This window comes from Podarcis bocagei (genome assembly GCF_964188305.1).
Source record: "Podarcis bocagei genome assembly, chromosome: 4".
Taxonomy (NCBI): domain Eukaryota; kingdom Metazoa; phylum Chordata; class Lepidosauria; order Squamata; family Lacertidae; genus Podarcis; species Podarcis bocagei.
In genome coordinates this window covers 28,424,523-28,961,011 of record NC_138128.1, presented here as the reverse complement: position 1 = coordinate 28,961,011, position 536,489 = coordinate 28,424,523, and the positions used below count along the sequence as shown (strand labels likewise).

Genomic DNA, 536,489 nt, shown 5'->3' with positions numbered 1-536,489 from the left:
AGTCAGTTGGTGAATGGGATGAGCAGGAGTACAGCCTGTTGTCTTTATCTATGAAAGGTACAAAAATGGCCAGAAATAGATAAAGTGTCATACCTTGGTTTTGGAACAGCTTAGTTCCCAAACGTTTTCGCTCCCAAACACCAGAAACCTGGAAGTGACTGTTCTGGTTTGTGAACTATTTTTGGAAGCCAAACATCCGACGGGGCTTCCGCAGCTTCTGATTGGGTGCAAGAGCTTCCTGCAGCCAATCAGAAACTGTGCTTTAGTTTCCAAACGTTTTGGAAGTCGAACAGACTTCCAGAACGGATTCTGTTCGACTTCCAAGGTATGTCTGTACCTGTAAATTATATTTGTCTGCATTGCATCCCTGAGTGACTTGATGCAATCCATGAGCATAACCATAGCAAATTAGATGTTTTCCAATTTCAGAGAAACTAAACATATACACATTCCAATGAAAGATGTAAGTTAAATAAAACTGAGTGAATGGCCCTGGTGCAAGAGCGAGAACAGAATTTAACTTTCATGTTAGTTATTAAGGACACTCTGCTATGTTTGAGTGTATGGTTGAATGTTTCCTGTTCTGTCAATTCATTGTTACTGAGCAAAGCAGCTTCTGCTATTGTAACTAGATGTTATTAAACGCTGCTTGATTGTATCTGCAGTCTTGCAAACTGATTACAGAGAGAGCTCTTCGCCCCGAAATGCCACACAGTGTCATCAATTGCTCTGATTTCAATGGGACTGTTTCCACAAGCAAATGTTTCAGGAGTTATTCTTGCGTTTGAAACAAAACTGTTGACTATGGGGGATAGTTTATTGTGCATTAGGAATGGGGCTTTCTAAAAGCCTGTTATTCCCGCCCTCCCCTGCTGGTGATTCGGCCAGTTCAGTTCCCACCCAAATCTGTGCCAAATCTGTGCTCCCTCTGACGTCAGTGAGTTCAGGATCACAGACCTTCTAATAATGAAAGCAATGGGGGGGGGAAGAAACAGAGCATTAAGGGATGTGTTCAGGAATGGTGCTTAGACCAATAAATAAATAAAGATCACGATGCCCATGACTCTTCAATCAGATAAATGCAGGTGCCTACTTTGAGGAATCTCCATTGAGCACAATGGGGAATAAGGGTCTTTGTGCACATTATTTGCTGGAGAGACAGAAAGAAAAGTACTTAAATTCCAGATGGTGGTTATGCAAATAATCCCTTAATGGGCAAGCAGGACTAGCTCCCTTTGCCCATATTTATTTTCTGAGATTAAGCTTCTGCTTGTGCAAACGGTGTCCACAGGCTGGTACACAACCATGGACATCTGTGCTTTTCCAAATCATTAACAGTAGATTAGTCATTTTGGCTATTAAAACCTGCAGCGCAAAGATCTTGGCTCACGTCTGCTTCTATCCACTTGCCCCCATTAATAACGTTTCTGTCTTATACCACTCCAGTCGCAACAATGTTCTCTCGAGTCTAGAGCTGCCTGGAAGGTTAGTTTGTTTTACTGAAACTTCATCCCTCCAAGGACGCAAATGGGCCGTGATACAGCAGAAAAACAAGCCAGGACCAGTGTTAGCTTGGAAATGGTGAGGGATCATGTTGCGTCACAGCCCAGGCCTGCAAAATTTCGATATCGAGTTTATGTGGACAAGTTCTGGCAGAGGATTCTGATGGAGAAAAGCCTGCCTAGGCTTGATTGTAGAGGAACAGCATAGAGTCACAATCTGTCTTTCTGGGTAATCACTGAATGATGAATACAAGAGAGGCAGTGAATCAATATTTCTTACAGGGATAAATTCAGGGCATAGAAGCCTAACGAGGTTTTTTAAAAAGAATATATCGCACTAAAGAGACAGAACTTGTACTTGTACCCATTGCTGCAAATGATGAGGTTGAAGCCTGCTGTAGAATGAGTAAAATACTCCCATTAGTAGAAAAGGCTGTGTCTATTTGTTTCATGTGGATGCAGAATTAGGTGTTCAGTGAAAAATGAAGCATCTAGAGAACTAGACCTTAAGATTGTGAAGCTAGGCTTGTGTGGACACTTCAAAAATAGCCTTGTTCACAGATAACACCGAACGGTTGTTGCTGTCAAAATAGCTGTCATTGAAAGCTAAATAATGCCATCCAGCCATGGCTTGCTGTAAAGAGACCATGTAGCATATGTACAAGTGTTTGAGTGAAAGAGAGTTTGCTGATTTGTACAGCTCAGATATAGGGTACGCAGGCTGTAGACTCATTGAATGTCCTATGCACTTGTTGAATGTAATGTGTGAACATCCCTAAATGCTAAGAAGTGCCACTCTCAGTTTGGGTGTCCTGTTATAAGTGCCAAAAGTGTTGCACCAACCCAGTAACTGCTCGAGACATTTTGCTTCATTATACACTCCCTGAGGTGGCCACCTCACTCTGTCTCAAACCAACCAAGATGACTGCACCAAAGGACAAAGAAAATTCTGGGCCTGCGTGTAAGAACACCTGCTTAAAGAATTTCTTTTCCCAGCTCTTTTTGTCTTGGAGAGCTAGGACTCAGCTATACAGCTGCAAATAAAACGTTTTAAGTGTGTTTTAGGTGCAATATACAATGTGACACTAGATGATGATGGTGAGCCTTATGGAAAATTCAATGTATTTTTAAAAACGCTTTAAAAAAGCATTTTCAGAACATTTTTTTATATGTGTGTATATTCCACCCTAGTTTTGCTCCTGCTCTCCTACTCTTTTTTTTATCTACCCTCATTGTTGCTCCACTTTCTGTTCAGGTGCCTGCCAGAGCCAGTAAGCCTTGAAAAGCACATAGAGATGAAAAAGGAGGTGGGAAATGATGTCCCTTTCCCAACTTCCTCCTTCAACTCTACCTGTATATGTTTTTCAAAAAGGGCCAATTTATCTACTGCGAGATCTCATGGCAAAGGGTGAAATAAATTGGTTGGGGGTTCAGAAACCTCATGGGCACCAGAGGAAATCCTCAAGGGCACCATTTCCCCCCTGGGTTCAGCATTTGCAGTCACAGAGTTAGATCAGCTGATATATGCACAAGGAAAGTCGGTGCTGGCTCCAGATTTTGCCATTCCTACCCCCCACCCAAAGGAAATGTGAGCAACTTACCCACAAAACTTTCATTGGCTCTCAAAGGTCTGGAATGTACACGAGAGACCCATGGCAAGAGTAAACAGCATCAGGGAAAGGATTCATAGGGTTGTGGGTAATCCCCAGATCCTAACCTTGGCTTTAGGACCACATCAAAACATTAGGATGCCACAGTCAATTTGCACCCTGCTCAGAGCCCTGTTAAAGATTGATACATATTAAGACAAGGCAAGAGAAACAAGTATGGAGGAATTAAAGCAATTGGCTGCATGGGAACCTTTCCGCTTCTGTTAATATTCACGAAAGTAAAATGCTCTTGACAAAAACACAAATTGGGTAATTAAATGAAGAGGCACAGAAATGACAGGGAGGGGAGGCAAGGGAGAGGAAGTACTCTTCTGCTTGGGTTTGCACATCATCTACCTACTTCATGAATACTGTCTAGGGCCAAAAATTTACAAGAAGCAAATTGGAATCACAAAGACACCTATCATTCCCTGCTATTTCCCACCTGATAGCACAATGTATTGCCTCCATTCAGAGCAAAGTCTACCATTAGATCAAACTGTTGAATGCGGCTGTTGAAGAGGACTTTCACCCCCTCCTCCAAAACATGCCCTTAGGTCTTACCTTAGTCAATTCCATATACCCAAGAAAAAAAATAAATGTATCTTAATCTGATGCCTAAAAGCAGATAGAACGGTGGAGAACCAAATCTTATATCTAGTTTCATATCCAGGGTGCCATGGTAATGTGCCACCACACTATGAACTACAGTTGTCAATGGAACTATGAGCAGGGTTGCAGATCTTAAAGGAATGGGTTGGCTGGTAATAGGGGAGTACTCCAGTAGTGATGTATGGAAGTCAGAGCTGGACCATAAAGAAGGCTGATCGCCGGAGAATTGATGCTTTTGAATTATGGTGCTGGAGGAGACTCTTGAGAGTCCCATGGACTGCAAGAAGATCAAACGTATCCATTCTTAGGGAAATCAGCCCTGAGTGCTCACGGGAAGGACAGATCCTGAAGCTGAGACTCCAGTACTCTGGCCACCTCATGAGAAGAGAAGACTCCCTGGAAAAGATGCTGATGTTGGGAAAGATGGAGGGCACAAGGAGAAGGGGAAAACAGAGGACGAGATGGCTGGACAGTGTTCTCGAAGCTACCAGCATGAGTTTGACCAAACTACGGGGAGACAGGAGTGCCTGGCGTGCTCTGGTCCATTGGGTCACGAAGAGTCAGACACGACTAAACGACTAAACAACAACAACATATATGCACCTGACGCGGGTGGTGCTGTGGTCTAAACCACTGAGCCTTGGGCTTGCCGATTGGAAGGTTGGTGGTTCGAATCCCTGTGACGGTGTGAGCTCCCATTGCTTGGTCCCTGCTCCAGCCAACCTAGCAGTTTGAAAGCACATCAAAATGCAAGTAGATAAATAGGTACCGCTCCGGCGGGAAGGTAAACAGCATTTCCGTGCGCGGCTCTGGTTTCACCAGAAGCGGCTTAGTCATGCTGGCCACATGACCCAGAAAAACTGTCTGTGAACAAATGCCGGCTCCCTCGGCCTGTAAAGCGAGATGAGCGCCGCAACCCCAGAGTCGTTTGCGACTGGACTTAACTGTCAAGGTCCTTTACCTTTACCTTTTATATATGCACCTAATGCTGTAGGCACAAGTCTGCCGTGTATGACAGACTAACTTAAAACTGGAAAGTGGCATAAAGTGAGTCTGGAAGAAACCAATATGCAGACGCTGCTGTACAAGAGAATCTTAAATTGCATATCTGAGAAACCTGCTGAGCTTGCCAAATTCTCTGAGCACTGACCTTATTGAGAATTAGTTGTTTTGGGCTTTGGCTTCATCAGATCTGAAATGGAATATTGAAGTTAGTTTGCAAAGCTCTGCTTGCTTCGGGGAGTGGGAGGGGAGGAATTCCCTTTTGTTTTCAAAAGCACCAGTGTTTACTGTCCTGACGCTAAATTTTGGTCTCTGTTTTGATGTCACCCTTCCCTGCTTTCTCTTTAGCTATATTGCTCTGCCACATATTCCCATCATCAGTTTTTCCTACCAGTAGCCAATGTGTTCTTTCTCTGCCAAATTCATGCCATGTTATTAATGGACTAAAGGCAGGTTTCCACTTTGAAATTGAATTCCATCTCTTGAATATGGGTGTGGGGAACAGATGAAACCAGAGAAGAAGAAGAAGAAGAGTTTGGATTTGATATCCCGCTTTATCACTACCCGAAGGAGTCTCAAAGCGGCTAACATTCTCCTTTCCCTTCCTCCCCCACAACAAACACTCTGTGAGGTGAGTGGGGCTGAGAGACTTCAGAGAAGTGTGACTGGCCCAAGGTCACCCAGCAGCTGCATGTGGAGGAGCGGAGACACGAACCCGGTTCCCCAGATTACGAGACTACCGCTCTTAACCACTACACCACACTGGCTCTCATATCAAGAAGTACCAAACTTTGGGGAAGAGGCAAGTAAGCAGAGTCAGCTCCCAATTTATAGGGCCCTTGGGCACGTCACCCTCCATAGACCCTCTCCCCCAATCTCAAGATTTCAAGCCTCTGTGGGAATGAAAACTAGTTCCTGGCGCTGCCCCTCCTCTCCTTCCCAGTGTACCTGCTAGCAAGGGCCTGCGAGTTGCAATCTTTTGTTTAATGGTGTGTCTCATTGAAACGCCAGTCATACACAAATAGACAAATAAACTGGCAAGAGTTGGTTTGTTTGTATTGAGCCAGTTAATTGAATTACAGGGCTCCAATCCGTGACTAAGCAAATTGTTACCAAAGAAAACTGTCTCAAAGTGGTTCTTGCAAATGAAGCCCTGGTGTACTTGCATTCCCACAAAATGCTTAATCTGCACTTGTATCCTGATTGGTTGGTTGCTATTTTGCTTCGTTCTATTTTGTTTTCTTCTGTTTTCTTTTGTTTGTGTATCCATTCAGGTACCTCTGTGCGCCACAGCACCATGAACTACAGTTGTCAATGGAACTATGAGCTGGGTTTGCCCCCTTCTGCCACGTGACGTCACATGCACACGCCAGCTCCCCAAAAGTTGGGCAGAACCCAGTGCGTGTGCACAGTCACACAGTCATCTCTAAATAAAGGGTCCCCACCTGATCCATTGTATTGCCATGTCCCTTTTAAGCTCTAGGCTTTCTATGTTGAGGGAAGATAACTTGCCATTTTTCTCTTTTTACATATACAGTGGTACCTCGGGCTAAGTACTTAATTCGTTCCGGAGGTCCGTTCTTAAAGTGAAACTGTTCTTAACCTGAAGCACCACTTTAGCTAATGGGGCCTCCCGCTGCCGCTGCGCCACCGGAGCACGATTTCTGTTCTCATCCTGAAGCAAAGTTCTTAACCCGAGGTACTATTTCTGGGTTAGCGGAGCCTGTAACCTGAAGCATATGTAACCTGAAGCATATGCAACCCAAGGTACCACTCTACAGTCATACCTCATGTTACGTTTGCTTCATGATATGTTTTTTCAGGTTGCATCCCGCGGCAACCCGGAAGTACCGGAAAGGGTTACTTCCGGGTTTCACCACTCATGCATGCGCAGGCGCGCAAAATGATGTCATGCGCATGTGCAGAAGTGGCGAATCACAACCCGCGCATGCAGATGTGCCGCTGCTGGTTGCGTTCTACTCATGTCGCGAACAGGCCTCCGGAATGGATCCTGTTTGCAACCAGAGGTACCACTGTACTCATTTTCAACAAACTAATTTGACTGTCCTGGCTTCTGCACACATTCAAGGGCTGTTTTACCTCCCATGTGGCTTTGCTCCTGGTTGTTAAGGTGTCTTGAAGAGTGGAGGGGAGATGGGCGGAAGTGGCCAAACCAGAGACATGGAATTCAGCTAGCTGTTGTCTAGTCTCCTGCACCTAGTCCCCAGGTGACCCACATGCAGGTGGTGTCAGGAAGAAGATAGGGCTAGGGCAGGTTCCCCGGGGCTATAAGCCTACCTTACAAGTTGGTGCTGCAGCAGGGAACTGCCCTAATGTTACATCTTCCCTTTATGAAAGCAACCTTTTGATAGCATTTCAGTCTTTTCAGTCTTGGGCTATTTGCATTGTGTTTCCCAGGCCTTCATACCTCAAGGAAACACAAGGATCTAAATCCAGCTGTAACAAAGTAAAAATTCAATGGGCACTCTGAATGTATTCTCCAAATGCCAAGACTTTAAGAAAGCTACAGTTAAGACTGATGATACAATCACAAGAAGAGGCAATAAGACTGACTATGATTTTTAAAGGATCTGTATTATAGTTGTGGATAAACTCCACAATCAGGGGCTTAGGAAAGGATGGGGGGGGTGGGCTGACCCAAGTGCCATCATGGGGGTGTGTGACAAATTATCAAGGAACAATTACTGCCCCACTAGGGCAGTTCATAAAAAACTTTTTTTTGAAAATGCCTGCTCCGAAAGGTCTTACCTTACTACACTAGGGATTATATAGCTACATATGAAAGTTCATGCATATCTGTTAATATCTTGACCCCTCTCCACAAAAATAGCTGTTTATTTGGCCGTTTTCCTATGTCGTGAAGGATGAAATTTCAACAAAGCATGTTCCTTTGCTGGACTTTTTTCAGGCACCTGCTAAAAGCATTCTTCTTTAGGCAAGCATACCTAGATGCTTAGGAAGTTGAAGTAATTTTAATCTTAATATTTTAGCTTTTGTATGTTTTAAAGTAGGATTGTTAATTTTTCTTGATTTTACTGCTGTGGTGTTTTTTTGTTTTTTGTTTTGGTAAACCACTTTGCAGAATTTTTTAAAATATTTTTTATTAAATAAACAATAAATAAATATAAATAAAATAACACAAGCCAAAACACAATCCATCCTGTAGATTTAAGTATCTGTCCATAGTCGCCTACTTGTTATCAGAGGCTTAGAATCCACATTCCTTTGTAAGAAAATAGGAAATAACGTAAAACCATTTTGCAGGCAAATAAAATAATATAAAAAATATATAAAAATAATATAAAAATAAAAAAAATAAATGTGGTGGGGGTGACAAGAAATTTTCCACACCGGGTACCACCTGACCTTCCTACACCTCTGTCCACAATGGGGTGATTCATATATATATATATTTTTGCCTGTGGGCTTAGAAAGAAAGCTGTCACAATTGTGCAAGAACTGTATCTCAGCAGAGGCATTTTGGACCACGATTATTCTAGACTTTCATTTGAAGTGGGAAAAGCACAATTCTTCTTTCCACCCATCTGCTGAAGATAATAGGTTGGCAGCCAGGGCTTGTTCTGAGGGGAAGGGCTATGGTAGGAAATAAGAAAAGAAACTCCAGACTCTCAGATATGCTTTGAAAACACAGCTATAACAGGAGAGATCCACTGTACTCAGTGCAATCCTGAACATGTCTATTCAGAAGTGAGCCCTATTGAGTTCAATTAGGCTCTCTCTCTAGCAAAGCCCACATGGCCCTGACTTTTTTCCCCAGTGCCAGGTTACGGGATAGGATTCATTTGTACTGTCTTGTAGTAGTTTTTGTTTAATCCCTCCCCCCCCCCCAACTAACAGGGAGTGGCACCCTCTGGGTCAAGGGACCCTCATGAGATCACAGAACCCAAAAGATGTGCTTTTTGGGGGGGCCATGCTCTCATGGCGTCTAGAATAACATGTTTTGGGGTGTTGCGTGACACTGTGACCCCAAAAATGTGCCTTTCCCCCCCTGGAGCAAGATCGTGCTCAAAATCATGCGAGTTCACAGCATGCAAAATGGCCGCTGTGCTCTTGTGGGGGGAAACGGGATGTCCTGGTTTTTCTGGGACACTTGCTGGGTATGGTCTGGTTGAGAGCAGGCTGAGGTTGGTGGGGAGCTGCCTCATTCACCCTAATTGACCTGCCTTGATTGGCTTGTTCAGAACTTCTCAGTAGGTTGTATACCTGGGGTTTTCTGGACTCTTTCCACTGCCCAGGTGGCAGTACATCTGTTGCAATTCCCATACGACCAGCCCTATGCAGAATTCAAGATCAATGCAAGTCAGAGCTTGCCAATGAATCCTTGAACAATATACACCCCTCCCCCGTCTGTTTTGTTGTCTTTTTGTTCTGGCAACAAACAACACGTTAGAAATGCAAATGCAATGTAGGGGATATATGCTAGACCAGACATGAATGTACTTGAATGGCAGTTTGCACATTAGGTGGGTAAAAAACAAAAACAAAACCTCAGTGTGAGCAATATAATTACAAATTGTTGTGCTGTCATGTTTTCAGTCTTCGGAGCATTCTTTTCCTTTTCCTTTTGTAATACTTTCATGGGTTTGGGGTTTTTCTTTGTTCTTTTTCCATTCTTCCTCCTTGGTGTGTAATTAAGTGCTTCCTCTAAAACACACGGTAAATTAGGATTTGGATGGAGCCATTCTGTTATAAAAGCAGGAATAAATCTCAATTTCTACAAACACAGTTAATTTATGTTATACCATCTTTGGAAGATACACAGCCTGAAGGAAGGCTCTGAATTCTTCACGACACATTTCTCAAACTACAATCTAAAGGGTTCAGACAGCAGCAATTGTAGCAACTAAATGAGTAGCAACAACGACAACAAAGAACTTCAAATAATAAACTCACACATGGTAGGCCTGATAATACAGTTTGCTCCAGTGAATCATAGGTTCTGCAGTGGAACGGCAATAAAGCTAATCTGGATGTATGCTGCAGCAATATGTGCAGCCAGCAGGGGGTAGGAAGGAAGCCTTGCGGTAGAACCCAATTGTATTACTTCTACCTTTTGGGTGCCGTAATAAACATTCTATATGTAAATGAATCCAAGCCAATGTCCAAAAACATGACTAGTTCCTTCCGCTATATTTATTGCACAAAGAAAGTGCAAAACTTTTACAGTTTACATCTCTAAGCACTCTCCACTTTTAAACCGTCGGTTTTTTTCTGTCTTATATGCCTTTCTATCCCCACCCCCAATTATAAAAAAGTAGTGGCAATATAAATAGGCATTTTCAAAACTTCATTTTCGACTTTTTTTGTAGTTCTGTGTCTTGAACTTGCATTGTGGGCTTCTGTGGAACAGTCATCTGCCAATCTGAATGTTAACAGGTTCAAACCAAACTATGCATCAGGTCCTTCCTAATTACAAGTAAAGATCCTGCAGGGTTTTATTTGCTTTGTTGCTCACCAAGAGGTTTTCCTGAGGGGAAGACCCTAAAAAGGAGTGTGGACAAAATCAAGATTGTGGGCTGGGAAGGTAGAGATAGTGGATTAAGGCCTTGCTCATATCTGACAAGGACTAGGGAAGACTTCTCCTGTGTTTATCTCCACAATGTGAGGTAAAATCCTATTCATTGACTTAAGTTCGTAAAGTAAAGGGAAAGATGAAAAGGGATTAATGGGGAATATGTAAACAACTTTCTTTAACACAATACAAAAGGAATGAAAATCAATGGAAGCTGAGCACGGGTGGAGGGAAGTCACAATGGTATAAATATGGAAAATAGATAGATATATCTAGATAAATATGTATAGTATATATTACAAGAATGATTATAGATGTAAATTAATGTAATATTGCAAAATAAAGTAAAATAATCCTATTTGCATTAGGATGTATATGCAAAATGCCCATTGGTTGTAAGATGCTACGGTTGTTAGCTTGCAGGTTTGAATGTTAAATGATGATTGAACCCAGAGAGACATTATATTGAAAACTATCATGACCTGAATGTGTTGCACATCCAGGTATTCAACCACCATATTGAACCACACAGTCTGTATCTGTATTTCAGATTACAAAATATGCAAACACATTTAAATTGGAGATCCAAGGACTCGGCAGAATAGATTTTTTATTTTATTAAGGGATTTGCTATTTATGTACAGTACCACATAATTATTTGCATAGCAAATGATTAAAACTCAGTGGTATAGCTAACTGTGGTAAAGCTGCCACTCTGTTGTGAAGAGGTCTGATGTTGAGACCATCATCTGTTGCTCTCTAATAATAATTTGTCCCTCAGACTCTCTTTTGTTCTCTTTCCTGCTGTGATATCTCTATTCCCTCTGTACCCAGCTCTCCTGTTTCTCTCCAGCTGTTGCATGCAAAAAAGAACAGAGATCAAATACAGGAACTCTGTTTTCCCTTCACAGATATCCCACTAGCTGTTCCCTGGCCTATTTCCTGCACAACCTGAAGGAATGCAATGACCGGAGTAAATTCCACCTTGTATTAGCAACCTTTGATCCCTGACTAACATCTGTTCCAGAAGGATTTATCCTGAGGTTTTAAAATTATTTATGTAATATAAAAAAATCGAAAGTTAAAATTACCAAGCTTTACCTTGCACAGAAACAGGACCAAATGGACTTAAAAATCAATATACAGTGGTACCTCGGGTTACAGACACTTCAGGTTACAGACGCTTCAGGTTACAGATTCCGCTAACCCAGAAATAGTACCTCGGGTTAAGAACTTTGTTTCAGGATGAGAACAGAAATCACGTGGCGGTGGTGCAGTGGCAGTGGGAGGCCCCATTAGCTAAAGTGATACCTCAGGTTAAGAACAGTTTCAGGTTAAGAACGGACCTGCAGAACGAATTAAGTTCTTAACCCGAGGTACCACTGTATATGAAATTGAAACAGGCCAAAAGTGTATGGATCTGTCCATTCCTAATTTGGACTTGAAGACCAGTGAAGGCCACAGTGAGGTTATTTTAAGACTGACAACATGTGATCCACCAGGGAACTTTTCTTCAGCCTGGCCAGGTCATTAATCAGATGACTGGATTTGAACCAGTCTTATGTAGAGTGTATTACAGCAATCTTGACTGGATGCAACTAAAGAATGATTGGCCATGATTAGGTAGGTTACACCCAGGAAAGGGTACATCTAAATGGGTGAAAAACACTCTTGGCTACCACCATCAATGTGACAACCAAAGGGAAAGACTTCTCATTCACTCTGACAGGAATGGGATGAAACTCAAAAGATATTCCTTCTTGAAGGGCTTCTCATCGATGAAGGTCACATTAACTTTGTGGCATGGGATACTTTTCCCGGTACATTTCCGAGCACAATTCAAAGTGTTGGTGCTGACCTTTAAAGCCTTAAACGGCCTCAGCCCAGTATACCCGAAGAAGCATCTCCACCCCCATCATTCAGCCTGGACACTGAGGTCCAGCTCTGAGGGATTTCTGGTGTTTCCCTCGAAGCAACAGGGAACCAGGCAGAGGGCCTCCTCGGTAGTGGCACCCACCCTGTGGAATGCCCTCACACCAGATACCAAGGAGATAAGTAAATATATAACTATATAAGACATCTGAAGGCAGCCGGGAAGCTTTTTAATGTGTAATGTTTGATTATGTTTTATGTATGTTGGCTGTTGCCCAGAGCGGCTGGGGCAACCCAGTCAGTTGGGCAGAGTACAAATAATAGAATGGTGATGATAATGGGTGATGCTGCTGCTGCTACTACAATGTTTCCCCAGAAAGTGGTGCAATATTGGCATGAGAATGAACCATAGTGCTATCAGAATGGAAGAAGAGCCCTGGTGGATCAGATCAAAGCCCCATTTAGTCCAGCAGCCTGTTTTCACAGTGGCCAACCAGCAGTGACCACAGGCTGGACATGAGCGCAACCGCCTTATTCCCACAATTTCTCCCCAGAAACTAGTATGCAGACCAGTGTTGGTTCTACCCACAAGACCAAGAGCTTGCAAAACTACTTGAGCAGCAAGAGAACGATCCATGTTGCAGTGGTTCCCAGGCTGTAAAGGTGTATCTTCCAAGTTTCCCTATTTACCAGGAATAGTTTTGATTTACAGAACATAGGAAGCTGCCTTACACAAGGTTGTGGGGAACCTGTGTCCCTCCAGCTGTTGCTGAACAACACCAGCTCCAGCAAGAATGGCCAGTGGCCAGGGATGATGGGACTTGTAGCTGAGCAATATCTGGAGGCCCAAAGGTTCCCCACACCTGCTTTATACCAGTTGATACATCTAGCTTAGTGACCCTACACTGTTGTTGTTGTTTAGTCATTTAGTCGTGTCCGACTCTTCGTGACCCCATGGACCAGAGCACGCCAGGCACGCCTGTCTTCCACTGCCTCCCGCAGTTTGGTCAAACTCATGCTGGTAGCTTTGAGAACACTGTCCAACCCTCTCGTCCTCTGTCGTCCCCTTCTCCTTGTGCCCTCCATCTTTCCCAACATCAGGGTCTTTTCCAGGGAGTCTTCTCTTCTCATGAGATAGCCAAAATATTGGAGCCTCAGCTTCAGGATCTGTCCTTCCAGTGAGCACTCAGGGCTGATTTCCTTAAGAATTGATAGGTTTCATCTTCTTGCAGTCCATGGGACTCTCAAGAGTCTCCTCCAGCACCATAATTCAAAAGCATCAATTCTTCGGCGATCAGCCTTCTTTATAGTCCAGCTTTCACTTCCATACATCACTACTAGACCCTACACTAACTGTAAGTAGCTCTCCTGGGTTTCAGGGAGAAGTCTTTACCAACCCTACCTGGAGATGCTGAAGGAAAAATTCACATTAATAAAGTAAAAATAATTAAGGAAACACAATTAAACCCTTTTTATTGAGAACTGCCTTCTTTGCTTGAATTGGGAATAAATAAAACAATGATGGGAAAAGAATGTGGGTTTTGTTACAGCATGAACTACCAGTGTAGAATGTCTAGCTTTGCAAGGGAAAGTATAAGCAAAGTGGGATTGAGTTATTGCTGGGAGATGCTTTCCTAAGTAAAGGAATGCTAGGTAAGGTATGATAAATGGGAAACTGTCCATGCATTGATCATGCAGGGAGCATGCTGAAGACTGGCCAGTTCTAATATATATGTCCAAAAGGAGGCTAATGTATGTAATCTGCCATAAAATGTTATTATGCTATGCAATGTCGTGGCTGGCTTTTTTGAATTCTTATTTCCTTTGAGAAAACTATAGCTGCAGTCTCAGTTGTGGTAGTTCCTGTGTGGTGTACTGTTATTTACAACAGGGCTCCCAGCTTTTGTGATCACAAAATAAAGTCTTTCTTGACTTGTCCTTCTTTCTCTGTGGTGACTGACTTTCCAGCCACGTACACCTGAGAAGGGAAAACCACTTTCCCTTCAATGCCTCAGATTGAATTTTGGACCTTTTGCAATGAAACCATGTGTACTGCCACTGAGCTAAGGCCCTTCCTGTCCCTATGCTTTGCTATCAAATGTTCTAACTGTGGACTGCTAGATTTGTTGTTCTTCAGGGCTCAGCCCCCTCCCCAAGGCCTACAAAAGTTAAATCTCAAGACTTGGAGATCTTGATACATTTCAACACTTATGCAAGTGCATATAAAAACCCACCCATGGACACGAAGGTGCCAAGTAGTCTACAGTCTGATGAGGCTTATTTTGGAGACTTCTTTTGTTGATAGAACAGGTGGTAGGACCATTTTTGTTCTTCTAGCACAGGAACCTGGTGGTGGTCACCATGTCAATGGTGCAAATCCTACCATTCCTGACCATTAACCACACAGACTGGGACTGATTGGAGTTGGAGTCCAAGAACTTCTAGAAGTTCACAGTTTCCCCACCCCAGTCCTAGAATATCTTTAACCAAAAGAACAAATGCCTTCATGATCTTAAAACTAATGTAAAAGAGGGAATTGACTACAGCAGAAGAGCAAATGGAGTGGACTTTCAGCAGTGTGAATTGGGGATTTGTAGAGCTTGAGCAGTGCTCCTTGGTACGAGAATTGGGGTGTTATAAGCATGCCTTTGTTAGCACCTGTGAAATGTTGGAGATCTGCAGAGGTAATGTGAAAAAGGAACTTTTATCCCTTCCTAGATCTGTGCAGATGGAATGGTCATATGCAGCACAATCCTATGCATATCTACTCAGAGGTAAGCCCCACCGATTTCAGCGGGGCTTACTCCCTTGCAAATAGGTTCAGGATAGTAACAGTAATAGCAATTTGACTTTAGTAAAATGTAGTTTTATATCACCAGTATTGAACCTACAGCAAGAAACGAATCCTGCAGCTGAATCACTGCTCATAATGTAAAAACCTTCTATAAAAAACACTCATGAAAATGACTTTATGAAACAGACTTTGATGTCTATTTTAACATTACCGATAAAGTTCTGCTTTTATATTTGAGTCATCTTGTCCATTTGTGCATGCTGTCCCTCCATTAAGCATGAGCCAAAGTGCATATTTTTGCAGATTATGCCAAGTGAGGTGCATAGCATAAGCTGTGCCATGTTCGGAATCTCTTCCCACCTGGGGTATTTATGGTGGTTGCCCTATCAGTCAGCCCTTGGGTTTCCAGATGTTGCTTTTGAATGCCTGGTTGGCTTCTAATAAAAATTTCTCATCCACAATTTAATCGACAATGAGGTGGATGACTTGGCATGTATAACTAAGAACTGAGTAGGCAAGAATGTGTCCACCTGCATACTCCATTCAGCAGTAGCTGAGGTCCATCTCCTTCTCTAGGCTCCCTGTTTATTTGAGTGCTAATCTTGCATTGTGCCAGTGAGACAGACTGGAATGTGGTTAGTGTCCCAGTGTCCAGCAATCCCCCTATGTGAGGTGACAGAGATGGTCTCAGATGTGGTGTTGAAGACCCACAGACTACTGCTGCAGACAAGGTGCCTCAGGACTTCATGGCCACCATGACAACCATGGGGCTGCTTCAATGTGCTATCAGCCCAACACGTGAACACCTGTAGCAGGGCTGGATTTGGTTTTTGTAGCTGGGCAGAGAGAAGGTGATCTGAAGGTGGTGGGTTTCACTGTTTCTTCTGTCATATTCACCACCTGGTGAGCTTCTGATTAACAGCCCCGCCCCCTGTTAAGACGGTGACTCCTGAAGGCTAAAAAAATCTAGTGGCTTCCAGGTGGATTTGCATTGTGCTGGTTTCCAGCAGATATGATTGGCTCTTCTATTAAAGATCTGATTGGTGTGTAGAATGCAAAGATGGACTTGGTGAATGGAAATAATCGCTCTTGAACACATTCTTCCACTTAGCACCCTTCCTCCTTCACTTGTGTGCTCTCTCTCTCTCTCTCTCTCTCTCTCTCTCTCTCTCTCTCTCTCACACACACACACACACACACACACAACTCTACCTGCTTGGAGAGGGAAGAACCCCCTATGAATTGTGATCACAAAGAAAAATGTAAGGAAAAGTGGAGGAATACCATACTTTTGGGTGAGTGGGAAGAGACAAGAAGGAGACGAAAAGAAGGGAGAAAGCAAAATGAAGAAATAATGGAGGAGTGGGGGGGGGGGGAAGACAGATATGAGAGACAGGAGGAAACTAAAGAGGTAAACAGGCAGAAAAGTAGAGAAAATGGGAAAGAGTCATAGCATAAGGTTTACATTGGGTACCTAAATGATCAAAAACAAAACTGAGCAACTGTTTCCTGCAATGTTCCGAATGATAGCCAGGGATTCCAGTGACTCAGTATAGCACTGCAAGTAAGGGCAGTGTGTGAGAATACTGGGTACAATCCAGAGCCCAGTTAAACACATGTCAAGTCCTGCTGATTTCAGAAGTACCCGGCAATATGTTGGATTGTGTACTGATTCAGATTTCAAAAGTTAAATTCAAAAATGTCTTGAAATAAGTCTATGATCTAAGATGGGGGATAAAAACCATTCAGACATGATCATTCAGTAAGATCATACTATTAAGTTTTTGATTTTTAATTTAATCGGTTCAAAATAAAAGACCTTTGGGTGTAAGATGGTATCTGAGGCATTGTGTGTTCTCTCCCCCTCCCGCTCCTTTACCAAATAGCTTCTTATTTTGCTTTCAAACGCTTTCATGCTTTTACAGCAGAAATGATAATGATGTGTGCTGCAGTTAATGTAGTTCTTCTGAAGCTGTCAGAAGAAAGCTATACTGTGAAGAATGCCTGGGGCAGATGGGTTATGACACACTTTGGAAGTGAGCTTAACAGCAACACCAAAAGGAGAAAAAGAAAAGGCAGGGGGAAAAAACGACCCTGATTAGGTTCAAATTAAACACATCCACATTCTGCCATCTCCCTGTTTGTCAAAATGAATTAGATTCTTGGCTATTTAACCTGTACACAGCGAGTAACGTCTTTAAAGGTCTGATTCATTATGCGCTAGAACACACACACCCTTGGCACCAATGTAATTGGCTAACTCTATTTTATAAACAGCGACAGGCGTGTAAAAATATTAATTCTCATAGCTTGTTCTGGGCAAGGCTGTTTACAAGCTGTCTTATTAAAAACTTTTTTTCAAAAAATAAAAAAACTCCCGCAGTTCTTTGACTTTCCATCTCGCTGAAGTTTTCTAAAGTTGTAAATAAGGCCGCGCATAATCCTCGGTGTTTCCTTATTGGCATTGGAAGATGGGCAGGGCAGATATTTTGATCGTCCTTGTGGTTTCTGCCAAGTATAATAAAATCACAGAACTGTAGAGCTGGAAGGGAACCAAAGGATAATCTACTCCGACCCCTTGCAATACCCAAGATAACATCATGGGTAGGGAACTTGAGGCCTGAGAATTGAAAGTTGCCCTCCAAATCTCTCTGTCTGGCCCTCAGAACCCTCCTTAGCCCATGCTCCCACCTCAGTGGGCCTGCTCCATGCTCTCCTAGAATGCTGTTGTCTGGATGAAATGAGTTCTTGATTCATGATAATGCCTCTTGCTTGTCTGCATAGGGGATGGCGAGAAGGGTACATTGCATTTGTGGACATTTGCATTGCGTGGCAATACTCCCCCCCATTGAGAAATGAAGACACGGGACACAATATTTTAGGTTAATGGGCATAAAAAGGCCACAACTTTATTGATTACAGAATTGAAAGGTATTGGCTTTAGGCATTGGCTCCTATCGACTACCCGGCATGGTGACCGGGAGGGTTGTCCACGAACCGTGGGGGGGTCCTGTTGGAGTACGCCAACTAGGATCCCACGGGTGTCACCGCTCGGGGGCGTGCCGGCGGCCCTTACCTCCGTAGGTTTCGGACAAGGCAACGCCCCCCGGAGTCCTCTACCGGACTACCCCTTTTATTTGGGGGAAGGTGATGGCGCTTCCTTCCCCCCCTCTCATTTGCGTATCAATTCCCCCTGCCAATGCCTAACCGCCAACACCAGAGAAGTTGTGACGTTTGCTACGAGGTAGGTGAAAAAACCAAAAGGCACAAATTGCGCCAACTTGGAAAAATTCCTACCAGGCCCCTTGCGGCGACCAACCGAAGTCCATAGCAAGGCCAAGACTAGCTAAACCTACGGGTGGGTGGGGTGGGAAAAAACCTTTCAGGGGTCCAGGTGAGAAGAGGGCGATCCCCGGGCGTGCCTGGCCTTAAATATGCAAGGTCCCGCCTCCCCGGCCAGCCAATAGGCTGGCTGGTTCAGTGACACGCCCGGGGATTCCCTGTTCTCGCGCGGGGGAAGAACCAGCCCCCGCGCGGGAGTGGGGTGGAGCAAGCCCGCAACCCCATCTCCTTGAAGCCGGAAATGGCTTTGCGTGGCAATACTCCCCCCCCATTGAGAAATGAAGACACGGGACACAATATTTTAGGTTAATGGGCATAAAAAGGCCACAACTTTATTGATTACAGAATTGAAAGGTATTGGCTTTAGGCATTGGCTCCTATCGACTACCCGGCATGGTGACCGGGAGGGTTGTCCACGAACCGTGGGGGGGTCCTGTTGGAGTACGCCAACTAGGATCCCACGGGTGTCACCGCTCGGGGGCGTGCCGGCGGCCCTTACCTCCATAGGTTTCGGACAAGGCAACGCCCCCCGGAGTCCTCTACCGGACTACCCCTTTTATATGGGGGAAGGTGATGGCGCTTCCTTCCCCCCCTCTCATTTGCGTATCAATTCCCCCTGCCAATGCCTAACCGCCACTCGAGCAAAGCTCGCCGCCAATACCTTTTAAACCTGCAACCAATCCCTAATCCCTGCAATAATGTCTCCCAACCACATGTCATTTCCCTCATTGGAAAGATGCACGCCATCCCCTCTGTAGAGGGCCTCGTTGCTGTACTGGATGCTTGGGTGGCCAATGACGCACCCGCCCAGAGCCGCCACTCTACGCTGCACTGCCCGCTCTAAAACCTTTCGAGCTTTATTGACCCCAACCGGGTTCGCACAGTCCCTCCAAGTCCTTCTTTCCAGCAGTGAGGACCACAAAATTGTGATGCTCGGGTAAGCCACCATCAGTTCAGCCAGATCGTCAAATATATGCCATCTCAGGTCAATCGCCTTGCGATAAGCCAAATCATTCTCCCCCAGCTGGATAACTAGTGCATCTGGGGGGCCGTCCACGGCAGCTCTCGCCATCACCAGGGGCTTGAATTCGCTCCAGCGCATCCCCCTTCTTGACAACCACTTCAGCTCGACATTAGCAGGCAAGTTTAAGTTAGGCCCTAGCCCGGTAGTCCTAGCTCGAACATTGGCCCAATGTACAATGCTGTGGCCCACTAACCAGATGTGTATCTTTTGAGATTCTGTAAGGAAACAAATAGAGAGATCGAGGTCAGGTTTGCCACCATTCTCAACTTACTTTCTTAAGTAGGCCTTGTATGCATTGGACTTCCACCGGCCCAGCTCTTTTATCCTCTCCAGCGAGAGACCAAGGTGCACTGCAGTAGTTGCAGCACCAATCCTAAATGAATGAGCGGCAAATTCCTCCGCGGGCAGGCCACAGGCAGACAAAGCTTTGCGCATTACTCTAGTAAACTGGTGTCGAGCCAGGGGGGAACCATCGGCATGGATTAGGAAGGGGCCCTGACCACAGGGTCTTAAGTATAGGAAACGCCTTGCATCCCTAACCGGGCAGGGCCCAGTACCTTGGGCAGCTGGTAAGCGCAAGAAGGCCCCCCTACCTTGTTGATCCGTCTTGGAACTGCGCACCTGAACTAACAATTCACTTGTCGATAGGGTTATATCACTTATGTGGATGCCCCTCAGGCCGTGGGCGGCCCCGCCCTCTCAGACCACTTCCCCCACGCGGAGGGCCCCGAAAAAGGCTATGGAAAAAGCTGCTGAAAATAAGCGCGCTTCATACTTAGACCAGCAAATTTCGCGTAATTTCACGTGTATCTGAGCTAAAACATCATACGTTATGGGCCTCCTCTTATCGGAGCAGGAGGGCTGGGCCCGACGCCAGCCCTCAAGGGTCTTACGTACTATAAACTTGGCGCACGGGTCAGCGTCGAAAAAGCTTTTACAGAAATATGAAATCCCGGCAGACTGAATATTGAGGGTCCTGGGTGCCCGGCCCAATTCCTTCAGGTATGCCAAATAATGTAAGACCTCCCTCGTGGAGGGGACGGCCTTTGGGCTGGCTTTAGATGATCTACTGCGAAATTTAAGGAAGTCAGCCCACGCTTTCTTGTAGGATCTCATAGTGGAGGGGGCAACTGCACCGAATACTCCCTTCAACACTTCCTGCTCCCAAGACTCCAGAGGTGTTCCGGGAAAGGCATCGATGACTGCTCCGCCTCCGGTGCTAACGAGCGGAAGCGCTCCATCTGAAAGCGAGACAGAGCATCCGCAATATCGTTATTAATCCCGGGTACGAATTTGGCTGAGAAGTATATATTGTGCTCGAGACATTGGAGAATGAAGGACCTTAATAGGTTGCCAACCCTAGGGGAACGGGCAGACTGCCTGGAAAGAACCGCCACCACTGCCTGATTATCCGTGTTGAAGCAAACTCTGCGATTGCGGAATTGCTCCATCCAAAGATGAACTGCCACCAGGATAGGGAAGAATTCTAAAAAGGTCATGTCCCGAGAAATGGGTTGCCCCCGCCACTCTTCTGGCCACCTTTTTGTGCACCATTGCCCTCTGAAATAGACCCCGAAACCTAAGGACCCCGCAGCGTCAGATTGCACTTGGAACTCCGCGTTGAGAGTCATGGAATCCTGCCATAGTGATACACCGTTGTAATTTTCAAGGAATTGTAACCAGACTTCCATATCGTTTTTGACCTCTTTGGGGAGGCGGACCCTATGCTGGGGTGCCCTTAGGCCTGCAGACAATCTGGCCAGCCGTCCGCAAAAAGGCCTGCCCGGTGCCACCACCCTGCAGGCGAAATTCAGGTGGCCCAATAGGGATTGGATCTGCCTTAGCGTAACCTTCTTCAGGGGCAGAAGCTACTGAATCACTTCCCTGAGGGCTAACAATTTTTCTTTGGGTAATTTGGAAGTTTGGGCCACGGTATCCAATTCAATGCCTAAGTAAATTAAGGTAGTGGCGGGACCCTCGGTTTTTTCCGCGGCCAGGGGCACCCCAAGCTCATCTGCTAAAGCCATGAAGGCGTCCAAGAGCGCTGTGCATCGTGGTTTGTCCTCTGCCACCAAAATAAAATCATCGAGGTAATGGGACACGCCCGATGACCCTGTCCTGGCGCGAAGGGCCCAATCAAGAAAGGTACTGAAGGTCTCAAAGGCGGAGCAGGCCACGGAGCACCCCATGGGCATAGCTTTGTCGATGAAATATGCCCCCTCAAATCGGAAACCCAACCAACGGAAGTCGGCCGGGTGAACCGGAAGCAGGCGGAACGCGGACTCAATATCGCATTTGGCAAGGAGTGCCCCAGGCCCGAATCTGCGGATCATTTTAACAGCCTGATCAAAGGAGGCGTATTTCACCGTACAAAGCTCTTGAGGGATGGAATCATTGACGGAAGCTCCCCTTGGGAAGGAGAGATTGTGGATCATACGAAACTCCCCTGGGGCCTTCTTTGGCACGATACCCAACGGGGATACGTGAAGACCCTCCACCGGGGGCTCTGTGAAAGGACCTGCCACCCTGCCTGCGCTGATTTCCTTCTCTATCTTTTTTTGGGCTATTTCTGGCTTTCAGGGGTCCAGGTGAGAAGAGGGCGATCCCCGGGCGTGCCTGGCCTTAAATAGGCAAGGTCCCGCCTCCCCGGCCAGCCAATAGGCTGGCTGGTTCAGTGACACGCCCGGGGATTCCCTGTTCTCGCGCGGGGGAAGAACCAGCCCCCGCGCGGGAGTGGGGTGGAGCAAGCCCGCAACCCCATCTCCTTGAAGCCGGAAATGGCTTTATTGGAAGGAAGCTCACTGTACCATAGTAAGAGACACATTGATCTTCTTACTTTTGCCTCAGGCCCCAGCTACCCCAGACACACAGCCCCCTGAAGGCTACCTGAGAAACTGCAGCCCCTTGGCTGAAAAGGGTTCCCCACACCTGCGTTACATGGTACAGTGGGAGAAATCACACTGGCAAAAAGAGTGGTGTAAACCAACCACTGTTTAAAAGGTTTGTTTCCCCTCTGTCAGGCTTGGGCCAGCTCAGCTGGCAATAGCTGCACTCCTGAACAGAGTTTGGAACAGAAGTAACTTCAATAATTTAAGCCAACTTTCTACAGTTTGGATTGCTCAGTAAGCGGTGTACATTATATTTATTAGTCCCCACAATCACACATACTAGGCTGGCTTTTCATCTCTCCATTTTCTTCCGCTTTCATACCACTGTCTTCAAGAGAATTGCAGGGAAACTCCACAAGAAGCCAAATGACAGTGAAACAAATGATGCAGCGAGAACAAAGGAAACAAAATGTTACCAAGGCTTATATCTGAATTGGACAGTGAGTGGTGTCTTCTTCTTCTTCTTCTTCTTCTTCTTCTTCTTCTTCTTCTTCTTCTTCTCCTCCTCCTCCTCCTCCTCTTCCTCCTCCTCCTCCTCCTTCTTCTTCTTCAAATTTACCGTATATACCACCCTATACCTGGAGGTCTCAGGGCTGTTCACAGAAAAGATCAGGGTGGTTTACAGAAAAGAATTAGAAAGGGAAGGTTGTTCTCTAAACATGTTGCGAAACAAATGAAAGATCTGTTCCTAATGGGTGTTGTCCAGACTTGTGGAAGAGGCTGTTGCTAGGAGCTGAGGAGTGCAGAACATTCACACAGAAGAAATAAGCGACAAGATCCTTCTTATTAGCTTGCTGAGTGAGCGAGTTAACTATTAGTTGTTTAGTTCAAGAACACTTTATTGGCACTTCCAAGATTCTTCACTTGTGGACAGGTACTACCAACTTGAGTGAGGCTTCCACTCCAAACTTCTTGCTCCTACCAGCTGTGCCTGCTCTATTTGCAACATACCCATCAGTTTTTGGCATTGCCTGCTGGTTCCTGCTGTATCCAGTGCTAAAGCCTGTCCTGCAGATGTATCCATGTGCCTGTGAGTCTTTTTGAGCAGATACAAACATTAACAGGTATGTTGTGATATTACAAAAATGCTGCAAAGCATACATACCCTATGAATATGACATAAAAATCTCCATTATGCAGTCCTCAAAGCTCTCTTTTACAGTACAAAGTGCATGGCAGGATTTTTTTAAAAATCCAAACATTAATTATTATTATTATTTTTTAAATGTCAGTTTTGCAATTTAATTGACAGTGATTTAATATTGATTAGAGATCTGTAAGCTATATTACACATGCATAATGAAATGATGGCAGTCTTAGAATGGATTACCGTATTTTGCGCCCCATAAGACGCTCCGGCCCATAAGACGCACCTAGTTTTTTTGGGGGGAAATAAAGAAAAAAAAATTTATTTCCCCCCCAGGTGCGGGGCTGGAAGAACCAGGTCGGGGAACAGTGGGAAGGCACGCTCTGCCTCCCCGCTGTCCCCCGAGCTTGTGGGGCTGGCGATGGGGAGAAGTGCACCAGTCCCGCGATGGCAGGCAGCTCTGTGCCGCCATCCCGAGCGGGGCGGGACTTAGCGCCCCGCTCGTGATGGCATCGTAGACCTGCCTGCGGTCCCGCGACGGCAGGCAGATCTCTGCCGCCATCCCGAGCGGGGCGGGACTTAGCGCACAGCTCGGGATGGCGGCGTAGACCTGCCTGCAGTCCCGCGACGGCAGGCAGATCTCTGCCGCCATCCCGAGCGGGGCGGGACTTAGCGCACCGCTCGGGATGGCGGCGTAGACCTGCCTGCGGTCCCGCGACGGCAGGCAGATCTCTGCCGCCATCCCGAGCGGGGCGGGACTTAGCGCCCCGCTCGGGATGGCGGCGTAGACCTGCCTGCGGTCCCGCGACGGCAGGCAGATCTCTGCCGCCATCCCGAGCGGGGCGGGACTTAGCGCACCGCTCGGGATGGCGGCGTAGACCTGCCTGCGGTCCCGCGACGGCAGGCAGATCTCTGCCGCCATCCCGAGCGGGGCGGGACTTAGCGCACCGCTCGGGATGGCGGCGTAGACCTGCCTGCGGTCCCGCGACGGCAGGCAGATCTCTGCCGCCATCCCGAGCGGGGCGGGACTTAGCGCCCCGCTCGGGATGGCGGCGTAGACCTGCCTGCGGTCCCGCGACGGCAGGCAGATCTCTGCCGCCATCCCGAGCGGGGCGGGACTTAGCGCACCGCTCGGGATGGCGGCGTAGACCTGCCTGCAGTCCCGCGACGGCAGGCAGCTCTGTGCCGCCATCCCGAGCGGGGCGGGACTTAGCGCCCCGCTCGGGATGGCGGCGCAGAGCTGCGCTGGTCCCAGGAGCGCAGGCAGCTCTGCAGGGCCACCGGGAGCGGGGCGGAGCTTCTCCCCCGGCTCCCGGTGGCCGGGCAGAGCTGCGCTGGTCCCAGGAGCGCAGGCAGCTCTGCAGGGCCACCGGGAGCGGGGCGGAGCTTCTCCCCCGGCTCCCGGTGGCCAGGCAGAGCTGCGCTGGTCCCAGGAGCGCAGGCAGCTCTGCAGGGCCACCGGGAGCGGGGCGGAGCTTCTACCCCGGCTCCCGGTGGCCGGGCAGAGCTGCGCTGGTCCCAGGAGCGCAGGCAGCTCTGCAGGGCCACCGGGAGCGGGGCGGAGCTTCTCCCCCGGCTCCCGGTGGCCGGGCAGAGCTGCGCTGGTCCCAGGAGCGCAGGCAGCTCTGCGCAACCCTCGGAGCCGGTCTCCCGAGGGTTGCGCAGAGCTTCCTGAAGCCTGGAGAGCGAGAGGGGTCGGTACGCACCGACCCCCCTCGCTCTCCAGGCTTCAGCGAAAGCCTGCATTCGCCCCATAAGACGCAGGCACATTTCCCCTTCATTTTTGGAGGGGAAAAAGTGCGTCTTATGGGGCGAAAAATACGGTACTCCATTGTGCATGTGCGTGTTTTTAATGCTGTTGCCAGGATCCCAAGACGATTAAACTAATTCTAGGAGCCCAAAGGTTTTCAGATATAGACAATCTTTCAGAATGGAAAGATGGTTTGTCTTTGGAAACTATTCTTGATGTCCTTAACCACTCAGAAAACTATCCTCCCATCAGAAAAGGCAATGACATCGGTCCCCTGAAAATGTCACATTTCCATTCTCAGACTCCAAGTTGAAAGTCAAAGGTGCCTAAAGGAAACAGAGGCGCTTTAAGGGTGGAGGCCTCATTCATTGCAGGAATGGAGCTAACTGTCTAAGCTAAGGGAAGCCAATGTGGTGTAGGGGTTAGAATGTTGGACCATGATCTGGGAGATGTGGGCTCAAATTCCCACTCAGTTATAAAGCTCACTGGGTGACCTTGAGCCAGTTACTGTCTCTCAGCCTAACCTACTTCACAGGGTTGTTGTGAGGACAAAATGGGAAGTGGAGAACCTTGAGCTCCTTGGAGGAAAAGATGGTTTATAAATGTAATACATATGGCTACTACAACATTCACTACTACTGGTAATAGTCAAGAGTTTGGTAATTGTTGGAGTAACATTCAAGTTAAGCTTGCCTGACTGGCAGTCCCACTAGGTGCTCTCCATGGTACAGTGGTACCTCGGGTTACAGATGCTTCAGGTTACAGACGCTTCAGGTTACAGACTCTGATAACCCAGAAATAGTACCTCGGGTTAAGAATTTTGCTTCAGGATGAGAACAGAAATCACCCGATAGTGGCGCGGCGGCAGCGGGAGGCCCCATTAGCTAAAGTGGTACCTCAGGTTAAGAACAATTTCAGCTTAAGAACAGACCTCCAGAACGAATTAAGTTCGTAACCAGAGGTACCCCTGTACTTCAGCCTATCTTATTTCTGCTTATCTGAGACTTGACCTGTCCTTTGCCTGGCTATATATCTGGAACCTTCCGCTTGCAGCTAACCTGAGACCTGACCTTTTGCTACATCAGACCATGCATATTGGATCGGCTTCTGTTCATTGACCTGTTTTTCTGCAATCTGACCTGGCCTGTTCTCACAAGACCGTGAATGTGGACTTGATTGGGAATTTCCTTCTCTAGAACTTGGGTTCAGCTCTGCTACTTGGGCTAGACCCCTATTGCCTGGAGACACTGCTGTCTGAAACAGAACTCCTTGTGGACACGAGGTAAGTCCAAGAGGTCTCCAACACCCACATGACACTGGTGGGTGGTGCTTCTTAGACTCTGGTGTTAAAACATGGCATGGTTTTTCTGCATTGATCTATGCGTTGACCTCAAGTCCCTGTGGCAAAGCAGTAGGTGTACTGACTACAAACTGTGTCACTGCTGATGAATTAAGATATGTGTATCATGGGAATTAAATTAGGATGGTGGGATGCAAAGGAAGTCAGGGCTCCTGAACCTTTAAGAGTTGTGCAGAAGAGGAAAGTCTTTTACAACTGGCCAGCCTAATGAAATCAACAAAGAGTAGCATGGGATGGTGGTGAGAGATTAATAAAGCCAATTAATAAAACTCTAAGGACTTGGACTTCCAAGAGTGGCAGCTGGTAACCTAGATTAATATTGTTTTGCAATATTGAATAATACAGAGATGGCTCAGCCTTCTTCTTGCCAAGGTAACTAGAACACAGGACAAGTAGCTGTTATTTGGGTTAATAGGTTTCACAAAAATAAATTGCAGGCCTTCAGGGTGTAATCCGAAGTCTAAGATGATGACGAGCACTGGAAAAAAAGAGAACTCTTCAGGGTCAGAGCTGACAATTTAGTCTTATCTGGATGTAACTTATCATTCAGGCATGTGCATCAGAAAAGCAGTGATAAGAGGAATGCAAGATATTACACTGGCTGACTGATTCAGCCAAGGGTTGTTGGGATTCTGTTGACAGTTGGGGATATTAATACATATCCATCATCCTACAGAAGCAAAGCAAGACTGCCGTTACCAGCATTTGCACATCAACATATAAACTGGATAGAAGTACTGATTTGAACTGTGGTTCTCCTGCCAATTTCACAGACATAGCATGACAAAGGACACATTGAAAGATAGATTACCAGAGAAAGTATTGTAATGTCGTTAGGACCCCAGAGACTGCTGAGCTTTGACAGACCACCTACCTAGTAATGGGATCTAGATGGGCAGCAGGTGACATTCTACCTATTCCTGGGTATGGGATTTCCAGGGGGTTAAATGGAAAGCTAAGTGAGTCTTGTAAGCAATCCTGAATGTCACTAGATGAGGAGGAAGATATATGCTGATTGCTTCCTTGCAAGTTTACAGGGCCCCATTCTTACTATTATTTTGCCCAAATGTTGGAGGTGAATTGTGGGGTGGTAAGGTCCCATATGAACTCGAAATTATTTCAAATGAATCATTCTGGGATCCCCTAAGGCTAACCCCCCCAGGACACAATAGCTCTTTTAGTAGGGGGAGCTGCACACAAATAGGTCACTTTTTCCTGGCATAAAGCCCATTTTTAAAAATGCTGGTAGACTGCTGTGCCTCTATTTGCAGGAGCAACAAGGAAAGCACAATTTTCTTAAGAGCTCCGGGGTATTATGGACTAGTCTTCTAAGTACAACCTGTGCCCTCTCTCGAGGCAAGTTGCTAAAAACGAAAAGAAAAAAGAAGACACTTTTGGGGGACAAACCTTTAAGTCAAGCTTGGTAGACATATTGGTAGAGGATGTGACTGTTAGCAGCTTTTAATTAGTTTTCTACCTGGTCCCACAAAAATAGGCATTAATAAAATCGCAGTAACCAATATTAATAATACTAAGTGTCAGGCTTGGATGAAATGGTAACGCTTTTTCTCAGCTCCATCTCTTTAGGCTGCTGGCAATGGTGGAAAGGGGCAGCAGGGGTTCCATGTTTGATCTCCCAGAATACAAAGCACTCCCCCACTTCCCTGCATGTAGAAAACCAGCCCGTCAAGGCAAATTTTAGATTGCACTTTCCTCTATGACCAACAAACAGTTCTGTATATACAGGGGGTTTAAGGTAGGGAACATTCCAATATATGACATCCAATCTGAAGCCTGTACAGTCCAAGAAAAGTTTTATCATTTGATTCTGTTGAATATAAAACTGGCCCCTTAGCAAGTTGACTAATTGAATACTGAGGCTCTTAGAACTGAGGCTATGCCTTCCACATTTTTTGGATGGGACTTATGCAAAAACTTGTTTGGAATGATGCCTTTACTTTTGTGGTGCAGGAGCAAATGTTGCCTCATTCCTAGATTCCTCCATTTATTCTGAACCAAGCTGTTGGCATCAATTTTGGACAAGAGATTCATATTCCTGCTCGATCGTGAACCTACCTAGCTGATCTGATTGTGTCTTAGAGTAAGGTTACCAGATTTTTTGAAAGAATCCAGGGACAGTTATTTTTAAAAAGTTGTGGGGTTTTTTTAAAAAAAGAAGTAATATCTTATTTTCTGTGGTCTCCATCGCGCCGCCTTCCTCTAGGCCCTGGCCTGCTCTCTTGGAGTGCTAGCCACCGTGGAGTAGGGTCGGGTCGGGTCTGGGCTCAGCCATGTGTCCTTGCCCTTCTGGTGCTCTCCTACCTCTCATCCTTAGCAGCAGCAGCAACAGCAGCAGCAGCAGCAGCGCGGCAAGGTCAGCGCTCTCCTCTTTTTTCTCCTTCCTTTTTTTCTCTCTTCCTTCTCCTTCCCCTCTCCTCCTTCTCCCTGCATCATTTCCGAGGTTTTCCTGGCCCTGGAGTGCCACTGGGCAATCGGCTGAGTGTCTGGGCGCTCTCGCTCCCAGCTCAATTTGGGTTGCGGGTGTGTGTGTCAGCAGTTCCCCCAGTTGATGTGACTGGCATCCCTGGTTCCCCCTTGGCAGTGGCGGTGGCAGCGGCAGTCTCAGCAGCGCAGAGCCAGCCTGGTAGCGCAGTTGGCTCTGGCTGGCTTCAGGAGCTGCTGCTGCCGTGGCACCCACCATTTTGCCTCGCCAGAAGTCCCCCCATATGATGTGTCTTGTGCCATTGAACCAATCACGCAACATTCATTCCCTACTAATAAATCTACAACACTTATAAATCTGGGGACATTAAATGAAATCCGGGGACATTCCGGGAACAGATTTTGTCTGGGGACAGACTTGTAAATCTGGGGACTGTCCCTGGGAAATGGGGATGTCTGGTAACCATATCTTAGAGTGTCTGGGTAAGTACCTATAGGAATCTTACACACAGGACACATATTTTAGGACAAGTCTCACTGATGGAGGAAGGTAGGTGGAAGGTGACTGACATGTGCTTAGCTTTGTTTGGATCATGCACACCCTATTGTAGATTCCCTAGAGTCAGCTAACAAAGCCTGTCATTGGAAGCCACGTGCAAAGACTTCTGAGCAATGGAGCTTTCCCCAATCTCCATGCATGGAGACAAAGCATGGAGCTCCTTCAAAATTGGCTCAGGGTGGTAGTAGAAAAAACCCCAGAACAGTACATGGGGGGACCAAAGGTGAGATTGTTGCATCTGGCAAGTTGATATTGTTGAGCAGATGGAACATTTGTAACAGGGTGATGTTGAATTCCACCCCTTGTAGACTGTGCATTGGTAGTAACGCAAGCAAATTCCTGTATTCTGCTCTGTGACATTTTCTGCAAAATCAGTAAAATATTTCAGGTTTTTTCTTCTTCTGGAGTGATTCTTTTTTGTCATGTTACATGTTTTGCAATGTAGGGCACCTAGTCATTCCACTTGCAAGTGAAATTAATTTCATTCTGACAAGCATTTGCTGTCTAGGCAGAACTATTTGTCTTATGTGATGTTACATGTTTAGGACTTAGCAAAGAGACTCTCATCTGCAGGTATATTAAAGAATCCCAGTTTCAGCGTTGTAACCTCTTATTACCATTTGCCTACCCATGCATCATCAAATTCTTCTAAAATACTAATTCAGATCCAAACCAGAGCACACAAACAGGTCAGACCTACACACAAGCAGCACATTTCCAAGGCCCCCTCCTGTTTGGAATATGTAATAATTTGCTTTGCAAAGCAATATTGTTTGTAATTTTAAAATTGACTCAACCTTCAATTGAACTTTCATTGTTGCAGAATTAGGGGTTCCTTTGGTACAAAGCTGGAACAAGCCTATGAAAAAAGGGCTCATGTGAAATATGAGGGGCAGCTTTTGATTGCTAGTTTTTCATGGATACAGATGCAAAATCTTTACTGCTTGTGAATCTGTATCATTGACTATATTGCAATGGCAACTTGCATATTTCCTGCATCTTGACTTCTTCAGCCTAAGCAAGTTGTATGGTGCCTGTGTTGATAATTCTACGTTAGGAAATGCCAATCGGTGTAGCTGTCTTTTTGGTTTTTTTGGTCTTCTTACCACTGTAAAGATTTATTTAAATAGTTGCCAGTAGAGCGTCCAGATGCAAAAGAGCGTCCAGATGCAAAAGTAGGACAGGACACCTGCACCTTTGTTTGGAAGAGATTTCAGCAGGTATAGTTTGCATGACAAGCTATTAAAGGTATATGAGCCCAATCCTTTTTTTGCTTCTGGCCACCATAGGTATCAGCCTTGTGATTTTATAAAATAAACTGCATCAAGACTGCTGTAGATTTTCCTTGGGTGGAAAAGGCCCTAGCAAAAGCTGGATGATACATTAACATTCACCCAAATTTTTCTGTGACCTAAGAGGAGTTAAGGGGGAAGAGTTCAGCAAGTCTGCCTTTATTTCACAGCATGCAATGGCTTGACTTTGTCCTTCCCTTCCACACCTTTATTTGAAGTTGCTCTGTGAACACACAAGCATGCCAGAAGTCAAAGTTAGACCCCCTTCTAATGAGAGCCAGCGAAGACAAGGTGCATTTGTGCATCTCCAGCTGAAAAGCGTGCCTTTGAGGATTGTGCGTTCCTAATCTCGGATCTGATTTCAAATTGGCTGACCTGCCAAAAGGCCCTTTAAACCCTTGGATCCTGCTTCGAAGCTGCCATCACCACCACTGCTGTCGAAGGGAAGAAAAGATAAATAAGAAACTCATCTAGATCTAACCGTGTCATTTTTGCAACAGCCGCTGTATAGCTGGCTGTGTTATGACTGATATGCCGCGGGCATCCAGTTGTGCAGAAAGGAGACTCTTCCCTCTTCAAATACATGCACACCTGCTTTGTGCTTTGCCTGTCTTTGGTGAGGCATTGTTTGAACTGAAGCACACACTGCATTCTTAAGGAAACATGTGCATTTTGAAAGCTTCAGTAGCTCTGTCTGCCAGCTGTACAACTGGCTACAACACACATCGCTTCCTGGAGCATGGCAACGACTGCACCTCTATAAATATTAGTGTAAGAATTATGAAGTATACAAGACTACACAACAAGGGGTGCAAAATTCTTTGAGTGCTTTTGCCCCCCTGAATATTTTGGGGGGTGGGGGCTCCCCCCCAATGTCCCAAAAGCATGGAGGCAAAGCATGGTGCCGAGCTTAGCATGGCTTTAGTGGCCTGGTCCTTTTTCTTCTCTTCCTGCCATGGAGGGGAAGGAGGGTTGAAGCAACTTCCTGCCAGTGGCAGCACCAGGAAGAGGCCGAGGCAGAGGCGCCAACCATTGAAGTCACATGGCCGCCACATTCAACTCCACCCCCAGCTCTTCCTGATGTCCTGACATCACGTGTGTGATGTTGTCGTCCCCCCCATCACTCTCAGGTTGTCACCACTGTACAGAACAGACTGTTAGGGGATGCAGTCTCCTGTGTTTTGTTGCCTTAGATGGCATTCCTTTACCCAATTAGCTGGGAGTAAGGCCCCACTGAACTCAATGGGATTTCCTTCTGGGAAGACAAGATTGCACCTTTAGAAGCCTTGCTTTCTTCAGCATGGAAAGAACAACTATGATTCCACACACAACCAGAATAAAATATTTTATTTGGCCTGACTTGGACGGTCTTCTCACTCAGGAGAGGCTATGAATGGTGGTTGTCTGTCATTCCTCCAGCCCTGCATTTTTTGCAAAGCAGGGGACATTTAGATGTTTGGGACTACAATGTCCTGACCTTGGGCCATACCTTCTGGGACTGATGGGCGGTAGAGTGCAATAACACCTGAAAGGCATTGAGTTGTGAAAGGTTGGAACAACTGAATTCAGGCATTCTGAAATTGTATCCATGGAGAACGATGTGTTGATTGGGAAGGTTTGAAGGGAGCTTGTAAGTGCATTTGGCTTACAGTGGTTGAGAACCTTGTGCAATGGGAAGGAGGGATGTATTAACATTTAGCTTTACACACCTATGACCCCGCTTCAGACGTTCCTGTTCAACGTGGGAAGGCCAGTGGAGGCGACAGCAGCATGTGACCCTGCAACACCTCCATAGCAGAATGTCTGAGTAGGGCTAGGAATTAAAGGCTGGGAAACAAAACTGTGTGCCAAAGTCTCAACAAGGACCCTGTCGGTCTCTTTCCCCCAGGAATGGGGGAGAATTTTGATTCATTTTGCATTTTTTTTGAAACAATACAAAACCGAAACACAGGTGCCTTTTAAAAGTCACACTTTTCTGAATTTCACAGTGCGGTTCTCTGGCCAAGAAATGTACACCAATGGGCATCTGTTGGAATAAAGTGTGCACATATATGCCTGTATCAGTGAACATAAAACACAGAAATGCATTATTTTTATGTTTATGATTGGAAGTTGTTTTAAACTTTTTAAAATATGGTGTTTTAATGCATTAACCCACCTTGGGTCCGGAGGGTGAAGGGTGGTCAATAAATAAATTAAAATGTGCGTGCTAACATGTGTGTATTAGGAGAAATTTGCATGAAAATATGATGAACTTTTATGAGGAATTTTGTTTACAATTACAAACTGGTGTGGAGAGCTGAACTTAAAGACTGGGAAAAGCAAGAAATTGAGAGATCTGAAATTGACAAATTCACCTATGGTTTTTCCGTGCTGGCTAAGAGTCCAGGGGTTAGAGTCCATTCTGGATTAGCTTGGGAGAATGAGGAGAAGATGCTCTAGTAGCCCTTCACCCTCCCCTGCTGATAAAGTTACACACTTCATACGAAGGAGATCCATGGATCTGAATTAATAAGAGCTGCTTCCAGGGCTGACGGCGAGCACTGGAGCCCAAAGTGTACAGTCCGCTTGGCAAGCGTACACTGAGAGTGTAAATGATTTTTTAAGACATTCTGGATGGCTGCAGCTGGCAGACCAGACAAACTGCTTCGGGACATGACATCCGCCTGCCGCACAATTGCCTGGGGAGGGGAAACAGAGTTGCTACAGCACTGAAGGAGAGTTGCAGACTGGGAAATCCTAAAATCAAATTGGAAGTCAGCCTGGGGATGCGCTTATAAAGAGCCAATATTGCCCAAAGGCATCCAGAGTCCCTATAGAACAAATTACAGCAAGAAGCAGAAGAAGATTCATCATTGCTGCTTGGGAGGCCAAAGAATGGATCATGTCTTGGGGCTGATCCTACGATTAATTCATGCGCTGGTGGCAGTTATCGTATTGTTGCATGCCACCCCAATCTCTGAGCAAAGTGAGGTTTCAAGCACTTACCTTATTCAGTTTCCTTAGAATGAGGGACTGTGGTGACTTTAGGATATATATTTATTTACAACCTTGCAGCATTAACACTCCCAGAAGGTCTTCCTTCTCCCATAGCCACATCCTAGCATACCAGCAGAAATCAAGCACATCTCTCCCTCACTGGCTTCAGCCTGCTGCCTCTTTCTAGCTTCTTAGTTCCCACACACAACTCTACTCTTTTGTCCTTTTAACTACCAGCCAGGTGAGGGAAAGGGCTTTTGTTCTCTGGCACAGAGCCGCTTCCTTTGTTACCTTAATGACCCATACTTAGGAGGCCATTAACTCAGAAATTGGTTTGCTTTGTCCAACAATTGAATTCTTGCTGGATCCAAGAATTATCTGCTCCCCACCAACAAAAGACCCCACCTTGCAACAATATTATAGCCTGAAGACTTCATCACACTGTGTGGAAGCTGGATCATTTTCACCTCGCGTGCAGCCACTGACGGGAAGAAAGCATTCAGAGAAGGAGCTAGGAGGATTATAGAACCTGTAGAAAGCAAGGCAAGGCATTTGAGGCAATAACCAGGGTGTGTTCAGCAAGAAGGAAACAACATGAGTGGGACTGGAGAACACAAATGCTTTTTCCAATCAGACCTGGACAAAAAGTGAAATTCTCCTGGTCTTTCCCAAGCACCTACATTTTCTCAGGTGGCAGCAGCACCTGTGTGTACAACTCCCATATTATTCTGGACAAACTGCAAGCCCACCATCATGCAGAATGTGGCAGCTAGACTGGTGACTTGGAGCGGCCGCCAAGACCATATAACACCGGTCTTGAAAGACCTACATTGGCTCCCAGTACGTTTCCGAGCACAATTCAAAAGTGTTGGTGCTGACCTTTAAAGCCCTAAACGGCCTCGGTCCAGTATACCTGAAGGAGCGTCTCCACCTCCATCGTTCTGCCCGGACACTGAGGTCCAGCGCCGAGGGCCTTCTGGCGGTTCCCTCGCTGCGAGAAGCCAAGTTACAGGGAACCAGGCAGAGGGCCTTCTCGGTAGTGGCACCTGCCCTGTGGAACGCCCTCCCACCAGATGTCAAAGAGAAAAATAACTACCAAACTTTTAGAAGACATCTAAAGGCAGCCCTGTTTAGGGAAGCTTTTAATGTTTAATAGGTTATTGTATTTTAGTGTTTTGTTAGAAGCCGCCCAGAGTGGCTGGGGGGACCCAGCCAGATGGGCGTGGTATAAATAATAATAATAATCATCATCATCATCATCATCATTCTGCAGGAGAGGGAGTTGTGTGAATAAACTTAGATCTTTTGATTCAACCATGCTGTCATGGGCTCAGGGACTGAGCCACAGGGGAAGGAGGAGATGGAGAGCGAAGGGGAACAATCTGAGGGGAGTTCAGGAGGGTATGCCAGTGATCAGAGAGATTCCATGAGTCTCTCCAGCGAATCAGAGGATTCCCAGAAGGGGGCCCCCAAAGGCAGGGCAAGGGGGGCCAGTGGGGAGTCTCCAAGCGGCAGCTGGAAATCAGGGGTAGCTTCCCCACCAGAGCGTAGCGGGGGGGAAGAATCCCAAGGGTTAAAACAAGAGCCTCCTGCAGGAGGAGAGAGTGAGGCTGGACTGACCATGCCTCCATCAGAGAGTGGAGGGGCGGAGGGAAGAGCAGGTCCCGCCAGCCTCCCTGAAGGAGAAAGCAGTGGGGGGAGCAGTGTTAGGAGGAAAGTAGGCGGCTGGGCGCGCGCGCCAAGTTCAAATGTGGAGGCGCGCGGGCCAGCAGAAAACCCGGATTGGGAGCCAGGTCCTAAAGCCCGCTGGAAGGGTGGGGAGGAGTCAGAAGAATCCGCCTCCGAAGAAAGTAGGAAGGAGGTAACCCCAGAGGGCAGGAGGACCCGGAGGAGAAAGGAGCAGAAGGAGGAGAGGGAAAGGTGGAGCAAGGCTCGGGTCTTGAACTGGTGTATGGGCGGGGAGGAGTCAGACGGAGCTTCGCCGGTCTAAGGACTCAGACGTAGCGCTGTGCGCCACGGATGTCAAACCAACAATGAACCACAATAAAGACTTTTGTTTATAAAGAGCAACTGGCGTTGGTCCTCTGTGAGCTAGGACCTGAGGCAGCGCTGACACATGCATTTTATGTTTTATTATTTTAATTACTATTTTTATTTTTATTTTAAAAAAGAACCCATCCAAATGACTGCATTGGTTAAAATGTTTCACAGGTCCAGTGTAGATAACATTCCTGATTTCCTAACCATGTGAATGCTATCCCATATTTGCAATTAGAGTCTGAAGCAGGTTTGCAAAGTCTGGTTAAAGCTAACCAGGGTTGGTGCAGACTTAAAGCTCCACAGTCATTAGCTCTGCAAAGGGAAGGAAGGGGGTGCCTGTGTGAGAGAGGAGCAGCAAGAGGAGGAACCCACAGTGTGCCTCTAATCTCCCGAACATGATTTAAAACATTACAACTTCATTGGGTGTAAACACTACTGGCCCTGAGCCTCCTGATGTAGGAAAGGCTAAAATTCCAGCTAGATAAAACCCCAAGCTTTTAATGGGTGGATGCCAAACTTGTTATTCATCATGAACAATGACCCCAAACATACGACAGGATTAGCTGCCGGTCCCCCACTACACTGTCTTCATTTTCTAAGCAAATATCTAAGAGAAAAGTGAAGAACGCATCTTTTGTCTCCTGCCGGGCAATGCAAAAAACATCCTCGACTGATCTGTTACTGAAATACATTCCACAGTCAAGAGAGCTGTATTAAGGAAAGATGTTGGATCCAGAGACATGGGCTGTTATCAGCCGAAGAGGAAGTTGAGTCTAAATCACCTTGCATAAGAAGGGATAAGGTAGCCAGCACAGCAATGTACGATAAAAAATTCTGGGCTGAGTTCGCCTTTGTTGTGTAATCTACAATATGTGCTGGGGATTTACATCAGGAAGAAACAGAGCCCTACTCCGAGTTTCACAAAGGGACTTTATTGTAGCCAGGGAGCTCAATTGACAATGTAGAGGATCTCTGGGGACAGTCTAGAGCAGTAAAAGCTGCTGCTAGCTCCCTCTAAGGCTATGATACTCTCACTTTTGGAACGGCTCTGGTGTTTATAGTCCTGAAAGGTGAAAAGATGTCTGTTCTAGTGTGAGCAAACGGTGGTGGTGGGAATGATAAACGGTATCTTAGTCAGCTATAGGAACCATGATTAAAACGGGAATAAGTGAATTGCTTGGCATTTTTAAAACTCACTGCTCCAAACTGCCCACCTGCACGTCAAACTACTCAACCAGCTTGTATTTCTGTCCTCTACTTTACAGAATAAAGTAATATGAAGCTGCAGGAAGTCATCTGTCTCGCCAGACTGTTGCGCCATTCACAACTAGCTCCTTCACACATGGGGTCACGGCGCAAGGAACTGGCTTTCGTGTCTCCGTGGATGTGTGTGAAAGTACATTCCCCCTACCACCTGAATTAATAACACTTGTGAGTATGATGGTACCAGCAGTGTTTATGGGCCTTAATTTTTTTTTAAAAAAATGGCGGAACTTTTAAGCTCATTGGCTTGCATCTCTTGGCCTCCTTCTTCCACTGCCATCTCAGTGTCTTCTTCCATGTTGCCTCATGGACTTTTCTAAAGCTGTTTCCCACATATGCATTCCCCATTAGGGAGCCAGAATAATGGGTAAGTGCTGGAATGATCAGATACAATAAGACCACAGGAAGCCAACTCCTGGAAAATTGGCAAAAAATGGGCCGATGCAGGGAGAGGTTTGCTGTAAACTTGTCAAGTGTCTCAGCTGCTTTGGCACATTTATACTCTTAGCCACCATGCTAGAAACCACCAGATGCCAATGGTGGCTTTATCACATTATATGGTCATTAGGATCCATACTGAACACAACCCTGAATGGCCAGCTTAAAAGCATTATAATAGAACGAGAGCCCATTATCAGTTCCACTGTGGTACTTGCACTGACTGTGAATTATTGGAACTGCATATGAAGGAAACAGTGTGCAACCTTTGGTTGGTAAGTCCCTGCAAATGGCTGGAAAATGCTGCTGAAGTCTTCAATTCGCATAGACTTTCACTTCTGTCAATGGTCAACACACAATTGCTTCTAGTGTCTTGCAGAGAGCATACAAACATGAAGGATGTGCTATGCATACACTGGAGGCAAAGGGGAATAGGGGGTAGCGCCAAATAAGCAAAAGAAGAGGCATAGCTTCAATATGGTACTGAAAGATAAATCTCAATCAAATAAGAATCATCGTAGGAACATAGGAAAATGCCTTATATACCAATTCAGACTGTTGTGTTCATGTAGCTCAGAATGAAGCAAGATTTCACGCAGGAGTCCTTCCCAGTCGTACCTGGAGATGTCGGAAACATCTCGCATGCAGGTTGTTTGACCAGAGATGATGGTGGAACAAAAGAAAAAAGAGTGTATACATTATAGTGACTGTTTAAATTTTTTTCATGTGGTCATTCACATATCATCCTCAGATTCCAACCTAGGTGAATTTTGTGAATGCCAGAAAATATAATGAAATGGCCAATTTTTTGGATGTACACCAGTGAAGGCCAACAGGTGGATATAGGTGACCATCAACATTTACTGATATGTCCTGGAGATTTTGGATAACCACAGAATTTTATCACGGACTGCCAGTATTCAAATGTTGAAGCCGACATTCACAGCATAGTCATTGTAATTGATATATGTCATACGTCATGATGGCACTGTCAATCCGGTCTCAGAAAAAACCCAGTCATCCCCAGCTAGAGAGTTCTCTCAGGGAAATGTGCTTCAGCTTGTTACTGTGAAACTCCCAGAGCCCAACATTTACCATGCCATTTGTTTTTCTTCCAAACAAGGAAGGCTAAAAGCAACATTTCTTATATGGCATTTGTAATTGGGTTCAGCTGAGGACAGACATGTTTAGTCTGCATTTGGATTCCTCTGCACAGTAGGCTGAGCTGGGTGAGCCGGAACTCTCTGCAGGGTTGAAGCAAACCTGTAATCCAAACTCCGCCAGGTTCCTATATACTCTTTTCCTCCCACCACAACTTCAGAGGGTGGTCAGCTCATTGATATCACTCCCTCCATATGAACTTGCAAGGCTCTCCTCAGAACCTTACTCCTTTTAAATGGAAATAAAACACATGCTGGCTATCATCAGAGATTTATTCATCTCCTCTGGAAATTTTTATTCATAATGTCTACTTAGTGAAATCTGTATACATCCCTCCAGAAAGAATAATTGTAGCAATACATTTCGGTATTGGCCCAAAGGTATATCCCAGTGAACTCTCCAGGTTGCTGTAAAAACCCATGGTGACAGCATAGATTTAAGCTGCTAATTCAGAATAAGGCAGCCATTCCAGGGAGGGTGAACCATTGACAATATTTATTGTTGTTGTTGTTGTTGTTGTTGTTGTTGTTGTTGTTGTTGTTATTATTATTATTATTATTATTATTATTATTATTATTATGCTCTTCAGGGCAGTTCACTACATAAAAATACTAAATCAGAAAACAAAATACATAATATAATGAAAACAAAAACAAACCAATAATCCCCCTTACGTATTTTGCAGGGAGTCTTCTCTTCTCATGAGGTGGCCAAAGTATTGGAGCCTCAGCTTCACGATCTGCCCTTCCAGTGAGCACTCAGGGCTGATTTCCTTCAGAATGGATCGGTTTGATCTTCTTGCAGTCCACGGGACTCTCAAGAGTCTCCTCCAGCACCATAATTCAAAAGCATCAATATAACAAAGGAACATCCAGGACAAAGCTTCTTTTGTCCCCCGCAGTGAAGAAGGGGGTTCAGCTTGGGGGTGTTTGTGACTCCCAAAGCACCAGATGGACATGTGCCTATATTTATGGCCTACAATAGGGGTGTGGAGCCTGTGGCTTCCAGATGTTGCTGGATTCAACTCCTGTCAGCCTGAGTCAGCATGGCCAATGGGCGGAACTGATGCGATTTGTACCCCAACACCACCTTGACCTAGATAGAGGTTATCTTTAGAATTGGTCTCCTAAATTGTGTAGGTTTCAATAAAGATGGTTTGGAACATAATGGGATGATGATATGGTGCCACCTCCACAATTTATGCTGCTTTTTTTAAATATAGCCTCAAGCTCTCATGGTTTCTGGACGCACTCCTGCATGTCATGGATACCCATACTTATTAGATCCTTGGTCTCAGACTGTCCAGATTTTGTTGATTTGTTCAATCACTCTGAAAGAGATCACATTTTCACTGTACAACCATGCCTGAGGTACCAGCTACTACAAGCAGGCTGGGTATGGGTCAACAAAGTGCAACTGGTTTCAGGGTTATTAAATCAGAAGAGAGAATGTCCAACCAACATCCTTACCAATTTGTTGCATTTTCACCTTTTTGCATATTGAGGCATGCAAAAAAATCACCAGCATGGAGCTTTAAGAGAGAGGGAATAGGGCTGTGCATCAAACCCAATGACCGCGTTTTCTGAAATAAGACCTCTTAAACTCTATTGATTCCCTACTACATAAAATACATATTACTGCCCACTGCACTGTGTACAGGGAGCATATGCATGATCCTGAAAGCATGCAGCCTTCTTCAGAGTCTCTTTAGTTACATTCTCTTTCCACCTCCCGTTCTTCCTTTGAAGAAGTGAAACTAACTAATAGCAAAACCATGTAATCTGCCAAACCTTTCCACCAGGGTACAAGATTCGGTCTAGCAAGCATTACATTTCCAATTCCCAATTTGCGATGGAAAGCAAAGCCTAACAGACACCCTTCACTTTCATCCCCACACCGGCTCTCCAGCATGAATAATGCGGTTTTCTAGTTTTTGTAACTGTTTGTGCAACAGATTCCCTTCCTGTTTAGACAAGAGTCTGAAAGCAGAGATGTCAAAGCCTCATTTCTAAATCAAGAGGAATTGGTGCTGAAGCCTCTTAGAGAGAAGTCATGCCTCTGGTCACAGAGGATGTCCTGCTAATCCACAATCAGGCTGCTGATGGTAGTAACTACTGGTGAGAGAAGGGACTCCACCAACACGTTCCGAGTTACTCGCTTCTCTGCTGTTATTTCTTGTGTTCCGGAACTGACATTGAAAATGGAGCTCCTTAAATGAACAAAGAAAAGGGAGCAAGGATTGGCACACAGCTTCTTGCCCCTGCTGCCCCCAGGTATAGTTTGTGCTTTTCCTGTGACAGTTGTCCTTTCATTTTGTTTGAGTTTTTTTCTTTTGTTCTTTGTGATGGCCTGGGAACCAGCTGGGGCATGAGCCTGAAGGGTCCTCACCTGTGCTGGATCCTCAGGTGCAGGCATCAGCTGAGTCTGCTCTGGCTCCTGAGGGGATGGAGGACCCATTGCCTGCAGGTGCTCCACTCTCAGCCCCGTCAGAGGAAGCTGAGGTTGCCTCTGGGTCCAGTAACCCTCCAGCCTCTCCTGAGCTGCAGAGGCTCAGGGCAGAGAGGCGGAGGGAACTAAGTTCCTGCAGGAGGAGTGCTCGCCTCCAGGCCAGGAGAGCCGAGTCACCAGAGGATCGGGGCCGCCCTATGCCTCGGGGCAGATAAAAGCCGGCCAGCCCCAGTCCCAAGTTGTGGGAGCAACATTGTTGGTTGATAGTTTCTGCCTGAACCCTGTCCTGCTTACCTGCCTGAGCTCCTGACCTGCCCTGGCTCCCTGCTTGCATGCCTGTCCCTGACTTCACCCGACTCCCTGCCCTGCACCCAGCTTCATCTACTACGGACTCTCTTCATGTTGCACCTTTGACCATGGACTGGACTTGGACCTCGCCTCTCGAGTAACCCATGGGACCAGCACATTCTTTTAGTTCAAGGCAGGGTACGTGATCCTCTGTGTTTATCCTCAAGAACCCTGTTGGTAGCTTCAGTTGAGAGCCTAAGGTCACCCTGTACATAAACACAATCTTGCTGCTGGATAGGACAAAGGTCTATCCAGTACAGCAGGGCTGGGCAACCTGTAGCCCTTGACCTCTGCTCACATGCCTTACATTTAAAGCACATTCAATGCATATGACTTCGACCCCAAGGACTTCGACTGGCTGGCATGCACAGACATCCAATCCCACTGGCACTGGAGCAGAAGTCAACCACCAGGAACTTGCTCTTGGCTTCCTGGTCTGACACACACAGGCCTGAGAGGAGAGCGAGAGAGGCCTCTTGCACCTTCCCTCTTTTGGAGAACCAGAAGGAAGAGCAGGAGTCAGAAGAATGCTTGGCTCCACACCCAAAAGATCTCAGTTGGAAAAGTCTCCAAATGACATGGCACTGCTGGGAATGGGGATGAAGATGGTCAGCGTGTGAGAAGGAACAGCTGCTGTTATCTCCAGACCCTTCTGGAGAAACGACCCTGCGAAACTGCCCTCTTGGAGCTCTTAGCCAATGAGTGAAGGCATGGCTATGATTGGCATTTGGAGTGGGAAGCGGAGAAGTGCAAACCCTCAAGAGAATAAACATGGCAGGACATGCTTGTTGTCTGCAGAAGGGACGTCCTGGTTAGTTACCCAGCTTGCACACCAAATGTCACTGCTGCAGTAGGGAAAGAGCAACTATGACATAGTGAATTGAGCAGAATGGAAGCTGAGAGGCGTGTGTGTCTGTGTGTATGTATGCCAAATTTTGGCCTTGTACAGGGCACTGCTGAAATTGGAAAGACCAAAGTCTGTTCCTGCACAGCTTTCCTGCTGTAGGCTGTGGAATGGCTGGTGCCTGCCTTAGCCAATCTTCCTGCTCCACAGCCAACTATAGGTCCCAGCTGCACACCCACCTTTCACACCCGGTGTCTGCATCAAAGGCAACCAAGCACACAATGGTGCTTGGTGCTGGGACTAGCAGGAGCGAAGGGGGTCAGAGCCAACCACAGGCAGAGTTCACTAATTCCAGTTTTGTCCCCCTCCTCCTCCCTACTGAGTCCCACAAGGGCAAGACTGAGACTAAGGAGGAGGAAGCAGACAGCCATGGCTGTCCTCTGGTCTGTTTGCAAAGTAGGAAGGGAGGCAGGCATGGCTGGCTGAGAGCTGGCTGGGGTTGTTGAGGAGATGCCTCAGTTGCCTGAATGGATCCGCCTGCACTGCAAATACAAAAGATGAGAAAAAGAAGACATGAAAGGAAAACCAGGAGAAAAGCAAGGCTATAAATTAACACGTCCCTTCGCTTTGTGCAATTTCTTGCAAAACTACACAAGCACTCAAAAAACCTGCCAGCGTATGGAACATGAAATGTTTCTTTAGTGCCCAAAATTTCAAACCTTTTTCGGTGCTCAAGCTGACATTTTGAGAGACCTCAAGAGTCAGAAAGAGAAATAGAGGTTATCTGCTAAACACAGAGGTCAACATCTTCTGCTGCAGCAGCTTTGCTTACTCTTATTAAAGGTGGTTTTATAATAGCTTCCCCCCCACCAGTACCTATTTGACAGGAACCTTTGAGACACCTCATGATAGACTCACAATAAAGCTAATTAAAATCTTTTACAAGATAAGAGCTCTGGGTTAAATACCAGTTTGCAGAGAATGCGCTAACAATAGACTCTCAGAAATATGTTTCTTATACCAAGGTCCATGTGGGTGGAAAGAGCAGGAACTAGGAGTGCAGGATGTGTCTTTGTTCTCTTCTCAACCATCAGTCAGGAAAGCCTTACATCCACTTACCCAAATTCATGTTATACTGTACCAGGAACCTTCACTAGAAACTTTCTAACTTTTGAATGGAAAAAAAAGTATTGGGAAAACTATATAGGACATTAGCAGGTTCCTATTTCTACTGGTCATGTTGTACGGATGCCTGATGATCGTCTTCCAAAGCAACTATTCTATTCTGAACTTAAAAATGGAAAGCGTAATGCTGGTGGTCAACAAAAGGCAAATCTAAAAAAAATGTAGTATAAACACAGACAACTGGGAAACACTGGCCTGCGAGCGCCCCAGTTGGAGAACAGCCTTTACCAAAGGTGTCATGGGCTTTGAAGACACTCAAACTCAAAACGCAAGGGAGAAATGTGCTAAGAGGAAGGCATGCTTGGCAAATCCACACCATGATCAACTCCCGCCCGAAAACCAATGTCCCCACTGTGGAAGGACGTGTGGGTCCAGAACTGGCCTCCATAGTCACTTACGGACTCATTGTTAATACCCTGTTTATGGAAGGCAATCTTACTCAGCTACGAGTGATCGCCAAAGAAAAAGAAGATTTCTACTCAGACTGGCATTAAGAATTTGATGTTGTTGAGCATTTGCTGATGCCCACAGACATGCATGGATCCCATTGCTGACTTCCAGAGTCTCCTGGCCCTGCTCCTCTTCTTTGCTGTCACTACCTGCTCACCTGCCCTGTCCAAGCATGGAAGCAGTGACAAGAGAAAAGAGAGATGGAGCCACAATATCTAAGTGCCTTGCACTGTCCTGCTGGCCATTGTCATGGAATGAATGCTGCTTCTTTTGGGGAACTGTAAGAAGAATGGAAGGGAATGAGAATTTAGGCGGCAGTCTTCTGAATACTTACTTGGGGGAATAATGAATACTTCTGAATACTTATTTGGGGGAGTAAGGTAAAGGTAAAGAGCCCCTGGATTGTTAAGTCCAGTCAGAGGCAACTTTGGGGTTGCGGTGCTCATCTTGCTTTCAGGCCAAGGGATCTGGCATTTGTCTACAGACAGCTTTCTGGGTCATGTGGCCAGTATGACTAAACCACAAAAGAACCTTCCCACCGCAGTGGTACCTATTTATCTACTTGCACTGGTATGCTTTTGATATGCTAGGTTTGCAGGAGCTGGGACAGAGCAACGGGAGCTCACCCCGTCACAGGGATTCAAACCGCCGACCTTCTGATCAGCAAGCCCAAGAGCCTCAGTGGTTTAGACCACAGCGCCACCCACACCACTTTTAACTCAGTGGTGTTTACAACCAAGTACAGACATATGGAGTCAGGCTTCAAAGGTAATCCACTGCCTCCCTTACCCTGACAATGTTGCTGGAGCTGGGACCCTGAATTAAATGAGCACCTTTTTGTAAGGTTTGTTGGTTGTGACAAGTGGCAGGCACTCATGTGGTTTGGGCCCATTTGAGTCACCCAGGATGATTTAACTAGTGTTTTCAGCCTGAAATCTTACCAAATAAAACGGGGATGACAATATTTATATAGCACACCCAGGGCATTTTCACATAAGCATAATGAAAGTATATTAAAACCCATGTTCAATCCGTCTTAGGAGGGGAAAGAGGAGTGGAAGTGATAAAGCACCCTAATGGGAATCAACAATGGAGCCTCTCTATATAAGGGAGCAGGGATGCTTTCAGGCAAAAGACGATGAAAGAAGAACAAATAAAAATATCTGGAGGGAGCCAGCTTGTCACTGACAGGCTCATTACAACAAAAGCACATATTGCAGACTTACACGGGAATCTCCAGACACATCTTAGTTGGAACGGCTTTCTGACTTCCTTTAGGATCATTCTCTCCTTTGGCATCCAAATTAATTCTCTCCCCTCCATCATCTTTCTTTATTCTCCAACTTGCTTCTCCCCCCTCCTTGCCTTGTGTGTTGAGTTCTAGTCTGCTCTGTATTCTGGGACATGGGGCTAGTTTAGTATGTGCTCCAGTCAAATATAAGAAATCTCATTATTTCTTATATAGGAGAGCATTATTATCATCTTTAACTCACTGGTGTATTGCTTGTCTAAGGCATGTGTAATGCCTAGCAATAATACCTCCTCATGTGGACAGAATACATTATTTTAATACGTTTTTAGAGATGACACTGTCTCTCTTTTTTAAAGCTCTAATTGAAGGAAGTAACAGTAGTGTTTTATTTATACCCATCAGCTTTCCCTGTTGGGTACGTAGAGCTAAGCAGTTAAAAGTAAAAGCATTTTAGAACAATTGCCAAGCCAGACCAATATACCCAGGGCAAAACCAGAGATCTATTCACTGATCTCCTAGACACTAACAGCCCCCTACTGATTTGAATGATAGCAGAAGAGTAGAGTAAGTTTTTTTTTTACCCCTTCTTCATGCTATTTCCACAAGAAAACATGGGTGGGTGTGGCGATCACACAGGGCCCCTGGACGTTTCACGGTCTATTGACCCTGTGCCACCACTGTGGTTGCTTTCTTCGCTGCCACCACCCCACTTCTCATGGGGACACACGGAGCCCAGACAGTTGTTAACATAAACAAATAATCAAGTTTATTTTTAAGTGCAGGAATAAGCGTATGGTTTCGGTTTATTTTTCTCTTGTCAGTTTCTTAAATCTTAGTTCCTACAACTTCAAACTGAATTATTCCCAACTATCTATCTAACTCCCTAAGAATTCCTCTCACTCTCTCACAACACAACTCAACCAACCCACTGCGTATTCCACCCTCTTCCTTCTCCAACACCCAAGCCTCAACTCCCAACTGACAAACCTCAACTCCCAACCCCCAAATCTCAACCTTCAACCCCCAGACCTCAACTGTCTTTTCAAAACCTCCCACTCTATCTTTTACTCCCCCCTCGCATTCTCACTGGCCAATCACCTCACACCCATTTTAACCCTTTCCTTGACACATCCTAGGGGCAAACGCCACAGCGGGGATCTCTTTCTAAAGAAGATGGCAAAACCTGTAAGCCAGATTCACATGGACTCATCTAACATTGAGTTTCCTTCAGGAAAAGAAAACAAAATTTGATAACTGAACCATTCGAGAGTGGAATGAAGCAAAGCAAACTTCCAGATTCTGCTATAATGTTGTCTTTTTCTGGTAAAATTGTTGACAGGCAGTTCACAGTTGACTAGCCGGGATTCACATCTGCCAGGATTACATTGCTGATGATAGGATTGCCTGGGTTACATTACGTTATTTATTTATTAAAACACTCTGAAGTGGTTCATTGCAAGAAGTTCAAGAGAGCTGTTTTCCATCCACTCACAGGAAATGAGGAGGGGCGGTGAGCAGCGGGGTGGAGAGACTCTCATGCAGAAAGCTGCCTTATAATAGATCCGACTATTAAAATATAAAATAAAATCCATGCACAAACAACGCAAGTGAGAAATAAACATAAAAAATAAAAACAGAACAGAAATACAACATTGCAGAGCATATATATCTCATATGGGAATCTCCCAACTTCACGATGCATGTTTGCAACGTGTTTTACAAGGGTGTCCATTGATCCTTGTAACACAGTATTATCTGCACGCTGATGGGCAGTGACTTTCCAAGGTTTCAGACTAGGGAGCATTCGTAGCTCAGCTCTACCTGAAACTGCAGAGGATTGAACCTAGCACCTTTTGTATACAAAGCATGTGTCCTGTTACAGAATTATGATGGGGCTGATGGATTTTAGTTCTTCAAGCCTAAATAAAGCATCCTGAATAATTTGTGGTTGTTTAGTCATTTAGTTGTTTAGTCCGACTTTTCGTGACCCCATGGACCAGAGCAGGCCAGGCACTCCTGCCTTCCACTGCCTCCTGCAGCTTGGTCAAACTCATGTTCGTAGCTTCGAGAACACTGTCCTAAATAATTAAATATTGCTTATTACTTGCCTTTTCCTTGTCTCTGCTGCTTAGCTATGCTGCTTCCCAGACTACTGCCAACGTTTTGGCCAGTTGGCTGATTGCAAGTCTTTAACTGTACTGCTTTTGTTCTCTCCAGAGTGATCCTGTGGATAAATTTATTTTTGTAGGATTTCTAATAATCATCTTTGCCTTCTTTGACACACAGGACAAAGCAGCCATCAATCTGGCCTTCTCTTCTACTGATTCATTTTATTCAGCGTGAACCGTATCCAACAATTTTCTCTGTTGCACCTGGTTTTTGAAATTTCCATTATATTTATATACTGTTAAGTCCCAGGCAAGTCTAATTTGCCCATCATTTCTATTCTATTGCTCTTCAAATGACTCATTCATGTGTATTTTTTTTTTAACCTTTCAAACAATCAAAGAGTTTTGATTGGCTCTGTACTTTCAGTATGCCTGTTGCCTATTTCTGTGCTAACCACGCTTTGTGGATATAGAACATTTAAAACGGGTGGGGAAATTTGTTTCTCTCTAGATGTTCTTGGGATCCTTCTCCCATCATCTCTCACCATTGGCCATGTTGGCTGGGGATAATGGGAGCTGGACAACATCTGGAGGGCCTTCTCTCGATTCAGAACTTAATCTATAAGGATGAATTGTTCTGATTGAGATGGTCACCTGTGTCATGGGCAGGATTCCTGCATTGCATTGGACTAGATATAGGACCCTTCCAACTCTACAGTTCTGTGATTCTATTTGTCAGCTTTCCTCTAGAAATAAGTTTAAAAGCTGCTCTACAGTTTGTCTTCTTCAAACTGTCTGTTTCTGATGGGCAAGGCCAGTTGCCATCAACGTATACGTCTCCCTCCCTGCAATCCTTCCCTGTTTAGGATGCAATATTGTAGTGGTGCCCAGCCCCCCACCCCTGTTTTCTTGAAGTTCTGTATTTTGATTTCTTCTTCATATGGCCGAATGCTTTTGTATCCACGTACATCTGAAAAAGCAAGCAATTGTTTAAAGAAAAGTCAAAATGTTTCTCTTAGGGTTCCAAGTTAAGCTGTCTCCTCGACCACAAAAAGTCTTTACTTTTTGTGAGGGAACACAGATGAGTGGAAGAGCACAAAGAATAATAGAATTGTAAAGTTGGACGGACCACGAAAGTCCAACCTGCTGCAATGCAGAAATATTTTACCCAATCTGGGACTTGAACCCATGACCCTGAAATTAAGAGTCTCATGCTTTACCAACTGAGCTATCCCAGAAGACCAACATGGCCACCAGCCATGCTGGTTATGCTCTGCCTCCACTGCTGGAGACTGTATTCTTCTGAATACCAGTTGCTGGAAAACCAGGAAGGGAGAGTGCCCTCGTGTAGGCTTATCACAGGGATCTGATTGGTCACTGTGAGAACAGTTTGCTGGAGTAGATGGGCCTTTGGCCTGATTCAGCAGGGCTCATCTTATGTTCTTATGCCTTCCACTGAGGTCTCAGAAGGCTCACTTCTTGTTAATTCCAGTTGGCAAGCCCTTGACAATCAGAGCAGACAGCACAAGGCTCAAAAGGACAAACTGCCTGATTTGTTTTTAAGACGTCTCCCCTTGTTTCTCTTTACTCAAATTGTTCCTGTGGGCTTCTAAACCCTTCCTCTGGATACCTCTTCCTCAGCCCTGCACCGGGAGCATGAAAAAACCCAGAGTTTGCTTTTACAGCATAACCCCCTCACAAGGGATGCGGGATCCCTTGAGGTCCGATGTCAGTCAGAGGAAACAAAGGTAAAGGTAAAGGGACCCCTGACCGTTAGGAAACAAAGGTAAAGGTAAAGGGACCCCTGACCGTTAGGTCCAGTCACAGACGACTCTGGGGTTGCGGCGCTCATCTTGCTTTATTGGCCGAGGGAGCTGGCGTACAGCTTCTGGGTCATATGGCCAGCATGACCAAGCAGCTTCTGGCAAACCAGAGCAGCACACGGAAACACCATTTACCTTCCCGCTGGAGCGGTACCTATTTATCTACTTGCACTTTGATGTGCTTTTGAACTGCTAGGTTGGCAGGAGCAGGGACCGAGCAACAGGAGCTCACCCCGTTGCAGGGATTCGAACCGCCAACCTTCTGATCAGCAAGTCCTAGGCTCTGTGGTTTAACCCACAGCACCACCTGCGTCCCTCAGAGGAAACAAAGGCGACATCAAATCAGGTGAAAAGAAAAACAAGACAAGCTGATAAGCTTGGTCTTTTTTATGTTCTGTTGCAACAGGGTGTCCCTCCAACCCAAAAGGAAAGGAGTGAGCTGGCCTGGACACAAGAATGTAACAACTTTTAAAACCTCAGAAAGTATCTGCCCAAAGGCCACTCCAAAGCATACCATAAACATCACCAAAATGTCAGCAAAGGAGGTTGCCCAGCAAAACTGGTGTACATGACTGCAATCATGATGCTTTGTGTAAATTGCTCGTTTGGACCTGCCATTCATTTCCAGACATTTTTTGACCGTGCCTTTAGGAATTACAGTATAATTAACCTTTCTCCTGCTTCGCTAAGACCCATTCTTCTTGCTCTTGCTCATGTCATCCCTCTTTGATGAGTGGAAAACCTCTGTTTGACAGGTCTCCTCTATTGTTGAACAGTCCCACTTCAATATTTCAGTTTACACACAGCCCGCAGAAGAGCTTCTGTGTTTTCTGCCTACATGATGTGGGGGTGGCTGTGGGGTCACACACTGTCCAGTTCTCAGTTTTCTGTAGTGGTTGACATAAATTTAATTCATAAAAGAGGGCTTTTGATTCAAAAAATATGGACCGAGAGCCATATATTGATTGTTTTCAGGAGATAAAAAGGTAAAGGGACCCCTGACCATTAAGGTTCAGTCGTGACCGACTCTGGGGCTGCGGCACTCATCTCGCTTTATTGGCCGAGGGAGCCGGCTTACAGCTTCCGGGTCATGTGGCCAGCCTGACTAAGCTGCTTCTGGCGAACCAGAGCAGCACACGGAAACGCCGTTTACCTTCCCGCCAGAGTGGTACCTATTGATCTACTTGCACTTTTTGACGTGCTTTCGAACTGCTAGGTTGCCAGAAGCAGGGATCGAGCAGGGATCGCACCCCGTTGCGGGGATTCGAACCGCCGACCTTCTGATCAGCAAGTCCTAGGCTCTGTGATTTAATCCACAGCAACACCTTCAATTTAGAGCACCTGCCGCTAGGGCTCCCTCTATTGGCCAGTCTGTTTGTCAGCTAGGTTTTGATGGCTAGCAATAGGGATGGTGGTGAGTCAATTTAAAGGGCCGCTTTGGAAGTAACAGTGCATGTTTTGTGAATTTGTGTATGGATTTATATTTCTGTGTTTGTGCACTTATGTCTATGCATTTATCTCTAGTACACTTATGTTCATGCACTCCATTTACAGAACCCCTCATTCTTATGACAGGAGTCAACTATTTTGTCTGTCTTTGGTACCCACAAGTGCCATGACAATGTCCCATACAATGTCAGTGTGTTGTCATTCCACAGAGCTGCAGTACATGTGTGATAAATTGCAACTTCGTGGACAGATCTGATAGTGTGAGTCTTTCTCACATGCTTTCTCATTCTGCTCTCTCCAAAAGAGTGCTTCTCAGGTGCAAAAGACTGATGAAACTGTCCCTGCTCATGTCACTGCAAGAATTTACACACATGCACACCACAGGTGTGTGTGACAGAGCCACAGGGAAGTGAGCAAGCATGTATGAAATGGTGGGGCATCTGCAGTTTTGCTCAGACAAATTAGGTTAAGGCTAACAAATCAAATATTTCACATCAGGCAATAGGTCAATTTAATCAAGCAAATATAATGAATGCCTGAGCAAAGACTTCAATTTAGTCAAAGGGAAGTTCGATGTATGCACAACTAATTGCAGTTTTTGCAGCCCAATTACTGTCAATAAATTTGTGCCTATAGTTAAGCTGGTAGTTGTACATTACACTGGACTAAAGCCCAAATACCAAGTTTTCACAGGGCCATGTGAGAATTTAATCTTACCCACTTCTATATATAGAACACAGTTATCAGATATTGGCCCTGAATGTTATCTTAGACTCAGAGCCACTCAGGCCATAGCCAAAAAAGAAAGAAATAAAAAGTGTGGGGTGGGGGAGACAGGATGGAAAATTGATTTGTGCTTCTTGTTCCTTGCACTTCATGTTCTTGTCCAGAATTGATCTCACTTATCTCCCCTGTGGGGAGATATGCAAGATTGATTTCAGATGAGATGGAGAATCCTGGGCAACTGGAAGCACAGATCCCATTCTGTCCACTTAAATTGTATTGAAGTCACAAAAGCTTGCAAATTTGCAGCTGAATACAGTGGTACCTCTGGTTGTGAACACTCCTGGTTATGCACGCTGCGGGTTACAAGCTCCACTAACCTGGAAGTAGGTCTCCTGGTTGTGAACTTTGCCCCAGGATGTGAGCAGAAATTGCATGCCAGAGGTGTATGCGCAGTGGGAGATGCCATTAGTGAAAGCGCACCTCAGGTTATGAACAGTTTCCGGTTATGAATGGACCTCCGGAACGGAGTCCGTTCATAACCAGAGGTACCACTGTGCAATCCTCTATCGACTGGGCTCTGAATTCTCTCTCTTCCCCTCCACCACCATAAAATATATTTATCATGGTACTGTTTGCACAACTTTTACAAAAGGATGCAACCACTTTCCATCCTCTGGTGTGATATAACCATGAACCTGTCTACTGAACTAAAGCTTCTCACTGTAGCAGTTTTCAGGAAGGTGTTTGTGTAACAACTGTATATGCCTTCTACTAGATGAAAATATATCTAAGCTGTTTATAATAGTCTAACTCGTCTATCCATTTCTTATGAGGCCTCCTGGCTCAGAATTCTTCATTCTCACATTGGGTTACAGGACATCCCAGTTGCATCCTTCACCACGGCATTGAGAAGGGAGTCCTTTCATGTTCTTCTTGTGACCTCAGTTCCACATGCATCTTGCTCTGTATACATAACTCTCTTCATTCCCTGTTACAGGTAGGTAGCCGTGTTGGTCTGCCGTAGTCAAAACAAAATAAGAAAATTCCTTCCAGTAGCACCTTAGAGACCAACTAAGTTTGTTATTGGTATGAGCTTTCGTGTGTATCTGAAGAAGTGTGCATGCACACGAATGCTCATACCAATAACAAACTTAGTTGGTCTCTAAGGTACTACTGGAATGATTTTTTTTTATTTTGTTTCTCTACATTCTGTTTCCCCTCTATTTCTGCTCAGCCAGCTAAGTATGTCATACCCAGGAGCTATAAACTGATGACTTCTTTTCATCAGGGTCAAAAATCAGTAGAGCCAATATATATTTTCCCTTGTGAGATCCTTTGAAGCAACTTGATTCATGTTTTCGAATAAATTTAATAAAAACACATTTTAGTTTGTGATCAGCTGTAGAGTGCATAGAATCCCTGTTTTAAATTAAGGCTTAAAGCAGCTGCTGTAGTATAACATTCAATCGACAATTAATTAGACTTGGAAAAGCAAGATTAAAGCTTGATTATATTTAAGTTTGTGCTGCTCTTATCATCTGTGAGTGAACCAAAACCCATTCCACTTTACAATCATTCACAGTATCAACGAGATGGTGTGACATTTATTCTTACAGATTACAGATGTTGTTGAAAGATATGAGTCATTGTTCCATAAAATTTCCCTTAAGGCTTGACTTGTAGGGTAGGAACCTTTTCATGACTGTGCAATAAGCAACTTGAAGCTGCATTCCTGAGTTGGGAATAAAATGCAATACAGTACAGTACAGAACAGAGTTAGTCATATTTACGTGCCTTGATTTCAGAGAAGCAGTCCCAGTCCTGGACTGTGGCCAAAGCGTGTGACCACTATTATGAAAGTTCTGCATGGAATGCTTTTTCAGCGTAGTCATTCATCTTTCTTGAAATCCACTCTACATTTCATTTATGATTAAGCATTTCCTTAGAGAATCCCATTCTGGGCTAGGGTACATAGTTCAAGTTCAGGACAGTGCAAGAGATTAGAGAAACTCCTCTATGAGTAAAAACTACAAGTTTTAGAGTTTCTTAAGGAGAGTAAGGCAGGGTCATGATAGAGGTGAAGAAGAAGAAGAAGAAGAAGAAGAAGAAGAAGAAGATTATTCATGATGTATTCATGATGTGGATAAGTTTTTTTCTGATTCCTCCCTCTCTCATAATATTTGAACTCGAGGCCATTCAGTGAAGCTGAATGCTGGAAGATTCAGGAGAGAAGAAAGGAAGCACTGCTTCAAGCAGACAACAGTAGCGAAGGCCACCAACATGGATGGTTCTAAAAGAGGATTAGGCAGATTTATAGAGGACAAGGCTATCAAAGGCTACTGGCCATAATGGCTTTGCTATATCTCCACTGTATGCCTCTGAATACCAGTTGCTAGGAATCACACATGGGGAGAGTTCTGCTTGCAGGCATCTCATAAGGATCTGGTTTGCCACTATGAGACCAGGATGGGTCTTTGACCTGATCCAGCAGGGCTCATCTTATGGTTACTTGTTCAGTGTTAACATGAGCAATCCTATCACAATCTGAGCCCTTCTTTCCATGGGACTGCTTCTTGAACTTCAGTTGTGTGATAATGAGATTTCCATGAAGATGGACCCTTTGATACAAGCATGTATTACATACTGGGCATGTATTTGCAATACCTTCCAAATACCTCTTCCCAGGTAGGTAAGTGCCGAAGAGTCATGTGCTAACACTGAATCAAACGACAAAACAATCACAGTTTGTCCTGGAACTTGATGGCATGAGATTGTTACCATGACTCAGCCATTATGTGAGGTATATGATAAAATATGCCAATCTCACCCGCGCTATTTCATTGAAAACATGTCACATCAAAGTATACATAAGTCGGGAAAACTGCATTGCAAAGAGGTCAATTTCCCTGCTTCTACTTATCTCACCAAGCAAGTGTTTGTAGGAAAAAATCTACAAAATGAGGAATTGCCTTGGGAATAATATCACCTGGCATTATATATTGGCATCAGGCAAAGATGTTTTTGTTTTCCTGGGCATTTGAGCTGCATCAGTGACAGGATAATGTATTACATTGTTTTCCACTGTATTGTTTTTTTTTAAACTTGGTTTTCAATTATTTTCAGACTTTTAAAATATCAGGAAATGACATATAAATTTCAAACTGGTAGTATCACTTGCCTGTATTGTAATAGTGAATTAACTTCCTTCTCACCCTGCCTCTCCTACAGAATTGCACTTAGGTATGCACGACTGGGATAGGTAAAGAAATAATTGCCAAAGATGCTGTTGTTTTGTTTTTTGTAGGGGAGAGATAAACACAAAAAGAGGACCTATGATTGCAGCAAAACTACATATCCATAAGGCCACAAAGGAGCTGAACACTTGTAGGCACTAGATGCTATTCTAATACAGGAAGAAGCAGGCAAAGAGATAGAGAAATTTGTAAACAACAGTAGACCATAGAGAAGTTAGAAAATTACATTGCAGTTTAACAGCTCTACCTTCTGGAGGACCTCCTTCTCAAGCTATGTTCCTGCTATGTTCCTGACTAAAGCTTCTGTAGTCCAGCAACCACCCAATTAATGAGCATCATAATGGGTAGGTAACTCAGAACATAGGGGTTGAATCTTAGCAGCAGAGCACATGGAGCTGGCCTTGGGTGCAGGCGATATTGAGTAAAATTGACCTATGGTCTGTTTCGGTATAAGGCCATGCCATAGGGCTGTCAGCTAGGTTAGGAAAAGTTGCCCACTATGGACCTCTTAAAGGCATCAGAATCCCATCCATGAAGACACCTAGTCACCTTTTCTACCTTATTTCTTTAACATATTGCTTCACAGTCCATATTGTATTATGCCATGTAGCAAGCAGGTCATTTGAACAGTTTGTCAAGAGCATGAACTTGCTCTTTGCGGCACTACCACAACCTTCCTGATACATGGGTTTGAGCAGCAATGTTCATGCACTCGTGATGGATGATTCAAATGACCTTTTCTCTGTGTAGTGTGCAGAGCTATCGTGTGTCTAGGACTGCCTTATTTCTCATTGCAACATCTAAGGCTGCAGAGGATGTGAAAAAGAGTTTGCACACCTTGTTTTTAAAGTCTTATATAGCACGGGCTTGCAGTCTTTCTCTCCCTCTCTTTCCACATTCCTGAAGTCAACATAGAACACCAGGGAAGAAAAGACAGCACATGGGCTTTGTATTATGAATCTACTGCACAGGGGCAGGAACAAATTGACTGGGGGAAGGAAGTGTAATTGCTGTCTATACCAGTGATCATTCTCAATCAAAACAATAACAAGGCCCTAGTTAGTCACTTGTGCAGGCCTCAGCAGCTCATATATCAATGCCCAGTTTTTGTGCGCAACGTTGTTAACCCATTGCTGGCAAACTGCCATTGATTGAAATATATGTAAAGCTTGCAACAGTAATGGTAACTCCCCCTGCCTGAAATATGGAAGAACTGTCCACCTGACATCATAGGATAGTATACAGGCAAGTGAGCATCAACATCAAAATGGTTGTGATCTTTGGAGCATGTACTGTAGTTAACTAAATCCTCATCCTTCTCTCTATTGAATTAATTAGAAGAATAACATTCAAAGGCCTTTGTGTGCATGTGAGATAGGAATGGGAACGATGTAGCATGATCAGAGACTATGAGTGCATATGTAATGTCCCAGTAGCAGACAGACGTTGCCCTCAATTCCATTATTAAAAATTGCCACTGTCAGAAAAATTAAATGTAGTTGTATAATATATAGGGATGGTAATAAATTCTCATTCATTCCTCCAGGCTCCAGGGATAGATTCAGCAAGGCTTTGCTTCTTCTCCATTTATGCCCTTAATACATTTTCAAGCTCTGCATAATAAACATGGCTTCCATGCCTTCTGTGCTCCTTTTGATGAAAATGTGATATACATTTTCGCTGGACCTCAGGCTGAGGACACCAATTGGGATTGACCTGGAGCCGATTCAGGCTGGAGTTCATATCCCCCTAAGCCCAAGTCTCCTTCGTAAATGTTTTCTTTGGTTGGTGGGTCCATTCTGTTCTGTGCTGGCACTGGAGAAAGGTCTGAAGCAGCATAAGTCACAGACAGTTCATCATTACTGACAATGAAGTCTGTATCATCATCCTTCAGTTGCTCCTAGGTGTTTTTTAAGAAAGGGGAAAAAATAAAATAATTATGCTTTTCATTGACAGAATAAAGTCTTACAAGGTGGCTTTGCAGCTCCATTGAAATCTGACATACTTGATTTGAATTGAATGCTGTACTAGTTTCCTTTATATTTACTCATATTAAATGGCAATGCATTGGCAGAAAATGGAGTTTGTTTATTAATGGTTGGTCCAATTGTTGTGCCTCCAATGATGGAAGGATGATCTGGTGGAACTTACCATGAGTGGAACATGGATTGAAGCAATATTAGGCTCCCCCTCAGCCTTCAGACATCCAAGTTACCTTCTACATTCTCCCCAACCCTCTGGAGAAACATTCTATTAGCTTTTGGAGGGCTTACTCTAGAGCAGTGTTCCCCAACATTGGGCCTCCAGCTGTTTTTGGACTACAACTCCCATCATCCCTCACTAGCAAGACCAGTGGTCAAGGATGATGGGAATTGTAGTCCAAAAACAGCTGGAGGCCCAAGGTTGGGGAACACTGCTCTAGAGCACAGCTTTCCATATTTTTCATGTTGGTGACACACTTTTTAGACATGCATCATTTCGTGACACAGTAATTCAGTTTTACTAGCAAAACAGAGGGTAAACTAACCCCTTTCCAGACCCAGGAGGAGCATGGGGATCATTCACACGACACACCTACACAATGCAGCCAACACACTAATGTGTCGCAACACACAGTTTGGAAAGCTCTGCTGTAGTGGCCTACCCAAAATAATGAAATGTGGACATGCAATTTTGCTACTTACTCCATATGCTTTAGGGCTAGTCAGCAATCTGGCCACAGGATTACACCATTCTGGTAAAGTTGTAGTAAGTGGTGGGCCGGAATGGGTGAGAATTGGCTTCAAATATCTGTGAAAGATGTTAAGGACAAGTTCCCTTCTTATGCATATGTGAAACTATGAAGCACTACAATCACTGCAACCAGTGTTATAATAAACAAAAACAGGCAGTTGTCATCACCAACAAAAACAAACAAACATGGATAATGGGGAGTTTTGCTTCACTTTCACATGTAATGCAATTTCACATTTCTCACCTTCATTGCTCTCGTACACAGGGTTAATATTCAGCATGCCATGCAAGAAACTGTTTTTTTCAATAAACAAAATTCTACTGCTAATCTTTATAAGTATAGCTGTTAAAATATGAATGATGAAAATACATTATCTGCGAACAGATGATGCCTTAAAGATACTCATTACTGATAATCATCCCTATTACAGAGAACTATTGCATTCCAAATACTCCACTGCAAAGGAAGAGAGCTGCAACAGAGGTCTCAGTGTTACTTCACAGTGCTCCATTTGGAATGTCTCTATGGCATGACCTTGGCCACATTCACACCATACATTTAAAGCATGGCTCATGGCTTCTCCCAAAGAAATCTGGGAGCTCTAGTTTGTTAAAGGAGCTGAAAGTTGTTAGGAGATCCCTATTGCTCTTACAGAGCTACAATTTCCAGAGTGGTTTAACAGTCAATACCACTTCACAGGGAATACTGAGATACTTATTAGCTAGATATATTATATGTTATATGAGACGCGAGTGGCACTGTGGTGTAAACCACTGAGCCTCTTGGGCGTGCTGATTGGAAGGTTGGTGGTTCAAATCCCCACGACAGAGTAAGCTTCCATTGCTCTATCCCAGCTCCTGCCAACCTAGCAGTTTGAAAGCACACCAGTGCAAGGAGATAAATAGCCACCACTGTGGTGGGAAGATAAACACAGTTTCCCGTGTGCTCTGGCTTCCGTCACGGTGTTCCGTTGTGCCAGAAGCGGTTTAGTCATGCTGGCCACATGACCCGGAAAGCTGTCTGTGGACAAATGCCGGCTCCCTCGGCCTGAAGTGAGATGAGCGCCACAACCCCATAGTCACCTTTGACTGGACTTAACCACCCAGGGGTCCTTTACCTTTACCCTTTTTACGTATATGTTAAATATTATTACATTTAGATTCTACCTTTCCTCCAATGAGCTCACAGTGGCATACATGGCTTCCCCTGTCCCCATTTTATCCTCACAAGCAACCTTGTGAAAGACTGGGACTGGCCCAAAGCCGCCTAGTGAGCTTCCTGAGGATTTGAACTCTTGTCTCCCAGGCCCTAGTCCAACACTCTAACCACTACACTGGGTCTTTAGCTATGGTTGCCTGCTGAACTGCAGTTGTCAAGGGCACCTGCAATATGCAAACTTCTTCTCGATGCTGCAGTTGCTGAGTGGTGAATATGCACACGTTTCAGCTTTAGCTTGTTTATCTAAACCTAACATGCCACCATCAACATGCCTGGAATACCAAGCGACGCTGGGAACTTGTCAAGCCCAGAACTCTTAAGAAGAAATGCGATTGGAAAACCGGAGGGGATCTAGTCAGGGGATGTGTACAGCAAGCTATCTGGGTGTATCGTTTTCATCTAACATCTGCGATGCCCTGAAAAGGTGCCCCGACAGACAATTGCAGGCGAAAACTATTCAAGATGCAGCTGCATGGAGCACTTTGCATAAAAGAAGCAAATGGCTAGTAATTGTCATGTATACTTGGCTTCCTTCGAAGTGCCCACTCAGCATTTTCCAAATAAAACCTTCACACCCCTTCCCTTGTCACAAGCCAAACATATTTCATGAAATGTTAACTAACTTTACAGCAGGGAAGTGAGTGTGAAGCCGTTTCCTGTAATGTGCCCTTTCTCAGAATTCAACACATTCGTTTTACACTTCACACTTCGGTGCTCCTTTATATGAAATTATGTAAATACGCCAGAAACAGGCTTATGCTATTGTTTTGCACCTGTCGTTCCAATCTTTTCATCCAAAAGTGATTTATTGGGATGAAAGAAATCTGCTCATCTTGAGCAATTATATCATCGTCATATCTGTCGAGAATGATCCCTGCCAAGATTATTTGTAACTGATGTATCCTTTGACACTTTCCCAGGGTGCTATTTCCCTGTATCAGGAGAAGCTAGTCACCCGCTATTTATTTGCGGCATTTAAGAACCCTTCTCTCTCTCTCTCTTTTTTACATTTGATCACATTCTTTTGGAAGGAAAAAAAGGATAGGAAAATAAAAAAGGCATTGAAGCTAAATAATGGTCTTGTAGTAATAACATCCAATGGTTTTGTAGTAAGAACAACAACACTCTCATGTTGACCAACGATGAAGGATCTTTCATCTCACTTAAAAGGTTCAGCTTTTTACCACTGGCCAAAGGGTCATGTGCACAGAGGAGGCTGATCTATGAGGGCAAATGGGGCACTGCCCCACCAATCTCAGTTGCCCTCAAGTTAACTACCATTTGCCTGCATTCTTACTTACAAACAGTAGGCGGGTGCTTTGCCTGTCATTGGCTCTGACTCCACCTGCTGACTCTCCCTGTCTTCTCCCCACCCAGTCCCAATAGGCACCAGTCACCAGTGCATGTGCATGCTGGGATTTTTCAGGTTCCCCTGCCCATCACACACTTCTACATAAATATTTTCCTGAAGGTCAAGAGGACCATTGTCGACAGCAGGTTTGGATGGAATATTAAGGGCTGCAGCTGGTAGGGGAAATTGCCAACGGCTCCATAATGTCTGGAAGAACCTTCAATATGCACAAACATGTCTTTTGCCACTGTTTTGTATTAAGGGCATGATTCAGCCAAAGCTAAGCAAAGGCCCCTTGCTGAACATTATTCTGCTGGAATCAGGGGGAACATAATAGTGCTTAACTGTAGGTGAATCATGCCTTACATTCTGGAAACATTCATTTATTCTAATTTCATGGTATGAGAAACACAATGTCCTTGAAATACAAGGGGGAAAAACAATGTTCCCTTTAAAACTCTGTATTACGAAACTCTTTTAATAAACAAATGGCCCCAAGAGGTTTGTCATAGGTTGAATGGGACCCAACAACATAATCTTCTGTTTGTACAGGATGCCCAAGTTAGAGTTAATTTGCAGACCTTTGTGGGTGGGCAGTTTTACCCGGAGAGAGGTGCTTTCTGTTGTGTGCTAGCTCTTTATCACTTAAGGCCATGTAAACCAGTTGCCAGAGGGTGTGGAGTTAATCTTAAAATACTGTAATTTAGGGCAGCCTTCCTCAACCTGGTGACCTGCAGACGTTTAAGGACTACAGTTCCCATTAGCCTGGGCTTCCAAAGCGATGTTAGGAATTGTAGTCCAAAACATCTGGAGCACACCAGGATGTGGAAGGATGATTTTAGAGTGCAGGTTTGCAATGCGTGCTTCCATATTTGGGCTGATAGAACTCAAGAGGCTGTCTGATAACAAGTCCACCTAGCTCCACGATTGTCTACACTAACTTGTAGCAGTTTTCCAGCATCACCTGCAGAGATCTTTCCCATCACATGTTGCCTGGTCCTTTAACAGAAGATGCTAGGGATTAAAGCTGGGATCTTCTGATGCAAAGCATGTACTCTACCACTGAGCGATAGTCTGCCCCCTGATATGATATGTGCATATAATGGGAACAGGTTAGTTACCTTCCAATATTGCATAAAGCACTGCTGCAGTTTTTTCAAAACAGTGCTGGGGGAAATATTATTTGTCTTGTTGCACCCCAAGGAGACATAGCCTTTCAGCATCACGTCTTTTGCTTTTGTGCAAAACTCTGTCTTCTGTAAGTCTACTCTTACTCCTGATGAGCTTTGGCTTCCAGTGGAGCCAATTCTCTGGTGCTGGCTGGGTACTTCTGATTTTGTAATAACCTATCAACCTCTTTGTTGTGTCGTTAACCCGTTATTATTTTGCCTGCTTTGGAGCTCCACTCCTGATGGGCTATTTTTATTGTTTTAATAAACGAAACCATTATGTTGCCTCTTGATTATCGAAACGATTGGTTTATTCCTCTCACAAAAAAATGTTGATGGCATCTATTTGTATTGGGAGACAATGGGAGAGTGTGCCTTCAGGGGTGGAGTTAAACTGTTGGAGAGTTATAGTGCTTGCTGTGGCTGTAAAGACCGATATGGAAGAGACACATTTTGTTGCCCCAGGGACAGACGAAGGTGTCAGGAGTTCAGCTTACACTCGAGTAGGACCCTGGCAAATACACATGCCTGACTGCCATGTTCTCTCCCTCCTGGTCTTTCATTTGGGAGCTTCTAAAGCTTTCTTCAGCCCAAACAGCACAGCAACCGATGCCTACAGACACCGGCACACTTAGGGATCTGCAGAGTTTGCACAGCATGCGCGTGACAGACCTCAGCAACTCAGCATTTTGGCTAATCTACCTTTATTTACATATAAACACACATGGAGCACTGCAACATGGCTCTCTCTCTCTAGCATCAGACAGCAAAGAGAAAAAGAACGAAGGACAATAGTCCCATCATGGAACACAATAACACAAACATCCTGTCTCTGTCACTTCCCACTCTGTGGAGTCAAAACAGATACTGTCATGTGATAGACAAAAATCCTATGACTGCAATCCCGGAGCAGGAATTCTAACAGAAGGTGTCCGGTTGTGCTCATGCAGGTGTACCATGGCATTTCTTCTTTTTGAGCTTCTCCCACAAAAATGGGGGAATTCTAATCTGCATGCAGTAGCATTCCTTACTTCTAAAGCATGTCAGATCTGAGTTTGCCACACCGTCTCTCTTCTCTCTCAAGAAATGTTCTGGTGAGATGTCTGCCAACATTTCCAGTTCCACAGTTGTACAGAGTAACAACTGAGGAGGGTAGGAGCTGTCCAACGGCAACCATCCAAATGGCAAGCAGGGAAAAGTTGTGTACATAACTATTGTAGCACTGCTCTATACTTGACAGAGCTATGGAGGCTGCTTTCATTTCCCCCTCCTTCAGGTGCAGGACTCTGGCTGATATTCAGTTCTATTTAGATGGAACAACTAAGAACATAAGAATGGAACAGCTGGGATTCAGGGGCATATTGCCTCTGATACTGGAGGTGACATAGCCAGCATGACTAGTAGCCAATGATAGCCTTATGCTCCATGAATTTGTCTAATTCCCTTTCCAAGCTGTCCAAATAGGTGACCATCACTATATCCTGGGGTGGGGAATTCCATAATTTACCTATTCATTGGTGAAGTACCTCTTTCTGTCTGCCTTGAATATCCCAGCTTTCATTTTTATTGGATGAACTCTAGTTCTATCAGCTATTTCCTCTGTCATGTCCTCCCTTACTCACTTTTTTTTATTTCTAAACTACCCCTTGCCCATTGAAACCCTTTCCCATAGAGGATTTGCTCCAGACCCTTGATCATTTTGGTTGTCCTTTTTGCATTGTGGCAACCACAACTTATGTGTGGCATTCTGTGGGCTGTCAACAACTAAGTCCTATTTAGAGCAGACCCATTGAAATTAGTAGGCTTAAGTTAGTTATATTTCTCCATTTCAGTGGGTCTACTTTGAGTAGTACTAACATTAGCTACTACCCCAAGGGTACATAGATTTGTGTAAAGACATATTGGGAGTTTTATTATCACAACCCCTTTCCTAATGATCCTTAACACGGAATTCATTTTTTTCACATCTGCTATCCACTGGGTTGACAGTAGTCATTGAGCTGCCAGTTGGCATCTATCTGTCTCAGGAGACAATGGCGGAGTGCAACTTTTGGGGGTGAAGTCAAATGGTCAGAATACATGGAGAGATGTATATTGTTGCAGTTCAGGCAAATGAAGTTGTCTGGTTGCGTTGCTGCAGATGCACCATGGTGTTTCTTCTCTTTGTGCTCCTCCCTTTGTGCAAGACATTCCCACATGTTGGGGTTGATGCTGCCAGCATTCATGTCATTTTTGCAGACATCTCTGTAATGCAGAAGACTACTTGGTCTGCCAATGGGCCTGGTGCCTGAAGCCAGCTCCCCACAGAGCTATCTGCTATGACCCCTGCAGTTCCATGCTGCACCCCAACCCTGTATCGTAGGCTGGTAACTCTGGAGTACCTGCCCTAATCCTCTATTTTTGCTGCCACCACCTGTGTAAAACAGACTGAGGGATCATAACTACATCACATTTCTCTCCCCTGCTCCACCATATGGATTTTGAGGTTTATTATTACTGGAAAATCCATCCACATTAAAATAATGGAATTGATTATGCAATCACAAGATCCACTCTTCTAAGTTTCCTGTGGCTTAACATTGAAACGCTGCAAGTTTCGTAACAACAGCATCCGCAAGGGTCCATAAAAAGATATTGGGTGCAGGCAAATGGGCCACACCAAAACCAACATTTAGGATTTTAAGTAAACAATAAGCAAACTGACTACGTTTCTGACTAAACATGCAGGGAGTGATCTCCTCCCAGCATTAAAAAGGAACATGGCAATGCAGTGTTTTGAAAAAGCCCTTGTGTTTCAGGACACAAATTTCAAACTGGTTACCTAGGAGGTGCGAGCTTCCTGAATGGATCCACAAACCATTCTTCAAAGAGCATTCTAGAAGGAAACAAAATAGCACGGAGCAAAAGAACGGCAAAGCAATAAATCAGGATATAATTGCAGATTTAGCATTCAATGGGAATACAAGAACACAGTTGCACTTGGGGCTTCATTTACAAGAACCACTTCAAGGCAGTTTTCTTTGGTAAAACTTGATTAGTCACTGGGTTAGAGCACAGTAGCTCAGTTAAGTGACTCAATATATATATAAACAAACCAACCCTTGCTGGTCTATTTGTGTATGATTGGCCATTCAGTGAATCATACCATTTAATGAGCAATTACAGTTCACGGTCCCTTGCTAGCAGGTACACTGGCAAGGATGGAAAGAGCTGAACCAAGATTTAATTTCCAGACCCGCAGTCCTGGATCCATTGGGGGGGGGGAATTCTGATTGCAGTCCCATCTGATCTCTAGATTCCTGATGAACTGGGTGGGAATATCTGGAGTTTGCTTTAGCACGGCTTTTGCACACAGAGCCAGTCATATGGGTTTGGATCCCAAGAGTCCTTCTCAACTCTAGCCTGATTTTCTTTAGATGTGGTAGTCTCAAGGCTGGGGGAGGAGACCGACCCCTTCTCCCTCTTCTTCGTTGGTGGATCAGCAGCACTGGGGGTAGCAGGGAGAATTCAAGCTCATTACCTGATTCCTGGTCAAATCCCTCTCTGGTCAAATTGTCTCATTCATTACCCAGGATTACAGGAATGGGGGTCTGTCAGTGTACAGCCATGGTCTCAATCTACTTCTTTTCAATTATAGGCAAGTCTTACTTTGGCTTTGGGGACAAAGACTGGGGGAGGGGGAAATCCTTCCAAAAGTTTTGGTTCATTGTACTGAATTAAGGTCACCAACACCCTGCTGCTCCACCAAGTAGGGACAGTTTCTCCATTCACTTGGGGCTGTAGATGGTGGTGAGGATGGAATTTGTTTCTGGTCTCCTTCCCTTAAATGGTGGGAGGGTTAAGATGATATTTTAAGATGCTGCCTTCTCTCTTTCATGGCTTTCCCTCAGCAGTTCTGACAGACAGGGGGGAGGCCTTTCATTAAATACCACAGGAATGATTGTGACAGCTGAGATAATCAAAAACAACAACCCTATTCAATCAATATAAATTATGGCAAATGAAGGAAATAATTGCAAGTGTTACCCTTTAAATTATGCAAGTGTTATCTATTAAATTATGCAAATATTATCCTTTGAGTTATGTCATCAGGACTACTGTAGGATTTTCTAAGATCTAGGAGTACATTTTTATATCGACTCCTTCTTCCCCTTTGGAGATACATTTCCACACAAACTAGTAATGCCTTAAAAAAAAGATAATAGTGACTGTTGCCCTATGACATCAAGGGAACTGTTTAATAGTAATATTAAGAATCAGGGCTTTTTTTCAGAGGGAACTCAATTCTGGCACCTCTCAGGTGGGTGCCATTGCCATTCTAAGAGAGTGAGGGAGGTGCTTATGGTGAGTTCCAGCACCTCTTTTTCTAGAAAAACAGCACTGATAATAATAAAAATAATATTTATTTATTCCTTCCTCCCAAAGGAGCACAGGGTAGAAAACAACAAAATAATGCAAACGTTTTAAGAACATTAATCCTTAGCACTGTAGTCCTTTCATGCATAGTTTGCCTTGTGTGAATCTGAAAGAGTACTGTATCTCCCACCAGGCTTTTGCCTTTGATGATGCATGGACAATGATAAACTAGGAGGAAATGCAGCACTCTGATCCCCTCCCCTGGCAGCTGGCTCAAAGAGAAAAATCTGAGGATGGGAGCCTTTGCCTTTGGCTCCTTCTTCACTCTCCACATGCAGAGGTCTCGAGGTCCTCACGACAGATCCACCTGTACTCCCACCTGCAACTGTTTTCTAAGGTACCTGTGATCAGAGCCTTTTTAATTTATTTTTTAAAAGCATATTTTTCTGTTACCTGAGACGTTATAGATTTGAGTCAGGTGTCACTTTCAAAGAGTTTTATGCCATTTCGAATGCCATTTGTGACTCACAAATCACAGTGGTGCCAATGATGGATTGAAAAACAACAGCCGCAGAGTGATGGCTAGGAAAGCTCTGCTTCTGTTTCTGATCTGACTACTTTCCTTTTTGCTCTTTTGTGCACTACACGGAACAAATGTATTAATATGATGGCACTGCTTCCGAAAGCCAGACATTTGTAGAGAAGGGAGCACAATTAAGTACAGCCTAAACAGAAGGAAGAGAACCCGGGAGAAAAAAAGAACTTGGCCTTGCATTCATAGCTAATAGACCAATTAAGTGCTTCCAGATACACTTCAGAATACAGAAAACTACCTGGCCTTCATTTGAATTCATCCAGTTGCTGAGCAGAGCAGATTTATTTATACACCGTAATTTGTACGCACCAGGCCAAATGTGGCCTGTCACTCATGCATTCTGGCCCACTTGACGCTTATGCTTTAAGGCAAGTCTCAAAAGCAAATATTGGGCTTTAACAAGGGATTTCTAAAAGAAGACAGGCAAGCTGGAGCACTTTGTTTCACAGGAGAGCATAGATACAGTGGGAATAAAGGAAATCTGGTGGAAAGGAGAGAAGAAGAAGAAGAAGAAGAGAAGAGTTTGGATTTGATATCCCGCTTTATCACTACCCGAAGGAGTCTCAAAGCGGCTAACATTCTCCTTTCCCTTCCTCCCCCACAACAAACACTCTGTGAGGTGAGTGGGGCTGAGAGACTTCAGAGAAGTGAGACTAGCCCAAGGTCTCCCAGCAGCTGCATGTGGAGGAGCGGAGACGCGAACCTGGTTCCCCAGATTACGAATCTGTCGCTCTTAACCACTACACCAGAATTCTCTGAATACAAACCCTATAGGAAAGACAAGGAAAGGAATACTGAAGGGTTATGTTGCTCTGTACAGGAAACTGTGTCCTACAAGCTAGAAATCTCAGGAGAGGTAGACCCTCTACAGTAAGGTAGGTAAGGTCAAGGACCCCTGGACAGTTAAGTCCAGTCAAAGGTGACTACGGGGTTGCGGCGCTTATCTCTCTTTCAGGCCAAGGGAGCCGGCATTTGTCCACAGACAGCTTTCCGGGTCATGTGGCCAGCATGACTAAACCGCTTCTGGAGCAACAGAACACTGTGATGGAAGTCAGAGCACACAGAAACACCATTTACCTTCCCGCCGCAGCAGTACCTATTTATCTGCTCACACTGGCGTGCTTCGAACTGCTAGGTTGGCAGAAGCTGGGACAGAGCAATGGGAGTTCACCACGTTGTGGGGATTCAAACTGCTGACCTTCTGATCTGCAAGCCCAAGAGGCCCAGTGGTGTAGACCACAGTGCCACCCGCTCCCCTTCCACTCTCTACAGTAGTTAGCAGAATTTAAGATGGAGGCAAGAGCCTGTGTGGGAGAAGAACTTGAGGTCATTTGCCCCTCCCTTCTCTTGTAACTAAGGATAGGTAAATATGTCATTGTAGGAACTTACCCACTGCATTAAGCCATATACTGATAGTTTCATCTGATTTTTAAAGTGTTTTCTGATGATTCCTAGAAGAATGAGATTTTGCCATATAGATAGATGCTTAACAGTTCACTGCTGAGTGTACCAACAAGATCCTGCCCTTCTCTGAATGCTGACCTACCCCTAAAAGAACTTACTTCTGTGGAGGACTGCTTGCAGACATATTTTATAAGTAATTTAGGACCATATCTTCAGAGAAACACACCTAAATTTATTGTCCTTCATTAGTTTGGGTTCTCTCCAGTTCTCATTTTCCAATCTTAAACCCAGTTCTCCACATAAGTTCATGATTTTTTTACTTAAAACATCCTCATGAAAATTAATAAGTGTTTTAGTGCAAATTTCTTCTAATGTACACATTTTTATGCAAGTTTGCTAATTTCTTTCCAAAACATTCCGCCCTGATAGAATGCTTCTTGGTATGACGTATGCATTTACATGTACACTTTACCCTGTACATGTATTCTTGTACACATTACTTGACAGCATGAATTTTGAAGAATGGTCATGTTTTGTTTGTGTATTGTTTCAAAAAGTGAGTTCATCTTTAAATGCAAGTGGAATTGAATTTCTCTCCCTATCCCCACTTAGGAGTGAGTTTGGAAGCGGGTGTGAGCTATGAGGGATTGGAGGCTAGCTAGCTGCTCCCTGCTCTCCCTTCTGAAAGAGTTACAATAGCATTTATTTACTGATGTCACAGTAAATGGTTCACATCTGGAGAACACGCTGGACCTAGCAACCCCATGCATGTGTATTATATATGGCTACCTTTTTATTTACGCACTTCTGGCTAAGATTTATATTTACACATATTTCAGCCTCGACCTCAAACAGGCTACAAATGTCATTTTCCATTTTATTTCCTTCTTTCTTTCTCTGTCCAGCTGACACAAGTTAATGCCTGGGTGACTACACCTGCTCATACTGGCCTATCTCCCTGGCCGTGTCTTTATTTGCTTGATTTAGTCCAGGAACAGTTTTGAAAGGCACATCACCCATATAACCCTTTGCCCCATTACCAGAGATTCCTGCCTCTTTTGTGCAGGAATCTGCATATTTTCTCTGACTCTGACAATGCTCTGCTGAGGAAGGAAACTGAGGCACTGCAGTCTCCAAAGGGGGGGGGGGACAAACCGTAGTGTGTGCCCCAGGATCTTCCAATATAGCTTCCATATCTGTAAAGCAATAAGAATGACCATTCAAGGGTGAACATGGGAAATGCCATTGTTTTAAGGCATGGGGTAGATATTTATCCATCTATCCCAGTACAGTGGTACCTCGGGTTACAAATGCTTCAGTTACAAATGCTTCAGGTTACAAACTCCGCTAACCTGGAAGTAGTTACCTCGGGTTGCGAACTTTGCTCCAGGATGAGAACGGAAATCACATGGCGGCGGCAGCGGGAGGCCCCATTAGCGAAAGCACACCTCAGGTTAAGAATGGTTAAGAACGGACCTCCAGAACGAATTAAATTCGTAACCCGAGGTACCACTGTACTCTGAAAAGCAGGCAGGTCTGGTCCTACCATTAGGCAGATATAGGTGACTGTCTTAGATGTTGGAGAGGTGTACAGAATGGCAGCTAAGTGTTGGAGGACAGAGGGGTGTGGGCCGTTAAGCCGTCCCTGCTGTTCCTTAAGCTAGCCTGCTGCCCTCAGGTATGATAGAGGACACTGATGATATATTTTAAAATTGGGAATGCTAGGGATTGAATCTTTGATGCTCTGCATTCAAAGCATGTGTTCTACCACTGAGCTATATCACTAATCCCTAAACATGCAAGGTGGGTCAGAATCATTCTTTTCATATTTGTGGTTGAGAGATGGTGATTCATGAAAGACCTCCTATTGCGTTTGTAGCTAAGTTGACATTTGAAACAATGACTTTCTGGCTTATATCTAACATGTTTTCCCTCAGCACAGCTTTATCTATCTTCCTTTTGCACAGATTCCTAGTAAGCATAATTTACTGAGTTGATGTGCCCAGACTTTACCACACAAGAAGATAACTTATCTTCCCCACGAAGCTGATTTTGATCTTCTTGCAATTATAGCACCAGCAGCACAAAGCATTTCCTATCCAAAGCTCAGGTCATTTTGCATGCTGCAACTGACAAACTCAAACCACTGAGGGCAGACTTTGGGCTCTCAAATTTCAGCGGTGCCCTGTGCGACAGAAAATTTGGCACCCCTCCCCACCTCTTGCACACTGCTCTGCAGCAATGTTGTGGTGCTCCCTGTGGCCCAGTACCCAGCGCATCTGAACCGGTTGTGCTACCCTAAAACCACCTCTGCTGAGGGCTTCACACCATACATGATGACTGTGGATGGTGCAGAGGTGTCAATGTCACACTGTGCAATAAACATGTAACGAAAAAACACTGAGAAGTCATGCTGTAAGAAATACCAGTGCATCATTGATGTAGCCAAGGATAACAATTGCCATACAAAATATGAAGTGGACCTTAATCCCAGATCAATCCATTCAGATGATGACAAGATGCACACTTCTTTAAAACCATCAAAGAATCTTGACAGGAACAAGTGTGACCTGATTCTATCTCCCTGTCACTAAGTAAATATCTAGATAGTAAATTAAGCAATGCATTGTGATGCAATTATCTTTTACATTTTTGTTTCTCATGAATCAAATGTGTACGTGGCTGTTTATGTGTGGGTGTCAGGGAAATGGAGTGATGCCAGCAGTATTCCATTTGCAGGAGCAGGCTCAACTTTCTCGTTACTGAAAAGGAAGAATCAGGAAAGAAGAAAGTAATGAGTTGTATTACTGTACTAAATAAAATCTTACATTTGTCATGATTATTTGCTGCTGTTTCATTGCTGAGCTTCCGTGAGCTTTGAGCCTCTCCTTTTTTAAAGGGTGACACAAATAGTACTTTGATTACCAAATCTCATAATTGCTTTCCTGTTGAATGTCTTGGCAGCATTTCTCTGGATTCAAATAATAGCCATGGTCCAGTCCTAGTCCCTCCATCACCTCACAGATGAATATAGAGACCAGTTTCCTTCCACAAGTAACGGGTGGAGCATGACAGTTCAGTGGGCGGAGCCAGGGCAATTCAGATGACATAGGCCAATGAAGTACAAAGTAAGTAGGATGTTAAAAATAAGAATATGTGAAAGAAAGCACTTCTAAAGCAAGTGAAAAGCACAGGATTAGATCCATAGAATCACTAATAGGAGTTAATCTGGTGTAACTGGGACATTTTCTTTCTAGGTAGAGCTCCTAGATTTCAAATAAGTTATTTTAAGAGTCAGGGAGGGGTGCCAACTTGAATAAAATATGGGGGGGGCATGTAAGCCCCACAATCAATCACAAGATACACACATCATTTGAATGGCAATGCCCAACAACTTTAGGGGGACCTGGCCCTCTTAAATATTTTATTGGTGGGGGGACCTTCGCCCCTAGGATATGGCTCCTATGGAGTCAGGGGATCTTCATGAATGTCATGAGAGGAAGCACAGGGAACCATAGGTAAGGTTTGTGTGATAGGGAATCAGTGGGAACTAAAGATTCCCTCCTTGCACAGCATTGTACTTGTGCAATGGGTTCTCTGGATAAATCTGTTTTTTATATGGTTGATAAATATCAGAAGTGTCATGTTGGGTATGATGCAGTAAATAAACTAGCTTCAGGTGGGTTGCCGTTCACTTGCCAGGAAACTAGTGTAGCAGCTACACCACCTGATGAGCCACTTCTGATTAATATAGTGGAAATTGTTAGATATAGTATAGTAACAAATGGGTGTTGAATTTCAGAATAGGTTTTTTTTTAAAAGAGTACTTTTTAAATTCAGCGTGTTGTAGATTGTATAATTTTGACTCTTTTTTGTAGATCCCTTGATAAACAGATTCTCAAAACATGTTTGGACAAAAAACACTTGCACATCTGCCTCTTTTCTGCTTTTGACTTGTTCTATACTTGTTTTGGATCCTCTTTCAAGGAGAGTTAAAACTTCTTCCTCCTCTCACTTCTCCAGCATTGCTTTGCTGACCAGATTAAGGCAGGTCCCACGCCTGCTTTGAAATCTGTTGAGACATCACACGATAGACCTTCTGCATCATGTCTTGCTTGGCCCTTAGCTTTTATTCAATACAGTATATTAAAAAAGATTGTAACTCTTTCATAAACACACGATTGCATACACACCCACCCACCCAAAGTGCCTTCACCCACCCACTCCTCTCCATCCATACCAGCACTGTGTCTTACTTTTGTGGGGTCTTGGGGGTAACCAGAGGAATTTGGATTTGAATTTTTGGATTTGATATCCCGCTTTATCACTACCCTAAGGAGTCTCAAAGCGGCTCACAATCTCCTTTTCCCTTCCTCCCCCACAACAAACACTCTGTGAGGCTGAGAGACTTCAGAGAAGTGTGACTCGCCCAAGGTCACCCAGCAGCTGCCTGTGGAGGAGTGGAGAATTGAACCCAGTTCACCAGATTGTGAGTCCACCGCTCTTAACCACTACACCAGGAGGCATTTCAGGCCCTCATACCCCTCACTGGGTCACCCACTCCTGCTATAGTGCAACACCTAACAGCAGAAGAAAACCATCTGCTCCCCTAGAGACCACATCTTTGTTTAGCTGATCTTCCAACCACCGTCTCTGGGAATGTTGGCAAAGCATTCTGGTCTTGTGGGAGAAAGACATATAAGCAAAAGCAAGCATGTGGGTGAAACTCAAAAACAGGAGAAGACCTTTAGAAAAAAAACACAGCACATATGGCAGAAAACATTGCCCCCCCCATGTGGCTTTGAAAATATAATATGATTAAAACCTTGGATGGAACAGAGAAAAGGGAAGCAAACAAATCTACTCTCCACTTCAGATCACCAAGGCACCGGGGAGTATTGATCAGCTAGAGACTTATTGTATGCTAGCTGCAGCTCGGAACCATTCTCAGCATGGAGTCTGTTAAAACAACTTGTTTATTATCTTTATGGTTCCCATATCCCCACTCTGCTCAACGATATGATGTTTAGATTGCAGCATCTGGAAGCATGAGACAAATTATTCTTAGGCATCCCGTTGTGGGTCTGCTAGCAATACAGGTTTAGGGTTTTTTCCCCCCTTTCTGTTTGCACCTTCAAGACCATGTTATTTTCTTTTCTTTTTATATCGTTATTTCCATGCTTTCAGCCAACACAATATTTCACAACGAGATCAAAAATATAGGCTCAGCATAAACACCCTCTCCCCCAAATGCATACATTATCAATGGGAGAAAAAAGTGGTTAGAATAGTAAGCTCAAATATTGTAAAATGCTGCATCCTTTTTTCTTGTGCTGTGGTTATTCAAGTTCTGGTTCTTGTCCTACTCAGGCTGTATTTCCTTCTTTTTCTTACTCACTGGTTTGCACCGTGGCAGCTAAAATGTCAGCTTATGTTTAACAAGGGACATTATAAAATCACCCTGCTCTGGCCCACTTAATAAAAGGAAAAAATCAGGCACATATCCATGTCAATGATGCGCCCCTTGGCCATTCAGATGTTCTTGGGATGCTGTCTATGAATCACTTGCTGGTCTAACATATCTCTTTGTGCCTTTATGTCAATGTAGCAGAGGCAAAGGATCTACAAGCAGGGGCCAAAACTGTCCTGACAAGTCACCAGGGTTTCAGTTGGAACATCTCCCTTGCATGGTTGAAGAGTTCCCAGGGACTGGGATGACTCTGCCCATTCAGGCTGGCAACTGGCTTTCCTGAACAGGAAAGGGTATTAAGATTTCAGGCTGAGGCTTTGCATGGATGATACTAGTCTGATCTGGCTGACTCTGCTTTGTGGTGTGTTCCCCGATCTTCTAGTTCCTACTTGATGGCTAGCTATGCTTTGATCCCTTCTTTTAATTGAGATTTGCAAGTACCACATTGTGGAATTTACCGTATTTTTTGCTCTGTAAGACACACCTTTTCCCTCCTAAAAAGTAAGGGAAAATGTGTGTGCGTCTTATGGAGCGAATGCAGGCTGCGCAGCTAAGCCAGAAGTCAGAACAGGGAGAGGGAACGCTGCGCAACACTCCCTCTCGCTGTTCTAGCTTCTGGCTTAGCTGCGCAAAGCCGCCGCAGGGCAGCAGGATGAAGGCACAATGCTGCCCTGTGGAGGCTCCACGGGCTGTCCCAGAAGCCAGAACAGCGAGACGGAGCGCTGCACAGTCCTCCCTCTAGCTGTTCTGGCTTCTGGGATAGCCCCGCAAAGCCTCCGCGGGGCATGGAGATGAAGGCTTTGCGTGAAGCTAGACCAGCTAGAGGGAGCACTGCGCAGCGCTCCCTCTAGCTATTCTAGCTTTTAGATAGCCCCCGCGAAGCCTCAATAGTGCAGTGGGACAAAGGCTCCCCGCTGCCCTGCAGTGGCTTTGCGCGACTCTTGTGGGAAGTGGGGGGGAAGGGACAGAGCGCGCGGCTCTGTCCTTTCCCCCACCTCCCAGAAAAGCCCACAAGAGCTGTGCTCCCTTTAAAGAGCGCACAGCTCTTGTGGGAGATGGAGGAAGATACAGAGGGCAGCTTTCCCGTGCGCAGCCTCTTCCGGGCAGGGGGAGCCTTCATCCTGCTGCCCGGGAGAGGCTTCAGCTGCTATCCCAGAAGCCAGAACAGCAAGAGGCTATCCCAGAAGCCAGATCCCTCTTGCTGTTCTAGCTTCTGTCTTCTGGGATTCAGAATTTTTTCCCCTTGTTTTCCTCCCCCCAAAACTAGGTGCGTCTTATCGTCTGGTGTGTCCTATAGAGCGAAAAATACAGTAGCTTGCCAGGTTAAGCACACAGGTGTAATTGAGGAAGCATCTTGCAATTCCATTTTCCCCTTTCATTTTTAACTCTGTGGCATATGGAAAGTGAAAGTGCTTCAAAAAGAAACAGGTACGGTACTTCTATTCAAAGACACTGTATGATTTTGCATACTTTTATAATTATAATGGTTCAATTGACTATATATTTTGGACAGGTGTTGGTTCTCTATGCCTCTGGACAGCACTTAGGAGATACAAACCAAACGTTGCATTCTGTTTCCTGAGATCAAGGAGTAGGTTTTTGGTCTGTGTTTGGAGACAATTGGATGCCATTTTTGAGTCAAGAAGGTAGACTGAAGCTTTCAAAACTACAGCATGCATTGTAATCACAGTTGCTATGGATTTACTCAAAGTACACAATGAAAGCAGAAATGAAATGGCTACTCCAGGATCAATCAGGGCTATGGCAGGCAGGAGGACCATTGTTTAGCCAGGGCCTAAAGCTCAATTGCAGCCTACAATTTAGATGCTTGTTAATTTATTTGGTATTTGATAAGTTTACCAACTTTATTTTTATATAAGACCAATACGTAGTCCATTCTCTCAGCTTAGAGCTGCAAATATAAGCAAATGAGATGTGATTTGCAGCAGTATAAAAAAGAAATCTCAAAAGATCTCAATGATCAAGCCAACTTCCTCAAACAAATATATTCCACAAAATTTAAATTTAATTTGAAGCCAAAGAAATTGCTTCAAGAAATTTATGAACTTGGACGCTCTGGGATGTTTCAGAATATCACAATCACAATGCATAGTATTTGTCCGTTTCCCTGTATCAGTGGCTTCAGGTTAATGCATCTTCAAAATGTTGAAGCAGGGAAAGAACTATGGTGGTTCAGTTATGGGGCAAGAGTGTTTGGATTGGTTCGCCATGATTAATATCAACTGCAATGGGATTAAATCCAATTCTTTCCCTCAATAATGAGAGCCTTCACAAATAAAAGGGCTAGATAAGCATTTGTTAAAGAAAAAGCAAAACCATTAAAATTATGTTTCCCTTTTTTGGGTAGCTTATTTTGTTTTGTGTGTTGTTATTTTTTTTTTTTTATGGCTAGGAGCTACAAAAATTGAGCCTCTCTGGATCTCCAGGAGGGCCTGCTGTGCTCTAGAGAATACATTGTCAACGAATTGTAATAACTCCAGTTCATTTTTATCTACTTTGATTTGATTGTTGCTTATATTTTCCCATTTCCAGCACTGCCCCCCCTTTGGCCATTCAGGATAGTGACAGCAAGAGACCTTCAAAATGAATTCTTCTAGTTATTAATGCACTGATTTTCTTCTTGCTGAATTCTATCTGATACTGGAAACTGGCTGCAATGAATTTTAGCATGTTACTGTCAATCATAGCAGCTTATCTAACTTTTACTTGGGTTGAAATTGGAAATTCCTAAATAATGTGACACACAGCCTTAGGTTGTTCTCAGCACAGTGATTCCTGGCAGAGTGTCTTCTGTTCCAGGAACATGACAGATAGTGTGTTTTTACACAGTCACTACCTTTCAGCTAAGGCTGTATATGTGTGAAAGCTGGCTTGTGCATCTTTCTTGGTAGCAAAAAGACAAAACAACTGTGCAAATAAACAATATGCATACACTTCCCACCACTCGAAAGCCCACCCCCATCCTTACAGCTGACTTCCTCTTTGAGGGGCAAGAGTATGGGGCTGTTCTTGCATACCCATCAACTACCCCAGAAAAAAACGTTACATCCCATTTTTTCTTGAGAGAGGACAGCAGCCAAAATGGCTGTCGTGATCTTGCGCGATTTCAAGCCGCATGTCTTTTGGGCATGGCACCAAAAATATGCAAGTTGGGGTGCTGCACAAGATTGCTCCCCTGAAAAAGCACTTTTTCAGTGCTGTGAACTTTCATGTGTATTTGGGGGGGCTGTGCCTGAAAAAGCACTTTTTTGGGGAGCCGCAATCTCACACTGGCCATGTGACTTGTACAGCAGTGCAGACCCGGAAGATGGCATTCTGGATTTGCGCTGTGTCATGTTGGAAGGTACAGTCGTACCTTGGTTTCCAAACAGAATGTGTTCTGGAAGTCCATTCGACTTCTGAAAAGTTCAGAAACCAAGGTGCAGCTTCCAATTTCCTTCTGATTGCGCAGGTGTGCCAGAAACAACAGCTTCTAAAAACTCTCTGGAACACTCACTTCTGGGTTTCAATCATTCTGGAGCCAAAACATACAAGTACCAAGGCATTCAACAACCAAGGTATGACTGTATAGTCTTATTTCTCCCCATGACCCTCTTCCAGGAACAGACAAACCGGGGCAACCACTAATCTGAAGTACCACCTCCTTATACTGGGGGTTAAGACAGACAGAAGCAGCCCTCTTTTTACTGCCCTCAGAAGTTTGGGTGTGTGTGGCAACTGAGAGATTGGAACATCTTCACAGCAGCAGCAGCAGAGCAAGCCGATTGGGCACCTGGGGTGGTGCACATGCCCTGAGCCCAGGGTGGGGCCACCCACCCACATGGCGGGGGATAGCTGGGGCAGGATGCTCCATGGGGCCTCTGAGGAATCTGTCTGCCTCCTCCCACTCAGGCGCCCTACAACTGAGGGGGAGGCGGCAGGCGGACCATTTGGGCAGCGCGGAGCCTGCGGGCGCTCAAGCCACCATGTCACTCCCAGGAGAGACGTGTGGCTTGGGCGCACTGCAGGTCCCATGGTGAGTGCCGCCCAGCATTTTGTCACCCCCCCTCAGTGGTGACACCTGGGTCGGACTGCCCCCCACCACACACCCCTTCATCCGCCCCTGCATAGCAGTATGGCAGCTGGTGGGCACTACATATTATGCATGCCATAAGTAATAAGACCAGACATTCCTTGAAGCCAAATGGAAGAAAGAGTGAGTTTACACTAGCATTTCATTAATCTATATAAATAATCCTACTGCCACCGGGCCTTAGTTGACTGATGGCAATTTGGTGCTAACTTATGTCTGAAGGATCTGGCAGAAGTTTAGTATTTTGTTCCCTATGATCCTTGAAGAGAGCAGACAATTCAGGAGTAGAAGTATATCTAATCCTTTGGAGAGAAACAAGACTTTTCAGTCTTACTGAAAAATGGCCGAACCATCCATTTTTCCTTGCTGCCAGGGACTAGTCAACACTTTTCTTCCCAGAGCCAAACTAGACATGATGCTGTGTGAATGCATCAGCACACACTTTATTTGTTTTCCCTGTCTTAATTTAATAATGAATAATGAGTGATGAGAATCATTTAAAATAGCGCTGGACAGCTGATGGGAAAGCTTTTTGGAAGTCTGCCTTGAGAACTGCAGTTATTACACACCCAGTAATCCATGCTCAGAGGCATGAGTGCTGCTACTGCCTGTTGACTGCAGTTCTGACTGTATTTATAACGAGCTAAGTTCTGAGTTAAGCAGTACTTAAGTTCAGTAGTTCTAAGTAGGCCTACGTACATACATTTTGGCTGCATAAGTGGCCAGTTTAGATGTGTGCAATGGTATGAAATTCACGGCATGTAATGCCCTAAGAGAAAATTTAATGAAAATGATTTATAGGTGGTACATGACACCAGCCAAGCTTGAAAAAAATTACCATCTGCCCGACAATAAATGTTGGAAATGTAATGAGACTGAAGGTACATTCTTTCACCTTTGGTGGACATGCCCAAGGATTAAGACTTTCTGGGAGATGATTTATAACGAAATGAAAAAGGTATTTAAATATACCTTCCTGAAGAAACCAGAGGCCTTTCTCCTGGGCATGGTCGGCCAATTGGTGCTAAAGAAGGAGAGAACTTTTTTTATGTATGCTACAACAGCAGCAAGAATACTCATCGTGAAGTATTGGAAGACACAAGATTTACCCACCAGGGAAGAATGGCAGATAAAGTTGATGGACTATATGGAACTGGCGGAAATGACTGGCAGAATCCAAGACCAGGGAGAAGAGTCGGTGGAAGAAGACTGGAAAAAGTTTAAAGACTATTTACAGAAACATTGTAAAATTAATGAATGTTAGAAGAATGTTGGAATGAAGTGATATGGCTTTAGTAGAAATGTTATAAGGAATTAAGTACAAATAGATTAATAGAATATTAAGGGAAAAATAAGGTTAGAATGTGTTAAGATAATTATAGGATAGAAAACAGAGGAAGATGGAAGGGAATTGCTGAAATAACTAATAGAAGTGGAATACAAAAAGGGAGGTGTGAGGAGGTCATGGAAATAAGTGAATGAAAGATAAGATACTGAAATTGTTTGATGTGTTTTAAACTGTTTTTGTTTGGTTAAGTTAGTTTAATGTGTCAGTGTTATGTAGTGTTTTTGTATTGTTCTGTTCTTTTTTCCCCTCTGTAGTGTTGTGTTTAAATTGTTGGAAAAGTAATAAATATCATTTTAAAAAAATGATTAAAAAAAATAGATGTGCGCAATGCATTCAGCATGTTTTTTTTAAAAAAATATCTAGCAACTACATATTTAAAATTTTGATAAAACAATCAAAACTTTATTATTTATTTTCCAGAACTATACAAGGAACCTTTGCATTGCTTCATAGCACAACCCAAAATCCAGTACCGAGAACCTTGGCATATTTACTCTGAAGGAAGCCTCACAATGTTGACTGCATAGGATTGCAGCCAAATGCCATTCTAGGTTAAAACATAAGCCAAACCTCTTGGGGGCAGGGGATGCTCTCTGGGGTTTTTTTATATGTCTGTTTCTCAGGGTAGGATTCATTATGTGTTTTGTTTTTGTTTCTGTGGAAGAAAGAGGATATTCTCTACTCCATTTGAACTGATAAAATACCACTGAGATTCTGCAAAGCCCACATCCTATCTAGGATTTCAAGGCAAAAGTGGAACACGATAAACTAGCAACAATGGCTTTAAAAAGAAATAAGAGAGTGTGCAGAGGGGAAGAAAAATACAGAAATCTCGCTGAGCGGAATTGTTTTGCCTTTGGGTGAATTACAAATTCAGAGTCTTCCATGACTGCATTTTTAAAGGGAAAGATCTGCATCAGAAAATGGGACAATATGTCTAAGAAAAAAATCACACAAACCCTGCTTATGCTCCACTCTGTTGATGCTTTATAGAACAGCAGCAAAAAGACAAATCCCTACCTCATGGAGCTTATTGCAGAGGGAGCAGAGTAGAGGAAGGAGAGGTCAGTGGAGATGCAGGTAACTGGGGGCAATGTTATTTCAGCTGAATTACATGTACCCAGGCTTAGCTTTAGCAAGGGATGGGGATTAAGGAGATATGCCAAAGAATTCATGGGAAAAAACGGGGGTTGGGAACAAACCTGAAATGGGGAGAGGCAACATTACATCAGTGTCCTAGAAGGGAGTTCCAAGGAAAATGGGCAGCAAGATAGAAAGAGCTTTGATATGCTGAACTCGGAAGTGATTCATACAATAAGGGGAAGCAGGCCCTTTGCCTTTGAAATTCCTACAAGTTTCATTTGGTCTCACGACAGCTCACCTTATTTGATAAGGCCTTGCCATAGCATCCAAAATGCTCACTTCTGACTGACTGACTGAGAAAGAGCAGCATATTTGGAAATCCTCACACTGGCTCTGTAGCCTCCCACATCTCTGCACGTGTCTTCGTACTATAAAGAACACTCTCTCTTTGGACCCGAGGCAATTCCACCCCTACTGCGGCTTTCTTTTTTGCTTGCTCAAAACTTGCACTTATCCTTTGTTATTAACCTTTATGGTTCCTGACTGGGGGTGGTGAGGGAATATTTATATTAAGCAATTAAAAACAGAGTTATGCACACTTATTGCCAGGGCTCTGACAAATCATACCCTTGTACCGACAGTCACAGATTAGGAACTTCCACGCCTAGCTTGCTTTCATGTACCAAACAGCAATGTGGGTTCAACAGATCATGGCAGGTGTTCCCACTTCATTGAGAGGAAACTTTCCTGCACACGGTACAAACCGGGGGCTGACCTGTGTAGGGGGAAAATGAGGTACACATATAATGCCAATCCTTTCTAAAATCAGACCTATGAAAACACATTTGGAGTTCACAATGTAATGGACTGGCTGGATTCAGAGCAGTGATAGGAAGCAGCAGCTGGGGAACCCGCAAGGGAAGAAGGCTCAGAGCCAGGGGATTGGTGGGGGGATGATGATGAGTGGCCAGAGGGAGAAGGGGGAGAGGACTGGGAGGAGGAGGTGTCAGAAGCTAAAGAGGTAACAGGGTTTAGTGAGCAGGAAGAGTCTGTGGCAGAGAGCAGTCCAGAACCAGAGGCAGGAGAGGAGGCTGGAGAGAAATGGGGCCAAGAGACCAGAGTTGAGGCAGGTTGGTGACGCAGGCTGTTTCCCAGGCCTGCTGTGACCTGCTTCTCTTCTCCCTGGTCTCTCAGAACCTGAAGAGATATGAAATGGGAGGAGTGTTGGATTTCTATTCCTCTCACTGTGCAGATATTGTGTAGGATTGGTTCATCACATGTCTGTGTTATGCATTCCAGCACCGACTGTTGGAATCACGGGAGCAGATGTTTACTGTACTCTGTTTCCGTTTGTTTTTGCTTTCACTTCTGACTTCTCTCTGAGGAAGACCAGAGAGAGGAGACATGTTTTCTTTTGTTCTGCCTTATGCTTAATAAAGTAGCTTTAGTGCTCACAACCCCAGCCTAGCTCTGTCTGCATTTATCTCTGCTGGACTCTGAATATGTGCACAGTGTCTCCAAGACATGAGTCATTATAAATTGTCATGGAAGGTGATTCGGAACTCCCTAGAGCTGTACCTTGCACACTGATGGGAGAGACAGACTGGAATCATTCCTGTCGTATGCCTGGGGGTCGTCCTAGCCCCCGGCTGACCCGACATAATGGTTATGGAAAGCACTGGGAGAGGAGTACACTTAGAGAGCTGTGGAAAGGCAGAGACCTTCAATTCCCACAACTGCCTCATAGCGGCAAGTTCTACCAGGAAGAGTTGCCATGCTCTGTAGGCCTGGCCTCCTGAGCTGTCTGGATTCTTTAAATGAAGAGTTAACTTCACTGATGCCATGTGAGTTCTTGCTGACCTGCTTTTGGCATCCACTCCTGACACAACGTGAATCTAGGCAGAAGTTTTCAGTGCCTGTTTTTATGGGTATGGGTGACTATGCCTAATATTTTGAGACCACTGGAAAAACAACAATCCATAAGGTCCTCCATCACGGCCTTAGTGCTGCTACTTATAGGCTTAGACTGTAAGTAATTGGTTATGAAGACCGTCAGACAGAATGAAAGAGTGACCTTGAATGGACATTACACAAGAAAATCAAGGCAGCAGTGATAAATTTAGTTTAGCTCTTGGTTGCATGCCTCTAGAGAATGCTACATATACAGTAACCAAAACAGAAACTCATGTAAGGTATCTATGCAAATCAAGCAGCAAATATTAAAACAGCATGCAATGGATGCCCTCAAACAAAAGAGAGAAGAGACAGAGGATAAGGCCTCCAAGTAAATGACTGGGATGATTAAAAAATTTGTAATACACAGAATTGGAAATTATTTACTTGAGGATCTTCAAACAAGTGCACGCACCCTTACTCATGCTAGTATGAATATAATGCATACTTGCATTTGCACATTATGAAATATTCATTAACAAATCTCATTGGCATGGGATGGTGAGACTTTCTTTCTTTGCCTGAAAGTGGTTATGCTTATATAGCCCAACTTGTATATGCCTGGCATGTCTTTTTGCAATCCATGTCACAGATTTGGGTTTTCAGAAGAACGCCTTGACCTTGTAACAATATTTTGCTGCCTAACCTGAACAGCAGGTATGTCGAATCCTTGGTGAATGTGTTTATTTTCTAAATAAAATGGGTATTTTACTAAGCTGGTGATTGCTACTGTACTCCAATCGCTATGCCAATAGATAAATCCCCTAAGAGATAACCCCCTCCTAAACTACAATATGAAGTGAGTGAGCACAGTTGCTAATACATTCCCTGAAATTTAAAAAATACTTAAGAGTTTTCTGGTTGCAAAACCAGTAAACAACGATACAAATCAGATGTACAAAATCATCGGTATCAAAAGAGTATTACCACTCCAGAACCAACCACTCCACCTACTATTGTGATTAGTACATAATCCCACAGTATGTCTCTATTTCATCTGTAGAAAAGGGTAGAGGAAAAGGAAAAGAGCAGATCATGGAATTAAAACAGAGTCTGCACTGGAGGCTCTCACTGAAACAAGCAGAGTTTGCTAATTCCCTATTCCCCCTTGCCAACAAAGGTCCGTATAGTAAAAGCTATGGTTTTCGCAGTAGTAATGTATGGAAGTGAGAGCTGGACCATAAAGAAGGCTGATCTCCGAAGAACTGATGCTTTTGAATTATGGTGCTGGAGGAAACTCTTGAGAGTCCCATGGGCTGCAAGAAGAGCAAACACATCCATTCTTAAAGAAATCAGCCCTGAGTGCTCATTGGAAGGACAGATCCTGAAGCTGAGGCTCCAATACTTTGGCCACCTCATGAGAAGAGAAGACTCCCTGGAAAAGACCCTGATGTTGGGAAAGATGGAGGGCACAAGGAGAAGGGGACAACAGAGGAAGAGATGGTTGGATAGTGTTCACGAAGCTACCAGCATGACTTTGACCAAACTGCGGGAGGCAGTGGAAGACAGAAGTGCCTGGCATGCTCTGGTCCATGGGGTCACGAAGAGTCGGACACGACTAAACGACTAAACAACAACATTCCCCCTGTAGCCCCACCCCCACCTCCCATGCTGCTCCAGAAGTTCCCACAGTATAGGGGCACAGAAGTCTGTAAGGGAAAGGAGTAATTGGTAACAATACGCCTCTCCCATTTCTGCAGTGTGAGCATCTCACAAGTGGAGTTCCCCAAGCCTGTATTTCTGTGTTGTCACGGTACAATTTGCATCTTTCACATTTTATCCCTTTCCTCTTCCACAGATGGACAGGAATCCGCCCCTGGTTTTTAACATGCAGACTTTAAAATATAAAGCTAAACATGACCCGCTTGCAATTCAACAGTCGTAACAGCTGCCATCCCATTCATTCATCCCCATTTATTTCTAAACGTTTCAAAATGACTTTTTAAGAGCAATAATACCTGATATTTATGTGACTCCTGAGGCTGCAATCTAATTTTCAGATATTAGCTCTATTCTTTCCTTTTTTATGTTGGCTGAACCCAGGGACTGAACTATATAGTCTTGTATTGCTTTCTATATTTGTTTTTTGTGATAACAGAATGCATGTTGCTTTGGTGGGTTAGGTGAAAATGCATTCTAGCTCTCAGGAAATCCAGGATTGATAACATCTTTTGAAGTCAGGCAGAGCAACATCAGGCAGTGAGCTGTTTCTTCTCTGAGATCCATTGCTGTGCCGAAATGACCTCAGACACTTTAGCAGCCTTATATTCCAACAGAGTCCTTTCATTATGTTAAATTGCTTAGTGCTGTTTTGATGTCAACTGATGTTCATTGTGGTCTAGATAGATTGGTGAAATTGTATTTTCCCTCCAGTCCAGGTTGAAAAGCAGTAACTACAGAATGTTTGCCTCTTCACTATTGTATCTTGTCAGGAACATGTAAAAGTGCAATAAAGATTCCAAAAAGCTTTCGGGGGGACATTTTTTAAAATTATTTTGCCTATTAAGAAACGCACAAGAATAAATGCATAGGTGGTCTTTGTATGGTGATTGAGCAGTGTGGGTGCACCCTGAAATACTACTTGGGGGTAGTGGGTAGAGGGTCTCTAATGGGCTCCAATGGTAGTGGGTCCTAGAAACTGGGCTATTTGGAGGAAGGAGCAATAGAAATATAGAGCTGGAAGGAACCACAAGCTTCCTCTAGTCTAACCCGCTGCAATGCATGAATCTTTTGCCCAATGTGGGGTTCAAACCCACAACCCTGAGATTAAGGGTCTCATGATCTACTGACTGAGCCATATCAGTTCTGGATAGCTCGACATGCCCTCCCTCCCCATCCACTAAGCTTACCTGCCACCTCAATAAATAATAATAATAATAATAATAATAATAATAATAATAATAATAATAATACCCCACCCATCTGGCTGGGTTTCTCCAGCCACTCTGGGCAGCTTACAGCACATAAAAAATTGTAAAACTTCAGACATAAAAAATTTTCTGATACAGGGCTGACTTCAGGTGTCTTCTAAAAGTCAGAGTTGCTTATTTCCTTGACATCTGATGTGAGGATGTTCCACAGGGCAGGTGCCACTACCTAGAAGGCCTGGTTCCCTGTAACCTCACTTCTTACAGTTAGGGAACCGCCAGAGGGCCTTCGGAGCTGGACCTCAGTGTCTGGGCTGAATGATGGGGCTGGAGATGCTCCTTCAGGTCTACTGGGCCGAGGCCATTTAGGGCTTTAAAGGTCAGCACCAACACGTTGAATTGTGCTCAGAAACTTACTGGGAGTCAATGTAGGTCTTTCGGGACTGGTGATATATGGTCTCGGTGACCACTCCCAGTCACCAGTTTAGCTGCCGCATTCTGGATTAGTTGTAGTTTTTGAGTCACCTTCAAAGATAGCCCCACACAGAGTGCATTGCTGTATCCAAGCAGGAGATAACCAGAACATGTCCCACTCTGGTGAGACAGTCCGCGGGCAGGTAGGGTCTCAGTTAGCGTACCAGATGGAGCTGGTAGACAGCTGCCCTGGACACAGAATTGACCTGCGCCTCAATGGAAAGTTGTGAGTCAAAAATGACTCCCAGGCTGCACACCTTGTCCTTCAGGGGCATAGTTAGCCCATTCAGGACCAGGAGTCCCCCATACCTGCCCAGCCCCTATCCTCCCCAAATAGTACTTCTGTCTTGTCAGCATTCAACCTCAATCCATTAGCCACCATCCATCCTCCAACCGCCCCCAGACACTCACACTGGACATTCACCACCTTCACTGGTTCTGATTTAAAAGTGAGGTCAAGCTGGGTATGTTCTGCCTACTGATGAACACCCAGCTGAACCCCCCCTGATGATCTCTCCCATAACATCATATGGATGTTAAAAAGCATGGGGGAGAGGATGGAACCCTGAGGCACCCCACAAGTGAGAGCCCAGGGGTCTGAACACTTATCCCCCGCCCACTTTCTGGACATGGCCCGTGAGGAAGGAGCGTAACCACTCTATAACAGTGTCCCCAGCTCCCAGCTCCTCTAGACAGTCCAGAAGGGTGTCATGGTCGATGGTATCAAAGGCCGCTGAGAGATCCAGCAGAACTAGGAAACAGCTTTCACCTTTGTTCCTAGCCTGCAAGAGATCATTAACCAGTGTGACCAAGGCAGTTTCAGTCCCATGATGAGGCCTGAATCCCGATTGGAAGGGATCCAAATGGTCCGCATCCTCCAGGCATGCCTGGAGTTGTTCAGCGACCACCTGCCCAATATTTTATTCAAGTTGGCACCCCAATCTGCTATCTGATACTTCAGGCTACTTGAACCTGGGACCTTCTGCTGGCAAAGTATGACCTCTGCTACTGAGCTATGGTCATCTCTTCAAAGCTTTGCAAGTGTTTGGTGCTGGACATCTTGGGATGCAGATGGTACCCATATTTATCTCCCTAGGTTTGCTTGCTCCTTGCTTCTGTGAACAGAGGACTGGATTGCGGCAATTACTTGTTAACAAAGCAGGAAACTTTAAAATTGAAGAGTATTTTGGAATCTCACTTATGGGATCAAGTGAGCTTTAAGCACACATCAAACTCTGCCATCGAAACCAATGGCATTTGGTAGATGGTGCATTGAAACCAATTTCTTTACAGAACTAGTGAAGTGCCTGGTGTTATAAGGGCCAGGAGAGAGATTGCCTATTTAATGGAAGGAGCCATACATGGCACTACTGTATGTCATTCAAACCACTCAGAGGTTCCAGCCCCCCTCTGTGCTGTATTGCGTAAAGAATTATGCTGATGAATGCAACTACTAGTTGTGTTGCTGTGATGAGAACCCAGCTACTAGCGCAGTCTGTTGCTTTGCTTTGTGGGTCTCTTGCTTTGTCACCAGACAGAATGCCAACATTATAATTATTTCACAATGTGTAATTTTGCAGTGTCTCCTTCTAGCAAAGGCAAATGCGGTGAGCTACAAGACACTCATAACGAGGATCACTATAATGATGACAATGTGACGATGCTTCCTGTCAATGCTGTGGGTGACTTTTGCACTGTTACAACACACATACACACAAAACTCATACGAAAACCAAGCACAAAACTTGGATAAGTTTGGATTGTTTCCAACAGGAACAAAATATTTCAAGGTGGTTTACAATCTTACTTGGCTATGAGTGATCACCAAAGAATTATAATAATATCTATCTATCTATCTATCTATCTATCTATCTATCTATCTATCTATCTATCTATCTATCATCATCTATCTATCTATCTATCATCTATCTATCTATCTATCATCTATCTATCATCTGTAGAGATAGCTGCGGGGGGGGGGGGAGAGTCTGGGGGCAAGCTACACATTACATGCAAATATGTATACAACTCCAATATTTAAAAAAGAACAATAGAAGAAGTGTTGGGAGGCTAAAAATTCTGTTTGGGAAAAGAATGTCCTATGATGAAAGAGTTACGTAAGCACATCCATCCTGATTCCTGCCCCTACATGCTCACTGTTAATAACTTAAGAAAACATTTCTGGATTAGACTAAAAGCCCATGGGGTCATCCTGTTCCCCACAGTGGCCAACCAGATCTAGATAGTTTTACAAATAATAATAATAATAATAATAATAATAATAATAATAATAATATTGGCACCCAATGTGGCACAATTGGTTGCACTGGCCTAATTCTGCCTTTGGGACTGGGGAAGGGAAAAGGAGAGCCAGTGTGGTGTAGTGGTTAAGAGCGGTAGTCTTGTAATCTGGGGAACCGGGTTCGAGTCTCCGCTCCTCCACATGCAGCTGCTGGGTGACCTTGGGCCAGTCACACTTCTGTGAAGTCTCTCAGCCCCACTCACCTCACAGAGTGTTTGTTGTGGGGGAGGAAGGGAAAGGAGAATGTTAGCCGCTTTGAGACTCCTGAAGGGGAGTGAAAGGCGGGATATCAAATCCAAACTCTTCTTCTTCTTCTTCTTCTTCTTCTTGCTAAGGTATCGTTATTAAATGGCTGCTAGACTAAGTGATGTCAGTAATTTTGTCTTTGGGGGTATTTTTTATTATTATTATACACTTGCCTAGTGAGAAAGATAAATGAATTTTAATAACCACATGAATAAATGAAATAAATTATTCAGAGGGGAACTAACATACAAATATTCAGAAGCAATTACCTTTGAAAAAATGTCATCTCGAACCTTAATTACTTCTATCATAATAATATTGAGATCAGTGCCTGAGAAGCAGCTTGAAGGCGACAAAATGTAATGCGAACCTCCAGATCATGCTGACTAGCTAGTACAGAGTGACTAGGAAGAAGAAATCCCATAAGTTGTGTCTGTGGCTCATCTCTGTACCCTATTCATCACTGTGAGACTCCCAACCCCACTTCAAAAGGAAAGTGAGTATTTATGGGCTGTTGGAGCTTTCAATCACGTTGAATAAAATATAGATCATATTTTATCAGTTGGAGAAAAGGGAATATTTGTATCGTTAGCAGGGACATTTCCGGAAACATCAACAGGCGCTCTTCTGTGCATTGTGAAGACAGGCGCCACAGGATTCACGCAGGTTTATCAATTTGTCATCTCTAATGACTGAAACACACAGCCTGACACCACAAGCAATAAACAGCCATGTTAGTTGCAAATGTAAGTGAGGAATATGACAAGACCTCATAGACGTGGCATAGATGGGTGGAACAGCGTCTCATGAAAAGTTCAGTAAAATACAAATATAAAACGCTGGAGAGTCTATTGGCATGAAATACAAATGCCACTTGAAGGGCGGGGGAAACCAGTACCATCTTTTTCCTGAACCTTATCACCACGTGTAATGAGTGTACAGGTACTTCAGCTTCAAACAAATTAACAACAGGAAATATTATTAATGGCACAGGGGTACTTCACTTTTGGTTGAGGGATTTATTTACTCTGGATTACTACAGCCCAGAAAGTAAATATATATTTTAACTGGATGGATTCCTGGAGATGGTGAAAAGCACAAATTGCATATTTCAATTCAGGCTTTGTTCTCTCAATAGATAAGAGCTTTCTCTCACACATTTTTTTTTTTTAAATACATCAGGTCACCTTTTTTTTTTTAAACTTTCCATGTTAGTTAAAGACGGTGCCATCTTAAGAAAATACAATATCCTTCGGTGGAGAAGACTGAGGGGTAGTTGTTGTTTTTTTTTAATGGTGACAGCCTGCAGATTTAATTTTGAGTTTCTCATATGAATTTTATTGATAATCCTCTCCAGTGCTGCAGAAATTAAAGATAGAAAAACTACTTGCCTAGGCTAACACTGAGCTCAGGATTACATTTGAATAAAAAGCATTTTGTAAGTAAAAGAGGGGGGGGGGAGAAATTCAAATGACTTAATTTGGAGCCTTATCATACTGCATACAATTTAACAAGCCCATATGAAAGGAGACGACCGAGGGAGAAACATTTTCATCCCGATATTATTACAAGAGATTTATAACTCTCCAATGGAATGGTTGCAAAATTGAGTCCATATTACTACTGCAGTATATATTACTCCAACATTCTGATCCAATAAATTGGCTTAAGTTGTAGTGCTGTGCTCCCCTGAGGCCTTTTCAAAGTATGTGGTAGGATATACAGTGGAAGACCAGCCAACCAGATAAAAATTGTTCATCTGCAGCTGAAGCATGAGTCCTGCTAGTTATCCACTTTCTACATCAAAATATGGAGTGTTCCTTTCCCCCACTGCCTTCTTTTTTTCCTCCTATACTATTTTCTCATCACACAATAGTCCTTTGCACTTCTTTGCTGACTTCTTTTGCGTGTTCCTCATTAGCTTTCTACCAATGATCCTCTGCTTTTGGCCCTCACCATTTTTGCTCCCACCTTGATCTCTGCTTAGCGATATGTAAAAGAGTCTGGTACACCATTTATTTATGCCCAACATTCTGTTAAAAATAGGAAGAACAGGGGATAGTCAAACAGTAGCACAACCACAGCAGGGTAGGGCCCCAGAGGATTTAGATCTGCCCAGATATGAGTGAAAAGGCTAGGGATGCCATAGAATTTCAACAGAAAGAGGAGTGAAACGACTGATGCTCACTTATTTGTCCTATGTCTGCAACATAAGTGGTGGCTGTTGCTTTCAATCTGCAAACAATATGTAATTGATGACTTCCCTACATGATCATCGTGTATCCTTTGCACTGAAATGAATGGGGTGGAATAATGTAATGACAACGTAACAGATGTAATTCATTATATAAATTACATTAGTTACCTAATTTCAGCAGAGCAGACAAATAACATAGGTTTTTTTTAATGGAAAATGAACTGCAGTGGAATGGAAACAGCGCTGCGTGCAATGAATACAGTGCAGAATGGAAAACGGTACCTTCTTATATCCCTAGGAAAGGCCAGGGATCTGCACAGAAATAGCTGGATCCAAAGGGAACTTACAATGCTTTAGTTGGGATATCCCTGAAAACACCAGCTTGACTTGTGCCAAGATGGCCCAGCACAATGGGAGACTCCAAGACACTCTGGTGCAGGGCTTGAATCAGGAGCCCTGTTGAGACACCAGATCCCTATGCCATCATGGTTGCTAACTAGAGAGGAAACGATAGACCATTCCAGCTTGGAGGAGACCACAAGAAGCCATGATCCTCTTTGTTTGGGAATTCAGGTGATGCCAGAGGGTCAATTTGGTGCCATTAAGGGATATAAAAAACTTGCAGATTTGCTGGGTGAAGCTACCTACTGAGCAGAGGTCCTCCTTCTACACCTTTAGGTCTCCAGCCAGCCTTCTACTTTGTCCTACTTCCAGCCCATCTGGCCTCTCATTTTGCCATCAGCTGACCTGTCTCTGTGGTACGTACTTACTCTTGGCCTGCGCTCTTGAGTGGGTCCTTCAGGAAAGGGAAATGGGGCTTCCTACAGGTGACTCCACAGAGAAGCAATGAGGATTTGTGCAGTGATCCCAGTGGTAAGGCACGCTGTATGAGCTCTGCCAGTGAAAAGGCTGACTCCATTCACGTAGGGCACAGGTGCCAGCCAATTTTATGTGCACCTCTTTGGCAGTCTTGTGGCTCTTTTGAGACTTCTGAGCAAGAGCCATGCCTCATAATTTAAGAAACAGTTTATAGTAAGCACCTGCCTGGCCCAAGTGGCGTGATCCGCCAATGCATTTGCAATTCAGCAGGAGTATCTGGTGCAGCAAGGCATGTAGGCAAAATGCCTACGTCTACAGAGAAATCTTTATCAATTTATTAGCTTTAATCACGCTTGGAAGATACTGCCTCAGCAGTGGTTATCAGCTATCTGACTTGCTATGAGGATGGTTGCTTAGGTGCCTTTCAGACCGTCTAGCTGATTTCCCACCCTCCCCTCAGCGCATTTTCCTTTAAAACATTTATTCTGCAAACACAACACAAATATGTCATTTGTGTTAACATCTGGAGGTTTTGCAATTGTTTGAAAATTTTCTCTGATGGCATAATAGTTAAATCGATGTCAACCCCCGGTCACATCAAATGCGGAAACGACAAGGCTACTTACATTTAATTCAAATGGAATTTACTTTTCAGTGAACATTCGAGCTGCAAGGCTCTTATTTCAAAGAATGCTCTTAAAAGTGAATGGGAGGCTATTTTGGCATTTACAATGGGCCAGAATTCTTATTGTTTGTGTAGCTCTTCTATGAGGCTGAATCCGACTCTGCCACTTTTACTAAAGTCATCCCTGTGTTACTGTGGAAAGCAATTTTGCTTCTGAATAATTAACCAAACACAAATATTGGACTAATTATAATAATAAAATGGCACAGCACGACTGAAATATGGACCAACATAACATGATCATACATTAGACCCGCGTGTGCTTTGACAGGATTTCTTTCGTTCTTTCTTTTACTTCAATCAATCTGTGTGGACCTATCAATTTTAACGAGTGTGCTTTTCTTAAGGGTATATTGAAACTCATCAGGGCCCCTCTTAAAGCATCATCATTAACTTTCCTTGTCTTCCTCCAGACACTCCCTGGTGTGATATGTGATCAATCTCCTTAATATCTGCCTCATCCATTCGCACAGCACTATTGTGTTTTGTCCTTCCTTCTAGAATTTTCACAGGCAGGGTGTCTTGGAGACGCGGGAGCTGGATGTAAGGATACTGACCAGATTACTCTAACCCAGGCAGGTCCAAAGTCAATTTCGGGGGCCTAATCAGGCCCGCTGGTCGGTTTAACCCAGCCCCTGTGGCAGTTCAATCCTTAGAAAAGCTCAACAACTTTGGGGTCAAAGGTCAACAACTTTGGTTGGCCCTTTGGTCGCCCCCCCTGCCCTTCACTTCATCACATCTGGTCCTCTTTGAAAAAAGTTTGGACACCACAGCTCTAGCCAAACTAAATCTTAGTGTTATTAAAGAGAGAAGGGTGACGGTGGTGGGAACAATACTTTGTGATATGGTTCAGAATGGTGACCAGAACACCAGAGCATTTCCATTGTTTCCAATGCAATGAAGAAAATCACTTATCATATGTCACAGAAAGAGAGGCAGCAGTAGCGATGAGATCTTTCCTACACACACCTCTTCTGCTCCATAGCAGTAGCAGCCTGAAACCAATATTCTGCATAGATGGTCAATGCACAATATATTATTCACAGAATGTCAATGACAACAATTCTCCTCTGGCCATTGCTTGCCCTTTCTAACATGTTGGTCAGAAATAGCAGCATACAGCCTGCCAACCTATTCACTGTATTTTCCTTTCTGATGGACATGCACAATGCTGTAATTAATAGCCTCTTTTTTTGCATGTGATACATATATATATATATATATATATATATTTGCTTTCGTAGATTTTCACGGGTACAGGAATGTAGGTTTTGGTGTCTTCGGGTGTCTTCCCGTGTAAGAGTTGGGGTGTCTAGGCGACGTTTCGACGAGGTCTCACTCGTCATCTTCAGGCTGGTGCTTTCGGCTTCTTGTTACTAGAACAGAGCAGGATCTCAGTGTTTGAGTTCCTATAAATACTGTTGAGGGGGTGTGGTGTATAGCCTCCAACGTTCTGGGCAGATAGGAAGTTCCTAGGTTAATGTGCCTTTTCTTCTTTTGTTCCCTCAAGTAATTAATGAACAAAAGAAGAAAAGGCACATTAACCTAGGAACTTCCTATCTGCCCAGAACGTTGGAGGCTATACACCACACCCCCTCAACAGTATTTATAGGAACTCAAACACTGAGATCCTGCTCTGTTCTAATAACAAGAAGCCGAAAGCACCAGCCTGAAGATGACGAGTGAGACCTCGTCGAAACGTCGCCTAGACACCCCAACTCTTACACGGGAAGACACCCGAAGACACCAAAACCTACATATATATATATATATATATATATATATATATATATATATATATATATGTGATGTAGGTTTTGGTGTCTTCGGGTGTCTTCCCGTGTAAGAGTTGGGGTGTCTAGGCGACGTTTCGACGAGGTCTCACTCGTCATCTTCAGGCTGGTGCTTTCGGCTTCTTGTTACTAGAACAGAGCAGGATCTCAGTGTTTGAGTTCCTATAAATACTGTTGAGGGGGTGTGGTGTATAGCCTCCAACGTTCTGGGCAGAGAGGAAGTTCCTAGGTTAATGTGCCTTTTCTTCTTTTGTTCATTAATTACTTGAGGGATATCTTGAGTGATTACTTGAGTGATATTCTGAGTACCACTTAGGAGGGTCATTAGGTGTGGATTAGTTGCTAAAGCTTTCGTGTCTTGACCTCTTGACCTTGTAAAGAGTTTTTCTGAGAAGATGGCTGTACTGCACTTAGTTGTGCTCTGGCTTGGCTTCGTGTATAGGGGCGAGCTGTGGTTTTGTGCCCTGTGCCAGCCAGATCTGTGTAGGGATTGCAGGGGGGTGCAGCATCCGGAGGTGCCACTATGGTTTGGCTACTGGATGGTGTCTGTAATTTATCTGTGGAGAGGGTCTGGGTTTGGGTCTGGTGTGGTTGATTGGAGATGGCGTTCTGTGTGCCTCTGGTTCTGGTGTCGGTTTTTGTGGGGAGGGCTAATTTCCAGATGTCTGGCAGGCGGGACGTGTCGTCACGCTTGTTCATGTTGTGAGGGTGTTTCTCTATCTCGATGGCTTCCATGATTATTCTCTTGTGGTGATGTTCCATGTTAAAGAGCAATTTGGAATCTGCAAAATTAATTTCGTGTCCTGTTTCTTTCATGTGTTGGTAAAGAGAGGAAGTTTTTTCTTCTTTTTTGACGGCATTCTTGTGTTCTGCGATACGTGCATTTATTCGTCTGTTTGTTTGTCCAATGTACGTGGCTGGGCAGACTTTGCAGGGTATTTCATAGACCCCTTGGTTTTCTAACTGGATTTTATCTTTTGGGTTTCTGAGGATATTGGCTATTTTTTGGTTGGTGCAAAAGGCTGTTTTGATATTGTGTTTATGGAGGATTTTGCTAATTTTATCTGTAGTGCCCTTGATATAAGGAAGGAGGGCCATGCCATTGTTTTCTTCTGTGTCTTGGTTTTTGGGGGGTGTTTCTTTTTGGATTAGCTTCGTAACCCTGTTTTGCTGGTATCCGTTGGCGATTAACACATTTGAGAGATTCTGTAACTCAGTTGTCAAGTGGTCTTTGTCAGCCAGGCGTTTGGTTCTGGAGATGAGAGTCTTGGCTACGGAGTTTATTTGTGCAGGGTGGTGGTGTGATTGTGCATGTAAGTAGCGGTTGGTGTGTGTTTTTTTCCCCGGTAGATAGTGTGTCCTAGGGAGCCATCAGGTTTTTTGTAGATTAGGACGTCAAGGAAGGGAAGTTGGTTGTTGGCTTCTATTTCCATAGTGAATTGTATTTTGGGGTGTAGGCTGTTGAGATGTGTGAGGAAGCTATCTAGTTTTTCCTTCCCGTGTGGCCAAATTACAAAGGTGTCGTCAACATATCTGAGCCAAAGTTTGGGTTTGTGTTCTGACTTGTCTAAAGCATTGGTTTCAAAGTGTTCCATGTACAGATTTGCGATGACCGGTGAGAGGGGTGATCCCATAGGTGCTCCTTCTATCTGTTTGTATCTTTGTCCATTGTGGATGAAGTACGTGTTGGTTAGGCAGTGGTTGGTCAGGTCCAGGATGTATTCGGGGGGATTGTATTTGTTTTGAATGGCTGTCAAGGCTTCATTAATGGGCACTTGTGTGAAGAGAGATACAACATCGAAGCTCACAAGTAGGTCATCGGGATGTAGGTTTTGCTTCTTTATTGTTTCTATGAACTGGAAGGAGTTTGTAACGTGTGAAGCGATAGATTCTGCATAGGGCTGAAGTTGCTTAGCGAGAAATTTAGCGAGATTTTGTAGAGGTGAGCCTATGGAGCTGACTATTGGTCTGAGTGGTGTTCCTTCTTTGTGTATCTTGGGGAGACCGTAGAGTTTGGGGCATCTGGATGATTTTTCTCTGGGGATGATTCTTAGCTGGATTTCTTCACTGATAGGAGAGGCTTTTATTTTGGATTTGGTGGTTTTTTCCAGATAGGTGGTGGGATCTGTTTTTATAGGTTGGTAGGTAGGGTCTTGGAGTAGATTTGATAGTTTTGCTTGGTAGTCCGATGTGTTCATCACAACAGTGGCATTACCTTTGTCTGCTGGGAGAATGATTATGTTGTTGTCTTTCCTCAGGTTGGTGAGTGCTTTCTGTTCTTCTTTGTGTAAATTGCAAATTGTAAATTGTAAATTGTGATACATATATGTGATACATATATATATGTGATACATACACACACACACACACACACACACACACACACACATATATATATATATATATACACACATAATTTTATTTGTATGCTGCCTTTTCACAGTTCAAACCATGCTGAAGATGGCTTACAAGGTGACAAGCTACATAACTATAACATAACAAAAGGAGTCATAAACAATAAGTTAAACATTAAAAAAAGCAACTGACCATTTCTACATAAACCACAACAAAATCTAAAGACAAAAAACAAACAAAACAAAAACCAACAGCAACAACAGCCCACAATAAAACCCATCAAGCAATACTCCAGCCCAATAGTCTGTTTAGCAGCCTCAGCTTTTGTAGCTGGAGTCAGTCGAGGTCCCACCAGTGGAACTGTCACACCAAATTAAGTATAATATTTTCAGAGGTATACAAATTGGTGCAACTTGGAACCATTACACCAGATTGGGTGGCAATATCTTCTGGGCCATCCAAATCAGTACACTTTGTTTGGTCTACCATCTTGATTCAAAAGGCATGTCTGACTGTGTTTAAACACACATGGAAACCCACTCCTTCATCTCAGGATCCCTCAAGCTAAGTTGGGTGATATCTTCAAGGGTGTCCAGTTGCTTAGAGAAAAGACCAACCAACCTCTTAACACAATATAATAGTCTAAGATTTTTAATTAAGTAGGTCCAATATACAGTGATTTGTCCAGCATAATATTTTATGCATTTAAAGCTTTTAGATGCCTGCACTACATGAAAAGCACTTTATGAGCCCTTGCATTATTGCATATTTCATTATAATGTAATTCTATATTAGGTATTCCATTTATGCACAGCCCAAAAATAGTTCATACTCTCTAGCAAATGCAAATTTCCATGGAGAAGCCACAAGGAATTTTTAAAGCTTAACTGTTTGTGACACAGAGACACTATTCTGCATCACTGATGAAGAAGCTGCTACTGTAAAACAGAAATGCTACAAAACATGCTTCTGAGCTGGATAACAAGTGAACTAAAAGAGACCAATGGAACTGCAGGATGTTACTCAAAAACCCTTAACATGAATGTATTGCAAGAAAGGCTGGAGTGTCCCTGCTTCTCTCAATCAGGTTTGTCTCCAGTTAAACTCACTTTGTTCCTTGCTTGTTATATGTCTTGCTCTGTGTGTGCCTCTGCATGGGGTGACTGCTTGGTGGTGTGGAGGCAGGGCTTCATCTCCCAGTGGTGCTCCCATGAGATATTATGGATGGCAGGTGCTGAGGCCTTCAAAAGGTCTTTGCCATGAGGGTCCAGGGCCATTTTGCCCTATAAGTTACCCACCCTCGGTGTTAGAGCCTCGCTGGGCTACTTGGGTTGCTGGTTGACAGGGTGGAAAGGATTCTTGCCCTCCCTACCTCAACTGGCCCTTGGGGTTCCATTTTCTCTCAGTGACTTTTTTTTTAATGTTAGGTGATCTCAAAATGTTGTCACAGCCTCAGGCAGAAGTGGTGTTGGGCAGGACCAGCATAGCATATGCTCCCTATAAGGGGAAGATTGGATCAAAACATGCTCTAGACTGGGGTATAGTGCCTGCCTGCCTGCTTGGCATCTCTCCCTCTGGATGACCAGTGGGATTCCAAATCCTTGGCTTGCACCATGCCAGGATTCAACACACTGGCTGACACCCATGGAGCAGGAATTCTAAAACAGGATTGGATTGTTGCCTGATTTCTCCTAACACTTGTGTCCAGTCTGAGTTACTTCCACCATATTTACGATCCACAAATATGTGCCTGCCTGGGTATTAAACTGATCTAAATTTCTCCTGTAAACTCCAAGTTTTTAACTATCGCTGTTATGGAATAAAGCACCCTATTCAAACGAAAGATGGATCCTGAAAACCACATCCTTTACTTTCTGACATATTCAGCCAATTTGGGAAAAACTTTTGGTGACCATTTGCACACCTGATTATCTAGTCACTCACAGTTGCTGGGAAATTTGGAAACAGGGCACTCTTGTGATTCATCCAACAGCTACTGAATCCCAAATGAACCCATGTTTCATATAATTCAACTCCCTGCCAAGAGACAGCATTCAATAAACCTGGCATGCACTAAGCTAGTCTTATGCAAAGAGAGTAGACAATCTTCCTTGGTAGCTGGTTCAATGCATTGCACTTCTAGCTTCGAAAAGTCAGTCCAATTCTTACTCTAAATCACGTGTCCCCCCCATACTAAACCATAAAATCCTTCCAACAAACCATTATATTTATGCCTATTCTAGTAGGTAGTTTGAAGACACCAACAAACTCCAGGCTTTCTCTTTTACCTTTTGCCTGAACTCTCCTGTAGCTTATAAAAACACGAAGTTTATCCCTCTTCCCTGATACGACCTGCTTTCTGGAGTTATGAGTGCCCATTCAGAAATCCCTCACAGCCTTTCAAAATCTTCTGGGAAACAAAGTGCTTAGAAAAACTGAACATGGTATTACTCACCAAGTCCTTGGTTTGCTCTTCCCTTGATATAATGCAAAAAAATACACTGAACTGGCTTGGAAGGGCAAGCAATGGCTGGAGCAAAGGCTAAACCAAAATGCTTTCTTGTGTGGTCCTGTTGACTAGCAAGATTAATAAAGGGTAGCAAAAGAGGTTGCTTTCCAATTCTTTCATTAGGGGCAATGAATGTAGAAATGGAATAATAGTCACTGTGGAAGGTAGGATTTGAAGCAATGGCTTCAAGTTACAAGAAAGGAGATTCCGACTAAACATTAGGAAATTTTTTCTGACAGTAAGAGCTGTTCAGCAGTGGAACAGACTCCCATGAGAGGTGGTGGACTCTCCTTCCTTGGAGGTTTTTAAGCAGAGGTTGGATAGCCATCTGTCATGGATGCTTTAGCTGAGATTCCTGCACTGAAGGGGGTTGGACTAGATTACCCTTGAGTCCTTTCCAACTCTAAGATTCTATGGATCTATGATTTACAGAGAAACTAAGCAACAAACAAAAGATTTATCCATTTGCACTGAGCTGAACAGAGCTGAACTGAACTTTCTCAAAAGACATTTTCTTCTGAGAATGTTTCTGAGATTTTTCTTTTTTCACACACAGACCTTAAACAAGAAGTCCGCTTATCAGAATTCTCTCCATTATTCTGCAGTTGCCATCATTTCCTTCACCTCACAATTGCCTGCAACAATATTAGGTCTGTGGGGGGCATAGTTGTTGTTGTTGTTTAGTTGTGTCTGACTCTTTGTGACCCAATGGACCAGAGCATGCCAGGCACTCCTGTCTTCCATTGCCTCCTGCAATTTGGTCAAACTCATGTTAATAGCTTCGAGAACACTGTCCAACCATCTCGTCCTCTGTCATCCCCTTCTCCTTGTCCCCTCAATCTTTCCCAACATCAGGGTCTTTTCCAGGGAGTCTTCTCTTCTCATGAGGTGGCCAAAGTATTGGAGTCTCAGCTTCAGGATCTGTCCTTCCAATGAGCACTCAGGGCTGATTTCCTTCAGAATGCATAGGTTTGCAGTCCATGGGACTCTCAAGAATCTCCTCCAGCACCATAATTCAAAAGCATCAATTCTTTGGCGATCTGCCTTCTTGATGGTCCAGCTCTCACTTCCATACATCACTACTGGGAAAACCATAATTTTAACTATATGGACCTTTGTCAGCAAGGTGATGTCTCTGCTTTTTAAGATACTGTCTAGGTTTGTCATCACTTTTCTCCCAAGAAGCAGGCGTCTTTTAATTTCGTGACTGCTGTCACCATCTGCAGTGATCATGGAGCCCAAGGGGGGCATAGTAGGAAGATGCAAAATGGTGGCTGCGTTGCCAAAGGAGTTGTTGCTACCAACACTTACAGCAGTAGCAAAAAACAAAAACCCTTAGGGAAAGGGGGGGGGGAGAACTGTGCTACTGCCACTGCAAAGGAGAACCAGGCAGCTCAGAAGTGTGAAGGTAGCACCAACAGGGGGGCTACGCCTGATTGGCTGAGACATAAAGCCATGGCTGATGGCTCAGGAGAGAGACTACATGGGAAAGCAGACACACGACAGCAAAACTAGGGGCAGGTGAAAAAGAATTGAAGTGAGGAGAGGAGCCCTGGGCTTGCACACATGACATGAGTTTGCCCCGAGTGAGAGATTCACCAGTTTTCTCTGAGAAATAATACAAAGTGGTGCTTTGAAGACATTTGTGACCCTCAATGTAAGAAAAAACAGTGGTTGCAAGAAAAACCGCTCACAGCTATTTCTTTCTGGAAATTTTTGAGAGGCCATTTGTGCATAAAATACATCTACTGTCCATCCACTGTCTATTTGTGTTAGAATACTGAAGAGCAGAGGGGGGGAAAAATCCAGCAATCTAATTATCCAAAAGGGTAATATTATATTTTTTGAAAGATCAGCTTGCACCTTGACAACACTTAGAAAAATAATTTTGGGAACACTTTTGTCATTCCCAGCACGTGTTCATTTTTTTTTCATATTTGCATGAAAGACCAAAAGGCTCCGAGTAGCTCTCTGTTCTGCTGCATAAATAATACATACTTTAAACTCATTTATACAGATTAGTTTTCCTCTTTCAGGAAGGTACAACACTAAGTGCTGCCCACACACTGTATAGGCCAGAACAGCTTCTCTAATACTTTATTTAATTAAGAGCTGCCATGGAAATTGGAAAGAGGCGAAACAAGTTAAATGACAGCGGCACCCTCAGGATGGGGTAGCGTCGTCTACGAAGCTATCATAAATTTGATAAAATTCACAATGTGGTGCCTGTTTATACATTTATTATTTGACAGGCAAGGCTGCAGTGGCCATAACAATGGATGACTTTGCATTTAACTCATCAAAGCTATGATGACCTCACTGCCCTTGCTACATTTGAACATATTTCCTATAAATGTCAGATTCACATGGGTATCTATTTCAACATCCAGATGGTTTATATCGGCTAGTATTTAAAATTTGAGATGGCTATACTGATGTCTTTTGCATCCTTAACATGAGCTGATTGGATTTTTTTGTTGGGTTTTGTTACCCATTTACTTTTCTTTCTTCATTTTTCATTTTCTTGTTCCTTTCTTTAAGTTGCTACAGTATTTTTTAAAAATAAACACAAAACAAAGAGTTCACTTTATTTGGTGGGAGTGGGGAAGCAGGTTTTGTTCTGAAAGAGCAGGAAATCAACATTAATTGTGCAACCTTGATTTGCAGGTACAGTATGTGATTGAATCACACCTGAAAATAGTGACTGTCTGGAAATGGCCTAAGTGTCAGACTGAGAGGCAAATCATTGTTGTCCTTTGACATTCTCATTCTCAATAAGCCTAGGTTCCTTTCACATGTGGCTTCTAGGGGAATTCTGCTGTAATTTACACAAATAATGAGGTCCTTATTAGGAAGTGTTAGCAATTTCCTGCCTAGGTAGGCTTTTAATTAGCAGCGTTGTATGGAAATTGTTTCTTTTCTACCAATAGGAGTGGCACTAGAAAACAAAGTGTTCTGAGCATTATGAGAAAATGACGTAAAAAGGAAACAGTTTAAGATAAGCAGGTAAAGGAAGAAGCTGTTTAAAATACTTCAGACACAACAAAAGGCAAAGTTTTGCATATTCAGTGTTGTAATTGAAATAATAAGATACCTGAAAGAAAATTCTGAAGCATGGTTTATTAAGCTGGTGTTCTGAGCTTTCAATACTGTTATATCATATTTAACTCTCTTGGGTGCTGTTAAGTATTGTCAGCCAACAAACCATAATTTCATGCTTGAGTGGACTAATTCAAGTCTACGCTTCTTGCTTCTTTGTAAATACAACAGCATTATACCACTATAGTTGATGGAGAAACAAAACAAAGCAAGCAAGCTTTGGATGTCAAAAAATTCTTCTTTTGGAAAGCAATAAACTATGTTGTTAAATGGATGCCTTAATTGGACTTAGACCTTCTTCCAAGACCTTAAGTGTATTTATTTTCATTTGTACTCAGAGCCATTTCTTATGCACTGCGTAATTATTATAATTTATAAGACATTATTCATTCATCACCTAGAGCATGTGGGAGTTTTGTATACTACTTCTTTTTAATTTCTGTGCTAGGCATTATTTTCTCTCCCATTTAGTTTGAAGCTGTTCAGTTATTTTAGTTTATTTGTATTGTTTTATACAAATGTATATATATATATATATATATATATATATATATATATATATATATTCATATTTATTTACTGATATGTTTTATTTTCAATATTATAATTTATAAATATTATAAATAATGATATTATCATATATATATAATCTATCTACTTCAGGCACATTTTTTTTAGAAAAGTGGCAAAGAAGTAACAACTGATGATTCAATCATTTGTTCCTCAGAATACAGATTATTTTTTCCAAGATATGTGGATAATTTTGGCATCTTTTGGGGCTATTCACAGTGTGGAAGCAGAAACTGCCTTTGGAAATTGGAGAAAAGAAGGAGATATTTAGGAGAAACTGATGGGATTGCAGAGGTTTGGTGCGTACCTTAACAGGGTTACAAGATAGCTGAGTGGATATGTCTTTGCTTGCTCTGTACAGCTTTAATTAAGATTTAAACAAAATAGCTAAATAACACATTTAAAGAAGGCCACAGCTAGTAGGAAACACATTAAAAAAGACTCAGTCAATCAATCAATCAGTCAGTCAATCAATCAATCAATCAATCAATCAATCAATCGTAACAAAAGCAGCAATCCTATACACACATCCAAATCAGGTTGCATAGATTAAGTTGTGCATATTATTTAAATCAATGGAATTACAAGCAAAGATCACCAGTGCTGAAGCAATGATTCTTCAACATCAACTTTGTTGAACTGGTCATGTTGTTCAGATGCCAGATTATCGTCTTCCAAAGCAACTACTCTATTTCAAACTTAAAAAATGAAAAGCATAATGTTGGTGGTCAACAAAAGAGATTTAAAGACTCTCTCAAGGCAAATCTTAAAAAATGTAGTATTAACACCAACAATTGGGAAACACTGGTCTGTGAGCACTCCAATTGGAGAAGAGCCTTTATCAAAAGTGTCATGGGCTTTGAAGACGCTCGAACTCAGGACAAAATGGAGAAATGTGCTAAGAGGAAGGCACGTTTGGCAAACCCTCACAGTGATCAACTCCTGCAAGGAAACCTATGTCCCCACTGTGGAATGATGTGTGGATCCAGAACTGGCCTCCACAGTCTCTTACGGACTCACTGCTAAAACCCTGTTTAGGAAGACAATCTTACTCGGCTACAAGTGATTGCCAAAGAAGAAGAAGAAAGACTATTTGAATCAATGGAATTACTTAATGATGCAGTATAATTGATATGAAATATAATTATTAGGGAAACATTATTATTTAAACAATTTATATACCGCTTAACTATAATTGTCTCTAACTGTTGTACATAAAATATAATGCAGGTAAAAGGTAAAAAATAATAATGGTAAGAACTATAAAATCAGACTACAATTAAAATGCCTGCTGGAATAAAAGAAAGTCTTCCAGTAGGTGCTGGAAGTTCTGCAAGGAGGGCATTTGTCTGACCTCAACTGCAAGGGAGGTCAGTAAATTAAGGCCCACGATACTGAACACATGGCTCATGGTGGTTACAAGCCATGGGGAGGTGTTAACAGTGGCTCCCTTGAAGACCTCCATAACTGGGCAGGGATACTGTATGGATTAGGTGATGCTTGACCGAAGTTGTTAAGGCCCATGTAAATTAATACAAAAACCTTGAACCTGGTCTGGTAGCTCATGAACAGCCAGTCCAAGTTTTTGAAGACCAGAGATACAGTCTAGTGATAATCTACCTCCATCAACTGTCTGCCCCCATCAGCTACAGCATTTTGCACCAGTTGCAGCCTCTGAAGCCCAAGAGTAGCTCCACATAAAGCACATTGTAGTAATCCAGCCTTGAGGTTACCAATGCCTGACTCATCATGGCCAGACTATCCCTGCCTCAGAAGGGCTGTAGTTGATGTACCAGCCGTACCGTAGCTGCTAAAAGGCACTCCTGCATTGCTGGGGAAACCCAGCCAGATGGGCAGGGTATAAATAAATTCTTCTTCTTCTTCTTCAACAACAACAGTGCTGTTATATTATTCTGCTCAAGAAAATATAAGTTTGTGACTGTACTTTTGGTAAATCTTGATGTAACTTTTCCGCAGGGCCAGAAAAATAAATTGTGTGAAAGTGTATTCATCGTAACATAGTTCATATTGTCAGGAAGTAATAATGAAGGCTCAGTTGTCCTTTCCCACCTGCGCTAAGCCTTCATTACCTATTCTTTGCTTGGAGTGTAGAATTTATTTAGAATCCTATAAAGTTTTTTCCATGTGAACCTTTACTTATTACTTCAAAGGCTGAAGCACACATAGTGCTATGAAATCTTTAAAGGAGAAAGATCATGAAATGTCACTGTGGTGCCTCTGTGATGAGCAAAGCAAAGGCCTTCCCTTCGACAACATTCGCTTTCGGAAGAGCTTAATTTTGATGCTATTTCATATAGTCTTAAAAGGGAAGACATTAGAGGAAGAAGAATCCTATTAGATTACGCCAGACTTGATCAGTTCAAGTAATTGTCTACTGCTGTATAAAATCTACATTTAAATGCATAAATCCCTGTTTCCCTTGGAAGATTTTAACACAATTTATCCCACTAGCCTAGCTGAAAGATTTCCTTGCAATTAAATTTGAATGTTGACTTTTAAAATTACTTTTCCTTCTTCTTAGGTATTTCACCCTGTAGCGTTCCAGTGATTTCTCTCTTCCTATTGTCATCCCCACATTTCTATAGATCAAGGTGGGGAGCCTTTTTCAGCTCAAGGCTTGCATTTCCTCAAGTGGTAGGTAGAGCCGGAATTAAATAGATGTGGCTTTTAATTTGGAACAGTGGGCTATATTGCAGACATACAAAAGCCAGAGGTTCTCTCTCTCTCTCTCTCTCTCTCTCTCTCTCTCTCTCTCCGTTATTCAGGCAATTCATTGGCATTTTTCCAGTTCAAGGGTACATTCCAGCCAGTCTAAACACTTGGTATGCAGGAATACCAGTGAGCAGGCCCTGCTACACCCCCCCCCCCAAGCGGGGAACTGATCCATGTCCCAGACTTTCTGAGGAGCCCAAGGACTCACTGGCAACCCTCCCCTCCAGGACTCTAGCCAGATGTCTGCGGGCAGGAAAGTGCTGTTGCTGTGCCATCAGAGCCCAGCAATTAAAAAGGAATGTGAATTCAGTGGGGTAATGCTACCGGCTGATTGGATGCAGTTAGGATGGATGAGTTCAAGTTGTTTCCTCGTTGCTGAGTGTCAGGAGTGCGTGCAGGAGCCAGGCCCTGTGACCGGTAGGGCTTCACAGGACTGGGGCTTTCCTAAGTTTGTTCTGAAGAGGCAAGGCACGGCCGCGCAGGTGAGGCCAATTGGTAACTCACCGCACCTGGTGGCAAGAGCCGGGAAGGGATATAAGGTCAGCATTTCCCTTTGGCTCTTTGCCACAGCAACACACTTCCTGCCTTGCTGCGTTTGGCTTCTTGACCCCTTGCTTCCTGATCCTCAGACCCTTGGCATCTTGACTCCTTGTTTCCTGATCCTCGGACCCTTCCTGAATCCTGGCTTCTGGACTCCCATTCTTGCTCCCACCCTGCCGTCTTGCCCCTAGTCCCAACGTCCTCCTCCAGGACTTTGACCGCCCGTAAACCAGACCTTGACACTGAGGCAATGAAGGGGATGCTTGAGATTTCAGCTGAGTAAGGTCACTGGGAACTGCTCTTCTTTCACCTATCCACACCATGGCAACCTTCCTCTTCTCCCTTTCCTTTTAAGACCCCAGCCTGCTTCACAGATGGGTTGACATCTCCATCAAACTATCTTCTACTACTCCAAGGTCTTGTTCCTGGAGCCCAAGAGTGTATACATGAAATTAAGATATATATTTTTGCCCCAACATGCATGACTTTACACTTGTTTACACTGAATTTCATTTGCCACTTTACTATCCATTCACTTAGTTTGAAGTGGTTCCTGGGAAGCTCTTTTTGTTGCAATGACCGTGAACAATTTAGTACTATCAGCTCACTCCTAATTATTGATGGTTTATGAATTAAAAAGCACAGGTCCCACTACCAATCGTTGGGGCACTCAACTTTCTACGCCTCTCCATTCATTTATTCCTGCTCTTTCCTTCTTGCAACTTAACCAATTTCTGATCCACAAAAGGACCTCTCCTCTTATTCCTCAACTACTAAGATTACTCAGGAGTCTTTGATGAGGTATTTTGCTGAAAGCTTTTTGAAAGTCCAAGTGCACTATCTATATGCTTGTTGAGACTCTCAAGGAAATATAGGTTCACGAGACAGGACTTGCCCTTGCAGAAGCCATGCTGGCTCGGCTTCACTGGGGCTTGTTCTTCTATATACTTGGTTATTTCAACTTTAACAATACTTTCCACCAGTTTTCTGGGGACAGACGTTCAGCTAATGCACACTGGATTTAAATGGGTTTTCCAGAATATATTTTATAGAGCAGCAACTGGTAGCCCTGAATAAAAAGTGCTCTCTTAAATAGTGCCATTCCCCTCCCTTTTGAACCCAAAATTGAAGCATCTGTGGCAATGGGAGTTGAAAGCAGGCTATTCTGAAGGCTGGAGCATGTGCCACTGCATGATTCCGTTTCTTTGTCGTCATGGCCTTGCAGCAAATTGAGCAAAATTATGCTTAGACAGCTTCTTGATGTCCTTGATGTCTCATAATTCTGCCCATTTCATTTCTTTCTCTAGTCTTACAAATGTGCACTTCATGTGGCTTAGTCACATTTCAATTGCCTTTGTTCAACATTTGTGTTATTGCTGTTACATTGGTCTGTACCTGCATGCATGTCCTGTTCCCCATGAGGCTATTTTTCCATTCAAGGCAGAATAATATTACTATCAGTTGCAAAGTCTGTAAAGTGGTTTTAAAGTGGATCTTACTTCAAAGCTGCTGAGACTGAAATTAGAGGAGCCATCCTGAATTGTTGATAAACCATCTTCTGTCTCTTTCAAAGTAGTTGTCCATAGGATGACAGTGACAGCCTGTGATAAAGGGCAGATTCAGCTCAAGATCATAAGAAGAAATTCCCTTTGATTGTCAGCTCTTCCTCCACTGCAATGCAAGAGCTTTGCTTTCGGTGAGCAAAGTAAAGGATTTTTTCTCTCTCCTGCAAGCTACAGTGCAAGACATACCTTCTGCAGACAGTGCTTATGCTCCCCCCCCATTCAAAGACCAAAAAGTCATGCCACCTACCTCTTCTCTATTGGATGTGGTTTCTGCTACAACATGACCCTTCCCTTCCTTGCACCATCCTTTGTACTCTTCTCATAAAGCCCTGTCCTCTCCCTTCACATTTCTCAATGACAGCATCTTCATAAGACAGCACTGGGCTCTACCAGTCTTCCACTGGAGTTCTGCATGGTAAACAGCACATCAAATGTGACAGGGAGATGCCTATCCCTCAAACACAGTCAGGAAGATGTTCTTGGGAGCTGTATTTGTCTGTGGCTATGCTTAGTGATGCCTGTTGTCTTTGTCCATGGAGTTTTCTTGGCAGGGATACTGGAGTGGCTTGCCGGTTCCTCCTCCAGGTGGATCACGTTTGGTCAAAACTCTCCACTATGACCTGTCCATCTTGGGTGCCCTGCTTGGCATAGTTCATAGCTTCTCTGAGTTATTCAAGCCCCTTCACCATGGCAAGGCAGTGATCCATGAAGGGGACCATAAAGAAGGCTGATCGCCGAAGAATTGATGCTTTTGAATTATGGTGCTGGAGGAGACTCTTGAGAGTCCCATGGACTGCAAGAAGATCAAACACATCCATTCTTAAGGAAATCAGCCCTGAGTGCTCACTGGAAGGACAGATCGTGAAGCTGAGACTCCAATACTTTGGCCACCTCATGAGAAGAGAAGACTCCCTGGAAAAGACCCTGATGTTGGGAAAGATGGAGGGCCCAAGGAGAAGGGGACGACAGAGGACGAGATGGTTGGATAGTGTTCTTGAAGCTACCAGCATGAGTTTGACTAAACTGCGGGAGGCAGTGGAAGACAGAAGTGCCTGGCGTGCTCTGGTCCATGGGGTCACGAAGAGTCGGACACGACTAAATGACTAAACAACAACAACATGCTTAGTGATGCTACACTCCGTCATGTGTTTAATGTATGAAATCCCATTTGAAGCCCAGTGAAAGATGCTACCTAAAATGTAAAAGACACCTCAGATTAGACAAATTAATGTTGGATATTTAGCATTTTCCCCCTAGACTTTCATGAGAGTTGGCTGTTATCTTATACTACAAAAGCAGTGACATATGGCAGTCTGAAAAAAAACCCCACAAGATAAGAATGGGAGCAATCTGATAGCAAGATCTATCCTGATGTGGAGGTTTAGGATCCAGTGGCTCTCTGGTTGAGATGAAGGTTCCTGGAGCAGATGGGCTCCATTGGATTAATTCCCGCATCCTCATAGCAAGGTATATATGGTATGAGTGAGACCTTCAATAAAATGTTGTGTGGAGTGCTCCTCTTTAGTGTTCCAACCAGCCGTGCCCTCCTGTATGATAGTCTATCCCATTTATCATCCCACCCAGTTTTCCATCCCCCTACAACAGTAAGTAAGTCTGTAACCTGTGGCTGCTGAGTATATTCAGTACTCATTACACTGGGTTTTTTCTTGGGTGGTAGTGGTTCTTTAATCTTTTAAAAGAGTTGTTTTGGGGTTTTTTTTACTTCTGCAAGTCTCAGGGTTCCTACAAGCCTGTTGATACCTTCTTCTTGTGTGTGGGTGTTGGCGTTTTGGCTACGTAAGCAACCAGCCTTGTGCCTGAACATTGGAAATGGAATGACTGAAGGTCTGCCCACTGAGAGATGTCCTATAAACTCTTATCATTGTCTGAATCTGCAGAGAGATAACTAGTCCAGCACCTTCCCTTTCTCATCCAATAAAGGACCATACTCTCTCTGTCTCTTTATAGATCAACTGAGGTCCAGTTTTCAGTGAAGTAGAAAGTCCATGTCTGGGCCATAGCTCTTCAGTTTTCAAAAGGGGGTTCACAGGACTGAATACATCCTCCATACAGAAAACAGCATGAAGTGGTACAAGGCTAGGTTTACTGCCCAGTGAGAACTTGCCTCTGTACAACACAAACCATAGTAAAGCATAAGCAACGAAGAACGGTACTTGCTGGGGAACTAGTTCACTGTGTCTTGTGAAAGAGAGGGAAGCTTTATGCTGCCAAGGAAGGAATAACCACCCAAAGTCATAATCAGTCTGGCCTGTAGGTGGGTAGATGAACACTTTCCAAACCTAAATATGGAGATCCATCAGACCCTGAGCATGAGCAATCTTACTGACTACATTGTTTGACCAACTCAATATGCTCTTAGTGATGCATGATCAATACATTACTAGATGCTTTTGAATTCTGTAGCTGATCTTGCAAAGGGAAGGACAAACAGATTGCAGAACCATCCCACTGAGATAACTGGTCTGTCTCTAAGGAATTAGAACATCTTTCAGAGAGAACGATTCAGCATGTGAAAATGCTTAGATTTGTCAGACCTAGCCAGAGCAGCTTGAACTGTTCATTTCTTCAGAGGTTTGAGCATATAGCTGCTGGCAGGAATAATATGTAAAAATGCTACTTTAAAATGAAAATACATTTGTACGATAATTGCAGGGCAGCGGTTGCGGTAAGTGAGAATGCCAGAGAAAGATTACTGTTTATGACAGAAGGGAGAAATAACTTCTTAAAATGTAGAATTGCTTTCATTTCAAAAGTCATTTCCAAATTCTTTTCAAACATAAATGACTTTTGTTTGAAGCACGGAACACCACAAATCAACTGGTCGACAAAAGGGCCTGTCAAAAATGCATTACCCAGGTTTGCCGCTTAATCCAGGCATGTGACTTCCTTCTGCCCATTTTAAGCATTGCTTGGAAGAAGTACCCAGAACCCCCTCAGGAACAATCAATTAAGCATTTATATTAGAGATTCAACTGCCCCTTCTCCAACTCTCATCCATTCCTCTTCCAAATTTTTACTTCATTTGACATTTGCCTAAAGTATGAACTTGCTCACTGCTCTTAACTCTTCCTGTACATCTAACACTTTTCCTCTTCTCCCCGTTTCCTTTTTCTCAGGCACACCCTGCTGCCTTGTCTCCTTCCCTCACAAAATGTAGTATTTTATTTAATTATAAGAATATTGATTAACCACCAGCTCGTAAGATAATAATGCTATGTACGATAAAATCCTTCAAACACCATTAAATGAGAAAATCATACGGTACAGAACAAATGACCATCACTGAACTAAATCAATTCTTTAGAAATACTCGGGGCGGGAGGGAGGAAATGCTTTCAGCAGCTTATGAAATATCAGAATTGCAGGTGCCTGTCTGATTTAACTAGTACTAGTTCAGTTGGGCTGTAAGGATGGAGAATGAGCAGATTGGAAAACACTTTGTAACTGTTATGTACTGAGTTGAATAGGATCCAAAATGCAGCAGTCTGATTGGTCCTAGAACAATAGGATCCAAAATGCAGCAGTCTGATTGGTCCTGTAACAATAGGATTCAGAATGCAGCAGTCTGATTGGTCCTAGAACAATGCAGCAGTATGACTGTTCCGCAGGAGCCACCCAATCCAGCTCCAGGTGGAAGTGAATCCACAACCTGATTGGCCTACAGGAGAATCCTGGAATTAGCCAATCACATGGAGCACATTGTGTAAATAGGTATATAAAGCAGATATTGTGGGGGAACTTCCATTCCTCCTCACCACTATGAGCTGAATAAAGAGCATGAAATCCACTCTCGACTCGGAGTATATTTCAGTAACCCTTTCCTTTTAATAAAAAAATTCCTTCCAGTAGCACCTTAAAGACCAACTAAGTTAGTTCTTGGTATGAGCTTTCGTGTGCATGCACACTTCTTCAGATACACTGAAACAGAAGTTGCCAGATCCTTCTATATAGTGAGAAGGTGGGGAGGGGTGTTACTCAGAAGGGTGGTGGGAATGGGAGATAGGCAGATAGCTGAGAGAGCCTCTTGACGACTCTTAACGACTGTAATAGGTCTTACAGGAAAAGGCAAGGGGTGGGAAGGTGAGAAATGGTTTAGTTATGTATAGTGAGATAAGAATCCAATGTCTTTGTTCAGTCCAGGTCTGGATTCTTATCTCACTATACATAACTAAACCATTTCTCACCTTCCCACCCCTTGCCTTTTCCTGTAAGACCTATTACAGTCGTTAAGAGTCGTCAAGAGGCTCTCTCAGCTATCTGCCTATCTCCCATTCCCACCACCCTTCTGAGTAACACCCCTCCCCACCTTCTCACTATATAGAAGGATCTGGCAACTTCTGTTTCAGTGTATCTGAAGAAGTGTGCATGCACACGAAAGCTCATACCAAGAACTAACTTAGTTGGTCTTTAAGGTGCTACTGGAAGGAATTTTTTTATTTTGACTATGGCAGACCAACACGGCTACCTATCTACTACCTTTCCTTTTAATATCTCAAAAGCCATCTCGCTAAGCTGTCTTTTCACCTGCAGGGGGAAAGAAGATGCTGGGATACTGTGTGTTTTCTGCTGAGAGTGGAAAGTACAGCGTTCTGTACGTTTTTCCTCACCAAACAAAAATGAAACTTAGAGTGATTTGGAGTTGGAAGAGAGAGCCTTAAGCTGCCTCCATGGCCAACCTTCCTTCACATTGACTCAGGCAATTTTTTTTTAAAAAGTGGATAGAAGTAAATAATTCCACCCAACGTATAGTTTGAGCCTCACTTTCTAGCCTCATTTTCCCCTCTTTTCCTGCATCTATTGGTGCACAGTATATTGCTTATAACCTTTAAGATATCCATAGTCACAGACTTTTCTCTCTGAAGAAGAAATGGCATCAGCATGTTTCTAAAGCCTGCTCTGATGCCACTTGGCATTAATTTTTAAACACCTTTTCCTTTTATACTGCAGTGCAAATTGAATTTTTAGCTGCGCCCGTAAAAAAAAGGTAGAACACTATATCTGAAATCTTATTTACTCACAGTTTTCATATGAGTATCTTTCCATATCATGACTTCAATAACGGATTTTCAAAGGGAAAAGTAATTATCTACTGTGGGAAGCAATAAAAGTTAGAGTTGCCTGTAAAAAAATAAAAATCTGTTGAGGATATATTGGATTTGAAGGGAGTAGACAACATGGAGCCTTCCAGATGTTGTCCCATCAGCCGTAGTCAAGATGACCACTGGTCAGGAATGATGGGCGCTCAATTCCTATTCAACTGATGGAAGGCCATGGGATACCAAATGGATACAACTCGTTATTCAGACCCCCCCCAGAAAGTTACCTTGTGGACTTATATAAGTAAAAATTTAAAAAGCAGGATAGTAAGTGTCACAAGTAGATAAATAACTATTTTATCTCCAAGAGTTTCGGAATTATTTTTGGCACCTGTCTGTCACAAGAGACAATGGAGTCATAATTTGTCATACAAACCGAATATGCCTTTATTGATGTAAGGTGTACTGAGAATTGTTCAATCTTAGTCTCTAGAAATGTTTTAAAACAGTGTTTCTCTATCTCAGGACTTACCTTAAACTCCCTGCCACTATTTCCCCCCAGTAGCAACAATATGATTCAATTTCACACTGTACTTAAAAATTAAAGGAAATTCCAGTTGCCTTGCTAAATTTATCTAAATTATTTTCGCCTTTAATGAAATTATTTTCCATAAATTATTAGTACTAGCATGATAAAAGGATACTTGTGGTCAAAACCATACCATATTCTGAAGAGCCAAGCGCTTTCTGCTTTGGTTGTGTTTCTTTCCAGGTTATTTGCAGCCTGCAATAATATATTTTTGAAAAACGTTTTTTTAAAAAAACACCTGCAGATGTTTTATAAGCAGCACCTAAGCTAAATTAAAAATGTAAGCCATTTTAAACACATTTCAGTTCACCATTTATATCTTAAACTAAGCAGATTAACTATTAAGAAGGGCTCAGAAACAGATTTTTTTTTAAAAAAAACAGCAGCTAAAATTGCTTACCATTAAGAGACCAGCTACCACTTAGGTTGCAATCCTGACCTCCCTTACCTGGGAGTAAGACCCATTGAATTCAATAGGAATTACTTCTGAGTAGACATTGTTAGGATTGTACTGTTAGTTACAAAGTATACTTATATCGCACCTCCCCCCACACCATGGAATTGAATGATTCATATATGGAGTTTCCAGGGAGGTCTTCCATTCAGGTAACTTCACCAGCCACCTTGGGAAGGGACATGGCTCAGTGGTAGAGCTTTCCATGCAGAAGGTCCCAAGTTCAATCCCTTGTGTCTCAAGGTAGGGCTAGGAGAAAACTCTGTCTGAAACCCCGGAGAGCAGCTGCCAGCCAGTGTATATCAGGGAATAACCAGATGTTATTGAGCTAGATGGACCAGTGTATAAGGCACCTTCCTGTGTGCAGCTGCCATCAATTTCATTGGGATCTACCTGCAGGAGAACTGTCTGGAGGCTTGTGGCCAAAATTTGGGTATTACGAATCAACAGTGGACTAAGTGAAATCCTATCTCTTGAGTCACACCTGCTCAGAATGCAAGTGTTGGGCTGCCATATTTCAGAAAGTGAAAATCCGGACTCAAAAGCTGTTGAGCTTTTAAAAAGGAAATATACACTTGCGACACGGGGGCTGCCATAGGTCCGAATCCCAGCTATGTATGGGGAATTACAGACATATGGGAATCCCAAGTGGCACAAAGGGAGCACTTTCCACAAATGTTCCCTAGCCGTAGAGGAGAGGATGGTAAAAGCACAGAGGAATATGACAGCAACCATCATGGGAACCAACCATCGTGACTAGTATCTATTGATGTTTTATTGACCTTCTTGTAATTTGTTAGCTGTATGTTTCAATGAGCAGTCTATAATCATTTAAATAATTAAATAGTCGTTACTGATAGCCTTATCTTCTATAAATTTGGCTGTTCCCAAGGCCTAGGGTTGCCATACGTCTGGAATTTCCCGGATATATCCAGAATACTGCATTTGGAAGCAGAGTCCGGATGGAAATCGCTGAAATGTCTTGGAAAATCTGGATGTATAGCAACCTATGTTGGCAGTGTTGTTTTTGGTGATTTTTCTTAAAAATATCTCAAGCTCAACAACTTTGCTCAAATATGGCAATCCTACCAACGCCAGCATATTGAGACTACTAGATTGACCTATAAACTAAATTTAACTTCTTTTTTGTTTATCCTTCTTCTCCTGCAGTGATGTAGGATTTTAATCTTTGGGTATGGATCTGTTTTTGAGCAAATTGGATCATGCACCATATTTTTCTTTGCTGCATCAGTACTCATAGAATAACTCAGCATTTATTTTTATTAATGATTCATTTTTTTAAAAAAAAAGCTGCTGAGGGACACTGTATTCTGTGATCAATAAAAACAGTATTTCTTCTCCATTGCTGCGGTGGGAATACTTTCTATTTTGCTCCTGCCAAGCTTAGATGTCATTTGGTTTTATTTTATTTTATTTTTGTTTATAGCTTACAAAAAGGTCATTGCTACGGGGATCATAATCTTCCAATAATTATGACATGTTTCCTTCCTCCTGTCTACCTTCTCATGCCATGTGAGAAAACCAACACTGGAATTAGTTTCTAAGATTTTATTCATTGATTTCAAATGCACTCTGTTGTTTTACAAGATGACTGGGGAGCATTGTCCTATAGTGCACCCCGTGGAAATGTCTCTGTAGCTTTGAATGATATACTACACATACAGCTCAATTGGTTAGAGCGTGGTACTACTGATAAACGCCAAGGTTGCAGGTTTGATCCCTGTATGGAACAGCTGCATAGTCCTGACTAGATGATCCTCAAGGAAGGTTCCTTCCAACTCTACAATTCTATGATTCTATATATAATCCCGAACAAAGTGGCTAGTTGTTGCTGGAGATGTCTCCTGTTCTGCACTGCATCTCCTGGCCCCCCTTCCTGTACATAGGAAGGGACTAGAATATGTATGTATTAATGAATAAAGCATTTGTTTATTCATTTAGTGTCTGTCTGTTGCCACGTGAAATTCTCTGTATAGGAGTTCTTTGAGCTTTCCAGGGAATATTGGTCAGATGTGTTTCAAGACCATCTCAAATGGGTCACTTTCCTGGAGGTGTGACTATATCATACACAGCGTTCCCAAAACTTATTTTGGGATGCACACCCCAAACTCCTTATTATTTTGGCTATTATATTATATTCTTGTATTATACTCACTATTATTGAAACACCCCAGACCATATAGGGTTGTATTCAACACTACTGCTCCACATGTGTCACTGACTTTTGCTTGTGCAACCTAATGTCCTCCTCCTCTCCCATGTAGTTCCCTGAGCATCTACAAAATCTGCTCCAGAGATTGGGGGGGGGGGACAACGATAACGATAACCAGTTTTAATATAATAAAGGAGTTTAAAATACCAAATAATCTTCATTAAGTTAGCCAGCTCTCCCTTGGGACTTGACAAGAGGCCCAGAGTGTTCTTCCAAAACACCTGAACAAAATATGTACTATAAAAAGACTCTCCAAGGAGATGCACTTAAGAGCCAAATGAATGACTCTTACAAAATATACTTGTTTATCGTAAGGAAGAAATTAGATTTCATTTTTTCCCTAACAGCAACAACACCAGAGTTTTATAAGAGAGCATGTAGCCCTTCCTAATGTCCATGGAAATGACATTTATATGAATCTGTTTGGCAATGAAATCCTCACCAGACGTCCTTCTCCATGCACCCTACCTTTGGGTGGTAGCAGGCAGTGGGATGGTGCGGTCAGGGTGAGATTGTTCACCTGCCTTCTAAACACTGAGCATTGCTGCCAGTTTTGGTGGAGGGGGGTAGGTTGAGGTGCAGTGCAAGTACAGCAGCAGGAGCATCAGATGGACTCTACACTTATACCTGCACCATGCCTTGCTCCCCATTCTCCTCTCTCTCAAGAACAAGCAGCAGTGCTTGGTGTTCAGAAGGCAGGTGAGCAGCACTGAGCCATCTGCACGACCTCACTGATCTTTGGGGATAAGGCAGGTGACTATCAGACTGGGTGGACAGTATCCAATATCCACATTGTATCAGCACAAGGATTTCCAGTTGCAAAAGAGAATTTCCCCCTCCATTCCCTACATAAACCCTGCACTTTCTCCATCTCCACAGGACTCCCTGGGGGCATGGGGAGAGAAGAGGGAAGGGATGTGCAGCCAAAAGTCCTTGCACTGAAGGCATGAGCTAGTTGAATGCTACCCAGATTCACTAGATCTCCCATATACAGTAGCCTCTAGTGGCTCCACCCTCTACCTTGGTGCTGACCCCTGACACTAGGCCTAGGTGGTGCCACAATCATGGAACTCACTTGTTAGACATATTTACCTGGTACCATTATCATTGTTTTTAGAAAGCAGGCTGAATTTGTTAGTTAAGATTTAAATGGTGATTAGGATTTATTTATTTTTGGCTGTGATTTCTTGCTGTTTGTATTTTTATTATCACTGCTTTAAGATTTCATGACTACTGTTGCTATTTGCAACCTTTTCTAGTTGTATCTGCAAGCTTGAGGTCTTTTATGGCGGGCAGGCAGGAAATAATTCTTCCTTTTTTTAATTAACTAAATAAATGAGGAAACTTAATGATAACCTTTCCCCTGCTGGTGTACATCAAGGCTAGCTTTGTATTCTAAACATGCTTGAAACACAGCGAAGTGGCTGCATTCAATTATTCCTGAACATTATTGATGGTCTCACAATATTGCATTATGAAAGACTATTAGTGGATGAGTGGAAATAAATGAGCTACGAGTCCGTCGCAGGGCAAGTGATAAATGCACTGGGAAGTGACAGATCTGACGTGGCACAAAAAGTTGTGAATGCTTCGATAAGGATAACGTAATGTAAACTGCAGTGGTTGACTTGTTGGTGCAGGAAGGTTGTGTGCCTGCATTGCTGCCATTTACTAAGAGGAGGGGTGAGACAAGGGGAAGGGCAGCATGCTGTGGGCGCAGTGGCAGGAGCATCAAATTGACTCCACTGCCATGGCTGCACCATGCAAAGCTCCCGGTACCCCTGCTCTCAGTAAGAGGCTACGACACTCAGTGTCAGGAAGCCAGGTGCACAACCCTGCCCTGCCAACAGTGTCCCGCCAACCACTGCTGAGTTTAACCATGCCAATGTGAGTCCAGGGGACTGTTCTTGACTGCAGACTACAAGACAGAAGTACCCACTTCAAGAGAAGGCTCTTGTCACCTTCCTTCTCTCAAAACTGAAAGCGACAAAGCAATAGTTTGGAAATGCCCACAACCTTACAAGGGCACTTATATAATCTGTGGAGTGAGGAACCTGTGACCTTTCAGATGTTGTGGGATTCCGACGCCTGTCAACTTCTGTCAGCATGGCCAACGGTTGGAGATGAGGAGAGCTGTAGTCCAGCAACATCTGGGAGGCCATTGGTTCCCCACCCCTGCTTTAGAGACTAGCAGCATGATGATATGGTACCCACGCAAGTAGCGCAATGGGTTGATACAGGGGGGGAAAGTCTGTGCATCTTACATATGCCTATCTAGCCCTTCCTCTTAATGTGATGCAAGTTATCCATGTTGCCTTGCACAGGTGAAGGGGGCCAGATGAAGAAAAGGAAAAGGGGCAAAGATGGTTCTGTTGAACTCTGTGGATAGCTTCTACATGTGTGTAGTGCCCACATCATAGGCTTGGATTATGTCTTAACACATTTATTGTGGCCTGGGCATTCATAGGTCTACTTTGTCAGAAGCATGAAGTGGACAGTTGAGTTGGAATGGTGAAGATGCAAGAAACTGCTATGCAAACTGAGATTTGCAGAAATGATTGAACACGTGCTAAAAACTAGGGATTGACTCTACATGCTAGGCCTTGCCAGGAACCGCTCAGTTCTCAGAATAGAGTCCACAGACTCCAGAAGAGACAGATGGTATTAAAATATATTCAGACAGTTATGTTAAAATGGCAAATGCACATTTATAATATCCTGACCTAGACTTGGTCCCCGAAGTTCAGAATCTGAATAATATATAATTCCCTGATTTATTCCTGGGGATTAAACTATTTTCTGAAGTGCTTTTATTATGAAAAATGCATCAGATTACAAATGACATTCGTTATATCAAAACATAAAGTCTGCTATTCTTCAACATATATTCATGTTCATTGGAAACTCCTTATCAAACTATATTTCATTTTACAGTCTGGGAGTCAATAGAATGCAAGAAGTTCACGTCGGAATATTGTGATTTGGGGGGCAAAAGTGGTCATTTCCCTTGGGGTTCCTGGAAGTTACAGCAGAGATTTTTTTGATATTTTTTTAAGTCCGTGAAGCACATGTGTTTGAACACAGATCTCTTTCAAATGTTTCTATTTTAGATTGCAACTTGCCTGAGTAGCAGTTTCTGTCTTCAGATCCTCATCTGGATCGATACCCACCCTGTTAAAAAAGAAAGAAAGAAAGCAAATGGTGAATGCAGGAAAACATACTAATTGTGACTTCTCTGTAAGAGAGCAGATAATATGAAAACAACGTAAAACTAGCAAAATGTTGAGATAAAAATTTTTCAGGAGATGTGTCCTCCCAGTCACCTATAATTACATTGCTATTGAAATGGATGTCAATCAACAAGAGTGCAAAACAAGGGCCCAGGCATACCTAGGCTTTGGTGTTTTCTTGCTCTGATGGTCATAATATTAGGCTGCTTTATAGAGTAAGTAAATGATTCCATGAGTCTGGATAACATTCCTTTGGCGCATCAATGTTTTGAAGCATTCAGTCCCCTTTACTTAGACATGCACTAAGATGTTTTGGTGCCTGAGGCAGACGATCCAAAGGGTGTCTCCCATGTTGGTAAAACATGTGATAATGAAATTAAAAATTAATAAACGATGATACACTAAATGATGTCTGTACAAAAAAAATCTTGTACTCGAGCTGGATAGCTTCATCTTGTTTAATAGAAGGACCAGCAAGGTCTTTACTAAATAATTTGTTACCCTCATGGCCACTGCTTGGATAAGGTGTTTGTGTGCTGGAATAAACCCTGAATGCACTAATGGACCATTTGACCCTGTAAGGCTTTTGGGTAAGGCAGCCTTGGGTACTGAGCATACCCAGCCAGACATGGTGGAACAAGGATTTATTTTTTACTTTTGTCTAGATCCTTGTTAGGCAAATTCTCCAGAAACATACCTCCTGATGGCATCATTATGCCACAGTACTAGTGAACATCTCCTAGTAAGGTGTAGAACTGACCCAGCAGATCAAATCTGTTGCACCTTTGGAAGAACCAAGACTTCAATTCATTTGAGAGGTCCAGACTGCTTAACTATTGGGGTTGGTGGGGTGATGTCTCATCTTTCAAGGAATGCATGAGGGGAATCATGGGGCCATACTTGCTAGCCCCATACATTGGTATGTTTACAGAGCCGCTTCGCGTGTGGCTGGTGGATTGTGTGGGTGGTATGCAAAGTTTTGGCATGTGACTGTACTCTTCCTGCCAATGAATGACAGCTGTTTGCATAAACACCTTTATATTATGCCATGAAGAAATCTGAGTAACAGAAACACCAAAGTTCTTAAGAGAGCTAAATACCCACAGCAGAACAACATATAGTTAATGTTCTATATGCTTAACTGGACTATTACAAAGCCTTTTGCTATGCAGTTCACAATGCATACCGAATAAGTACACAAATATATACAGCAGAACATGGTGCATGGACATTTTCTTTGGTCAAATGCCATGGATAATTTGGGAGAGGAAGGCATGATGTTACTGCTAAGCAAGAAGGGTATCTCAAAGAGTAGGCCAAATGCAGAAGGCTTGGCATGGCAGAAACCAGACAACTAGGGTGTGACCTCCCCCTCCATTCTCTCTATATATCACATGAGCATCAAATAATATGCCTGAATCAACCACTGGTTTATGGGGCTGGAAAAAGACATAGGTTCTCCATTCTTGTTCTGAGTTCTTATTCCAGTGTTGGCCTCAGTGGATTTCTTTGCTTCTCTTTTGTGGGTTGAAGTGACAGCTATGATTCGCAATATCAGAAGAAAGAAAGATGTGGTGAAAGTAGGAACAGATTGTGCAGCACAGATATCTGTGACTGGATGCCCCCTAATTTCTGACAAGCTGCCCTTTTTGAGCTGGTCTAGTGAGCTAATGTACAGTGCACTGATGCAGGGGAAATGTATTCTTCGACCAAATGTTTCATTAAGACCACTTTGCAGTTTGCTTAGCGTTTTATCTCTCTATGCATTAACTCCCTGTCAATTATAACAAATCACAACTGCATTTTAAAAATTCCATTTCTACTTTTTGTAGGAATCATTTGATCCATTAAAAAGATTATTTCTTTAATGTTTAGACAATTTATAACCCACTTTTCAATTTATTTAGTTTCTTAGGGTGAAAACAAACAAACTTAAACTAAAATTGAATACAGTTATTATAAAATACAATTATTATGAAATAACTATGACCAGTTGAATAAATCAGTCAAAAGGAACTAGTAGATAGGATGAAACATACTGTGTAAAATCAATTTGACGGACACTTATATTAAAAAAACCCACAGTCTACAAATAAAGGTCTCAAAAGCTCACTTAAGAAACACATGCTTCCAGATATGGCAGATCTCAGCTGGTAAAGTGTTCCACAGGTACAGGCAGGGCTAACAATGAAGAACATCCTCTAATATTAGAGAAGGATGTTACCTGCAGTGCTATCAGAGCTCTTTGAAAGGGAAGGTACTTAATTGAGACGGGGTTCTGTCTTTTCAGTATATCTCAGACCAAGGCTGCATAGCAAGAGTGTGGAACCTGTGTCTCTCCTGAGTTGCTGAACTACACCATCTCTTCATGTTGGCTTGGGACTGTTGGGAGCAATGTATGAATGGCCACAGGTTTCCCATCCGTGCTGCACAGAGCTCTGAAGTTAAGAAGTAACACCTCGAGTTCACCCCAGACAGAGGCACTGACTTGGGCCCCAGACTCTGGGTGCCCAGCGGCACATGAGATGTGACGTAACATCATGATGTCACATCATATTGTGCTGCTCGGCTTCTGCTGCTCGGCTCTCTTGCACTGCGGTGGGGCCAGGGTCTCTACCTCCATCATGGGGTCTCTGTTGGGGCCCACTGCGGCCACAGATGTACCCCAGAAGCATGGCTGCAGCGGGCCTCAATAGAGGCCCCATGGTGGATGTGGAGGCCCCAGCCCAGTAGACGCCACAGCGCCAGACAGTCAGAGGTAAGGCAATGGGCAGCAGTGGCAGAGGCCAGGCACCCACAGTGAAAATTTTGTGGGTGCCCACCTGTGACCCCAGAACTCAGCAGTGGTTTGCAACATGGGTGTTATACATTCCCAGAGAAAACAAGAAACTGTTTGTATCACAGCCATAACACTTCAAGACGTGCACTCAGAATGTTCACTTTATAACTCAATTTTCCGTTTCAAAGTTTAGTTATAACTCAAAATCCACATGCTGATTGAGCAAGAAGCATAACGATAGAATTTCCTTAGGTATTATAATCCATTCTTTCAGTTACTAAGGAAGTTCCAGAAATACTTATCCTATTGATTGTTTTAGATGCCATATCAGCTTAGATCTTTTGAAGTGCATAATGAATGTGGACAGTTTATCCATGGAGAAGTGTCTACTGTTTCACTCACAGTTATTTCAGTGCGGCTTAGAGATGGAAAACATTTGGCCCTTATACTCCATGCATACCCTAAGGCGGTGCTTTTGTGTAATGAATCTTCAAAACCAGCACATTTCTATCCATCACACTTGCCAAGAGAAGCTTTAAGAGGTAATCATTGTGTGTCCTAAGGGCTCAGAAGCCAAAAAGCACATCTAAAGAAGCCTACATTTGTAATGTCTTGAAGGGCTGAATCAAGGTTTTGAAGGCAGTAACAGCAAAGGAATGATAGGGTAGTCACAAGATCACGTGCCTCTGATGAGAGTCAGTTCATCTGCCTGACCATTTGGCTTTGGCGGAGATGGTGGAGAGCCTGGCTATTTTTGATTTGCCTATCATAAGCACAGACAGCACAGGAAGCTTTTCTAAAGGGGCTTCAGTAATGGCATTCTGTGTCACAAACTCTGACTCCATTTCACTTATTGTCAAGAGCCAATAGGGAAAATGAGCTGATAGGCATGCATATAATGGTTGTACAAAGCGGCTGATTACATTTGCAGTCCCAAACACAGCATGCTCCCTGTAGACGGATGACTGATGTATTTAAAGGTAAAGGTAAAGGTACCCCTGACCATTAGGTCCAGTCATGACCGACTCTGGGGTTGCGCCGCTCATCTCGCTTTAGGCCAGCATGACTAAGCCGCTTCTGGTGAACCAGAGCAGCGCACGGAAATGCCGTTTACCTTCCCGCTAGAGCAGTACCTATTTATCTACTTGCACTTTGATGCACTTTCGAACTGCTAGGTTGGCAGGAGCTGGGACCGAGCAACGGGAGCTCACCCTGTCGCGGGGATTCGAACCACCGACTTTCTGATCGGCAAGTCCTAGGCTCTGTGGTTTAACCCACAGCGCCACCCGCGTCCCTCACTGATGTATTTAGAGCAGTGTTTCCCAAACGTTTTTGGGCAACGGCACACCTGTGTACTGAAAAAAAATCTCGCGGCACACCACCATTAAAGCCCCGCCCCGTGACGTCAGCGCGCAGCGTCATGCCGGGAGGGACGCACAAAAGTGAACGTTTTTTCCCTCGGCAGCTCCTCTCAGCTGCGCTCAATCCGCCTCGGAGCGCAGGAGCGATGCCTCTCTCTGGCTCTCCCTCCGCGCAGGCTGAGGGAGGGAGGGAGGGGCGCGTGTGACCCGTCTCTGCTGGGAGACCAAACCCAGCGAGACAGAGTCACGCGGAGGGAGAGCCAGGCAGCGCTGCCGGCTGTGAGGAGGAGCGCCAGGCAGCAGCAGGAGGCGCGGCCTCTCCTCGCCGCCGCCGCCCCGCCTCTCGCCGCCCGACTCGCCCGCCTCCCTCCAGGCATCTCGCGGCACACCAGCCGATGTCTCACGGCACACTCGTGTGCCGCGGAACACCGGTTGGGAAACACTGATTTAGAGGATAACAAATTGACACAGCAACTTTATGGGATTAAAAACTGGCCATAACTTTATTGATTACAGATGTAGGTAGGCTTTGGCTCAGTCATTGGGCATGTATCCAGAATTAGTCTCCTGACTGAAGGTGGAAATTTTGACCCGGGTTGTGCCTGGGTTAAGGATCATCTCAAGATGCAGGTCAACTAAGCTGCCCTATGTACCTGCTGTGATTGGAAGTACTATGGCCCACCTGCCCTCGGCTTGGCTTCAGGACAGAAACTTCCACCCATATCCTTTTACCTTGTGACACTGCACCTGAATGGGATCGGGGCAATGCACCAAATCACCCCACACCCGGAATTAGATTAAAGATTCCACCCAATACTTTATGTGCTGAAAGTTATGATGATTGCTATGAGGAAGGGAAAACAATCAAACAGGGCCAAATTGTTTGAAGACAAATTCCTTCCTGGCCCTGAAAACAATGACCATTTTCAACCGCAGCAAGGTCTAAGCAACATCAACCAAGAGAACAGTATATAGGATGAGCAGGAAGGTTGCTGTTTTGCTGACTGGGCTCGTAAATGCCAGCATATTGGGCTTAACCCCCCCCCATGGGAAAGCGAAGTGAGGACTTGTTCACTTTGGTCTGCTGCTCTTGCCCCACCCCCAACAAAAGCCATGAATGACTGATTTGACTTGAATTTTGGCATGCAATCCCGCAAACCCCAGCGGCTGGCTGAGGAGGATTGCAATGGCCAGCCACAAGTGTAAAACAATAACCTCCATGCCACAAGGAGCCATGCCAAGCCACAACCGCCACCCACCCAGAGTTCTGGGTAAGAAGCCCTTATCACAGAGAGCTCAGGCATAATTACAAGCTATAAGAAACACAGGACTCCCCAGAAAATGGCAACCTTGGATCGAGTTTCTCACTGCCCTCCATAAATGCATTTATTTATAACATTTTTTAGAGTGCACAGCAGTACAACACAAAATATTTTAAAGCCATGCAACAGGTAAAATAGTAAAAGGAAAGAGTGAAAAGTATATCCCTCCCTCCCTTCTTCCGTGCCCATATTACATCTTACCTCATGTTTTGATGACATAGTGCTATAGATTTTGCCACATACTGTAACTGACTACTGCTGACATTTGAGGAGAAGCACCCAGTGTAATGAAGCAAGTTGTACAATGCTCTATGGAAGGGGATATGCAACATTTTCAGGGGCAGGTCTGTGTTATTTTTGAGGTGTAGCTCCATTGTTACCAAAATACTTCACATTTAGTATGGGTTGTGGGAAGTATGGGTACCCTGTTAAATCTATGCTGTTAAATCTATACAGTGGTACCTCAGGTTACATACGCTTCAGGTTACAGACTCCGCTAACCCAGAAATAGTACCTCGGGTTAAGAACTTTGCTTCAGGATGAGAACAGAAATCTAGCTCCGGCGGCACGGCTGCAGCAGGAGGCCCCGTTAGCTAAAGTGGTGCTTCAGGTTAAGAACAGTTTCAGGTTAAGAACGGACCTCTGGAACGAATTAAGTACTTAACCTGAGGTACCACTGTACATGGGCAAGGATGCCATTTTTGTCAAGCCTTTCTCTCTGTTTTACTAGCTTTTTTATAAGAATAAATATTGGGGAAACTCTGAATTAACCCCCATGCGGACTCCCCCACCCCACCCTGAGGATGAACCTTATGTCCAAACCTTAGTTCCTTTTAAAAGGAACTCCTTAGATAAGATGTCTCTCACTACCCTTTGATATGCTAATCCTGGAGGCAGCCAGCCAAACAACCTCATGAGTCTAAGAATTCATTGTTCCACTTATCTTCATCCCTTTGATCTGCAGGGTTCACTACAAAGAAGGTTCACCACAAAGTTTGAGCATGGAGCCAAGTGAAGTGAACTTGAGTTTCAGACATGAATGGATGAAGCTTTTCAAGACATGAAAATAAGCAATATCTCCTGCTAATGCCTGTCGAGCTTCTGTGAAACTCACAGGACCAGGGGCTGGTGAAAAGGTTGCTGACCCTAGCCTTGGAATATAGCATAGTGATAGAACATTTGCTTTGGATGTAGAAAGTCCTATGTTTAATCCCTGGCATCTCCAAGAAGAGCTGGTAAAGACCTTTCTCTGAAATCCTGGAGAACGGCTGTCAGTTGTCACAGACGATACTAAGATAGATGAAACAGTGGTCTGACTTTGTATAAAAGAAGATCATAATGTTTCTAGCCTAATATGAGAAGTAAAACCTAGCACAACAAATTCCTACTTTAATCCAATTGACCAGACATTTCTTACGGGTTGAGAGTAGAAGGAGAAGTAGGTACTTCTCAAAGAGTATTTGCGACTCTAATACAGCCCTTAACCCCTACCAGAACTGAGCACTTTTATCCCTTACTACAAAAGGCCAAAAATTGATAAAAGAATTGATTATGCCTACTCTTCCAAAAGAGTGCATTCGATTCAAATTCACGTTAGTAATTGCGAGCACACTTCAGATAATTATTCTGAATTAAAAAGCGTGATTTTACATAAAATTATCAGAAAACTGACGTAAGGATGCTTTGGCAAAGTGGGAAGTGGTACTTCTTCACCATACCTCACTCATCGGGATTGCATGTGCATGGCCTGAAAGAGGACTCAGAAGTACATGGTGCACCTTAAGTGATCTTAAGAATGAACCCTGGTCTTTGGAGCAGCAATTCTAATCCTCTCTATTTATTGCGAGGATAGAACTAGGGAATAATATTTATTCAAATAATGTGAACGCCTCTTTTATGAGCTACATTTTTATGGGTATACAGCTCAGGGGGGGGGATCACCCATGCATTTGCACACTATCAAAGGGTATAATGTGCCTAGATTACGTTATGTAATCTATTATGTGCCAGTATGTTTCCAAGCACAATTCAAAGTGTTGGTGCTGACCTTTAAATCCCTAAACGGCCTCGGTCCAGTATACCTGAAGGAGCGTCTCCACCCCCATCGTTCTACCCGGACACTGAGGTCCAGCTCCAAGGGACTTCTGGCAGTTCCCGCACTGTGAGAAGCCAAGTTACAGGGAACCAGGCAGAGGGCCTTCTTGGTAGTGGCACCCGCCCTGTGGAACTCCCTCCCACCAGATGTCAAAGAAATAAACAACTACCAGACCTTTAGAAGACATCTGAAGGCAGCCCTGTTTAGGGAAGCTTTTAATATTTAATAGGTTATTGTATTTTAATATTCTGTTGGAAGCAGCCCAGAGTGGCTGGGGAAACCCAGCCAGGTGGGTGGGGTATAAATAAATAAATTAATAATAATAATAATAATAATAGTTGTTGTTGTTGTTGTTGCCATCATTAGGATAAATCCACACATTGCAATGGTCCATTTATATGCATGTTTAAAGCAATTTACATTTTGTTAGTTGTGTGCTAATCCCTGGAGCAGGAACCCACATCATACCATGGTAGCATTTTTTATGAACAAGAATGCTCTTCAGGCATTGCTCACATGAAAGAGGCAAGCATGCTGAACACAGGGCCACACATTTAGTCATGTTTTGCTCCCACTATCGCCATGAGGCAGAACGTCTGAAGTGACGAGCCAGGATTACCCAGGGGAGCCTCCACACACAGAGGAGGCTTCTTGCTCCCGAGATTATGCCCCAACTTATATAGTGGGAGAAGCACCGCATCTTGGGCAGGGTTCAAGGAACAGCTTGCTGCCCCTTTCACCATACTTGTTCCCCTAATGCAAGTAGCACCTGAAGTGAACTAAGGAGGTCACACTTGTGTGAGCTGTTAAATGCACAAGTAAGTGGACAATTTTTCCTTATGACACTTTAGGAGAAACTTGAAAATGAATATTGTAGAAACTACTTTCATGAACTATTTTGGCTCAGACTTAGTAGTGGCACCCGCCCTGTGGAACGCCCTCCCACCAGATGTCAAAGAGAAGAACAACTACCAGACTTTTAGAAGACATCTGAAGGCAGCCCTGTTTAGGGAAGCTTTTAATGTTTGATACATTACTGTATTTTAATATTTTGTTGGAAGCCGCCCAGAGTGGCTGGGCAAACCCAGCCAGATGGGCGGGGTATAAATAATAAATTATTATTATATAGTCAGGAAAGCATTGTTTTATGAGTGGCATTTCTCATGCTTCTCTGGAAACAGTGGAGTTCTCCTCATACTTCTTTTGAGACACTTGCCATCCATCAGCCAACCCAATTTACAGGATTGTTGCGAGAATAAAATGGGGGCACAGGGCATGGAATAATTGTGGGATAAGTATCTTGTTCCTCATTTTGGTAAGGGGCTAACTAAAATTTTGGACAAGGAACACCAGTGAACTTGCTTATCTCCAAACAAAGTTATTGTTACCAGATAATCTGATGGGGCACTTCTTGTGGTTCCTCACATCCCTGAGATTTAGTCAACTTTTACTAGGGACTGAGCCTATAGTGCAGTAGATCCTGCCCAGTGGAACTCCTTGCCAATGGAATTTCATCGGGAATCATTCCTGCTTTCTTTTAGATGTCTCCTAAAAACTGTGTTATTCAGACTGGCCTCGGCAAACTGGATTTCTTTTTTTACCAAGCAGTATTTATTGATGTTTTTAGTGATATTTTTATTGATGCTTTCATTTATCTTATTGCAATTTTGTATGCTGTGTATATCACCTGAAAGTATGGCCTGTAAAAAGAGTTCAATAAATAAATAAATGTTCTGGAAGTGGTTGTTTAAACTGACTGCTGAAATCTCAATTGGGTGCACTGTTACTTCTGAAATCATACCAAATGCATTTGAACCTAAAGAGAGAGAAAAGGGGTTATTTCGTTAAAAGCAGTAGGTATGTTCTGTTTTATTTGCGATATGAAAAATTAAGCCAGACAGAAAAATGACGGGGAGGCTTAGCAAGCAAGGAAGCACCAGTGAGAAATCTGAACATTTGAAACCAATGGAATCAGTTGAAATACTCACTCAAATTACTGTTCAGGCAGAACGCAGATCTACCTTCTTTTCTCACTTCAACTCATTGCAAAATCCAATACACTGGAGGTTAACATAGTTATGGGGAAACCGGAGAGAGAAAAAGTGGCATCTCTACTTTTCTACTGAACCACATCTTTCAACATTAATCAGTGAAGTGAAGCCTCTAGAAAAGCTTTCATATTGAACTTTCTGACAAATATCTTGGGATGAAGCAAAGAGAGAAAGAGAAGGAGGGAGGGAGGGAGATGCTTAAGAGATATAACCCCCCAGAGAAAGAAGCATATTGTTCCTATATGATTTAAGTATGGACGGCCAGGAGTAGAATGTAGCTGCTGTTCAGAAAATGAGCAGGGCACACTATGGCAAAATCTGCTGGGACGGGCAGTTTAGGATGCTGTTTAAGATACATCCTAGTAGCCGACCCCCAGCAGCAGAAAAGGAGCAGTAGCCGGTCAACTGCAAAGCAGGTGAACATTTTGTCACTGTCTTCCTGCTTTGCTTTGCTAGTGGTCCTTCCCCCCCCCCCCCCGCTGAATGGAGAGGAGTGGCGCTGTAGGACACTAGACCCAATCAGCACTGATTTGTAACAGCTGGCCTTGACACCAGACTTCTGGGTGGGGAGGTTAAAGGGGGGAAATTGTTGGTTTGATTTGACTGGTTTTAACACAAGCCCTCAGGAAAATTCAGCAACATTTTAGTCCCAATTTCTCCCAATATACATATCATTGTACACAGTTTGGCTTAATATACACCTTTTTGCAAAATAGTTTGCCCTAATATAATCCATTTTCACAAATATGTGTATTTTTATGCACATTTTACTATAATGCATGCATTTTCGTATACATTACTTTTCTGGAGAATGGCAATGCAAAATTCAGAAAAGTGTAAATTTGGAAGGATGTTTATATTTTGGTCTGCACATAGTTTTGAAAAGTGCAAATTATTGTCTTTAAATGTGAACTGAATTGAATTTCTCTCGCATCTCTAGTCTTTAGTAATGTTTTAGTATCATTATTCAACAAAAATCTTCATGGTCATTTTAAGGAAACGTGAAGCATTCTTAAGAAGATCAAAACCTATTCTTGTGAAATTAAATCCACACACAGCCCCTGAAAACAGCTTGCATTAATGCACACTATGCTTGGTTTCCATGATTTATAACTTAATTTACAAAGGTGGTGATTATATAACATTTTTTGGAATATTTTTGCATGAGTAAATTTATATCTTGTGGCTATCCATAACCAATGTACTGAAGTCAGTACAGAATTATTAACTGTATAATACTGGAAACATTGTTCACTATCTCAAATAAATCATTAGAATTGAAATTGTTTTTAAAAATCCTTCAGGATAAATAACATTCAGCTGGGACATTATTCTTGGTCCCTTGCTGGCAGTAAATGTGATCTGCATTCTTGGCAAACTGTAGCCTGCAATCCTATTTTCTTTCTATACTGTTAACTCCAATCATCAGCTTGTGTGCTGCTGATAATCACGCCTGTGTTCTGATGTATTATATTATGTGAACACAAATACTAAGATGAACCAAGTCCTACAAACTGATCTCTTATCCTGCTCCCCGCTATGCATACAATCACCTCGCAGAAAGTCATTTTCACTGAACGTTTGAAATATGTTCAGGAAACATGGGGGGATTTCTTGCTAAAAGGAATCAAGTGATACCATGAGGAAACAAATCCTCCCTGCCTTGCTGAGAGAGATACAAGTCATGCGACTCCATTGTAACAACACTTTCTCTCTTTTGTGCTTAATTTAGGAGAATTGTAGTGATGAAAATGAAGGGCTCCCAGATTACTCACTCCTCCCTGCAGTGATGAGATCCTCCATTCCAGCACTCAAGATGTCATCCTCATTATAGTATGGATTGGGGAAAACAAATCAAGAGCAGGAAACACAGACACACGTTTGTAGGGGAAGGGGCATACCTCAGTGGTAGAGCATTTGCCCAGGTAAATTCCCTGGCATCTCAGGTAGGGTTGGGAGAGAGCTGCCTGAAATTCTGGATACCCACCCTCAGTCAGTGTAAGGTAGCTTCCTGTGTTCCTGTGGCTTCAGTGTGGGAAACTGAGGTTCAAATCCCCACTAAGCCATTTGGCATATACAGTGGTACCTTGGTTCTCAAACGCCTTGGTTTTCAAATGCCTTGGTTCTCAAACACCAAAAACCCAGACGTAAGTGTTCCAGTTTTTGAACGTTTTTCGGAAGCTGAACGTCTGATAGCCGCATCATAGAATCATAAAATCATAGAGTTGGAAGAGACCACAAGGGCCATCGAGTCCAACCCCCTGCCAAGCAGGAAACACCATCAGAGCACTCCTGACATATGGTTGTCAAGCCTCTGCTTAAAGACCTCCAAAGTAGGAGACTCCACCGCACTCCTTGGCAGCAAATTCCACTGTCGAACAGCTCTTACTGTCAGGAAGTTCTTCCTAATGTTTAGGTGGAATCTTCTTTCTTGTAGTTTGGATCCATTGCTCCGTGTCCGCTTCTCTGGAGCAGCATGTCCTCTATGTGACATCCTTTTATATATTTGAACATGGCTATCATATCACCCCTTAACCTCCTCTTCTCCAGGCTAAACATGCCCAGCTCCCTTAGCCGTTCCTCATAAGGCATCGTTTCCAGGCCTTTGACCATTTTGGTTGCCCTCCTCTGGACACGTTCCAGTTTGTCAGTGTCCTTCTTGAATTGTGGTGCCCAGAACTGGACACAGTACTCCAGGTGAGGTCTGACCAGAGCAGAATACAGTGGCACTATTACTTCCCTTGATCTAGATGCTATACTCCTATTGATGCAGCCCAGAATTGCATTGGCTTTTTTAGCTGCCACATCACACTGTTGGCTCATGTCAAGTTTGTGGTCAACCAAGACTCCTAGATCCTTTTCACATGTACTGCTCTCAAGCCAGGTGTCACCCATCTTGTATTTGTGCTTCTCATTTTTTTTGCCCAAGTGCAATACTTTACATTTCTCCCTGTTAAAATTCATCTTGTTTGTTTTGGCCCAGTTTTCTAATCTGTCAAGGTCGTTTTGAAGTGTGATCCTGTCCTCTGGGGTGTTAGCTACCCCTCCCAGTTTGGTGTCATCTGCAAATTTGATCAGGATGCCCTTGAGTCCATCATCCAAGTCGTTGATAAAGATGTTGAATAAGACCGGGCCCAAGACAGAACCCTGTGGCACCCCACTAGTCACTCTTCTCCAGGATGAAGAGGAACCATTGATGAGCACCCTTTGGGTTCGGTCAGTCAGCTAGTTACAAATCCACTGAGTGGTAGCATAGTCAAGACCGCATTTTACCAGCTTCTTTGCAAGAATATCACGGGGCACCTTGTCAAATGCCTTGCTGAAATCAAGGTAGGCTACATCCACTGCATTCCCTTCATCTACCAGGCTTGTAATTCTGTCAAAAAACGAGATCAGGTTAGTCTGACATGACTTATTTTTCAGAAATCCATGCAGACTATTGGTGATCACAGCATTCCTTTCTAGGTGCTCACAGACTGTTTGCTTAATGATCTGCTCCAGAATCTTCCCTGGTATTGATGTCAGACTGACTGGGCGGTAATTATTTGGGTCCTCTCTTTTCCCCTTTTTGAAAATAGGGACAACATTTGCCCTCCTCCAGTCTGCCAGGACTTCGCCTGTTCTCCAGGAATTCTCAAAGATGACTGCCAGTGGTTCTGAGATCACATCTGCCAGTTCTTTTAATACTCTTGGATGCAGTTCATCTGGCCCTGGAGACTTGAATACATCTAAACTAGCCAAGTATTCTTGTACTATCTCCTTAGTTATTCTGGGCTGTGTTTCCTTTGCTGAATCATTTGCTCCAAATTCTTCAGGTCGGGCATTGTTTTCTTTATTGGAGAAGACTGAGGCAAAGAAGGCATTGAGGAGTTCAGCCCTTTCTGTGTCCCCTGTTTGCATTTCACCATCTTCTCCTCTGAGTGACCCCACTGTTTCTTTGTTCTTCCTTTTGCTACGAACATACCCATAAAAGCCTTTTTTGTTGCTTTTAACCTCTCTAGCAAGCCTGAGTTCATTCTGTGCTTTAGCATTCTGTGCTTTAGTTAATAGGGAGGTGCACCCAACCATTAGTCCCCAATGAATGCCAGGTTTTTTTCTGATGCTATTTGGAGTACCTAAGAAACCAGTTAATTTCATTCAAAAGTACTATGTGACACACTTGTCTGCATTCTTCTTTTACATTTCTATGTAGACACATGGGTATTTTAAAGAATTTTTCTAAGGCAGGGGTGGCCAACTCTCAAGAGACTGCGATCTACTTTCAGAATTAAAAACTGGCAGTGATCTACCCGTTTTTTTGGGGGGGGGGGATTCAGCTCAAAGTTGTTGAGTGCTTTTTTAGTGAGGAAAAAAGCCCCATTTTTTTAGTCACTCACAAATGGATCGCTATGGATCAAAACAGCAGCACAGAGAAAGCTCCGTCTTCCCTTCCAGAGATCATACAACAATGGAAGGCGTGGCAGGAGTCAGTTTTAGCGACACTAAGGAAAGGGAGCCAGAGATCGACCGCAATCTACCAAAACCTCACAGGGATCTACCAGTAGATTGCGATCGACCTGTTGGACATCCCTGATCTAAGGTATGTAGCTGTGAGTAAGTCACTGGCCCTGGGTCTGCCTTGGGTTCCCATGTTGACTCTTCCCTTCTCCTTCCTTTCCACACAGGAGGAGGTGATTGGAAGCTTCCATTTTTTGTTTTGAACAAGCCACAGTTTACTGTTATGCCTGAACTCCAGCAACTGTGCACAAATGATAGCATAGGAGGGAAGGTGAATGTTGGTGAGCCTGGTGCTTGCCATGGCATGTTCTCATAAAGCTGCATCACTGAACCAGACCGTTCTCTCTCAACCTAAAGTACTGTGTGATAAAAGTGTAACAAATAAATATTCACCCACCCAGTCACTGCAAGCTGATTTAAACTCGTCTGACAAAAATGCCCCCCGGTGTCCCAGGAATAAACCTGCAGGTTCTTAATGTGAAAACAAAGCTGAAAAAAAATATATCCTGAAATATCCTGTGACAAATCAAGGGCAAATAACAAATCAAACAAAAATAAAACCCAACTTGTTAGCAATATTTACAGGAAAGCATTCAGATATATTGCAGAATGCCAAATGGTAATATTTCCATTTCTGTGCCTTGGCATTTGTTTCCTTAAGCCACCTTTTACGTGTGCACTATGTTTACAATGTCACACAGCAATAAAACAATCATGAAGCAAATGGGGGAAGGAAATACTGTGTGTGCAATTCTTATACGGTGACAAAGTAGCAAATAAAGGCTGCCTGCTTTTACATTTGCTTTTAGACTATTATTTTAATAGACTGCAATTCTGCTGTAAAGGGAGAGGGAAATGGCATCTTATTTCATGGTTGTTGTCTGCTCTTTGTTTTCTCCAATGGACTTGTTTATGTGACAGACCTCCTGCACCCATTGCTGTTGATATACTGTAGGATAGGAGATGCAGCTTCCAGCCTGGTCCTACCAACTGCTAACTGGTCCATCCATCTTGAGGTACAACTCATCCCCTCATATTTGCACTGGGACCATATCCCATCCAAAGCAATTGGATGGCAGCAGAAAATGGCCCTGCCCTGCTGTTCTTTGCTTACTTTTCTGTATTTGGGCATTTCTGGCACAAAAAGTTGATGTGGAATCCTATGGAGCAATATAATTCTGCACTGAATATATTTTATTAAGGGGCCTTTAAAGCGACTGGAGGTGGGAGGAGGCAGGTTTTGTTTTTTACTTTACTTGGTGCTCCTTGACATTAACCGCTTGCTATATTTTTGTATTTTATTGGAAGGTTGAACGGGGGAATTATGCATCTGGAAGGGGATGGGAATGGGGTGGTGGAGGAAATGAGAGTGGGATTGCCATCTTCTCAGGTAAGTGTCAATAGGATTGCAGTCTCAGTCAGCTTAGCCCCAATGAGGTGCCCCACAGGTTTCAGGACTTTTGGACCAAAATTTGAAAAAAATAAAAATCAGCAATCTGTTTCTAACAAAAACAAAAATCTGTTTCTAAGTGAAACATACACATTCTATGTTAGGCAGAGAACAGAAGTAAAGAAAAACATGGATATTTTTTTATATCAGCACACTTGTGGACCAGAAGGTCAGCAGTTCGAATCCCCGTGACGGGGTGAGTTCCTGTTGTTCGGTCTGAGCTCCTGCCAACCTAGCAGTTTGAAAGCACAACAATGCAAGTAGGTAAATAGGTACCGCTGCAGCGGGAAGGTAAACAGCGTTTCTGTGTGCTGCTCTGGTTTTGCCAGAAGCGGCTTAGTCATGCTGGCCACATGACCTGGAAGCTGTCTGCGGACAAACGGCGGCTCCCTCGGCCAGTAAAGCAAGATGAGTGCCACAACCTCAGAGTCATTCACAACTGGACTTAACTGTCAGGGGTCCTTTACCTTTTTTTAAAGACACCAAATATGGTAACATTTACTTAATGGAAGCCTGACAAATTGTGAATTTCCCTTCAGTAGAATTATTCCAGTATTGAGCACTATTAACTTTCTTTTCTCCTTGCCTCATTGTTTCTTCTCTCTTATTAGCATCACTTGATAGTTCCTGCTTCCTTCTCTTTCAGACACCCTGGGCATTTCCTACCTGAGGAAGTTTGTGGTATGCTGATTCACTAATTTGCTCTAACATGGTGCTTTGAAAATGCTGTCCAAGGCTTCCAAGACCATATACAATTCAGTTGTAGCTGGCAAAGTAACCGGACATCTTTCCTATTGCCCAAATGGGATTGCCATTCAGACTGCAAGTGCTAATGACCTGCTTAGGGAGGCAAATGACCAGTAATGGTGTCAGCTGCTTCCCTCCCATATCTGCACCAGGGCGTTTGAAAAGCCTGTTAAATGACTAGCCCTAAACAACAACAAAAAGAAGTGGTTTTGCTGCAGTCTTCACAACAACAGCTAAGTGACATAACATAAACGAGCACAAACTAGGTATCCCAACACTTTGCAATTCCTGAGCTGCTGCAAGGGAGTCAAATAGCTCCAATATGAAATTAATAAGAAACCCTCCATCTGAAGCATGATTAAAAATGCATTTTCTGCTAATGCAAAGAGACAGAAACACCATCACACTACAAGAAGAATTTTTGCATGCAATAGGGGTGAAAAACACACACCCTGCCTAATTGTTCTAATCACTACTTTTACAGAGAGGAATGCAGGTTGTTTTTTTTTTCCTTAAGGGGGGGGTGAAAGGAAAAAAATGGAATGAGACTGTTTTGTTGGCATCCTTCTTTGACTGCTAATGAGCTTCACTAGCCAAGAAAAATGAGAAGTGACTTTACAAAAGAGAAGCACGAGAACAAGAAAACTGTGCCCAGATGTATTTTGACAATTTCCTACAGATGAGGGTAGTTAATTCTTGGCTTAGGAATAACAGATCCCTCCAGTGAATTATGTCGATGGTTCTTAGAGCTGTATGATGTGTGCTCTCTGAATCACTTTAGGTGCCTGTTCCTTTATTTTCCTTGACTATAACCAGCAAGACTTTGGAAGGAAGCCCAGGCTGTTGTAGCTGTATTATGTTACTGTTGATGTGATTAACCGAAAGAAAACACATTAAGCACTTTTGAGGTGTTAGCCTAAATAATAAGATGACCAATTTCAACTTTTCTGGGCAGCTAGCCTAGAAAGACAATATCAGGAAATGTAATCTGATGACTTTAAAAAAAATGGTGGTTTTTGCAACCACACCAACTATGAAGATGCATCATACATGTATGCATAACAATAACACCACTGAATTTCTGCCACACTGAAAGTGAATTTTGATGGTAGGAAACTATTAGGGTGCTATTGCTTCATTTTGTAGTAGGACTGGTAACCAGCAGATTTTAAACACTGCTTGAGCAAAAGATTGGAATCAGCTTCATAGCCTTAAATTCTTGGTTGTGATACTGCTGAAACTCAAAAGTAGTCAGTTTGAAAGTTGGATCCGGTAGGTTTGTAATCAAATGTATAATAAACCTTGGTTTGGATTCAGAAGGCTTTAATATTTTTGTAATTCAGACCAAGAGGTTTGCGAGCTAAGAATTTCTGCACCTGAGTGATCTGCATGACTAAGCAGCCAAACTCTGCTGTCAGATGTTGGCTGCTATCATGGTCACAGTGTAACCTTTACCTTCTGAAATAAATGGAAAGCTCCATTTGCAATACATGAGAGGGGGTGATTTTACTTTAACCCTTTAGCTATCCTTTGCCAAAGGAACTAATCAGTTTCATTTGAAACCATACATGCAACTATCAATAACATTGAAGGAAGCAGCCACACAGATTTGTACAATCCCTTCTTCCAAGTCTCACTTATTCTTGGGCATCCATTCCTGATCTCGATAGTCCAGTCATGGTCACCATTTCTGTTCAGCATCATTTTGGTAAGCAAAAATTTAGATGCGGCTACTGGGTAGCACTGGAAGAGTTATTGGGAAATTTTATGTGTTCAACCATTTGCTGCCACCCACAGTAACTCCAAGTTGCAAGACTACTGGAAATAATGCACACATGGAAACAGCCAATCAGGGAAGATACGCTGTGATGCATGACATTGTAACACATGGGGTTGGAACACAATGGCATATTACACACACCACATTCATAATAACTACTTTGGTGCTGTGCAGACACACAAATTTGGTATTGTGCATGCACAATGATGTGGAGATATTTCAAATATGCAAAAAAGGGAGAACTCTCTTCAAAGTTTGTACCACTGGATTCGTAACTCAGTGAGCAAATTACAAGCTCTGATGGGGTTACTTCGTCCATTTGGCAGTTCTTAGTTCACTCAGTTCACCTGCCCCACAACACGGAGGCAGTTTCTGGTGATCTCACTGCAACACTTGCCCTCCATGATGGAGGACTGGTAGCAAGCTTCATTTTCTTCTCAAATCCTGAGTGAGAAACATCTATCTCAACATCTAAACCATTTTGTCTCAATCGCTTGTGTGTTAAAATAGCTTGCTTTTTAACAGGTATGCTGTCGACTTTGGCCAACACATAAGTTCTTAGTTCACTGAGATTTCTCGAGTGCTTTCCTATGTGAGGCAACTGGAGTTTAAAAAATCAGTGAACGCAGTGGTGGAGCTTCATGCTCTGGCACTGGGGGTGGAGAGCAGGCGGGGGCTGGTGCGTGTCCTGGGGGTGTGGCGCCAACTGCGGATGGGGGGGGAGCTGCGATGGCACCCTGGGGGTCGTGCTGCCGGGGTTGGTGCACTCCCCCCGCACTCCTCTTCCTCTGCCAGTGAGTGAATGAATTATGTGGAAGTATATTAATATTAAAATGCTATGTTAAAGCGACGCGGGTGGTGCTGTGGTCTAAACCACTGAGCCTCTTGGGCTTCCAGATCAGAAGGTCAGCGGTTTGAATCCCCGTGAGCTCCCGTTGCTCTGACCCATCTCCTGCCAACCTAGCAGTTCAAAAGCACACCTGTGCACATAGATAAATAGGTGGGGAGCTAAATGGCATTTCCGTGCGCTCTGGCTTCTGTCACAGTGTCCTGTTGTGCCAGAAGCGGTTTTGTCATGCTGGCCGCATGACCCAGAAAGCTATCTGCAGACAAACACCGGCTCCCTCGGCCTGAAGCAAAATGAGCACTGCACCCCGCAGTCACCTCTGGCTGGACTTAACCAGCCAGAGGTCCTTTACCTTTTACCTGCTATATAAAACGATGGAACTATTGCATTGATCCTGTTACATGGATTCTTTAAGATGAACTACCAGTTGCTGACTGGATCTTTAGAAATGCACAGAGAAGGGGTACTGTCCTGGACCTGTTGATGGTCAATGTCTTTATAAATGACTTGGATGAAGGAACTGAGGGGATGCTCATCTAGGGCTTCTAGGGCTGAGACAGAACGGAAGTGTGAAGCTGCTTAAAGGAAGTCTTGCTTAAAGCAAGAAGTCTTGATATGTGTTTCTCTCTGCAAATACCCCATCTCTTTCTTTGGCCACATTAATGGGCAGGGCAGCAATGAGAAAAGCAACACGGCTGGTTAGTGGAATGAATGTCTTTTTAAACTTCCTTCCCCTCCCTATGAGTGTCTGAAAGAGAGACAACACAAGAATGGGGAAAATGAAACCTTTGCAATGGATTAACAGAGGACTCTATAATTGCATTTGCCCAGCCCCTCAGGTTACAATGCAGGTGCTGCCTCTGAATTTAGATACACTTAATAAAACTGTTATGGGCCACCCAGGGGGAAATGTGGAGCATCATTACTGAAAAACACTTGTTAAGTTAATCGTTATAGAGACTGTGCAACTCTCCTACCTTTGGTGTATTGCTTGCTCATAGCCAAGTGACTCAGAAGTAGAGTGATTTAACTTGTGGCTAGGGTTGCCATATTCCCAAAAGTAAGGTTTTGAACCTTTGGGAGATTTTTAAAGCATTTTTTTATCACCCTGCTTGCCGTACTTACGGGTTTCCCCATACATTTTACCAATTCAGCAAAAATCCACCCAGATGCCACTTTGCAGCCCAGTTCCCAGATGTGTCAGGGAAAACCCAGACGTATGTCAGCCCTACTTGTAGCCATACAATTTTCAGAAGGAATTTTGTCTTGTACCATTGCAAAACCTTGGTGTAGTGCATTAGCAGAAACATAGCATCTAGGACTGCTTCTTCTCTGTTATGGTGAGACTCAACGGGATAGTTTATAAGGAAGCCTAACTGAAGCTATTTCACTGAATGTATGTATATACTTATTCAGACTATAACTATGATAAAACAGCCATGGTAACTTGGCCCCAAAGCACTTCCCAGAGTCTTCATCTCCCCATGAGGCCATGAGCAGAAGCAGAGCAGAGCAGAGCAGGTCAGGTGCTGTGCACCTGGGGGCGGGGCCATGGGGGCGAGGTAAGCTTCCCAGGGGGGCAGGGCGAGCATCCCAGGGGCGAGCTGCCCATGGGGGCGCAGTAAGCCGCCCATGGTGGGCTACTTCCTGGGAGGCGGGGGGAGGGAGCCACACCGCTTTGCCAGCAGCCTTCCTCCCTTCCCTCTTACTTTCAACAGCTCAGGGGAGACTCCCCCCCATGAAGCAGCCCGGGAGCGGGGGGCAACAGTGCACCACCTGCCCGCAACTACCAAGCCTCCCCCGAGCTGTCAAAACGAAGGGGGAAGGCCGCTGGCAAGGCAGTGCAGCTCTGCCCCTTCCCCCGATGCCTTGGGGTAGGCTTGGGAGTCGTTGGTGGGCGGTGCGCTGAATGTCACCCCCCCTCAGTGATGACACCCGGGACGGACCGCCCCCACTGCTCCCTTTCCTCTGCCCCTAGCCATGAGGCCAGCCATATATTTTATGTGCCATGCCTCTGGGCTGGAAGGTTTTAATGCCTGATGTTTCTTTATGTTCTTTATATTCTGTTGGAAGCTGCCCAGAGTAACTGGGGCAACCCAGTCAGATGGGCAGGGTATAAGTCATCATAATAATATTTTCATGTTCTTTTGCTCCCAGGGGCAATTTGTGGTCTCATTTTCAATGTGCGTGGCAGTAGCCATGCTTTCTAGCCATTTGCAGTGGCAGTCATCTGGTAATATATTTTAAAGGCAGTTTACAACAGAGAACATATTCTAAAATATGTTGCAATGCAGAATTTGAAGGGGACTAGGCCAGTATTTTAGCCCAGGAGGTGCTGGTCAGGTGAGTTTGCTTCAGAATGTGGACTTTATGAATTCCTCCAGCTTCCAAGGGCCATCAATGTCTGGAGGCTGAAATGGACAGCAATAGCAGAATCATGCCCAGTGCATTAAGGACATTCACCTGGAAGACCATGTGGAAATGATTATATGCTGTTCCTTTAGGTCAGAGCTGTGATACCTTTTCTTTAAAATATTTGACTAATCCTTTAAATTTCATCTTGTGCTCCAAACCACCACCAACCTTATGAAAGAACGGATGTATATTAGAAGCAGAGTACAGAATAAATCAAAGTTTACTAACAGTTGAAGTGTTCATTTTCAGGGAGAAGATTGTTGTAATTCTCAGATAACAACACAATGAGAAATACCACATGCTAGAGATGCTAAACATCCCCAAAGTTGTCAACAGACTGCCCAGGAGAATAATCTTTCCTGGCCACCATCTGTTACAACCTGAATCCACAACAACTAAGATATCACCATATATCCAGTGCTCTCATATAATGTGCCATCACAGTTTTTGATCATGATTTATGCTTCAGGGGATAGAGCAATCCCTGCCTTTAAAAACATAAAGTAGAAAAATAATACTTTCAATGATTTACAGACCGGCCTGTGGACAAGAAAGCACCCCAGTTTTGTTTGTCATTGATGGAGCCTAAATTCTTATGTGCTCTGCACTTGGTTTACTCAGATATATTTCCAATCATTTGCCCGTGCAGATTTTATGCTGCCTTTACCCATTCTTGGAAGTTTTTATGAGCAGCCTCAAGGAAGGTTAGTCAACCATGTGTTAAATGCTACTTATTATTTGTAATACTAAAGTTACAGTTGATAACACACCTTCATTTCAATCTATTAAGACTTTATTGTTTTACTGGGACATTTGGTTCAAATCCTTAAAGTGATTTCTTTGTTGAACAATCATATATCAGCATAAAGCTTAGGCTACACAATTGTTCCTCTTTGGAAGAACTGGGGTGCCTCTGGATGATTTTTTCATTGGGCTTTCATTCTGATTTTGTTTTCACAAAGCAGGAGGCCTACTGTTTACTGAGCATTCATCCTGATTTGTTTGTTTGAAGGTTATAGAACTGTCACTCAATTGTTGCCCCACATTTTCTAGTGCATTTCCCTATCCTTATCACAAAAGTGCATTTTTTGTGATGGACTTTGCAGAACTGGCCAGACTGACCTGCAGGATTCGAGATCAGCACAATCAAAAATTTCAAAGGGATTGGAGTAAATTTATTGTATATTTGAATAATAACTGTAAAAATGTGAAGACACTAGCAGGATTGAAATAAATCCTACAATGTGGACAACAGAAGTTAAAGAGCTAAATTGCGAGACAGGCAGGACTTGAAAGCAGAAAACCTGCTGAAGGGAAGGAGGGAAGTCGCATGCTCGGCAGAGCAGAAAGTTTTTGTGTTTGCTATTGTATTGTTGAAAATATTGTTTAAGGAGGAAAATAATAAATATATATATTTTTTAAAAAGTTGAGGTTTCTTTTTTTTTTTAAGGAAATTGAAATTGTTGAGCTTTGCTTTAGGAAGCCACCAAAATTGTTAAGCTTTTTAACTGAAAACCCAAAAGTTGTTGAGCTTTTTAAATACAAAGACAAAATTTTTCAATTGACCTGCCTAAGACCCAGGACAAAACACCACCTTTTGGAAATTTCACTCTGCCCTCGGACATCAATTCTGCTTTTGTTTTTTTTAAAAAAAATATTTTTATTGCATTTTTTCCCCAGGTATAGATGTACAGTCAGATATAAAGCGAAATAACAAGAAAAGAAAAAAGAAAAGAAGAATAAAAGAAATCCATCTTTCCAATACATTTTTTCATAACCAACCAGACTTCCCCACGTCTCCCTCACCCTGCATTCTTTACAATAAAAATATCAGCAAATTAATACCTTGTTTCATGTGCTATTTGTACTTTCAAATAGTTATATTTTAGGTTTAAAATACTTATTATTAATTTACTTTGCCCTAAAATAAATATAATGTTATTTTAAACTTTGGTCCTTTCATAATTATAACTTAGTTTCCAATATCCCAAATCTTATTGCTGGAGCTAGATTTTCCAAATCATGCAAATTCTTAACATTCATATAACTTATAATATTTTTGTAAATAGTCCTTAAATTTTTTCCAATCCTCCTCCATTGTCTCTTCTCCCAAGTCTCGGATTCTGCCAGTCATTTCGGCCAGTTCCATGTAGTCCATCAATTGCGTCTGCCATTCTTCCAGTGTGGGCAAATCTTGTGTCTTCCAGTGCTTTGCCATGAGTATTCTTGCTGCTGTTGTTGCATACATAAAAAACGTTCTATCCTTCTTTGACACTTTCTGGCCGACAATGCCCAAGAGGAAGGCCTCTGGTTTCTTGGTAAAGGTATACCTAAATACCTTTTTTAGCTCGTTATAGATCATTTCCCAGAAGGCCTTCACCCTCGGACAGGTCCACCAGAGGTGAAAGAATGTCCCTTCAGCCTCCTTACATTTCCAACATTTGTTATCAGACAGGTGATATATTTTTGCAAGCTTGACTGGGGTCATGTATATATCATTTTCATAATGTTTTCCTTTAAAGCATTACATGCCGTAAATTTCATTCCGGTGGTCCATAACCTTTCCCAGTCCTCAAACATAATGTTATATCCAATATCCTGCGCCCATTTTATCATGGCTGATTTGACTGTCTCATCCTGTGTATTCCATTTAAGCAACAAGTTATACATTCTCGAAAGTACCTTAGTCTTTGGTTCAAGCAATTCTGTTTCTAACTTCGATTTTTCCACCTGGAATCCAATTTTCTTGTCCATTTTAAAAACCTCTTGAATTTGGGCATCATGTAACCAATCTCGCACCTTGCTCTTTAATTTGTCCAGGCTCTGCAGCCTCCAGTTGTCTCCAATTTTTTCTATTATTTCCCAATATTTCGGCCAGCCGGCTTCCATATTGGGTTTTTTCCGGGCCTTAGCCTCCATTGGTGATACCCACCTCGGGGTCTTGTTTTCTAGTAAGTCCTTATACTTAGTCCAGACAATAAATAATGCTTTTCTGACAATATGGTTTTTAAACATTTTGTGAACCTTAACCTTGTTGTACCACAAATATGCATGCCACCCAAAAGCATTGTTGAACCCTTCCAGATCTAGGACATCGGTGTTTTCTAATAAAAACCAATCTTTCATCCAGCAGAAAGTTGCAGCTTCATAATATAACCTTAAGTCCGGCAGGGCAAATCCCCCTCTTTCTTTTGCATCAGTTAGTATTTTAAATTTTATCCTGGGCTTTTTGCCCTGCCAGACAAACTTAGAGATATCTTTCTGCCACTTTCCAAAACATTCCACCCTGTCCACAATCTGTAGGGTTTGAAACAAAAACAACATCTTTGGCAATACATTCATTTTTACAGCAGCAATTCTGCCCAACAAGGAAAGTTTCAGTCTTGACCAAGTTTCTAAATCCTTTTTAACTTCTAACCAGCATTTTTCATAATTATCCTTAAATAAATTCAAATTTTTGGAGGACAAATTGACCCCCAGGTATTTCACTTTTTTAACCACATTTAATTCTGTTTCCTTCTGAAACTCATCTGTTTCTAAAGGTGTCAAGTTTTCCCCCAAAACCTTGGTTTTTTGCTTGTTCAACTTAAATCCCGCCACCCGACCAAACTCATGAATCAGTTCTAAAACTCTTTTTGTACTAGATTCTGGCTCCTGTAATGTTAAAACCAAATCATCTGCAAAAGCTTTCAATTTATATTGTTTCACTCCGACCTGTATTCCTTGTACCAACCGATCCTCTCTAATCATACTCAAAAGCACCTCCAGGACGGAAATGAATAAAAGAGGGGATAAGGGGCACCCCTGTCGTGTTCCTTTTTCGATTTTAAACTCTTCTGTCACCACATTGTTCACTATCAATTTAGCTTTTTGCTCTGAATAGATTGCTTCTATACCATTTTCAAACCCCCGTCCCACTCCCATCCCTTCCAAATTTTTCTTCATAAACTTCCAGGAGATGTTGTCAAAGGCCTTCTCCGCGTCAATGAAAATTAACACTGCTTTAGTATTGATGTCAGTTTGCAAAAGTTCCAAAATGTCAATAATGTTCCTAGTATTATCAAACAAATGTCTGCCTGGGAGAAAGCCTGCCTGGTCCTTGTGAATTACTTCATTTAACACTTTTTTAAGCCTGCTTGCCAAAATGTCTGCAAAAATTTTGTAATCCACATTTAGGAGTGAGATGGGAGGGTAGTTCTTTAGTTGAGTCTTTTCAGTTTCCAGTTTAGGAATCAATGTGATGAAGGCTTCTTTCCACGTTTCCGGTGCCTTCCTCCCCTCCATAATCTGGTTACAGACCTCCATTAATGGTTGTATCAAGTAATCTTTTAAAGTCTTATAGTACTTGGAGGTAAGTCCATCTGGGCCTGGAGATTTGCCAAGTTGCATATTCTGGATGGCACCCTCTATTTCCTGTTGTGTTATTCTGTAATTCAAGATTGTTCTCTTTTCTTGAGATAGTTTTGGTAATCCGTTAACTTTTAAAAATTGGTCTATCTCAGTCACTTCCTGAGGCCCTTGCGTATAAAGTTTTTTGAAATATCTCTGGAAGCACTTTCTAATTTCTTCTGGTTTCTGTATATTTCTCCCTTCAACCTCCAGATTGGTAACAAAGTTCAGTTTTTTTCTCTTTTTCAACTGCCATGCTAGCAGTTTTCCACATTTGTTCGCCGATTCAAATGATCTTTGTTTCATTTGTTTAATTTTCCATTCCACTTCTTGATTTATCAATTTCGCATATTGTGCTTGGTGGAATTTAATTTCTCTTAGAATCTCTTTTGATTTTGGTTTTAGTCTCAATTTTTCCTCTCCATCTCTTATCTTCTCTAATATCTTATCCTTTTTTCCATTCCAGAGTTTTTTCTTGATCGTATTCTGTTGTATCAGAAACCCTCTCATTACTGCTTTACTTGCGTCCCAGATTGTTCTCTTTTCCACCGAGGTGTTCAAGTTTATTTCAAAATAGTCTTTTAAGGTTTTTTGGGCCTTCTTCACAATCTCCTGATCTCTTAGTAGAGTGTCATTCATTCTCCATCTGAAGGAACCGGTTGGAGTAAGTCTCAATTCCACTTTCAAGGCGTTATGGTCGGAGCAGGTTTTTGGGCAGATTTCCACTTTTTTAGTCTTAGGTGCCAGCCCTCTAGATGTCCATATTTGGTCGATTCTTGTCCATGACAAGTGAGCCTCAGAAAAGAAAGTTCCTTCTTTACCTAAGGGGTTCTTTGTCCTCCAAATGTCAATCAGGTCCATACTGTCAGTTAGTTCAAAAAAAGTTTTAGGTAGTCTGCCATCTTTAGTTAAATTTTGGTTTTGTGACTTATCCATGTAAGTAGAGACCACCCCATTCATATCTCCCATCATAATGATGTTGGTATAGTCCAGATAGTCCAGCATTATCTCATGCAGCTTCTTGTAGAATTCCGACTTCCCCTCATTTGGTGCGTAAATTCCTACTATCAAAAACTTTTCTCCTTGTGTTTGTATCTCAATTGCCAAAATTCTTCCTTGCTCATCTTTAAACAGAAAATTCGGTGACAGGTTCTCCTTTGCATAAATCACTACGCCTCTTTTCTTGACTTTGTCTGATGAAATAAATTCTTGGCCTAGTCTTTTGTTAATTAACACTTTCCTATGGAGCCTAGTCACATGCGTTTCCTGCAAGCAAATAATGTCCAATTGTTCTTTTTTCAATATATGAAAAATCCTTCTTCTTTTTTCCGGGGAATTTCCGCCATGTATGTTCCAACTAAAAAGCTGCAGAGACATCCTGGATCAATCTATAAGTCCTATAGAGATGTGACTTCCTTTTCGTCCAGACCCAGAGGTGGCACAGGTGTTAATTCAGACGAAGGTGGTGGCCAGGCTCCTGCTACTCCTTTCCGAAGGTCCTCTCCGTAGTCGTTCAGAAACTTTTGTTGATCCTCTGCTGTTCTAATTTTAACTTTTTTTCCTTTGAAATTAAAAGATAATCCTTGGGGAAACTCCCACCTGTAGGGAATTGTGTTGTTTCTCAGTAGTCCTGCTAGATCTGTATATGTAGTTCTTAAGTCCAAAAGTTGTTTCGGTATGTCTCTGTAGATTTCTGCTTTTTTACCTTGAATCACCAATGCTTTTTTGAAATGTAGGCCTAATATTTTGTCTCTTTCTTGCCTAGATCTCAAAATGATCAGGCAATCTCTAGCTCTGTCCTTCCTCACCACTCTTCCCAGTCTAAAAGCGGTGACAATTTTAAAGTCCTTATCTTCTTCTATGCCCCAGAACTTTGATAATTCTGATGTCAAAAAACCAATCAAATCTTCTTGTTCAAGTTCTGGTATTGCTCTTAATCTAAGATTATTTTCCTGATTTTTCAATTCCACCATAGACAGATAGGCCTGCTGTTCATTGATTTGCCTGCACAATGGCCTTACTTCCCTTCTTACTTCCTCTGCCTTCTTATTGGCTTCTTCTGCTTTTTGATTTGCTTCTACAGCCAGTTTACGATTTTCTGTAGTTGTTGTTTGAAGATTCCCAATTACTTGTGTATTTTGGGAGACTTGCTCAGTCAGCTTATTAATGGTAGTTGTAACTTGATCAAATTTTGTATTTAAGGCTGCCAGCTGATCCAAAATTTGTTTAGAAACTGGATCAATCCCTCCTGAAGCCATATCTTTTGGAGCTGGCTCTTGGGCTGGCTGAACAACTTCTCCTTCTTGCAATGTTAAAACAGTAGGAACAGATGATCTACGTGGCTGTACAGTCAATGTTGTTTGTAGCAGTTGCTGAGCAGATTGTTCTGCTTTCGTTTTGGCTGCCCTAGTTTTCCTTGTGCCACTCATTCCACAGCTGTCTATGCATCAAGGTCAGATTGTAAGTCCCATGGGAAAAATAATCCAGAGTATAAACAACCACCCAGAAGATAGTCCAAATAATATGCACTTCCCAGAGACTTATTAATCCCAAATCCACTAGAGGGAGCTCCCCTGTAATTCAGAGGAAAAAAGAAACTTTTTCCACCATTAAACAGCAGTCCAAAAAGAAAAAAAATTAAAGAGGTACCTTCAATGTCCCTTTAAACTTGCAGAGCTTTCCCAAAGTAGAACAAAGTTTCAGTAATGGTGCAAGTAGCAGTCTCTTATTTGTATCCAACAACGCTCAACAGTAGCACTTCCACATTTAGTTACAATTTCCGCAATTTGACAGCTCTTTTATCCTGGCAGCCCAACAATTTGGTTATTCAACTTTTATAATCCACTAAATAGAGGAGAGGTTTCAGTTCAAATCAATTCACTCACCAACAACTTAGTCCTTTTCCCTTCCAAATGAACAGATTCAAACTTGCACGATTATGACAACTTCTTTTTGTAATCCTTTTCAAAGCGCTCCCCGCTTGCTAAGGTCTTTGCTTTGATCTTAAGCAGAATCGGAAGGCGGACTTCCTGTTTTCACCTCCTGTTTTCAGCCGAATTTAAAAATTTTTGTCCCAAAAAATTCTTATAATCCTTACTCACGAGTGTAGAGTTTTAGAGCCTGATATTCCAGGAAGAAAGGACAGCGCTCATCAGCAGCAGCCGCGCGGCTTCGCTTCCGCAGAAAGAGCGATGAACTCACAGCACCGCTCCCCCTTCCACGTTCCGGAGCCCCTTACGGGGTTCCTTCACCGTTTCTGGGGTCGCTCCTGGTGCCCGCCGAGTCCCACGGCCACAGGCTCACTCTGCCCGTGGTTTTTCTTGATGGGTCGTCGCTGTGCCGCAGCGCACGACCCTTTTCTGCGGAGCCCCTCTTCAGAGACCGAAGAGGACCGCCATTGCTGTTTCGCGCTGCCTCCGGAAGTCGACATCAATTCTGCTTTTGAAATCCTGGTAATGTCCAGGAAAATCTGGACATATAGTAGCCCTAAAATAGGTCAGGGGAATGTACTGATGTTACTTTGTGTCCACAAAATGGCATCAGCTGTGCTACAGTTAAGAATTAATTTCACCTCCCATGTGGGCTGATCTTCTCATTAAAATAGAAACTCAATTGTAGAGTGTCCAGGGGTGAAACTAGAATTTATACAGTATAAAGGAGCTAGCGGGCACAGCCCCTCCAGTACCGTGCAGGTATATGCAGGACTCCTGTGAAGTCAAGGTACAGATAATGTAAACTACAGGGGGCATCATATTTACATTTAAAAAGTCCAGTATTTGTAAAAGTCAGACAACTTTGGTTGCACCTTTAAGATCCCATTTGTATCAATGACATTAATGGGGCCATCTCTTTGGAGGATGGAAAAAGAGAGCATGACACAACTGGCATTCTGCCTTTAAGTGCATAGAAATCAATTACTTCCTTGCTGAGACAAGAGGTAATTTTCTCATTTAAACCTCACAGATGTACTGACTAGCAAATTATTGTCGGGCTGTTACTTCTATGATAATTAACAATAAAAAGTCTATGTTATAGCATAATTAGCTGTTTACTAAATGTTCTTACTCAACCTGCATCACAGAGGCACTGTTTTTAAGAGGCAAACTATTAAGGAGCTGTCTTAATTAACCTTTTTATATTCAGCCAATTATAGGATAGTTTTATAGTCTTGGTAGTGTAACTTTTGGGGCATTCAATGGGGCATTCATTGTGCTAGCGCTGCACAATCTCTAAGATTTTTAATGGGAGTTTCTCAAGCCATGCAGATGTTCCTGCAAAACCTCAATCCCCCTTTTGCTATTTAAAAGGTGCCCTACAATGAAAAGCTATTGTGTTCAATATAACTTACTCCAGGTAAGTATGTGTAGGATCCATGAAGCTACTAGTCATCATGGCTATACGTTATCAGGGGCACTATGCTTCTGAATATCAAGTCCTGGTGAAGGCAAGCAAGAATGCTACTATGCTAATGTTCTGCTTACGGGCTTCCTGTAGGCACCTGCTTGTCTCCTGTAGGAACAGAATACTGAAATAGATGGTATGACCTTGATCATCCCCACTTCCTTCCTCAACACAATGTTAATAACGTGTCTGAAAGGTCTTCTTAAAAGAATGATCCACTTCTCAGCCTACTGATTTTTCAACTCTTCTTATGAAACTGTGCCTCTTTGATTTTAGACAGCAACTAGGAACCCTCAGAACTCATAAAACTTCCAACACCACTCACTCCTTTGCTTTAGGCCTTCCTCATGAACATCCACTGGGGAGCATTTCAAAAACCTCAATTTTGGAGTGAGGTTTTTTTGGAGGGGGGGATCATAGAGAATGAAAATAAATCACCCACTTGCCCCCAATTGGGAAGAAGTAGGAGAATTTCCTTTTTTTAATATATATTTTATTAAGGATTTTCTTGTTTTACAGAAGTGTAGTGCCTCGTATTTTTTTTTTCATGTAACATTTTTACAAATCCGTTTCATTTGTTGAGGCATTAGGGGGAGAAGAAAAAAAGAAAGAAAAAAGAAAGAAAGGGGGGTGGAGAGAGGGAAGATGGATAGGGGTGGGGGTGGGGTCGGGTGGCGGTGTTTCTATTATGTTTAATGTATGTAGAGTTTGGTGTCAGCGCTGCTTGTGTTGTTCACTTGTGTTCGTTTGGTGGTGAGAGAGGTTGGGGGTTGGCCTAGGGTGTGATTGTTTGCTTGGAGAATTTCAATCAAATCTTCAGGCGTGGAGTTAGCAAGGTTGGCATTTATTTTAATAATTAAGTGGCTGCAGGACGTTCTTCCTTTTATTTTATTTTTTAAATTCTTGCATTGCCATCCAGTGTCTTCACAGCCAACTCATGTGGTGATTCCCATAATGCCCACGGGATTATGTTATGTCATGATGACATTGTCTCATGGATATTCTAGGGAGTGAACTGGGGAAGGGGAGGCTTCCTGCAAAGAAGCTGTAGGATGGGCCATAGCTCAGGTGACCCAGTCACTTCCGGGTTTGCGACGTTCAGTAGCCAAAACGTTCATGGACTAAGCTGTTTGACTTCCAAGGTACAACTGTACTTCAGTGCTTCTTTCTCTAGGTAACTACTACTCCAACATTTTCTTCTCTATTTACTTATTTCATAAAATATATATACTGATTGATTTAAAAAAACAACCCTGAAAGCAGTTTACAAAAAGAATAAAACAATAACATAAAAAGCATTCAAAAATGTAAACTAGCAATAAACTAAAAACACATCAGGATTCTAGATACCTGGAGTAAAGGTAAAGGGACCCCTGACCATTAGGTCCAGTCGTGGCCGACTTTGGGGTTGGGTCATCTCACTTTATTGGCCGAGGGAGAAGACGTACAGCTTCCGGGTCATGTGGCCAGCATGACTAAGCCGCTTCTGGCAAACCAGAGCAGTGCACGGAAACGCCATTTACCTTCCCACTGGAGTGGTACATATTTATCTACTTGCACTTTAAGCTTTCGAACTGCTAGGTTGGCAGGAGCTGGGACTGAGCAATGGGAGCTCACTCTGTCGTGGGGATTCTAACTGCCGACCTTCTGATTGGCAAGTCCTAGGCTCTGTGGTTTAATCCACAGCGCCACCCGCGTCCCTAGATACTTGGATAGGCTTGTCTAAATGTTTTTAGCAAGTGCCAAAAACCCCCCAAAACACCACAGTGAAGCCTGCCTGATATCAATATGCAGGGAGTTACAATGTGCAAGGCCTGCCACACTAAAAGACTGATTTCTTACAGATGCAGAATGGGTATTATGTATGAAGAAGAAGAAGAAGAGTTTGGATTTGATATCCCGCTTTATCACTACCCGAAGGAGTCTCAAAGCAGCTAACATTCTCCTTTCCCTTCCTCCCCACAACAAACACTCTGTGAGGTGAGTGAGGCTGAGAGACTTCAGAGAAGTGTGACTAGCCCAAGGTCACCCAGCAGCTGCATGTGGAGGAGTGGAGACATGAACCCGGTTCCCCAGATTACGAGTCCACTGCTCTTAACTACTACACCACACTGGTATGAACTACTGTAGCCAAGCTTTCCTGGTCCAGGTTATGGTTGTAGCTGCTGTACCAATTTCAGTTGGTATAAGGCCATTTCAGTGGTCTGCAATGACACAGCTAGTTCCAGAATCACCCCCAAAATGTGAACCTGCTCCTTCAGAGGAAGTGTATGGTAATGGTGGTTGGTTGGATCTTATGATGAGTACTAGGAAGCCAGAAAGTGCATAGAACTGGGCATTAGATGAGCACGAATGACCTTCAAACAGGGAAGAAGATGAACACTACAAAGCTGGTCAGATGAAGGGCTTGGCAAGAAGCTAGGAATGTGATCATGTGCAAGATCACAGGCTCAAGAACAAAGAAAAAAACTGCTGAAATATGTATGGGCCGTGTTTGTGCATATGAAGGGGAGGGAAACACACCCCTGTGATTAATGAAAGAGATGGAAAACTGCAGCAGGAGGACACTTCCTGCGCATGCACCAGTTTTGAAATTAATTAGAGACATTCTGTATGAACCAGCAGAGCGGAACAATGAGCACAGTCAATCTGTGGAAGACTTACAAAACAGAATGTGGGAATCCATCTACCCCACTTACTTTTAACATATCTCAGATGTAGTTTTAAATCAGCATAGGGGAAAATGGATGTAGCTTTATAATTCACAGGTGCAGCCTGCTCACTTGGCCAATCCCGAAGCTGTTCTACAAATAATGAACATGTTAACCATTGTGGATACATTACATTTAATTACAGGCTTTGGTGAATTTCTGCAGCATCAACTGGGGATTTGAGAGACTTTCCCGCAGAAGTCAGTTTTATCTTTCTAGAAAGTATGCCGGAGCTAAAGAGACCTCAATGAACAAAAGTGTTATGGTTGAAATTGGATTCTGAAAGGGAAACTTTATTATAGGGATTCATGGAATAGGCTATATTATTTTTGTTGGAGGACAAGGAGGGGGCAAGCGCCTGCAAAAGAAAATGGGCGCCATGCACGAAATTGTTCTTAGCACAAACAGAACTGAAATTAATGGGAACTGTAGTGTAGCTCCCGTTCACTTAAAAGAGGGTGCACAGGAGACATCGAGAGCCAGTGTGGTGTAGTGGTTAAGAGCGGTAGACTCGTAATCTGGTGAACCGGGTTCGCATCTCCACTCCTCCACATGCAGCTGCTGGGTGACCTTGGGAAGTCTCTCAGCCCCACTCACCTCACAAAGTGTTTGTTGTGGGGGAGGAAGGGAAAGGAGAATGTTGGCCACTTTGAGTCTCCTTAGGGTAGTGATAAAGTGGGATATCAAATCCAAACTCTTCTTCTTCCTGGAGAATTGTGCTCAACAAAGGCCCCATCTGCACTAAACATTTAAAGCAGTATGATGCCACTTTAACAGTCATGGCTTCTGCCAAAGAATCATGGGAACTGTAGTAAATGATAGGTGCTGAGAATTGTTCTTTACACACACCTATAATTCCCAAAGCAGTTTAACAACCAATCCTTTTTTCTGGGGAACTCTGGGAATCGTAGTTCTGTGAAGGGAACAGGGGTCTTTTAACAACCCTCAGCAACCTTAAGAAATAACAGTTCCAAGGATTCTTTGAGTGGGGGACATGGTTGTTAGAGTGCTTTAAATGTAGAATAGCATTTGTGGCCCAAAGTAGCCTGGATTTTGTCGGAGGAAGTATGGTTTGATGCTTGCAAAGCATTCTGGCAAAAGGAAAATTAATCAACATAATACCATGAATTGTACCAAAGCTAATAACTTTGTAAGGATCTCAATGTAGTCTCTTTAAATAAACACTGCCTATAATCAAATTTATGTGGCTCTGAGTGTTGCTGGGTGAAAATTATAGCTGTGTACAGATAGGATAGCATTTCCTCTTTTTCAATAGCAAATCGATGCATGCGTTGTTCTTAGGAAATTATTTTCATCTCCCTAGGGAAATATGACATAAGCTGAATACTGGTAAGAAAGAATGAGAGAGAGGGATAGGAGGTGTGTGTGTGTGTGTGTGTGTGTGTGTGTGTGTGTGGCGGAACTAATTTAGGACAAAATCTTCCCTCATTTAATTAAATTTCCCTTTCCAAAAATGACCTTCCTTCATCCTGACAAATGTTAAAATGAAATTCTGCTAATAACAAGAGAAACAATTATGTGCATTTTGAACAGTTTTTTAACTAATGCCTTGTGGAATCAATTTTAGGTCATCCTATACAAAGTTGGTTGATGCATTGTTTTGCATTTCAAAGGAGGAAGGCAGGAGAAAGATCAGAACAACTGCAATACTGGTGTGGAACGGGAAGCTGACCGTTGACACCACTGTCTTGGACCCAGACCATCCAGACTAAGCTGTAGGCAGACAGGAGCTGGAAAGCAGAAGCCAGGAATCATGCCAAGAGTTGGTTTGAGCCAGGAGTCAGAAGAAGCCAGAGCATACTGTCATTGGCCAAACAAAGTCACATCCTAAACAGCAAGGGTCAACAGTGTGATGCTGCAGCAAAAGAAAGCTAATGCTAGACTGTATCCACAAAAGTATAGTGTCATCGTCAAGGGAGATAATAGTACTGCTCTTTTCTACCTTGGTCAGACCCCACCTGGAGTACTGTGTTCAGTTTTGGGGACCACAGTATAAGAAGAATATTGACAAGCTAGATAATAATAATAAATAATAATAATAATAATAATAATAATAATAATAATAATAATAATAATAATAATAATAATAATAATAATAATTTATTATTTATACCCCGCCCATCTGGCTGGGCCTCCCCAGCCACTCTGGGCGGCTTCCATAAAAACCAAAAATACAATAAAATATCACACGTTAAAAACTTCCCTGAACAGGGCTGCCTTAAGATGTCTCCTGAATGTCAGGTAGTTGTTTATCGCTTTGACATCTGCTGGAAGGGCGTTCCACAGGGCGGGCGTCACTACCGAGAAGGCCCTCTGCCTGGTTCCCTGTAGCTTTGCTTCTCGCAATGAGGGAACCGCCAGAAGGCCCTCGGCGCTAGACCTCAGCGTCCGGGCAGAATGATGGGGGTGGAGACGCTCCTTCAGGTATACTGGACCGAGGCCGTTTAGGGCTTTAAAGGTCAGCACCAACACTTTGAATTGTGCTCGGAAACGTACTGGGAGCCAATGTAGGTCTTTCAAGACCGGTGTTATATGGTCTCGGCGGCCGCTCCCAGTCACCAGTCTAGCTGCCGCATTCTGGATTAGTTGTAGTTTCCGAGTCACCTTCAAAGGTAGCCCCACGTAGAGCGCATTGCAGTAGTCCAAGCGGGAGATAACCAGAGCATGCACCACTCTGGCGAGATGAGACACCCGTTTTCAAACAGCTAAAGAGCTGCCACAGGGAGGATGAAGCAAGTTTGTTTACTCCTGCTCTGGAGGATAGGACTTGAACCAATGGATTCAATTTACAAGAAAGCAAATTCCAACTAAGCATTAGGAAGAACATTAGGAAGAGCTGTTACAGTAGAACAGACTCCCTTGGGAAGGTGCTGGACTCTCCTTCCTTGGAGGTTTTTAAGCAGAGATTGGATGTCCACCTCTCATGGATGCTTTAGTTGAGATTCCTGCATTGCAGGGGGTTGGACTAGATGACACTACAATTCTATGATTCTAAGGGTGAAATTTAACTATTCAACAGAATAGACCCTCTGGTGATTCCGGACAAAAGCCAATGTAACTTTCCCCCAGCAAACACTTTCCCCAGAGTTTTCCTGCCAAATAAAGTAAGCTTTTATGCAAAAATGCAACCCTTTCATGTCATCACACTCAGTTTTCTTTTTGAACAAGTAGGACCTACAATAAATTGTTGCAGTCTGGAGTGTTCCTGTTCAGTGTTCCACCCAGCCATGATTTCTTTTGGGACACCCATTCCATCCACCCTTCTAGTTTTCCATGTTTCCCCAATAGACATACAGCATTCTGTAGTCACGGAGTATCCTCAGTCATCATTGGGTTATTTGTGCTACAGTGGTACCTCGGGTTACAGACACTCCAGATTACAGATGCTTCAGGTTACAGACTCCGCTAACCCAGAAATAGTACCTCAGGTTAAGAACTTTGCTTCAGGATGAGAACAGAAATCACGCGGGGGCAGCGGGAAGCCCCGTTAGCTAAAGTGGTACCTCAGGTTAAGAACAGTTTCAGGTTAAGAACAGACCTCCAGAATGAATTAAGTTCTTAACCTGAGGTACCACTGTACTACTGTAAACCTTGTGGTCCCCCCTCACAGTATTAGCATATGGGCTACATAGCACTCATAATGCATCTCCTGAATTCAGTATTAGTATATATTAGATGTCCAAATCTTGTAGATGTTTTGGAACCACCCTGACTACTGCCCACCCTGCCTGGGGTTGATCAACTATCATCTTATAACTTTTGGAGAGCCACAAGTTCCCCATCTTTGATTAAGAAAAAAGATACTCATGTCTCCCTGAATGTAACCAGAGCAACGAGCCTCGTTCTGCTTCCATTAAATAGCATCACTACTATTTGTCAAAATAAAAAAATTCCTTCCTGTAGCACCTTAAAGACCAACTAAGTTAGTTCTTGGTATAAGCTTTCGTGTGCATGCACACTTCTTCAGATACACATGTATCTGAAGAAGTGTGCATGCACACGAAAGCTTATACCAAGAACTAACTTAGTTGGTCTTTAAGGTGCTACAGGAAGGAATTTTTTTATTTTGACTATGGCAGACCAACACGGCTACCCATCTGTAACTACTATTTGTCACATAACCTGTGGTTCTTAATCCTTTTCAGGAGTTAGATTTCCAAATTGTTCTAAAGCAAATCAACAAATTGCCTGCCCCTGATGTGGGCCTGTAAGGAGAGCAAGCAGAAAGGCTGCTCACAAATGGGTAACTGTCCTTTCCTTGGGTCTGACAAAATATAAGCCTTTAACATGTGCCAGCAATTCACTCTAACCAACCAATGAAAAATTAATCATTTGGAGTGGCTGGAGAGTTGTAGTAATGTAAGCAACACCATCTGTATCAAGAAGAACATCTGTTAATTGCTTGATTTGCAGCACATTTCTGTGTTGTTCTCAGGTGTGATGCGCCACAGTCTTCAGGAGTTCTGAGGCCTAGTTATGTGCTCACTACTAGGTTATCCCTTGACTATTCATGTCACAGCCATCATGTTTCCCAAGAAAAGTGGATTTCTTTCAGAACTTTCAGTGCTGCTAATCATCCCAAGGACTGCTGAGTAACTGGAAATGTACCAGTTACTACCAAACAATTTTACTGATAACTTGATAACCACGACAGTGAGCCTTTTTAAACAATTGCAGTTTTTTTGTCCCATATGTCAGCTCTTATTATTTATTGTTGTTGTCATCCATCTGTCTCGAGAGACAATGGAGCGTGCCTCTGGGAGTATCCGCTGCCTTGCAGGACATCTTTGGGAGAGGAAAAGACTAAGGAATAAACCGTACACAAATCAGGAGTGGAGTCCCTAAAATGGTTGGATCGTGTCTTGTAGACCACCTTCTGGCAGCTCCTGCAGCCAAGCTGGTGCCAAATGTTTTGCTCTGATTTCCTTTGGGCCACCTCAGTGAGGCAGAGGGCAGCACAGGACCTTCACACACAATGTCCAGGTCACTTCGGTGCTGCTAACACAGCAAAAACAATGTGGGAGGCAGCAGTTATGAATTACTCATCTCAGCAGCCACAGCAGGCACTGTGATCCTATAGTGGCTAAACCAGATGAGGATAGTCGATGGGTCTCAAACCCATGAAAAAATACAGTATTATTTTTTTGGACAGGAGTGAGGCAAGAACACTTTTAAAACAAAGATTTTAGACAAAGATTTATGGACTGGATGGACTGCCAAAGATGAACAGTCAAAACCAGATGGCTATCTTCACTTTGAGGCTTTGAGTTTGAGGAGCACAGATAAAGTCCACAGGTAACAAAAAAGACCAGTTCTTTCCACATGCAAAGAACAAGAATTAAGGATGCATTCTATTGATTTTAAAAATTCACAGTAGGAAGTAATTTAAGGCTGCAACCCCAACTCCACTTATATTGGAATAAGACCCAAATGAATTCAGTGGTACTTACTTCTGAATAGACATGGTTAGGAATGTAGCCTTAGTGATCATAGACAGCCTCTAGCAACATGCAACGTACTCAAATTCAACAAACACTTTCGAAAAATGAAAAGCAATGAAGTACCTCCTGGGATAATGGCGATAATATATCAATGAATATGTGAATTATGTACATTGCAAAGCAATTTATGAATCCATTTACATATAAAGTGCACATGTTTTTTTTTTAAAAAAATTGTGGTAGAGAGCTAAGCAGAAAAGCATTCATCGCAAGACTCCATGCTGTGATGGGAGGGGGTGTAAAATGGGTAGATATAAAGGATAATGTCTTGATAACCCCATTTTCAGTGGATTCTTCCAACAGCCCCAGGCCCTGCCCACCAATAGCAGGCAGCCCCTGGAAGGTTGCACATAAGGTAGTGTGGTCCCTGGGCTGGGAAAAAAAATCACCCCATTCCTGCTGCAAAGCAACTAATTGATTTAAAAACAATACCAAAATAAATTAATCCGAGGCAGAGACCTACATATTTATTATTTAATTTAATACTTGAGATTCCAAGACCTACCACAAGCAAGGTGTCTGCTCTAACCATTGCCCTGTGGGTCATTGTGTTTCAAGACCAGAAAAACAACAACAAACACCTGTTTGGGGCATATCAGGATGTGAGCAAAACATCCTTGGTCAGCAGCTATTAAGAAAGTGACAGTTTTGAAAACAGATCATCATGGGATATTTGAACAAGACCATGAGTAAACATGATGTCAGTAGAATATTAACAGGAGATGTCCCCACAGCTTTCCTACATGGCAAAAACGCTTCCCTCGACCCTCACAATCTCAGCTTGCAACGAGCATGAAACATTGATTGGCTTCAAAGCTTGAATTATGGCTGCTATTAACTTTTGCAGTTTGGTTACTGCTTACATCAAGTAACCTCTATTAGCAGGGACATGGTGAATTTAAAGTGTGCTACAGAACTTTACATATAAATTTAAAAAACTGTCTTAAGTCTACCTAAAGTTCAGGATGATGCGCTGGCTGGATTATGCAAACATGGACTTTCTGAAAAGACCACAATGACTTCTGGTGGTTTGTAACTGGTTGTTCAAAGTCTTTCCAAAACAAACCTTAAATAACCACCAGTTAATTAGAAGAGGGGAACAGTGCATGATGGGCAGAGCTCACCCCAATGGGAGACAGAAGCAGAGCTAGGCAGAGTTGGGTGAAGTAGCTACTCTGCCTTATCCAGATACTTTTCAGCACAGTGGATCGGGGGTTTGGATTGCTCTGTTACGGCATAACTAATTTAGCACCATGAATTGCAAGGTGGGGCATTGAGATGGCCACTAGGGTTACCAGACGTCCCCATTTCCCAGGGACAGTCCCCGGATTTGTGAATAAGTCACCGGACAAATTCCATCCCCGGAATGTCCCCGGATTTCATCTAATGTCCCCGAGAAACACAGTCTCAGCAGCCCGGAGCAGTTGGCTCTGGCTGGCTTCAGGAGCTGCTCAGAAGACCCCATATGATGGTGGTGCAGGGACTCTAAGATGTAGCTTCTGGGCTGCCTCCACCTTCCCTGACCCCAGCAACTAAACCGTGAAGGGAGGCTTCATGCTGCCTATCTGAGCAGCCTCCCAACTCCTACTTGCGTGCAAGCAGGAGCGGGGCAGGGATCTCTCAGTTAGGCAGTGTGAAGCCTCGCTTCCCAGCTGAGGAATCCCCACCCCCTGCTGCTTGCACGCAAGTAGGAATGGGATTGGGGCTGCTCCAATGGGAAGGGAGGCATCGCGCTGCCCAAGCCTCACCACCACTTCCCCACCACCACCACTGGAGAACCAGCAACTCAGGGGCTGCCCAGGCTCATGGAGAAAGGAGACAGAAGCCTCAGAGGAAGGGGAAACATGGCGGGTGAGGTCAAGGCGGTGGCCGCCCCTCTGCCACCGCCATCGCTGCAGCATCAACGTCCCAAACATGTAGTATTTATTTATTTTTATTATTTTATTTTAATTTTTTTATTTATACAACAAGAAAAAAACCAACCACAAATACCAAATTACACACAAATTACAAAAATAACCATATTTATTTATTTATTTATTTAAAGTGTCCCCAGATTCATTGGAAAAAAATCTGGTATCCTTACACTAGCTCACCTATTTATTTATTTATTTATTTATTTATTTATTTATTTATTTATTTATTTAATTTTTTAAAGCCAAATTAACAGCAGATAGATCCATCAACAGCCAATAGCCTTTTGTGCTGCACAACAACAACAACAACAACAACAACAACAACAACAACAATTTTATTTATACCCCACCCATCTTAATATAAGGGCATGCTACACTTCCTATAATGAGACGTGGTGGTAAAGATGGGCATTCCTGCCACATTTCTGAATTTCCCAGTAATGTTGGAGTTGCATGGCAGAATGCTTGACATTTGCTTTAATGCAACAAGGCATTTCAATGTTCTTCTAAAGGCTACCACTATTGGGAGCAGGAGAGGTGCTGGTGTGGATCGTCACTAAATCATCAGGATGAAAAAAAAAATATCAAGGAGGTGACAGGGCTGCTGAATCAAGAAAGGAACAATGAACATCTGATAATGTTCATTGCTAATCAGCCTGGTCAGAATGGCAACAAATGTATTCAAGTCTGACGAAAAGAGGGTTTGGAAAACAAAGGTCATTTTGTAGCAATTTATTATATTAAAGGGTGCATTTTTTCTTTTTTAAAAAATAGACGTGAGGCACTTTTAAAGAAAATCTACTTGAAAATGTACACAGATGGAACTGTTTACTGAAGACTTAAGTGCTCTGTTTCTGATGCCTGATGCAGCAAGGTTTTTTGTGCTGCTGCTAGAATCAATGTGATATATAGTGTTGCAGAGTGACTCTTTGGCTGAGTCCAGTGGAACTGTGGCAAATCTGATAAGGATGATGGACACTTGAGCTGTATATCCAAATTGCAATGAACTTGGCTGACATTGAAGATAAGAAAAAAGCAATCAAAGTACCAGAGAAGCCCAACTCTCACACATGGTACACAGGTGCTGGCATTTTATGTTTATTCAGTACATTTGTATGCCAATCCAGATTTTGTCTGCATGCTTTTTATCTAAGCCTCTTTATTATGGCTTCAATTTAGCTATTTTCAGCTGGTGCTTTGCAGCAGAAGTCTGCATGAAGGTTTGTTAGGCACTGCTCTGTAAACAAGCAAAGCAAAGCATAAACTATATATAGAATCAATGATAAGGAATTGTCGAATTACAAGGCAATAATGTCGCCAACATCTTACTCAGTGACATTATAAAAAACATATCAATGACCTTCTAAACAGACCATAAAATATCTTGATTCATCTGGAGCTCACAGCCAATATTTAACAATGGTATAAATTATCTTTGAAGCAATATTTTTTTAAATGCATTGCAGTTGCCATTTGGTCAAGCAAACAATCTTCTTTTCACTTGCTTTCTCTTTTTGTCTCTCTTACCCACCATTTTCTCCCTAAGGTGCCCTTTACCAATAGAGAGTCATTAAAATTTCACACATCCAAGTATATAGACCAGGGCTGTGTTCAGGCACAGTGAATTTTGTTGCATTACCAACCAAACTTTTGAAACTGAACTGGTTATCAGGTACCACGGTAAAATGGACAACACAAAGTCCTCTAAAACTGCAACTCTACACTCAATTTCTTATAATTTGAATGCAATGAAACTTACTTCTGCATAGCAAATGTGTTTAAGAAAGCATGTAGGAACCAGCGATTGTCATTCATGTCTACAGGGTCCTTCCAGATGGGTGTTTTACGGCGGTTGTATTCTGCAACATGTTCTCAACACAATAAGAATGCATTAGCAGTGTATTTATTCTGATTTATTAATGCTCTGTGAGGCTTCCCTAAAGCTACCACATTATTGCTGTCCATACGGGCTACAATACAACAAAAGTAGGACAAACGTCCCCCATTTTGGGCATGAAAAGTTATGGGATTTTAGCAAGATGCAGTGATTGGAAATGAATCAAATGAAGCAGAATGACCGTCCCCAAGCCCTTGCAGGCACAAATAATATTGAAAGCAGGATCATGTAGGGTTTGCTTTAGATGTAAACCAAATCATGTTCTCCCTCAAGCAACGAGGAGGAGACTGGAAGCTTGTAGCATCTCATTTGCTTCACCCCTCCCCACCTTAACCCGTTTGATCCGATAGTTGATTAAGCTAATCCTGCACAGCAAGGGAGGTTGGTGGCTTCCTCACAAAACGGATAGCTATTTATTCTCAATAAGGTGGCTGTGAGCAGAAGCTCGAGGTGTGTATTCACATAGGTGCCAGGCAGTTGCTGGGATGGGAAAGGATGTATTTATACCTTCAAATATATAGCAGGGGAAAAATGGGTGCATAAATTCTGATGCTAATACACAGGAACCAACACCACGTTCCTCTTTAGAACTGGCACCGGAACTTTTAATGTGAGTGTCTAGGATTTGATATATTATTCAGACCTCTCTTCCCTTCTCCCAACAAATTGTCTCGTCCCATCCTATTTGGTACTATTTAAGTGTTTAGACAGTAAAAGGGGGTTGTGCGCCATTATGCCAGAACACTAGACAGAGCCAAGCCAATGTGCTGGCTCAGCAGGCTTACCAATCTGTCTGTAAATCAGAGAGGAAAACAACTCGAAAACTCCTTTGCAGTCTCATAAGGTAGAAGGGAGACATTTTTGTCTTGGAGCGGTTCCATTTCTCAAAATTAGTCCAAGGGAAAAAGGAGAGCTGGGAAAAGCGCCAATGAACAATTGTTCCTTAAGCCTCCTGCCTTTGTCATGTCCAACACTGTGTCAATTGTACAGGCTCCTCTGGGTTCTTGCCCTAACCACAAACTATATATCCAGCTTGTTCCAGAAACAAATTAAAGAAGAAAATTTGGATTCAAGTGGATTAGTAGACTATTTGTGGGTACATGTTTGAGATGATAAAGTTCTCAGGCAGTGACTTTTATAACTCACTTTCATCTGGGGATTGCGGTTCGAGGACCGGATCCCTGCATAGTGGAATGAAAACACGAGGACACGTGATATAAGGTTAATGGGCAAGAAAAGGCCACAACTTTATTGATTACAGCAAGTGAAAAGGTATTGGTTTAGGCATTGGATTACGTCAGCTGACTCCACCCCCTCAGAGGGGGGTGAGTCTAAAACAGGGGGGGGTTATTCACCAGTAGGTGGAGCCTGTTGATGCTAATCCAACTATAAGCTCTCCCCTGATGTCACCGAGGGTCGTGCCATGGCCTCCCGCCACGCAGGCATCGGACAGAATACACGACCGCCGGATTCCTTTAACGGAATACCCAAAAATTGAAGGCGTAGGCGATGGCCACACCCAGCCCTTCGACACACCACAACACATTATTCCAATGCCTAACCGCCACCTGAGCCCAAAAGGCTCGCCGCCAATACCCTCACAGCTGTAACCAATCCCTAATGCTGCTGCTGCTGCTGCTATCTAACCAAATGTCATTCCCTTGGTCTGAAAGATGAACCCCGTCATTCCGGTACAAGGCCTGGTCGCCAATCCGGATACGGTCATGAGAAATGACTTGGCCATTCATAAAGCGCACCCAACGGGCTATTGCCCAATTTAAGAGTTTCCTGGTTTTTTCAATGGCCATACAGTTCTGCGCACCGCGCCAAACAATTCTCTTCAGGAGGGAGGGCCAGAACACCGTTGTTGCGGGACACAAAGCAGCAATCCCATCCAAATCTCTTTTTATGTTCCACGACAAATCCGCACTTCTTCTGTTAACAAGGTCATTTCCCCCTAATTGAATGATAAGGATGTCGGGAGGGCCGAACGTGGCGACTTTCTCCCTCAGCAATGGCATAAGCTCTTCCCAACGCATGCCTCGTCTCGAAAACCAGGAAACTCGAACTCCATGTTGCTCGGCACACTCACAGGACACACGCACTAGCCGATACAACGTCGGAGCGTTGCCGCTCAGTTCCCCTTCGATTAATAATAATAATAATAATAATAATAATAATTTATTATTTATACCCGACCCATCTGGCTGGGCTTCCCCAGCCACTCTGGGCGGCTTCCAAAAGAATATTAAAATACTATAATACATCAAACATTAAAAGCTTTAAATCACCCGCCAACAGAGAGAAACAGGGAGAAACAGAGCACAGCTAATCCGCTCGAACCCACACACACGGGGGCGGGATAACCAAGGGAAGGCTACAAGAGTTTTTTGGAAACAACACAGCTCAATGAGGCTCAAATAAAGGGGGTGGCGAAAGATTTCGAGGGTCTAGCGGCGCAGGGAGCCCTCGGAAACACGTGGAAGGAAACACGCACAGAACAGCACACACGCAGAGCGCGCGCACACACACACACGCACACACAATAGCAGACCCGAGGTCTGGCCGCTCAGCCAGCAAGGAATAGCACGATCGCTAAAAAGAGGGGTTGCGATCACTCTGCACCAGAAGGAGAGAAAATTAGGTAATTTAACCGAAAATGCACAGACTAAGCCAACCAGTAGCGGGAGAAACACAAAACCCCACAGCAAATACTTCCCTGTCTTCTGTGAGCTCGGCGACGACCTCTTGACTCGCGATGGGACGACGAAGACTGAGGCCGGGAGGCTGGCGCCGTAGTGATTTAAGCTGCTATACACGCCCCCTTGCAGGCACCTGGTTGGGTGCCTGCCTGTGGGCGTGGGCGCCAGCCAGGTGACTGGGAGGCAGGGGGCTAACTCCCCCTGCTCGAGGCGGAGTCCGGCTCCTGTCCGCAACCACTCCCCTCTCTTTGCAGGAGGAGAATCTTTGCTGAGATATAAATGAATTATTCAGTGTATGCATAGATATGATGCACTAAAGAAAGCCATCCTAACAGGACTATTATGAATGCAAAGCATATGGCAGAATAGTAGATGTTATCTTTAAGGGGTGGAGACTCTTTGCACCTACATTATTATTATTATTATTATTATTATTATTATTATTATTATTATTATTTTGCTTTATTCATAAAATGTCTCAAAGCAGCTTACAAACACAACAGAAATACTAAAGTGATTGCAATAATCACAATAAAAAACCCTAAAAAATACAAACACATATGTGCACAAATAAATGGCAGGTCTAGCAGATCCTGCCAGATATGTACATTTCAAAAAAATTTTTTTAGAGGAGATTCATTGTGGGAGAAGCATTCTGTCTAAACCAAGCTATGCATAAGTATTGCAGTGGAAGAAAACCTTAAGCCTTCAAAGCTAGGATTTTCTTTGCCCTCGACATGTCTTAAAGGAGGTCAGCCACAATTTCCGTTTCTCCCTCTTCCTCCTAAGCACTGGGCTGCAGGCAGCTGACAGCTGCAGTGTGAACTCCAGCTAACCTGGGACCAGAGCTAAATGGAATGCTGGGGCAGATCAAGAGGAGAGTCAGTCCAAAGTCATGGACAGTTACAGGCTGGGTATGAGCCAAGGCATCCATACAAAGGGATGGGCAATGAGGACAGAACAGGGCTAGCCCACCCATGAGGCAAGTCGAAGCAGCTGCTTCGGGAGGCACCACCCCCACATGTGCCTCATCTCCCCTGTTGCTAGCAGACAAGTTACACCGACATCAGTGGCAATTTTCATTTAGATCTCACCGAAATCTACCATCGGTGCTGCCACTTTCTCCTGCTACCCCACAATTTAGTCAAGAGATGCTTTGGTGATGGCAGCACAGCCATGGCAGCAGAGCGGGACAACACTTCTCATTTCGCTTCAAGCAGTGAAATGGGATGCACCATCCATGTGACAGAGGCATGCTGCTGGAAATGTAAATGGATAGGATGACTGGAAGACTGGGGCAAGGATTAGGCATGTGGTCAGGCTACTTGTAACACTAGGGACAAGGCTAGAAATCCATGTCAAGGTCCAGGCCTGTCCTGGAAGTATTTAAAGCCAGTCCAGACCAGATGTGGGACCTGGGAGAATATCATTTTGTATTCCGCCTCCTCCATCACTTCAAAGCCCAGAAAATTCTTACTCTAGCAAATGGGGACACTCAAGAACAATGAACAGTATCAGTATCAAACTTTGTTTCGATCACAGACCAGCATAAGATAAAAAAATACAGATAAAATGAACACATAAGACTTAAAACAGGTAAGGGATAAGAACTAGTAATTAAAAGGTGATTATATCATACATAATGTAAAAAGAGAGAAACAAGGACAAGAACAATGAACACTTCAAGAAACCATCACCCAAACTGAATTTGTTACAGAATTAACAGATGATATTTCTGGGAGTTTGTTAGTCTAGAGAAAATATAAGTAACCCTTTGACCTTATGGTCTTGCTGGGTACAGTGGTTGCTACTATGCCAGGAGTAATGCCAATGCAATGTAAGCCCTTTAAGGATTAATGCATCTGTGTTATTCAACACGGGAGAGGAGGTGACCCCAGAAAACCTACCTCCTAGCTTGCAATGTGAAGAGCAGGACTGTCAGTACTGACAGAGCCTTTGCATGGACAGTTGCACATATTAAACTTCCATGTGATTGGGAACCTGACATCATCAGGGCTTAAGGTTATGCGGAAGTCTTCACATGCACACCTGTATGTGCAAAGGCTCCATCACTATAGATGGTTGTGCTGATAACACAAAGGCTACAGGGCAGTGCTTATCAGTTTATCAGCGCATGAAAGCCTGCAGTGGGCTATGGTTGTAATGCACTCAGCAATGAAGCAAAATGCACAAGAAGAGCTGCAGAAATAAGAGTGAATGGAGCAATGCCAACAGTCATTCATGCAGCATCTCTAGCCACACTGCTGCCATGCACAACTCATCACTGTACACACTAACTCCACAAAAGCCATTGCAGAAGCATCATGAAGGAATAGATGGCAAGAACAACACAGTTTTTGCCCTGGCTAACAAAAGCATCCAAGGCAGCTGCCACTGTTTTGTTGCAATAAGCACTGATGTGAGAGCTGCCTTAAACATTCCCTCTAATGAATTACTACTGGGTATGATTCTGCTGGCCTGGATCCTATGTGGGTTAGTTGAAGAACTATCGCCACCAGGCTTTAGGCAATTACAACAGAGCCAAGCTCAAGCACCTGCAGGGTTGAGATTCTGCGCTACCAGAGAGACAGCCTCATGATTCAAGGTATCATTCAGAAGGGGGCTGTCTATAGACATTTCTCTAGCTAAGATCAAAGCTAAGTGTCAATCCAAAGAGAAGGAGGCGGAGAGACAAGTTAGCAAGCAGGCTGGAGGCAGAGTACCAGTAGATTGCAAGCCATATAGACAAGCACTAAATAAAAAATGTCTAGGCAAGAAACAACCCCATGATCCTATAAATAGCAGTGCATTTATACAAGACTGTATACAATGCAACAACGGAACAATCCACTAGAACAGTCCACTTTCCATTTGTCTGGAAAATCTCTGCCCCAAGCTTTGACTGTAACCATAATATTTTTTGACTAATATTTAGTCTCTATGGAGCAACTTTCCTAAATAAAGTGCATCCTAGGTATTATCTCGATAGTTCACACACTAGCAGACCAATATGGTTAAAGTTGGAGGATAAAGGTTAAGGGATAGTGGCTTCCAGCTCATAGCCCATGTTTTCACTACTTCGGATGGGACCGTCAAGGTGGGTTGCTCGAAGGAATTTGATACACTGCAGTATCTCAGTCCAGGCAATCTTTTATTAAATAAACCTAGATTTCTTTTGACTAAATAACAAAGGCAAATAATATATAATCGGGAAAGTAATTCTGAAATGACATGTTTAAATGGTGTACAACGTACTGCAAATATAAATAACACAATGTCGGCAGCACTGAAAATCCCTTCAAAACTGACAGCATCCATTAAAATCCAGTGCCCAGCCACATTTTAGATTTACGGTTAATAAATTAACAAATTAATCACGATGAGTTGTCAGTTAATGTTTCCTGCTCTATGAAAAAAATGAGAGGAATATGCAATAAACTATCCGTGATAACCGATTGCATCCAACACCCTGTACACAAAATGGAGATAACAACATTGTTTCTTTGGCCTTTGCCTAAGGTCAGGGCCAGCCCTATCATTAGGTAGAATGAGGTGGGCACCTCAGGGAGATGATTTTGGGTATACTGAAAGGGCAGCATATTGTCAGTTATTCAATTTATCACTGTTGTATTTTTGCTGCCAGGAAAGGGAAAGGTACTTTGGAGATCTTATTCCCCAAGTGCCAAAATAACTCCATCAGGCTTGGGTACTATGCATATAAGGGATGCTGGTGGTACTGTAGTCAAAACCACTGAGCCTCTTGGGCTTGCCAGTCAGAAGGTTGGCAGTTCAAATCTGTGTGACGGGGTGAGCTCCTGTTGCTCTGTCCCAGCTTCTGCCAACTTAGCAGATTGAAAGCATACCAGTGTGAGCAGATAAATAGGTACCTCTGTGGCGGGAAGGTAAACGGCATTTCTGTGCACTCTGGCTTCCATCACTGTGTTCCATTGCACCAGAAGCAGTTTAGATATGCTGGCCACATAACCCAGAAAGCTGTCTTTGGACAAACGCCAGCTCCCCTGCCTGAAGCAAGATGAGTGATGCACCTGATAGTCGCTTATGACTGGACTTAACAGTCCAGGGGTAATTTACCTTTTTACCTTTACCACTACACATGTTGACATCTAGAGTGGGGATGTTATTTGTTGGTCTGCTTCAGACAACAAAATATATTGGACTAGCTCTGTATAAGGTAGTACAGCTGACCAGACCAGTGGCTTTTGGAAACAGCAAGGATCAGCTTTTGGAGACAGTGGGTATCAGCACAGGTCTAACAGGTTATTTAGTCAAGAGCAAAATCTGGAACAACAACTACATATAGATGAATAGCAGCTGCTGTTTGAGCAGCAATATCTACAAGAATATTTCTAAGTGAAAGATTCTAACCTCCCAGCATAACTCCCCTAAGAAATCACTCTAGGAAAGCAAACCACATGGGAAAACAGATGCTAAAAATCTGAATTGTGCTTGGGACCATTACGGGATGTCAAGAACCTGCTTCACCTCATCCACCAATGTCTACATCCTGGTTTTTAAGCTCCCTGCACCCTTCATAGCCGTCTCCTGCATATCAGTTATGAAGCACAACGACAAATAATGTGAATACAAAGATGCAACAAATGTAGTGACTGAGCAAAGCCACAGATGACATTGCAACATAACATTACGAATTGATAATACTGACCTGATTTGGAGCCATGCAAGCATCGGTGTGGTGCCTCCTCCAAACACCCAGACTGTGAAGAACACAATTAGTAAGGTGGTTGTCAACATCATTTGCTTAGGCTGAGAGTCGGTGTCCCGGATAGCCAGTGCAAATGCAATTGCACCACGTAAACCTTCAGAAGACAGGGGGTGGGGGTGCACGGCAGGTGGGAGAGAAAGAAAACAATTTATTTCATTGTATTCATAAAATTTATATACCACTTGATTGTACAAAAAAGCCCAACAACCTCAAAGCAGTTTACAAAAAGAATAAAACAACCAGTGAAGAAACCGCTGAAAACAACTATTTGAAACATTCAAAATTCAACCCCCTTCCCTTCCAGGCCTGCTGTATGATAAGCTGAAAACCGTATTAAAATATGTGTCAACATTCAGCATGTCTGGATAGGCTTGCCTAAACAAAAATGTGTGTAGCAAGTGCTGAAAAGCAAGGAGGGCATCAGCATTATGTCAATAAGGAATTCCAAAGTGTGGATGCTGCAACAATAAAAGATCAATTTCTTACAAATGTGGGATATTATGTGGTACCCGTACCAGTGCTTAACCCTGGACTAGGGATGAATGAGGAATTTGCTTTAGTCTGCAATTAAAGAGAACCTTCCTAATTTGCATTTCCTGAAATAATGTGTCAAGGGTGAAGAACCTTTGGCTCTCCAGATGTTGTCGGACTACAACTCCCATCATGCCTGATGATTCACAATGCTGTCTGAGGCAGATGGGAGTTGGGAGTCCAACAACATCTGGAAGGTCACTGATTCCTTGTAATATGTGAACTGAAACACAGCATCCTTTGAAAATTGCACTTTGAATTTTGCAGTGTGGTCCTTCAGCCAAGACACAACTATATACCTTATGGGAATTCCCCAGAGATGGGTGACCAAACATGTGTGAAGCAAAGTATCTTGAAAAGTGGCCTTGAAAGCCCACTTGAACAAAAGCCTGTCACATCTCTTCTAAAAACATGCTCAAAAATCTGCATGATGTTTTATTATCTGTTTATTCAGCTGCCTTGTAGAGTGCCTTTTTGTCAAAGAAAGAGGCTCCTCTGAAATGCGAATGCCATGTGGATATATTATTGGAATGCTCAGAGCACAATATTTTGGGAACAAAAGCACAGCTCTTGAACGTGGAAAGGCAAGGGCCTGGTTTCACGCTTCCATTTTAGAAATCTATGACTGTGGCTCTTTGGGGAGGAAGAGGAAACAGTGCCAAAACCCATTTTCTTTTTAGATGTTTGTGTTTCTGCATAGGGAGAATCACATTTCATTTATGCGCTGCTGTTTAACTCGTACGCAATAAACTTTACAACATTTTAGGGGCGGAGGGAATCTATTCCGCTTCAGCAGAAACATGCATAAAAACAAATATCACAATGTCAGGAAGTCATGTTTTTGGCATTTTTCTCATGGCAGGTAGAATCTTATTTATCTCCCAAACAATAATTCCTTTGGACTGCCCTCCCCCTTCAGTTGAATTCACTTCCAAGGGACAGTGCTGAAGTTTCAGGGCTGGTGTCTGGGCTTGGCAATATCAGGCATCTACTAAGTTTGAAAGCACCTCAAAGTGCAAGTAGATAAATAGGTACCACTCTGGCGGGAAGGTAAACGGCGTTTCCGTGCGCTGCTCTGGTTTGCCAGAAGTGGCTTAGTCATGCTGGCCACATGACCTAGAAGCTGTACGCCGGCTCCCTTGGCCAGTAAAGCGAGATGAGCGCCGCAACCCCAGAGTTGCCCACGACTGGACCTAATGGTCAGGGGTCCCTTTACACTTTACCTTTACTAAGGTCCACAACCCACTGTCAACCCCTTGGAATTTCCTGGTCTTGCTGCTCCTCCTTGCGCTTGCTGCCCTCCCCAAGCATGGAAGCAGTGTCAAGAGTGAGGAGAGTGAATATCTTTGGCTTGCCTTGTGCTTTCCCTCTGGGTCAGGGGGTGAGGAACCTCAGGCCTAGGCCTCTTTATTTGGTCCTTGGGACTCTACCCAAACCACAGCTCCTCAGGGAGGCCACACCCTCCTTGACTGGTTTTGCCTAGCTGGAATTTGCCCATGAACTGTGATAATGACTCTTGTCTGGAAGGAGGACGGAAATATGTGTGGTGTGTGCGGAAACCTTCAACTTTTGCTGGACTATATAGCCCACCATAGAAAGTCAAGAGTCATCCTTGTTAAACAGGAACTGTTCAATGAGGAAACATTCGCCATTGCAATGCAATGAGTAATTTTCCAGAAAGATTTAAAACATTTGTTTTTTAAACTATAAGGTGGAGCTGCTTTTGCAGTGTTATAACTAAGGCAAAGTTATGTACCTACTGAGACCAAATAAAACAGCAGAAAGATAATAATGGGGGAGAGCCAGATCCATGCATCAAAAGTTCCCCATAGGGTGGTAATAAGTATGTTAAGCATGAGCCAAATGGTATGCCACATTTACAAAAGCACCCCCTCCCCAGGCCTGGGTACATTTAAAAAAATAACAGTGTTTTGCACATGTAAAAGGCTTTTTAGCATGCCTACATTATTGTTTTCTGCGGGGGATACACCGTAAATTGTGAAGCCCACATAATGAGCAAGTTCTTTAAATTAACTAGGTAATTCAAGCAAGATGCGAGGAACATTTTACAGATATTTATGAATTTTATTTAAGCCTCCCATCACTCCAGTGAAGAGGAGAAGTATGTTAGATTTGTTTCTCCAACCAATAAAATGCAGCTGCACCTAGAAAATCATAAGGTTGCCTCTGAATTCTGCTGAATAATACCGAGAGTGCCCATCTGGGGCAGGAAACGAAACTGCTTTATCCAAATGAATTTCCAAGAGCTCTTAGGGTGCAATAATAATTTAAATTAAAATCTTTCCATAAAAAGGGATTTACAATCCTGTTTTTATAAACATGGCACGTAATTTGCACTCACATGCACTCATTCTGGGGCTTTAAATCACCAAGAAAATTTCAGAGAAACATTGCTTTAGATTCTGTTTGTGCCTTGTGCTCCCAACTATGCCAGCTTGCTGAATAATTGCAAAGCACTTTGCATATTAAGACACAAGGATTTGTCTATTTCTGTATAGGTAGGTTGTAATGAAGTCATGAAGCTCACTGAGTGACCTTGGGCCATTCACCATCTCTCAGCCTATCTCTCTGGATAATTCCCACTTTTCTTTTTGGTTTGGCTCAAGCGTTTCACCTTGCAGTGACAACCGACATGAAGTGGTGGAATGGGAACATGCCTCTCCCAGTTATTTCATTTATTTATCACGGGAATTTTTTTGCCTAACAAAATAAAGCAAGCATCAATTAAATATTATAGCCACAAAGGCTGTAGTACTAAAACAAGTAGCATAAATCAGAAAATTGAGCTAAAACAATTTAATGTTTGGAAAAAGTCTGGGAAAAGAAGAAGTTCCTTTTCTGGCACTGGAATGACACAACATAGGAGCAACAAAAGTCTCTTTAGGGATAGCAGTCCAAAGAAACATGAAAGTCATGTGCAACATCAGTGCTCCAGGTAGAGTGGCCATGTATTCTACTTTACAGACCTCTGTTTGAAGAAGTGTCTGATCCAAGTTCAGCCTAAAAATCAAGAACCACAATAACAGAAGTCTAGTGTCCAGATCAAGGGAAGTCATAGTACCACTCTATTCTGCCTTGGTCAGACCACACCTGGAACACTGTGTGCAATTCTGAATGCCACAATTTAAGAAGGATGTTGAGAAGCTGGAAGGTGTGCAGAGGAGGAAACCCAAGATGATCAAGGGTCTGGAAACCAAGACTTATGAGAAACGGTTGAGGGAGCCAGGTATGTTTAGCCTGGAAAAGAGGAGACTGAGAGGAGATATGATAGCCATCTTCAAATATCTTAAGGGCTGTCACATCAAAGAGGGAGCATGATTTCTTTCTTCTGCTCTGGAGGGTAGGACTCGAAGCAATGGCTTCAAGTTACAAGAAAGGAGATTCCAACCAAACACTCAGAAAAGCTTTCTGACAGTAAGAACTGTTCGGCAGTAGAACAGACTCCCGTGAGAGGTGGTGGACTCTCCTTTCTTGGAGGTTTTTAAACAGAGGTTGGGTGGCCATCTGTCATGGATGGTTTAGTTGAGATTCCTGCATTGCAGGGGGTTGGACTAGATGACCCTTTGGTCCCTTCCAACTCTATGATTCTAAGAAAGGAGAGCAGCCATCAGCCTTGAAGTTAAAGTTGCCTATCAACACTCAGCACCTGGAATAAAGACTGAGCAGGCACACTGTTTACCTGGTTACAGTCTTCCCCATCAGGGTGAGATGTACTGTATTGCAACTTAAATTACAGCAATCATTTCTCAATTTGCGCCTATACATACAAATTATCACAATTAATCTTTAAAATACATAATAAAATACTATTTTTAAGGAAATGAAATTAGCCTATGCATTTTTTATTGCAAATCCATGTCCTTTGTCCTCTTTTGGGGCAATGCCCACCGTAGCAATTAAAGAAAATGGCAGTGAAACATCCAGCAATGATATATATTAAGGTAATGAATTATGTACTGTATTCACATTATGTATTAAATTATCATGTTGTGGAGAAGAGAGATATGCATGCTCATATCTGCACCACTTGAAGCTTCCACCCACTCAGGAGATGTCTTAAACTGGCCACTGTCCCACCAAAGGAAGCATGGTGCTTGCATCAACCAACTTCCAAGATGAAGGAGTCCTCTTCAAATAGGACAGGGGAGAGGCTGCCATTTAGCAGTATGTTTATGCTGTGTTAGTTTCATTTCCCCAGCTAAGCTGCTGCTTTCAAGTCCACTTCATAAACTTTCCTAATGGGCAGGCTGCACCTTGGTAATTAAAATGATTAAAATCATTATTGTATATCATCAGAGGACAGAGGCAAGGCTTTCTGAAGTGATGATAAATCTTTCCAGTCAGTGTGAAACACAGAGTAGCTCCCTTGTCTTTGTCTAGTAAACTATGCCTCCCACCCCTTTTCCTTGGAAGAAAATTGCATCCTTCCATGCTCATTTCTCTTCTCAGCAAGCGGCAGAAGCCATTGACTCACCTGAGAACATCATCATATGTTGGAAATTCCTGGGAATCTTTTGTTTTCGGCCCAAGTTGAGAATGAAAGAAATTGGGTATATATTACAGGCTCTTGCTATGAAAATTGCCACCTACATCATGGGGAGTGAGAAGTTAAGGAAAATAAGGTGGAAAATGACAAAACTAGATGAAGATGTGCCCAGTGCATGATCTAAAACAAACAGAAGAATCATCACTTTATGAGACTGTGGTGCAGGAACAGAATGAATATTTTCATAGCTTACTCAGAACTGCTTCTTTTCCCAGGGTTTTTCCTGTCTTCCCTTGAACATCTCTTTCACCCCCCTCCCCATTTCAACTACTCTAAATTCATGTTCCATCTTTGTCAAAGACAACAGCAATCTCTCTAAGAAACCCTTCGCTTGCTATAAATTGTTCAGGCGCCAACAGTATTATTTCCTCAAACAGTAATTCAGGAAGGATAAATGTACTTTGAGACATGATTACTGTCTCATTTCCTCACAATTCATATTGTATCTGTCTAGGATTCTCCACGCTGGCGTCTGCCCCCCACCTTCCAATTATTTTTGTAGGGTTCAGAAAATTGTGTTGGTTTTCTCATTATCCCTCTGTGCATCTAATGCCAAAGTTGCTTTAATAGCAATTTTAGATGAAATAAGGACGTTTTACAGAAAAGAATAGAAAAAGCAAAATTACATCTCTTAACTGTACACAGATACCCTGCTGGAAGGAGATTTCTTCTAAGATCTCACCCTATGTATCAGGGGTCTTCTTCACCACACTGAAAACTTTAGCTGTACAATAGACACAAGCGGAAGAGAGCAACCCTGTGGCAAACTTTAGAAGCAGTATCTTGGTGGAGATTTGAGAAGCATATGGATGGTGAACCTGTAGTCTTCCAGATAATGTTGGACTCCTGTCATCCCAGATAGCATAACTATTGGTCTGGAAAGATGGGAGCTAGTTCAGCAATACCTTCATCTCTGATTTAGGTCAAAATACAGTAGCTCCACCTGTTCATTGTACATTCAGTGAATTGGTCCATGTGGACACTGTGACAAATGTATGTGTGTGTATTAAGAAGTTTGTGTTGGTTGCTTATAAATGTCGTTTTCAAAAAATGTGTTTTAGCAAACAGTGCTCTTCATCAGTGGCTGCTAGTCATGTTGGCTGGCTGCTACCTCCATGGCCAGAGTCAATATGGCTCTGAATGCCAGCTGTAGGACGGTCACAATGGGAGAGTGCTAGTGAGCTCATCTCCTGCTTGTTGGCTTCTCAAGAGGCATCTGACTGGTGACCGTGGGGTAACAGTATGCTGGGCTAGTTATGGCTTTTCTCTGATACAGCAAAGCTCTTTCCCATATGCTCTTATAATCTCAGTACAGGTGGGCAAGCATTCCTGAAAAACAGCACTAGACTGCTTTTTCATTTTATGCAGAACATCAGTAAGGGACAAAAGACCTGGCCATGTGTACTCTTGGTGCAACCTAAAACATTCCATGCTTGGTAGCAATATACAGGGGCTCTGTGGTACCAGCACAGGGGGATGATGATGATGATGATAATAATAATAATAATAATAATAATAATAATAATAATAATAATAATAATAATTTATTATTTATACCCCGCCCATCTGGCTGGGTTTCCCCAGCCACTTTGGGCGGCTTCCAAAAGAATATTAAAATACAATGATACATCAAACATTAAAAGCTTCCCTAAACAGGGCTGCCTTCAGATGTCTTCTAAAAGTCTGGTAGTTGTTGTTCTCTTTGACATCTGGTGGGAGGGCGTTCCACAGGGAGGGCGCCACTACTGAGAAGGCCCTCTGCCTGGTTCCCTGTAACTTGGCTTCTCGTAGTGAGGGAACCGCCAGAAGGCCCTCGGTGCTGGACCTCAGTGTCCGGGTAGAACGATGGAGGTGGAGACGCTCCTTCAGGTATACTGGACCGAGGCCGTTTAGGGCTTTAAAGGTCAGCACCAACACTTTGAATTGTGCTCGGAAACGTACTGGGAGCCAATGTAGGTCTTTCAAGACCGGTGTTATATGGTCTCGGCGGCCGTTCCCAGTCACCAGTCTGGCTGCTGCATTCTGGATTAGTTGTAGTTTCCGGGTCACCTTCAAAGGTAGCCCCACGTAGAGCGCATTGCAGTAGTCCAAGCGGGAGATAACCAGAGCATGCACCACTCTGGCAAGGCAGTCCGCGGGCAGATAGGGTCTCAGCCTACGTACCAGATGGAGCTGGTACACAGCTGCCCTGGACACGGATTTAACCTGTGCCTCCATGGACAGCTGTGAGTCCAAAATGACTCCCAGGCTGCGCACCTGGTCCTTCAGGGGCACGGTTACCCCATTCAGGACCAGGGAATCCCCCACACCTGCCCGCCTCCTGTCCCCCAGAAACAGTACTTCTGTCTTGTCAGGATTCAATCCCAATCTGTCTGCCGCCATCCATCCTCCAACCGCCTCCAGACACTCACACAGGACCGTCACCGCCTTCACTGGTTCTGATTTGAAAGAGAGGTAGAGCTAGGTATCATCCGCATACTGATGAACACCCAGCCCAAACCCCCTGATGATCTCTCCCAGCGGCTGCAGGTAGATGTTGAAAAGCATGGGGGAGAGGACAGAACCCTGAGGCACCCCACAAGTGAGAGCCCAGGGGTCTGAACACTCATCTCCCACCACCACTTTCTGAACACGGCCCAGGAGGAAGGAGCGGAACCACTGTATGACAGTGCCCCCAGCTCCCAGCCCCTCAAGACGGTCCAGAAGGATGTTATGGTCGATGGTATCAAACGCCACTGAGAGATCCAGCAGAACTAGGAAACAGCTCTCACCTTTGTCCCTAGCCCGCCGGAGATCATCAACCAGTGCGACCAAGGCAGTTTCAGTCCCGTGATGAGGCCTGAATCCCGATTGGAAGGGATCCAAATGGTCCGCTTCTTCCAGGCGTGCCTGGAGTTGTTCAGCAACCACTCGCTCAATCACCTTGCCCAAGAATGGAAGATTTGAGACTGGGCGATAGTTGGCCATCGTGGCCGCATCTAATGATGGTTCAGATGAGATTCATTGATGGACATCTTTATGCAGAAAGCGTTCCCTGAAGCCCTGAAGTTTGAAAACCATCTGCAGGATGAAACATCAAACACATTACACAGGGGATAGTGTAACAATATATGTTTTGAGGTTGTGATTCAGTTGCTCATAAAGAATGGAATAAAATTATTACTAATTCAGGTTCTGGATACAATTAAAAATATGGAACAGATTTTCTGGAGAGAAATTGATTTTGGCCACCCCAAGTGTTCTTGGACATAGAAAATAGTTACAATCTTTTTGCTTTCTTTTTTTGCATACAGAGAAAGATATCTGGATTCTGGTTTATATCAACAATTATGGGATTAACTGCACACCATACATTGTGTTTTCCATACCATATATTTGCTGGTGTCTAAAAAAAGGATACAAATGCTCCAAATATAAACAGTGCATTGAAGATGTGATTTTGGAAGGTGAACAATGCTAATCCCATATAACAGAAGATAACATTCTCAGCCAAAAAGTTCATGAACTCGAACAACTGAAATGAGAAAAGGGGAAAAAACCCACCCCATTATCATCTGGGTTTGCTATTTGGGAATGGATTTTCATGAAATGATCCACAAAACATCTAGTACATAGATTTTTAAAAACATTTAATCTCAATACTGAAGGTTGCAAGCAATGGTCTCAGTGAATGTGGAACAAAACAAAACAAAACAGTAGTAGACATAGACATAGCCAGGGGTAGTTGTTTTGAGCTTATAATTTAGGAGTTAGGGAAAACTATGCTCCAGGTGCACCACCTTTATCTGTTCCATAGGAATCAATTCCTAAGGGCCAAAGGGTCTTTGGCACCCCTCAATAAAATATATGAGAGGCCAGGCCCCCCTCAAGCTGATGGGCATTGCCATTCAAATGATGTGTGTTGCATGGTGTTGTGTGATTATGTGGGCTGGGGCTTACCCAAGGCCGTCTTACCCATAGGCGCTAGTGGTGTGGGTCACCTGGGTGCCAGGCTCTCAAGGGCACCAGGCCGAGAGTCTGGGGCCCAAGAGTTGAGTCCGGGGAAGAGCCCGTCTGTCTGTCGGAGCACTGCGGTGGGCTCTTCTGTTGCGGGAGACTCTGCGCCATGAGTTCGGGGGCGACCGAGCCAGTGAGATGCTGAGGTGGCCAGCTGGTTCTGCCCTCCTGTGCTCCTGGGACTGGGCAACCGGGGGAGCTGGGCGGATCTTTGCACCCCAGGGCCACATATGCTTAAGACAGCCCTGGGCTTACCTGCCCCTTCCAATATTTTGTCCAAGTTGGCACCCCTGGTTCCAGGGTTTTCTGAAGCAGATATGTGGGGCACACAGGGGGAATGTGGGAAGAGGAGCAGGCGGGGAAGTTCCGTTGCACAGCTAAAACTCTTGTACAAGCGGAACTGTTTAGCTGGTTTCTGACAAGCTTGCCAGACTTGCATTTTAGGGGCAACAAGTGGTGCAGAGGGTCAATTTCTCTAAACAAAAATCAGGAACCTGTGCTACAGCCAGCCTATTCTAATTTCTGCTTAATTTAAGAATGTAAATTTAACATTATTTTTTAAGTTTAGCAACAATTTTACGGCAACAAGATATATACGTTCTTCCCTGTGGGAAGGAAGAAAACACAAATCAAGCAATGGCTTTTTCAAGGAAACTCAATAGTCAATTAGCTTAATAGATTATAGTAAGGGGAATCTTTCAGAGGCTGCATGGCCTGATGCAATATCTTCAAATATCAGCAGAAATAAGCTAGAGAAAACTTTAAAAATAAAATAAAATGCATGACATTTGCTCTTCTGGACTCATCTTTGTAAAAATCCCAGTTAAAGGGGCTTTTGTAGCTGAATGATCTTGTCCCTCCGATGCTTCCTCATTTTGCAAACTCTGTCGATGAGCATTCATAAATCACAGCATTAAAAGGGTTGCTATGGAGACATTTCGCTTTACATTTTCAATGGGGCTTATGTGCTTTTTTAAATCAGTGAAGGATGACAAAGGAAAAGGCAACAGATGTGAGAAATATTATTTCAGACAAAGACTGGAGGAAATGAATGGCATAAATGCCACACTTAGGCGCAAGAAAATCTTAACTGTGGTTGCAGACACATCAAAGATGCAAAGCTGAGCCGTTAAATAAATATGGTCACCCCAAACAGGAAGGACAAGTTGAACAAGGAATTTGCTTGCTGTAGTATTAAAGATGTTGGAGAGTACAAACTGTGAGTGAAGCCTAAGCTCAGATAACTGGTGGGCACCAGAGACGGGGGTTTTTTAGTGCTGGCTCCATGCTGATGGAACTCCCATCCTAGAAAGGTGCATATGGCTGCTATGCCAATAATTTTTAAACAGGCACTGAATATTAAAAAAAAAGATGGACCACGCCAAAATGGTGAATATAACCGGGAAAATCAGAAACCAAGAAGGAAGAAACTTTAACAAGGAATAGGAAATGTTTTAGAAATTACCTAAGAGAACACTGTAAACAACTGAAAACTTTGGCAGGATTTCAGTAACGCTTGCAATGTACAGTGGTACCTCGGGTTAAGTACTTAATTTGTTCTGGAGGTCCGTATTTAACCTGAAACTGTTCTTAACCTGAAGCACCACTTTAGCTAATGGGGCCTCCTGTTGCTGCTGCGCCCCCGGAGCACAATTTCTGTTCTCATCCTGAAGCAAAGTGCTTAACCTGAAGCACTATTTCTGGGTTAGCAGAGCCTGTAACCTGAAGCCTATGTAACCCGAGGTACCACTGTACAAAAAACTAGGTTAAAAATAGATTATTTTAAGAAAAATAGAGAAAATATATGATGCAGTTGAAAAAGATTGAAAATGGAAACCATGGAAAGGTGGAGGGAGGTCTAAGGATTCAGGGAATCCTAAATGTTGATGATTATGTCTAATGTTTGAATTTAAATGTGTGGTGTAAAACTGAATAAAAAAGATTAGAAAAATAAAATAAAAAGGAAAGCGTCTCTGTTGAAGTAATGGTGATATGAATATGTACTTAAATTCATTCATTTATTTTATCTCCTTCAATCAGTCACAAGTGTTGAAACTTTGGCCCTCATCACATCCACTGATGACCATTCGGGAGCCATTTCTTCATGGTCTGATTTCATACGGCTGTGGCATTTGAGTGAATATGATCATCATGCTGGCAGGGCTTATCTTAAGTCGATTTCCCACCCAACTCTCAACTCTTCCCCTCAGAAAGTGGGCAAGATCCATGCCACTGACTTTTATGGTTTCCTGGGAACTGTAGCTTGTTAAGGTCGCTGAGAGTTATCAGGAGACCCCTCGCAGAGTTACAATTCCCAGCACCCTTAACAAACTGCAGTTCCCAGGATTCTATGGAGGAGGGGGGGAGTTTGGATTAATACAGGAGTCATCTAAATGTATGGTATGTATGTTACCATGTGCTGCAGCTGAGCGGCATTGTATATGGCTCCATAGGAAAGCAGCTCCTTATATGACAGAGGGTTTGTGAGAATGGCTCTTTAGATTAATATGAAGAAGAAGAAGAAGAAGAAGAAGAGGAGGAGGAGTTTGGATTTGATATCCCGCCTTTCACTCCCCTTCAGGAGTCTCAAAGCAGCTAACATTCTCCTTTCCCTTCCTCCCCCACAACAAACACTCTGTGAGGTGAGTGGGGCTGAGAGACTTCAAAGAAGTGTGACTGGCCCAAGGTCACCCAGCAGCTGCATGTGGAGGAGCGGAGACGCGAACCCGGTTCCCCAGATTACGAGACTACCACTCTTAACCACTACACCACACTGGCTCTCAATGCTCCTGTATGATGTCAAACAAGAAACATGGAAGCAGAAACGAATGAATACTATAAGAGATTTAGGATGCACACCTACACTCATTGGTTGGAAATCTGTGCAAGGACATATACAAAAGCCACAGTACTTACACACACATCGCAAATCTGTGCCTAATATCAATAATTCTCCTCTCATTATATTCCCCAAAGAGAAGCAATAGGGCAAAATGATGATCCCTTTCCCCAAATCTCTGCCATCCCTGCCCCATATTTCCTTTCCCCACCTGTGCTGTGCATGATTTGTATACAGCAGACATTCTGTGGAGTATCTATGGTGGAACACACACACCTCAGCATGGAAATGTGAATATTTCTGTGAGATACGTGAAGGTCATTAAAAGTCACAACCCACTGTAGTCACTGTTTTCCAATTTGGTGCAAAACTGATGGCATTTGAACATTGTGGTTTAATGAGCACACAATGATCAAAAGTGTATCACGAAGTCAAGGATTATTGATAAATCTATAACAAAGGAAGTTCTTTTGGCGGACTTTTAAATTAAATTGTAAGGGAACACAGAGCACATCAGTACTGCTGGCATTTGAAACACTTTTATTACATGATTAATGTGTAATATGTTAATCACTTTACTCGTTTTCTCTATTTCAATTAGAGATTTAAGAAAAATTGCACACATGCGCACGCACAAAGCAGGTTTTGCTTTTGAAGTCGCAGCCTGAAATCTTTGATGCTTTGGGTACAAAAAGAAAAAGTCAGGAATAATGAATGCTGACCACGCAGTGGTGTTATGTTCTTCATTCTTAGGTTAAGCGGCTTAGAATGGGAGGAATCATGCATATAAGAAGATAAGTCCCTGGTTTATTTTTACTTCATATGGGGTGACAATTTTAAAGCCTGAGCTTATTTAGTGATTGCAGCCTGCCACACAGGATCATGGCACGTTATAGGATTCTGGAATGGCCTCTGGAGGAAGATAACCTTGCAAGGAAAAGCAGCAGCAACAAAAATAGGGTGATCTAGTGAATTACCCTTTGCTGTTTTAAATATATTTTTTTATTATCAGTTGGCTTCCACTAGCGCAATAATTTCTACTTGTGCAATGGAACTTCTCCTCCCTCTCCTTCTTGGCTGAGCTGTAGTTCAGCATATCCTGCGACTTTGAGCAAGTGTCTGGCTGGTTCTTTGTGGCCTGTTTGCTTGTTGCAAGCAGGTGGCATAAAGACTCCAGCCAGGCCCAAGGGTGTAGCTGTGTATTCCCTTGCAGATATTCCCAAAGTGAGTTGACCACAGTGAGCCTCCATGCGACCAAGTGGTGGAGGCCACATACAGAAAAGGAAAAAAAACCCCCTGTGCTGCCATCTTCTTATGAACCTGAATCAGCCGTGAGTCAGATGCAAAACTGACGCCGGTCATGTAGCTATGTGGAATATACTTAGCTGAGACCTGGGAGCAAAGAAAAATAGCTCTCAGCGGAAAGGAAGGCATAATTTGAAGCCAATTTTGTTGTTGTTGCGCCGTGCGGCTGACAAAGAAACTTGGAGTGCTTTAATATGTAATTGGTCTCCCTGTGCTCACTGGGAAGAAGTAATGTCTTTGATGCAAACCAATTGTCCCCCAAGCCACAAAACACTAATATATTTACCTTTTTATTTTTGCATTGATGGAACAGGCTGCTGCTCATGTTTTAAACGCAAAGAGGAAAATCAATCTCCTTCTCAGCACCTCCCCCACAATGGCACCCTCTTGTGACTTGCCATCATAGCACTAACCTCTGGCAATCAGTTCCATTTCTAAGGAGACGGAATACCATTCATTCATCTTCAATTTGCTGAGAGGAAAGCCTCTGTTCTGCCATATTAATTCTTGAAACAAGACCAGAAACTATTTTTGTTGCTTGCAAGCTTTTTTTGTATGTCTGGTCAGATATCCATTTAGACCAACCTGAAATATTAGAGCTTAATATTCGACACCATGACCCTGGAATGCAGGAAATTAATCTGTTTTCATAAGAATTTTGTGGCCCCACGACTTTGGAATTCACTGCCAGTTGACATCTGTAAAGCTACTACCGTTCATTTCTTTGGAAAGGCCTTGAAACCCAGGTATTTTCATTCATGACTGATTATCTGTGCTGCTGTTGAGCTTCTTTGGGTTGATGGTCTGGGGGGGGGAATGTGCTTTATCTTTGGGCTGGGAATATATATTTATTTTGGGTGGTTTTATTAATGTTTGCAGGTTTAAGGGAGGTTTGGTATTCTGTTGTTCATGGTTGGAAATTGTATTCATATCTCTTGTAAACTATTCTGAAAAAGTTTTACTCATATAGATGGAGTAATTCGTTCATATATATTCACACAGTATTAAATTTTACAATATAAACTTTATTTACATTATTCAATTACGTAACGGGGGTGGGGGTGGGAATCCCACCTCTTTCTTTTAACTTTTCTTTCTAGAGGCACGGGAGTTTAAAAACCGGCTGCCACTTCTCACAAAGCCATTGGATGAGATGCTGTGATGTCACAGAATGTTCAGAAGCATTACTCCCAATCATTATTATTTAGTCAAAGGCCATCAATTGTACAAAAATAAATAAATCACCCAGAACATGATAAAAACAAAACAGCACATCCAACTTTTCACATGACAACAATACTAATAAACAGCAGCACATTACAAAATGAGTGAAAGGCTACCATTTATAACTGAATTCAATCATTACTTTAACCCAAAGATAGTAGTATAAATACTATTAGTAGTATTTCTAAGCTATTTCTAACCTATTGCTTTCCAGTGTTTTGAGGGAAGAATTGACCATGTGTTTTGTAACCAGAAGACAGTGGGTTTAATCCCTGACACCTTGGGCTAGAAGGATTTAGGTAGCATGGCTGGCAAGGCCAGTGGTGCTGCTCAGGGTGTGGTTGTGGGGTTCACCACATCTTTTTTCCGTTAAAAAAAATGCTTTTTGGAGAGTATGTGCACTGTTGCACAGGAGCAAAGCTCCAGGCTGTGTACACACCATACATTCAATGCTCCTATTAAGCTCATTGAAAGCACATGGCTTCCCCCACAGAATCCTGGGAACTGTTGCTTACATTGCTCAGAGCTACCATAGGCAGCACCCTTAGCAAATGATAATTCCCAGGATTCTTTGGGATAAGTCGTGTTCTTTAAATGTATGGTGCGTACGCTGCCCTAGCCATCTTTATTTCCTCAGAGCAGCAGCGCCCACAACTGTATGCTAACAACCTTGATAAAAAGGTGAGAAATAGACACCCCTGTGTTCCCTTTCCTGTTGCCTGATAAGAAAGGGTGAGGAGAAAGTGTATCCCCCGTCTTGTTCTTTTGTTTTCAGGAAAACAAGAAAGAAAAAAGGACATTGTTCATTCCACTGATTCCTACCAGGCTGTGGAAAGGGGACAAAGAGGTTCCTTTGTCTTTCATTTCCCTCAAAAAACAGAAGCCTGGGAAGCAAGGTGATAGGAGCAATCAGGACAGTACAACGGTTGTGGAGAGAAGACAGTGCAAGGACCCCTCAGAGAGCACCTTGCTTAAGCCCACCCTCAAATCTGGTAGCCCCACCAAACAAGACTTCTGCTGTTGCCAGTCTGAGTAGCCTGTGTTACAATGATCTGACTCAATATGTAGCAATTTCAAAGCTTGAAATTAACTAGGAATTACTCTCACTGTCGCAGCACAACCTAGCATAGATACATCACCAGAAGCTTCAGTCTGGTGTTGGCTAATAGATATAATGTTATTATTCACTTTTGTGTGATTTTTATTAAAAACAGAAAATAGAAGCAATCAAATAAGGGGAATAGCTGATATATTATTTCTCACGCAACCCACCCAGTAAAGGAGGGGGACCTTTTAAAAATAAAAATAATAAAAATAAAATAAATGCAGAATAATTCAGTAAGGAAAAAAGAAGAGAAGGCTTGTGGTGTTTGCCTATTTTTTGTGATTATGTTCGGACAGGGGGATGGAAATGGTTAATGTCGATTGACTAATGAGAAAGCTCAGAGGCGGAGCCTATCCGGTTTTGAGGCTCAGCCCAGGGGTTTTACCATTGGGAGATAGAGGAGTCAGAGTCAGAGCCAGTGAGACGAACATAGTGGTTGTGACAGCTAGAGTGAGAGACAGGGATAGAACTGAGAGAAGAGTGTGACAGTGTGAGATAGTGCCACATCTAGTTAAGGGTGCGCATTTGAGAAACCGTTCTGAATATATTTAAAACTTGTTTGTTCTTCAATAAACTTTAGTCTTCGTTGTTGACTTTACAACCTGACTGAGACTCAGTATTTCACCAGAAGAAACCTGGTTGGTGGCAGCGGAAGAATAAAGCAGTGGTGTACTGGTCAATAGTCCGTGAAACAACCGGGGGCTCTGTACAAATGCCACAAGGCTGAATATGGAAAAAGAAGAAGGGGAAAAGGAAAGGAAATGGAGAGCAGGAAAGTGGAAGCGCAGGAAAAGAGGAAAGTAGGTGACAAAAGGAATCAATGCTCAAAAAGGTAGAGGAAATCTTGTCAATTACATGTGCAGACGTCAGGGATGTCTCACTGATTATGATAAGACAGCATTTTAAACAATGCCTGTAAATGGGAAAGAAAACTCACATATGAAATGTTTAGCCATCATGATGTGGACCTTGATTTGGAGAATCCAATCTTGTTTTGGGTGGCATGGATAGGATGGGGAGTGAGAGGTGTTGAATGGTTTCTTTAAATATAAAGGTTCATCATTGTTCCACTCCATGTGTATGTCTTTAAGGGGCCAGAGCAAGGGCCAGAGCAAGATAACGAGACCCAGCTTTACAGCTGTGAAACATAGCAGGTGCTGCTGAGTTGTATTTGATTAAGGCGTGTCAGCATTTGGGTAGAGTATATAAGGAGCAGCACCTAGCTCTCCCATTACCCTGGGGGATGGGTTGGTGTTTGGGTCTGGTTTGGTTTGTTGATGTATTTAGTGTAAATGGAGTTTTTGTTTTTCTTATTAAAACCTTCTTTAAGTTATTTTTGAGTCCTTTCTTTTTAATGCATGATCTCCCCAGCAAGCTCTCTGCAGCGCTACCATACTGCAAAAAGCCAACATCTTTGGTTATGGGCCCAGCTGCTGAGTGGATGACTGCATATTTTTGGACTCTGAGAAAGGTTTGAAAACTCCTTCTCCTGTTAGCGTAGTTTTTGTGGGTCTGGAAGAGTTCCAGAATGGTTGACCGGGTTCCTGAAGCTGAGAAGGCTCTGGTCTTCCCACAGCTAACAGATGAGAACTATAGTTTATGGTCTTTTCGGGTGGAGGCGCTTTTGACCTCTAGAGAAGTATGGACCTATGTAACTGATGACCCTCCTGACCCTGTAACTAATGCTTGGTCGAAAGGAGATGCAAAAGCCAGGGCGATAATTAATTTGGCAGTCAGCGACCAGCAAGTAGTCTATATAAGAAATAAGAAAACTGCCAAAGAAATGTGGGACAGTCTTGCAGCAGTGCATGTTAGAAAAGAGTCAGCGTCTGCATTGACATTTTCAAGCAGTTGTACCAGACGAAGTTGCAGCCTGGTGGTGATTTGGCAGCACACTTGAGACGTCTGGAGGCAATACGCGGCGAATTAATTCAAAGGGACATGGAGATACCTGATATTCAGTATGTTTTTATCATCCTTTGTTCCCTTAATGAGGACTTTGATGGGATGGCTAGCCAGATATCTGCCGTTCCACCAGCACAATTAACTGTGGAAGGGGTAACGGCAAGATTAATGGGCGAGTTGGATAGAAGGGAGGCTTGTGCCATAAGCACTCCTGTTTCCAGAAAGAATGAGGAACGCCATATGCAAACCTGTGGTGATACAACTGCATTTAAAGCTGCAAAGCGTTGTTGGGTCTGCAATAAGCAAGGACATTTTGCAAGGGACTGCACATCCAAAAGAAAGCAAAGTTTTTCCAAGCCTGTTTCTGTTCGTCAATCACGGTCGTCAGCCCAGCAGCCGGCATCGTACCGTAAAGACAGAAACGAGCCGCGAGCTTTTCACGCTCGGACTAAAGATCGTAAAAGAATTAAAGATGCCAAGTGGAAGTCTTTTGTTATCGACTCAGGTGCATCTCAGCACGTCTGCAATGATCGAAGCTTGTTTATTTCTTTCGAAGAGGAAATTGGTAATGTACATTTAGCCAATTCACAAGTCTTGCAGTCGCTTGGCAGGGGTACCGTTAAACTTGACTCTTTAAACATTACAATAGCGAACTGCATTTACTGCCCGTCATTGGACAATTTATTATCAGTAAGGTGCTTTGCCCATCAAGGCATAACTGTGCGTTTCTTAAAGTCTATGTGTGAGTTTTTCGAGGGGAACAAACGTCTATTGTATGCCCGGGAATCTGATGGTTTATATAGACTGTATTTTCGCACCTACTCCCAATCGCCTATAAATTGCAGAGCAGCACAGTCAAGCCAGGGGTTGAGGAATGTAAGACCACATTCCGGGTGTGTCCATGAGGCGCACAGAATTCTGGGACACCTGAATTTTGCTGATGTAATTAAGACAAAGAATATTGTCAATGGCCTCAACTTAAAACCATGTAAATTCTTCATGCAATGTCTATCCTGTTGCAAGAATAAGATTAAGGTTGCACGCAAGGGTAGGTGCTCAGATAGGAAAGTAACTGAGCCATTTGAGCGTGTACATTGTGATTTAGTTGGGCCACTCCCACCATCATTAGGAGGTTCTAAGTACTGGCTTACCCTGATAGACCAGTATAGTAGATATTGTTGGACTTATGCAATAGCTGAGAAGTCCCAAGCATTTGAGAAGTACAAGGTTTTTTGCAACTGGGTAAAAACGCACTTTAACAAACCTATTAAGAACCTGTTTTCTGACCGGGGCGGGGAATTTGTTTCTGAGGATTTTGAGAAATTCCTGGAAGCGCAGGGGACTACTCATGAGTTATCTTGCCCCCGAAGTCCCTGGCAAAATGGGCTTGTTGAAGTTGTGCAGCGTGACCTGCAGGCAGGGGTTAAAACTTATCTACATGATGCTAATCTGCCCAAAGATTTTTGGGCTGAAGCGCTCAATGCCTTTTGTTATGTTAGAAATCGCAGTTATCATTCTGGTTTAGATGTCACCCCCTATGAGAAGCTGTTTAAAAAACGCCCTAATCTGAAATACCTACGCATTTGGGGTTCAGATGTAACTATGCATTATCCCGCTAAGCAGAAATTGGGTGAACGTAGTGTTCAGGGAAAATTAATGGGCTACCAGCAGGGGGCGTACAGAATTTACATACCAGCAACTGGCAAATTTCATATTACCAGAAGCATGATACAAACTGTAAATTGGAATGGAGTTGCTGTTTTCCAAGATACTGATGGTATAAATGATACTGAGGAAGAAGAGGGAGAAGCAGCAGGAGAAAATGATGCTTCTGAATTAATGGGGAAAGACAAAAAGCCTGTTGAATCTGATAATTTGTTTGATTTAAAGTCACAGGCACCCGAGGGGAGGTTAGATTCTCTTGAGTTTTCTGACCGTGAGCTTAGCCTACAGGCACCTCTTCAGTCTGACAATGATGATTTACAACCTGAAACTAGTAGTTCACTCAGTCCCATTAAGTCTGAGGAGTCTGACTCTCCTTCCGGACTGAGACGTTCAGATAGAAAGAGGCAGAAGCCACAACGTTTCGCAGATGAACACTTTAATACTGTGTATGCCAATAAGGTGGTTTTTGAGCCAAAAAGCTACAATGATGTTCAGAATTTACCTAAGCACCAAGCTGCAAATTGGTATAAAGCTATGAACTCTGAGATAGCTTCTTTAAAAGAGCATAACACTTGGTCTCTCGTACCACAAACCCCAGATATGAGACTTATTGATTCAAAATGGGTTTATAGAGTTAAAATGAATGACAAAAACGAAGTTGTAAGGTACAAGGCAAGACTAGTTGCTAAGGGTTTTCAACAAATTCCAGGAGAAGATTATGATTTGTGCTATTCACCAAGTGTAAAATATGAAACAGTTAAGCTTTTGTTAAAAGATGCATCACAACGTGGACATTCTGTTTATCACCTAGATATAAAAACTGCATATTTGTTTGCAGATTTAAAAGAACAAATTTTTATGCGTGTTCCTGAAGGCATAGACGCTGCTGAAGGTTTGGTATGCAAATTAAATAAATCCCTTTATGGTCTGCACCAAAGTGGAAGGAATTGGCACCAAACTTTAGCAAAAGAATTGCTAGATATTGGTTTTTCACAAGGAAAGGCAGACAATTGTGTGTTTATAAAGGAAAGGGCAAACTCTGTAACAAAAATATGTGTGTATGTAGATGACGTGTTAATTTCTACAAAAACCAAACAGGAATATGAACAGGTAGTTTCACAGTTACAGAAGAAATTTGATGTGGTGGAATTAGGCATAGCTAAAAATTACTTATCCATGCAAATTGAGAAAGGCAAAAATGGATCTTTTCTAGTTCACCAAACTGCAAAAATTGATGATCTTGTTGAAATGCTATGTTTAGAAAATGCAAATGGGAAGGAAACGCCTATGGTGTGTGGTTTCACCTTTACAGGTGAAGATAAGCCATTTCCTAACAAAACTTTGTATCGTTCTGCTATAGGCAAGCTAAATTTCATTCAAAGAATCTCAAGACCAGATATAACTTATGCTTTTCACTTTCTGGCAAAATTTGTGGAAAAGCCCACTATGCAATGTTTCCCTGCTCTTAAGAGAGTGGTAATGTACCTTAAACATACCAAACATTATAGGTTGCAGTTTACATTACACATGAAAAACATGTACAAAGTATGCTTTATGTTTTTGTTTCACAATGATGAACCGCAGGGGAAATGTTGAATGGTTTCTTTAAATATAAAGGTTCATCATTGTTCCACTCCATGTGTATGTCTTTAAGGGGCCAGAGCAAGGGCCAGAGCAAGATAACGAGACCCAGCTTTACAGCTGTGAAACATAGCAGGTGCTGCTGAGTTGTATTTGATTAAGGCGTGTCAGCATTTGGGTAGAGTATATAAGGAGCAGCACCTAGCTCTCCCATTACCCTGGGGGATGGGTTGGTGGTTGGGTCTGGTTTGGTTTGTTGATGTATTTAGTGTAAATGGAGTTTTTGTTTTTCTTATTAAAACCTTCTTTAAGTTATTTTTGAGTCCTTTCTTTTTAATGCATGATCTCCCCAGCAAGCTCTCTGCAGCGCTACCATACTGCAAAAAGCCAACAAGAGGAACAACTGAACTACAGTGCCCCTTCTTGAGAAAGTTGTAGGAGGTGGGACTTACTCATCTCTTGCCATTCAAAGTGACTCACCAGCAAAATGACTTGTCAATAAAGAGAACAGAAACATGTGCATGTGACGTGTAGGTCTGTCAGTGCATCATGATAGTGAAGCACCAGGATGCATTGCATGATCTGCCTTTGTTTATTTTATTGTTATTTCATTAATTAGGTTTATATACCGCCCTTCATCATGAAATCTCAGAGCGGTCACAGGGTGGAGTCATCACCTTGTAGTCTTTACATGTTCCACTTATAAGTGATCTTTTATACGATCATCTCATCAGGGAGGCTATTGGTGGGGTGGAGAGGAATACAGGAAGCTTGAATTTATTGAATCATTCCTGTGCAGTTTTGGAAGAAAAGAAGAATATCATGAGAACATAAGAAGAGCCCTGATATATCTGTTTGTCTTGATATACCTGTTTGTCTTGTCTGTTTGTCACGGGGGGGGGGGAGGGGGGAAGAATGGCAAAATTATTCTCACCTGAGGATGAAAAACAAAAGTATGCTTGAAAGCTAATTGATTCGTTCAGAAACAAATATTCCACTTCAGACTTTCTATGTTTCTGGGCCTCGTCATCAACTTGCACTTCGAATCCTGCCTTGTGACCATTAAGAAATTTAGAAGCGTGATATTATAACATGCTTCTCATTTTAAAAGTAGATGCTGTATAGCATTTGGAGAGAAAAAATGAAGGAGAATCGCTTAAAACAATTCATTTAAGAATCACAGTGCGACAAGAGTCTCAATTCTAGACAAAACTGCTTCCAATTTGCAAGATCCTCTCAAGCGGCACTTAACAAGATTTCCCTTCACACTGTTACCTTTTAATGATATTTCTTTATGAAACGAGAAAGGTCTTTGGTGTTATGTGTGCTCAGGAGAACATGCGTCAAAAAAATGTCAACACACCAAATAACAAACAATGCAAATCCCTTTTTAAGAGTTCACCTAAGCTATTATACATACCCGGTTCTGCTCACAAGCAATTATGAGCAAATGTTGGCAGTAACAGGATATGGTATCTGGCAGCACCATCTCCAGACACTGCAAGTGATGCAGGATTGCGTGTAGGAGTTCTAAGCAGCTGCCATTGAAAATAATGTAAGTTGTGCAGCAGGAGTGATTAATTGATTGCATCCATCATTGATAAAAGACTCATAATTAAAACATGGCGAAATGATTTGCTAAACCATTTCTTTACACTTGGTGGTCACAAAATAATGCACTCTCTCCTATGATATGAAAAAAGATACCGCAGCTTGGGAATTAATGGTACTATCCCGTTGCTCATTGATATTCTGATGCTGGAAGGTGATTGTGTTTTATATGAAGAATCATTCAAGTGCAAAGCATATCACTTTACAAACATTTTCAAATGAGATATGCTTCTGAAAACACAGCCCAGGACTAGTTGCCAGCCTCCTCCTACCTTGCCAGTTATAGAAAGGTTGTTTCACAAAACATTTTGAGGGGAGGGCAATGTGCGTTGCAATGGAACATGCTTTCCTGACATTTCCGCTGTCAAAGGAAGTTTAGAGGTGGGTGGTGGGAGGAACCGATGACACAAATTCAAAAGTAAAATGAGATGGCTTGTTTTTACATGTTATTTTTGAAATTTAGCAAGGTTTCATCATAGCCTCTTCTCATTTCCTGCATAATAAGCCCATATGGCAATCTTTTATTGAAAATAAGATGCTGCCGCCAAACGCAGAGTGTGGAGCTGCCCTTGGAGAAAGTCTGGAAACTTCCAGGTGGTTCTAAACTTACTTCCTCTAGAGATCTGCCTTTTTGTGATAAGAAGCGTAGTATGGAAACACACTGGGAAGTATTGGCTAACATCTGTTTGGCGCAATGTTGTCTAACCTCCCCACAAACAAATCAGGACGAATGCTCAATAAATCATGGGTGTTGTCTAACCTCACATCACTGCAAACAAGTCAGGTTGAATGACCAGGAAGCAGGTAAATTGGAAGCGCCCCAGGTGAGGAAACAAAGCACAGTCGGTGAGCACAAAAGTGGGCGGTTTTTCAGTTGTGTTGCCCAAACTATGGAATAGTCTCCTCAAAGAGATGTTTGACCTCCCTTTTTGCCCACTTTTAAGCAGCCTTTTAAGACTATTATATTCCAGCAGGCATTCTCTGTGTCAGAGCTAATGATGTTCTCTCAGTCTGCAGTGGCAGATATGATTCTTATGACGCTGTTTTGCCTCCTCTGATGTTTCTTTATTTTGTTTTCTTGATGGGTTGTTTTTAATTTTGTTGCAATTTATATGTTTATTTGCAAGCTGCATTGAGTTTAATTTTTATTTCGGAAAGGCATGGTATAAATGCCAAAATAAGTTGGTGAAAATAAAATGAAATAAACAGTGCTGGTCCTTCTTGAATTTCCCTCCTCCTGCTTTGTTGTTGCTACTGCCTCCACTAACAAACTGAGCATTTATGTAATCCAAGGCAATTTATTTTGATAGCCTGGACTCAGTGGGGTAAAGTAGCCATTAGAAGACTTCACCATACATTACACTACCTGTTGACTATGTCATCACAAAAGCATCAACAATACTGTTTTGTAGTGACAGGTTGAAGCAATACTGTGTTATGGAGGAATGCTCCTAGGCCTATGCTCATTCAATCTGGACTGGGTGGGGAGTCATAATGGATTGAATATGAGATCACAAATTACTTTTGGAATCAGCCTTCAGGATCCACTGATCCTAGGGGTAGTTTAACTATGTGCTGTGTGAAGAAGGCAGCTTTTTGTCTATCCTGATTCTCTTATCATTAAGTTTCAATAACCCTAGGTTTCATAATCAGGAGTGGGGGACTCTCTCTGTTCACTTTCTCTGAACTGTACACAGTATTCCAAGTGTGGCTGCACCATAGATTTGTACAAAGGCATTGCAATACTGAAAGTTTTATTTTTGAACCCCTTGCTAATAACATGTGATTCACCTTTTTCACAGCTGCTGCATGTTAGGTTTTCATGTATCTGATCAGGTAAACTACTGTACTTAGGAAACATATTCCATCACAACCTACATACCAGGGAAATCTTCTACGTAAGCCAGCCTAAAATGAACCTAGGCAAGAGTTTCCCCAGTGGACTGTATCAAAATGTGTGGAAGGCCAAAGGAAGGATAATTTTGCCGACTTCTCCTTGTGACCTGGAAGTCTCCCCCCTCCCTATTTTGCCATCACACATCTCGCTAATTCAAATTTCCCTCAGATCCTTCATGCTAGATGAAAGAAAATCCAATAAAACCAGGTCAGTCATATCTGTATTCATTCAGATTACATTTGTAATGATAAGAGCCCAATTAAACAGCAGAGTGCTATTCAGTCACATTAGCTACAGCAGCATGAACAGTACTTGGCACACTACTGCAGCAATTGCATTATCAAAGGAAACCACAGACAGAGGAAATAAGTTGTTTTATGGACTTATTACCTATTAAATTGGACAATTGGAGGGGATTGGCTTGTCGTTTCCTTCCTGACAGCATCTGCATCCACATTTTCCCACTGCCTTCTGAACTTAAAATACTGTACATGGTGGAACAATTCCTATGCTGATTCCCTCCTCTCTTCCTGTGTCATGTTCAAGATCATGCGTCATGTAAAAGGTTATCTCACCTCTGATCTTTGAGCTCAGCAGGTGAGCACCTCCTGTAGATTCCATCTTATCAGGAGTTCATTCCAGAGAATATAGGAATCTAGTCTATATCCGGATTCCTATCCTTGGGCATTCTCTTGAATTACATAATAGACAAGTGATGTCTGCTGGTGAGCATTCCTCTTCCAACAAGGATTTTATGTGGAGATCTTTATCCAATTCTGAATCTGTACAAGAACTATGGTGGTGAGAGGATCAAGAAAGCCCATAGGGCAGGAATTTTACCCATTACCAAAAAAGAGGAAACGTTTCACCAAAAAGAAGGACGAAAGAGGACACCGAATTGCATAAAACATATAGGTCATAGATGCACATTTAGAAATAATTTCCTTAATTTAAGTAGAAATGCATCTCATCATAGTGGGGAAGACTGATCTGGTAAGCTTTGCGTTTGTTCAGTCTGTTGTACAAATGTTAACTGTTGATATGTTCCTTCAGGACCCCTGAGGTCTCCCTTCTTAAGCTTCTTTGCCTTCAAACTTGACTTATTTACTTATTTTATTTAACAAGATTGATTTACTGCTTAACTGGGACAATCTTTCAAACAGAGGAGAGTTCTCTGTAAAGTAGAATGAACATTCAACCTAAACGTACAAAAGGCTCTGTGCTCCCACGTATGATGAACAGTTCACTGAAATTCAGATAGGTAGCCATGTTGGTCTGATGCAGTCAAAATAAAAAATAAAAAAATAAAAAATTGTCCAGCAGCACCTTATGGACCAACTAAGTTTGTTCTGGTATAAGCTTTCATGTGCATGCACACTTCTTCAGATATACCTTCGTGTATCTGAAGAAGTGTGCATGCACATAATAGCTTATACCAGAACAAACTTAGTTGGTCTATAAGGTGCTGCTGGACAATTTTTTATTATTTTTATTTTTATGCTCACTGAAATAATGCATTTTTTGCACTGAAATAATACATTATGTGATCTATTATTTCAGGAAGCAATGCAGATTTTAGTAGTTGACTAGTCTCAAAATCTGCCCCCATTTTGCTTTGGGAGGAATTTAGCAGCAATCTGCTGCTACCATAATTCATTGTGCACTAAATACATAAATCCTGTATATTCAAGCCTGCACAAAACATTCTGCTGCCTGAGGCTGACAAGATACGACCCTGTCCCTATTGCATGTAGAGATGCTGACAGGACTGGCAGTTGAAACTTACTTCAGCTCTGGGAACAGGATAGTATCCTCCACCACACCTGAGGCAGCTGGCTAGATTAGGGCACCCTGAACATGTTCAGTTTCTGTTAATTGGTTCTCGTGGGAAACTTGCAGATTCTAGCTTCACCAATTAACTCAAGCTGGTGTCAATTTACTCTTGGCAGAAAGCCCAGGTCTGCTTGACCTAGAAACTACTCACTCTGATTGGTTAACGAGCAGCACTCAACTCTGTTATCTAGGGATTGCTAGCACAGTTTGGTGTGAGGTGTGTTAGGAGTTAGAAGTGCTGTGTATGGTTATGAGAGAGAGAAAGAAAGAAAGAGAGGATTTATTTTGCTTTTATTTGTATGCAGAAACTCTGCTGGTTTTATTTTCTCCTTTTAATAAATCCTGTAAATAGTTATTCTGAGTCTAGCCGACTAGTCATTACCGCCGCAACTAGCTTCTTCGCTGTGCAGGAAAACTCTGCTACGTTTGGGCTAAAGCCAATAGGGCTATGCCTGACACTTCAAAGTTCCATGAGGTTATGGGCATTGTGCTGCCAGCCTGAGTTGTGGTGGTGTCAGCATCAACGGTGTTGGTTCCAGTAGTTCCAGAAGTTGTTGTTCTCTGGCTGGTTCCTGACCGTGGTGAGCTGGTGACGCAGCGGACACAAGGACAACAGCTGCAGCGTGTGAGTGCTGGGTGCTGTGGTTCCTGTTCTCTCTCTCGGTGGTCGTGAGTAGCTGGTTCCGGGTTCCAGGGACATCGCTCTCAAGATGGCCTCACAACCAGTTCAGATGGCTTTTGAGCGTCTGAATGACTCCAATTACTTGCTGTGGTCGGAACGCATGCAGGCAGTGCTGCAGAGGGATCGTCTCTGGCAAGTGGTGAGTAAGTTTCCTACGAAGCCTGATGATGAAGACCTCGATAAAGACCAAAGAGCAAGGGCCACAATTGTCTTGGGGCTGGAAGATTCCCAGTTGCCGTATGTGAGGGGAATCAAGACAGCTAGAGGTGTGTGGCAAGCACTTAAAGAACTCCATGTGCGTGAGACAGCGGTTTCCAAGCTGTTCATTCGCAAGGCATTGTACAAGGCAATGTTACAGCCTGGGGTTACAATGCAGGAACACCTACACAGTTTACAGTTAAAGTTTGCTGCGCTACAGGAAAGAGACTGTGCATTAGACCAGCAGGAGAAGGTGGCTATTATTTTGAGTTCTCTCCCGGAAAGCTGGGATAATTTAGTTTTGTCTCTAGAAGGCATACAGGAGCGTGATTTATCAGTCAGTTACGTTACTGGGCGTTTGATTGAAGAATGGCAGAAGAGGCAAGAAAGGTTGTTGGCTGCAGAGGCTTCTACAGGTGGACGGTTTGGAAGGAGTTCTCATGCCGTGCCAGAGGTGAAGCAAAAGCAGCGTACTGGTGAGGAGTCAGCGTTTGCTGTTAGGCGTTGTTTCCGATGTGGGTCTTCAGCGCATCTAAAACGACAATGTCCGGAGTTGGTCAAGTCTCAGTTGCCGGTGCAGGAGCAGAGACAAGATCAGCAGCAGCAGCAGCGGAAAAAGAACTTCTTCAAACGAAAACAGTCGGCTCAGCTGGTGACCGGCGAGGTCAAGATTGCTGATGAGAAACAAGCGGTCTGGGTGGTCGATTCGGGAGCGTCTCGCCACATCGTAAATTCAGATGAATTATTTGATTCCAAGAACTCAGCACAGCGCAGCCAGGTGGCTCTAGCAGACGGAAGTACTTCCGAAGTGATTTCGGGGGGTGCAGTTTTTGTTCCTTGTCTTCGTGAATGCCTGCAAAATGTACTTTGTGTGCCGTCATTAAGGAGCAATCTGATGTCTGTAGATTGTTTGCTAAAAGCTGGGTTTAAAGTGTATTTTGAAGGAGACAGTTGCATTATTAAGAAGGCTGGTGAGATTTTAGGCACTGCTAAGTCAGAGGGAGGCTTGTTTTGGCTTAAAGCAGGATCTCAAGTTGCAGCAGTAGTCAGTAAATCTCAGCCTGCTAACAAAGCTATACATGACAACTGTGTGCACTTATTGCATAGGAAAATGGGGCATGCTTGCTGGAAAAGTGTACTAAAAATGTCTGAATTGGCTGATGGGGGTAATTTAAAGAGTTGTAACAAGTACCTTGATTGTAATGTGTGTAAAAAGGTTAAAACCCACAGAGTCTCTTACCCCAGAAGTGACAGAGTTAGTGAGTCACCGCTACAGCTGGTTCACATGGACATAATTGGTCCATTTGCTGTAAGCAGGGGTGGATCGCGTTTTTCACTAACAATTGTGGATGACGCCACGCGTTATTCTTGGGTTTTTCCCATGAAGAATAAGGGTGACGTGTTCACTAAGTTTAAAGGCTGGGTGGCATCTGTGGAAAGATTTCTGTCCATTAAGCTCAAAAGGATTCAGACGGACAGAGGTGGCGAATTTATGTCAAATGCCTTTAAAGATTGGTTACAAAAGCGTGGCATTGGGCATAGGAAAACGAACGTTTTTTCCCCAGAGGAGAATGGCATTGCAGAGCGAAAAAACAGATCTTTACAAGATATGATGTTTGCCATGCTTGATGATGCTGATTTGCCCATGTCTTATTGGGGGGAGAGCATGCTCACCGCGTGTTATCTCCAAAATAGGCTCTTTCATCAAACAATAGGTACAACCCCGTACTTTAAATTGTTTCAGAAAAACCCCAAAATTGACCATTTGCATGTGTTTGGATCAAAAGCCTGGGTATTAATTCCGAAACAAATGAGAAAGAAGGGAGATCCTAAGACCAAACAGTTAGTGTTTGTGGGTTACCAGGAGCTGGGAAAAGGTTTCCGTTTTGCTGAAGGGACGAATGGCATTGTGATCTCCAGGAATGCCAGTTTTTGTGAACATAGTGGCTGGGAGAGACTACATGCCAATACTGAGGTTTGGTTTGAACCTTCCCAGGAGCTTCATGACTCTGAAGGTAGACACAGAGAATCAGAGTCTGAAGGGGAGGAAAGTTCAGATAAAAGCTCGTTTAGTGGCTCAAGGATATTCTCAGAGGCCTGGAAAAGATTATGACGAAACTTTTTCCCCTACTGCTAAGGGGGACAGTGTAAGGCTGATTCTAACGCTTGGAGCAAAGAGAAAACTCCTGTTAAACCATTTTGATATCCAGACTGCATATTTACATGCATCAATATCAGAAGACCTGTATCTAGCCGAACCGCCTGGTTATGAGACAGGTTCCAATAGAGTGTTGAAATTAAACAAAGCTCTATATGGTCTCAAACAGGCTGCAAGATCTTGGAACAAATGTTTCCATGAGGCCTTAGTGTCATTTGGAAGTTTATTGTATATACCACAGTGGTCCAGACCTGATATTAGCTATGCAGTAGGCATATTAAGTAGATTGGTCTCAAAACCCACACTAAATGCCTGGAAAGGGGTAAAACAAGTTCTGAGATATCTCAAACAGACAATTGGCTATATGTTACAATTAAATTCTTCCGAGGACGAAATGTTGAGTTGCTACTGTGATAGTGACTGGGGAAATTTGCCAGATAGAAAATCTGTCACAGGACTAGTCATAATGGTCGGTGGAGCTTTAATCAGCTGGCGGTCACGCAAGCAAGACGTTGTAAGTGTGTCATCAACGGAATCAGAGTATGCTGCATTGAGTGAATTGTGCAACGAGGTGATTTATTTCAAGCATTTGTTAACAGATTTAAATGTAAATTGTGGAGAACCAGTACAAGTTTACATTGATAATCAAGCTTGTATAACCTTAAGTAAAACAGAGGGTTTCAAATCGCGTTCCAAACATATCTCTGTAAAATACCAAAATGTACGTTGCTGTGTACAAGACAATGTAATCACCTGTACTTATGTGTCAAGTGAAGAAAATGTAGCAGATGTGTTAACTAAACCATTGGCAAAGATAAAGAACAAGCGTATGTGCAAGGGTTTAGGTTTGCTGGAAAAATAATCTCCTACATAGGTGTATTTGGTGTTAATTGTTCAGCAGAATCTGTGAGGGGGTGTTCAGTTTCTGTTAATTGGTTCTCGTGGGAAACTTGCAGATTCTAGCTTCACCAATTAACTCAAGCTGGTGTCAATTTACTCTTGGCAGAAAGCCCAGGTCTGCTTGACCTAGAAACTACTCACTCTGATTGGTTAACGAGCAGCACTCAACTCTGTTATCTAGGGATTGCTAGCACAGTTTGGTGTGAGGTGTGTTAGGAGTTAGAAGTGCTGTGTATGGTTATGAGAGAGAGAAAGAAAGAAAGAGAGGATTTATTTTGCTTTTATTTGTATGCAGAAACTCTGCTGGTTTTATTTTCTCCTTTTAATAAATCCTGTAAATAGTTATTCTGAGTCTAGCCGACTAGTCATTACCGCCGCAACTAGCTTCTTCGCTGTGCAGGAAAACTCTGCTACGTTTGGGCTAAAGCCAATAGGGCTATGCCTGACACTTCAAAGTTCCATGAGAACAGGCCATGAGTCAACAGAGCAGAATGGTTGGCAGGGTGCAGTCAAGCAAAACAGCAGCTGCACCCCAGAATCTGCCACCTGAGCCAGTCATCTCAGTCTGCCTAATGGTAGGGCTAGCCCTGTCTGTATAAAAGCAACATGTAGATGTGTTTGGTACATGAAGGCAAGCACTGAGGCAGATAGTACATGTGTCCTAATTTAAAAGTTCACCAGGTCATTTCCATGTGAAGAAAAAAGCTGGGGGGAGGGAGCAGAGATAATGAAAGCATTTTGGCTTAAATACTATAACAAAATCCCATTTAGCTGATCCCAGCCAACTGCAGGCACCTGCCATCCTGCTGAAATGTGCGAACCATCCCCTTAACAATTTGAGAACACTATTAATATTTAAAGACATTTTTGAATGTTTAAACAGATTGTCAAGTCTTTTATGAAACAGTTTGGAAAGGGTTTTGCATCTGACATTCTGTTTCCTCAGACTACTCTCATCCAAGACGACGTTTCTTTTTAGCAAAAAAGAAAAGGAGAGAGAGAAAAAGGCAGTGCAGAAAAAGAAGCAAGCTCAAGTGCTGATGAGCAGAGAGAGAAAAAGCATTTCTGAGCAGAGTTCACCAGTAATGCTCGAATCACATCGATTTCCGGATTCCTATGCCGAGCAAAACTGAGTGCCATTTTTCTTTTAAGTGAAGATCTAAGGTCTCACTCTTATAGGGCCACAACACTATTATGATTCGTTTAAAGAAGAGACAGGGATGAAGATCAATCCTGAAAAAATGTGCCTTGTGGCAGGAGAAATGTCTGACAGGAAGTATTCAAGCTGGGCTGACTCTCTCGTTACACATCCCCACTAAATCATCTAGATAAACTGTGGACACGACACGAAACTGAGGTCACACCCACACCATACATCTAAAACACTCTTACACCACTTCAACTGTCCCAGAAGATCCTAGGAACTGCAGTGTACTAAAGGTGCTGGGAATTGTAGCTCTGTAAAGTCAGCACCCATAACAAACTACAGTTCCCAGAATCATCCATGACTGTTCAAGTAGTATTAGAACCTTTTTGTGATAGTATTCACTGCTACAGAGTACCATAGCCTCTATTCTTGCTGCCCATGGCAGCCATTTTGTGCTGGCACCCGCAAGATAGGAGTACCGACAGCTCATTTTTCTACCAACAAAAGTACTGGGAGCAACAGTGATTTAAATGTATGGCATGGGTATGACCTGAAGGCACTGACATAAATAATGGAAGATAGGAAGTTTTTCCTCTTATCCTTTAAGAATTTCTTAGTCACTTTTTCAAAAACATGGGAAACCTGATTAGCAGGATAAATAGTAACCTAATGACCATCCGCAGTGAGTGATTTCTTTTAGATGTATCAGGCGTGCCAAGTTGGGCCCAACATTGGGGCGGGGCTGTCGCATGTGCATGATGTCACAGATGCAATGCCCCCCCCCCCGTCAGGCCATGCACGGACATCCCTTTGAGGATTACCAGATCATCTTCCTGGAAGGCACTCTGGTGATTGCAGTGGGGGCACAGATGGCAAAAATCGCCCTCTGAGCCTTCCGCCCCCTGCTGGCACACTGGCGCTCAACTAGGAGTGGCGGCCCCCTCACTTTTTTGGGGGGGGGGCTCAGCCCACTGTTTCAAAATATTGAGGGGGCTGAAGCACCTTCTGCCCCCAATAGCCAGTGGCCCTGAGATGTATACACTCTGAGTTAAAGACCTGCCTTTTTAATTTCAACAGAAGCAGTGGGTCACTGTGTGCATTTGTTTGCACAAGAAATTTGCTGCCTCTGCTGAAATGAATGAGGCAGCCCTTATATACAACAGTGTTGTGTGTAATATTGTATGTGTGAGGGAATTTGCAGTAGGAATGACTGCAAGATTCACTGGGTAATTCATACGCAATACTGAAAGACTGCTGTGGGTTCATCTAGTGGAAAATCAAGGAGCTGATTTTAGTTAACTCTCTCTGTTCTTTTCTTTTTTTTAAAGAAAAGGTGCAGGTTTTTCATATTTTTGGTACAGCATCCTGCTAATCCACAGAGTTTTCTTAAAATCTTCTGCCCCATCTGTTCAGGGAACAAATCTGGCACACACCCAAACTTCTGCTTCTTTCAGTCAAATGCCCAAAATAATTGTTGAGCAAATGAAGTTATGTGACTACAAATCTCCTTGCAATTGCAGCTCATTTGCAAAGTTTATGGTGATTTCAAACACCATACACAGTGAAAACACATGAGGGTCATTTAAGTCCAGTCTCTGTGACTGCATAGATTACTCAGCAGGGCCCCTTGTATTTGGAAGAGAGAGCTAAGGCTTAAAACCACCTGGCTGTACGTCAGGTTTTTCTCTGTGCTGAAAAGTAAGGGCTAACAAGGCTACATGCCAGCTGCTGTGTTTATGTTTCTCGTAAATCAGGCCAGAGGTGTTCAAGAGAATCACAGCCTAGCATTAAAAGGCTATCAGCTGCTTGAACTGAGAAGATCACCTCTGCTTCCTTTTAGCCACGACTCAACCTGAGGTGCTTGCTTCTTTTGAGGCTATTTTCAGTTGCCTGCATAGAACCTTTTTAAAAACAAAAACAAAAATGCACTCATTGCTCTATGCCAGAGATAGAAAGTTCTCTGACTTTACTAGATCACCTAGTTGACTTTACTAAAGTAAAGTAGTACAGCTATTTTGACTGCACAAATCTAATGCTGTGTGATTTTTGGGATCTTTTATAACATCTTTTATATGCAGTTTTGCCCTAATATACACATTGTTGAAAACAACTTTTTCTAATACAGTGTATTTTGCATGTTACTTTCACTAATAAATGTATTTTCATGCACATTTTGTCATATGCAATTTTTATTTACAACTTTTTCTAATACAGTGTATTTTGCATGTTACTTTCACTAATAAATGTATTTTCATGCACATTTTGTCCTATGCAATTTTTATTTACAACTTTTTCTAATACAGTGTATTTTGCATGTTACTTTCACTAATAAATGTATTTTCATGCACATTTTGTCCTATGCAATTTTTATTTATTTTTTACAAATTACTTGGCTGGAGAACTACACTGAAAAATTCAGAGGCGGGTGAATTTCAAAGGATGGCTGTGTTCCTGTTCATATATTGTTTCAGAATGTGCAAATTAGGTAGTTTCACCTTTAAAAGTGAACTGAATTGAATTTCTCTCCCATCCCTATATCCTGATACTTTTAACTGGAGAGGAATACTTTAATGTTGTAGCCACTGCATCGCTCTGGACGTCACAGCTTTCTTTTCATCTTACTATCTATGAGTATTCTCACATGTGAGGCTAAAAGCAGAATATTGGTTAAAGCACCATTTAACAGGAATATACAACCTTCAATGCATGTTTGCATTACAAATGCCTTCCCTTCACTTTCTTTCCTATATTATTATTCACAATAATAATAGTGTTTACACAAACAGGCTAAGAGAGGCTAACAGGCAGTTTAAACATTATTCAGTGAAACATTTTAAAGGATTCTATGTGGGTTTTAATGGCTGTGGCTGAGTGACAAGGGAAGGGCTGGCATATCACATTAGCGAGTTGGAAGAATATGTTGGTTTTCAATGTGACACAGGTTGCTCTGAATCTGCAAATTAGGAAGACACTAAAACTAAGCAATTACTACATCTATGTGTCTGAAGCAGCTAAATATAAAAGCAACTTGGAGTACCCGTGCTGTGCATTAGGGTGTATTTGCACTAATGAAAATTGCAGGCAGTTCATAGTGATACACCAGAGATTAGTGCAAGGTGCAGCATTCAATTGGGAAGAGTGTATGTACACATATGGGCATCAGTTTACTGCCCACGGGCACAAAATTCAGACTCTGACCACTGTTGTGATCAATGTGCTGAGGATTGAATGCTGTGTCATCCTTCACCATACTATTTGAGCAGGAATTCATGTAAAGTACTTTGTTGTACAGATAATTCCAGTGGGCAAAGCTGAGGGAGATTAATGCCCCTAGTTTCATCCAACCAGGTCTCTGTAATACAAGCTAGGTCAGCATGCTTAAACACATTCAAGTCCTGGATAGCTGTTGTTTTGCCATTCACTGACCTGGCATTGACCAACAGATTTCCAACCCAGAGGGACTCTTGTCAAGACTATCCAGGGAGAACAGTATGGGAGTAACCAGCAGCCTGTTGTGGTGCCCCCTTTGAAGATAACAGAACTAGCTCCTGAATATCTCCCTCTGTCCTGCAAATTCCACACCCCTGGTTAACAAGTTGGTTGTATGTTCAGTTCTTGTTCCATTGTGAGTCTATTTATTTATTTATTGAGCGTATACTAATATATAGTATATAGTATATAGTATAGTATATAGTATAGTAATATATAGTATTGGATCCAGAATGGAATATACCTATTTTAAACAAGCAAGCAAGCAAGCAAGCAAGCAAGCAAGCAAGCAAACAAAATAAATAAATGCTCACATAAAACAGGTGTGGGGAATTTTTGGCACACCAGATACTGCAGCACTATGAGTCCCATCAGCTCCAGAAAACACTGCCAATGGCCAGGATTGATGGAAATTATAGTTTACCAGCATCTAGAGGTCCAGAGGTTCCCCACACCTGGTCTGTAACATTGCTCCATTACTGATTAATGTATCAATTTGAGCCTGGTTGGCTGAGACCTTTAGTAATACCTAAAGATCTGAACAACAACTGTTCATTTCTGGGAAAACATGCAATTTGCTCGGTGGCAGAAGTAGTTCTGGTAACCATCAGCCCTAGACTGTTTTCTTCTAGACTGGAAATGTTTTCCACTTTGCTGAAAGTCAAAAGGTGGTAGGGCTGTAAGTACCAATAAATCCTGACATCTAGGTGATCTTCCCATTCTGGAAGTGTGGATTAATTATCTCTAAAGGGCTTACCGTATCTACCACTGCAGCAGAGGGTAGTGGACCATGTCCAGAAAGGTGTTATTAAAAAGAATGAGGTCTTTTGTCACACTGAAACACAACCACTTGGCTGCCCAGATAAATGTCATGCAGCTCTACAGAATGCCAGATTTTAAAGGATGATTGTTCAAGATGTGTTTAGAAATGCTCATTGCTTCATAGGTAGCACCCCAGCCACAAACACTAGCTATCAGGATTCCAAAACACAGAAGATACCTGGTCGGGACTCTTCATGTTAACCATCACATAGTTTTGGCCTAAGTAGGGAACATTAACTTTGTGGTGGGACGCGGGTGGTGCTGTGGGTTAAACCACAGAACCTAGGACTTGCCGATCAGAAGGTCGGCGGTTCGAATCCCCGTGACGGGGTGAGCTCCCATTGTTTGGTCCCTGCTCCTGCCAACCTAGCAGTTTCAAAGCACATCAAAGTGCAAGTAGATAAATAGGTACCGCTCTGGCGGGAAGGTAAACTGCGTTTCTGTGCGCTGCTCTGGTTCGCCAGAAGCGGCTTAGTCATGGTGGCCACATGACCCGGAAGCTGTACGCTGGCTCCCTTGGCCAATAAAGCGAGATGAGCGCCGCAACCCCAGAGTCGGTCACGACTGGACCTAATGGTCAGAGGTCCCTTTACCTTCACCTAGGGAACATTAAGGAGTTCAGTAGCACTGACAGAAGAGCGTCATTTCACCAACTGGCCAGAGTGATAATCTTTGCCTTGTATAAAACCTTTAATTCAGGCTTCTCCACTAGTTGTAACAACAAGGATATCTACTCATTGCCTTTACCCTGCTTCTCTGTGCCTTTGTGTTCACCCAGTGTTTTCTTAACCTAGAAATGATTAAGAGGCAATACAATAGGTATTTTCAAATATATGAAGGGCTGTCACATAGAAGATGAACCAAATTTATTCTCAGTAGCTTCAGATTAGGGATGGCGGGGGTGGGTGTGAATTGATTCAGTTCTCATTGAAAGGCGAATCTATGAAACAATATGTGAACTGAAACCCAGCTATCCTTTGAAATTCATATTTATCTAATTTGTGTAATGCAGTTCTCCAGCCAGTGTTCACCGATATGAAGGTATCCAGGGAAATTAATATATCAGTGAAAATAACATTATAAAATGGCTTAGAGAAATGGTTTGCAAAAATGTGTGCATATGCAAAACAACACAAAAATGTGTTTTATTTGGAGAAATCCACACTAAAATGCTGATAAATCTTCATGAAGATTTTTTTGCTGTTTAAATAGATGTAAATTATTGCACAAATGTGGACAACTGAATTTAGGATTGAGAGAAAAGGAGAAACACAGATAGCAGAAATTGACAGATCCTTCCACACCTATTCCAGAGAGCGGAATCCAAATGAATGGGCTTAAATTCAAAGAAAAATGATTCAGACTAACCACTCCTGAAGGCATGAACTATATGACAATTTAATAAACTGTCTTGGAAGGCAGAATACTGTTTCCTTCATTTAGTGGTTTTTAATTGGGGACTGTCAGTTGATTCATGCACTTCTCAGGGCTTGAACTAGCTGACATCTGAGGTCACTTTCAGTGCCATAATCCTATGATCCTCATAGGACTTGAGTCAGACATTAATTATAACAATTTCAGAACATTGACCTGAATGTCTCTGTTGTTCCCACCGTGTTCTCTCACTTTTGTGTATCCCAGATAGCAACACAGGTCAAATTGACCCTTTCCAAAGCTCTCCACTCTACACTGAATGGAGGACTGTCAACATCCACATATACAAAGCTGTGCTTGCTGTGACCCAGCAGGGCTGATTCTAATAGAGTATCACTCCAATATTACCTTTTTGCACTGTGCCTGCCTGGCAAGGATTGGGGCCCAGTTCAGTGCTCTCTTTGAAATGATCACAACATATTCTGGCAGCTGATGCAATTATCTTCCTGATGTTTCTGAAGGAAAGGGCAGACTGACCCAGCATTGGGATGATAATGTGCATGGGAATATTACAAGAGAGCAGAAATGTATCAAGATTCATTTTCATTCACCAAGCATTTTTCAGAAGAATGGTTTTTATCACAAACTCTTTCTGATAAGATGCTGTCGTGCTTGGAACCAACCCTCCAAAAGCTGCAATTCTATATCAGTGCTATTTTGATGAACATTTCAAAGCCTCAGAGAGATTGTCGCATCCAGGCTAATGTTCTCTGCAGACAAAAATATTAAAAACTTCCTTGGTATCTCCTGGCTGTTTCAATTACATTTTGTTCGTTAAAATGAATAATGTGATCATAAGCTTCTTGATTCATGTGTTTTATGGAATTTTCTTTAAAGCCACAGACCCTCCCAATCTATTGCTTTGAGACTGCTATGACTGAAAAGCAGTATACAAATTTTGTAAAAGAAATGACAAACCAGCCAATCAAAAGTGGCCATGGAAAGAAGACAAAAGTCCCTATCAGAGAAGAATGGCAGATTAAGTTGATGGATTATGCCAAAATAGAAAAAATGACCGGAAGAATCAGAAACCAGGAAGGAATGGGGAAAATTTATAATTTATCTTAAAAACCATTGTAAACAGCTAAAATCTTTGTAGGACTGGAATAACACTTGTAGGTTAATGCTGAATTTTGGATATAATTGAGATTTAAAAGGCTTGGATTATTATAAAAGATGCAGGAGGAAATAGTTAACAAAAGGACCCACAAGGGGAAGAGGGAGATTCCTCAGAATCTTGTTTTTATGCTGTTTGTTGGATAATTGAGTGTAAAACTTTAAATAGAAAAACTAAATAATTTTATTTTAAAAAGTGGCCCTGGGCTAGGTAAGGAATCAAATATATTTATTGTAATGTTCTCTTCTGGTCTGGTCTTATTAAATATGAAATAAGTAGTTATACTATCTATCTATCTATCTATCTATCTATCTATCTATCTATCTATCATCATCTATCTATCATCTATCATGTATTGGTTTTGCTGCATCTTCATGATTATCCATCTTCCCCCCTGTAGTAGCATGTAGGGAGGCACAGTCAGGTCTGTGTTTCTGACCTAGCTTTCCAATGCCATTTGCTGCTGCCACTTACCAAGAGCAAGAGGGGCAAGGCAGCAGGGAGTGTGGTTCAGGCACAGCAGCAGAGCCAGGTGGATGCTCCTGCTCCTGCTCCTGCACCAAGCTCCCAGCTGCCTTGCCTCCTGCCCCCTTTCAGGAACTGGCAGGGTTGTATGGCATTGAGAACCCACCCCATGCCACCCTGCCAGCTGCTATTGCTTTCCCTCCCTCTAAGAGCAAATGTGAGCTTCTGAATGGGAACCAAATTGCCTTTACAAAACCATATTTATATGCATTGTTTATATGCCATTGTGTTTTCTTTTGACGTGATTATAGTGATTGCTATAATTGCTTAAAAAGCATCTTTAAAAGCAGAGACATCACCTTGCCGACAATGGTCCGTATAGTTAAAGCTATGGTTTTCCCAGTAGTGATGTATGGAAGTGAGAGCTGGACCATAAAGAAGGCTGATCGCTGAAGAATTGATGCTTTTGAATTATGGTGCTGGAGGAGACTCTTGAGAGTCCCATGGACTTCAAGAAGATCAAAAGACCCTGATGTTGGGAAAGAGTGAGTGCACAAGGAGAAGGGGATGACAGGACGAGATGGTCGGACAGTATTCTCGAAGCTACTAACATGAGTCTGACCAAATTGCGGGAGGCAGTAGAAGACAGGAGTGCCTGGCATGCTCTGGTCCATGGGGTCACAAAGAGTCAGACACGACTGAATGACTAAACAACAACAACAATAGTCATTGCAATATTTGCTATTTTTAAATGCTATTATTATTATTATTATTATTATTATTATTATTATTATTATTATTATTATTACCTGCTTTGAGCTCAAGGCTGTTGCTAGAAAAGCAGAATGCAAGCATTAAATCAAAACCAAGTCATCGCCAAATTTGATTCACATGTTGTGCTCTGTACTAGAGGATTTTTATGCTCAAATGCTTCCATGCCTATCCAGAGTTTAGCTGGTGGATTTTGGGGGCCTACAGGAAGACTATCTGGGGCTCTGGATGAGGACCTGAAAGGTAGGAGAGAGATGCGACTGTGTGTGGCTAGGCCAAACAGGATCACAAGTTTCGTAATGTCAGAATGGCATTCCTACCAAACACCAGCCCAGAGGTGAACAGCAGCAGTTTGGCTTGGCAGTGCTATTTGCCAGGGCAAAGGGAACATGTACTACTACAACTATGAGAAAATACAAATACTGATGCAAATATTGCATCTGCTTAGTTAGGTAACATCCCATATCCCCACCAGTATACCGTACTACTAGATTTAAAAGCTTCTCTCCGCAGGCTGATAACAGACTTTACCTGAGGGGGCATTCAGCGGGTGGCGCTGTGGGTAAAACCTCAGGGCCTAGGACTTGCCGATTGCATGGTTGGTGGTTCAAATCCCCGCGGTGGGGTGCGCTCCCGTTGCTCGGTCCCAGCGCCTGCCAACCTAGCAGTTCGAAAGCACCCCCGGGTGCAAGTAGATAAATAGGGACCGCTTACTAGCGGGAAGGTAATCGGCGTTTCCGTGTGCAGCTCTGGCTCGCCAGAGCAGCTTCGTCACGCTGGCCATGTGACCCGGAAGTGTCTGCGGACAGCGCTGGCTCCCGGCCTCTAGAGTGAGATGAGCGCACAACTGGCCCGTACGGGCAGGGGTACCTTTTTACATTAATTTAACTGTATTTTTTATTCTATATAAATTCCAGCAGGGTTTGCTGTTGCAACCAGTACAAACACAATGCTAATGAGGAAGGAACAGATCTTCTCCCACCACCACTGCCCCCTTGTTACATCCTGTTTCTTTTCTGCTGGTTTGCTCTGCTGAACTTCCTGCTCTGCCTTTTAATATAACATGGGTAATTTCTAAATTAATTCTGGAATTGGTGCCTTCATGGTTTGCTACAACTTTCAGTTCCATCAGTCCATTTACACCCACACCCACACCCACCTCCACCCACCAGGTCCATGTTTCCAGTCAGCATGCAGAAGGTCCCAGGTTTAATCCATGGTATCTCAAGGTGGGCTGGGAGAGACTTCTTCCCAAAAACCTAGAGAGCTGCTGCTGGTCAGTATAGGGAATGCTGAGTGAGCTAGATGGAACAGTGCTCTGACTCAGTGTAAGGAGCTGCCTAGGTTCCTAGGCACCTGTGCCCTTTGATGAAACACAGTTTAAAAAAACGATGCAGTGATGTGCCTCTGTTTCTCTGTCATGGAGCTGGATCCAGAAATACTCATCTGGCAGCAAAGCAGATCAACTGGCAAAAGTAGGACACCCCCCCAAGAACAATAGGATTATGGGGAATTTCAGCTTGGTTCTCCCCTTTCCGGTAGAATCCCTCAGCTACTGAGGAAGTTTCAAAAAAGTTTGTGATATGCCATGGGTGTCTGTGTCATTTGTTCAAAGTAGGGGGATCAGTTGGGCCATGAACAAGTCATTGAGCAAACCTGGACCCCAGCCTTACTCGATAGAAAGTACCACAGAATACGACCACAGAATACATCGCCATCTAGGCTGACATTTGATGATTGTGGCCTCTAAGGTAACAACAGACCTTTTAAAAGTTTTACTTAGCAGAAGACTTGTTAAGGCTCTCCTGGCAGAGATGGTGCCAGTATTCTTCTCCCTTAATGAAGACGCAAACCTTATTCTTTGCATTAATGAGATCCCTTCCAGGTATACTGTCAGTATTGTTATATACTCATTATTCTAGCAGAAGGAACAAAATAAGCAAGGGAACAGAAAGGGGCAGGGGGTGGGATTTGATGCTTTACCTGTTTGGTTCTCATTTTGGAGTCTGCTGACAGATTGTTGTATGTATAATGGGCCTGCGTGACTCCACAAAAAAGGACTGCCACAATTCCTGAAATACAAAGAAAAAACCACAGTCAGCTGCTTCTATTTTCTCCTAGAGTGAGTTCAAAGGGATTGGGAGGCAGATTAGCCCGCCTACAAACTAATTAAACAGCGCTAAACACTTTTTTAAAGCCTGAAGGAAAATGTTACCATTATATCCTTCAAATAAACTAAAATTTAGCCTTGATCATAATAACTAAAGGTCAGGATTCTTTCCAATCTCCCTGTAATTCCATCTGTCTGGTGAATATCTACAAGGGTCTGTTCTATGCACATCTGATTGTTCAAAATTACTGCACAACCATCCAGTTTAAAATCAGACAAAATAGTGCAGTGACAAGTCAGAGCCAGTTCTGCTATTAGGTAGAATGAGGCAGCTGCTCCAGGCAGCAGAAACTGGGAAGGAACGGGGAGCGAGATATTGGAGGATACAGTTGTGTTTACCATGTTGCCTTTCCTGTGCCGCCTAAGGTTGCCTGCTAACTGTGTTTCAAGTAACTGTGCCTAGCATTATGGCCTAAAAGATTTATTCTCACATCGGCAACAAAATAAATCATCCGGTAAAATTAGGGATTTTTCAAAATATCATTAACCATGTGATTCTTAATAAAAATGGAGAGAAAAGTTTCCTGGACACCATTTCTATTGCAGCCTGGAGGTGCCTTTTCAGATTTCAGTACTGGTGTGGGGTTCAGAATCTTCAGTGCAGGGACAATATTCAAAGACCTTCTCTTTGATATATTCATGATTAATTGACAAAAAAGCCATGCATTTTTGATCACATGCTTATTTATTTATAGAACATTTATCATCCGCCCTTCACCTGAAGGTCCCAGGGTGGAGAATACATTCATATTTAAACAAAACAGCAATAATACACTAAAAATATTTTTTAGTAATTCATCATAAAGCCACAAAACATTAAAACCACCAAGCAGTAGCAGCAGCATAAATATGCCCATAGAACTTAGCTTGCTCTTCAGATAATGAGGTTTCCCTTATTTTTCCTGAGACCTTCATGGGATTTACTCCCCTACTGATATTCTTTAAAAGATGCATCACAACACTTTGAATCCTAAATGTATATTACATGTAAGAGTATTTGCACTAGATAATACCCTAAAATACACAACCCTAATGCTTTGTTAAGTTGCCTCTATATTCCCCCACCTTTTTGAAGACTGCATTATATTCTGCCTTCTTTTTCTCACTAGATTAGTTGTTATCATGCTAACAACTCAGGGCAGCATTCATGACTGGCATATTCCATAAGATCTTCTGATCTCACAGTTGCGGATGGAATGGGATTTGGGACACCTTCAACCTCTTTCTGCATTCCAGAAGAGGGTATTCTCTGGGAAGAAGGATTGATTGTAAACCACTCTAGGAACTGTAGCTCTATAAGGGGAACAGGGGTCTCCTAAAAACTCTCAACATCCTTAACAAACTACTGTTCCCAGGATTGTGTTTAAAGTGGTATAATTCTGCTTTAAATATATAAAGGTAAGGTAAAGGGACCCCTGACCATTAGGTGACCGACTCTGGGGTTGCGGCGCTCATTTCACTTTACTGGCCAAGGGAGCCAGCGTACAGCTTCTGGGTCATGTGGCCAGCATGACTAAGCTGCTTCTGGCGAACCAGAGCAGTGCACAGAAACGCAGTTTACCTTCCCGCCAGAGCGGTACCTATTTATCTACTTGCACTTTGACGTGCTTTCAAACTGCTAGGTTGGCAGGAGCACGGACCGAGCAACGGGAGCTCACCCCATCGCGGGGATTCGAACCACCGACCTTCTGATAGGCAAGTCCTAGGCTCTGTGGTTTAACCCACAGCGCCACCCGCATCCCTTTAAATATATAGTTGCATATTATATGACCAATGTGTGTAAGCCATGCACATTACCCATAAATATGTATGAAACACAATGCGCGCCTCTACTTTTCTGTGTCCCCACCTAAATGGCCCTCCATTGTTATCATTATATTGCTGGGATTAGGCATGAATGGAATCACAGAATCATAGAAAGGACCTTGAGGGTCATGTAGCCCAACCACTTGCACTATAGGAATCCTGCCCACATCCACCCGTCTAGTCCTGTTGTGTTGGATGAGATGGTTAGTAAGGCTTGAGGATGTGGACAAGGTGCTTGGATTGGTCAGGGCAACCACTTGCGCTCTGGATTGTTGCCCCCTTTGTTGATAAAAACTAGCAAAGAGGGGACAGTTAGATGGGCCGGGGGAGTGATTAATGCTTCCTAGTGAGAGGGGGTGGTCCCTGTCTGCTTGAAGGAAGCAGTGGTAAAACCACTCCTCAAGAAACTCTTCCTGGATTTGGAAAATCTAAGTGACTACCAGCCAGTTGCTAATCCCCCCATCTGGGGCAACAAAGCAGTCAACTCCTAGGAGCTGAGGTTCCTTCGTGCCCCCCAATAAAATATATGAGGGGGCCATACAACCCCCTAAGTTGATGGACATTGCTATTCAAAGGGTGTGTGCAATATTTTATTCGCCCTTCATTCGTAGATCTCAGGTTAGTTCACAGCATAAAAATGCAAGCTAAAAAAAGAGAGAGCATGCTTTGGAAGACCAAAATCACATGACAGCAGCCCCTCATTACTGTATGTGAGTTATAAAGTGTGCATTATTCTTTATGGGGAGATGTATTAGTGGAAATATTCAATTTCCTTCTGACATCATCCAGCTTCATCTTTCAAACTGCTATCCCCTGAAAAGCATTTGTCATGAAAAAAAAATTCACTGGTTCTCGTCTCATTAAATGTTAGCGGGGCCTTCTGCTTCTGGGCCTGAAAGCAACCAATTCCTTCATTGGGAACCAATTTTCTACTAACCTGGATGTTCATTTTCAAGGAAACTTTAAAAAGTTCCAACATTAGAGAAATATTGGTTACTTTGATTGCTGTAGCTTGAGAAATTCCCTCTCAGCTGCAGCTGTGAGAAGAATGGGTACTTGCAATTAAATAATAGCCAACTTTCCACCCTTTCTGTTGCTATTTGATCATCATAATTGACTGAGTCAGCAGCATCCACCATTGATTAAAATGAGCAACAGTGCACAAGTAAAAATCTAAGGTAAAATGAACAATGGAATTTCTCCCTCACTAAAGTATAACTAAATCAAATAAAATATAGATTGGGGGGAAGTGAGAACAAAAAAGATGCTTCTGCCAAATCTATTTGCAGGTATGAAAACCCCAACTGTGCCAAGTTCTTTGATAATGAGCAAGAAATAAATCTAAAAAGACGCTAAAGTGGGTTTTCAAATTATGTATTTGAAGGGTTTCTTATTGTATAAAACAAAGTTTGCTTCCTCTGAAATTAGGGAGGAAAGGATCAGGGAAAATAACATTCCAAATAGAAAGAGCTGCAGTTCATCTTAGAATATAACGTTGATCACATTAATAAAACTTGTACATTCACTTCATGTCTCTGAGTAATGAGGAGTTCCAGGGCACAGGGCTCAATCATATTTGTTTTCTTTCGGAAGGAGGTCATTGGTGGCATATTGGCATTCTATAATATTTATGTTTATTTACAAATATACAAGTGGAGTATATGGTGAACAGCTTAAACACCCCAAGAGACAACCAAAATCCATGGCTCCAGCATCAGGTCTCCAGGGAGACTGTCAGGACCCCAAAATGCTGTTAGCTCACAGAATCCCAGATCCAAGTTTGCTGAGTCTCTATGCCTCTCTCCAAAAGTGATTTCTATTGTTATTGTTACACACATCACCATCCCCTTGCTAGATGTCCTCTGAGAACTAGGCTAGCCTATGGATGAGGAATCGGGCGTCCTGATGATGTCATTGGTCTTCAAGTTGCCTTAGCAGCAACCAGCATGGTCAATGGTCAGGGATAATGGGAACTGTATTTGAAAGGCCACAGTTGCCCCATCTTTGTTTTGTCCATTGAGAAGTCCAGCTACTGATAACAATTAACCAATCTTTCTAAGCAAAGTGAACGTTGCCAAGGAGGGCAATTGATGTAAATAGGAAAAAGAAAACTATTAAGCGTCAAATAAGTGCAGATTTTTTTTATATAGGTAAACTCTGTTGATAATAGTTACCAGAACTATCCCTTTATGTAAAAGGAAATACATTTCCCCCCAGAGTTTTGGGTTGTTCTTATAGGAAAGAGTCCTCTTGAAATAAACCTGAATTACTACTTCTGGGCAGTTTGTATCAAATCAAAACCAGGGTGACAATATCTCCAAGGACTATTTTAATTGGAATGTCCCACACAACTGGATGTCAGAGTGTCGCTTTGAGGCTTTTGTCAATTGTGCTGTACAAACTGTAAAGCTTGACAGTACTCTAAGGCTTTCACCGGAGAGTCCTAGTTTGCGTCTGGCTGACAGGAAGCATCAGAAAAGTGGCTGAGTTAAACATTTAGGGCATTCATCCAGGGACCTGACACTTTGCAATGACATCTCAGCAGAGAGATAGCACCCTGTTCTAAATACAGCTCAGCTGCTTCTTTAAAAAAAGTTGTGTTTTCTAGGGTTATTGTCATTCTGAAAGGACTGTTGCAATTTAACAGACCTTGTATTCACACACTATGATATCTATAAAAGAGTTTGATATTTGTTCCAGAGTTTCCATAGGGTGCTGAGTTTAAACACTATTATCTGTATTTCCTCTCCCAGGAACAATCTGTGAGTTCAGAGGAAAAGAAATATAGGAACTATGGCTGAACTGAAAGATCTTATGATATGTTTATTGTGTCTTGAAATAAAAGATGGTGAGGGAGGGTTTCACACACATGTGCCTTTTTTGCTGTTTTTTTCAGAATCCTTGTGATGATTAAGCTCCTTACCAGATTATTTTCTCCCTATTTTTAAGCACAAAATATACTGGCATGAGGATGGAAAGCATTGTCCCCAGTCTATGTTGACTTCAGACATTTTCACATAGCCAAATCTCATTGTCTACTATTCTTGTGATGAAGCTAAATGGCGATGCTTTTTGCCTTTGCTTTCACACAATTGCTGCCACCACTAAGTGGAATGAATACTTCACCTGCTGTTTATGGGTTCCCTTAAAATTTCTGAAAGGGGCTGCTCCATCCTGAGTATGGGGGAAATTAACCAATGTGGTGGCCTTTTGGCTTTGCAATAACAGAAATCAAAATAAGAAACTTTTTCAGAACAATCCTAAGCTTGTCCCACAGTTCTGATGCAGAATCTTTTATAGTGATAAACAGGAGCCCATGGGTATTGCTACTGCCCCTTTAATAATAATACAGTCAAACCTCGGCTCCCAAACGGCTCTGTTTTCGAACAATTCGGCTCCCAAACACTGAAAACCCAGAAGTAAATCAAGGACCAATGGGGCAGAGGTGCTGCCTATGCACCTGAGATTGCACGGGCTAAAGACAAGAGAGAGAGAGAGAGAGAGAGAGAGAGAGAGAGAGAGAGATTTCTTATAGAGATACTTCATCACAGATGGAGCCTACATGTGTATATCTCTACATGCATTGGCTTCCCTGTCTTAGATGTTCACATCTAATATAAGGATGCTGAGGGCAGAAACAGGACAGGAAAAGCAATGTACGGCCCCATTACCTCTGTCTAAATTCTGTAGCCCCATGTATTAATACACAAAGGAAACTGTGCTTCTCATCACATTGTATCACATTGATTTTAGAGGCTCAAACATATCAAAATGCAACTGCTGGCAGGAGACCTAAAGTGGGATGCATCTCATGCCATGCTTTTAAAGAGCTTGAATAGGGGAGTTGCCATTACAACTGCTGATACATTACCGGTGATGCTTAGATACACTGGTTGAGTAGACTTACCTTTACAAGGCCCAATTTATATGCTAAGCAGGTGACCTGGTAGCTTTGAAGATGTCAAATGGCACAGTTCCCAATTTACAAGGCAAGCCTCAAGTGTGAAGCAACACCCAACTGGTTTGCATAACTTTTTCAACTTAGCCACAAAAATAATAATATGAGAAATAAGATATGTGACAAACAATGATTTCATTGCTTGAGCCACAGCCAGTGTAAAGTTAAATTCCATTTTTAGATGGCTGGAACATATTGTACAACCAACCATAAAATAATTGACACATGCCATATTTTCACACTCCAAGTGGCATACGTAGTCACTCCCTTCACTCAGCTTGGAAAGTGTTTCATCCTGTTCTTTTAACATATCAAGTATCTGAAATCATAGCAGTAAAATTTTTTGGGGGTGTCACTGTGAACAGATGGGTTTTACACTTACATAGTAGCTGTAGTAAACTATTTTTAGAGGCCAAGATGTGAGTGGAAGGCACAATCTAGATCCATTTAGATGTCTTTTTTAAAAAATAAATAAAACAAAAACAAAACCCAAGAACATTGTAAGGAAATGAAACATCCTTTCATTTGCTTACAAACAGAAAAATTGCTGAAGTCATTTGAAAGGAAATTGCTGCTTATCCACAAGCAAATTACAGGTAAAATAAAAACTGGTCTTTCTAATCCTTTCACTGGACATACAAACACATTCATTTGCACAATCATTTAAAACAAAATTTACACAGCAAAATGTTGTGCACAAGGGAATGCTCACACTTCGCTAATGGTAAGAGAGTACCATTTGTATTTATTTTTTGTACCACCAGCCTTATCTTGCCTCTGATTGCTTTGCTGGCCAACCAGTTAAGCCAGGCGAAATCCCACCTAAATTAGAAACTGCTTATTTGAAGTGGTGGCCAAGTATATTTCTCAGGAGATCTTTAACCATCACTCATTCAATTGCAGCACAATCTTACCTGACTTTTTATTTTATTTTTTACATTTTATAACCAGCACTAGACCAAGGTATAATATTTCAGACTTAAGACCAATTTTCTTCAAGAAATGATAAGAGTACAGTTCTGATCATCTAATTTGGCAGCAGCATGTCTGAAGTTCTTTGCATATCTAACATGAGTCATCCTTTGGCTTTGGTAAAAATCTCTTTCAGCTTCTGCCTTCTGGAAGAAGGTATAGGGTTGTAAAGGCCAGGACTAGCTGCCTGAGAAACAGTTTCTATGCAAATGCAATTCTGGTTCTAAACGCAGCAGAAGGGGTTTCTATAGTATAGTGTATTTTAAAATGGGGTTTTAGAGTTTTTAGGGGTTTTTGAATGTTTTGTGTAGTTTTGTAGTAGTTTTATGTAGTTTTATGTAGTTTTGTGGTAGTTTTATGCAGTTTTTATGTAGTTTTATGTAGTTTTTTCAATTTCATTGTCCTGCATGGGACAGTGACAATAAAGATATAACGTACCTTTGGCTTCTTTTCCAGTGGGTACCCCGTTAGAGGGGTCTAGTGGGAAGACTCTGTCCAGAAGCCAAGCATGGGGGCAGATGGGCCATAGAGCTTCCAGCAGTGTCCTTGTAGGGCCCCCTAGGTAGATCCACATCTTGAGGCAGTCCCATAATCCCAGGCATGACCCTGCTCAAGTGTCAGCCCTCCATCTGGAGGCTGAGAAGGGATATATAACCAGTGTCTGAGCTGAAGTCTACCTACAATTCTAATCAGTGTCCCCCCCCCCCAAAGTGCTGATACATTACAAGATGGGGTGGGAGTGCAGGCAGGGGAAGGGACGTGGCCTGATGCTAAGGTAGGGTGCCAGCAAACGGCTTTCATTTCCAATTGTGCAACTCCCCACCCCAATAATAACAAAGAAGAAGAAGCCTCAGGTGCCAGAACAACTTGATCGGTGTTTGCTTTCATACTATGTACCTTTACGAAGAGGGTGGAGGAAGAAAAACATCTTGAGCCAGCCCGGGTCTGACTTCTCAATGATTTTAGAAACAATGAATTGGTACAGGTACATGTAAGAGCTGGGATATATAGTTGGGAAGGCCATCTGTGTTTGTTGATCAACTTGTGAATCTCTACTATTGCTAAAGGCTTCCTAAATAGGTTGTCAAAAAATAAATAAAACGAGGAACTCCCACCCATTTATGTACATCAAAACTGTAGAGCAGGGGGAATCCATTATTACCTCTGCTTTGTGCTTAAGGATGAATGTTTCCACCACCCACACATTTTTACAATGGATATAGAAACAGCGAGCTGTGTGGGAAGCTTTCGGTAACCTCATTCTCAGAAGTAAATGTTGTGCTTTTCTTACATCACAACTGAAAGATCTGTCCCAGGCACAGGAGCTCTGATGCACACATGGAGAGCTCTCTTTTGAAACAGCTTCCCTATTCATTTTAACAGAGAGATCCAACCTGTCAAGAGACAAAAAAGGCACCTGCCATATGTATTCCTGTCCATTTTGATTTCCAGATCAGAGTGCCTAGGGATGGGCAGATTTGCCAATTTCAGTTTCTCACTTTTCCAAGCTCAAGTTCAATTCTCCATTTTTCCACATCAGTTTACATTAAAAAAGCTTCATCAGCATTTTAGTGCAAATTGCTCCTAATATATATATATGCCATTGTGATGGGATGATGAGCTGCTTGTGCGTAAAATCGTAGTCCCTCAGAGTTTGTTCAAGTCCACAAACCTCTGTCTGTGACGGAGCCCCTCAGACATGGCTCCTCTTAGTCACTCGCAGATTCCGACAGTGGCTGCTTTCGGAATCGCTTCCAACATAAAAACTCCTTAACGGAAACACGTCTTCTGGACTCACGGCGTGACAGTTTCCGGCGAGGAGTGGGTCTCCCTATGGGAGGTCCAGAAACCTCCCCACTGTTCTCGCTGGACGTGTCCCTGAGCCCTCCCTCTTGCTCGCTTTCCCTCAGAGACCCACCTCTCCCCCTGCTGGTTCCTGCTTCCGCTGCTGGGTCTCTCCCAACCTCCGTGAGCCCTTCCACCACCTGTCCCTCCGATGGCAGTTCCCTGACATCCACCTCCCCTCCAGGGCCCCCGTCACCCCCTCCCGTTCCCTCTCCTCTGGGCGGTGAGGAGGTAAAACCCCGAAAAGAATCCTCTTCATCTTCAGACGTCTCGAACATTTCCCTCCATCGGCTGCCGCTCCGGGTCGCTGAATCCTCCTCCTCCTCGGCATCTGTGAACCCCTCCAACTCCTCTTCCTCATCTGTGGTTGCAAAGTATTCCCTCCGGAACCTCGCTACAGGCTGAGGTTTACGTGGGAACCTCTGATGAAAAGTTTCTATTAAGATCTCGTCATTGACATCCTCTGCCATGACCCAGGTGTTTTCCGACTCCGGTTCCCCTTCCCACATTACCAAATACTCCACTTGATCTCCCTTCCACCTGGAATCAAGGATCTCCGCCACATGGCTGCTGTGTTCCCTTTCCTCCATTGCTGGTCCCCGGGTGAACCTCCCTTCTCTGTCCCCTTTATACGGTGACAGCAACGACCTGTGGAAAACTGGGTGCAGCTTCATGTGGTTCGGTAACCGGAGTCTGAAAGCCACTGGGTTGACCTGTTGCGTGACTTCAAATGGGCCCAATCTTTTGGGTCTTAACTTCTTACAACCCCCTTTAAATGGTAACCCTTGGGTTGACAGCCACACCTGGTCCCCCACCCTAATGGTTTCACCTTCCCTTCTGTTTTTGTCTGCCTGCCTCTTATACTCCTCCTTGGCCCTGTCTAAGTTGAGTTGGAGCTGACGATGGATCGCTTCCATTTCTTCTACAAACTGTTCGGCAGCCGGGACGCTCCATCTCTCCCCTCCGCCCCCGGGAAAGCCCTGGGATGGCACCCGTAATTAGCCAAAAAGGGGCTCATCCCTGTGGACAGGTTCTCCGCATTGTTCTAGGCAAATTCCGCCAACGCCAGCTTCTCCACCCAATCATTCTCTCTGTCATTGACATAACACCTCAGATATTGCTGGAGGATGCCATTGGCTCTTTCCGCCTGCCCGTTGGTTTCAGGATGCCGGGCAGTCGAAAAATTGACCTCTACATGCAGTAAGCTCATGAGCTTCCTCCAGAACCTGGAAGTAAATTGTTTCCCTCGGTCAGAAACCACCCTCAAGGGGGCGCCATGCAACCTAAAAACATTTTCTACAAACAATTTCGCTGTTTCTTCTGCCGTGACAGCATGTGAGCAGGCTATAACGTGGCCCATTTTGGTTAACAGGTCTACCACCACCATGATGGCTGTTTTCCCTCTGGACTTTGGCAGATCAGTCATGAAATCTATTGACACTGCTTCCCATGGCCTTTCAGGTGTGGGTAGCGGTTCTAATAGCCCCGCCGGCGCCCACCTCTCCCCTTTGGCTCGCTGGCATTGGTCACAACCTCTCACATACTCCCGTACATCTTCCCTGACCTTGGGCCTCCAAAATTCCCTGGTAACCAACCACATGGTTTTGTGTTGCCCAAAATGCCCCGCTGTGGGGCTATCGTGCAGCTGCTTGAGTACCTTCCCCCTCAACTCTCCTTCAGGTATATACAGCGCTCCCTTGTAATACAACGTCCCGTTTCTCTCCTCAAAACCTCCGGGTTTGTCTCCCTCCCTCCTGATACCCCTGAGTTTGTCCTGGGCGTATTCATCATTCTCCGTTCCCTCTACCAGTTCTCTTTGCCCCACCAATGCCGCCCCACACACCCAGCGGTCCTCTGGAATGACATGTCTCTCTTCGGGTGCTCCCTCCCCCTCCAAATATTCAGGTTTGCATGAGAGAGCGTCCGCCCTAATGTTCTCTGGGCCTGGCACGTAACAAATCTCAAAGTTAAATTTGGAGAACTCCTGGGCCCATCTCACTTGCCGTTGGTTGAGCACTCGTGCCGTTCTCTAATACTCTAGGTTCTTGTGGTCAGTGCACACTTGCACCTTATGTTGTGCACCAATTAGCAGGTGCCTCCATCTCCGGAACGCCTCAAGAATGGCGAGTAGTTCTCGGTCATACACCGTGTAGTTCCTCTCGGATTTGTTCAGCTTTCGCGAAAAAAAGGCACACGGTCTCCACTCTGACTCCTCCTTCCCTGGCTGCAGAAGCACCGCCCCGATCGCTCTGTCTGATGCGTCAGTTTCCACTCTCATCAGTTTTTGTAAATCCACATGCAGGAGTTGTTCTTCCGAGGCGAAGGCCCTTTTTAGTTCCTCAAATGCTCGCTCCGCCTCCTCAGTCCAAACAATTTTTTTCTTACTGCTGAGACAGTCCGTAATGGGCGCCGTCAGGTGGGCAAAGTTTTGGATGAACTTACGATAGAAGTTCCCAAACCCTAGGAACCTCTGCACATCCTTCTTTGTTTTGGGTGTTTTCCATTCCAGCACCGCCTGGACCTTGCCGGGATCCATGGCCAATCCCTTGTCTGACAGGCGATACCCCAGGAATTCCACCTCTTTGGTATGAAACTGACACTTCTCCAGTTTCACCCACAGCTGGTTCGCTTGCAGCCTGCTCAACACTTCTCTGACGTCTCTCACATGCTGCTCCTCATTCTCAGAATACACCAACACGTCATCTAAGAAGGCCACACAATTCTTGTAAAGCAAAGGCCCCAGTACGTGGTTCATAAACGATTGAAAGCACGCGGAGCCTGCTTGTAGGCCGAAGGGCATCACTAAATATTCAAATGCCCCCAAAGGGGTGAACATGGTGGTTTTTCATTCATCCCCCTTCCTTATTCGTATCAGGTTGTACGCCCCCCTTAGGTCCAGCTTTGTGAAAATCTTTCCCTTCCGCACCCTTGTCAAAATGTCGTCAATCCTGGGCATAGGGAAGGCCACTGGTTCTGACACTGCGTTCAATGCCCTGAAGTCACACACCAGCCTCGGCTTGTCCGTGGTTTTTTTTATCCACAAAAAACACTGGGCTGCCTCCCACCGCTCTGGACTCTCGGATGAAACCTCTCTTCAGGTTCTTGTCAATGAACTCCCTTAGTGCCTGCATCTCTCTGTCTGACATGGCGTACAGCTTGCCTACAGGGAGCTGTGCCCCAGGGAGTAAATTGATTTGACAGTCAAAGGGTCTATGCGGGGGTAGTTGGTCAGCTTCCCTTTCGCTGAAGACGTTGCGAAGATCTGCGTATTGTCGTGGTACCTTCACGTTCTCCATTACTTCAGTCCCTGCTAGGGTGGCTTGGGCCCCTGCCAAACCCTTTCCCTCTTTGCAGTGTTCTAAGCAATGTGCTGAACCAAAGGAAACCACTCTCTGATGCCAGCCCACCAGCGGATCATGTAACGCTAGCCAGCTCATCCCCAATATAATGGGAGCTCCTCCCAAGGTGGCCACATTAAACGCTATCAGTTCGGTGTGCCTTGCCACCTTCATTATCATTGGGACGGTCTGCAAGCTGACTTCTCCTCCCAACAGCTCCCTGCCATCAATCGTGGTCACCTGCAGGGGGTTGCTTAAAGGGATAGTCTGTATCTGGTGCTCAGCAGCAAACTCCTTACTCATGAAATTGCAGGAGCTGCCTGAGTCCAGTAGCGCCTTTATCTTTAGTGGGTGTCCGTTAGGCAGCTCTAGTAACACCTCTATCACTAGGGCGGGTTTAGGAGGTTCTGGAGTGGGCACTTTCACTGCTCTTTGGCCTGGCTGCTGTGCCCCGACGGTGGCAGCCAGGCGTTGGCTTTTACTTGCTCCGGTATTTCTTCCTCTCTTCCCTCAACAGCTCCCACCATCCCTTGCCATTCCTTCCTCTGGGGGCAGACTCTGGCAAAGTGACCTGGCTGTTGGCAGAGATAGCATTTCCGGGCGCCTTTTCCCTCCTTCTTTCCCCCCTCACTGGGCTTTGAAGCTGCGCGCGCGTGCGCTGTTCCGATTTCCATCGGCTCTGCCGGCGGGAAAGTTGGCTCTGGAATGTCTGGAATGCGGAACTCCTTCCAACGTTCCCCTTTCCCTTCCCGCCTCTCCAATGCTCTCGCCTCCTGGCGCGCTCCTATGGTCAGCGCAGATTTGGTCAGCTGGTCCATAGAATCCGCCCTGGGGCCCCAGGAAAGTTCGTCTTTCACAGCCGAAGCAAGCCCTTCTTCAAATAGCATTTGAATGGGTTCCGCCGATAAGTCCCACCCCAATCTGTGAACCAGCATGGTGAACTCAGTCCAGTACTCACGGACAGATCGGCTCCCCTGTTTGCAAGCCATTAACTGTCTGCGCACCACTCCCTTCTCAATATCGCTGGAAAACATCAGATCCAAGGCGCGAAAGAACTTCATCGTATCCTTTAGGACGTCACTATTCGCTGCCATCAGGGGTCTAACCCAGTCTCTCGCCCCCTTTTCAAGATGCCCAATCACGAAAGCCACTCGCGATTCCTCATCAGGGAATTCATCAAACTGCAGATTGAGGGCATATTGCATCTCTGTCCGGAAGGCATGATAGTCCTTGGGCTCCCCCCCAAACTTCTGCACCAATCCTGGTACCTTTCTGGCGAGCTGGGGGGCTTTCCCCTTTTTGTCTGCATCCTGAGCCCTCCTCTCCTCAAGCCTCGCCGTCTGCAGCGCTAGCTGGACTTCCAACACCCGGTACCTTTCTTCCAGGCTTGGACTCGCCCCCGCTCCTGCTTCTCCGGTTCCGTCTGGGTTGCTCATGATGCCTTCTCCCGCACAAGCTGCTTTTCAGAGACTGTCGGAATGCTGTGATGGGATGATGAGCTGCTTGTGCGTAAAATCGTAGTCCCTCAGAGTTTGTTCAAGTCCACAAACCTCTGTCTGTGACGGAGCCCCTCAGACATGGCTCCTCTTAGTCACTCGCAGATTCCGACAGTGGCTGCTTTCGGAATCGCTTCCAACATAAAAGCTCCTTAACGGAAACATGTCTTCTGGACTCACGGCGTGACAGTTTCCGGCGAGGAGTGGGTCTCCCTATGGGAGGTCCAGAAACCTCCCCACTGTTCTCGCTGGACGTGTCCCTGAGCCCTCCCTCTTGCTCGCTTTCCCTCAGAGACCCACCTCTCCCCCTGCTGGTTCCTGCTTCTGCTGCTGGGTCTCTCCCAACCTCCGTGAGCCCTTCCACCACCTGTCCCTCCGATGGCAGTTCCCTGACAGCCATTTAACATAACATACACATTTTTTGCCAAGCAAGTTCCCCTAACATAGTGCGTTTTTTTATGTTATTTCCCCTAATTTCTGCAATTCTTTGCACACTTTACCCTTGCGTGCATTACTTGCCTGGAGAACTGCTTTGCAAAATTTGGTAAAATGCTAATTTCGAAGGATGGCTGTGTTTCAGTTTGCATATTGTTTGGGGAGAACAATTTTCATAGGTTTGCCTTAAATGTGAACTGAAATGAATTTCTCCCCCATCTGTAATTGGATCCCCTGGGACTTCTTCCTATTCAGCCGTATGAAGCACTTACCTGTAAGACCAGCAGCTTCAGCGGACAAGAAAGCACTCCAAGACAAAAGGAAAAACAGGCCAGTTTCTAACATAGGAAAGTCACACAGCTTGGTGAATTTTGTCAAGTGCGAGAGGAAACAACGTTAAGGAAAATGTTAGGAATCAACACCGCTTGCAGCATTCTGCAGATTTCAAAATTGATCTTGTCACACTGTTTGATACAGGTGCTGGAAAAAAGGCAATTCTCAGAGATCACACATAATGGACTCACAGGCAATTTTGCAGAAGCGAAATAGTGTCTAAGGGAAGTGATTCCAACCACACCTCTCAGATATAAGAAATATAAAAGTAAGGATACCTGGTCCATCAAATAGCTCATCGCCAGGCCAATGCACATGACTTTTAGAGGAGGGTATATGAAATTAATGGTGCAACAGGAAGGAGGTACATCATGAGCTCTTGCAATGTGGCTTGTTGATGGTACCAGGATGAGATGGGATGGGCACATTGTGCAGCGGCTCCTTCACTGCTAAGGTGGCAGCAGAAGGAAAGCCACTTACTGTCTTGTTCTACCAATTGGGAATAATATTTTGATGGATTCTGCTTCACCAAATTTCTGACGTATGGCAAACGTATTTACCTCACTTGGCAGGTGAATACCCCTCAGTGAATACATGCACACTGTGGGTAAGCTATGTACCACTTGGTAGATCTCTCTCAAACTTTGTGGGGTGAGGCAGGTCTGTGGAGGGATGTGGGGCAGCCAGGTACACTTTCCCCAGGCCTCAGTGGAAAAAGCTGGCTGGGGTGGGGGGCAGTGCTGCCAGGGACTGGCTGCTTTTTTGTTTGAGTTTATAACTTTATTCTAACAAGACTGCCACCCTGGGCCTCAGAGAAGCTCAGCACGGACCTGGGGTGAGGGGACAGAGTTGCAAACAACTTGGATTTTGGGTCAATTTCCATTCCTGATACTTTTATGCTCCTGACAGTCTATGGCATACATTACATTAAAAAATAAGAAACAAACTGTGCTTTGAATGAGTTTTCATCATGAAATTGAAAGAATGGTGTTCCTCACTTTGCTTATAACCATTCATATTCTGAAGCAGTTTAATAAACCACTACGATCATGTGGTCAAATTTAGCTTTAATTTTTCCACATTAGTTCAGTTCAGATGGTGTCTAATTTTATTTCCACTCCTCATGGCAATGTTTTCAGGTCACAGAAATGCAGCTGTGACAAAGTCAAATGGCAAACAAGATGATCAAGTCAAAATTAGCTCAAGGATTATATTATTCCAGGCTAAGGGGAAGGTCACCACTGGCTCAGTGGAGTTTATTTAGCATTGATTTAAGAAAGAGAAAATTGGCATATTAAGATCTGTTCCAATAAAGTAAAAGGAGGAAGATTAGATTCAAACATTCAGCCTGAATAGCTGTCTCATTCCTTTGGGTTAAAACATGATTTGTGCAGAGTGGTGGGGGTGGGGATCTGCCTAGTACCTCGCCCCCTGTTGGGATTCTAATGCAATAGCCACACAATACAATTAGAGCACTATGATACCACTTGGAACAGCCATTGCTTCAGATTCTTGGAGCTTGTTTGTTAAGGGTGCTGAGCATGAAGAGGCCCCTATTCTCCTCACAGAACTACAATTCCCCAAGTTCCCTGTGAAGAAGGCTTGATAATTAAACTCATTCTGGAAATAGAAGCACTGTGAGGGACATAGGGGTTTCTTAACAATTCTAAGCACTCTCAACATACTATAGCCCCCAGAATTATATGGGGGAAGCCATAACTGCTCTTTTGCCCACTCCACCCAGCTGCCCCAAGCTTACACTCTCCAACTGATTGACTTTGCAGGGCTGGGGAACTGCTGCCCCTCCAGCTGCTGTTGGACTACAACACCCATAATCCTTAACCTTTGGTCGTAGTGGTTTGAGCTGATGGGAGCTGACGTCTAATAACACCTTCAGGGCTGGAGGTTAGCCATCCATGCCCTAGTGCCCCCAGATGTAAAGAATGGAGTGGAAGACCAGAACCCTCCCTGGCTGCAAAGAAACATGAGGTTTTTTCCCCTGTGTGCTTTTACTATTTCTGTATATAAACTTCCAAAGTGGAAAGTGGCTTTCTGTTAAGAGAGGCAGGGTCAAGTATCTCTAGGGAGAAACATAAATGTGTTTGCATGACAGAGAAACCCAGCGGGAGGAAAATACTCTGAGATATTCAGTTTCATTTGTCAACCAGATGTAATCGTTGATTTTGCCAAATGCCCAGAAAAATATAGGAAACTCCCTAAGTTTTAATGTTCTAATAGTCCGGCAATGCTTATTAGAGACATTTAGATTTTACCCTGATCTCATCCAAAAGTGCCATCATAATTAATCATAGTTTCTGTCGTAATTCTGTCCTGTCTTCAGGGCCATGTGAATATGCACATCAAAACACACACACACACACACACAAACACACACACACTGGGGTGTATCCAGGCTTAGTCAAGCTTAGAGGAAGCCCACTGAAACTTAGCCATGTCTAACTTGAATCTTGTTGATTTCAGTCAGTCTACACGTGGGTGGCGCTGTGGGTTAAACCAAAGAGCCTAGGACTTGCTGATCATAAGGTCGGAAGTTTGAATCCCCGCGACAGGGTGAGCTCCCGTTGCTCAGTCCCAGCTCCTGCCAACCTAGCAGTTCGAAAGCACGTCAAAGTGCAAGTAGATAAATAGGTACCGCTCCGGCGGGAAGGTAAACGGCGTTTCCGTACGCTGCTCTGGTTTGCCAGAAGCGGCTTAGTCATGCTGGCCACATGACCCGGAAGCTGTACAGCGGCTTCCTCGGCCAATAAAGCGAGATGAGCGCCGCAACCCCAGAGTCAGCCACGACTGGACCTAATGGTCAGGGGTCCCTTTACCTTTACACTTAGTGTGGCTGACAGCACAATCCTAAGCAATCCTAAGCATGTCTGCTAAGAAGTAAGCCCTACTGAATTCAGTGGAACTCGCTCCCAGGTTAGTGGGGCTTAGGACCGCAGCCTACACTTGGATTTAGCCCATTAGCACCAATCCTGTTTGAAGGTGTTGGGTACATGCACTGGGCGATATGACTGGCAAAGGAAGGGAATGAAAATTATAAAACTGTTTTCTCCTCCCTTCTCCTACTACCTGAGGCCTTAGGAAACACAGGAAGGGCAGAGTGCTCCTGTATCAGGTCCTGCTTGCATGTTTCCTACAGACACCCAGCTGGCCACTGCAATAACAGGATGTTGGACCAAATGGGCCCTTAGCCTGACCCAGAAGGCCCTTCTTAGGCCCTTATATATATTTAAAGCACATGATTTCTCACAAAATTTATCCCTCCAAGAGCTATAATTGCCAGCCACCTTTGCAAAATCCATTTTCCAGTATTCCTTATGGGGAGTCATGTGCTATGGTGGTATTCAACTAAGCTGTGCTCAGAACAGTGGACCCAACTTGGTCTTGGTCATTAATTTCAATGAGCCTACACTGAGTAGGATTTAGTTGAATGGCTTGTATGTATGTATGCATGGCTTGCATGCAGCTGTAGTCACACATTTGCATAGTTGGCAACAGATGTGGCACAAATGTAACTGCATTTTAGTCGCAGGAACCATTGTCGATTCAAAATAGTGTACGCAGAGAGATGAAGTTCAGAGTATTACTGAAATCTTGATCAAACAGAAAATAATTGTATTCTCTTTTGTAGCAACTGCTCTTCCAAACATGTTAAATTTTGGACATTTGATAACAACCAGCAAAGGATATCAAAGCAGCAACAATGGCATAGGCAGATCCCATAGCAAACGATCCAGCAAAAATCCCTAGAAAATTCCCCACTGACTGGAAGAAGGCGGCAGCGTCAAAGGCATTGGGATTCTCCTTGGGACTGTAAATTGATATTGAACTGAAGGAAGACAAAAAGGAGAGAGGAATAATGAATTCTATCACATGGCACAGAGACTGAAATCAAGAGCTTAAGAATGTACTTTAGCACGGACTGGCAATTGCTCCTCAGGGTTCCGAGAAGATTGGAAAGTCACAGGGAAGATGAAATAAGGGTTTATTTTTTAAGGCAATATTGTGTGCGGCTGTCATTTCCTGCCAGTCAGTAAACATTTTCTTGTGCTACAAGTGTCATAAAGAGTATTATTTCCAAGCCAACTAGACATTAAAACATGGTAGGCATGGAAGGGATCTTCGGGGAAGATAGATAACTTTGAATTACTTATTGGCCATATGTCTTCAGAAAAGTGATGCATTCACAAATATTCCTGATAAAAGGGCCACTTTTACTGCTTACCAACAAATGGCCCATACAAATCATGGGACGTACAAAATCTTTGGCAGTGATCTTGTCATAAACCATTATAGTCGTTCCATTCACTAGCTTTACCCTTCATAAACAGAATTGTGAGAGTGTCAACAGCCTTGCAATATGAAGCCCTGGGGAGGCACAGGCCAAACAGTCTCTTGCAGAAAAGAAAACTGTTTCCTCTGCCAGAGGTCCTCTCTTTATAGCCAAGTCTTTGGCTGTTGACACCATTATACTCTTATGGGAAATTAATGCTGTGCCACAATGGGGAGATCATCTACTTAGAGCATTTTCGAGGGCATCAAACTTCCTGCTCACTAGCAGAGACCCGATACCCAGAATGTGAATAATACTGCCAAGCTGGCATATTCTTCTGGTTTCTTTTGGTTTTTTTTGTTAGGCCATTAAATTTAAGAGATACACACACTAGCCTCAAGCATCCCAAATACTAATTAAGAAACATTTCAGATTTCTATGGCCCTTTCAGCTCTTGATGTCTTTTCTGCAGGCTGTCAAAGAGCATTTGGCACAGGATTCTTAATAGCAGTTTGTATTGCTGGAAAATGCTTGGTATTTTATGCATTAAAATTTTACATTTATTTTAAACTGATGTGAATATTTTATGATTATGAATATTAAAGAACTTGTCAGCCCAGCAAACGCATGTACTCTTGCGAGCAACTAGCCAAATGAGATGCAGCGATGGCTTTGTAAAAGCACACTGGGCTAGGTGTCATTTGAAGACGATGAAGGAGTAATGTAAACAATTTCCATTGCCATTTGGTCATGGCTCACTCCTCTGTGGTCAGCTATCGTGATGCATTGATATAGCTCACGACCCATGTGGAGCATCAGAGTGGGAGCCAACCACAGGAAAGCTGTAAGCATGCTGCTGCAAAGCTAACATGTAAAATGGATCTAACATTAATTTATCTGAAATATTTTTAACCTACACTTCATCATAACAGGGTGCAATTAAAAACACGCACACACATTAAAATCAGGAACGGCAATAAACCAAAGCATGACTACAAATAAGAGGAGCAGATAAAACTGCAGCAGAATCAATAGCAGCAATAATGGTCAAAATCCCAGCCAAGATAGTTAAGCCCCATAAAAATCTGCAGGAGTAGGAGAGGTTTCAACTGGTGCCGAAAATTCATCAGAGTCAGTGCCAGCATCGTATATCAACATATCATAATATTTTAGTGTTTTCTTATTTGTTTTACTTATATTCTGCTCTGTCCCATGGGCTTACAGTGCCTTACAGCAGCTTTTCTAAATCCCAATACAACACTCCTGAACGCTGCATTCAAATGAAATTTTAAGGATTTGCACTGCAGGCATTGGCACTGTCTTTGGATTGACCTAAGTAGCGCACAGTACTTAGGGACAGCAACAAACACTACTGCCCCATAAGGAGGCCCCTGAAAAATGCTCCCACAAGCCAGCAGTGGCTGAAATATCTGAAATCCTTTTACTGCACGGATGGTGCCAACAGCATGGAAAGCCTCCAAACTGGTTTGAGCCACTGCCAGGAACGTGTGACGCTGGCAGGAAATCTCTCCGTACACACGGTAAGCAGATTTCAAATGTTATAGCCCTTGTATGAAGTGCCACCACGACATAAAAACGTTTTCCGGCAGCCTCCATACAATGGGCATTCTATTGGACTCGGTGCATCAGGATACTTTCATGCATACAACTGTTTGCAAATTACCCAGGGTAGAGATTAGTCTGTAAAAATCCAATGTGTACATAAGCCATACAGAGAAACAGAAGCAATTCCTGGAGAGAGAGAAAACCTTATTCAGTCGTCATTCCTCCCAACTCAGTTCTAATCAAGGCGGGAGAGGAGAGTTGGGGTGATCTCACCAGTCCCTCCCACTGCATTCCTGATTGTTGATTCCCTGCAGTCCTCTGTGTGTTCAGGTCCCCACATGAATAGAATGCAGTGGAGGTCCCCAAAGGATTAGAACCAGGAACATGCAGTGTTGTAAAGCATGTAGGGAGCCAACAGGAGTAGAGCAGGCTCCGTGCTAGAGAAATTCAGCTTGAATGCATGGATGGCTTAAGGGCTGACCCACTGAGAATGCAAGGGCAGGGAACAGGCCAATGATCACACCTCCACTCACACACCCCCTTGGATGACTGGAATCACAGGATGTTGAACAACCAAACAGATACAGAATGTGTTCTAAAGCCACTTCATAATCATTCTGCAGCTGGGTAGAAGCTGCACCATGGCTTTTGCCCATGCTACTACATGGCAGGAGCTTTCATTGCAGCTTGTTGTCATTAGTGTCTTTCTTCAGGAGTACTACAGTGCTAGCAGTACTACTTGGGCAGTGTGTATGGAGGTCCTGGGCTGCCCAGACGACAAGACCCCACTCTCAGCTTTGCTGATGTGATCCAAAGGAAAGGAGAGCAATATGTTTGGCACTGGCTTGGCTGCAAGAGCTGCTGGAAGGAGGCGTACAAGGGACTCAACTCCACATTTGTGTAGGGTTTACTCATTAGCCTTTTCTTCTCCTGAAGATATTCCAAAAGGTGGTGGAGCTTTAGGATCAGAGTTTCCCTTCTCCTAGTTGGGCTACTATCTCAGGTTGATGAGGCTTATCTGCCCCTCACTTCCCTCTAGAAAACACACAGAAACCACCTTCTTGACCATTGGACCCACTATTAGTTTTGTCCACTCAATCCTCTGGAGCCTGTTTTCATATGCAGGAGAAGGCCCTAACTCACCAAGGGTTTGAGACCCAGTGGCTACCCTCACCTGGTTTAGCCAACTAGTTGAAGCTTTTCCCAGTGTGTGGCCACTATCCCGTGTTGACAGCTTCTAGGAGCCACAAGTGAAAACTGAGTGCACCTGGTAGAGGTCCTAATTTGTGGTATAGGGGGTCAAAATTCAAAAATTCAAAAATGACCCCCACCCCATACCCTGAAAACTGCCCATCGCTAAACAGGATCAACAACATTTGCCACCACTTCTAGTTTCCATGGCTGTTCAGTGAGATGGTTCCTACATCCCCAACATCTACTGAAAGAAATAATTTTACCAGCATCTGTGGTTGAAGACTGTGGGAGGAAAACAAAATAACAAACTGCCAAAGTAGGCAGCACATTGTGAAATAATCTATTATGTGTTTTTCCCCCAGACCTGGCAGAGCACTTTCTGTTTCTATGTAATTGTTTTTAAACTGTGTAATTTTCTTTGATGTTGCTACAAAGCAAGAAACCCTGAAATGAATGGAACTGGGGGGAAAAGTCACAACTCATTCACTGTAGCTTCATCTGAAGTACCTTTGCATCTTTAAGTACCTAAGTACCACAAAAACAGCTGTAGTGGCTCTCACAAAATGCCACCATAATACAGATTTGAGTTCTGAAAATAACTATGTTGTTGGGGTGTTGTTGTTGTTCTGGGTGGAGGGGGTCATTCACAGCCAATGTGAGCAAGCAGGTGCCAGGTGATAGGGTGGCTGGCATGCCCAACTAAAGAGTTTTTAAAAATTCATTTTAGGAGAAGGTCTGCAGCTGAGTGGTAGAGCACTCATTTTGTACGCAAAAGATCTCAAGTCCAATCCTTGGCATTTCTACAGAAACGAATGAGGTGGAATAATGTAATGCCGATGTAATTTATGTAATTTGTGTAATTTCACCACAACAAGATGAATAACATAACTCTGGGTGAAAGTCGGATTGTGGTAGAACCGAAACAGTGCTGCTTGCACTGAATACAGGGCAGAATGAAAATGATGCCTTCTTACAGCCCTACTTCAGACTTGCAGGACTGACACTGTTTTGTTTTTTTAATTCACCAGAGCCTAGAGAGGGCTGAATGCCTTAGAATTAAGGAACATGTTACCTCTGAACACATAGTCAGGAATTTCCTCCTAGGACATAAACTGAGCTGTAACATAAAAGTTCACTCCAAGTTCCCCTCAAGCTTTCTTCATCTCAACAGCATAGTTCTGAAGGAAAATTCTTCCTTTGGGAAGAAGGGTGGAATATAAATTGAATGAATTTATAAATAAAGCCTTTAGAGCTCGATACATGTGGAAATCCTGCTTGGCCCAGGATTCCCTATGTTGGAATAATCAACAATCCTTAATTAACACCCACTGGACTGTGGGGGGGGGGGGAGCTACTAAATGGTTAGTGTATCTGTGAAAGGGTAGCTGGGTGGCCATTGTGAATTGTGAGTTTACTTTCTCTTTCACCTTCCCTCTTTGCTTCTGCTGTAACCAGTAATGAATGATTGTTGCTATTTTTTTACTGCCTTGTCTGTGAATTTGCAGTCCTTTAGAGAAAATATTGAGCAACTTGTAATACCTCTGTACATTTACATTTCATGAAAGATATCAATTCAAGGAGTGCAAGGTAATATAATATGAGTCTGGGGTTTACTAACTCTTTCCCCCCAACGGGAATCCTGTTTTCCCCACAACATTTAGCAGGTGAAGTTTCCTGGTGTGGAGATGCAGCAAAAAGCTTCAGTTTCTACATTTTGTGCCTATATAGGCAGTTGCTACAGTTTCCTTTGTCAAGGGGATTTTTTTTTTTTTTGCCAAGTGCACACCAGCCCCAACAAATTATTATCATTTTCTTAAACATAAAACAACCCACAAGGAGAAAAATAAAAGCCTAAACTGCCCTTCCAATTTTCAAAAGGAGCGACATTGCTGCTTGTGAACTGAAACAAACCCACTTTATCAGTTGATGCTAATTAAACAAGAAGACATGACAAGAGGGGCCTATCAGGCAGATTATGGCACCTTGAGTGCATTGTGAAGCATAGTGCCGAAAGCTGTGTGTCAGCAGCCACCCGAGAACGGCAATAAGCCTCCCTGAAATTCACTGCCTCAAATCCCTTGTACCATAATGAAATGGAAACGATAAAGATAAGGCTAAAAGGATCTACCACGGCATTTGCTGCGCTTAGGGATGGTGCATAAGCCTTGCCCATTATCAGCTGCAGTACGACTGGAGAAAGGCACATTTGTGTTACTAATTCATAAAACTAAGTGAAAGAGTCGACCACAAATTCTGCCGTGTCCGTAATTCCAGGATTACTGCATTCAAAGAGGCTCTGTGGAGCTCAGAAACGTAGAGTTACTAGAATATTACGAGTTGCACACGTGCTGATTTGCTCAAGTTTAAATGAGGCCTGAATCTGGGCTGGACCTGAGCAGATCATTGAAACATATACGTTATAAATATGGAAGCAGAAAGAACCCCCCTTGCCTTTCATAGAGTATGGAGTCATGATGCTCTGGGCAGGTACAAATAAGTATTTGGAATAATGAAACCGTGAGCGCTTTAAGGGGAAGAGTTTGTTTCTTCGTGGCAAGTATCTGTTTTGTCTGCAGAAGGTCCCTGGTCTCCAAGTAAGACTGGGAAAGACCCTTGCCTGAACTCCTGGAGAACTGCTGCCAGTTCATGTATACCCTCCAACATTCCTCAGATGAAGATAGGAACATGAGAGCCAGTGTGGTGTAGCGGTTAAGAGCAGTAGACTTGTAATCTGGTGAACCGGGTTCGTGTCCCCGCTCCTCCACATGCAGCTGCTGGGTGACCTTGGGCTAGTCACACTTCTCTGAAGTGTCTCAGCCCCACTCACCTCACAGAGTGTTTGTTGTGGGGAGGAAGGGAAAGGAGATTGTTAGCCACTTTGAGACTCCTTAAAGGGGAGTGAAAGGCGGGATATCAAATCCAAACTCTTCTTCTTCATCATCCAAACATTTCTTATTCTCCCGCAACTGACCATCCTCAGCACCCCATTCCCCACATCCAAGGAACATTTCCTATCAGAAGAAGGGCAGGTGCCACCAACGGGACACAGCACACATGCCATCCACTGTCCTGAGAAAACCCCTTAATCCCAATTTTATTTTATTCTTTGGTAGATTTCCAAAAAGAGAAACACAAACCAATAAATATATCTTCAGAGGTTTCCAAAACAGTGCAGTTTGGAATGGTTTGGTCTGCCATCTTTATTTAAAATGGCTCACCTTCCACAGAACACATTCCTCTTTGTTTATATCCTTCTTAAACTGTAGAACCAAGAACTTGGCATAGTACTCCAGGTGAGGTCTGTACCACTACATGTTGTGAGCTGGCTGCAATACTTCTCTTGATACAGCTTAGAATTTCCTTGACTGGTTTAGCCTCCTCAATCCTCGTATCCGGCTTGCTGCTTACTGAGCACTCTAGATCCTTTTCTTACATTCTGCTGTCAAGCCAGATGTCACCCATCCTGATTTTGCTTACCAAACTGCAGAACATGATTGGCATTTCCCCCTTTCTGCTAAATGACATCACCTAGCAGCAACGCAACAAGACTGTTTTGAACAATGACGGGCTGGCTGGCATCTAAGAGGATCAACGCTCAACATGAGAAAGTGAAGCCTTACCATGGCAGGTCTACGATGCTGTTCAGTGTTAACCCTCTGGGACAGAAGCAGCAAATGCTTTCCTTCAGCTCATGATGCTCTGCATGGCATGCTTTATTGCTCGGCTATTTGCAAAGTGTAGAACACTGTTTTATAGCATGGCAATTGGAACACCTAGGTGGGAAATCTTTCCTTGGCAGAGTACTGTACTAAAAGCAGGAACATAACTCATCTGAACACAATATCCAACCTATCCTTAACCTTATTCACTGACACTGAAACACAATATACTCATTTCTCCTTGGAAAAAAGCCCATTTCTATAGGTGGCAGCTGACTAACAGTTTTGATATATTTATTTTATGCCTTTCACCCCTTCTTTTCCTAAGCAAAGGAGGGTAGGGTGTTTTTTTGGGGGGGAGTAGAAAGGCTAGCATAAGACAGCACACTAAGACACTTGACTGCATATTCTGGCATTGCAGGGGGTTGGACTAGATCAGGCAACCCCAAACTCGGTCCTCCAGCTGTTTTGGAACTACAACTCCCATCATCCCTAGCTAACAGGACCAGTGGTCAGGGATGATGGGAGTTGTAGTCCCAAAACAGCTGGGGATGCCTGGACTAGATGATCCTTGAGGTTCCTTCCAACTCTACACTTCTGTGATTCCAAAATTTTTAGACAATTTTAACCAGAAATAAAACTTTAAAACACACACTTATTTAATCTGACATTCTGCCACACAGTAGGTAGAAAGCTTCTATTTGGCACAATACCTCTGATCTCTCACCAGTGTGAGAGCCAGTGTGGTGTAGTGGTTAAGTCTCGTAATCTGGAGAACCGGGTTCGCGTCTCCGCTCCTCCACATGCAGCTGCTGGGTGACCTTGGGCCAGTCACACTTCTTTGAAGTCTCTCAGCCCCACTCACCTCACAGAGTGTTTGTTGCGGGGGAGGAAGGGAAAGGAGAATGTTAGCCGCTTTGAGACTCCTTAAAGGGAGTGAAAGGCGGGATATCAAATCCAAACTCCTCCTCTTCTTCTTCTTCTTCTTCTTCTTCTTCTTCTTCTTCTTCTTCCTCACAAACATCATTCTCTTAAGAATATACATTTTTGGAACTGAAAGGTCGAGGAGTTCAGTAGCTCCCATCACTTGCCCATCACTTGCCTTGCAACCACTGGGGCCCTACCTGGTGTACTTGCCACCATCAGAGCTGCTGGGTGGTAGATTTTACAAGGCACATGAACTCACCATAGTGGATAGATGGATAGTGGGGGGACCTGTTAGGTGTCCTGTGGGCAGGGTTGGATTTAGGTTTGATGAGGCCCTAAGCTACTGAAGGGAATGGGGCCCTTTATATGTACAGCTGTCCTTTGTCAACAACAAATTGTTGCTGTTTTTGTTTGTTGAATATATGCTATATGGTAATTTATGGACCTAATAGGTACCTGATGTCTTTGTCCATGGAGTTTTCTTGGCAGGGATACTGGAGTGGCTTGCCGGCTCCTGCTCCATGTGGATCACGTTTGGTCAAAACTCTCCACTATGACCTGTCTATCTTGGGTGGCCCTGCACGGCATAGCTCATAGCTTCTCTGAGTTATTCAAGCCCCTTCACCACATCAAACCTATCCATTTTAAAGGAAATCAGCCCTGAGTACTCACTGGAAGGACAGATCGTGAAGCTGAGGCTCCAATACTTTGGCCACCTCATGAGAAGAGAAGACTCCCTGGAAAAGACCCTGATGTTGGGAAAGATTGAGGGCACAAGGAGAAGGGGACGACAGAGGACGAGATGGTTGGACAGTGTTCTCGAAGCTACGAACATGAGTTTGACCAAACTGCAGGAGGCAGTGGAAGACAGGAGTGCCTGGCGTGCTCTGGACCATGGGGTCACGAAGAGTTGGACACGACTAAACAACTAAACAACAACAATAGGTATCTAAAGCCATTTGTACATAACAGATAGGAGCCTACACAACACAAAACACTGTTGCTGTATGTAGGTTTTATTTTATTTGTTTTTTATCTTATATGTTGGAAATGTACATCCAGTGTTTTCCCCCCTTTAATTTTGGGGGGTTGCCCAAGAGAGTGGGCCTGAAGCTATAGCTTGTTAGCTTATACATAAATCCAGCACTGCCTGTAGGGTTGCTTTGTCTGCTGGCCAGATGTACTAACTGTTGGTAGGCAACCATTCTGATGGTTCTTAAACCAGACTTGGAACAGCAGCCCTTCAACAGAGGATGCCTTCACACAGAGGTCTGTCCTCTGTGAAGTGGGACACATGGCCACCCTAGCCTGGTGGGAGGTAATTTAAGCAAGAACAGGGCTACCAATGGATCTTGCAGCTCAGGTCTCAGTACACAGGAATAGGCCATCACATGCACTTCACAATATAAGAGGTGAAATGGAGCTATGTTCCTGCACACTCTTCTAATCTAAAATTGAAAATCTATCATGAAACAGGAGAAAAGGAAAATATTTCTGTGAATTCAATCCAATTCAAGCTGCTCTGTTCCATCATGTATGAAATACATTCTTCATGCAAATTTCCCCAAATAGTCTACAGCAGAGCAACTTATCTCCCCCCCCCCAATTCTTTAGCATTCAGTAGAAAACTGTCCATAGCACAAAGTAATTTACCAAACCTGGAATGAATACCAAAGTTTATAGCAGAAAGCATGTTCAGAATTTAGTGAGTGAAGAATGAAGCATTTAAGTCTAAACTTTCTTTTGAGGGCTTTGTAGCCTTAAGAGAAGTAGGGGAGAAATCCTTTTCCTCCCACAAGAAATGCTATATACCAGACACAGCTTTCTCTGAGAATCCTGCCTGTAGGAAAAGTTGGAGCTTCTGGATATTAATAAAATGAAGGAGATATTTGTCCTTTGGTGTGAAGCATATATATTAACAGATTACGTTCTTCACTTTCCAAAAGTTTTTTTTTTAAAAAAAAGAAATAAAAAGATTAACACTCCAGTGTTAAAAACGAAATCAAAGACTAGAGAGCACCTTTTCCTACTAGAGATTCTTGAGCCATTTGAATCTCTGAAACAGAATTTTATCTGTCTGTCAGATTGTGTCTATATGTACATAAGCAAGTACAATATAAATTACATCAGCAAAATAAAGTCTGCATGATATAATGGACAAACTAAAAGCCACTTCAAAGCAGGACTGTAGCAATATTGCCTAGAGAATGATGCTTGTTATCCCAATACCTACTTGGTATGAAATCAATTTTAAGAAATAAATACATTTGATACCAAACTCTTCCAATTTGGCTGTGACACGCTGGGAGTTCTGTACTGTGGTTTTTTGGGTTTTGTTTTTGTTTTGGACAAGATGGGAGAACGTGGCAGAAGGAGGAGTACAGAGGGCAAAAAACCCAGTGGATGCGAGGGATTAACATCGCCTCCATTCACTGCTTCTCTTCTTAAAATGGCAGCTTCACTCCACCCCTGTTTTGTACATTTGACAAGAATCACAGAAGGGGGTGCTCATATATTTTTTTTAAAAAAAAAATTACGGAAAGAGTTTCCATAAGTAACAAAAGTACATTCAGTGTCTCTGTTTTTAAATCGTAGAATTCTTCATGCAAATCAATTACTGTAAGTTTGAGACATTTTTTGTTGTAGGCAATGTGAGGTTGAAGGGGAAAGGGAGGGGAGGGGGAGAGAGGAGAAAGGGGAGAGAAAATTAGGAGAGGGGAAGGGGCGGGAGAGAGACATTGAACTTTCATTCTTTGCATAGTATATGGGTGGAGATTTTTGCCAGTGTCACGTGGATAGGTGTCTATTTTGTTGCTAAGCGTGTAATTTACTGTATTTTTGGTTTCTATGGAAGCCGCCCAGAGTGGCTGGGGAGGCCCAGCCAGATGGGTGGGGTATAAATAATAAATTATATTATTATTATTATTATTGTGCCATGAAGAAAAGAAAAAATGACAAGTGTTATTTTTTAAAAAATAAAGCAACACATATTTCCTTAACTCTTGTACACACAAACACATACTTAAAAGTAAAAAACAACAACTGACAACTAGTCTTTGGGCACACTCATTCTAGAGTGCAGTTTTACCTACTGTGTAAAGCTATTAACCCACCCTAGATTCAGTCACCTACATTTAATTTTTTTAACTGTTTGTCCACTTTGAAAACAACACAGGAGTATTGCATTCAAAATAACCAGCATTGTCTGTACTATATATTATTCTGATAGCCTCGTTGCCTTCACAAATGTTAGTTCCACTTCTACTGTTCTATAATAAATGGTTGCAGCTGTTGCCATGGCAATTCATTTTTTAAGTGTCAAAGTGAAGACATGAAAAGCAGCTGCTATCGCAAGAGCACCACATAAATCCAGATGTGGATTGTCTTCTCATTTCTAGCAGTGATGACACAACAAATCCCTGATTTGGCCTCTGTATAATGCGACTGGATATTCTGATCCAAACTTCAAATCAAAAATCAAAGCAGTGAGGAAAGCTTTCAAGCTCCTTTTATTTTCTTTTTATTTATCAAATAAAATACCCTATAGGAACTATAGGAAGCCTGCATAATTTACTCTGGGGTAATTATGTGGGTACAACTTACCCCTATTCCAAATTCCATTCAGGAGCAGAACTACTGCCAGCCTTTGGAATAGAGTTTGACTCACACCAAATTTCTTGTCAGTGTATGTTTCACTGGGTTGCTAGGTCAGGTGACTAAACTGAAAGGGGTTTGCAATTGATTTAAGTCTGCCCCTGCTCTCTTCTGCCCCCAGGACATCCCTATTTGGTGACTTACCCCAGCCTTGGCTCAGACAGCTTCAGCTGAGCCCTGTCTGAGCTGGCATGGAGGACTTATGCCAATGTATCTCTGGCTGAGCCAAGATGAAGGATTAGCACTGGCATAGCCCAGGTTCAGCCAGAGATGTGCCTCTTCCAAACTTCCAAACTCCATACATAGAATCATAGAATCATAGAGTTGGAAGAGACCACAAGGGCCATCGAGTCCAACCCCCAAAGCCTACGGCACCCGGTATTCCCAGGCGGTCTCCCATCCAAGTACTAACCAGGCCTGACGCTGCTTAGCTTCTGAGATCAGACGAGATCGGGCGTGTTCAGGGTAGTATGGCCGTAGACTATCCTGACAGAGCTTGGGTTTGAACTGTTCCTTAAAGAACTGATGCCAGGGATATAGGATGTTGGGGCACAAACTTGCAAGAATTAGAACACTGTACTTGGGGTAGCCAGGTTTCAGTTTTGTCTGTGACTTGTGAAACCACGGGTTTTCTTCAATTCTGTAAAACTCACAAACTTCTATTGCATCTACTGTTGATTTTTAAGCATTCTAGGCACGAAAACAGTATTTTGACTTTAATTCACCCTAGATTATTAGGAGTCGAAGGTCTTGCTATGTGTCATTTGGAAAGTAAATCTCCTAGGCTTGCAATGAAAGTTTTCAATTTAACCTTTGGTCTTTAAGCCATGCAGCGCTAATGATCACCATGCAGATAACACACAGGCAGGCTTCTGACTATTTTTTAGGCTTATGATTTCAACGAAGTACAAAGGCAGATCCCTAATCTGATGTTTATTTCCTTTCAATGTGTTTTCTTCAATACCTGCTTTTAAAAGGAAAACCAGAAAACATTCCTAGGAAGCTCATTCCTTAGCTTTGTACTTGAAAGGAATGAAAACATTGTTATCTCTTCATTCTGGATTCTGATCAGTTCAGGAACACACAAATGACATACCTGTAAACCTAAAGTATCCAGACCAAAAACTGCAAAACAACATGAATCCATGCACAGAAGTTCTACGACCTTCATCAACATCATCAGCATCATTGTCATCATAATAATGCAGTAACAATCACTTGACATTACTCGGGAAGAATAGAAATAATATACACTATCTTACTAAGCCTTTCCATTACAGTGGTACCTCTGGTTACATACTTCATTCATTCCGGAGGTCCGTACTTAACCTGAAACTGTTCTTAACCTGAAGCACCACTTTAGCTAATGGGGCCTCCTGCTGCTGCCGCGCCACTGGAGCACGATTTCTGTTCTCATCCTGAAGCAAAGTTCTTAACCTGAAGCACTATTTCTGGGTTAGCGGAGTCTGTAACCTGAAGCGTATGTAACCTGAAGCGTATGTAACCCGAGGTACCACTGTAGTCCTCTTCCTGTGCGCCAATATCTTCCCCTCCAAACCAGTTACTGGTTTCTCCTAAACCCTCCAGAGTAGACTTGGTGGGTGAGCAGGTGGGCATGCAGAGAAAGGGAAAGGAAGTGCCACAGTATAGTAAAAAATTCTTGCACTATTTGTTGCATGCCACCCGCTGCAACAAAGGAGATCTAGACTGTATAACCAGTTGGTGAAGCTGAAAATATTTTATTTATGACACCTTCAACTAGCCACAATCTTTCCCACTGTGCCCAGCAAGAGCTCATACTGAACATTTCCCTGGCCCCTCTTTCTTTTTGACTGTGCTAGTGGGTGATCTGTAGAACAATGTGAAAGATAAACTCCTTCGCAGGACTCGCTTGCTGATGAGCTGCTTAAACTGAGATTCAGAATGAAAATGTCATATGTGTGACAATGACACTATTTTGTGTGTGTGTGTGTGATCAGAGCAACAAGAGGGGTTGCCTCCGACAGCAGAATTCTGGATAGATTCAGAGGATGGAGGTGAAGTGGGCCCCACTTACGAGTTTGAAGTCAAAGATCATGGATGAAACAAGCTTTGAACACTTGAACACCCCGCCTCTTGCTATTAGAGATGCACCTCATCTAATCAACTCAAGATGACAATATAATACGCGTTTCTCCTTGTTTTGATATAAAGCTCCCCCCACATCCTAACTCCAAGTAAAATGTCACGGGGGCATATTTTTCAGAATATTGAAAAGAAAGAATGTTTGTGGAAGTCAAGCACTCCTAAGTTCACAGACAAGTGTAGCATCATTTATGCTAATTTTGAACACTGCACTTCAGAGAGGATTGCCATTGGTGGGAGAAGAATGAATCGTAACAGAAAGCTTGCTCTGTCCCTGTGCTAGTGTATTCATTCAAGAAGACTGACAAACCTTTATGAGTATTTACTTCCAGAAGCAGGTCTTTGGTAAAGAGCTCACTGGAGAGGACTAATTAAACATGACTGAAGAACACTTCAAGGTCCTGTGGACCTGTGTGAACAATGCTAAACAGAATTAAACTCCACACACAATTATCTTGTTCTTGGAAAAGCTGCTATATTCACTGGAGAAAGATTATTTGGAAAAGCAAAACAAAATCTGGAAAGGCTTAAAAACAGGAGAGGAAAATGAGAGGGGGTGGAGATCTTCTCCCCAAACAATCTGAGCTAAAGCAGTGTGTACTTTAGTTCTGAAGTGTTCCCAGTAGAAATCTCTGAAATGAGGCATCTTTGATGTCAACACGGTCACGTGTGCTAAATAATTGACTTTTGGAAGTGATTTGCAAGCCTCGCAAAGCAGTGCTCCTAATTTTGAGCTAGCAAATTCATATTTTTCAGTGTTATCAATCTATTTTTGGATAAGTGGATGGAAATACCTGTGCACTGGTATGATTTGATAGGACATGACAACTGCAGGCATTCCCAGATGATTTGAGCTAAGTTACAGTTTCATACATCCCTGAGGGCAAACTCTATGACAGAACTCTCTGAAATCCATTCGGGTTTAACAGGCAAGCAAACCAGCAACACAGGGCTATGCATTTACATGTTATTTAGATATATAATCTGATGTATTCAGAAGGTTCGATATCCTAAGCAATTGTGTAATGAGAGATTAGGAGTGAATATAAGGTATCCGGTAACAATCTAATTAAAATGGCTGAAGCATAACAAATGAAACAACCATAAACCTAATACAATATTGTCCCTCAAAGCTTCTGAGAAAAATAAAACCGGCAAATAGAATCATAGAATAGAATCATAGAATCATAGAGTTGGAAGAGACCACAAGGGCCATCGAGTCCAACCCCCTGCCAAGCAGGAAATGAAATACAGCGGTTTAGTTTGCATATCACAAAAATGTATGCTATTGCTTATATTTGATAATGGCAATGAGGAAGTGGTTTCCAAATCAACGAATTGAGATGCTTAGCTGTTCTGGATAGGGCTGCACTCCTTCTGAAGGACCAGGTACATAGTCTGGGGGGTAATGCTAGATTGATCATTGTCATGAGAGTTCCAAGTGACCATTATGGCATGGAGTGCTAATTACCAATTTTGGTTGGTATGACAGCTGCACCAATTCCTGAACTGGCATAGACTGAGGTCCATGAATTGGTAGCCTCACATCTGTATTACTGTAACACACTCTTTGTGCTGCTGACCTCTCCCAGCAGCTACAGTCACAGCAGTGAATGGCGCATCTGGCCATGCACATATTATACTGGCACTTAGGAATCTGCATTAGTTACCTATGTATCTGTCCAAGAATGTCAATTGCATTCTTCAATATTTCTTATAGACATAAGAGAAACAGGTGTTCTCTTCCCATCCCTTCCCATTCCCCATTTGGATTGTGTTGGGCAGGCATTATATGTTCCCCGAAGCAGGTGGTAAAGGAACACACTAAGAAGTCATTAGTAATTGCTACCAGTGTCTGTAAACAGGGATGGGAACATGAACCTTCAGTTGTGCAGGCCTAACCTAGAGACTAACTCATATGCAAGGCTAGGGCATGGATAATGTGAGATGCTGGGTTTGCTTATTCTTTCTTATAAAACATACCTTATATGTTTGATTCACAGACTCATGCAATTGGAAGGGACCCCAGAGATTATATTATCATGTACATTTTCCTGAGACAGGTCTTCCTTCCATCTAAAAGATTTGTGGGAGGCTACTTCTTACTCTCTTCCACATTTCCAAAATCCACATCTTCCCTAGGTAGTTGATTCCACTGTGGATTTTTTATATTTAGAAAGAATGGATATAGTTAATTGTTCTGAGATGTTTTGAAATATTTATAGCATATCAATATGCCACCCCTCTCTTCTCTTCATTCTGTCTAAGTGTATTTAGGATCAACACACTGTAGAAGAATAGCAACTGACTTTACTGAGAGCAAGCATAATGAGCTCCTCAGTCTTTCTTGCAATGGCTTTCTCTGTACCTATTTGAAGGTCTCCTTTGAATCCTTGTCAGTTTGTTGTCATTTGGCTTGAAATGCAAGAATGAACAGGAGTACCCCAAAACAGAAAGAAAGTTGAGTAGTTCCTGAGACTTTGAGTGCGTCTAGGTATCCTGTTTATCGAGCATTCATCCTGAATCATTTGAGGGAAAGTGAGATGACATTGGCTATTTAATGAGCAGTCATCCCAATTCATTTGATGAGAGGCTGGGTGCATCAAAGCAAGTGTTATACTTCACTTTCCAATGATTTTGTCTGTCACTTTCCACATCACACAAAGGCCAATAGTTGGGGAAGGTGAGTTTCTTGTGCAAGATCTCTCAATCTGCTTTAACTGCAAGGCCTGAATTTGCCAGAATGTGAATAACTGCCATGTCAAAACAGCAACAGTCTGGAAGCACCCTTGGGTGTGACGTTCCTGTTAATAAAACTGGAGAGGTGTGAAAATTCACAGATTAAAAAAAGCAATACAGTGGTACCTCAGGTTAAGTACTTAATTTGTTCCGGAGGTCCGTACTTAACCTGAAACTGTTCTTAACCTGAAGCACCACTTTAGCTAATGGGGCCTCCTGCTGCTGCCGCGCTGCCGGAGCACAATTTCTGTTCTCATCCTGAAGCAAAGTTCATAACCTGAAGCACTATTTCTGGGTTAGCGGATTCTGTAACCTGAAGCGTATATAACCTGAGGTACCACTGTATTGTGATAGTGCAACCTCTTAGTGATGCTATTACAGATGCTTCCTATCCATCTACTACTGATGGAAAGGAAAGTAGTGTCTTCCTTACAGCTTAACACATGCCCTACTGTAACAGAGCTTCATCAATGTGCTTTTCCTGTTAATAGTATTGTTCTAGACATCTGCGTGCAGTATGGACAATTCCCTATTATTATTAGTGGCAGGGTGTGTGTGTATGTTGCTAAATACGTAAAAGACTCTGGACACAAGTCCATGACACAAATTTGCATATGCTAATATATGTGTACAGGTGACACTGCACTTTGTACTATAGCCAGTCAAACTGTATGCAAAGTAAAAAAAAAAAAGTTTTCAAAAAAGAGGGAAGGAGCAGAAGATCTGTGGCCTAGCACAAAAGACATGGGCTTTGGTAACCTGTGGGTCATCTTCTAGCAATGTCCCTGGTTAGTGGATATATTAAGTGCAGGAGCAAACTTTGAAATTGCTGTGAAGAGGTAAAACCATTTCACATTTTTATAAGCAAAGAAAACAAGAAAAGGCAAGGTTTTATGTCTCTTGTTGTTAATCTCAGCGGGTGGTGTTGATGAGTTAGACCCAAACTAGATGTGACATATAGTTGTTTGTATCTTTCTGGACACACTTTGGCAAAACTAAAATCAGCTCTGGGAGGTTCTGAGGGGAAGCAAAGGAACACTGTATTGGTGAGCTGAAGAGAAAGGCTTGCCCCTACACCTACCATTCCTTCGGTTAAATGTACAGTCTCCTAAAACGCTCTCCCTATCCTAAAGCTCTCTCTCTCTGTCTCTCTGTTAGGAAAAAGACACACCTGGCTGCATATCTGGTATAGTTGGAATCTTAGATTCTGTGACCTCATTCTCAAGTTAATGATAAGTAGAACTTGGATTAGTGCAAACAAGTGGGCTCCTGAAGAGCAGGTTGATTATGAAATCCAGATATAGCAGTTCAAAGATAAATGTTACTCCTGTGCTGATTAAAATAAAAAGAGTAGTCACTTTGGTAAATCTTGAGATATTCCATCCAAAGCCAGCTCAGCTCTCATGATTGCAAGGTGAATGGATGTACTTCAACTAGTGGTAAAAAAACATAGAAAGTACAATCCAGGGTCACTGAAAATGTATTATTTTCATATGACAATATGCAGTACTGTCCCACATGCTAAACGTCTGGAAGGAGCGAAAGTATCTCCAACAAAGCAATACATCAGAAATACCAACGTTGTTGCAAAAATCTTGCAATTCTGTTGAAGAAAGGAATGCTACACAATACCAAGGTTTCAAGGGCAGCCATAAACCCTGGATCTTTGGCAGTGCTGAACTGAAATTCAGTACGTCACACAAACAGCAGCTGGATAATATCATGTATTCAAGAACATGACCAAGACTTTTGCAGCAGCCTCTACATATTATTTTCCTTACCAGTTTACACACTCCAGATATTTTCTCTTCCTGACATTTTGCCCATGCCTAACATTTCAGATTATCTTGCCTAACAAAAACAGAGCCAGTGGCATTCCTAAAACATTAAATTTTGATTAATGAAGAACTTAGCCCGTAGAGAACATTTTTAAGCTAAGTAAATGTAGGTTAATTGCTACTGAATTCATTCTAGCCAGCCTTTTGATCATGTAGTTCATACAGTGAATGGTTAAGGCTGGCTAAACTAGCTATAAGCCCCATTGGATTTACTTATGAGTAGGATTGTGTTGTAACAGAGGTATTTTTTTAATGCACTGCTTAGACTTCTCCATCTTTCAAAGTGTCAGAAATTTAGCCTCATATAATCACCATGTTTGGTGCTAGGGGTTCAGACCATAGAGTAAGTTGTTTTGCCAGACTTAAGTAGGTTGCACCCCTCTCCTTGAGTGAGGGAGGGTCAGAAAATTTTCTTTGTCAACTCATTTCCACCATGTGAATCTGAACAGACCAGATGGCTCAAAGCTCAGGCTGTGTGTTTAGAAACATTTTTAACCAAGCTATGTAACTAGGTTTTCCGCCTGAGTTTTTCTTGCTGCTGTATGGAAAAACACATGAATCTGACCTTTGATGCGTTTGTAAGTAAACCTACACTTTAATTTGCTGCATGTTTTGTAATTTTAAATATTTGCTTGGGCTGTCTTACTGGGAGAGTGCTTGCCCCACACCTGAATCTAGGGATCAAGAGAAATTCTTGACTAAACCTAATCATAAACCGATGCAAAAAGTATTTGAACAGTAGAGATTCCAACTGCATTTGGTGATTATGAAAACATTCCAGGTTAATTGTTCCACAATTTAATATATGGAACAATAGTAGAGTATGAGAACATGCCTAATACAAAACAAGGCAACTGTTGAGTGAAAGCCTTTGTTTCACTTGTTTTAATGACATTTTGGGGAAATGAGCTGGGGAGTTTGTCTTATATATAACTGTTTATTTGTAGCTATAATGAAAACACAAAAATTAGACTATTTCTTTTTTTAAAAAACCCTATGAGACTACCTGGCATATTGGATTTCTTTTTTCCCTTTTCTTTTTTAGTACAGGCCTGTACTGCAAATCAAAGAAAGAATCTTCTTCACTATCAGAATTTTCAGGGTGAAAATATCAGAGCAAATACCTGATACCATGTAAGGTATGAGAATAATGAATTAGATGGACTGGTATAAGTCTGAGCCATTTATATTATCTTAAGCAACAGGCTTGTCAAACACAGCAGTGACTTCTTGATAAGTCAGGAAAACAAATAGTCATAATTGTTATCGGATGTCAAGTGTATTTTAAAAATAATAATGGCATACTGTCATTTCTATGAGCTAGAGATAACAGAAATATTTCCTCAGCCTTTACAAAAGTGATTTCTTCTTATCTATTGGGAATTTTACTCCCCAAAGTCTTGCAAATCAGTTATCTTATATAAACTGTCACTTGTCTAGTCTGTGCAGAAATGTCCTCTTTAGGTTTGCAGAGACCACATGCTTACATTATATTTAGTTGGGATCCAAATAATTAGTTCTCCATATATGGAAGGCAACTTTGGACTTGTGTTGCTCAGATAGAAACTCGGATAAACTCTCCTAAGCCACATGGCTTTAATGTGAGTTGAGAAACCTAACTTGGTCATGTAAAAGATAACCATTGCACCCAGCCCTTTGTTTGCTGCACTTAGATTTAACGTACGTGAGGCTGAAGCTCTGGAGCCAAGTGAGGATTCCCAGGTAAGATCCTCCCTCTATTGTGTGGGCAGGTAATCCCTTCCCTACCTGGCCTGGTCTCCTTGGCAACGCTTCCCCCAGGTGGGATTGGACAACTGACTGAGGTAGGCGGAGACCTCCAGGTATCCCACCTGAGGGAAGGCAAACCAAGCCTATGCTGTTGGAGCCGCTCCAGATCTAGGGGCTGCGCGCGTCCACGCAAAGGGTGCCCCCCGTTTTAAGCATGGAGCGGTCATTAATGTGAGTTGAGAAACCCAACTTGGCGATGTAAAAGATAACCATTGCACCCAGCCCTTTGTTTGCTGCACTTAGATTTAACGTAGGTGAGGCTGAAATAGAAAAAAGTTTCTATTTTTCCGAGTGGTTTAATTCTAAGTATGACATAACATAACTGTGCTGGTCCCGTGGGCTAACCAAGAGGCGAGGTCCGAGTCCAGTCCGAGGTCAAAGGTGCAGTATGGAAGCAGTCCGTAAAAGTTGAAGCTGGATGCAGGGCAGGTAGTTGGATGAGGTCAGGAGCTCCGGCAGGTAAGCAGGACAGGGTTCAGGCAGGAACTGACAACCAATGAAGTTGCTCCCGCAACTTGGGACTGGGGCTGACTGGCTTTTATCTGCCCCGAGGCACAGGGCGGCCCCGATCCTCAGGCGACTGGCCTCTCCTGGCCTGGAAGTGAGCACTCCTCCTGCGGGAACTTAGTTCCCTCCACCTCTCTGCCCTGAGCCTCTGCAGCCCAGGAGAGGCTGGAGGGTTACCGGACCCAGAGGCAACTTCAGCTTCCTCTGCCGGGGCTGAGAGTGGAGCACCTGCAGGCAATGGGTCCTCCATCACCTCAGGAGCCAGAGCAGACTCAGCTGATGCCTGCACCTGAGGATCCAGCACAGGTGAGGACCCTTCAGGCTCAAGCCTCAGCCCCGGCTCAGCTGGTTCCGGAGGCGGGGAATCCTGTGCAGGCTGGGATTCCTAAGGTTCAGCATCCGAATCCGAATCCCAGGCCATCACAATAACTCTGTCACAAGTGCCCCTGTCCTTATTCCATGTCTGTGGGAAGGGGGGGGGGGTTATTGTTTTGCTTTTTAAAAATTATTTACTTGTTTTTGTTCTGTATTTTATTCTGTAAACCGTCCTGAGACCTTATGATGAAGGGAGGTATTTAATCTAATAAATAATAGACATAAATAATAATTGGCTGTTGCTTGTAGAGGCAATGCTTTGATTATCAACCTGATTTTTTATGGTTCTCCACAAGGCCCCAGGGCAGGTTTCAGCAATCCGACAATACAACATTAATAACAATTTGAGATAAATTACAGTCACAAGAATAGGGTGGGTCTGAAAAAATGTAGTTCTCATGTGTCAAAGGCTAGGGCAAAGAGGTATGAATCCAGCATATGATTGACACTACAAAAAGGAAGGTGCCGGACATACTTCTGGGGGCAGGGAATCTGTCAGGGAACTGCCATCAGAGCATCAGGTGGTGGAGGGACTTAGGCAGGATGAAAGAGACTCAACTGCTGAAGCAGGGACCAGCAGGGGGAGGAGTGGGTCTCTGAGGGAATGCGAGCAGGAGGGAGGGCTCAGGGAGACTTCCAGCGAGAACAGTGGGGAGGTATCGGAGTCTCCCATAGGGAGACCCATACCTCGCAGGAAACTGTCACGCCGTGAGTCCAGGAGACGCGTTTCCGTTAAGGAACTTCTTTGTTGGAAACGCTTCCGCAGACAGCCACTGTCGGACTCTACTAGTGACTAGAGCAGACATGTCTGAGGAGCTCCGTCACACACGGAGGTTTGTGGGGGCGCACAAACTCTGAGGGAGCACGTTTTCACGCACAAGCAGCTAATCAAACCCTCACAGCAGTCCGACAGTCTTTGTACGCTGCCTGTGCAAGAGAAGGCATCATGAGCGAACCAACCGGAACCGGAGGAGCAGGGGCTGGAGCTGGTCCAAGCTTGGAAGATAGATACCGAGCGTTGGAGGTTCAACTGGCCCTGCAGACGGCGAGGCTGGAGGAGAGAAGGGCTCAGGATGCAGACAAGAAGGGGAGAGCCACTCAATTCCCCAGAAAGGTACCAGGATTGGTGCAGAAATTTGGGGGGGACCCCAAGGACTACCATGCTTTTAGGACAGAGATGCAATATGCCCTTAATGTGCAGTTCGATGAGTTCCCTGATGAGGAATCGCGAGTTGCTTTTGTAATTGGGCATCTTGAGAAAGGGGCTAGAGACTGGGTTCGACCCCTAATGGCAACGCACAATGACATACTAAAGGACACAATGAAGTTCTTTCGTGCAATGGATATCATGTTTTCCAGCGATATTGAGGAAGGGGTGGTGCGCAGACAGCTAATGGCTTGTAAGCAGGGGAGTCGATCTGTCCGTGAATATTGGACTGAGTTTACCATGCTGATTCACAGACTGAGTTGGGATTTATCGGCGGCACCCGTTCAAATGCTATTTGAAGAAGGTCTTTCTTCGGGGGTGAAAGACGAGCTGGCACGGAGCCCCAGGGCGGAGTCTATGGATCAGCTGACCAAATCTGCGCTGACCATAGGAGCGCGGCAGGAGGCAAGAGCCTTGGAGAGGCGGGAAGGGAGAGGGGAACGTTGGAAGGAGTTCCGCATTCCAGACATTCCTGAGCCAGCTTTCCCGCCGGCAGAGCCGATGGAAATCGGAACAGCGCGCGCGCGCGCATTTTCAAAAACCAGCGAGGGAGCTAAGAAGGAGGGAAAGGGCCCCCGGAAATGCTATCTCTGCCAACAGCCAGGCCACTTTGCCAGAGTCTGCCCCCAGAGGAAGGAATGGCAAGGGATGGTGGGAGCTGTTGAGGGGGGAGAAGAAGGGGGAGCGGAGCAGGTAAAAGCCAACGCCTGGTTGCCACAATTGGGGCACTGCAGCCAGGCCAAAGAGCAGTGAAAGTGCCCGTGCCAGAAGCTCCTCGACCTGCTCTAGTGATTGAAGTGTCGCTAGAGCTGCAGAATGGGCACCCCCTAAAAATAAAGGCGCTATTGGACTCAGGCAGCTCCTGCAATTTTATGAGCAAGGAGTTTGCTGCTGAACACCAGATACAGACCATCCCTTTAAGCAACCCCCTGCAGGTGACCACGATTGATGGCAGGGAGTTGTTGGGAGGAGGAGTCCGCTTGCAGACTGTCCCAATGATAATGAGGGTGGCAAGGCACACAGAACTGATAGCGTTTAATGTGGCCACCCTGGGAGGCGCTCCCATTATTTTGGGAATGAGCTGGCTAGCTCTACATGATCCGCTGGTTGGCTGGCATCAAAGAGTGGTGTCCTTTGGTTCAGCACATTGCCTAGAACACTGCAAAGGGGAGAAGGGTTCAGTAGGGGCCCAAGCCACCCTAGCAGGGACTGAAGTAATGGGGAAGGTGAAGGTACCACCACAGTATGCAGATCTCAGCGACGTGTTCAGCGAGAAGGAAGCTGACCAACTACCACCTCATAGACCCTTTGATTGTCAGATCAATTTACTCCCTGGAGCACAGCTTCCCGTGGGCAAGTTGTATGCCATGTCAGACAGGGAAATGCAGGAGTTGCGAGGGTTCATTGACAAGAACCTGAAGAGAGGCTTCATCAGAGAGTCCAAAGCAGCAGGGGGGAGCCCAGTGTTCTTTGTGGACAAAAAAAATGCGGACAAGCCGAGACTTGTATGTGATTTTAGGCGGCTGAATGCAGTGACTGAACCGGTGGCGTTCCCTATGCCCAGAATTGATGATATTTTGACCATGGTGAGGAAGGGAAAGATTTTCACAAAGCTGGATCTAAGGGGGGCGTACAACCTGATACGCATAAGGAAAGGGGATGAATGGAAAACCACCATGTTTACCCCTTTGGGGGCGTTTGAATACCTCGTTATGCCATTTGGATTACAAGCAGGCTCCGCGTGTTTTCAATCTTTTATGAACCACGTGCTGGGCCCTTTGCTCTACAAGAATTGCGTTGCCTTTCTAGATGATGTGTTGGTGTATTCTGAGAATGAGGAGCAACATGTGAGAGACGTCAGAGAAGTGTTGAGCAGACTGCAAGCCAACAGGCTGTGGGTCAAACTGGAGAAGTGTCGGTTCCATACCAAGGAGGTGGAATTCCTGGGGTACCGCCTGTCAGACAAGGGATTGGCCATGGATCCCGGCAAGGTACAGGCAGTGCTGGAATGGAAAACACCCAAAACCAAGAAGGATGTGCAGAGGTTCCTAGGGTTTGGAAACTTTTATCGTAAGTTCATCCGCAACTTCGCCCATCTGACGGCGCCCATCACTGACTGTCTCAGCAGTAAGAAGAAGTTTGTATGGACGGCGGAGGCGGAGCGAGCGTTTGAGGAACTGAAAAGGGCCTTCGCCTCTGAAGAACAACTTCTGCATGTGGATTTACGAAAGAAGCTAAGGGTTGAAACAGACGCATCTGACAGAGCCATAGGGGCGGTGCTTCTTCTGCAGCCGGGGAAGGAGGAGTCGGAGTGGCGTCCGTGTGCCTTCTTCTCGCGGAAGCTGAACAAATCCGAGAGGAACTACACGGTGTACGACCGAGAACTGCTTGCGATTCATGAGGCGTTCCGGAGATGGAGGCATCTGCTAGTTGGTGCACAACATAGAGTGCAAGTGTGCACGGACCATAAAAATCTAGAGTACTGGAGAACGGCGCGAGTGCTCAACCAAAGGCAGTTGAGATGGGCCCAAGAGTTCTCCAAATTTAACTTTGAGATTTGTTATGTGCCAGGCCCAGAGAATGTTAGGGCGGACGCTCTCTCACGCAAACCTGAATATTTGGAGGGGGAGGGAGCACCCGAAGAAACCCATATCATTCCAGAGGACCGCTGGGTGTGTGGGGCGACTTTGGTGGGGCAAAGGGAATTGGTAGAGGGTACGGTGCAGGATGCATACGCCCAGGGTAAACTCAGGGATCTCAGAGGGGAGGAAGACAAACCCGGTGGTTTTGAGGAGAGAAATGGGGCATTGTATTATAAGGGAGCGTTATATATACCTGAAGGGGAATTGAGGGAGAAAGTACTCAAGCAGCTGCACGATAGCCCCACAGCAGGGCACTTTGGGCAACACAAAACCATGTGGCTGGTTACCAGGGAATTTTGGTGGCCCAAGGTCAGGGAAGATGTGCGGGAGTATGTGAGAGGGTGTGAACAATGCCAAAGAGCCAAGGGGGAGAGGCAGGCGCCGGCTGGTTTATTAGAACCACTGCCCACACCTGAGAGACCGTGGGAAGCAGTGGCAATAGATTTCATGACTGATCTGCCAAGGTCTAGAGGGAAAACAGCCATCATGGTTGTAGTAGACCTGTTAACTAAAATGGCCCACTTCATAGCCTGCTCACATGCGGTTACAGCAGAAGAAACCGCCAAATTGTTTGTAGAGAATGTGTTTAGGTTGCATGGCGCCCCCTTGAGGGTGGTTTCAGACCGAGGGAAACAATTTACTTCCAGGTTCTGGAGGAAGCTCATGAGCTTACTGCATGTAGAGGTTAATTTCTCGACGGCCCGTCATCCTGAAACCAACGGGCAGGCGGAAAGAGCAAATGGGGTTCTCCAACAATATTTGAGGTGTTATGTTAATGACAGAGAGAATGATTGGGTGGAGAAGCTGGCGTTGGCAGAATTTGCCTACAACAATGCAGAGAACGTGTCCACGGGGATGAGCCCCTTTTTGGCTAATCACGGGTGCCATCCCAGAGCCTTCCCAGGGGGGGAGGGGGAGAACTGGAGCGTTCCAGCTGCAGAACAGTTCGTGGAAGAAATGGAAGCGATCCATCGCCAGCTCCAACTCAACTTAAACAGGGCTAAGGAGGAATATAAGAGGCAAGCAGACAAAAACAGAAGGGAAGGTGAAAGCATCAGGGTGGGGGACCAGGTGTGGCTGTCAACCCAAGGGTTGCCATTCAAAGGAGGTTGTAAGAAATTAAGACCCAAAAGGCTGGGTCCGTTTGAAGTCATACAGCAGGTCAATCCAGTGGCTTTCAGGCTCCGGTTACCGAACCACATGAAGCTGCACCCAGTTTTTCACAGGTCGTTGCTGTCACCGTATAGAGGAGACAGTGAGGGGAGGGTCACTAGGGGACCAGCAATGGAGGAGAAGGAACACAGCTACCATGTAGCGGAGATCCTCGATTCCAGGTGGAAGGGAGATCAAGTAGAGTATTTGGTAATGTGGGAAGGGGAACCGGAGTCGGAAAACACCTGGGTTAGGGCAGAGGATGTCAATGACGAGGTTTTAATAGAGACTTTTCATCAGAGGTTCCCACGTAAACCTCAGCCTGTAGCGAGGTTCCGAAGGGAATACTTTGCCACCACCGACGAGGAAGAGGAGTTGGAGGGGTTCCCAGATTCTGAAGAGCAGGAGGATTCAGCTGGCCAGGACGACGATCGATGGAGAGAATTGTTCGAGACGTCAGAAGATGAGGAAGATTCGTTTCGGGGTTTTAGCCCTTCACCTCCCAGGGGGGAGGAATTGGGAGGGGGTGAGGGGGGCCCTGGAGGGGAGGTGGATGTCAGGGAACTGCCATCAGAGCATCAGGTGGTGGAGGGACTTAGGCAGGATGAAAGAGACTCAACTGCTGAAGCAGGGACCAGCAGGGGGAGGAGTGGGTCTCTGAGGGAATGCGAGCAGGAGGGAGGGCTCAGGGAGACTTCCAGCGAGAACAGTGGGGAGGTATCGGAGTCTCCCATAGGGAGACCCATACCTCGCAGGAAACTGTCACGCCGTGAGTCCAGGAGACGCGTTTCCGTTAAGGAACTTCTTTGTTGGAAACGCTTCCGCAGACAGCCACTGTCGGACTCTACTAGTGACTAGAGCAGACATGTCTGAGGAGCTCCGTCACACACGGAGGTTTGTGGGGGCGCACAAACTCTGAGGGAGCACGTTTTCACGCACAAGCAGCTAATCAAACCCTCACAGAATCCCACAACTTAGGGGTCACCAAAGAGAGTTCCATCTCCTGGGCCTCCAGCTCCCAAACTTTTGAGGAACACCTCTGCTGGTCTTAACACTTGAGAGGGCCTATAGGGAAGGTAGTGGTCTTTCTTATTTTGGGGTGCTGCAGTAATTTATGGTTTTAAACACTAATGTGAGGACCTTGAATTGGGCCTGGGGAAAAAATGGCAACCAGCACAGCTGTTTTAAAATAAAGTTATGAGAGTTCTAAATGGAAGCCCAGAGAGCAATCTAGCTGCTGAATTTCGTTAAGGCTTTTAAGAACAGTTTATTAAGACTTTCTGTGTCAAGGAAAAACATTTTCTAGCTGCTTCATAGTGTACCAGTTTAAGTCTCCAAGTTGCCTTCAAGGGCCTCCCCAAGCCATTGCAATAATTGGTTCTGAAAATGACCAGAGTATGGAATACCATTGCCAAGTAAACTATGACCAAAAAAGGCAGTAGTTGGTGAAGCACTCATAGCTGGAAACTGATACTCCAATCCTCCAATGACTTTGTAGTTGTTGTTGTTGTTGTTGTAATCAGTGCTTCTTGAGGTGGTATGCGCCTGTACACCATACTGCCACCTCTTCCCCTGCATTACAGATTCACACGGCCCTCTTACAATTGCCAAAACGCCTTCCAGGAAGGTACCTGATGATCATAAAAAAGCTTGGACCAGAGCAGAGGTGCTTTGGTGCAACCCTTTTATGATTCTCAGGCAAGCTCCTGGAAGATGCTTTGCCAAACTGCTTCTGGGAGACTGTGCCTACCGCTGCGGGAAATGGCGGAGGTGGTAGGCAAAGGTGCAATGGGGGAGTGAGTGGATGGGTGGGCAGGAAAGCGGCAGCGGTTGGATGGTGGTGGGGTGCTTGTGAGCAGGTAAAGGTGTGGGGGGATGGGAGGGCATGGGGAGTACAGGCACCATCCCCCTTAGAAATAAAGCACTGACGATTATAGCCATTATGGATTGTAGCCATCAATAGCCTTTTCCTGCATAAATTTGACCAGTTCTAGTTACAGGTAGATTGCTGTGTTGGTCTGTCGTAGTCGAAACAAAATAAAATAAATGACAGTTCTCTTTCTCAAGCTCTGGGAGGAAGACCTTTCATTGCCTACAGACAGCCACCCAATCTTAAACAACTCCTCACCCACAATAATACAACAACCAGACTTAACATGGACACTGGTACCAGAGCCTGCGATAAACCCAGATGCCTACTTTGCTGCCACATACACCTGGACAACAACATTACTGGCCCCAACAAGATCAAACATACCATCACAGGGCTATTTAATTGCTCATCTTCTAACACTGTGTATGCCATCAAATGCCAACAGTGACCTTCAGCTCTCTATATTGGACAAACAGGCCAAACGCTACGCCAAAGGATAAATGGACATAAATCTGATATCAGGAATCACAAGACAGAGAAACCAGTAGGAGAACACTTCAGTTTCCCAGGACATTCTATATAAGATCTCAAAGTAGCTGTCTTATTACCAAAGAATTTCAGAAATAGACTTTAAAGAGAAGTTGCTGAATTGCAACTTATTACCAAACTTGAGACCTGGTCTGAATAGAGACATTGGATTCTTATCTTATACATCTTATCTTATCTTATCTTATCTTATACATGATAAAGCTACTTTTAGCCATCTCACCCCTTGCTTTTTCCTGTAAGACCAATTGCAGTCATTAACAGTCAACAGGTTTACCACACCTATCAGCCAATCACCCATTCCCACCACCCTTCTGAGTAATACCCCTCCCCACCCTCTCACTATATATAAGAGTCTGGTGACTTCTGCTTCAGTGTATCTGAAGAAGTGTGCATGCACACGAAAACTCATATGAATAACTAACTTAGTTGGTCTCTAAGGTGCTACTGGAAGGAATTATTATTATTATTTATTTAGTTTGTTTTGTTTTGACCAGTTCTGTTTTAAGGCCATCCAGACTGGCAGCCATCACTGCCTCCTGTAGGAATGAGTTGCATAGTTTAACCGTATGCCATGGGTTTATCTGTCCCGAATCTTCCAATATCCAGTTTCATTGAATGCCCAAGAATTCTAGTATTATGAGAGAAGCTTTAAGGCCTCCTAGCCCCAGTGCTTTTTTTCCTGGGGGTACGCGGGGGTACACATACCCCTAAACATCTTGTGAATCTAAGTTTGGCCCCATTGAGGGCAGTATTTCAATATGAGTAGGAAAATGAGAGCACCCCTAATTTTTTTTTTTTTAGAAAAAAGCACTGCCTAGCCCTACCCCTAACCAACATGTGATTTTTGTGCAACAGCTGTATGCACGTAGCATAGGATCTCTGTGCAAAGACTGAATGGGTAGAGGGCAGGGGTGGAGTGGGCAGCTGTAATCCCAATTCCACTCCCAACCCCATTGCATTGATTTTTTTTTAACAAGAATGAAATTAAACTGTAGAAACCATACTGAAATTGCAACAGTTGTTTTCATCATAGACCAATAGCTGTGTCCTCACTTGGAGATCTGCATGGGAGGGCAATCCTCACCAATCGTGAGGTGAATACAGCACACAATATCATTGGCTGTCCCTTAAATCTGCTAGATGACATCTCAAGGGATCCTTGCCTTAGGAGAGTGAGAAAAATTATCAGGGATGACTCATACCCCGGCCATCACCTCTTTAATCTTCTACCCTCGGGCAGGAGATATAGAAGTATAATCAGCCATACCAACAGGCTAAAAAATAGCTTCTATCCGTGGGCTGTTAGGCTGTTGAACAAAAAATAACATAGCAAAATTGACTTGTGAGGTGGTGTGTTGTTTGATAAGAGATTGAGTGTTTGGGGGAAGAGGCTTGCTTAATTTCATTGTACACAGGTTGTACAATGACAATAAAGGTATTATTATTATTATTATTATTATTATTATTATTATTATTATTCCTGCTTCTGCAGGATCACTGTGGGGCTTCAGAGCCCTCTGTCAATGAAGGATCTCTGGTGACATATTTTTCAAGTCAAAACAGACTTTCCATTGAAGGGCACTGGATTCAGCTGGCTAGCCTGTGTGCAGAGATCTTTCCTTATATCTTGTGATTACAGAACTTGATTATAATTTCTCTAGATCATTCTTTGCTCCAGGAGGTGAGAGTAGGAAATCTGAGGGTCCATTCAATATCCATATCAGTCAGCTGTAGCTCAGGGCTCCATTCTGCTATCCAGCCCCTCTCAGAACTCAGTCACATTTGTGCCCTCTATCTCCTTCAAGACCTTTCACATGCAGGCTCAACCCGCACACATTTATTTCTCAAATCCTTCTCCCATCTATCGGTTAAAAGAGATAGTATAAAACCTGCATCTACTACTGCTGCTGCTTCATTTATTTTGGAAGATACTTCATCTAAATATTTTCTAAGTGAGGGCAGAGGATATAGCTATCCATTCCATTTCCATTTCTTTCTTTAAAGAAGAGAAATCTCCCTGTCTTTATGGGTTTGGTCCCATAATACTAGGCATGCCTTCTTATTCTTCCAGGCCCATATCATCATTGTGCATCAACATTCATTTTTAGCCTTCTGTTGTTGTTGTTGTTGTTGTTGTTGTTGTTGTTGTTGTTGTTGTGTGTGTGTGTGTGTGTGTGTGTGTGTATGAACGAACATTCTTGCTTCACATTGCAGCAAGGCTGGTATTAGGGTGGATTTTTTTAAGGGTTGGAATTAAGCCATCATGTTAGGTTCCTGTGCACAATCTGTGCTGAATTAAATCTTTCAATCATGGTTCCCCTGTGAGCATATGAAGTCTGTTTTGAACATTACAATGATGTAAACGAACAGCAATGCAAGGCACTTGAGGCATTGGTGTGATGCCTGAAGCTGTTCTTAGTGGCCATTTTGGTGTCTGTTTTCATGATTTGGTTGCACGTGAGTGGAAATGAGCTGGGCAATTTTTTTCTGGTTTTTATTTTGAGTCACAGGCTGTTTGAGACAGAATAAGAAGAGTACTAGCATATTCCTTTTGACGCTAGCTTAGGAGGAGTGTCCTCTTTCTCAAACAAGAGGAAATGCTGCTTCTTAGATTGTATCTCTGCTGCAGTGAGGTTCCAGGTTTTTTTTAACTCACCAGGCTCTTTATTTGTGGAACCTCAGACTGCACCATCTAAAAACAAAGAAAATGACCTCTTCCCACCCCCAGCTACTGCTTTAGTCATATGCAAATTTATGCAGATTAAATAAATTAAAACATGATTTTCATCATTACTTAATTCCTTAATTAGGAAATTCCTTAATTAGAAAATTCTTAATTATGAGGTTTATAGCCAGTGGTATTCCTACTCAGAGCAGATGCACTGAAATCAATGGAAATGATTAACTTGGGTACATTGATGTTAATGGGTCTACTCTGAGTACAACTTAGTTGAACGCTGCACAACTTTAAGGTTTCATGTTGGGTTTTGCTGTCTAAATGTACTGATTGTGACAACTTGGTGCACCAGGGTAGCTTTTCCTTCAATATACATTGTATAAACTGTGTCTTGTGTTGATAGGGAATATTGCCCCATGCCTAATGCTGCTGTCTTCCCCCCCCCCCCGAACAGTCAGTGATAACCATTTTGTGTGTGTCCAATTGATGTGCGACTGCTGTCATGCAGGTCCTTTTGGACCCGGAAGGGGGCAGAACAGGGACGGAACAGGGGGCAGGGAGGAACGGGGAGGCAGACCTTTGCGCACTCTGCTAATGGGGGGGGGGCAGGAACAGAACCCCCATGCCAAATGGTCACTGCCTGTATTTATTGTTAATGTGCTGCCAAGTCTTCCTGTGACTGTTGTGAAAGTGTTTGTGTGTGCGTGTATATTTTCATTGTTACCCTCTATTTCTTCACCTTCATATCATCTTTCAAAATGTTCATACAGTTGTCTGAAATGTATTTGGGATGAAATTAGAGTCCCAGTGAAATCACCAGAAGCTTTATAAAGTATCATAGGTATTCTTCATAATTCTTGCCCCAGAAAATAATTCACATTTTGCAGTAAGGAGAGAAGGGAGAGGGGCTTTGGCTAGTAAACTGCTTTGTTCTAAGGTGAACCTCTATTGAGCTAATATTGTTTAGAGAGGAACAGGTAATAAACATAGCGAAATGCTGTTTGTACTTATGAACCAGCAATGTATTTGCTATACCTGATCCCACCTATTTACAAAATTGCATTGACAAATTCCTTTTGAACTGCACACCTTGCAGTTACAGTCCAAATCATTGTGGCTGGTGGTCCCTAGATCCACCTCTGCAGCGAGAGCAAACTACCAAATAAACAACTGTTCATCAATAATATCAACATTGTAACATTTCAAATTTATTCCGAACCAGACACAATCAATCACAAAAACCAACACAATGCCAATCAATATTTTGATCTAAATACAGTGCGTAAGATGGAGTCAGATCTCCTAATATCTGCTCAGAGTTCGACAAGTAATACCATTCACAGGCTTGTTAATGACATGCTTATTTTATCTATTGCTTATTTAATCTATTGACATGCTTATTTAATCTATTGGTAGCCATGTGCCTTTTGGACAGAAACTGTATAATTGGGATATATTTAAACCTAGAGAACAAAACCATTTTTAAAGGAAATATACTATAATGATTGGTATTAATTGGTATTAGAATGCTAGGTTTCTATGAATCTGTGTAAATGCTTTTAACATGCCCACAGTGTTCAACATGCCCACAGTGTGTTGTTTATAAAAGAGATTTCTGCCACATCCTGCCTTACTTTGTTGTTTTTAATAGACATACAACAGAAACAAGTTGAGATATTATCAATCTTCTTTCTTCCTTTTGCCAATTAGTACCTAACTGACAAATACTTCTATAGCAACCAATATTACTCCTACATAAATATTAAAAATTCACAGATTCTTCTAAATAGGGGAAAAATTGTATTGGGTTGTATCCACATTCATGAGAGTATAAGTTCATCCTCACAACTGTTGAATTCCCTAAACCATCTCCTGAAGGTTAGGGGATCTTAAGAAAAGACCTGGAACATGGTGTGAGGGTTAGCAACTTACAACTCGCCATTTGGATATGATAAGACCTAACACCAAAAATATTTAAAGCCGAAATTCAACTAAAAACAATATCTGACCATAATGCAGCGTTTGTTTGCCTGAAGGGGTAATAGAAAAAATCAATAAGATGGAGACTAAATGAAACACTATTAAACGATGAAAAAACAGTAGATAAAGCATTAAGGGAATTTTTTGAAACAAAGGAACAGACTCCAAAATTGTCTGGGATGCCAGCAAAGCAGTCCCTAGAGGATTTTTTTTTATAAAAGAAAACTCAATTCATAGAAACCAAAAAGAAAAAAGCAGCAAAAAATCAGAAAAAATGAAAAAGAATTATATAAAAAGCTGGATAATGCAGAACTTAAAAGAAATATTAAACTACTCCAATCTCAGTATTCTATGATAATAAATGAAGAAACTGAACAGCTCGCAAAATTACTATTTAAAGGGGCATAATAGTGCTTTAAACGTATGGAGTTAATGTGGCCTTGGACTGCACACATAGTATAGCTTTAAAGCATATTCTAAGTATATTCTTTCCCTCAAAGAATTCTGGGCATTGTTGTTTATCCCCCACAGAGTTCCTTTTCTCAGTAACTCAGTGCCCAAAATTCCTTGACGGGCCAAATGGTTATATGTGATCCTGCTTTTCAATACTGTTTTACACCTGCAAACATTTGGGACTTCATTTCCAATCAGTGCATGTCTGATAACTCCCTAACTTTTTATTCATCGTTGTCCTGCTTTTGTTGCGCTACAGTGCAATAGATGACCATAGTGAAATAACACTGGGGCAGCATCTCAGAATAACTACTGAAACGGTCTGCCACCATTAACACACTATTAGCATGTCAGTGTCATGCAGCTGAATACCCTCTGGAAAAGGCACCTGTAATGATGGCCTCCATTTGTAAGTTAATAATCAACATTTTCACTTTACAAAAGATCCAAGCATTTGCACTTACTGTGTGAGAACTATAGCCACAGCATCATTTAGGACACTTTCACCAAAGAGGAGGGTGTAGAGATCTGTATCAACATGAAGCTCATGGAAAATAGCCAGGACTGTCACTAGAAGGAATAACAGAAAGAACTTGTCATGTTCAGAGATCTGCCATATCCAATGTCTCTCATCCGGGCAAATCTTGGGTTAGGTTTTAGTCTTAGGCTGCAAACCCAACCCCACTTACCTGTAAGTATGTCCTACTGAATAGGACTTACTTGGTTAGGATTTTGCTGTTTCTCAATCTTCAGTATGTTTCCGAGCACAGTTCAAAGTGTTGGGGTTGACCTTTAAAGCCCTAAATGGCCTTGGCCCAGTATACCTAAAGGAGCGTCTCCACCCCCATCGTTCTGCCCGGACGCTGAGGTTCTAGCAGTTCCCTCACTAAGAGAAGCAAAGCTACAGGGAACCGGGCAGAGGGCCTTCTCGGTAGTGGTGCCCGCCCTGTGGAACACCCTCCCATCAGATGTCAAAGAGATCTGACTTTTAGAAGACATCTGAAGGCAGCCCTGTTCAGGGAAGTTTTTAATGTGTGACATTTTAATGCATTTTTAATCTTTGTTGGAAGCTGCCCAGAGTGGCTGGGGAAACCCAGCCAGATGGGCGGGGTACAAATACAGTGGTACCTCGGGTTAAGAACATAATTCTTTCTGGAGGTCCGTTCTTAACCTGAAACTGTTCTTAACCAGAGGTACCACTTTAGCTAATGGGCCTCCCGCTGCTGCCACGCTGCTGCTGCACAATTTCTGTTTGCATCCTGAAGCAAAGTTCTTAACCCGAGGTACTATTTCTGGGTTAGTGGAGTCTGTAACCTGAAGTGTCTGTAACCCGAGGTACCACTGTAATAAATTATTATTATTATTATTATTTGTTCTTGAAGCTACCAGCATGAGTTTGATCAAACTGCGGGAGGCAGTGGAGGACAGAAGTGCCTGGCGTGCTCTGGTCCATGGGGTCACGAAGAGTCGGACACGACTAAACGACTAAACAACAACAATTATTATTATTATTATTATTATTATTATTATTATTATTATTATTATTATACTTCTGATGTTACATTATTAACCTGCTATATAGTTTTTGCAGTCACCCAAAGATGGGTATCTGTATCTAGATTGTTTCAGGCACCAGAGGGACATAGATTTTCCCATCAGGAATCCATTGGAAAAATTACTAATGATTCGTAGTATTGGAAAAAATAGACAGTATCTCATTGCATTTGTTTCACTGCCGCTGTGGTACATTACTGTGCAATTGACAATCCTAATAGTCACTAGAATGAGCAACTAGAAAGCAGCGGATCTTCGACCAAGCTGGGGTGTTAAGTCACCAACCCCAGCTCAGCCAAATATATGCTGTAATAAACTGCTCACCCCAAAGCCAAAGCTGTTGTAAGAACCCCCCTCCCTTCCTGGGGCATCAGTTGTTTGGAATTCTTTGCTCTGCAGACACCTTTCTCTTGTGCACATGCTTTTTGGAGTGGAAGGATGGTCCTTTTTAGAGAGGGATTCTCCTTTGAGACCCCATCTGTACTATATTTAAAACTGTATTGTATCACCTTAAATAGAGAATCCTGTCAGTTGTTAGTGGTGCTGAGAGTTGTTAGGAGACCCCTATTCCGCTCACAAAGTGGTTTAACTATCAACCCCCTTCCAGAAAACTCTGGGAACTGTAGCTCTGTCTGGAGGAATAGGACTGTCCCAACGACTCTCATCATCCTTAACAAACTAGAGATCCCAGGATTCTTTGGGGGAAGTGCAGGTTTACATTGCAGTAATGGAACTGGAAAGTGGGGGTTCAAAAACTGAATATGTGCCCGTTTTCTTCAATCCCCCAGGAGAAGGAGTGTGCTTCAAATGCAGTGGCACAAATCTGTAGTGGAATCAATGGGAATTACAACAGAGTTGAGCAATAAACCTGTAATTTAAAAAAATACACAGCACCAAAGCAGCTGGCATGTTCTCTTTGAGCCTCTCGTTCCTTCCCACTTTTCATTGGCCAAGAGGAGAGAAGCTTCCCCACTAAACCAACCATGTTGAAAAACCCTTATGCTAAAAATAACTGCTCCAGTTGTAATTATAGATTCCTGGCACTGCTAATCAGCCATCCTACTCAAGGCTTAGTTCAAGAAAAAAACAAACCCATCAATAAAGCATTTTAATTACCAAGCTATTTCCTCCCTCCCTACAACTTACAAAATATTTTCCAGCTGTTTTGCGTGGCTTGGGGGGGGGGCAGGGCAACCCACATCAGCCATACAGCTGTAACCATAGAAACCCCAAACAGAAAAGAGCATTCTGATTATCAGCCTAAATGAAGGTAAGCGAGATCACGTAGCTTTGAAACAGTTCTGCTTCAGCAAACCTTTATTGAGGCAAATGTTTTCCAAAGCCTTAAATGTCAAAGTGGAGGGGGGAGGGAGGTACAAGTATGCAAAGTAATTTCCGATTAGAATGTCAATACCTCCAGAACGCTGATATTAAGAGCTGAATTAGTTCGGCCTTTTCAAGGTTGTGTCTCTTTAGGATGTAGGTGGGAGAAGAGAGTTGGAATGTTTCCCACGTCCAAGGAAAGTCCCCTGCACATAGCAAAATTAGTATGTAAGGGTAGGGAGAAAGGCTAGCTGGAGTCTTTCTCTCTGAAACAAAGCTTCAGAAAGTTTTAACGTGGTGGAAGATTCCCTTTTGCAGGCCATCACCCACATTTTGAAACAGTGCAGAGCAGGGGTTGAATTGGACTAAGTTGTTCTCAGAGCAGACCCACAGCAATCAATGGGTTTAAGTTAGCCCATTGAAGATGCTGTGTGGTATTTCTGAATCTGTACTGAAAATTTAAAGAAAAGTCACTTGTCCTTCTCCCTTCCCCATTCTTAATGCATTGTAAGGAGAGCTTTGCGGGTGATTGAGCTCCTAGTGATTGCTCAGGAGATGGTACAAGTCTCTCAGTACTTCTGCTTTTCCCGATTCTCTTTTCCATATAACAGTCTCTAAGGCAGGCGTGGAGAAACTGTATACATTCTGATCCTGCTACAGTCCAGCTCCCATAAACCTCAATCAGTGTGGCCAATGGTCAGAGATTATGTAAGTTGTAGTTCAGCAACATCAGACAGGCCAAAGGCTCCCCATCACTGCTCTAAGGCAGGGGTGAGGAAGCTGTAGCCTGCGAGCTGACTTAGGCCCACTAGGCTTCACATTGGGCCTGCAAGACTATTTCAGGCAAGCCACACCTATCTGTCCTACACCTGATGACATCAGCATTTCAACAGGTATGGGCAGGGTTTGGCGGAAAGTAGGGGTAGCAGATCTAAACCACAGAGCCTAGGGCTTGCCGATCAGAAGGTTGGCGGTTTGAATCCCTGCAATGGAGTGAGCTCCCGTTGCTCGGTCCCTGCTCCTGCCAACCTAGCAGTTTGAAAGCACGTCAAAGTGCAAGTTGATAAATAGGTTCCGCTCCAGAGGGAAGGTAAACGGTGTTTCCGTGCGCTGCTCTGGTTCACCAGAAGCGGCTTAGTCATGCTGGCCACATGACCCGGAAGCTGTATGCCGGCTCCCTCGGCCAGTAAAGTGAGTTGAGCACCGCAACCCCAGAGTCGTTCGTGACTGGACCTAACAGTCAGGGGTCCCTTTACCTTTACCTAGGGGTAGCAGGCACCAAGGGTCTTTTCAAATCCCTGGGCAAGGTGGTGCTTTGAGAGGGACTTCTGAAGATGTCACCCAAAGCTGACAACTTTTTGTCCTGTGCTTTGAATTTGGCTTTGAAAGGGTTTTTTGGAGAAACCTGGGGGCAAAAAGCAAGGCCACTTGATGGCATCATGGCCCACCACACTGAAAGAGCCTTGATACAATTAATATGCATGATTGAATTAATATTGATAAAACACTGCAAAAAAGCAAGGTCCCCATATGCATTGGTAATGTAGAAGGTGAAGGGAATGAAATTCAAAGAAGGAACTGAAACCTGTGGCAGATCAGAGGATGCTGCAGCTCATGAATTAATGTGAGATGCATGCCCGATTATTCAATGTTTGAAGAAGTGGAATGCATAGAATGGTGATCCTACATAACAATTAAGGAAACAGAATGGGTGAACTCTGACCTCTTTTAATGGAGCTCTTAGCTGACCTGTTTGGTCAACTTGTGGGATCCACATGAATGGGACTGATACCACTGATCACAGAAGTTATGCTGTAGTCCTGTGGGGATGCATCTTCTTCCCCATGATATTTAACATCTATATGAAGCTGTTGGAAGCCACCATTAGGGGAGTTAGGCCAATAAGTCTTCAGTACACTGAAGACACAGCTCTGTCCCCATCTCGCCTTTCCATTAGAATCAGGTGAAGCTGATTATTTGCCTAAACTCTTAAGGGTTTTCTTTGTGAGTACAGGGAGGAGGAGAAAGCCATCTTAAACAGATCTATATATGGCATTTGGCAGTTCTGATCTGATCAATCAATCAATCAATCAATCTGCGATTGCATCAAACTGCCTTTTGATTCTAGTACAGAGTTATGTGTGAGCTGCTCGTGCATTATTGGGTTTTGTTTTTTTAATGCCCAAGTAATTATATGCATTAAAAATAGATGTATATTATACTTACAAAAGAGCGAAGCCCTGTGCTGCAGCATAATTTTGTACTAATACATATGCATTTTATGCATAATATATATACTATATAATTATATAGAAATAATTTTTATATATGTCTCTATATATCTCTATGTATACAGTTATGTGCATTTTTGTATATGCTGATTACTTTTGGAAAACCCAGAGTGCATCTATGCATGCATGCATGAGATAATAGTTCATATTTTTAGCAGAACCAGAGGAAGTTCTGTGCAGAGAAGGGATTAGGAAAAAAAGCTGTGCAAATAAGCTCAACACTGAGATTTTCACAAAATCTGATCCACACTTGGAAGGATGAGGTTGAAACACTTCTCTTACAGCCATGTTCGAGACACATATTGGTGCCATTTGTTATGTAGTGGAGTTTCTCTATTAAGTGTGTAAACAAAGGAGCTGTTAGAAAAAAAAGGTTTATTGCTCAGCAATGAATATTCTATGCTGAATGTCCTACTCCATAGCAAGATTTTAAAAAATAGAAAATAAAAATATCTCCAGTATTTGGAAATTCTAGGAGGGAGACATGAACCTAGAATAAATAAATTGCTCACTGTTTTCTTATGTATGTTGGAAGCTGCCCAGAATGGCTGGGGAAACTCAGCCAGATAGGCAGGGTATAACAACAACAACAACAACCAGAGACATTTCAAAAATATGCAGAGGCAGTATTGTGAATGCACATTTCACTATGGAAACCAAACTGGTTACAAATAAATAGCACTCAACCAAAATTACAGTTATTTTGTCAGTGTAACCACAGAAAATGTAACTTACCTGGATGTAAGTCTCAACTCAAAGGGGCTTACTTCTGAGTAGACATGTATAGGATTGCACTGTGAAGCGCTTAAAATTGCACCTATATCAGCAATAATTATCCAGCTCCACTCAAACGTTTCCAGCTGATTTATTAAGTTCCTTGGTAATAAGTAAGAAAAGACGGGCCTTCTAGTCCCATTTGTTTACTTTTAAAAACAAATGTGGCTATTGATTTGAACCCTAAAATAGCTTTCTTATTCCTTATCATTACATTAAAACAAGCACATATGTGACAATGGGGAACAGATAACTAAAAATCTTGGAAAACATAATTTTTATTCACTTCGGATCATTCTGAAGAATTAGTAGAATTTTATTATTCAATTGAACAGGAAACCATAGTGGAATAGTATCAGACAACAACAGTCCTAATGGAAGATTGACAGTGCAATCTTACACATGCTTTCTCAGAAGTAAGCCTCATTGAGTTCAATAAGCATACATTGAATTGCAACCTAAAATTGAAATTCTAAGCACTCATAACTTGAGAAGAATCCTACAGATATCAATGGGACTCATTTCAGACTTGTTATGTATAAAGCCAGGCTGGAAAGATCAGGGCCTGTTAATATGATTTGATGCAGACATATGGCGAAGTGGTGATGTAATTTGTTTTGCAGCGTGACCAAGGACCAATTTTTCAATGAGTGCTGATTTTTTAATCACATCACCCCTGAGACTTTTCATAATTGGCTAGAGTGGTGTGGAAAATCATAGTTAAAAGAATGGTTGCTTTTTCATCATAGTTAGCAAGAGATTATCAAGTAGCTGTGTTCTATCCCCCCCAAAATGTATATCACATTTATTTATAAAAATTGTTATATACTGTTTGCTATAAAAAAGTATATTGAAGTGGTTTACACCAATAAGACATAAAACATTACTCCGAACACCTTACAACAACAAACCTGTATAATAAAACAATATAAAAACCATTAGTTGTATGCCTCCCATAATGTATTGTTTTGTATTTTCATTAACACGTCGGTCTCTTACTGGTTGTTCCACATATTTGTATTCTTATATTAGATTAGATTACATTATGAAATCTTTCACTGCACTTGAGTCTTGCCATTACTGAATCATTCATGTTTTTTCTTGGTCCTTGACTGGGTTATTTTGCCTTTGTTATAGAGGGAATTGTAGTTCAACAAAAGGTTTTCCAGCTTGGATATAAGGTTTCTGTGGCTGAAAGCTGAATGTTCCTAGCAAATTTTACATAAGAGATGACAGCACAACAGCCTTGTCCCCCCATGATGTATCTTAGACCTCTGGCATTAACAAGTGGCATGGAAAAGAACCACATTGCTGTCTTAGCTGTACAATCCATTTTGTACTTGCCTGAAAATATGCATTTTGAGAGGAAGATGTGCATTTAAAATTAAAAGTGCATATGAAATATTTTGAAAACTTTTTTTTAAAAAAGTGCATCAATGCAGAAAACAAAATAGAACTAATGGGGAAAACTCTACAAAAAGATACAGACTAAACATACAGAGGTGTTTGTCTCTATCAGCCATGCCTCCCATGTACCAAAAGGAAATGTCAAACGTGTCATTGAATCCATTGGGATTTGAGTGCTGTTTTAAAGACTCTCTTCCTGATCCAGCACTTATAATCTCTTCATAGGACTGTAGAGCAGGCTGCAGTCTTAGGAACAGAAAATGATGTGTAATAATATTACAGGACCACGTCATTCAGGTCCCTGAGTGAATGTCAGAGTAGAGCTGCAACTACATCTTGTCTAAAGCAAAATATGGAACAAGCTGGGCATCTCCAGCTTTGACGGGACATCTTTGGGAATATTTACTTTGGGAAATATACTATTTCTTGGGGGCTTTGTATGCTAACCTGAGAAACCACAAGCAGATCAGTCTTCGTAGCTGTGGGGTGGGGTGAATGGTTTTGAATTTGGAAGAGGGAAACCTCCATTCAAATCCTGGAGCAAATATGAGACCCACTTTTAAGTGAAATGTTCATGTGTTTTATCAATCTATGAATGGGGGTCTGCCGACTAACCCCACCCTTCGTGTCACACACTCTAAGTAGCCTCAGCATTGGTCTACTCAGGGTGTTGGGGTGGGACTAGGCAACGCAACCTGATTCATAGAATGATATAACATTAAATCCAAAAGATTTAAAACAACGGGTACAAAAATATATAAAATTCTTATCCACTAACCTATCAATAAGGACAGGTTCTATACACGTAACTAAAAGTTGAATACCACCATAAGCGATAGCTTAATTACCAAATAAAAAAGGGTAAAGGACCCCTGATAGTTAATTCCAGTTGCAGAAGACTCTGGGGTTGTGGCGCTCATCTCGCTTTACAGATTGAGGGAGCCGGCATTTGTCTGCAGACAGTTTTTCTGGGTCATGTGGCGAGCATGACTAAGCTGCTTCTGGCACAATGGAACACTGAAACCAGGGCAGTGCACGGAAACACTGTTTACCTTCCCGCTGGAGCGGTACCTATTTATCTACTTGCACTTTGATGTGCTTTGAAACTGCTAGGTTGGCAGGAGCAGGGACCGAGCAACGGGAGCTCACCCTGTCGTGGGGATTCGAACTGCCGACCTTCTGATTGGCAAGCCCAAGAGGCTCAGTGGTATAGACCACAGTGCCACCCGTGTCCCAAATACCAAATTACTAAATACCCCCCCAAAGGACACCTCAAAATTGATAATGATGGTGCCAGGCATGTTGCCCTGGGGAGAGCATTCAACAGACAGGTGGCCACCACTATGAAGGCCCACTCTCATGTGGCCACCTTTAGCACCTCCCTCAGGTGGGGCATCTGGAGAAGACCCTCTGGTGAAGACTGCAGGGTTTGGGCCAGTTCATATGGGGAGAGGGAGTGAGAAGTTTATCTGAAAAGTGCTTTCCCCCATGCCTAATCTGTGTGAGGATAAAATGGGAGAAACTATTGTACATTCTGCCACTCTAAATTCTCTGGATTAATGTATATGAGTTTAAAACATTAATATTTTTTATTAAGCAGGCAAAAAATATATACAAAATAATGTATATTTACCTGGATCTGTAGCAGACATTAAAGAACCAAATAATAAACAGTCAGTGAAGTGAAAGTCTCCTTTCTTCAGCTGGCTAAGTTGGACCATAGCCTGTACGAAGCCATACATTATCAACCTGCAGGATTGGACGATAAAAAAATAAATAAAGACTATTCAGAACCATTACAGAACCCTATTTTCTTTTCACAACTTTTGAAGTGGTTTCTTGTTTAAACTGCTAGGATGTACATTGCCCAATGTCTTTTTATTGTGTGTGATTATAGCAGTGCAGAGGGTAAATTGCTGCAGTCTATAAATCTAGTTCTGTTTTAGGCCTGAAATATTATATCAAGATTTTCTAGACATTTGAGGAATGGCCCCCACCCCAAAACCCTGCCTTTACACTGAATATTAGCAATTTATTCACTTTGTGACAGATGATGACAATATATTTAGCCATTCATTTTACAGAAGTAATCTGAAGAAGAGATTATCAAAATCAGCCTGTCAGCTATTGTAGAACCTTCGCACAAACTAGCATCAGAGGAGATGTTGTGCTGACTAGTTCTGACAATTCTAAAAGGATCGCTTTTGCAGTTTTCATTGTTTCATTGCTACTTATTTATTAAATAAATGTTACAAGTACAGGTTATATTAAAATGTTCAGGCTTGTAGCTGAAAACAAGATGGATATTAATACTTGTGAGAACAATCAATCAAAAAGTCAGGTTTGGAAACATGGGGCATCAATCTTGCTAACTTTTTGTGTGTGAGAGAGGACAAGTCATTGGACTGTGTATTTAACTGTAAAAGAAAAACCCTAAATTAGGTTATTTGATTGGCATGGCAGTTAAACATTTAGCACATATTGAGAACCTGACAAGTGTTACTCTTTTTGCAACTGGAAAGTTGATGTCAATTGCCCCAGTATCTACATGTCTCATTCTGCCTGGCTACGCAGTCAAATATGCATAAAACTAAGACCTATCTGGGTGTCAGCACATATCATGGCTGAGGTCCATTGCAAATGATGTAAGCTTCCTTTAATTATTTTTTTAAAGGTTTTGGCTCTGAGGAAACACATGTAGGATAACACAACCAGAGCTGCTACTATCTATATTACCTCAATGCCTCTCAGCCCCAATAACGTACTATATGTCAGGACTATGGATGGGCAAACCTGCCATTTCCCCCTTTCTAATTTTTCCATTCCTAAGTTTAATTCTCCACATTTCCACATCAGCCTAGGGTTTTTTTATTATTTAAAGTCCTCATGACAATTCACCAGCATTTGAATACAAATGCCTCCTACAATGCACATATTTGCATGAAATTCTGCCAAATATGCACATTTGAAAAGCATTCACCCTCCATATAATGTGATTTTATGTTGGGTTTTGTTTTTGTTTTTAAATGTATGCTTTTGCATGCACACTTTATCCCAGGAAATGCATTTTTACCATTATCTACACATTACTTGACCGGAAAACTGCACTGCAAAATTCAGAGAAGTGTGAATTTCAAAGGATGACAGTGTGTTTCAGTTCTTTCATTGTTTTGTGAAGTGCAATTTTGGTAGAGTCACCTTGAAATGTGAAGTGAAATAAGTTTCTCCCCCAGTCCTAGTCAGGATCCAGAAATATTTTGAGGAAAAGATGATGACGGTGCAATGCAGCTGCTTAACCTGGTGTTTCTCTTGTCAGCTGGCAATATGCCACCACCCATTTTCACAGCTACCCACTGTGATCACCCATCCCCACTGCAGGCTGCCCACTGATCTGCCCCTTAGCAACCTTACTTTGAGTAGGGCACCAGGGTTGTGCTGCCTCCCCTCCCGCCATCTTGTTGCTCAGGGCCTCCTCAGACCTGTCACCGGCCCTGAGCTGTGGAGAAGTTTTTGACTATCAGTACTTTATCTTCATAGCTAAAGTATGCTGACAGCAATCAGCACAAGGTGCAGAGGGGCTGAAAGTGCTTTTTGGGAAGCAAATCCGCACAGAGAGAAAATGGAAACGTATCTACTTGCCTATGTTTGAAAGCAGGCAGAAGCCTATGAAAAGTTTGTGCGCACATGCAAAAGAAACTGAAGTTAGGAGCTGAATCCTTGCAGCTGGCAGCCATAATTGTACCTAATGGAAGCTGATGTCCTTTTGAAGCCACACACAAAAATTAATTAGAAGGCTCTGTTTAAATGAAGCTCTGTTCTACGTACAACAAACCACATTGCATGTTCCCTATCCAGACACCTAAATCTATTTATCGATTGTATGTCGAGGCGAGGTATTCTCCTTTGTTAAATAGTGACTTCTTGCTGTAATCTTTTGGAACACATTAATGAGTGCAGATTGTATCAAAGTAAAGTTTTAAGCCCACAGTTCTTTCTGTGTCACATATTGCTATGGTAATGACTGAAATTTTAATGTACATCTCACTCACCCAATCTGTTTTCTAACCCAGTATCGAATTCTCCTGTCCTAATATGTCATCAGGGATCTTACTATGCCTAGACATGATTATGTTGTAGCCTAAGGCGTCTTTGATGGCTGGTATAGACTGAAAACATGTAATCAAACATAATGAAGAGTTAACTGGGCTTCTATTTGTTTGTTTGCTTGTAGCCACATTACAGAGCAAATGTAATGCAGTGAAAATGAGGGACTATAGGGATGGTTTGTTCAATTCATTCTGTATATTAAGGCACAAAAGCTTTATTGTATCAGATTCATGGCCCATCCAGCCTTGGTTTAAGTACCCCAGAATCTGCTATAACTGCTCAGCCTTGGAATGCTTGAAGTAATAATTTGGAGCAAATGCTTTTGCAAATTTGATGAGTACCTGTAATATCTGCAGCTGCAAACTTTATAAATCTTGCAAACAAGAGGCTGAAGTGCATGCCAGACCTTAGCCTAGCTGGCCACAGATTTTGGGTTTGACATGGATTGAGGGACATGTTAGGCAGAGGCAGGGAATGTAGTCATGACCAGGCTGTCGGACATGTATTGAATCAAGCACATGGGATCTGAGGGCCAAAAGAAGGAAACATAATGATGGACAGCCAATACCAGATTGGCTAGATGAGCTGCAGCACAACGGGGGCAAGGCAGGGGCCAGGTGAGAGCAGTTTTGTGTTATTACCTGTCAGGGAACTGCCATCGGCTATGGGGCAAGAGGGGGAAAGCCGGGTGGATTACAGAGAGCCCCCAAAGATCGTGGGAAGCAGACCTCCTCAGTGGAGGAGAGTAACCACGCCTCCAGTGGAGAGGAGCTTCAGGGCTCGGAGGAGGCGAGGCGGTGCCAGGACACCTTGCCTGGGCAAAGCGGGGAGGAGAGAGGTCCTCCGTTACCCACGCCCTCCCTGCGCAGGAGGCTTCCATGCCGAGAGGGGAGGTGCAGATTGGGCGTCAAGAAACCACTCTGCTGGGGAAGGTTTAAGGACCGCCCACTCACAGATTCTGCCAGTGAATGAGCGAGCCACGGAATAGTGGCGCTCTGCATGGTGAAGGGTTTTTGGCACCAATAATGAGGCTTTACAGCCGACCAGGGAGGCATTTGCCTGATTGATCTCAAGTAACCCCCTGATATCCTTACATTACCGAAACAAGTTACTTAGCTGCCAGCCCAGAGAGGAAAGGTTTTGTACAGCTTTGCACCTTTTCCATTGTACTGAAAGGTCAGCTGATCGGCATCAGCTACAGAGTCAGCTAACACTATTCAGGACAGCACTGCAACCTGATCTGTCTGTTGGATCAAGGGCTCAGAGAGCCGGTGGCACAGCAGTCAAGTTTCTGAACACTGTGTACTGGGTGCCCCCCCCCCCCCGCTGCCTTAAATTGTGCAGTGAATACATTTTCATTTGAACTGGGAAACTCTTGTATCCCAGAACAATGTCTGTAGCTCCAGCCATTGGTGGAATATTTCCCTTAACATCTTGCTATCTTTATCATGCTTTTCGTGAAGGCCAATGGCTCGGTCCCTGGAATCTCCAGTATATAATAATCAGATGATGGGCAAGACATCTCTGCCTGATGCTCTTAGAAGGCCACTATGATGGACTTCTGGGTTAGCGCCTCTGGCAATGGCGGATTTCCTCTGATCAGGAGGAATCCGCTTCATGGAAATTAGGGTCTGGACCGCCACGGCAAGGTGGAGACCCATCAAAAACCACAGGCGGGAGAAGCCTGTGGATGTGGGATTCAGCAGGCACCTACTCACGGGGAAACCCGGTTTCGGGGATCCGGAGCGATGTGGGGTGAGCGGCGCGGTGCTTCGAATCGACTGCTCTTTTCACGGAGTGAAGCCGCATTGCTGTTGCCGGAGAGCGCTGACTTTTTCCTGTGGACAATTGGACTTTAAACAACTACCCGTGAGTAGAACGGAAAATTGGACTATGAAACATCTTAATTTAGCACCGAACCGGGAAGGTTCTAAACAGGAAGTCCGCCTTCCGCTTTTGTAAATAGATTGAAGCAAAGACATTGCAAGCTAAAGTCTGGAATGTCTTTTGTAAAGGATTAAATCTCCATCGGCTAAAACTACTAAACCCCCCTTGGAAGCAGGAGAAGAGGGGGGAAATTTTAGATTGTTCAAGCCTGCAGGAGAGAGAGTAAAGAAAGATAAATTTCCACCGCCTTGAACCTGGGAACGGGTTGCTAGGAAGACAGACGTTTTGGGAAAGTTCATTGACTGTGAATAAAACGTTTGTTGACAGATAGTTTAAAAAGAGAAATATATTGATTCCAATGTTTCCTTTTGCATTTAAAAGGAACAAAATATGTATCTGCTTTTAAAAGGACGGATACAAATAGAAATTGTTTCCCCTAGAGGGAGCTTTTGAAACTGTTGTTGGAGTTGATCTGGGGATTTCTCTTGGGAGAAAAGCAATGACAAACCTAGACAGCATCTTAAAAGGCAGAAACATCACCTTGTCGACAAAGGCCCGTATAGTTAAAGCTATGGTTTTCCCAGTAGTGATGTATGGAAGTGAGAGCTGGACTATAAAGAAGGCTGATTGCCGAAGTATTGATGCTTTTGAATTATGGTGCTGGAGAAGACTCTTGAGAGTCCCATGGACTGCAAGAAGATCAAACCTCTCCATTCTTAAGGAAATCAGCCCTGAGTGCTCACTGGAAGGACAGATCCTGAAGCTGAGGCTCCAATACGTTGGCCACCTCATGAGAAGAGAAGACTCCCTGGAAAAGACCCTGATGTTGGGAAAGAGTAAGGGCACAAGGAGAAGGGGACGAGATGATTGGACAGTGTTCTCGAAGCTACTACATGAGTTTGACCAAACTGCGGGAGGCAATGGAAGACAGGAGTGCCTGGCATGCTCTGGTCCATGGGGTCACGAAGAGTTGGACATGACCTAATGACTAAACAACAACATGGCTATAGTAGACCACTGGACTAGAGGGATGAAAAGTTCAGTTGGGTAAGCTTCCCATGATCGTTAATATCCACCAGCAATTCTTCTAAATGCAGGGCACCCTGGTTTCTGTACTCTGGCATCCCCACACCACCCATCAGCCCCCTTCAGGTGTTCACTGAAGAACGTGTAAAGGTGGCTGCAGGAATGCAACACCTAATCAGTGATGGCTCTTCCCATTCCTGTGTTGAAAACCTTTTGCACTGTGAACCAGCTTTCTTTGGAATCAGCCATTTACTGATTGGCTCAGAAGGATCACCAATATACATGATGTCACCCAGGGGGTGGAGCTAGTGCCATGTTTGTGAATTCTGTGATGAACAAGAGGGATAAGTTTTTATTGAAAAGAGACTTCCAAATTTGCATTTGAGATCTAAACATAATATTGTAATATTCCATTACATTTCTAACATAAATGTGTACGTGTGTGTTGGATTAAATATATGAATATTATACTACATCACAAATACATATTTATTTCATTGTAGAACATGGTGTTCCAGAGCTCAGATTCTATTGATCATTATTACTGTGTATACCTAAAACCTGAATCTTCACCATGAAGAATATTCATTTGATCTCTGAATAATGATTAAATCCCATAATTACTATGACAAATGAGGCATGAAATAGTATCAAAAGTAGGCAGTCAAAAACCTAGTGTCAGTGAATCTTTCAACTTGCTGCAAACTATTTGAATTTTAAATCAAAGCTACCTTAGTTATTAACAAAACATCAAAAAAAAAAAAAATCTCACCATGACTGATGACATAGATTGACTGAATGAACTTTAAAAACAAATTCTCAGAGGCCAAAGAATAACCTTGTGAAATTAATCAGAAATTGTGATTATAGTTTGACCTGTGACTATGACTCATATAATTAATAATATAATTGCAAATGCTTCCATGGTAGAAAAACAAAGAAAAACAAATAGTAAGTGAAGCTGCAAGAGAAAGTGATTGAAAGCCAGTTTCAACATAAGGATGTGCATATTTATTTATTTTTTAAAATGTCCAGTAGCACCTTAGAGACCAACTAAGTTTGTTCTGGGTATAAACTTTCATGTGCATGCACACTGAAACAGCAGTCAGCAGACCCTTATATATAGTGGGAGGGTGGAAGACATGTGCATGCACACGAAAGCTTATACCCAGAACAAACTTAGTTGGTCTCTAAGGTGCTACTGGACAATTTATTTTTATTTTTATTTATTTTGAATAAAGATGTGCAGTTTATGTGTGGTTGTAAAAATGGTTTGTCAACACCTATGGTTTAGGTCACAATTTAGAGATGGAGAAATCTGTCAGCTTCAATTCCTCATTTTTATGATTTTAAATTTAGTTCCCCCAATTTTCATATCAGTTTGTGATTTTTTTAAAAAAACCCTCACAAAAAATTCATTTTCATTTCCATTTCTTCTAATAGGACAGTTTTGCAAGTCCTTTCCCCTAATATAAGCCCCCATTTCCCTAATATAAGCCCCCATTCTGCAAGTTTAACTCTTCCTTCCTGCACTGCAATCATGACAAAAATCACACCCTGCACTGCAATTACACTTAGGGGGGGAAAGTGGCATATCTCCCCTCCCCACATGCTGTCATCCTGATAAAAATTGCCCAGCAACTTTAATAAAATAAAGAAAAAACAAAGATGTGGTTTCATGCAATGTAATTAGCATCACATATCGTTGGACCTACATAACAGGGTTAGGGAGAGTTCAGTAATGTGATTCTGTTCTCGGTCTGTGTGTATACAATATAATATATGTACTGTGCCTATAAGTGTGTGACAGAAAATTCTAATGTTCCCTTCTCCATGAAATGTTAGCCATCTATGTGCAGGGTCTTTTTTGTGGACGACTGCTGAGACAGGCTACCCACCCGCCTCACAAACCCAGGCTGAAGTGATGTTTCCCATTTCCCAGAAGTGGCTGAATCCCAGAACAGTTTGATGACATGAACTATTATTTGTGTCGACCAGTGTTACTTCATATTTACACTTTGGAGCCTGACACTGCAATTCTTATTTGGATGCAGTCCTATTCAGTAGAGCTTGCTTTCAAGTAAGTGTGCATATGATTGCAGCCTTAAATATTTAATATCCTATCTTTAAAACCCGAGAACTTGGCAGTAAACTATTTTCAATCTAAATGCACTTAAAATGGTGTTCTTTGCTCTTTTGCGACAAGATATGGTCTTCACTACAGCCCCTCACGTTGTCTCAAAATGAGATTATACTACCATTAAGAGATAATTAAGATCAGTTTGTGACTTTCAGAGTAATAGAAATGAGATTAGGGAATAACCCACTGTAAAATCTGGCATGAATTTAACCATAAAAAACATGTTTGACATGACTTTAACATTTTTATTGGATTAACTGAACTACACAGTGACAACGGCATGAGCGCAAATGGACTGGAGGTGCTTATGGTCCAAAGAAAATGCTGTGAAATAATGACTTGTACTGGCCTTAGTAGGTCACGGTTAGATAATTTATGGTGGACAATTCCTGTGGTTTTTAAAAAAATAAATAAATGGCAGGTTTAAAACTAATTTATTACCAATAAAAATGATTTCACAATTAGAAAAAATGTATAATTCATACTCCCTCCCCCTCTTCAGGCTTTGCCTAATGATAAGTAATTTTATCCACTAAGTAATGCCAGTTGGCTCCAAGCATTTTAGTGCAATTAGCAAAACTAAATAATGGTATCTGGATTATAGTAATATAATATAGCTCCAGTCTAGAGGTAGAGACCCTCAAGTGCTGTGTTGTGTATGATTAGTAGTCCAGACAAGGTTGCATATGCATTAGAGCATGTTAGATACACCATCCAGGTGTTCGGTGCCCACTGGATAACAGGAGAAGGCGTTCTCTTGAACACAATCAGCTAACCCGCCGGACATACTTCCTAAGTGATGTGGAATCTTCATCAGTCTGAAGGGGGCTTACATACCCGCAGATGAACACACATTGGTGATGTACACTGATTGTGCGTCAGCCAAGGTGAGGCTGGAAAAGACTCTTGCCTGAAATCTTGGAGATCCGTTTCCATTCAGTGTTGACAGTGTTGGGCTAGATCATGGGTAGGCAACCTAAGGCCTGTAGGCCGGATCCGGCCCAATCGCCTTCTAAATCCAGCCCGCGGACGGTCCGAGAATCAGCGTGTTTTTACATGAGTAGAATGTGTCCTTTTATTTAAAATGCATCTCTGGGTTCTTTGCGGGGCATAGGAATTCGTTCATTTTTTTGTTTTCAAAATATAGTCTGGCCCACCACATGGTCTGAGGGATGGTGGACTGGCCCCCTGCTGGCCCCCCTGCTGAAAAAGTTTGCTGACCCCTGGGCTAGATGGAATAGTGGTCTGCCTCTGTATGGGCAGCTTCCTATGTTCCTAAACTCTGCTGCTCCCATATAAGTCAGAGAAGGGAGAGAATGAAGTGGCCATGGAATAGAAATTACAGGGCAAGCAATGGAGAAAAGAGGGGCGTCTCCAAACCATTGTCCCTGCCTCACGAAGCACTCCTCCCATAAGGAGTTTCAGTTGCACATTTTCCTGTCTAAATGGACACAGCCATTGAACTCTTTTTTAAAAAATGGATTACAGAAGTACATGTTGGGTGGTGATGATTTTGCAATGATCAAAAAGGTGGAAGAAGCACAGTGAAAACATAGGGAGGGGATGATTTGAATATGACAGAGTATGCAAGCCCTGTAAAAAGTGAGTGAGCAAATCGTGGTTATTCCAGAATAAAACACTAGTAGGAAAACTGCTCAACATGTGTCAGGGAATAGCTGCCACCTCCCTTGACATGTGTCCACACCTCTGCAGGGATGCCCACCTCATGTAGTGGGAAAAAAAATTGGTTAGGGACATTTACCTTCTTCCTCATGAATCCTGGTAATGGTTCCCGAAGGACAAGTCAGTTTGGTAGCTAAGACAAACTGTTGTAAAGAACTCTCTAACCAGCTTTTAAATAAGGACATCAGCAAAGCAAATTAAGGATACTGTAAAGTTTAATTACACCCTGCTTGTTAAGTCTCTGATATATTCTACTATCAAAGCAATAGTCTAGAAGTGCAGTCACAATAACCAAGTGTTCTCAGTTCTGTGATTAGGGGCCTCTGAGGAAGGTCCACTTTTGCAATGGGCCACCCCTTTTCAAGAAGAGTTTTTCTCTTCCCATTCTTCACAGCTGGTTACCCTCTCCTCCTTATTCCCCTGGCCCACCACAAAACAGTCCCATCTCTTGGTTTCCACTTTCTCTTAAAACTATCCACATTTCCTGTTCTTTTATCTTTCTTATCTCCTGTCTGCTCCTCACAGCATTCCATTTTGTTTTTGATTCTAAGCCCTTCCTCTGTTACTTCAGTGGCTTCATCTCCCAAAGGTGGGTATGCTAAACTTCAGCCAAAGGTGTTACTAGAACTGTGAATAAGGCCACTATCCCAGGTGGATGCATTATGTGTGAATGTGTGTAACCAGGTACAATTGTAGGAGAGAAACCAAGAGAAACACACATGACTGACCCTGTTGAACTTGGGACTCAGCAAAGAAAAAGCGCTTTATATGCGTTGTATATGCATTATAACACTGTGACACCAGATGGCACTGTGGAGTTCCTTTTTTGCCAACCCGATTTCTCATACAAAGTTTACAATGCATTTAACTGAAATGCTTCTTTGATGTGTCTAGATCCAGCCTTAGTTTAGCCACTGATGCACCCACATTGTCACTATGTGGGATTGTTCTTCAAATAAAGAGTTGTGCACTGGCTCTGACTCAATCCCAGATCCTGAACTCAAAACTCAATCAGGAAGATTCAGGTGAATCCATGATTTGGCCAGAGAGGACTGAGGCAGCCCTGGACCTCTCTGGGATGAACTGGATCCCCCTGGAATGATAAAGTGGGGGAAGGGAAGGAGGGAAGGGAGATATGCAGGGCACTGCTGCAGGCATAATAATTGAATGCCCAGTGTTCAAGATTTCCAGTTTTGCAAGTTAAAAAAGGAACTACAGTGGTACCTCGGGTTAAGTACTTAAATTGTTCCGGAGGTCTGTTCTTAACCTGAAACTGTTCTTATCCTGAAGCACCACTTTAGCTAATGGGGCCTCCTGCTGCTGCCGCGCTGCCAGAGCACAATTTTTGTTCTCATCCTGAAGCAAAGTGCTTAACCTGAAGCACTATTTCTGGGTTAGCAGAGTCTGTAACCTGAAGCATATGTAACCTGATGCATATGTAACCCGAGGTACCACTGTACGTGTCTGTCTGAGCTATAGCATACCTGGTGATTGTAATGAATTTTTGTGACAGCTAATGATGTCTGTCATGGGCAGTGCCTTCACTCAGTATCATCGACCCTCTCTGCCATATCTCTCCTCTGAACTGGGCTCACAACTGGGCTAAATGCCCTGGGGGCAGAGGGAAGTGGTTTAAAACCGACAATTCTTCAACCATGCCCCCCAAACCTCACCCCTGATGCGCAGAATCTGGGATGACGTTTCTACAAATGCCAGACAAATGAAAATGTTGAGGATCCATTCCAGATCACCCACAGAAGTCAGATTTTTGGTGTTGGAAGAAAACGTGGGGTTTTGAGTATATTACTCCAAAATACTACCTGAATAATGATGGCGTTGTGGAAGCATGCAAAAACAATACCTGAAAAGCAGCAACTATACCACTATAAATGGTAAGTGCAGAATGGCCCTGTTAAAGTCCTCCCCCCCCCCAGCAACCAATACTGCTCTACTGCATGGGGCGCAGGGAACAAACCATCCCAAAATCTTAAAGATGCCCTCTTTTAGCTCATTCCTTTAACTACATTGGAATCTCGGCTGACAACTGGTATGCCTCAGACCACATCTCAGAGTTCCAAGTTCCTAGGGAGTGAAATGTGGTTTAATTGAAAGATTAGCAAGAGGAACTAAAATAAGTGGGGGCAGGGTAGGGGGAAAAAGACCTCTTCTCTGCAAAATGTCATTAAATCATGTCTGGCAGTGTGAGTATTAATCAAGAATGAGTCAGCAGGCAACAAGCATTAAGGATGCAGTTACTTAACCTGTGGTAAATAAGTTATCTCCCTCTTCCTTGGACATTCTTAATATACCTGCTGCTGTTAAGGGGGAGAAAGGGTTCTAAAGACATACTGAAGGTAACAACTATGCTAGTATTTGATTAGCCATGTCTTGCTTAGGAGATTTGCAGCTTGATTAAAAAAAATAAATCCACACAGCACCAATATTATGCTATTACTAAAGCAGCCTCCCCTAAACTGGTGCCTTCCAGATTTGTGGGCTACAGCTCCCAAAATCCCCAGCCATCATGGCCAATGGTCAGGGAGACTAAAAACATTTGAAGGGCAACGGATTGTGGAAGGCTGCACTGAGGGGGCTGCATTGTACCTTGGTATTTGTATTCTTCCCAAGCTTACTTACATAAATGAATAATAAAGACAATACTATTTGGCAGGCTATACAGATAGTTTAATCACACAGAATTGTCCCTTTCCCTTTTTTGGCTTTCTATCCAGATTGAGACCAAATTTAATTTTGCATGTATGCGCAAGGCAATTTCTATCCATGGCTAGTTACGGTAATTAGGATGCCATGCTAATAATTCTGGGTTTTGCATTTTTGGAGGGCAGGTTTTTAAAACATCGTATACACTTGGAAGATTTCCAGATACACTTCTGAAGCAGAATTGAAGCCATGAAAAATGGGATGTACAAAGCACTTTGGGCTGAAAGGGAGGGACCACTGTCTTCTTGATTTACTAAGATTTCAGATCTACATTTCTGCATAGACAATTGTGAAGATGCTTCCTCACTGAGCCAATGCTCATCTGCCATGGCTCGTGACTATCTTCTCCTCTCCTCTGTGGTAGCAACAAAGGAAAACTAGTGTCCTTCATTCTGTGGTAGCAACAAAGGAAAACTAGTGTCCTCTCCCTAATCCACCGGGTGCTCCTGCTGCCACTATTGTTCTGGACAGATAGTATCAAATGCTGCCGATGCTGCAGTTCAACTCATGAGTATTTCCAAACCAAAGATAATTTTCATGTCAGCTGCCAAATATTAGCAAGTGCTTCCCAGAGCTTCCCTCTAAGGTGGTTAATAAAGACAACCTAGCAAATGTGTGTGTGTTTTGCTTTGTTTTTTAAAAAAACTAATTGGTAGTAGCCACTGATGTCAAAAGCTTGCCAGGGTTTACTTAAGTTCATACATTGGCCCATATTTCAGATTTAAACTACAGTAAATGTTAAGAGTCGCATTCCATCTCATATGCTCATAAGTGCATCCTTTGTACACAGCCTATTTACCAGAAAAAGTGGAGAAATCACACATGGCTACACATCAACTTGTTCATATGCATAACCTTGATTGTACATAAACTTTGGTCACATAGTAAATAATAATAATAATAATAATAATAATAATAATAATAATAATAATAATAATTTTATACCCCACCCATCTTACGGGGTTGCCCTAGTCACTCTGGGCGGCTTCCAGCATATATAAAACATAATAAAGCATTAAACCTTAAAAATCTTCCCTATACAGAGCTGTCTTCAGATGTTTCCTACATGTTATATAATTACTCATCTGACCCTTTGCCTGGTTCCCAGTAGCTTCAAATCTTGAAGTGTGGGAACCACCAGAAGGCCCTTGGTGCTGGATCTTAGTCTCTGGGCTGAACATCTATCTGTTGTGTGTGTTCATGCACCCAGTAATTGTTCCTTCATCTCACCATCTGTAGTAGCTATATCCCAGACTGCTGGGTGAACTGGACCTGAATGCTACGTAAGCAGGTTTCTCTGTTAAGTGCATATTCTTTAAATATCTTCCTTTCTCCCTAGACACTTCAAATTAGGTGCAGTTTGTCTTTAATATTTTTACCACAGGCTGCTGTCATGTGTCATTCCCTTTATGTAAATGTCAGCTTTCCAGCGCTGCACATTCTGATTAAGACAGCCATAGCCACATGGGAGACTTTCCTTCAGAACTGTCCTAAATACACAGTGCTATAGAACTAAATACAAAATGTTTGAGCACAGCCTCAGTGTTTAATGCAGAACTTGCTTTTGCCTGGTTGCATGTGCATCTATCCACAGTTTGAAGAATTTTAAAAGTCTACAATACGTCTTGTTTAGACAGTAATTAGAATCCACAGTTCTATGCTCTGATGGTTTAAGAGTCTTTAAAATCTGCACCAGTCCTGTACCTTTTTAGTCAAAATGATTAAGTGGAAAATTGACACAAATGTTTCCTGGGCGAGGCAAATGAATGATAATTAGATCAGAGGAAGTAGAGGCACAACTGAGAGACACTGGTAGTGTTTTACACCAAGAATGTACTCTGTAAAATATGCAAAAGGGTTTTTTTCTTTGTGAGAAAAGATATAGATATTTTATTTGATGAAAGCTACAGTTTAGGACAACTATATAAACATTTTTGGGTCAAAATACAGTATGTTAATCAAGTTAATCAAGAAGCCCTAGATGGGCATTAATTATCTTGTATATGTGTTAGCATGCTAAACATGAAGGCTGTTTTGTGTGCATGGTATCTTAGGCTGCAAATGCACCTTATACTTAAGACACACACAATAAATCCTACAAAATGTAGTTTACGCCCGCACAGATCTACAATTCCTAGCACCCTTCACAAGCTTTAGTTCACAAGATTCTTTGGGGCTCAAATGTGCTTTAAGTTCATGGTGTGTATGCAACTGACCCTGGAAGGAGAATTCTGAAATTCCTTAGTACCGCTTCCTGGATCACGAAGAATGGATTTGAGTTGACTGAAGTGAAAAGTAATTGCGGAGGAGAAATAGGAAGTAGCTATGTGGCTGGAAGGTTTACTGTAATTCAAAGTTGGAAAGAAGCCCGGTCACCTCAGGAATAGGAAGAGACGTATGGTGAATAGAAAACAAAGTAACTGTGATGGACAAGTGGCAGCAGGGACTGTGAGGGAACACAAATAGAAGCAAAACAATGTCCTTAGCTGCACAGTATAGAGATACTGGTAGGTGGTTACCCCACTGTTGTGGTAAGGAACACTGGGATAACATGTATCCTATATTGTATATATTTTTTACTAAGGTTAACAGCCAGATTCAACTTGTATCTGTTTTTGTAGCTTTAGGAACAGACCAATCTGTTTCAGAGTTGCTCTATTTGTTTTCAGTTTAATTCATTTCGTGGGTACAAAATTAGGTCTGTTAAAAACAAACTCCTTCCGTTCATTATAATGAGAAGGTATAAGCAATTAAGTTCCTTCCCTGCCCAGAAATGAATGAAATATTGGGGTGTAGGAGCTGCTCCAGAGTAAATTAAGCCTGCCAGATTGTAGGCAGATACAATTTCAGTTCTTTGGGCAGGGCCCCTTTAAAGTTTGATTGTTTGGAGAAGAAGAAAAAAACACAAAAGCTTTCCCCCTCGAGTTGGATGCAGTTTTCAGGCATGGAGACTCCTTCTGACCATGGCAAATTTCAAAATGAAAGCTGCAGTGGTTCTCTCATAAGAAATTTATAAGTGGGAGCAGTAGGAGTCATATGGGGCAGTGGGTAAAAGAATATGGATCCCCACAAAAGTCTGAGTTGGGGAATATGTCACTGTCAGCAACTACCCTGTTTTAGCTGTTTTTCAAAGCTGTTTTTATTACATCATTTTGTACATCACCTTGGGACTAATACTAATCATACCCGAAGGGTCATTGGTGATCAACAAAATGAATTGGACTCCTTGGCAGGTTTCGAATAAACATACACAAATTTATTGATTATTAACGTAGTAGATAGAAAATATAAGGATTTATACAATTTTACAGTATGCAGGGAACAATATGAGTTGAGAAATCAGAGAGGGGAGCTGAGGGAAGTCTTGGGAGGGAGGGAAGGAGGGAGGGAGGGTTTGATGGGGAAGTGGGGGAGGGGAAAAATAATGAATATGAGATGTTTTGATGTTTTGTTATGTTGAAATTGTTAATAATTTTTTTATTTTTTAAAAAAGAAGGGTCATTGGTGATGGGTACCAATGGCTCATAGGAAGAGGAACAGAGAGGGAAATTTCCATTAAGTGTACAGAGGTCAATCTGCTTGTGCAGTCAGCAGCGGAGGAAGCCTCTCGGGCACCTGGGGCGGAGCACCCATGGGCGGGGCAGGGCGGGGCGAGGCTCCCATAGGCACAGGGGTGCGCCACCCATTGGGGCAGCACAGGGCGTGCGGCGCCTTTAGGGAGGGACGAGACTTAGGGATGGGGTGCACCATGGGGCCTCAGCCGGCCTACAGCTAGTGGACGGCAGTTGGTGGACAGTGTAGAGCCTGCGGGCACCAAGACGCATGGCTCGTGTGTGCTGCAGGCTCCTCAGTGAGTGCCGCCGGTCATTTTGTCACCCCATCAGGGTGGCACCCGGGGCGGCCCAAACCCCCGCACCCCCTTCCTACGCCCCTGTGTGCAGTAACATAGCTGGATTCAAGCAGCTGCTTCCTAAGATCTCTTTGTCTGCAGATGCTAGGGGGATTTTCTACATTGACACCATGCACACTGAACTTTGGGGCCCTATAGTATCTGAGACAGGGCATTTTCTATAGCAGTGCCCCAGTTGTGGAACTTTCTCCCTTCAGATTGACCCTGCCTTTGACTAGTTATTGATTGGCTATAAAAAATACTATTTTCTCTCATCTGGCATTTGATGGGTTTTTAATTCTGCTGCTTTTCATTTAATAATGGCTTTGTTCCATTTTAATTGATGTTTTTGCTTCTATTATTTTGTAATGTGTATCATCTTGTGAAGCCCTGTGGGCTGATAGGCCATTCATAAATTCCTTTAATAAAACGATGGTGCTGATGATTGTGATAATAAGTAAAATATCCAATCTGAGAGCAGGTCTTGCAAGTCAGAGATGGATTCAACAAGGAGCGCAGAAAAGGTGTATATGGGTTTTGTTTTCTGACAAAGAATTCAGTTCCTGCTGCAGCTAAAGGACTTTTGAATAGGAAACAGATCTAGTCTCAGTATTAGCTGAAATTATTGCTTTGCAATGCCCCCATGGTGGATTAAAAATAAGTCAAAAAGGACTGACATTTCCTACAGGTGTTTCCACATATTCTTATTGTGGAGACTGGACAAAGCACTCTTAAATACTCTGCAGAGATTCAGTTCCTAAGAATAATTTGAGCTACATGACAGCACGACACTTTTCTTTCATGCTATACCTCTAAAGTGTTCTTTTATCCCTTTAATGCAAAAGAGCTGAAAAGGAGGTATTTTGTAACAGAAGAAAAAGTAAGATAAACCAAACTGAAGGCCTAGAGAGCAATTCTTCTCGTCTTCCAACCTTCTTCTGCACTTTACAAAAACAGCCAGTTATTTATTTAGAGATAAAGAAAGAGAATAGAACTGGGGAAAACCCATAACACAAAAAGTCACTTAGTTCTTCATAAGTTCTCTGTAGTATTTGCATCAATAAGTATCACTGATTGACACATATGTCAAATGCTATCCACAACTGTGGGTTGATTGAGGGAGGCAGCTCTCCTCACAGACGGCATCCACATGTAACAATAAGTCGGGGTTTCAGACTTACAGTATTTTGCCATGACCAATCAGTATGTTTCTGCATGGTGCCAAGTCACTCCTGCTTCACTCTTTCCCTGGCATGAGTAAGATAAACAAACCAGAAAGCTTTGCTCTTCTATTTTGTATGAACCCGGGATCATGCTTTGTTGTTCCCAAACAAGCCATGATCCATAAGACAACAAACCACAGCTTGAGGTTGGCTTGTGGATAGAGATGTCGGAGAATTCTGACAAGAATGGAAACAGGAATGGCAATTGCCAATGTTCACTTATTTGTCCCATGTCTGGAATGGAAATCAATCCAGTGAATGGGGATTAGCTGTTTTTTTTGCTTTCATTTTGCAAATGATACATAATTGCCTGTGCTTACCCTCCCAAAATTTGCACTCTGTTTTCTTTGCATTGAAATCAGTGGAGTTGAATTACATGACAATGTAATCAATTATGTAAATGATATAAGGTATGTTTCGCCACAGCAAACAACAAGATGAATAATGCAGTTTTCGTTGGGAGACAAACTGCAGGGGAACAGAAACAGTTCCTGCATACAATAAATGCAGGGCAGAATGGAAAATAATGTATTCTTATATCTCTTGTTGTGGAGCAACAAAGCATGACCATTGATATGGATGTAACAGGAAGCCAAGGCGTCTTCATTTGTTTATCCTGCTTGTGTCAGGGAAGAACAAAGCAGGAGTGATCAGGAAGCATGCACCAACACATCACTCGTTCATGGTAAACCACAATAAGTCATAACTCTGCCTTGTTGTTATATGTAAAGATGGCCATCAGTGTGGTGCAGGTTCACCACTTGGAACACCAGTTTGGTTCTGGCAGCATGCATGCATCATGGCAGGGATGCGGGTGGCGCTGTGGGTTAAACCACAGAGCCTAGGGCTTGCCGATCAGAAGGTTGGCGGTTGGAATCCCCGCGATGCAATGAGCTCCTGTTGCTTGGTCCCAGCTCCTGCCAACCTAGCAGTTCGAAAGCACATCAAAGTGCAAGAAAATAAATAGGTACTGCTCTGGCGGGAAGGTAAATGGTGTTTCCGTTTGCTGCTCTGGTTTGCCAGAAGCGGCTTAGTCATGCTGGCCACATGACCTGGAAGCTGTACGCCTTGGCCAATAAAGCGAGATGAGTGCCGCAACCCCAGAGTCGGCAATGACTGGACCTAATGGACTGGACCTTTACCTTTATTCATCATGGCAACCTCCACACCAACTCACCTCTCCATGTAAGAAGCAGCTACACAGCTAATGGGGAACTAGCACCGTGAGTCACTTCTGGAAGTTCCCTGATTGCATGAAGTGAGGTTACAGGGAACCAGTCAGATGGCTTTCTCAGTAGTGGCACCTGCCCTGTGGAACGCTCTCCTGTCAGATGTCAGGCAACTACCTGACTTTTAGAAGACATCTGAAGGCAGCCCTGTATAGGGAAGTTTTTAATGTTAGATGTTTTACTGTGACTTTATAATGTGCTGGAAGCCACCCAGAGTGGAGGCATAATCCAGTCAGATTGAAGACATGGAAATAATAAATTATTATTATATTGTTGTTATTATAACTCCACAAAACACTAAAGCACCACCAGCAATTTTTTTTAAAGCATCACACAAACACACATCAACAGGACCCCAAAAACGCAGTCCAGCCATTTTAAATAACATTCAGCAGCAAAAGGACCTACATTTTAAGGCAGCATGCTATGGAAAGGTTTAGAGGGCTTTATTTAGTTAGAGGAGCACAGTGCAGGCAATGTTCAAAAACTGGGTATTTCGCTACCTTGTGCTGTACCTGGCTGGTGCAAGAAGTGACAGCAGTGTTAGCCAATTATTCTTAGACTCTATATTTTGTAAAGACCCTGACCCTCCCTGGAGAATAGGCTGCCAGAACTAGATAAATCTGTCCACCAATTAAGGTTGTTGTCTCTTGTGCTTTTAATGGCTATTGGATGCTCTATTTTTTATTGTAGTTCTTCCGTTTTATTAATGCTGTAAGATGTCACAGCAGAAGGAAGGGTATCTAACAAATCAAACGATAAGGAAGACCAGAGTGCCTCTTTCAGTACCCATGGGGTATGCAGCAACAGACAGCAATACTCGGGGCTACTAAAAGAGCAAAATAAATGTTTCCAAGTGACCGAAAGAGTTTACCAATAGATAGCAACAATCTATTGAAGTGTTCACCCAAATCAAGCGCAATGGATTTAAGCTTGAAACTGACAATTACAGGACGCCAGCATGGGCGCAAGAGGAATTCTGTCCCCCCATATCCCACACAAGGACCCTTCGACAGTCTGACAAAGCAACACTACAATGAAGAACTCTTTGGCACAATGCAGGCATAGGCAAACTCGGCCCTCCAGATGTTTTGGAACTACAATTCCCATCATCCCTGACCTGTTAGCTAGGGATCACGGGAGCTGTAGTCCCAAAACATCTGGAGGGCCAAGTTTGCCTATGCTTGGCACAGTGGGTCAGTGCATCTGGCTGTTAACCCGAAGGTTGTGGTTCAAGCCCACCCAGGGACAGTTGTGGGCAGGATTCCAGCATTGCATGGGGTTGGAGTAGATGATCCGTGGGGTCACTTCCAACTCTACAGTTCTGTGATTCTGTAAGACATTATATAGATAGATAGATGATGATAGATAGATAGATAGATACACACACACACTTTAAATACTGGTTTTCAAATCACTTTGAGTAATTTATCCAATAAAACATAGAATATATATTTTATTGGATAAATTACTCAAAGTTTGATAAAATCAAACTAAACTGGGGCTTCCTAATTTCCTGCAGTGTTGTGAGACGTTAGTAAGGCAGGGAGTCTTGGCTAGACAATACAGTCCTTCCCTTTAGGGTGTAAGGTAAAGGGACCCCTGACCATTAGGCCCAGTCGTGGACAACTCTGGGGTTGCGGCACTCATCTCACTTTACAGGCCGAGGGAGCCAGGGTCATGTGGCCAGCATGACGAAGCCGCTTCTGGCGAACCAGAGCAGCGCACGGAAATGCCGTTTACCTTCCTGCCGGAGTGGTACCTATTTATCTACTTGCACTTTGACGTGCTTTCAAACTGCTAGGTTGGCAGGAGCAGGGACCGAACAATGGGAGCTCACCCCATCATGGGGATTCGAACTGCCGACCTTCTGATTGGCAAGTCCTAGGCTCTGTGGTTTAACCCACAGCGCCACCCGCGTCCCTCTTAAGATGGGTGTAATTTGCCTGAAAAAATTGGTAAAAGCCCATTGGAGTTCTACATTGCTGTATACAGCACATGTCAGAAAGAGTACTGCTTTTCCACCCTGCCTAGACAGATAAACGAGCCTCTGCCTAGAAAAACAGTGTTCTTTATAGAGAACCGTCTGTTCAAGAGGCGCACACTACAGTATTGTGTGTTTGACTCATAATTAAAGGAACTTTTTTGATGAGTTCATCATGACACAGCATTTGCTGAAAAGTTCTATCCTGGAAAAATAATTCAGAGCTGTCCAAATTTCTCACATAATTGGGAGAAGGGGTGGTGGAAGGGTGGAAGGGAGAGCAAAAAACAATCTAAGCAATTTTCTCCCCACTTTTTACCTCCTTGGTAGGCTGCAGACCTTGTTTATCATTCTGAATAATTGGAAGATATTTTGTTGGGTTTTTTTGGGGAGGTACACCGAATCTTTTCTACCATGCTGTCTTGGTATTCAATTAAGACATTTTAATGCCTTGTTTTGATATATGCATTTTACTGATATGTATTTTTTAGCCACCTGCGGAACGTATTACCATAAAAGATGGAAGAGAAATATATATTAAAACCAGTGCTTTTTTCCTAAAAAAAAAAGTTTAAGGGTACTCTCACTTTCCTACTCATATTGAAATACTGCCCCAAACTTAGATTCACAACAGGTTTAGGGGTATGCGTACTCTTGCATCCCCACCCCTGAAAAAAGGACTGATTAAAACCAAGAAATAATGGTCAAAGTTCATTAATTCTGGCCCATACTCTACAGTACTGTATGCCCTGTGACAACTAAAGCTGATTGATTAGTGCAAGCTGCCAAAGAGGGGTGTACAGATGTTAGTTCTAGCAGAGGGCTCATCATGCAGGCAGGGAAGGTTTAACCCTTCCCTCTCCAATTCTGATTCTCACAAACATTGTCCCTCAGAGGGAAAGGGGACAAATTTGATCCAGTTTGCATCATAGCCGATTCTATCAAATTCACCCTTTCCAAAACAATGTGAGAACTGATCTTCATGATGCAGTTCTCCAAACAAACAAAGCACATGAACATACATATTTTGGGATAGTGTGTGTGAAACTGCTTTCAAAAATATATACAATAGCCACCAGGATGTGTACATAAAGCCATTGGGAGTGGTCACCAGGAGTTTTAGGGCAAGGTGCCATCAGTATGGTGATGACACTAAGCTCTGTGCTCCATGAGATCTGAATCAAGAGAAACTGTCTGGGCTCTGAACTAGTGCCTTGATGCAGTGATTGGAATGGAGGAGGGGGAAAAGCTGAGCTTGAAACCCATAGCTAACTATGGGGATAGGGTCCCTAGCAGAAGGGGAGAGGGGCCTTTTTATCCCTTCCCCTCCGCTGTGGTCTTGATCCAGATTGAGGGCTGTGGCATTTGCCCGTTCGTTTAGAGCCCGTCTGTACAGGGGGAAAAGAAAGGGTTAAAATGTAAACCAATAGGAAAGCTGGAGGCGGAGCCCACATGTGTATAAAAGGGCTTAGCCTGAGGGGTGTTGGTGGGTAGTTGGTTGGTTTTAGTGGGTTGGCTGGTTGGAGAAGCAGTTGACAGGCAGTTGGAAATAGAGAGACAGTTACGGCAGTGGGTTCTTGAGTGAGGGGAGGTAGAAGAGATAGAGAGAGGAAAATAAGACTAAGAAAGTAAAGAGTAACAACAGTTGGAATGCCAGAAAAGTTTGTGTCTGAAATAAAATACACTCTACTTTATTAATTGAGAACCTGACTGAGGCTGAAGTGATTTTATTGGGGAGGACCTGGTTGGTGGCAGCGGATTAGTGGTGTACGGGTCAATAGTCCGTGAGATGACTGGGGGCTCCATACGAACGCCACGAGGGCCCTGCATCTACAATTTGCAACTGGGGAATTCCATTTGTTTCAATGGAAATTTTTCTTCTCCAGAGCAAATTGCAGGTAGGGTGACCAAAAAAGAGGGCACAGATTTGCCTGGAAGGTTTGTATGTGTATGTAAATATATAGATTCACTGAAATGGAAGTACAATAAATCTCCCCATATTGGGGAAGCCATGATCAAGTGACCAGGCCACCTCAAGGCCTTCTTATTGTTCTCCACCTTTAAACCACACTTGGACAGACAATGTAGCATGTAGCTTGGCCCTCACAGAATGATCAGCTGCCTCAGGGGAGAAAAATCCCCTGTTCAAACTCTGTTTGTTGTATTCTGATCTATGCTCTTTAGTGCATTGTTGAAAACAAATCCCCCCAAAAGAAAGAAACTTGGTCTTTTTAGAAGATTTTCCATTGAGAGGGAATTAGAAGAAGGGGACAGATTCTAGACCTGGCGTGATGGATGAGAAGCCTTCAGGATTTGAATTGGATTTTACAGATTCATTCTATGGCAAACAGCAGGATGGACAGCACTGCACAGAGAATTATCCTCCTGCTGCAGCTGTTCCTTCCGAAGAGAACAAATACGACGAGACACCCCCTTCTGTCCAAATCACGTTAAAGCATCTCTTAAATTTTTAGCAAAGCAATGTAAGAAATTATGTTTCTGACACACAAAGCTAATTGGTGCTAGATAGCTGTGAGTCTCCTGTCTGCCAGGACGTTTGCACTGTGACAGACAGATTACATCTGCCGCTCCTTAATTGTAGACAGGAAAGGGAGCAAATGTAGACTCCCGAGCTGTGTGACGAAGGTGTGCTTCAAAGTAATTCACACATTTGAGAATAAATTATAAGCAAGCCCCCCCTCCCCAGCGGTCCTGTGATCTCAAGGGGGTTTTGCTGGGGTTTTTTGTTGAACTTGGCAGCTGTTGGGGGTGTGGATGTATTGCAAAAAAATATACATGACAGCAAAATATCAGATGCTCGAGTTTCAATTATTGAAGCTGAAGAGAACTTCATAGATTGGTCTAGTGCTTGTCTCACTTTTTGAAAGATGGAAATTTATGCCTGGGAACTGCAATATTCAGTGAGGCTCACTTTCCTTGCCTATATAGGCAGCTGGAATGAAGCAGGAGTAGGATTTGGGGTGAAAGGACAGTGAACTCAGTTCTCTTTTGACTCAGAATGTGCTGTGACATACCTCTTTTTTCCTTTCCCCTTTTTGCTCCAGTAAATTGTTTGGTGCCATCAACACTAGATATTGCCATTTCTGCTTAAATAAATGTAAAATTGTCATCTCCATCACAGTCCTGTGATTAGATAACCTGATCTCCATGTGAGCAAGTCTAAGGATTATCGGGAATTGTTGTGCTAAAACTTGCTACCCAATATGGATTTTCAAGCTTGGAGAGTTTGGAAAGTTGTTGCACTGAATTCTAATGCTAGAGACTACTCAAACTGCCAGCCACAAGTTAGTTCTGTTAAGAACCTATTTTGTCTTCATTATAAGGAGGATAAACCCTGCAGTCTCAGAAACCATTCTCAAAATGACTCCATCCAAAGGGTGGCCAAAGGGTCTCTTATCCTATTCAGAGCTTTGATTCTTTCTGCCCTCTCTCCTCTCTCCAAATGTGATTATGAAAGTCTGCCTCAGAATCTTAGGCTGCAACTCTCACCCCACTTAACTGGGAGCAAACCCCATTGAATTCAATTTACTTCTTATTGGGCATGGTTAGGATTTCAGTTTTAGTTAAGGGGAAATATCACTGACTAAGATCTCTTTTAAAAAATTGGTTTGGGAATCAGCATCCATTGAATGGATTCCTAATTCCCCACTGCTACACCTTGGTTTTCACCTTACACTACACATCTTACTCATGAGTGTAATTAAGAACAGAGCAGATTGGAAATATAATCTGCTCTGTTCTTAATTACACTCATGAGTTAGATGTGTGGTGTAAGGTGAAAACCAGCATCCATGGAATGGATTCCTAATTCCCCACTGCCACATCCTGGTTTTCACCTTACACCACACATCTTACTCATGAGTGTAATTAAGAACAGAGCAGATTATATTTCCAAAAGGGAAGAATTTGTAAGACTGCAATTTAGTGCTTCTGAAAAGCAGAGAAACATCTTCACAAACCCCATTTATATGCATGGATCTTCATATTAATGCTTCAGGAAATTTTGCCACAAGCCTCCTAAGCACACCTCAGAAAGAATTCATAGATGAAAGAAACATCAGAGCATTCAAGATTTTGCCTTTACATTGCATGTTGGTGTTCAGCATTTTCTCTCTCCTCCTCTCTTCTTCCCTGAAGCACATTACACACCATGAGGAGCATCTCCCGCCTTCAAAGTAGCTGGATCTGCCTCCAGGCACCCTTAGTACCTAACCCACTTTGCTATGTTTGAAAGATCGTCTGCCTTTCCAGAAAAATTAAGATCAACTATAAAAGAAAGAAATGATGAAGTATCCTTATGACATGTGTTCCCAATAGATTAATGGGAGTAACATAGAACATTTTGAAATTCTGGTGTTTGTTTGTGTGTGACCCAGAATCTCTTTAAGGAACAGGGCTCATCTTTGGCTCCACATAATGAGGCTATGAAATCCCAACAAAATCTATCTATATCTATCTATCTATCTATCTATCTATCTATCTATCTATCTATCATCTATCTATCTATCATCTAGCCTGTTCAATTGTCAATGTAAGAGCAATATGTATTAGTTCAAGCAAATAGCTTCAAGTAGGTTATGCAGAGAATCTTATGGATGCTGCAACATGTACAACCCCAATATCTATCATCTATCTATATCATCTATCTATCATCCATTGAAACTTCTGTCTTTGGGCATCAAGCCAGCTGCATTGCTATTATGGCATCCAGAAAAACACCTATGCTATGTTGAGGTTTTCCAGGTCAGGTAATTGGCAAGTTGGGACTTATGATGTCACAGGTCCCTATTATTGCAGGCAATATATTTACACCCAAATCTTCTTCATCACAAAATATGTCACCTTAGGGTGGGAAGAACTGGTCCTGTGACTCTACCCGTGGAAAACAGAAATCCCTTGATGGTCAGGTATGGGCCAATTCCCTTCCATTTCCCCACCTAGTTTAAATAAGTGGTTGTGTGACGGCTCCATCTGAACAGAAGACAAACTAATCTTCTCTACTTGACAAGAATGAAGCTTTTAAAGCCCCTTGCAAAGCAGTTAACTAAATAAAATGTTCTCAGAGGTTTTAGTGATGTGTTTGTTCTTCACAAAAGAGACTCGCAAGCAGTAACTGGAAAATGTGCCCAACCTGCCATTCCATCTACCTTATTGATTTGGTTTACTCCAAATGAAGCTAATGAAAGAACGATTTGATTTCTTCACAAGTGTGGTTATATACAGTAGCCATGTGTCCAAGAATGAACCATAGCTTTGGGCTATATGGATGAACTCAAAGATAGATCTACTTTCTTCTGGTGTTCCAGTATAAATATTGGTAGACACCACACACATACGGTCACAACAGAGAGGAAAATAACTCTCACTTGTTCTGCACTCTGTGGAATGAAACCTAAAATGCATCATATCTACAATTATCTGGCTTACTTAAGAGCCCTGATGGAATTGGGAAAAGATATATATACAAATAAAGCTGTACTCAATAGATGAAAGGATATATGATGTTTGACATGATTGAGAATCATAGAGCCAGAGACGGAGAACTTTAAAGCGTTAAAATCGAGATGTGGAAAATATGGAAGCAACGAGGAGAGGCAGGATTGAGATTTGGAGCTATGCTTCAAGGTCCAGACTATGGGAAGCCCCGAAAAATTAATAATTATAATTTGAATGATAATTTGGTCTTTTTAAATTTTAGTTTCTTATTTTAATTGGCTTATGATTTGATCTGTTAATTGGATGTTTTTTTATTGGAAAATTAATAAAAATGATTTAACAACAACAACAACAACAACAACAACAACAACAACAACAACAAAAAGAGCCCTGATGGAAGATGCTCCATGCCAGACTACCAGTAAACAGAAGTACCTGGCCTGACATAATTGGTATCCATTACAGTAAGGGACGTCCACACAAGTTGGGAATCTCTTTTGCACCTCAAACCTCTGCACTCACCACTCATGGCAAGAAAGTTTCAAGTCCAGCTAGATATTCTTTCTCACCTTTTGAAGGCCCAGGGAGTTCGGAGACAACAGGAGGACTACTCTAGCCAGCCCTCTGAAGGCCTGTGCAACTTTCTGAAGCAGTAGCTCTTCTTTCCACAGGTGAGGACACTCCAGCCAGTTTAATCACAGTGCTCTGTCCATGGTCCTGACTCTTCCTGCCTTGGCTAACTAAGCCAGACCTTCCTTTACCTGCTTTGATCTGACCTTATTGAGTAGGCACATTACCAGATGCAACTCCACTTTACTTGATCTTACTGGGTATTATTCAGCTTCACTTGTCATTATGCCCAACCAGTCTGTTCCAGTCTGCTAACCCAGTGAGCCTGGAGTCGGATCCAAACAGGACAATTGCAAGCCAACCTTTCTCAAGTAAAATTGAAGGGCAACAGAAGGATGTCAGCCTTGCCTTACAAAAGCAGGCCATAAGCTGGCAATGGAACTGATTATGCCCATAGAACATCTCCCAAGTCCAGCATGGAGGGATTCATTTATTAGCATTTAATGATTGCAAAGGGGCTCCCTGAAAGAACAAAGTTTGAAATGCCATTGGCAGCCAGGAAAAAAATTAAAAAATTAAAAAGTGGTTTGCAGGCAGGCAGCATCAGAATGTAACCAACCAATACATAAGTACTGGTGGAGAGCTAAGGAAATCCTTCTTGGCTCCCTTCCTTTCCCTCAGCTACTTTGCCTTCTTAAAGGGACAAGCAATCAACCCCCAATTTCTAGAGCAATCCCCCAACTCCAGCCACACACACTAATATTTGAGCCAATAGACGCTCAGAAGGCATCTAACCACTTTCCTGCTTATATCTGGCTTTTCAAACTTAGGAACTTCTGGGATCAGAATTCCATTTTCTCAAAAGCAGAATTTTGGGTAATCCTCCTTTCAGCCAGCAATACACCCACTCATCCACCCCCTCACCTACTTTGCAAAGGCATAGTATTTTTACTTTTGAAATACTGCCTGCCTTTGACACGAGTGCCATCTAGTGGATTTGTCCGAGCAGTGTCATCATTTCCTTTAGCGATGAAAATGTCCATTATAACAATATATACCATATATATAGCATTGTGATCATGGCAGTAAAACGAACAGCACCCTTAGATCCAAGAGTGTTCAGGGGCCCTGGTGTCAATACTGGTCAGGCACAAGGTCAATCTGGTGTGAGGCAGGAGATGGAAACAGGGTGCCATGGGTAAGAATGGGGTGGGAAACCAAGTGCAAAAAATAAATCACAACTGAAGGACAAACCAAGAGGCAGGATCAAGAAGCAGGGTGTGTGCCAGGACCGAAGAGCAAGTCAAAACTGAAAGAGAAATAGGAAGCAGGAGGAAGGAGCTCACCTGAAGAGGCAGGGGACAGGATTCAGAAGAAAGCAAGACCTAACTGAATCACTTCTAGTTCTTCCTGCTCTGGAGGTTCAAATAATCAGACTCAGTAGGTGGCACTGTAGCCTATCCCAAAGATACTCAGCTATCCATGCAGATAGAATAATAGAATTGTAGAACTGCAGAGTTGGAAGAGACCACGAGTGTCATCTCTTTTGCCCAATGTGGGGGTCAAAACCATGACCCCGAGATTAAGAGCCTCATGCTCTGCCAACCGGGCTAACCCAGCCTGCTGCAACTTACACTGCAGTGGGTCACCATACAGGCCAGCTGCATATGGGCCTATGGTTCCCCAAAGCATAGGTCTGTGTGTCCAATAACTCAGAATTGCTCGGCATTTATAAGAAAACAAGATGAGCTTTGCTGGATCAGGCGAAGGTCTATCCAGCCCAGCATAGTGTCCTCATAGTGACGAACCAGATGCCTATGGGAAGTCTGCAAACATATTGCGTCTGATAGTGGAAGTAGAACATAGCCATTGTGGCTAGTAAGCCACTGATATAGCCTTATCTTCCTTGAATTTGCTTAATTTTCATTTAAAGTCCCATTTTGTGGGAGCGAATTCGGTATGAATATGTGAAAAAGTTGTCTGTCCTGAATCTTCCAACTTTCAGCTTTATTAGATTCCCTGAGTTAGTATTATAAGAGATGGAGAGAAAAAAATCTCTGTATTCACTTTCTCCACACCACATTGAATTTAATATACCTCTGTCATGTCCTTCCTTCCTTGCCTTCCTTCTAAACCAAAAAGTCCAAACCAAAAATGTTGTAACCTTTACACAGAGAGAAGTTGCTTGCTGTATACTTGTTGACACTCTGCCAGAGATCTCAAAGGTTAGTGAAACAGCACTTAGCTTTGCAGAAGCCATGGTGGCTCTGCTTAAGAAAGACTCATTGTTCTATAGGCTTGAAAATTTGGGGGATTTTCCTCTTTTGAAATCAAATCTCTCTCTCTCTCTCTCTCTCTCTCTCTCTCTGTGTGTGTGTGTGTGTATGTGTGTGTGTATAACAGTATGCTCACTGATGCTGCTGTGAGAGAAGAGGAACGGTGCAGGAAAATACTAAATTTGGAGGCATTCTCTTCCTGATTTGACAACTTGGAGACAAACCCAAGAATTGTGAATCTCCAAGAATGCAATGGAGAACACGTGTCCCTCCAGATATTGCTGGACTCCATCTCCTATCAGCCCTGGGAAGCATGGTCAATGGTCAGGAATTATGGGAGTTTTAGTGCAGCACCTGGAAGGTAACAGAATCCTCTGCTCCAAGACATCATCATCATTATTCCCCCATTATTCTTCAAGTGCTGCTAATATAATAAAACAAATACAGGACAATAAAATTATGAAGCAGGCAATAAGAACTGGTTGTTTTATTTTGTTGTGTTTTTAGCATTTTTGCTGTATCTGTAAGCTACTTGGATGGAAGAGGCAGGCTATATATACAGTGGTACCTCGGGTTAAGAACTTAAGTCGTTCTGCAGGTCTATTCTTAACCTGAAACTTTCTTAACCTGAGGTACCACTTTAGCTAATGGGGCCTCCGTGCCGCCAGAGCAGCTGTTCTCATCCTGGAGCAAAGTTCTTAACCCGAGGTATTATTCCTAGGTTAGCGGAGTCTGTAACCTGAAGCGTCTGTAACCTCAAGTGTCTGTAACCCGAGGTACCACTATACATGTATATAAATGCATTTTAAATAAATAGCTCAAAAACAGCAGCAGAATTGCACACTGAAAACTTGCTGAAATTAAAAGTTCTCAAAATAGCATAAAACAGGTATGTGGAACCTCCAGATACGGTTGGATTACAACTCCCATCATCTCTGATTATTGTCCATCATGGTTCCCCACTCCTAGTCTAAAAGATATTAGTGAAGGAGCCAGTGAGTCTCAACCTGGAGGGTTTTCCAGAGCAAAGCAAAGCAAAGCAAAGCAAAGCAAAGCAAAGCAAAGCAAAGCAAAGCAAAGCAAAGCAAAGCAAAGCAAAGCAAAACAAAACAAAACAAAACAAAACACACCTAATGCTTTGCAATGAAGGCACAGCAGACTGAAACTTCAATCAGATCTCAAAGGAGAGGATTCTAACCTGATAATCTGGCAATAAATCCCACTCTGACAACAAACAGCCAGCTCATATGCCAGCTCACGTTGCAATTGGGATTTTCAATCTGTATTTTAACCTATTTTGTATTGATTTTAGGTATTGATTTTACTATGCACTGCTTAGTTAAGCCAGTTTAAGGTGGTGGCAAATAAATATATTGGCAGCTGTCCAGATGGTGCTGAACTGTAATTACCATCCCTCCCTCCCTGGCCACTGGCCACATGCTGGTGGGGCCAGATGGGAGTTATAATCCAGAGGTAAGCCTGTTCCCACACCAAATACACTCTAACGCATACATTTGCATGATGCCTGGGCTTTAAAAACCAGTTTATCACATTTTTCATTTTTCAATCTAGGCTACAAAAACACCTTATGTGCATAGGAGCCAACTCCTAGGAGCTGTGGGGGCCTCGGCACCCCAATAAAATATTTGAGGGGGCCAGGAGGGGCCCTAAAGTTGATGGGCATTGCCATTCAAATGGTGTGCGCGCGCTGCGTCATGTGATCGATTGTGCAGGGTGGGGCTTACCTGGCCTCCCCAATATTTTATCCAAGTTGGCATCCCTGCTTAGGGGTGCACACGGCAAAAAATGTAACCCATGAAGGCGCAGATGGCTGACTGTAAACATGGCTCTAATATCACCACTTGCAATGCTTGCATAACTCCACCACTGTCAGCACAGTCCATTCTAAGCCCTTGTCTCCTGGTACAAGTCCCTGGACTGGTTTATTCGCCAAAAAAGACAGAAGTCAAACCAGATGGTGCCTAATGATTTTGTTGGACAGGATTCCAAGGTATCTCTTTCCTCTTTTCCATGCTTCTAAGGACCTCTCTAGTCCTACTCTCTAAACCTATTCTTTATATAAATGATAGGTTTCTCTTTAAGAATCTTAGCCTGCTCTTTTGCACATGGCTTTGGAAGAAGACCAACTGTGTTTTCCGCTGCTCATGTCAACTTTGCTCCCAACAGAGCCAGCTAGATGTAAGTTGAAACACTTTCAAAAATCTACCCAGCAAAATTACATTAGCAGATGCACATGTCTGCACTGAAATAATTATTTTGGCTCTGCGTGGGTGGTGAAAGCCTGGAAAAGATTATTGTAAACCGTTACTTTAAATGACCACTCTTTTTCCTAGTAAAAAGGCTTTGCATTATAGTTTTCCTTTGCAGAAGGGCTCAAAAGAAACTGCTAGATGGTGATAGCACCAAGTTTCAGATCCAAATCTCGTCTTTAAAGCTAAAAGTCCATCAACAACTATGCTTTTATACAGCGCCACCCCCTCACTGCTTTGATAATTGCTTTCTAGCTCTTCAGATTCTATGTCTTGGTTTCTGTTTAGCGTTGACAAGTGCCATGACAGGTTTTTGCACTAGTGTGAAAAGCCCTTAACAACCTAGGCCCAGGTTATCTGAAGGACCTGTTTACACTTTAAATCCCAAGTCAATAACTGAAATCATCTGCAGGAGCACTATTCGCAATCCCTCTGTGGCGCAGAAGAACGACTCATGCCAATGAGAAGTCACACCTACAGTGCTGTGGGCCCAGGGCTGTAGAAGTCCCTCCCAAAAGGAGTCAGATAGGCACAGGTGCTGCTCTGGTTAAAACTGTTTCATTTCAGGAGAGTTTTGCGTCACGAATGCTCCTCTGACATTTTAAATCTTAGCATTTCAACTGACATTTTAAATTTAAACAAGAGCCAGTGTGGTGTAGAGGTTAGGATGTCAGGGTTTCGAATCCCGCACTTAGCCAGTAAGTTCACTGGGTGATGTTGAGCCAGTTGCTCTCAGCCTAACCAACCTCACAGGTTTGTTGTAAGGATTATTAAATGAGGAGGGGGAGAACCAAGTAAGGCACCACAAGCTCCATTGAGAGAAAAGATGGATATAAATGCAATAAATAAATAAATGCAATGAATGAATGAATGAATGAATAAATAAATAAATAAATAAATAAATAATTTAAATACCTACATAGATGAAATGAAATGAATAAAATCTTCCTGGTGTTCTTGTTTAAATATCTGAGGTTTTAACTTCTTCTGGATTACGCAGTTGTGCAAGGAATCTAATTCCTGCTGTGCCTGAAGAAGCAGTGAATATGAGGCATCCGTGGTTTCCTTTAACAGGACTTACTTTTGAGTAGAAATGTATAGGGCTGTGTTGTAAGTCAGCATGTTCTCGTGGCATTCCAAGCAGGGCCGGAGGAAGGGGGATGCGGTGGGGGCAGGCTGCCCTGGGTGTCACCACTGAGGGGGGTGACAAAATGGCGGGTGGCACTCACTGCGGGGCCTGCAGCGCGCTAGAGCCACATGTCTTTCCCGGGAGTGACGCAGTGACTTGGGCACCTGGAGGCTCCGTGCTGCCCCAAACGGTCCGCCCGTCGCCTCCCCCTCAGTTGTAGGGTGGCTGAGTGGGAGGAGGCAGGCAGATTCCTTGGAGGCTCGACGGTGCGTCCTGTCCCAGCCCCTGGATGCAGGGCACACGTGCCACCCCGGGCGCCCAATCGGTTTGCTCCGCTGCTGATTCCAAGGTCTTTTTTTCTTTTTTCTTTTTTTTTGGGGGGGGGGGGTAAATGTACGATAGTTAGCATATGAAATGTATGTATCCAGAAAGGAGTAAGGATTCCCATACCAACACTATATTGAGTAAAGGCGGCTCTGGCTCTGCACTGAACCCCATAGGAAATGCAGAGGTGTGGTGAAGAAACTGCTTGAGCTTAAGATCTAACTTTGTGGATTATTATCATGCATAGTGTCATAAGTGAGCAGGGCGCCAGGCAGGTCCCTACCCAGAGGAGTTTATAATCTAAAATATGACAGAGGAAGGCGACGGAAGGGTAAACAGGGAAGCAACCTGTGAGAGCTTCAGCTGCACATGCTTGGACTCAGAAGGAGGTAGACTTATAGGAGGACATGGCAATAAGGGCTGTTGTGCCAAAGGCTTCATGCAATGGGTAAAGTTTTAAGGCAGATATACCCTGCAATATTGCGATGGCACAATCCAAAAGCCTTCTCCCAAAGCAATATAAACCTGCAGCACACCAAATTACAGTTCAGGTGTTTTTTTTTGCAGATTGCCATTTGCTCTGTTTCAGCTGGAAAAAAATGGCTTTTCATGGGGAATGCTCCAGAGAAAAGAAGATAGAGTGGGAGCTTTTGAACACAGAACTTTAAAATGCAAAACCATGCCTGGAAAGCACAAAAGAAAGGTATGTGTTGATATGCCCTTACAGTGGTACCTCGGGTTAAGTACTTAATTCGTTCCAGAGGTCTGTACTTAACCTGAAACTGTTCTTAACCTGAAGCACCACTTTAGCTAATGGGACCTCCTGCTGCCACCACACCGCCGGAGCCCGATTTCTGTTCTCATCCTGAAGCAAAGTTCTTAACCTGAGGTACTATTTCTGGGTTAGTGGAGTCTGTAACCTGAAGCATATGTAACCTGAAGCGTATGTAACCCGAGGTACCATTGTATTTAGTCAGCATTCAGCATGCAAGTTGAGTTTTTGCTGGATCAGGCTTATTATTAATTATTATTATTATTATTACTACTACTACTACTACTACCATCATCATTATTGGCGAAGATCACAGTGCAGAAGAAGTTCCAAACATACAAAAGAAGCATACAAAGAAGCTCAGTGAGCAGTTCAAGCCCCCCCCCTGCCAATCCTTTCATACACAGCAACGGAGGGTTGTTTCCCAAGCTGTACCACATGCAAAATGCTTGTGGATACAGGCCTTGCGAAATGCTTACTGCTGAAGCCCAATATCCGTGGATTTCGCAATTTTATGAGGTTGGGCCAAAATGAAATTGGAAGACAACTCCCCAACCCCACAAGTCCATGTATGCTACATGCGTGCAGCTGTCTAGCAGTTATAAAACAACTGATCTACTTTGGAAAGTCAAATGCTGACTGCCTAGCTGTGCATACTAAGCAGTGCAAGCACGAAAGCGTGCTGAAATCATTGAGCATGGGCTGAATCTTAAATGAAGAATGAAAGCAGGAAACCTGCTGGAATGAGGTGTAAACTTGTTTCTCCCTGCTCTTATCCCACCCTCCTCAAAACAGCAGAAATATAAAAAATATGCTGAAGAATGAACAAACCTTCTGGGAATCCACACTGGAAAATTCCTTCCGAGAAAATCTCATTAAGCTGGCAGCAAACTTTTAGAGCTATGTTAGAAGCAATGTTCCTTTATTGACTCTGACAGAGCCATAACTATGTCAGTGCCTCGTCTCTTTGATAGCAGAACATCACAGTATATTTGCGCTGCTATGGAGGCCCAAGTACCCATAGCAAGTGTTTGGCTCTCTCTCTTTTGTTAATGTAAAGAAGCCCAATTGGAATGACAACTGAAATTTGCAACAGAACGTTACAGGGTGCAATACGCCTGCTCAGCTGAGCTCTCCTCTAGCACACTCCAAGCTAAATCTTATAGCACTGCCCCTACACCTAACAGCTACCATATATACTAAAGTAAAAGCCAACTTTTTCAGCACATTTTTTTTATGCTGAAAAAGCCCCCCTCGGCTTATACTCAAGTTAGGTGGTGGCGGCGGGATGAGCGGCCTGAAAGGAGCCCTTTCTTGCCGCTGGTCCTGCCGCCGCCACCCACCTCTCACCCTGGCAAGCACAGGAGCCACGGTTGGGAGAGGTGCTGCGCTGCGCCTCTCCCAATCGCGGCTCCTATGCCTGCTCTTGTGAGCAGCAGAGGCGGCAGCAAAGGGACAAGCGGCCCAAAAGGAGCCCTTTCAGGCTGCTTCTTCTTCCTCCGCCACTGCTGCCACCACCAGGTTTGTGGTGTGGTGAACCGGCTTATACTCGAGTCAACAAGTTTTCCCAGTTTTTTGTTCTAAAATTATGTGCCTTGGCTTATATTCAGGTCAGCTTATACTCAAGTATATACGGTAATTCTTTTGTAAAGTGCCATGTATATAACCTGCACGACAGAAACCAGAAACCAAGTATTATGAGGAATGGTATGTTTAGACAGGAGAACAGAAGACATGCTTGTGGTCTTCAAATATCTGAGGAGCAGTCATGCAGAAGTCGGAGTCATAGGGTGCATTCTGACATGGGGTTTCTTGCATTCGTTTTCCTGGTTATAATGCATTACATGCATTACCTGTTCCATTATGGAACTGTGGCTTTTGTATCGAAACACCATCATGTCATGAGCAGACCTCAACAGACATATTGCCACTCTTTATGTGCATGCACACTTCATGATTCATGCATGAAAACAGTTGGAGTGAACGTATGCCTGAATACCATGCTTTTTTCTCTGCTGGATAACCCTTCCTTGGCTGGTTCAATCTTCTCTCACTTGCAGTTCCCATTATTGTTGGGCCTCATGCTGCTATTAAGCTTTTTCCTAAATGGAACAGCAGTACCTGGGGTGTGGTGGGAAGCCTAGTTGCTAGAGAGTAAAGGCTACTAGACTTATAAAAAAGCCATCTTAGTTTTGTTTCTAAGAAGTAATCCCTCTCCATCCTTTCCTTACCGAGATATTGACCCAGTAATATTATTGGTTTCTGGAGTTATATCTTCTATTTTTTTTTTAAATATATTGTGTGATCCTTAAAATCAGTTGCTCAAATTTCTATAGCGAACATTCATCCAAACTCAAGAAGTGTTCAGAATAAGGCAAAATTGAATGACACCTAATTTTTAGTCAATTTGATGTTACAGTAGAACACTTCACAAAGCACTCTGCTTCAGCTTTGTGGCATTTTTACCAATGTCAAGTAAACTGCTAAACTAGAGAGTGTGAATATATGAATTCAAACCATTTTTCAGTTGGAGTGCACAACCGTGTTCCTGCATTTGCTGCATGGGGGAAATGAAGCAAAACCGAAAATTTAAAAACCCTAAATCCACATCAATATTCATAATGTCTTTCTATGCCTTGTTAGTCTTGGGCAGAAATTTGGGGAAGGAAGAACTGAGTTGAGGTGGGTGGTATGGATGGATAGACAAAGATCCTATTCTCAGAATTTTCTGTGATAGCTGGTAATTATTTCCGCCTCTCATAACACTTGTTGGAACTTAAACTGATTTTGAATAAAGCAGTGGTCACAAGCTTTGGGGGGTCCAGCGGCACATTTGGAATTTTGAGAAAATGTCGAGGGCTCCAGTCACAAAATGGCTGGCAGCAGGGGTGTGGCCTGACACAAGACAGCTACGGCCTCCAAAAGAGCAGAAAAAGCAGAGAGACAGGAACATAAAATGGTTCAAATGTGGAAAGATCTAGTCATTGTTTTTGTTAACAAAGCTTAAAAAACTTTTCTCTTTCCCATACACTGTTAATTGTTGGTTGTTATGTTGTCAGCTCCCTCCTGTATATTAGAAGAGAGCTGGGATGGGGGAGGAAAGAGTAGCAAAAACAGCAGTAGTGCTACTCAAGACTTTGATACTAATGCTACCTCAACCTCGGGGGCAACAGGCAAAGCCTAGACTTTAAACCTAAATTTCAGGTATGCAGTTGAGTCGCTCCTGAAAACAGCAACAATTTGGAGACACTTCCTACCCTGTTAGGTCTGGAATGATAATACAAACAGAAAAAGTTTTAAGCTAGACCCCCCCCCCCAAATTGCCTTTGTGAAAGACATTCTAATGAGCTTCAAACTTTAAAATGCAACCTGATTGGACACTGCTTTAATAATGCCAGTGTGACATTTGAAAGCAATCCACTACACATCTATTTGTTGGGTTCAACAGGACTTTGAACCAAAGTCAAAGCCAAACTAGGCATTGCTTTAATTATGCAGTGAGGAATAGGTTTTTGTTTCTTTAATGGGAACTCTCAGCTTGCATTGGGACTGGGGTGAATGACTGTCCATTTCAGTTTCTAATTTTTCAAATCTTAAATTCAGCTCCCCACATCAAATTGTTATTATTATTTCTAATTCCCATAAAAAACCACCAGCGTTTAAATGCACCCCCCCTAATATACACCTTTTTGCAAAGCTACTTTCCCTAATACAATAAAGCTTTGTGTATTAGCTTCACTAATATATGTATATTTATGCAGACTTTACCCTGCTCTGTGCATTTTTCTACATGTTACTTGGCTGAAGAACTGCATTGCAAAATTCAGAGAAGTGCAAATTTCAAGGGCTGTGTTTCAGTTCACATATGTTACTTTTCCATCCCTAACTGGGACCACAGCAGTCTGGGAGGTGAGGTTTAAGCTTTCCCTACCTAGCTGTGATCCCTATGAAGATAACCTCTCACTTCATAATTTACCTTGGGGGGGGGGAACTCCCAGTGATACCAATAGGAACTTTCCCCTCTAAGTCTAGTTGTGGTGATGATAATGTCCATTTCAAATCACCCATGCCTCTAATTAAAGGAAGGAAAACCCCTGGCTTCCCCACAATGCATTTAGTGTAATAATAATGTGCAGTTGGACCCTTATTTCCCAGTAAATGTGGACAGAATTGCAACCTTAGATGTGAAAGTTCAGCCATACCATACAATGATGTGAAGAAAAGGGTACCTATATTTTGATTCTGCAAATACACCTTTGCTTAAGGAATGATATAACAGGGAGAGATGACTGAAGCTTAAAATTTAATTGGTTGTGTAATTTCGAAGTGCTCTTTGGAAGTTTAGAACTCTGATTCCTTGTAAATTTGGGAACTCTTATAAAATCTAAAGTGCTGCTATAAATTCTGTGCCATAGGGAGAGGCTTCAGTGCCCCATTAAAGAGTTTTACGGTTCAAGAGCTCTCATAACCTACTGTGGCCTTCCTCAAAGTGCAATATGAAAAAAAGGATAATGACCACAAACAGTTCCAAGGAGATAGTACTGAGTTCATAACTCTAATATGAAGTTTTACAGGATGTTGCTCCAGTCTCATCATATTTGAAATGCTGTCATATCATGTGGGGTCAGGGTTTCAAAATGTACTGGAGGACAAATTCTGAAGCTTGTTTTTGAACCTTGATTCATTGTCCAGTACCAGAGTTGAGGAAGGCCTTCCTGGAGGTTCAAGTGGTAAATTGTCAAGCTGATGATAAACTATGATTAGTGATGTTGTTGAAACCTTCACCTCTTCAGAAATACAAACCTTGGGATTCACAACTGACACTAGCTACCAATTAGCTACCAGGCTAAGTTCAAGGTGCTGGTTTGGGTGTATAAAGCCTCACATAGCTTCAGACCAAGATACCCAAAATATCGCCTCAGCCCTTGTATATCCAACTGATCACCCCACTCTCTCCTCTCTCTGGTTTACAGCAGATACCAACTTGTTAGGAGGTCCATTCCCTGCTATGTGTGAATCAGGCCTTAATGTTTCAGCACCTAACCTTTGGATATGGAATTTTGGACTAGAAAGTAAAATCTAGGCTTTTCTTATGTTCTCACGTATATATTTGAGAGAGCCACAGTTTATGCAGAGTTCTAACTACAATACCCATGAAGCAGTGTGCTTGTGAGTGAAATGTGCATGTTTAAAAGGGAAACTGAAGAAATGATAATAGGGAACACTGAACTTTGAAATGAAAACTATAGATATTCATGTAGTTTTCCACTACAATTAGTTTTGCACTAAGTATTCAGCACATGTTTGCATAGGAATTCGACATCAGCAACAACCATGTGTCTTGTCAGAAAGCAAACATCAATTCCAAGACTTACTTTTTAAAGGAGAAATATAGCTCACTTACCCTATAACAATGCAAGAGATGGCAGTCCCCACAAAGGCATATGCTAAGATGGATCCTAAGTTGCGGAAAAAATGTCTCTGTGTGTGAAAAAAAAGAATTAAAAAGTAAAATTCTTGTTGTTTAACTAAGAAATATATACTGCTTGTCTGACAGATCCAGAAATCTAACACCAAAAATTCTATTCTCAAGCTTCCTTTTATATTTTAGCTCTAAATCATTTGTACATGTTAACAGCATGAATTCTTACATTTGTAAAGCCTCAGGCAAGTGAGATCAGAATCCTTTTCTTCTACAATTACGTTAAGTCCTGGACAGTGAACTAGTTCCACAACATTTTAAAAGTGTGTTGGCATTTGAGTTGCATTACAATTTATCATGTTCCAGTAAATATCTTAAATTTCACTCCTTCGTTGTACAGTACAGCCGTACCTTGGAAGTCAAACAGAATCCATTCCGGAAGTATGTTCAACTTCCAAAACGTTTGACTTCCAAGGTGCAACTTTCGATTGGCTACAGGAGTGTCCTCGAAGACTGGAACAATCATTCGAAGACTGGAACAATCACTCCCGGTTTTCGATCGTTCGGGAGCCGAAACATTCAAGTTTACAAGTGTTCGGCTTCCGAGGTTCCACTGCAATGTGTTATTTGCAATTTAAGCCTGTCTGTAAACTAGTAAAAGAGTCCTGACTATGTCCTAAAGCCTACCATCTAGACATGCCGGGATACAAAGCCTGAGTGGTCTTATTGGGAAAGACAATGCCCTGAAAAGTAACTAGAGTTGCCACGTTGTGGTTTTAAAAATATCTAGTCAGTTGGCTTAGCCAGAATTGGGTCAGAAGGCAGAGTCAGGGCCTAATGAATATTTGATGGTTCAAGGGTGGAGCTTGGCTGCTTTCCTACATCACAGGTCTGGAAATGGAGCTTTAGGGGGCTAAAAGACGGTTCACAGAAAAAGTTGACATCCCATACTCAAGATGCCTACTTTATTTTACACAATAATAATTTCTGAACAGGCAGTCAAAATACAGGGATTATACATTATTAAATTTAATTGGATCAAATTATAGGAATCAAAACATAGGAATCAAAATGAAGGCTTGAAACGGGGGACATTTTCCTCACTCCTTTCTTTGATTTCTCTGTGGTGTAGTGCCAATCTGAAGCACTTCCTAATTTTTACAAATCTTATGGGTTAGTCATTTAGATCAACAACAGCATCAGACGTCCTACTGAAGTTCAAATAAATAAATAAATAAATAAATAAATAAATAAATAAATACCACTTACTTTCTTTAAACTGTAGCCTGCGTGGAATATAATGGGAGGTAATAAAACATTGAAGAAGATTGAAGGATCAAAGGTCATCTGCCAGAAAGGACAAAGGAACATAAAACATCTCTTACAGATTATGTATTTTAAGGAAAGCAAAGAATATCACAGCACTTTAAAGACCAACTCATTTGTTATTGCATAAAGTTGTGTGGAGAGGAGGGCACTATTGGACTTCCGGGTTAGCGCCTCCGGCAATGGCGGATTTCCTCTGATCGGGAGGAATCCGCTCCGTGGAAATCAGGGTCTGGACCGCCACGGCGAGGCGGAGACCTATTAAAAACCACAGGTGGGAGAAGCCTGTGGATGTGGGATTCGGCTGGCACCTTTTGCGCCTCCCCTACTCACGGGGAAACCCGGAGCGACGTGGGGTGAGCGGCGCGGTGCTTCGAATCGACTGCTTCTATCATGGAGTGAAGCCGCATTGCTGTTGCCGGAGAGCGCTGACTTTTTCCTGTGGACAATTGGACTTTAAACAACTACCCGTGAGTAGAATGAAAAATTGGATCTTTAAACATCTTAATTTGGCACCGAAACGGAAAGGTTTCAAACAGGAAGTCCGTCTTCCTCTTTTATAAATAGATTGAAGCAAAGGCGCTGCAAGCTAAAGTCTTGGAAAACCTTTTCTAAAAGATTAAATCTCCATCGGTTAAAACTACTAAACCCTCCTTGGAAGCAGGAGAAGGGGGGGGATATTAGATTGCCTAAGCCTGAAGGAGAGAGAGTGAAGAAAGATAAATTACCACCGTTTTGAACCTGGGAATGGGCTGCCAGTAAGATCGACATTTTGGGAAAGTTCATTGACTGTGAATAAAACGTATGTTGACAGACAGTTAAATAAGAGAAATATATTGTTTCCATTGTTTCCTTTTGCACTTAAAAAGGAGCAAAAGGAGCTGAAAATTGAAACTAATTCTGTTGCTGGATCTGCGTTTAAAAGGACGGATACAAATAGAAATGGTTTCCTCTAGAGGGAGCTTTTGAAACTGTTACAGGAGTGGAGCTGGGGAATTTTCCAGCTGCAGAGATTAAAGACTGTGAGAATCAGAGATTGACCTTGGACAAGAATGTCGACAGAAGAAGCCTTAGTGATTGCATTTTGCAAGATAAGTGCTTTATTGGAACAGCTTCATGAGAAGACGGATGTGATGACTACTAAAATTGATAATTTGGGACAAAAAATGACTGATTTGGGACAAAAAGTGAATACCTATACAGAAACTACTCAGGAATCGATTCAGGAATCCACTTTGACATGGCAAGTTGTGGAGAAGACGAGGGAAAAAGCTGTTGTTGAACCTCAAGTAATACAAGTGGAGAGAGCCCCAGCCGTTCAGAGGCAATTTGATGAATATAAGCTGTTGCCTTCTATGATTGAATTGGATCAGGGTGGGTGCCACTACCAAGAAGTCCCTCTGCCTGGTTCCCTGTAACTTGGCTTCTCGCAGTGAGGGAACCGCCAGAAGGCCCTCGGCACTGGACCTCAGTAGCGGTAGGGAGAGCAAACCTGATCTAGAGATATATCCTGATACAAACATCTCTCTTCAGATTCTATTCGGTGGCAAATCCTGCTGCCCCACTCATGTGCAGTGGACTTTAGCGTTACAGAATCTGTTTGCATGCAACCTTTAAATGAGAGATTGTGGGAGAGGTTCAGTTTGGCATGCAATGGCCAACAGCTTGCTGCCATGTGTTGCCTGTGTCAGCACCTGAGAATGCTGTTGGTCAATAGTGGGCCTGCTGTGGGCCTCTCAGAATAGCAGCAGAAAAAAGGAACAAACTAATAACAACAACAACAACATAATTCTGCATAGATTTGAAACCCTCTCCAGTTCATTCTGGCTAGAGATCTGCAAATTTGAAAGCTTATTCAACAGCACAAAGTAGTCTTCCTTGAGCATGAATGGCGGGCTATTATTTTCAAGCCATTTTATTTGAAGAATGAACTGGGTAAATTATCTTAAAAATGAATATTTCTTTCTTTTAATTAAAAAAGTAAAAAAAGAGAGAATGCGTTACAAGTAGAAAAAAACCCCCAAAACCTCATCCATCTTGATATGTTTTTTTACATATGCTTAATATGCTATTTTGTTTTATTTTAAAAATTTAACATTTTAAAGCCGTATAAAGAATGTGTGTGTGTGCGTGTGAGTGTGCGTGCATGCGTGTAATAATTAATTTCCTTAGAGGGATGTATATTTATAATTTTACTAATCAGCTAGGGAATTTCTACGAACAGATCAGGTTCAATATTGCCACCTGAAAATAAAGAGTAAGGCTGGATATGAACCTGAAATTGTGTAATTCAGTGGTTTATTATTGATTCTGTTCTGTTTCTTAAACCTGAATTCAGGGATTGTCTTGTTTGTTATTATGCTTATGTAAGCCTCTGCGGGAGTCCTTTTGGCTGATGAGTTGTGTACAAATGCTTTAAATGAATAAATAAAATATTCCCAACAGGACCGAGAGCACAGGAAGTAGCACCATGGCAATGGAACAAATATCCTGGTGACAGTCTCACTGCCCCTGAGGAACTTCAGCTTATTAGTCTTCTGCCAGGTAACAATGAAGCAATAACTCTTGCAGTTTGTTATCATGCCTTGACATCTAGAAAGCCTTCTCAGACACTGTCCTCCACCCCACGACATCATCTCTATAATCATGTAGCTGTGCATTCCCTATTCCAGTGTCATGACAGCAGGGCTAAGCATGTGTTTTAACTTCTGTAAGCCACTACATGCAGGTTTTTTAAACAGAAAAGCAGGATGGAAATAGTCCTCTTCCTCCACATGTGCTCCACACCCTCCCCAAATCTGTTTCAGAGAGCTGGAGAACTCCTGTAACACATTTTTAGGTGGTGTATGGGGGAAAGATCATGTTGGATTCAGCGCTTGGTTGACAGTGTTCCACAGAGAGTAGGTGGATGGGAGATGGTATGTTGAGATCCTGGCACAAGATAATAGGAACGCAACCAGGTGAATTCTTGTGGTGGGGAAACCCAGTTATCATAATTAGACAGCCACTTGACAGCAGATAACCAAGCTATTGCATGGTTATCAGTATTACCCAGATACTTCATCGTTTTACCTAATCTTTGTTTCACATATACACAATTTCCTATACAGTGGTACCTCGGGTTACATATGCTTCAGGTTACAGACTCCACTAACCCAGAAATAGTGCCTCAGATTAAGAACTTTGCTTCAGGATGAGAACAGAAATCGTGCTTCAAGCAGTGCGGCGGCAGCAGGAGGCCCCATTAGGTAAAGTGGTGCTTCAGGTTAAGAACAGTTTCAGGTTAAGAATGGACCTCTGGAACGAATTAAGTACTTAACCCGAGGTACCACTGTAAATGGAAAGAAACTAGGCAATGTTACTCTGGGGCTTTAGAAAAGTTCACCCCTCTGTTCCTGCAGTGGTTCCCACAGACTTTATTAGGCCAAATTACCCATCACTGGAGGAGACTCTTGAGAGTCCCATGGACTGCAAGAAGATCAAACCTATCCATTCTTAAGGAAATCAGCCCCGAGTGCTCACTGGAAGGACAGATCGTGAAGCTGAGGCTCCAATACTTTGGCCACCTCATGAGAAGAGAAGACTCCCTGGAAAAGACCCTGATGTTGGGAAAGATGGAAGGCACAAGGAGAAGGGGACGACAGAGGACGAGATGGTTGGATAGTGTCTTCGAAGCTACAAACATGAGTCTGACCAAACTGTGGGAGGCAGTGGAAGACAGAAGTGCCTGGCGTGCTCTGGTCTATGGGGTCACGAAGAGTCGGACACGACTAAACGACGAAAGAACAACACCCATCACAGACACCCACAAAGCGTCATCATGCCTCCATTTGGGTGTCACAAAAATCTAGAGTTTTGGGGCTAAGTTACTGTGTGTTTGGCTCTAATTGATGCACACTGTGAGACAAATTGTAAATGCAATGTCAGAATGAGCAGAGACAGAACTCACAGAACACTGCAATATTTTGCCAGCTGTGTTCATTCTTATGCATAGCTTTAGTAGGCACTATAAAGTAGAAACCTGCTTAAAATGGTAACCTGCTGGATAGCAAATGCTATTTTTGTAAGACATTGAATTTCCCTGTATCTTCAGCACAATATACTGGATTAATATCTTTAAAAGTGAGAGCATGTCATTAGCAAAATGGTCTGCAGCTCCTTTGTGCCGATAAAGTGCCTTTCCTTTATGGGGTTACGATCCTGGATGAATTATTTAGCTCTGTAACAATACAGCCTGACTGCAAAATGACTTCCTCTCTCCCTCCCTCCCTCTTTGTCCAACTGATAGCCCAACTTGATAAACAGGAAATGAGAGCTCAGCATTTTATTTTATTTTTACCATTCTGCTTACTCTGAATTATTAAACTAATGCGAACTGGCTAGCCAATAACAGCAAGTGCTAAATTTCGCTGCGCTGACAACTTTATGAGGAGAAAGTTGGAACAAGAACTTTTATCCCTTAGTCTTCTATACTGACAGTCACATTAACTAATAGGTTTTCTGCACCTTTCTCCTCTACATCTTAGGGAGGTGGATTAATTGCATAGTTGTTATTCAAAATGATTCAGTCACATTGCATATTCAGATCCATAAACACTGCATAGTGAAGACTAATTTCAGAAAAGACAAATGTGGGAAATTTTGAACTGCACAAACCAACCACAGCAATTATATGATAGTCTGATTTTTGCAATTTGTCTCTCCTGCCACTAACTTGTTAAGGATGATAAAGGGAAGTTAGAACATTAAAAAAAGCCTGTTGGATCAAACCAAAGCCATCTCTCTTTCCAGTATCCAGATTCCATAGTGGCTAAATTGACATGTCTGAGAAGCCACAAAGCAGGACATGAAGGAAATACCAGTCTTTGGCTTACATTCTCCAGCAACTGATATGCCTCTGATACTGGAGGTAATTTAAAGATGTTGATTAGTAGCTATTGATAACCTTGTCCTTCATGGACCATAAACAGCTTTTAAACCTAAGTTGGGGGCCATCACCAAATATTATGGAAGCAAATTTCATAGTATAACACTTCTTCGGCGATCACTCGTAGCCGAGTAAGATTGTCTTCCATGAACACAGTTTTAACAGTGAGTCCCTGAGTGACTGTGGAGGCCAGTTCTGGATCCACATGTCCTCCCACTGTGGGAACATATGTTTCCGGGTGGGAGTTGATCATGGTGAGGGTTTGCCAAATGAGCCTTCCTCTTAGCACGTTTCTCCCTTTTGTCCTGAGTTCGAGCGTCTTCAAAATCCATGGCACCTTTGGTAAAGGCTGTTCTCCAATTGGAGCACTTGCAGATCAGTCTTTCCCAATTATTGGTGTTTATACACCAAAGGATGTTCACAAATTTATCTGGGCAGCCAATTTTCAGAAGGACAGTCCACAGAGCATTATGATTTACAATGTCGAAGGACTTAGTCAGGTCAATAAACACCATATACAGGGGTTTTGCTATCTGCATTTTTCATGAAACTGCCAAATGGTGAAAATCATGTCCACTGTCCCCCTAGAAGGTCAAAAACCATTTTGGGATCGAGGAAGGGTAGCCTCGAATATTGTTAGGAGACAGTTTGCTAAGATCCTTGCAAGAATTTTGCCGGCCGCAGCTCATAAAGAGATGCCTCAATAGTTTCTGCAATCAATTCTATCATCTTTTTAAAAGACACTGATAATTTTGGCATCCCTAAAGTCTGCTGGGATCTCATCTCTCTCTCTCTCTCAGATTTTTTCAATGAGCTTGTGAAGTTGTCATGTAAGTTCAATTCCGCCCCCTTTGAAGACTGTGGCATGTATACCATCAGGTCCGCTGGCTTTGTTGTTTTTAGTTTGGTTAATAGCTGTACACAACTCTCCCAGATTTGGAGATACTGCAAGCTCATCTCTAATCTGTTTTTTTGCAGAATTCATGAGAGGACCTCAGTGGCTACAGGGAAGTTGTGGTTAAGCAGATGCTGGTAGTGTTCTTTCCAGCACAGTGCAATAGCTTCTTTATCTTTCAGAAGTGTGGTACCTTACCTTGCTGGGAGTACGAGACTCCCAATGGCTTTGCTCACAAGGGTCATAGGAATGTGCAAACCCACCCACCATGACAAGGTGATGATCCAGCAAGTAAGACATTATAACTATGCACTGTGTAAATAAGTACTTCCTTTGTCAGTCCTGAATCTTCCACCACTCACTTTCATTGGAAGACCCCTAAGTTCTAATATTACAGAGAGGGAGAAAATTTATTAAGGCATAATAGTAAGTGTACTAGAATCAAGCCATCTCATAGTTGACAATTTTCCCAACCATGTCCTTTTATACTCAAGAAAACACATCGTGCATCTAATGACATAGACTCTAGTCCATGAAAATGTACAACATAATATATATGATAGTCTTTAAGGTGCCACATGACTCAGTGTAGTCAAAGGAAATAATTGTCATACACAGTGTTTAGTACTGTAGAGGGTTAGAATGTTTCACATATGTTGATCTGTTCTGGATGTAACACTGCCCCTCAATGAGGCCAAACTTAGATTCACAAAATGTTTAGGGGTATGCGTCCCCCTGTATCCCCCCATAAAAAAGCACTGGATGTAACACAAAACCACAGTGCAGTAGCTTGTTCACCTCTCTTCTGGTCCATCCACAAAGAGAACAGGAATTTCCACTTATTTCAAAATCTACCTATAGTTTTGTTATTTCATCCAAACTGTGAGTAGATCTAACTAATTTATCCTTGGCTTGGGAACTTGTAGACTTCCAGATGTTGGTGAACTACAATTCCCATCCCTGAAGGTTCATTGACCTGACTGGGACTGATGGGAAGTCCATCATCTGGAGAGCCACAAGTTGGCCACTCATAGTTTATCCAAGCAACCCAGGTTGGCCTTTTTTGCAGGGAGGTTACATTCTGGATTTCTCTTTAAGTAAACTTTCAGTGGCAACTGTAATGTAAATGTCTCGCTTGATTGGGAACAAGTTGCAGGCATTTGATAAATCTTACATGTGAACTACAATAGATTCAGGATAGATCAAAAGTATGATGATATTCCTGCATGGAAAATTTATCCATGTACAAAAGCAACCTGTGAGTCATAGATGTATGCAAACACATGGTTTATTTTTTTATGTGCATGGAATAGAAAGCTGTGATGGGTACGCTACATACACACAGCAAAAAGACATATGTTCTGTCATTCATGCAATGCCTATCTTCATTGAAATTCCATCTTTTTAAATTTTTGCAATAGAATATATTTCTGTGTAGAATTTTGTCATGTTTGAAAGCCTTCAAACTGTGAAAGCAACAAGGCTGAGATAGATCCTTTTGAGAAGAAAGAAGCTCGTTATTTTTGAGTAGAAAGATTGTTTTATTTGTTATTCACCTATTTTCTGATTGCACTTGAACGGGAAATGAAGATTAGAAACAAGTTCTTTACGCCACATTTAAGTCACTGTGGATTCTTTCCTCATCAACTCAAGGATCAATCAGAAATCATAATGTAACCTCATTTAATAAATAGAAGACAATCACATTACCTTCTGTAGCATCATGTTGCCTTGGTGTGCATTGACATTATGCCGGCTGATTTCTCTTTTGTACTGATATTCATACACTTGATTTGTTACATTGACAAGCAGAGTGGGCAAGCCTGCCTTGAGCTTCTCGCAATCATAGACGGTTCCACTTTCAAATTCAGATGGTGCTGTAGCATACCGTAAAATTAATCCCATGGTGAGACCTAACGATAAAGAGAAGAAGAAAGATGGAGAACTTTCAGCTTAAGTATCTAAATCTGAGTTACTTGTTAAGTGGGGGAAAGTAAACAAGCATTTTTATTGTGGGCAAATGCTCTGATTAGAAACATCATATTTAATTTAGATGAGGAGCAGACAGCTTGAAGCCCTAGGGTATGCCCTCTACCAAAATCCAAAAACCCCTTACAAGTGATCAGATTGGACCTCTGGCAAGAGTGATCTCTCCCTTCCCCTTCATCCAATTGTGTGTGTGGAGAGAGAGGGAGGGAGGGAGAGAAAGAGAGAGAGGAAGAGAGGAGTGGCCCTGCCCACTTTTGGTTCTGATGCCTCCCACTATTGACAGATGAGGAGGATTGTGTCCACTACAGGTGAACTTTTCCAGCAACAGAAGAAGCAATAGAGGGCACACTTTCCTGTTCACATTCTTCAGATAGGGATGGGTGTGTGTGTGATTCAAGTCAGTTCACATTTGAAGGCAATCTGAAATGTAATTTGCATGTTTCCAAACAACACCAAACACTTCTCCAAATTTTCCAGTGCATTTCTCCAGCCAAGTAATGTGCACAAAAAGGCATATGCTAGAGGAAGTGTGCAAAGGAATGCATAATAGGGAAATGCATTCTATTAGAGAAAAGTGATTTGCAAAATCACCGTATTTTTCGCTCTATAGGACGCACCCGACCATAGGACGCACCATGTTTTAGAGGGGTAGAACAAGTAAAAAAATTTTCCCCCTCTCTGCGCAGCGCCCCTTCAGTGAAGCAGCAGGAGAAACAGAGCCCCTTCCATTTCTCCTCCCGCTTAGCTGAAGGGGCATTGCGCCTTAGCTGAAGGGGCACCTACCCTTCAGCGAAAGGAACCCGAAGCCTCCAGTGCGCAGCGGGAACTCCTGCTGCACTCTGGAGGCTTCAGGCGGCTATCTTTGAAGCCTGGAGAGCGAGAGGGGTCAGTGCGTACCGACCCCTTTCACTCTCCAGGCTTCAGTGAAGGCAACCCAAAGCCTCCGGAGCACGACTGGAGCACTCCCACTGCGCTTCGGGGGCTTCACATTGCTATCGCTGAAGCCAAGGAGCCTGCATTCGCTCCATAAGATGCGCACACATTTCCCCTTAATTTTTGGAGGGGAAAATGTGCGTCTTATAGAGCGAAAAATACAGTATGTAGAGAAATTTTCTGGTGAATATTCATGGGGACTTTAAACAAAACTGACGTGGAAATGTGGAGAACTGAGTTTAAGGTAGGAAAAATGAGAAACTCAGAGAAACCAGATTTGATATACTTGTACTCACCCATCGCTATCTGAAACACTACCTTTACTCTTATATAGGTATGGCATTGTAAGGTTTGAGACAAGCAAGGCCAGACCAGAGCCAATAGCTCAAAGAGAAAGGTAGCTTTTATTAGGATAGACTCTTGCTTCATCTAGACCAGGATAGCTTGGTCTGATCAGCAGCAGCTTACCAGAATCTGTAACAGGGCACTTTCTTTCCTCCTCTCCCTCTGAATCTCTGCTCTCCAAGAGATCTTTGGAGGGATATAATACACCTATTAAAGACTGAACAGAAGCACTCCTCATTGGGGCTTTGTAATTACTGCTGCATCTGAATGAAGGCTGCAATTTTCCCAGGTTGTACTTTATTTCTGCATTTACAAGCCCGTCAGTTGTCAAGTGAAAAAGAACCATGCATACATAAATGCTTCTAAAGTGCTCATAGTACTGTGTGGATATGCAGTCTTACCTAAAAATGAAACCAAACATTTACAGGAAATCATATGCAAGCCTTACTGCTATCACACTGCTGCCTTTTCTTTGGGGGTTAAGGCAGTTCCCTCATCACAGCTGCAACACTTTTTGGCTACTCTCTCCACTGTTCTCTGTGGCCACATCTCCCCAATCCCATGTCAGGAAGAGATTATAGCATAACCAGAATTTCTGGCAAGAATTGCAAATCGATGTAGTTGGAACCTGAAACTGTAATAATGATGATTTAATAAAAGAATGGAATGGGAAAAGATTGGCAAAGACACAGAGAACATATGCCTGCTTAGCCATTTCATGATGTAGCGAGCATCCTCTATGTGGGGTGTGATGGATTTGGGGTTCTGTGCTGTGACACTAGACACCACCCCTCTCTGCTCTACTAGCAGATATCAGTAGGGCCCAGCATGATGGAAGGATCAGTTTGTTTCCAATCCATGTGCCTTTCATGTGTTCATTCATATCTATTTCATCCTGCTTTTGTATTGCTCTATGGAATTTTGAAAAAGAAATCCATGTGGAAATTTATATTGTATCTTATTCCTTATCTTATCACAAAATATTGCTTAAATTCATATTTTATCTCTGTGCACGTATTTCCAAGTGTAGTACATCTTAACACAGGGGTCGGCAAGGTTTACCTCACCTAGGCCGGTTCACTCCCATGGAGACTGTGTCTGAACAGACGCGATTTTCAGTGCCGCGAAAGCAAGTCCCTGCTCCATGCTGTGCTGGTTTAGAGTAGTACGCGGGGATTCACCAAGAAAGTGGCTGGGTTTGGGGGGCAGCTCAGGGGCTGTTTAAATGATCCCCCATGGGCTGCTTGTGACCCATGAGTTGCAGGTTGCCGACCCCTGCCTTAACGTTTTGATTTTGCCTTCTTCAATTATAGCTGGAAGCTATGGTTGGCTAGAGGGGACGTGGGTGGCGCTGTGGGTTAAACCGCAGAGGCTAGAACTTGCCGATCAGAAGGTTGGCGGTTCGAATTCCTGCGACGGGGTGAGCTTCCGTTGCTCGGTCCCTGCTCCTGCCAACCTAGCAGTTCGAAAGCACGTCAAAGTGCAAGTAGATAAATAGGTACTGCTCGGCGGGAAGGTAAACAGTGTTTCCGTGCGCTGCTCTGGTTCGCCAGAAGCGGTTTAGTCATGCTGGCCACATGACCCGGAAGCTGTACGCCGGCTCCCTCGGCCAATAAAGCGAAATGAGCACCACAACCCCAGAGTCGGCCATGGCTGGACCTAATGGTCAGGGGTCCCCTTTACCTTTACCTATGGTTGGCCTGAACTTGCTTCTGCTTTCTGGAGGCTTACATTGCCATCAGATCCAGTTATAATCCTGTTTGGACTTCCTGCTTCATGATATACCTCATAAAGGGCATTTGTACATACATTCAAAGACAGTTAATTCAGTGAAAGACAAAGCTACCTTCTGTGTAAAAAGAATTGAAAATGACACAGCTTTTGGGGGGCTACCTCCTGGCTTTTGAACTCTTTGCAGAAACATTATTGGGAGCTTTTCACGTCTCTCTTCCTTCCTCCACCACAGAAAACACAGGAAACTTGCATCTGGACAGTTCACATCACAAGAGTCATTATTCGGTCTGTTAAAAACATTTCAGATGAATCAGCAACAAAGTGTTTGTTAACACTCCCACCCTCCTCTCAGGTTTTGCAATAGGCCAAGTCTACTGAAAATCTCTGCAATGTGAACTCATGAAAAACGCTGAGAATCAGTTTTCAATTGTTAAAGAAGCTGTGTTCTTAGCATCATGAAAGTAAAATAAAAAGCTGGGAAACAGGAGCCCTTAAAATGCAACGTTGAAGTAAATTAGCCTTTAAAAACCTACTTACATAAATGTCTGATAAAGGCTTGGTTGCCTCAATCATTGCAGAAGATTGGGGAAATCACTATAACAGAGCCAGTTTAACTGGCAGCTTAAAAGTAGCATAATTACTTTTGTGTTCCAGCAGGGAATCATATCATAAATGGCCTCTGCTGTGGAGCAGATAATATTCACTAACAGTAGGCTTCACATTTTAGTGAGCTTTGCAAATTATATAAAACAGGTGGCCTACACATCCCTTAAGGGAATCTATTAGAACATGTACAAGTTTTCTCACTTGCGTTATATTTACTGCCATCTACCATGTCTGGAACAGCAGTTTTTGGGTGGGCACTTATATGCATCCCTGTTAATTTGGAAATGAATACCATAATTTTAATAGAAATACAATCCATCTCACCATTGTGAAGACTGTGTCCAGGTGAGCTGTGGACACCAGGCATCACCAACATGGCAGTTTCCCGAAGTCATGGAATACAACTGCCATCCAAACAAGACCATGGAGGATGAAAGCTGTAAGGCACATGTTGGCTACTTCTGCAAGATACTGCCATATTATGCAATCACATCTATTGTAGTTCCTTCCTGGGAGCACACAGTGCTCTGCAGTTGTGGTGAGAGTGGGACACACCTATTCCAATTGGATCTTAAATGCTTTTGATCATTTACTAGCACTGAAAGTGGTCTGCAGCAGAGACAATAGATGAGAGATGAGTAAGCCTAGCAGATGTTCTTAATCAATATTGTCAGGTCACTAATGGAGCTCTTGACCTTTTGCAGCACTCCGAGGAGCAAACAGAGATACAATTAATGTCTGAGGATTCAAAAATTAACAAAAGCCTCCAATGAGAGTCTATTAGAGCCCATTGCAGCAGCACTGTTTCCCCACTCTGCATATTATAGGACCAACTAAAGCAAGTTCAAAGAACATCACAGCCTGACACCTCCTCCCCCACCCACCCCCAAAATTGTTTGAGGTTAGCAATGCCATCAGCTTTGGTTGCAAATGTCCAAGTCCCCATACAGCAAAACAAGGAGATCCCCCAAAATGGAGTAGGACTGGCAAACCGCATTTTGAAACAAGTGTTGTAATACACATTACCATCTAAAGAGGGCACCACTGATCAGGGTGGCTAAACTTCAGGCTCTTAAGCCGCAATATTTAAGCATGCTTACATGGAAGGGCTTTTCAAGTCAAAGACACCGTGGGCCAATCTTAGGAAAATTCATGTTGCACAATCCTACTGAGTCTGTATACTGACTGCAGACTGCAAGTGGAAGATCACATGTTTGAATGCTCTCTACCAAAAGAAAAGAAGAACTGAGAAGCCCTTCCTGCATGTTGAAATCTGATCTCTTTAGGAAGTGCAATCTATGATGTAAGCGCCACCAAGGACAAGATTCTGTATCCCTCTAGTTTCTCCTGAATGAAAAACTGGGACAAAGCAGAACTTCCCCCATGGATCTAAGAAGACCTTATGAGAGGAGCGTTCCCTTCAATATGTAAGGCACAGGCCATATCCTGGCCAACATTTCCTGCAGTGCCCTCCTGTAGAGAGATCACACTTTAAAACAAATAGTCAGCAAAATTAAAAGAATGTTCTTTGTGATGAGACTGCTTGGTTAATGTATAATCTAGTTGCAAGAGATGCTGAAGCACCCCAAATATCTTGTTTGTAAACTGATTTTTTTTGCATTTTCTATTAAGCCACAGTTCTACAACTAAATGCAGAGATATCCTTAAGCAATTATTGCCCACTGAAGGCACAAAGTGCTGGATGTGCCTTCATCTTTTCTGCATTGTCGTAGAATGGGAGCTGAAAGAAAAAATCCTAGGCCAGCAATAAGCAGTAGTGGCAAAGCTGTACTGTGAAGATGATCCATTCTCTTGTGAACGTCAGATCAGATCAAAGGCCTATCTAGTCCAACATGCTGTTTCCCCCAATAGTGAACCAGATGCCTATGGAAAGCTGAGAAGCTGGAGATAAGGGCAATAATCATCTCCCACTAGCGATCTCCAGCAACCAGTGTCCAGAAGTATGCTGCCTCTGACCTTGGAGGTATCATATAAATACCATGAATAGTCTTATCCTCTGTGCATTTGTTACATGTGCTACACACGCCCACCCCTTCAGTGCTTTTTAGTTTTTTAAAAATAAAATGCCAGTACTTATTTTTTTTAATAAAAGTGCTGTGGATGCCAGCACAAAATGGCTGCCATAGACAGGATCAGTCACTGTGAATCACACTGATAGCAAATTCAGTTTCTTGAAGACTAATCAGCATGTAGCCAAAGGGAGAGCTTTTAGGGTCTTGGGGAAACCCTAAGGTTTGCAGAAGTGCAAAAAATTGCAGAAGGGAGGGGGGAAACTGGGGGTGGGGGAGAACCACAAAAACAGCCTGATGTGGACTGAGCAGAGCATGCTCACTGTTGCAGGTGGAGAACTGTAAAACCAGGAGATCAGGGACATGGATTGGGTTCTCCTGGTACAGGGTTATCCTGAGCAGAAACACTCCCCACATTGCAATGTTTTGTTGCAGGTTCCACTAAAATCTCCCTCAATGAAATTGAGAAGAATGAACAGAGACACCGAAATCTCATGAAAACTGGGACAATGCTGGAGTCGGAGTTGAGGTGCCCTGGCATCTGACATTACCTTTGTAGTTCAGGATGAAGATGAAGCAGTACAAAGTTGACAATTGCCATGTGTAGCATGAAAGCATTCTTACATTGTATTGCCACCAGGATGAAAGCATGGGAAGATAGCACCAGAGTGACTTGACTACCTCTTTTTTATTATTGCAGTGGTACCTTGGTTTATGAACTTAATCCATTCCAGAAGTCCGTCCTTAAACCAAAGCGTTCTTAAACCAAGGTGTGCTTTCCCATAGCAGCGGGGGACTCCATTTACAAATGGAACACACTCAATAGGAAGCAGAACATGCTCTTATTCCAAGGCAAAGTTCACAAACCAAAACACCTACTTCTGGGTTTGCAGCGTTCTTAATCCAAGTTGTTCATAAACTAAGCTGTTCTTAAACCAAGGTACCACTGTATAGTCAGAAGCCTGAATGTAAAAGCAGATTCCAGATTAGGAGAAGCAGGAACAGTTTTTGCCAGGTTGTTCACATACTGTATTCATTCATAATGCTGTATTGAAACTTGTTTTATTTTGGGTTAGGGAAGAAAGAATAACTGGTCTTTTTTCAGGGGAGGGGGAGTTTTTAAAAAATCCATGCTGCATCTTGGGTAAGTTTGTAGCTTTTATATCAATTCTGAATGTTGGAGGACAGGAATAAAGTTAAGTCTGTAAAAGGTAAAAAGCAAAGGACCCCTGGATGGTTAAGTCCAGTTATAGGGGTGTGGCGCTCATCTCACTTTTCAGGCCAAGGGAACTGTCATTTGTCCACAGACAGCTTTCTGGGTCATGTGGCCAGCAGGACTAAACCTCTTCTGGCGCAACGGGACACCATGATGAGTGCCAGGGCACAGTAGCTGTTTATCTATTTGCACTGATATGCTTTTGAACTGCCAGGTTGTTAGAAGCTAGGACAGAGCAACGGAAGTTCGCCCAGTTGCACAGATTCGAACTCCTGACCTTCCGATTAGCAAGCTCAAGAGGCTCAGTGGTTTAGACCACAGTGTCACCCACGTCCCGCAGTTAAGTCTGTAGATTGCAGCCTTTCTACAAAAAGAGAACTGCTCAGTGAAAAAACTTCTCATCAGCCACTGAGTTAGACGAGGAAATGTTTGGCTATATACCCAAAAGAAGAGTGCTTAGAAAACCTTTTCGAAGACTTAGGACTGAATGGGATGGGTTGGGTATAAATAACAAATAATTATTATTTGAAAAAGACCGAACAGTTGAAATGGATCTATAACCGTTTGTTCCTTGATATTATTGTTCATTGTCCTATTTTTAACACACCAGTGTGTGGCAGCTGTGAAAAAGGCAAATTTCATGCTAGGGAACATTAGGAAAAGAACTGAAAATAGAACTGCTGATATCATAGTGCCGTTATACAAATTGACCACATTTGGAGTACTTTGCGCAATCCTGGTCAGCTTGCCTCAAAAATGATATTGTGGAATTGGAAAAGGTTCAGAAAGGGGCAACCAGAATGATCAAGAGAATGGAATAACTCCTCTGTAAAGAAAGCTTGCAGCATTTGGAAGTCCTTAAGTTTAGAGAAAAGGCAAGTTGGAAGTGACATGATAGAATACATGCATTGCATGCAGAGAGGGAATAGAAAAAGGTTCTCCCTGCTCTGTCATCACACTGTAACTCCTGGACATCTAACAAAGCTGAATGTTGGAAGATTCTGGACAGATCAAACAAGAGCTTCTTCACACAGTCCACAATTAAACTATGGAACTATAGTAGGCAGTGATGCCTACCGATTTGGATGGCTTTAAAAGAGGATTGGATAAATTCATGGTGGGTAAAGCTATCAGCTTGTATATTTCCATCGAGGAGATTCACTGTTCTTTCACATGTGTTACTGACATTGAGAAAACACCTGCAGCCCAGACCCAGCTGAACTGGATTAAACCCTGAGATAACACAAGGCCTCTGCAACACTTTACCCTGGTATTTTCTGAGCTTTATGGCAGAGGGTCTAATCTATTCTAAGTTATCCAGAAGGTCTGACTTAGAATAATTGAGAAATAAATTCTGCGAATGGTGGAGGGGGAGAGGGATTGGTTTTGCCTTGCAGTCATTTCTGAACAGCAGATATTTTAACTCTACTATCCTATTTCCAAAGAGAAAGATAAGTTACTGCCCAACTACTACATGGGAGTGAATGATCCGCAGATGCATTTCTCTGACTTGACTTTGACCGAGTGCAAGCATTCCACTTTGAAGCAAAGAGCTGAACTCCTTTTTCATGCTCGCTTTAGTGGTTGATGAGTTACAGACGTGAACTTTGAAAGGCTGCATCCTTTCCTTCCTGTTTCAAACTTCTGCATGCACTTAAGTCACACACATATTGTTATACACGATGAGAAGCTGTGTATGAGTCTGTTATGCACATATCCAGTTTGCAATCAATGACATTTATTTGCGTCCATGTGGTTGAGGCAGCAGCTTCATCTTACGTTCTCATATTACATAGTGAGATGCTAGAGTGTGGCAGAATATGATTTGATAGACATAGAATTAGGAAGCTGTGAACTAAGCTTAGAAGTGCCTACGGGGAGATTCAGATAACCATATCTTTAATAGGATTGATGCAACTGTCACATGTTGCCTGAAATTTCCAGCTATCATGTGTAGCCTTTTTTCAACAACTACAAGAAGCACCAATCAATGGAACTTCACACGTGATCACCACGTTGTACCGTGTTTGTGTGTACAGTCATACTTTGTGTTGCGTTCCGCTCTTGTTATGGACTTTCAGCTTACGAACACAGCAAACCCAGAAGTGTTTACTTTGTGATGTTAACATATGAGAGTGCTGGAGGTGAAATAGTTAAACAGGTTACCCAATCAGAACCCAGGGGGTGGAGTCAAAGGGACTATAAAACCAGCTCTGGGAGGGGCAAAAGGGGGAGTTCATTGGGAGTTGGGTGGTTGGTTGGAGTGGGAGTGAATTGGGATAGAGTCTGTGGGTAGGTTGAGTTAGTGCAGCGAAATAAACTGAGTCAGGAACATTTAGGAGCTAGGAAGACAAGTAAATCTGAGAGGTGGTTTAGTGAGTGTGAGCAGGTAGCGGAAGTTATAGGTCTGGATAGGCAGCCCATGATTGTAATTGACTGAGACCGTTTATGAAACCACACGCTTGTTAAACTGCAATAAATAAACAGAAGTTTATATTCCAATTTAACCCTGACTGGACTCAGTAATTTACCAGGTAGGGCCTGGGTGGTGGCAGCAAGAAATAAAGTGGTGGCAGAGGGATCAATAGATAGTGAAATGTCCGGCGACCCTGTGTGATCGCCACAACTTCCGGGTTCGCCGCCCGCGCATGCACAAAAGCAATCTGTGTGCTTCACGCATGCGCAGAAGCAATCTGTGCACTTCATGCACGCGCAGAAGCGCTCACTTGCACCACACACATGTGCAGAAGAGGCGCTCTAGTTGCAGAAATGGATTAAGTCTGCAACTAGAGGTACCACTGTATACTGGATCCAGAAGATGCTCCAGCATTGTTGCAAGGTGAGCAGCTTGTTTGCTCCAGAGATGAGACTCAGCTCCACATTCAGCACTGCTACAGCAACTGCCAATGGCTCTGAAGCATGCATATTCTCTTTAGGATATCATATGACTCAGCACTGTTGTGCCAATGGCTTCTGAGATGCAAAAGGAAGTGAGGAAGTTGGTGGTTTCTTGTGTGGCACTCAAAAGGGATTTCAGTCCAGCTTATTCACCAGCACCAGTGTAAGGCTATACCGGTAAGAAGAAGCACATGGGTGTTAGAGGCTTAAATGTTCAAGTGAGGCAGAGCAGTATCAGAGCTTTATCCCATTGCTTGCCTATGTTAGGATAATGCTTTAGCTGCAGTTGCCACCGCACAAATAGTACTGATGACAGACAGCATAGGTTTGGGCTATAAGTACCATTTTTGTATCATGCAAAATTCAGATTCAGGCACCCGATTCATCCAAGCATGGTGCTATGATTTCGAAGTGTATTCTGTGTTTGCATTTATAGCCTTTGGGGGATCCATTGCAGCAGCAATCCATAGTGCAGGCAAAGTGCAAAGGGACTGAGATGATAAATTCTCTCTTGTGTAAAAAGAAAAATAGGGCAGCGTTAATGGCTGCTGACAATGGGGAAATTACCCAATAGGGTTCATGAATATTTCAGAGAGGCTGCAAAACATGGATGCAACCCATAGCCACTCTAAATAGGTCATAGTTTAAAAAGGGAAAAAAAGAAAATGAACAAACATCCCCAAGTAATGCTTCACGAGAGTGCAAATTCAACAATCCCATCAGTTAACCAATAGCCTTTTTGTTCAAAAATCACAAACATAAAAGTGCCAAACATAAAATGTATGATGCATTTTATTAAAATTGGCATTACAGTGGTACCTCAGTTTAAGAACAGTCCAGTTTAAGAATGATTTGGTTTATGAACTCCCCAAAACCAGAAATAGTGTTCCAGTTTGAGAACTTTACCTCAGCCTCAGAACGGAATCAGAATGGTGGAAGGGCACCTGCGGTGGGAGGCCTCATTAGGGAAAGCATGCCTCTGTTTAAGAACAGTTTCTGTTTAAGAACGGACTTCCGGAATGGATTATGTTCATAAACAGAGGTACCAGAATCAGAATAAAAGGAAGAGAATAAGATGTATCAATAGCAGCTTTTGAATTGTAAACACACAGGCATTTGACATCAGACTTTGATGCAAGCCACTTACTCCAGAACAATTCTGAACTTTTCACAGAGGTTATGCCAGGATGCATTATATTGTGGACTTTAGCCTTGGGCAATGATCTTGCCGTGCTCCCCTACCACCCATTTATAGAAAGCAGAGTACAGGCTGGCTGCTGCAAGACTCCTCTTTCTTTCCTGACACACCACCACTGTGTATCCGGTGCGCTGCTGTGCTATCAGACCATGTACTTCCTGCAAACATATGCCGGGAGTCTAGAGAAAATGTAGGCTGTTGAAAGGTGACTTGCAGAACTCTGCTGGATGGATGCACGTGACCTGGCTGCACAGCAGACCAATAATCAAGTGCACAACAGGTGAGAAAGGGGTACAGTGAGAAAGAAGAGATTATGCCCAAATCCTATGGCAGCCACCATGTGCACTCCTCTCTCAGTTTATGGAAGCATGGCAGTTTATGCAGCATGACAGGCAAAACATAAAATAAAGCATCATGCTTCTCTCTTATTATCCTACCAGTTAGCTCTAAATTTCATTGTTCAGTAAATTCAACAACGTTACCAAAAGCCATCGCTCAGTCTCTACCATTCACCAATCTGAAACAGCTGCAAGTACATATATACCCAGCTTTCAACAATTTCCCTTTCTATCCCCTGAACTTATTTTGCAACTTCAGTCAGGAAATGAACTATGTAGGTCAAACCTGCCACAGGAGCGGAAAGCATTTTTATTTTATTTTATTAAGGTTCAAAATGAATTTGTTTCCTTGACAATTTTATAGGGATGGTAACTACAACATGGGGGTTCTTGAATGGACTTTTCACACACTCGTAGGCTGCATTCAGATGTGGGGTTTTTATTGTATCAGTTTTACTGGCTCTGATGCTATTGCTTCTGTCCTGTTTCCCAGCATTCCTTTTACATTGCAGTACCTGTTGCATTACAGAACTGTGGCTTCTTTATTGATATATTGCCATGTCATGCTAAATTTTAAGTGGTGGGGATATCACCCCAAATGTCATCACATGAAATTGCAATGCAAAACACCCACAATTTTCCAAGTTAACCAAGTTCCTAATAGGGTTTTCTTCTTCTAGAAACAACACAGAAATGAGTGCTAAACTTTCACTGGATTTCCAGAAGTGGCTTTCACATCATGTGACAGATCACGTAAAATGTGGAAGTGATCAGGCAAGGAAAAGTCAGGAAAACTGAATAATGTGATGTCTGAAGGTAATCATAGTCACTAATTATCCTTTTGACTCCATGTTAACACATAGTTTGTTATAAAAGTGTCAGGTATACATTTCAGTCCTTTTTCCTTTGCCCAGACTGCAGTTTTACTCAGTTCTGTAGGCTTGCTTGTTGATGTTTTTTTACTTAATGCTGATAGTACTTAAAGCTGAATGGATGATGATTATTTCTTCAGTGTTATCTCTGGCTTTACAGGAGCAAAGTGAAGGGTTAATGCATTCACTGAGCCAGTGTTTTTAAAGGCAGGCAAACTTTTAATGCATCCTGGCAGGGCTCTGAATTCCTAATGCATGAACGCTGATGCTGTTATTAAAACTGCAGAGTTCCTATAGAGTGCAATTATTATGTTTGCTCTGTAAACTATGGGATTCTTGTCTGTTTCAGTAGGGTTATAGCAAGGCCAACCGTGTGTGAGCAAGATGTTGCTATTTGGAAAAGATTGTGTCTGCACCCGGCGAAAGTAAAACTTCACATAACACACACAAAAAGTCCCCTTCCTATCACAGGGTGATATATAGCACATTCATTACCTAGCATGTGGTTTCCTAACTGTGGAGCTCACAGAAAGTCCTTCTTACACATATGGCTCGCATATGAAACTCAAGAAAACCCACATAAAGTAGAATGTAAACTACAAGATTCAAGATGGGGTAAAAACTCCTGAGGACAGCTTTTAGAATGTCTCATTTTTCTCAACCTATTAAAATGAAAAAGAGAAAAAGAGCCCTGGAAAAACAACAACCGAGAGCTAAGCTTGCTGAAACTACATCCAACAGAGGGGCTGGACCCAGGAGGATTCTCCCAGGTTCTCTAATAAAGACTCAACTGTGCTCCCATCTGGCATATTGGTAGTGAGATTTCACCCAAGTCTATTCAGCATAGTCCTATGAAAAATAATCTCTTTAAACCGGTCCAGCACTTGCAGGAAACAAACAAATGTTTTGGAGATGTGATATGCTCAATGAAGCCTGTTTTGCTGACAATGTGCTCATGACATTTACTTCCTTGACAAGTGATCCTCGAGCTATTCCATATGAGAGAGAGAGAGAGAGAGAGAGAGAGAGAGAGAGAAAGGAAAAGAGAGAAAGGAGAGTGGATTGCATTTGTTATTTTATGGCACAGTTCAGTGGGCTTGTGACTTTTAAATTAATGCATCTCCTCATTTAGGGTTTTCAAAGCACTTTGAGCTCAAGTGTCTAATTACGCACATTATGCAACAAGTTTAAAAAAACGGCAAGGCACAACTTTTGACTCACCGTAAACCATGGCGCCTCCCGTTTCATGCAAAAAGCGGAATCGGTGGTTTTTAAACAGCCAAATGGTGAGTATCGTAAGGATGAGCAAGAAGTTAAAGACCAGCAGCTCCAAAGCACCCTGGTGATAAAAGTGGTCCTCATCTTTCACTGACCCTAATTTCCTTGGATTCTCCATTTCATCGCTATTTGCTTTCAATACTCTACAATCACCCCGCAGAATTAGCTGGAAAATGCCATGCTAAAGAAAACTTGAGACGTTAAATCCTGAATGGCTGCTTTGGTAAAAGAAAGCCTAGACAGCACTGAAATTCGCAACAAACACATCTGCTTTATTTGCAGCCTCTCAGCAAACTGCCACAGCATCTGAATTCAGCTGGATTCTGGTTACAACTTCCTGTTTCCCTCTTAAAGCTGTCCTGTCTCATTTTTTATCTTGAGGTTGCATCACTGTAGTGTCTTTTACTGGGGTGTGTCTTGATGGCTTTCTCATCTGCAAATGATTTTTTGTTGTTAAAAAAAAAAGAGGGAGAAAGGGTTTACACATTAAGAAGGTAGCAAAGTTTAAACAAGTGCCATCATTAATTGTAAGGGTGCTCTATGTTTTAATGATTGCTGCTCTATGTTTTAATGATTTATTATCTTTGCTTATTTTGTTTTGTTCATGAATTACTTCTCTGGGTACATCCCAAAGCAATTCAGAATAGAAGGTTCATAAAAAAAAATTCTCTATAAAATCAATTTCAAATCAATTACAGATACAGAGTAGAATAAGAATCTCCATTTTAAAAACCTGTTGAAAAAGGAAGGTTGTTAAAAAGGAACTAAAAAGACAACAGAGATGCCACTCGCATGTCAAAGCCCCAAGCCACCCCCATGAGAATAAAGACACAAGGACACAGAATTTTAGGTTAATGTTAATGGGCAAAATTTAGGCCACAACTTTATTGGTTACTCCTGCCAACCTAGCAGTTTGAAAGCACGTTATAGTACAAGTAGATAAATAGGTACTGCTCCAGCAGGAAGGTAAACAGCGTTTCCGTGTGCTGCTCTGGTTTACCAGAAGTGGCTTAGTCATGCTGGCCACATGACCCGGAAGCTGTATACCGGCTCCTTCGGCCAATAAAGCGAGATGAGCACCGCAACCCCAGAGTCAGTCATGACTGGAACTAATGGTCAGGGGTCCCTTTACCTTTACCTTATTGGTTACAGAATGTGAGTTGTCTTAGCTTACGCATTGGCTTCAACAGACTGTATCTGACTCCTGCCCGCCTTGCAGGGAGTCTGGTAAGGGTAAACCACCAGTAGGGGGTTCTCCGCTGATGTGGATTGACTCGAGCATCCCCCAGGTTCCCGATAGGGTTGTGGCATGGCCCTAGCCCCTCCCCGGGCTTCGAACGAGATCCAGCCCCCCAGATTCCTTTAACAGAATACCCCTGAGCACGGAGGGGCAGGTGATGGCCGTACCTCCCCCCCCATCGCTATTCCAATGCCTAACCACCACACAAGCCCAACGCTTGCTGCCAATACCCTCACACCTGCAACCAACCTCTCATGCCTTTGATAATATCGGCCAACCACACATCATTTCTGCCATCAGAAAGATGAACGCCATCTGCCCGGTAAAGGGCCTCGTTGCTGTAGGCAATTCCTGGGAATAAGAATCTCCATTTTAAAAACTTGTTGAAAAAGGAAGGTTGCTAAAAAGGAACCAAAAAGACAACAGAGATGGCATTTTTCGGGGGGGGGGCACTAGGGGCGCATTGGCAGATGGCTGACAATAACATCTCTCCAGCCCACACGAGGTAATTAAGAGGCTGTTATGGGAGTATGCAGCCTCCCTTGTTGCCCCAAGGATATGGGGAACACTGCCCTTGCCTGCTGTGCCCATAAATCACCCCCAGATCCGAAAGAAGGGGGTGACCAGGGCACTAGGCAGAATGCCCTTGTGTGGACTCCGGTTCTCCTGGACGCTGTCCCTGATCGCGCCACTAGCTGCAGCAATTTGTAATAATTAATTCGGAAGAAGCAAATGCACATATTTCCAGTGAAGAAGGAGAGTGAAGACTGCTAACTGAAGGGACCTCTCTGAAAGAAGAGTGACGGGTCGGAGCAACAGGAATATTTCATGGAGAAGACACATCAAAGGCTGGGTATGTCGGCAGCGGGACTGGATGGGGGAAAACATTTTTTCTTTTCTTCTATGTGATTAACTAAAAACCCCTCCCCATACTGGATCTGTCGGCTAACTGACCTAAGCAGGATGTTTAAGGACTGTGTGGAAATGAACTTTAACCAAAAGCATGTTTTATGGAGATTGAGTAAAGAATAAGAGCTTTTGGAGTGACGCAGCAATAAAAACAGTCGCCATCTTGCCAGGCTTTGTCGAAGGATTTACAACCGGGAGGAGGAATGGATTTGTTTTCGGACTGCATTCCTAGCGAACCTCCTCAGAGGTTGGATAAAGGCGACAGACTTGTGAAGATTAATGACGGTAAGACTGTTTTTATTTATGGAAGTGATGATATACGGAAACCATCAGAATATGATTCTTGGATGAATAAAAATATCCACACAGGATTACAACTTGTTTTAACCCGCTTTGGAGAGCATCAGAGGTCACAAAGAGAAAGGAAAAATATATGAGGATAACAAGAGGAGATGTGGAAAACAATAAGAAAGGACTGGACAGTATTGTGAACATCATATGGACAGATTTGTGGACATTCAAGCAGTAGCAAGAAGATGATTGGATCCCCTTTGGAACTTGAAATATGGGTACCCCCAACAAAAATTTAAAATTCGGCTTTGTAATTTGGAATTTATGTAATTTGGTTTGATTTGATGTGATTGGTCGGTTAATAAAAAATATTTTTTTAAAAAAAAAAGATGGCATTTTTCTGATGTGCAATGGGATTCCGACATCATAGGAAATGGACCAGCTGATGAGAGACTATCTAAAGGAGAACCCCCACCCTTCAGGTATCCTGGCCCCAAGCTGCATAGGGCATGGTGCGTTGTTATCAGTACCATGAACTTTGTCCAGTAGCTAATTGGCAACCAGTGCAATTTTTTCAGCAGTGGAGTAAAAAGGTAGGGTTATTCTGCTCAAGTGAGCTGCTACATTTTGCACTAGCTTCCAAGCCAACCTTAGGGGCAGCATCATGTAGAGTGCGTTGCAATCCAATCTGGATTTTATCAGTGCATGGCGGACAGCTTTTGGGCTATAGTGCTCTAATGGCTATAGCAGTTTTACAGTAGCTAAAGGTGGTCAAAGGCACTCCTAGTCACTGAGGTCACATGGGATTGCAGTGGTTTTGTACCTTATATATAGTGTCATATTGCTTCTAAACAAAATACGCTTTTGACAGATATCACTAGATTTTCTTGAGGGGTGGATAGACGGTAGCTGTAATTCCTTATAGCTTAAAGATTTTTTTAAAAAAAAATTGTTTGGAAAGTTATTGGAAAGAGCAATAAAATGGTGGCACACAAAAGATGAACAGGTCATGTTGGTAATGATACACTGGGCAAAGGATTTGGGACATAATATTCAGCTGGCAGATTGGGAAAGGTTATGGAAATCAGATCTGAAATTCACAGCATGTTGTACATTGAAAGAAAATTAGATGAAAATGATGTAACAGTGGTATTTGATTCCTAAGTTAGCAAAAATGTATAGGACAAGTTCAAATATCTGCTGGAAATGTAAAGAAAAAGAAGGTACCTTCTATCATATGTGGTGGACTTGTAAGGTAATAAAAGCTTTCTGGAAGATGATATATAATGAAATTTTAAAAATGCTTAAAATAACTTTTGTTAAGAAACCAGAAGCCTTTTTATTACGAATTACAGGTACCGACATACCAAAGGAGCAGAAAAGACTATTTATATATGGAACAACAGCCGCCTGGATGTTATTAGCTCAGAGTTGGAAAGAAGACGAAGTCCCTACCAGAGAAGAATGGCAAACCAAGCTGATAGAATATGCTGAGATGGCAAAGCTGACCAGTAAACTCAGAAACCAAAAGGAAAAAAAACTTTATAAGAGAATGGGAAAAATTTATAAGTTACTTACAAGATCACTGAAAGCAAATGGAAGCAAGAGCAGGATTCTGACTTACTTGTAGTGTAAAAAATATTATGTACAATATGGTTTGATATAAAAATTGGAGTACGGATGAATATGCAGTTGTAGATGCTTAGATGGAGGGGATGGGGGGAAGTCTTGAGATTTGGAGGATCTCCTTATACACATATGTTCTTACTAGTTTGTGCTTGTATATACTTTGTTTTTGTAGAGCAATGAAATGCTCTTAATGTCCTTGAGTTTTTGAGAGCCAGTGTGGTTCAGTGGTTAGAGTGTCAGGCCAAGAAGTGGGAGGCCAGAGTTCAAATCCCTGCACAGCCATGAAACTCCCTGGGTGACCTCGGGCCAGTCATTCACTCTCACAGGGTTGTTGTGTGGCTAAAATGGGGGGGGGGCTATGTATGCCACCTTGAGCTCCTTGGAAGATAGGAGGTGATATAAATGCAATAAATCAATCCAGGAGCATCCCTAGACTCCTTGGCTGCTACATTACAATGAGTACAACTCCACCCAAAGCAGGAAATTAAAGAAATATCTGAACATCTTACCAACAGCAGCTTCTCAGGATTCAGACTAAGTTTGTTGACTTTCACTCAGCCTTCCCCCAAGTTCAGGCATTGGTCCATGACATTTCCCAATTCAGATGTTAACAAGAAATAGTGTACTGATGACACCACACCCCAATCCTCCTGACCACTCACAGAAGCTTCAAGTAGATGTTGAATAGCCTTGGGGCCAAGGTGGTATCTTGCGACACCCCACAGCACAAAGGTCAAGGAGCTGAGGAAAAATCACCCAATGCTGTTTTCTGATCCCACCATGGAGATAGGATCAGAATCACTATAAAACAGTGCCCCCAGTATCATCTCACTGAGTCAGTTTGTATATTTGCAGCTAGGATTCTATATGTGCAGAAATGGAAGGAAGAAGTAGTTTGAACAAAAGAAGAATGGAGAAGTAAGATAATGGACTATGCAGAACTGGCAAAATTAACAGCAAAATTAAGAGAATCCAATGATGAGTGTTTTATGGAAGAATGGATGCCTTTTCCAGACTGATTATGAATTTCACCTGAAATGCTTTTTACTTATGTGGATATGCGCATATCCCATAACAGTGCATAAACTGTGTAAAATTCCATTTTAAAAAGTTTTCCAAAGGGGGGGGGGGAGAATGTAAGAAAAGGGGTGGGGATTAAACTTCAACCTGGAATAAGTATGTTTGTTGACTGCCCCCCTCTTGTGTTTTTAGAAGGAACAATATATGAAAGGACTCTTTCTTAGTGTGTTATCTATAGCTATTTGTTCAAAATCGGGGGGGGGGGGAATGATACAATTATCTTAGTGTAATGAAAACTCTCTCGCTGTAATGAAAACGAAGACATTTGGAAGTGTTAGCACATTGAATAATCAGAATACAAGGCAGGCCTTGTTTGCTAATTATTTATTGTACTGCTGGCATTTTCTTTATGTCTTAGTTTTCCCTTTATGTGTGAGCTTTTGTAACTGGAAATCACATGAAGACTTGAAGCCATGTAGTAGATAATGATTTTTCTTCAGGCTTCTTATCGTATTGTACTTCACAAAGATGACTCAATTTGATGCTGATCCAGATACAGGCAATATCCACTAGTGTTAATTATATATATATATTAAGAGACCCATTTTACTGAGCCCAAGAGGATGCTCACAACAATATTTTGAGAGGATGTAATTCTTCCTAAGAAAAATGTAACTATTTTATGCATAGGCAGATACTTCAGCTGCCCATCTACAATAAATATTCTAAAAGGGAGGCTGTAAACTTCCATGCGGCCTGATGAAATAACGATCCATGTACTCTCCAAGTCAGGAGATAGTATCCTTTCAAAACAAGACTCAAGTCCTGGAGCAAAGACAGGCAGCTCAGCTGTACAGATGGCACACACACAATTATTTGCACAAAGCAAGTGATCAAATGGAGAAAATGGAAGCCGGGAGGCTACATAGTTCTTGTATTTATCTCCTATACTGACAAGTAGAGAAAACAGGGAGAATAACGTGAACTCCATGGGTAACAATGCAGACATTTCTTCAGTTTGTCCCTGGGGAATGTTCCTGAAGATCTTTATAGCCCATTTTATAGTCATTTTCTTATGACTATTTGTTTTAAACACAGTTGCTGGGATTTAACTTTGGAATCTGTAGTCCCAAAGAGACTTTAGGATGGTGTTTCTGAAGCAGCAGCCCTCCCAACTAATTTCCCTCCTTCCCCTTATTCACTACACAACAAAGTATATACAATGAAATGCAGAAATATAAATGTAGGAATATTGGGCAGCCTTGAGAATAAAGGTTATCATTTAACAGAGAGAGAGAGAGAGAGAGAGAGAGAGAGAGAGAGAATGAGAATGTAATTATTCCTTCAGATAGTGAGTTCTATTACCACTGCAATGAATGTAAGGCTTGCTTGCACAGATTTTTCAGGCGTCTTTCGGATAACACCAGTAATGTGTGACGTAGTGTCAGGGAACTGCCATCGGAGCATCAGGCGGTGGAGGGTCTCAGGGAGGAAGAAAGAGACTCAACAGCTGAGGCAGGAACCAGCAGGGGGAGGAGTGGATCTCTGAGGGAATGCGAGCAGGAGGGAGGGCTCAGAGACGCTTCCAGCGAGAACAGTGGGGAGGTATCTGAGTCTCCCATAGGGAGACCCACACCTCGCCGGAAACTGTCACGCCGTGAGTCCAGGAGACGCGTTTCCGTTAAGGAGCTTCTTTGCTGGAAACGCTTCCGCAGACAGCCACTGTCAGACTCTACGAGTGACTAAGAGCAGACATGTTGGTGGAGCTCTGTCACACACAGAGGTTTGTGGAGTCGCACAAACTCTGAGGGAGCACGATTTTACGCACAAGCAGCTAATCATCCCATTACAGCAGTCTGACAGTCTCTGTACGCTGCCTGTGCAGGAGAAAGCATCATGAGCGAACCAGCCGGAACCGGAGGAGCAGGAGTTGGCGCTGGTCCAAGCTTGGAAGAAAGGTACCGAGCGTTGGAAGTCCAACTTGCGCTGCAGACGGCGAGGCTTGAGGAGAGAAGGGCTCAGGATGCAGACAAGAAGGGGAGAGCCACTCAGTTCCCCAGAAAGGTACCAGGATTGGTGCAGAAGTTTGGGGGGGACCCCAAGGATTACCATGCCTTTAGGACAGAGATGCAATATGCCATTAATGTGCAGTTCGATGAGTTCCCTGATGAGGAATCGCGAGTTGCTTTCGTAATTGGGCATCTTGAGAAAGGGGCGCGGGACTGGGTTCGACCCCTAATGGCAACGCACAATGACGTCCTAAAGGACACGATGAAGTTCTTTAGAGCAATGGATATCATGTGTTCCAGCGATATTGAGGAAGGGGTGGTGCGCAGACAGCTAATGGCTTGCAAGCAGGGAAGCCGATCTGTCCGTGAGTACTGGACTGAGTTTACCATGCTGATTCACAGACTGGGTTGGGATTTATCGGCGGCACCTATTCAGATGCTATTTGAAGAAGGTCTTTCTTCGGCTGTGAAAGACGAGCTGTCCCGGAGCCCCAGGGCGGTGTCTATGGATCAGCTGACCAAATCTGCGCTGACCATAGGAGCGCGTCAGGAGGCAAGAGCCTTGGAGAGGCGGGAAGGGAGAGGGGAACGTTGGAAGGAGTTCCGCATTCCAGACATTCCTGAGCCAGCTTTCCCGCCGGCAGAGCCGATGGAAATCGGAACAGCGCGCGCGCGCGCATTTTCAAAACCCAGTGAGGGGGTTAAGAAGGAGGGAAAAGGCGCCCGGAAATGCTATCTCTGCCAACAGCCAGGCCACTTTGCCAGAGTCTGCCCCCAGAGGAAGGAATGGCAAGGGATGGTGGGAGCTGTTGAGGGAGGAGAGCAGGGAGAAACGGAGCAGGTAAAAGCCAACGCCTGGTTGCCACAGTCGGGGCACTGCAGCCAGGCCAAAGAGCAGTGAAAGTGCCCGTGCCAGAAGCTCCTCAACCTGCTCTAGTTATTGATGTGTCGCTAGAGCTGCAAAATGGACACCCCCTAAAAATAAAGGCGCTGTTGGACTCAGGCAGCTCTTGCAATTTTATGAGCAAGGAGTTTGCTGCTGAACACCAGATACAGACGATCCCTTTAAGCAACCCCCTGCAGGTGACCACGATCGATGGCAGGGAGTTGTTGGGAGGAGGAGTCAGCTTGCAGACCGTCCCAATGATAATGAGGGTGGCAAGGCACACAGAACTGATAGCGTTTAATGTGGCCACCTTGGGAGGCGCTCCCATTATTTTGGGAATGAGCTGGCTAGCGCTACATGATCCGCTGGTGGGCTGGCATCAAAGAGTGGTTTCCTTTGGTTCAGCACATTGCTTAGAACACTGCAAAGGGGAAAAGGGTTCAGCAGGGGCCCAAGCCACCCTAGCAGGGACAGAAGTAATGGAGAAGGTGAAGGTACCACCACAGTATGCAGATCTCAGCGACGTGTTCAGCGAGAAGGAAGCTGATCAACTACCCCCTCATAGGCCCTTTGATTGCCAGATCAATCTACTCCCTGGAGCACAGCTTCCTGTGGGCAAGTTGTATGCCATGTCAGACAGAGAAATGCAGGAGTTGCGAGAATTTATTGACAAGAACCTGAAGAGGGGCTTCATCAGAGAGTCCAAAGCAGCGGGGGGTAGCCCAGTGTTTTTTGTGGATAAAAAGCACACGGACAAGCCGAGACTTGTATGTGATTTTAGGAGGTTAAATGCAGTGACTGAACCAGTGACTTTCCCTATGCCCAGGATTGATGATATTTTGACCAGGGTGAGGAAGGGAAAGATTTTTACAAAGCTGGATCTAAGGGGGGCGTACAACCTGATACGTATAAGGAAAGGGGATGAATGGAAAACCACCATGTTTACCCCTTTGGGGGCATTTGAATATCTCGTTATGCCTTTTGGATTACAAGCAGGCTCAGCGTGCTTTCAATCTTTTATGAACCACGTACTGGGTCCTTTGCTCTACAAGAATTGCGTTGCCTTCCTAGATGATGTGTTGGTGTATTCGGAGAATGAGGAGCAACATGTGAGAGACGTCAGAGAAGTGTTGAGCAGGCTGCAAGCCAACAGGCTGTGGGTGAAACTGGAGAAGTGTCAGTTTCATACCAAGGAGGTGGAATTCCTGGGGTACCGCCTGTCAGACAAGGGATTGGCCATGGATCCCGGTAAGGTGCAGGCAGTGCTGGACTGGAAAACACCCAAAACCAAGAAGGATGTGCAGAGGTTCCTAGGGTTTGGAAACTTTTATCGTAAGTTCATCCGAAACTTCGCCCACCTGACGGCGCCCATTACGGACTGTCTCAGCAGTAAAAAGAAGTTTGTATGGACGGCGGAGGCGGAGCGAGCGTTTGAGGAACTGAAGAGGGCCTTCGCCTCGGAAGAACAATGCCAACGAGCCAAGGGGGAGAGGCGGGCACCGGCAGGTTTATTAGAACCACTACCCACACCTGAAAGACCGTGGGAAGCAGTGGCCATAGATTTTATGACTGATCTGCCAAGGTCTAGAGGGAAAACAGCCATCATGGTTGTGGTAGACCTGTTAACTAAAATGGCCCACTTTATAGCCTGCTCACATGCGGTCACAGCAGAAGAAACAGCCAAATTGTTTGTAGAAAATGTGTTTAGGTTGCATGGCGCCCCCTTGAGGGTGGTTTCAGACCGAGGGAAACAATTTACTTCCAGGTTCTGGAGGAAGCTCATGAGCTTACTGCATGTTGAGGTTAATTTCTCAACGGCCCGTCATCCAGAAACCAACGGGCAGGCGGAAAGAGCTAATGGTGTCCTCCAGCAATATTTGAGGTGTTATGTGAATGACAGAGAGAATGATTGGGTGGAGAAGCTGGCGTTGGCAGAATTTGCCTACAACAATGCAGAGAACGTGTCCACGGGGATGAGCCCCTTTTTGGCTAATCACGGGTGCCATCCCAGAGCCTTCCCAGGGGGGGAAGGGGAGAACTGGAGCGTTCCAGCTGCAGAACAGTTCGTTGAAGAAATGGAAGCGATCCATCGCCAGCTCCAACTCAACTTAAACAGGGCTAAGGAGGAATATAAGAGGCAGGCAGACAAAAACAGAAGGGAAGGTGAAAGCATCAGGGTGGGGGACCAGGTGTGGCTGTCAACCCAAGGGTTGCCATTCAAAGGGGGTTGTAAGAAGTTAAGACCCAAAAGGCTGGGACCATTTGAAGTCATGCAGCAGGTCAACCCAGTGGCTTTCAGACTCCGGTTACCGAACCACATGAAGCTGCACCCAGTTTTCCACAGGTCATTGCTGTCACCGTATAAAGGGGACAGTGAAGGGAGGGTCACTAGGGGACCAGCAATGGAGGAGAAGGAACACAGCTACCATGTAGCGGAGATCCTCGATTCCAGGTGGAAGGGAGATCAAGTTGAGTATTTGGTAATGTGGGAAGGGGAACCGGAGTCGGAAAACACCTGGGTTAGGGCAGAGGATGTCAATGACGAATTTTTAATAGAAACTTTTCATCAGAGGTTCCCACGCAAACCTCAGCCTGTAGCGAGGTTCCGAAGGAAATACTTTGCCTTCACCTCCCAGGGAAGAGGAAATGGGAGGGGGTGAGGGGGGCCCTGGAGGGGAGGTGGATGTCAGGGAACTGCCATCGGAGCATCAGGCGGTGGAGGGTCTCAGGGAGGAAGAAAGAGACTCAACAGCTGAGGCAGGAACCAGCAGGGGGAGGAGTGGATCTCTGAGGGAATGCGAGCAGGAGGGAGGGCTCAGAGACGCTTCCAGCGAGAACAGTGGGGAGGTATCTGAGTCTCCCATAGGGAGACCCACACCTCGCCGGAAACTGTCACGCCGTGAGTCCAGGAGACGCGTTTCCGTTAAGGAGCTTCTTTGCTGGAAACGCTTCCGCAGACAGCCACTGTCAGACTCTACGAGTGACTAAGAGCAGACATGTTGGTGGAGCTCTGTCACACACAGAGGTTTGTGGAGTCGCACAAACTCTGAGGGAGCACGATTTTACGCACAAGCAGCTAATCATCCCATTACACGTAGCTATGCCTATACCAGTGTTATTATGTGACTTTTAGTTTGCTTGTTTCCATTTAATGCTCCAAAATCTGCTATATGAACAGAATAATAGAACAAGGGTCAGAAGAAAAGGCCGTATTGTCCTAGGTCCTGCTTCTGCCGTCAGCAGACATCTAGAAAGGTTACTAGTGGGGCATCTGGTATTCAGAGGTATCCTGCCTCTTAGCATGGAGGTGGCATATCATTATTATGAAATAAACCACACATACATCTGTCCTCCCTGATGGTCTAAATCAAGTGGTGGGGAACATGTAGACTGATGGCCAGATAAGGCCTAAGGTGAGGCCAGGTGTGGGGCAGTTAAAGACACAGCTGCAAAGTCTTCTCCCAATTGTTCCTTGGAAAGCAAGTCTTGTACGTGGTAGTCAGGTGATCCATGCAGGTCAGCTGAAGAGGAAGTTATTGCCCCCTCTTTGCTCATCAAAGCCAATGATAGCCTTACTCTTCATGAATCTGTCTCATTCTTCATTAAAGCCATCCAAGCTGGTGGCCATCAGTACAACTTGTTGGAGTGAATTCCACAGTGGAACTATTTACTCTTCGAAGTACAGTGGTGCCCCGCAAGACGAATGCCTCGCAAGACGAAAAACCCGTTAGACGAAAGGGTTTTCCGTTTTTCGATGCGCTTCGCAAGACGAATTTACCTATGGGCTTGCTTTGCAAGACGAAAACGTCTTGCAAGTCTTGCGATTTTTTTTCCGCTTCCCCCCTTTTTCTAAGCCGCTAAGCCGCTTATAGCCTTTTAGCCGCTAATCTGCTAAGCCTTTAATAGCCGCTAAACTGCTAAACCGCTAATAGCGCTAATCCGCTAAGAGGGTTGCTTCGCAAGACGAAAAAACCGCTAGACGAAGAGACTCGTGGAACGGATTATTTTCATCTTGCGAGGCACCACTGTAGTACTTTCTTTCATCTGTCCCAGTTTTTCCAACCTTCAGCTTCAGTGGATGGTCCCAGGTTTTAGTATTATGAGAGAGGGGATGAATATGTCTTCCTCTTATTTTTCCATACAATGCAAAATTGTCTGCACCTCTATCATGTCCCTCCTTCCTCTTAGTCATCTTTTCTCTAAATGATAGAGCCACAAATATTGCAAGCCGTCCTCATAACAGAGTTCCTCCAACCCCTTTCACATTTTGCTTCTCCTTTTCTGAGCCTTTTCCCAGATCTGCAATGTCTGCTTTGAGATGAGGCAGCCAGAACTGTACTGCAGTATTCCCAAGTGTGGGTGCACCATAGATTTGTATCACGACATTGCCAGTTTTGCTTTCATTCCATTCCCTAGGGACCACTAAAACAGAAATAATAATAATAATAATAATAATAATAATAATAATAATAATAATAATAATAACAACAATAATAATAATTTATTATTTGTACCCTGCCCATCTGGCTGGGTTTCCCCAGCCACTCTGGGCGGCTTCCAACAAAGATGAAAAATACACTAAAATGTCACATATTAAAAACTTCCCTGAACAGGGCTGCCTTCAGATGTCTTCTGAATGTCAAGTAGTTGTTTATCACTTTGACATCTGATGGGAGGGCGTTCCACAGGGAGGGCGCCACTACCGAGAAGGCCCTCTGCCTGGTTTCCTGTAACTTGGCCTCTCGCAGTGAGGGAACTGCCAGAAGGCCCTCGGAGCTGGACCTCAGTGTCCAGGCAGAATGATGGGGGAGGAGACGCTCCTTCAGATATACTGGACCGAGGCCGTTTAGGGCTTTAAAGGTCAGCACCAACACTTTGAATTGTGCTCGGAAACATACTGGGAGCCAATGTAGGTCTTTCAAGACTGGTGTTATATGTCACCAGTCTAGCTGCCGCATTCTGGATTAGTTGTAGTTTCCGGGTCACCTTCAAAGGTAGCCCCACGTAGAGCGCATTGCAGTAGTCCAAGCGGGAGATAACCAGAGCATGCAGCACTCTGGCGAGACAGTCTGCAGGCAGATAGGGTCTCAGCCTACGTACCAGATGGAGCTGGTAAACAGCTGCCCTGGACACAGATTTGACCTGTGCCTCCATGGACAGCTGTGAGTCCAAAATGAGGGCACAGTTACCCCATTCAGGACCAGGGAATCCTCCACACCTGCCCGCCTCCTGTCCCCCAAAAACAGTACTTCTGTCTTGTCAGGATTCAACCTCAATCAGTTAGCCGCCATCCATCCTCCAACTTCCTCCAGACACTCACACAGGACCTTCACCGCCTTCACTGGTTCTGATTTAAAAGAGAGGTAGAGCTGGGTATCATCCGCATACTGATGAACACCCAGCCCAAACCTCCTGATGATCTCTCCCAGCGGCTGCATGTAAATGTTGAAAAGCATGGGGGAGAGGACGGAACCCTGAGGCACCCCACAAGTGAGAGCCCAGGGGTCTGAACACTCATCCCCCACCACCACTTTCTGAACACGGCCCAGGAGGAAGGAGCGGAACCACTGTATGACAGTGCCCCCAGCTCCCAGCCCCTCAAGACAGTCCAGAAGGATGTTATGGTCAATGGTATCAAACGCCGCTGAGAGATCCAGCAGAACTAGGAAACAGCTCTCACCTTTGTCCCTAGCCCACCGGAGATCATCAACCAGTGCGACCAAGGCAGTTTCAGTCCCATGATGAGCCCTGAATCCCGACTGGAAGGGATCCAAATGGTCCGCTTCTTCCAGGCGTGCCTGGAGTTGTTCAGCAACCACTTGCTCAATCACCTTGCCCAAGAATGGAAGATTTGAGACTGGGCGATAATTGGCCATCGTGGTCGCATCTAAAGATGGTTTTTTAAGAAGCGGTTTAATAACCGCCTCTTTCAGCGGGTCTGGGAAGGCTCCCTCACGGAGGGAAGCATTCACCACCCCACGAAGCCCATCGCCCAGTCCTTCCCGGCTAGCTTTTATAAGCCAGGATGGGCAAGGATCCAGGAGACAGGTGGTTGGCTTCACTCGTCCAAGCAGTCTGTCCACATCCTCGGAGGTAACAGATTGGAATTGATCCCACACAACTTGACTAGACAGGGCTCTAGCACTCTCCCGCCCTGGCTCTGCTCCCACGGTGGAGTCTACTTCTTCCCGAATCTGAGTGATTTTATCTGCAAAAAACTTTGCAAAATCATTGCAGGAGATCATGTGGCCCATACTTGGCCCGGATGTCAGGTGGTTCCGCTAAATTGTGAACCACCTGAAAAAGTCTCCTGCTGCTGTTTTCTGCAGATGCAGTAGAGGCGGCAAAGAAAGTCTTCTTCGCCGTTGCTATCACCAATTGGTAGGCTCGACGTTGAGCTCTAACCTGTGTCCAGTCAGATTCAGAATGAGTTATCCACCACCGGCGCTCTAGCCGTCTCAAAGATTGTTTCATTGCCCTCAGATCCATGGAAAACCACGGGGCTGTCCGGGCTCCATGCAATCGGAGAGGGCGCTTCGGAGCCAAACAGTCAATAGCCCTGGTTAACTCCACATTCCAGCGGGCCACCAGGGAATCGGCTGAAAGGCCATCAACATGGGATAAAGCATCCCCTACCACTCTCTGGAAACCATTTGGATCCATTAAGTGGCGGGGGCGGACCATCCAAATCGGTCCCACCTCCCTGCAGAGGGGAAGGGTCGCGGAGAAGTCAAGTTGCACCAGGAAGTGGTCTGACCATGGCACTTCTTTCGTTTCTGGCACTTCTTTCGTTTGCCTTTTCTATAGCTGCGGCACACTTGGTCATTATGTTCATTGATCTAAATTGGTGGAATCTTTGAAGGGAATCAGGGAGAAAAATGTTTTCAGGGCTGGAGCAGGCCCCAAATTGATGTTTAGTCACCCCTGATGTAGACAATACTTGTCTCAGTAGATGGCGTCTTCCTATATTCCACTCCTCTTACTCTCCCAAGCCACCACTAGGGTGTCTTTAGCAGATAGCCAGTGTGTTAAAATGCTTTGGCTGTAGGCAGTGCTATATATATTGGGGTACTCTCATTTTGACTCAAGAAAACCTCCATAGTTCAAATTGGGAGAAATAAATACAGTAAATGGCAAAAGTACAAAGATTCACAAAATGTTTGGGGTATGCGTACCCCTGCGTACCCCCCAGAAAAAAGCACTGGGTATAGGTAACATTGAACTCAGTGGGATTTCTTAGTTGCAAATGGCAAGATTGTGCTGTTAGAAGCCAAGTCTTTCCCTCACTCTAGATACATACATACATACATACATACATACATACATACACACATACACACACACACACACACACACACACACACACACACATATATATATTTGAGGCTGCATAAGAAAAGCTGAAATACATACATCTTTAAAGTCCAAGGTTTCTATTGTGATGTGATTAAAAATAAAAATCCAGAAAGGCAGTCTAAGGAGAGATGTTCCACTAGGGGGCTCTGTTTGCACACACAATAGCAATCCAAGAACGGTTAGCTCGCCTGCTTTCCAAGCCCTGCCCATTCCTCCCCTCCTGTATTTCAGAGAAAATAGTCATATTTTTAAGTAAGCATGGGAACAATGGATGCATGTCTTGAGGTGGGGGGGGGGGCAGAATCGCTAGCAGGCATAAAGCAATTATGGTTATTTTCTTGACAACAGATACATCAATAACTATTTGACTGAAATCTTTTCGGCTTTTGTAGAGTATAATCGGCGCTGTTCTGACTTGCATTTCAGCAACATACATACTAATCCATTAATTGTATTCAGTTGGAGTTATGATGGTTTATGTTCCTTGCCACAGAACATTTTTCACCCTACACCTTTGGAGGGGTAGTGATCACCAGTTTTAAAAATGCAGTAATTGTTGATTGATTTACTGTTTCATGATCTGTAGGTGTGCTTCCATCACTGTTCAATGATAGGATGATTCAGCCTTCTCCAACCACGTGCCCTTAAGATAATTTGGACTACAACCCCATCCATCCCTAACCAGTGGCCAGAGGTCAAATGTGTTTCCAGCAAGCTGAGCCACATATAGCTCTGCCACTACATTCTGTACCCACTGCAGCCTTGGAGCAAAACTGCATCTCCATTCAGTAGAGACAGTGGTTTTTTTTCTAGAGAAAAACCAGCTGTGGAGCATATGCCTGCGCTCCCCAGGGCGGGGGCGCTCCTGAGGGGGGCGGGGAGTGGAGAGTGCTCTCCCAAGTGTGGGATAGCCGCTTGGGTGCATGGAGCAACACACACTTCCTGCAGCCGGGGGAAGAGTGAGCCGCCCACAGGGGCAGAGCGAGCTGCCATTGGGGGACATTTGGCGCACCGCCCGCCTGCAACTCCCAAGCCTCCCCGACCTGTCAAAACGAAGGGGGAAGGGGGGAATGCAGCTGGCAAAGCGGTGCAGCTCCCCCTTCCCCTGAGAGCTCAGGGTAGGCTTGGGATTCACGGGTGGGCAGCGCGCCAAATGTCACCCCCCTCAGTGAAGACACCCAGGGCGATCCGCCCCCACCACACACCCCTTCCTCCACTCCTGGCCGGAATGCACCTCCAGCAGAAGACCCACTCAGAGTCCAAAGAGGATCTCTTTGGGCTGGGGTGTGTGTGTCTCCTTGCCGGCCAGAGGTGTGTTGAAGCAGTTCCTGAGAGCAAGAACTAGGGGCTTGCTCAGCTGAGATGTTGGGAGTCTGAAAAGCCTCAACAAAGTCCCGCTGCACCTCTGGCTCACAAGGAGTCCCTTTCCAGAGCCTGTTGAGGTCTTCTCATGAGCTGGAGGTGCAGTTGGGCTTTGCTGAGACTGGTTAGGTCTCTCCCCACACTTCCAAGGCCAGCTGAGAGGTGCCTGAACGCTTTTCCAGAGTGTTCCAGCTGGAGAGAAAAAAAGTCCTGAGTAGAGAAAAGAGTTAAGCAGCAACCCCTGCCAATTTCTCCACACAAAACCTCCTCAGGGTGCTTTTGTATTTTCAAAAATGTTGTAGAAAACATACACAGGACTACATGTCATATCTAGTTTGGATCTCTCTCTCTCTCTCTCTCTCTCTCTCTCTCTCTCTCTCTCTCTGGGTAAATGAGGTAGGAGCTGAAAAGCAAGTTATACATGGGAAAAGTTGCATTGCAATTATGAATAATTCACAGTTCTTTTTGTTTCTGCCAATGTTCAAGGAACTGTCGGGATACACGCTATAAACATATTGTGATGATGCCGAGCTCTGTTTCTAAGAAGCTGGCCATTTGTGAAAGTTTACTCACGTTATTTCCCTTTGCTTTCAGCTCATTTCGCTCCCTGTAATTCCAAAGTCACTGTCTGCCCTTTGCACTTCTTCACTGTCTTTCTCCTTTCAACCATTGTTTGTGCACATTCCAGACATTCACTTTTCATTGCTTTAACCCAGTGCTTTATCTACGTGACCTTTTCAGACCAATCTTCTTCTTCTCCCCTCAAACCTCTTTTCATCCGAGGGGCAGTTGTTGTTTTTTTGAATTCTTTCCTTTTTCTTCCTGGATGCTCCTGTTGCTATAGAGACACCCAGCAATTACATATACAGTGACTTTTGTTAGTGTGCGCTGGTTGCCATAGCAATGCCTGTTGGCCATGGGTTCAATGAAACCTTGCTTTGGAAGAAAGCCAGCATAGCTCTTTCTAGACACAGAACCAGCCAGCTAGGCTTCATTTCCAGGTTGGCAGTGGACAAGGCAGTAAGGAAAAGTAGTTAGATGGCCTTGAAGTCAATACAGTGGTGCCTCGCAAGACGAAATTAATTCGTTCCGCGAATTTTTTCGTCTAGCAAATTTTTCGTCTTGCGAAGCACGGTGTCGGAAAAGTTTTGGAAAAGCTTCAAAAATCACCAAAAACCTCAAAAAAGGCTACCACACCGCGTTCTATGAGTTGCTCCTCAAAGTCAAGTTGCAACTGTATTAACGGTGTTAAGAAAAAGGAAACAAACTTGCAAGACGTTTTCGTCTTGCGAAGCAAGCCCATAGGGAAATTCGTCTTGCGAAGCAGCTCAAAAACCGCAAAACCCTTTCGTCTAGCGAGTTTTCCGTCTTGCGAGGCATTCGTCTTGCGGGGCACCACTGTACAAGGTTTGCCATTCGCTTCAGTGTAGTCACAGTTTGGCCCTGATTTCCCGCTTCAGGTTTAATCAACCAACTACTTGTGAAGCACACAGTGGCAAATGCAGAAGTCAAGTTTCTCAGTCAGCTGTTGTTTCACAGTAATTATATTTTTTTAATTCATCGTCAGAAATAAATTGTGACCATAGTGTTCTATAGGAATGTTTGGTTCATTGTGCTCATCAAGAGGTTTATGTAGGGTCTTCAGAAAGAAAGTTCTCCATACTGAAACATCATCTTTTAAGACTGTAGGATCAACTGTACAGTGGTACCTCAGGTTACATACGCTTCATATTACATTCGCTTCAGGTTACAGACTCCGCTAACCCAGAAATAGTGCTTCAGGTTAAGAACTTTGCTTCAGGATGAGAACAGAAATTGTGCTCTGGTGGTGCGGGGGCAGCAGGAGGCCCCATTAGCTAAAGTGGTGCTTCAGGTTAAGAACAGTTTCAGGTTAAGAACAGACCTCTGGAACGAATTAAGTACTTAACCCGAGGTACCACTGTATAAATAATCCAAATGGGGACCAACAGATCCCCTCAGACCTGATTTTTCTGTGTTGGGCAAATGAGGCTCCACATATTCCTCTTTTTTCAGTCATAACATCCAGTGCTATCTCACCACTTGCCACTAACAGCAGTAGGCAGAACATGATGGAATAGATCGGTGGTGTTTTTTTTCTGTCTCTACCCTCAATCCTTCCCTTCCTTGCCTTCTTCTACCTTTTGTCCTTCTTGGCATTCATACAGGTATTTTGTATCTGTGTATGTACATCTTTCTTAAAAAGTTCAATCCCAAAATGTCCAAGACCAAATGTTATCCGCCTTATTCAAACCTTTATTATGTTTCACAATGAGCAAAATGTGTTCATTCCCCTGGGCTCGTGGAAAATGTGCACATAATGTGTCCATGAAGAAGGAATTGTGTGCATTACCCAGTCAATATGCATAATCTCCATCAGGTCTTGAGGAATATGCATATCTCAACTGATTTAGTACGTTCTCTTGTCCTTACACATTATCTCCAACACTGCATTTTCAGTAAAGGAAATACTTATGTTTCCTTCATTACCTATAGATGAAACTAAACTGTCCGACCAGTCTACCTTGTTCGGAAAATTATTAGAATTTTGGCATTTTCATCATTCAAGAAAAAAGCAGCTGCTAATGTACAATAACTGTCACAAATGTCTCCCATTACCCTGGAAATTTTGAATCTAAACCATGGAAGTAGTGCTTTAATACATAAAACAACTTTACTGATGTTCAGATTTTATTCTGCTCCAGCTCTGATTTTTCTCTGTAAACCCTTGGTTAGCTGTCTGAGGAACTGTGAAAATCAGATATATCTGTGCAGCTTAACACTGTTACATTCTCAGCAAAGTTAATTAGCAGGCAAGAGGCAAAGTAATATTAATAAATGGCCTGTCTTCAGGCCCAACGAGTGTGACTCTTCATTCATACATCCCATGAGCGCTGCAACAAAAGACTGTTTGCAAAATCCAAATACCAAACACGCAAGGAAGAGGAAAGAAATACACTCTATTCTCCAAAGAGGTTCTTGGACTTCACATATTTTTTTAAAAAAAAATATAAGTCAGCAGTTAATTCAAACAGAATGTGTATACAATAGGAGATTCACAGACTGTTCTTGTTGGTCCCTGAAAGGCAAGGAGGCACTGGCACTCATATCGAGTGAAGTGCCAAGTCACTTTTTCTCTCCTACTCCAGACTGAATAGACTCCAGCTGCTTAGGAAACTGTCCTATTTGCTTTTATACGAGAACTGTGGGTGATTCATGTCTCTCACACTTCCAAACTTCAGAGTACATCAGGGCCAAACTGCAAAGCAGTCCTGATCAGATAAATCTCCTGACTTTTTGTTTTAATTTTAAAGCCGGAGAGGAGGGCTCTGGGATTTTACTAGAGTAGCAGCACTGGCTCACACCACCCATAGTATTTCTCCAATTTAAGTCATCCACATACATAAAAACTGTTACTAGTTTTACAAATATAAAAAGGTACATCTAAGTCCTTTTAAATCTGGGTCTCCACATGCAGCCGGGTGAGGTCAGAAACAGATGATAAGAGTCCTGAGATAACAAGAGGACCATTTTAGACTGCATATGGCCCAGCTTGCTCCCTGCTGCTTTGATTTTCTACTTCCATTCAAAAAATGGTATCTTCCTAGCATGCCCTCCAACATTTCTCCAATGAAAATAGGGACATCCTAGATGATGATGATGATTTTGTTATTTGTACTCCACTGATCTGACTGGGTTGCCTCAGCCACTCTGGGTGGTTTCCGACATATATAAAAACACAATAAAACATTTTTAAAAACTTTCCTATACAGGGCTGCCTTCAGATGTCTTCTAGAGATTGTATATCTACTTATCTCGCATAACTCCATACTCTTCTGCATAGCATTAAAACTTGTTCACATCACTGTGCCTGCCAGTAACTGATTACCATCATGGTGCTGGGATAATTTGATGCCACCCACAAAAAACTTGGGACACTGACATTGAGACAGGTAAAGATCAGCACTTTTTATTTTCATTTCCCTCCCTCTCAAAGCAGGGGCACTTAAAAGTCCATGCCAGCACTATAATTCATTCAGGGAAACAATTCAAGGCAGTTATTCCATCACACAATTTGCTGTGCCTTTTTTATATAATAATATTAGTTTTCAATTACAGTCCAATAATAGCCTCATGATAACATTATAATACAATTATGAACACCAATCATTCAAATACCGAATTATATAATTTAGATAGAGTGGCACCCCAAGTGCTAGATTTGATGGTTTGATGATTTCCTTTATTTCTGCATTCCAAAATCTTAATAGTTTCAATTACATTCTGGTCATAATATTAATCCCTTATACAACAACTGCAATATTATTAACTTCTATTCGATTTAACACATTAAATGATTTATATAACTGCAAGTGAGGAACTCAAACTATATCCTTGTTCTTCCTGTGTGTGGCAATTATTCTGTTTCTTCCTGTCCTTGTAAGATGTTATGTCTTTCTTTCCCCCAATTGTTGCTGTTATCTGTCATGCCTTGGGCTGATATCCCATTGTTGTTCCAGAAATCTCTCCATTGCTCCATCCCGTGCTTCATTGTTTTGCACCGAGAACTTTAACAGCAGCTGCAAAAGTTGCTCAGTCCCAATAAATAAACTATTGTCACAATTTGTCCTCTCAGCCTGGGGAAAAGTGTGGTTTGTCGAACTGCAGATGACTCAATAATGAACCTTATCAGTTCCTTGGCAGTTCACAGACTCCTTTCATCCTTCCTTCCAATTGAAGATATATGAGCAATTATACTTCCAATTAAATTAAATTCCAAGTCCTCTTAGCATTATTCAGTTCACTTCATAAACAATAAAGGGTGGGGAAGAGTAAGCTCTAAGTTTCCATCGTAAACCTTTTGCAAAATAGAGCTTCCCTCCCTTTCCCCCTTTTTTTACACACAGTTCTGTTTGATGTTATATTCCATATTTATAATCAAATTTCTTCCATCCTTGCTTGTACAAATATAATTTAAATGAACATTCAGAGGAGGGTTGCCAAATCATAAATATAGAGAAGAAAACTTTAAATAATGAAACTGTAGGCTCCAATCCCCCGTCTTTTACACCGAATGAAGTCTTATCTCAAGTTCAAACCTTAAAGTCCTTGCAGTTGGCTTCTTCTGCAGTTTGTGATCTCATCTCTTCTAGCACGCACCTATACTTTAGTCCAATTAAGCTCTAATTAACAGGAGACCCTCTGCTTCTTAATGGTGTCATTGGAGGGTTTTTGACAGGTGAAGTGCTTTTGCACTCAGTGCCTCCCTGCCCCCCACATTCCATGCCGGAGTGAGAGCCAGGTACAGTGGTACCTCTGGATGCAAACGGGATCCGTTCCAGAGCCCTGTTTGCATCCTGAAGTGAACGCAACCCGTGTCCACGCATGCACAGGTTGCAATTCGCCACTTCCGCGCATGCACATGACGTCATTTTGAGCATCTGCGCATGCGCGAACGACAAAACCCAGAAGTAACGTGCTCTGTTACTTCTGGGTTGCCACGGAGTGCAACCCAAAAATACTCATCCTGAAGCTACTTCAACCCGAGGTATGACTGTACTGAGATCAACTACAAGTGAAGCCCATCTCCTCCCCATCCTGGGGGGGGGGGCGGGAATTTGAAAGGATGATTTATCCTCAATCATCCTTGTTTTTTCCTTCATGAACAATCTCCCGCTGTCATGGGGATTGCCTCCATTAAGACAGAGCAGAACTGGAAGCCCACAATTTGCTGTGTCACAAAGAAAATGGAAAACAGAACCTTGTCTCCACAAGATAATATCCCTGAATGATAGTTTGAGGCTGTAGAATATCTGCATGTGTCTTTACTGACACTAATACCTTTAGCCCAGGTAGGTGCTGCCATCGCTAACTATGTTAGTAAAAAATGAGAAGGCCTGCAATTATATGTCTCCAAGTCTGCAAAAGGAAAGCACAGAACTGGCATTTCTAAGCTTATGTCTAGTGGCAGATGGCATTCTAGTGTGTGTGTGGGAAGAACCCTTATTTGAATTCTTATGTTCTTGTGCATTATAACCAGCAGATTGTCAGCCAGAATAAAGTACAAAAGTATGTGACTTTACTGACCTTATTTCTGCAGAAATTGATTCAAACCAAGAAGGATGAAACTATTGATGTTTTGACCTGGTTAAAACCATTTTCTTTGCTGCATTTTCTTCTCTGTCTACCACAAGATCTATCAATGACTGGCTGGAAGAGGGGAGGGCGGGGGAAACAACTATTGAACTTTCTCTGAAATGTGGTTGATTGCTACACCTAATAAACATACCATGTTAATCCTGCCAATAAAGTTCAACACACGGTTGCTTCTCGTATATCTTGCCAAAGTTATAGGAAAAGCTGTTCTGAAATTCATACTAAGCCTGCATTTAATTTCATTTTTAAATTACGTGTTAAGAGCAATGCTGTTTTCATCACTGGTCTTTGGGGTGGGAAGCAAGAGGGGTATTTGCTTCAGGAATCACCCTTGAAAATATATAAATTCTTGTATTGATTCAATAGGGAACTTATCCTCCTAAAAGCATTCACACTAGAGAAAAATCAATAGGGTGAAGATGCCCATTAGGACTGTATTAATGACCTAGCATTGTGCAAATTACAGTCTTGTGACACCTTACTCAAATGCAATGGGCTTACTAGTTATAGTGAGAGTCATGGGAGGCTTAAAGGGTACATCAATCAGGAAGTTTAGAACTTGTCTCTCAAACAAGACAACACAGCAACAAAAAAATTGCCTGACTCCACTCAGATAAAACCAAGGCAGGTACCAGCTAGTGACTAAACTATATAATGATATTGTTGTGAGTTTTGGGAGGCTGGGGGGCAAGCTGAATGCCTGAGCCCCCTTTTAATTCCTGGGTCCAGCACAGTTTCAATTGCTGGAATAGCCATGTCAGCCTGGGTTATGGGCCATTAAGGGAAACAAAGGAGTGGCTCTGTGCCAAAGGACAAATGGGTGGGCCTCCCTTCTCCAACTGTATGTTAGTTAGAAAGATAAAAGCCCAGAGTGGAGAATGGATTTTCATGAACTGAAGGTAAAAACTGTGCGTTGGAAAGGCAGAGAGAGGGGGGGGGGGTTGATTTTGGCTGGAATCCAAGGCTGTGGCTATAGGAGAAGCAAGACCATCTTGGTGTGTTTATGCTGTGAACTTCTCCATTATAGACTCAGGTTGCATTTATGTGAAATAAACTATATATCATAAAGAACACAGGCTCTGCTGTGCCTTGTTCCAAAAGAAAACATGAACCCTAGGTCTTCCCCTTCCTAGGTGTTCTGCCAGTTCGTGACAGTGCACCAGGGAGAATGAAGGTGACCTGAAGAGATCTTTAGGAACTGGAACTTGCTGGACAAAGGAATAAGGTGTTACTGTACCAGGTTAGGTTAAAAGTATAATTGTGTTTTGTTGTCTGTTTTTGACAGTGTATGCTAACTTGTCTGTTATTTCTCTATAGGGAAGCTGTATTTTTCCTTTTTGTTGTACATCTGGGGACAGGTGTCTGGTTTCTGGGTGAGGGTTTCTACACCATACATTTAAAGCTGTATCTTATCACTTCAAACTATCTTGGCGTCCCCCCAAAGAATCCAGGGAGAGTGCTGCTCAGAGTACCATCACTACACAATGTGAGGATGCCACCTCAAAGGGGTAGGGCCTTTGCTGCTAAGGCCCCGGGGCTCTTAAATGAATTTCCTCTGAGAGGTTATTTAAGTAATGGCAGAGATTCATTTGAGCACATCTCTCATAGGCTGCAAAGTGTATTATTTAGAAAAGTGTTCAGTTAGGATTGGGGTTTTATTGATGGCAACTATTTGTTATGGATTAAACACTGCTGCTTTTGTTATTTGTTGAGGTGGAGGGAAAGAATTATGGAGAACCTGGCTGTGTGGGTTTAACAGTGCAGGTTATCACAGCTCCATCACAACAGTGTTAGATTGCAATTCATAGGGTCATAGCAGATGAATTAAGATGAAGACGAGGCTTTGGAAGTTTGGTTTGATATAACAGAATCATCAGTTTAATAGTAAACTAATTAATTAATTTTGCTTCTCAGGTTTTGTAGGGTGGCGCTGTGGGTAAAACCTCAGTGCCTAGGACTTGCCGATCGCATGGTCGGCGGTTCAAATCCCAGCGGCGGGGTGAGCTCCTGTCTTTCGGTCCCAGCTCCTGCCCACCTAGCAGTTCGAAAGCATCCCTAAGTGCAAGTAGATAAATAGGTACCATTTTATAGCAGGAAGGTAAACGGCGTTTCCGTGTGCTGCGCTGGTGCTGGCTCGCCAGAGCAGCTTCGTCACGCTGGCCACGTGACCCGGAAGTGTCTCCGGACAGCACTGGCCCCCGGCCTCTTAAGTGAGATGGGCGCACAACCCTAGAGTCGGACACGAGTGGCCAGTACGGGCAGGGGTACATTTACCTTTATCTTAAATTGGGGTGGCTGAGGGACAAACCTATATTAGATTGTGAATGCTGACACAAAATTCAAAAATTGCTTTAAGACTTTTTCTTGCAGGCTTAAATTAGCTTTCAGACAAATTAATGGGCTTAGCTCTGAAACTTTTAAACTTCTCTCTATCTTTCCTAATGAGTATACTGATTATCTTTCCAGATCTCAGTTTTTCCTTGCTAATAGTATTCCCACCAGTGGATGTTATATTTATAATAATTAAGCCCCTCATTTCTTCTAATATATTTTCCTCCATTATTCATTTTTTGCCTCACTTACACTAATCTATAAGTATCCTTATTAAAAGCTGAGGCAGCTCTCCTAATATTCTTGCTTTTCCCCCATGGCTATTTCCATGAATATCAATAAAAATACTGGCCACTGATTTTTGTGAAGTCAGAGCTGGACCAACAGCTTTCTGATACAAGATCTTTCTCCCCAGTCATGTTCAGATCATTTAAAGGTGCAATCCTATGATACCTGGGAAGGTATCCTGGGGCTGTAGGATATTACAGATCTCCCTTGCCATGAGAAGAGGAGGAGAGAGAGATTCACTCTTTGCGGTCCACAAATGCAGCTTTGGTTCCCTCTGTGAATTTCATGCAGCTTCGCAATCAGTTCAGTTTCTGGATCAACCATCATCTGGGCTATCTCCCCTGTAGAATCTATGGTTTGTCAAACAAGGCTGAACTCCAGCTCCTATCAACACCAGTCAGCATTGGTCAATGGTCAGGAATGATGCAAGTTCATCTTTATCTTCATTCATAATAAGAGCTCTGCTGGCTCAGACCAATGAGTTATCTAGTCCAGCATCCTGCTCTCACAGTGGCCAAGCGGATGTCTGTGAGAAAACCTCAAGCAGGACCCATCCACAAGAGCACTCCACACACTCCTCTGGAGGTTTCCAGCAAGTAGTATTCACAGAAACATTACTGCCTCCGACTAGCGTAGCCATCTGACTAGTAGTCATCAATAGCCTTAACTTCCCCAGCAGCCCAGGTCAGTACACAGACTATGTGAGACCTTATATGCCCTATGAGAGAGGGAAATGTCCAACACAAGGTATGACTGGGTACCTATGGGAAGGCCGTTGGCACATCACATGTCAATAATGTCTGCCCCTAAGCTCTGCCCCAGCACTGTTGATGGGAGAAAGTGGAGGCATGAAAAAGGGAGATGGTTCAAGCCAAAAGTCTAGTCCAACATCCAGGTCTCAGTGCTCAACATGCTGCCCATGATTGGGACCTGAGAGCAACAGAACATTCTTCTCTCTGCCTTAATACTACAAGCCCAACCCATGTCTTTGATTTCCTTGCAGGTCCCTATTTGCATAGCTTTAATCTGCAGCTTATTGTTTATTTTTCTAACTTGAAATATGCATATGTCACAATGTTTAGCGGTTTTTGAATAACTAAATTTTAATTAGGTTTGCATTTCTAAATAGGGTGGTTTTTTATCGTTATCAGCTGTTTTGACTGAGGTTCCCTAGCAAGTTTGAATACAAAAAATCATTTTAATTTCTGTTCCTCTGCTCTTTGAATGCCACTTTTCAAGTACCAAAACTAGTTCTGCTTTAAGATCGCTTCGGCAAGTGAAGCCCATTAAGAAAAGAGCTGAAGGGCTGCGTGTCTAAAGGGAGAGGGAGAGAACTGAGGTATTAAAATGATAAGTGTGCTTTGTGTTAGAATTTTTTATTTAAATCTTCCGAGACAAGTTCTGCACTTCATTATGCTGATGAAAAGGAAATTCTCAGTCAACAACTCCATCTTTATTTCTTCCAGTGTTGTTTCGTTTTCTTGAGACTAGGGACTGAAGTTTAAGTTCCTTTGGTTTTTCCCCCCTCAACAACAAGGTGGGGAAATGTGTTTTAATTGTCTTTTCTCCTAAGTGGCTGAATCCTGCAAGCTCCGGGATAGAGTCAGTGGCAGGATAGCTGATTCCCACAAATGAATGCATAGAAGGAAGAGGCCTGCCATGGATGCAGTATCTGTCCTGCTCTTCACCCTCTCTGTTAACGTAGACTAAAGCATGTTGCAGGGTCAGGGTGAGTTAGCATGCTTCTACTGAGAATCAGGAAGCAGAAAACAGAAAACTCCCCTTCATGAACTGCCAGGGTAGGGAGGAAGACAGAAGAGGGAACCTGCTTTTGCTGTTTTATTTTTTAGAAATTAAGATGGGTGAACATTGGGAAGAAAGCACTTAGCCACTGAAGAATAAAAAGTTTAAGAAACTGAGCAAGTAAGTGGAAGAGAGCATAAGAAGAACCTGCTGGATGAGCCCAATGGCCCATCTTGACCAGTACCCTGTTCTCAATGTAGCTAAGCAGACACCAGTGCAAGCAGGACTTGAGCACAAAAGCCTTCTCCTCTCCTGTCGTTTCCAGCTACTCTTTATTCAGAAGCATTACTGTTTTCAGAGAAGTTGTGCTGCTTCTTGTTATCAATGGTGCCAGAGGAAGGACTCAGTCTGGCTGTTTGTGAATAGCCAATGTCAGCTATTGGTTGAAAATGCCTATCAGTATGAGATGCAAACATGCTAGCAGCATAAAAAAATTCCTTCAAGTAGCACCTTAAAGACCAACTAAGTTAGTTCTTGGTATGAGCTTTCGTGTGCATGCACACTTCTTCAGATACCTTTCGTGCATGCACACGAAAGCTCATACCAAGAACTAACTTAGTTGGTCTTTAAGGTGCTACTTGAAGGAATTTTTTTATTTTGACTATGGCAGACCAACACGGCTACCTATCTAATGCTAGCAGCAGTGACTCAGCCTGAGGGAGGTCAGGTGAGCAGTGCAGCCCCATTATGTGCCATAGATATACTATGCAGCCAGGGAAATGGTGCAGTCCCCGCCCCCTACAATATATATATTGGTCTGCTTGGAATGTATGATAGTGTAGTGTCTGGGAGCTTCTGGAAGACCAGGGTTTGAATCCCCACTCGGCTGTGAAGCTCATTGGGTGATCTTAGGCCAGTCACTTACTCTCAACCTAGTCTACCTCACAGGGTTGTTGTGGGGATTAAATGAGACAGGGAGAAAGTAGGCATGCCACTTTGAGCTTTTTGGAGAAAAGATGGGGAAAAGATGGAATAAATAAATATCTCCTAAACAGAAAACCACTCCTATAGGAAGATGTGTGGATCCTGTGAAATAAACGAGCAACAAATGCACATTTAGTGCACAAGCATTAGTTGCATGGGAAAGCTCTCAGCATTTGAAAGCCAGCAAAGTCTATTAAGACAGATCTTTTATTCCCTTAATATATTTAATCTGGTGGAATGAGCTTTTGGGCCTGCCAATAAACCATCATGAAGGAAGGGTATGAATCCTGCATGTGCAAAATTGCCCTTTGTTTGCGTAAGAGTTTTGTGACAGCAATTCAACACTTTGAACAAGAAGACTGAATTCATTCAAACAGAAGTGCTGCTCTAATAGCCATTTGCCACCTGCTTCAGTATCTAGGGACACTATACAACGGCTGCCATTAAACTCGATAGTATTCCTTATAAAAAATTCAATGTTCTTTCCATTTTCCAGACTTGGTTCCTCAGGGCTTACTATCACTTTTACAGATTCCTGCTTAAATGTAATATAATTGTGGGATTAAAGGTAAAGGACCCCTGGACGGTTAAGTCCAGTCAAAGGTGACCATGGGGTTGAGGGTCATCTCACTTTCAGGCTGAAGGAGCCAGCATTTGTCCACAGACAGCTTTTTGGGTCATGGGGTCAGCATGACTAAACTGCTTCTGGCACAATGGAACACTGTGACAGAAACCAGAGCACACAGAAACACCATTTACCTTTCTGCTACAGCAGTACCTATTTATCTACTTGCACTGGCGTGCTTTTGAACTGCTAGGTTGGCAGGAGCTGGGACAGAGCAATGGGAGCTCACTCCATCACACGGATTTGAACTTCCATTTTGATCAGCAAGCCCAAGAGGCTCAGTGGTTTAGACCACAGTGTCACCTGCATCAGTGGAACTGTTTACCGATACATGGCCAAGTGTGTGAAGCAAATATTGTAGGACTTGGTCAGGATGACCCAATGATCCCATTGTGCTGGGCAGCCATTATTTCAGGGCTAGTGCTGTCTTAATGTGTTCACAGTCTTACATTCAACCAGCAGCAGAAGCAACAGCACAGAAATATATCCAATGGCTGCAGAGGAGATGTAGAAAGGAAAAGTAGGGGTATTGCCTTTGCTGAGAGACCAGCTGCCTAGTGACAGCCAGGTCCATCAGGCTATCTGAACTGTTTCCATTCTAGCATTATTGCCAGGACCTTCAGCAGCTCCTGCATTTCACAGGAGACTCTATAAACAAAAAAGTAAGCAGGCTGCCTTTCCCTCAGCTTTTGCCCCTGGTCCAAGCCACACAGGCAGCAACTCCAGAGGCTCCAGGAAGGGCAGGAGAGGCAGTTCAACTCGCTGCTTTCACCCCAATGCCTGCACACATACACACCATCAAGCCTTCAAGAGGATAATCTGTCACTTTGGGATTTGAACAGCAAATCTCTTTGCTTTGCGAAACAAAGCTTCCCTGCTTCAGGAAAAGATACGGGGGGGGGGTAGTCGAGATGGTGGACTCCCTGTCCTCAGACTGGTTGGGCAAGTTGCTCTACTCCTTTCCTCACACCCCACTTTTACCAAGGGTGCTCAGGATGGTCAAGGAGCAGGGCTCACAGGTCATCCTAATAACCCAAAGATGGCCCAGGTGACCCTGGTTTGTGGACCTGGGGTCACTATCAGTCATGGATCCTTGGGACCTCTTGTCCTGAATAGACCTCCTGCACAAGATTCCCATTCTGCTCCAAAATCCAGATTTCTTAAAACTAGCTGCCTGAGACTGAACTGAGCATCACGAGTAGCCAGGGCTACTCAGAAGGAGGGTTCAGACTATCTTGGCCTCCAGGAAGCAGTCTACCACCGGGACCTAAGATCAGACTTGGCTTTCCTGCCTTGCAAGTTGCCATTGCAGTCAGAGAACACAGGGGCAACAGAGCTGCTGGAATTTTTCCAGGAGGGACGTAGGATGGATTTGAGACTCCACATCCTCCAGAGGAAGGTGTTGGCTCTATCCAACATCATGGGACAGGCAAGGGACACACTCCTGGTCACACCCCGATATCAAAATATTTTTAGAGCAGTGGTGACAGCCAGTCATCCTCCGGCTCACAGAGTGCCTACCTGGGATCTGAATCTAGTTCAAAGAGCCCTGACCAAACCTCCATTTGAACATATCAAGTCAGTCCTATCGAGATGCTTAAAGACTGCATTTCATGGTTGCTATAACCTCAGCTAGGAGAGTGTCAGAGCCAGGAGCTCCCTATGTAGAGAAGCAGCTATATGTTTCTCACCAAGGCAGTACTCTGACCCTTCACCATTGGGCACAGGAGCTGATTCTGCCCACCTTCTACCTTACACATCTATGCCCCTAGAACATGGCACATACTAGATGCACTTAGGGCAGCCAGGACCTACACTGGCATAATCAGGACCCACAGGGAGCATAACACTCTCTTTGTATCTCAGATCCTTTTGCCTGGGGAAAAGCTCTCCAAGGCCTCTCTATCCCACTGGCTAAGAGAATGCATTGTACCAGCTTACACCTCAGCCAATCTTCAGTCTTCAGAGGGCGCTGTCGCATACTCAGTGGAGGAGGCTGCAACCTCATCAGCCTTTCAGGAGAGGATACCCTTAGAGATCTGTAGGGCAGCCACTTGGTCTTCGGCCCACACATTCACTTGACAAGATTAACACATCTGTAGGTCTACAAATTCCCCATCTGCACTTTAAGACAATGTAAGTCATGTGGCTAATTTTGCAAATTCTGAACATTCAAACAAACCTGCATCTCTCATCCTTATTCTTCGCAATGAAGTAGCTTTTGAAGTGTTTTATTCCTCCTCCACTTCTTCAAACCAGGCACATTAAAAAACAAATTTTTTTGGGGGGGTGCAGTAATTTTTGATCAGCAACAATGAAGAAATAGTAACTGCTATTGTGGCTCATGGTAACCATAGTAATATATTCCCATAGCTACTTAACTGTTCATTTACAACAGCAGTTTTAAGTGAATGCAGACGTTGTTGTGGCATTCCCCACCCCCTGTCTTTGTTTTAAAAGAAATTGAGGAATCTTTGCTGTAGAACAGATGTTCATCTGGAGGGCTAGACTATGGGCCTCTCAGCCACATTGGAGAGCTGTTATTTGCCTGTACACCCCCGCAGATGTTGAAGGAACTTTTGTGAAACTTGCATGTAAAATAAATTCAGCTTACAGTTCAAGGATGAATAAAAAGATGGCCACATGATTTGTTATGCTCATCCAAGTAAATTAATCTGGAAATTATTTTCATATTTGGATAATGTATCAATGGATGTTTAGTAATCCCATGACTGTTTGTCTGTCACTTACCTTTTCTGCCTTCTACATTTACTGCTGCTTTCTGGGTAGATCTGTAGAACTTAAATGAAATATTCAAAAAATAAAAGTTGTGCGTGCCCATATTAAAGGTCAGACTTCCATTGTGCCAAATGACCTGCATAATTTTAATTAAGCTATATGGTATGTATACCATGCTTTCTGCCAACAAATTTGCAGCAGCATTAGGGTAGCAATCCTAAGTATACACAATAAGCTGAAGACCCTAGACCAGCCTTTCTCAACCTGTGGGTCCCCAGATGTTGAACTACAACTCCCATCACCCCTAGCTAGCAAGGCCAGAGCTCAGGGATGATGGGCGTTGTAGTCCAACAAGATCTGGGGACCCACAGGTTGAGAACCGCTGCCCTAGACCTTCATGGGATTATTTACGTGTGAATCCTTAAACAAGGTTACTGTTTCTATCTCATTTGAGCAGGATGTCTTGAATAACATCTCAACTACTTATCAAGATCCTCCCATTGTGACCCTATAAAGCTCTTTACCTTGTGCATTTTATGATGACACATGAAAACTCCAAAGGTATTCATGGTGACTATTCATTTCTTCATATTCCATCTTCAGTTAGTTACTATCCAAATCTGACAGGAAGTGACGTGAAACAAAATTTCAATTAACTCACCGATACTCCCAAGAAATCATGCATATCACCAGTCTTTGTTTGTTTGTTTGTCCTTACCTTTAATTTCCCCACCCTCCAATCCCTCATTGTCATGACCATGTCCATGCTTAGATCAAGGGAAGAAAAAGAGGCTGTGGGTAACTATGAACGTTGGAAGACACAGGACAGATAAAAGGAAGCATTTCTCCATATAACACAATGTTTCTTTATTTGATAGATGTTACAAAATTTCCACTAGAAACTACTATGAGAGATCTCTTCCCATACATAAGTCTCTATGCCTTCACTGCAAATGGATTTTTAAAAGGATGCGGCACACAACCTGAAGAAAGAAGAACAGACTTTCAAGGGCAAAAAATAATGATCATCCACAATCTAAGCCTGGAGGTCCAAGAGAAAAAGAACAAATTGGAAACATCAAACACATTTCTGTAGATTTTGAAATCCTTGTCTATCCAGCAAAGCTATGCACCTTTCATGATAATGCTTCAAAGTACCTTAGATGCTGACTTGGCAAAATGGCATTCAAGAGAAATCAAGTCTGTACAAATGGTTTCATAGGCAAACAATAATTTGGGGCAGAATTCTGTAGTAAGGATCTGCTATCCAAGGGGATTATTGGATTCTGTAGAAACCCTACTATGTTTTTGGCTAGGATACATGGCTGCCATGATAGATATGACAGCCTTATCTCCACTGAGCCCTATCTGACAGTCAAACCCTATTGGACAGTTTCATTTGATTGAAAAAGAAAACTTTAGGACCACATTCTTTGCCTGACTTTTTACTGAACGACTGCTGTGCCTCTTTGTGTTACAAGTCCCTTTGGGATGGGGCCCAATATGGTTGCCATATTCCGAATGGCTATGTTCCACAGAGACCTTCCATTGCCTCAGAAGATCACTTTTGCCTTTGGCATCTTCATGCACTGGTGTATGTCCCAGGGACATTTGCCCCAAAGGAAATGCAGACCTTTGGCTGAAAAATGTTTCCCACCCCTGGTTTAGGAGAATTAGGTCACTTCCTGTCTTTCACTGGTTCTCAGCCAAATATTGCTCTAAACAGCAACCTTGTTGCTTCATCCAATATCCAGTAGATGGTTGTAGTGTACCACAGAAACCCCCTTTTAATCAGAGAATTGCAGAGGCATTATATGTCTCAGGATAGCTTTGGACTGTATACCTTATACATATTGTAGGTAAAAGGTAAAGGTAAAGGACCCCTGGACAGTTAAGTCAAAGGTGACTATGGGGTTGCGGCGCGATCTTGCTTTCATGCCGAGGGAGCTGGCAGCTTTCTGGGTCATGAAGCCAGCATGAGTAAACCGCTTCTGGTGCAACGGGACACCGTGACGGAAACCAGAGCGCACAGAAATGTCACTTACTTTCATGCCTCAGCGGTAACTGTTTATCTACTTGCACTGGTGTGCTTTCAAACGGCTAGGTTGGCAGAAGCTGGGACAGAGAAACAGGAACTTACTCCATCACAAGGATTTGAACTTCCAATGTTTTCATCGACAAGCCCAAGAGGCTCAGGGGTTTAGATCACAGCGCCACCCAGCTCCCCATACATACTCATGTCTAGTAACTGACCTCTCAAAACCTGCATTTTGTTGTCTATATAGACTTTTAACACAGAACCCCACAAAATCAGAAAGAAGACACAGCTACTGTAGCCTTAACAACCTCTTAACACTGATGCAAGAGCCATCCTGATCTCCTGGCATTCAAAAACACAGAATGGTGCCAGCTTTCCTCAAACACCCTACTAGCAAACTATCAATGGCTTGTCGTCAGAATGATTGCATAAATATAGCTCGTACCAGGCACTGCCAGGAGAGTCACAATGCTGAGCACATTAATGTTGAAATGTCTCAGTACATAGTTTGTTTCAAGCAAACTTTACTAAGCTGCAAGACAGTAGATGCCAATATACTTTCTTGATGCAAGAACCATGTTCTGCTGTAACCAAATTCCTGCCTGGTAAGCACTTCCAAAAATAGCTAAGGATGTTTTTACAGTATTCTTCCACCTCTGTAAAAATTACACATCCCTAAACTAAAATGCATTCTTAACATCATACTACCCCTAATCATGTCAGTTCCACTGAAATACTTCCAAGTTTTGAGGATGAGGGTGCAGTACATTGGAAACAGTGGTTTCCATATACGTATGCTGCTTTCATATACAGTATATCCTTCAGCCTCCTCTCTATTGCCAACCTATTTGTCTCCTTCAAATCTGAACCCCAAGGAGCTCGTTATTCTCATATAAAATGGCTCTTGTTTGTCAAGGAACAAGCAAAGGATGGGACAAATTCTAAATGAGCATTATTTTGTCGCGTCCCCTTCCTCCCGCTTTTCCATGACGAACACCCCCACAACTCCTGCTCCCAGAAATATATCGTGGTGTTTCCCCCCTCTATTTTTTGAAATCCCGCTTTCGGTGTAGTTAAAATCCCTGCTCGGGAGACTTTCGTCGGAACCTGCGAGGAGCGGACGCTGAGGGGCAGAGGCGAGCTGCGTTTCAGCTGCCGCGGCTTTCTGCTCGACTATGGCCGTGCTTTGTGTCTCGCTACCGAGGTTTGGGGTTTAACTGACGAAAGCGAGCCGCCGAGGCTTCACTTCTCACTCATGTTCCATCGGTCGTGCTCGCTGACCTGACAAAAGCGGTCGTGGAAAGCAGCGCCACACACCAAAAGAGATTTTTTATATATATGTATACATGGCCCCTTTCTGGCATTCTCATAAAAACTGTTTCCATAAGTAAAGATTCCCCAGGAAGCCCCCTTCCCTCCGCCCCTCTCGCTCCCCTCACTACAATAAAGACAACATGGCGGACCAGCGGCGTCTCCCGGGTTAAATCTCCCCTCTCCCTCACAAATCAGTAACAGGCACTCCGGTCGGCGGCGGGAGCTTATATAGCCTTTCTCGGAGGGAGGCGGGGGAGGGGCGAGTAGGAGGGGTGGGGGTGGGGAACGGCGATCGAACCAATCCATTTTTCATTCCGTGTTGTTCGCGCGCTCGCGCTTCCCAGGCCCCGCCCTCTTTCTCCCTTCTCCACCATCCCCCTCACAAAATAAAAAAATGCCTCCCGGCTCGCTTGGCTCCGCCTCACTTCCAACAATACTTTCTTGTCATCGAACCGGCCTGGCCGGCTGTGCGCCCGCGGCGGCCCTCTCCCTCTCCCCAGGTGCGTTATGTGGTAAATAGGACCGCGAGAGCGCACCACCGCCACCCCAATCACGCGCCTCTCTTGGCAGGCGCGCGCCGCGAACAACAGTGTTGGCGGCGGCGGCGCTTATTGTTGTAGCTCCTCCCCCCTGGAGGGGGGCGGGGCGGCCCTGTCCGGCAGGCTCGCGGCGGCTGCGGCGCCGCCCCTTTACCTCCCTCCCCTCGGTAACTTGGCTCCCTTTTATCGGGCGAGCCTCGCGCCGGAGAGTTTATTGGTGCCGGAGCCGCAGCGCGGGGAGCAACGGAGCGCGCGGGGGGCGGGGGAGGCGGCGGCGGTGGCCGCCGCGAGGGGGGTTTGCCCCGCCGGCTGGTGGGGCCGGCCGGCCAGTGGGTCGGTCGCGGGCGGCGGTGACGGACGATGCTCCGTCTGGTGTCGCTGAAGTTGGGGCGCCTCTACCGCTACGTGAAGCTGGCGGTGCTGGGCGTGCTGGCGGCGGCGCTGGCCCTCAACTCGCCTTCGCTGCTGGCCTCGCTGCAGCGCAACGAGCTGGCCGAGCGGCGCTTCCTGCAGCTGAACAAGTGCCCGGCCTGCTGGGGCACCAGCTGGTGCCGCAAGTTCCTCAACGGGCAGCTGCGCCTGGAGAGCTGGGGCCGCCTGCGCCTGCTCGACTTCCTCAACGTCAAGAACGTCTACTTCGCGCGCTACGGGGAGCCCCGCGAGGGCAGCCGCCGCGTCGTCCTCAAGCGCCTGGGCTCCGCGCGCGAGCTGGCCGACATCGACGCCAAGATCTGCCGGCGCGCCACCGGCAGGGGACGCTGCGACTTGCTCCAGGCCCTGCACGCCACCGAGTTCGCCAGCATCAACGGCGACGTGCGCCTCCTCACCCCCGACGTGGTGGAGGGCTGGTCGGACCTGGTGCACTGCCCCTCGCAGCGCCTCCTCGACCGCCTCGTCCGCCGCTACGCCGAGACCAAGGACTCGGGCAGCTTCCTGCTCCGCAACCTCAAGGACTCGGAGCGGATGCAGCTCCTCATCACGCTCGCCTTCAACCCGGAGCCCCTCGTGCTGCAGGTAAGAAGGCGACGCCGCCCCCGCCTCCTCTCCTCTCCCCATCCTCGCTAGACCGCGTGGCCCCGCCGTAGAAGCGGGATCGCACGGAGCGCTGTGCACTAGATCGCCGGGACTGTGCCTGCTTAGGGTTCGCGTGCGAACCTCCTTTTTCTGGATCAGGCCACGGTCGATCTAGTCCAGCATTGTGTCTGTCCCACGATCTCTAGAGGTGGAGACCACTTCTTCCTTGTGCGCTGCCCCTAAAAATAAATGTGTGTGTGAATCCTTTCCGAAGCACTTGCACGAAAAGAGATTGTTTAACAAAGTCCTATAAGTACATTTAGGAGACCGACACGTGTATTGTGTCCCAAGGTTCAGCAGACTCGTTAAAATGCCACAGGGGTCTTTGTTGGTTTTAAAGCTGCGGATACTGTCTCTTCTTCACTGTATGGTTTTAGAGCATTAGCTGACATGCAGCAATGCTTGTAAGTGTGAAGTACTTACAATAGAATTAGTACGTTTATTTTAAAAAATTGCTTTCAGATGGTGCTGTTTTCAAATTTCCTCCGTGTAGTCTAAACAAATAGATACACATAGATTTGCATTCCTGTACAATCAGCCATACAAAATCAGCTGAAGTTGGACAGTTGAGCTCTGTTGTGGATTGGGCTGTGTAGTGTGTAGCTCCTTAAGCCCTTTTCCAGGACTGCCAGTAGCCATGAGAACAGAGAAAAGCAAACACCCGTGCACTAACAGCTGGGGTCCTCAGTTGTCTGCAAAAACTAGTCAGGACTTTCCCTGAAAACATATACAACCAAAGTAAAGCCCAAAGCTGCAGTGGAATAAGTTTTAACGTTTCAGAATAAGTATCACTGAAATCAGTGGGACTTAACTCAAAAACTAATCATGCATATGATACGAGTTCAGTGTTGTCTTTTAAAATTAATTTTAGGAACTGAGCATACACAACAGCTGCTTATTGCCTTCTGGTGCTATTAGAGGAATAGTAAAATTGTTACCTCTTTCCCCATTGTAGGTTAACCTATATTTAAAAATTCAACAATAAAAGGGGTGCCTTTATTCATAAAGTACATATGGTGCTACATTTTACATTATTCTGTTCTTTTGCTGATTTATTTGGTAACTTTTGTATCAATCTCTGTTTTTACTTTGTCTCATTGTGTAGGTGATAGTGGCAAGCAAGTATCTCTATCTTGTTTCTTTAATGTTTAAAAAGGTCTTCCACCTTTTGGTGAATTTTCTTTCAAGTCATCGTTTAGTCATTGAACTTGCTGTTTGTCAGAATGAAGACTTGTTGGCACTGTAATGAAAGCCAACAACACTCACTGCTTTCAGCAATTTTAACCTAGCATTAATGTTTGTTAGACCATTAAACGTAAAAATCTGTTGATCATTTTCGACCAGTTTGATTATTTCAGATTTGCTCTAGATATCTATCAGAACAATGTTATGAGGTCAGTGCCATATTAAAACTTTGATTGGCTTGGTTAAGAAAAAGTATGTTTTTATTTAATAGCCAACAGTAAAAGAAACTTGGACCTGGCATTGTAGCCTAACAATCTGGGACATATTAATATATTTATGCCATCTCTACACCAGCTCACATGTTAATGGTATAATTTTTTCATGAAGGTATATTTCAGCTGAACAGGTTATCTTAAGCCCAAATATTGGTATGATGTTGCATCATAAATACAGGTGCCTTCCTCAAGCACCTTCTAAGTGCCTTCCATGAGCAATGTAATGTTTGCATAAAATAAGTAACCTTGAATTACAACTGCTCTTATCTTTGCTACAAAATAAATAAATAGTTCCCAGCCCTGTAGGCAAATATCAATAAATATGCTAAAGGAACAGTTGAGTTGCGTCCACAAACTAGAATGGTTGTCAAAGAAGTATCAAATAGACTATTGGAACAGCTGGTGCTCTCTTGAACTGTTTAGTGACTTGGTATGTACCAGCTGGTGTATGTCTTTAAAGTTTCTTAGAGAGCTATTAACTTGAAATCTAGACAGTTTCCCCCCAAAGATAACTGACATGAAAGTTTTGTCTACTATGGCTTCAGTTGCAGCTTTCTATGAAAAGTGGGTTGTCTATGCTTTTTCTCTGTTAGAATTTCACATGGCTTCTTTTAAACTGATAAAGCATATTTGTAGTTGAAGAGAATGTTTAATATAAATACAGTTTAAAGAGGAGTGGCATGTCCTTCGCTAAACAGAACGGTATAAAAATGTGCTGCACCACTTAGAATATATTTTGCTGAGAAACTAATAAAACACTGCATATAAAACAGAACAACATAGATCATGCTACAGTTGGTGTGAATATAATTATTGGTTACAAAGTGCTTGATGTACAAAGTGCTCTACAATTTGTAAACAGCTCTGTAAGATACCTAGACTAAGATATAATCACTTCCTGAGTCTGAACTTTATCTGGTGGAAATTCACTGTGAGTCTCCCCTTTTGAAAATGTAATTCTCTTTCTGTAGCACAACTCTGGTTTGTAAGGAGGTTAAACGTGAATTAGAAGATGTACACATATTGGATATTAGGCATCCAGCCCATAATTGATTTAGTAATGTCATATGTCAGTGACTAAATTATATAATTTAGTGAAATCTCTCAGTTAGCTCAAGCTCTCCAAAGTCCATGAGTAAAAGTTTCATTTAATCATTGCTTGCTACTTTAAAAGGCGTATGAGACCCATGTTGGGCAAAATGTTCCTGCATTGCAGGGGGGTTGACTAGTTGACTCTCATGGTTCCTTTCAACTCAACAATTCCGTGATTCTCAAATTTCAACTAATGTGCATTGGTCACTAGGTGCCAATTATAATACTAGCAGTACAATCCTATGCATGTATAAGTCTCATTGACTTCAGTGGAATTGTTTCAGGTAAACATGTAGGATTGCAGCCCAATATACATAAATAGCTCTTCCATTAGCCCTTTTCGTGTGTGGATTGTAAGAACAGGTTTTTTTTAATTCTGTCATCAATTATGTGCAATATCAGTTACGACATTCATTTAATTAATATCCAAATTATGACTCAGCAGTTCTTGTAGCTCACAGTTCTCTTCCAACCACCACTGCAAAAAAGTCTAGTTGCTTTCAAATATTTCCAGGGTTCACTTCTGATCTGCTGAAATCCTGCTAAAATACATAGTATAGTTCATTTAAAGACCCATTGCTTGTCAGATAAACATACTTTTAATAGGTGTGTAAGTTGGCACTGTTTGCATTACAAGAGCTAGCTAATGGTAAAGACTTTCTGTTCAACAGATACTTATTAGTATGTATTGTTTAAATAATGTAACTGGCACTGATAAAAAGCTAAGGTAAAAATCTTGATAACCCTGGATTAATATAAGAGAATGCTGATGATTAAGGAGCAAGTTGAATGTGATTCACATGTTAGATATTGTGATCAGACTAAATGATGCACGACTGGGTGCTAAATAGAAGGCTGATCTTTGATTTTATAATGGGAAATGTGTCTCGAATAATCCACTAAACTGTAGTGATTCTTGGATTATAAGACTTTTTATCAGAGATTGGAAGCTTAGTTTGAAGCCTATTTGGAGTATGGATTACTTGTAAAGTGGCAGTACTTATGAAATGCACATTGCCACAACAGACAGCCTTTATTTTAGCTAGTTTTGAGATTATTTAAGCTTGACCTACATTTGAAGAGATTGTCAAGGCCAGAGGAAAAGCTTTATTACAGAAACATATTTCAGCAGTGTGTCTCATCTGTATCCCTAAGTGTTGAGATAGAAGCTCAGTGCTCTACTTAATTTTACTAATCTGTGTACCTAAATACATTTCATGTTTATATTACTAAACAGTATATACTTCTGTGGGTGAAAACAGCCTACTCCGGGGGGGGGGGCATGACAGTTTAAATGAGGAATTTGCTGGGTATTCCAATCTAAATGATCAATGACTCACAAGCATCTGCAACAAGGATCTGTAATAAATATTCTGTGACCTATCATAGCTAGGAATCCAAAACTGACATAAAAACACAGTTCTGCTACTATATAGGATTGTAAGTATTTATCCTAAAGTTGTACAGGTTTTCTATGAAAAAAAGTTTGTCCTTCAATTTGCTGTATTTTTTCCTTGTTCTTAGCAGTCATTCTTCATATGATCGTGGAAAAGTAATTATGATTTCTTGTTTGAGAACCGTGAATTTGGTTGTCTAGCAAGACAATGCAGGTGTTTCGACTGAGATTTAAATTTCCAAAATAAATTTAAATAGCATTACTGCTACAAGTGCCTTGGAGTACATTTTAAATTTTAAGTTCCTTTCCTTTGACCAAGTGTATTGGCTTGTTATTTTTATTATTTATAATACTCTTGTTCCTGATTTTTCATATTTTAAATATGAGATGTTTCTAGATCTCACTAGATATGGGCTTGCAGTTTTTACACCTGATTCTGCAAGTGTAGCTGTCTCTTTCATAATAGTGAGTAATAAATAACTATGATGCTGATTTCATCAGATACCGGTGCTGTTGTAGAACTTAATTTCAAGACTGTAACACTGCAAAGTGTGTTCTACAAGGATGCTTGTTTTAAGGTCAGGTCAACTTTAGTATTGAGCAAGTGTACAACTAGTCAAGCAGGGTGGATTGATTTGAATCAGCAGTTTTAGAGTTTTGAGCCTGTGGGCCTAATTAGGACCTGCCAGGTCTTTGAATTTGGCCACAAAGGTCATTTTGGGGAATCCACACCCACCCATCAATCATACAGTGTCAGGCATAGATATCTGTTATCTATAACGGAAACATTAAATGCTAGGTTTGGAAATAAGGGAAGACCAGCACTGAGATTGGAGATAAACTTTTGCCTGCTCCCATTACAGTTGTGCCTTGGTTCTCGAATGTCTTCTGAGTCGAATGTTTTTGCTCCTGAATGCCGCAAACTCAGAAGTGAATGTTCTGGTTTGTGAGTGTTTTTTGGAAGCCAAATATCTGATGCGGCTTCCACAGCTTCTGATTGAGTGCAGGAAGCTCCTGCAGCCAATTGGAAGCTGCGCCTTGGTTTTTGAACATTTTCGGAAGTCGAATAGACTTCCAGAACGGATTCTGTTCGAGAACCAAGGAAAGACTGTACTTTAACTGTGAATCACGTGATGTCAAATGATTGACAGCTAGGCAGCCCTGCTCTATGATTCTATGGCTACATCCATTTCTGCATCCCTGATTTAAATTAACAAATCAATCAAACAACTAATACAACTTTTTAAAAATAATCTTTGTTATATAGGCATATCCTAAATAGAAGCATATGCTAACAAATTGATATAAATGCAATCATATATTTTATTTACTACCTAGGAAGTAAGCTAAAACTTTTGCTCGCTCAATCTGAGCACTGAAGAAAGAAGCCAGAGAAGAGTGAAGCCCAGCCTCCTGAGCAGCGTACAACAGCACCCTGCTTGTTCAGGCTTGTTCAGTTCATCACACTGGTGTTATGAGGTCATGCAGATGATTTGCTGGATGATCCTTGTGAAATGCAGTACGCTGCCTCTTAGACTTAGAGCTTGACTTTGGTTACTACTCCCTGCTGCTAGGATGCCCATAATAATGCATTACTTGTGCCATATTTACGGAAGTTGATGTCAACAGGCTGATCTGAACATGGCATTAATTTCTTTGAATATAAAAACAATCTTATCAGTCTAGTAAAAAAATGTAGGCTAGTAACTTTTGTAAGCTAATTTACAAGGCTGCCTATACTATGTGACACCCTTCCTCTCTGTTTTCAGAATGCCTATTTGCACCAGAAGTGTGCGATTATGCAAACCATGGAATTACCTGCTGCAATTGCTTCTTGACTTCTTCCCCATCTGTGCGTCCCAGCCATACGCTTGCTTGTTTAGTTGGCAAACCCGTTTTTTAAACCTTACTTGCCTTCAGGAATCCTTCAAACGCAACAGATAAAAGCTAAATGTCATCAGAACTGTTATTAATGTGAGCCGTGAGCCATGAGCTCTATGCAGATGCAGACTTCTTCCAAGAGAGTTTTCCATTTAAGGTGGAATGTAGTTTTCCTCTGCTCAACACATGTTAAAAGCCCCATGCTTGTTAGTTGTTCTTGCCACCTGGCTGAACTGAGCAAAAAAGATTAGGCCTCTGTGGCTTTCCGTGGCCATGCAAAGAATGACAATGCTCATTTTGCTGTACTACAAAAGTATGTGGCTATATAAACTCGGCACTAATTCAAAACCCAAGAAATTCCTGGGTGGTTCACCCAGAGCCAAACTGCCAAGCTGCTCTTTGGCATCTCAATTTGTTCCTGGGATTTGTTGCACTTGCAATTAAGGAGATGCCCCTAGTGCTGAGTATGCATGATATTTGGCTTACTGCTGCTATTTAATACAATAAACAGAAGAACAATGTGAAACGTACATGTGCTTGCTTGTGCTACTGATGAGTAATTTTAAATATGGTTGTTTCTGAGTTAACAGAGCAGCTGTAGTGTGCATCTAGTTGTTTGGATCTTTCGTCAAATATAGCAGGTAATGCAATGACAATATGCTTGTATTAATATTAGTGTGCTATGATAATGCCTGAATATGGTACATTGTCTGTGAATAATACCAGTATTTGGCAAGTGGCAATCAACTGTGATCAGCATTGACTTAGCAAATTGGAAGTCTGCAATGGCTTGCTAAGTAGTACAGCGAATCTACCACACTTCTACATCTGATCAAGTAAAGTAGATGTTAGACCTGCCAGGTGGCTGAATGCACATAATGGTATGCTAACACCTGGTATGTTTTATATTCACTTTATGTTCTAGAACAATTGTACAGCACTTTTGTACAGAACGCAGATAGCTTTGTGTGAATAATTTGGAATTATAATTTGAAAGCAGCTCTGAAGTAAAGGGAGTAGGGAGCATGCCATCCAGGCAACTGCCGCCTATTGAGCACATCTGAATAATAGAAGTACTTGGTTTCTTTGCTAGACCTCTGGGACATACAAAAAATGAGACACAGCACCAAGCATCTGGGGACTTTTTGCAAACATCTGAAGAACAGAGCTCTTGATGTGAGAGGACAATGGTGGGGAAGCCCTTTAATAGGTTAAAGGTAAAGGGACCCCTGACCATTAGGTCCAGTCGTGGCTGACTCTGCGGTTGCGGCGCTCATCTTGCTTTATTGGCCGAGGGAGCCGGCGTACAGCTTCCGGGTCATGTGGCCAGCATGACTAAGCTGCTTCTGGCGAACCAGAGCAGTGCACAGAAATGCCGTTTACCTTCCCGCTGAAGCGGTACCTATTTATCTACTTGCACTTTGACATGCTTTCGAACTGCTAGGTTGGCAGGAGCAGAGACCGAGCAATGGGAGCTTACCCCGTCGCGGGGATTCGAACCACCGACCTTCTGATCGGCAAGTCCTAGGTTCTGTGGTTTAACGCACAGCGCCACCCAGGGTTAACTAACTTACATCCCTCCAGATGTTGCAGAACTTCAACTCCATCATCCCTGATCACCAACTGTTCTCATGGAGTTTTGTTTTCAAGTAAACTAGTACAGAACCTCTGGGACATAGTGGGGAAAAAACCTATAGAGATTGGAGAGCAAGTGTGGGTGTTTGGTATGTTCACCTAATTGCTTTACTAATACGGCATTTTCATGCAGGTCTCCTAGACAAATTGAAGGACCAAAAGAAGATGCATCATATGCAAAGTGAAAACAAATACATAGTGACAACATCAGTGTGTGCCAGCAGCTCACCAAATCCCAGGCCTGTTTGAAACAAATGTGTTATTTTGCTGGATTGGTGCAGAATTTATAGATATGCAAGATTACACTCTGCCTGTTCTTTAGCACTTGTCCCCACCCCAGTGTTTGGGGAATCAATGGATAATTCCTCATAGGCAATGAACAACACTGCCATCTCAAATAGCTAAATGCTTCTAAACATCACATATTTTAAAGTTGCAAATGTATTTGTGGTTAATATTAATGAAATGCATTTCCCTTTGCAGAGTTTTCCTTCTGATGAGGGCTGGCCATTTGCAAAATATTTAGGAGCATGTGGAAGAATGGTGGCTGTAAACTATGTGGGAGAAGAACTCTGGAGCTACTTCAGCGCTTCATGGGAAAAACGTGTGGACCTGGCATGGCAGTTAATGGAAATAGCTGAGCAGCTGACAAATAATGACTTTGAATTTGCACTCTACCTCCTTGATGTCAGCTTTGACAACTTCGCAGTAGGCCCTAGAGATGGGAAGGTCATCATTGTGGATGCTGAAAATGTTTTGGTGGCAGATAAAAGGTTAATCAAGCAAAGTAAGTTGGTTTCTTTTTCACCCCCAAGACTGTTGGTTCTTGTTTTGCATATGAATAGTTTAAGATGTAGGTTTTTAAAAATGCTTTATAATTTATCAGTTCAGTTAATGCAGCAGTTAATTATTAAATGACAATTGTAGCAGCTCATATTTGAACATGTTGAAACAAACAAATCCATTACTACACGGGCACACTGAACAAACCTGAACTTGAGTTTTGTTTCATTCTGTACAAGACAAAAAGCAAGAGAACAGTTACTCCCTTCTGACAAGTTTATTTAATACATTTTTAATCCCTGTAGCCGGTGGTCACTTTCACAATATTGCTCTTACTTTTTCTTCATAGTAATATGCATGTACCTAGGCAATCTTAGAAATCACACTTTGTGGATTCTCTGAAACATACAATGCTTTGGACAATCCCTATGAGAAGGTTTGCCTCAAGGTTCTTTGTAGTTTCCCCCCTTAAACAGCCAATATTTCATGAGCAAGTTTTATTTCATGTTAGTGGTAAGTAGTACACTATTTCTGTAAATTGCCTTCAGACAGACTATTAGGATTTAAAAGAACTTGGGGTAGATTTTCATCTTCATGAAATTCTTTGTTTTCTGGGCTTCTTACTGTTTGTTCTTTTTATGCATTTCACAGATAAACCTGAAAACTGGGATGTTTGGTATGAAAGCAAGTTCGACGACTGTGATAAGGAAGCTTGTCTTTCTTTCTCAAAGGAGATTTTGTGCACTCGTGTCACTGTGGACCACAACTACTATGCTATTTGCCAGAACCTTTTATCAAGACATGCCACCTGGCGTGGCACTTCTGGAGGTCTTCTTCATGATCCTCCAGCTGAAATTGCCAAAGATGGTCGACTTGAGGCCTTGCTGGATGAGTGTGCCAATCCAAAGAAGCGATATGGTAGATTCCTAGCTGCAAAAGAATTACGCGAATACCTTGGACGACTAAGTAATAATGTGAGGTAGTTCATAGTGGCCAGAAACTTTGATCCTGGGGAAAAGGCACATGGAAAAAAATAAGTTATGGACATCAAAGAAAAAACTTGTTACTGGTATATGGGGAATGCTCTGTATAAACAGGCAAGGTTACATATCCCACTGCAACCTGAGCTACTTTTGACTGGGTCAGATGACAAGATTGACAACTTAAGTGACTCTCATCCATAGGACTTCACATAAATCTGAGATAGTTCCACAATTTTGTGAAACTGATGACATAACTTGGAAAGTCAAGTTATATTTGCCTGTTTTAAAGGCTTTTATTTCTGATGTCATTGTCTCTCTCTTTCTCTCTGCCCCTCCCATGCATACAGCTTACTAAACTGGTATTTACATACATACTGATAAGTCCTAGGTCTCTCTCATAGTTCTAAAACTAGTAGGTCTTTGTTTGAATACTGTGCACTATTTGAGTACAGGATTCCTCTGCTTATTCTAATGCTGAGTTCTTTCCACTGTTTCTTACTGTTTGTATGCCTTATTAAGGATATGCTTATAAAAGCAGTCTTAAATATTGCGTGGACATAACCATTACATTTGAATTCTTTGTAATTCTACTGCGGGTAATGTTTCACAAGATGGCTAACTGTAAAATTCCATCTTTATTCCATTAGGTGAAAATAATTATTCAGCAGGGAATCATGATCTGAGAACTAATGAAGATAGTTGGAAGTTTGGAGTAAAGCAGTACAACTAGTTAAAATGAAGACAAAATACCATTTTGCTAGTATAGTAAATCATAAGCCAAAGAAAATGGTTGTGCGTCTCTAGTCACCTAAATCTGTACTGTAGTGACACTAATCCATTGACTTAGATTTCAGTGGGTTTGTAGATCATTCTTTAGGAGAAACTTTGCTACTAGTTAAAAGCTTAGGAAACTCCACATGTGAATGAGAAAATGCCTAGCAGGCTAGCATTTGTTCTGTATTATTCACAGTTCTGCTGAATTTGCAATGTGATGATGTTTACGGAACTTTCAACCGTAGGGTTGGCTATTTAATAGTACTCATGTTTACTGTAGAGGCCTTGCATTGCATTAAGTCTTTCAGTTCAGTCTTGTAATGGTTACCGTACACCTGAAATTGCTCCCACAGATCGGAACCTGAATGAGAAATTGGATCACTGCTAAAATTAATCCCTCCCCCGCCTCTTTTAAAGCTTGTTTTCTCTTTCTTTGCACATGGTAGCAATTGCAGAGGTTCTCATGATTGGAGTGATGGAATTCAAAAGCTTCTGGTTATAGGAAGTGACTGAATAGCTACAGTTTTTGTTTTATATTTGCTAAGCAGATTTATATACCGCTTTAACAAAAGATTACCGAAGCGGTGTACAATACAAAAATTCAATATACACTAAAAACTACAAACAACAAAGTATAAAAATAAATCACATTGCTCAATGGTATGTACAGATGGGGGGCACACTTCAGAAAAAGCATGTGGACAATAGGTCTTAAGCAAGTGTCTAAAATTGACAGGCAGTTCCATAGTGGAAGTGCTTCAACACTGAACTCTTCTTCTGGTGTTCTTAGAGCAGACCTCAGGAGCAAGAGGCACCATTGAGAGTGCTTTTCTTTATGACTGCATTGACTGGGGTGGAATAAGAGGGGTTTCCACATTCTGAGAACTATCAGTTTGGTGTTGAGAAATTCATCTGGACAGATGGAGCAAAGCAGTAGAAAAGGGATGACAAAACCATTCTGTTTCAAAACTGTGAAAGCATGCTGATTACCCCAGAAAGTTTGAAATGATTTTTTCAAATGTCATTTTTATTTGGTCCGCGTAGTCCTAACATACAGCTGCTCATTTTCATATTGTGTTTCTACAGTGTAAATTTATTCCAGTTTGTTCTTGGGCTGTTCCCTGCTGGAATAATTCTTCTTGCTGTGGGATCCCCTTTTACCTTTGATATTATGGCACAACCCCATAGCACATTAGGCATGTTCAAGTCCGACAGAAATGATTTCAGTTTAATTGTGTTTATATCCCATTTAATTCAGAAAGCATAATTTTGGCTGGTTTTTCCCCTGGATTCTTTTGCCTGTAGTCACATAGCATTTATGTTGGCTTTATTTTGATTCAATTTGCAAGCAAAACCTAAATGTGAGACTAAACACTAGCCTGCCATGAAAAGCCTTTTAATCTCAATATTAATTTAATACCCACAATTTCTGATGAATGAGATGGATGATTGCTGTAGGCTTTAAACAACACACACAAAAAAACAAACCACTGCCAGCTATTGAGGCAGTTCGACTGCCAAATGTTCCTTGTGAGGTTGGGGTTGGAGTCCATGTTCTCCCTTGGAAAATGTGCTCATGAAGCAGGATTCCAATGACAAAAGGAGTCCGCAATTCTCAGTCTACAGGGAAAACACCTATGTGGAAAGCAATAAGTTTCCTTCAATTTGCACCTATCAAGTATTTATTGTACAAGGACAATTTATATTTTTAGTCAGTACCCACGAATAATGGTGAAATATTTTTTGAATGAGATGTTTGGGGTTTGTATGTGCATAAAAATTGTCTTTTGTACTGTAAGTTACTGTTTAATTTGATTATCAAAACTGTCTCCTGTGCCTTTATACAAAGCTTGTTTTTACAACTTCTCTTGACTATTAATAAAAAAGTACTTTAAGAAAATTTTCTTGACCATGTTTAAGTGAACACACTTTTTGATACCACAGCTCTATCTGCAGCTATTGGCCCCTGATGGCTAAATGAAGCCCCTATATTCTGAGGCAGTATGTCACTGATTACTACTAGTTTTGGGGGTGTAAGGGCTGCTGCCTGTTTGCTCCTTTTGGGCGTTGATGAACACATGAGCTGAGTTTGCTGGATGGCCCATTTAATCCAGCAGGTTGTTCAGTGGCCAACCAAATACCTATGAGAAGGTTGCAAGCTTCCATTGGCATCAGACTCTGCCCCCCTTAGGACATGGGATAGTTGAATGGGCTGCTCTTTTTATGATTTGTAGGTTGAATATTAATCTTATTAATTTGAATAACTTCAGTTAGGATGGGGCAACACTGGGGGGGGGCAGGGACCTCAGTATTATGGTGGCACTGCATCTATTGATCATAGATAGGACTAATTCTGTTTCACAAAATATTTCTCTATGGCTGCTTCTATTTGTATGGATTCAGTATAACTGACAATTGCAAGGAACTGGGGGATTGCTTAAGCACAAGATGGCTATTCTGACAATTTCTCAGAAATCCATATTCCTTGAGAGTTAACGCACACCTGTTCATAATATACACATAATATAAATGATGCAAAAGAATGGCCAAAATACTTGTTTGCCTTTTGTTGATGTTCTATTAGTGTTTCAGTTAGGACAAATTTGTCTTGATCCACTGAAGTGGGGACAGTGTTTTACTGAGTTAGAAAATATATATCTTTTGGATGTAGTCAAGATGGCCAGATGCATCCTGCCAATTGAGTGTGTGATTTTGAGGTTTATGATTCTACAGCTCAGTTTTGAAATTGCCTTAGTATTTGTGGCTTCAGAAAGTGGAAAAAAAGTTAAGCCAAACTCTTTACAATTTTCTATATTTGGTTTTAGGTGGAAAGCATGCAAGAAGTTTTGATATGCCACTCTAGACCACACGTTGAAGTGTCCTAGAAGTCATAAGCTAACTAATTTACCAAATGCTTATTAGCTAAAGGTCTGTCTGATGGTCTTGAAACTAGCTATTGCTTTTTCTAGCTATTTCTCACTTCATTTTTTGGCAAAAGGTTTGCTACCCCCTGCAGCTGCTCAGTCTCATAGAACAATGCTGATTGAAATCAATTATAGGAGTTTGACTCCTCTGCATGCTATATTCAGGATGAATGGCAGTTGTGGAATAGTCACCTTAAAGAGAAACATGTTCTTAACATCAAGGCAGACTCTGTTCATTGCTTTACATGACCTAACCTTTTACTTATGTCTCATTCTCTACACAACCACAAAAATGCATCAAAGCCAAAACCATAATTAGATGTGGGTTGAGAACTGGCATTATGCAGGGAACATTTTAGCATAGTACTGTACAAGTATTTTGAAAACAAAAGTTGTTGGGAAAACCAAAGAGTTCTCTAACAATGCCTGCCTTTTTTCCCCACCAGCACTAAAGACTACTAAGTACCGTAATGAGCTAGAGGCCAACTGGCAGACATACTTTGGATTCTTTATTCTGGAAATAATATTCTATCTTCCTGGGCTCACAGTTTGCCTTTAAGCCAAGCCCTTATAATATGGGGTCCACTTATTAATCTCTTTCCCCCTCCCTCAAATTTGTCTATTTTTTAAGGATAAAAAATGGTGTGACTCTAATTATTTTAGGACACAGCCCAGCTATGGGTCATATATTTTGGCCTGACATGTTAATAGCATGTTTAGACCTCATTCTTAAAAAACAAACAAACCCCAAAACAAAAAAAAACCCATGTCTGCATCAAACCTGGCACTGTGGGTTAAAATATTTTATCCGTACAATTTCCCTGCTGAAAATTGCTCCTAAAGCTGCTACTTGCTACAAGAAGCATATTTTGAAGGAGGGTTAATTTGGCAAGGAAAATTATTTAGAATAAAAGGGTTAAATCTCCCATCTGGATCAGGGCAACTTTTATTCTTGAGTGTTAAAATCTTGCCAACTTAAATTAGAAAATTGGAGCTTGGAATGTCTGGATTTCTCTGAACATTACCAGGATTTCAAAGGCAGAAATGATGTCTGGGGGGAATTTCCAAAATATGGCGCTTTGTCCTGGATCTTAAGAAAGTCAATAGAAAAATCACATTATTATTTTTTTGGCGTCTTTGTAAAATAAAATCTCAACAACCTTGGGGCTTGTACAATAAAAGCCCAACAACTTTCGAGATTTCCTTAAAAAAAGCTCAACAATTTTGGGGGGTTTCCTGTCTCTTACTTTTTGAAATATGGCAATGCTACATAAAGTCAGATAAGGGTTTGGGGTTTTTTTAAGCGACAAGCTTGTAATTGGAGTACTTCCAATTGTTTTGAAATTTCAGAGGGATAAACATGTTTCAATGCCAGTAGTACATGTGAAAAAGGTCTAGGGGTCTTAGCAGACAACAATGTTAAATGCCAAGAAAAGGAAGGAAACTAATTGGAAGGAAAGAACGCTCATAGGATTTAAAAATGGGACAAGCCAGGTGTCCCACATCTTATATGTGTGCAGCTAGTCATTCCTGCCTAAGTGTAGAACTCAACATTTTGTTTCAGCCCAGTTCCCCAATCTGTTAAGGTCATCTTGAATCCCGATTCTGCCTTCTGTGGCATGTATTTTTGGTTTTTATGGAAGCCGCCCAGAGTGGCTGGGGAGGCCCAGCCAGATGGGCGGGGTATAAATAATAAATTATTATTATTATTATTATTATTAGCTATTTGATCGATATGCTGTTCCATTATAGTAAAATCAAACTTCAATTGCTGGAGGAAATTGCTCCTTTTTAAATGCTGCCATTTAGATAATAACAGTTCTTTTCGCTCCTCATCTCAGCACATTACATAGCAACAAACCTGGGCTTGCCACTATGTACACATTCAACAAGGAACCACAGCCCAAGATCAGCTGCCGACCAAGGCTATCTGTATAATATGTGTGTTTTTGAATACTCATTTTGTCAGTTATGTTCACGCCTTACATTTTTAGTTTTGCACCTAAGAATGTAATGTTTGACACCAAAGGACCAGATTTCATATTACATTAATAGTGTGCTGAAACATGCTTGAGACCAGCTTCCAAAACTAAAAACAGGAAAAATGCACATAAAATTACCAAGAGTTCCACATCTAAAAATAAAATATTATAATAAAATCAGCTGGAATTATGCCCTAAAGACTTGTTGAAAAAGCTCAAGCTTTGTGACTTCTGATTGATGTTTTCATGCTATGCTTCTTTCGCTGCACTTGCAATGTGGAATAGAGATGTTGCATCCAGCCTAAATCATTTACATTGAATCTGGACTTTCCAGACCGAGACAGGAAAGTTTCTCTGTAGCAATCTTCCATGCCACAAGTGCAGTGGGAAAAGTACCTTTCACTGTTGTAAAAAAGAAAGTCTACATTCTCAGGAGTCCAAATTCTCCGTCATGTTCTCTGCGAAATCCCAAGAAAGAATGGAATGGTAGGGAAGGGGCTTGGAGGGAAGTTGGAGACCACATACAGACAGTGAGACACTTTTCTTACTCTGAACATTTTTAGGTCTTGCCCTGCTTACTGCTGGAGTGCAGCTCCTGACAGATTCTCACAGAGGTAATTTAAACCTTGGGCTAAAAAAGGTTCCCAAACCCCAAACCCTCCAACATTTCTCTGATGAAAATAGGGACATCCCATTCCATAATGATAATTTTACTATTTATACCCCACACATCTTACTGGGTTGCCCCAGCCACTCTGGGCAGCTTCCAACATATACAAAAGCATAATAAAACATTAAAAATCTTCCCTATACAGGATTGCATACAGCTCAGGGGTCGGATAACTCCATTCCCTCTAACATAGGCACGTCCAACAGGTAGACATTTCTCCAATGAAAATAGAGAAATCCTAAGGAAATGTGGATCACTGCAGATGGTGACAGCAGTCACGAAATTAAAAGACGCCTGCTTCTTGGGAGAAAAGCAATGACAAACCTAGACAGCATCTTAAAAAGCAGAGACATCACCTTGCCAACAAAGGTCCTTATAGTTAAAGCTATGGTTTTCCCAGTAGTGATGTATGGAAGTGAGAGCTGGACCATAAAGAAGGCTGATCGCTGAAGAATTGATGCTTTTGAATTATGGTGCTGGAGGAGACTCTTGAGAGTCCCATGGACTGCAAGAAGAACAAACCTATCCATTCTTCAGGAAATCAGTCCTGAGTGCTCACTGGAAGACAAGAGTGCCTGGCGTTCTCTGGTCCATGGGGTCACAAAGAGTCGGACACGACTAAACAACAAAGGAAATGTGGGACATTGTGGGTTCAAATCAGAAAGTGGGGTGGCTTCTCTAAATCAGGGTCATCCCTGGAAAATAGAGACACTTGGAGGGTCTGCAAACCTAACGTAAGCTTGTCATCTTTTAAAAACTTGTTATTGTGGTTACCCATGCTCAAAGGGTGTAGCAGAAAAAGAGAAGACAGCAGTGTAGGCCTGGGCACATGACAAAGTGTGGGAACAGACTAAATAAATGTAGGAAACAACAGGTGATTTTTCTGGAGCTCATAATACAGTATTAAGTAGCTTAAGGACTGGTAACACAGTAAATATTTACACTCTGACAATGTCTTATGGTGAGACAGATGCCTTATTCCTCTCGCACACATGCTGCCATATTACTGCAGAATTCCAAGTGTAAAACATCATCTAAGAACTAAATTATCCATTAATTTTGGAGTGATATCCTGAGGCAGGGGCGGAGATGAAGGTTTTTAGCTCATCATGGAAAGTTCTTTTTTAACTGAGATTTCACAAATGAGTTAAAGCCTCTCAGTGACAGTTCAGTTCACTGATGACTAATGCATCTGTTCTGCCATTCGTCTGGGAAATTTATTTTGTCAAAAGCAGGGACTATTATAGCATATGTGCATTTAAAATGCTGGTTCTTTTGCATAAGTGAAATTATTCCCCTGTCTTTTGCTCCTAGGGATAACAAAAAATAGAGCATTTCTTTTTCTCAATGGGGAAAAAAAGCACCTATTGTGACAAATGTCCCTGCATTAAAAGCTTAATCGCAGGGTTTTGAGAACTTGTGTGAAAGTGATATTTTATGTATTGTCATGTAGAGTTACTAAGAATAGGTGATTAGATGTTATAGTGATTTCCAGTTTTTTCTCTAAGGGAAAACATTGTATAAATGCTGCATTATCTCTTTTTCAAAAACTCTCCTCTCTACTCAGAAATGTGAGTCAGAGCATCCTTAAAAACATTAAGGTAACATGTACATGGATTAATGCACTGGTACATATTAGCCTTTATAGAAAATTCAAATGAATGTTCAAGACAAGCCCTGGTGAAGCACATTAAACATTGAAATCTCAAACTGTGTTTTGACACACCAAATAATAGTGTGGTTCAGGGATGAAGGACCCTATAGCCCTCCAGTTGTGGTTGAATTCAAACTCCTGTCAGTCCAAGCCGGCATGGCTGATAGTTATGGATGATGGTAGTTGTAGCGTCACAATGTCTGGAGAGTCACAGATCTCCAGCCCTGCTCTAGTTTCTTTGCTGAATCATGGCGCTTCTTGTGTACCTTGTCATAATTATAGTCTCCACCTCAAGTTACGTCACTCATCGGTTACCTCAAGTGACTTTACCATTTGTTTTGGGTACTCTTGAAATGCTTGCTTCTATTGATTTCCTCCAAGGATTTGAGGCAGAATAAACATCAAACATACTGTAAAACAAAAAATATTGAGAAACATGCTTTTGAAATCTTTCCATTAAACAGAATTGCTTACGCAGAGCTTCCAAGGAAAACACAAGGCCACACAGACTAATATTTCAGAATCAGATCTGTTGTCAGGTTTGGGGGGCTCGGTTTGTTTCCTCACCCCCTGTTCCTTTGTGTCTTCCACTTGCTGCAGCCTGGTTAACTTTAAGATGTAGGCCTCTTCCTTCCTTCCTGCCACTGCCAGGGTTATAAGCAACCTTGGCCAGCCTGAGGGAAATAGCTCAGTGGTAGAATAATTGCTTGCATGCCAAAGGTCCCAAACCCACCCACCGACCCACCAGAGGGTTAACTAGCCCAGTGGTTGATGAACTTCCCACCTTTGTGGAACACTTTCTCTTATGTGCCAAAGAATCCCTGGAAGACCCCTGGAATTGCACAAATGGTATTGGGGCATGCTGTAATTTTATTGATGTGTTTTGTGTTTGTGTATTGATCTTACTAAAGGATTTTATTATTGAATTTTAGTATGTCAGCCACTTTGAGCCCTGGAATATAAAACCCATACACACTGGACTATAACACACACACATCTAGGGGGAGCGCCTATTTTACACAGGTCACTAACCAACCCTGCAGATGGAGCTGGGCAGATCTGTCATTGAGTTTCTCTGTTTTCCATTTCTTTTCATTTCATTCAATCTTACATTCATCTCTCTTCCTCTCCACATCATTTTGTGAATTTATTTCTCTAAAGCCCTTGAAATTTGTATGCATTTTCATGAGTGTTTCAACTAATAGACACATTTTTGCAAGCTAGTGTCCCTAATATAATGTATTTTGTACATTTTTTTCACCAGTATATGCATTCTTGTGCACATGTACCCCCAAATAAATGTTTTATTATACACATATTTTTGACTGGAGAACTATTGTTTTATTGTGTGCTTTTTTGTTTTTGTTTGGTGAAATCCATAAAAGAGCATGTTTCAAAGGATATCTGTTTTGATTAGTGCATTAGTTTGGAAAATATTAAAATCTGAACTAAAAATATTTCTGCACATCCAGAGAGCAGGCTACAGAACACACTCGACACTTCCCTGTGGCTGCTCATCTTTGGATTAGTAGTGGTAGATTAGTACCTTTCAATGAAGCTTATATTGTATTTATTATGATTACAGTGGTACCTCTAGTTACGAACTTAATTCATTCCGGAGGTCCGTTCTTAACCTGAAACTGTTCTTAACTAGAGGCGTGCTTTCGCTAATGAGGGCCTCTTGCTGCTGCTGCGCCGCCGGCACACAATTTCCATTCTCATCCTGGGGCAAAGTTCTCAACTTGAGGTAACTCTTCCAGGTTAGCGGAGTTTGTAACCTGAAGCGTTTGTAACCTAAGGCATTTGTAACTTGATTTGTAACTGTATTACATTTATATCTGCTTCCTTCCATGATGGAACTCAAAGTAGCATGCATAGGATTCTCAGCTGGTCTCCCATCTGAGAACTTATCAAGTGCAGGCCTGCTTAGCTGCAGCAAGGGTTTTGCATTATGTGCCTTTAAGACCATTCATTGATAATCCCCCAATAAGCTTCCATAGATCCCGGGACACATTTAGAAAGTCACTCATGTATGTAGCTTGCCTGCAGTTGCTCTGCTGCAGCACATCTCCTTCTGATACACTTTCATGTGATGTTGACAAACAAATAAAGCAGATATAACTCAACTAGAACTTTAAAATTGACTAGAACAAACAAGCAATGGCCAATGGCGCATGCCTTTCAAACTGGATGGAATTGGTCTGTGGCAGCTTTCCCCAACCTGCTGCCCTCCAGAAATTATTGGATTCCCTTCAGACCCAGCCAGGAAAGACAATGCTCATGAATGATGGGAGCTGTAGTCCAACAGCATATGGAATGTATCAGATTGAGGCTGGCTGATTTGGTTAGCAGGCTGCTACCGACAGCAACCTATGAGATGCTTTGTTCCAATATTGCCAATGTGGTTTTAAAATGGCTTCAGGGCCAGTTTCCTTAGCAGGTAAAGTCAGGAGGCTAGAAGCATCATGGAAAAGATGTCAAAATAATGATGTCACAAGTTATGCGCACAAAACACAGCTTAGATAATGCAATCCAGTCGAGAGTCTAAACTTAATTATACCATCCAAAGATTTGCAAAATATCAAATGATCTGCATGAAAGAAACTAAGGATATCCTGTTAAGGCGGATACCTGCCTCAGTGCCCCATCCTGTCAGGACTATACTAAACTATAGGAAATGGCAAGGCTGCCCAGAAATGATGCCTTCCTTATCCAATCAATTATGGGATTTGCTTCAAGGATTTTGACCAGTAAGGTACATAAACTGGGCTCCAGTGCCCATTTGTTTGTTCCATTTGCAAGAAGTTTTACAAAAGCAGGGATAGTAAAACATTTCCAGCAGTTGCACTGACAGTGGCCTACAGTGGCATATGGTCAGGTTTGAAAATGCATATTTTGCACAGCTTTATATATTTATTTTTTGACCAGACAAATATTTCAAATACCCAGATTGTTCGAGCTTCCAGCTATCAAAACCAAAATGCTATATTTATATGAGGAGCTTCATGGGGTAGCACGTAATGAATTACACAGATCAATTAAAAAAAAATTCCTTCCAGTAGCACCTTAAAGACCAACTAAGTTAGTTCTTGGTATGAGCTTTCGTGTGCATGCACACTTCTTCAGATACACACTGAAGAATCTGATACACACTGAATAATTCAGATACACACTGAAGAATCTGATACACACAGATACACACTGTGTATCTGAAGAAGTGTGCATGCACACGAAAGCTCATACCAAGAACTAACTTAGTTGGTCTTTAAGGTGCTACTGGAAGGAATTTTTTTTATTTTGACTATGGCAGACCAACACGGCTACCTATCTGTAAACAGATCAATTTGTGAGACTGAAATATTCTCACTTCAGACAGATGGGTTACAAAAATACTTATTACCATTATCACCATCATTATTAACTTCATTAGATCCACATTGGATGGCCAAGCTGACAACCCCCTCTCCTTCCCAGCTTCACTCACTTAGGGCACTACTATCTCTTGGAAGGCTTCTGTATGGAGTAGAGAGGGTAAGACAGTGCTATCAGTAGTAAGTTGGGCAGCTAGCGACAAGTAGGCCTGTGGGAAAATATTCTGCTTGTAGGTTTTCCATAAGAATCTGGCTGGTCATGTTAGATACGGGATGTTGGCATCAACAATCTAGCAGGGTTGCCCTTGGGGATATTTTTTTTCAGTCTTGCAAGTTGTGAGTCACTTGAGCATCTTCTAAGATCTTAAGCCACAAATATCAATGCATAGCAACTAGTGTTTTTTTTGAAAGCCATCCCTCTTAATGCCTTATATTCTGCCAATTTAAACATTTCTGCTATGAAATTTTCTACCCAGTGTTTCTGGAAGTCTGCCAGTTCTAAGGCCAGGCAAGAGAGCAGAGGTTTGTCCAGAAGTTTGTCACTCCATCTCCTACTGAGTTTAAATCCCAATCAAAGGCCTCACTGTTTACTATTGCATTGGGTTGATAGTTGATATTCTCTGTGAGATCGGGATCCTTTCCCAGCTAATATGAGCTTTGATTCACTTTCTTGAATGGCATTATAAATTACACAGTTGATAGCAAGGCGACTTTTTTACATTTATTCTTTTAGTCTAGATAAGATCATTTATCTTTTTATCCTATTATTTATTTATTTCTAAGGCTGGAATCTTTATTCGGTTCAGGAAATAAATTAATCATCTCAGGCTTTAATTGATTGATTCATAGTCAGTTTTAGAGCTAAAATGTTAAAATGTGAGGCTGCAAGTTGAGGGTACCCTTGTTTGTTTTGAGGCTGTTTTGGTTCTAGGGTGATAATATAACAGGGGATGAAAGAGTAATATGGTATATTGGTGGGTTTTTTTTGTTTGTTTCCTTCTTAGCAAAATAAAATTAAAAATGTATTTTCATTTCTTGTTAGCCAATAAGTAAACAGGTGTTACCCCTACCCCAGTATGGGATAATTCTGTTATCCCAAGGGACACTGATGCAGTTCTGCCCCTGTGCCGCAGGTTTTTTGGAACACTGTGGACTCTTTCCACTGGCTTGTATAGGAGAAGACATAGATTAACATGGAAAACAGTTTTGATCCATCACCCAAATCACTGTAATTGGAGTGCCCTAAAAAAACCACAATTCACTCGGATTAAAAGCTAGACGTGTCAATCAAAGTGAATGATCTCCCCGCCCCCTTCTTTCAAACTCTGGGCATTTCCCCAGTCAGCTGGGTTTCATTTCTCGGGGAGGGGGAATAAACAACAGCCATGCATTTTATTTTATTATTGGACAGCTAGGGTCACAGAGGAAACTGGAAGCATTGGGAGTCCCTGATCTACCTTGAGATGCCTTATTAATGGGGAGATCTGACTTGAGAATACGAGAACCTCGAATTAACTCTGATTTGCCACGTAATTCTGAGTCACAAACAGGACCAACGTGCACCCTTGTTGCCCTTTATATTATCAAACAGGTAATTCACCCCACTTCTTGCCTGCCCCTTCTCACACTCTCTCCAAGGATTATCCTTGGGCAGGGGGTTATCCAATATCCTCAGAATAAAGGACTTTGTGAGCTTCACATCCAAACAGCAGCTCTCTAGGAATACTATGAGCTCAGTATCTTTCTCCAAGGGAAACCAGATTTGACACCACAAGCCATCATCTTCACTGTCCCTCAAGGTGAGAGCGAGTCCCCAGAGAATCATGGGCCAGTAAGACAGTCTCAAAAGGGGAAGGGTGATTGGGGAAGATGGTCCATTTTTTTTCTCTGTGCTGTGCATGAAGCATTTTTAGAAGGGGTTTATTGAAATGCAATTGGCCAACAATGGAAATGACAGCTGATATATTGACAAAGACTTTGTCAAAAGAAAGTTTTGAAAAGTTATGTGCTAAATTAAATTTGATTAATTCAAATTAGGCACAGTGAGAAAGGGATTGTTAGAAAAACACTGGGGCCTAATTGGAATAGTAGAATGTCTGGCATCTGGTGGGCGGGGCTTTTGTGTTGTGCTCTGGAATCAGCCCCTCCCTTCGGGTGTTCAGTTCAGTTCAGTTCAGTTCAGTTAGAGAAACCAATTGTCATTCTTGCCTCATTCTTACCTCATGATGTTGCTTTAGTTTCTCTCAGATAGTATGTTATTGTGTTAGAATTTTCTTTATTATTAAAGCTTTGTTTGACATATACATAAGCCGCTTACTTTACTAAATGAAAAGAAACTCTGCTGAAGAATGGTGGAACATCCTAAACTGGGTGAGTGCTATTCCTAATTTTACAGGAGGATTGGTTGTTGTTTTTTTAATCACCCCCCACCCTCCACAATACTTTTACTTTTATACAAAGCTTTTTAATTATTGTAATTGGTAGATATTTGGTTATTGAATGGTGCCTTGAGCTCCAGTTATGAGGAAGAGTTGGTTAAAATGTTTATTAATTGTTGATATTATAGGGAATTGCACAAATGCATTATTATTATTATTATTGTTTTCATTTCTATACTGTTTTATATTTTTAAGAAAAAAATCTCAAAGCATTTTACAACCTACCGTATTTTTCGTCCTATAGGACGCACCTTTTCCCCTCCAAAAATGAAGGGGAAATCTGGGTGCGTCCTATGGGGCGAATGTATGCTTTTGCTGAAGCTTGGAGAGCGAGAGGGGTCGGTGCGCACCGACCCCTCTCGCTCTCCAGGCTTCAGGAACACATCCGCAGCCTAGGCAGCCCTGTGGGAGGTCCCGCAGGGATGTCTAGGCTGCGGATAGCAGCCTGCCGCCCAGCGCGAGGGGCGCCCTGAAGCAGAGTGCCCCCCGCACCCGGCAGACATCCGCAGCGTGGGGAGCCCTGCAGGAGTTCCCCGCAAAGCTCCCCACGCTGTGGATAGCAGCCTGCTGCCCAGCGCGAGGGGCGCCCTGAAGCAGAGCGCCCCCCGTGCCCGGCAGACATCCGCAGCGTGGGGAGCCTTGCAGGAGTTCCCCGCAAGGCTCCCCACACTGCGGATAGCAGCCTGCTGCCCAGCGCGAGGGGCGCCCTGAAGCAGAGCGCCCCCCGCGCCTGGCAGACATCCGCAGCGTGGGGAGCCTTGCAGGAGTTCCCTGCAAAGCTCCCCACGCTGCGGATAGCAGCCTGCTGCCCAGCGCGAGGGGTGCCCTGAAGCAGAGTGCCCCCCGCGCCCGGCAGACATCCGCAGCGTGGGGAGCCTTGCAGGAGTTCCCTGCAGGGCTCCCCACGCTGCGGATAGCAGCCTGCCACCTGGCGGGCGGGGCGCCCTGATGCAGAGCGACCCTCGCGCCGGGCAGACATGGGCCAGCCCCACAAGCTCGGGGGACAGCAGGGAGGCGCAATGCCTTCATCCCGCTGTTCCTCGACCTGGTTCGGTTTCCCCGACCTGCTTTTGGGGGGGAAATAAAGGAAATTTCCCCCCCTTTATTTCCCCCCCAAAAAACTAGGTGCGTCCTATGGGACGGAGCGTCCTATGGGACGAAAAATACGGTACATTAAAACATCAAATAAAACAGTCCAGAACAAAACATTACTGAAGAAAATCAAATATAAAGATATATCCAAAGCAACATAATTAACAAGAAACAAAAATATTATCCTAAAGATTTCAAAAAACAAAGAAATACATTTCAAAGGTCAGCTACAGAATGCACATTTAACACAGCATGTTAACAAAAAAACACCCTTAAACATTTCAAAAGAAAATATGACTCAAGGAGGTCAAGTATAAAATGCACAACAGTATAATTAGTCTCTTTAACTATCTTTTTAAAGAATTGTTGTAATTTATTTTGACTATGACAGACCAACACGGCTACCTACTTGAATCTAGCATAATTAGCAAGAGAATAAAATATTATCATAAGCATAGAACATACCTGCTGCTGCTGCTGTTGCTGTTGTTGCTGATCCTGCCAGTGGTGGTTCATTGCAGGTGGTGGCTGTGCACTAAGAGACAGCCAAGATGGCATCTAGCCTCATCAGCAGCCTCAGCTTTTGTAGCTTAATCACCCCTTCCTCGTGTGCACCCTGCACTGTCCCCAAATCTGTTCCAGATTTAGGGGATGCTTCGGAGAAGAGGAGTGGAAGAACGACCTGTTGTGTGATGAGAGACAGGCTTAACACTACATTGAATACAACCCTATATTAATTAAGTAGCAGTATTATATTAGTGTAATAATAAATCCTGTGACGTAGGTTAAGTTTGCACAGAATGACTGGTCCAAACTCACAATGTGACCTGAACAGGGCTCATTGCAACCTGGATATTCCAACTCTTCTCAGTCCAACATTTTACTCCCCGTAGCACACCAACTATTTGTGTGCTTTTGTTTCTCTTGAGCAATAAATCTGAGCACATCTACTGTGTTTTGTGTTGCTACAAAATCAGAGCAAACTCCTTTCTGCTAAAAACGATTTGTCTGGAATAAGTTTAAAAACTAAATGGAAGGTTTGGGCAAAGAAGGAGGTAGCAACCAAACGAGATTTATCGTTTGCAGTCATGAGTAATATGCAAGTCTCTTTAGCAATTCTTCTGAGTGGAAAGGATTATATAGTGTTTGTGCTCCAGACTTGAATGTAGTGCTTCAGTTCTCCCATAATTCCTGATGCTGGAAACCAAAATAATGTTCCTCACCCCCCCCTTCATCCTTAGCATACGGCGTGATGTTGCAAAGACTATTTCATGGTCTGCTAGATCCTAATGGAGGTTGCAGGTAATGAGATAACATTTATTTATAAAGAAAAATGCATTTACTACCACTACCTAAAACATGCCAGGAGCTGTAAGCAAGCATTGCTTTTATTTTGTTAGTATGTATAATGTCTTTGGAGATGGTATATCTGATTACAAAGGGCTAGAGACAAACCACAGGGATACAAAATGGTATAAAGGGCACTAAACCAGTGGCAAAACTTGGGAGGAAAAATTGCCAGGTTGTGAGAAAGATGTCTTGCACCAGCTGAGACACTAGGCTATGTTCACCCAGTTTCTCACATGCACAAGTAAGCAGTGGGAACCAGTGCCAGAGCTACAAATTTTGCCATATGGGGCAAAAGTCTGCATTGCCGCCCCCTTCCCTAGTTGTGAAAGCATACCTCACTAGTTTATAACTATTTCACATGCATCCCCAGAAACTCCCCTGTTCCTCCATAGACAGTGCTGAGTCTAGGAACATGTCAGAATTTTTAAATTTAACATGTTCCTCAAATACTTATCCCATTGCTAGAACACTTAACAATAGGTATAGGTGGTAGAGTCTTTGTGTGGTGTTCTTAGAAAGCTCTGGAAGTGACCTTGAGATCAGACTATGTCAGTAATCTTTCTAACTAAGAATCTGCAATGATTCTTGCCTAGAGCCACATAGTGAATTGCTTCTGCAATGTGGGTTATGGTTTAATTCAAACACTAAATCTCTAGTGGGGCTTTCAAGCAGAGCAACCAATATCACTCTCAGCAATCTATTGTCAGCATTAGGAAAGTGTTGTCCTTGCAACAAGAAGCATATGCTATTGTAGAGGCCCAGTGAATGTAGGGCAGAAGTTCTGTGCATCTTGTGTTGTGTTCTCTAATGCTGAGGCATCCATTTTCGCCTGACCTCTGTCAGAAACAAAGTCTGGTATACCAGCAAAGGTATCAAGTGGAATGTGCTCCTATTGTAATGCGATGTTTGAAGGAACAGGGAGTTGGCTGGTCTGAATGATCGCTCAAGGATTACATGACCCTCACCATGCGACTCTGATTGCTGAAGAGGTCAGAGCAAATGGACAAGTTTTACCTGGTTGATTCTTGACTGTTTTGGAAATTAGCTAAGTGATGGCTGTCCTCAGCAATGGCTGTGGTCTATTTTGGAAGGGGACTACCTTTCTCTCTTCCCACTTTCCCATGTGCTGATTTGGTCTGTGTAGGGTGTAAACAAAGCACTGAGCTAGGCAAAGTTGCAGATGGAGTTGCAGATGGAGTCCAGAGCTGAGCCTGATGCTCTGGAAGCACCTTTAGAGCGATGTTTCCCTCTGTACATGTGATGGAGAAACAGTATCTGTATGACAGTTAATGTGGCAAACCTCCACATTATGTCCAGTTTGTATATTTGTAAAAATATACATAACTATTACCAAATGCCACAAACCTACCTCAAAGTAAACTGAATGACTGCTGTACCATTGAAATGTCTCAGTGCTCTAAAGTGGTCAGAACATGTATAGCACTCTTTTTCTCTGATTGTTGGATGGTTCAAAATGATTGAACCCCTGCCCACAGCCACTCCAACATTTGACCAATCTAGCATGTTCCACAAGTTTAAGTGCAACACTTCCAGAGGCAAAACCTAAATACATATGCAGTATAATAATCCAAGGCAGTAATGCTTTGAAATCCCTGTTGCTGGAAACCACAGGAGGGGAGGGTGCTCTTATACTCAGATACTCTTGCTTGAGGTTTGCCCACAGGCATGTGGTTGGCCCCAGATGGGCCATAGACGTGATCCAGCAGGGCTCTTCTTAAGTTCTTGTAACCCACAATTTCTCTACCTGAGGGCTGGGAATTTTTGGAACTAGGTTTACAGAGGATGTGAGGTCAGTATAAACAGCCCCTTGGTTACATCAGATGCTATAAATCATGTATCTCAATCACAAAGCCTGTAAGTTAGGAGCAAGATGTGGTAGGCAAGCATGCCAATAGTAAGAGATAATGGGTTTGTAGTCATTATCTTTGTAGCATTGTAGCAACATCTGGAGGGACAGAGTTTCCCTAGTCCTAGACTACATAGAGGTTATGGTGGCAGAGAGAGAGAGAAAAATGAATAATACTGTTGGGCAAGGAATAAAATGGACCTACTGCTCAGAATAGGGGACACGGGTGGCGCTGTGGTCTAAACCACAGAGCCTAGGACTTGCCGATCAGAAGGTCGGCGGTTCGAATCCCTGCGACGGGGTGAGCTCCCATGGCTCGGTCCCTGCTCCTGCCAACCTAGCAGTTCAAAAGCACGCCAAGTAGATAAATAGGTTCCGCTCTGGCGGGAAGGTAAACGGTGTTTCCGTGCACTGCTCTGGTTCGCCAGAAGTGGTTTAGTCATGCTGGCCACATGACCCAGAAGCTGTACGCCGGCTCCCTTGGCCAATAAAGCGAGATGAGCGCCGCAACCCCAGAGTCGGCCACGACTGGACCTAACGGTCAGGGGTCCCTTTACCTTTACCTTACTGCTCAGAATGCATGATACTGTATATGTTTCAGTCCAATGAGGGCTGCTAATTATATATATTAGCAGCCATTTAAGCTACACCCCTAAAAACAGTTCATTAAACTAGACAGAATCCTAAAGATGTATGTCAGTATGGCATGTTTAAGAATTTTAAGCAATGGAAATGTCTATTTTCTTTAACGATGCTACTATAGTCTGTAAGCCTTTCCCTTTGATTTATAGGTGTGTGTCCTGGTGCTTGGCATTTTGCTTGAACTACAGCGTAAAAATGTATTCTACCCAACCATAAATCAAAACAGCTTTCGGGGAATGCAAACTGTGACATGTAAAAGGCTTCCATGAGCCACTATCCTCTATTTCTTTGCTTGACTACCCACCCAGCAATTTGGTTGTTTATAGACTATTTAAATGCTTTACATGATCATTTTCACTGTGGACCTCTGTAATGTTTGGTTTCTGTAAAATTTTATGTCACACAATGATAATGTGTATAACTTGTGAGCATGTGCCCTCATCTTAATCTAAACAACAAGAAACATCTGGAGAAGGGCCATAGCTCAGTGGTAGAGCATCTGCCTTGCAAGCAGAGGGTTCCAGATTCAACCTCTGGCGTCTCCAGGTAGGATTAGGAGAGACTACTGCCTGGAAGCCCAGTGTAGACGGTATTGAGATAGATAGACCAATAGTCTGATTTACTATATGGCAGCTTCCTATACATTTTGGTGAAGACTCCTTGGGGGGAAAGGAACCAACAGCCTGTGGTTATTACTTGGTTTGAGTATCCAGGATAGGCTTAGTAGTAAGGGAGAGAGTCCATCAGGCAAGGCCTCTTTCCACCTGCTTTGCCTCACCCACTGGCCCTAGGAGTCCTCATAAGGAAGCTGTGCCCGGAGGAAGAACTGTGAGGGAAGAGACTTCGTCAGGCAAGGCCTCTTTCCCCTGCCTTGCTCCACCCTCTAGTCTCTGCTTCTCAATTTGTATTGTATTATTTTATGTACTGTGGCTTGCCATTGTTTTGTTGATTATAGTTTAGAAATTATTTATTGTACCTGTTGAGTGGATTTCTGTTTAACTTTTATATGTTGATATTATGTTATACTACTCTAATTGTTGAATGTTACTTTTTGATGTAGGTTGCTTATTTTAAAGTTTTGTTTTATTATCACATTTTTGTATTGCATTAGATTGTTATAAGATGTACATGTTTTGTTTCTTCAGCTTGTAAACCGCTGAATTGTAAGATAGAAAGATGGTATACAAATAAAAAAAATGATGATGATGAAATGATGAAAGAAGCTACTGAGGACAAGGGAAACTTTTATTTAGCGAACTTGTGTAAGCCAATTTATCTTAGGATCCAAACTAGAATAATTATTCCCAAAGCTTGATGGCAGCAAAGCTACTGAAGCCCACTGCTAGATTGAAAAGCATACAGACATTCAATTCCACATGGATGATGAATTTCAGACGCCTCTGCTGCATTCTTCCATAGAGTTCCACTGACAGCTAAACTTCATTTTGTTGACTGCGGATTGCTAGCGTTGGGAACTGGCAGTCTTGAGGAAGAAGGAGCCAGAAACATGAAGAAGGGAGTGACAGGGACTTACAAGGACTAAGCTACTCAAGGAGTGACATCTGTGCATACAGTATATGGTAAACACCAGAGGCCTTCTGAGGAGATGGAATTCCTTGAAGGAATCATGTCATATTTACTGCAAAATAAAGTCAGCCAGACTTGTCTGTCAAATTGCATTTATCTTACTTAGCTTTCCTTGGTTTTTGCTGGAGTCTTAGGCATCTTTTTCTTTCCTTTCTTGACATCACTGCATGTCTGTTGTTAAATGAGAAATTTCTCATAGAAATATGGCTGCCTTGCATTTTTTTTTTTTAATTCGGTCTACAAATTGGAGCATTAGTGGAAGCCTCTTAATCAGTCCACTTCACACATCTGATGAAACTGGTTGCAGCTTATGCGTTGACCAAACGTAATAACAGTTATCTCCTAAACTGCCTCTTCTCTTTTTTTTACAGCACAGACAAGGCTCCTCTTGTGTAGCCCTGCCAAGATTCTGAAGCCAACAGACCCCCAAAGCCATATTCCATTCTTTTTCCTGTCACCCACAATAATATCAGTACATTTTCAACAACCGAGAGGTTTCTGTCCATCTTCTCAGCTTAGCCTGGCATTAAAAAAATAAATAAATCACTAGAGTCCTACCTTTTTCTCCAAAGGAGAAGAAACAGCTGAAGAAACCCTCCAAGCAACTATCTCACCAGCTACAGAAGAAAGGCAGATAGGCCCTTTTATCCTGCTGTTTGGTCCTCAGAAACCACTTCTCAAGGCCCCAAGAGATAAACCGCTTGCAGAGCTGTTTAGTCACAGCCCTCTTTCTGCCACCACGTGACTGCTTGCTCTGTTGTGTCTGCATAGATCGTACTCTTCCAGCAGAGTGTGTCTGTTGTGTGTTTGTGTGTGAGAGAGAGATGGGGCAGAGAGAGAAATGATCTGTTTTTATTTCTTGTCTTGCGTGTAGGACAGAGGCCATGGGAAGAAGAGAATTCTATTTTTCTCAACTGGGGATGGCAGTGAGGTGAGGGCAGAGAATTCTGGAGGCATGTGTTGAAACTGCAGGCTATCCTATAGAATTGCAGTTTTATATGTTACCTTTTTTGCTATGTAGCATTTGAACATATATGGCCTCCTTGATCCCTGCCATTGTGAAATTAAATATTTTGGGCACAAATGACATCCTCTTCTGTGAATTTCTCCTGCACTTGCCTCAGTGAAATTGGGTTTGCACAGCAGTCATTCCCAAAGCGTGTGCCCTTAATGAAATATTTTCAAATGCTTTAAATGTGCTCTATGTTGTGAATCCCCTTCATGGATCACTGCCTTGCCGTGGCGAAGGGGCTTGAAGAACTCAGAGAAGCTATGAACTATGCCGAGCAGGGCACCCAAGATGAACAGGTCATAGTGGAGAGTTTTGACCAAACGTGATCCACCTGGAGTAGGAACCGGCAAGCCACTCCAGTATCCCTGCCAAGAAAACTCCATGGACAAAGACAACAGGCATATAAAAGTTATGACGCTGGAAGATGAGCCCCTCAGGTCGGAAGGTGTCCAACATGCTACTGGGGAAGAGCGGAGGACAAGTACAAGTAGATCCAGAGCTGATGAAGCGGCTGGGCCAAAGCCGAAAGGACGCCCAGTTGCGGATATGCATGGAAGCGAAAGGAAAGTCCAATGCTGTAAAGAAAAATATTGCATAGGAACCTGGAATGTAAGATCCATGAACCTGGGTAAGTTGGATGTGGTCAAAAATGAGATGGCGAGAATAAATATTGACATCCTGGGCATCAGTGAGCTAAAATGGACGGGAATGGGCGAATTCAGTTCGGATGACTATCATATCTACTACTGTGGGCAAGAAACCCGTAAAAGAAATGGAGTGGCCCTCATAGTCAACAAAAGAGTGGCGAAAGCTGTACTGGGATGCAGTCTCAAAAATGATAGAATGATCTCGATACGAATCCAAGGCAGACCTTTTAACATCACAGTAATCCAAGTTTATGCACCAACTACTGGTGCTGAAGAAACTGAAATTGACCAATTCTATGAAGAATTACAAGACCTTATAGAAGTGACACCAAAGAAGGATGTTCTGCTCATTATAGGGGATTGGAATGCTAAAGTAGGGAATCAAGAGATAAAAGGAACAACTGGCAAGTTTGGCCTTGGAGATCAAAACGAAGCAGGGCAAAGGCTAATAGAGTTCTGCCAAGAGAACAAGCTGGTCATCACAAACACGCTTTTCCAACAACACAAGAGACGACTCTACACATGGACATCCCCAGATGGGCAACATCGAAATCAGATTGATTATATTCTCTGCAGCCAAAGATGGAGAAGCTCTATACAGTCAGCAAAAACAAGACCTGGAGCTGACTGTGGCTCAGATCATCAGCTTCTTATAGCAAAATTCAAGCTTAAACTGAAGAAAGTAGGAAAAACCACTGGACAGGTAAGATACAATCTAAACCAAATCCCTTATGAATACACAGTGGAAGTGAGGAACAGGTTTAAGGATTTAGATTTGCTGGACAGAGTGCCTGAAGAACTATGGGTGGAGGCTCGCAACATTATACAGGAGGCAGCAACTAAAACCATCCCAATGAAAAAGAAATGCAAGAAAGCAAAGTGGCTGTCCAACGAGGCCTTACAAATAGCGGGGGAGAGAAGGCAAGCAAAATGCGAGGGAGATAATGAAAGATACAAGAAATTGAATGCAGATTTCCAAAGAATAGCAAGGAGAGACAAGAAGGCCTTCTTAAACGAGCAATGCAAAGAAATAGAGGAAAGCAACAGAATGGGAAGAACCAGAGATCTGTTCAAGAAAATCGGAAATATGAAAGGAACATTTCGTACAATGATTACCATAATAAAGGACAAAAGTGGTAAAGACCTAACTGAAGCAGAAGACATCAAGAAGAGGTGGCAAGAATACACAGAGGAATTATACCAGAAAGATATGGATGTCTCGTACACCCCAGGTAGTGTGGTTGCTGACCTTGAGCCAGACATCCTGGAGAGTGAAGTCAAATGGGCCTTAGAAAGCACTGCAAATAACAAGGCCAGTGGAAGTGATGGTATTCCAGCTGAACTGTTTAAAATTTTAAAAGATGATGCTGTTAAGGTGCTACACTCAATATGCCAGCAAGTTTGGAAAACTCAGCAGTGGCCAGAGGATTGGAGAAGATCAGTCTACATCCCAATCCCAAAGAAAGGCAGTGCCAAAGAATGCTCCAACTACCGCACAATTGCACTCATTTCACACGCTAGCAAGGTTATGCTTAAAATTCTACAAGGAAGGCTCAAGCAGTATGTGGACCGAGAACTCCCAGAAGTGCAAGCTGGATTTAGAAGAGGCAGAGGAACCAGAGACCAAATTGCAAACATGCGCTGGATTATGGAGAAAGCTAGAGAGTTCCAGAAAGACATCTACTTCTGCTTCATTGACTATGCAAAAGCCTTTGACTGTGTTGACCACAGCAAACTATGGCAAGTTCTTAAAGAAATGGGAGTGCCTGATCACCTCATCTGTCTCCTGAGAAATCTCTATGTGGGACAAGAAGCTACAGTTAGAACTGGATATGGAACAACTGATTGGTTCCAAATTGGGAAAGGAGTACGGCAAGGCTGTATATTGTCTCCCTGCTTATTTAACTTATATGCAGAATTCATCATGCGAAAGGCTGGGCTGGATGAATCCCTAGCCGGAATTAAGATTGCCGGAAGAAATATCAACAACCTCAGATATGCAGATGACACAACCTTGATGGCAGAAAGTGAAGAGGAATTAAAGAACCTTTTAATGAAGGTGAAAGAGGAGAGCGCAAAATATGGTCTGAAGCTCAACATCAAAAAAACAAAGATCATGGCCACTGGGCCCATCACCTCCTGGCAAATAGAAGGGGAAGAAATGGAGGCAGTGAGAGATTTTACCTTCTTGGGCTCCATGATCAGTGCAGATGGTGACAGCAGTCACGAAATTAAAAGACGCCTGATCCTTGGGAGAAAGGCGATGGCAAACCTAGACAACATCTTAAAAAGCAGAGACATCACCTTGCCAACAAAGGTCTGTATAGTAAAAGCCATGGTTTTCCCAGTAGTGATGTATGGAAGTGAGAGCTGGACCATAAAGAAGGCTGATCGCCGCCGAAGAATTGATGCTTTTGAATTATGGTGCTGGAGGAGACTCTTGAGAGTCCCATGGACTGCAAGAAGATCAAACCTCTCCATTCTGAAGGAAATCAGCCCTGAGCGCTCACTGGAAGGACAGATCGTGAAGCTGAGGCTCCAATACTTTGGCCACCTCATGAGAAGAGAAGACTCCCTGGAAAAGACCCTGATGTTGGGAAAGATGGAGGGCACAAGGAGAAGGGGACGACAGAGAATGAGATGGTTGGATGGTGTTCTTGAAGCTACCAGCATGAGTTTGATCAAACTGCGGGAGGCAGTGGAGGACAGAAGTGCCTGGCGTGCTCTGGTCCATGGGGTCACGAAGAGTCGGACACGACTAAACGACTAAACAACAACAACATGTTGTGAATCTTCCTATTTCTCCTCTCAGACAGTATCAAGATACAGAGCACATCTTGATACTGTGAATAATTTACATGATGATGTATAGAGTAGGATTAAAACTTCTTCCTTTTGTTCACAAGTTCCAGTCCTTAATTCAATAAGAGAGAGAAAAAATATGCATTTGCCTTTATGTGCATGAACAATCCCATTCCCCTCCACCACAAGGTACACTATTTTGCTTAAACCTTATTGAATGTAAAAAATCAAAAATGCATTTTAAAAAGTTATTGTAGGGCAGAGATTAGCCTAATACAGGGTTTATGTTTACCGCCTATTAATTATAAGTGCTTTCTTGCTTTTCTTAATCAATACCTCAAGGACAATGCCTTCATTCCATTTAAAACTAATAAAAGCATCACAAAAATAAACCCAGGAGTCCCAGCTAATGCATGCCTTTGACTTTGGCTCTGCACTAAGGGAAGCTGAAATTCTAAGCAGGGTCCTTTGAAAGTCCTTATCGAGTTAATTAATCTCAACTTTCATATTATGCAGGCTTTTATTAGAAAACCACAGTCACATGTGCTTCCTTCCTGCAGGTTGATGATTATGCAAGCACAGGCAAGGATGTGTTATTTACTCTCTTTGGGATTCAGTACACCTTTCGCTTACTCTCTTCTCACCTTTAGAACTGGCAAGAGGACACTCAAACCCATCAAAGCCCCACTAGCCATCTCTTCAACATAACCTTGGCTTGTGATTAATTATGCACCGAGCCTGTTGATGAATTAAGCCTCAGGACGTCCTACATAGATCCATCTCCTCTTTCACGGGCTTGTTCCCCTTGCACAGCTTAAGCATAAATCATCAGATTTGCTAGATGCTCCCTGAGCACTTTGGGAAAAGCAATCAAATGTAGCCCACTCCAAACTCAATCACAGGAGATGAGGTTCTGTGATTGGAGGGCAATCAGTTGGCACAGCACAGATGAACTCAGCATCACACAGAATCAAGTCTGCCTTGAAGCTTCAGCTATAACCCCAAGGTATTTTTTACAGATATTCTCAAGCTTTACAGGTGGCAGGTGGAGGAAATGGCTCCCTCACCCAAAGAAATATAGCATTAAGAAGGATAAGAGTGAACTAAGTCAGCATATGATTAATATATTGTAAACCACCCTGTGATCTTTGGATGAAGAGTAGTGTAGAAATTATTATTATTATTATTATTATTATTATTATTATTATTATTATTAGTCCAGAATTGTTTGTACACACAAAAGCCGGACATATAGTTGTGTTCAGTGCTATTTTTCTAGAAAAATGGGTGCCGGAACTCACCATGAACACCTTTCTTGTTCTCTTATAACAGGATTGGCAGCCACCTGAGAGGTGCAGGAACTGAGTTCCAGCAAGTTCCAGCTGAAAAAAGCCCTTCACCCCCTGTGAGCTTCCTAAGAGCTTCTACTGTAAGAAACAGGATGTGGTACTGGATTATTATTATTATTATTTTAATGTGATCAAGTAGGCTTGGGATGGGGAGCCTGCTGTCCTCTAGATGTTGTTTAACATCAACATGGCCAATGGTCAGGGGTGGTGGGATTTGGAGCCCCCAACATCTGGAGACTCCTAGACATCACATCCCTGCAAGAGGCCTCTTCTTTTATGCACTGTTGTCTAAATAGAAAATGTGTCCCCTGCTCAGCCCCACCCTGGGTTTCAGATTCAGCGTAATAATAATAATAATAATAATAATAATAATAATAATAATAATAATTTATTATTTGTACCCTGCCCATCTGGCTGGGTTTCCCCAGCCACTCTGGGCGGCTTCCATAGAAACCAAAAAACACTAAAATATCATACATTAAAAACTTCCCTGAACAGGGCTGCCTGAAGATGTCTTCTGAATGTCAGGTAGTTGTTTATCGTTTTGACATCTGATGGGAGGGCGTTCCACAGGGCAGGTGCCACTACCGAAAAGACCCTCTGCCTGGTTCCCTGTAGCTTTGCTTCTCGCAATGAGGGAACCACCAGAAGGCCCTCGGTGCTGGACCTCAGCGTCCGGGCAGAACGATGGGGGTGGAGATGCTCCTTCAGGTATACTGGGCCGAGGCCGTTTAGGGCTTTAAAGGTCAACACCAGCACTTTGAATTGTGCTCGGAAACATACTGGGAGCCAATGTAGGTCTTTCAAGACCGGTGTTATGTGGTCTCGGCGGCCGCCCCCAGTCACCAGTCTAGCTGCCGCATTCTGGATTAGCTGTAGTTAGGCTTAGAATTGGATCCCTGCAATGTTGAGCAAGTCAAAAGTTAGGAACGTTCTGTAATTTGTATCTTCCATGGGCCCTAACCACAAGATCACCCATTTAATTGGATGGTATTTGGAGACGTCACTTTCAAGATGTGGTAGTGCTGAAGCTGTATGAAGTGAATGCCTACGGTTCAAGACACAGAGGTGTGCAAGGCTTTGGTTGACCCTAACCAGTGGCAAAGCATGGGGGGGGGGCACAGAGGCGGTTGTCCCGGGTGCAAAAATTCAACATCCAGTGCTGCCTCAATGCACCCACGGACTTCCATCGCTGGGCTCTGTTGAAAATGGCTTCTCCTTGCTATGCCACTGAGCCTAACTTTTCTCAAAACGAGCACTCACACTATATTTTGGGTGTCTTTTGCGGGATTGCTTGCGGTGCTACATTTCCCAGGGACAGTGGCGTAGCGTGGGTTGTCAGCACCCGGGGCAAGGCAAGTAATTTGCGCCCCCTAACCCGTGGATTTTAGCACCCGAGTGCGAGCGCGCCCCCCCATGTTGCACCCGGTGCGGCCGGCACCCTTGGCACCCCCCACGCTACGCCACTGTTCCAACGTTCAGCTTCACTGGATGCCCACGAGTTATATTGTACAGAGAGAGGGATAAAAACTTTCCTCTCTGTCCACTCTCTCCTTGCCATGCCTTAGTTTTGCAGGCTTCTCTCCTGTCGCCTCTTGCTTGCCTTTTCTCTAAACTAAAAATAAACCCAATGCTGCCGCCTTTCCTCAGGGCACCGGCTCCATCCCCTTGCTTAGATTCCCTCTACCAAAGCTGAAAGCAGCCTGAAGTTCCTCCTGATCGTGAATGGGAAACAGCTGGCGAAGCCGGCGGCCTGCCAGGGAAGGGATCTCTTCCTAACCTGCTCCACGGAGCCCGTTCCTTGCAAGCGCTCCGTGTCCCTCGGATGGCGAGCGCCTTTGGAAACGCGGAGCAGGCGCTTGCCAGCGAGCAGCCCCCCCCGCCCCTTCCCAAGCTAATCCTTTTAAAACCGAAAGCCCCTTAACCCGCTGGCGAGAGGCTTGGCCGGGCCTCGCCCACCCACCGGCTTCCTCTCGGAGGTTTTTGGGGAGCGCAGGGCGCGGCGAGGCCTGGCGGCGCGTCGGGGTGCGAAGGCTGCCCGTGCCGGCCAGGCGTCGGTGGCAGCGTCGGCGCTGCTGCAGCGGCTGCTCCTCCTGCGAGCAGTGACTGGAGCGCAGCCGCAGCGGCGGCGGGGGGCGCGCGCGCGCTAGGGCACAAGGCTGGCGGTGGCGGCGGGGAGCCCGACGGAGGAAGGAACTTGTCCCTTCCCTCTGGACTCGCGCCCCCCCAGATGTTGCGCCCGGTGCGGCCGGCACCCTTGGCACCCCCCACGCTACGCCACTGCCCAGGGAACTTGCTAGTAGAAGGGAGCTGGCCTGCTTCTCAGTGTATTATTCAGAGGTTCACGCCCAGCCTCAGCTTTAAGTTTAGTTTCCTGGGAAGTGGGGCCAGACCCATTATAAATAGGGGGAGGAGCTGGTATTAGCCAGGCAGTCGGCTCTGGAGATTCACCCTCCCTGCCTTCCCTTTGTTAATGTTTCTTGTTTACAGGTTAACTTTTTCCTCCTGTTTAGTGGGCAATGCTACAGTTGTTGACTGGTTGCTGTTGAAGGACCGGGAAGAAATTTTCCTGCATTGGCAGGTTTTGTCTTCCCCGTAGCAATTCATCACAACTTGAAATCCTTTACAGTGGTGCCTCGCAAGATGAAATTAATCCGTTCCGCGAGTCTCTTCATCTTGCGGTTTTTTCATCTTGTGAAGCACGGCTATTAGCGGCTTAGCGGCTATTAACGGCTTAGCGGCTTTAAGAAAAAGGAAACAAACTCGCAAGAACTCGCAAGACGTTTCGTCTTGCGAAGCAAGCCCATAGGGAAATTCGTCTTGCGGAACGACTCAAAAAACGGAAAACTCTTTCGTCTTGCACGTTTTTCGTCTTGCGAGGCATTCGTCTTGCGAGGTACCACTGTAGTCTCTTCTTCCCTATAATGGGGTGTGTGTGTGTGAAGTGGTGACTCACCCCCCTGTGGCGGCGATTCCAGGGTCCCCTCTTAAAGGGGTTACATAAATTGGGCATCACTGGCCATACACTGAAAGGTTGTCAGTGAACTATCCTGCCTGTGGGGATATGGGCTCGCCTGCCTGCCTACACTTACGTCGCACAGAGCACCCCCAAATCCCATTTACCCTGATGTGCCCCAGTTCCCTGGCTGGGGACTGGGAGGGATACGCACCCAAGGCCTAACCAAGGTCTTCCTACATTCAGAAGTTTAATAAAGTTGTGGCCTAATTTTAATTCCATAACCTTTTCAGAGTCTTTATTTCCTTTCCCACGTTCCCTGGGGCTGGGGCTGTCGTGCCTGATCACGCAACAAATTGTGTGTTTTATTCTGCTTTGTGAAAGGGAAATTTATATTGGGCCTGATAAGTTATGCTTTGAGAACAAGGTATACAAAACGTTAAACGAAGGCTGGAGCTGATTGCCAAACTGTGCTGGCAATAAAAGTTTTAGCATCAGAACACAGCCAGCAATTTGATTGCTGATGTATGAAACAGAATAAATTACAGTTTAGTCTTCCACAGCTATATTGACTCTGGAACACTGCAAGCAATAAAAGCATGTTTGTAAACTAAGGGGCAGATTAGAAGTTACACACAAATGTGTAATGAAGCCCTAGCAGGTGTTGTTGTTGTGATTATTATTTTTTAAAGGAAAGCAGCCTCAGGAGGCTGCAGTTTTGTTTTCTTGTGAGCAGTGGAGGGCTGGTGGTTGTGGGAGAAAAAGGCTGCTTCATCCTTTTCTTACTGGCCATTTTCCTATCCTTGATCTGCTTTCCTGTGTGTGTAGCTCTGAAGCTGCTTTTTATTAACAATGGGAAATAGTAGAGACACCCACATGTAGACATTTTGAATAGATATGGCCTCAGCACACTGCATCCAACTGATCAATACTAGTAGCAATCTGTGCTTCCACTTGGATGATAAATAAAATGATATTTGGTTTGATCTTTTTTGGCATTCCATTCTAGTGCACTTTTAGAATCATAGAATCATAGAGTTGGAAGAGACCACAAGGGCCATCGAGTCCAACCCCCTGCCAAGCAGGAAACACCATCAGAGCACTCCTGACATATGGATGTCAAGCCTCTGCTTAAAGACCTCCAAAGTAGGAGACTCCACCACACTCCTTGGCAGCAAATTCCACTGTCGAACAGCTCTTACTGTCAGGAAGTTCTTCCTAATGTTTAGGTGGAATCTTCTTTCTTGTAGTTTGGATCCATTGCTCCGTGTCCGCTTCTCTGGAGCAGCAGAAAACAACCTTACTCCCTCCTCTATATGACATCCTTTTATATATTTGAACATGGCTATCATATCACCCCTTAACCTCCTCTTCTCCAGGCTAAACATGCCCAGCTCCCTTAGCCGTTCCTCATAAGGCATCGTTTCCAGGCCTTTGATCATTTTGGTTGCCCTCCTCTGGACACGTTCCAGTTTGTCAGTGTCCTTCTTGAACTGTGGTGCCCAGAACTGGACACAGTACTCCAGGTGAGGTCTGACCAGAGCAGAATACAGTGGCACTATTACTTCCCTTGATCTAGATGCTATACTCCTATTGATGCAGCCCAGAATTGCATTGGCTTTTTAATTGCATTGGCTTTTTAATTAATTGCATTAATATTTAAGTACTATTCTGAACCCATTTTTTAAAAAATCTATTTGAAATATTTTTTCACCTGCCTTCTGATCTCTACATGTAGGTCATCTTCACTTACAGAAATCAATTATAACCAGATTTACACCTCATTGACTTTGAAGCCTCTCTGTATTGGTCTATTGAATTGGCACTCCGTCAAGAACATTCAGTTATCCATCAGCAAATATGTAAGTTTCCCAAACTAACTTACTCCTGCATGCTGACAAATAGATTTGTAACAGGTTTTCCCCAGTAAATATTCTGGCCAATACTAATGGCTTGAAGTTATCATTTGTAATTGATTTAAAGGACAATAAAATATAGAAATGAAAATATATTCATGAAAATAATGCACTTTATGTGACATTACTTGCATTGTAAAATCGCGCTGTTCCAGCAGACCTGTGAGACAATTCTATAATAAAACACTGGAAAGAGTTACTTAATGTGAAACATAAAGCGAATGAAAAGAGGAGAAAGCCACATATAGATGTCTTAGTGTGAATAAAAGTGTGCCATTTTGAAAGCATTTTAGTATAAATTAGTACAATCCTGCTTTCATACAAAAGAGGAGACTTCCAGCTCAGGACCAGTATGTAATTTACAAGAACTGGCTAATAAATAGGCATTTTAAGCCATTTATTCTGTCTCATGTTGCTTAGTTCCACAAAAGTCAATGTGGCTATTCTCTATTAAAGACAGGAATATTGGCTGAAGTGATGTGATGATTGTACAGATCAATCTGTATACATGCAGGAGGCCTGTAACAGAGAAATATTTTATGCCTCTGCTGAAAGCCCATGAATACCCAATGTGATTTTCGGCCTTACAATTTAGAAATTAATGCTTAAAGCTGCATTAAAATGACATTCTCAAAGTGAATTTGGACGGCATTTTTGCCAAATGGACAGGGGAGTTGGTAACATTACATCAGAATTGAGTCTTGCACACTGTTACCTCCAAATGGTCTGGAGGAGGAGGAGGAGAGAGAAGAAGAGTTTGGATTTGATATCCCACTTTATCACTACCTGAAGGAGTCTCAAAGCGGCTAACATTCTCCTTTCTCTTCCTCCCCCACAACAAACACTCTGTGAGGTGAGTGGGACTGAGAGACTTCAGAGAAGTGTGACTAGCCCAAGGTCACCCAGCAGCTGCATGTGGAAGAGCGGAGACGCGAACCCGGTTCACCAGATTACGAATCTACCACTCTTAACCATTACACCACACTGGCTCTTGTCCAGGACACTACTATGTGGAGCACTCCTACAGCCAGGGTCTCACATGTGGGTGGGTATCTTTAGTGATTCAGGCTACAAACCTATACAGTATTCTAAACATAGAAGACCTGTAGAGAGAGATGTTCAAGATCAGGATGTAGGGCTGCTTCACGCATGCAAGAACATCACTTGGTTTCTCAGTGCAAGCAGGACCTGAACAGAAGAGTGGGCTTCCCTTCTGTGGTTTCCAGCAACTGGTATCCAGAAGCATCAGGATTACCCTGTCCCCACAACAAACTTATTTATTCCATTTATTTATTATTGTATTTTAGTGCTTTGAAAAATAGCTGTTCCCCTAATCGCGGTGTGGGTGTCTCTTCAACATTATTATTAAGTGGGTGAACAGTAGTACATCAATTCACTCTCCCATCCATTATCTGTGGGATGGAGAGCAGGCTATTAAAACTCAAATACAACTTGGGGAACTATTATGCAAAGATTAAAATGCAATTTGGGAAAGCATCTGAATCAGTCTTAAAAGGATGCTCTGTGGCTCACTCTCTGCATCTTCCAACTTTCGAAGCAGCACTCATTAACCACAAACCAGACACAATGGGTGGGTGCTATATATGACTGTAACAAATGGAGATAAGTATAAAATGGTCATTAGGAATGCAAATGGTTAAAGGCTATGCCCTGTGAGATACTCTGCTATTTTCAATGGGCACAGCTTTGTAGAAATACTTGCTGGCAGCCCATTAGATTTTGCTGCTTGGAGAGAAGGACAGGATTGTGACCCTACCAACCCACCCCTTTTCCACGTACAGAAAAGGAAGTTCTTGTCAGCTTCGCCTTTGAGCCAGTGCCACCGACTGGGCTCAACCTCTTCAGCCCTGACTGGGCCAGGCGAGCTGGAAAGCACTTCCAGAGACCTTCCACGCAGGAAGCAGGTCTAAATGCTGTGGACTCACAACTCAGAGCTGTGAGCACCAAACTCACTTCCAGCAGTCAGTGGAGCACAGCAGAGCATGAACCACATGAACGACAACTTCTGTAGAATAACTTCTTTTATTCTCTACAGCTACTATACAAACTAACTACAGACTAAATGGAGCGCGCAGCGACCTTATCTATACACAGATAACACTCAGACTCCCCCTTTGAAGTCAGGCAGGAGCGGAATAAGTAATGAGCAAAATCCGCCCCCTCCTTTCTGAAACATCAGCAGATTCTTGCAATGGGAGGGGTGAAATATCCTCAGTTCTTAGTTCAACTCACATGACAGGATAGCATTCTCACAGCACCTGAAGGCAATAGGGCTAGCTTAGGGGCTGGAGGGTGGGTTATATGGCTCTGCCCTCCAACACCTTGCCGCCATTCCCCATCACCAGAATCTGCTGCCGACAATGGTTACCTCTGTAAAGGTAGGGCTGGCACAAATGCTCTGTACTGTTGAGGAAGGAGAGAATAACATAGGAGGAATTGACTATTCATAGTCACCAGGGCTCTGATCCAATAAGCATCAAGTCGATGGAAAGTTTCTCATAACACATGAACTAACACACCTTCTCGACTGAGCATTCGAAGCAATAAATGTGCCGAGTTTGCTCTGCTGTGATTCACAGGGTAATTCGGGGGGGGGGGGATGTTTGTTTAGCCAACGGTTCAGTAAATTTGTCCCTCTTTCAGCACTCACTTAGAAGGCAGGTTCTATTTTCCCTTCCCGTGTTTATCCTTAACTGTGGCACACTGAAAATGCAATATTTGCACAGCATTAATGGACAGAGCTACTTCTTATGCAGCTTTGAGGTCAGGTGGTGTGGAAATCTCATATTGCTTTCACTGCTTTAAAGTTTATTAACACTGGGAACATTTTTGTGCTTCCTGACCCACACCCCATAGTGCCACCCAAGGTCAAGAAGATCTTATAAGATGGGTCGGGGAACCTTTTCCAACTGGCGCACAAGCTTCTCACCTCCCACAACCCCTACAGGCCATTTTGATATGTGGATGTGAGCAACTGCCTACCGAACAACTTGTGGGAATGTTCAGGGATGCAGGAGAGGATATATTGTCTGATTATATCCTTATCCAACTTGTGTTAACAAGTTCCCCAATTTCAACAGAGTAAAACATTCCCCTTTATTTTAAGTTTGCAACGGCAGTGTTTGCTCAGGCTCGCTTAAGCCTCTATAATAACTATTCTGGTAATTTCCCCTTATTCCCTCATGAAATAGAAGAGATGACACAGTCTTTTACAAAATATAAAAAAGAGTTTACTCACATTCTGTCCACAATCAGATCCCAGAAGGCAGACTTAGGCTTAATGAAGTAACATACATTTGGAATCTATCTTATAAGAAGACAGTCCCTTTGTCCTCTCTTGGCTGGGAGCCAAGAGGGCATCTTTCACTCAGTAGATGTTACTTGGAAGAAGATGAAGAGAAGGAAGAGATGGAAGAGAGAGACGGCTGCCCTGCCCTGTGCTTTTATCATTACCTGCACAGGTGAGGCCACATCCACCTCTAGTCACATGTAGAGGAAGTCTGTCCCAGCCCAGAGGGAAACAGGAAGTTTACCTGCTGGCTGGACAAACATCCCTCCCCATGTCTAAACATGTTCACTCTAGGAATGTTGTACTTGACTGCTCCTGTGTTTCACATCCCACACAACTGGCCTCACCACGGCATCAGGTGATGCATTTTTCTTTGCTCACACAATTTGATCGGCAGTGCCTGCATCTTTACCTGCCCCACATCTGATATATTATTGTATTAAAGCATTTAAATGCATTGCTTTATTTTGTGTCATTCCAACATAATTTATCCATTGCAGTATTAAAGTTTGTTCATTCATCTCTTTACAATATTTTAGCAGTGGTACATTTCAGTTTTTATCCTTGCCCAACTCATTGATCTTGTCTAGTTTTGGAGGTCAGAACCAATATCTCTTGTTTTGGTGCTAAATTAAGATCCATGCTTGGCTCATTTAGGCCTGTGGGTTGGAGGCGCCTGTTCTAGGAACAAACAGTGAGCAAACTGGGTCAAAGGATCACGTCATACGCTGCAACTCAAGCAGATTGTTCTATTTATCTTCCAAGTGTTACATTGGGGTGTTAGAAACTGGGCAAGAGGTTGATTGGGGGATTTCTGTGCTCTCTGTGGATTAAGACCAGAGAAAAAGCTTTAAGCATAAAAGGTATTTCATCATATAGAAACAGAAAGGCTCCCACAGGCACAGCATACACACTGCATGCCAATGGTTCCAGGTTCAATCTCCTTCCAGATATGACTGAAAAAGTTTTTAATGTTTGAAGTTTTTTCTTTTTTAGTGTTCTGCTGGGAGCTGGCCAGAGTGGCTGGGGAATAATAATAATAATAATAATAATAATAATAATAATAATAATAATAATAATAATAAAAATATTATTATTAAAAGACCCCTGTCTGAAACCTGGAGAGCTGCTGCCTTTGACAGTGTACACCAACCTTTGTCAACCTGGTGCTCTCCAGATGTTTTGACCAACAACTCATATCAACCCCAGCCACTGTGTTCTCATCCACAACATCTGGAGAGCACCATGGTGTCATGGCCCACCTGAGTCCTGCTGCTGAGCAAGCAGGGGCTAGGAGTCTCCAAGGAACTCTTGCCTGAGAGCAGAATTCACATATGAAGTCAAGACAGTCCAGAACTCAGGGAATCCAAAAGATCACAGAGCCAGGGGCCCAGTCCAGAGATCAGGGAATCCAGACAGCAAGCAGCAAGGTAGGGCTGGAAACTACAGGCCTTGTTTCCAGCATCTGACTGCTTCTGGGAACTGCTTAAGATGGCCACAGCCAGCTGGTTCTCATCAGTGTCTTCTCCTCTGTGAAGGTTGATCAGCTGCTGGTGGGGTCACTCTGCCTTATCCCCCTTCAGGCTGCTGCTCAGCAGGCAAAGCTCACTCCTGGCCCATGACACATGCTGGTGAAGGCTGGCATAGACAGTACTGAGGTACAGTGATACCTTGGGTTACATACGCTTCAGGTTACATACGCTTCAGGTTACACACTCCGCTAATCCAGAAACAGTTCTTCAGGTTAAGAACTTTGCTTCAGGATAAGAACAGAAATCAGGCTCTGGCGGCGTGGCGGCAGCAGGAAGCCCCATTAGCTAAAGTGGTGCTTCAGGTTAAGAACAGTTTCAGGTTAAGAATGGACCTCCGGAACAAATTAAGTACTTAACCCGAGGTACCAGTGTACATGGATCAGTGGTCCGACTCTCTGTTTCTGTTTGTTTGTCTAATTTAAATTTGATTTCTTTCTTTTACATGTGTATTCAAATGCATCATAATTACTGGGGTTGAGTGGGGAAGGAAAACAACTAAGTAGTAGTGTAGACTTTGTTCTGATTACTGTGATGGGTTCATCCCTATTCACCCTAGCCATACTTTGAAGTGGGACTTGCCACTTGCGCCATGGCCTCTGTGAAGGCAGTTTTCCCATTTCCAGTTTATGTCTATGGTGAGTGGGTGTTAAGAAATGTACCTGTCAATGGTCTTGACTCAGGTGGTGAGTTCTGAGTCAAGGGGTGGGAAACTTGCCATGGGAATGTGCAAAAGTAGTTTCTAAAGCAGTAGCTAATCCTGGTTGCCATTTAATAATATCAATTTTAGTTGGGATCCTTTTGCCTGTTACCTAGCTTAGACAAGGAATGATGATGGCTGAGTAAGAGACACTGGTTTTCCAAATTCAAGAGGTGATAGCTGTGCTAGTTTGTTGCAGCAGCAGCAACAACACAGAGTGGCACCTAAAAAACTTAACAGATTTATTACAGCAGCAGCCAGTTCTTCCTGTCCACTAAAGCTTATTTCACAATAAATCTGTTAGTCTTTAAGCTGCCACAAGACTCATTGACCCACTTCATATGTCATGGTGAACTGGAGTGAATGGTTTACTGTAAATGTGCCTAAGAGGGCTTTTTTCACTCCTGCTTGCTTGTGCACAGAGAAAACAAACCGCAGCCCTCATATTTGTGTTACATCTGAACCACGGGTCATGGTTTGTTTTGCTTCCAGCAAACCATGATATGTAGCCAAGGTTTGTTCTTGGCTTACTAACTGTGATTTGTGATACAAACCACAATCCCTGATTCAGGCATAACACAAAGCTGGAGATTGCAGTTAGTTTCTTCCCTGCATGCCCTCTCAGGCACACGCACAGTAAACCATTAACATATTATGATATACCTGTGCATCCTATGCTGGGGTTTTTTTATTGCTAGGCCTAATCTATACATGAACCAAAATTGAAACACAACTTGATGACATGGATTTCTTTGTAGATGTTAATAGGCTATTGGGGGGGGGGGTAAAGATACAAACTATTTGGGGGTTTCACCCCCCCCCCAAATGTGGCATATTGTTCAGCTTTAAAACAATAGTGGAATAGTGGTTTGGAAGTTTCAGGGTTGCTCCTTTCCTGTAACCATGTTGTTAGTCTAGGCTTCTCTTATCCTGGGATGTTTTACCAGAAGCACCTATGGGGATTTTGACACATCTCTGTCATTACTTTTAATGAAGGAGCATGTCTAGATTCCCTGGATGGCTCTGAAAAGCCTAATTACATAACTACACAAGCTTGGATGTAGTATCCATTTGCAAGCCTGGGTAATTATTGCACCCAAAAGGAAAGTCAAGGAAGAAAAGGAAGAAACTTAGAAACACTGGGCTGCATCTTCCGAAAATGAATGGAATCTCCACTCTCAGGAAAGTTCCAGCTTGACATATGAATCCTATGTTTTCCTCCACTTTCTTTGCCTTGTATTATTATTTTTAATACCATTTCCCCCAAAAGGAGCTCAAAGTGACAATACATGGTTCTTATCACCTCCACCATGTTACAGTGGTACCTTGGTTCTCAAATGCCTTGGTACTCAACTAACTTGGAACCCAAACACTACAAACCTGGAAGTAAGTGTTCCAGTTTGTGAACTTTTTCTGGAAGCTGAACGTGCTCCGTTTTGAGTGTTACGCTGAGGTCTATCTGTTTTTGCTATTTATTTTGTGATTTTGTGGCTCTCTTTGTTTTGTTTTTGTAAGAAGAAGAAGAAGAAGAAGAGTTTGGATTTGATATCCTGCCTTTCACTCCCCTTCAGGAGTCTCAAAGCGGCTAACAATCTCCTTTCCCTTCCTCCCCCACAACAAACACTCTTGTGAGGTGAGTGGGGCTGAGAGACTTCAAAGAAGTGTGACGGGCCCAAGGTCACCCAGCAGCTGCATGTGGAGGAGCGGAGACGCGAACCCGGTTACCCAGACTACGTAACTACCGCTCTTAACCACTACACCACACTGGCTCTCTGTGTGGAACCCAGTTCAGCTATTGATTGATTGTGTGACTACAGTACTTTGTTTATAGCTTTCATTTTATGGATCAATGGTCTTGTTAGATAGTAAAATTCATGTTAAATTGCTGTTCTAGGGGTTGTTTTTAAAAGTCTGGAATGGATTCATCCATTTTGCATTACTTTCTATGGGAAAGCACGCCTTGATTTTGGAATGCTTTGGTTTTGGAAAGGATTTCCAGAACAGATTAAGTTTGGGAACCAAGGTACCACTGTATTCTCACAACGGAACTGTGATACAAGTTAGGCTATGGTATCATGACTGGTCCAAGAATACTTGGTGGGCTTCATGGCTGATTGGGGATTTGGACCTGGGTCTCCCAAATTAGAAATGGTGCAGTCAACCATTCTCACATTTCTTCCTGTTTAGTTTTTAACTCTTGGAATAGCCTTAACTTTGGCTGGAAGATGACATATTCCTTATTATGACATAGGTTCAAAGGACATTCTGCGTGATTGCTGCTGAATGAATGAATGAATGAATGAATGAAGAGATCAGTTCTGTAGTGATGATTGCTTTTGTTCTGACCTTGATAATGTCCTGTGAAAGCACTCAGTCTTGTTTTAATGTGCATTTTTAATTAGCATTATTTGCTTTTGGACTGTAATAGGAGTTGGATAAAGTATCTTTTTTATTAAAGAAAAAATGGCTTTGTTTTTTAATGGCAAAGTTAGAATCTGCAGTTGGTGCAAAAGCTGAAATGCACTTTTTTGCATCTTGTAATGTGGCTTTTAGCACACTTCCTCTGTGTTGTTAAGAAGGTTATTTGGAGGGTTCTTTGGATTTCCCATCCCCTTGCTGTGCTACATTTTTTCGGTATCAAATGTGCTCACTTTACAAGGATTTTCATCTGTAAAATCCTGTGTAGATTATGTAATTATATAGAATCCTAGAATGTGGTCTGAAGGCACAGGATGCCATCTTGCTGACACTGAGAAGGTCTGAGTCTGATCAGTGTTTGGCTAGGTGACTTCTTGGGAAGCCCATAGATGCCAAATAGATGCCATCTGGATGTGTTTACGTGATATATTTTCCTGGTCTGTTAAGAGGTATAACCCACCCCCTTAAAAAAATGGTATTTTTAAATGCACTGCTTTTGTGGTTTCATCTTAAAGTACATATAGGCATTCCTTGAGCCCCTTGATAAGTCTTCCTACCCCTGCTTGCATGTCTTCTCCCCGCAAACCTAGAGTGGTGCCTGTGGTTGCTGTAGCATAGCATTCCCACCATTTCCAAAGTTCAGGCTGAGAGTACCTTTGCTTAAGCGACAAACACAGCATCTCCCCCACAAGAGGTACCAAGTGAAGGTTTCCCCAAGGTTTGCAGAAGTACCAAAAGTATTTAGGAAAAATGAGGATTGAATATGCTCAGTGAACATGGAATACTGACTGATTATTAGGGTAAAACCAGGAGGAGGAATAGAAGGGAGAGGCTGAAATCCTGGACACTGACATGCCACACTGCCTCCTTCAATCTGTTGCAGGGGCCCATCGTATATACAGAACAGCAATGAGAAAAGGGGTTTTGAATAATCATATTGTTAGAAGGCGCTAAGGACAGGTGCATCTATTCATTTCAGTTTCTCCCAACTTCTATTCCCCCCCCTTCAATTCAGCACTCCATATGTCTACATCAGTTTCCAAATTTTAAATAATAAAATTCACCAATGTTTTAGTGTAGATTTCTCTTAATAGTAAATTTTTAATGCATTTTTGTCAAATATATACACATTTCCCCAAAGCATATAATGCCTTTTTATGCCTCATTTTCAGTACTGTATCCATTGATATGCACACTTCACCATGGTATATACATTTTTCTACACATTATTTGGCTTGAGAACTCCATTGCATAATTTGGAAACAATACAGATATCTAAGGATGGCTCCGTGTTGGTTCTTGTTTTGTTTCAGAAACTGCAAATTAGGGCAGTCTGCCTTTAATTGTGAACTGAATCAAATTCCTCCTCCACCCCCTAGAATTGGCATAGGGTTCTTCCTGTGTTTTTCTTGAATTTCAACAGTATATTTCAACAGCTTAATGCTGCAGTCTCTAAGCAGAGTGCAATAAAGGTCCAGAACCGGAAGGCCTTTTCCCATCAGACTTAGGCTTTATAATGGCTTTGGCAGTGCTAACCACAGCTTGTACCATATACAGCAGCTACTGTGTTGGTCCATAAAAGGAGACTCTTTAGAGTAAAATGATATTTGGAGGAAATGCAGAACCCTCTATTGGCTGCCTAAGGCACCAGCTTGAAATCTTTTAATGCAGCCATCATTGTGCTCCTCAAAATAGCGCAGCTGGAAAGTGTCCTCTTTAACAAACTGAAGCTTCCTTCTGGGTCGAATGCATTTGTTTAAGTACATTTTTGCCTACAGCTGACAGGATGCTGTTCATTATCTACACATTTTGCTCTATAACCTTGGCTATTTCTTTTGACAACTTTCAGCAAAATCACTCTTAAGGACAATATTATATTCAGACATCTATTGGGGAATATATGGAATGTAAATAGCAAAGAGATACTCCCTCAAGGTTGGAACAAGATCTTCTTTTTATATTGTGTCACAAATTGAAGGCACCTTTCTGCATCAAAAATAACATCATTTTACCACTTGACGCAAACTGAGAATTCTTGTTTGGATGTGGTCTCCAAAACCAAGGCTCACTGTTCTGCGTAGCTTTTTCATTCTACACATGCCAAACAATTTCAAATCCTATGTTTTGTTTTCAAAATCTGAAATAAAACATAATAGCCACTAAATAAGTCTACAGTCCTATGCCCTCTTACCTGAGAGTAAGCCTCAATGGTCCAGTAGGACCTACTCTGGAGTAAGCATGTAACTGTAATGTTATACATGTCTACTCAAGACCAAGCCTATTAGATTCAATACGACTCACTCCTGTCCAGGTAAGTGTGTACAGGGGAGAATGCTCAAATCCTGCTTGTGAGCTTCCCAGGTGAACACCTGGTTGAACAATGTGAAAACAGGATGCTAGACTAGATGGGCCTTTGCTAAGGTCAAGTCGGGCTCTTTTACTGTTGGTAGATTTTACTGTGAAAAGCTGGACCATAAAGAAGGCTGATTGGTGAAGAATTGATGCTTTTGAATTATGGTGCTGGAGGAGACTCTTGAGAGTCCCGTGGACGGCAAGATCAGACCTATCCATTCTTAAGGAAATCAGCCCTGAGTGCTCACTGGAAGGACAGATCCTGAAGCTGAGGCTCCAATACTTTGGCCACCTCATGAGAAGAAAAGACTCCCTGGAAAAGACCCTGATGTTGGGAAAGATGGAGGGCACAAGAAGAAGGGGACGACAGAGGACGAGATGGTTGGATAGTGTTCTCGAAGCTACCAGCATGAGTTTGACCAAACTGCGGGAGGCAGTGGAAGACAGAAGTGCCTGGCGTTCTCTGGTCCATGGGGTCACGAAGAGTCGGACACGACTAAACAACTAAACAAGGGGCTCACATTTTGGAATGCTCTTCCCAGGAGAGCCTGCTTGCCACCAACCTTGTCATTGTTTGAGTGCCTGGCAAAGATGTTTTTGTTTTCATGGTAATTAAATATGTTTTTAGCATGCATATCAGTTTTTACATTATTGTATTTTTTTTACTCAGTTGTAAATCTCTTCAGGATATTTTTTGGGTGAGGTTTAGCAATAGGTTAGGTTTATTAAATTTATCTCACTATTGCAGGAGAATATTGCCATGTAGGAGGGAACTTCTTAATCCTACACCATTCAAATATTTTCTTTTGCAAATCCCCTTTCCCCCATGTTTATTCTTAAAGTCCAGTCCCCAAAGGCACTTCAAAACTAGAAATGAACTTGGTAGAAAGAAAATCCGGAGATCAATTTCAGGGGAGAATTGATGTGTCCAGGAGGAGTTAACCCTCCCTTTCTCCCATGGAGAGTTCCTTGCAAATATCCCTTGCATTTGCTATTATCATGGCAAAAATGAGGTTAGGGTACTACCCATTTGCTGAACTTACATCTCATTTGATCTTAACATTCCCATTATTACAGACTCTCCCAAGTGTCCGTATTTTCCAGGGGTGACTCTTATTTAGAGAAGCTGCCCTGCTTTCTGATTTGACCCCAGAATGTCCCACTTTTCCTTAGGATGTCTCTATTTTCATTGGGAAAATGTTGGAGGGTATGGAATTACCCGACTCCTGAGCCATCTGAAAGTAATCCAGTATAAGGCAGGGTTTTTTTTAATGTTTAATGTTTTATTGTATTATTATATATGTTGGAAGATGCCCAGAGTGGCTGGGGCAACCGAGTAATATGTGTGGGGTATAAATAGTAAAAGTATCATCATGGAATGAGACGTCCCTATTTTCATCGGAGAAATGTTGGAGGGTATGTTATTATTTGAATTGCTTGTTTCTTTTGGCACATCCCTCCTTTGCTTAGAGCTCCACCCGCTTTGCTATTATACAGAAGGAGAGTCAATGTATTCTAACTACCACCTCTAAACAGCTACAGTTTGTAACATTGTCTTTTTTGGGTAGGAAATGGATGGCTCCATTGTTTGTTTTTGGTTTGAATGCGCTTCTGATGTTCTGATCTGCCAGTTTGGCTTCATCTAGCTGATTGGAGACCGTTTCTACACTGTGGGTTTTTAATGCAGCTTTTAACCATGACAAATAATGCATTGTGCTGTGTGTGCTATAACTCTGATGAAGATCTCTCACAAAAAACGAGGATGTCTATGCTCGGATAGAGAATGAGAATATGGGACTTTAGGTTCCATTTGGGACAGTGTGTGTGTGTAGTGGTCCAGATCCAAATCTTGCCTTGTGGTTTAGCCCAAAGGACCTGATGCCAGTTTCTATTTTCCCCGCCCATAAGCATGGTGATTCAACAGCAGCAATGAAAAACTCTTATATGTGTTAGTTTCTGTTTGCCACTGAACAGCTGCTTAGAGTCACAAGGCTCTGTTTACATTCCACACATTCCATACTGTTGGAAGTCTCATGGGAGACGGATGTGACGTTACTGGTTTCCTGTTCCTTTGATCCTTTGTTGTGCAGTTGCTCTCTGCTTTCATAGAGAGAGGATGTATTTTTCTTTGCTGTCTGCATAGCTTAGAAATAAAGCATAGCATGTAGCCATAAATCTCATCACTTGCGCATGCTGTTTTGGATTCTCTGCTGAATGGAATGTGCCTGAGGCCTCATCAAAGGCTCAGGTCGTTAATTATTGTCGGGAGGGCGATTCCGGAAGATGAGCTTTATCAGCTCGGTCGTAGCGGAGATCCCGACAATATGAACATGCTAAAGTAACACCATGGATGCGGGTGGTGCTGTGGTCTAAACCACTGAGCCTCTTGGGCTCACCTATCAGAAAGTCTGCGGTTTGAATCCCCGTGATGGGGTGAGCTCCCGTTGCTCAGTCCCAGCTCCTGCCAACCTAGCAGTTTGAAAGTACGTCCAAGTGCAAGTAGATAAATAGGTACCTTTCTGGCGGGAAGGTAAATGACATTTCCATGTCCTGCTCTGGTTTCGATGTTCCATTGCGCCAGAAGCAGCTTAGTAATGCTGGCCACATGACCCAGAAAAATTGTCTGTGGACAAACGTCAGCTTCCTCAGCCTGAAAGCGAGATGAGCACCGCAACCCCAGAGTTGTCTGCGACTGGACTTAACTGTCAGGGATCCTTTACCTTCACCTTTAAAGTAACACCAAGTGAGACTAATGGTCTGTCTAGCACAGGATTGCCTACTGTGAAATGAACAGTGGTTCTTCAGTGTCCCAGGTAGAGGTCTTTCATAGCCCTTACACCTCAGAGCCTTTGACTGGCGATGTCAGGGATTGATTCTATGCATCCCAGCATGTGGTCTGATACTGAGATATGGCTCTTCTTAGAGCAGCAGGTCAGAGTGGCTACATCACCAAAACAAGAAGGAAAGACAGGGCATGGATTAAAATAAAATGTGCACATGCTGATTTTAATGTATATACATATCTGGTATATATTTGTCTCGTAAATAATGGCTGCAGTTTAAAACAGAAATGCAACACATAGTGGTGCGGCAGTAAAACTGCCAGCACATTTGCAAGCTGAACAGAGTCCGGTATGGTTTCAAATTGGGTGGGGGACTGTGTGTTGAGACTCCTAAGTGCAGGGGGTTAGACTAGACAACCCTCAAGGTCCCTTCCAATGATCTCTTCTGTGTTCTCATCTGGTGACCTGTGCACCAGCTCAGAAGTGTAGCAGCTGCTAGAAAGGTTGTGGCTCAGTAGTAAAGCACATGCATTGCATGCAAAAGGCCGCATGTTTGATTCACAGCATCTCAAGGTAGGGCTGGGGGCATCCCCTGTCTGAAGCCCTGGAGAACTACAGCTGGTCACATAGACAGCACAGAGCTAGACGGACCAATAATTTGACTCAGTATAAGGCAACTGCCTGTTTTCCTAGACCAGTGTTTCCCAAACGTTTTTGGGCAACGGCACACCTGTTTACCAGAAAAAAATCTCGCGGCACACCACCATTAAAGCCCCGCCCCGTGACGTCAGCGCGCAGCGTCACGCCGGGAGGGACGCACAAAAGTGAAAGTTTTTTCCCTCCCCCTTGCCGGGGTGGGAGGAGGCAGCAGAGCGAGGGACTGAGGGACGGCGGCAGCGGCGGCTGTTGTGGTGGTGGCGGCGATAGCGGGCGGAGGAGGGGGCGGCGGCGGGGCTTGAGGAGCCGTCGCCGGGAGTTGCTGCTGCTGCTGCTGTTGCTGCTGCTGCCCGGACATGCCGGCCTCCTCCTCCTCCGCTGTCTCGCGCTCCTCCCTTTTGCGCGCGCTGCCCCGCCGCTCGGCACCACCACCGCGGAGCCGCCCCCGGCTCGACGCGGATCCTCGCCGCCGCCGCCTCTCGCCGCCCAACTCGCCCGCCTCCCTCCCACGGCACACCAGCCGATGTCTCACGGCACAGTAGTGTGCCGCGGAACACCGGTTGGGAAACACTGTCCTAGACTGTCCTCAAGTAATGCAAGATGCATGGACATCCTAGCAGATCATGACGTGACATGATAGAATTCAAGGGGAACTGAAATACAGAAAGCTCATAATTGCAGTTTAGGCACACCCAGTTGCTTAGATTGGGACAACCTACAGTATCTACAGTGGTACCTCGGGTTACAGACGCTTCATGTTACAGACTCTGATAACCCAGAAATAGTTCCTCGGGTTAAGAACTTTGCTTCAGGATGAGATCAGAAATCGCATGGCGGCAGCAGGAGGCTCCATTAACTAAAGTGGTACCTCAGGTTAAGAGCAGTTTCAGATTAAGAACGGACCTCCAGAATGAATTAAGTTCTTAACCTGAGGTACCACTGTATTCACAGAATCTACCCAGGGCTTTGTGGGGGAGGAAGTTATAAATAATCACATTCTTGGTCACTCAGCAGAGTTTATGCTAGCAAACTGTAAAATCTCAGCAACAGTGCTTCTTTACCTTCTGTTATAAACTCATCTAATTCAGGCTGCAATCTGATATCCCGTGTCCCTGGGATTAAAGTCCCACTGAAATGAATGGCAATTACTTCTGAGTTGTCACATTTAGGATCACGCTGTTTGTCTTCTCCACATGGGGCTAGCATTTATGAAGGCTCTGGTAGCTAGTAAAGTCTAAATGTAGTTTCTGAACATTGGATCTGTTTCAATGCAACACTCCAGTCTAAATCTTAATTATAGAAGCAATACCCAACCACAATTGTGAACACCCTCCACAATAAAAGACAGCAAAGCTATATAAGGATCTTAGTTGGACATTTGCCTTAATCCCACAGAGTTAGCGCTATTTCTGTACTGGAAAATCTAAGCTGTCCCATTTCTTCCATAATAAAAAAATTAAGGTGGAGGACTAGAATCAGAGAGAAAGAGGAGATTGGGGAGGAGATTGCTTTCAGCTCCTTAACCACAGTATTTCCCTAGTAAACAGCTTTGCTCATTAAGTGGAGCTGTGTAGGAAAGGTAAGTGTGCCTGTGGCAATTCAGCGGGCAGTGCAGATACAATGAGACTGCCTGAAGGTGTGCTGGGGAGGAGAGAATGCAGCTGCTGTGATCCATACAACTACTCTGAATTCAAATGAAGCATCTTTCCCTAAACCCCCCGCCCTATGTGAATGCTTCAGTATGAGTCAAAAATAAATTAAATATCGTTCTGTTGTTGCACATGGTTGGGGAGACGTCTGAGTGATTCCCACTTTGACATGTATGATGACAGGGCCGGATTTAGGTTTGATAAGGCCCTAAGCTACTGAAGGTAATGGGGCCCTTTATATGTCCACCTGTCCTTTGTCAACAACAAATTGTCACTGTTTTTTGTGTGTTGAATATATGTTACATGGATCTTATAGGTATCTGAAGCCATTTGCACATAACAAAATAGGTATTTTATCAGAGTAATTGTTGAACTGAAATACAATTAAGAAGAAGTATATTAATAGTGAAATAATTATGAAGCTAACTTAAAATGATTTTTTAAAAATTCACAACAAACTTAATAATGCAAACACATTTTTCCTTTGAATTTTTTTGGGGGGCCCCAAGAGAGTGGGGCCCTAAGCTATAGCTTGTTTAGCTTATATGTAAATTTGGCACTGCATGCTGACTTTGAGCATTGCATCAAATCATATTGTTACATACTACCCTAATCTCTGAGTGGTGTGAGATTGATGGATTCTAGGTACTTGCCTAAAATCTGTGTTTCTTTTTGGAAATGTGTCACAGTGGAGACTGTGGTGTAATTATGAAATTTTCTGTGTGTCTGTGTGGAGAGCGAGAGAGCGAGAGCGCCTGTGATAGAGGGGCTCACAGCACTCATATGCCAATAGAGTCCTGCTTCTCCCATAGCCACATGAACTTTGGTTTCAAACAGAAACCAACCATCTCTCTCTTTCTCTGCTTCCAGTTTGCTGCCTTTAACTGTCAGTCCCTGACACCCAGCCACCTTTGGGCATCTGTCAGGTGTGCGTGCAGAAGCCAGGCCCTGTGACCAATAGGACTCTGCAGGACTGTGGCCTTCCTAAGTATGTTCTGAAGAGGCAAGGTGCGGCCACACAGGTGAGGCCGACTGGTAACTCACAGCACCTGGTGGCAAGAGCCAGGAAGGAATATAAGGTCAGTATTTTCCCTTTGGCTCTTTTCCACAGCAACACATTCCCTGCCTTGCTGCGTTTGACTCCTGGACTCCTTGCTTCTTGATCCTCGGACCCCTGACTTCATGACTCTGTGCTTCTTGATCCTCGGACCCCTGACTTCGTGACTCCTTGCTTCCTGACCCTCAGACCCTCGGACTCTTGGCTTTCTGATTCCTGGCTTCTGGACTCCCATTCCTGCTCCCACCCTGCCATCTAGCCCCCAGTCCTGACATCCCCAGCCGGGACTTCAATCACCCCTGAACCGGACTGTGACAGCATCTTTTCTGGAAACACATTTCCCTTTTTATTTCATTCATTTCAGAAAAGTTATATACTACTTGATTGTAATAAAACCTTTCAGCAGTTTAGAAGAAATATTAAAATGATCAGTAAATGCAGTTAAAAACATAAAACATTGGAATCAACAGCAAAAGGATTAAAATGTATCAACAGCTACATGACTGAATACGCTTTTTCGGGAGGTGGAGAATGAAATGTAACCTGAGATGAGCCCAAAGGTTAAAATTTAATGGTAGATTTAGCTTGTAGTCAAGCCAAAAGGATAAATGAAGGGTTTAAAGCTAAATGGATAACTCAGTACAGCCAAGGCGAATTGCACTGCACCACAAATCATAGATAATGGTGCTTAGATGTGGTTTCTGTTGTTGGAAGTATCTGCCAAGGATCTGCTTTGGCACTAGCGATTGTGAAGAATTTTGATTCAGGTTGCATTTAAAACCAAACTGCATTCATGCTTGTCCAAAATTTCAGAATTTGCACTTGTCCAAATTTCGCATTGTAGTACTCCTGCCAATAACAGGTACAAAAATGCACCTACTAGGTGCAGAGAAATGCATATGTTGGTAAAAATTACATATAAAATGCATTATATTGGGAAAATTTGCTTTTGGAAAATATGTGTCTATTGGGGGAATTGCCTATAAAATGCGTCTAGTAGGAGGAATTTGCACAAAAGTGCTGACAAAAAAAATTGAGAACTTTTTTTTAATGCAAACTGACGTGGAAATGCGGAATGCACAACTGGTAAAAGGAGAAAAGGAGAGAAACTGAAACTGACAGATTCAGTGACCCCTAATTTGGCACTTAGCTGGGAACAAAGTGGTGGTTCCTGAGGATCTTTGTGATGATGCAATTTGTACTAAGAGCATGAGAATTGCCTGCTAGATTAGGCCACCAATTCCAGCATCCTCTTCTCACGGTGACTACCCAGATGCCTATGGGAAACCTCCAAGCAGGGCACTCTCCCCTCCTGTGATTTCTAGCAACAGACATCCAGTAGCACGATGGAGGCAGAGACTAGCCATCATGGCTAGTTACCCCATCCCATTAAGCACATTAGGTGTGAAAGAAGCATGGCTGCTTAGGGCAGCCTTATAGCCTAAGCATCTCAAGCTGCTTTTTACAGGGTAGCATACGATGTGAGAATTGCACTGCAGCATCTCTGTGCCATTGCAAAAGATCCATGGGGAGTCACTTTCTAACTGTGCACTGCAACAGCATGAGCCAAGCAAATGTATTGGACTTGACCAAGTCTCTGTAGGCCCCTCCTTTTAACTGCGTGTGTTGTAGCAATCAGGCACACAGAAATAAGCCGCACTGCTCCTGGTGATGTCTTAGGCAGGAGCCTCCTTTGAAAGGAGTTAGGTGCCTTTCCGATAGCATGTTTGCTTGACATCCAACATCCTGGGAAGCCAGAGCTTCTTTTTACAAGCCTTGTGTTCAAAGCTCACGGCATGATGGTACATTTTTTTGGCCTCCCTTCTCCCTTCCTTTGCAGCGAGGAAGCCACAAACACAGTTTCTTTATTTTTGTTTTTCCAACTTTGAAAAACAAAGACATCCAAGCGCTTCTTGTATTCCATTGTTTGCTCACGCTTGACAGATCCCGAGATGTTGTACTCATGACAATTTTATGCTGGGTTTGAAGTGTCTGTATAGCAGATCAGAGGGGGAAGAGCATATAATCTCACATTCACTTCAAGGGGACAGGGAAGGCTCATGATTCATTTCTCTGACTTCATTCGAATCCCTTAAATAAACAGACCTTAAATAAATTCCTGGCTCTGGCAGTTCAAAATGCTGCATTTTATTCTCAAATTTGGGTGACCAGATGCAGCAGGTGACTGGGATTCTTCACCAATTTGTCTAAAACTTGCCAGGTCTCTTACCCAAGGACACCACTCACTCTCACTTCTGCTCAACATAGTAGGAGAGAGTAAATACTTCCTTTTTTTACCCACCCCAAAACTGGAAAGGCCAGCCTTGTGGGAGAAAATTCTGAATTTTGCAGCTTTCCTTCTGAAATTTGTCATGAGTTATCTGTGATAACTTCAAACATTTTCAAAATTTGTCAAAAATAGGTTAAAGATGCTTCTTTGCTTTTTTAAAAAATCAAACTTTAAAGGTGTTCAGTGTGTACATGCACACACACACACACACACGACTTATTTGCCTGTAAATGGCAGGCAGTATCCACTTTGGAGGGGCTGCAAATGTCCACTTCTGTCAAAAAGGGGGAGGGGTAGTAATTTTTTTAAAATTTCCCATTACTGAATTTGGGGTGTGTGTAGAGGTATGAAGCCCCGATTTTCCCAAAGTAGCCTTGGCTATGGACCCTGAGTTGAACTGAGCAGCTTCTGAATAATCTCAGATTGATATTTGCTGTTTTCCAAAGCACCAAATTTTGGTCCAAACCAAATCCTGTGTTTGGCACGCACCCCTTGCATATACTCAGTTTTTGGATGGTTATGTTTATACTGCTGATGCACTGGATATTTCATATTCACAATGCCTTAATTTAAAATTTCCCATTTCGTATTCAAAACATGTTTGCTGTGTGCCAGCCAGCAAGAACCATGCAGTCCATTGTGACACACAACTATCTGTTTAAAAATGACCTGGAATTCTAGCAGAAGCCACTTTGGTTTTCTTAAAAAAAGCACCTGAGTTCCCCATGGTAGACTTAGGTAATTTTAGACCCTAGACTTAAAACTTATGGAGGCCTCTTTCTTTAGTTGATAATGCTGATTCAAAATGTAGAGTTATTTTGTGGCGTGTGGGAGGGGGTCCCTGCTTGCTCATTTTTCTGAGTGGGGCCCTGGACTTTTCCCTTAAAGTTGTGTCTTGATGGCACCACTTTCTGTTTCTTGTAGGCAACTTTTTATGTTGCCTATGCTATGTGCTGGAGGAGACTCTTGAGAGTCCCATGGACTGCAAGAAGATCAAACATATCCATTCTGAAGGAAATCAGCCCTGAGTGCTCACTGGAAGGACAGATCCTGAAGCTGAGGCTCCAAGACTTTGGCCACCTCATGAGAAGAGAAGACTCCCTGGAAAAGACCCTGATGTTGGGAAAGATGGAGGGCACAAGGAGAAGGGGACGACAGAGGACGAGATGGTTGGACAGTGTTCTCAAAGCTACCAGCATGAGTTTGACCAAACTGCTGGAGGCAGTGGAAGACAGGAGGGCCTGGCGTGCTCTGGTCCATGGGGTCACGAAGAGTCGGACACGACTAAATGACTAAACAACAACAACATGCTATGTTGCTGGAAACTACAGGCGGGGAGAGCGCTCTTTGCTCAATTCCTGCTTGTGAGTTTCCCACAGACATCTGGTTGTTAACTGTGAGAACAGGATGCTGAGGCAGATGGACCATTGGCCTGATCCAGCGGGCTCTTCTTATGTTCTTACGTTCACCCTCCTCACAACTACACTTGTATGGCTAGGTGTAAAGATCTCTCTCTTCCCTGTCCCCCATGCTTTTCCTCCTCTCGGCTCTCCTCTGCTCTCCCCGGCCCCAATATCCAGGCTTGATTCTGTCTGCTCCACTTCCCCCTGTCTCACAAAGCTTCATTCTAATCTCAGCGCCTCTGGCGATATTAGTGCTGTTGTCTGGCTTTAATAACATCGCCAGCATCCCAGCAGTGCACTCATGCAGGGCTGACTCGCAACTTGCGACGGTGACTCTCAACACATCAAGGTCACTCAGCCGCCCAGCTCACTTCCTTCTTTCCCCTCCTCCTCGGGGAGAAGGTATATTGCTAAGATCTGGAAGATTGTCACTCATGAAGATTAATGATTTCTGACCCAGCCAGCAGCACTTGTGGGTTCTAAACGTCACTCGCAGTGCTATATTTTACAGGCACCATTTAAGTTCTTTCTTTAAAAAGAGGAAGCAGGCACTGAACAGAGCACTGAAAGGTGGAGTAATTGAAATTGTCCTTCATTTAAAGTTCTTTACAGGTCAAAGGAGCCATCAATAACATAAATTGTCTTTATCTAATCACTGTTTTTTTCGAGTGATTTGTATGGGCCCCCTCAGGGCTTTTTCTTTTTTTTGGCAGGAACAGTAACAACATTAGTTCTTCCACGGAAGGGAAAAATGACACATTGGAAGTGGCAACTTGCACAGAAACATATCTATTTTTTTCTTCCAAAAAAGAGTTTGCATTTTGATTTGATTGTCTGTTTGTGAAGACGATCAGGAGAGAGGTTGTGCATCTATATTTATCATCTGAGTGCACACATAGCCCAGTTTTATTGTAATCAGTACTTCACATGACTAAAATGAAAGTTGCAATAAAGGTTAGGTGGAGGCTCTAAAAAGCTGAGATCATTCGAATAAATGCTTGTGATTAAAAAAGAAAAAGCTGCAAGTATATGGGCAATGTCAGAGAGGGGTGAGTGAAAGATAAGTTTGGGGAAAACTCAGAATGCTTCTTGTGAACCCATGTAGTTACTTGATGGGAAAACACTTTCTGTTTGCAAAATAGCTTAAACACTGCAGGTGGAGTCCAGAGAAAAAATAAATCCCAATAACTGAGGAAAACTGAACAAAAACAGTATATAATTTGAGGAGAAAAGAACAGAGAGGTTGTGTTTATCTTACTTCAACCAGACAGAGATGTGACTTGCTTCTGCCCTCTGTACGCAAAGCCTGAAGGTCAACAACCTGCAGAGAGTCATTCATGGTGGCCTCTACTCAACTTAGGACCTCTCTTCCTCTTAGAGGGTGACAAAAGCAAACCTGAATGATCCTTTCAGGGGGAATGGGGGAGATTTTACGATGTGATGACTACTGGCTTAGATGGCTTCAAATGGGGATTAGACAAATTCATGGAACACAGGTGTGCCATTGGCTCTTAACTATGGTGACATTATGCTAACAGACAGTTGCCAGGAGTCAACAGAGATGAGGGCTACTGTCTGCTTGTTCACTTTTTGTTATACAAGCAACACGAAGACCAGTATACTAGATAGCACTGCAGTTCTTATTGCATGATATACATGATTTAGTAGAACAAAAACAAAATGTATACACTTGTAAATTCTCTAATATATTTGAAATCAAATGAACACACGTCTGTCAATCTTTGAATGTCCATAGAAGTATAATAAGTCTATAGTTGAAACAAAGTAATAGATACTATCCTGTGGGCTCTCAAATATATTAGAGAATTTACAAGTGTACACATTTTGTTTTTGTTGTACTAAATCATGTATAAGAATTGCAGTGCTATCTAGTATACTGGTCTTCGTGTTGCTTGTATTGTTTGTTGTGTTAAGTTTGCAACACAGGGGTTTGTTGTTCTGTATTGTTCACTTTTTGGAAGCAACTGTGAGAAACAGGATGTTTCCACCCTGCAAAATATCTACTGAAGTTAATGGAAGCAGTGCAACATCACCACAGGCATGCACCCATTTTGGACATTTATACATTTTACACATTCTTGATTATTGTTTCTAAATGTGTTTCCTGCCCAAAGCCTTTGGCAATCAGACAGGCTAAAAAACCCGAAATAAATAAATAACGGCATTAATCTTTGCAACAACATGGAAATGCAAGGGATCTTCCTCTGAACTAATACTTAGCATTTACATAGCAGAATTCAAGCTTTCCTATTTTATCTCAGTAAGCCTGTAATATTTGCTGGTATTATTATGCTCAGACTGGAAATGGGGCTGAGCGGAGAAACAGCTATTCCTCCTATGCTCCCCTAGCCTAGCCAATGTGAGATTTGTACCTGAGTAAATTCACAGCTCACCTACGTAGTGACTGCTCTGTCAAAACTGACTGTGGGATAAGGACCTTATGTGGTGAGTCTGTTAGAAATCCAAATAAGTGGATTTGGCAGTGATTGCTTGATATTCTGTTAATGCAAAAGATGTTGGCGTTACCTACTGAAGAAGAAAAATGACAAATTAAACATCCCTCCTTCCCCTTGAAGGCATAGTTTAGATCTAAATAATAACAATACAGTGGTATCTCGGGTTAAGAACTTAATTCGTTCTGGAGGTCCGTTCTTAACCTGAAACTGTTCTTAATCTGAGGTACCACTTTAGCTAATGGGGCCTCCCGCTACCGCCGCCATGTGATTTCTGTTCTCATCCTGAAGCAAAGTTCTTAACCCGAGGTATTATTTCTGGGTTATCAGAGTCTATAACCTGAAGCGTCTGTAACGCTGTAACCATATGTCAGGAGTGCTCTGATGGTGTTTCCTGCTTGGCAGGGGGTTGGACTTGATGGCCCTTGTGGTCTATTCAAACTCTATGATTCTATGATTCTAGGTAAACCTTATCCACTGTAGACAGTACTGAGCTATAAGGTCCAATGGACTGACTTATCAATATAAGGCAGTTTCCCATGCTTCTGTCCTGTGCCCCTGAGGGTAGTCTGCTGCCCTCAGGCACAGTGGATGATGCTGTCCAATCACCAGTGCTGAAGGAAAATTCTGTGTGTAGAATCATGGAAGCTGTAATCCTGTCATTTGCCCCAGGCAAGAAAGCATCTTCAGCCAGCCATGACTTTAAGATCATCATAAGAGCAAATCTACATAACAGATCAATCATTAACAATGCAGCCATTTTGTCAGTCCCAATGGATAAAATCCAAAACGTCAGCTCTTAAATGAAACTTTACAGTCGACTGCACTTGGTTCTGTTCCACTTTACTTTCCATTTTGTGAAACACACTCTAACTTTCTTTCGCTGTGTTTATTATTGTACTGTTTAATTCCTAAACTGTTATGACGGCAATTTCACACTCCTTCAGAGGCTGATTTTCTGGCTGGTAGAGAGTGAAGGGCGAACTGTTCTTAACTTAGATATTTTTAAGCTGTGTCATTGTGAGCCTTCAGCAGCAGCTTTCAGAAATCAAGAAAAAAAGCTGTGAACTGACACTCTGATCTGGAACACATTTACAGGAACTGAAACCTGTTGTCATGGACTAGTTGGGCACAGAGGAATGGTGTGAGGAACCAGCTGGAGAACCCCTAAGGGAAGAAGGCTCAGAATCAGGGGATTAGTAGTAGGACGATGATGAATGGTCAGAGGGAGTAGACTGGGAGGAGGTGTCAGAAACTGAAGAGGTAACAGGGCTTTGAAGCAGGGGAGGAGGTAGGCTAAGAGGCAGAGATGAGTCTGGCTGGTGAAGAGGCATGGGTGTCTGCCCCTCCTGCCGTGACAAACTCGCCTCTCCCTTGGTCTCCAGGAGATAAATAAAGAAGGCAGAGGAGACGTTAGCTCTAATAAGTATTTCTTCCCCTAATAGTAGCCACACTATGAGTTTTCATAGGTAGCAGCCTCAGCAAACTCCAAACTTAACAAATAAGTGTACCTGCTTAAAATTTATCTGTTTCTCCTAGTATAGAAAAATCTCAATATAAACATGTCAATCAATACCAGGAAAAGAAAAGTAAGGAGCAATACAGGCAGTCTTCCTAGTGCTCCGCTTAATGAATGGCCTTGCAGACAGACTTAGTCACCCATAATGAAAAGGGGCCTGAAGTCGTCTTCTTGACTCTGCTTTACCTTTCCAAGAATTTGTGTGTGTTTTAAAAACATACTGACTTTGGCTTAAGGAAGAAAATAATCATTTGATTGCTTCTGGATTGTAAGTGAAGACTGTGCAGCTCCTAACCATCACCCCAATCTATGTTTATTAGCAGACAAAAGCAGCTTGTTGGTAAATTCCTCCCCGAAGTGTATTAGAAGGCATTTAGTCAGCTCATCTCAAGTTTATAAATGTGAACTTTAAAAAAGTCTTAGCCCAAGTAACCTGAAAAAGTGTATTTGTTTTTCTTTTGCAGATTTCAGCTAGGCAAAAGGACGTTGTGGGGGGGGGGCAGGGAAGAGTACCAGTGAAGGGTGTTGGCTGGGAGAGGAGGTGTAATCAGTGGAGGGTCATGACTTAGAGTGAGCCCAAGGGCCAGATAAAAAAGTCCTGGAGGGCCACATCCGAGGTTCTTCCCCTATGACACAATGTATGAAATGGGCTCTGATGTGTGTTGTTTTTGGGGAAGGAGAACCTGTACATACTGGTGCTTTCAGTGTTTTGTATGAAATCATGCACCTGACTGTTTTGCAGGGTGTCATTTTGTTGGCAGATTCCCAACAAAATGTACGCCCACCAAAGAGGCCACGTGCATGGTGCTGCCGTTTTGTCAGGAGGACAATTTGGAGGTATGCTTTCTTCGCCTTTGGCTTGCTCATCATTCTTTATCCAGATGAAATCCTGACCCAGCTTTCTTAAGTCCTTGTTTGCCACAGCATGTTTTCAAATTGGGTGATTTGGGCAAGCTTCCAGCCCACATCTGTCAGCTTGAATCAAAGGTCCACTTGTTCAAACTTGCCTGCTGAAAGGAAAGCTGAGGGAAAGAAGGCAAATCTTATGCTCTCCCTCTTCTCTTCAGGCTAGGGCAATACATAGGAACAAAGCCTCCATTATAAGGCAACTGCTTATGGCAGCCTGATTAGAATGAGGAGAAGCGCTTTAGCTCAGTGGTGCAGTATGTGCCTTGTATTCAGAAGGTCCCAGATCCAGTCCTCAGCATCTCCAGTTAGGGTTGGCAGACACCCCTGTCAGAAATGCTGGAGAGCCACTACCAGTAAAGCCACATTCACACTAAACATTTAAAGTGCTATCATACCATAGTATGTAGCCATGGCTTTCCCCAAAGAATTATGGGAGCTGTAGTTCGTTTAAGGTGCTTAGAGTTGTGAGGAGGCCCTTATTCATCTTACAGAGCTACAGTTCCCTGTGAGGATAGATTGATTGCTAAACCTCTCTGAGAATTGTAGCTCTGTGAGGGAAATAGGGGCCTGCCAACAACTTTCAGCTCCCTTAAGAAACTACAGCTCCTAGAATTCTTTGGGGGAAGCCATGGCTGTCTAAAGTGGCATCACAGTGCTTTGAATGTATGGTGTGAATGTGTCCTGATACCTCAGTGACAGTTAAATAATCCCTAACAGATGGTCATTCAACCTCTATTTAAAAACCTCCAAGGAAGGAGAGTCCACCACCTTCTGAGGTAATCCATTTGAGGCTACAGGAAAATCTGTCTAAACTAGATGACATCCAAGGTCTTATTCAGTAAAACTATGAATGCGGATAGGTGTCATGAGAATATGCAGGTGAATGGCAAATCTGTGGAGTGGAAACCTCTGGAGTAGTGTGAATCATTGAGAAACACTATTGGTCTGTGATATTTTTTGTTTCATGCATATTTTTTGGGAGGGGAGGGAGAATATATCGAGACCCTTTGAGGGCACACTCATGAGAATGTTTCAGAATGTGAAATTTATCATTTACTATGACAAATAGTTTATTGGGTGGTAGAATTGCTTCTGCCTTTCGCCTCACTGTGTTGTATCTTTGTGGGCCTGCAAGGTGGTTTTAGTGGAATTTGTTACAGAAACTTGAAAGAGAGTCTATGACTTTTTCAAGAGGAATGTGCTGCAAGGGTTCCCCTGCCGCCCAGTAACTGAAGCTTATAATGCGAGGTAAACAGTAAAACAAGAACTAGCTTGTTCGGCCCAACCTATGTCAGACCCAGCCTACGATGTAAAATGAAGCCATTTCCCAAGAACATCTTCCTGTAATCCCGAGAAAACTGTGTGTATCTGTTCTTTCCCATTTGACTTATTAAAAAAGGGGTTTCTAGTCTAGGCAGCTTTGCAAATATACATCAGTTTGGACATTTGGAATGAAAGAAAAAGGGGCAATTTCCCAAACACTATAAGTATTTCCATTTTATTTTTCAGTTTCTGAAAACAACTTGCACTTAAGTATAAGACTTCATGACTGCTTTATGTTAAAGCACATATTTTTCCATCTTTCATGTACCAAAATAACCTCATTAACAATGTAGTCCACCCGTATTTCTGGAACAGATGACTCTCAATGAATAAGAAGAATATGCAGATATTTATAATCCTAGAGAAACCCCTTCTTATCTTACTTTGTGTCAAACCCTCGAAGCACAAATAATTAACAGCGAGGAATAATCTTATTAAACCATACACTGAGATCCCATCATTTTTAATGCCACTGAAACAGAATTACCATATGGCAGTAACTACAAAATAATTAAGATTAACTTAGGTTTCTATTAAGAAGTACCTTTTAACTTTTGCTGCAACCTACACAGAATCAAATATAAGAGTTCAGCATTGCAAGCATGGTGCCATTTCTTCCACTTTTAATGTGTTTCTTAATTAAGAAGAATGTGCCTGGCACCTTGATGGGGGAAATTACATTTATGATCACCACAGGGCTACTGCTGAAAACAGCATCTCTGTGTTGACTTCTCTTTCTATAACACGGAAAAGCTGTGCACTGGTTCCTGAACTGAATCAGGCTGATGCATGTAGATCCAGGATTCAGTTGGCTTGTGTTGAGGCAGCCCCAGATCACCCCAGGTTGAATCAGGTTCACTTGGAGTGATGTAGGGCTGTCAAAAATGAGGGACTCTTAAAGACTGATTAAATATGTGGTTGGGAGTGCGGACGTACATATGCATGCAGACCACCTGCATGTCTCCATCTTCCTTCTCTCCTAGCTGCCAGTCCAACCCTTTCTGATGTCTCTCTCTCCCCGCCCTCCTGCCCATAGGTCTGTGCAAGGCTTCCTCCCTCCAACAGTCTGGATCTGGTTTGGGTTAGCCCATCTCAGATCAGGACCACTCCATGGCACCTTATAGGGTCCCAAATTGGAGCAGGGCCCCCATGCACCTTAAAAAAGGACCCCTGACCATTAGGTCCAGTCGTGGCTGACTCTGGGGTTGTGGCACTCATCTCACTTTATTGGCCAAGGGAGCCGGCGTACAGCTTCTGGGTCATGTGGCCAGCATGACTAAGCCGCTTCTGGCGAACCAGAGCAGCGCATGGAAACGCCGTTTACCTTCCCACCGAAGCAGTACCTATTTATCTACTTGCACTTTTTGGGCGTGCTTTCAAACTGCTAGGTTGGCAGGAGCAGGGACCGAGCAACAGGAGCTCACCCCGTCACGGGGATTTGAACCGCCGACCTTCTGATCGGCAAGTCCTAGGCTCTGTGGTTTAACCCACAGCGCCACCCGCGTCCCTATTCCCATGCACCTTAGTAAATTACTAATCTGTATTTCATCTTGTATTTAAACACCGACCTGGTTGACCCTTCTCTGCCAGCATCTAGCAGGCTAGTTACATATTTGTTGGATAAAAATCTTTATGCCAGGCTGGCCAAAAATATTTTGCTGCCTGAGGCTAAGGACAAGATGGTGCCCTCTCTTCTCCGCATTCCACATATAGAAGCTGACTGGATTGGCAGTTTAAACTTAATTCTACATTGGAGAGAGGATAGTGTATTCCACCATACCTACGGCAGCAGGCCATATTAGGAGCAGCAGCTGCAGAGGCTATATGGTAACAAAACAGAGTGGCTGGAGGGCTTAAAATGAACAGCTGGGGGTTGCTGCTGTTCTTCCGTGTATGCCACCTTAGGCAGTTGCCTCCTTCTGTCTAATAGTAGGGTTGGTCCTGTTTTATGGGATTATATACAAGGCTAGGTAAGTTTACCTGTGCCCTCATGTCATCACATCTCTGCCCACACCACCAGTAGCCCCAACCACTAGTGCAGTGTGGGAGCAGGGAAACACGACCTCAGCTCACAACTATCATTTACTCTATCCAGGGGTCAGCAAATTTTTCATCAGGGGGCCGGTCCACTGTCCCACAGACCTTGTGGGGGGCCGGACTATACCTTGAAAAAAATAATGAACGAATTCCTATGCCCCACAAATAAGCCAGAGATGCATTTTAAATAAAAGCACACATTCTGCTCATGTAAAAACACACTGATTCCTGGACTGTCAGCGGGCTGGATTTAGAAGGCGACTGGGCTGGATTCGGCCCCCGGGCCTTAGTTTGCCTAGCCATGCTCTATGTTATAGAACTGGGAGGAGAAAACTGATTTGCCCTTTTTGTAACATGTAACTTAGTCTCTTATCTGAAGAATCTGAAGAAGTGTGCATGCACACGGAAGCTTATACCCAGAACAGACTTTGTTGGTCTCTAAGGTGCTACTGGACAATTTATTTATTCTCATGGGTATTTATTGCTTTGGTTTGAGAAACTTCGCTTCTTTGCAGAACAGCATTTATTCATTTATTTCATCATTCTCAAAGAAGTGTGCTGCCCAAGGTTCCTCTGGCTGTTATTGGGTAATGCGTTGTTGTGTGTACAGCATGTTGTGTTGTGTATGTTGAATTGCGGGTGTTTGTATGAGAATGTTAATGTTTTTTAATGGTATAATGAATTTATGTCTTTCAATATAAGTCACTTGGGTACCTTTTAGGTAACAAATGACTGCAACAACAAGAATAATAAGAACAACCACAACCAGCAAGCCACACAGAGAATGGAACTTAGAGTTTCCAGGAAAACACAAAGTTCATAAGCCTGCTATTTCTTGTAATACCAAAGCAGTTTCTGGAGGCATTTGCAGGTGGGTGAGGAGAAAGTGCTTAACCCCCATATGACCATTTTTATTCAGCAAAATGACATACAAATCCTTGCCTTCTAGGTGACAATCCTCTCTTGTGTGTGTTCAATCCCAACATTTCCATTATGTTGGATAACCAGGGACTATGCCTTTCATAAGGTAGCTTGACGTGGAAGCCACTTTCATTCCTAGTTTCCATGGCCACACACCACACCCCATAGCAAACTGTTTGTATGCAGCTCCCAAAAACACCAGAGGATTTTCTTCACATCCTTGCAAACCTCAGTGGCATCAAGAAAAGTCCCCTGATCTGTGCAAGAAGCTCCTGCTTATAAATAGCTTGCCGGTGAGAAACAGCTGTCATGGAGAAGAATTTAATGTGCTTTCTCCCCAGTGGCCATTTTCTCATAACAGGCCTTAAGAGTCATTGCACAAACCACCTACTGGGCTGGAGACATAGAAATATGACACTTTTTGGCACACCCATTCACTACAACATGCTCTGGCTATCCCAAATCATTCTGGAGGACCTATTTCAAGAGGTGGGATCACATTACCTCTGCTGATGTAACCTGTAGCAAGTAACCCACGGCTGCTAAAAGGGATGGGGGCAACTAGCTGGGAATCTCCATGTTTATGCATCCCACCCATTCATGCTGAACCAAAGGACCTTGTGTACCTTTGACATCCTTGAGATGAGAACATTCAGTTCCTAGAAGACAGTGGGCAGAAGTAGCTCTGCAAAACCCCAGCCCTAATTCTTACAGTGCCTTTACAGCAGGCACTGTTAGTACTAGCTAAGGCAACAAGTAAACTCACTCCTAACTCTCTCAGATTCCTTATTTGCATGGGGTTTCCTCTCCCTTGTCAGCATTCATTGCTCATGGGCCTTTGTGAGTGCAACCATCCCATGGTTTCCTACTCCCTCCTTCTTTTTTGCCCTTCCTTTCCCACAATTAGGTATTAGAGTGAATGATGTCAGTAAAGGTAGCAGCTTATTGCGTCTTCATTAAGAGCAATGGACTCGTAATCTGGTGAAGCGGGTTCGATTCCCTGCTCCTTCACATGCAGCTGCTGGGTGACCTTGGGCCAGTCACACTACTCTGAAGTCTCTCAGCCTCACTCACCTTACAGAGTATTTGTTGTGAGGAAGGAATGGAAAGGAGATTGTTAGCCGCTTTGAGACTCCTTAGGGTAGTGATAAAGTGGGATATCAAATCCAGACTCCTCCTCTTCCTCCTCCTCCTCCTCTTCTTCTTCTCCTATTACCTGCCCTTTACCCTGAGATCCCAAGGTAGGTTACAGCATTAAAAACAATATTCAGAACTATTCAAAACAACTTAGGGCCATAAAAATAAGGTAATATTAATTCATACATACATACATACATACATACATACATACATACATGCATTGCATTACTCATATTCCCTACAATGTTCTAGTACCACCAGGTGTGGTTTACAGCTGACGTTTATAGTTTGGTTATCCTCACAGTGGTACTTTCATCATCTGACTTGTTTCACAGCACATAGCTGCTCAGGATACCAGGCAGCCACTTACGGTATGCTCTGAGGTATCAGAGAGGGTGCTCAGGAGCATTTGTACCAATGGCTCTCCACATCTTGCCATTCCACAGTGAGACAAGGCTTTGACAGGACAGCCAGCTCTACCCAGCAGAAATTCCTCCAGAGTATTTTGGCATCCATAAGTCTTTGGGGTAGCACCATCCAAATCGATTCCCTGATGGAAATTGGAAACTCTGACAGAGAGTAATCTGACCATGAACAGCGGGGCACAGACCACCTCTCTTTATTCCCAGACCACTAAACACAGCACCAGGGACCGAGTTAAATTGAGGGTCAGTCCTGCTCTATGTGTCCGGTCAATGATTCATCAAGACAGCTCTATGGTTGCCATGGAGGCCATGTAGTCCCAAATGGGACCGGTGAGATAATACAAGAGTGCATCAGTGTTTTTAAAAAGTGGCATATTGAAACTGTCCTTCTGCCCCCTTATAACTATTGTTTTCTGCCTGAAAATTGCCTCTGAAGAGGTATTTTTAAATCAGCTGGAGCACTATTGCTTAGGGCTTTAGTTACTAAAGCAAGATCAACCTGTTATCACTGATCCCCACCTCTCACCCTGGGATTCTGTCTTCTTCTCTCATGTCACCATTTTCTGTCTTGGGAATTGAGATTCAGTTTATGTGCACTGAAGGAGAATCAATTTATATTGAGCAGGGGATTTGGGTGTAGGTGGGGAAAATCCCTCAGACAGATACAACGTTTAAAAAGAAGCAAACTGAACAAATGATCTTTCTTAACTCGGGTTTGCTTTGAGAAATTTCTGTGTTAATGTGTGATGATTTTTGGTCTTAGGAAACTCAGTCACCTCTAAGTTACATTGAGAATGCCTGTTTTAAAGAACTACAGGTGGTGGCGATGAGGACACCACTTTCGAGTGCAGTTTTCATTTAGGGTGGCATATCTGGACTGATGGAGCGGACTGGTGACCAAATCACACAGATCTATCTATTTGCATTTTCTGTGGAACAGTTAATGGGTGTTTTAGCTGATGAATACAAACAGTGTGGTATTATTATTAAGACTGCTGGTCAGTGTTCTGTGGGTTTCTGATGAAATTGTTCTGGCAAAGAGCTGAAAATCACCGAAGGCATTGATCCTTTGATTATGGAGTAGTTAAAGAAAGCACTGTGCATTACTGAAATGGAAAAGTTGGCTAGTTTAGTTCAGTGTTAAAACAGTAAAGAAGTGTAGGGCCAATCCATAATAAGTGGCACCAATTTATTGATATTTATTGCAAAAGGATACTAACAATTTTGTACAGTACTAGTAATTTGCCATGAATAAGTCCAAATTATCAAGTAAGTCCCACTGTTTTCAATATGGCTCACTTCCTAGGAACAGTATTAACGATTGCAGCTTCTCTGCTTGGATCAAAATATAATATGGAAGAGGCTTTTCAATTATTGTTGTTGTTGTTGTTTCGTCGTTTAGTCGTGTCCAACTCTTCGTGACCCCATGGACCAGAGCATGCCAGGCACTCCTGTCTTCCACTGCCTCCTGCAGTTTGGTCAAACTCATGCTTCGCGAACACTATCCAACCATCTCGTCCTCTATCGTCCCCTTCTCCTTGTGCCTTCCATCTTTCCCAACACCAGGGTCTTTTCCAGGGAGTCTCCTCTTCTCTTCTCATGAGGTGGCCAAAGTATTGGAGTCTCAGCTTCAGGATCTGTCCTTCCAGTGAGCACTCAGGGCTGATTTCCTTAAGAATGGAGAGGTCTGATCTTCTTGCTGTCCATGGGTCTCTCAAGAATCTCCTCCAGCACCATAATTCAAAAGCACCAATTCTTCAGCGATCAGCCTTCTTTATGGTCCAGCTCTCACTTCCATACAGTGGTGCCCTGCAAGACGAATGCCTCGCAAGACGGAAAACCCGCTAGACGAAAGGGTTTTCCGTTTTTGAGCTGCTTCGCAAGACGATTTTCCCTATGGGCTTGCTTTGCAAGACGAAAACGTCTTGCAAGTGTTCCGATTTTCCCCCGCTCCCCCCTTTTTCTAAGCCGCTAAGCCGCTAATAGCCTTTTAGCCGCTAATCCGCTAAGCCTTTAATAGCCGCTAAGCCTTTAATAGCCGCTAAACAGCTAATAGCGCTAATCCGCTAATCCGCTAATAGGGTTGCTTCGCAAGACGAAAAAACCGCTAGACGAAGAGACTCGTGGAATGGATTAATTTCGTCTTGCGAGGCACCACTATACATCACTACTGGGAAAACCATAGCTTTTACTATACGGACCTTTGTTGGCAAGGTGATGTCTCTACTTTTTAAGATGCTGTCAGTTATTAGCTTTGGATTTATTTGTGCATCTTTCATTTACTTACTGCATTCATACCCCACTTTTGTAGACATTATAACCAATTTGGATTGCCAAAACAATGAAACCACATATTACATTTGAAATTCACAATTCACAAACGCCCAACTTTGAGAGGCCACATCTTTCACATCCTCCAAATCCCACTGTTTCTGTGAAGAAGTATCTCTGTCCAGGGAAGCAGAAACTGTGGCCCTCCAGATGCTCTTGGACTAGAATGCCAACCACCCTGACTATTGGCCATCAACTCAGCACCTATTTGATCCGTTTGCCCTGGATAAAACAAAATGCTGTCCGTATTATGTATCACTGATTTGGCAAAATGTAATTGAAAAGCTGTGGCATGCCATTTCTTTTGCTTCTTGTCCAAATATTGCTGTTTTCTACCCTTCCAATTTTGGATCTTCCTGTTTAAAAATTAATAAAAGGAATATATATTTAATCATTTCCCCTCATCCTTGCTGGATCTCCAAATGATTTGTGGAATGTTCTTGCACTATCTGTCAGCCACCTGCTCTTTTGGTCATAGATTAATAACACCTGACCAAGCATGAAGGCATGCTGAGGCCATCTGCCTATCCAGATAGGAGGGTGCTTTTCGGCTTTCTTACATGGTCCAGCGCTGAGCTCACAACTTGCTTTAAGAACTAACTTGTTTGCTGCATTTATTTGGTAAGACATATGTCTAATAAAAAGCTAAATCCAGATGCACAGGAGCAAGATTTACCTCAGGTGCTATTACAGCTCCTCAAAGCAATCTATTCTTATGTTAAGAAGCGCTGCCAACTAGCATTATTTAAAATTATCTGTTGCTTGCTACGTAAATAAGGTCTCCAAGTGATTTACAACATATTTAAAAATGTAAACTTAGGTTAAAATGCATTATAATAAGAATACATGAAATTTGTTATATCCATCAAAGCTGTATATTATTTGTGAGCATTCAAAACATGATTCTAATAACAGTTCTAGTTGCATCTTAGTGCATATCAGTTATACAAAATGAGAATCGCTGGTAGCCCATGAATAGTTTGATCCAATATATATTTGGGTCAGGATTAGGACCTACTTAGCTCCATGGGATTTAATCTTTGATAAATATATTTAGGATTTCAGTTATATTTTCTGTATTTTTAAACCAAAGCTCTGTTTTCTTCCACCTACTAAATATTTTCAAAAGCGTTTTGTCTTTCTGCCTGTCAATTTGTTCATTCTCCATATGTTTGGACACCCCTCAAGATATCATCACCAAACTTGGCACAAGGCTTCCTGAGGTGGGTGTGGCACTCTTCATTGACATTTGGATGTGGCTGCAATTTAAAATCAAGATGGAAGACCAAAACATCACTTTGGCCAGTTTTTTGACATAGGTTTGGTCACCTCTTAAGTTATTGTTGCCAAATTCAGCACAAGGTTTGCCAGGGTGGAGGGACAGTCTTTGTCAAAGTTTGGATGCCAGGCACCATTTTGAATCAAGATGGTAGTCCAAAATATGGTATTAGATTGATATCACCTGATTTTTGGTGTGACAGGTCCAACTCAAATCACAACATTTTTTTTTGGTTTCTAAAAATACCTGGGCAGTGCCAAACACTCCCTGCTATTGACTATAATGGGGAATCTAAAAACAGCTGTAACTTCCTTCCTTCATAGATGTGGATGGAATTTCATTATACAGCTTTCGTCACCAGACAAAATGTTCCACTTCAACTAGGCCTTTGGCTGATTGACATCTGATGCCCTTTTAAATGGGATTATCAGTTTGTTGTTGTTCTTGTTTTTACTATGTATTTTATGAGCTCTATGGATGAAGGTGGTATATACATGTTGTTGTTGTTGTTGTTGTTGTTGTTGTTGTTGTTGTTGTTGTTGTTGTTGTTAATTTCTAGGCAAAGGGCACCCCCATCTCCCCATGGGATCCATGCAGGGGTTTTCATGCAGGAAACCTTTCAATATTTTGTTTTTAAAAGAAAAAAATCTCTTACTTTTATTTTCTGCCAGAATTGGATACAATTTTCAGGCATGGGTGTCATTTTTGAGGAGATTAATCCTGCCAGTTTTCTGCATTATTAGTGCAGTCCTTCTCAAGCAAGGGCAGATTTTGCCATTTGCGGGTGAGTAAATTCCTATGTTTATGATTTCACTATGCACAAAGGAGGCCGCCAAAATCTGCTGTGCATACTGATTGAATATCTTAATTGATCTTGGAAATGAATGTGATGTTTTAAGGGGAAGTGCTTTTCTTTTCTATGCTTCAATAACTCAGGTAGTGATTATTTGGTGTTAGGTATTACTTGCTGGTGGACGGGTTTGCTTTATGGATTCTCCTCCCCCTTCAAAGTAGTCATTTAATTTAGCTGTCAACTGTGTGCTAATGGAAGGCTTAATCCAATGGGACAACTCAGATACTTAAAGTTAAAAATGAGCTGAAGTGCTTACTGAGTTTGACTATTTTCAGTTGGCACAAGCCAGGCATTTTAGGAATGAATATAATATTGAATTAGCATACAGTTTACATCAGAGTTCCCCAACCTCACTACATTCAGGGTTTGTTATTATACCGATTTGTCTCAGAAGCTCAAGGACTAACATAAGTGCGACAAGAATTCCCATTCTCCCTCCCTCTGCAAGTGACCTTCACCCTTCTCAATCGAGAGCTCTAGATTACATGGAGGCTTCTACTATTTTTCAAGGGAAAGTGGGTCTAAGTCCCCTTGATAACCTTATTTTCACAACATGGGATAGTCTGACAATGGGTGGGCAGAGATGACGTTGTTGTTGTATATGTATTTATACTCTACCTTTTCCCCTGACAGGGACTCAAGGCAGCTTACAGGTAAAAATAAGCTAAAAACACAGGGGAAAAACAATAATGAAAAATAATTAAATACAACACGCCCACACACACACATCTATGCCTAGCACCAGCAGTCAATTCTCAAAGTCTGTTGGAACAAGGAAATATTCACCTTTCCTATGGAAGGAGAACAAGGGAGGGAGCCAGCTTAGCTTCTCTAGGGAAGGAGTTCGTAAGCATGGGAACAGCCATTGAAAACACCCTCTCCCTTGTCTGTATCATACATGCCTGTGAGGGTGGGAGGACTGAGAGGAAGGCCTCTCCTAAAGATCTCAAAATGCGTACAGGTTGGGGGTGGTGCCAGAGTGTTGGGTGACAACGCCGAGGCCGGTGCCTCCCCCCCCCCAACGCAGTGTCGCCCGGGAATAATCACTCCGGTGTCCTGTCACACTGTTGTGACCCATATCCAAGGACATGAGCACACGACTAGCACAGTTGAGACAGAAGCTGAGCCTTGAGCTGTAACATCTAAGCCTAATTTACTACGCACAAAATCAAATGTAACAAAACAAAGAAAAGATGGCTTCTCCCTCTGTCTTTCTTCCTCAGAGAGAGAACTGCAAAAGCAATAGCTTTACGGAACGGAATAGCGTATCTCAATTTTTGCTCACAAGACTCCAACAATTAGTGCTGGAATGTAAACAGACATGTGTCTTGTAACAATCCCACACATCTGCAGCAAGGGTGGAATGGAATTCCCAACATCAGCTTGGACTGATATTTCCCACTCTGCCATGATGTCCAATATGATTCATACAAATGTGCATCATTGGATGAGGTCTTATTGTTTAGTTACTCAACAGAACTTGATGAGTTGCCGACCCTTTCATTTGCAAATACTGTGTTTGAGATGATGTTAGGTGACAGGAACGGCTCTGATATTTGATCTGTAATGACAGCTTCACATATGCAGGGCATTTTAATCAATTGATGAACCTTCATGACAAAATGAAATTCTTTCAACTGCAGAATGACAACACGGCATCTGACAAGGCAATCACAGAGTGTGAAAGGGAAGCTCAGAGACTTCCGGGATGTCACTATCCCCAAGTTGTCTGTAGAGTGCCCTCTCATTGACCTGCATTTCTGGAATTCCCATGTGAATATCAACATTCCATACATTTTGGACATTCACTTTTGAAACTACATTAAACAGGTGAGTTAGATCTTAAATTAGGCATTTGGTATGACTCATGCAGTAGGAAGTTGAAATCATTTGCCTAATTCTAAGAAAAGTCATGAGGCATCCCATATGAGTGACAGGAGTCTTATGAACTTTTCTCAAAATTAATTTATTGGAAACATATCCCTTCTACTGAAAGTCAAATAGTGAAGGTTGTGATGCTTTGTCTTTTATTCTACAAATGCCTGCACATTTATACCATCCAGGACTCTATGCTAATACCTGTATTATAAATCTTTTTTCGACTCCTATGGCTTTCTCCAGTGAATCCTCGATTGAACTCACTGGGACTTATACATGCATGGGATTGAACTGTGAGTCTTTCTAAGGTCATTAAAACAGGCCCCTTATATTTCACTCAGATGTTTTTACTCCAATTCTGTATTTTAATTAAAATGTACCTTCTAGACCAAAATGTCTAAATCAAAGACTATTAACAAACAAAAACCCCCAAACCAGAATGTAGTACTACTGTACAGAAATTTCATTAATCGGATTCCCTCCAATGTGTGTGTGTGTGTGTGTGTAGGAAATGCTATGTTGTGAGGGTGGTAGACTGGTGGGAGATATGTGGAGAAGCACTTAAAGTGAGTGGCAACATTTTATGGAAGCTGTTCAGGGGATGTTTACTTATGTCACAATGCAGGAAGATTTTAGCAGAGATAATTGCTATGCCGCCTTCCAAATTTAGGATCCAGGAGGCTCACAGGAAAGGATATATTTGGAAGTATTCTTAGTAACCTATTAGCAAATGAGAAGAACAATAAGCTGTAGGGTGTTTAAGGACAGGCACATTTGAGGGTTCAGATATCTACTGCTGCAGCAGAAATAGCAAATTAGGGCCATTCTAAACCTTGATAAAGGCCAAACTGGAGCCCACACTCAACAGTTCTGTACAATATACTTTTTGATATACTGTATTGGCCCGAATATAAGCTGTACTCCCCCCCCCCGCCTAAATTCTGAATGTGAAATGTTAAAGTGCGGCTTATATTTGCAACCTTATGCCACCAGCAAAGCAGCACGCCCCCCCCCCAAGAGCAGCCCGGGAGCACGGGGCAATGGCACATAGCTTGCCCACCTCCCCCAAACTGCCGGAAAGAAGGGGGAAGGGTTCAAGGCTGCTGGTAAAGCAGCGCGCCCCCCCCCGGAAGCAGCCCAGGAGCATGGGGGAATGGTACCCGTAGGATTTTCTTCTCCATTTGCCATTTATGGGTGTAAGTGCCTGCATAATTTTAAGGGAGTGGCTTATATTCGGATATTGTCTCCTCCCCCTTTGAATTTTAAAGGTGTGGCTTATTTGTGGGTGTGGCTTATATTCGGGCCAATACGGTACAACATACATCATTGATTGAATAAACATGGGATGTAGACTGCAATCCTATGCATAACTTACTAAATGTGATTGCACTGCTAGGCCCTTAAAGATTTTATTTTATTACTTTAAGCCTTAGCTAGTTTGAGGGTGATAAACTTCCAGCTAAAACCAATAAATGTGACCATAGGTAGATGACTGTATGAAGGAACTAGCCCAGACATATATTTGTTTGGAAAGACAGCGATTTGGTTTAGCACTGACTAGTGAGCTCTGACATGGATGATGCTAAGATGATTGGCAGGTTAAGCAGGGTTGAAAGGATATGAGCATACAATTTATCAGTGATAATTTCTGCAGAATCTCCCTCCACCCCAGTTATGTGTTTTCCTCAACCTTTCTCTCTCCATATGTTTTATACTACAATTCTCATCATCCTTGGCCTTGCTGACTGATGGAAGTTGTAGTTCAAGACATCTGCAGGGCCACAGGTTCCCCATCCCTGATCTAATACTTTTGAAAATTATATTTGAGACTGGCCTGCTGGCAGGCTCCATAGAGCATGCTAGCATTCAGATCTCATGTCATATGTGATGCGATACTTGAAGGCAATATGTGTAAGCCAACTATTTCCTGTGTTATTGAGTGTGCAGCAAGGAGATTGTGAATTCCCACATTCCCTTCTAAACTTCAATTTATACAATAAATTAGAGAAAAGTTACTCGGTTCCTTGTCTCCTTCCAGATTTCCTCATCTTCATGAACAGCAAAAAGTTATACAGTGGTTAGACAGAGATAATTCTGTCCCTTGTAAAGTCTGTAAGTGCTGCAGATAAGAGATACGGTGTTTAAAATGCCGCAGGCTACAACTGATAGAGGGTGATGCTACCCAAATTGCATATATATATATATATATATATCTCCTTAGCAACTTAAGTGGCCCTATCTCTTTTACTATGTTTTATTTGTATGAATGCCACCCATAATTCTTGTTTTTTAACCACTATGACCCAAGCCCTTAAGTGGTAATAAATTACTGTTGTTGCCTGTTTGCATTCCAAGCTGCTAAAACCTGTGTAATGGAGGTGACTGGAAACTGTTTTTTGTTTGTTTATTTTGCATAAGTACCTGTATACATGTCTAATCTATTGCCTCCTGAACACCACTTTTGTTTCTAGTCCCACAATGCTTTACTTTCAATATGGCAACAGTTATATTAGGATGTCCCTAGCTACCCTTGTGTGGATCTATGGGCACCTGTAAACTCTCTGTGGAGTCCTTAATCCCTAGTCCTTTCATTCACTGAATTGTCTACAAGACCTGCAGAATCAAGAGAGGCACACAATTCACTGCCTTTGCCTCCAGTCTAGTCTATTTCTTTTTGATTCAGGAATTGTCTTTCCATATCCCCATTGCCCATTTTGGAGCCTCCTTAGGAGTAGGTTTGCATGGACCATACGTCCCTGTCTTTCAAAGAGAATTATGGTCTGTATGCTTTGCTTGTATGTGTTTTATATTTCTTGCTGGCCGTAAGTTAAATCAGAGCCTGATCTGCGCTGTCCCTCCTTTCAACTGGTTCTCCGTATTTTTCATTTTTATTTATTTTAACAAACTCTGATCCTACCGGCTGAGGAATTCAAGGCAGCTAACAAGTCACAATACAAAGCAGTATTTCAAAATAGAAAACAAAGGCCAAAATAAACACCTTAATTAAAAAGAAATTAAATGGGGGAAAACCACTATAGCAATAATTCTAGCACTAGATCCCACCACCAAAAAAAGCTTAATCAGCCAAAGACCATTTTGAATAGTCATATTTCTATCAGTTGCCTGAAACCATGCAGTGTCAGGGATTGACGTACCTTATTTGTTGCTTTCTCTTACTTGTCTTACCCAGATAGTGGTCCCTGATGTACACACATATATCAAATCTTTCTCATTGTGTGGCTATGTAGTGCAGTGAAGACTGATCAGTGACTGACACTTTCAGAAAGGGAACACAGCATTAATACATCAACATTTGGATGCCCTTGATCCAAGTTAATCAAGGTGAAGTTAATCAAGGTGAGGGTTCATTAGGTTTTTAGCTCTGGAACCTATGAAATAACAATACAGAAGAGAGTACTTTTAAGATTGTGAAAAGTGTCTTCACCATCCCACTGAATCACCATAACAAAGCCCCATAAATTGAGGAATGAAATAAGGGCCCCAGACAAGGGTATTTTGACTTTTAGGTAGGCTCAACAATGTCCCAGGGGCAAGGGACCCTCGGTGATGCATTTTCTTGAATTTCTTCAGGCACCCTGGGAAGATTACATTGCTCAGGTTTTCTGGGATGCTACCATAGAAGTAGTCAGTTCTCCAGGGGGAAAGTGAACTGGCTTGGATTATGATCTAAACTGGGAGGGAGGCAGAATTTTGTGGACAACACTTGCTTCCTTTTCCTTTTCTAAAAATAAAAGTGAGCTACTGTTGAGGAGGTACACTTTGCCTGCTTTACTTGGGCGATGGTTTGACCAACCTGAGTTGCTCTGGAATAAAATTCAAGTTATCTGTGCATCTTGTCCTCCTATAACACTTCCTGCTAATGCAGATAAACATTGGGCAATTTGGTATTCCAAGCCAGGTGAGTAAGAACATCAGTTAGTACCACTAACATTTGCACAGTGATTTTCAGAGCAATCCTATAAGGAAGAACAGGGTTGTCTTTTCCATATTAGAACAGGAAGCATGAGCCTGACTAACCAACTGAATTTGTGGCTAATCCTTGCTTTGCACTGGAGACATTCTATATTACATGTATAACTTTTCACCACTTTGTTGCAACTGCTATGCACTGGTGGGCAAATAGTAAAACTATAGGACTTGGCGGACAAGGAACACAATTGGTGATCATATATGACAGATGGTGATTCAACCCCTGCTTAAAAACCTCAAAGGAAGGAGAGTCCACCTCCTCTCATGGGAGCCTGCTCCCCTGTCAAACAGCTCTTAATGTCAAGAGTTTGTATTAGCATGCGCAGGATGGAGCTGGAGGGCATTAAGAGAAGGCCGGATGGAGAGGAGGTGGCAGGATGACAAAGGCGGATCCAACCCTTTGGCCGCTAGTCCTCATTGCAATGCAGGATGGGTGGAAAGGGACTTCAGATGATTTCAAACAAACCCCTCTTGTTTTGCCATATTTTAGTTGTTGTTTTTGTACTGCAATATTGCTTAGAGAGAGAAGACCTGCTCGCCAAAACAGCGCAGGGAATGAGTTGACATAGATATATATTGTTGAAACTGAAAACGTATATTCTGCAATTTATAGATGGGAAAGACTACTGAGTGCTTTCTTGGCTCCTCTGCCATCGCTTGACTGGAGGCCAATAATTATCTGGAGCGACTGAGATGATCTACACATAATTCAAGCTGATGAGAATGCGAGATGTGCCAAATGATTTGGCAAAAATGCCAGGTAACTCTGAACATGACAGTTCCTGCTGACCTGCTACATAACATGACATAATGTGGGATGACCGGCGCTGCATAACATTAGGCGGCATCCGGGAAACGAGAGTGAACACTGTTCTCAGGGCCAAAGAAATATAGGTTTGACAGGTGTTGGCTTGGAAGTGAAACTGCTGACTGCTTCAAGTCCTCCTGAGTGGTGCAGAGAGAGCACAAGAACGTAAGTTGCCTTCTACCAAGTCAGACCCTTGGTCTAGTGTGCTTAGTATCATCTACACTGACTGGTCTCGGCTTTCCAGCGTTTCAACTGGGGTTTCTCCCAGCCCTAACTGGAGTTGCTGGGAATTTAAACTGGGATCTTGTGCATACAAAGTGGATGCTCTACCACTGAGCCGGAGTCCTGCCTCAGATAAGAGAGAGGGTGCTATGACGCTACTACCTTGAGGCAGACTAAAGAATCCAGCAAAGCAAAGGACCCAGCCTAGCCAATCTGATGGCTGTGTGTTGTTGCCTCTTGCTTCCCTTATGCCAGCATGTTTTATTTATCTATTCAGTGTCTTATAAGATTTCTTACCTGCCCTTCACCGTATGATCCCTGGATGGGCTACAGCAATAACCATACACTTAAAGGTAAAGGTAAAGGGACCCCTGACCATTAGGTCCAGTCGTGACTGACTCTGGGGTTGCGGCGCTCATCTCGCTTTATTGGCCGAGGGAGTCGGCGTACAGCTTCCGGGTCATGTGGCCAGCATGACAAAGCCACTTCTGGCGAACCAGAGCAGTGCATGGAAACGTCGTTTACCTTCCCGCCGGAGCGGTACCTATTTATCTACTTGAACTTTGATGTGCTTTTGAACTCCTAGGTTGGCAAGAACAGGGACTGAGCAACGGGAGCTCACCCTGTCACGGGGATTCGAACCACTGATCTTCTGATCAGCAAGTCCTAGGCTCTGTGGTTTAACCCACAGTGCCACCCGCGTCCCTAAAAACCATACACTTAGAAGTAAGTAAAAGAAGCAAATCAGGTTATATACAATTACAATGAACAAGTGAAACAAGTCTAAGCAAAAGTAGCACAGTTCAGAGTCAACAAAACAGAAGAGGCGGGGCTCACAACACAAAATACCTTGGCTGTCAAAGGCCAGGCTAAAGAGGTACATCTCCAGCATAACATCTTCTACTATGAAGATGTTACATGGACTTCTGTGGTGAGGGCATTTTATAATTTAGGGGCTGCCATACAGAATGCCCTCTTCCAGGCTGCCTTTCCCCGCATTTTTGAGAACAGTGTAACCACTGTTGTAGAGTAAAGCTTAATTTTCTCATGAACCAATTTTCTCTTTTGCCAACCTTCAAAAAATGTTGGACAGTTTTTTCTCCAGCCCTTACCCCCATTAGAGAATATTGGGCAAAATGCTCTCCCCCAACTTTCCTGTCTATGAATAGGGTAGAAAATTTCAGATAGGGTTGTGGATCCAAATATATATCGGCTACAGTCGTTTCACACTCACCTGTGAGTAAGTGTCACACAACACAATGGAGCTTATCTCTGAGTAGTCATATATAGAATTGTGATGCGAATGTTGCTGAAAGAAGTAATGGGCTTGGTTGCTATTCCTTCCAGTCCTCCTCCACATAAACCAGCAATATCACTGAGTGTTGTCTGAGCTAAACTTTCCTAGATAAGAATTTTGTGAGATTTTTCGGACTTCCGGGTTGGCGCCATCGCCGAATGGCGGACTCCCTCCGAGCTCCGGAGGGAGTCTGCTCGGCAGGGGCTGGGTCCTTCCGCGCCGGCGACGCGGGGACCCTTAAAAACCACGGGCACGGAGCCCGTGGACATGGGTGACTTGGCTGGCACCATTAGCGCCCTCCCGACTCGTGAAGGAGCCTTTTTAAAGGCTTCGGATCGGGTGCCGGGGAGTGGCGTGGTGCTGTGAGTCCTCTGCTTTCCCTGCCGAGCGAAGCCGCATGCCATTCGACGGAGAGCGCTGACTTCTTCCATTGAAAATTCGGACTATCAACAACAACCCGTGAGTAATTGGGAAACCGGGTATAAAAGGAGAAAAAAAGAATTTTTTTTCAGATTCGGCACGAGCGGGGGTGATCCAAAAAGGAAGTCAGTCCCCCCCTATTGTAAACATTCTAAAACAAGGACTGGGCAACCAAGGTCGAAAGAGAAGCATATTTTTGATAAAAAAATTTAATTCCACGATGGGAAATTATAAGAACTGTGCTGGAGGAGAAGAGTGGAGGGTGAGAAGGAAAAGGTAACCCCCCCTGGGAACCGGGGCGATTTGCAGAGCCTGGTGAAGAGAGACGGAGACTTTGACAGCTGTCAAAGTAGCTGTCAAAGTTGGAGAATATAAAGAGGACTTTGTTATGAGGACTTTGCTGGTTAATTTTGTTACAATTTGCTACAATTTGGACATAAACTGTCGAAAATAAGGAACAACTTGACTTTTGGATTAGAGGAAACAAAGTTACTACAATCCCCCTAGAGGGGTTTCGGGACATTACAAGAATGGTCGTAAGTGGAAAAATACTCTTGGATTCGCACAGGACTTGTTATCTTCTGGGAAAGCTGCAAAACTGAAACAGTATTTTGTCTACAGAGGTGTTTATACTAAATGAGACAATAGAATTTTCTATTGAAGAAAGGAAGGGACTGGACGTAAGTTTTTGTTCCTGAACAACAATAACCTCTGTAGAGACACCAGATTTCTGAATTAGAACGTTTTAGCAGCTGAACAGGACAAGAAACCTGAGAAAGTGAGGAACAAAAAGAACAACGGACTGACTACGACATGGGAAGAACAACGGGAGGAGCGGTAAAGAACAAGGAAATTAAAGGCCTTTTTTAGATTGGACGTTTGAAGTTAAATATCATTAAAATAAATAAATTAAAAGAAAACCGGCAAGGTGGAATTGGGGAGAAATCTGGCCATGGATTTGAGACCTCCAGGCTGACAGCATACAGACTGATGGACATGGGGAATTCAAACCGGGGAAGGGGGGGGGGAGATTGGGAATCCAAAGGCTGTGTAACTATTTTTTTGAATCTTTTTATATCTTTTATCTTCTATATCTTTATATAATTCTTGTATATCATTTTATTTTGATTGGATGTGTTTAAAAAAAGGGAATTCGTGGAAGGAAATTGGGGTGGATCTTGGGGAAAAATCTTATTTTCTTTTTCTGTTAATGATGTGGGATGGTGGTAAGATTGTATAATTCAAATTGGATATTGGGTTAAACAAATTAAGTTTTTAAATTGGGAGTGAGAGCTTGTAGAACCAAATTAATGAAAGGGGAATACAGTTGGGAGGGGGATGGGGGAGTCCCAGAACATTGGTAATGAAAGTAAGGTTTTAAGTGTATTTTATCTTTTTCTTTTTTCTTTGTATTTCTATCGGAAACTTTAATAAATATGATTTTAAAAAAAAGAATTTTGTGAGATTTTTCTCCCTCCCCCACTTCTTCCTCACCCTTCCCCCCTGTACCTCAAACTGTTGTGGAGGTGGTGAGAATGCATCACACAAAAAGACATGAGAATATAAGTTTGGATAAAATTTGCATGTTGTTGTTTAGTTGTTTAGTCGTGTCCGACTCTTACCAACATTTTAAAAGAAAGAAAAATCCACCACCATCATCATTATTTTTATTATATTTATATATCACTTAATGCCAAAACAGGCCTTGAAGCAGTCTACAAAATATACAAAAATTCTGTTCTGCTTTCTGCAAGCTCCTTAAAACTTTTGCTGAATCACAAGCGACAGGCGATAAGAACCTGATGATAACATTAAAGAAGAAGAAAATCAAACCTGATAAGATGCTACAGAGAAAAACAATGGTATCACTAGGGATGTGGAATTGTAAATGTGGTTGGATTGTTTTGAAAAAAAATATTGGAATGTGTGAAAGTGACCATGAGCATAATAAATTAATGCTGGAATAGCAGGGTTCTCCATTACAATTTCCACTAAGTAAATACCCAGAGTCCACATTGACACTTTAATCCCATACATGTTTACTTGGGAGTAAGAGCCACTGTGTTCAGTGGAATTTGCAGCTTTAATCTAGGAATATTGGCATGCCAGCGAGATGCATAGCAAGATTGGCTAATCAAAGAGAGGGAAGACATTGAGGATTAAGTGGTTTCCATATACAGTTAAGAGTCTCCATTTAGATCGGCTCTGTTGGGAACTGCACAATCCGTTGTGCTAATGCAGGACCAAATAAAATGTATGCCATAATTCTTACTAATATAGATTCAGTGCCCAGAAGTTAATATTTGCCACTTCCAATTACTGTGCATCCAGAATATTTGCATGGACATAATTGATGACAGGTAATTTACTTTTAATTTTTTTCCTCTTCAGAGTAGATGATCCCAGATATCTCAAAACCTCACACATCATTTAACTGTTGGTCAAGGAGCTTTACCTGTGCATGTTTATCACCCTTCCATCCATTCATCATCCCAGATGGGTGCCACAGAAGACACTGCAGGCAGATGAATATAACCTTACCTAACTAGTTGATGTTTAAACAGGAGCATTTTCCTGTTTTAAAATGGGGGGGGGGGGAGGATAGTCCTTGCATTTGAATGTAATATCTAGTTTAGCCCTAAGGTATAAGAAGAATATTTGAAGCTTGACATTTCCTTCCCTCTTTGTTCTCATCCCACCTCCCCACTTGTTGTTGTGTTGCTTAAAATCTAAACTGCTTTTTAAATGACTCAGTAAGACTTAGTGGTAGTAATAACCATAGGACGGCTTTTTTCACTTCTGCTGTAAGTAATTATTGTCGATTACATTCTTTCTGCCTCAAGTGCTGTGTAGTGCTAATTACAGGATGTCAAGAACTGGCTTTTCAAGGAAAGAGAGGGAGAGACAAAGCACAGTGGGCAAAGCACCTTTTCTTAGAGAAGGGAAAATAAATTGCCAAGAGTTTTTGTCACTTGTTATCAACTTCTACTTTCCACTCCTCAAATCAAGAGCTTGATCTTTCAGATTCTGTAAAGCACCTGTCCTCTTCCTGACTTTAATATTCCCAGACTCTCAATATGTCATTTAATACTCTAGAGTGGCAAGGTGGCTTAAAGCTTCTTGTGCAAAAGCCTGGAATTATGACTTTGATGGGATGCCTTCTTTTTCCTCCTTTTTCTTTGTTAACAGAATGCAGTTACTGAATCCAATATCTTGATTTTCTTGAAGGGTAGGCATAGGCCATTGGAAGTGAGAAGTGAAATCAAGGTTTTTCAGCAAAGTAAAAGAGACAGATTTGCACTTTCTTTTGTTGTAGCCCCTTACTTATGGGTTGAAAGAACATGGGCACCATTACACATAATGCTACCTTAACAGTTCAGCTTCCATTGTGGTAGGTCATTCTTTCATAACCAGGGAGGTTGGGCATGGTACCAATTACCAATTAACAATACTGATGATGAATGGGAAGGGATGGAATACAGGGGCTTTCGTCTAAGAGTAATGTATACAATACGGTTTGTAGTGGAGCAATTATGTTTACTTAGTTGCAGCAGACATGAGAAATTAACTTGTGACTTCCCAAAGTCTAACACATTTATTATGGTATAAGCTAGGGGTAGATGCCCTATGGATCTTGCTTGACTACATTACCCATCATCCTTTAATATTACCCATGGTGGCTGGGGGTGATGAGAGTTGGAGTCAAACAGCATCTAGAGGGCACCATGTTGGCTTCCATAGTAGAACCTTTTTTTGGACTTTGGATTTATGGAATGTTATACTAAGCTGGCAAGTATACACACACATGGATGTAGAGATTGAGAGAGGGGGAGAGAGACAGGGAGGGAGAGGGGAGTGTAAGTAGTGAGGTCAGAAGGAAAGGAAATGCAAAAACAAAACACACAAACAAACCAGACTGTGCCAAATAACATTAGAGCTAAAATGCATGTAAGGTAATTATAGTGACCAGTCAACTGCATTGATAAGCAGTATGAGTAGCTGATGGACAGCGACAATCCATCATGTATTCAATAGTAATCCTCCTTTTCCTTTGTTGGTTCTGATAAGACACATTCAAGGTCAGCGTAATGAAAAGCCAGTCTCCCTCTGCCATCCCCTGAATACGATGTCTTTGCCCACAGACTGTTTTCAGTCACAATCCCCTAAAACACATAGCCATTGTTCTCCCCCCCCCATCTTCTGAATACACACAGATATGTTTGCTCATTAGCCTGATACAGCAGGCTCTTCTTATGTTCTTAATATCTGACTCCATGTGCCTTTGGATGCTAACAACTGAGGAGGTATATTTTTTAAATACTAACAAAAATAAAGAGTAAGATTAAATCAATACAGTTTAATATCTCAGCTTATCACCACTCTCCTCCCCAAATACCTCATAGCTGCTAAATACCTCATGCTTCTTAATCTCTTTTTCATCTTACAAAGTAAGTCTTTTTTTAAAAATCTTTGTCTTGTGTCCAAAATGCCAAGCAGTCAGTATCTCCTTCTTCCTAGATCTTTTGGCATTTATTCCTTAAATATTTAAAGACTGGTGTGAATATAGCTGGGTTTTCTGTTTCTTTTCGAGTTCAAACGAGGCATACAACATATGCCTCATCCTCCCTGAGTTCTCTTTTGGCATGGCTGGATTCTCCTGAGAGTTCCCTGCAAGCCCTTTCACTTCTCACTGTCGACTGCACAGGGCATGGCTTCAATTATTTATTTTACCATTTTATTATGGCAACATCTGACACTGGCCGGTTACTTCTGAATTCTATTCTAACATGAATAGAGAGGGGCACCATGTTTTGCTAATGACAGAAAGGGGTGTGGGTTGTTTTTTGTTTGCCTTATTTGGTGTGACCTGCTGCTATGTATTGGATTTTATCCAGATTGTTTTTAGAAAGCTAATTGTTGGGAAGAGCGTAGAAAGTGTACCTGCCCTCTAGGCCAGAAATGAAGCTGTGAGGTGAGACTATGGTATTTGAAACCTTGTGGCACTCCTACAGGAAGTGACCAAAGAAGTCTCATTGCTGAGTCCGTGGAATACAAGCAGTAGGGAGCAAAAAGGGGAAACAAGCATTAGGGAAAGAGAAAATTGAGGAAGAAATAGGAAAGGAGAAAAGAAAGGGTGAAACAGAGGGAACCCAAGAGGGGATAGCATTGCTTCTGAGGAAACCGTGATGGAGGAGCAGCCCTGAAAGAGGAACTACAGTAAGCAGAGTAAGGGCTCTTAATCCTAGTTGCAAACCAGGAGGAGGGTGGGAAGGTGGAGCAAAGGGGAGAGTGTGCAGTGGCGTAGTGTGGGGGGTGCAGGGGGGCCGGCTGCACCGGGCACAACATCTGGGGGGGGCGCGCTCGCACTCGCAGCTCTCTGCCCCTACCTGGCTCGAGTGCGAAAATCCACGGGTTAGGGGGCGCAAATTACTTGCCTTGCCCCGGGTGCTGACAACCCACGCTACCCCACTGAGAGTGTGTGATGGAAAATACACACACCTGTAGGGGTATCCAAGCTCCTAGAGTAAGGATCCAATCCATTTGAGAATCTGAGGATCCTTGGGGCTGATAATGGAAAGAAAAAAACCGACACATGTTGCAGTTAAAATGCATGGCTCTGATCCAGCAGAGGCTCCTTGAAAGGCTTGGGACGGATGGCAATTGTCAAAGGCAGTGCTGGCTTTCTGGGTAAGGCAAGGAAAAGCAAAGTAAGGGAGTCTGTGGGCTACTCACTGCACACTGATGAACCAAGTGTGGACCAGTGGTTACATAGAGCAACCCAGACCCGATTGGGCTGGGCTTAGGTGCTACAACTTCTCCTCTGGCCATGCAGGGGCAGCACAAATTGGGGTGAGACCTCTGCCTGACAGCTTCCCTTGCGGAGAAGTTAGGTTAGGCACATGGGTCAATCCCCCCTTGCTCTTACCTATCTGTGCCTTCCTCAAAGAAAGCTCAGATTTGCCAACTTTGAGGTCATTTTAGTATCAGGCAAACATCCTTTTTCTTTGCCCTGGCACTTCAGCACATACCATGAGCTAGTCTTGATCATGGCTTTATCTGTTCTGCTGAATTTAATTGCTACTTCTGAAGTCTAATTTTTGCAGTGCTTTTTTTACTGGTTTTTTTTAATGGTATGCCACCCTGAGATATTTTTTAATGGAATGGCATCCCAGCATAGGTCAAAAATAAAATAAATTCAGTACCTTAGAGATCTTTTAGAGTACAAATTCCAGTTCTTCTACATTCGGAGTCTGTGCTGGAGAAATCCATGTGAACCTTTTTTAAAAAAAGTTTTCCCCTCAACTGATGAATTCTTAATAATGTTTTGACTTAAAAAAAAAATGATTCGTTAGCCACAAGGACAATGCTGTGGAAAAACAACAACCCCACAAGCTCCTGTTGTTTAAATTAAAGGCGTTATTTTCCCCACTGTACATTATCCAAACAATAAAAGCCTGCATTAATGAGTTTCGGTTGAGTTAGAAGCAGAGGCATTTGTAGCAAAATGAAAGAGAGCATTATAATATAATGACCGCAATCCAAAAGGGTGGCCATGAACCCAAAGTTTTTTCAGAGTTTACTTTTTCAGAAGCTGCTCCTACAGAGCTCCCAAAACATCTATTGAAGGCTCTTGCAAGTATAAAAAAGTGGTTTGGGAATTTGGTGCAATAATTCAAAGAGAAATCCAGCTGTGGTGGTGGATTAAGGGGGAGAAAAAAAATACCACACACATGATTCCAGCCGTTTTTCCTTCCAACCGCTCTATTTAGGCTGGTCTGTCAGTGTTTCTTTGAAGTGGCTGTTGAGCAAGTAAAAGCTGAGGCGAGTGAAGAAATATTTTCAGGCACATTTCATTCTCAGCCTATTGCTTTTCTCTCTGTACTGTATAATAGGAGTTACAGCTGAGAAGGGCAGAGAATAAATAAGCCTCCATTTATTTACTGGCAAGTATTTTATGTGAGCAATCCAAGTCTTGCAGCATCTATAAATGCTGTTGAAATCATTGGTTGCTACTTCTCCCCTGCTCCCCCAACTGTAAAGAAAGCAGAGCCTTTCTTTGGGGCATATTACAAAACCTTTCAAATGAACTGAAGAAGAAGAAGAAGAAGAAGAAGAAGAAGAAGAAGAAGAAGAAGAAGAAGAAGAAGAAGAAGAAGAAGAAAATCTCATGGGTTTGGAGTCAGCTCCTGGCTCAGTCCTTCTCAGAAATGCATGGAGAATAAGGATGGTGGAGAATTTTGCAATCGCTGAACTTTGAGGCAAGCTGTGTCCACTCATCATTCAAGCAGATTAGTTTCCATGCAAGCACCAGCAATATTTAACAGTATCAATTTCATTTTTTAAAAAGTATGGACTTGGCAACCGTGTTTTTGAATCCAGGCCATTATACCAGGGGTACCAACTTGAATAAAATATTTTTTGGAGGGGAGCTAAGCCCTGCCCTGCATAATCGATCACATTACATGATGCATGCACACCATTTGAATGGCAATGCCCATCAACTTGGGGGGGGGGTGTGTGTCAAATATTTTATTGTAGGGCCAAAGCCCCCAAAGCCCCTTTGAGTTGGCTCCTGTGAATAGTACTCTGGTCATTGCTTTTCTTTTGGAGTTACTATCACATCCAGTCTCCTGCCAACCTAGCAGTTCGAAAGCACGTCAAAGTGCAAGTAGATAAATAGGTACCGCTCTGGCGGGAAGGTAAACGGCGTTTCCGTGCGCTGCTCTGGTTCGCCAGAAGTGGCTTAGTCATGCTGGCCACATGACCTGGAAGCTGTACACCGGCTCCCTCGGCCAATAAAGCTAGATGAGCGCCGCAACCCCAGAGTTGGCCACGACTGGACCTAATGGTCAAGGGCCCCTATACCTTTACCTTTTATCACATCCAGTGTGCTGAAATCTGTATTCCTTTGAACTCTGTTTTATTTAGGCAGCTATTAACATTTGTGCTTATGTTTGTTATCTTGTCTCTCTAGCTCTCCATTACATGATCTCTGTGTTTGTGTAAGGTACAAATGCTTAATGATATTAATAGCTTTATAAATTACACTGGCAAACAAATTTTAAAAGAAGGAAGAGTGATTCTCTGAGCTTCTCTTAGGGGCACACGGTCTCATTGTTGTACAAAGCTGAGGTCATTCTGAATGACACAAGTTTTATTTCATTCTCTCATCCCTTCTTTCTTAAACTCCATCACTCATTGTTTCCTGTTAGGCATCTAGTTGGCCACTATGAGAACAGGATGCGCTCATGCTCCTTGTATCACTTCTTTTCAGGTCAATGCCTATTTCCCCCCCTTCCTTATTTCATTCTGTCTCCTAACCCAACTTCACTGACACTGTTCTCTCCATCAGGCACTCCTCAACTAAACTCTGAATCCGCCCTCTCAATAGGCAATTCCTGCCTCCACCCCCCTTTTCCTCTAGCCTTTTCCTTAAGCATTGATTGTTGAAGATTCATTCCCCGTGTCTACAGTCATGGGATGGTTGTCTATCACATGACTGTGTATGTTTTCATTCCACAGAGTGGGAAGTGACAGAGACAGGATGTTTCTGTTACTGTGTTCCCTATTCAGGGAAGCTTTTAATGTATGATATTTTAGTGTTTTTTGGTTTCTGTGGAAGCCGCCCAGAGTGGCTGGGGAAACCCAGCCAGATGGGCGGGGTACAAATAATAAATTATTATTATTATTATTATGAAGTGGGACTATTGTCATTTGCTCTTTTTCTCTTTGCTGTCTGATGCTAGAGAGAGAGGGAGCATGTTGCAGTGCTCCGTGTGTGTTTATATGTAAATAAAGTAGATTAGCCAAAATGCTGAGTTGCTGAGGTCTGTTATGCAAGTTGCGCAAACTCTAGGGATCCCTAAGTGTGCCAGTGTCGGTTGGCATCGGTCACTGTGATGTTCAGGCTGAAGAAAGCTTTTTAAGCTCCCAATCGATCGACCAGGAGGGAGGGAACATGCCAGTCAGCATGTGTCTCTGTCAGGGTCCTATTCGAGTGCAGGCTGAACTCCTGACATTGATATCTACCTTTCCTCCAGGTTCCTTTCTCAGTTAATTTCCTATTCTTTGTGTCCTCTGCCCCTTAGCTTCCCTATGCCCAGTACCTCTGAAGCCCCCAACTTATCATGCCATCATACCACATCAGTGAGTGTCAGATGCTTCTCTCTGACACATACAGTATAATATCAGTAACCAGGCACCAATGTGAAGGCTTTGATCTTCCGGCTTTTATTTGTATTTCCAGTTTTTGTGGTTGTTCTTTTTTTCAAAAGAATAAGATCTGACTTCTAATTAGTATGGGGAGACAATACAAATTTACCTTCCGTCCAAAAATATTAAGAGTGCTAACGACAACTGTAGTCTTGCATACAGGGATATGGAACAATTACTGCTTTTGGAGAACTGCCAAAGACATCCGAGTTGGTTGTTAGCAACCCGAACTTAGTGCCTGATGAAGTCTGCTTCTGTCTTTGGAGCAGCAGGAAGCTAAGAAACAGAAATGTTCAGAAGAGAATGTAAAATAGAATTCTCAGTGTGTTCTTTTTAAAGTACACCACTGCTGCAGAACAAAGGCTAATACACAGATGTTCTCTTAAAAAAAAAGAGGTGGAGAAATTATTGTTAAAAAAACCTCCAACTTTTTAATTATATGGGTGGAATCCCTTCTGAGCTTCCAGTATTGAAAGATGAACATTGTGGTTATACATTATTTATGTAGCCTCTAAAGTGTGCTAGAATTAGTCTTCCCCAGCCTGGTGCTCTGCATGTTTTGGACTACAACTCCTCTAGCCAGCATAGCCAAAGGTCAGAGATTATGCATCATTATTATGTTCAGCAATTTATACATTACTTAATAACAATTCTTTCAAAGTGGTGTGCAGGTAACTCAAAGAAAAAAGAAGAGGATCCAGTTAAAACTATAAATTCAGAATTCAATTAAAATGCCTACTGGATTCTTTTAAAAAAACAACAACTTGGACATTCAATCTGCCTGACTTCAACTGAAAGGGATGCCAATAATATTAGCACAACTTTTGGTGAGCCATGCATCTGAGACATGGGGAGCCATCAGCAGTGGCTCCCCCAAAGACCTCAATGACTGGTCAGGGATATAATGAATATGATGGTCCTTGAGGTATCCTGGACCCAAGTTGTTAAGGGCCTTGTGAATTAATACAAGAACCTTGAATCTGGGTAACCAGAGCTAGCTTCTGAGTACTGGAATTACCTGCTGGCAGGGGCACATTGCTGAGTGCTACTGGAAGTCAGTTTCTGAGGCTGGGGGGGGGGCATGCAACATCATGGCATCATGTCACAACATGACGTCACACTCACTGGGCACCCATAACCTGGGGCCCAAGTCGACTCCTCTGTCTGCTGGTGAATGTGATTTGCCCCCATCAGCAGTCTTTCATATCCTCTGGAGCTCAGACAACTTGCAAATCAAAGCGAGTACATATGCATAGAATGTAGATACAAGCAGGAAGAGCAACACAATAATACTAGAATGTTTATACTTAAGCATAATCACAATATAACTATCATTTCTCTGCAGTAATAAACTTGGAGGGCTGATCAGTTCATAAGCAAAGCAAGGCCATCCGAAAACAAGGGACTGGTTTCGACATACTCAGGGACTCTCTCAGTATGCAGAAGTATATGTTTGCAAATTAAAAGATGTATTTAATTTGTGCACACACCGTAAACATGATGAGGACATGTGAGCTCCTAGAATGTATGGAATGTCAAGGTGACAGCTGAGAAAAAGACAGAAAAAGAAACCAGAGACAGGGAAAGAAAGTGGGGTGGAGAGAAAAGAGGTAATTGGCTTGCTTAAGTCCATAATTGCTTATAGTAAATATCCTGGTGGCAGGGATTATGGTTGGGGGCAGGCCTGCCAAGAGATTTAAAACCTCACCCCTGGCACTATGCAATAATACACCTGAAGAAAGATTTTATTTAAAACTTTCCATTTCTCACTCTCCAGAACAATGCCACACACCGTATCACTATAAATGCTCAGATTCAAGGCTGCCTACCAGTCCCAAATATGATCTCTCTAGCACTCCATCACCTCCCTTCTTCTCTGTTCCTTACTTCCCCAGGAGACCGAGCTTGAAGAGTGCTATAAGGTTCCAGTTCCAGCTAGCTGGAGATCTGAATAATGGAACTCTTGTAGGGTTGCCAGCAGGGCACCTGCAGGCACACCTGTACCCTTAGGGAAATTATCTGGTGCTCACAGAGACCTCTCTCCCCACTGAAGTTAGGCTTGAAAATGTGGGATAACCAGCCTCATATAACCAACCTGCTAAAGTCTAATTAGCACAAGAAGGGGTTAATACCATAGAGTAAGCTGTCCTGCCAGGCTATATCCACTTCACTCACATTGGGAGGAACTAGGTAATCAATGCTTTCTTATGCCCCAGTCTACCAGAGAAGCTCAGCATGTGAAGAGGTTTGTGCTGGTTGTTCCAGCTCTACCACGCCATTCTTGTGTTCCTATAACAATAATTTCGGAAGCTTCCCCACTTTGCAAAGTCAAGTTCTACTGCCTGTGCAACTTTCTGATGCACACAAATCTGACCTATGAAAGCAAACCAATTTTTAACTTACCAAATGTGTGGTCTTTTCCTATTCTGGGGGAAGAGTGAAACTTTGGAAATAAACTTTTTAAGGGGACATTTTGGAACTCACTTTAAAGGGCATATTTTAAAGGTCTAACAGCCTATACTTCCATGCTTTACTTGGCTGCATATTTTTGCGACTTTAAAACTCTGTTGGGGTTCTCACACCAAAAATTATTTGCCCCAAATTTGGATATCAGCATATGGAAATTTTCCATTCTATAATTTTTGCTGTTGCACCAACTGAAAGAAGTATTCTATTGAAGTCAATAGACGTCAATAGAATAAGTTGCCATGGAGGTTTGGTCTGTGCTTCCAATGCCATACTAAGGAGATTGTTCCTTCAGGGCAAGCATTTCTGCTCATCTGACAGGATAATCTCCTTTCTCTCTTTTCCCTCCTCCCCTGTTCTGGGGTTTCTTCTGACCATTTAGGGGAGAAGATAGGTGAAAACCCTGGTTTATATATATGAATTCCCACCCACTCTGTCCCTCCATTTCTCTAAATATTTCTGCAGATCACAGTATGTTGCAAACGCTATTGTTTAAGAGCTACAGTTCAAAAGAATTGTTGACTAAATTGCAGTGTTCCTCGCCCCCGCCCCTGGGGAAAAGCTTTTAGAGCTTTTGATATTTCTAAATGCTCTACAGTTTCTACCACAGCATTCCTCTTAGTGAGGAACTTTGGGCATTTAGTGTGCAAATTGCACTTCTTAAAAAGACTGCTTCTTATAATTATACAAATGAGCAAATTGGGGGAAACAGCTTCAGTTCCAATAGCCACTGGAATGCGCTGCATGTGGACTAACTTTTGAAAACTGTCTGGAAATTACAACAGGTCCAGACTTCTGCCTATCGCTGCCTGAAAAGAACACAACACTCTAGTAATCAAGCCATTGCTTGGGCTACCAAGTGGGTTTAAAGGTCCAAGTTAAGGAACTGGCATTCCCCTTAACAGTCCAACGTTATCTGGGCCCAGCATATCTGAAGATGAACTTTTTTCAAAGTATTTATCTGCTCTTGTGCTCTTGTGCTGAGCTTTCATTTGGCACTTAATAAAATAATGATTGACAATGAAGATACTAATTCATGTTTGCTTTAGTCATAGATGAAGACATTGAATGTTGTTCTTGTCTCAGTAAGTGCATATTTACTTGTATTTTGCAACACTCCAGCAAGTTCAGAGATGCTGAAATGGAGTTTTACAATCCGTTAATATTTGAAAACCTAAACTCCTCAGGCTAGTCATTGAAAGAAACTTACGTTCACTGAGTTCTTTCCCATCCATACTTTCGCAAATATGTAATTAGGGGTTGGGATTAACGTGTCATTCTGGAGATCTAATTAAAAAATGACTCTTATGCAAGATATATCTTATGACATTTAATGAAGTGGGGTTTTTTTTTAAAAAAATGCAGCCAAATCAATGTGCAAAATTGGAAGAGGGCAGCCATCTGTCCTGCTTAACAGAGGACAGCCCTCTAATTGAAGGAGCCTCTTTTTGAAGGGCTGCCCAATCCAAATCCAGTTTTTTTAATTTAAAAAAGAAACAAATAAAGGAGAGCAAAAGCTTTGAAGTTGCCCATCAAAAATTAGCGGCTAATTTATAGACCGCTGTTGTGCTCCTCATAGACATCTGACTGACCACTGTAAGAACATGATTCCAGACTAGATGGCTCTGTGGTCTGATCCAGCAAGACTCTTTTCTTTAAAATTCATCCAAGTTAATATGCTCTGTGCTGCATGGAACACACATATATATAAGAGACTACTGGAAAAAAATAATGCTATGCTTATTGATATATATTGTTTCTTCAGCATCCTTTGGTTATTTAGAATTTCATACCAGTTGTGTCCATTTAGTCTGGTTGGAAAAAAACACACAAAGTTGGCTTAGGGACAGAGCCAGGAGTGGCATGGGTTAGAAAAACAACTCATGTGGCAACATTTTTCCAAATCAGCACAGCTGTGAAAGTTGTCTGCCTTTCCATTTAGATGATTGCAAATGCCCCCCTTTTTTGCCAATTTTTGTTTATTTTGGGAGAAGTCACATTTTACACTGCCACTTAATTTAATACCTCTTTTGTTAATCTCTTTATAATCAAGAAAGTGGTTGAGGAAAGCATAAAAAATGCTACTGTGCAAAGTTTCAAAATATCACTTCCATGATCAAAAGTCTGCTGCGCTTATATCTGAAGCAAGTCTTATCTCATATGCAATCAAAGCATACGCTTAAGGGCCCTTCCTTAGCCAACTTATGTTCTTGAACAGGCTAAATAAGGTCACTTGACACAAATTAGAAAAGCCTCAGACTCTGTGCATTTTGAAATACACTGATGAAATATGGAGGCTGCAGGTTAAAATGAAAAGAACAGTCTGTGCACAAGTGGCTCACTCACCCCTGCCCTAGGGGCATAGCCCTGAAAGTGCTTCATTGTGATCCACCAAGAAGTGTATGATTCCTGCAGATGGCTGGCGCCAGGTTCAATTCTCAACATCTCCAGATAAGGATGGCAAAGAACTCTGCCAGGGTCCTGCTCTGGGGTAAAGGCAGAATTCAGGCTTGGTGCAGGGTGAGGTTCAGACTAGATACAGGGCCAACTGAGGCAAGGTAGAGCCAAGTTCAGGTTGAATACAAGGCTCAGGCTGTGGTCTACGGATGCAGCACACCAGTAAGGAGCAAACTAAGCCTCAACCCTGTATAGTAGCAGCAACAGCTGCATCCCAATGGTCAGACCCACCTGTGCTGGATGGTGTTGCTCTGATTAAAGGGGCCCAGCACGCTCCAAAATCTTCTACTGCAACAAAGCAGAGAAGCTCCTTGCTGGGTCTTCAGTGATGTCAGCCAAGTCTGAGGACAGCAGTGCCATATTGTCTGGCTGGAGGGGACACTGGCCCTTCAGACTCATTGGGTAGCAGCACATCTGGAACTTGCCTTACATTCCCTGTTCCTTCTGGTTTGGACTCCTCTGTTCCGGCACTCGATGAGGAATCTATTTCCTGGTCCCTAACACTCAGAAGGGGAGCTGCTGCCAGTCAGTGTACATCATGGATGCGGAACCTGAGGTCAAATGCTGTTGGGCTCCAAATGGTCATGGATGATGGGGAATGTATCCCAACAACATCTGTAGGTCCACATATTCCCCATCTTTGGTATAGAAAATGGAGCTAACAAAGGAACTTAAGAGAAGCCTGCTGGATCAGGCCAATGGTCCAGCTAGTCCAGCATTTTGATTTCTCATTGGCCAGCTAGATGCCTATGGGAAACTAAGAAGCAGCATTCAAGCACAGGAAACCTGAAGGAGCGTCTCCACCCCCATCGTTCAGCCCAGACACTGAGGTTCAGTTCCAAGGGCCTTCTGGTGGTTCCCTCTCTGCAAGAAGTGAAGCTACAGGAAACCAGGCAGAGTGCCCACCCTGTAGAATGCCCTCCCATCAGATATCAAAGAAATAAACAACCACCTGACTTTTAGAAGACATCTAAAGGCAGTCCTGTTTAGGGTAGTTTTTAATGTTTGGTGTTTTATTGCTTTTTTATTATTGTTAATATTCTGTTGAGAGCTGCCCAGAGTGGCTGGGGAAACCCATCCAAATGGGTGGGGTCTGAATAAATAAATTATTATTATTATTATTATTATTATTATTATTATTATTATTATTATTATTATTAACCCTTCGGTTTCCTGCAACTGGTATTCAGAAGCATTACTGCATCCAACTGTGGAAGCGAAGCAGCTAGATGGATCAATGGTCTGACTCAGTATGCAGCAGCTTTCCATGTTCCTAACTAATTATGTCTGATAATAATACCTGCAATGATCATACCTGATCCAATGGATGCATAAACACAAATCACTTTTTAGCTCATAGCAGATATAAAGAACAGTAAGAAATAACAAGGTCATTTATTCTTTTGCACCTTCCCTCATAAAATCACCAATGTATATTTTAAGGGTATTTGAGAGAATTTTATGTTTTCTACATCAAAGATTCTTAATTGTCCTGTTTTGAAACAATGTAAATGTACAACATGCAAAATTAGAGATTTACAAGTGTTTCAATGTCTATGGTGAACTAAACCAAAAATGTCAGTGTTGAACATGCAGCTCTGTGGTAAATCCTTTGCTTAATAAGATTAACCCAGATTCCCAAATCTGCAGATTTGTCTTACTCTCCTAATTTTAATATTGCCTAAATAAGGATTGTCTGTAACTAGAAGAGACAGGAATAGTCAAGGAACAGAACCTGAGCTTTCCAACAAATTCTTTCTGTCAGAAACCTAAGGGCATCTTTGAACTGCAGCACTGCAAACACCTAAGCATGCTGGAAATAGATCCAGTCCCTTTTTATTCTCTTGAGTACTTGTTTGAAAAATAACCCTGCCACCTTATAATCTGCAAAAGCAGTTTGTTATGCCTCAGAATGCCTCCCCACTGCTGATGGATGAAAGTAAGTATGCCATTTGCAAAATGTAAGTAGAGTTGTTGCATGACTGGTTCTCATCCTCTTTGAGCATTTGATTTTTAATTTATTTTTTGCCATCTGGATGTGATAATTTTTGGTGCTAAGCAAATTTTTATTGGAGGAGGGTATGTGATAACCATAAACAGACAACCAGTGGCTATAGTATTTACCAGCATTCGATTGACTGTCACGTGACAGCTACATTTACATGAAAAATGAAGCTGCAAGTACATTCACTCTCTGCCTGCCTCCCCCCAAAGTTTAATTTTCAAATGCCTAAAAAGCAGCCTGAGAAACTGCCACACTGACATCCTTTAAGTAAAATGTCGAAAGTTGTGCTTTACTTTGGGACAAATTACCCTGCAATTGCATTGTGTAATTTCATCACCTACCATCTCTAATCAAAGCAGAGCCTGTTGTCCTTTCTTGTCCCTGGGCAACACATTTGAAAATGGGCATTGACAAAGTTGAGCATGACCACTGGAGAGGTCTGCAAACCAAGTCATATGGTTGATGAATGGCTGAAAGAGCCAAGTATGTTCAGTCCAGAGAAGAGTAGATTACGGAGAGACATGATAATAGTCTTCAAATATCGGCTGCCATGCAGAAGATGGAGCACATTTATTTTTCTGTTGCTCCAGACAGAAAGCAGGGCAAGGACTGGTGGATTAAAATTGCAAGGAAGCAGATTTCTGTGAAGCATTAGGAGTAACTTCTTAATGTCAAGAGCTTTTGAGAGTGACACAGACTGTCTTGGGAGATGCTGGGTGCTCTTTTGCTGCAGGTAATCTAAGCTGAAGCTAGACAGCCATCTGTCAAGGATGCTGCAGCTGCATTGCTGATTGGTTCTAGTACTGAGCAAGGGGATAGGCTGGATGGCCTCCAAGCACCCTCCAGCAGTTCTATGAAACTATAGTTAGTTTCCATGGTAAAACGATACATTATCTCCTGTTCTCTTTACTGCTGATTCACAATGTCCCCATAGTGGCAAAAAGCAGTCTAGAGCCTGGCGGCTAAACTGTGCATTTTCTGGCTCTCACATCACTGCAATCAAATGAAAATATAAGTTTAACAATCAATCCATCTTCCCATGTAACTACGGGAATTGAGAGGAATAAAAGATGTACAGATGGTATTTGTTGTTGTTGTTGTTTAGTCGTTTAGTCGTGTCCGACTCTTCATGACCCCATGGACCAGAGCATACCATTCACTCCTGTCTTCCACTGCCTCCCACAGTTTGGTCAAACTCATGCTGGTAGCTTCAAGAACACTGCCCAACCATCTCGTCCTCTGTCGTCCCCTTGTCCTTGTGCCCTTAATCTTTCCCAGCATCAGGGTCTTTTCCAGGGAGTCTTCTCTTCTCATGAGGTGGCCAAATTAACTCCAACTAAATTAGTCAAAATGTATAAGACAAGAAATAAGGAATGTTGGAAATATAAAGAAAAGGAGGGAAATTTTTACCACATGTGGTGGACTTGTAGTAAGGTAAAAGTTTACTGGGAAATGATATATACTGAGTTAAAGAAAATGTTTAAAAGTACCTTTGTGGGGGAAAAAAACAGAGGCCTTTCTGTTAGGCATAGTAGGGGAAGAGATCCCAAAGACAGATATAAAACTGTTTATGTATGTGATAACAGCAGCAAGAACTCTTTTAGCCCCAAAATGGAAGCAACAGGAAATTCCATCGTTAGAAGAGTGGCAGATGAAGATGACGGACAATGCGGAATTGGCAAAGCTGACTGAGAAAATCTGAAACCAGCGTGATAAAGCTTTCCAATAAGACTGGAATAAATTGGTACAATACCTGAAAGAACAATTGTAAACAATTAACAACACTAGCAGGGTTGTTGTAAGAAAACTTGCAATGTTAATGATTTGTACCTTTTTATATTCATTAAAAAATTTGTGATAAATGGAAGGAGTGAAATGTAAATTAGAAAATGTATAAATGCTATGAAGTAATAATGAACTATGAAAACCATGAGCCGGGAGGGAGGGAAGTCGAAGCTTGATTGAGCAAATATGTAAAGAGTATAATAAGGATGTGTTTAAATGTGATAAAATGGAAACTTAATTATTATTTTTTTAAAAAGAGAGGAATAAAACTAACCTATGAACTTTCAGCACCCTAAACAAAATACCGTTCCTTTGGGGGAAGCCAGGACTGTTTAAAGTGGTATTGTGGTGCCCAGTGCTGCAGATGGAACCATAATCAAACCAAATAAACTTTGTACAGTGACTACCTTTGATGGATCTTCATGTGTGCACATTGCTCAGGTAAGAGGAAATGCTGCACCTGGTTTATGCACACGAAAGACCCATCATAATCAACAGAGTTCACTCATGGCAGGTTCATGAGAGCCAGTGTGGTATAGTGGTTGAGAGCGGTAGACTCGTAATCTGGTGAACCAGGTTCGCATCCCTGCTCCACATGCAGCTGCTGGGTGACCTTGGGCTAGTCCCACTTCTTTGAAGTCTCTCAGCCCCACTCACCTCACAGAGTGTTTGTTGTGGGGGAGGAAGGAAAAGGAGAATGTTAGCCGCTTTGAGACTCCTTCAGGTAGTGATAAAGCGGGATATCAAATCCAAACTCTTCTTCTTCTCCTTCTTCATACACCATATACAAATCCTGCTGGGCAGGAGTTGTAATGTGTAGGAAGTAATACATCTTCCTGGAGGCAAAATACATATGATTATATAAGATCCTAATCCTTTTTTTTTAAAAAAAAAGAGAAGTCCTGTGGGTGCATTGCAGAGAGACACATGTTAAAGATGAACTTTGATCATTTGAGACTGAGTTTGCAAAGGTGTTGCACAATGGAAACCTTGAAGTCCTCACCCTATCTGCCACCGCACTATAAATATATGCACAAGCACAGAGTGATAAAGGAGAGATGCAGATGAGGAGGTAGTCTTGTGTTTCATCTTCCAGTTCCTTATTCTTCAAAGGCTCCCCCCCCCCTCACTGCTTCTTTGCACCTTCTTTTAAACTGTTGCAAAATGTGTGTGCTAGACAAGGAGAAAAGAGCTCAGTCTGCCTGCAGAGAAAAGGGTTGGCTAATGTAGAATCCTGTCGCTGCCTCTCCTTCTCTAATGGGTTCTTCAATTCCTGCTAGATTGCATTCCAGAGAAGCAGAATAGGGGCTCGCTTGCCAGGAACTGCATGAATGGGTAAGCAAGTGAGATACCACTCTTCCGCTGATCGCCTGATAAGAGCTTGATGCACTTTAAGAAAAGAGGCACTTAATATCTGTCTGAAAATCTACAGCTTTTAAAATATATTCCAGTGCTTAAGTCTGATCTCAGAATCAACAATGCTAAAGAATAGTCCAACACTCAGAGCAAATGTGCCAAAAGCAATGGGGGAAATCTGGTCCAATTCAAGCACCCTCCATTGAGGGACATTGATCTCTCCCCCACTGAATTAAAATAGGACTTAAGTTCATCTGCACAGTTGTGGATCTGCAGTTACTGCATCATTTCATTACACCTGGATTTGGAAAACAAAACTTGAGCTGACTTCACACAATGACTGGCCTAGATCTTTGCCTCACTGAATAATAATTCTAAAGGAACAGAGAGAGACTTCTGTACATGAACCATCCATTTTAGCACATTTTCTACTTTTTGGAAAGCTTGGTCTGTGTTTCTGTGTGTTTGACAACAGCCAGGTACCACATAGCTCTCTTTAGGCACTTTCAAGCATGTTGCTGAAGGGGTACAGAACCTTAAGTCTGTGGGCTGAATTAGGCCCACCAAGTCTCTCCATTTGGGCCATGAGGCTGCTTTGGTCAAGCCATGTCTACCAGCCCTGTGGCATCAGGTGTGGGACAGGTAAGGCCCATTTGGATGAAAGGGCCTTTGTGTAGTGCTTTCCAAGTGTGGACTTATCAGCTGGTGGTGGGTGCTTGGTCACTGCTGCATACAGGGCTGTCCCAGAGCTGACATTCAGTTGATTGTTGGCACTATAGAAGCACTGCACATATACTTTTGCCCACATAATTTGATTTCAAACTGGGCAAAAACAGGCCACCTGACGTCATTCTGAGGTCAGGTGATTGCAAGGTAGGTGACCCTGCTCATCTGTCAAAGTAGGGTTGCAAGGTGTGTCTGGAGATATGGATCTGGCTCACTGTGCTAATGGCAAGAAGGAGAGCAGGGGACCATCCTGCCCCTTTATTGAGGCTGCAAACACTAGGCACACACACTCTGGCCATCAACAGCGTTTACAATCCGAGGGAGAGGCCCTTCTCAAAGCATCACAGATATGAATGGCTACGATGGTGCGAAAACTGTAGAGAGCTTTCTCCACGATTGCTGTTACTGTTCTTTTCCTCCCTTCCTGGCCACCTTCCTAAAATTATCCTGGTCTCTGATATACAAGCCAAAAATGCTGCACCAGCTTTGCAGCTTGCAAAGGAGGGAGTAAAAGTGCCTTCCGTGGGATTTACTTCCAGATAAGGGAGCTTAAGTCTGTAGCATTAAAGTACCAGTAGGTAGTTTAGCATGAGAAGCAGAACTGTATTTCTGTTTTAAGTCAAAAGCAGGTAAGAGAGAGCCATTTGATAATATGGGTGTGTATTATCTGTCTATCTATGTCTATATCATCTATATAAATCTGGAAATGGAAGAAAAACACTTTGGCTATCATCAAAGACCTGAATGCTTCCACCATCTACTCCTCTGGGCTGCCATCTTTCTCTCTGCTCCCGGCCAATAATGCTTCTGAAATACCTCAACATATCAGCTTCACTCAAACAAAAGCATTGCAAAGGATTACAGGCCACCAATTTCAGTATGTTAAATACAATTCCAGAAAGAAGAAGAAGAGTTTGGATTGGATATCCCACTTTATCACTACCCTAAGGAGTCTCAAAGCGGCTAACATTCTCCTTTCCCTTCCTCCCCCACAACAAACACTCTGTGAGGTGAGTGGGGCTGAGAGACTTCAGAGAAGTGTGACTAGCCCAAGGTCACCCAGCAGCTGCATGTGGAGGAGCGGGGACGCGAACCCGGTTCACCAGATTACGAGTCCCCCACTCTTAACCACTACATCACACTGGCTCCCAGTTCTTACTGCCTCCTCCACCACTTATCATGGAAGTTATCCCCACCATGGCCAACATTAACATCTTTAGAAAAAGAATTTATCCTGTTCCCTGATATACAAATCAAAACACAAACATATGCCTTGCCTTTCTTATCAAGCCTAATTGGTGAACTGTTCCAATAATCTAGCTGTCTTGCAGAAATTCCTGGATGCTTGTAGATGGGGTCCTGTCTCATTTCCCTCAAACTAATAGTCTCCTTGTATTACCAAATGAAGAGAGATGCTGAGTTTTTCCATAGGGTAGCATATTTTGCTTGGCTGAACAGTTTCATCTAGTGTTACTTGTAATTTCAGTAATGGGATTGCCTGGTACCTCTTTCCAGACCTTTGCACCAAAAGGCTGAAGAAACCACCTAAATCTGCATCCCCCCTTGTTTACCTGATGTTAGCAAAACAAACAAACAAACAAGTAAATCAGAAAGGTATCTTTCGCATTTCTTCATAGCTGCCCTTTGCAAACTTGGCTAAAAGCCCCTAGGAAGAATCTGGAATTGATATCCAAAGTGTCGGTGCAATGGGCTCTGTTTGAGATATGCTGAGTGACTTAAAGTGACAGATGTACTGAAAGATAGAACATACTTATTTTCTAATCATGGGGACAGCACGGAAGGCAGAAAGAAACACTGAGAATAAGAAGCTTACAGTAAGAGTCACTGCTTAGCTGGAGCAAGAGCCTCTGAGGCTTCTTAATCTGCTAGGGGAATTGTTGTGCCGAAACAATAAATCTGACAAGGCAAGTAAGAGAATCTATTAAGGCGTGTATATGTGTGTGTGTGTGTGTATACACTTGAACTCCAGTTTTTATTTTGGTATGATCAAATATACCTAATTACTGGTTTGTGGATGGATAATTGGAATGCCACTGAGTTCTCTGCCTCAACCCTGGAGGTCCACATCAGCATCTAGGACTAATACTGTCATCTTGGGCTATTTTTTTTTATTAAAAAAAACCCCATTTCTTTAGGCTTAAGAGAAAGAGACTAATGCCTAAAGGGAAGTTTTATCTCTAGCGCTTAACCACCTAGTCTTCTGGCCCTTTCTGCATCCTGAGGCCATTCAGTATGCATTCAGTATGCAGTGAAGCAAACAGTATGGGATTTGCCATCCTTGCTTGCTACTTTGGGAAGGGATATTTATTTCCCCTCAAATCTGCTGCCTGTTTCTCATTCCCCCACCCAGCTGTCCTTGCAGAGACATTACAACATTGTACAGTGGTGCCCCGCAAGACGAATGCCTCGCAAGACGGAAAACCCGCTAGACGAAAGGGTTTTACGTTTTTGAGCTGCTTCGCAAGACGAATTTCCCTATGGGCTTGCTTCGCAAGACGAAAACGTCTTGCGAGTGTTCCGATTTTTCCCCGCTTCCCCCCCCTTTTCTAAGCCGCTAAGCCGCTAATAGCCTTTTAGCCGCTAAGATGCTAAGCCTTTAATAGCCGCTAATCCGCTAAACTGCTAATAGCGCTAATCCGCTAAGCCGCTAATAGGGTTGCTTCGCAAGACGAAAAAACCACTAGACGAAGAGACTCGCGGAACGGATTATTTTCGTCTTGCGAGGCACCACTGTACTTTGTGTTTCTAGATATTGGCATCAGGACCAGATTAAAGAGTCATAACTGTAACATTTTATTATGTGCATCCCCATCTCCTCGATCTACAAGCCACACTTTGTCCTTGGTCAGCACCAGATTAGATAACACTTTGTACGCAATCTTTCTGCAAAAAAAGAGTACAATATAAAAAGGTAAGCAAATATTAAGAACAGCAAATAAGCATTTCAAAATAATTTGTAACACATCAACATTTCAATGCCTTGATAACAATACATAAAAGAAAAAAATGTCTCACATACCACCCAGCCTCCGCATAAGTATTAAACTCTAACTTGGCCTTCCTCAGTTGGATGCCCTTCATATTGGACTACATATGTTTTGGACTACAACTCCCATCCTCCCAACCAGAGCAGGACTGGAAGGAGTTGTAGTCCAAATCCCCTGGAGAGCAACAGGTTGGGGAAGGCTGATCAGCTAACTATCAAAAAGGACTATCAGAAATCAACCAGGTGATAAGAGTTGTCAAAATCCAACCAACTGCTTCGGCAAGTTAACCCTCATGACACCCAGATTAATTCCCCCCCATTGTTTTTTAAAAAATCTATCACCTGGGGTAATATTGCACACCATGCTGCCATCCTGACAACAAAGGCATACTCAAAGTATTAACCAATCAACTTTCTCTTCCAAAGACCAAATGGGATGGCACCTTTACCATTTATCGTATGATGGTAAGAAAGATTTTCTCTCTGCTCTTGCTGTTCTTCCTCTTGAAGGCTCCTGGGCCCTTCCTTGTTGCCAATCCGTCTTTTGAAGTCAAATGTGAAGAAGAAGAAGAAGAAGAATTTATTATTTATACCCCACCCATCTTTTATATGTTTGTTTCATTTAATAGCACTATGACCACTGCTCCCAACACATATATTTCATATCACATTCTGGGCACCATTCAAGATTAAATCCAAGGTTGATACCCCTCTGGTCTGTTCCAAGACCAACTGTTCTAGGGCAGTCATTTTGAGTATCTAGAATTTTTACCTTTTGTCATGACTGGAACACATACGCAACCAGCCTATGTGAGGGCAGTTGAAGTCACCCATCACCACAATGTCTCTTCTTTTGGATGCTTTCTTGACTTCATCCTTCATCTCAAGATCTAAGGTATTCTAAAAAGAGAAAAGCCAGTAAGAACAGGACCCAATCAGTTAAAGCCTGGGCAAAAAGATACACGTCTTTGCAAGATGTCTGATGCAAGGGATGGACAGTGCTTCATGTATATGAGCTCATGTTTAACTATCTAGTACACAGCTGGTGTGTTAATTAGGTTGCTGTGGCATTCTTACCTGACTTTTTCCTTTTAACAAAAGGTTTTTGTCTGCATAGTTCATTTGCCTTATTTTTTAAATAATGCCCTACACTTATACAGTAGTAGGACATATAGAGGTGACCTCCCAACACTGGTGTCAATGCTACTTTCCTGGATGGTACAGAGGTGGCATGTGCCATTATTGCATTTAAATAATGCAATACATTATGCATCATACATACAAACACAGCATACATCTGGTTCCCATGTGGTCTTCCATACAGTTACTGACAAAACCCTCAGACCACCCCACATTGATACTTGTTACTCAGGTACCTTATAGAAACTGAATTTCATAGAAGTTTCCCCTTCCAATGCCAAAAAAACCCCTCTGTTATGTTAAACATGTTGCATTACTCTTACTGCAATGAGAGCAGCTGTGGTTTCTAAGGTCTGGTAGCTAAAATGAAACTGATAGCATGAACCAAACATGGTTTAATGTTTCCTTTTTGAGAAACAAAAATCAATTCTATAAATTGTGACATAGAGCTCTGTCCTTCCTGAGCTACTCCCGCTTTTCTTATTCTGAATAAAAACCTCAAAGCTATAATCAAAGGTTAGAGAAGAGTGACAGGCAAGGCTGAGCAGAATTTTCTACAGATGTGAGTCAGAAGAGATTGCTTTGCAAAAAAAGAAGAAGTAAAAAGTAAAAGTTTATTCAAAGTGAATACTCCAATACCAGGGACCAGATATGGGGGTTTTATGTGAATGTCAAGCAATGCCTCTACAAGAAGATTGTGCAGGCATTCATAGCACCAACCATAGTGTTTGCAAGTACAATATGGAACATGAATTCTCACAAATTCTGGATGACCACTGCTCAGGCACAAGCCAGACAGCAGCCCTTGCAACCTCCTAAGATGACCTTATAGGGGTCAACCGGCCCCAAGTGATCACATGCACATGTAAATCAGCTTCATCATAATTGTTCTGAGATGTTGTAGTATGGAGTTCACTTTGTTCATTATGCTTATGACAAGGCCCCACAGGTGGGTGTATGGGAGCTAGGCGCATATGCGCTAATTTAGTCCCTGTGTAAGCCATATTGCATACTAGTGGAAACAGTGGTTGACTTGAACACCCGGAAGCACAATGTGAAAAGGATAAATAATGGAGAGATTCAACTAAATCATACTCAGAGTTGTTGTTGTTTAGTCGTTTAGTAGTGTCCGACTCTTCATGACCCCATGGACCAGAGCACGCCAGGCACTCCTGTCTTCCACTGCCTCCCACAGTTTGGTCAAACTCATGTTTGTAGCTTTGAGTACACTGTCCAACCATCTTGTCCTCTCTCATCCCCTTCTCCTTGTGCCCTCAATCTTTCCCGACATCAGGGTCTTTTCCAGGGAGTCTTCTCTTCTCATGAGGTGGCCAAAGTATTGGAGCCTCAGCTTCACGATTGGATCGCTGCCTTGCCGTGGCAAAGGGGCTTGAATAACTCAGAGAAGCTATGAGCTATGCCGTGCAGGACCACCCAAGATGGACAGGTCATAGTGGAGAGTTTTGACCAAACGTGATCCACCTGGAGCAGGAACCAGCAAGCCACTCCAGTATCCCTGCCAAGAAAACTCCATGGACAAAGACAACAGGCATACTCAGAGTAAAACCACTGAAATGAATGGCCTTAAATTCCCTAAGGCCATTGATTTCATGAGCATGGCTGTTTATTTATTTTAAATGGCCATCTATCATCAAAGTTCCATAGACTGCTGACCCCCCCCCCCAAAAAAGCAGTTGCCAATACACTGAAACTCACAAAAACAAACAAGGCAATTCCAAAGTAAGTTAAACATGTACGTTTCCAGAAATTCAAGTTGAAACCCCCCTTGGCTTTCAACACTCTTTGGGTCAGAACAAAGCTTGCTGGCATCCCATGGGCATCTGATTGGCCACTGTGATAACAGGGGGCTGGATTAGATGGGCCTTGGGCCTGATCCTGCAGGGGTCTTCTTAAGTTCTTATGACTGTGACATTTTTCATCAAAGGTATCCAAAGCAAGAAATTTGTTTATATGTGACAGCAACCATCTAATTTTGAAATCACGACTGACTGACTTTCTAGAAAATTCTGAAATGAATAGAATAAAAAAAGATATCACTTGCTGAATTTTATAAAAGGTTAATCAAGGATATAGTGCACAATGTCTTCACTTTGGCCTAATCTGCAGACACAAAGATGGTCATTTGCTGACCTATTAAAAGATTTGCTGGTCAAATATTCTAAGCCAAGTAAACACATGTCTAAGAATGGGGAAAGTTAATTCCCACAGATAAGCAGCCCTTTTATGGCCAGATTTAATTTTAATATACCAAACTAAGAGCTAAGATTATTTTTTCTTCATATATTCAAAGTCAATTTTTGAATCATCAGCAAAATTTACATTGTGGATCTTATGGTCAGAAATGTCCTTAGGTGACATTACAGAGGAACTGAATAACTCAGCATTAAACTGTTACAAAGTTGTGCCCTGCCTTCTCTGTTCTGCAGGTCCAGAAACATAACTTTGTGAAACGTTGGTCTGATGTTAGTGTTCTTTCTTCCAGTAAAGGATCACAGATTTATGAATACATGCTTTTAGTGGAAGGAGACCTACTTTCGTTCTTAGTAATGCACGAGGTGTAATATATGGAGGCTGAAATGCACATAGGAGCTTATTTTGGATTTTATCCAATTCTTCTCTACTGGAGCTTCCCCAGATTGCTGCACCATTATCACAAGCAAGGTAAGGTTTTTGAAACTAAAACTTTTATTGTCATTTCTAAGAAATGATGACCTGGAGTATAAAGAAGCATCTTTATGGTCCCCAACAAATTTGGCTGTTATAACATTTTCTATTGTTGGGGGCAACAATATTGTTGGAAGGACAGATCTATTGTTGGAAGGACAGGTCATGAAGCTGAGGCTCCAGTACTTTGGCCACCTCATGAGAAGAGAAGACTCCCTGGAAAAGACCCTGATGTTGGGAAAGGTGGAGGGCACAAGGAGAAGGGGACGACAGAGGACGAGATGGTTGGACAGTGTTCTCAAAGCTACCAGCATGAGTTTGACCAAACTGTGGGAGGCAGTGGAAGACAGGAGTGCCTGGCGTGCTCTGGTCCATGGGGTTACGAAAAGTCGGACACGACTAAACAACAACATTGGTGGGGGCAGATGCTGTCAGGAACTAGGATGGGTCACATCACAAGATTACTTTCTATGGGCATAAGATCATCTCCTAGAGGTATATCCATGTTGAAGTCCAACCTCCGTGCTGTTAACATGGTTACATTGAATTACTTTGGTTTATCTGGGATTCTGCATTGAAACTGGGGGCTGGCCGGAGTCCTGGAAGACCTGCCTTGCAGACCTTTTCCCACCTGGGCTGGGAGAGCAGGGCCCTGAATGACTCCAGCTATAAAAGCTGAGACTGCTGAACAGACTTTTGGGCTGGGGGGTTGTTGCTGTTGCCGCTGCTGGCTTTTTGTGTCTTTATTATAGATTCACTATGTGGGAATTGTTCAGTTACGTTCAGCAACATAGCTAGCCGCTCGGGTGCCTGGTGTGGCGTGCGTGTCCTGGGGGCGGGGCAAGCTGCCCATGGAGGCAGGGTGGGGCAAGGCAGGGCGCGCTGCGTGGAGCCTCTCTGCAGCCGCCCCCTCAGCTGTAGGGTGGCTGAGACGGTGGGCAGACGCAAGCCCCCCGCTGCTTGAAAAAGCAGTGCGGAGCTTGCAGGCAGTCCGCCCCCCGCTGTTAGTATGCCTTTCAACCAATGTCAGCGACTGGGCTCGATAACTGGTTCTGCCCCGACTGGGCTAGGTGACTGGAGCACTTTCAGAGACCTTCCAATCCTGGAAAGCAGGTCCTAGTGCACTGGACCCACAACTGTGCATTGTGAGCACCAGACTCATGCAGAGTATAAATAACGTGGAAGCTAGCTGTGAAGCATAACTCCTTTTATTTCTAATAGCTACTGCAAACTAACGAACTGCTGGCTTGCATGAGTGTTACATCTTCCACTCAGCCAGCTGGTCACTACATAGATAAGACTCTCTCCACACAAAGAGTCAGGCAGTAAGTCAGGAGCGGAAGAGTAGAGGAGCAGTTTCGCCCCCTCCTTTCTCAAAACATCAGATCAGGAGATTCTGTCAATGGGAGGGGTGAAAATATCAACAGCCACCTCCCCCTCAGGAGAGACGTGTGGCTCAGGCACGCTGCAGGCCCTGTGATGTGGCACCTGGTGCCCCCTGCCTCACCTAGCTACACCTCTGGAATAGGCAGATTCATGGAGGAGAGGGCTGTCGAAGGCTATTAGCCTTAAAGGCTGTGCTCTTCCTGCAAAGTTGGAGGCAGCAATGCTTCTGGTTTCTGGAAATCACTCATTGGGAGAGTGCTCCCGCAGTGGCATAGGAAGGGATGTGCGGTGGGCATGGGAGTTGTTTTTTATCACCCCCCTGAGCGATGACACCCCCCACAACCCCTTCCTATGCCACAGGTTAGGTAGTATATTTATTAATGTTTTTATTATTGTTTACGACTACTTTTGTTATGTATTTTTAGTACTGTAAGCCACTTTAACCATGGTTAGAACTGTGGAAAGGCAGCACACAAATTGAATTTTGTATATATGATTCATTCTAATTCTTTTGGTTCTAGGATATTTTCTTATTCTTTTGGGGAAAGGAAAACAAAGGCAAATACTGCCTTGAAAACACATTTCATCATAGCCGATGTTGATGCTGGTATGCTTCCTAAAATTTTGCTCAGGCCTTCTGAATAGCAAGAGGCTTTATTATTTTACTATAGTTTATCTGGGACAAAATCTAAACCTCATCATTCTTGTACAGCTTCATTTTGCATAGCCAAAATGAATGATGCAATGAGCAAGGCCTGAAGTGAAGGCTGTTCCATTTTACATTCTGATATGATCTAACTCTTTGAAATTCTATTTCAGAAATTGATGCCATGCAGGGCAAAGTTTGCAGTCGTAAAAGCGACTTCTTGCTTCATCTTTGCCTTTGCTCTTGTTTACTATGCCAAAATGCATTTATTTTTATTTCAAAATAACCAATCTTCATTAAAACTGATATCTCTAATATGAGTTTTAAGTTTTAAGTTTTTATCAGTATTGCATGAATCGCACGCACACACACACACCCCAACCATGATGGACCAATATGTGGAAAACATAGAAGTGGGGCAGCCATTACTAACCTTTCTCTCAGATGGAAAGCAGGACAGGGTTCAGGCAGGAAGAAGAAGAAGAAGAAGAAGAAGAAGAAGAAGAAGAAGAAGAGGAGGAGGAGGAGGAGTAGTTTGGATTTGATATCCCGCTTTATCACTACCCTGAGGAGTCTCAAAGTGGCTAACAATCTCCATTCCCTTCCTCCCCCACAACAAACACTCTGTGAGGTGAGTGGGGCTGAGAGTCTTCAGAGAACTGTGACTAGCCCAAGGTCACCCAGCAGCTGCATGTGAAGGAGCGGGGAAGCGAACCCGGTTCACCAGATTACTGTTACGATATTGAAGCAATGCAGCCGCGAGCTACTGCTAGCTTGAAAGCAAAACATAATGGGAATGTTGGGACTGTTCCGTGGGAAACAGAGGGACAGTCAATTCACAGTGCAGAGGGCACCGGAATTAGCTCAGAGTGTAATATGAGCTGTACAGGAAGTACAGGAGGAGTTTGTCTCTCGGCTGTTGGAGTTTGAAGAGAGCAGTCGTGTTTTCTGTAACGCTGCAAAGACAGAAATAAAGGCATGTAAATACGTTTCTGTCTATCTCTTTCCCCTGCCTGGGGGGGCAGGAAAGAGTGGTGTGTTCTTCTCACGCTGAGAAGGATCGCCTATCGCGACCTCTGCCTGGATCTTGCCGGGAAAGCAGACAGGGAGGTCAACAGGAGACCAAGCCGGGTGCCTGGGAGAGTTGCCAGTTTCTCCTGATAAAGGCTTGATTTCCGACATCTACGAGTCCACCACTCTTAACCACTACACCACACGAGTCTGGAATCCATTGGATCCCAAGTCAATCTCACAAGTGGTGCCGACCAGCATCAGGACTGATATGCCTCTCATCCCTTCCATTGCTGTCTCTGAGAACAGCAGGGCTGCAGACTTGAACATGGCTCCACTGCTCCACAGAGCCCCTATGGCAGCAATGGGGAGTTGGGATTTCACCCTAAATCTCCCCATTCTTGGTTCCGCAAATGTTTACCGCTTTTGGATATGTTGTCTTTTCTTATGGTGTGCCTAATGCTCCGTTCTCCAGCAACAATGTCCCGAGTTGTACTCCTCCCTCGCAAGGCAGATAAGCTGATGAAGCAGTTCTTAAGATGTTGACACTGGCTAAGATACTTTAAGCAGATTAAAATGAATGAGCAGACCGAGGAACAGTTTGGAGTTATAAAGAATCCATTATTTTCCAGGCATTTCCCGCAGCAGGACTTCGATGATGCTGGATGATGGTCTTTAACCTGCCTCCACCAAAACTCTCTTGAATACCATTAACTTCGTTGTATTAAACCTACAGCAGTAATTATAGTCGGGAGCCCTTAAAATACTGATATTTTAAAAAGCAGCGGAACACATGGTTTCGGGCTTTAAGTGCTCCTAATTAGAAGGAACATTGGAGTTTATTGAGTAGGGCCGCTCTGTTAAAAGACTATAAAATAATCTGCTGGTACTTATTGCTGGTGGAGTTATGGCTTTTAGGCAGCAAGGGGCTATATTTGGAAGGCAGATCTTCTGAGCCATCCACATTAGAGCATGCATTAGTCAGTAAAAAGAGGGTGCTTGCCCAGAGCAAAGCCCATAAGGGGACATGCGCAGACGAAAAGGCAATGTTTAAAAGTAGTTCATACAATAAAGCTGGCCAGCCAAGCCATTGTAAGCATGGATTATTGGATGAACTATTGTGCTGTCATATGGATTGGCCTTGTCAGGCATGTTTGAAGGTTCTAACCCAAATATCAGGTCCAAAGAATTTGTACGTTTTCTCTTATTGGTGGCATGGAATGACATTGCTAAGCACTGGAGAAACTCTCATTAAATGCATGATACAACGGAGTGTAGAACTTGGCCTTCCAGAGAGGCTGATGAGTCCAGTAAGCATTGCTGAATGACAAACAGAGACCTGCTCACTTACAAAGAATGTGATAGCTTTGTTGAATCCACCAACACTGGGAAAGATCTGGAGGGATTTATTCTGCCAATAACTATTTTTCCCACATTGTGGCTGGCTAAATTGTAGGCAATTCCACCGTATACAAAGGGACAGGGGTAAAAGTGCCATACTTTTGCATTGGGCAGATACACTTTTATAGATCTGTGACCCAATTGTTTGCTAGTTCTCTTTATTCTGTTAGCTGTTGTATTGTACTGTATTTGTTAAAAAAACACAAGCATAATAGAAAGATCAAATAAAAATGCGCTTCTTAGCTTAATCTTCATTTACATTGTGTGTGTGTTGCTAACCTTGGTTCTGGGCACAGAAAGTATAGAGGTCCAGCGCCGAGGGCCTTCTGGCGGTTCCCTCATTGCGAGAAGCAAAGCTACAGGGAACCAGGCAGAGGGCCTTCTCGGTAGTGGCGCCCACCCTGTGGAACGCCCTTCCAGCAGATGTCAAAGCGATAAACAACTACCTGACATTCAGGAGACATCTTAAGGCAGCCCTGTTCAGGGAAGTTTTTAACGTGTGATATTTTATTGTATTTTTGGTTTTTATGGAAGCCGCCCAGAGTGGCTGGGGAGGCCCAGCCAGATGGGCGGGGTATAAATAATAAATTATTATTATTATTATTATTATTATAGAGGACTGATATGTCCATAGGGATGGATGAATCCATCATTTAAAATTTCTCTCTGTTTCTCATTTTCTCACCCTTCAATTCAGCTTTCCTCATATCTGCACCTAGTGCGGATTTCTCCTAATATACAGTTTCCCCAAAGCAATTATCCCTAACACAAACCATTGTTGTATTCTGTTATAGTCATTTTTATGCACATTTTATTCAACATTTTCCTGCAATTTTGTACACATTACGGTACTTTAGTGCAGAACTGCATTGCAAAATTCAGAGAAGAGTAAATTTCAAAAGATGGCTGCATTTGGTTCACATATTGTTTCAAAAAGTTCAAAATAGGTAGATTCACTGAGGTCCAGTGCTGAGGGCCTTCTGGCGGTCCCCTCACTGTGAGAAGTGAGGTTACAGGGAACCAGGGAGAGGGCCTTCTTGGTAGTGGCGCCCGCCCTGTGGAATGCCCTCCAATCAGATATCAAAGAAATAAACAACTATCTGACTTTTAGAAGACATCTGAAGGTAGCCCTGTTTCAGGAAGTTTTTCGTATTTGATGAATTATTGTATTTTAATTTTTTGTTGAAAGCTGCCCAGAATCAGATTGGCAGGGTATAAATAAATTGTTGTTGTTGTTGTTGTTGTTGTTGTTGTTGTTGTTGTTGTTGTTGTTAAATGGAAACAGAATAAAATTTCTCCCCATCCCTGTGTACAGTTTGCCTTCCTGACTTTGTGTAGGTTGCCTTTATATTTGTGGTTAATGTATCATTTGACATGCTTGCTAGGAGCAAAGCTGTTATTTAGGACAAGCCAGACTATGTTGGGGACCCTCTTCTGGGCACCCCAATTTCTTAGGTAAGTCTGATGTAAGAGGGGGTCTTTATGGCCTCAGTGCCTTGTCTTCTTCTGGGGGTGGGGCTCATCTGGCACCTATTCTCATCACCGGGTGAATATCTTTTTGTCCTTCAAGGCCTGTACAAATATTATTTGTACTGGTCCTCTTGCCGTTGGTATGTTTTTATCTGAGCTCTGTGCAAAAGGCCCCTCAATACTCTTCACCACATTTGTGGGCAGAGAAACAGAGTAGGGTATCATTTCAATGAATTTATCCAGGGAGAGGAGACGTGTATAATTCTTTTAGAATTGAGCGCCCCATTATTGAGCGGTAAATTTCCCTGTTCATGGTTCAACAGGTATGGTGTCTTTTAATATATTCTATGTATTTTTTGTTTTGTTTTGTTCTGAAAATCTTCCTTATGAAGGAAGGCAGACAGAGAGACTGAGAGGATTTTGTCACTTTCCATTCTGTTGCTGGGGCTAGCTAGGTAAAACTAGCACAGAATCAAGAAGAAAAGGTCTGGAGATGCCCCTTGCTAGTTCCACCTCATTCTGGTGGAAGAGCTCAAAGTTACAAGGAATTTTTAGGGGGCGGCGAATCTTGACATGCAACAATCAAATAGAAAATAAGAGCTTTAGGTTGCTGAGTGCGGTGGCCAATACTAAATCCCATATCTCATCAATACCTGTGCAGAATTGCATAATACATATAGTCCTTCTGATAGAGTACCGTATTTTTCGCTCTATAAGACGCACGAGACCACAAGACGCACCTAGTTTTTGGAGGAGGAAAACAGCAAAAAAAATATTCTGAATCTCAGAAGCCAGAACAGCAAGAGGGATCGCTGTGCAGTGAAAGCAGCAATCTCTCTTGCTGTTCTGGCTTCTGGGATAGCTGCGCAGCCTGCATTCGCTCCATAAGACGCACACACATTTCCCTTTAATTTTTAGGAGGTAAAAAGTGAGTTTTATAGAGCAAAAAATATGGTCAATCCTTTTCCAGAGTGCTGGCATTCTCTATTTGTTAAAGATGATTAAATGTTACCAGTTTCACATATCCTCTGTTGGCTCCTGGCTTTAAGTCTATAACCTCCAGTCCTACAGTTGATTTTAGACGTGTTTGGAAAAGGTGCTTTATCGGGGCCACTGCAAACACACAATTATTTGTTTCTTTCCTTTTTCTGTCTTGGTCCATTTCTGCAGGAGCAGAGCAAATGAGTTTCAAGGCACACTTAAGGTTACCCTGATGAACGGCAATCTCTTTTGAGAAAGGCAGCCATGCTTAGGATATTGTGTCGTATCACAGAATGGGGACATCCAATTTGACATGTTTCCTGGTTACTTAGGCAACTTTCCACCCCCACCACACACACACCTTGTGCTAGTAAAGATTGACGCAATCCCATTTCATTCTCCCAAGAGCAATAAGTCAGTCTGAAATCATCCAGTATCTTCTTGAAATGGCCTTTAAAATTGGCTTGAGGGAAAAGGGATAACTTAATGGTAGCAAAAGACTAAGCAAGTATGAAAGCAGTGTTGGGGTGAGTGTGTGTTTGTGTTTGTGTGTGTGCATTGCAGAGTTTGAAGGGAAAGACACAAACTTACAGTAGTCCATTATGGACCAGTTTCTTGGGCCAAATTGAAATACCTTTATCATTTTTTCTTAGATTAGCTCCTTAGCCTTAAGGTTTAGCATTCTGTGATATTTTCCCTTTGATCTATGAAATGCACCTGCTGTAATGAGATCTCTTTCTTCACACATTCCGGTATGTTCTATTTAAATTCTTTGCAAGGCTTTTTACTTTTTATCTGATGTCCAAGGGAACATTATACTCTCTTATCTGAAGGGTTAGCACTAAGCAGACAGTTTGTTTTCTAGAATTGCAGAGTTGAGATAATAGAGCTCTGATTCCTTCAGAGGCTTGAACTTGTGCCAGTATGCTGAGCATAATCTCAACTCATTTGTGAGACTTGTCCTCCCCCCTCCAAAAAAAACATTCTGCTGCCTCTAGCAAGAGCAGAGTGTGCACGAACTGGTAGTGATGGTAATAAGATACTTAAGAATTGGGGAGAAGAGAAAGTGACGTGGATTTAATATCTCAAGTGGATAAGAAGAGAGCCAAGCTGGTTTATACAGTGGAGAGAAAAGCATATTTAATGTAAGGGAATTGCTGCTGTGATTTAAAAAGTTGTGTCTTCTGGGTGCACTGAGAATTCTTTATGTTTTATTCCTTCAAGAGTGAGCCCCTAATCACAGTCCCATTTTGCATGGGCCTTTGGAAAGTCAATATTCCCACACCTCTTTACCCTGACATTTGACAGTTAAGGTATTTTTTTTTATAAAAATTTTTATTTGGTTTTCTGCTTTTATAAAAACAAAACACACACAAAGAAAAGACACAAAACAAAAACATGTATAAAATCAGCAAATCCCCATTTCATAACCTTGTTTCCTGACTTCCCCCCACCCCCCCTCGTGCATCCCAGTTCCCAAGATTATATCAGCAAGTTGGTGTTTCTCCTCTTAACCATCTTATTCGTCTTATTACCTCTTTTATAATACAAATTGATTTTCCTAAGTTGGACTTAAGTTCTCTTCCATCGATTTTCATTTTGTCTTAATTAAGAGTCATATTAACCAAACCTAAAAGTCTTAAGAGTTTTTAAGAATCTCCTCTTCCCTCCCTCCCATCCCCGGTTTTTGTCCCTTCCCAATAGAAATCCAAATTCGAGATTCTCAGCCTGGGTTCCTCACGTCCGAGGCTTTCAAGTCTATTTCAGTCCCTCTCCGCCTGTCTTGTTGGTAGTCCTTTATGTCAGTCGTCGAATCTGGAAAAAGTTCTTTCACCATCAAAGTGTATTCTCTTCCCACAAGGAGATTTGAAAGTAACTGCTGAAAAATTTCCACAAAGCCTGTATCTTCAGAATCAAAGTCCAAACGGAGGCCCCAGTCATATTTCTTTATTTTAAGTTCCTGTATTCCATATTGTCCCGGGACCTCCTCCTTCTTCTTCTGTGTCTTTCGCAGACTTGTGGTAGATAAGTTCCCAGCGTCTCCTTGCTTGTGTTCCACAGATGTCAGCTTTCGGTTGTTACTTCCCAAGGTTACTTCTTCTTTTTCTTGTTGTTTAGTCTCTTCCACCTCTGTAGATATTGTTTCCCATTCAGCTGTGGATTCTTTCTCATTCAGGTCCTCAATACAGAGAGCAGAGTTGCCTGTTCCCAAGGTCATAGTCACAAGTTGTTTATTCATGGCCAAGCTCTGCTCTTGTAAGGTTCCCACCAATTGAAACATCCTTTCGATTTCCACTAGTAACTTTCCTTCCACAGCCATTGTATCCATTGTAGTTTCACAGAATTCCCCCTAGAGGGAATCTGGTTACTTATTAGTCTTTTCTCCAACAGTCCTTTAACAAATTATTATTACTTTGTTTCCAACAATTTTGGCTCAATTATAACTCGTCTTAGTCCAGAGGGATCTTAGATAGCGATTTTTCCACTTTAAACCGCCCGTTTGACAGCTTTGACAGCTGTCAAACTCCGCAGCTCTTACACAGGCACAAAGGCAGGACTTTCCCGAGCCCGGGAGGGGGGGTTGTTTAAAACAAAAAGAAGGTTTCCAAAACTCCACTCTCCAGCCCAAAATTTCCTTTAGCCAAATCTTGAAAGTTAATGTCCTTTTTAACTCACCCCACCAAGGGTAGGCTCTCCAGCTTAGCTCTTATGTCGTTGCTTAGATCGTCTGCAAGGGGGGGGTGCGGACTTCCTTTTAGCACACCCCCCGGTCGTCTCCAATTCAAGGTAAATTTTTTTAAAGTCCCAATCCGTCTTACTCACGGGTGATTCTTTCAGTCCAAATTTTCAAGGAAGGAAGTCAGCGCTCTCTGGTCATGGCTCGCGGCTTCGCTCCACCGAGGTAGCGATCGACTCTCAGTGCCACGCCACCCCCGTATCCTCTCCGCAGCCTTTAAAAAGGCTCTTCGTGGATCAGGGGGGGCGCTTAAGGCACCCGCCGAGTCTTCAGTCTGCAGGCATCCGCACCTGCGGTTTTTAAGGGTCCCCGCGTCGCCGGCGCGGCAAAGACCCGTCCTCGGTAGAGCCGATTCCCTCCGCAGCTCGGAGGGAATCCGCCATTTCCAGATCGCGTCAACCCGGAAGTTGACAGTTAAGGTATTTTGCTTTGTAGGACCCACTTCTGTTTTTATTTGAAACTTTTGTTTGTTTTCATATTGTTGTAACCCTGCTGGGAAACGTATGGTGACAGGTGGACAAAAAAAGAGTATTTAAATAAATTCCTCAGTAAGTATAATCTCTTTGCAGCCATCCACCTGCCCCTAAAGTATTCAGAGCTCTGGGTAAAACAGTATCCGTGGTTTCTTATCCGGGTGAAACCATACACAAACCGCTAGAATTGTCTGCTGCTGTTTGTAGATGGGGCCGTCACTGAAATAGAATGATAGTTATTTCCCATACCAATATCACTTAAGGGTTCTTGTTTCCTGTTCTACAGAGGCAAAAGTGTGGACTATCCAGAGGGAGTTTTCACAAGGGAAGTAGAATGTCCCAGGTTGGATCCACCTCATCTGCAGGTAAGGCTAAGGAATAACCTTGTCTGGAAGCCGAGAGAGCCACTGCCAGTCCGTGTAGACAGTACTGAACTGGATGGACCAATAGAAGCTTCCTAGGTCCCTCCAAGCCACTCTTAGTGAGAACTGCACCCGAACTGCCTTCAGGCTCCTGGTGTAAGTAGCCTGAAGGTCCTGCCCTTGAATCTCCTGTTAGACAGAGAACCAAATATAGAAGACTTGTCAAGGCATTTGTCAAAATAAGAGTACCTTGTGGGGCTGTCTTTCTGAAATAATTGCTGATCAGTGTGAATAGTCAAGGCTGTCAGGGGTACTGAGCCTGCTATTAATATCCAACGGACTGCTTATAAATGTACAAATTTGATAGCTCAGGCTGTGCTTTCTTGGCTACCTTCAACATATTTCAGGTTCACAAAGCCAAGTAGGAATATGCAAACTCCTCCCTTACGGCTCCTCATTATAAATTTATCATCTTGACACCTTGTCTGTTCTATGCCTGAAATCCCTTTACAAATCTCATAACTAGAAGACATATTATACTATAACTTTAGGAGCTCTGCATTCCAAAGGAGAGCTTTATGGAAAGGCTTCCCTGAGCAGTAATTACTGGACTATTGCAGCCATGAAATATGGTATTTTGAAAAACGGTGAGGAAAAACTAGAGGAGTTGTTGGAATTTAGCTGGCATTAACATTTCTCTGTGGGAGAGAAAAAGATATCCGACATTGCTGATGCCAACTTTTTTTGGATTGTTGTTTTGCTTTACATAGCCTATTATAGTGTCGAGGGGATGGGTACTGGCTACTTGTTTTTCATCTGAAAACTTGACAAAATAATTTGGAATTAATTATATTCTGAAAAGAGCAACACAGATCCGGGTGACATTATTGTACATAATGTAACATACATAATGTAATAATGTAACGCAAATATGAAGTAGAAATCACCGTAGGCTATGTGACTAATTAATTTTCAGCCCACTCCTGCACACCAGGGTCAAATCCACATCACACATTTATTTATTTGTTAAATTTATACCATGGGCTTTCTCCCAAAAGAGCCCTGGGTGACCTTATCAACCCACTTCAACCGTGGGAACTGTCATTTGTAAAGGGTGCTGAGAGCTGACAGTAGAGTGTGCTTGGCCCTCCAACCTGCCCCAGGCCCTCAATCCTCAGGAGCTCTCGGAAATGTAGTGAGAGGAATTGGGTTCTCCCCAAAACTCTTAGTACCCTTAACAAACTACAGGGTTCTTTGGGTGGAAGCCATGGTTGTTAAAGTGGTATTATAGTGTTTGAAATGTATGGTGCTGATGTTGCCTAAATGTTAATTGTCCAAATGATATGTTAATTGCCTGATTAGGGCTGAGCTGGAGGACACAATTCTTCTGTTTGGGAATAAAACCTGCAGGTGAAGCTACCAACCTTTGGTGCTGGGTGGGAAACAATGGCTGGGAAATTTATTCACCTTCCTTTCTCAGCAACCTTCCAGGGGCCACATTCCAACCGTTGGCAGGACCAGAAGCAAAAGTGAGCAGATTGGGGTGGAGTGGGGGAACTGGTGAGGACACAGTGATGACGCAGAGTCTCCCTTATGCAATTGTAATTGCATGAGGAATGCATAGCCAAATAGGGCTACTGTCTTAATGACAGTAGGACTGTAAGTACTAAGCACTACATGCCAATTGCTGCTTCCCATAGGCATCTGGTTGGCCAATGTGAAAACAGGGCAGGGGACTAGATGAGCCTTTGACCTGTTCTAGCAAGGCTTCGGATCTATTTGTATGTCTTGAGCCATGTAATTTATGTGCTGATGCTTACTGACCCGATGGCATTATGTGCCACAGTGCAACACCTTCTAAGGATATCCAGCAGGATGCCCTCCACATGTGGTTGGACTTTTGGATCTCAAATTTCAGCGGTGCCCTGTGTGACACTAAAATTTGGCAACCCTGCCTCTCATGCTCCATACCCAGCTCTACCTCTCTTTTAAATCAGAACCAGTGAAGGCGGTGAAGGTCCTGTGTGAGTGTCTGGAGGCGGTTGGAGGATGGATGGCGGCTAACAGATTGAGGTTGAATCCTGACAAGACAGAAGTACTGTTTTGGGGGGACAGGAGGCGGGCAGGTGTGGAGGATTCCCTGGTCCTGAATGGGGTAACTGTGCCCCTGAAGGACCAGGTGCGCAGCCTGGGAGTCATTTTGGACTCACAGCTGTCCATGGAGGCACAGGTCAAATCTGTGTCCAGGGCAGCTGTTTACCAGCTCCATCTGGTACGTAGGCTAAGACCCTATCTGCCTGCGGACTGTCTCGCCAGAGTGGTGCATGCTCTGGTTATCTCCCGCTTGGACTACTGCAATGCACTCTACGTGGGGCTACCTTTGAAGGTGACTCGGAAACTACAACTAATCCAGAATGCGGCAGCTAGACTGGTGACTGGGAGCGGCTGCCGAGACCATATAACACCGGTCTTGAAAGACCTGCATTGGCTCCCAGTACGTTTCCGAGCACAATTCAAAGTGTTGGTGCTGACCTTTAAAGCCCTAAACGGCCTTGGTCCAGTATACCTGAAGGAGCGTCTCCACCCCCATCATTCTGCCCGGACGCTGAGGTCCAGCGCCGAGGGCCTTCTGGCGGTTCCCTCATTGTGAGAAGCAAAGCTACAGGGAACCAGGCAGAGGGCCTTCTCGGTAGTGGCGCCCGCCCTGTGGAACGCCCTTCCAGCAGATGTCAAAGCGATAAACAACTACCTGACATTCAGGAGACATCTTAAGGCAGCCCTGTTCAGGGAAGTTTTTAACGTGTGATATTTTATTGTATTTTTGGTTTTTATGGAAGCCGCCCAGAGTGGCTGGGGAGGCCCAGCCAGATGGGCGGGGTATGAATAATAAATTATTATTATTGTTGTTGTTGTTGTTGTTGTTGTTGTTGTTGTTGTTGTGGCAGGCAGCTTGGTGCCTAGTGTGGATGAACCAGTCATGCTACCCCAAAACTGCCTCTGACTCCAAATCCCATCAGCCCCAGGCAACATATCCAATGCTCAGGGGAGATGGGAATTGGAGTCTAACAACAGCAAGAAGCTCTCATGTTGGCTACCTCTGGCCTATGCTGTTTGGTAATGGGTTACCATATTTGCCATTAGGACTGACACAATGACACAAAACATCTAAAGCTTCTTCACTTACCAGCCTCTCACTGCAAAACCCAAAACCCGCATGGGCTTTTCAGACTTCTCATTACTTTGGACATCCAGTTTCTGAGGCACAGAAAGTAAACATCGGGAAATGTAAAAAGGGCAAAGAAAAGCAGCTCACCTTATCAAAGGGAGCTATTGTGAAAAGGGAGAGAAAAAGAGAGAAAAAGCCTAGTTGATTCAGAAAGCTTGAGATTTGTTGACATGTGATGTCAGCAGAGGGTGAACAAACAGAAAATGTCATATGCAATGAGGCACCAGGAATGTTGAAATGAGCATTTCTTCTTTTATATGGGGATGCTGTGCTTTGATTGAAAAAGTCTCTTCCAGAAAGGCATGCTTAGAGTGAAAATCAAACACAGTGAATATTCAGTGCAGCACTGAACCTTGGTATAGCCAATGACAAGCCAAGCACACTTTAGCTATGTGAGGCTATGGATTAACTATGATGCCATATATTTGACTCTAATGACAAGATTCACTGCATAAGAAATTGTTTTACTCAGCAATGGGCATAACTTTCCAAGGGTGACTGAATTCTTGCCAGAAAGTTAGCTGGAGCGCTGTGCTCACTGAATTAATAGGAGTCATTTTGTGTAATTTTCTTTAAGAGCTTTGGAGGGTGAAGACATAGTAGCTTTGAAAGCTGGGACTCCTTTTTTATTCTTGTTTGTTCTTTAAAAAACGAACAGGAAAACATGACTTTGCTGTAGAAAATATGTCTGTTATTTTCCCCCTTTCCTTTGCTTGAGAAAATAGCCTCCACAGATACAGATAACATGGTTTGATTATTATTATTATTAAGATAGCCTTAAGGGAGTGTCTGGTCACCTCATCTGTCTCCTGAGAAATCTCTATGTGGGACAAGAAGCTACAGTTAGAACTGGATATGGAACAACTGATTGGTTCAAAATTGGGAAAGGAGCATGACAAGGCTGTATATTGTCTCCCTGTTTATTTAACTTATATGCAGAATTCATCATGTGAAAGGCTGGGCTGGATGAATCCCAAGCCAGAATTAAGATTGCTGGAATAAATATCAACAACCTCAGATATGCAGATGACACAACCTTGATGGCAGAAAGTGAGGAGGAATTAAAGAACCTTTTAACGAGGGTGAAAGAGGAGAGAGTGAAAATATGGTTTGAAGCTCAACATCAAAAAAACAAAGATCATGGCCACTGGGCCCATCACCTCCTGGCAAATAGAAGGGGAAGAAATGGAGGCAGTGAGAGATTTTACTTTCTTGGGCTCCATGATCACTGCAGATGGTGACAGCAGTCACGAAATTAAAAGACGCCTGCTCCTTGGGAGAAAGGCGATGGCAAACCTAGACGGCATCTTAAAAAGCAGAGACATCACCTTGCCAACAAAGGTCCGTATATTTAAAGCTATGGTTTTCCCATTAGTGATGTATGGAAGTGAGAGTTGGACCATAAAGAAGGCTGATTGCCGGAGAATTGATGCTTTTGAATTATGGTGCTGGAGGAGACTCTTGAGAGTCCCATGGACTGCTAGAAGATCAAACCTATCCATTCTTAAGGAAATCAGCCCTGAGTGCTCATTGGAAGGACGGATCCTGAAGCTGAGGCTCCAATACTTTGGCCACCTCATGAGAAGAGAAGACTCCCTGGAAAAGACCCTGATGTTGGGAAAGATGGAGGGCACAAGGAGAAGGGGACAACAGAGGACGAGATGATTGGACAGTGTTCTTGGAGCTATGAACATGAGTTTGACCAAACTGCGGGAGGCAGTGGAAGACAGGAGTGCCTGGCGTGCTCTGGTCCATGGGGTCACGAAGAGTTGGACACAACTAAACGACTAAACAACAAAAGGAAAAGATGCCTGTTGCCTATTATGTCTTTCATTATGAACAGTGCTCAGTGGCAAATTTATAGGTATGCATAGTATGTCCAGATTTAGGGCCCCCTGAGATGGAGGGCCTCCTTAATTATGAGTATACATTGTTCATGGAATCATAGAATTGTAGAGTTGGAAGGGGTCCTGAGGGTAATCTAGACCAACCCCCAACAACACAGGAACACTGACCGAGATGATCTTTTTGAAACGTGACTACAAACAAAGAACTGACATTGCAAAACTTTAGTATTTTAGCTTGTTGCATTATTTCCACTTTTCATTCTCCCTGCTCCCAGATTAATATCATTAGAGACTGATCATTAGGCTGGGGATCACCAACCTGATGCCTGTGCAGGCCTTATTTGGCATCCTAGAACATGGGTGCAAGACTCTGAACCTTCTTCTTTTTAAAGGAAGTATATAGCCTTTCTAGAAAGAAAGTTATGAAGCATAATGTAGTATTTTTCGCTCTATAACACGCACCCGACCATAACACGCACGTAGTTTTTAGAGGAGGAAAATCTGTAGGCATGCCACCCGTAGGCATTCCCTCCATAACATGCACAGACATTTCCCCTTACTTTTTCGGAGGAAAAAAGTGAGTGTTATGGTGCAAAAAATACGGTACATGCAGCCTTCTAAGCAAGTTCTGTTAAAGGAGTCAGCCGGGCTGCCCCCACTTTTCAGTGTTTTTAGCCAATGAGGAAGTCAGAGCTGTGACTGATAAGTGAGTGGCTTGGAAAGCAGGCAATAATATTTCAGCTGCCTGCCACTGGTGGTATTTAGCGAAACCTCCCCAAAGCACCAAGAAGGCATTGAACTCAGACAATCAGATGCCACCTTTGGGGTTGCCAGGTCAGTGAGGGTACCAGAGTGGTGAGAGAGGTATCTGATGGGGCTCAGCAATCTTAAATTTTATTGACTGAGCTCACTGCCACTCTCAGTGTTTTGCGAAATTTACTTATATTAGAGTTGTGATACAGGGCTCCAGCCTCTGCTGCCAGCACAGCACTTCCTAGCATGTTATGATTTGCCACCACTGGCCTACTGTTACCTGTGTGGAGGTCATTTGGGGTAGAGGCTCCAGACTTATGACCTGAAATCTGTGGCACCTCTCTCCAGACTTTGAAGTTCTAGTAACTCTGAGAAAAGAGCTGAACCCTGCACAATTGCAACAGCTCTAATAACTCTTAATACCGAAAGATTAACAAGGCATACTGAAAAAGCAAAATTAAGGACAGTGATTTAGCAGGGGTGGATACTAGAAAATAAGGACAGATCCAGATAAATAGGGAATAACAAGTGGGACCTGCAATGATACATTGTGCTGTAGAATATCTCTGATGTTCAGAATTCAAGTTAATTCCCCTATGAGGAAAAGGTTATAACATTCGGGAGTTTTCAAATTTAAAGGAAAGGTGAATAAGAGGAGAGGTGTATAAAAATTCTGCATGGTGCGGTGAAAGTAGGTAGAGAATAGATTTTCTCCTTCTCTCATAGCACTAGATCTCACAGACATCAAATGAAGTTGAATGTTGGACGATTCAGGATGAATAAAATAAAGCACCTCTTTACAGAACGCACAGTTCAATCTATAGAAATCAATTCCCACAAGGGGTAGTGATGACTGCAAACTTGGATGGCTTTAAAAGATGACTGCCATGTAAAAAAAGTAAAGGTAAAGGACCCCTGGATGGTTAAGTCCAGTCAAAGGCGACTATGGGGTTGCAGTGCTCATCTCGCTTTCAGGCCAAGGGAGCCAGTGTTTGTCCACAGACAGCTTTCTGGGTCATGTTTTTAACATGACTAAACTGCTTCTGGCACAACAGAACACCGTGACGGAAACCAGAGCACGTGAAAACGTCGTTTACCTATTTATCTACTTGCACTGGTGTGCTTTCAAACTACTAGGTTGGCAGGACCTGGGACTGTGCAACAGGAGCTCACCCTGTCAAGGGGATTTGAACTGCTGACCTTCTGATTGGCAAGCCCAAGGGGTTCGGTGGTTTAGACCACAGTGCCACCCACCTCCCATTGCTGCCATGAAGTGTCCTTTAAGAGTCACATCCATTGGACCACTGACTTTTGCCTCTGACCGCAGCAACCCCTGGCATGTGGTCTCTAGAAGGCTGCCCACCAGGAAATCTGGCCCTCAGGCTGAAATAGTTCCTCATCTCTGCATTACATCTGCACCCAGAGATCCCTCTCTGGACATCTCTGGGGACAACAAAGTACAAATATATTTAACAGGCATTTAAACCCAGACAATGTCAAAATCAGCTCTAGTTAAGTGAGGTTACTTTCCTACTTTGGTGTTCTAGAGTGTGACTCTCTGGCAGCTGTAGCTTCGGATCATCCATAACGCATGAGGGGCTGTATCCCTGGTGGCTATCTCAGAGAACAGTCATTTGGGTTCAATAAATAAATAAATCACAAGTGTGTATTCTGCTGCTGGAATATATGTGTGGAACCAGATTTGTGCTCTCACCCGTTTAATTAAACCCAGGATAAAATGTCAGTAAGGTAATGTCATAATCACTCAGGGTCTGCCAGACAGCACCTTTCCTATAGAAGGACATTTGTGAAGCTCCATTGATTGCAGCCTTTTAATCTGTTTTGCACTTCATATATAAGCTGACCTTAAACAGAATGTGCATATGGTGGGAAAACAGATGGTTTGCAGAAGAGGGGTTTTGTGCATTTGTTCTTAACTGATGCTTCTTGTTGGATATTCTATAAGCAATTTGTAAACAATGTAGCATATTTAGGTAAGAGGATAGTTATATTTTATTGCCATGTTGTTGTTTTATTGTGCACTTCAGTGTGCAGTCTGTTGCTTATATATACATGCTCCATTACCTCCTCGGTGGAAATCATTACCTACGTAGTTTCGGTGTGAAAACTCAAGACGCCCCCCCCCCCCTTGAAAATACAATGTCAGAGACAATGTCAAATGGAGTCATGAGAAGAGGTGCTATCTTATCAATGTCACGATGAAGTTGGTAGGAGACAGGAAGAAAAACTTTGTGTTCCATTAGTTGTTACAAGTGTGCTCCATTTTCTTTGACAGAAGCCTTTCCCCGGGAATCAAACTGAACAGTAAATGAAAATTGGGTACAACCTTTTACTTTTTCAGAAAGCACACCTGACCTAAACATTATTCAATGTTCTATAGAATCATAAAATCATAGAATTGTAGATTTGGAAGGGACCCCAAGGGTCATCTAGTCCAACCCCCTGCAATGCAGAAATCTCAGCTAAAGCATCCATGACAGATGGCCATCCAATCTCTGCTTAAAAGCCTCCAAGGAAGGAGAGTCCACAACCTCCTGAGGGAGTCAGAAAGTTTTTCCTGATGTTTAGTCAGAATCTCCTTTCTTGTAACTTGAAGCCATTTGTTACATTACAACGGCGCCAGCGTGGGCCCCACACTAGGGTGCCCAGTGTGCCCCACCCATACCATGATGTCATGATGTTGTAGCTGTTAGAATTCCTGCTCCGTGATTGCAGTCATGGGATTTTTGTCTATCACATGACGGTGTATGTTTTGACTTCACAAAGTGGGAAGTGACGGAGACAGGATGTTTGTGTTACTGTGTTCCGTGAAGTGGGACTATTGTCCTTTGTTCTTTTTCTCTTTGCTGTTTGATGCTAGAGAGAGAGAGAACCATGTTGCAGTGCTCCGTGTCTGTTTATATGTAAATAAAGTAGATTAGCCAAAATGCTGAGTTGCTGAGGTCTGTTACGCAAGCTGCAAAGACTCTGTGGATCCCTAAGTGTGCTGGTGTCTGTTGGCATCAGTCGCTGTGATGTTCGGGCTGAAGAAAGCTTATGAAGCTCCCGAACGAAAGACCAGGAGGGAGTGAACATGCCAGTCGGGCATATGTCTCTTCCAGGGTCCTACTCAAGTGTAGGATGAGCTCATGACAGTAGCATGGGGTGGGGCACGAGCTCCACTCTCTTTCTCTCCCCCAACTCAGCACTTTCTCTTCCACCCCCCTTGATCTCCCTGCTGTTTCTCCCACCTGCCTCAACCAAATTCCGTGTTCTCCACCCCCCCAGCTCTGCGTTCTCTCTTCCCCTCCCACCCAAACTCTGTGGTCTCTCCCCCCACCAAACTCCATGCTCTCTCTTCCACCATCCCCGTCCGAACTCTGCACTCTTTGCATGGGGCATGGTGCCCACACACCTGCCCCTGCATTTTGTGGGTGCCCGGCCCCTATATGGGAAATTTTGTGGGTGCTCAGGCACCCAGGGCCCTGGGGAGATGGTGCCTATGCTACATTACAACCTGTAAGGGCTGGCCTTGGGGATTTTACCACTTGAGCTTGGTGTAATAGGGTTTTGGATTATTCCAGCTCCAGACATTCATCAAGTATTCAGATAAAAGTGTTTATATGCAAACGAGAGAGGGAGGGATAAGTGGAAGAAAACAGAAGGTTAACAATTGACCCGCCCCACCCATACAAATTTGTATGGAAAGAAGTCATTTAAAAAACACATAGACACACAGATTTTGTTTTTGTTCATTGCATTGCCCTGTACAAAAAGTTTAACAATAATAATTGAGGGATGAAAAATAGACAAAAGTGCAATGTGTAAAAAAATGTCATGGAAAGCCAGAATAGGTTCTTCACATAGCAGACACCTCAGTACAAAACTATCTCCCTCACTGTTTTGCAGCACTCAGCAATTGAAGTGCTGGTATGTATCACTGTGTCCCAGTCTTGACAGCTCAACAAATCTAAAAAATAAAAATCCAGACGCACTTCCCCTACTCTTTAAAAGACCTTGCTTCCTTTTCATGCTTCACCACAAAAGATTGACCGGTTAATATTTAAATCCCATATGCAATGGCTAGATTTGGGAAACAAATAAGAACTCACCACGATGTATCTTAGGAGCTGCACAGTCTTCGCACAGCATTTAATATGCTTCTTTTATTGTTAACATTTACAATCCTACAGTTAAGTGCAGCTCCCTTCTATGTTATGGTGACATAAATAAAAGATATCATCTCACAGAGTTGCCCAAAGACATTTATTTGTTGGATTAGTTATGGGAGCTCTGGACACATTTATTTCTATTCTTCTTTGGGTTTTTAGCTCCTGCATTGTTTAAAATAGCTAAAAGTTTCCTGGATGTACATATTTTGGGTACTGTTTTATCCTAATCAATTATTGTTATACTGAATAGATATTTAAACAAATATTTGGAAATGAGAGCAAAACTCAAATGATTTGCTACTACATGTTTAATACTGTTATTTAAAGGAACCATTCCTAGATATTATGCAAAAGTTCAGTATATTGTAGTGCATGAAGGACTTTTGCGGTAGCGATGTTGAATCTTCTGGAGGAGATTGGCTGAAGTGATGTGTGAAGGAAATGGACTGTTTAAAAAACTAAAAATCCAGCTGGTCTGGGAATCAAGGGGTTGTTTTGAAAAACTATGGCTGCCCAGGGATCAAAACTGGAAGTTGGTAAGATCGCTGACAATGGCATGGCGGACTGTGAACCTCTTGAGAGGAGCAGAACAGGGAAGATGGAGATAGAAAGGTTAGGAAGCTGGTGTTATGAACTCTGAAGTGCTGATGGGGCTGGGTTTGGGCTTGGGTTGGGAGGTTCTGACAGAGAAGAAGGAAGGAACTGGAGAGGGGTGCTGAACTGGAGAACCTGGGTTGAAGGGCAGGAGATATCCACCAAAAATTCAGCCAGTTTGGAAGGAGGAGCATAGATTCTGGTTTCCCCCTCTGTTTCCCCCCTCTGCTATGGAGCAGGAAGCTTCAGTGGATACTGGGGTCTTGATCAACCAAAGGCAGAGGCTGAACAAGAGTTGCAGCAACTGAGCAAGAGCCCAAGCAGGAGGGGGCAAGGAAGAAGTAAGGTTGAAATTCATATGCAATTTTAAATAACCCGTCAAATATTTGCCTGCTACTGCCTAGCTCATGTTTAACTCCCTAAGTAGTATTTTATATTTACATTTGTAGCTCCGATACATATAACAACTTGTATCTTTTTCCTAAAATGGCAAATATGAGTTATTGGTAAATTGCTACAGCACTAGTGTGCTAAAATTGCAGTTACTGGAAAAATATATATATACCTGTGCGGCTGCATTTATAGGAGAGATTTCAAGCCCCACATTTGCTCTAAGTCTCTCTTGCTCTTATCCTTGTTTTTAAAACCTCAGGCCATTTTTGCTACCGTCATCACAAGTGGTTAGGTGGTACCCCGTGGCTTCTGGTAAATAGTTTGTTCATGATGTAGGGGCAAGTAATTTCAGAGAGAAAGGCCTGAAGTGAAAAATAATTTCTTTTGCACTCTTGCCTAAATGCTATCAAAATTATAAACAGATTTTATGGCATTTGTTAAAGCTAGACCCAAATTGCTCTAGCTGCTAAAGCTAAGGCTGGCTGCAGGCTAGGGACATGCAATTCTATCAGTTTTTGGTTTCTGTCAGTTTCTCCTTTTTCCAATCTTAAATTCATTTTGCCAGATTTCAGCATCAGTTTGTGATTTTGTTTAATTAACAGAGTGCTCATGGGAATTCATCAGCATTTTAGTGCTCATTTCTCCCATAAGACAGATTTATGTATGCAATTTTGCCTAACATGCACATTTTTTTGAATATATTTTGCAAGCACTTTCCCCCACTATAATGAATTTCAGTATACTTTCACTTGTATGCAGGTTAATGCACATTTTCCATTGAATTTTCCATTTTGCTTTGTATGTTGTTTTGGAAAGTGCAAAAATGGGAACCCAACCAAATTTCCTGCTTCTTCCTACTGCATAGTTCCTACTCCACAGCTGAGCCAGCATTGTGACTCAAATCAGGCATGTTCATTCAACTTTCCATTATGCTAAACTCTGTAAGCATATCTGACATATCTGTAAGCATATCTGTAAGCATATCTGACTAGACTCATGTTCCACTGTGTGGGGTGTGAGAAAAGGCCACCACTGCATTGGTGAAACAGTTGCTGTATTCAATGCAGGGTCAGGCCAGGAGAGACGTGGAGAAACTCACTGCCAGAAAATAGATAAATGGCAGGTAAATTTTGTGGGAATGTTCTGGGGTGCAGGAGAGGATATATTGTGAGATTATATCCTAATCCAACTTGTGCTAACAAGTTCCCAAAATATCAGCAGAGTTTATGACATTCCCCTTTTAGTTCGCAACAGTAACGTCTGCACAGGTTCGCTAGAACCACTATAATAATTACTCTGGTAATTTCCCCTTTTGTTCCCTCTTAAAATACAAGACACGACACAGTCTTTATAAAAATATAAAAGAGTTTACTCACGTTCTGTTCACAATATGATCCCAGAAGGCTGGGAAATGTATGTAAAAAGGTTACATACATTCAGAATCTATCTTGTAGCAAGATAGTCCTTATCTCCTCTCTTGGCTGGGAGCCAAGAGAGCATCCTTAGATGTTTCCTCATCGAAGGAAGATGGCAGAGAAAGAGAGTGGCTGCCTGCCCTGTGCTTTTGTCATTACCTGCACAGGTGAGGTCACACCCACCTCTGGTCACATTCGGAGGAAGTCCGTCCCCAGGAAGTTTACCTGCTTGCTGGACTGACATCCCTCCCCATGTTCTAACATGTACACTCTAGGAATGTTGTCATTGACTGCTCCTGTGTTTACATCCCACAAATTTAAGACACCCCTCCAATGATTGTGAAGCAGCCCCGATTCCCACCAGTCAGTGACTATGCTGGCAATAGATCACAGATGCTGCTGATGTACAGAGAGAGCCAATGAACACATGATGGTAGGGACCCACACCCAGTACATCTTGGCATTATGCTGGCACAGTGCTTTTTTCTGGGGGTACGCATACCCCTAAAAATTTTGTGAATCTAAGTGGATAAGAAACTATTGTTTTTTAAAAAAAATATTTCTTCTCTAGCACGGTGAATCGTCAGTTCCGTTGCTACCCCCGATAGCAGCCTCATTTCCTGTCATGATGTTTCATGAGTCTCAGACGGAAGCGAGCATTTAATGTGTGAAGTAGGAGTTGGAATCTAGCATGGTGATTGGTCAGTTTCACTGGTACCACCTTGGATGGTGGCTTCATTTCCTTTCCCGGTGTTTTTCTTGAGTCAAAATGAGAGTACCCCTAAACATTTTTTTTTTTAAAAAAAGCACCATGCTGACATATCTATCATTGTTGCAGCACACATTCTTCTGAAGAGCAGAGTAACCTGCCCTGGACTTCATGATAAAGGGTGGGTATATAATAATAATAATAATAATAATAATAATAATAATAATAATAATAATAATACCTACTACCTCTATCTATCTATCTATCTATCTATCTATCTATCTATCTATCTATCATCTTTCTATCTATCTATAGCTGGCAGTTCTGCAGTACAGGATTTCACCTGGCACCTGTATTAACAAGCCCCAGCAAGGCTGCTTTTTACACCAGTCAATGTAAATGCACATTATTTCATCATCACCGAAGCATATTTGTGTAAATTTTAATGAGATGTTTATTTTTCTTATGAATTCAATTGGGACACACTGTTAATACAAGACACGCAGGCATTAGGATTCCAGACTGGTGTGAGGGCTCCGGCTCATCCTACTTTTCATTCCTCCGACCAACGACTCCCCTGTCAAATAGTCATTAGCAACTTTTTCAAATAATCTGAACCGCACTACAGTGAAAGAATGTGGTTGCTCTTGCTTATGAAGGCAAAATGATTTTTAACCCTGGGTCACATCAGGCTGCTGTGAGTGGCTGCGAGAGATAATTGTCACTCTAAAGCATTATGTGCAGAGCTGACACACTGAGGACAAGAGAGAATGACTTCCTGTTAAGCTAACTTCCCCCATCCTGTTTATTTCTTTAGATATTTATATCTCCCCCTTCAAGGTACATGGTCACACTGCACAAATAAACCCCAGTTAAAATGCATAATTAATAACAATACATGTGTATTAGCAGCAAACTGTGCAGTGTAAAATCACATGAAGGAGATTACAGAATCAGGTTAGCTGCCAGCCTGGGCATGTTTACTCAGAAGTAATCCAAGTATATTGAAAGAGGTTGTCTCAGACACTGCCACCCCTCCTGCTCATTAAATTGCTTTTAAATTGTTTTTATATCCTTTTAATTTTTTAAAAGTGTTTTAACTGTTTTTAACTCTGAGTTGTAAGAGCATTTTGTGGGATATGCCTGGGAGGAAAGGAATGGAGGAGAGCAGGGAGAGGCCCAATTACAGTGGTTCTGGGTTGGGGGAGGTATGGCGTGGGAGGAGGGGCAAGCCAGATAATGGGCATTTGGTTCATTTTGATTTGATTTGATTGATTTAAATTGGCCTTTTGAAATGTGGGTTTTTTGGGGAGGCGGGTTATCTGGGTTGTTTTTTTTTATTTTGATTCTATATTTTGTCGTTTTATATTTTGTTTTTGTTCTGTGAACGATCCTGAGACCTCTAGGTATAGGGCGGTACATAAACAACAACAACAATGGACAAAAAAATGTGCATGTTGTGATCAAATCTACAGAAGGTTGATGCTCCACAGGATAGGACACCAACAGAGGAAGCTGCAATGTACCCAACATCAATAAAGGAAAAGATGTGGTACGTTGGCTTGACAGCCACGGACATAAAGTCTTTACAATGGGTGGTGAAGGTGAACACAGCACAAGATATCATGGGCTGTCCCCTGAGCCCGCTAGATGACATTGCAAGGGATTGTTGCCTTAGAAAAGGGAGAAAATTTCTCAGGGATGATTCACACCCAGGCCAGCATCTCTTTAATCTTCTACCCTCAGGCAGGAGATATAGAAGTATAATTAGTCGTACCAACAGGCTAAAAAACAGTTTCTATCCATGGGCTGTTAGGCTGCTGAACGGAAAATAATATAGTGCAACTGACTTTCGGGGTTGGTGTGTTGTGTGACAAGCACACAGAGTGCAATGAGATTGAGTGTTTGTGGGGGTGGGGAGGGAGGCTTGATTAATTTCATTGTACACAGATTGTACATTGCCAATAAAGGTATTATTAAAAGGTCTACTTATGTGGCCTCTACATTTGTTCCTAAAACAAATCATTGGATTTTTCTTGGCTTTCTCATTCCATTTTCTAGTGGGTTCATATCTAAAGGGGCATAGGGATCCATGGGTCTGAAACTTGTGGCATTCTGTGGTCCATCACTTTCAGGTCCCAATGGTGGTTTATTAACTTAATGCATTTATCTCCTTTTCATGCATTACCATACCCTCCAGCAATCCGCATGAAAATAGGGACATTCTATTGTTCACAGCTTAAAACACTGGTTTGCAATAGATGGGACATGATACAAAAGGGGAAACAAGTCAGAGAGAAGGAGTAAGGAGTTCAGCAAATTCAGAACACTGCATGGGCAGATCTGGGAACAGAAGAACAAAATGGCAGCTGGGTGTCTCAATGTCTTGCCTGTCCCTCAGAAGAAGTGCCAGGCTATGTTCATGTTCTCTGCCCATAATCTTCCATCCAGCTCTAAGCCTGAAGAGAGAGAGGAGGCATTACATGGGAAGCCATTGCCCCAACCCCTAGACTATCCAAGCTAGAGGATGTAGCCTTACCAGGCTTCCCCAGATTGGGTCCTCCCTTAAAGAGGGCACGTGTTGTGGTGGGACCTGGCAACCTAACCCTGTGTTGTGGGTGGGTATGTTTGGATAGCCACAACAGCCGATTGGTAGGTCCTTTGATGCAGGGTTCAATCAGGCCAATAGGATGCAGGCTAAACGGACCAAGGGACCTATATATACCTATGCACGTGACACGGAGCTTCCTCTTTCGGTGCGTGCATCGGAACACCTGCCCACCTCTCCCTATATCTAGGGCTTGTGTGCTTGTCCTTGCTATGCCGCCGTGTGTTGTCTGTCATTGGGACAGGGGCACGGCAGGAATTTCCCCCACTTGGCTGATTGGCTGGTACAATTTGGGTTTCACCTGCTGCGTAGCAAATTGTCACAACTTGTAAGGTTGTGGATAGGCTCTGGTTCAGGTGATAGGGATGGGAGAACGCTCTCGCCATCCCTATGTGAAGGGTATTCCATTAAAGGAATCCAGGGACCCTGGGTCAGTGCTACCTGCAACGGTGCAAGGAGCTAGTTGAACCAGAGCCTATGCAACCATTCACCTGCTGTAATCAATAAACTTGTGGCCTAAATTCTGCAAAAAACCAAACCAAAATTTGAGTCTTGTCTGAATTTATTTCGGGGGGAGGTTTAAAGGTCTCAACACGCAACTCAGAGTCTCCTCTGCAGTTCAGCCCTCACCAATTCCATACTGCAGGAGCCAGCAGTTACAGAATAGAGCAGTGGCCCTTTAAAAGAACAGTTTGCTCTGCAGAAGAACAGGCTAATAGGAGATTCAGACTAGAGAACCTTCAGAAGAAAAAGAAGAAAAAGAGGAAGAAGAGTTTGGATTTGATATCCCGCTTTATCACTACCTGAAGGAGTCTCAAGGCGGCTAACATTCTCCTTTCCCTTCCTCCCCCACAACAAACACTCTGTGAGGTGAGGTGAGTGAGGCTGAGAGACTTCAGAGAAGTGTGACTAGCCCAAGGTCACCCAGCAGCTGCATGTGGAGGAGCGGGGAAGCGAACCCGGTTCACCAGATTACGAGTCTACCACTCTTAACCACTACACCACACTGGCTCTCAGGTGCTGCTGAGGCAGCAGCTCTCCTGAATAGTTTCTAGGAGAAAAGAGTATCTGTCTTTCCCAGGGATACATTTTTTAAAAAAATTGCCTGTTAAATGCAAGAGAGAATAAGCTGGAGCCTAGAAAGCTGCCATCTGGGCATGCATGTATACTGCTTGTCTTTTTCCAGTACAGGCCCTTGACAACTTGTTATGGATAATTGCCCCACCCTCTCTCTCCCACTCTCCCTTTCTCGCTCCCTCCCTCCCTGTCTCTTTTTCATACTGCAAAACTCTGGCAAAGGCCAGTGGACCCTGGCGGGAGCACTGCTTTTGTTGTTTTGCTGATAAACTAAAGGATAAATAATTCATTTTCCTCCCAGCAGCAACAAAGATGCTCTTTATTTAATGTTTATCCGGCAGACTTCAAGCATGCTGCTGGTTCTAGGCTGCCAGCTTCCCTGTTCAGCTCAAGCATTGCCGGAGGCAACTGTTCCCTATAAGAGCTTGAAACTGACAAGCTTTTTACTTTCTGCTGTTCAATTGCTGGGAATATTGTTCCTATGTGGAATTCGCCCTCTTCAGCTTCAGCAAGAGGTCCTCCCAAAACATTGCTGCCATGCTGAGCAGCAAGAGATTTGCAAAGGAAGAAATGCACCATAGAAAATAATTCAGATATTCTGAATGTCATATCCTACCTTGGGTGGGGGAGGCAGGGAGGGAGCAAGTCCAGGTCTGGCCAGAGGGAGCCTGAAAATGGCGCTGGCTCCAGTCCCAGCAGACTATTTATTCATCTATCCTAAATATTTATCACCCACTTGTTGTGGAAAGATTGACTGATGCATGATAGTTGTGGCCCAGTTCTGCAATCGGTCACTTGAATCCTGTTGTTTGGGCATCTTTCTTTTGCCTCCTGCACACTTCCCTAAATTGTAATTGACTTTTGGATGGTGGGTTGCTCTGGATTGGCAGTTTGGCATTGATTGGCACCTAGTGCAGGCAGATAGGAGGACTTTGAGAAATGATAATGGTAAACACTCTGAGACGTCATTGTGTGAAGAGCTCTTCTCTAAGCATGTTCCAGTGCCAGCAGGCTTGATTCTCTTATGGTCTCACCCATACACTCTGCGGCACTCAGGATAGAGAGGGGTGGAGTGCAAAGGCTGGTTACCCAGAGCCACTGCTCTCCTAACCAGGAGTGGTGATGGAGTTCACCTGGGGGGGGGGGAGTTTTGCCCAGGGTGCAGAAGGAATAACTTCTTGACTATGGCCCTGGGACAGCCAGATATATCTATGAGAGATATACAGTACATGGGTCTCTTGCAGGGCCAGATTTAGGTTTGATGAGGCCCTAAGCTACTGAAGGCAATGGGGCCCTTTATATGTCCAGCTGTCCTTTGTCAACAACAAATTGTTGCTGTTTTTTGTGTTGAATATATGCTACATGGTAATTTATGGACCTTTGTTGTTGTTTAGTCGTGTCAGACTCTTCGTGACCCCATGGACCAGAGCACGCCAGGCACTCCTCTCTTCTACTGCGTCCCGCAGTTTGGTCAAACTCATGTTAGTAGCATGGACCTAATAGGTATCTAAAGCCATTTGCACATAACAAAATATGTATTTTATCAAAGTAATTGTTGGACTGAAATACAATTAAGAAGAAGTATATTAATAGTGAAAAACAATTAAGAAGAAGTATATTAATAGCGAAATAATTATTAAGCTCTAACTGTATGTAGGTTTTATTTTATTTGCTTTTTATCTTATATTTTGGAAATGTACATCCAGTTTTTTCCCTTTATTTTTTTGGGGGCCCCCCCCAAAGAGTGGGGCCCTAAGCTATAGCTTGTTTAGCTTATAGGTAAATCCGGCACTGGGGTTCTCTTCTTGTTATTAAGGCTGATTTGCACCTGCAGTGATATGAGTAGTACACAGCTGAGGGCAACCAGAGAAAAGAAAGAGGCATATGCCAACACCTTTTTGTATGTGTTGTTGTGCCCCTCATCTCTTGAAAATAGATCGCTCTGAGTGTTGGGATGGGGGACATGCTTATGGACTTAAAACAATATTTCTCTTATCTCTTTTGAATAGTGGAATCATTTCTACATATTAGCCAGAAGTCAGTGAGACAGAACGTATGACTCCTGCACTCCAAGTTAGCTAATTGCTGCATCCTTGTTGGCTTCACACACTCTGAAATAATGAATCCCCCCCCACTCTTAAATAATGGATTTTTTCCCCCATGTCTCACAGTAGAATGGGGGAGTTGATAAAATATGAATGTAATTTGTTTTCTTGCTGCTTGTTACTTTTACAGCCATCCTTTCCACCACCCCTACCTGAGTTGTTGACTTTTCCTCCAACTTTGCAGCGGTTCAGAGTACATTAATATTTTAAATATATATATCCTTGCAAGTGGTGGTTCAGATCGAGCATATTTTGTGCTAGGAAAGCTCAAGTTTAAGCCCTGCTGTGAAGCAGCAACAAGGCATTAAATATTAAAAACCAACCAAAATATTACTTTTGTAAGATGCTAAATGGTTGCTTCACAAACAAAAAAGAGGAAAAAAGTTCACTTGCTTACAACAGCTTGAGAGCCTTTTTACTTAATTCTGTTAAAGATCAGTACTGAAAGAAGTACAATTTTTGCTTTCCATTTTTCTGTGAGGTTGCATCATTTATCACAAGGCAGTTGAGATCGGCTGTACTAAAATCCCATTGATATGGTTGCTTCCAGGCTCAATTTCTTTTGGTGTATCAGCACAATGCAGAATTGACAAACACTTTGCATGCAATGTGTACCATAATTGCTAAACATCTAACATAAAAAAATGCAAATTGTGTCTGATAACGGTTGCAGTGTATCCATGTGTCCTATGTTGCAGAGGGCAATCTTCCATTTGAAACCTTCTTCCAGCTGAAGGGCTTCATGGTCCAAGTCAGTTTAATGATCAACATCCATGTAAGGAGAGAGAGAAGAGGACTTGAAGTTGCCCATCAATGGTCAGCAGCTGGACATGAAATTGTGTAAGCACCCAGGTCACCTAGTCACAGCTTTCTCCACTATGGTGAGGTGTATTGTATACCTACGTAAATTATAGTTGGTAGATGAGAGGTCTGAGAATATTAGATAGTCGTGGGAAACATACTTTGTGGTTTCCCAATAAACACCTAAGCTCCACCCCTTCCTCCTGCTGTCTCTCCCTCTCCCTTTCCTTCTGCACAATGCAGCCATGAAGCCTCCTCTCATGATATCGACTTAGGGTAAGAATGGGAAGTCAGCTCTGTCATTTGGACGGACAGGGAAGGATATGCTACATATCTTGAGAGTGGTAATTGAAATTGATGAATTGGCCTTCCCATTCACCCAAATGTGAAGCTATTTGTCCTCAAGAGATTAATGAATCAGCTCACCTTTCCTCATATTACTATTTTTTTGGGGGAGGGGGGCTCTCTCTGCATAGCCAGTTCTGTTGTGCAATGAACATGAGCTAGTATCCTATTTTTACCAACCTCATGTAGGAAGTGGTTCTCAGTGGCAGTTTTGGTATATGGAAAAGTACACTGGAAAGAAAGAGTAAGGATTGTGAGGCTGTATTCTGTATCTACCTATGACCTTCAAGTTTCCCTTTTGGGAATAGTTCCACTGAATGCTACAGTAAATTGAGAAATGGAGCCTATGTATTGGGGTTGCATAGCTTCCTCTGGTTGTTACTATTGCATCTGTATGCATACATGGTGGGATGTTTAAAAGTTTAGAAATAAGAAATACATGCTACATACTGATGGTGATTTTTGTGAAGATGAGCAATGGGTAGTGGCAGAAGTTCTTCTCTGTTTATTTTTTTTGGAGAAGATGCATTTGCCCAGTGCCGTTGCATCATTCAGTTTCTTTACCTTGAAGGAGGTTCACCTTTTATGCCCAATGAATAATTTAATGCTTAAATGACTCCCAATCCCCAATATTTACTGATCTGCTTAAATTAATTGGCTACGCCAATGCTTTTAAGGAGAAAAATATTTTAAGATCTCAGAGGCATATTTCTGAACTTGGAACTGAGATTCAATTTGCTTTTGCAAGTTTCATTCCCACAAGCATAAATAGCTCAGAATAGTGACTAGATAAATAAATGACCTTTTTTGTATCTTCCTATTTGCAGGATTCAAGGTAACATAGTTCAAATAAAGTTGACAATATTTATTTGTTTTCATCTCAACTTCGTAAAATATGATTAGGGATACAGCCTGGTGAATCAGATTTGGTTGCATCTGAAGAAAGCATAGGTGCGTCGACTATGCAAAATCTCCCCTTGCCTAAGAGCAAAACGTTTCCTAATGGAGAATTTTTAGGCAAGTTCTAGCTCCAGTTTTTTGGGTGTTATAATAATTAGAATATCAGAACTGTATGGTGCACTTTAAGCAGTAAAGGGTAATAATTGCTACTCCACATGGCTGGCTGTGTACTCACTTGTCTTCTGTTGGTGGGTCAGAACCCAGTACTGGTTTGTGGACTCAGCTAAGGTGGGTCACAACAGCAGCACTACCAACATAAAAATATACGGTAAAATAGATGGGTCCCAAATTAATGTTTGGGTTAAAAGGTGGTTCCAGGTCTGAAAAAGTTGGTTTAGATCATATAATGGTGCGGGTGGAGTGTTTCTAATTATGATCATCCTGGTATCCTGTGAACAAATCAAGGCACTACCTTAATTCAGGCAAGAGACAGAGGTTGCTATACAGACCTCTCACTATTGTGGCAGGTAAGAACCACTATCATTTGAACCAGGCAAAGGCACTCAAGGAGGGAGTAGGGCGGGTCTACTGAGGGGCACATAAAGGATGTAACTTGGAGAAGGAGCCAGACAGAGAGACCCGGAGAGCTGGATTTGCCCTCCAGGTCTGAGATTCTGTTCTCCTTGGATGAATAGTGTTTGTCCAGGATATATAGAAAGGTATTTTACACCACTGGCTTCCTGATCCTCCAAAATCAGGAGTGGGGATCCTCAGGCCAAATGCAGCCTTCAAGGCTTCTAAGTTTGGCCCTCAGAATTTTCCCCAGGTCAGGTGTATCATTGGACCTCTCTCATGTCCTCAGTGTTTTGCCTTGATGCATCCTTGAACTCTGAAATCGCCTTTTGTTTGACTGGAAGGAGGATAGAGAGAGGTGTACAAAAGGTAATGTTTACTCACTTTGTCTTTGACCCCACACACCACTAGCATGTGGCTCATGGAAGGAATGCAGCCCTCATGCTGAAAAGGGTTCCCCACCCCTTGTTTTAACTGGAATTGCAAGGAATCGAACCTGCAAGCAGCTCTACCATGAAGCTATGGCCCCTCCCACATTTATTTCTATATTCCAAGCTTCAGGTGCAGCTGGCTTTGGGGCTAGGATGGAAAATATGAGAACTTTGAAGGAACTTACCACATGAAAATGGTGTTTAGGGAAAGCAGCAAGAGGCCATTACTGTGAAGTGCTGGAACTGTGGGAACCAAGGTCATACTCAGAGGTTTTGTCCAAAGACTGGAAATAAACAAAGGAAAAAGCCTGCAGATGGCCCGAAGCAGAAGGGGGGTGGAAAGCCCAAGCCAGGGAAAAACAAGGCTTTGTTTGCTGGCACAGCTTCACCAAAGGCTGAAGGCACGTCTGATGGCCAGGAGCAGGGGGGCAGGCTGCAAAAGCCCACGCCGGTGGAAAACAAGGGTTTGCTTGCTGTAAAGACTGCTCCAAAAGCCAAAAGCAGAGTGGCACAGCGGAAGCGTCCTGGGCCCATAACCTGTTGTTGGGATACTGCCAGGGAGATAAAGTCCATCATGGCCCCAAGCCGGCTGCCGGACAATCCATCGATCTCCCGTAGCGATTAGCGACACGAGTTTCCTGAAAATATCTTGCCACATTCCAGGGCTCGTGCACACTCTTTATCAGCAGCAGCAGCAGCAGCTAGAAGTCGCACCCAGGTGAGCATTATCTACAGACTTTATTTAGCGTTGATCAGAGCAAAGAAAGACATGACTGTTCTGCGTCAGTGTCTCCGACAGAGTGAGAAACGAAAGCAATAGCTGGCAAGGTATTTTCAGGAAACTCGTGTCGCTAATCGCTACGGGAGATCGATGGATTGTCCGGCAGCCGGCTTGGGGCCATGATGGACTTTATCTCCCTGGCAGTATCCCAACAATTACACCCAAACACCACCTTGCCTGTTTTGTGCCACTGAGCATCTACCTCCCTCGGCCTATAGAGCAAGATGAGCGCGCAACTCCAGAGCCATTGGGGACTGCACTTAACGATCAGGGGTACCTTTACCTTTTTATGTATTAGGTAAGCTTGTAGATGGGACACAGGTGGCGCTGTTGGTTAAACCACAGAGCCTAAGGACTTGCCGATCAGAAGGTCGGTGGTTCGAATCCCCGCGATGGGGTGAGCTCCCGTTGCTCGGTCCCTGCTCCTGCCAACACAGCAGTTCAAAAGCACATCAACGTGCAAGTAGATAAATAGGTACTGCTCTGGCGGGAAGGTAAATGGTGTTTCTGTGTGCTGCTCTGGTTCGCCAGGAGCGGCTTAGTCATGCTCGCCACATGACCCGGAAGCTGTACCCTCCCTCGGCCGGTAAAGTGAGATGAGCGCCACAACCCCAGAGTCGGTCACGCCTGGACCTAATGGTCAGGGGTCCCTTTACCTTAAGCATGTAGATGGCGCAGATCCCTTTGTTTTCAACAAAGGGGATCAATAACATTTGTCAATAACATTGCTCAAGCTGTCCTGAGACCTGGAATGAAAATTGTTAAGTAGACATAAGTAACCATGGCAAGTGATCTTAAACCACCCTGCCCATTTTGGCATCAAACATGCCCAACTGCCAGCACTTCAGCCTTGCTGAGAATCCCCACATGAAATATGAATAGCATGCTTTCAGCTAGACCAGCGGCATGTCTCTTGCTGGAAGTAGAGAAGACTCTTGTCTTATGAGCATCCCCCTGCAGGTCCTCATCATCTCTGATTCTCCTCACGTTTGCTGATTTAACCACTATTCTCTTTCATCAAGGGGTGGGGGGTGGGAAAACAAGAAGCGGGTCCTTATGTTACATTAGCTTTTAGGACACAGCCTCCAGGGAATTAAAGCTAAGTTACCATGGGAACTCAAGTTAAGACGATGCATTATCAGCATCCCCCACTCCCCAAGTTGTCAGACGTTAATGCTACACTGTACTGTGCTGGAGTCTGTATGGAAAGCTACCCACAATACTCAACAATTCAGTGCTGTTCCAGTCCCAACCTATTTCTGTACTGAAGTCATCTCAACCTGTTACTACTATACAAGTGCTTCAGTCTTACCATTTTTATTGTAGTTTTTGAAATGATGTTTGTATTTTTGTAAGCTGCTTAGAGTATAATTCCTTATATCATGGTCGGGCAAACTTCAAACTTGTGGGATCTCCTCTGCTTTTTACTGGAACTTTGATGTGTACAACTGGAACCAAGTACAAAATAGTAGCTTGGTTGTATTGGTCATTTAAGAAATGGGGGACCTCTGATCATATGTGTTTAGTACCAGAACTGAGCTCACAGCCCTTTAAGAGAAAAATCCTTCCCACAAGCCTACTTAATTTCTGATGCCAAATTTAGAGGTGGGGTGGAAATTTGGTGTGGGAGCTTTTTCATTGTGGCTACAGTTAAACAAGTCGGGGTTTTTTTGGTGGGGGGTGCATGTTTAAAAACCTTGCTGGATCACTACAAATCACCCAAAGATCTTCCTTCTGCCTAACTCTGCCATATAGAAAAATGGGATATAAATGAACACCACCATCACACTTATGTAACAGCACTTGCATGCTGCCCTGCAATATGATATCCTCAACCTGATTACATCCATAAACCCATTTTTGTTCCATGTGTGCTATTCCATGGTATCTCCCCTCTAATATATTGAGGGCATCTGTTGAAACCTAAATTCAATAAAGGCCTTACATAATTGTGGAAAAGTCAGTGTCTCAAGGTAGTGAGGCCTTGAGTAGTTGTCCTTAAGTTGGAGATACCAAAAAGAGTAATGGCAATGATAATGGATGCTCTGTCTTGGTTAGCATCATGGTCAAAGATCCAGTTTCTAAGGGATAAATATTCCTCCATTTTGATATCATAAGCACTAAACTTACTTTTGTGACCAACCTCCTCGTTCTGATTCATTTTTGCGGGGAAGCTGGGGATGTTAAATGATGTTGCATCAAGCAAATGTTAACCCACAAGTTTCAGGTTGTATTTTTTCAACTCTTTCCCCATTACAAAAATCTTGATATTGGAGGGAAGTGGGATTGCAGGGCAAGAGCTCAGAATCAACTTTAAGTGCCCAAATTGAATTTGTTGGTATGTGATTGAAAATATTTCTTTGAGGCAGGAAAATATTTATTTGAGGCACTTGAACAGAAAGAACAGCTATGACGATGTAATATATTTATCCAAGTGTTTGCTGTAGCTAAACAATTTCTCTGCTCTGAATGACCTCTGAGTTGGACAAGTAGTGTCTTCGATTAGGGTACATGCATTCTTATCCATAATACATCTCAACATGAAAGGTACAAAATGACGTTTGTCCAGTGTCTCATTATGCATGCTCTTGTTACTGACAAGGTTACTCCAGAATGTTTTCTTTGAATTCTAATTTTGTTGTCTGCCGCTAACACTGTCTTGGAGCTCATGGCGTTTGCCACCTGCTGAGGGCTAAGGAAAATGTTACCCAGGAGATGTGCAAACAGCCTCTTGACATTGTTATTTCAAGTAATGGAAAAGTAATTGCAGGAAGCTTCCAGTTGGGCAGGAAGTATGGGCTACTTAACCCTTTCTCTTCCAGAGGTTTCCCTACTAAAACTTTATCCTCTTTTCAGTCGCCTTTCCATCTACAGTGGGGGGCGGGGTGGTGGAAGCTGCTACCTGTGTCTTTTCAACCAACCACTGCAACTGGGCAGGGACTTTGAGTAGGAAAACATCTAGAGAGGAAGGTGTTAAGCAGCTGCTCCTCTACCATCCTCACTCCTTTTCTCCAGATCGATTGGCAAACTCTATTGCCTGACACTGATGTGACGAAAGAAAGCCCTTCTTCACAATGTGCATAGTTAAACGATGGAATTTGCTTCCGCAGGAGGCAATGGTGACCACCAACTTGGATGGCTTTAAAAGAGGGTTGGCTATATTCATGGAGGTACTAGCCATGATGTCTGTGTTGGGATGTTCCATTCCACCTTAAGGAACAGGCATGATTGTTGTGTGTCACATGTCTGTTTACACTCCAGCTCAGTATGCTGGGAACTTCCGTTTGTGTATAGCTTTCTGTTTTGCTTTGGACACGAAGGAGATCAGACATGTTTCCTTTTGTCCTGATCTACGCTGAATAAACCTGCTTGTAAATATGCTTAAACAGCCTCTCGTGCCACTTCTGTTGGCACAGCGTTTGATCTGCTGGATAGAGTGCTCAGTCTTCTAAAGCCTGGGGCCACAGATTTATGCTGCACCAAGGACCGGAGTTTGCCCGGCACACCGGCCGGTGGGCTGGAGCCAGCTGGGGGCCTGCCAGTTGCCCCCGTTTCCTTGGGTGCTGTGCTCTACCTCCATGGTTGGAGGCTGTGTGCTTTTGAATACCAGTTTCTGGAAACTGCAGGAGGTGAGAGTGCTGATGTGCTTGGGTCCTGCTTGCTGACTTTCCACGGGTGTCTGGCTGGCCAATGACAGAACAGGATGATGGGCTAGAGGGGCCCTTGGCTTGATCCATCATGCTCTCCATAACTCCTGCTTGCCCATCATCTTTTCCTTGACCCTTTAAACTGAAAATACCCAGGATTGAACCTGAGACCTTGTCTTTGCAAAGCACGTGTTCTACTTCTGAGTGGCAGTCCTTCTTCAGCTTTATCTGTAGGATCGCATTGATTCAGGAGTTGTAATTATTTACAGAAACTACTAAAACCACTTACTGAAGTAGAAAATATTTCTACCCTAGGAACTGCATACACCACAGACGCTGCAGTCGGAGACAATCTGACAAGGGGACTTTATCTCGATCCCATTTATGGTCCCTTAATCATTGGGACTTGCTTCAAGAATTATATGGAGAAGCGTGATCAAACTTTAATGGTGAGCTTAAACCACTCATGCATTTTTCAGGCTGTGTTTTTTTGTGTGTCTTTATATTGTTTTTATTTGGTATCTGCCCTTCTCAAACAGAACTGTATAAAGGTAAATAGCTGATTGATTAAACGCGCCCCCAAGTGACACATTTGACAATACAGCTCAACTATTCATGTAAGGCAACGGCTTTAGTAATAATAATAAACATACTTTCCAGACAAGTTGTATTGATTTTCTACTTATTACACTGGCACCAAGAAGTGTTTTGATAGTGTCTGTATGTTGGCCTTCCGCTAATAGCTCATTAAATTGGAAAGGTGTTTTCATTGACTTAGTATCTGTTGTGGCTGTGTTTTTAGCAGTAAAAAGTCCACCTGATCTGTACCTTATTCACTCAGCTTCTCTACAATCTCCTTTTCCTCCTTTAATGAAGATGTTGTAGGCATTTTTCCTACCCTACAATCCATGGCAGATGGAAAGGGGCATTAACCCTTTCAATTGTGCTGTAAATAGCAACTGTAGGTGTGATTTCTGCATTGCAGAGGGTTGGGCCAGATGTACTTTGAATCCTTTCCAACTCTACAATTCTGTGATATTGAACCCCTCACCCACAAGCTTCCTTCACAGAGACAATAGTGGTTTATTCAGATGAGGATAAAGAAGGTTCACACTATCTTAAAAATAGATTGCTCCTTAGTAAAAAAAATAAAAAAATCTTAGAACATCTGAGGTATGTTCAGTAAGTTAAGTAAGTATGTTCAGTAAGTTCAGTAAGATAAGTTAAGAACCACACCATCTTAAAATAGATTTTGCCTTAGTCACACACTCTAAGTCTTAGAAATCAGCAAACATTCCTACAGTGCAGGCATTCGTGTGGGAATGTTTATGTTTGCTAAATGCAAAAGAAGAAGAAGTAATGAGCAATCAAATATGTCCCTGTGTGAGAAATGTTTGCACAGCCGTAGTGAAATATTTGGGATGCTCATCTTTTTATGTTTATGGAAGTTTTGGTTTACTAAAGAAAGGCTAAAGAAAACTTCGGAAGATTGGAGTCCTGTGCTTGAGGAAGTAGGGATGGGCAAATGTGACTATTTCAGTTGCTCATTTTTCTAATCTTTAGTTCAGTTCTACACATTTCCGCTCAATTTTTTCTTTTTCTTTTTTTTGCAAAGTCCTCATGAAAATTCACCTGCATTCTGGTAAAATTTCTCCTAATATGCATGCATATTTGCATGTCCACTTCACCAATTGCGCCTACTTTTGCAAAGCAATTTCCCCTAATACCATTCATTTTTTGTGTGACATTTTCACTAAAACACCCATTTCTGGGTACACTCTACCCAAGTATATGCATTTCCCCAACTGGATAGATGGCTCATTACTATGAATGTCCATTTGTGAGAGTTTTAGTTTAGTTTTAAATGTATCTATTTTTTGGGGGGGTTAAACTGTTTTAATTTTTTAAATGTGTTTGGTTGTAAGTTGCTTTGAGTTGCCTTGGGCAAGAAAAACAGACCAACAAATGTAATAAATAAATAAAAGTGTCAGTTTATTTGAGGCAGTGGTTTAGAAGGTTATTAAATCAAGTGTAACAACAACAACTTTGTACACATTGCTTAATTGGAGAATCACATTGCAAAAATAAGATTACATTTCAAGAATAGCTGTGTTTTGGTTCACATGCTAATTGAGAAAATGCAAATTGATCGCAAAGAAAGGAATATATGATAACAACAAGAAGATGAGGAAAGTAACAAAGAGAGAACTGGATAGAACTGTCTAATTAAAGCAGCAATATAAGTGATGTTTGGACCCCATTTTGGAGCTTGTAGTATGGGTCCCCCAACAAAAATTTAAAAATCTGGCTGTATAATTTGGAACTAATATGATTCGGAAATAATGTGATTTGATTGGCCTGTTAATAAAAATTATATTTTTTATAAAAGAGAAAGTGCAAATTGGATAGGTTCACCTTTAAATGGGAACTGAATCAGATTTCTTTTTTTGAATAAATTTTATTAGATTATTATAATGAGAGATACAATGATTATTATCAAATATCTTTTTTGTCCACACTAAAACATTAATCTAGATAAGATAAAAACATAGGTCCAGAGAAAATAAAGGGAAAAAGAAGAAAGAGAAAGAAAGAGAAAAAGAGAGATAGAAGAGGGATTAAAAGAGAGAGAGAAAATAAAGTTAAGAAACAAACAAACAAACAAACAAAACCCTTCCAATTCTTCATCTCTCAGCTATCAAATTTATTCTCCATCACTACCAGGGAGTGGGGCTGTACTGCTGGCCCACTTGGATGTTGATACTTTGGTGCAGATGCCTACACTTATTATTGCCTATACAGTGGTACCTTGGGTTACATACGCTTCAGGTTACATATGCTTCAGGTTACAGACTCCGCTAATCCATAAATATTACCTCGGGTTAAGAACTTTGCTTCAGGATGAGAACAGAAATCGTGCTCCGGTGGCACAGCAGCAGCAGGAGGCCCCATTAGCTAAAGTGGTGCTTCAGGTTAAGAACAGTTTCAGGTTAAGAACGGACCTCCGGCATGAATTAAGTACTTAACCCGAGGTACCACTGTACTTGCAGCTGCTCCTCCTGTATAGGCTTCCATACTATCGCCCTGCCTGAGCCTGGTAGCACTCAGATGTCAATGTCTTGAGGAGAAGCTGAGGTCAAGAATAGTGAGGCAGTCCAAGAGTGTGCCGTCCAATCGGAGGATCACAAGGTAAAGCTAGGGTTGGGAGGCAGTTCGACTTCCTCACTGCCAAGTATGAGTCAGGAACCAGGTGGGTTTGGTACTGCTTCTGCAGAGATGCTGGAGGTATCTAAGGTAATGCTGGAATTAAGAGACCCCATGGGTTCTTTGGACTTTTTATTATCAGGCTCTTCATCGGAGGAGTCGTCATTCTGGTCTGAGTCTGTGTCAGGAATGAGAACTGGATGGAGAATCCATCACATAGGATTCCCAACTGAGTGGAAACCTACACATATGCAACTGCTCACATGAGATTTAATCTCTACAGTCTGCAGCAACTCATAAATGTCCAGGCTAAGTAGTATACTATTCATTGTGGATGGGTTCAGTAATACGGCTCTGCTTGCCAGCAATCATATGACACACATATCATGTGATTAATACATGAAGAAGGTCTCTTCCAACTATGTAGCTCCACACTCAGCCTTTTGCTTTAAGGGCTTCACAACATGGCTGAGGTCATTTGCTATTATTGTTCCACAATGTTAAAGTAGCACTCTATTAAGGAAGTGAATCTTTTGAATTTCTGCACCTTCACCTTTTCTGCGTATGTTGTACAGAACAGTCTTGCATTTTGCATTGTGTGACACCAGACATAGCAAGGTGCCTGAAATCGTGAGGCTGTTAGCAGAGAGTACAACATGTTTCGTCTAAGTTTCAACCTGGTGTTACTGGTGAGAACGAAAGATTGCTTTTGACAGTTTTCAGCTCAGTGCAAAATTGCAGCTTCTGCTTCCACACAGGAGAATGGTTTCCATATTGGTTTAAGTGGAAGACTTTGTTCATTGTCACCAGCATTTAAATGTATTCTATGCTACCCTATGTGAAAAATGTCCTTGTGTCAGCTTAGCAATGATACCATGTAATAACATCTCTTCCCTAGAGAAAGCAAAACATATCTCAGCCTGTAACAACCTAAACACAGTGTACCAAATACTTCAGGAAGCTTTTAGTGTTTTTTTTTAACCTTTTCTTTTTTTCTTTCAGCTTGATCAAAAAATTGAACAACTGTGAAACATTCAGGAAACAATGCATTGCCCATTTAAACAGGTGATGGGAGGTAACATGAGTACTGCTGCCCAACCTACCACTCCTGTCCATGCCTGAAATCCTGGAGAGCTGCAACCAGCCAGTGTAGACAGTTTGGTCTAGATGGGCCAATGATGGGCTCAGTATAAGGCAGCTTTTGTCAGGAGTTCAGCCTACACATGAGTAGGACCCTGGCAGAGACACATGCCCTACTGGCATGTTCCCTCCATCCTGGTCAATCTTTCAGAGCTTCAAAAGCTTTCTTCAACCTGAACATCACAGCGACCGATGCCAACAGACACCAGCACACTTAGGGATCTGCAGAGTTTGCGCAGTTGTGTAACAATCCTCAGCAACTCAGCATTTTGGCTAATCTACTTTATTTACGTATAAACACACACAGAGCACTGCGACATGGCTCCCTCTCTCTCTAGCATCAGACAGCAAAGAGAAAAAGAACAAAGGACAATAGTCCCACTTCACGGAACACAGTAACACAAACATCCTGTCTCCACTCTGTGGAGTCAAAACATATACTGTCATGTGAAAGACAACAATTCCATGACTGCAATCATGGAGCAGGAATTCTAACAGCTTCCTATGTTCACATAATGTAGCAAAAACATAAGCAATGTCACCCCAATGTATTTGTTTCAATACACCTTTTGTTCTCATTATTAAATATTTCTTTCCTTTTGCCATGCATTTATTAAAACCACATTCACAAGTCATTCAAATGTTGCTCAGCTGCTAGAGGTGCCTGTTCAGGAGAATGCTTTGTGCTGTCAGGACTGGAATTTCAGGCAGGGATCCAGCACCCTGCTCAGCAGACTGAGAAGGAGGGCCCCAGCAGGATTGGCTTATCACATCCAATAGCTAAGTAGGGTTTTAAACTTGGGACTTCCTATGAACCATCATGCTGCCTCTCGTTGCATTCTGGGGGTAGGCTACATAAAAGAAAATAGGTTCACCAACTGACCGCTGAAAACAGTGGACTGATGTGCTCTTGTGTCTAACAATGGTTTGATATGCAAAAGTCAGTGGGTGGAACTTTTCATTCCCTGGAGACAGTCATTCCCACTTGCTATTTGCTGCAAGTTAAATGGTCATTGCAGTTATAGCTAAAGGGGACAGTTTAAAAGTTTTTAAAATAGTAATAATAATAATAATAATAATAATAATAATAATAATAATAATTCAAAACTGCATGTATCATGTTTCTAATAATAATAATAATAATAATAATAATAATAATAATAATAATAATAATAATAATAATAATAATAATTTATTTATACCCCGCCCATCTGGCTGGGTTTCTCCAGCCACTCTGGGCGGCTTCCAAAAGAATATTAAAATACTGTGATACATCAAACATTAAAATCTTCCCTAAACAGGGCTGCCTTCAGATGTCTTCTAAAAGTCTGGTAGTTGTTGTTCTCTTTGACATCTGGTGGGAGGGCGTTCCACAGGGAGGGCGCCACTACCGAGAAGGCCCTCTGCCTGGTTCCCTGTAACTTGGCTTCTCGCAGTGAGGGAACCACCAGAAGGCCCTCGGTGCTGGACCTCAGTGTCCGGGTAGAATGATGGAGGTGGAGACGCTCCTTCAGGTATACTGGACCGAGGCCGTTTAGGGCTTTAAAGGTCAGCACCAACACTTTGAATTGTGCTTGGAAACGTACTGGGAGCCAATGTAGGTCTTTCAAGACTGGTGTTATATGGTCTCGGCGGCCGCTCCCAGTCACCAGTCTGGCTGCTGCATTCTGGATTAGTTGTAGTTTCTGGGTCACCTTCAAAGGTAGCCCCACGTAGAGCGCAATGCAGTACAGTGGTACCCCGCAAGACGAACGCCTCGCGAGATGAAAAACTCGCAAAACGAAAGGTTTTTTAGTTTTCGAGTTGCCTCGCAAGACGAATTTCCCTATGGGCTTGCTTCGCAAAACGAAGCTTGCCCCGGGGACAGCGGGTCTTCTCTTTTGAAGCAAGGGGCGGCGGGGAGATCGCTTCTCCCCACCGCCCCTTGCTTCAAAAGAGGTCCGGGGGCAGCGGGAAGCGCTCCCGCTGCCCCCGGACCTCTTTTGAAGCAAGGGGCTGCGGGGAGATCGCTTCTCCCGGTGCTCCGAAGCGGGGCGGGGGGGGGGCGGGAACACCTTCCCCCACCGCCCCGCTTCAGAATGGTGCTCCGAAGCGGGGTGGGGGGCGGGAACACCTGCCCCAGCCACCCCGCTTCGGAACGCTGCTCTGAAGCGGGGTGGGGGGGGGGCGGGAACTCCTGCTGAAGGCGGGCGGGGGGCGAAAGTCTTTGTCCCCCCTGCCTGCCTTCCCAGGGGCTTTTAAATCGCCCCGGACAGCGGAGAAGTCCTCCGCTGTCCCGGGGCGATTTTAAAATGCCGCCCGCCAGCATTTTAAGATCGCCCGGACAGCGGAGAAATCCTCTGCTGTCCCAGGGTTTTTTAAAATGCTGGGGGTGGGAAGAAAAGCCCTTGTCCCCCCCCAGCCTTCAGAAGAGGTCCGGGGACAGACTGTCCCCGGACCTGGTCTGAAGGCGGTTTCCCTAGGAACGCATTAATTGATTTTCAATGCATTCCTATGGGAAACCGTGCATCGCAAGACGAAAAAACCGCAAGACGAAGAGACTTGCGGAACGAATTAATTTCGTCTTGCGAGGCACCACTGTAGTCCAAGCGGGAGATAACCAGAGCATGCACCACTCTGGCTAGGCGTTCCGCAGGCAGATAGGGTCTCAGCCTACGTACCAGATGGAGCTGGTACACAGCTGCCCTGGACACGGATTTAACCTGTGCCTCCATGGACAGCTGTGAGTCCAAAATGACTCCCAGGCTGCGCACCGGGTCCTTCAGGGGCACAGTTACCCCATTCAGGACCAGGGAATCCTCCACACCTGCCCACCTCCTGTCCCCCAGAAACAGTACTTCTGTCTTGTCAGGATTCAATCTCAATCTGTTTGCCGCCATCCATCCTCCAACCGCCTCCAGACACTCACACAGGACCGTCACCGCCTTCACTGGTTCTGATTTGAAAGAGAGGTAGAGCTGGGTATCATCCGCATACTGATGAACACCCAGCCCAAACCCCCTGATGATCTCTCCCAGCGGCTGCATGTAGATGTTGAAAAGCATGGGGGAGAGGACAGAACCCTGAGGCACCCCACAAGTGAGAGCCCAGGGGTCTGAACACTCATCTCCCACCACCACTTTCTGAACACGGCCCAGGAGGAAGGAGCGGAACCACTGTATGACAGTACCCCCAGCTCCCAGCCCCTCAAGACGGTCCAGAAGGATGTTATGGTCAATGGTATCAAATGCCGCTGAGAGATCCAGCAGAACTAGGAAACAGCTCTCACCTTTGTCCCTAGCCCGCCAGAGATCATCAACCAGTGCGACCAAGGCAGTTTCAGTCCCGTGATGAGGCCTGAATCCCGACTGGAAGGGATCCAAATGGTCCGCTTCTTCCAGGCGTGCCTGGAGTTGTTCAGCAACCACTCGCTCAATCACCTTGCCCAAGAATGGAAGATGTGATACTGGGCGATAGTTGGCCATCGTGGCCGCATCTAAAGATGGTTTTTTAAGAAGCGGTTTAATAACCGCCTCTTTCAGCGGGTCTGGGAAGGCTCCCTCACGGAGGGAAGCATTCACCACCCCACGAAGCCCATCGCCCATCCCTTCCCGGCTAGCTTTTATAAGCCAGGATGGGCAAGGATCAAGGAGACAGGTGGTTGGTTTCACTCGTCCAAGCAGCCTGTCCACATCCTTGGAGGTAACAGATTGGAATTGATCCCACGCAATTTGACTAGACAGGACTCTAGCACTCTCCCGCCCCGGCCCTGCTCCCACGGTGGCGTCTACCTCTTCCCGAATCTGAACGACTTTATCTGCAAAAAACTTTGCAAAATCATTGCAGGAGATCATGTGGCCCCTACTGGGCCCCGATGTAGCAGGTGGTTCCGCTAAATTGCGGACCACCTGAAAAAGTCTCCTGCTGCTGTTTTCTGCAGATGCAATAGAGGCGGTGAAGAAAGCCTTCTTCGCCGTCGCTACCGACACTTGGTAGCCTCGACATTGAGCTCTAACCTGTGTCTGGTCAGCTTCAGAATGGGTCATCCGCCACCGGCGCTCTAGCCGTCTCAATGATTGTTTCATTGCCCTCAGATCCGTGGAATACCACGGGGCTGTCCGGGCTCCATGCAATTGGAGAGGGCGCTTTGGAGCAGTCAATAGCCCTGGTTAACTCCACATTCCAGCGGGCCACCAGGGAATCAGCTGAAAGGCCATCAACATGGGATAAAGCATCCCCTACCGCTCTCTGGAAACCATTTGGATCCATTAAGTGGCGGGGGCGGACCATCCGAATCGGTCCCACCTCCCTGCAGAGGGGAAGGGTCGCGGAGAAGTCAAGTTGCACCAGGAAGTGGTCTCACCATGGCACTTCTTTTGTTTCGCTTTTACTTAGTGTCAGAACACCAACATCCATGGAGGTAAACACCAGGTCCAAGGCATGTCCGCGGCTATGGGTTGGGCCAAACTTATTCAGGGACAGCCCCATGGAGGCCATGCTTTCCACAAAGTCTCGAGCAGCCCCTTGTAAGGTCGTGTCAGCATGGATATTAAAATCCCCTAGGACAACCAAACTAGGTGTCTCCAGGAGAACATCTGCCACGACCTGAAGCAGCTCGGGCAGGGAATCCTTGGTGCAGCAGGGAGGTCGGTACACCAAAAGGAATCCTGTACTGCCCCTATTGCCCAACTTCCAGAACATGCACTCAGAGATCTGGGTCTTCCCAATAGGACGCCTGGTGCAAACTAATGACTTCCTAAAAATCACTGCAACCCCCCCCCCCCTGCCCACAAGGCCTGGGTTGCTGTGCGTAAGAGAAACCTGGTGGACAAGCAGCAGCAGGAACAGGCCCATCTGCTTCATCCAACCAAGTCTCTGTTACACATGCCAGGTCAAATCCTCCATCCATGATCAAGTCATGGATGGCAGTGGTCTTATGAATCATTGACCTGGCATTGCACAGCAGCACCTTCAGGTTATGTGGGTATCCTTTGCTGATTCTAGTATCCGTCCGGTCAGGACCAGACCCGGAGGCAGGGATAGTCCTCAGACAACAACTAAACCTGCCTCCTCTGTAATGACATGGTCTGGTCTTAGATTTACACCTCTCCACTTGTAGTTTGGAGACCAAGCAGCTATGGGACCCTAATTTAGAATATAAGCCCCCCCCTACCTGATTTCTATTTATTTACTCCTGAAGGTCCTGTTTGCAGTAAACAGCAGTTTGGGAAGCAAAAAAGCAGGGAGATAGGAGTGATTTTTAGCAGAAAACCAGCACAGACCCCCGGTCCAGGTCATGTGTAGTTTGGCCCAGAGAAAGAAAGCTTTGGCCAGCTATCCGACCTGAATTGCAGCATGTCAGCATCCTACTCCTGCCAAACCCAATAAAAAATGCCATATTTCCAATCATCTGGCTGCTGTTTCAAGTAGTCCAAATACTTCATTTATGCACTGCAAAGACCTTTAACTTTAAAGATAATTTATCCCAGCTGGGTAAATGTAATAAAATACACATACTTATATTTAGAGAACAGCAATCTTATGTGACAAGCAATCTGAGCAGAAACGAAGACACAAATCTGAATTCTATTTTTGCATATGTGCCCTTGTGTAACTAATGCATCCAAAGAAGAGTTTTGCCTGTCCAGGGAAGCTTTGGGCTTGTGTTCGATGAACAGCAAGCAAGTCTTCAGTGCAGAGAGCAAACTGCTTTTGAAACTGAGTGGACTTTTAAAAGCTGTTTGGGATATGATCTGGCTTACTGTCCGTAAAAAAGAATGAACTTCCCTCATATCTCAAACACTTTAGAGGTGCTAAAATTTAGGGACTGGTGGCTCATGATCTTTCTGGTCAGACAAATTGAGCTGGGTAGGAACATTTATTCAGAGAAGTGCAATATTTGCTGGATAGCTATGTTCTGATGTGGACATCACTTGGGGATGTGAGAGTTGCATCAGTTCATATATAGGGAGCAGTGGGCAAAGCACTCTGGGAAGCTGAGACAGGAAAGGGCCCACAGCCCAGCTCCCTAGATCAGGCTTCCTCAACCTTGGCCCTCCAGATGTTTTTAGCCTACAACTCCCATGATCCCTAGCTAGCAGGACCAGTGGTCAGGGATGATGGGAATTGTAGTCTCAAAACATCTGGAGGGCCGAGTTTGTGGAAGCCTGTGATAGACCTTGGCTTGCTGGACTTCACACTTGGCTACTTGGATTGATCCTGATCTTCAGATTTGGGACTTTGGACTTGCATGGATTGACCCTTGGATTTTGGACTTAGCATACTGACTTGCTGCCAGGTAGGCCAAGGGTTCCGGACATTCCGTGTAGATGAGCTTGATGGGTCATTGGACTGGCTCTGTATAAGACAGCTTTCTAACCCCTTCTCTTACCCTGTACGTTGTGCTGGATGGGGTGGGGAGTCACATGATCTTGGTCTCCTGCTTCTTTCAATTTTCCTGTCACAATTGGCTCAAATCCAGCCACTTTGGCTCAAAGACGTGATGGTTCTTTCTGCTTTCCACAAAACTTATAATTAGGAATTTCTAATGGCTGTCAACCCCCCCCCCCGAAATATATTGTTTAGGGTTTATTTAAATAGAGATGCAGGTGAAGGGACTAGGAGTCCTCTTAATGATTGCTGGAAGCTCTTTTCATCTTCCATTAATCTTCCAGTTTAGTTCATTAACATGTTGTTAATTGGTATGTGATTTAGTTTAAATTCTACATGGATTGTGTTGGGGAGCATAAATGGTTATAATTCACATCCATATCCCATGGTGGTAAGGGTGAGGGGAGCTGTTTCAGATGCGGAGCACGTGTATTCTGAGGTGATTTAAGAAAACAAAAGCTAAGGAATTATTAGGTGCTAGCTGCCTATTAAAGGTTTAAAATGAAAACATCGTTATAGTTGTCACACACTTCAAGGAATAAGAAGCAAAAGTGCTCTTAAAGGCAAACAGGCTATTTGTAAACAATGCTCATAGACAGCATGATGGCATTTTCATTAATTGTATTCACTTAGAATCAGGGGAGCTTTATTACATGAGGCGAAACTTTCAATGTGTGTGTGTTTTTAAAGCAACTATGGCACTTTTATTTGAGACAACAATGGAGCCTCTTTTGCAAATCGTAGGTTTTCTGGATTCTGTGTACCATCAAGCGTGACTTTGCACTGCTTTGTGAAGTACTCTGCAATAACATCATTGGGATTAAATGGCTCTGAATGTACCGAAATTTAATGCTAGTTGCTCTCAAACTACATAATGACCACCAGATAAGCTGATAATGCCCTATCTCTCAACTGTGTGAAAGAAACACAGTGAACGAGACAGCACTAGGGGGGGAAAAGTGGAAATCACAGCTGGAAGCTTCTCTCTGTGTGCCTGGGCTGCATGAAACAGTGTCTGAAAGCTCATTAAGGTTTTTATAGCATTGTCAGAACGCCTTTGTGTAATAGGAGGGAATCAGCCAAAATCGATTGTTGTCAGCTGCAGTGACCTGATCTCAAGCTAACCATTCCTTGTGTTGATTTAATTGTCAGGCAGAAACAAATAGGAGATGGGAGGGACTCAAATTTGGATGGGCACAGGAAGAAGTAGGGTGGAATTGAAATGGCATATAGAACCATGATTGGTCTAGAGCAGGCTTCCTCAACCTCGGCCCTCCAGATGTTTTGAGACTACAGTTCCCATCATCCCTGACCACTGGTCCTTCTAGCTAGGGATCATGGGAGTTGTAGGCCAAAAACATCTGGAGGGCCGAGGTTGAGGAAGCCTGGTCTACAGCAGCTATTGTTAAATTTGCTGCATAGTAGATCCCATTTGGTTTCCACCACTCCTTCCCCACAGACAAACTTGTAAGTGGGAGGCATAACTTAAAAGTTTCCACTAGCATGATAAGGTAAAAGTAAAGGGACCCCTGACCATTAAGTCCAGTCATGGCCGACTCTGGGGTTGCGGCACTCATATCGCTTTATTGGCGTACAGCTTCTGGGTCATGTGGCCAGCATGACTAAGCCTCTTCTGGCAAACCAGAGCAGCGCACGGAGACGCCATTTACCTTCCTGCCAGAGCAGTACCTATTTATCTACTTGCACTTTGACGTTCTTTCAAACTGCTAGGTTGGCAGGAGCAGGGACCGAGCAACAGGAGCTCACCCCATCGCGGGGATTTGAACCACCGACCTTTTGATCGGCAAGTCCTAGGCTCTGTGGTTTAGCCCACAGCGCCACCAGCATCCCCACTAGCATCATGCAAGCATTGATTAGGTGCTCTTAAAATGCAATCTCCTGACCAAAAAATAAATAAATGTGTATGTGGGGGGGGGGCGCTAATCACAAAGTCCCTGTAAGAAGTCTTGCAGAAAAAAAATGCACCTAAGACAAGTGGAACTCCTGTGTAAGAAGATTTGCAGTTGGAAACACCCTTCTTAACAAAAAATCCAGAGGTATACAATGGAATTACAGTGTAAGAATACAGTCAGCGGTCTATAGCATAGAATATATTTGAATGATGCCACATTGTTCAAGAGACGTTGTTCCCTCCCTTGGGTGAAAATCTTTTAATTTTATTCCACCCCTGAAGTTCTATTCTGCTCTTCTTGCCCCACTTCTTTTTAGGAATGAATGAATCTTTATTTACATCAGCCATTGGCCATAGCAATAAAGCAATACGATATACAAAATTAGAAATAAAAAGTCAGTTATATAAAATACATTTTAGGGTTTTGAATCAATAGTCAAATAGTGGATCTTATTCTGATTGTCCCAGCTAAAAAACTTGCAGCCTTTGCTGTCACCTGCTCATCTTGATCTGCCAAGAAAAAGGACAGTGTGGCAGTGGTTGGGCGACTCAGAATGGACAATAAAAGAGGGGTGATAATCTCATTCCTCAAGTCTTTATAAAGAGTGCAAGCCAGAAGGGCAAGCGCAACTGATTCGGTACTGCCATCTCCACAGGGACATAAGCGTTTTTCGTGTGGAATCTGCTGGAATCATCCCTCAAGTACAGCCGAGAGCAATACAATCAATCTTGCAAGAGTAAAAGTGCACCTATATTTTAGAATTGCTAGGTTATGCAGATAGGGTGTCAGAGAGTGGAAATGAGAAGGTGGAAAATAGTCATACCATGGGCAAAATTTTCTTATTGTGGTCAAGTTGTTCTGATGCTCGATATCATTTAGGCGCTGACAAATTAGACTGTTTGCTTTACTAAAACCCAAAGTGAGCAGCTGTTGTGGTGATAAACCACAAGAGTGAAGTTTTTGATAGACAATTAAATTATAGTCCAGGCGCTCTTGTGACAATCTTGCAGCACTAGCGATATTAGACCAGGGGGATTTGAGTTTAGGCGAAGCCAATAGTTCAGTGTCCTACGCCAGATCCGTAGTTCTACTGAGGGAAGATTAGTCTCTAAGCGCAAAGATGCGTTTGGGACACAGAGTGGTACAGAAAAAAATTGCCTTAAGAACTTTGATTGGACAGCTTCCGTGGATCCAAGGTGAGTGCCTGCCCAAATCTGAGCCCCATATAATAACAGTGCTAGGGGTTTAGCTTGGAACACTTCCAGGATTGATGGTATATGTTTACAACCTTTTGTGTGGAAAAAGCATGTTATAATTTTCACGCTTTGGGACGCTTTTTCTTTTGCACATTTCTGGTGTGCTCCCCATGACCCCATAGACTGCAAAATAAGGCCAAGATATTTGAAAACTTTGACCTGTTCAATTAGCTGGTTGTCCAAGTGCCGTCTATGGGCCCTATAGTTTCTTGAGAAAACCAGGACTTTGGTTTTCTTGTAATTCACGGCCAGCTTTTGTTTGGGATAGAAGAACCGCATCATCGGCATATAATAGAATTGAGATGGGTTTTGTGGCCAATTTAGGGGCATGATACTCTGGAGATGTTAGACATTGAACAATATCATTTACAGTGGTACCTCGAGTTAAGAACTTAATTCGTTCTGGAGGTCCGTTCTTAACCTGAAACTGTTCTTAACCTGAGGTACCACTTTAGCTAATGGGGCCTCCCTTAACCCAAGGTACTATTTCTGGGTTAGCGGACTCTGTAACCTGAAGCGTCTGTAACCTGAAGCGTCTGTAAGCCAAGGTACCACTGTATATATAAGTTGACCACTGCCAGGACTAGAATACACCCTTGCTTGACTCCCTCTATGGCTGGTTCCCTCCCTTGGGTGAACATCTTTCAATTTTCTTCCACCCCTGAAATTCTATTCCGCTCTTCTTGCCCCACTTTTTAGGAACATGGGAATACATGAAGCTGCCTTTTGTCTATTTGTCCATCTAGCTCAGCACACTGACTGGCAGAAGCTTCCCAGGATCTCAGTCAAGTGGACGTCACCAGCTGTACCAGGAAATGTTGAGGACTGAACTGCATGCTGGGGGGCATGTTCCAATCATAGCAAGTTCATTGGCTTTCTCGGAGGGGGCACATTTGGCTATTTGTGGCACCACACTTGCTGATTTGTGAGCAGTACCAGAATTCCCAGAGATGATAGAAGCACATCTGCCATTTTTAAACGACTTTTGTATTTCATGGCTGTGTAATTTTTCCCTTCCCCTCCTGGCTGATCATGCATTGGATATGGTGGCATATCTCCAGTCCTGGTGCAATAGGATTGTTTTGCCTGGCACATATAAATTTAACCAATGCAAGCTTATTTATTACCTTCACACAGAGATGAAACATCATTTATTTAATTAGCTGTTGATGTCTGTGGCATGTAGACTACATTTTATATGGCTCCTCAGTGGCCATAAATAAACTTAATTTAGAGCGCTGGAGGGAGTGCTTATTAAGAGTTCCTTTCTGCTAACATCAATTATTGCTGGCATTGTACAAGCATTTATTTATTTTACATTTTATTTATTAATGAAAGTGCACTTTTAAAATATTGAAATAAACCAAAGATGGGAATTCAGCTGGATTTCTCACTATAAGCAACATAATTTAAAATCCTGAACATCTCTAGTGACCACGATACCATGATTTAGGGTTTGATTTGATTCAGTATAGCAGCAAGTCCTGGTTGTTTTGCTGAAATGAATCCATCCTCAGTCAGAGATATATGAAAACAACCCTGTTAGTGGGCAGAGAAATCAGGGTAGCATTTTATTAAACTTATCCAGGAAAAGCAGAAATTCTACTAAAGTTTCTCAGGAGTCGGACTCATTACCGGTGATGGTAGTACAGCTTATCCCCCCTGCCCCCTGGTATTTGTTTATTGGTTTCTTTCTGTTAAGAAGACAACCATCATAACTTGGTTAACAATCTTGCCACCATTTTGCATCCTCCATTGACCTTCCCTGTCCTAGTGTAGTTCTGAGACATTATATGTGTGTATGGCGGGGTGGGAGGTTGGTCACTGTAACAAAATGGTAGGGAATATTTTGCAAGGTGGCCTTTTTTACAGGAGTGAGGGGTGGTGGTAGAAATAATCTAAGAAGCTTTTTCAGAATAATGCCTTTTGAGAAATTTTGGTTTAGCTCTAGTCCCAACCTACAGTTTAAATCCCAAGTGGAACAGCTCTGGTGGGCATCTTTTGGTGGGCTGAGCTCCACAGCAGCAGGGGCTTTCCCATTCTGTATAATGCCAGCAGCAGCTCATCAGATGCAATGAACATGTGCATACACAGCACGGCATAGAAAAACATATGTCTACATGGCCCTCTGTATTTTTCATTGTAGCTCCGCAAAACTCTGGACTATGCCAATGAGTTTCAATATGCATCTAGTACAATGAATGAGGCGATGGTCCTGAATTGCCCTGCTAATAGGGTGGATCTAAATGTGATGAACAACATCGGGACACATGTCAATCGAGCTCCCTCTTCCCTCGCCTCTAATATATAGTGACAGAAAAAGTATGATTTGATACCATGACATTACAGCTTTCTTGGCTCCCACCCAGTGTGTCAGGAACCCTGAGCAGCATCCTGTGCTTTCAATCACGTGAACAGGGCCTGGACAGATCCACCAGGACAGCAGCATCAGAGGGGGAGGTGCTGGAAAGGAATCTATTGCCCAGCATCTTGACCAGGCTTGAGCCAGAGCTCATTGGATTAAGTGCCTTTGAGCCAGAGTTACCTGAATCAGGATCCTCAGAGTCCATACCCATAGATTCTGCAATTTCCTGCAGAATCACCCCCTTCCATGTCAGGGATCACCAGTCCCAGACTGTCTAGTCAGCAGAGGCAATGAACTTGTGGGGAATTGTCCAAGAGAAGGAAGGGTGCTAAAACTCCAAGGCAGAGACTTGCCCCTTTAAGGCCTTAAGTAACAGGTGAAGCTTGGGAGTGGTGAACCTGGAGGCATAAGAGTCTTCTGCCCAGTCCTATGCTTTTGTTGGAGCAAGGGGTTCTCTTGGAGCTTTCCATGGTGCTGCAATTCCTAATCTGCCTTACACCATTCAAATAGGAACATAGGAAGCAGCCTTGTTCGAAGCCAGATCATTGGTCCATCTATCTCAGTATTGTTGTATCAAACAGGGATCTCTCCCAACTCTACCTGGAGATGCTGGGGTTTGAGTCTGGGACCTTCTGCATGCAAGGCATATGTTCTTCTATTGAGCTATGGCCCTTCCCCATTGTGATTTGGCCTTTGGCCAAGGCACCACAGTAGTTATTAGTGTAGAGTGAAAGTGTGGAATACACACAATCTGATGATATCAAATCATGAATTTCTGTTTTTACGTGTTGTAGGAAAAAGGAGGAGCACCTTGACACAGGGTTGCAGTTTTCAGTGGCAGGTATGTGTTTTCAATCAAGTCTTGGTGCACAGCGTGGTGACAGAGGCATGGTGGTGGCAGCAGGAAAACAGCCAGCATGACAGAGTTGTAGGGATTTGCTACAGCAACTTATTGTCTCAACAGTAGAGCTTTGAGACAGCAGGGGAAAATAACAGGATCTCCAAACATGCTGAAGTAGTTATTTGCAAACTGTGAATGTTATGAGTTTGTACTAAACAGGAATATTTATGAGCTCTGCCTAGGGGTTTGTAACACCTGAGAGGTCACGGATTAGCAAAAGTATTAATGTTCTAACCATGTAAGATTATAGTTAGCAGCCTCTTTTACAGGGTCTGCAAAATAGAAAGGCAGCAGTATGATGTCTCAGGCGGTAGGCCGGTATTGTTATTGTCATGCCACATAATTGGGCAACTATCATTTGGGCTTTTTATCAATGTTCTTTCTTCTTTTTCCTTTTCTTTTATCCAAAGCTTCAAAAGATTAGCGACTGCAGTTTGCACCATGAAGTTATATATAGGCTGTGCTCTTGGAGATATGTCTTTCCCCTAACATTTACAGCCCAAATCCATAAAGTCATGAGTGTGCTTAATCAGTGTATTCAGCAAAAAAATAATCAATTTCATTTTGTGTCAGACAGAGTTGGTTTGTGTAGTACTTCATCACATACTGAGATTGAAATGTTGCAGAGCCTCTGAGGTCTAGTTTTTCTGCTGTGCTTTACAACAAGGGAAACCAAATAGAGAGAAGTCTAGCACAGCCTGACAGTAAGAAAAAAAGAGAAAAGAATGCAGAGATAATAAAAATGCAAGTCATTATAAGGGAACCAAGAGAAAACTATAGTAGAGAGCTAAGTTTTACAAGCTGGTATTTCTTACCACATAGTTTTGGTGTGACCTCCATATCAGATTGAATCTTAAAGCATCTGCAGTTGATTGTGAAACCCATCTTGATTAGTGCTGAACCTTAGTTATTTTAAGCATTGGAGTGAATCTAATATACATTCTGGTAAGCGGTTTGTCTCTCCACCTGTCTGTTCTCTATACATTTGAACTGGCAAGGGTGACAATTAAACATTGCAATAATTCTTAGGCAATGCTGGGTACCAGTATCATATGAACAGAGTCTAACTTTGCCATGGTGCCCTGTGATCCAGGGGTTTTGAATTATTATTATTTTCCAAAATGACCTTCATTTCAGTTATATTCATATTTTCTGCATCTTTATCAGGGCTTTCGTTTCCTCCAATCCATTATTATTTTTTAAATCGGGCGATGAACATGGCCATCTATTCACTGCTGATGGAGTGACACAACCAGAAGATCCAAAAATGGAGTATTCTGAACTGAGCCAAACTGGAATCCTTTGGATCATCAGCCAGTCTTGCTCCTATTGTGCAATGGCATTGGGCCTTATTATACTGTTCACCCCATTGCAATGTGGCTGAAGATGCAGTGATCTCATCCCATCATACCTAGACACCTTTAGGAGGTACCAGCAATTCTCAGAGGCCCAGTCAAGGCATTTACTTGGGTATGAAAGTGATGTGGATGAAAGCTTCCCTATTCACCACTTCTTTGGCTATTAGCTGAGATGCTCTCAACAAAGCTCCATTGTCCTTCTGTCTGTTTGTTCTCCCCACTTCAAATGACAGTCTTTTCCCTCCCTTTCCTGTAGGAACATCTTTTTGTAATTTGAACTTGTTTGAAAAGCCACTGTTATTTGGAGAGATAAATTATGAGGTAGGCTTGAAGGGCAACAGAGAAGTTGTTATACAATTCTCAAAAGCCTTCATTTCCATTTTCCTCTTGACTAGCCTTCCTCAAACTGGTGCCCTCCAGATGATTTGGACAACAACTCCCATCATCCATGGCTACTGGTCATGATGGATGGGGCTGATGGAAGTTGTAGTACAAAACATCTGTAGGGCTCTAAGGTGTTGAAAGCTTAGGTTTTTGAAAGTATTTCCCTTGCTAGGAGATAGCAACATTTGGCAGTTTCTGGACTATCACCCATGAAAATTCCCCATGAGGTATCAGATATGGGGATAGATATAACACACACACACACACACACACACACACACACACACACACCTTCCCCTTCCATTTGTGTGTGCTCATATTTGCATTGGTGTTCTACAACCAGGAAGCCCAACCTAAGTTTTCTCCTTTTGTATGGTCTGCACACTTTTCGTTTAGCCCTATTTGGACATTCTCTACATATGTAAAAAACCTATTTTCTGCCCCGTGACCATCCAGTGCATGGTAGGCTGAACGTCTATTTGAGGAAACTTGCAGATTAATTTGGAATAATTCAGATTAGAGGAGGCTTGCCACCTTGGCCCTGTGTTCCTTGATGGTGATAGGAATTGCAGAGTGTGCGTTCCCTCCTCATGTGTAGAATGCCCAAGCGAGGCTTTTGTGAAGTGCTGATCATGCTAACACGGTGTATACATGTTTGTCTCTACACATGTCAGTGTGAAAATGTGAAATGCTTAGCAACAGACATGACCAGAGATGATGCAAATGTGATACCTCCCCCACCTATTGATTCAGACACTACACTCTAGTGATAGACATTATCAAATGAGCAGATTAAAAATTCAAGTGGTGCCGAGGAGAGCTAAAGTTTAATCTTCGAAAAACAAGCTTTTTATTTTTGTTCTTATGGATCATAGATTTTCTCTCTTTCCACACTCCAGTGGCAGGTTTGATGGTAGGGTTTATTGATGATTCATGAAATCCTCTATGTGAGTTATAAGGCAGGCAATTTCAGAGAGCTCTCCAAATGAGATGAAAGGTATTAAAGCACAGATGTTCCACCCATTCTTTCCCTTTTTGCATAAGCTAGCACCAAAAGGGAGAAGATGTGCATCCATGAAAGCAGTGAGTGAGAAGAAACATTGTACATGGAAAAGACTACTTATGGAAGTCTTATTCCGAGCTATTAATTACATGGTGTGCATGCTGCTATGAAATGGACCAAAGATTTGGACTCTTATATAAATACAAATTCCATCTACTCTGGCATGGAGATGACCAAATGGTTTCTCAGCTGAATTCCACATTGAACAAAAGTTGGGTTATTAATATCAAAGTCTCGCTGCACGTGTGAATTTCACAGAACTAGAGAACAAGATCATGTATGAATGTTATGCACAACTTTCTCAGTTGCACGTTCAGACCCAGAGACCTCCCCCCTAAATAAAGACACACTTAACTCAAATTTTAGTTTTGATTTTTGGCAGAATTTAGGCCACAACTTTATTGATTACAGTAGGTGAGTAGGTTTCATAGGCTCTGGTTTGACTAGCTCCCTGCACCCTTGCAGGCAGCGCTGACCCAGGGCACCAGCATAGGTCAGCCAAGGGTGAACACCTGGGTAGGCGAAAAGCCGGGAACAGACTATGTTCACCTCCCAGATGCCCCCCTGGACTCAGGCACGGGCACAACCCCCTCTCGGGGGCTGACCAAACCAGTTGAGTCCCTGGATTCCTTTAATGGAATACCCTTCACATAGGGGTGGCAAAACTGTTCTCCCATTCCTATCACCTGAACCAGTGCCTATCCTCAACCTTACAAGTTGTGACGATTTGCTATGTGGCAGGCGAAACCCAAATGGCAACAGCCAATCAGCCAAGTGGGGAAATTCGTGCTGTGCCCCTGTCCCAACGACAGACGTCACATGGTGGCATAGCAAGGTCAATCGCAAAATGCCCTAAAAGTGCGGAGAGGTGGGCGGGTGTTCTGAATGCACGAGCCGAAAGAGAAGCTCTGGGTCACATGCATGGGCATATATAGGACCCTCGATCCATTTAGACTGCTCCCCATTGGCTAGATTGAACCCAACATCGAGGGACCTACCAATCGGGTGTTGTGGCTGACCAATCTTACCACCCACAACACAGGTGGTCAATCTCCAGGCCTCACCGCAACACGTGCCCTCTTTTAGGGAGGATATGATTTCTCCAGAAGGCAGAAGCAAGAAACTTCACTTACAGATATGTATAGAGGGGTTTCTCATGAACCCCCTCACATATGAAAAGCATAGTTGTGGTGTTTGGTGGTAAATGGCCACACAGTCTAGCCTCACCACCCAATGAAATGCTAGGCATGAATGTTAAAGTGGTATAAAAGTGCTGGAAATGAATGGTGTTGATGTGGCCACATGTAGGGGAAAGAGGGGAGAAGATGTGAGCTTGTTCTGCTTGTTCTTTAAATGGTCGGTCTGGCACATCCCTCCTTAAAGCTGTTCTACCAGCTGTGCATGTCAGAAATGTAGATGCAGCATCACAAAACCTTTAGTCTTCAAGTGTGAAAAACAGCTACTGAATTGGCCTCCACACAGAGAGGCACATATATAAACAACAAGGATCACAGTCCTAGGTGCAATGCAATGTATACAGTGGGGCTTACTTCTGCGTGAACATGTACAAGAATGCACAACACGTACAATAGACCTGCCTACAGCCAAATCTCAGTTTTTTGAAATGACTGCTTCTTTGTGTTGTTTGGTGTACTCTTTTAATAATATTCCATTATGACTCATCTCTTAAGCTCACATTGGCCCATCAACCTTTTTGGTAAGATACTTTTGGATAAATACGTTGTATGTGCTTATATATTGCTGTTTAATTTGCAAGATAAACCAATTCCTTCAGTGCTTTTGTCACAAAACTGGACACACTACGTTTGTTAATTTGTGTTGACTTGTTGTTTTCTTTCGCATTCATTTTACTGTTAAAGCTTATTAATACATCCCATAAAAAGAATGCTGGCAAATATACATATATGTGTGCGTGTACAAGTATGAGAATTGCTTCGCTAATTTATGCATTTCCCTCTTCTAGTGCTCTGATTTTGTACCCTTTGGTATACAGAGATGA

The 536,489-nt window shown here is 43.1% G+C and overlaps 2 protein-coding genes and 2 long non-coding RNA genes across 4 annotated transcripts; 2 read left to right on the top strand and 2 right to left on the bottom strand.

Moving 5' to 3' along the window:
• Nucleotides 1-52,734: 52,734 nt before the first annotated feature.
• SLC9A9 (solute carrier family 9 member A9) lies at nucleotides 52,735-330,477 on the bottom strand. Its single transcript, XM_081190736.1, has 16 exons — nucleotides 329,988-330,477; nucleotides 316,318-316,520; nucleotides 308,729-308,806; nucleotides 307,442-307,518; nucleotides 268,984-269,099; nucleotides 260,466-260,571; nucleotides 226,515-226,653; nucleotides 222,749-222,854; nucleotides 208,440-208,528; nucleotides 175,713-175,826; nucleotides 172,241-172,352; nucleotides 167,155-167,308; nucleotides 117,481-117,529; nucleotides 111,787-111,866; nucleotides 57,182-57,287; nucleotides 52,735-56,397 (listed from the first exon to the last, which is right to left on the bottom strand). The coding sequence occupies exons 1-16, from the start codon at nucleotides 330,160-330,162 to the stop codon at nucleotides 56,185-56,187; spliced, it is 1,917 nt and encodes a 638-aa protein (XP_081046862.1). The 5' UTR covers nucleotides 330,163-330,477; the 3' UTR covers nucleotides 52,735-56,184.
• LOC308585251 lies at nucleotides 258,755-259,627 on the bottom strand. Its single transcript, XR_014007197.1, has 2 exons — nucleotides 258,962-259,627; nucleotides 258,755-258,927 (listed from the first exon to the last, which is right to left on the bottom strand). It is a non-coding gene; the product is annotated as an uncharacterized lncRNA (long non-coding RNA).
• A 35,357-nt stretch (nucleotides 330,478-365,834) lies between the features above and the next one.
• DIPK2A (divergent protein kinase domain 2A) lies at nucleotides 365,835-378,499 on the top strand. Its single transcript, XM_081190477.1, has 3 exons — nucleotides 365,835-366,535; nucleotides 374,543-374,846; nucleotides 375,494-378,499. The coding sequence occupies exons 1-3, from the start codon at nucleotides 365,882-365,884 to the stop codon at nucleotides 375,823-375,825; spliced, it is 1,290 nt and encodes a 429-aa protein (XP_081046603.1). The 5' UTR covers nucleotides 365,835-365,881; the 3' UTR covers nucleotides 375,826-378,499.
• A 98,976-nt stretch (nucleotides 378,500-477,475) lies between these two features.
• LOC308585246 lies at nucleotides 477,476-514,964 on the top strand. The gene is made up of 3 exons (XR_014007193.1): nucleotides 477,476-477,669; nucleotides 488,064-488,142; nucleotides 514,832-514,964. It is a non-coding gene; the product is annotated as an uncharacterized lncRNA (long non-coding RNA).
• Nucleotides 514,965-536,489: the final 21,525 nt, after the last annotated feature.

Coding starts and splice junctions, on each gene's coding strand:
- SLC9A9 (XM_081190736.1), bottom strand. CDS start 330,162: ATGGAGAATCCAAGGAAATTAGGGTCAGTGAAAGATGAGGACCACTTT. Junction 269,100..307,441: donor ATCTCTTGCATTGTTATAGG/GTAAGTGAGCTA, acceptor CCAATCCTGCAG/GTTGATAATGTATGGCTTCG. Junction 208,529..222,748: donor TGAAGCTGCTGGTCTTACAG/GTAAGTGCTTCA, acceptor TTTGTATTTCAG/GAATTGTGGCAGTCCTTTTT.
- DIPK2A (XM_081190477.1), top strand. CDS start 365,882: ATGCTCCGTCTGGTGTCGCTGAAGTTGGGGCGCCTCTACCGCTACGTG. Junction 366,536..374,542: donor CGGAGCCCCTCGTGCTGCAG/GTAAGAAGGCGA, acceptor TTCCCTTTGCAG/AGTTTTCCTTCTGATGAGGG. Junction 374,847..375,493: donor TAAAAGGTTAATCAAGCAAA/GTAAGTTGGTTT, acceptor TGCATTTCACAG/ATAAACCTGAAAACTGGGAT.